This window comes from Doryrhamphus excisus, linkage group LG3 (assembly GCF_037039965.1).
Source record: "Doryrhamphus excisus strain RoL-2023G ecotype Guam linkage group LG3, RoL_Dexc_Guam_v1.1, whole genome shotgun sequence".
NCBI classification, from domain to species: domain Eukaryota; kingdom Metazoa; phylum Chordata; class Actinopteri; order Syngnathiformes; family Syngnathidae; genus Doryrhamphus; species Doryrhamphus excisus.
Genome location: NC_136359.1, coordinates 8,451,682 through 8,899,225, shown reverse-complemented (window position 1 = coordinate 8,899,225; position 447,544 = coordinate 8,451,682). Strand labels below are relative to the sequence as shown.

The following is a 447,544-nucleotide window of genomic DNA, read 5'->3' as shown; positions in this document are numbered from 1 at the left end:
CAAACTCTGCCCAAGCAGAGAATCAAATCCCGGTCTTCCCGATCTACTGACTGTGTGGCCTACATGCTAACCACTCAGTGTGAATATTGCATGCATTCCGGAATTCTAATTCTTTTTGTGTTGTTTTCTGCATGTAAAAACTGTAAATATACTCTATAAAATGTAGTTTTGTGGTCTGAAAAAATTAATTTACATTAATGTTTTTGTGAAACCTTTTGGAACTAATGAATAACAAAAAACAAGGTACAGGTCGGGCTCACAACACACTCTACACCACTGCTAACAACTTACACTGGCTCTACACATCCAAAATCGTTCTCAGCAAGTAAGAAAGAAAGTGAAAATGAATTCCTTTATCCAGACTTTTGTGCAGAAGGATGGCTTACTTTTGATCTGTTTCCATCACAAACTAGATTATCAAATTGTTTCGAGATGCCACATATCTATGCGTCGTTTTTAACCTTTTCCATGCTTGATGCTCTTCATATGTGTCCACGTGTTTGCAGATGTGTGTCAGTGTTTTATGGGATGGTATCCAGTGGGGAGGTGTCCTGCTGAGGACCAGGCCATGCATCCATGCATGATGCGTGCGAACACACACACACACGCCATATGGGGTTTGCTTTGCAAGGCCAGACCAAAGCCACGCTTATGGACCATTTAGCATCCATTTCTCTCTCCTTCACTGCACTGTACTGCACTCCCATTTATACACACCTAAGTCTGAGCTGGAAAAGATTACAATGCATGGTCAAATTCAAAGAAACTAACAAAATGTCTTTTACCAGCCAATTTAGAATATTGCGAATAAAACAATAAATATTTCTAACATATTGGCTTGTATAAATAGTGCCTATATGCAGGTCATATGTACTGTATATCATATCACATCACACACATCATCTTCTTTTCCTTCCTTCAGCTCTTCATATGTGCCCTGTGTCTATCCCTCCCTCCCATGTGTGCATGTGTGTGGTCTGAAACACTGTAAATATACACGACTCACATGCCGCGCCACCCAAAACGACACTCAAGATGTCCTTGTCCATGGTATCTGCCACTATGTTGGACCGACCATGTCATCGATAGCCCCTTAAATGAGGACATTAGCCAATAGAAACACTTTATGGGCATGTATGTATATAATAAAAATATATAATGTATATATCGTGTATCATGTACAGTAAAGTCTCGTTATATCGATATCGGTTATATCGAAGTACTGCTTATTACGATACTATTTTCATTTCCCGGCAAATTTCTAGTCTTTTATGACATAATTAGTTCCGTTAGTACGATACCCGGTTATTATGATAATCCAGTTACTACAATGCCCTTTTCATCTCCCTCCAGCCAATTCGGTCTGCTTATATCGATACAAAAGCAGCTTAAATCAATCTTTGCTTAAGGATTTCAATACCAAAAAAGAACACGGCGAACGGCTGCTTCCAGTCAACTTTATTTTTCACACTTCCACCACCAGAGCGCAGCACACACACCGATTCTCGCACTTCCTGGTTCACAGGTCATGCTCAACCCGCCCCACATAGCTGGCCAAACACATGCCTGCAACAGAAGAACCAACTGACATAGCATACACACCTATTCCAACGAAGACACAAGCGTACAAATACATGTATTTAATTGTGTTGTATTCAGATATCTTTTTATCGCTTGCAATAATCACTGTTTTTCATATGTACATGCTAGCGTTCGTGGTTTCTCTCGTGTGTATAGATTCTATACACACGAGAGAAACCACGAACGCAGTTGGTTCTTCTGATATCAGTAGGGCCAGACTCTACATGCCTAAAGCGGCCTCCAACTCGAACTAAGCCGGACTCTGCATCAATCTCTGGAGCGAGTGACCTCAGCCTGCTGTAAGGAGACACAGGGCGTTCTGCCTTCAGGCACTTGATTTCCTCTGGAAAACACTCTGCCTGGCTGGACTTTAGTATGTGGACCTCAGTGCAGCGGCAATCAGGAGAGGATGACATATCAGCAGCCACCCCGTGAAGCAACTGATGGGTGGCCTTCACAAGGTCTGCCCAGTTACTCAACTGTGTGACATCGGGGAGTCGGACAGGGGACTGGCACTGACTGTTGACGCTTTGGGGCTACTCTTGACCTGGCCATTACGAATGAGACATGGGCTGCATTACTGACTCTTGTGGTGAGATGGGCGACCGAACCGTACGCCTGTTCTGAAGCATCACAAAATACATAGAGAGGAAATAGACAGATCAGCCAGGTCAGGAAGCTCTCTCTCCCACTTTGTCCAGGCCTCAATGATCTCTGGAGGATGGGATCATCCCAGATCTTTTTCGTTGCCCACGACTGGTGAATAAGGACTTTAGCTCTTGTTGTGTAGGGGATGATAATCCCAAGGGGGTCGTACTGCCGGGTGAGCACTTTATAGGCATGTCGCGTGATGAGTGTTTACTCTCTGGAGGCCTGGCTCTGAAGCCCAGTCGATCTGTCGGACAATGCCACCGTAGGCCTAGTGCTGGCTCTTGGGGTTCCAGGTTTTTTTCTGCCAGCCATTGCTTGTACCCTCTGAGCAGGCAGCAGGGAGGTGAGTGGCGACAGGTGGAACATTGCTGGCCCACTGCCATGACTTGCTGGATGCCTTTACCTCCTCTTGACCAAGCTTGACAACCCATCCTCCATTGATGAGCCTCTGGACCTCTGTCTCATATTGTTTTGCAAGGACTGGATCCCTTCGGAGTCGCCTCTCTGTGCCACGGCGGAGGGGCATGACTGCATCAGCTGTGGCCTTGAGTGGTGGTGCACCTTGACTCTTTTAGTGCGTGTCTCAAGGGTGTTAACGGCTTCCTGGTCTAGACAGGATCGGACAGCCAGCTTTTCATTTCGAAATGGGAGGATGTCCAGTTGCCAAAGACGTCCACATGTTGGTGGAGGTCATCTGGTGGTGGCGTAAGAGAGGTGAAGTAGCAAGAAACAGCCGTGGAATCCATGTTGTCTGGACCCTGGAGTGCCCAACCAAGCCTTGTGTGGATGGCTGTTGGGCTGCCCTTTGGACCAAATCTCACTGGCTCTTTAGCTGTGATCAAGCGGGTGCAGTCCGCGCCAATCAACAACAATGGGTGTGCTTCACTAAAGTCTGGGAGAGGTGATAAGGTGGCACTCCTTTGGGTGTGATAGTGGGGCTACATAGAAGGAAACTGACTCACCAGCAAGATGAGGGACATCTTGGCGGATGGTGCGGAGGGTGAGTGTCTCTGCTTTACCTTTGAGGCCTAAGCTTTGCGCAGCAGTTGGTAGTATTATTGTTTGTTCAGCTCCATCATCCAAAATGGCGTAAGTCTTCAGTGACTTGCGGACGCAGCTTATGATGAGGGGGACAACCTTGAGGTACACCTTCCTTCCTTTTTTGGAGTTGCTGAGTGTGGCATGGTCATGTGGGGCGATGAGGTGATGTGAGTCTGACTTAGCAACTTTGTGTAGAACTCTTGGCACTCGCTGCATGGTTTCTTCAAGGTGCACGCATCAGATTGGTGGCTGGTGCGACCACAATTATGACAGCGCTTACTCTGCTCAAGCCATTTCCTGATGTCCTCTGGTGAGCGCTGTGTGATGTTGGTGCACTGTGACAAATGGTGGTCAGTGCTCTTACAGAAGAGACACAACTCTTGGACCTTTGCAGCTTCGAGTCGAAGCGAGATGTCTCTCCCGGAGGACTGTTAACCAACTGTAAACCATGATACACAAACGTGGACTGCACTGTGTGCTTTCCCTACTGGACACATGAGGCTCTTCAGGACGGTGACGCTGTGCCATTTTTGCAGACACTCGTTGAGCTTCTGCTTTTGCCTTGAGCCAGTTAGCAAGATCTGTGAGGTTGTAGGGGTTCAATCGGCTTGTGTTGAGACACCCTCGTGCTTAGATATGCTCCACGAAACTGTCTCTTATGTGCCTGGGCAGCGTACTTAACAGTCTGTCCACATGTCCAGTGGACATTAATTCCATCCCATTAGGTCCCTCTAATGAAGTGAGCATCCCTACCAGCAGGTCAACACTGAGGGCGAAGCTCTGGAAGCCTTTGGTGTCTCCAAATCTAACATCTGAAGCATTTAGGATTGCTGCAATCTCACTTTGTGCAAGCTGATGTGGTTGTCCATATTGATGCTGTAATGCCTCCATAGCATGTCTGCAGGACTGAGCAATTAACTTGGCTTCATCCAGGACCAGGCGCAGTACATCCGTACACTGTACTTGTAGTGCTTGGACAGCTCCGTATGTGGGCTTAGCAAGTGGTCCAGTGCCATCTTGAGATCAGTGAATTCTTACTTACTGTCACGGACCAGCTTGGGCAATTCAGGTACAGGAACAGGTTGATTCGGCACTTGAACTCTGTATTGCGACGTGGTGTACTGTGGCAGGATAGAGTTGAGTACCTGAGGAGCGGACACCGGCCTTGCAGGCACCAACTGATAGACAGGCTGCGCCGTTGCAGGAGGCTGAGGCTGTAGGGCAGGTTGCCTAAATGGGATTGGTTGGTAGCTTAATGACTGGTACACAGGCTGTAACGTGGTAGGTTGTGGCTCGTATACAGCCTGGGAAGTAATGGCTGCCAATGGCTGATGCACAGTCTGTGGGACTGCAGCAGGAGTATGTTGCAACTGGTAGGACGGTGCCGCATTACTTGATGGAGCCGTTGGCGTCATCACAGTTGAGGATGGCTGGTGGACTGCACCAACACAGGTGTAGCTGGGCCACAATGGCGGATGTTTGCCGCCATGGATACAGGATGAAGTATTTGATGGACTGGTTGGTATGACGTCAATGCTGTTGACTGCAGCAAGCTTGTTATAGGGAGTTGTTGAGCTCGGGCTGCTCCAAACTGTGATATAGATGTCAATGCTGTCGGAATGGACTGTGTTAAAATGTCATTTTGGCCGTGTCCGTGGCATGGAGTGATGGATGTTGTAACAGGGGACAAAAATACTGTGCTTGTGACACTGCTTGTAAGTGCAGGTGGCTGCATGCTCACTGGGTTCACTTGCACTGATAGCTGTGATGCTGGAGAACTGGGCTCACTGAGGCAGTAGTGGCTTCCAAGGCTGCCTTCACTATAGGCAGGCGATGGGGGTCTTCCACACCCCACTGACAGGCCAGGTTGGGTGCTAGCACATAGTGCTGTGGTCCACTGGCTCACCTTACCGACTGCCGCTGCGGGGGAATAACAGGTTGGGAGCCCAAGTGCTGGGAGCAGCCGGCCATCTTGAACTGCAGACCCGGTCTGCAAGCCGAGTGACTGCAACTGCTGTGGTGAGCATTGCCATTCTTGATGTGTCCATTCGTTTCTGAAATAAATGAATAAATGAATCAGCACTAATACAGGTCACCAGATTGAAACAGCACAGACTAATCTATGCAACACATACACTGTATTTGGCTATGGAAAGGGTGGCAACAAGTTAGCTAGCATGTGAAAGAGTTTAGCATAATAAACGTGTGCACACGACACAATGGGCGATATTCGCCGCCTAATTAGCATATAAATAACGATTATGAACGGTCGCGAACAGCCGTTAACAGTCGTTAACAGCCCATTACCTTACCTTTCTCATGAACGCAGACAGGTATGTATGGAAAGGGGAACAAGCCTTCTGACTGCAAGGCTTGCTGTGCCCCGCAAGTTGCCTGGTACAAACACGACCACAGTCTGCCTTCAACAGTGCCTGCACCAAACATCACAGTCACAATGAGGGAATTTACAACAGTGAGTGTGAATGGTTGTTTGTCTATATGTGCCCTGTGATTGGCTGGCGACCAGTGTGGCCGCCTCTCGCCCGAAGACAGCTGGGATAGGCTCCAGCATCCCCCGCGACCCTTGTGAGGAAAAGCGGTAGAAAATGAATGAATGAATGAACACATCGAAACACTAGTTTGTATGAATAATATATATATACACAGCTTGTTAGCTTGTTTTCACTCATTCATACAGCCTCTGAATCAAAATGCTACAGTCTCATCATCATACAGTGCATCCGGAAAGTATTCACAGCGCTTCACTTTTTCTACATTTTGTCATGTTACAGCCTCATTCCAAACTGAATTAAATTAATCTCTTACCTCAAAATTCTACACAAAATACTCCATTATGACAATGTGAAAAAAGGTTTTTTTGACATGTTTGGAATTTATTAAAAATAGAAAACAAAAAAATCCCATTTACATAAGTATTCACAGCCTTTGCCATGAAGCTCAAAATTGAGCTCAGGTGCATCTTTTTTCCACTGATCATCCTTGAGATCTTTCTACAGCTTAATTGGAGTCCACCTGCAGTAAATTCAGTTGATTGGACATGATTTGGAAATATAATAACTGTCTATATAAGGTCCCACAGTTGACTGTGCATGTCAGAGCACAAACACCAAGCATGAAGTCAAAAGAACTGTCTGTAGACCTGCGAGACAGGATTGTCTTGAGGCACAAATCTGGGGAAGGATACAGAAAAATTTCTGCTGCTTTGAAGGTCCCAATGAGCACAGTGGCCTCCATTATTCGTAAATGGAAGACGTTTGGAACCACCAGGACTCTTCCTAGTGCTGGCCGGCCTTCTAAACTGAGCGATCGGGGAAGAAGGGCCTTAGTCAGGGAGGTGACCAAGGCCCCGATGGTCACTCTGTCAGAGCTCCAGCGTTCCTCTGTGGAGAGAAGAGAGCCTTCCAGAAGGACAATCATCTCTGCAGCAATCCACCAATCAGGCCTGTATGGTAGAGTGGCCAGACGAAAGCCACTCCTTTGTAAAAGGAACATGGCAGCCCGTCTGGAATTTGCCAAAAAGCACCTGAATGACTCTCAGACCATGAGAAACAAAATTCTCTGGTCTGATGAGACAAAGATTGAACTCTTTGGTGTGAATGCCAGGCGCCATGTTTGGAGGAAACCAGGCACTGCTCATCACCAGGCCAATACCATCCCTACAGTGAAGCATGGTGGTGGCAGCATCATGCTGTGGGGATGTTTTTCAGCAGCAGGAACTGGCAGACTAGTCAGGATAGAAGGAAAAATGAATGCAGCAATATATAGAGATATCCTGGATGAAAACCTGCTCCAGAGCGCTCTTGACCTCAGGCTGGGGCAAATGTTCATTTTTCAGCAGGACAACGACCCGAAGCACACAGCCAAGATCTCAAAAGATTGGCTTCAGAACCACTCCGTGAATGTCCTGGAGTGGCCCAGCCAGAGTCCAGACTTGAATCCGATCGAACATCTCTGGAAAGATCTGAAAATGGCTGTGCACAGACGTCTCCCATCCAACCTGATGGAGCTTGAGACTTATTGCAAAGAAGAATGGGCAAAACTGCCTAAAGATAGGTGTGCTAAACTTGTGGGATCATATTCAAAAAGACTTGAGGCTGTAATTGCTGCCAAAGGTGGATCAACAAAGTATTAAGCAAAGGCTGTGAATACTTATGTAAATGTGATTTTTTTGTTTTCTATTTTTAATAAATTCAAAACATGTCAAAAAAAAACTTTTTTTCACATTGTCATAATGGAGTATTTTGTGTAGAATTTTGAGGTAAGAGATTAATTTAATTCAGTTTGGAATGAGGCTGTAACATGACAAAATGTAGAAAAAGTGAAGCGCTGTGAATACTTTCCGGATGCACTGTATATCACCTTCCGTAAAACAGTAAGCAGCTTCCCAACTAACAAAGCCACTGCTCTACGATGTTTGGTAAAATCACTTGGTAAGACCCTGTTTTGATGGAACTGTTCTTCTGCCTGTCTAAATAAATAGAATAAAAAATGGTACAGTCCCATTGTTTATATCACACTCCATGAACTAGGAAATAGCCTACTAAGCCTACTTTTTAAATTCTTACTTGTCATTTTTAAAAAGAACCGTTCCCCTTTCCCCAGAATCCAAAATGGTACAATTCTATAGTTACATTACATTTCCAGTCCCATTGTCTTTCATGATCCTCCATGAAGCAGGAAGTAGCCCATAAACATGACGCTTGCGTCAACAATTGTTTTTACTTTTGTTAGAGGAATTTATTGCACCAATTGTATGACTGCAACCAGTTTAGCAGCATCAGAATCAAAACAATGATGGTACCACATTGTCTTACTGTCCACCCTGAACCAGGAAGAAGCATGCTAACAAATAATTGACAGAGATTTATTATCTCTTTGTACTAGTCACTAGTCACAATAGTCATGTTTCCTAAGCCTTCTCCGCCTCCTGTTGTACAAATGGATTAGTTTCAGTTCCAGTACCATTCTATGTGTTGTTTTAATTGCTCTTGTTCATTAGCGACAAAGGAAGCTAACAAGCTAAATAGTTGTCCAGCGTCATGGTTTCTCACCGAGTTGACGCAACAGAAAACACCGCCCCACACGGCACATGCTCAACTCCCACGCAGAACTTTACAAGAACCGCAGGTTGCAGACCCCTGCTAGCAAACATGTCTGACCTCTCTTTTCTCCAAATGTCTCTTTTTGCCATTTAAGTCATGGCAGAGGGCTGCATGGCGGACGAGTGGTTACCGGCCCTCGTGAAGATAAGCATTAGAAAATGAATGAATGAAGTCAAGGTAGAACTGTTACCAGAATCACAAATGGTACAGTCCTGTTATCTTGGCCGTACTCCATGAACCAGGAAGTGACCTGCCAACATTCAGAGGGAGAAGCAAACAAAAATAGGCTCATTCTACCAATCAAGTAATCTAATTAGAGGTTGGAGGTGCAGGTATTTTTTGCTAAAAGGTTGACTTTAACACTTCTCTGTCAGTATGCCTGCTGCTTCATCCATACAAAGACATCCCATCTTTCACCTGAACACTACACAACAAATCACACACACAGTGACAGGGTGGATTAATCTCACCCCAGCCTGAGGCTCTGGGAAGAGTGGAGGCGTTGAAAAATAAAAAGGTTCTGAAAACTGTGTGGGCGACTACATCTGACTGGGTGGTCTCTCAGGCACAAATATCATGGCAAATGACCATCCTTTCTACAGTTCACATCAGCACGCACAAACAAACACGCTAGCAGAGTTGGAGATAAAGACATGCAACATAGGACAGATGGCCTGCCTTCGGGCGGGCTGGGAGGGTGAGAGAGGGCAAACATGGAAAGAGAGAAAGAAGAGAGTCATAGTGTGAAGGAGGAGGAGAGATCTTCACACTGCTCCGTGTGTGGTCTAAAAGACCTCCAGGCTTGTTCCGGGGTGACCATATGAGTTGCCCTTCCATGGCTGCCAGTGGAACGGAGAGGTGAAAGACACAAGTAAGCACAATGAGGGGAATGTTTGCCTTGCTCGCGTATGAGGAAGGCAAAGGGGCGAGCTGTTCCTTTTATGTGAAATACGCAAGCAAATAGCGGCATGTTTGGCCTGGCATGGGGAGATTATCGTGTTATTTGTCAGATATATCAACAAGCACACGAAGAGGCCGATAACATGTCTTAGAGCACACACAATGAAAACTTCATTACTCTGATTATAACACTTTGGGAGTGGGACATCTGACTTTCAGTGGTGCACAGCCAGTACAGAGTTATTTGTACAACTTATGACGCTGTACTAACATTACCTTCCGTCTATTATATTTTTACTCTTTGTCACTATTGGTTAACAGTCTAAGATAAGCCAGCTTCTTGCTGGTTCCAATGTGTTTTTCCTCACTGCTAGTAAAACATGTAAATGAATGTTTGTCTGTCATGCACTCATGTTTCAGTGCACTCTTACATGTCACACGAGATCATGCAGATTAAAGTCCCTCCAGCACATCTTACCATGACAATGAGGCCATTTGGATGGAAGGATGTCAAGATAGCACATATGTAGTGGATCTCAGACCCACATCAAACCCGCACATAATTGCGTTCAATTAAAACCAACAATCGCTGTGGCCTCAGAGCCCTGAAACAATTTCCATAGACGCTTTTTATGCAGCATCAGTGAAGCGAACCGTGTGGCGCTGAACACACAGGCTTGCAAATGAGGACAAAGAGAGCCAGAATAAAGACAGTGATTGGATTCCATCATCAGTTGTGGTTCAGGTTTTTACTACCTTTGACCGAGAGGGACTTGTGCCAGCATAAATCACATCAGGAGGCTACATATAAAAGGCGCTAGTGTTATTCCACGTATATTACCGATTCTGTATTGCACATGTCTGCGTCTTTCAACTGTGAAAAACATTAGCTTGACTTGCAGCATTTGTGGGCATGACGACATCCGCCGCCAAACGCTGATGTATGGAGCAAGTGTTTATTGAGGCAGGATTTTTTTGTTTCTCCGCATTACACCATGTGTTGAGGTCATCAGCAGCGGCACATATGGACCTTACACCGGAGCAGGACATCCTGTCTGACATCTAGGTATAATCGGTTTCATTAGTCACTCCACCAAGACGTATGAAGCTGCAAAGGATCAGGTAGATGTGGTCCTACTGGTGGTAAAACACAAACACAGTTGAATATGCATGGACATGCACGGGTGCAGAACCACAAGCCAGTGCATTTCACTACAGTCTAGTTTGAAAACTAAGTGTATGAATGGTAAATGTGCCATTTAACAAATATACTCCTGAAACTGAATTCGGCTGTTCCTCAGCCGATCAAACGTTTAAAATCATAGCTAAAAACAAACTGAAATCTAAACCCTAAAACAGATACAAACTTTGCCAAAAAAGGACTCAGTAATGAGTAGTTGTGCCATTCATGTTAATTACCTCAATAATTGATTTGGGCATGCTTGATTGCAGTGTTTCCAGGAGGCTAGAGAGAATGTTGCTCCAGATGGTAAAGATGGCTACATGGAGGGCATCCACTGTCTGAAAATGATTTTTGTAAACTTCCCTTCCCATCCATCTCCAAATGTCCTCCATTCAGGAAAAATATGCAAGATAGTCCAAAAGAGTGAGGTTATTCCTCTGGGAAAAAGTCTTCAGTCCGCAAGCATCTGTCCTGCCCCCTGTAACATCTCCATGTAGCCAGCTGCCGTCTGACACCCCTGCACAACCTGGAGCTCCATTGTTCCATTGAAGGAAAAACCACCCCAGATCATGTTGGCGGCCCTTCTACTGTGCATTGTGGAAAGCATCTCAGATGGGATCTTCTTTTCATTCCAATGACATCGGAAGCCATCATGACCACCAAGGTTAAATTTTTTGTCCCATGTCCCATGTTTAGTGCAATTTTGTGCGGTTGAAGGAGATGAGGCCTTTGAAGACATGTTTTTTTCTTAAAATCTTTCCCTCGCAGATGCTGTCTGATAGTTATTGGACTGCACTCAGCCCCAGTAACAAACTTCATTCAGGATCATCTAATCACTACAGAAAATGTAACAAAAAACAGCATCATTTCGTGGGGCACTGACCCTATCTAATGCATTGTTGCCACTGCTGCCGATATTATGGACATCAAATAAAATGCAGAACTAGCATTGTCCTGACTGGGGGTTCTTTCAACTTTTGAGTCTCAAATCAAGTTAATGAGTTTTGGTACTGGTGCTGATCCAACACTTGATGACACAGTATTGAGCCCATTCAGACTCAACTAGACACATTATACACAAGACAAAGTGGGTAAGCAGACTCACACTGTGTCTGGGTCTGTACTGTACCACTAATTGTTGTGTTTTGCAAGGAAAGGGAGAGTTGTTGTTTTACAAGGATAGCTTGTAGCCTGAGGAGCTTTCCCACATTTTACATCCATACAGGTGTGCCAGGCAGGCCCCATGTGTGCTTTGTATAGACGGCAATGCCATTTCCTTGTGTTAACCCACTTGTCCTCCTCATCAGACATGGTTACCATTAAAAGGAATGTTTATGAAACTCTGTTAAATATAAACAATGGCCCGGTTTGTCTCCATGAATTAAAGTTTTTCCTATAAAAAAAAAGAAAAGGAGGACTCCCCAGGGCCATGTTAAAGTCCCTGTCTTTGCACCACAATGGTTTTTACTTCTGGAGAGCTGCAGCACATTTCACAGCCTCACCCTGTAAACATAAATAAATAAAAGCCTAGAAGCCTACCTGACATTTGTGGAGTTTTAAAGGTGAGTTAGAAACAGTTAGACAGTTGGACTTGACAGATGTAAGGAACTCAAGAATAAACCTACGTACGTATATATATGAACCGGTATCTACGGTGCAGATGTGAGCCTAAAGGTCTTGCACTGTGAAAACAATATTTCAGGCATATTAGAACCAGAAAGTGATTGCAAATGAAATGTTTTCCTCCACAGACTGACAAGGCTGAACATCTCATCCACTCTGTTTTTCTCTTGTGACACACAAGAAAACAACAAGTGGGGGTGAAACAAAAGTGCGCCTCAACTCGAGCAGAGCCAGATGTGCCTCTCAAGATGCTGATTATGTTTGTCTTGTTTACAAATTCACCACAGAGCAAATTCCCAATTTTCTCTGTTATTTTCCACCCTCGCTGTTATTCCCCACCCCTGTGAATGTATACACATTCCTTTGGATGTAAACAGCAAAGAAGAAAAGTCGTAGTTGGAAACGGTTGCTCAGGGCGACAGTACGTTTTACGGCATCACAGCAGCATGCCTGCTCATATGGTATCTACTTATTGCTTAGACAAAATATGCAGTTTTTTCTACAGGCTTTGTGCAAAACAGATGCCATTTGGTCTCAGTGTGGATAAGGTTTTGAATATAAGAGTCTGTCTGAGCGCTACAATGCAAATGGTGGAGCCCAATCCTGTCCATCAAAGCCAGATACATAATTGTAGAAGGAGCCTGCTCGCAAACAGAGGAACAAACAAACACTTTTGGAAGAATTGGCTTTGTCTTTTCACCATTTGAGTGTATTCCATTCATCCTAGAACGAATTCTCCGTGAACCAGGAAGTAGCTTACTCGTTAACAAATGGACAAAAACACAAACAAATATGGCGACACACGATTTTCCCCCAAAACATAATCCAAATATTGTGTTGCCCTGCTGGCTGGCTTCCAACGTCATCGGGCCTCCCACTGTGACCCCAGTTTCAGGTCAAACAATGTGGCCCCCTTTCGAGTCCCAAGAGGTCTCTCAGGCAGGAAATGACCTCACACGCAGAGAATGAACCCGCGGCGACACACAACCACCCCTTTAACCTAAGGTCAGAGGTTGGCGGTGTCAGGATGTACGTGTTAGAAACGTGTCTCTGATCAAATGTGAGCAGTAGACAGTTGACAGCCGCTCGCGTGGTATGCGTGTATGACTCTGATATGCCCGGAATGTGTGTTTGCTTTGAACGTACACCTAAGTGTGGTTTGTGTTTGGGATTTTGGGGATGACAATATGTGTGTTTCCCTTCAAGTCACAAATGACCTCGTTAGGAAAGAGTTGCACTGAACAATGACGAGGTGAGGTCACTTTAGTTATTGGAAGTCGTCTTTCTTTGGGGCGGACGTGTCATTCTTTGTGTTAGCACCAGTGAAAAACTCCATGACTCAGTTTAAAACAACAATATGCGATAAGCTGCCATGAAAATAACAGCCTTACAATCATGTTGATGGTACAGTGAATTGTAATGACAACCGAGTTGCCATTGTTTTCTTGGCGACGCCGGATCACTGACTGTTGTACAGGGGTCAAAGGTCACTACCGGTGCTCTACCGGTCCCAAACCAGTGAAGGCTTCATCTGCATTACATTCCTTGCTTTGAAAATATGCAGCTGAGATGATACTGGATAGGTCTTCATTATTGGAGATGTGTCATTCATTCATTCATTCATTCATTCATTCATTTTCTACTGCGTCTCCTCATGAGAGTCGCCGGGATGCTGGAGCCTATCCCAGCTGTCTTCGGGTGAGAGGCGGGGTACACCCTGGACTGGTCGCCAGCCAATCACAGGGCACATATAGACAAACAACCATTCACACTCACATTCTTACCTATGAACAATCTGGAGTCGCCAATTAACCTAGCATGTTTTTGGAATGTGGGAGGAAACCGGAGTACCCAGAGAAAACCTGTGCAAGTGTAACGGAGTTGAAAATGCACTTTATTATTTATTTTCTAAATGCGTGAATGTATTATTATTTAGTTATTGTGTGAATTTTATCTCAATGAGTTATTTATTTTTCTTATCGTGTTTACTCTATTTTCATCACTTTCCGTGTATGTGCTTTATTTTATCCTTTCACTTCTGCTCTTCCCGGGCTTCCGTAATTGGCCCCAGCTCTGGTAGTACTTCCTCTCTTTGCCACACAATGTGGTTGGCATTGACGAGTGGTGCAGAAGTGGAGAGAAAAGACACTTTAGTTTTATTCTTTTGTCCTTCAGAAACCTAACAATGGCTGTTACACATGCACAGGGAGAACATGCAAACTCCACACAGAGATGGCTGAGGGTGGAATCAAACTCGGGTCTCCTAGCTGTGAGGCCACTGCGCTAACGACTCACAGCCTAGAGATGAGTCCATATGCGCTATTATTAGGCTCCACTGCCCAGGTCAGAAGTGGTGCCAGGGCTGTTGTGGCGCTCAAATGGAGCAGCAATATCATGGCGACACAGGCGATTAAACTGAATAATTTAACAAAAATAATGACATAGACCGTGAGAGCGACTGTTGGGCTGAGCCAAATGATGTGGCTCACTGGAGCGTTTTTTTAATTATGCTGTTCTTCAAAATACAAACAGAGAATTCATTTCATATTGTCTGATTGGGAGCCGTCAACCTGCACCAGACTTCTGTGATACCGGGGACCACTAGTGGTCCACAGATCACGCTGCCTGTACTGTATGGTGCACTTGTCACTGAAAGTCAATTTTGTTGGACTGACGCAAATGCTCCGATCTACGCTCACACTTCCATGGATTGCCTCGCCTGCCAGTTATTAATAATCACTGACATCATGTATGATAGAAACAAACAGAGAGACTCAACATAATCCACCAAATCAAAACCTGTATTTGCAGTGCATTTGCACATGTACAAGTAAGTGGTGTGTGTGAAGGGCATTTCCTTAATATTGTTAATGCCATTTACTGGGTGCTTTTAATGATGCAGTAGTCTAAATCAGCATGCAGCCTGAACTGTTTCTCACGCCGATGCTGCGAGTTTACGGCCTTGAGATCACGGAGAGAGTTCGGACAGTTCCCGCTGTTGTTCCGACCCAACTGAACAGGAGGTCCGGGTGTGTAAACAGGTCTGGACAGCTTATGAGCTTCTTACCTACCTAAATGTGTCACTTTTTCCATGTGGGCCTCCCACTGAGCCCCCCCCCCCGCCTCACCTCAAGTGGAGGTAAACAAACCTTAGCAATGTACGTTGCAGAACGTATATTTGTTCTTGCATGGAAAGTATCTCCCTTCCTTCTATTTTAAGATTGGCTTTATTTCTTTTTCTCTGTCTATCTGTGGAACTGCAGCACTGATATGAAATTAGACTGCGTATTTGTTGAGGCTGTATGTATATACAAAGCTGCGCACATTTCCTGTTAATGTTGGATGCTGAGACGCCTTCCAAAAATTATAGCTTCTCAGGCCAGTTGTGCAGAACAGACTGCTGCCTTGTCTAAATATCGGCCGCTTCCAACATTGTCTACCCAAAAGTTAAGGTAAATATTGGCCTGATGGAGACTTGCACCGCCATGTGAACTCAAACCTTCACTCGCCGTGAGGAAGCACTGTCTTCACTAAAACCTCTATGTAAAAAAGGGCCACAATGCAGGCATACACAAGATAAATATTTACCAGTCGTACTTTTAATTTTTCTCCAGAAAACATTCCTCCATTCAGTTCCTCCGCTGCATGTCTTGCAAAGTGTTGCCATGTTGGATTCCTTCACTGATTGTGCACACAAAGCCAGAAATTAGGAAAAGGTAAACACAAAGTCAGGCGGTGCTGCGAGCTGTCAAACAGCTCTGTGTATGATTGAAGACAACCTTGAGTTGGAACATAAACATCCCTGCAGGCACTTCATTTGCACTCTGCTGCTGCTTCACAGGCAGTCATGAGGTGAGCTGTGGGGTGGGGGGGAGCGATTTATATATGACATGTAAGAATTATTACAAATGGTACCGATGAAGGGCTTCAAAGGGGCAAAGTGGTGGGCAAAGTAACTAAAAATGGACAACAATGTTGTTGCAGTGGTGTTGTTGTCACCCATTGGTTTGTTGGTTAGCAGTACTGTATTATTGAAACAATTTGTTATCTCCTCAAGCGACAATATTATAAATATGACACTTGGATATGCTTTAGAGTAGTCAGTGTACAGCTTGTATAGCGGTATATATTTGCGATCAACGCACAGCCATTATGATCTAAATTCATTCATTCATTCATTCATTCACTACCACTTATCCTCATGAGGGTCGCGGGGGGCTGGAGCCTATCCCAGCTGTCTTCGGTCGAGAGGCGGGGTACACCCTGGACTGGTCGCCAGCCAATCACAGGGCACATATAGACAAACAACCATTCACACTCACATTCATACCTATGGACAATTTGGAGTCGCCAACTCACCTCGCATGTTTTTGGAAGAAAACTCCACACAGAAATGGCCGAGAGTGGAATTGAACTCCGGTCTTCAAGCTGTGAGTCCTCTACCATGATTTAAATGGCAAAAAGAGACATTTGGAAAAAAGAGAGGTCAGACATGTTTGCTAGCAGACTACTTCCTAGGTCATGTAGAACAGGGGTCTGCAACCTGCGGTTCTTGTAAAGTTCTGCGTGGGAGTTGAGCATGTGCCGTGTGAGGCGGTGTTGCTGTTGCATCAACTCGGTGAAAAACCATGACGCTGGACAACTATTTAGCTTGTTAGCTTCCTTTGTCGCTAATGAACAAGAGCAACTAAAGAAACACATAGAATGGTACTGGAACTGAAACGAATCCATTCTTTCCTATCATCATTTGTGCCTATCCCAGCTGTCTTCGGGCAAAAGGCGGGGTACAACCTGTACTGGTCGCCAGCTAGTCACAGGGCACATATACAATTTGGAGTCGCCAATTAACCTAGCATGCATGTTTTTGGAATGTTGGAGGAAGCCGGAGTACCCGGAGAAAACCCACGCATGCATGGGGAGAACATGCAAACTCCACAAAGAGATGGCGGAGGGTGGAATCAAACTCGGGTCTCCTAGTTGTGTGGTCTGCGTGCAGCCATGGTCTAAATTGCTGGGATCAAAAAAAATAGTAAGTATATCCATACTCATGTGCAAAGGAAGAACCTATCAAATTTTGGTGAGAATGGACATTTTCTTTAGTCGCCTTAATGGAAGCATCACCAACCCTATCCCAGATGCAAATGGTACTTTATTTGGTCTTTTTTAAAAAAAAAACTAACATCCTGTACAGAACACTTGATGTCCAACACCCGGGGTCAACGGTCGTTTGGGTTATGCTGACGCTTCATGTCCTGTAAGAGTTTTCCAGTTACAATTGGTATTTTCCATCATTAACAGTGATTGCATCTTATCTGGAATTAAACCTCTTGTTGCTACAGTGAAAACACAAACAAAGCAACAATTCACTCGAAGGTAACCCCCCCCCGTAATTGAGCACACCTGATTTGTTTGACAAAATCTATCATTTGCATCGACATACAGCGCAGCGATTAAATTCCACTGTGATGTCATGACTGTGTGCCGTAATTAGGGCAGTAAGGGAACAGTGCAGTGCAGTGTTGAGCTTCTGTTTGACTAATAATAATAACCCCTTCCCGGTACTACTTCCTGTGTCTGGGGTTGAGGGTTCAAAATTGTTTCATTTAATCTATATTTTACATTCATCTGATGGGGTCAGATGAAGCTGTTCACATTGGTTTGTTGTAATTATAATGACCAGAAGGTGAACTTCATGACAAGGACATCAACGTGTTGGCCCACCCCAAAGTCCAACAATAATCCACCTGCTAATCATAACTAGATGTACAGTATGCGCTAATCAAGGTCTATACACTCTTCCCATGGCCATGCTCCAGCCTCAGGGACTATAAATGACCCTGCCAGGGGGTCAGCCAAGGTGATGGTCCGATGAAGTCATTCCGGGATCCGTGCCCGATCGCTCACTGCGCGACTACTTCATCTCCTTTCCTCGTTATGAAACCTATGTGGTTCAGTGTGGCTGGACTTGATGGATAAATATGAATGATAACACACCCAAGAAACCATGTAACAACAATGATGTGTTTTAAATCTTAATGCTTGTGTCTCGTCACATTCTAAAAATGTTGGACGGAATGTACGAGCTTTATAGCTATATAATAGTGGAGAGTTGTATATATGATGCTTTTTCACATATTTTACAAATTTCTTTCTTGATATGCAGCTAATATTATTAAAATACGCTGCACGGCGTACAAGTGATTAGCCCGCAGGCCTCACAGCTAGGAGACCCGAGTTCAATTCCACGGTCGGCCATCTCTGTGTGGAGTTTGCATGTTCTCCCTGTGCATGCTTGGGTTTTCTCCAGGTACTCCAGTTTCCTCCCACATTCCAAAAACATGCTAGGTTAATTGGCGACTCCAAATTGTCCATCGGTATGAATGTGAGTGTGAATGGTTGTTTGCTATATGTGCCCTGTGATTAGCTGGCGACCAGTCCAGCTGTACCCTGCCTCTCGCCCAAAGACAGCTGGGATAGGCTCAAGCACCCCCCACGACCCTCGTGAGGATGAAATACAAAATGAATGAATGAATGATTAAAATACATCATCTATCGCCATAAAATCCCACCAAAAAACACAGTCCTAATACTGTATGAACAAAAAAGCTTTTTGCCAAGAAACTGTGAGCCTGTGAACCTCAAACAACAGAAAACAACTGGAAATGCATATTCATGAAGAATGAATGGGATGAATAAACGATTCACATCACTTTACCTTGATCGAAGACTTGTCAAGACAATTACTTCAGGGTGGGAATCGAGAGCATGCTGACATTCACGTTTTGAAATAGTTATCTCATGGTACTCTACATATATTTGATGGAGGCTCCTCATCCTCTTACATTAAAGAAGGCAGAACCCCACATGAATGAGCAGTTAAGGGACAGGTAAGGAAAATTACATCCAATAAGAAGGTTTCCATTCCAGCACTTACTGTATAGCAGTGCAAAAAATGTCCTTTTGACCTTTGACAACTGCACTACATCATATTGGGCTAGCAATAATGCCCAACAAACCCAGCAATGCTCATTGTATTGGTTGAAGACCTTTTGAGCGTCATCTTGTGTGCATGCATACGTATTTCATTAGTTCACACACATGCTTGCCATATAATGTCCCAGCAACATTTTACAGGCATATCTTTACAGCCCGCCATGCTACACATTTTTTTTGTTTTTGATGCGGACAACGTTTTTCCACATTAGCCCGTGGCACGTTGATGGTGTCCCACCGCCTTACTGTCGTGATAACAGCATGTCTCATACAGATATGCTGTGAAGCGGATGTGATTTTTTTACACCCTGCTGAGACATGTCTGCTTCAGAAGCATCAGGGGGCATCAAGCTTACCCCCCTCAACACCACCATTTTTTTTTCATTGAAGCAAGACAGCAAGGAAATCTGACACATTTATATTGAACAATTCAGATACAATACAATAACGTTACATAGTGTAACAGTGAGGCGTTAGCAAAAACTACTGTTTTGTTCTGATTTGTGGTGTAGTAAACTTCAATAAACAAGCACATAAAAATTTGTTTCTGACCTATCATGCTGTTGTAAAATGTAGGTGTCAATGAAGTATCTATGGTAAGATATTAGATATTATAAGATAATATGTAAGGGCATCTCTGCGTGGAGTTTGCATGTTCTCCCCGTGCACGCATGGGTTTTCTCTGTGGACTCCGGTTTGAGTGTGAGTTGAATGTGAGTGTGAATGGTTGTTTGTCTATATGTGCCCTGTGATTGGCTGGCCACCAGTCCAGGGTGTACCCCACCTCTCACCCGAAGACAGCTGGGATAGGCTCCAGCCCCCCCCCATGACCCTTGTGAGGATAAGCGGTAGAAAATGAATGAATTAATGAATGAATGAACATTAACAACCATTAATCGATTTTTTAAAACATTTTTAATGGGAAAGTCTGTCTCTGACGACCAGTCCAGGGTGTGCCCCGCCTCTCACCCGAAGACAGCTGGGATAGGCTCCAGCACCCTCGCGACCCTAGAAAATTAATGAATGAATGTAAGGGCAATATGTAGGGACAAACTGTTAAATATGGATATGATGGAAAATGACTTTGTAAAATGGTGTATTCTGCGAATACATCTCTTTTTTGAACTCTACATTTGCGAATTCGGTGTTGCGAATTACAAGCTATGTAGGCGTCAACTACTAAGCTCACGAAGAAGGAGAAAACATGTCTGCCATGTTTGAATCGAATCATCGATGAAGTTTACAGCTAGTTTCTTTGTGCATACATTGGAGAAGACAGCCATGGCAACAGCTCTTTAACGTTTAAGCCAGAGGGAGCATACAAAAAACTATTTCTTCTAGTTACCAGTTTCTCCTATTTTCTGTGCTCTTGCCTCTTCCTGTCTGGACGTGAATGAGCAAGACGACTAATGGCATATCATGCTTCCATTTTTTGGAGGTGTCACGTGACAGTGTTAACTTCCAAAGTGGGGGGGGGGGCACCCACGTTTTTCTGTCTTTTTCTTCATACAGCACGGGAGGGTGTATTCCACGTCATTCCATACCACAGAAATTGACTTTTCCCCCACAGATATTTGCGAATAATTTAAAATACCGCTACCATACGGGTGTGGAATTATTGAAGACGTTACTTCCCAACTCTGGAATGATGGTGGTAAGTGCGGACCTATTTTAATTTTAATTGACATATTGGAATCTTACTTTTCAGCTGAATTCTAAGGTGTATAACTAATACATTGATTGGTTGTATGAGTGTTGTACTAAGCAGTGTGCCAAATAAATTGTCCAAGTAAGTGTACAAGTAGTTGAAAACGAACACAATATTGACATCAACTCCATGTGTAATTATTTGACTTTTTGCCTTGTTAAACATTCACTACAGGTGAATGAATAATATTTACCAAAGTATTTATGTTTGTTTATCTCTTATATCACTCTTGTGGGCCATTAGTGTAGGTTGCTGTAGCAGGTGCAGTACCGATGCTGAACAGTAGGATTCCACACTGTCACGTGCAACGAACTTCCACTCACATATGGATGAGTGGTGTGGGTGGGTGGGTGTGTGTGGTGGTGGGGTGCATGCTTAATTTAAATGTTCACGCCCCCTCCCCCGCTGAATTAAAAAAAAACACCTAACATACAACAAGCGGCTTTATCCCTAGGTGAGCATCCCCATGCATTGGGAGATGCACACATGAGGTCCCCCCTCCCTGCTTGGGTGGTCCCCCCTTACTTTAGTGAGCTGTTGCTAAGCAGCTAATAATAGTCGTGTTTGCTGAGTATTTTTTGCCCTTCTGGAACCAATCAGAAGCAAGCAAACCTTGCAATCTGACAGCACCAGAGGCGGGATCTTGATTTTTTTCCCCCTTCTTTTGGGCCCCTCCTCTTTTCCTCCCTCCTTTTGCACCCCTCCTCCTCCTCCAAATGGAGAGAGTTCTTTTTCTCCTCTTCTATTGAAAGTCAGAGTTGGCCGTGACGCGCGGCCCAAGGGAAGAGAGTACGCACATCTCCGCACAATGCTTCAAGCATCCAGCCTTCTGCCGTGTGGGAATCATCACTCTTTTTAAGAGACACTAACACTCTGATTTTTGGTTGTTTTTCTACCTCCTCTTCTTCTTCCTCATCGGTGAATGCGGTGCAAAGGCGGCGGAGACCTCCGGATCACGCAATGTTGGGATGGACGGCGCACACTATTTTGACTCGCCCTCTCCAAGCGGACTATGAGGTCCCCCCTCCGAGTGAAACTTTGTCGGATTGCGCCGCCGTCGTCGCCGTCTTTCGGGGAGACACACTCGAGTGGGAATCGCTGAGCAGCGCGCAGTCCCCGCAACATGGCCTCGGCTGCTAGTGCGCCCCCCGAGCCGGGGACAGGAGAGTCCGGCCGGCCGAGGCTAACGCGGAGGACCCGGAGGAGCTCCAGCCGCGACCTGCCGCCGCATCCTCCGCCGCAGCCGCCGGATTTGGACTACCTGCAGCGGCCGAGCTACTGCGACGCGGGCTTCGCTTTGGAACAGATCTCCCAGGTGCTTTTCTTTTCTTTTTTTACACACTTGAACACACACGTCCCGGCTTCTCGTGTCGCCTCCTCCAGCTTGATCTCTAAGACATACAACAGTCTCTCCTCATGTCAGAACATTGCATGTTGTGGTGCGTGTTGCTCCATGTGACTTTGCCTGCTTCCGCTCACAAACATCGTGTGAGTCTCCCCTTCATGGAAGGCTCCCCCAGTCCCCATTCAGGTCTCAGCACTCGTTGGACCACATGCAATGTGATTATAGTTTACATTATAGCAGGGTGCCTCCATATTTTCCACTAAATCAAACATTTAGTTCCTAAAGACAAGCCTACTTTTAGAAAAGTCATCAACAAAAAGTTGCATAAATACAGAGGACTCATTGTAACAACATGACTCCCAAAACCTTTGTTTTGCATTTTGGTACACCTTCCTCCATTGCAGGTGCTGTTATTATTTGAATGTTAGATGCAGACTACTTTTATTTACCTTCTTGTTTCATGTGTGCAAAGAGCAGCCATGCTTCATGTTCATAATTGCTATTACATGGAGATCATGGTTGCTCAAGGAAGGATACTATTGATTCAAAGACATGTCCTCCTGTAACACATGTCTCTACCATACATGCCTCACCTGCACAGGTAAGTGTATCATGAGCAAGTGGAACCAGACCATTAATGCCAGTTGTCTGCTGTCTTTTTGTCTTTAGGGGAAAGCAACCGGGAGGAAAGCGCCGCTGTGGCTGAGAGCAAAGTTCCAGAGACTTTTATTCAGGCTGGGCTGTTATATACAAAAGAACTGTGGAAAGTTTTTAGTGGTGGGCCTCATGATTTTCGGAGCTTTCGCGGTGGGCTTACGAGCAGCTAATTTGGAGACGGATGTGGAGAAACTTTGGGTGGAAGGTAAGACTCTCTGGTTTGTTATTTCTTTGCATGGCTGTGGAGGAATGTACCAAACAAAGCCACATTTAGGGGGTGCAGTTATTGTTTGTCCAAGTGTCCAAGACAACTCTAAATGCTAAATGAACTCATCAGAACATCCTTTGCAGCATCTAAAGCTAAAATACTCCAAAAAGCAAAGTTGTAATTAAGTTCATAAGCAGCTTTTGGGGGGTAGAGGCTTTTTTTTCTTCGCCAAAGCCGCCATTTTGTGTGTGTGTGTGTGTAGTGTGTAGTGTGTAGTGTGTGTGCCTGCCCCCAGCAGTTGAATGCTCACAGACTGTGTGTGTGGTCCCCGTTTGGACAGCTCTCAACTTTCCAAAAAGATTTGCCTCAGACTGAGAGGGGAGGGACGAGGAAAGGAGAGAGAGAGAGAGTGAGGACGGGAACTTGTGTTTTGTGAGGAGGATCATAAACCTTCTTGTTTGTTGTTGCTATAGGAGGAAAATATACAGAATGAAAGAATGGCCAGAAAAAGAGAGGCTGTGCATGGGTGGTGGTGGTGTTGTAGAGAGGGGGGGGGGGGTCACAGCGGCTGTGCTTTTTTCCTTTCTTTCTTTCCTTTGATCCACATTCCAGCACTGTGGTCTGGCGGATTCATGAATGGAAGAGCTGATGTTTTGTTTTGTTTTATATTACTCAATATGCATTGAATGTGTGCATTTGGCGTGTGGTACAATATGTAGCATTTGTGACTGTAATTTAATAACAATAAGACCAATCTAGTACTTTTCCGATATAAATGGCAACTTATAGGTCTCCAGTTATACACAATGGATTTCTTAATGATGTTCTAACAGCAATATGTGTCCCCGAGAGCCTGTTTATTAACACCAAACATAAGAAAAATCTGTCATCTTTGAGAAAAGAGGCTCTCAAATGTTTTGTTTGTTTGTCTGACATGCCCCGGGTAACATCCGATTCCAAGTGTAAAAAAAAAAAAATCAGGCTTCACTACACATCTTAAAATAAAAACCCTGTAACCTTTTCCAACTATGCATCAGACATGGGTGCTGGAAGTTCGACCATTTTCTTTCCTCTCCAGCAAAAAACCTAGCGTAATGCCGCTATTAAAATGTGACCGCTAATGTTAGCACTGTAGCGCACATAGCTATGCTAGTGTTTGTGTTTGTGTCCTCGTGTTCTTTAAGTTACACTATTGCACATGATGCATGGCATCTATTATGTTGAAGTTACAGTCCACACTCTGATGGAGACAGGCGTGGACCAACACAGTTCATTAGCATTAAAGCTACAGACACACTCTAACTCTAACGGCTAATTCTAACACACTCCCAGTCGACTATTGTGACTTAAATAAATTTGTTGAAAAATAGTACCGTAAAACAGGGTTATAAGGGACGGTGGGGTAATAAGGGAAATGTTCCGGAAAATGTTTTTTGAACGATTTGTTCAAGAATATATGCTTCTTTGAAAAAAACAACACAAAGCAGCTTATTACCCCACCATCCCTTTATAACCTTGTTTTACGGTATATATGTTTTAGGCTCCAAAATACAGTTGTCTTATAAATGTATGTCCAAAGCCAAACTGTTATTAGATTCAATTGTCTTGGTTTGTTGAGCTTGATCAGATACACAAAAACTACCGCTAGATGTCTACAGCATCAACTCTTACTGTTTGACTGACCTGTTCACACACACACACACGCACGCACGCACACACCAGGCCTCAGTGGTTTCATAGGTCCTGTACATGAGGGTTTCCAGATGTTGGTAGGGAGAGATGTGTTTGTTTAGATTAGACTACACAGCTGAGGGATAGATTAGTTCTGCCTGGGCCGTGGAACGCCATGCATTGGTGTGGTGGTGGTGATGATGATGATGATGGGTAGGAGGGGGCGTACTGGCCCATCGTCCTAGAGGAAAGAGAAGAGGGAATGAGCAGGACGAAGCGGCTGTTTATGTTTCATTTGGAGCTGCCCTCCGCAGCCGACCCGTGATCGACCCCGCCTGGGAAGCTGTGTGGGCCTCGTGGACGCACATGAACTGGCCTCGGAACTACTACGGCGAGGTTCTGACGCTGCCCCCTTTTTACCCGCATGATGTCTTTTTCCACTCAGTGCTCCCTCAACAGTATTTATAAACAATCTGACACAGGAAGTTGTGTTTATTAGACAAAGAGACAGAGAGCGATGTGGACCAAGAGGCTTGCATACACAGAGAGTTGAACTTGTCAAACCTCACGGGCTGCTTTTGCTAAATATTATGCTCAGGATCTTTCCCCGCCTCCTCAGCGTGGATAAATGCCATGTTTATGCCAACTGCGGCACTCGAAGGAAGTCATTTGCTCAAACAGGAAGTTGTAGTATTGTTGTTTTGCACCCCCCCCACCCCGCCCCGACCTCCAACTGACTCGTTGCTGCTCATCCTCCAAAGTTTCAAGTTGCAGATGAGTCATGAGGATTTCCCGATTATCCGCTTTTAAACCGTATCCATGATGATGCAGGAACCAGGAGGGAATAAGGAATAAGACCCCCTCGTATATATTTTTTTAAAGCGCTCCACCCGGCTGCAAAATGGAAAACGGAGCCATCCCTCAGCATTCTGGGTCCAAGCAAACACAGGCCAAATTGTTAAGAAAATAGCCGCACCACCTGCCTCTAATTAAAACAGTATCACATAAACATCAACTTTCCTGTAGGACGGGCCCTCACGTGTTAATGTCATTTCTGGACTATAAGGAAGGCCGGGAACGAGAGAGAATTTGCAAAATCGGTCTTAGAAATTCATAGAAATTGGATTTTTATATACCATCATTAAACTTTTAACTGTACAGCTAAAGTTTTTGATGTAATTAACAGTTTTAACGGCCATACAAGTGTAATAATAGCTGATCTCTGTAATATTCATGTGCTAAACCCCTCCCCTTAATGTTGTTATAATTATGTTGACAAAAAGTTAAACTAAATCAAGCTGCAACACTTCCCCTGATGCTCGGGGACTAGAGGTCCAACGTTTTTTCACTGACTTAGCCGAAGTTTCCGGTTGCCGCCTCGACATATTTAGTGCAGGACGGGGCTGGTAAGTGTTTGTGAGGACATGCTGCTAGGGAATCTTCCTTCTCATCACGGTTATAGCATTTTATTCACATGGTCAAGTTCCACAAGATTCTGCGTTTAACATTAGATTCTGTTTTTATTGCCCAAATCCGTAATTCCGTTAGTGATTGCATTAAAATGGAATCATCAAAATTTCTGACTGATGAATGTCATGGTCTGGACAAGGACATGTTGCTATGGGTTGTCATTTTTAAAGCAGAACACTTGAAGGGAGGGAGGAACCTGGGTCCAGAGTGCTCTTGGGAGGTGGGGGCACGGTGTCGAGGCCAGGGGCCACAGGGGTAGACCCCCGGGACCCTGAGGTCATCTTGTAGAGGCCCCCGCTATTTAAAACCTCACCTGATACTCACCCCGTGGCCTGGGTGCAGAGTGAAGAGTCTCAGCAGAGGGGAAAGATGGTGGAGAATGGTGGTGGGGGGGTTGGCTACAGCTGTCACCCAATTATTGTTTGTGTTTTGCATGTAAGTGTGTGTGTGTGTGTGTGTGTGTGTGTGTGTGTGTGTGCTTATATCCCTGGTATTGTCCTTTACTCTAGCAATATTTGTTCAATGAACTCTGAGGGCAATGATTAGGATATTAACACTATGCACGATACATATATAATCTGTTCCAGGGTCAAAGCCGTACCATCTTCCAATGGCGGAAATGTTTTTCTGACCTATTATGTTGTATTATCGTGTAAAACGATGCCAAAGTTTCAGATAATGAGGTTTGAGCATTTGGAAGTGAGTTAGGAATGGCTCTGAATGCTCTGTTTCAGAGAGTTTTTCCAACACCAGCTCAATGTGACGTCACAGTGGTTCTATGTTGCCTTTAAAAAAAAACAACATCAACTGGTTTCCTTCTGTGGTGAAAAACCTTTTTTGATGCTCACTGTCTTGTGTGACTTCTAAAGTTTTATGCAACTTTAAAATATATTTTATGACTTAAAGGGACATACTCTTATATCCGTCTAACCATCCATTTTCTTTACCGCTCATCCTTGTCTTCGTGTGAGAGGCGGGGTACACCCTGGACTGGTCGCCAGCCAATCATAGAGCACATATAGACCAACAATCATTCACACTCACATTCATACCTACGGACAATTTACAGTCTCTCGATTAATATGCATGTTTTTGGAATGTGGGAGGAAGCCGGAGTCCCTGGAGGAAAGACCCACACTTTCACACTTATATAATACCTTTTGATGTCTTGCTTATATGTTTATTTATTCTGTAGATGTATTGTATGTCTGTAAAGCTCTTTGGTTCTTTGCAGTTGTTATAAATAAAGTTGGATTGGATTATAATATAGAGGTTCCACTGTTTACTGTTATTAAGGACCTGTAACTCCACATCACACCACGATTTGATAGGACAAACTGTCTTTTCCTCCCTCATCTGTTTTGCATCGTGTGCAATTAAGAGCTGATTTGACAAAAGACTTAACGGTTATTTTGTTGCGGTGCTTGACATCCTTTCTTTTGGCTGAGGATGAAGCGTGGTTGAGTTGGGAGGGTGGGTGATGATTGTGGCTTGCATGTATGGCTGGATGATCCAGCTTTTTTTAATGTGCGTCAGAGCTCTCCTTGTAGATGCCTGGGTGCAAATAGAACACACGCAGGGCAGAGTTGGAATTTTGGTTGAGTCCGACAAGGCTTGCTATGCTATTTTCTCCTATTCATTTTTTTTTCTCCAACAGCCACTGTGATTCGGCAAGAACTCAAACATGACCACACATCCCATCGTCTATCTTTGCTGTGACATCCTCTTTTATTGCTTAGCAATCTATTTATTCGCATCTCAGGCAAGTATTTAGCAGTTCTCTAGTATGGATAAGATTCCAAGGGTGTTTTGTGAAATTTTACAGTTCGATGAGAAGCACAGACTAGCTGTTAGCTGTGGCACACGTGTGAAAACGACGCCATGTTTAAACCTAATTTGAAAAAAGTCTCGTTATATCGATATTGGTTAAAATAAAGTTGACTGGAAGCAGCCGTTCGCCGTGTTCTTTTTTGGTATTGAAATCCTTAAGCAAAGATTGATTTAAGCTGCTCAAGTGCATTATTGCCCACTTTTAATGCAGTTCAGCGCAGGATCAGATATATTGACAGTCCGGTTATATCGATATTTTTTCCGACTCCCGACAATATCGATATAACGAGACTTTACTGTATGTGAAACACTCTCTTTTTTTAAGTGCTGTGTGTGTGTGTATGTGGTGCAAGGTGGATGCACATTCATTCACAAATGACACCCTGAGATGCCTCCGAGCCCTGTGTTTACATTGTGCATTCTTCCAGGCGCTCTTATTCAAAAAGCAGAGGCCTGCGAATGACCGAGCACAGGAGTACCCTCCTCCCTTCTTCACTCCCTCTCTTGCTCGTTCTGCTTCTCTTTGCCAGAAAGGTCTCTCTCTTTTGCCCCCCCCCCCAACTTCTCCCTCCTTGACTCCCCTATCCCTGGCTGGAGAGAGTGGCCTCAGAATGCCAGATGTATTACAGAGTGAGCCACGGCAATGTAAACACTCAGGCCTGCCATGAGAGCAGGGTGGTCTGGCTTCCCTCCTTCCTTCCCTCTTTCCCTTGCCTCCCTCCCAGCACTGACTGCCAGAGGGGTGGAGAAAGCCACAAACAGCAGAGGGCGAGTGTGCTTCTAGCTGGAGCATAGTAGAGCAGTGTTTTTTGTACCTCCACCGCGCCATCCAAACTGTACTTTTTCAATGCAATGCACGTATATACTGTAAAGTGTTTGGATGCCCTCCAGCCTCTCTTCTGGACACACACACACGCATACAGTAATTTGTAATTGTGATTGTAATTCCTGCAGCAAGGCGTCATAGAATCTGGCAGCTCCAATGATACCACACATGCGCACGCAAGGCATAATAAAGATTTACAGATACAAAAACTTTTCCTGTGTTGCACAATTTGTTTTAGTGTGTGTGATGGAGGCATTCAAGCAGGGGGCAATGTGTGTGTGAGATCCTTGGTGTAGGATTGGATTGTGTTATTGATACTAAATAGTCAATATACTGTCTTATTCAAACACATATGCATCAAGAAATATACTATGAAAACTACCAAAAAGAAACAGTGTGTATTGGTGTTATGCTAATTGCCTTACCTGCAGTACCGTAGTGTCCAATAACTGACATCCAAGTGTTGATTTTAAACATACTTTAGCTTATGTGTAAGGGCAGGGGTCGGCAACCTTTAATATAAATTACCCCCTCGCTCACAAAAGAAAAATAGACTGGAGCCGCAAGATGCCTGAAGAAATGTGCAGCGAATTGTGAGTCTCCAAAGATTTTGATTGACTTCCAGTTTTGGAGGGAATTTTGGGGTATCAAAGTAGTTCAGAGGAGAAAAAGCAAAGTTGATCGAGTATAGGGTCCCCCAGAAAGTCTTTTCTCCGAACTCATTACAAAGATGCATATTTTCCCCATTTGGGTGTGAAAAAAATACTTGAGCATGAGGCCACATGCGGCTCTGGAGCTGTGGGTTGCTGACCCCTGTATTAGGGGTTATAAAACACCCAGTCTTGTATAAAAAGATCCAACCCTTAAACTATATAATGAAAAATAAATGTAAATGTAAAGTACATTTATTTATTGGTAACAAAGGGGCTAACTTTTCAAACTTTTCTTGCCACTGCACATATTGCTACCAAAATCATCAACAAACTATAATGCCTGTGCTTGTCATTAAGGAAGATGTAGTCACCCATGCAATTCCAACTGCAAATGTAAGATATTTGGTACGACACTCTTGTTTTACTGTAAAACGTTCCTTTAAAGCAGTAAAACACAACGTGATGAAAATAGTTGTGCACACAAGATAACCCTCGCTAGCTTCCATTCACGCTCTGTAAGAGGAAAATCCAGCCAACTTTCACCGGCGTTTTTACGTCATTTCAACCTGTATAGGTCTGGATAGTGATTTTGTGTCACACACAAACGTTCCTCCTCCTCACGATGACGGCATTTCATTCATCTTATCCATCTGAAACAAACTCGCCATCAATCGTGTGGGACTTCTCAGGGTTGCAGAGGAAGACAATTGAAAAGTTCAAAAAGGTTTGCCATAAACAACCAGATGTTTTGTTAAGAGTGGTGATGTCATGATATTCAATGAGGACAGTTGTCCAGGTACAGTTTGTCAAATCCAACCCAGTCCAAAGTCCAATTTAAACTGTAAAAATAATAGGTATAAAACGTTATTGGATGTTAGTGTCAGTCTTATAAAGCAGGATGTAATTGGTATAGCCTTGAAGAATATACAGTATATTCATTCATTCATTTTCCACCGCTTATCCCCGGAGGGGGTGGGGGGCTGATGGAGCCTATCCCAGCTGTCTTTGAGTGAGAGGCGGGGTATACCCTGTACTGGTCGCCAGCCAATAACAGGGCACATATAAACAAACAACCATTCACACTCACATTCATACCTATGGACAATTTGGAGTCGCCAATTAACCTAGCATGTTTTTGGAATGTGGGAGGAAACCGGAGTACCCAGAGAAACGTATAATATAGGAATTTGGGTAAGGCTATAATAATTGACTAAATGATTAGCGGTGGCGCTGTTTCTTTAACTTTATTAACTGGTGGTGTGCGTCTACCCTCTTTGAAACAGGAGTTCAGAACATGCAGGTAAAGCTTGTCCCACCTTGTTAAAACAGTTAATTTAATAAATGATAATTCATTTTTCAGTTTAGTTCGACCTAGTAACGTATCAGCAAAATCTATGACATAGGGATTACTTTTACGGGCTTCTGATTGGCTAAATATTGATTCATAGCTGTGTGTGGACCTAGCCATAGCATGCGAGTTACAGGGGGTTGCCGAGTGTGGAACCTTACATCCAGAAAGCAGTTCAGGTACATCTTTTGAGTTTGTATCTCACTGGTCCACCAACGTCAACTCCAAGTGACCCTTCAATTCACAATGGTTGAGGTAACCACGGCAACTTGTCATGCAAGAGCAAAGAATTTGAAAAAATGAAAACAATCGGTCCTTCAGCTTCCTCCTGCTTTGAGGACTTTGCACACTCTCTAGGAATTTGCCACTTGGGGATACCTGGAATCACAGGGACCATCTTTCCAACCGAGGTCTGCCGGCCAATCAGCGGGCACTCGATGCAAGACAGGGCCGTGGCTCGCCTGCCTTTAATTTGATAGATGCCGATACAAAGTATGGGAAAAAGATTTAGATTTAAAGTCCAATAGAGCTTGAGTGGGGGATTTTCTCGTGATTGAATTATTCAGTCAGATACACCACAGTTATTTCTAATTGTACACCAACCAGTGCTTGGTGAATCTATTGGCCTTGAATAGTTTTTTTTTGGAGGGATTTTTTTGGGGGGGGGGGGGTGAGACCTGAATGAAGGCAGCAACGTGGAAGAATCTGCCCATTGAGAAGTGTGTGAATGTACACCTCAGGCTGCATTGGGAGCCAGCCAACTGCTAAATACACCCATTTCAGGGCCTGCAGAGGCCGGACAGGTGATTAGCATAATCAGGGGCGAGGGTAGCCATACATATGTTAATACCGGGCGTTAGTGGGGAGGGGGGGGTGTTGGAATGGGCTCATGAGGAACGCCGCACATGGAGGCACCACATGCATGTCACAGCATTACACCTCGACCACTCTTACACTTTTATATTGGATCATAATCGAACCTCTCTTGCTTCATCCTTTTTTCTGTTCTGTGCGGCAGCCCCCTCTGCTCTGAAAAGGGGAGAGTAAAAGACTAGGGAGGGTGGGCTTCACCCTGGGTCAGATGGGGTCTCGGCTCTCAGTGAGGGCTTTCATCACATATTTGTGGCTGTGTGCACACCTGCATTGCTGAGCCCACATTCAAAGCTACAGCACGCTTTTTTTAAGGGGGGGTAGCAGAGTGCGGGCTTCAATCCAAATCTTGCCTATGCTCCACCTACAACTACGTTTTTGTATAGCTAGAAAAAAGCACAAATAATTATATATGGTGGCGAGAACTCATTTATTTTATTAATTACATTACATTTTTTGCATAATTACCGCATAAACATCATGGAATGCCACGCCTCTCCGTGATGATGGCAGCACACGGAGTCACACAGAGTGTGCCGCTCTTTTATGGCTTTTTTCGGACTTGAACAGGATGCAGCCCGTATGCATATTGTTATTTTATGACTTTATGACTAAGTTTATGACAAATGAATCATCCAAAACAGTGGAAGTCATGTTTCAGCAACACCTCATTATGCACTAAACGCATTTTGCTGCATATACAACATGTACTTTGACTAACTAACTCTGACAAAATGTTACACCCAATTAAACATAAACAGTATATATAAACAGCACAATATTGTTATAAGTGAATTAATATGAGGGTGCCTGTTTTTTACCCACTGTAAACGGGAGTGTGAGCATCCAGTACATCCCCGTCTCCACTCAACTAGAGAGACAGGTGTAGCAAACGCCAAGAATGGTGGCATATTTTTGCCATTAGGATGGACTACCTTTACTAATAGCGTTTTTCAAACCACATATTTAAACAATTAGGAGTATCATATGTCTACTGTCCGAAAAGGAGTAGGAAGAAGCAGCAGAGCTCATTTCAACATAATATTAATACATGACCACAAGAAGCCTCGACGCATTGACAGGAAGAGACAGCAGATGGTGGTGGAAAGTTGTCTACAAGTTGAGGAAGAACAAGAGCAGGGTGTTGGGGGGTTCTTCTCAATGATCAAAACTGTGTGAGGTGATTGGTGGCAGCAGCTGAGAGGTTTTAAAGGCAGGAAGGAGGCAAATGGGCAGGAGACACGTGTTGAGGATTTCCTGTGGTAAACCATACCTGAGTGGAGATGGGATGTAAGAGTGATTTTTCTTGTCACTGCGGTTTGTTTGACACACAGTCGGGCTTATCAACCACATAGTAACTCAAAGTCCAGTGTCACACAATACATTCAAGAAAAGTTGATTCATTTGATATTTCTTACTTACAATATTTATTGGTGATGCACGCTGCAGGTTGCTTGCTACCCTGTGTTATGGTTAAACCAACAGGCAGTAGCACATCCAATCTGGGTGACATTTTTGGATGAGAACAGGCCTGCTCTGGAAAACATGCTGCAAAACAAAATATGGGCCGAATGTCAGGTGGTTTAACCGTACATGTAGTACTAGCTTGCCTTTTTTAAATAGCGAATTTACTGGATACAGGACATTTTACACCAAGAGACATTCATTCATTTTCTACCGCTTATCCTCACAAGGCTAACGGGCATACTGGAGTCTATCCCAGCTGTTTTCGGGCACATATAGACAAACAACCATTCATACTCACATTCATACCTATGGACAATTTGGAGTCGCCAATTAACCTAGCATGTTTTTGGAATGTGGGAGGAAACCGGAATACCCGAAGAAAACCCACGCATGAACATGCAAACTCCATACAGAGATGCCCGAGGGTGGAATCGAACTCGGGTCTCCTAGCTCTATGGCCTGCACGCTAACCACTTGGTCACTGTGCAGCCCATGCCAACAGACATTTTTAAATCAAATTTAATTTAAAAGACGGAAGTAAACATATACAATAAGTAAACTAAATAAATGTTTACTACTTTCAAGGAAATGTATTGAAACTAGTATGTGATTCAGATCATTAGTTGGATGAGATAGTTCTCTGGCTTGTTTTGTCCGAGATTGACGATAAATAAAGTTACAGTGTGAAATACTGTGCTTTTCGTCTCGTCTCCAAAATACCACAGAATCAACTTCTCAGGTTTTGGACAGCTGTGATACTACAGTGTGTATGTCTGATGGCGCTCCCAGATGTCCAAGGAATGCTTAGGTCGTTTGTATGTATGCTCAGACACTGCAGACAAAAATCAGGGGGAACGTAACATTGCATATGGAATATCTCACTATATTGATGAATTGAGGTGTTGCAATGTGTGACCAAGTCACCTCTGGTTTTGTTTTTTTCAGGTCCGAATTGGAGCAAATGAGCATGACAGCCTGTAAATGAGTTTTCTACATGGACAGACATTTATTTTTAATTCCACTTGTGTGCTAAGATTTAACTCAATGCAATTCTTATTTTTATTGCAGGGTCCTATTAGTTTCAATATGGCGTCACATCACGCATGCATAATTTTTAATAGTGTGAATGATAAACCTATTTCACCTCCTCACATTGATGACACATGCACATTTTCTGTGGCTTAGGGCATGGGAGGTCGCCTCCTGATGCTTGGTGGTGGCGAAGGGATGACCTGGTGTTTGGGGGAGGGCTTCCTCCCCGCCACAGGGGGCTTCTGCTGATAGGGGCCCTAATCCAGCTAATCCTTTCTCTGCACACACACACACACACGCACTGACATAAAAGTGTACATCCATATACAGTACAGGCACACAAGTGGTCCTACATTTTAAGATAACATGTAGTTAATTTGCTGGCGTGAAGTCAGTCATATCCTATAGTATTGTTGGGTAATTACTGTAACTATATACTGTGTATATATATACTGTATGATAGTCCTTATTTCCTGTGTATGGTGCCTGTTTTATTCTTCACACTCCACGCCGAGTGTTTCCTCGCTGCTGATTGTTTGTGTGCGACGCTTCTCTTGTCTAGCATGCAAGATGTGCATGCAAGGGCGTGGGGCTGCAGAAGATGGGGTGGGGGCGAGCAGACTGACAGAGGGGCCGGGCTGATTGCCATCATGATCTGGCCAATCACAGGCCGGCCTTGAATAAAGCAAAAAAGGGGGCGAGAGTGTAAAAAGGAGCATAGTGGAGGGGGGAGTTGGGGGTTTATAGCTGAAAGGAAGGCAGGAGGGAGGGGTGTGTTATGGGGGGCCACTCCTTAGAAACCCACTTTCTCTCCCTCCATTTGAGAGGGGAGCAGGGGTTAATGTTATGCAACACGCTGAATACCAACACTCACTCAAGGCTTCTCCTCCTTCGTCTAATGGTTAGAGTAGGCTCTTCATCTCTGGTCCAAGAAGCATTACGAATTTATACTATATGAGCAAAAGTAATGGGACAGGGATACAATGCTATAGTGTGATGTTGGACCGGAGAGATCTCTAGTTTTAGTTCATTCCAAAGGAATTTGGAGGAGGTTCTGCCATATAAAACTCATCTAAACATGCATTGCGGGAACAGAAAACAAGTCACAGGGGTCTCTCTTAACGTCTGACTGATTATTAATGAAGAACTGTGTCTACACTAGTGTACACTACACTATCACCAAGCGGTTTCAGATATAAACCCTGACTGCGACAACAAAAGGGTGAGAGACTGACAAAGTGTGTGATGAAGGAATTATAAGACTTTAGTGGTTTTAGTTCCCAGGAAGAGGATGATGACTATGATAAATATATGTGTGTGTTCTATAGTCCGTAAAGTGTATTTAACCAAAATAACGTACATCACAGCAGTAGTTCAAGTTAATAAAACCATACTGTATCAAATAAGTTGCATCGTGCAGTATTTGAATTAGACGAAATGTGCAAAAAAATATCAAATAAACCTTTCTGAAAACAATGGTATACATGGAAAGGATTATTCCAATCTTTTGTGTACATGCGCTGCTATAATCAAACGGAATAGTCCATGGGGCATGTGCAGTAAAGTGTAAACATCAACATCATGTGATACTGTGTATTGTGAGTTTTTGTTAGTCCAGTCTTGAAATTTAGTTTGGATCAAAAACAAACTTTCCGCAGCAGTCCAGTGCTGATTGCTGGCCTCCAAGAACGTCTTGAGCTGCGTGTTACGTCATATCTGAGCATTCGCTGAAAGAACGCACCTGGGATAAATTTAAACAGGAAAAGATCAAATTCAATCTTGCTATTATTTTATAATTAAACTTGGGACATGTTTTGTATAGATATATATTTTCTTTTTAAAGAAAAACTGGACTTGTGAATGGCGTATAGAAGGGTTTAGATTCTGTTCCACAGATGGCGGTAATACACACGAAAGCTGCTTGCCAACCGCCAATAAACAACAGAAGAAGAAATACACCACGAAGAAGAACGCAGTCTGACAACTTTCCATTTGAGCGGGTACAAGATTGGGGAAAGGAATATTCCACCCCTGTGAATTCGATTATATGTTCATTCGGATTGGCACTTTTATTTCGGAATGAGGTGTTTACAAAGGTTACATTCTTTCCGTTCAGCAAATAGACCGATGCAATTGGAATATTTAGGTCCATGTATACATGGTTAATGTCTGCTTTTCTTTTTTTTTTAGTTGGTAGTGCCATATTTGTTCAAATGTGAGTGATCTTCCTCTACTGCTGCTTGTTCACCTCGCTGTTGCCCCCTGTAGAGCCAAATGAAAAGTTGTGTAAGGCCAGACGTGGCCCTTGGACCACTTGTTGAATAACCATAATGCAAGTGTTATATTGTTGATATAAGAAGGTATAAGTTGCCTTTTAAGATGCCGACACATACTTGGGTCAACCAGTCTTGCTGAGGAGAAGGAATATGTGTCACAGAGGAAACACAGCTGTGTGTACACTCTTTCACACACACACTTCCACATACCCACACTCACTCCCCACACATTTTCCTGGTCCAGCTGGGGTGTTAATTTCACCCTGAGGCTACGTGATTGTTGACCCCAAAAACGCTGTAACCTCGTGAAGTGTGGAATTCTCTGAGCCCGAGGCCGTAATGTGCTGTTTCCTGTCAAGCGAGTGCATTCCTTTGACTTGTCCCTCGTTGACCGCCCTTTGGGGTGACGGTCCTCAAGACGGCCCAACACCTTTTTCCTTTGAACCTAAACCTAAATAGGATGCGCAGCTTCCCCTATTTGTGCAATTTGCTCTTTGCAGTGGACTCGAACAGAGCTTTAACTTTTGGAGTGTTGAATGTATCAGACAAGCTGGCTCGCTGAGGCACTGTTAGCATCCAAATCAGTTCTAGTTTTCAACTAACTGTTAGTTGGTCGTGTCGCTGCATGTCACTCGGCTTAGACAAAGCCTGCTGTTAATGATGAGTATTATAAACATGCCTGTAGAATGATCAGATGGGAATGCTGCTTGGGTCCAGAATAAAAAGAAATCAAGTATGTTTTCCTAATGCTCGAAGACATGGCCTCCTCTCTCCCCGTTTTGTTCTCTCGGTCTAATTGGGTGGTCTGGGCCTGGCAGAACAGACGTGCTTATGTTCAACTTTCATGCCATTACAACGAACTGCAAATATTCAATCTATGCCGCTTGCAAGGACCAAACCGCATTGTTAAATCGGAATAAGACGTAATAAAATGTTACAGATTTGTCGCCCCTCCGTGAATCACCACCTTATCGTGGTGGGGGGGTTTGAGTGCCCGAGTGATCCGAGGAGCTATGTTGTCTGGGGCTATATGCCCCTGGTAGGGTCTCCCAAGGCAAACAGGTCAGAGGTGACGGGACAGACCAAGAGTGATTCAGAAGACCCTTATGAAGAAATACAAGAGGAGGAACCGTACCCTGTCCGGATGTGGGATACCGGGGCCTCACCCTGGAGCCAGGCCCGGGGGAGGGGCTTGCAGGCGAGCGCCTGGTGGTCGTGCCCAGCCCGTAGAAGCCACACGGGATCTCCCCCTCGTAGACCCACCACCTACAGGGGCAAGCATAAGGGTCCGGTGTATTGTGTGTTGGTTGGGCGGGTGCCTGAGCGACCTGGTCTTCGGCAGCCAAATCTGGTTCTTGGGACATGGAATGTCACTTCTCTGGTGGGGAAAGAACCTGAACTTGTGCGAGAGGTTGAGATATTCCGACTAGACATAGTCAGACTCACCTCGACCCACAGTTTGGGTTCTGGAACCAAACCCCTCAAGAGGGGCTGGACCTTGTTCTACTCTGGATTTTGCTGCAGGGGAGAGGCGGCGAGCTAGTGTGGGCTTATTAATAGCCCCCCGGCTTGGTGCCTCTGTGCTGGAGTCAGCCCAGGTGAACGAGAGGGTCATTTCCCTATGACTTCGGGCTGGGGAAAGGGATCTGACTGTCATTTGTGCGTACGCGCCAAAAGGCAGTTTGGAGTACCCGACCTTCTTGGAGCCCATCAGGGGGGTGCTGGAGAGCACCCCAGCTGGTGACTCCGTCGTTCTACTGAGAAGCCCATGTGGGCAATGACAGTGTGACTTGGAGGGGCGTGATTGGGATGAATGGCCTCCCTGATCTGAACCCGTGTGGTGTGATGTTACTGGACTTCTGTGCAAACCACATTTTGTCCATAACTAACACCATTTTCGAACATAGGGAGGTCCATAAGTGCACTTGGCACCAGGACACCCTAGGCCGCAGGTCTATGATCGACTTTGTAGTCGTATCATCAGACCTGCGTCCACATGTTCTGGACACAGGTATCTGGGGTGGTTAAAACACTCCTCAGTGGCAAAGCTCCAGGGGTGGACGAGTTCCGCCCAGAATTCCTCAAGGCTCTGGATGTTGAGGGACTGTCTTGGCTGGCACAACTTTTCAACATTGCAAGTCAGGAACAGTACCTTTGGATTGGCAGACCGGGGTGGTGGTCCCCCTTTTCAAGAAGACCGGACGGTGTGTTCCAACTATAGGGGGATCACACTCCTCAGCCTCCCTGGGAAAGTCTATTCCAGGGTGCTGGAGAGAAGGGTACGACCGTTGGTCGAACCTCTGTTACAAGAGGTCCAATGCGGTTTTCATCCTGGTCGTAGAACACTGGACCAGTTCTACATCCTCACGAGGGTGCTCGAGGGTGCATGGGAGTTTGCCCAACCAGTCTACATGTGCTTTGTGGACCTGGAAAAGGCATTCGACCGTGTCCCTCGTGGCATCCTTTGGGGGGTGCTCCGGGAGTACGGGATTGGTTACTACGTGCTATCCAGTCCTTGTACAAACGGGGCAGGAGTCTGGTTTGTATTGCCAGTAGCCTGTGTCCGGTAAACATTGGCCTCCGCCAAGGCTGCCCTTTGTCACCGATTCTGTTCACAATTTTCATGGACAGAATTTCTAGGCGCAGCCAAGGTGTTGAGGGAGTCCAGTTCGGGGGCCTTAAAATCTCATCTCTGCTATTTGCAGATGATGTGGTGCTTATGGCCTTTTCGGGCTGTGACCTTCGGTGTTTACTGGGACGGTTTGCATCTGAGTGTGAAGCGCCTGGGATGAGACTCAGTACCTCCAAATCAGAGGCCATGGTTCTCAGTCGGAAAAAGGGTGGAGAGTGCTCCCTCTGGGTTGGGAATGAGGTCCTGCCCAAGGTGGAGGAGTTTAAGTATCTCGGGGTCTTGTTCACGAGTGAGGGAAAGTGGGAGCGTGAGGTCGACAGACGGATCGGCGCAGCCTCGGCAGTAATGCGGTCGCTGTACCGGACCGTCGTGGTGAAAAGAGAGCTGAGCCAGAGGGCAAAGCTTTCAATTTACCGGTCAATCTATGTTCCCACCCTCACCTATGGTCATGAGCTTTGGGTCATGACCAAAAGAATGAGATCTCGGATACAGGCGGCTGAAATGAGTTTCCTCCGTCGGGTAGCTGGACTCACCCTAAGAGATAGGGTGAGGAGCTCAGTCATCTGGGAGGGGCTCTGAGTAGAGCCGCTTCTCCTCCACATCGAGAGGAGGATCGGTTGAGGTGGCTCGGGCATCTAGTTCGGATGCCTCCCGGACGCCTCCCTGGTGAGGTGTTCCGGGCATGCCCAGCCGGGAAAAGGCCCCGGGGCAGACCTAGGACACGCTGGAGGGACTATGTCTCACAGCTGGCCTGGGAACGCCTTGCTGTCCTCCCGGTGGAGCACAAGTGGCATCATCCTTTGTTCTTAGTGCAGAGCAAAGCCACAGTCATGTCCGCCTGGCTTTAACTTTATCTGCCTTGCATCTTCAACAAAAATATGTGTCGGATTTGGACACCATGGCAGATGAGCAACATCCCTCCAACAAATCAATCAAAATGGTCAATGCTCCGACTCAAATTTTCAGGTGGCTACAGTCATGCCTGGACTACGTGGACTGAATGTGTGTGTGTGTGTGTGATAAAGCTGTGGCCGTCTTCATGGCTTAAATACGTGATAATGACATCTTCAATCGTTCACCGTTCATTTATTCTGTTTTGTGCATGTAAAACTATAAAACTGTATTTTCTGATGACATTTTTGGCTTTCCAGAAAAAATTAATTGGCTTTAGCGGAGTTCTTATTGGAAAAATTGATTCGGTTAGCATACATTTCTGTTAGAGTTGGACCTTCTGGAATGAATAGCGCTAACCAAGGTTACACAGTATTACCTTTCTTTTTTTTGTTGTCTTTTTTTTAAAGGATCTACGTAACCTGTTGTGAAATGCTTCTGAAAAAAAGCATGAATCGGAATGTGCGTTTGCACTTGTAATGTTTGGTTCAGTTAAACAAACTCTGCTCGGTTCACGTGAACACTACACAGACCAAAGACGCGGACCAGTGTTAAAATCACAGCAAGAAATGACAATTATCTACAAGAAAGTGGGTTGGAAGTGGTATCATTGGCTGTCAATCAGGATCGCTCAAACCCGGTGGTCCTCCAATCAGTCCATTTCTTCTTTTTAAGTCCGCTCCATTTAGAGATTTTCTCGAATGGAGACTGCAGACATGTTTGCATGAGTGCAGTCGCATGCATTTGTGCGTGTGTGTGTGTGTGTGTGTTTGAGCGAGCGAGGCTTTGCCAGGGTGGGTTGGCTGTGCTGGGGTGCAGGCGGCCAGCGGAAGGACCTGAAAGGCTGTTTTTGTAGCCCAGGCTAGCTGGGAGCTCAGGGTGCACGCACAGGGCTTAGTCCACTTTGTCACTGGGAGCGCAAACTTGGAAGACGGCCACAGCTTTATCACACACACACACATTCAGTCCACGTAGTCCAGGCATGACTGTAGCCACCTGAAAATTTGAGTCAGAGCATTGACCGTTTTGATTGATTTGTTGGAGGGATGTTGGTCATCTGCCATGGTGTCCAAATCCGACACATATTTTTGTTGAAGATGCAAGGCAGATAAAGTTAAAGCCAGGCGGACATGACTGTGGCTTTGCTCTGCACTAAGAACAAAGGATGATTTCTCCGCTTGCAGATGTTACAGCACATGCTACAAGCCGTGCTAATACGGGCATTTGTATGTCAGAACTTATGGGTCACAGTCAGAGAGGTATTGATTGAACAATATGTTTGTTATTGTGGCTGTCATTTACACTCTTGTATATACCGAAATCAGGTTAAACCATACAATAGTAATCATTCAGTCATTCATTCATTTTCTACCGCAGGTGTGCTGGAGCCTATCCCAGCTGTCCTCAAGCGAGGGGCGGGGTACACCCTGGACTGGTGGCCAGCCAATCACAGGGCACATATAGACAAACAACCATTCACACTCACATTCATACCTATGGACAATTTGGAGTGGCCAATTAACCTAGCCCAATAGTAATAATACTGCTAAATTGCTGCTACTCTTGAGTAGGGCTCAGAATGTCAGAATACCTCAGGGGACCTCACCTGGGAACGCCTCGGGATCCGCGAGGAGGATGTGGAACCAACCTCGGATAAGATGGATGGTTAGCTGGGATACACTATGGTCGTCATCGCCTATGTTTTAGATGGTAGATTGCAGAGTTATCCTAAATGTCTTTCACAACCTGCAGCACATACGCTTAGTTCACATACAGTGGGGAATTTCATGCGTTCTCCTTTAATTGTGTTTTACACCGAGAATGGTGCATCAGTTCTTCAACCAAATAACCATTTCAAACAATAACTGATTTGATGGCATACTCCTGCGGCGAAGAGACAGTGTTCTACTTTTGCTTTATTACCCTTTTTATAGTAGATACTAAATCTTTGCTTGCACCCTGTTGCGAAATAAGAACAATCCCAGATTGATTTGTACATTTCTATGCTAGCACGAGTCTGCGTACTTTAACGTTGGCTATCTTCTCCCGGCAGTGGGCGGGCGTGTGAACCAGGAACTCAAGTACACGCGGCAGAAGATCGGCGAGGAGGCCATGTTTAACCCGCAGCTCATGATCCAGACACCGCGGGAGGAGGGAGCCAGCGTTTTGACGGTGAACGCACTGTTGCAGCACCTGGAGTCAGCCATGCGAGCCAGTAGAGTTCATGTCTACCTTTATAACCGGTAAATGTCCACAAGCATATACTGTATGCATGCCTAACAAGTGCAAGTTGAAATAGTTGTAAGTTGTAATAATTTTTGTGGCATGACTTAATTTCCCTTTCCCCCCCCAGACAATGGAAATTAGAACACTTGTGCTACAAATCAGGAGAACTAGTCACGGAAACACATTTCATGGATCAGGTAAAATGAAAACATAAGATATAGTACAGTCATGTCACACACTATGTAGTTCACTGCTGCACACACAAAGGGGAACATTTGTCATAACGTGCGCTCCTACTCAATTGGCTGTGCTGATATTTTTTTCTGACAAACACACAACATATGTCTGAGTGACTTGAAATTTCTCACGCAGGTCAATACGCTCTACAGAACGTGTTAACTGAATTACCAAAACATTTGGTACTAGAGGTGTGTATTGGCAAGAATCTGGCGATACGATACGTATTATGTATGATACAAGGCTCACGATACGATATATCACGGTACTGTTAACAAGGCGATATTTTTTTTGGTTTTTATTGTAGTTAAATACTTTAAATAAATTTCTTGGAAAAACTGAATTACACCAGCAATATGCACTTACTAAACACATTTTTAGATTAAACTCAGAAATGAACCTTTGCTGTGTCTGCACTTGAACAAATACCATATACAGTCTATGATAAATGCCTAAAAATATCGATATCATACTTTTTAATATCGATACAGTATAGTGGAATGAAGTATCGCGATATATCGCCGAAACAATATTTTCTTACACCCCTATTTGGTACCCACCTTTATTGGACCTGCAAGCACTTGGCTGTAAAATATGAGCAACCTTTGTTGACGTCCGGCGCTAATCCTGATGTGTTTGTGTGCATGTGTGTGTAAACAGATCATAGAAAAGCTTCATCCTTGTCTCATCATCACACCTCTTGACTGTTTCTGGGAGGGGGCCAAGCTTCATTCTGGGATGGTCTATCTTCCGTAAGTAAACATGAAGATGTGCTATCATGAATCATAAGTCCGCTTCAATCTTAGGCTGTCAAAAGCTATGAAAGCCATACTGTTATGGCACATTTCTGTCAGGCAGGCAGTACAAGGGTACCTAAAGGGCGGAGCCTATCACCTTTGTATCAGGGGAACCTCAACCCTCTATCCAATTTAGGGTTTACTATTACACATTACCACATTGTATTGTACCACATTATCGGACCTGGTTTGAAACAGGTTTAGGAACAGAAGGTGCCAAAAGCGAAGTTATTCCAGAATGTGAACAGGATAAGTGGTATAGAAAATAGATGAATGGCGAGTGCTAAATGCTGGGATAGCCATCTTGGACTATTTGTTATGGCAACTTTGAGACTGTTTACAAGACAACGACAAGGAGATCTCTGAATCTTGTTTTTCTTCCTTTATGTGTGCTTCCCAGACACGCTCAACCCAACCATCAGACTCCACAGAGCATGTTTGCATGAGTGTGTGTGTGTGTGTGTGTATGTGTGTGTGTCCTGAATTTGTCCCCTCTGAAGGCTCTATTGTAGTGGTTGCTGGCATGCGTATCGCTGGCCATCGTTTCTCCTCAGCCCTGGGCCTCACACCATTGTCTGGCCTTTCTGTTGCTAATGGTCCTGTCGCTACAGTAATACTCCACAGACATTTACCTCTGCAAATGTGTTTGCATGCACATGTGCATGTGTGTTATCATAATAGCTGATTCTAGTCACCTATTTACGTACCTGAACAGTCGTTGGATTGGGCCTTTTTGGTACTAAATGCAGTTTTTTTTTACTATGTTCTGGTTGGGAGGCTGGGAATAATAATCCAAGCCTGGTTAAGCACATACAATGTGTTGTGAATGACAGCGAGAGAGAGATTTAGACTGGAATGTGTGAGGCATGGAGAGCTTAAAGGGGACAGGGACCACTTGGAGCAAGAATCCACCGCCAGCATTGGGATTTATTCTTTGCTGTCATCTTGCAAGGATGAAAAAACAACAACACAGTGGCCCTTTATTCTTGTACATTAACACATCATTATAAACCTCCAGCCACAGTACATCTATTGTTGTGATGACATGGAGATGATCAGCATCCTTATACACAATCCAACACCTGCATGTGTATTCCTACAGTAACGTACTGTAGAAACCTATGAAATCAGCTTATTTTTTTTCAAATGTCATTATTTTTTGAAAGAATAATCTCCTTGTTTCACTCAGAACACGGTAAAAGAGTAAACCTGAGCCACAGTCACACTAGCATGCTCTGCTAAACTTCGAGAGTAAACTTTGTTGTTGTTACGCCAACTTTCTCTTGTGTTGTACGTTGCTGTTTTGACGTGTTTTGTTTGAGAAGGAGCCGGTTAGGTTTGTGAGGCGATTCCGCCACGTTTGAGCGGTTCGTCAGGGAAATACTCCGCCACAGACGCGTTCCTTCTCACAGACTTTCAACCACATTATGTCACTTTCCACAAGATTAATGGTAGATTCCGTTTTTATGCCTCAGTGGGGTTCAGGTTCAGAGGAGGCCTCCTTGGCTTCATACCTCTTGGATGAGGTATGTTTTGGCACAGACCATTACACTACCACCACCGCCACCTTATGTTGGTACATGCTTGTGTTGCCAGCTTCAACACAATATATCCAAGTTTAATTTTGATAATATGAGATATACTATGACCTGTGCTCACCTAGTATCAATTTGTAGTATTTGATAACATATTCTACGGGCCAAGAAATAGTCTGCTAACTACCATACAAAATGGTTAGTGTATTGATACAAGTGTTGTTGTACTATTATCTTCACGCAGAGGTAAAGACCCTCTGCAGTGGACCAACTTTGACCCCAAGGAGTTTCTTGACGACTTACGACGGGACCACTTCCCGGTGGACACCTTTGAGGAGATGCTGGAAAAAGCCAACGTTGGACACGGCTACATGGATCGCCCCTGTCTGAACCCCGCCGACCCTGACTGCCCCCTCTCTGCACCCAACAAGAACTCCACCAAGGTAAGTTTATTTTTTTGGGGGGGGAGGGCATCTTGGCTGCGACGAAGCTGTTGACAGTTATTTTTTCACCTGTTTGGATTTTATTGCGGCCAAGGCGTTAGATGTGGCGTGGACCCTGAGCGGCGGCTGCTATGGGCTGTCCAGGAAGTACATGCACTGGCAGGAGGAACTGATTGTAGGCGGGACCACCAAGAACGGCAGCGGACCCCTGCTCAGGTAAGATAATTTTAAAGTCTACAACCACACACGCACTCAAACACTGCGGACATCTGTGCAACGCTTATTCTGGAAGGATTTTATGTTTTCTTTTTTTAAGCATCTCTGAAACGATGCGTGTGCGTGCGTGCGTGCGTGCGTGCGTGCGTGTGTGTGTGTGTGTGTGTGTGTGTGTGTGTGTGTGTATGATAAATCTTGCAGTCATTAGCAGATTCCAGTGAAATCTTCCAGTTCCAGCTGTTCCCTCTCAGCGCTGGCTACTCTGCACGGACACTACCCACTCATGCACACACAGACACATACAGTACATGTGCTGATGGTGATCTATTGCTTGTACATTCTATCCAAATATACAACCAATTTTAACTACACAGACCTGCGCTTTCATGTTGTGTTGAGGTTTTCAAGACTTGCCTAATGTATACAGTGTGTCTTGAATGAATGAACACTAAGGACGCATAAGACACACCTTTTTTAATCAGTTATTTTGAAAAGTAACACATTGACCCGAGTATAAGACAATATTTTTCTCCCAGGCCGTCCTATATCTGGGGCGATTTATATTTGTAGTACACAGTAGTAGTACAGGTTGTTGTAGTAGTACAGGTTTTTGTCTTGGAACTGTTTTTGCCCAGTGAACACTGACGTTAACTGAGGCCTGTAGTTCTTTGGACGTTGTTGTCAGGTCTTTTGAAGTGTCTTGGATGAGTCGTCACTGCCGTGGTTGGCCGGGCCACCCCCTGGGAAGGTTCACCACTTTTCCATGTTTTTGCCATTTGTGGATAATGGCTCTCACTGTGGTTTGCTGGAGGCCCAAAGCTCATCTCAGCTAATGTCAGTTGGATTTCCCTTAACTTATTCGCTCCCAAAGACTTGGCAGGTGGCAGAAGTGCATTTCATTAGAACTCGGCCTGCATCTTTTTCATTGAAACTCATGCTCCGCAACAACCAGGAAATGAAAAGGCACCCGAAGTAGGGTACGCATTGAAGGGAAATTTTAACACATGCACATTTTAAGGCCTACACAAACACAGTTCATTTGCAAATGTGAAAATTGTAAATAGATTTGAGTGGGGCATCATTAAAATAAAATAAACAAAGAAACCATCCACACACACATTATAAAGGATCCCCTTACAAAAACCATGATGTACGAACATTTAGATTTCACTGTCTTTATCTCTGTCCTGGCTCCATATTGTGTTGTTCTTTTACAAATATGACCACCTCCTTTTTTGTCTCTTCTCTATCCAGCGCCCAGGCCTTACAGACTATGTTCCAACTGATGACTCCCAAGCAGATGTTTGAGCACTTTCGGGGCTACGAGGAGGTTTCCCACATCAACTGGAATGAGGAGAAGGCTGCAGCCATACTGGAAGCATGGCAGAGGAGATATTCGGAGGTATGGTTGGAACATACAGGGCTGCGATGGGTTTAGAAATCAACAAATCCTACCTGGATACCAGTGCATGCAAGCATTGGATGCTGGATGCGAGGCCTCTGTGTTGCTGTGTGGTTAGTCGAAAGGCACAGTATAGTCTGGAATACATTAGAAGAGTTTACGGTCTCTCTCTTTTCTCTCTTTCTTTCACGTTTATACGATCACTTTCCCAGCTGTGGCCCCATTGGTGGCTAACATGTGACATCATCTGGCTTCCCCTACCCCCTCCAAAACCCTGTTTGACACACCATGACCTTGGTGTGTGTGTGCGTGTATATGCGCCATTCATCTTGGGGGCCCCAGGGTGCCACCATAGAAAAAGATCATTTATTTATTGGCTCTATGTGTTTTTTTTTATTATCAATGGCTGTTGGTGTCATGCTGTTCAAATGTATAGACATAATGCATGTAATAGATGTGAATTGAATTAGCTGTGTGGCCTGTGCGCTAACCACCTGCCAGCTGTACAACTTCCTGTCTGAAGTTATTGGTATTTACTCAAATAGTGGCCTACAGGTGCTCATATACTCAACTACAGAGTGTATCAGGTGTCTATTTGAAGCAAAGCATAATTTCTTTTGCGCAAATTCTTGTATTAAGGGTGTAGCTAGACACACTGCTGTCTGTTGATTGGTCGATTCGATTACCGACATGTCCGTGTAACAATGACAACATCATGCTGCTAATTCATTCGCACTCTGGTGACGTTGTGATCGTACAGCATGGTAATATTTAATCCATGATGTATTATTTGAGGCCTTTTTGTAAGCTCTTCCGTTGTGAACTTGCTGTACAGCCGTAAGAGCATGCTGCAGTGCTACAAGTCATGTCCATGTCAACTGAATGGGACCGGACAGCTAGGTGGCTATATGTACTGTAGTTGTATGTCGGCTTCTCCCATCGGGGGATTTTTCAGTTTCTACGCCAGTTGGCCTCCTTGACGCAACCCATTTTCCGAACTTATCACCGCATTAACTGTGTTTAAATTTGTTGGGTTTTTTTTCAGGCTGTGTTGCAGAGTGTGGCGGCCAACTCATCCCAGAAGGTCTTGTCTTTCACCACCACCACACTGGAGGACATCCTGAAGTCCTTCTCGGATATTAGCGTCATCCGTGTGGCCAGCGGTTACTTACTGATGGTGAGAATCAGTGATATTCCATCCTGTATAGTGAGAGTATGTAGAGTATTTCTGTACCTGTTTTATCTTGTCCGTCCCCAGCTGGCCTACGCATGTCTGACCATGCTGCGGTGGGACTGTGCCAAATCTCAGGGGGCTGTAGGGTTGGCGGGTGTCCTGCTGGTGACATTGTCAGTGGCGGCAGGTTTGGGACTCTGCTCTCTCTTGGGCATTTCCTTTAATGCAGCCACTACGCAGGTAACACACAGTTAGTTAGGGTAGGATTGCATATCATGAGATGCAGTGCAGCCGTATCTAATGTGGGGTTTTTTTTCATCCGTAGGTCCTGCCATTTTTGGCTCTGGGTGTTGGCGTGGACGATGTCTTCCTCCTCGCGCATGCCTTTAGCGAGACGGGACAGAACAAGAGGATCCCTTTCGAGGTGGGTCTAGCATCCAAACTGCAGCTTCTTCACACAGATCCATGCACAATAGGGTGAAGGAAAATACATTTCTGGGGATCACAAGAGATGAAAATATGATCTGGAAGCCTGATATTACAAATATACAACATAAGGTGGCAAGAAATATTTCAATATTTAACAAAGCAAAACTTGTTCTCAATCAGAAATCACTCCACACTCTTTATTGCTCTCTGGTTCTACCATATCTTACTTATTGTGTGGAAATATGAGGTAATAACTAAGGATCGGCCGATAGTTGCGTTTTTTCCTTGTATCGGTATCGGCCGATACATGCGTGGCTTTGCAGATGTATTTTTCCACCGCATGATTTAAAGTCAGGCATCCGCTGGGGCAGCTTTGTGTTGCCGCGGCTGCAGAGGACCCTGCAACACATGTAGTCGCGGTACCCCGCCCCCACTGTTGAATCACATCAAGCGCGCGATTTCACAAATAATAGAGTTAGCTTGCTTTTAACACTTTACCAAGCCCATCACAATTCACTGGGTGATCGCTAGGCATAACAGTTTAAGTCATGGTGTGACAACAAGAAAGCCCAAAAACATCACATACCAACACAACAGACGAATAAAGGCACTCTCACTAAATTTGAACTAAATTTGAAACACTTATATGCTAGGACTACGTTAAAAAGCCATAGCATTTCAGTATGTGGAATCAAACTATGGAATGGATTGAGTAAGACCCTCAAACAATGTACAACGATGAGCCAATTCAAGAAACAATACAAGCAGTTGATGTTTGCTAAATACAAGGATGAAGAGTCTTGAACCAGTCATGATGTGCTATACATATCACTATATTGACAGTTACTATGGTACCCATTATGTCATTGGATGGTCATATAATAGTAATAATAATAATAATACATTTTATTTGTATAGCGCTTTTCAAGATACTCAAAGACACTTTACAGAAGAATGAAGTTGAATAAAGCAAGTAAACAGAATAGAAGACACACCAAAATACAACATTCATTGGTTCATACACAGTTAAAACATGAGTTAAAGCGTGGCGGGGCACAGAAGTGAGGTATAAAAAGTTAAACATTAAAAACAGATTTAAAGAGGTGGGTTTTGAGTTGTTTTTTGAAGGTGGGAAGGTCAGGGCAAGCACGGAGTAAATGGGGCAAAAATATCACCTCGTACTTCGGTACGAGATAAAAAAACAACAAAAACAACTAAAAACTATATTAGGAAAGCAGGAAGTGAACAAATGTAACAGTTACTGATTGTAAAAGTACCAGATGGAGGGGTAGGATTTAATAAGCTTTGCTTCTTCCTACTCCTTTTGGACATGTGGAACTGGGAACTGATTATGGGATGCATGTTCAAATGAAATTAAACCATAACCATTACCAATAGTTGTACCAGTCGATTTATTTGCCTGTGCTTTTCACACAGAGTCAATTCTAGTCAGTTATTTTCTTGCTGTACTAGTGGGCTTGCATTCTCCACAAAGCATACGGCTTACATTTGTGTGATAACTTTATCTCCACAAGGTGAAAACAGGCATGCATTTGCTTGTTTTTGTTGTCTCCAGCCCCACTCCTCCTCTTATGCTTCCCCTCAACCCTCAGCTTCCTTTGCTGAGATGAAAACTAAACAGAGCTGAACCTGATCTTGCGTGTCTCTCGTGCACACACACATGCACTAACATGCCTGTATGACGACGCAGCCTGTGTGGTCCCGCATGTCCTCACAATCTTCACACAGTTGCCGCCAAAAAAAAAAAAAAACCCTACGGGGTCCTGCATGCTTATCTTGGTGTGTACGTCTTAAAGTAGGAAGGTGGCTTCGTCACAATTTAACAGTTGAAGTGTTGTGAGAAACGAAACAGCAGGTGTTTTTGTCATTCATGGAATTGCACTTGAAGCCGCTGCAATCACTGTCAGTCAGCATCAGTGTGAGGATAATGTTACCTAATCTCAAGTAGTACACGTTTGCCTTTCGGCTGTAGTCGCATCAAAAGGGCTGACTGTACTTGTCATTTGCCCCGCCTTGTCTCATCTCGCTCAGGACCGCACGGGCGAGTGTTTGAAGAGGACCGGGGCCAGCGTGGCACTCACTTCCATCAGCAACGTCACTGCGTTCTTCATGGCGGCCCTCATTCCCATCCCTGCACTGCGAGCCTTCTCTCTGCAGGTAGGACAAAATAAAAAATCTCAGCACTTAATCTCAATACACTCCAATTCTCATCAGATAGTAATGATGCATTGAAACAAGGCAGTTTGGTGGTGTGGTGGATGCAGTGATGCGGTCCAAGTAACTGAATCTGTGTGGGAGGTTTAAAAAGCAATGCAGTTCAATGGTCTGGCTGTGTGTGTGTGTGTGTGTTCGTTCGTGTAAAGATGGGGGTCCGTCATGCAGTAGGGGGGCTCTGACTTCTCATGCATCTGTCACAAATTATAGACGTCATCAGAACAATGAAAAGTGAGACAAAAACGGGTCCTCTGTCACAAGCGGCACACAAGCTGTGTGAAAGTTCTTCATAAAAGTGAGTACACCCCTCATGGTTCAGCAAGCATCTTCTGAAGGGGCAGTGCAATAGAAAATAAACTTAGATGTACTTTTGAGTAGTCAGTGTGCAGCTTGTATAGCAGTATCGATGTACTAGCCACGGAATGTGAGTCAACACACGGTCATTATTGTCTAAATAGCTGGCAACACAAGTTAGTATGTCCCAAATATTATCATTGTTTTCTAGCACTGCCTGAACCCTGAGGATGCCCCACAGGGTGCTAAATTGGGTTCAGCTCTGGGGGGAGACATACTCGGTGTCCACTTCAGAATGCACAGTGCATGTTGAAATTCATGTTTCCCCTTACTGAACCACAGCTCCTTGGGGTTGGCAGCACTCATAGCGCTACAAAATGGCACAATTATCTTGCTACTCAATTGTTTTTCCAGCTATTGAGACAATGTGTTGAGTCATTTCTAGTATACTGTTACACAAGGAGTACATTGACGAGTCAAAAATTTCTATAGCAGTATTGTCCCTTAAGAAGGTGGGCTGTCAAAGTGAGGGGGGTGCATGGTCTTACAGCCGTGCAGACTTGATTGGGAGGACATATACAGTAGTACGTTTCACCAGCAGTAACAACATACACCAGCAAATACAAATAGACGGTGTAGACATTGAAAGGGTGAAGGAAAATACATTTCTGGGGATCACAATAGATGAAAATATGAGCTGGAAACCTAATATTACAAATATACAACATAAGGTGCCCAGAAATATTTCAATATTAAACAAAGCAAAACTTGTTCTCAATCAGAAATCACTCCACACTCTTTATTGCTCTCTGGTTCTACCATATCTTACTTAAATATGAGGAAATATGAGGTAATAACTATAAAAGCAATCTTCACTCGCTAAATGTACTGCAAAAAAGGGTAGTAAGGATAATTCATAATGCCACCTACAAAAAACATACTAACTTCTTATTTCTAAAATCACAAATACTTAAACTTGCTGATAATTAATCCTCAAACAGCTAAAATAATGCATAAGACTAAAAATAACCAATTAGCTAAAAATGTCATCCAGAGGAGAAATATGATCTCAGGGAAGAACTACGTTTGAAACACTTATATGCTAGGACTACGTTAAAAAGCCATAGCATTGCAGTATGTGGAATCAAACTATGGAATGGATTGAGTAAGACCCTCAAACAATGTACAACGATGAGCCAATTCAAGAAACAATACAAGCAGTTGATGTTTGCTAAATACAAGGATGAAGAGTCTTGAACCAGTCATGATGTGCTATACATATCACTATATTACTATGACAGTTACTATGGTACCCATTATGTCATTGTACATCACCTCGTACTTTGGTACGTGACAAAAATAAAATAAAATAAAAATATATTAGGAAAGCAGGAAGTGAACAAATGTAACAGTTACTGATTGTAAAAGTACCAGATGGAGGGGTAGGCTTTAATAAGCTTTGCTTCTTCCTACTCCTTTTGGACATGTGGAACTCGGAACTGATTATGGGATGCACTCAATTGTAATCTGATGCATGTTCAAATGCGATAAAACCAATACCATTACATGAGTGCAGTGTAACAAAGCAAATGCCAACAGTAGTGTACCCTTTATACATGCAGCAGAGCTTAGATTTCGTCCTCACGTACACACACACACACACACACACACACACACACAAAGGGCCAGATTTTACCTCAATGTGTATTAGCATGTGTGGATGGATGGCTTTAGTGCAGACACTCTGTCAAACAAGATCCGTTGACCCCATGGGTCTAATAATACATGTGGCTTGATCGCAAGCGCACACACATACAGTATAGAATAATAAGAACATGCCTAAAGCTGCTTTGTATGCTGTATCAATATTTTCATGCTTAGTTTTTTTTTTTAATGTTTGGATGATTCCGTACTTGTGGAAACATTAAAGAGAAAGCCCCACCCTCTGTACTGGATGAGTTTGGCGTGGAAGAACCTGACCTCTGGGTCCAGACTCAAACCACAGCCTCCCAGTTAGCTGTTTCAATGTTCACTTTCGCTTTCTGTGTGGCCCAGGACTTTTAGTCCACATCAGTTAAGTCGCACTTCCTGTTCCTGTTCTCATCCTCATTAGTTTAACAACACAAAATACATAGGAACACGCACATTCATGTGTGGAAGACAGATGTGATGGTAAATCTTCCTGTTTGGAGGTCAGTGAGCGGTCAGAAGATGTGTGTGCGTGCATGTGTGTGTGCGTGCGTGCGTGCGTGTGGGTGTGTGTATCGGGAGTTGTAGGGGATCAGTCTGGACATTAGTGGGCCAATTGAGAATGAATTGTTTTCATTGTTTTCATGTCTCTTGCATTATCTCTGACTACATAGCGATCCGAGGAATGAGGGAGGGCACATATGTGTGTGTAAATGAGTCACAAAGTGTGTGTGTGTGTGTGTGTGTGTGTGTGTGTGTAGAGAGGAAGTTTAAACCTCGAGCCAAACTAACAGATATGTGCGTGTATAGTATGTGCATATCTTTGCCGTGTGTTGTCTACTCACCTCAGGCCCCATGGGGCTCTCTGCGTGCCTCCTTGGGTGGTCTCCTTACACACACACACACACCAATACATGGTGTACACTGTGTTACAACTGTGTTTGTGTGTCTGGCAACCACACAAGTCCTAGATTATGCACTGGCCACTCCTTCAAATGCTTAAACCACAACACTGCACCCACTTGTTTTACACACATCCCTCACTTTTTTCTCTGTATTGCCAATCTTTTTGTATTTAAAGGCCATTGTTGATTTTGTTGTATTAAAATATAAAATACACGTCCCATCGCTTGTGTTTTTATTATTAAATGATCAGAGTATTGTGGTTTACTAGGGCATTGGCTTGCAGATTACACTCACAGGCTACAGCATTAGATACACCTGTACTATCTTGTCATATTGATGATCTTTGAGTTTTTGGAGAGTGCTTCTGTCATGTAGAGGCTCTTTGACTAGCATTTTTTCAGTAGGTCCTTAAAAACAGAACCACTCCTTGTCACATAGATGATCTTTGTTGAGCGTAAACCTATTGCCGGTTACTTAATTTATGATATTATGATTAAATTAGGCTGCACGGCGAACGAGTGGTTAGCGCGCAGGCCTCACAGCTCGGAGACCCGAGTTCAATTAAATTCCTCTGCCATCTCTGTGTGGTGTGTGCATGTTCTTCCTATGCATGCGTGGGTTTTCCCCGGGTACTCCGGTTTCCTCCCACATTCCAAAAACATGTTAGGTTAATTGGCGACTCCAAATTGTCCATAGGTATGAATGTGAGTGTGAATGGTTGTTTGTCTATATGTGCCCTGTGATTGGCTGGCGACAGGTCCAGGGTGTACCCTGCCTCTCGCCCGAAGACAGCTGGGATAGGCTCCAGCACCCCCGCAACCCTTGTGAGGATAAGCAGTAGAAAATGAATGAATGAATGAATAAGTTATGCAAGATGTGTAGGATAGAGCCTGGTATTGACAGTATATACATATGTACAATGTAGGAATAATGGTGAAAGGAGAAGAAGATATAACTAATGATGTGTCCATTGTCAGTTGTGTTTTTCCACTCATGCTGTGTTTTTTTTTCTGGCAGGCTGCAGTGGTTGTGGTGTTTAACTTCGCCATGGTGCTGCTCATCTTTCCCGCTATCCTTAGCATGGATCTTTACCGACGAGAAGACAGGCGCTTCGACATTTTCTGTTGCTTCTACAGGTATGGACGCACACAGCAAACAAATCCGAAAGCCTCTGTGGTCTGACTGTGAATACGTTTGACAGACACAAGCAACTCCTTAGCCTAATCGCTTCTCATGATGTCTGTGCTTTGCCCTCTTATTTGTTGTTTGTCTGCTTGGGTCTTTGTTGTGAAAGCCTCTCCAGTCTGCTGCCAGTCTCGGCATGCTTTTTGGCACAGCAGTCACACAGCTGTGTACACTTACACTAAGTTAAATACCCATGTTGGAGCTCAACTCTTTCCGGAATACAACAGTAGGTACACATACACCATCCAATGAGAGCCAATGCAAAAGTTGCATCTAAAAATTACACAAACTTGAGGGTGTACGAGACAGAGGATGTTTACAGTGATCATAGCGAAGATTTTGAGGAGGGAGAAACATTTGGAGATGAAATGCGAGATGTTTGACATGTAAATGGTCACCTTCAAAACACAAAGTACTCTGCAGTTGCTTATCCTTCAAGTATTGTTTTTAATGGGCTTCTTAATGAACGTACAGGTATTTTTATAGCTTGTTTTAGTGGCCTCACATCCAAGATGAATGTTCTCTGCGGGAAAAAATACAAAAAAATGCATTATAATACCTTGTCACTAGCCTTGTCACTATAGTGGAATATTGTTTAGAGGACATTATGTAAACAAGACATAACTTGTTGACTCTTGTTTTTTCTGTGTGTTGGCGGCATAGCATCCTTTCTCAAAATGCATTCATACCGTACTTTTAAGAAAAATGCTTCTTTTAAAGCTGTTCCTTCGAAGAAGTCGTCAGTGAAGTGATCACTGGCAAGAACAGAACTAGAAGTAGGCATCCATCTTTCTCTCGTTGTCCGCACTTGCGTAGTCCATTGGTGTCTTAAACCTTTCTCTGTTGGAAAACAAAACAAACAAAACTTCCAGCAGCAACACAATGTTTTGGCATGATGAAAAAAATACTGAACCAAGTAGACAAACTACCTAGAGAAATGTTTATTTGCCCTCCTTTTGCTGACATTACATCATGTTCGGAAATTATGCTGAGCTGCAAGATTGTCCATCATGGCTGGTGCCATCAACTTTAAATGTAATTTTTGCGAATTTTAGTGTTGATTTTCTTTCTTTTTTTTTTTTTTTGTCCCGTCCAGCCATTGGGGCAGATAGTATTGTTGATCTAAATGCCCTTACATGCTAGACAGATTTGCTCTGTGTCAGGAAAGGTGGTGGCTACAACTTCCCTGTACCATGAAATTTTATTTGCCATTATTTGTTGTTTTTGTTGTGCCATTTGGAGCGACTGGACCGGAGCAAGAAGAAGAACAGAAAAGAAGAAGAGAAAGGTGGGGTGGGGGGGTGGGGGGCAGTAGAGGGAGAGACAAAAACAGCAGCAACAAGAATTCTCATAACAACAACAGTGACAAACAGAACAGTTAAATGTCAATGATGGCTAAGGCTCACGATGGAGATGATATCAGTGAAATGCAACAGTCCAACTTACCAGTAGCAATAGTAACAATAAAGACATGAACTGTGATAGTAAACACAATTACAGCCATACGATTACAGTAATTAAAATCTCACTGCTTGACATCATGATTACTGTAATAATAGCATACAAATACTATATAAACATCAGGGATAAAATGGTAGATTGTATAGAGAAGCACCCTGTGAGTGTCCATATGGAGGTGTGTTGTGTATGTGAATGCGAGTGTGTGAATTGTGTAATTGTCACTGAGAATGACAAAAGGAGAGAGACTGCCTTCTACCACCCAGCAAACCCCGCCCCGCGCAGCCAGGTCAAGCCCCCACCGCCAGAGATCCTCCGGCCCCGTGGGTGTGGGCAAAGCCAGGGCCGACTCCCCAAGACCCGCCCCTGAAGCAACTCCCCGAAGAGACCAGCAAGAGGCCATGGAGGAGCAATCCCAACCGGCAACAGGGCGCCAGCAGGCCGGAGGAGAGCCGCACCCCCGAGACCAGCGGGAGACCATACCCCACTAGGGCAGAAGGGCATTGAAGGCCACACACCCGTGGGTACAGGGGCGCCCCCGCCAGCCGGAAGGGAGCCCGTCCACGGCCGGAGGCGCCGCCCCCTCGCCCCCCCACACACCCCCAGGAAGCAGAACCCGGCCCGCCCCAGGTAGCCCCAGGCCTGATCACCGACATAGGACCGCCCCGGCCAGGACAGAAGAGGCCCGGGCACACTGCCCCATGGAGGACCGGGCGGTAGAGATGGAACGCCCTGCGCCAAACCCCCGCAGAGCCCCCCCCGTATATCCATATGGCCATATACACACACACACCCACCTATATATATATATATATAATTATAATAAAACTAATCATTATTTATCTAAGGGGCCATCCATAATTTTCAACATTTTTACGAGAGGGGGAGGGGGTTAAGACATCAACGTACGCTTTTTTGAAAACCAGAAAATGTCGATGTCTGTATGTTCGAACCGCGGGACGCAGTCAAAATTTAGCGCGAATAGACTGGTCCCCTGTCGTCGTATGCTAGCGCGAGAGCGTACCAGTCCACGCGATACTCCACGTAGCTCTGCGGTGCTTCGCATTCCAACACAACAATCAGACAATGGCCGACCCCGGTGATTTTGATGACCTATTTTCGTCAAAAAGAGAATTACTGCCATTCATCGCTCACCGAGCAATGCATACGAACAATACATCAATGTGTACTGCTTTGTGCGTTCGGACAGAAAGCGGAAGGACGCTGTAGCGGCTGGCCAGGCGGCTTGGAAAGGTTCCAAATCGAAGGAATCGAGCAGGGCAGATTTGTTCCGAAGTGCCGTTGCGAAAATGGAGAAGATCAAAACTAAACCGACCATCCTGAATCTATTCGCCAGCTCTGTGTTTATTTTCTATATTTGGGCATGGACCTGGCTGTGATTGCCATTTTCTGAATGACTCTGTGGTGGTGAATTTGACTTTGTGGACAATGCAGTAACAATCAATGTGATTTTCACTTCCTGTGATACACTGACTAGACTATAGGTGTGATTGTTAAGCCTTTTCAAAACAGTTGTGGCATCTTTATTGCATACTTTGCATTGAGTTGAGTTCAAGGGTTGTGTCCATCATTTCAAAGAAGATTTTATCTCCTCAGGCTTTTGGAAACCAGGGGCAACTCCTCTGCTCCTTGAGTAATCATGTGTGTATACAAGAAGTATTCCCTTGATTAAAAAATCCTGTGGAAAACAGTTGTTGCATCAGGACTTTTCTACATGTATCATTTGATAGAAAGAACAATACAAAAAGACCAAATTTGTAATACATTTGTATTTTCTTGAAAGAAAAATACAAAAAAGAGGCATTTGATATAATTTTTTATCTTGTTCGTGTTCAATGATGATGGGCAGTGACTGATTGACCAGAGTCCCAAAATACAGCCAGAGAACATTGTTGGACATGTTCGAATTTCCTGGCTGTATTGGGTCAGTTGGTCATGGACATATCAACATTTTTCATTTGGGATTGTACTCTTTTTAGGGGGGGGAGGGGGGTTGCTCAAAAGAGTACTCTTTGTACTCTTGTGAAAATGTTGAAAATTATGGATGGCCCCTAAGTATTTAAAACAATAAATACATAAAATAATCTCAGACACACGCGCACACCCCATCCACTCAATACGCACACACGCAAGTACACACTGTGGACGTCCCCAGGTGGGGCATCCGGGGCATCACAGGGCGGGGGACCCAGGGGTCCCAGACCCACAACCAGGCCCCGAGCCCAGGGAGGTATGGACCGCCAAGGCATAGCATCCCCAGACTCCCCTCGACCACGGCAGCAGGGCTACGGCAGTGTGGCAGACAAAGGAGCGGGCGAGGGGAGGAGGCCCGCACATGAGCAAGCGGAGGGGGCAAACAGGCGAGTGGTGAGGCGCTCCATCGCGCCAGCCGACACCCGCCGGGCAGCTCACCCCCGTGAGGGAGAGCCATAGCTCCAAGTCATGGGGAGGCCAAGCACCAGAGCCGAGGAGTTGAGACCAGCGCAAGGCCACCGACGGACCCCACCATCCACCGGGGGGGCCGTCCCCCCCCCCCCCAGAACCAGCAGCGCTCCACTCACGTACCGGAGAACCATCCCCGACGAGCCCTAAGGCAAGACTGGGGATGGGCAAAGACAGGGACAGCGATGCAGCAGAGCATAGGACCAGTGGCGGCAGACACCCAAACGCCCGGAAGAGCACCGCCCCCCCAGCAGGCCCCACTCCGAGGAGCATGCCCCCCATCCCCACACGCCACCCAGGCCCCCGTCCCCATGAGCAGGATCAGGCCCCCTTCCAACACACAGCCCGGTCCCCGCAGCAGCCACCACAGCGCAACAACCCCAAGCCACCACCATAGACTTCAGGTCACCAGCAGTGCAGACCCCACCGCCTGGAGGCCGCCAAACGCCCCCCCAAGGGCACGTTGGTGCCCGCGACCCAGGACAGACCAAGGGAGGTAGCGCCAACCATGACCCTAGGGCAAGCCCTGGCGTCAGTTGGTTCCAGCGGGACCCCCAGGAATGCCAGGCAGACCAGACCAAAATATCCTGCAGCCCAGGGCACCCCGAGCGAGCCGCCAAGCCCCAGCAGGCAGCGGGCCAATCGCGGGGGTAGGCAGAAGGCTCTCCGGTCCAGCCCGCTACACCTGTGTGTGTGATGATGGTATTGTGTAGATTGTGCAATTAAAAATAGGCCTGCCCCATATGGCTGACCTATGTGTGTGGTGTATGTGTGTGTGTGGAGGGAAGCTGAGCAATGGTGGGTCCCATGCCTGCCCAGATCCCCCCCCAGAACTGAGTGTCTAAGGTGCGGTTAAAATTGAAGGGTGACCAAGCCAGAGGAATGCCAAGGACAAAAGGGCATCCACAAGGAAACCCTTCGCCCCCGGCATAACCAGTTGCAGGACACCCCCCAAAGTCCTACATGTATGTGAGGTGGTGCAGTGCAGCAGGAAGGACCGGGGCCCCACACACGCCCACCCCGCACTACCGACCAACCGAGCCGGGCAAGCCAGCCGCCCGGAGCAAGCCGTGGGCCACAGGACCAACCACGAGCCCCACCCAGCCCATCGTGGCAGCCAGTCCGGCCCTGCCAGCTCCCCCCCGGAGGGCCCCACCAGAGATTGTGCCAGCTATGCCACACCCGGACCACCAGGAGCCGCGGACAAACCACACGCCCCGAGGGAGCTCCTACAACCACCAGAACAGCACGGACCGCGCCCCGGCAACACATCCGTCACCATGGCAGCCCAGGGAGTGACACCACAGAAACCGCAGGAGAACCGGGACCCGCATGGGGAAGAGCCCAACCCCGCCCCCCGGGCACGTGAGCCAAGAGTGCCAGGGCGGGACAGAGACACACACACCAGGCAGCAGAGCCCACCAGATAAACGACACCCCAACAGCTGCAAAAAGTGAATGCCCCCCCAGTCCCACCCTCCGCCACAGCGCCGACCCGTCTCCACCACATCTTCCATCCACCCACAGACCCGCCGAGTAGGACACCCCGGAGGCGGGAAGACCGCCACCAGACCGGAGACAGAAGGGGCCAACCAGACACCGTTAAATAGCAGGGGCCGCCCGTGAGCCACCGGCCAGCCCCGCCCCCCAACCCTTGGTCGAGGCCCCCCCACGACCCAGAGCCCACCACCCCGCCCCCCAAGCAAGCCCCCCGCTAATCCCGGCCCGCGTCGCGCAGAGCACCACCCCAACCGCCATCCGTCCCGCTACCCACGCACCCACAGCCAGACCCCCACCCGCCCGCCCCACATCCACCACAACCCAGCCATCCCCCTACCGAAGGGCGAGAAGCAGGTAATGCCCCACCCCAGCACCACACCTCCCCACCCAGAGCCCAAGCTGCACAAACGAGACCCCCCCTCCCGTATGAGCTTACCAGGTGCCCCACCCGGGAAACAGCCACAGCCAGAGTGGGACGATAGCACACGGTCCCCATAACTCACACATGCCTACCATACACAAAAATAAAAATTGAGAATAAAAATAATAAATAAAAATAAAGTAAAGTAATTGATAATAATAATAGTAATAATAATAATAGTAATCATAATAATAATAACAATAATAGTAATAATAATAATAATAATAGTAATAATAATAATAATATTTATTGATAATAGTTATGTATGTATAATAATGATACTACTATTGATACTTAATATATAATAATAATTTATATATAATATATTTTCTAAAAATTTAGATCTTTTAGCTATTTTAGATATGATAATAATTAATATATACATGCATACCTACACACACACATATATAGCCATATACATACCTAAGGGGGAAGGCTCTGCCAGGGCAGCGGGGTATAACCACCCGTGCCCACACCAAGGGCAGGGCCAAAGCCTCCCATGCCCACACCCCACGGTCCCACACAGTAGCCAAGCCAGAGCACCCAGGGCAAACCCGGCCCACCCCCAGGGGTGAGGGAGGCCGCGGAGGAACCAGCGCCACCGGACGCACACAGGCCCCCCCCCCCAGCAGCAGCAGGCGCCCACCACCCACAGGATGCGGCTCCCCGTCTACCCACTACCCCGAGGGACGGCCTGCACCACCCCCGGGACGACCACCACCACCCCACCCACGCCCCATCCCCAGATCCGGACAGCCCCCCACCAACCCCCACCAGAACCTCCAGGGGGTCAGCCCAGCAAGAAGGGACAGAGATACACGGCACCCACCCGCTCACCCCCCAGACACCAGGGCAACCCGGCGACCAAGACCATGCCCCAAGCCAGAGGAACGAGACCGCCAGGGGCAAAGACAGGCACACTCAGCCCTTCGAGAATTAGATTAAGAGATTAGTTTAAGAGATTAATTATTGGAGCCCATATAGATTGAAATTCTGACAGTTGTTCTTTGGATTCAGCAGACATTCTCTCAATTGCTATATGATCTAACAGAAGATTTTTGTAAAAGGCTATGTTCAGTTTTTTTTGGATTTCCAATTGATAAGAATGGTTTTCTTGGCAATGCTTAACGCTGTGATGAGGAGTTGTGTGTGATTTGTTTCCTACGTTGACTGTAGAAAGATCACCCAACAAGCATAATACAGGTGAGGAAGGAATAGAGGTCCCAAGTGCCAAAGAAAGGTCTTCGCACACTGCTTGCCAGAAATTACTAATGGGGGCACATGCCCACATGGAGTGTAAATAATCATCTACTACATGATCTGGGCAGTGTACACAGATGTTCGAGTCGGTTAGACCCATTTTAAACATTCTCTGCCCTGTGTAGTGTACTCTATGAATGGTTTTGAACTGAACCAACTGTAGGTTGGGATTTTTTATTAAACAGGACGAATTAAGGCATATTTGCTTCCAGAACTCAGGGTCACAGCTTGTAGATAAATCTAGGTTCCATTTGGAGACTGGAACCCCAACGGTGTTGTCACACTTTGACAAAAGAATGTACAACTTGGATAATGTTTGGGGAGCGGATACGTTTAAGAATTGGTCAATGGTGGGATAGCTTTCCCAAGATATGTTACAAAACCTAGCTCTAATTATGGATTTAATTTGTGAGTATTCAAGAAATGTATTCTGGCTTAACCCATACTGTGTAACAAGGTAAGTGAATGACACAAACTTTCCCCCCCTTATGATATTTTCCAAGCAACTTATTCCTTTGTCATGCCATGTTGTAAAATCCAAGTTTTTCTTTTAAGCAATATATCAGGGTTATTCCAGATCGGAGTGTACTGGCAAGGAGTGAGCGAGGACCTAGTTATTTTTAAAAATTCCCACCAAGCTGTCAGAGTGGTTTTAATATTTATACTTTTAAAACAATCGTGTTTCCTAAGGATTTGACTTATGAAAGGTAAGTTAAAGATGGGGATTTCTTGGCTAAATGATTGTTCAATGTCGAGCCATAACTGATCCAAGGGGTTAGGTTTTATCAATTTTAAGATATACTGTAGCCTATTTGCCAGGAAGTAATTGGAGAAATTTGGCAGTTCTAAGCCCCCACATTCTTTAGATTTTTGTAATGTTTTTAGGCTTATTCGTGCTGGCTTATTTTTCCAAAGAAATTTATTTATATATGAGTCTAATGACTTAAACCAAGTTATAGATGGTTTGGTTGGGATCATAGAGAACAGATAATTGATCCTTGGTAATATCATCATTTTCACAGTGGATACTCTGCCCATAAGAGAGATGGGCAAAGTTCTCCAACGTTCAAGATCATCCTCAATCGACTTCAACAGTGGGGTATAATTCAAGCTGATCAGGTCTGACAGATTGGAGGAAATGTTGATGCCCAAATACCTGATATTCCCTGAACGCAGTGGTATAGAGGGGGTGCTCTGGAAAACGAAATTAATGGGCAATACTATGGATTTAGACCAGTTAATAGAGTAGTCCGAGAAGGTGCTAAAGTTATTGATGAGTGTGATAGCTTGGTGAAGTGAGAAGTGTGAGTTTTTTAGGAAGAGGAACACATCATCAGCATAAAGGCTTATCTTATGATGAACATTCGTTGTGTGGATCCCTTTAATATTTACATGTTGTCGAATTGCAGCTGCAAGAGGTTCAATGAAGATAGCAAACAATGAGGGGGAGAGTGGACAACCTTGCCTAGTACCTCTTTGTAAAGTGAATTCTGGAGAGATCAGATTATTGGTTCGAACGGAGGCCTTAGGGGTGCTATATAATATTTGGATCCACGTTCTAAATGACTCTCCAAAGCCAAATTTCTGTAGGGTTGCAAAGAGAAATTTCCAGTTAACTCTGTCGAATGCTTTTTCAGCGTCTAGTGAGACGATTGTGGTTTCCAAATTATGGATGATAGAGTGATCAATCAGATTGGTTAAGCGGCGTACATTGCTAACTGAGTGTCTCCCCTTGATAAATCCTGATTGATCGGGATGTATTACAGTGCATCCGGAAAGTATTCACAGTGCTTCACTTTTTCTACATTTTGTCATGTTACAGCCTCATTCCAAACTGAATTAAATTAATCTCTTACCTCAAAATTCTACACAAAATACTCCATTATGACAATGTGAAAAAAGTTTTTTTTGACATGTTTTGAATTTATTAAAAATAGAAAACAAAAAAATCACATTTACATAAGTATTCACAGCCTTTCTTAATACTTTGTTGATCCACCTTTGGCAGCAATTACAGCCTCAAGTCTTTTTGAATATGATCCCACAAGTTTAGCACACCTATCTTTAGGCAGTTTTGCCCATTCTTCTTTGCAATAAGTCTCAAGCTCCATCAGGTTGGATGGGAGACATCTGTGCACAGCCATTTTCAGATCACTCCAGAGATGTTCGATCGGATTCAAGTCTGGACTCTGGCTGGGCCACTCCAGGACATTCACGGAGTGGTTCTGAAGCCAATCTTTTGAGATCTTGGCTGTGTGCTAATGTCTACTGTCTATATGGTCAAGGTACATGACCAGTCTACTGAGGTCAAGAGCGCTCTGGAGCAGGTTTTCATCCAGGATATCTCTATATATTGCTGCATTCATTTTTCCTTCTATCCTGACTAGTCTGCCAGTTCCTGCTGCTGAAAAACATCCCCACAGCATGATGCTGCCACCACCATGCTTCACTGTAGGGATGGTATTGGCCTGGTGATGAGCAGTGCCTGGTTTCCTCCAAACATGGCACCTGGCATTCACACCAAAGAGTTCAGTCTTTGTCTCATCAGACCAGAGAATTTTGTTACTCATGGTCTGAGAGTCATTCAGGTGCTTTTTGGCAAATTCCAGACAGGCTGCCATGTTCCTTTTACTAAGGAGTGGCTTTCGTCTGGCCACTCTACCATACAGGCCTGATTGGTGGATTGCTGCAGAGATGGTTGTCCTTCTGGAAGGCTCTCCTCTCTCCACAGAGGAACGCTGGAGCTCTGACAGAGTGACCATCGGGGCCTTGGTCACCTCCCTGACTTAGGCCCTTCTTCCCCGATCGCTCAGTTTAGAAGGCCGGCCAGCTCTAGGAAGAGTCCTGGTGGTTCCAAACGTCTTTCATTTACGAATAATGGAGGCCACTGTGCTCATTGGGACCTTCAAAGCAGCAGAAATTTTTCTGTATCCTTCCCCAGATTTGTGCCTCAAGACAATCCTGTCTCGCAGGTCTACAGACAGTTCTTTTGACTTCATGCTTGGTGTTTGTGCTCTGACATGCACAGTCAACTGTGGGACCTTATATAGACAGTTATTATATTTCCAAATCATGTCCAATCAACTGAATTTACTGCAGGTGGACTCCAATTAAGCTGTAGAAAGATCTCAAGGATGATCAGTGGAAAAAAGATGCACCTGAGCTCAATTTTGAGCTTCATGGCAAAGGCTGTGAATACTTATGTAAATGTGATTTTTTTTGTTTCTTATTTGTAATAAATTCAAAACATGTCAAAAAAAACCTTTTTTCACATTGTCATAATGGAGTATTTTGTGTAGAATTTTGAGGTAAGAGATTAATTTAATACAGTTTGGAATGAGGCTGTAACATGACAAAATGTAGAAAAAGTGAAGCGCTGTGAATACTTTCCGGATGCACCGTATATGAGGGGTAACTTTTTCCAGCCTTCCAGTCTTTAGTGTTGATTTTCAACAAATCGAACAATGAAGTGACTGTTTATTAGAAACAGTAAGCTTAGAAACAGTAAGGTGTATGGTGATTCTGTGACTCCCTGTTGAAGCCGATACAGCTTTCGGAACGTGAAAAAAAACAAAGAAAAAGTGCAATCCATTTACATAACTGTCACTCTGTGTTTATACTTTCATTTCTTTCTTCCTTCAGCCCATGCGCCAACCGTGTGATCCAGATCGAGCCTCAGGCGTACCTGGATGGAACAGACGGGAGTCACTACAGCCCCCCACCGTCCTACTGCACAGCCCCGCCCTCATACTGCACACCTCCCCCCGGCTACAGCAGCCCGCCGCCCTCCTACAGCAGCCACGGCTTTTCCCAGCAGACCCAGATCACCATGCAGTCCACCGTTCAGCTCAGGACCGAGTACGACCCCCGCACGCAGGCTTTCTACACCACAGCCGAGCCTAGGTCGCAGATCTCCGTGCAGCCCATCAACCCGCCTTGTAGCAGGAGCAACCCTCATAATGACTATTACAGCAACAACAACAATAATAATAATAATAATAACAATAATAGCGGTAGGCGGAGTCATGTTGCATCTCGTTATCATCATTATCATTCCGGGGCTGCACCACAGGATTCTGCTTCAGGAAATAGCCAGATCCCAGAGAACAACAGCTCCACGCGGGACCTGATCTCTCAATTCGGGGAGGCCTCGCTGGGCATAAGATGCATAGAGCCTCCCTGCACCCGCTGGACTCTGGCTTCTTTTGCTGAGAAGTACTACGCTCCGTTCCTTCTGCAGTCCACCACTAAGGTGAGCAATCAGTGGCTTCTGTGGGTTTAAGGTTGAGAGGAGTTAGTCCCCAGAGCTCAGAAATCTGGACTGGGGGACCTTGTTATATCTGAATCTCTCTCACACACACACACACACACACACACGCACACACACAGTCTGACCTCAGTCTAGTGGGTGGCCAGCCCTCTCAAAACACTCACACAACCGAAATCATCTGGTGGCCTGTACTTGACATCATTACAAAATCTTTCCTTTGTCTTTTCATCGCCCTGTCGGATATTTCTCCAGTTTAGCAAATTACTTCATGCGCCGCTCTGATTGCCTTAAATCGCAACCTCGGCGTCACTGCCAAGCGGCTAAAAGGAACATTCCACTTTATTACATCTGCGCTCTTTGATCCGTGATTATTAGCGAAATGTGGCAACACACGGTCAAATGATCAGAGGCTTTGTAAACAAGATTATATAAACCCGCTTTATAAGAAGATAAAACCAAAAGTGGATGTTGCTAAGGATGCAAGATCTGTTCTCCTTGAAATGGGATGTTTTATGGTCACTTATTGGGGGAATATCCTGGTAAAATTCACACCAGATTTCCCTCCTCCGAATATGCAAGCTGTGTACTGATTTGACCTTTTTTGATAAAGGCCAGCTGCATGGGCCATTTTGGTGCACATCCACGCACAACCCATTCATGCACGGGGAGAACTCCACACAGAGATGGCCAAGGGTGGAATTGAACCCTGGTCTCCTAGTTGTGAGGTCTGTGCGCTAACCACTCCACCGCCGAAGGCACAAATTGAGAAATTAATTTTGCCATTCACTTTAGGGGGTTAAAGAGTTCCGGCAGTCTGCACCTACTTTGTAATGATCATTACCGCCACCTACAGGACTGGAGTAGTCAATCCATCCATGCACTCTATATTATTCTACTGCGTTCCTGTCCCTCCACATTGCAGGTGGTGGTGATCGCGCTCTTCCTCTGCTTGCTGGGGGTTAGCCTGTACGGGACCACCCAAGTGAGGGACGGCCTGGAGCTGACGGACATCGTGCCCCGAGAAACCAGCGAATATGATTTCATCGGTGCCCAGTTCAAGTTCTTCTCCTTCTACAACATGTACGTGGTGACGCAGCGAGCCGATTATGCTCAGAAGCAGCCTCTGCTGCACCAGCTGCACCAGAGGTTCCGCACTATTCGCTACGTGCTCAAGGAGGACAACGGACAGCTCCCTCCCATGTGGCTTCACTACTTCAGGGACTGGCTGCTCGGTAGGAAAATATACCGTACTAGCATTATTGTCTGTGAGTCCATTTTGCATAGTTAATAGTAGCACCGGTAGTTGGCAATAACATGAATAATGATTTGGAGTGCATGAGAAAGTGGAAGGAAAACATACGTAGCTCTTTTTGACCACCTGGCCATTGACACAAAGGGTGTCCAAACTTTTTCCTGTTTGGCCACCATGCAGCCCATTTAACTTTCCAAATATTTCAATTATATAATCTTTGAAATAGTTCTTATTATCATATTATGCCATTATTCCCATAATATTTTGACTTAATTCCCATAAAATAACCAATTTTTCCCCAAATTACGACTCCAAATTGTCCACAGGTATGAATGTGAGTGTGAATGGTTGTTTGTCTATATGTGCCCTGTGATTGGGTGCCGACCAGTCCAGGGTGATAGTCTGCAACATACCTGCAACCCTAGTGAAGATAAGCGGCATAGAAAGTGGATTGATATTTTGACTTTATTCTATAACTTATTTTATTCTATTTAAATTTTCTTCTGGTAAGTTTCCTTTTCATAATAGTACAACTTTATTCTCACATTATTTTCACCTTATGCCCTTATAATTATTACTTTTTCCCCATCCTAATTTGTTGGGTTCTCATATTACAACTCTACAAAAATGATGCCATTTTTCTTTAAGTAAGATTGCAAGTTTTTATTGTTAGATTGGAATTTTTTCCTCTTCATTCTTGTAAAGTTACTGTTGATTTTTCCATTTTTGCTGTCGTTTACTTGTTAAATTATATTCGTGAATATGTGCTGCAGGCCAGAAATGGACACCCCTGCCTTACAGAAGCGCACCTTCCCACCTCTGTTGTATATCCCTCACATTCCGCGGTTGTGCCTTTTGTACAGAACAGTTAATAAGTGGCGGCACCACAGTGTTTTTAAAATATATTCAGTTTAGTTTTCACAGTTGGTACAGTTAGTGCAGACCGCTTTGGACGGTATCACTTAGCATGGATGTTTTCCTTGCACACGTCCACCCATTCCTTAAATGTTAAAGTCATGGCCCATGACTGGCTGTCTTCTTCATGGCACATCTACTGTACCGTGTGTGTGTGTGTGTGTGTGAGTGTGAGAGAGGGAGAGAGTGAGGCGAGCCACACAGAGAGCGTGTGGGCGAGTGAGGGAACTGTGTCTGATATTGCTGTGTGCAATGGTGGGACAAATTGGAGCCAGACAGGCCTGAGGAACGAGACCCAAAACAACATCTCCCGCAGTCGGACCTCAGTGTGAGTCCTGGGAGAGCGGCGGAGGCACATATGGATTAAGAGAGGAGTGTGGAGAAGGAGACACATGTTCCTGATATATCCTCTAATGGTCTCTATGAATAAAAAACATCATATTTTCAGCTTTTTGAAGTCGTGTTTGGCGGTTTAGTTATCATATTAAATGCAGCCAATCTTGATCAAGTCAGGGATAAAGTTTCAGTGTTCAGTGTGTGGTGCTGAGTTGTTAAGTGTTGATTTTTTTTTTTCTTTTATGGTTCCCTCAGGTCTGCAGCAGGCATTCGACAAGGACTGGGAGGCCGGTCGCATCACTCTCAACAGCTACAAGAACGGCTCTGACGATGGAGTCCTGGCTTATAAGCTTCTCGTGCAGACAGGACGTAGAGACAAGCCCATAAACTTCAACCTGGTATGTTTAGAGCTTCATCCTTGGCCATTTTTCACACCAACGTGTGCATGGCTATCCTTCATGTAGCAGGTCTGCCTCTGTGATTGGACCTAAAGGAACTACGCCCACCTTATAAACTCCGTCCCCCTCTCTTCCACCCTGTCTGTCTTCCCTCATCGTCTATCTCGCTTTGTGATGACTTTACCGAGCTGAGGAATTTAAAGCTCTCGCCGGGATGGCAGCCTGCCTTCTGAAAAACCTATTAACTCTTGCGTGTGTTAGTGTGTGATGGATGAACATGCGTGAGGGGTCCTGACAGCGGGATGTCTCCCCCGTAGCATTCAGCCTGTCAGCTTAACACTTTGTCTGGGATCCTGAGGTCCAGCTCATTGGATGCAGAAGACCAAAAGGATTCTCAAGCTGAAATTGTATTAAGGAGATTGGTTGTTGAATAAAATGTTTTGGAATGCTGGTCTACTTTAGCTTTACATGTTGGCCACACAGTCAGGGTATCTCTGTGTGGAGTTTGCATGTTCTCCCATACTTTTTTTTTTCTCTGGGTACTCCGGCTTTCGCCTACATTCCAAAAATATGCATGTAACTCCAAATTGTCCGTAGGGAATGGCTGTTTGTCTCTATGTCCCCCGCAATTGGCCTCGACAACCTTAGTGAAGACATAGAAGATGAATGAATCAATCAAATAATGTGTTAAATTGTCAAATAATTCATTATTTGATGTCCGATTTTATATTTTAATATCAACCCATACCAATATGTGTAACATGACATATCTCCAGTGGCGGAATGAACGCATAAGTGTTGTTCATTCATTCATTTTCTACCGCTTATCCTCAAAAGGGTCGTGGGGGTGTGCTGGAGCCTATCCCAGCTGTTTTCGGGCGAGAGGCAGGGTACACCCTGGACTGGTGGCCAGCCAATCACAGGGCACATATAGACAAACAACCATTCACACTCACATGCATACCTATGGACAATTTGGAGTCGCCAATTAACCTAGCATGTTTTTGGAATGTGGGAGGAAACTGGAGTACCCGGAGAAAACCCACGCATGCACGGGAAGAACATGCACACACCACACAGAGATGGCCGAGGAATTTAATTGAACAATTGGCAATTTTTAAATATTTTTTTCTATTTTAATGACATATTGTATATATTTGTATATTTCCTTTTGAGTGTGTGAACACCCACCCCAGATATCCTCAAAGTTATATAATCATTAGAAAAATAGTCAATTGGTTGCCACCCCTGCATTGAAATTGTGCTTAATGGTGGCTATGGTTTTCAACCAGTCTTGCTCAAATTTTACCCACATGCGCTTGTCAGTCCCCTAAATATACTCTAGGTTCTATTTTAGGCTGATTTGATGATGCAAATTCCACTTCTATTATACTTATAGTTTCTACTAGTTTCTACTACAGAGATGGCCGAGGGTGGAATTGAACTCGGGTCTGCGTGCTAACCACACGAACGCCGTGCAGCCCTCATATGTGTTGTATACAGCATTTTTTCAATATTGGTTTTCATGATCAGGAAAATACTGATATCACATTATCACACTTTACTGATATTGGGCCGACAATTATCAGCACCGATAATTATCGGACATCCCTAATTACATATGATTATTGAATAGCAGGGCAAGTAACTCCACTGTCGCTGGTATGCCAGTGAATACTCTCAATGGCTGGTACCCCTTTTAAGGAGAATCAGCAGGGTCAATTTATCCAGGCTGGCAAAAGTAGCGAGTTTGTTTTTATTTATCGTACGGTTAATTGATTTATCGTGGCAGTCCCAGTGGGCACAGCAGTCGCACTCAGTTTTGGTCTAATTTTATTTTTACAGTGCCAATAAAAACCAAGCTTCTTGCCGCAGATGTACCCCAAACTGCACTTTGAATACCCCTGCTATAGAAGATCATTCTTGTTAGGGCAGGTGTACCTATTGTTGTGCTCCTGTCAATCTCTCTCGTGCGGCCTTGTCTTTGCTCTTCCTCCGGTAGCTCTTGTTTATTTGTTGTGTGCCGTCAAATGAGCATTTCTGTTCTTTTGTGGACATGTGTGGTTTTTAATATAAGGCAATAAATTAGGTAATCGGAAGACAGGGTGGACGGTGGACCAAAAGGTAGGATGTGTGTGTGCTACAGGGGAACTGTAGTCCTTTTTATCACGCAATCTTTTTATGTCTGGCCATGTTTGTCTATGGCGTGGGGCATTCCGGGTACCCATAGGGGTCAGGAGAAGTAAGCGGGTGAGCAACATTTGTACAGATGTCGTGTTATTTTTATTGCTCTCCTCCATTTGCTGGGTGGCATTTCCTTCAGTGTTAACAACCAGGTTAACTACACACAGACGTGCTCAGGGACTCCAGCCAATTTTTTTATTGTTACGCTAACTTGAGCTATTTTTCCCCTCCCCCTTAAAAAAAACCCTTTCTCCATCTACCTAACCCCATTAGTAGAGCTTCACCCCCTAGACCGTTCCCTTCCTCTGAGAGGGAGGGATTTATGGCCGAGTGCGGGGAGAGTGGCAGTGATGTGTAGTAAAGCTTATAACATCCAATGTTAGGGGTCTGTCCTTTGCCTCCACATGGTAGAGCAGAAGTAACATACAGTATATGGGGTGTAGGAAACATGACCAACCAAGGCAACATAACCAAGGAAACATAATCATGTTCTTGGTTAAGACGCATTAATATTGCAAGGCAGTTAGACTTGTGCCTCTATACCCAATGTTCCGAATACATGGACTGTTACACCCATAGTAAATACAGCATATAGACATTATCTCTAGAACTGGAACCACGCTCCACCATCGCAACCCCACATGAGTATGCATACTTTGGAAATAAATAAAAAAAATGGACACATGTGCCCAACCCATTTAACAAAGAGCGCTAAACTCATCACACAGCAACTTAACACTCAAAAGGTAGTACAAGTACCAATACAAGTTTAAATTAAAAACTATTTTAACAGAACGAGCAAATCAGTTAATTGGAAGAAAAGCGGCATAAAAACGTATGGATGGCTTCTGAGGTTCTGCAATGCTCCCTCTGTCCACCAGAGGGAGCCAGAGGAGCCCAGAGCGAGGCTGATATTATTGCAGCAGCCCAGAAGGCACCAATGAAATGTTTTTCTTGGATGAAATGTATCTTTTTTTAACTGGTATTGGTACTTGTATATTTCCCAGCTACCTTTTGAGGGTTAAGTCGCTGTGTGATGAGTTTAGCGTACTTTGTAGACTAAGGCATTCAAGACTGTTAAATTGAGTAATGACCACACGTAATTTCCAATGGGCTCCTGCCAAAGAAAGAGTGACCATTTCCTCACCGGCTAGCAAGCAGCACATTATATAAATGATTAATAGTACTTCAGAAGTAAAAGATACATCACAAGCCATAAATTAGCCACACCAATGTAAAAGCTTAAGGGTTCAACGTTTAAGAAAATATTTGTGGCTTATACACCAGAAGTTACGGTAATTAATCCTGTGTCTCCACATATTTGTATGTATTATATTTGTAAGTGTACAAAATAACACTCCCCTTTTGCTTGGTTTTGTAGCTGACCCGCCAGAGACTTGTAGATGCAGACGGTATCATCAACCCTGGAGGGTTCTACATTTACCTGACAGCCTGGGTCAGCAATGACCCAGTGGCGTACGCCGCGTCACAGGCCAACATCCGCCCGCACCCTCCCGAGTGGCTCCATGACCGCACCGACTCCATGCCCGAAACGCGCCTCAGCAGTAAGAAAACCCGTACATCCTCAAATAGTGTTCGTAATAGTGGACTTCAAATACACCTCCTTTTCTCCGCTAGTTGTATCTACGTTTACTATGATTGATACCACCATTTGTTGCAGTAGATTACCAACATTACCTATTATATTATTTAATATCAAAGTCCTTACCCCTAATATAGGCCTGGTACTTGTTGCAGTTGAGTATGAAACACCCCTGTCCAGTATATGGTGAAGTAAGTCTTTTTCCCAGGTCTAGTTGTGTATTTACTACATGTCATGTAACTACTCCACAGGTTTGACACTGGTAGTTTTGCCAAGATTAATCCTAATGTTATTTCATTAGAACAGGCAACTGTCATCTGGAATTGTCATTAACGCTCTTGCTTATTCATCAGTCCCGGCCTCCGAGCCCATCGAATACGCACAGTTCCCCTTCTACCTCAACGGGCTCCGAGAGACGCCGCAGTTTGTGGAGGCCATCGAAAGCGTGCGAGCCATCTGCAGCAACTACAGCCGCCAAGGCCTACCCTCCTACCCCAATGGCTACCCGTTCCTCTTCTGGGAACAGTACGTCAGTCTGCGCCACTGGCTCCTGCTGTCCATCAGCGTGGTGCTGGCCTGCACCTTTCTGGTCTGTGCCCTCTTCCTGCTCAACCCGTGGACGGCCGGCATCATTGTAAGTATCAGGAAAAGACACCAAAACTTTGCTTCAGTTGCTCAGATTCAACCATTATTCTCTAAGAACTTATGAAAAACCAATATTAACAATGAATATGTGGTACTCGGTATGCAATTTGACCCTTGAATATGCTTGTATGCTTCATTGGTCTTCATTGTGTGGCGTTTTGCTGGTTCCGCCATTGAGAAACATTTGAAGGTATGGGACTTTGCAGCTAATTGTCCGGATAAAACTTTGAAAATATCCATATTACATGTACGCGATCATGTCTTCCGAAGCTGATTTTTTCAGATGTGTGCTAGCATTTTGATGTTTTTTTTGACTCAATTCAAATGTAATTTAAAGAATCTCTGTAGTTTTTATGTGTGGTCTAGGAGCCAAACCCAAAAGAAGAGCAGGAAGGGAAACCAGTCTGCTGAGTGTTATTGTAGTCCCGGTCATCAATGTTTATCTTGTGCTGTTTTGTTTGGGTCCGTCTGTTTAGTCTAGTCTGCCGCTCCCAGACACACCAAAGCTCTAAAATAGATGAGGAGAGGACACACACTTTTGCTCCTGACTCTAAACCTATAAAGTTAGATTTTATTTCCATCCTCCCAACTCCTCCTCTCTTTCCTGTCGGCAGTGGAGTTTCCAAGGAGACACGCAAACACGCAGGCGTGTGTATACCTGCACGCATGCGGTATGAACGTGTAAACACACCAGGACATAAATCACAGAAAAACATGTACACATACAGTGCACACATTGCTCTGGTTTTTCTCTCTGGTGGGCCGTATTTTACTGCAGGCAGCAGCCCCGGCCACCCGAGTTCTTGGACACGCAGGGGGGAAAGGCCCTCCTGTTCATCCGTCCTAGTTTTACTAGCGACATCAAAAGACGGGTTATGGAGAGGTGTCAGGTTTAACTGTTTGCCCTGTCCAGACCAGAGTGGCTTTGCTCACTAAATGAAGCCCCTTCAAGCCCCCTTTGCTACTGGTCATGGACTCCTTACTAACCACACTGAGTCCTGTATACATGTATTTAATAGTAATATTAATAAGAATAACAGGGTTATTCTGCTCAATATGCAGTACTAATCAAATGTTTGGAGGCACTTTTCCATGCTACCGAATGAAATAGTGTCCCCAAACCTTTGACTGGTATTTAAATTAGTATGGACACAGGAGTTCAGAACATTCAGAGATGGGTTCTCCAGTTATATTAAAAATTCATTCATTCATTCATTTTCTACCGCTTATCCTCACAGGGTTCGCGGGGTGTGCTGGAGCATATCCCAGCTGTCTTCGGGCGAGAGGCGGGGTACACCCTGGACTGGTGGCCAGCCAATCACAGGGCACATATAGACAAACAACCATTCACACTCGCATTCATACCTATGGACAATTTGGAGTCGCCAATTAACCTAGCATGTTTTTGGAATGTGGGAGGAAACCCGAGTACCCGGAGAAAACCCACACATGCACGGGGAGAACATGCACACAGAAATGGCCGAGGGTGGAATTGAACTTGGGTCTCCTAGCTGTGAGGCCTGCACACTAACCACTAATACGCCGTGCAGCCCAATAGTAATCATATTGCTAAATTAATACCACTCTTGAGCAGGGCTGGGACTCTCAGGTTAACTCGACTATATTCAAAATAACTATTAATTAATAAAAATTATGATTAATTAATTTGATCATTTATTCAACCCTCATAATAATAACGATAAAGCTTATAGAGTACTACTACTAAAATCAAATTAAATCAGACACATACCACCTTGTGGACATTTATGTGCATAGTCTGTGCTGGCTAACAATTTATGTCCACACACACACACACACACACACATTCAGTGTTCCCTGCCTTGTCCACCTTCTTCAAAGGATTTGGGCCCCCGTGTAACCTGACGCCTGTCAGCTGATAATGGCATTTACTCTAGGTTCCTGTCCCCCTTTGCTATTTCTCCCACACGTGCTGGAGCTAGTATATAGAAACAAACAAAAGCGGATTTTAAAGTTCTGCCCATCCACCCAGTAGAACTATATATTGTGAATTGGTCTATATGTTAAATACCTTGTGCTTCTGTGTAGGTGCTGGTTCTGTCTCTCATGACAGTGGAGCTGTTTGGCTTCATGGGCTTGATGGAAATCAAGCTGAGCGCCGTCCCCGTGGTCATCCTCATCGCCTCTGTGGGCATCGGGGTGGAGTTCACCGTCCATGTGGCGCTGGTACACATGCAAACATATGATGTGTTTTTGTTAGCTATGTGCTCAAGAATGAGAGATAAAGTGTGTGTTTTTGTGTGTGTGTGTGTGTGTTGAAGGCCTTCCTGACAGCCATAGGGGACCGTCACAAGCGGGCAGTGCTGGCACTGGAGCACATGTTTGCGCCGGTGCTTGACGGTGCCTTCTCCACGTTATTAGGTGTTCTGATGCTGGCGGGCTCGGAGTTCGACTTCATCGTCAGGTGAGTGGACTTTTATGGATGTGTGCCCCTACGAGGCTTGATGTATGGGGGTCCGTATGGCGTCAGCAGACCACTGAGACCGTGCCTGAACCTGCATGTCGGACAGGAATCTACCTGAGTTGCCGGTCATGCATGATGAGGGCCTCCATTTTCCCGCTATAATCCTCTTTCTTTTTTACTATAAGAAGAACACCTCTTTTTTTCAGCTAGTTCTTGGGTCAACCCAAAATTAGCCTGTGGTGTGCCCGGTTTGAAGGTGTGGGAGGGGTATGCACACAGTTCATTGGAACACAATAGACCTGGGTTCTACTACTCCTCGGGGGTCTGACAGGCTGGTCAGAGGAGTGATGTATAACTGTACTATATCTATAATCATTGAAATGGGGCATCTGTCTGCTCCTCAGAGTTCAAATAGTGTCAGAAATGGGATGAGTAAATGTGAGGTTTTCCTATAGAACCTTAGGAGAGGTGACGCACGTGTGATGGACCTTATGAGGTGTGAGAATGATTGGAATGAGGCACCTGTTTTTTTTTCTTGGAATGCCCTGGAAAATGGTGTCAGAAGTGGAATCACGGTTTCTCTTTCAAATCTCTTTCTCTTTAGCACCTTACAACATCCCATTAGTGTCCAAGGTGCTTCACGGCAGTACCACAGTGTCTAGTACCACCTGCTAGTTACCAAAAGAAGGTATTTTAAGCGTTTAATTTTTTAACCTTAAACGTTTTAGTACAGCTTTTTACAGTGAACACAAAAAAAGGTGTGCAGCTTTGTGGGATTTTGTGACCCCCACGCCAGCCATGTTTGGGCAAAGCCTGGGGACGAATGAAGAGTTGAAGGTCACAAGAAGGAGGAGGAGGATGGCTGGAGGGGTAAAGTAAAATGAAAGAGTAGCGGGGGGGTGTTGGAAGAGCAAAAAAGTCCTCTGGCTTTTGAAATCTCTTTCAGCTAGTTTTAACAGCCCTCGCTAGACATTTATGGGGGGAGAGGAGGCACAGGGTGAAGGGGGGGGGGGGGGGGGGGGTTCAGAGCACAGCTGTGGAAAGCCTGGAGAAGTGGAAATTAAAACCGACACACTGTGGAGGCTCTGTGTCAGTGGTTTATTTTGTGTGTGTGTGTGTGCTCTCGTAAGCACAGGTCCATACAAGGTTGAAGAAGACCATCCTGAAGATGAGGAATGATTGAGGAATGATTCTCCATGTTCACACCACCAGAGTGTTATGAAAAGTTTCCAGTGAGCTCAGTGAATAATTTCGGTATGGTCGCGTGAAGCCGCAACATGAGGTTGCTGTGTAATTTGACTTGGCCTGCTCCTTTAAGAAAAGGCAGCACTCAGCACTGTGAGGTCCATGTAACCTCCAAACGTTAGTCACGCCTTCCTCCTCCTCCTCCTCCTCCTCCTCCTCCTCCTCACGAACGCTCCATCCAGCCTGCTCTCTGACCTTGTAATCATGAGGGTCAACGATGTCGTGCCTGCCAGCGAGAGCGCACACACAAACACAAGAGAGGCCTTCGGGACGCTTCTATCCGCACCACCAGTGCTGTGCTCTGGTTTCGGCCTCAGTCCCGGGCCTCCATTTAGAGGTTCTGCTGTTGTCTGAGCAAACAAAGCAGTGCAGTGACAACAAGGCCTGCTCGTATTTTTTCTGCTTGCACTGAGAGGAGCGTTTCCCCTGACTTTTCTATGTCAGCCCCTGTGAATGTTTTTCATTCTAAAGAGCTCGGCGGGTGCACGGCCCGGTGGTGGTGGGGGGGGGGGGGGGGGAGGGGGGGGGGCTGGTGTTTGGGTGCTATTGTCTCTCTGAATTGAGATATAGTAAGCCATACTGGGAAAATGCGGTTTTGTATGTTTGTAGTTTTAATGCTGTGTTTGTGCGAACAAAGTGCTATTGTGCACTTCATCCACTTTTTACATATACAGTTGTCCCTCATTTATCACGAGTAATTGCTTCCAGACCCAACTGCTTCAAGTGAATTTCCACCAAGCATTAATCATTTTCGTAGTTATGCCATAGAAACTCAGTTATAACAGACTCACACGTTAGCAGTTCCTTGTTTTTTTCTGGAACGCATATGTCGTGCAGTGGCTATTGTCTCATCAGCGTATTGTAATAGCGGGTTTCAATGGCTTTACACCCTTATTACCTAAAGAGTAAATAAAGATGGCGGACAGACACAGGGGGACAGGAAGTGACGTCGTAGGTTCAGAGTTGAGTTTTAGCTTGTCGTGGGTTATGGCCACAACAGTAGCCTGTCTTATGGTAGAGTGGTTAGCGCGCAGGCCTCACATTGAGAAGACCCGAGTTCAATTCCACCCTCGGCCATCTCTGTGTGGAGTTTGCATGTTCTCCCCATGCATGCGTGGGTTTTCTCCGGGTACTTTGGTTTCCTCTCACATTCCAAAAACATGCTAGGTTAATTGGCGACTCCAAATTGTCCATAAGTATGAATGTGAGTGTGAATGGTTGTTTGTCTATATGTGCCCTGTGATTGGCTGGCGACCAGTCCAGGGTGTAGTAGACCAGTCCTCTCGCCCGAAGACAGCTGGGAAAGGCTCCAGCACCCCCGCGACCCTCGTGAGGATAAGCGGTCGAAAAGGAATGAATGAATAAAAAGAAGTTCTCCTCCCATTTCGTGTGGAAGTGGTATGTTTTTGGCTTCTTACTTTGTCCTTCTCCAGACTTTTTATTGTTTAGAATAAATAAATTGGAAGCGAAGTAGTTAGCTCGGTAGCTTGCTATGCTATCGGCGGCCGCGTCTGTTATTTACCTGCAGTAACCCTACACAATGTGTTGAATAGAATAATAGAATAGAATAATAGCAGTGTAAATGGAACTAAGGGTTATTATTGTAAAATGTGTAGCGAAGCCTGCGTTTTGACAAAGTTGTCCATGAAGTGATGGCAAAAGTAACCTTTTCAGTACCTCTTGGCTCAAAAGTGAGAGGCTGTCAGGACCCATATTTCTGTTAGACATCATTGAGACAGCTTTCCACTATCTATTCATGAATGTGTCAATATTCGTATGATTGGTGTTTGTTGTTGTATTACTTTGTGTAGATGAATGAAGGGGGTTCGTGGTCCAAGTGTGCCCTTGCTAGAGACCTTCCGCCAGTGAAAGACAGGGAGACGGGCGTCGGCGGGTCTTACCTGACACATAGGAGATTTAATTAGACTGAGGGGGATTGTGTGGAGTGGCCCGGGAATTTCACAGGGGCTTAGCTTGAAGAAGTAAGAAGAAGAAAAAAGAGGAAAGGAAATAAAAGACAGGGGGGCCATAGAAGAGGAGGGGGGCCCACTCACTTGCTTCGTCCTCCTCTAAATTGTTCTAGCTTCTAAATTCTAGACCCTTCACTCCATTCCTTTTGCTCTTCAAATGGAAGAGACGGAGGCCCCTATCCTTTCAACCGCCCCTCACCCCCCGCCTTTTTTTAACCCCCCCTTCGCATTCCTTACTGCTTTGTTTTCTCCGTGTTTTGCTTATACACCACACACACCCAAGAGCGAGTACCCTTATCCCCAATCACCCACCTCCCCTTCCAACTCACTTTTGAATTAACGAGCACTGGCTAATTATGCTTCTGCTTTCTTTTCTCTCTGTGGCATCTTTAAGACAAAGCCTCCTTTAGCCTGGACGTAGACACACATAAGGTACATTTCTCTTTAAGTGCATGTGTGCCTGTCGATGTGGGGGGTTCACTTGGTGTGCTTCTATGTGGGGAGTGGTTGGGTGTATTATTTGATTTAGCTCATGTCTCCCCATGTACAAATGTCTGTGGTTTGCGCAGGTATTTTCTTTCTGACTTGTTCCATTTCCATTTTTTTTCAGTCAGTATTTTTACTAAAAATGTTGCTCAAAGGTGTTTGCATGCAGCTGTTCTGATGTATTACAGTTTGCTTATGTGATGTATGTGGGGGGTGTTTGCAGGTATTTCTTTGCAGTATTGGCCATCCTAACAGTTCTGGGGGTTCTGAACGGATTGGTCCTTCTTCCAGTGTTGCTGTCCTACTTTGGGCCCTATCCTGAGGTAAGCATTCAAACATAGTAGAAACTATAAGAAGTATTATATAAGTGGATTTTGTATCATCAAATCAGCTTAAAGTAGAACCTAGATTTATTTCGGGGACTGACAAGTGCATGTGAATAAAATTTGAGCAAGATTGGTTGAAAACCATGGCCACCATTAAGCACAATTTCAATGCAGGGGCGGGACCGAGCAACTAATTATGTCATTGACTATTTTTGACTATTCTAATGATTATATAACTTTGAGGATATCTGGGGTGGGTGTTCACGAGACTTAACACTCAAAAGGAAATAAACAAACATATACCAATATATCTTTAAAATAGAAAAAATATCTTAAAGTTGCCCCACCCTCGGCCATTTCTATGTGGAGTTTGCATGTTCTCCTCGTGCATGCGTGGGTTTTCTCCCGGTACTTTGGTTTCCTCCCACATTCCAAAAACATGCTAGGTTAATTGGCAACTCCAAATTGTCCATAGGTATGAATGTAAGTGTGAATGGTTGTTTTTCTATATGTGCCCTGTGATTGGCTGGCCACCAGTCCAGGGTGTACCCCGCCTCTCGTCCGAAGACAGCTGGGATAGCCTCCAGCACCCCCCGCGACCCTTGTGAGGATAAGCGGTAGAAAATGAATCAAATGAATCTTAAAGTTGCATTGTTGCTACTGTCCACCAGGTGGAGGCAGAGGGAGGCTGAGGTCATTGCAGCGCCCCGGCAGGCACCAATGACTGCTTTGCTAAGACACAATGTATACACTTGTATTGGTACATGTGTTTAGTGTCCTTAGCTAGATGACGTGAGTCAGACTGTTATATTGTTATATTAAAAATGACCTCCTGCAATTTACAATGAACAGAAACAAGAACCTGGCACCAGTTCCCAAAAGGCTTGCAGTCTCCACCCCTTTCTTCTATCCATGCCCAGCGCCATTTGTTTTTAAGGTCTTTGTCAAATAGGAGAGTCGAAATAATAGTCGGCTTGGATGCTGCATTCAAGACCACAGCATTGCCACTGTTTTCTATATGCAGCAGCAATTTCATTCATTCATTCATTTTCTACCGCTTTTTCCTCACGAGGGTCGCGGGGGTGCTGGAGCCTATCCCAGCTGTCTAGACAAATATGTGTAATTTCTAACTTTAATGTTGGTCATTGTTTAATTCATTTTCTACAGTTTAGAGCCCGTTTTTTCCTTAGTTGTCTTGAACGCAGCATTAACTGTTGCTAGAGGTCAACTCATGTTACAGTTGCTAACATAGGATTGGGCAGTAGCAGTTTGAGGGAGGGGCCTGACAAGTCAAATTCCAGAATACTTTAAACCCTGCATTTTTACTCTTTTTTTCCTTTTTATCCCAGGTGTCTCCAGTCGATGGCCGCAGCAGGTTACCCACCCCTGACTCCTCGTCCCACATGGTCCACTTCTCAGTCCGCCCTCATCCCACAGCGTCAGCCTCAACCACCTCGGGCGCGGCCTCGGACTCCTCAGATTCCGAGTACAGCTCCAACAGCAGCGCATCGGGCGTCAGCCAGGAGCTGCAAAGCTACAACATGCCCTCTCATAGAGGGCAAGCCGGAATGCCGCAGCAGCAATACCACCTGCACACCACCAGGGGCAGGACAGAGGAGGACAGGAGGGCAGGATCGGGGCACAGGCGGTCAGCCAGGCAGCCCGACCCCACATCTTGTAGAGTGTCCTCGGTATGAAGACAGTTGTCAATTTCTTAGACATATTCTTAAACATTAAGAAGTCTTCAAATGATAAATAACAATAAACATCAATTTATTGATTCTATTCACAGTCTCAGGGTTGTAATGCCGGGCCACCGCCCAGCACCACTCAAGGTAACAGGGACCCCAAGGGCCAGCCACCCCGGCACGCCCAGCCTCCACCCCGGCCACGTACAGATGCTTTTGAAACCTCGACCGATCCCGAAAGCCACTTTGCGGCTCACAGCCACAGGGAACACTTGGCGGGCCACCGGGGGCGCGCCCCCACTCACCACCACCCCAGCCCTTATGGCCAGCCCATCACCACAGTGACGGCGTCGGCTTCTGTCACCGTCGCCGTCCACTCCGCCGGCTCCTCTTACCCGGGATACACTGCAACAGACAATTTCTGCCAGGAGGAGCCCTCCTTCCAGGACCCACATGTGCCTGTGGACCCCCACACAGGTGAAACCAAGGTGGAGGCCATGGAGCTCCAGGATCTGGAGTTTGAGGAAGCTGAAAGCAACATAGGCAGGCGGGCCAGCTGAGGTACGACTTTGATTATTAAAGGTCCCATCATATAGTATTTTTCTACAATTTTAAATAAGTATCAGAGGTCCCACATAGTTTATTGGAAATGTGGCCAAAATGTAACATTGATGTTGAAATTTAAACACTTTAAAAATGCTTTCAGCAGAACCTCTCATTGAAAACCCACAGTATCTAACAACAGTGTTTGTCTTCCAGTGGTGCTGTGTGTGCGTGTCATGGCCAAAGATGGACTTTCTTCTTTTGTAAAGCTAAGCCTGGCACAGCTTGGCCCACCCTGGCTCGCCTCTGGTCCTCATCAGCCTCCAGTGTTCCTGTCATGGTGCTCATTGTTGCTGTAGCCCGGTTGTCTCTTGTCTTAAATATATGTTTGTCTATATTTAAAAACTTGTATACATATGCACATATGAACAAAAACAAAGTAGCTATAACAGACGGGGGCTGCCATTTTTCATGGCGTGTGTCTAAGTGGGAGTGAGAGATGTTCATTTACTGTTCACTCGTCTGAATCTGTGCCCATTAGAAAGGTCCATTTGAACAAAATATGTCACTGCTCATATGTCAATATGTTGACATCATTGTACAATTTGAACTATGCAAATGTAGGAAAGAGAGAGAGTGTGTGTGTGTGTGTGTGAGGGTATAAAGTGACAGTGTAATGGAACATATTAGGGATGGGCACTATTGGCGGTGGGGGAATGATTTCACTCCATTTAAAAAAAAAAAATCTCATTCAATCATGGTGTTCTGAACTCCTATTTCCGTGCCAGGGCGGAATAATGTTGCTTTGCCCATGTGTGCATTTAACTCAACAAGCCCAACGTCAAATAGGTTTTTCTCGACTAATTTCAGCGCAGTTTTGGTTAATATGTATTTGTACAGTTTTCATTCATTCATTTTCTACCGCTTTTCCTCACAAGGGATGCAGTGGGTGCTGGAGCCTATCCCAGCTGTCTTCGGGCGAGAGGCGGGGAACACCCTGGACTGGTTGCCAGCCAATCACAGGGCACATATAGACAAACAACCATTCACACTCACATTCATACTTATGGACAATTTGGAGTCGCCAATTAACCTAGCATGTTTTTGGAATGTGGGAGGAAACCGGAGTATGCAAACTCCACACAGAGATGGCCGAGGGTGGAATTGAAATTGGAACCCTGGTCTCCTAGTTGTGAGGCCATTGTAAAAATAAAGTTTAAATAAATGAAAATGCAAAATGTAAAGCGAATTACTATAAAATAAAATAATAATATAATAATAAATAATAATATAATATATAATATAATAATAAAAATAAAATACATAAAAATATTAAAGCGGTCCCTCGCATCCTTTTCAGTATAAAAAGTATGGACACGCCTCAACAGCGCCCCTGCTGGTCTCAGCCAAGTACTGAACTCCTCCATTCCTTCAATTCCATCCCATTCATAACAAATGATGAACCCATCCGTGTGCCCATCCCTAGATCATAAACCCGAACCTTCCCGGCCTCACTTTTACGCTCATTTAAAACGATGACAGACATTGTTAATTTAAGTGTGTGCATGTGTGTGTATATAAAGGTGTATGATGATGACTGTACAAAGGTACGCATGTTAAAATATCACAAACCTGTGGTAGTTTTGTAACAATAACTGTTTTAACTCGACATGCTATGCGTGCTATTTAAGACAAGCAGATACAGTATGAAGACTTTTTCATTTTCTTTGTCTTTTTTTTTTTTTTAATTAAGCTGTTTGTTTTGAAAGTCACTGCCTCAGCATCGGCACCTGTTAGTGCACTCAGCTTTATATCAGTGTGTTAGTATTTCTTGTTCTGTATTGTTTAACCATAGCAGGGTAAAAAAAACAAAAAACAACTGGTTTTGTCCACCTCAGAAACTTCTGGAACAGGGTCCACGTGTGGCTCTGCATCTAGCGGATAAGCTAACCACATACTGTACAAGTGGACGCAATGTGGCACTTGACTTCAACTCACCGGAACGTTGCTCCCCTCCCCTCACGTAGTTCGTGTTTTTTCTCGTTCTCGCCAACCGATAAGCTAGCTAACACCCACATAGCCTGCTAACGGCTAAAATGCTACATACGTATCCATACCGTTCTCCATCTTGGTTCGTGTCATTAGTGAAGTAAAAGTATAAAACAAGCTTCAGCTGCCCGCCACGCTAATTTGCCACGTTAGCGCCATGATGCTAACAGGATACACGCTTCCTTCAATGCCAAATGACATAGCCCTTCACTTCCTGTTTAATCGGCATCACTTCCTGTCCATGAGCTGCTTAGATGAAATAGGGTGTTTTTTTGTTTGTTTTGTTTTATTTTCTCCACTTGTCATATTGGCATTAGTGGAGGGAATCCTAGCTGGCAACTATTTTATTCAATTTTTTATATATTTTTTGTTTTCAACACTCAATTGCGATATTTATATTTTTGTAATATAAGGTGTTTTTTGTCATTATTGTTGTGATGCCAGTGGATAACAAATGCAGGGATTTTTATTGAAAAAAAACACTATTACAGTTAAAGTTTTGACATTAATGGAGTTTTGATCTGTATAAAGTGCTTACTAATGTTAAATAGGAGAGAAGATTATATAACATTTTACACTACAGGTCTCACCATAGCTCTTAGAGAATTGTTTAAATAGAAAATGGAAAAAAAAACAGATCAGTGATTCTTCCAGGATGGATGTATGCTGTTTTTCATTTACAAAGATAAATGTATGCCATATAATTTATTTATATGAAAATTTATTTTTGTAGTGTACATAGTAGTTGTCAAGACTGTTTGACAGAAGTATATTTTAAAGAGTTTATATGTAATGATATTACAGTGCCATAACGGGAAAGGAGAATTGTTTTTTTGTTTTGTTTTTTTAAAGGTGCACACTTGTGATTTGAAACCGTCTTGTGAGACAACGTCAACACCTCCCCTTCAGTATTACACAGCTGTTTGTGTGGCCATCAAACATTGTACGAGCTCGCAAAAATATTCATGTTCAAACACTGATAGAATTCTAACAAATAATAAAAAATATAACTTATTTGTGTCTTTGTTCATAACTTTTATTAAAAAACACAATTGCAAACAAGTCATACGTGTGCGTCTTATTTCCCTGACCGCAGACAAGAGTGAAGGTAGCATGAGCCACAAACAAGTGGCAAGTGAAGTGAAACATGGTAAGAAGGCATCACCACAGGCTCTCGGTGCACTCACATTGAGCTTGGCAACCCATTGTAAATTGCAGGAGGTGTTTGTACATAACAGTATAACAATATAGCAGTTATCACCGAACTAAGGACACTAAACTCATCACACAGCAACTTAATACTCAAAAGATATACTTCACAAATGTACCAGTACGAATGAAATAGGAAAAAACATCTTGGAGTTTTCCAATAATTCATTGGGCAGCTGCAGTGATGTCAGCATCCCTCTGGGCTCCTTTGGCTTCCTCTGGTGGACAGACACACAATCGCAGCACCATCTTTGCATTTTTTATGCTGCTTGTCCTTCAATTAAATGCTTTGCTCAGACGCAATACAATTGTGGGAAAACTTTCAAATGTTTTTTTCATGTACATTATAGATTTAAGGTATACATTTTGAGTGTTAAGTTGTTGCATGATGAGTTTAGTGTGAATTTTGAAAGGGTTGACAAGCTTGTCATTTTCTTTGTTTTTTTTCATAGCTCACGACTGGCTCCTGCTAAATGAAGAGCTACCTAGTCCTCACTGACTCATGCGAGCCACAATATGTCATTTTATGACATGGACACACACAGCTATATACTTAAAAATCCTTTTTGTCTCTAAATTTAGCGTGTATGGCTTAGTTAAGCATCTCCGGAGTGGAATTTGGTGGTGCCAAACAGACTTCAAAAGCAACTTGTGATTTTCTAAAGGCAAAGAAAGAACAGGGAAATTTGGTCATTAAAACCAACAAGACAGATAGATTACAGTGCTAAACATACTACATATAGAACAGTAAATGGAATATTGTCAGACAGTGGTCTGCATGATCTCAAGCCAACAGAGCTATAATACTTTTCACTAACTGCAGACAAAAGTGAAGGCAAATGGGTGGACTCCTTTTAAATTAAACCTTAAAGTATTGACTTCAATTACATATCGATTGTTGTATTATTATTTGTAGCTAAGGAAGGCAAATATTAACAGTCACTATTACCTCAAACATGTATGCACTTTGACATGTGGCCTGGAGTCCACTCACCCCCTCAATGGACTCCACCCCTGTGCCCCCCTGCCTCCGTTACATGATTTTGATTGACAGCTTTATAGACTGCAAGGAAATTGGTTGTAGTAACAATACAGCTGGCCTACTCAGAGTCATGAAAAAAGGGGCATGTGGCCTTGAGATGGTGAGCGGAACAGCGCCCCAACCCAACCCGTTGTCGACTGCATGGGTGGCACCCCTTCATACATTGGCCAGTAAGATCAAGACCAAGCTGCTGACTCTGGAACAGTCTAAGAGGTCTTGTCATTATGTTTTAAAGCCAATAAAGATGCACAGCAACTCTGCTGAATCCTCACAAAGAGACACAGTCGACGAACGACTCCTAAACGACCGCCTGTGTTTTGAGGAACCTGGGTGGCGGCGTGTTGAGTGTCGTGTTTTGAAGACCACTAATGCAACCTGACATTTTTAGTCCGGTAGCAAGTATGCACTTTTTTTAAAGCTGTTAAATACAGCCTGTTCTTTATTCTTCACGATTCATTTGAGAGCCAAAACTTACGGCCGGGGCTCAAAGTGGGGTGTGGGTGAATTTTTACTAGGTTGCTAGGTAAATTATTCCAAACTATTTTATTGAGGAACACAAGTACTTTTTCGCTTCATGTTTGTTGGGTTCTTTACCATTAGTCTGTGTACAATATTGCCATGGCAACCCATGATAAAGCTACCTTCATGGTCTACCTCTTATAGGCTTTTCTGTCATCAAGTGTTTACGGTACCTGTCGCTTCTCTAAGTAAGGGGTTGCTGTGGTGACATGGTAGAATAAAATAAAAGTGCAGAAAGCGGCCACTCCATATCCAGAGCTTCAACAAAGAATGGAGGCGGGGGTCACTTTGGGGCCTCACAGACACCTTGAAAATCATTTAAATGTGCGTATCCACTTATTATTCCAGTGGGGACCTAAATGTGTTTACATGCTCACATAGTCCCTATATCTTAAATCAGCACATTTAGGCTTGGCTTCCTGGAAGTAAGTATGTGTTATTGGTATTCAGGTGTGTTTGTGTGCTGTCCATCCAAATGATAGTGATATTTTGTACATTGATAATGTGCTTTCCTGCTTTCCTGGAGTGATGACTGGAGCTGTTTTAAGCTATAAATAAAACAAATATGCTTATCCTCACGAGGGTCGCGGGGGTGCTGGAGCCTATCCCAGCTGTCTTCGGGCCAGGGTACACCCTGGACTGACGGCCAGCCAATCACAGGGCATATATAGACAAACAACCATTCACACTCACATTCATACCTGTGGACAATTTGTAGTCGCCAATTAACCTAGCATGTTTTTGGAAAAAAAAACCACGCATGCACGGGAGAACATGCAAACTCCACACAGAGATGGCTGAGGGTGGGATTGAACTTGGGTCCCCTAGCTGTGAGTCGTGCACGCTAGTTAAAAAGCATGTTATTTATTATTATTATCAATTAACTCTGGCACTATACATATATTTGAGGATATTTAAAATGCATTTTCAAAGAAACGCAATAATGCATCCACCGAAGAACATTTTTTTGTATTATTTTTTATTTTGATTATTTAATAGAATTCATTATTACTAGTAATATTAAGACTTGAGTGCTCCTACTTTAGGCATTTAGTCATACTTGCTCACGGTGCAACAGAACAAAAACAAAACACCCACATAAAAGTTAACACATAAATCAACAAACATAACACTTGACTTAAAACTGTTATTTCCAAATGCCCGTAAGGCATGCTGGGTAGTCCAGCTGAAAAACAATATGAACTATGAAAATTAAAACATTGAATATCAAGTGTATGTTAACTCCTCCTTTTTTACTTTTCTTTTGCAATTAAGCAAAAATGTGACAAACACGACAAAACCACAAGTTACCCAGCATGCCTTGTGGCTGAAATATATGGGTGTTTTTTAGCATGGTTATTGTATGTAGATATTTATTTGTGTGCCCACACAGTGCAGTTGGTATGTTACTTTGCGTGTTGTGTGTGTTGACGTGTTGTGTTGTTTGGATTTCTTTTTTCTACAAGCTACTGATTGCATCTGATTTTGGCAACTCAAGCATGCCACCAGAGCAATGCACATCATGTTGCTGTTTGCCCATCCCAGGTATACGGTATGCTAGTCTTTTCCACAGTTGGCTCATTGAACAAAATTATATGATGTTGACATGATGTTGAACCGGTGTGAACATCCCTTATTTTACTATCCTGGTCCTCTTTTTCCTGAGGAAGCTGTAGAACATTGTGCTTAACTTTTACAGCTGCACTGTGGACAGTGTTGTCTCAAAGTGCATCCCAGCATGGTGTGCCAGCTGCACCACAGACCCATTAAAACCATTCAGTACGCCATTGGGGCCCACCTTCCTGCAAAGGGGTACATTTAGCAGGTCGGCTGTCGTTGAGGAACATCGAGAGAACATGGAAACACACAACACTGAAAAACAGCTTTTTTATCCCATGACACTCACTCGCACATAAAATTATTATTACCTCTGCCATTTACAAGCAGGAGGAAATGTTTTAATGGCAGTGGGTTTGTTTGTGCAGAGCTTCCTGGTTTGTTTAAAAAAAACATCTGCAACTTTCTGTAGCCATGATGCAGCTCCACTCCAGTCCCAAAGGTGGCAGTATACACACTTAAATGTTTCAGATCACAAAACCAATTTAAATATTTGTCAATGATAACACAACTGAAGACAACATGCAGTTTTTATTATTAAGGGGGAAAAAGATCCAAACCCACACGGCCCTGTTGTGGAAAGTGTCTTCTGTATTTTCAGATGGGGTAGTACTCCAGTTTTTGAATGATCAATCATATTTTGATATGAAAGATGGTTTGTGCATGTGAAAACAATTTCTCAGTTGTTATGCATACATAGGTGACACATAGATTTATGAACCTGATGAAAACAACAGCTTTTTACCCTTTCTAGTGGTTCATCGACAGAGATGTTTATGTATCTGGCATGCAGGAATCCGTCAAGGGAAGATGTTTGAGGCCAGCAACAGGTCCAAGACATTCAGAATTCAGTTTGTATTCACAAACTGTCTAGTTATCCAAATAGCTCCGTGCAAATGCGTTTAGTCTTTCAAGTGTACAGTGTATAATTCTCTCATAGTGTGCAGTAAGAGGAACAAGATGATGATTATTTCTGACTGTTGTGGTTGCATTCCAACACTCTATAGTACAGTACTGTATCTTCTGATGCAAACATTTGTGGTGTTTTTGTCTACTTCTACAGCTGCACATGTATTTTGGTGGCACGACACATTTCCTCTATGCGTGACATTTGAAACGTGGCATTGAAACTTTATAGCTTGAACACAGCTCTTTCTAAAAGCTGGTTGACCTTCAATTTAATTTCATCATATGGTAAGAAGGATTTGACTAACTCTACCTGTTAATTTGTCCTAATCAAATATTACTATGACCGCATCACTCCAATCTGGTAAACCAGAGCGGAGAGAGCTACTTGGCGTGGCCCAGCAAGGTGCACTGTATTCGGACACATGCTCCGAGCAACCGGTGTGACGCTACAAAAGGTCTCCGGCAAACTTTTTGCATTTCTTAAATGTCACTGCGCCAGCGTTTCAGGTGGCTGATTAGCAATTTGGTACAATTAGCATACTTAATGTCTTCCCCTGAAAATGAATGTTCGTTCATACAAGGGGAAGTTACGGAAGGGCATTGAAGTGACAGGCAGCAGAAAAAAGGAGCAGTTCACTGTGTGTTTTTTATTTCGGTTAGCTGAGCCACCCTTGGCCATCTCTGTGTGGAGTTTGCGTGTTCTCCCCGTGCATGTGTGGGTTTTCTCTGGGTACTCCGGTTTCCTCCCACATTCCAAAAACATGCTAGGTTAATTGGCGACTCCAAATTGTCCATTGGTATGAATGTGAGTGTGAATGGTTGTTTGTCTATATGTGCCCTGTGATTGGCTGGTGACCAGGTGCTGGGCTCCAGCACCCCCGCAACCCTCGTGAGGATAAGCGGTAGAAAATGAATGAATGAATGAATGAATGAATGGTCCGATAATTATCATGCATGTCATCTGTTTAGCAACTGTCATATAATCATAAAACAAAGTTTTAAGTAACATACGAACATGCTTAATGGTCAAGTGCAAAAATAAATAATAATAATAATGATTAAATTAAAGTATATAGCTAAGCATACGTACATATAATAATAACACAAAGCAATTGCTGGCGGTAAGATTGATAATGGATGTTGTAATGATACTGTACCATCGCTATTTTGCTTTTTTTCGTCCCAGCCCAATTGCAGCCTACATTAATTTGTCACTGATGTGACTCCAGCGCCATGCATCTGCATTGCTCAGCTCAAACATGTGATGTGCAGTCTTTTTCACACTTGTGTCATACAGTTACAAGGTGTGGATGCATGCAAAGTGAGTCATCAAATAAAGAAGTATTACTATGTAAAAAGCCTTATCGTATGACCAGCCCTAACACAATGGAATTTACTAATGATCTAAGCCATATGACATTTTATTGGATTTCTCATCTGTGCTTATTGATTCTGGCACCATGACAGTTGCCTAATGAGGACCAGGGCTAAGGGCGGGAGATGGTGGGAGTACTCAGGACCCCATGTGGAGCCTCAGTCGGAGTCAACACCACCCAAAAATGAATACATGGAGTATAATCTCATACGACTCAAGGAGCTCATCCAAGACTTCACACTGTCCGCATAACACAACACAACACAACATGAATTAAATTACATAACAACAGATAGATATCTGTAACAAAGCTTACATAATTACAGCAGTACCTATTTAAAGCCACTTGAGGACACTATTGCTCTGCAAACACCTTCCCTATTGTCTAGGTGAGTACTTTTACTTTATTTTTGTTTTACTACACAGCGATTAACATCTCTTGGCTAATCAGACTGAATTCATTCATTTCAGAAACAGGCTGGGTGTTCTGCCCTTAACGATGCAAACCAAAACCAATTCACAAAGAAGAATGTGAAGAATGGTGGAAAAAGGGGGCTTTCGGGGCAGGAAGTGTGTAATTATGGACAAAGAGGGCTGATAGATTGATGGATGAATATGTGTTTGTGTTTCCATGACCTCTATTGGCCTAATGCAAAGCACGTGTCTTCACAGTGTAAGTGTATACAGGATGTACACTGATTAAATGAATGAGTGGCAGTTCCAGGTCTATTCTAGTGGAGGTCCGATGCAAATATGCTCTTATTGATACCATGCGGCATAACAATAACCGGTATTTTATTATGTACAGATGTGTAAAGTACAGTTTTTCCCCTGTGAAAATAAGCATAGACCAGTCACTTTTATAATGATGTTTCCTTGGCAACTTGGGGCAACCTAGGAGTCTGCTGCATCAACACTGCAGAGAGAGGGTAAGGACAGTCAGCAGTAATCGGAAGTCAATAGGAAAGACATAAAATGATCAATTGATCAAATATTTGTCACTGTATTTGAAAGGTGTTGTGAATGCAACAAATGTGTTAAACAGTATGTGTAGTTTTTAAAGAAAACACAAATGCAATTAAACATCCACAAAAGGCATACCATACTACCATTATTTCAGTTTCATGAATGTGTCATGCAGGAAAATCCACTTTCATGATTATGATACGAATAATAATGCAATAATGCAAATGAGGCTTGTGCTTGCTACCTACAGTATATTCCACTACATTTCCCATCACCACTTGCGCTCACAGATATATTACGTCGATGTTCATCATCAGCCAATCGCATTCTTCCGAACGCGGAACTTGGTGAAAAGAGGGAAATCCAGTCGTACGGAAAACGAAAACGAAATTAAACATACAACTACAGCACTATATATTTACATATATATAGTATAAATCTTCCGCTTTGACGAGATTTAAATAGATTTAAGCGTCATTTACAGGTAAGTTAGAGTTTGTTTTGCCGTCTAAGAAACTAGCTTGTCACAACCATGTAAAGCAAGCCGATGTGCGTATGTACTCGATATGGCTTTTACATGTTAATTTCTCTTTTACTTGTTGCTTTACTCCAGACAAACCACTCCAACACAATTCATCTTTGGGTTTACACTGCAATGGAGTCTCAAAAACATTGTACAATGAGGAAAGTGTTTCGGAAAACCATGACTCAAACGTCGCTAGAAAAACCTTCAGCATGGAGTTTGAATGTATAGTGGTTAACATTCATTAAGTCTTCCTTAAAGCGTCCTCAAACTCAATTACTCACTTGTCCTCAAAGCTTGAATTGGTTTATACTGTATTTTATTTTTACACTTGTGTGACAGTTATTTAGTAGAAATGTCCTCCACATTCGGCGACTTCATCACTGTTTTTTATGTCTATAAGACTCTGCAAGGAGAAATACCTCAATATCAATATCAACCTCTTGCACCTTTCCCATAATAATTATCACCTGACATCTAGTGACATCATTATGCTGTCTCTTTCAACAGCCAAAATTCCTTTAGTTTAGCTGAGTGACTTCTATCACTCCACCTGTTTAAACAGAAACTGGTCTAGATGTACAATAGCAATCAAGTATGTTGTCTTTTTACTTAAATTTTTGTCCTCATTGATCGTATGGTTGTATTGTGGATTCCTTTATATGTTTTGTTTTTACTTTATGTTGGGGGGGCTCTTGACAGGTCATCATTGTAAATGAGAAGCAGTTCTCAGTTGATCTTACCTGCTAAAATAAAGGTGAAGTGAATAAAAAAAAAAATGGGGACAAGTAGTGCAAGCCACTGTTGCACTTATGCTAAGAGTCCACTGGGCTGGCGTCAGTTGGTGCCAGTTTGCGGCAATGCAATTTGCTGTGGCATGCAGTGGCTAAAACTGTCTCCCAACTGGCTCGTGGTGGCCCGTAACGGCGGCAAAAATTTGGCAGTTTGGCAAAAAAAAAAAGAGTTTGGCAGCAAGAAAATTTCAAAATGTTTAAAAACCTTCGTTCACCAAGTGGAACCAAATGTCGCAAACAATCCGCCTATTGGAATTCACTGGAATGTAATGGCGCAAGCCAAGTTGCGCTAATGATACTAGGAGTCCACTGGGCCGGCGCCAGTTGGTGCCAGTTTGCGCTGTGATTGTGATTGGTGTGTAGCGGCTCGCCAAGGCGCCGAATAACGGCAACATCCCGAGCGAACATTAATTCAGCGCCACAGCGAGCCACTACACATGAATCACATAATCTTTTGCGTGAACTGGCACCAACTGGCGCCGGCTTAGTGGACTCCTAGCATAACATAATCGTGATTTCTCCATTAGATTGCATGTTTGTGTGATTCAAGATTGTGATTTTTTTTTGTGCAGGGCTAGTTTGTATTGAGAGATGATTGTTTTGCTTTGTACAAGATTCAGCAAAATCTTATTACATTGTGATTAAAGCGTGATTAAAGCCATGTGAATTACTCGTAGCGCCTTTCCCTGTTCTGCGTGAAGCCACAAGACAAGACGCAGCTTCCAACCTCTCTATGTAATCATGAGAATTGTTTCTCTCATACAAACAGAGCCATGGCTCAGCCAGGGGTCCAACTCCAGCAAACAGAAATACAGTTCTGGCTGGACAAAGTGAAATGCTGGGGTGAAGCTGACGCTTGTAAAGATGCCTGCTTTCACTTGAGCAGACTGAGGGATTTCCTCCAGAGACTTCTTACACACATCACCAACGTGGTAAGTATGGAACACTCTAACAGCTATTGCTGGTTCAGTCATACAACCATCCCTTATACACTTGTCAACCTACCGAGATAAATTATCAATTGGTTCAGCAGCCAAATGGCCGTCAGATTAATGACGACAAACACTAGTACACACACTCCCAGCCTCTGTCCATGCTAGACCATGAACAGTGAGTCCAGCGTTCTGAGGCCAACAGAGGCTGCTTTGTGCTCTGCAGAGGTTGCCTATGTCTGGCTGGCAGCTCTGCAATGTTGGGTTTGTCAGGTAATAGCCGCGCTGGGACCCACAGTGCTAACCAATTGTATCCCCAGATGAGCTCCAGCAACCTCGGGATTCGAGGTATCAGGCAGGAGAGGGTGCAGGACTGATATTTCAGGGATGGTAACACCACAACTGCTAGAAAACTCCTTAAAACGTTTACATGTGCGTATAAAGACGTATTACCCTTTTGAACTGATATTGTTCTGAGAAGCCAAACTCTTTACTTAAGTGCCTTAATCGATTCATCGATGGCCAGGGGATGCGCCTGTGGGGACAGTACAATGATCAGGACTTGCTTATCATTAATAATAGATGTCAATAGACATAAAACATAAAATGATACAATTTTGATATGCGGATCATTACAATAAACTGGTGTAACTCAACTTAAATTTACTTAAATTTACTTAAATTGACGAGTATCTGTAAAAAAAAAAAAAAAACTTTCCATCTTCAAGTCATTTTGCATGACTCCAGGCATACGTCATGTAGAGGTGTGGAAAACGAAGGATAGGGTTTGAAATATATGAAAAAAAAGGGAAAGAAAGCTGGTATAATTTAATTGGACTGAAATCCCTTTTACCGGCCCTGAAGTCATAGACCAGCTGAGGATAGCCTGCTTCTTGGCAGCACTCTGCATCCCTTGATGACTTAACTACTTTCTTGTGGCTTGTGTCCCAAATGTCCAGCGTTGAAAAAGAAAGAGTCATCGCTCAGGAAATACCTTGGTGTCAAGTTTTGCCTGACATTTGCTATGCCAAAAATTCAATACCGTACACCTGACAGCATCCCTAATGCATAGAAGAACAGCAAGTAGTTTAGCTTGCTTGATTTATGTGCGTCCTTCATTCTAAATTAGCCAAAGACATCTAGAAACCTGTCCCCTGTCTGTCTACAATCAAAGACGCAAGCTTTTTTACATTAGCAACAAATGTCAGCAAGGCATTGATATGCTATGTATTTTCCATGTGATGTCTTTGACATGTAGATGACCATTTGCAGGTGCATAATCATCATCATCAATGTGCACTCACATACTGTAGCTCTGGATCACATCATGCTGTTGGCAGGGGGGGCCCTTTAAGAGAAGCCCACCTACTGTATCGCCACTCTGCTTCCCATTAATGGTGATCTCACTTTGAGTCAAGTCTTGTTTGTTTGATGCTCTTTTAACACACAGGCCTAAAGCTACCTAAACATTTGCTGCTTTGAAGACCAAATTAGGCATAATTCACATTTTAAACCCTCCTGTCCTCCTAGTATGGTCCCCCTCTTTTGTCGTATAATTGTTGTTCTTTAATGGGGAACCCCTATAGAGCTCTTTATCGAGGCATTTCCACCTAAAACAGATAACTCTATACAAATATTTTACCTTGGGGCGGCAGTAGACCAAACCATGCAAGTCTTTTGACCAAAACGGATCACACAACAGTTTTTGGACACACTTGGCTATTAGGGATGTAAATCTCTTAGTGAGAGACGATTCGAGATTCTATCAGAATTAACCATGCAATAACTATGAAATACTGTAAAACTGTGACTTAGTCAACATGTATATAGCGTACATGACTTCTGATTTTGCACTTTATCTGCTAATGTTTTGCTTTGCTGTAAGCCTGATAGAGGCTATGGAGCATGTCCATACGTTCTCAGTTGTCAACACAGGTAAAGTCTTCTTCTAATTCTTCCTTGTTTTATTTTTCTAATGATGAGTGATGAACAAGATGATGTGCCTGCACACCCAGTCAGCCATTTTTTTGAAGGCCACCAAGGAACGTATGGAAGGTATCTCAAAAAGGCAGCTGAATGGATCGTACGAGAGCTCTTTCGCTCCCTGTCAACACTTGAGGCCCATTCTTGAGTTTCTCTCTGCTTGAGCAACCGCACCTTGCCTCAATTACACTTGCATATGTCCAATTGCAGCGTGTGGGCTTCTGCTGCAACAAAGCTGTGCTGTTGAACCTAATTAACTCAAGAGTTCAAGCATACGATACAGGTTTTGATATGGGTTAATCAGGTAACACTGTACACAGGCTTGGCGATGCTGTAGGAGCACATGTGCAGACATGCTTCTAATGCTGTCGATTACCGCTTGGTTTAGCTATTTTATGGTGGTGTTTGTATTTCGGAGAGGTCACAATAAATGTTTCTAAAATTCTCAAATGCTGTCAAGTGATTTTAAAATTTCCTACAAACTTTAGCAGGCTGCTGGGTGAAGCAGTGTTGGTTTTATTAAAAGCACAGTGCTTAATGTACAGTATGTTTGTTTCTATTCGTAGAGCATCCGGAAAGTATTCACAGTGCTTCACTTTTTCTACATTTTGTCATGTTACAGCCTCATTCCAAACTGAATTAAATTCATCTCTTACCTCAAAATTCTACACAAAATGCTCCATTATGACAATGTGAAAAAAGGTTTTTTTGACATGTTTTGAATTTATTAAAAATAGAAAACAAAAAAATCACATTTATATAAGTTTTCACAGCCTTTGCCATGAAGCTCAAAATTGAGCTCAGGTGCATCTTTTTTCCACTGATCATCCTTGAGATCTTTCTACAGCTTAATTGGAGTCCACCTGCAGTAAATTCAGTTGATTGGACATGATTTGGAAAGGCACACACCTGTCTATATAAGGTCCCACAGTTGACTGTACATGTCAGAGCACAAACACCAAGCATGAAGTCAAAAGAACTGTCTGTAGACCTGCGAGACAGGATTGTCTTGAGGCACAAATCTGGGGAAGGATACAGAAAAATTTCTGCTGCTTTGAAGGTCCCAATGAGCACAGTGGCCTCCATTATTCGTAAATGGAAGACGTTTGGAACCACCAGGACTCTTCCTAGAGCTGGCCGGCCCAGAGCGATCGGGGAAGAAGGGCCTTAGTCAGGGAGGTGACCAAGGCCCCGATGGTCACTCTGTCAGAGCCCCAGCGTTCCTCTGTGGAGAGAGGAGAGCCTTCCAGAAGGACAACCATCTCTGCAGCAATCCACCAATCAGGCCTGTATGGTAGAGTGGCCAGACGCAAGCCACTCCTTAGTAAAAGGAACATGGCAGCCCGTCTGGAATTTGCCAAAAAGCACCTGAATGACTCTCAGACCATGAGAAACAAAATTCTCTGGTCTAATGAGACAAAGATTGAACTCTTTGGTGTGAATGCCAGGCCATGTTTGGAGGAAACCAGGCACTGCTCATCACCAGGCCAATACCATCCCTACAGTGAAGCATGGTGGTGGCAGCATCATGCTGTGGGGATGTTTTTCAGCAGCAGGAACTGGCAGACTAGTCAGGATAGAAGGAAAATGAATGCAGCAATATATAGAGATATCCTGGATGAAAACCTGCTCCAGAGCGCTCTTGACCTCAGTAGACTGGTCATGTACCTTGACCATATAGACAGTAGACATTAGCACACAGCCAAGATCTCAAAAGATTGGCTTCAGAACCACTCCGTGAATGTCCTGGAGTGGCCCAGCCAGAGTCCAGACTTGAATCCGATCGAACATCTCTGGAGAGATCTGAAAATGGCTGTGCACAGACGTCTCCCATCCAACCTGATGGAGCTTGAGACTTATTGCAAAGAAGAATGGGCAAAACTGCCTAAAGATAGGTGTGCTAAACTTGTGGGATCATATTCAAAAAGACTTGAGGCTGTAATTGCTGCCAAAGGTGGATCAACAAAGTATTAAGCAAAGGCTGTGAATACTTATGTAAATGTGATTTTTTTGTTTTCTATTTTTAATAAATTCAAAACATGTCAAAAAAACCTTTTTTCACATTGTCATAATGGAGTGTTTTGTGTAGAATTTTGAGGTAAGAGATGAATTTAATTCAGTTTGGAATGAGGCTGTAACATGACAAAATATAGAAAAAGTGAAGCGCTGTGAATACTTTCCGGATGCACTGTATACTGTTTTGGTTAGCTACTTTTACTACTCATAATACCTCATGATTCAATCATTAGTTTTAATAGTAGTTGTAAAGTTGATTGTAGAGTTCCACAGACCTTGAAATCATGCAATTCACAATTTGACCAACATTTCCTGGAAAAACATCAGCATCTGAGTGGACATGCTTGATGTCACATGAGAATATATTACAACCTCGGCTCAGAGAGCAGGGTATCCAAAGTGCAGCCTGGTGGCCATTTGTGAACCATGGCTGTTTTTTTTTAATTGGCCTGTGGCACATTCTAAAAAATATAATTTAACAAAAAAACCCGAATAACAGCAAAAATAGAAAAATCATAATATTAGAAGGAATATTAGTCAGAATATTAGAAGGAAAAGTTAGAAGGAAAAACAAGAAAACAGTCATAATTTAATAAGAATAAACTCTTGATATTGTGAAGATAAATAATGTCATTATAGTAGCATCGAGATTAAATATTAAAGTAAAAATGTTTTCTGAATGAGAAATGAAGGGGTATTTTTTGCAGAATTAGGTTGGGGAAAAGGTTATATATAATATGAGACTAAATTCAAAATATTATGGTATATAGAAACATTATGATATCATAATCTTATTTATAATCATTCATTCATTCATTCATTTTCTACCGCTTAACCTCACGAGGGTTGCGGGGGGTGCATGTTTTTGGAATGTGGGAGGAAACCGGAGTACCCGGAGAAAACCCACGCATGCACGGGTAGAACATGCGAACTCCACACAGATGGCCGAGGGTGCCATTGAACTTGGGTTTCCTAGCTGTGAGGCTTGCGCGCTACCCACTTCTCCATTGTGCAGCTTATTTATAATGATAATAGATATAAATATATGAATATAATAACTGTAAATATAACCGAAACATGGAAGTAGCCACAGCCGCGGGAGAATGTGGTGAAGGAAATACACTTCTAATTGCGTAGAAAGCAGCAGTGTTCAATATCCTGCTCTAAACGATGATGATGGTCGTGTCCATTTTGATGAGCTTGTTGGGTATGGAGACAGGGATCTGACCATTTCCCGGTCTGGTGATGTCACCATATGAAAATTAGATGAGTGAATTTACTCCCATTACAAACTGGTCCTACTGATGATTTATCTCATTAACAGTATCCATTTATCTGTAACCATTTTCAAGATGTAACCTTTGGACATAGTAGGATCCAAATATATGATATATTTTTTGGCGCCTAAAGGGTCATTGATGAAACGTGTTCACAGGAGCCCCTATCATAACGTCGGGCCTCCCACTGGGCTGAAATGGCCCAAACATCCTTTCAATTTTCAGTCTGTGACCCTCAGTGGACAAAGAAAAAGGAAAGGGGCAGCATTGGCCAGTAGGTAGAATTGGGATGTTTTATCTTTTTTGATGATGTGTTGTTGAAATTGCTGGATCACCCAAAAACTGGAAGGTTTGTGGTTCAAACCTGCTTCCTCCATCCCCGTCACTGATGTTGTGCCCTTGACTTAAACCACCTTGCCTTCAGTGCTGCCCGCAATGGTGTAGAAATTTGAATTAAGGTTTGGTGGCGGTCAGAGAAGCTCATAGGTGTTAATTGGCAGCCATGTTTTTCCTACGTCTACCCAAGGGCAGCTGAGGCTACAGCTTGAGTTTAGCACCACCGGTGTGTGACTGGAGTGAATGAATAATGGTTTCACTGTGAAGCACTGTGGGTACCTTGAAAAAAGGCGCTATATAAATCCCATCCATTATTAATATTATTACTGCGGATTCCAAAGATAAGAAAAGTTTGACCATGATGGCAGACTCACACCGAGTCTTTCTTCCTTCCATGGTTTCTTCATGTCGGTGCCCTATCCATATGAGAAATCCCTGAAGATGACTTTTGTCGTGATTTGGTCCTGTATACAAGGAATTGAATTGAAGTGGATATTATTGAACATGCTACAATAGATGGTGTCCTTTTGCCTGTCCCAAGGGCTCCACGACAGAGACCATGAAAAACATGCCTTCTCTTGGCCAGCTTGTGGGCCGTCTCTGTTGGAACCCAGTGGTTACTGCTCATGGTGAGTTTTTCATAACTCTATTAACAAATGTACGCATCATTGCAGTATTTCTCCATGTTACTCTTTAAAGATGAAACCAGAGCGCTGATCTTCCAGTGTCTGTGGGGACTACACACCGAGCAGCCAGCCAATGCTTTGGAAAGAAAGACCAACCAATGGATACAGGTATGGATTCTTAGCACTTTTAACAAATGCTATGCAGGTTTGCTGCTATATATGAGCAGACGGTATTGACTCAAATATACAGTGTGGTTGCATCTCTTCAGGTGGATGGTGTATAATGAGTGAGTGAAAGAAAAGCTCAGTCACCATGTCGCCACCACTTGCCTTGAATATAATACGACCTGGCTTGAGACGTTTTACTCAGGAAAGATATTGCCATGTATACAGTAGGTAATAAAAATGAAGCAATTGCGATTGAATTTTTCAATTTTTTTCATCATTGTACTCGACGGTGGTGGCCATCACCTTAATTTCTGTTAAATTTTAAAGATGCATTTTTCTCGAAATCTGGATTTTACTAGTGGTGGATGAATTAGACTTTTTTTTCTCTCCTTGAACTCCCAAACGTACTTTCAAAGCAAGTTAAAATGAGCCATTTGACTTCCTTTTCCTCACCAGCGAAAGATTAGCATTTATATTGTGGTCCTACCCACTCTTTGACTTTACTGTGGTTTTAAGGCTCACCAGGGAGGCAAAGAGTGCAGATAGAACTTAACAGGGTTCAAATGCTGATGCTGTATGATGTGGAACCTTTCACATTTTTATCAAATTAACTTTGTGTTTTTGATTAAAAAATAAAAACATCATGCTAATTAAAACAGTACATTGCCTTGAAAGGCAGTTTCAAGGCACTCCCATGCACATGTGCCTGTGTTTTATAGTATGGAATTAAACATGTAAACTCATACAATCCCAGCCATTTTTCAAAGGTTTTTGATTGATTTTAATTGTTTTTGATGATTAGTCTCTCATCTTTCATTAAAAAAAAGTTTGTTTTTACCTTTTTTCATTTTTTAATAATCAGCTGTAAAACATTGTTAGTTTTTCAGCAAACATGCGCTCTTCTATTATCACCTCTTTGTGCCTCTCACGCAAAAAAAACAAAACTAAACGTAAAAGACGTATAAATATGTCTTTGGTAGCAGATGAGTTAATATTTTAGTGACTGTTCTATCATAACGGCTACATTTTCAGCACTGGAGCAAGCCAGCGCTGACCATCTTGTCTTGTAGTACTACGTAGGTCCTGAAGAGGCGGTAACGAGGCACCTGATGGATGTCACTCATGAATGAGCAGCATCGTTCTTTCAACACTGACATATCATTTAGTGCTATGATTGAATGGCAGAGAATGAATCAGTTGTTGACATGAGAAAATGAGGAACATCCTTATCGCTATAACTTTATAGTAATATACCGCCCCCTAGTGGTTTGGAGTGTATAATATGCTCTCATGTTTGCGTACTCAATGTGTTTCTGCTACACATTATGATGCCCACATGTATGTGATTGCATGTGTACATTATTTTTGCCTTCTCATTGTGTGTCTGTCAGCGCTGCGTGTGAGTGTGTCGCCTGATGTTTTAAAGCAGACTTATGTGTCGTCCTTGCAGGATGACCACACAGTTATGCGGAAAAGCATGGCACAGTCTTTGAGGAGATGATGAATAAAGTGTGTTATATTAGAGGGCTGCTGATTGCTTAATCTCTGACGGTGTTCTTTAGTGAGTCAAACGGGTGAACCACAGACGTTCCCTGGAGCCTCTGTGGTTGCTTTGCAGTGTTCTGACTCTAAGCTCACACTGGGTAGAATACTTAGTGTTTGATGTGAAAATAGTGGTCTACATCAAACGGACACTTAATGTATGTCTTCCTTCATGGGTGCCATGTCCTCTTTGACTACAGTATATCCTGTATAGTTTGACTTGTATGAGTTGTACAATCATAAATGAACATACTACTTAGTATATTTGCACTACTAAAACACACACCTCACTGTTATGTACAATAATGCTTCAAATGTGCAATACTGGACTTATGTGCAATAACATTCATTCATCCAAGTGAAACTTGGAATATTGTAGTGTGAAATTCCACATTTGGTTACTGCAATTCTACATCTTGTCACTGTATAGGTTATTGTTTTTGACTGCAATTCTACATTTTGTTATTGTATAGGCTATTGTTTTTGATGTACATATATTTACACTTATTTTGAACCGCACCTGCCACTTTTATATTTAGATTGTTGTTCCTTGTTTTATTTTAATCCTTTTCCTTATTCTTATTTTTACCTTCTACAAAATGCACCGTGAAGTTGCACTCAAATTTCGTTGTATGCAAGATTTGTAAAAACAAAACAAAACAAAAAAAACTTAATCAGCAGCCGTCCCTCTGCATTTTCCCTCTGCAACACTATGCGTCATTATAATAGTTATATTTAATTTATGCACCAGCCTCTTTGTAAGCTTGTATGACTGGTTAAGAATGTTTAATGTCTGAAAGGATGAGTAGTTTTCATTTATTTTAGTTTAATTTAGTTATTCATTCATATAAGGTTAATTTAAGAATGTTATACAGTATTGCCTGTACAGTTATGACGATGACAATTTAACCCTGGAACAGATTGTTTATATTTTACTATACAGCACTGTGTTGAAACTATATGAGATTCCACTGTACTGTGTAAATGTGAATTATAAAGCTTATGTATCTCTGGAAACAAAAGATGACTTTTGTCTTAACGTATTGTAGGTCTGACTTTCATCTCCTTCTGGTGGCCACACCCTTTCCTTCATGGTCTAACCAGACTTCATTTGACTTTCTCATCCGTCACTAAAGCCAATCCCACCATGCCTTCTAACCAAGTGTGGGAGAAGTGTGATGGTCTTTTGTGTGGACTGACTGTAAGGAAGTCATGGACGGCGCTCACATGGTAGTGATTGGGGTTTGTTTTGTGAGACGACGTGGAGGGTAAAAGCAGAAACAAACCGCACACGGGACTGACTCTCGGCCGCCTGGCATCCCAAGTATTTTACTTGTCTCTCGCTTTGCCTTCCCCATGATCCCCCCTTTTGTCTCCAAAAAAATACGCAAAGTCCACTTTTTGTGGCGGGCTTGTTACTGTGCCCCATTGAAGTCACATTGCGCTGTAACAAAATGAGAGGCCCTTTTTGACAAAGTGCCTTTCCTAAACAAGTCTGTAACTTTAATGTGGTGGTTTAGAGACTCATGTTTCAATGGTTACATCAGTGCCCAACTTGGGGAACCAACCCAAAGTGTTGTTTACGAATCATTTTGACCACTGAATACTGCAGGCTATCAATTTTGTGTAATAACGCAAAGAACACACCATGCCACAAAAAAGAGACTTTTAGTCTTGTATTTCCTTTCCTTGGCCCCTCATCACCATCATCAGCCTTTTTCACTTGAGAATCACTTGACTTTATTGGTGTTGTTTTATCAGTGTGTGATGAGGCCCCTTCTGAAAAATGCTTGTAAAACACTGGGGTCCTTTGTATTGAAGAATGCTCACATCTGAAGGTCCTTCTCATATGTAGTCCATACATTCTTTTACCTCCTGGAATGCCCCACCCCCCATTTGTGTTTCAAATGGTGCCAAAAGCCTCATTCTTAGATTTCGGAAACCAATTAGCTTACTATTTAAGGTCCAAATAACTTTCCACATCATGTCTTGTTTTCCCTTCAACAGAAGGTCTTGTGCCAACTTGCAACCAAAGACGATGCAAACCCATCCAGTCTTTTGTTGAAAGAATTGTGCCTGTCGCCAACACAGTACCATCTCCAAGTTCTCAGAAAGGTAAAGAATAGATAATGACTCTCTTTATCATGACGGTGGCGCATTAACTCATTCAATACCAAAGACGTATTTATACGTTTTTATAATCCCAAACGCCCAATCGCAACAACCAATTGATACGTTTTTTTTCTTTTTTTTAATGCGTGAACATTTCATATCCACATTCACATGGTGAGACCAGCGATGTTGTTTGGTCTAAAGCAGGGGTCAGCAACCCGCGGCTCTAGAGCCGCATGTGGCTCTTTAGCCTCTTTCTTGTGGCTCCCTTTGCAATGCTTGAATATTTTTTTTAACACCCGAGTGAAGAAAATGCACGTCTTTGTAATAAGTTTTAAAAATTCCAACTTTGTGTGAGTCCATGAATGCATCCTGACTGAGTTCTGACTCACGAGGGTGAGCAGACAGGATGCTATTCAGTTCTCTCTCTCAGAGGTAAACATGTAGGAAAATACTTTATAAATACTTTTCATACTTTCCCAGAGCTATTAGACAATTCTAAAAAATAAATTAGAGATCATCTAAAAACAGCGGCATTAAAACTTCAGGTATCAAGTAAGTTTACAGTAATTTACACATATTTATGTTAGTTTATATATAATATAATACTAGCAAGAGTACTCCAACTCATTTTTTCTTATCTGAACTATTTTGATACCCCCAAATTCCCTCCAATTTTGTTTTAAACATACTATGTTTTACGGCTCCAGGCTATTTTTCTTTAGTGACCAAGGGGGTGAAATGGCTCTTTTCATAATAAAGGTTGCCGACCCCTGGTCTAAAGACAGTGCCACTGAGGAAAAGACAGGAAGCAGGACTAGATGTAGCAGAGATGAGGATGCTGGTGTTCTCATTGGGAGTGACCAGGATGGATAGGATCAGGAAGGAGTACATCAGAGGGACGTTACATGTTAGAGGCCTTGGAGATAAAGTCAGAAAGGCCAGACTGAGATGGTTGGGACATGTCAAGAGGAGAGATGGTGAATATATTGGTAGAAGGATGCTGCCAGGTAGGAGGCGTAGATGAAGCCGAAGAGGAGGTTTATGGATGTAGTGAAGGAGGACATGAGGATAGTTGGTAGGCAAACAGATGCAGAAGACAGGGTTGGATGGAGGCGGTTGATTTGTTGTGGCGACCCCTGAAGGGAAAAGCCGAAATAGAAAGAAGAATGCATGAACATGAACAATTTTAAGCCATAACAAAAGTGAATTTGATAAGAGCTCGGCAGGGATCAAGTGAATGGAAAAGTCACACATGACAGGAAGAAGGAGAGCTTGGAGGAGTGCACACTCACTCCAAATGTAAAAATTGTAAATAGTTCAATCAATCAATTCAATCCAATCATTAATATTCCCGTCGGGCATGCTAAAGCATGCCGTACTGCCAAGAGTTTTTTTTAAAGCGGTTCTTGTTGGGTGTTGGTAAAACACGGACTGCGTAATTCCGGTGGTAATTTGCAAACCAATCCTTGCAAATCTTGAAATTAACCAATCAGAATCGTTTATTTAGACCGCGGTCCTTAATCCACAATCCGCGTTTTACCCACACCCGTTCTTGTTCGCGATCAACCAATCAGCGATCGTTTTACTAGGAAAACATCTATCATGGCGTCCCTGCCAACATCGTCTAATTCTTCAACAACTTCTGAAGGAAAACACCAAAAAGTGATGAAACAGTGCCTCCTAAAGAAGTATTTTATTAGCGGCAGCAAATCAAATGATGGCACAGGTGAGTGAATCACATTGCTGTGACAATTTGAAGTGGTCACAATGAAACACCACCCATTAGATCCAATACCAAGTGCTGATTTTGCACAAGCTACAAAATCTAGCGGTTCAATTTCTCTGTGTATTTTTCTCACCTTTGCTTCACAACTTATTGTTTGACCATTGAGCATTTTTTTCTGGATTAAAAACACTTTACTAGTACACAAATGTGTCAAATGTTTCATTGTGGTGCACAACTTATAAATATCACTGCTTACTACGACTACCATATGTAAGGTGGCATGGTTTGCCATGTTAACATACATCTCCACAATTTTTCAGACATTCCTCCAAATACAATGCATCAGTACTATTATCTGATGAATTATCAGCATATATTGATATATGATATCATTATGGCAGTCTTCATTTTACATGGGGCAAGTAGTTCTCACCTTAAGGATTCCCCATGGGCAAGTCATTTTTGTTTTTAACGTAGAGCCCTGACTGTATAGCTATAGAACACAATATTCTGTGTACCTAGAAAGATCAGTCAAAATCGTCTAAAATGGCCGGTACTGTGGGGATTGTCTTTGGTAAACTGTCTAGGATTGAATGAGTTAATACACAGTATTACGAACGGTAATGAGAGTATTGTGATTATTATTATTATTATTATTGAAGTACAGTAGATCATGTTTAAATTATTTTTTTAAAATCCTCACCCTTCTCCGTGATCGTTTAACTTTTTGTATGTAACATACTTTAAGAATGTGAAATATCAGAGTTAATAGAGATAATAGATAGACTCTCAAATAGAGATTTGTCGATAGCTTATTCAGTCATAAATGTAAAAAAGGAGTAAGTTCTGTGTTGGCAACTTTTCCCATAATTCAGATGGTGGCACAGTTGCAGGAAAACACTGAAAAACCCTGCAGTTTGTTGGGTGGCGCAAATCAGAGGTAAGAGGTTTTTTTTTGTTTTTTTTAAGCGTAAGGCAAAATACCATATTGACTCAAATCAGACCGGCTGGAAAAAACGTTTCTCAAAGGTAGCAAACAACAGAAAAGGAGTTTTGAAGCTAATGTTAAGATAATGGTGATTAATGGAGCACAGTCATTAAGCAACTAGCTGCCAGCTAAGAAATATGCTATGTTTTTTACCATATGCGTAATTCCATCTTATAAGCTGCTACTTTTAAAAATTGGACGAGTGAAGTGGACGCTAATATCGCATTTGGAAGTCTTATGCAGCATTCCTGTTTTGATCTGACAAATCTTAAGTAAGTTTGATCAAGTGTAGAATTACTTCTGCTTGAACTGCTTTGATCGTGACAATTGATGAACTTTGATGGGTCCCTACGGTAAGCCTTCTATACAGATCCAACATAACTGCCTTTCTATGGTGTGGTGGGAAATGATGTTAGAAGGGTGTGAGGCAAGTTCAGTTTGTACTGTATAAACAGTGTACCTAATAAAAAGGCTGTGTGTATGCAGGTGTTCGTGTAGCAGGATTGCGGCTATATCCGAGGCTTGCATCCCCTTGGTTACCTGCCCTGAAGTTGCTCCTCTCATTGGAGCTTTACTGCAGAGGCCATTGATATGTGCAGAATCAGCTCTTACTGATAGCTTCCATGGCGCTATAAGCTCTGCCTATTCCAGGTAATCCACACACAGATACATTTGGAAATGTTTTATGCCCTTTTCTTTTTTAGTTAAACACTATGATTGCTTCAAAGTATCCCTTCCTGCGCCTCAACATCTGGTTTGCAGATGGTTCAACTTACAATGTGATACAATGTGAGCGTGTGTGTGTGTAATATGACTTTAATGTTCTCAGCGGTCGCTTGTCACTGGAGGACCAGGCTGTCGTCACCCTGTGGTATCGCAACCTGCCCAGCCTGGAGGAAGCGGTGCTCAGTCTGCTGGAGTCAACTGTCCTTGGCATTCCTGGGACGTCACTGCAGCAGCTCCAGCAGCAAATAGCACAGTCACTCCTGGTGGGTCATGTTGGCGACATTACTCATTTTGCTTCATTTGTCCCAGTGCAGAATACAGGAATCACGATTACTAATACAGTATTAAACTTGTTGTTTTTTTTTTTTTTTTACATTTTATAACAATATTTGCTAAATTTCCATTTATTTTTGGTAGTCCTTTTTTCCGACACCTGGCTAACGTGCACTATATTTGGATTTGCTTTGCGCTTGTCTCACATCATTTGGCCAGCTCCTAAGTGCGTCTCACATCATTTGGCATGTGCCACACAGTCTTTATTGTCTGGGCTAAATCACTCGAGTCCTCCTCCTTCTTCCCCTCTCCTTGTTTCACAAAGGAAAGATCATGCCCTGTTCAAAGAGCGGCAAAGTCATTCAGCTCTCTGTTAAGGTCCTGGGGAAGTATGCATTGCTGTGAGAAAATGTACGCTTTCCTACATAAACGCTGTTTTACATGCACAAATTCCTGATATGCATTGACTGTGGTAATGATACACACTATGAAGGGCCACACTGAAAGGATTAAGAAAAAAGTGAAACATGAGAAGGAGGTTGTAAAGCGACTAGAATAAAGCAGGCTTGTAATATTATAAAATAATCATAAAATGACTCTTATAGGGTCATGATTCTGATATTCTGACTTCTAATAACTTCCAACTTTTCCTGCTTATAATAACTTTGTCTTATCCAATTTTAATGTAGTCTCATACAATTACAACTTTATTGTTACATTACTTCAATTAGTTTAAAATTACAAACTATTGTAATATTACGAGTTATTCTCCCAATATTTCCATGGAATTCTCATCCTATTATGATTTTTTCCTATAAAATTAGGACTTTAATAATATTCTAACTTTCTTCATACATTTATGATTATAAGATTATGACTTAATTTTTGGACACGATTCACGTTTTTTTCGTGAAATTGAGCAACTTTATCTCGACACATTTATTCATCACTTGACTTTATTGTTGAAAAATTATGACTTTATTGTAATATTATGGCTTTATCTGGTATTTTTGCATGTTAACATTATGACTTTATCTTGTAAAATTATTTCTTTTTACAAATGCCAACTTAATTTTTCTCATATTTTGACTTTTTTTTCCTTCAATTCTATGACTTTTTCTTCTCATAGTACTATTCTTTTACCTTGTTTACTATCTTACTTTCCTTGTGTAAACCTATCCAAACAGCTTGTCATCTATGTTGCTACTGTTTACCCAGAGTGATGGTCCACTTGAGGTGTGCAGAACTTGGTAACAGCACAGTTTTGAAGTTTCACGTTTCTATAGCCATGAAATCAAATGGATTGCTGTGTAGATGACGAACACTGCACTCCTGATTGCCGTCCTCTGTTTGCATGAGTTACTAATGAGGTTTGTTGGAAAGAACTTAAAGAGATATATATATTTCCATTTATATGCGTGTGTGCGCGTGTGTATATACGTATATGTATATACGTATATGTATATAAGAGGGAAGAGAGAAAAATCCTTATGTTTATGTCTCTCTTCTCTTCTGGACCTATTTGTTTATCCATCTCTGATTGACCTCTTTTTTTTTTCTCCCCCCTATCACTTTGGCGGTTCACATGCACATGTGTACACACACACAAACACACACACACGTGTAGTGCTTGGCTTATGATATTACATCTGGTGTAGTCTGTCGTTAAGAGGTTGGGAGGCAACGTTTAGGTTTCACTTTAGGTTTAGGTTTCAAGGATGTCGGTTGTGTCCGTGTATAAAACAGGCATGGGCAAAAACACGTAGACTGGCTTGTGTTTCCCCCCCAATCACTTTTTTTTCAAATTTTGTCAAATTGGGTAACCTGAAATTAGGGCGGACATTCCTCGTTTCGCCTTGTGCCATCTCTCCCCAGTCTATTCAGACTCGAGCCCAATAACAATAAACCTTCGCTTCCTGGTTTCCAACCGCCAGAAACAAACATAAAAAAACAGGATGTTTGTTGCGTGCTGTAATTGAGCTTCCTTGAAGTGTTAGTGGTAAGGTAATAGAGGCGGATGCTAAAAGGCCCCATCTGTTTTCACTAGCAGGAGCCATGACAGTTTAGTTCACACTGGCGTGCAAAGCAAGCTTGCAAAACCTCTCAATTACAGTTGCTGTTCTACTTGCAATGTCATCTTTTGGCCTGACAGGACAACTCAGATAGACATTGGATGAAGGCGGGGATGTTGCAATAGCAGTCATCCACTTGGGGGGGCTGTTTCTCCTAACTAAGTAATGTGGAGGATGTTGTAGTACATACTGTACATGGTACGGTATACAAGTTAATACAGTAACTGTAAGTGCACCATATGTGTGTTTTTGCATGTGTTCCCACTACTGCACCTTGAGGCCTGTATACAAAGCAGCATGCTTCTCTACCATGTCTTTGTGACAGGGGTGTGTGAATATATGGTGAATATTTCAAATTAAGAGACACATCAACATGTAGGGGATGGCAGACATGAGCAGTGCAGCTGTTAAGTGTTTGTGCTGGGGCGTTTTTAGAATGTGTTAAATCTAAAACACATGAAGAGCTTACAAAATGTGGCGATGACTTGAGGGGGAGAAAAAACGGGAGAATGAGGCACAATGTTGGTGTAAGAGTGACATCTAGTGGTCGGTATATGTAACTTGCTGGTCGGTACAGTATTTCCATCAAAGTGGCTGTTGCTGTTGTAGCAAGGTTACACACTGAACAACAGAATGATTACTGTGCCTCTGTGTTGCAGCCGAAAGCCTGCGCCCAGCACTCCGCCATCTTTTTGGTGGCAAATGATATCTTCAGGTAAGCCTGTTTATTAAAGTTAGATACAGTAACTGCTCCAAATGAATGCCGCTCTTCAATTCAGATGCGTGGTCAACAAATACAAGCAACCACCGTGGTCCCCAATTTGCACCGGCTCAAAAAACACTGGCATTATCAGCTGTGGCTGTAGGCAACCTCCTGAAGTATGTTTATCAACTCCTCTATGTGCGTTTTAAAACGTCGCTACTAAGCTGTAGTTGTCAATCTCATGTGTGTTACACCTGCCCAACTGGTTTTTACAATCAGTTTGCTCCTTTGCGCTATTACAGCATTGGTTCTGTTGCTGCTGTGCTTTTTCATGCCCTCAAAATCATTGTTAAATAATGAAGGTTAGTTTAGAGTTAAATAACAGCCTCTCTGCAATTATTGCCCTGTCTTTTCTGTACTTGAGGTAAATAAATGAGTAGTATGTATTTGTATTTGCCCCTGATGTCTGTGTGAACGGCATAAGCGCTTGTTTGACAGATTGACTTTTATTGCAGGCTTGAATTCACTTAGGCATAATAATAACATACTAATCATCATAATAATAACATGGGCCGGCCATTTTTATGATTATATCTACTCTATTGGATAATATGAGTGTAAAGGTGACTGTAGGGGTGTTATTGTATGTCGACAGGGCTCTAATATTAAAAACTATGTAAAAGGTTTGTTGAAACAATTAATAACAAATCCTACTTTGTGATAAATGGTGTCCATGAAGTTTTCATATGAAAGAAGGATGCTTATAAATGCTGCATAGGAAAAAAACCATAAAGTAATTGCTCACTGTATGAAATTACCAATGCATTACATATGCATGAGTTTTGTAAGCAGTGTAGTGTTTTAACATGCATGCAGAGGTAGACGGAGCTGCTACTTCAAATGCAGCGACTTCAACAGCTGTTGCCGGGTGTGTGTTTTGCATTTGCCAGATTCCTCCTGAAGAAGCGAGAGGCTAATCCAGACATCAGGATTCTCATCCAAATGTTTACCAGCCGATTCTATCAGGAACTGACACTGTTACATCCACGGGTGAGTACGCCTTGAAGCACAATATGTTCTCCTTTTTATTAACCACTAGATGGCAGTGGCGGCATTCTTAGATTGCATGTCACCTTATTGGCCGCAGTCACACCGGCACGAAAATGCCAGCCAATTACACGCCACATTACACACTTAGCAGCCAGTGCATCACCGCAACACAGCCCCGCCATCCTGACTGTCATTTGTCAAGCTCTCGGAGGGTGATTTATGCATTCACATATTTTCTGTCCTTTTCAGGTCCGTTTACCTTTGAAGGCCTTCTTCCCTCTGTCCCCGAAAAATCTGCTGCTTCCGCTCTTGACCCAGCCTTCAGGTTAGTGCAATGGTACCCAACAGCTGTGCCGCGACACATTGGTGTGCCATCAGAGATCATCAAGTGCCTTGTGGGAAATTATCCAATTTCACTTAAAGGGACCGTTTGCAACTGATACGCGGGCTGGCTAGAGGGCGCTAACTTTCCAACTAAGCATTATTTTCCTGTTCCGAGCATGTAAGCTATGTATGTGCATGAGTTACGTTGATGATAGTGATTTGGCAAAGTTTAGCTACTAATGTTAGCTGTCTATTCTATTGTAACAACAAATTGTTGGTCGCCTCTTTGCACGGTGGTCATCTGATTTTCGACAATTTTATTATGATTTCAAATTTTATTTGGAATACTGAAAAATATAGACATTTATTTCATCAATCCGGTCTTTTGAACCACTACTGCTAACATGTGATAGGCGGTGGTGGTGCTTTTAGTCTGCTTTCAGTTAATTGGTCCGAAAATGTGTATTTATTTAGTACAAATAATGGATATTTTGCTCATCTACGCCAACACCGTATAGAGACAGGCAAAACAAAAATAATGTTCTTCCACGAGATAGCAGAAGGTGCGTAATTAACGCATAAATCTTCCCAATGTAAAATATGTGCTACAGTGTTAGCTCAATAAAGGTTGTGAAACACTGGGTTATTGTATCTTTCAATGGATGGCATTGTCTGAACTGTGTGCAAACAAGACACTTTCCGCTGCACCTTGAATGACCATGCTTGTTTTCACTCATCAATACTAGTTAATGAGACCGGTGAACTTTGTACAGAGTTTGTGTCATTACAAAAATGACGTGCAACCTGCTTTGCTGCTCAGTTTTGAGGTAGTGTGTTCATTTGACAATGCGTTTCTTACTGAGCGCTGTTATCCTTCCAACGGTGCCTACCAAATAATGCATCCTTTTGAACATCAGCAATCTCCAGTGTGGCGGCGTAGGCATGTTTATTAGTGGCAAAGGTGAATCTGCTGCTTATCAATGTGTGGCCAGACTGGTCTGCATGTGTATACAGGAAGGATTTACAATACCTGAATGGTGCCATTTGGGAATACTGGAGCACGGCCAGAAGTTAATGATTACTACTTATTTATATGTGTGTGTGCTGAAGGGCAGTTCTTCACTGCAGAGTGAATAGAAATGATAAAGTTTGATAGGCTGAAGTTTTCACACTTTTATTCCCCATTTGTATGCCCTGAAAAGAAGACTGCCTGAGGGTTAAGACCTGGACCAACTCACCAAGTATTAGGTACACCTGAACGCCCCGTAGTTGAACAGTTCATTCACATTGTGGTGTGTATAAAACTGAAAGCAATATCATTTCCGGTTACGTTATGAGAGAAAACATCTGATTTTCTGCGGATTGAGACGGCTAATACATGCAAGACTGCTATTACTGCTATTACACACACAACCACTATCATGTCTGGCCTGAAGCTGAGCTGCAGTGTTGTTGGATGCACAGATTGTCATATACAGGTGACCGTTCTGGAACGACTCTCACTAGATGAACATGTAGGTGGAGTTATGGTTCATGGTTTAAACTGCTCACATTTTTTGCATTGGAGTTGCATTTTATTTTTAAATTGGGTATATTTTGCTGCATTTGCTGCTGGTAATTGAGTGCAGAACACTCAAGTTTGAGTCTTACTGTGGTGTTCTTTGCAGAGGTGCCAGGAGAGGCTCGGAGACGTCACCTGAACTGGCTGAGTGGCTCATTACGGAGACTGACAGAGGAAGAAGAGGAGGCAGGTGCCAGCAGAAGGTTAGAGAGGAAAATGCGTGTTTTTATCTTTTATGTCACGACATTATCAATCTATCTATATACGTATCTTACCTATGTGGGGTTCATCCCATAGCATCTTTGAGGCCTGGTTCCTGCTGGTTCAGTGTTCCCATTGGGTGCAAGCGGCCCTGCAGCTCCTGGTCACCACAGAGCTCCCGGACTTGCACCCCTTGCTGTGGCTGCTGACCTTTTACCACCACCCCACCAACAGGGGGCACTGCAGGGATGTACAACTGGTAATTCTGTCTCCAGCATTTATTTTTCATTTTACTCCAAATTGTCCATAGGTATGAATGTGAGTGTGAATGGTTGTTTGTCTATATGTGCCCTGTGATTGGCTGGCGACCAGTCCAGGGTGTACCCCGCCTCTCGCCCGAAGACAGCTGGGATAGGCTCCAGCACCCCCTGCGACCCTCGTGAGGAAAAGCGGTAGAAAATGAATGAATGAATGAATTTCCATCACTTTTTGATTACACATTAGATACATCACAGCATATCATAGCAATTTGTATATTTATTGACCTGTAGACATGAATAGGGACTTCCAAGCCGACACTTGACTGTACTGACAGAGACACACGCCAAAGTGCAATGGAAGAATACACGTCGACCGAGGTAATGGAATTCCGGGTCGTTGCTAAGCATCGAGTCGCAGCTCACATATTGATGCTTATTTGCTAGTAGAGGAAAGCTAATGTGTCCGTAGCGTATTCCAACAGTCTTGACAATGAGCTACCGTGGTGTAGGTCAATGGGATGACGATGGCGGACCATTAAAGTATATTTTCAACAGCACCCAGCAAACAGAGCGGGGGGGGGCACATTAAAGAGTAAATTATGGATGACTCCTATCAGAGAGGTGAAGAGGAGGATGAAGTATTGATTTCTCGGTCAGGAGTTTCATCTCTCTTGTCTCCTGTTGCTCTGCCTCCTTCTATAATGCAGCAGACACGCTGTCGTCTGGCCGCGGCCTTTGTCGGTGAATTACTCATACACCCGATTTGTAATTAGCCCGCCTTCCTTTACGTCTTCCAGGTCCACCTTACAGAAGCCCGAGACCACCTGCACCACCTCTTTGTCTCAGCACCCCCTCCTGCACATCAGCCCCCTCTTCCAGTGGAGCGGCTCCACAGTCTGCTGGCGCTCATTTCGCCGGGCACTCGGCAGCCATCGGCGGCGCCATTATTGATTGTCGACCTTGTGGTCAACTTTGCAGTTTTCTCACAACAATCACAGAGAGTCTCTGCAGAGATTGTGCACACGGTGAGGATGACTCTATCTATCTGTCTCACTTTACGATAAGTTACACACAAATACAGTAGGAGGAATTGATGAGTAGTGGTTCGACTTGGGTGGGTTCGTTACTCATGAACTACTTTCATTTTTATTTTAACGGATATGTATATGTAGTGGAGCTGCACGGCGTCGAGTAGTTTGTGCGCAGACCACACAGATAGGAGATTAGGGTTCAATTCCACCCTCGGCCATCTCTGTGTGGAGTTTGCATGTTCTCTTTGTGCATGTGTGGCTTTTCTCCGGTATTCTGGTTTCCTCCCACATTCCAAAAACATGCTAGGTTAATTGGCGACTCCAAATTGTCCATAGGTATGAATGTGAGTGTGAATGGTTGTTTGTCTACGTATATGTGCCCTGTGATTGGCTGGCGACCAGCCTAGGGTGTACCCCGCCTCTCGCCGAAAGACAGCTGGGATAGGCTCCAGCACCCCTTGCGACCCTCATGAGGAAAAGCGGTAGAAAATGAATGAATGAATGAATGAATGAATGAATGTATATGTAGTGAATATGGTTGTTTTACCACAACATTAACACAATGTTGGAATCCACAACTCACCTTTTTTTGTATTTCTTTCTGGTATTCTCACTAGAAAGCTTGAATGATAAGCAGATCTCGCAAATGCGAGTACAGCCCTCACGTTGTATAGAAATGACCCCGATACAACTCGGGAGTAGTCTCTCAGTACAGCGTGTGCCTCGTGCAGCACCAGACTATGACTCCACACCTCCATGCTTGACTATAGGCAAGGTGTAGGTGTTATAACCGTGATAACCGTGATAACCAACTCTTTGGTCTTTTCCGACTGACAGTTGGTGGCACCATGATATGTGTGCATCCCTGCTTATGTTCCTTAATAAGTTATTTTAAACTTGACATACTTCTGTAATGTAGCAATAATAGTGTAGTGTTGATTATTTAACAATCCAAATAATGGATGTCCCCCATTGGCTAGGGAAGTACTGTACTGTTTCCCAAGGTTTTGGAGGTGTGTGTGTGTTTGGTGTGTGTCTACCAGGCTGATGATTGTGCATGTAATGTGTGTGTATGTGATGCCAGGTGGCGGCTCAGGCCGGTCTGGCCAGTGAAGCGGTACGTGTTCTGGACTCTCTGGGGCACCGACTCAGCGCGACGAGTTCCCCGTCAAGTGAGGCTGACAGAGCAAGCATCAGGATCAAGGAGCTTCACAACACCCTTCGGGACCTCCCTGCAGACTCCCGCCCCTTGCTTTGACCTTTGACGCAGGTGAGACCTCACACCCACACATGAGCCGGTTCAGCGCCCGTTCAGGGTTTTTCTTCATGAGTTTGCAGCATCATAAATGAAGGTCACGCTTATGTGCTGCAGGGACAGCAAGGGATCTACTAAATGACACACAATTACACACAGACACAGATGAAGCGTACAAGGACGGTGAAGCAGTGACGGATCACTGTGGCAACATTATCCCTCATCGAACGACTACCTCACTATAATACTGTATAGTTCTTTCAACACACATGTTGACATCTGTCTTTCAATTAAATGGTATGCAAAAACCAATATCTGGTCATGAAATACATTCTTGGAATTTAATATCTCTTTAAATTTCCATCCATCCATTTCTTTTCTATGCTGCTTATCCTATGCCCATACCCGCGGGGGTATGCTGGTGCCTATCCCAACTGACTTTGGGCGAGACGTACACAAATGTAGTATCTTTAAATATCTTTGACCCATTCTGATTGGACACTTCGTAAGTGCTGTAATCTTCCAGCAATTTGATGGCACATGGAAAATGATAAAGTATTTCCCTGGAAAAACAACAACAAAAAAATGTTACAGAAAAATAAAAGCCTAGACAAGACAAAAAACGAGAGCTTTGTATAAGAGTATGACAAAAAGTTGCAGAGTATGAGAAATATATTTCAATATTAAAGTCAGTTTTGCCAATACAGCATATTACAACTTTAATCATGCAGTATTGAAATATTTTTCTTATAATATTATGAATATATTCATTTTCTTCTTTTGGTTTTATTCTTGTAATACATTTTTTTCTCTTTCTGACATTCATTCATTTTCTACCGCTTATCTTCACGAGGGTCACGGGGTGCTGGAGCCTATCCCAGCTGTCTTCGGGCAAGAGGTGGGGTACACCCTGGACTGGTGGCCGGCCAATCACAGGGCACATATAGACAAACAACCATTCACACTCACATTCATACCTATGGACAATTTGGAGTGGCCAATTAACCTAGCAGGTTTTTGGAATGTGGGAGGAAACAGGAGTACCCGGAGAAAACCCACACATGCACGGGGAGAACATGCAAACTCCACACAGAGATGGCCGAGGGTGGAATTGAACTCGGGTAGCCTTCTCATAATGAAATAGTTTATATTTTATCAATCAGTCAGCCCATTGTCATATCCTTTTGAAAGTAGATTCAGTGAGTTAGCATTCAACCTGTAATACATACAAAAATGACCTCAAATATGTATCCCTTCTTTACCAATATGTTCTGTTGTTATAATCTCACAATCCACACGTGTTTTGTCTGCGGTGTATCTCTTACATGGACGCCACATAATGCATGAAGTCATATGTTATGTATGAAAACACCTAAAAAGGATTTGCAGTCTAAACTCTTTCACAGCCTGATTGGAGCTTCAGACTAAACACACACACACACACACTCTGAGGTTTTCCAGAACGTCTTTATTTGCTCATCATTCACATATAAAGAATAGTCACATTTTAAATATGTGACCACACAACTCACTATGGACTATTGTTACAGTACAAGACTTGTTTTATGTGTCTTATTTTGAACTGTCCCTCCCCAGTCAGCAGGAAGCCTTGGCTAGGGGAATCGGACCTCCGCAACATTCCGGTGTTCGCCACGAGTACTCAACCTTTGCACGACCCCAAACTCCTGTCATCTCCGTCTGCTGTCAGCAGCCTGAAGACAGAGAGCGAGAGAGTAGTTGTTTATTGCAGTGGTACATTTATATATATGTGTATATGTATATGTGTGTATATATGTACATGTGTGTATGTATGTGTATATATATGTGTATATGTTTGTATATATATGTGTGTGTATATGTATATGCACGTATATATGTATATGTATATGCATATATGTATGTATATATGCATATGTATGTATGTATATGCATATGTATGTATACGTATGTATATATGTATACGTATATATATATGTATACGTATGTATATATGTATACGTATATATATATGTATACGTATGTATATATTTATACGTATGTACATATATAGTATATATAGGCGACCTCTGCTGGACACATGATGAATAATAGTCACAACTTCTGCAACTCATAAGAATGTTCTAGTCTGTGGTTCAAAAAAGTCACATGGCAAGATCCAGAACAACTTATATAATGTCATCAAATTATGCTAAAACATAATAATGTTGACAGATGAAGGCATTCATAACATCAATCATAAAGAGCTTTACCAAGAAATGATGTGCCAAATTCATTTTATTCTGGCAGTTGATGACTGCGGATGATTTTTGATAAAATAGTGTATTAAATATACTGACTGTATGATATTTGTATCAAGCATCAAATACAAAAACCCAATCCCGATATGGTTGCTGCGGTCACATGATAGTTGGCGAGTGGACTGGACTCCTGTTCCTGCTGAACTGAGCCAGTGGTTGTGTAGGACTGATTATCAGCTCAGTAGGCACAGGAGGCAGAGTCCTAATCTTGCTGCCTGTTCTTTTTCTCCACTCTTTATATTTTGGTTTTCAATAGACAGCTGAATCAAGTTGGGACAAACTGAAAACATAAAACTCCATCAAGATGTATATTTTTGTCTTTCAGAATGTGATTGCGTGATGACTAGATGGTGAATCCTTTCCGCCATGTTGTCTCTTGATGAGGCGGACACCATTAGAGTATCATCAATCACGTCTAATGTACAGTATATGGCCTCCCTCTTTTTATGGACCTTTGATGGTCATTACTCTAGGCCCTAAATATAGGTGGATCAGTGACACCCCGAACATGGACCTCATTTCTAATTCACACATCCGTCCTCATTGAGACGACACCCCCCAATCCCATTTAGAATCCCTCTTAAAGATGGATTGCCATAAGCATAATAGTTTAATGTACACTATATATGCACTAAATTGATGTCTCAGGACAAACCCCGGCATCAGTTAGTCTTTTTTTGGACAATTGTACTACTACAATTATATTCTACTATTTGGGGGTACAACAAGGACTGCCAAGTATAGCTGGAACCGAAAAAGGAAATATCAATTGGTAGGAGGCTGTTTATATACAGTATACTGCAGGCGCTAACAAACTTTACCAACTCAGGGCCCACTTGAAAATCTAAACAATGTCCGCAGCCCACCTTTGTCCTATAAACAGTACATAGACGAAATGCTGCGTTCTCAGAGCACTTAACTTATATAATAATAATAATAATAACAACAATAATATTAAGGATTGAAATGAAAGCACAGGGATAAAGGAAGCCCAAACTTTTAATCTAATTAATTCTCATACTTTTCATAACTGCATTCAAGACTGGCATGCTGACCAGAGAGCTACGTTCCAATCATAAACTGTGTAAGGCTCCTAAAATATTGTGACAGGTCAGTAACACTCAATAGGTTATTACTTAGGCCTATAATTTTTTTTTAAATCGTGCAATTAATATTTTACAATAAAAATAATTAAAAAAAATAATATTTGCAAAAATGAATCCTATTTTTAATGACCTCTCATGGCCCAATTGCAGTACCACAGCAGCCCACACTTTGGGAATCTCTGGTATACTATATATCTCTACTACACCTTTTGGATTTAAGAAAGATTTGGATATATATATTGTACAAATCAGTAGCAACAGAACCAATGTTGTAATAGCAGGTGAGGGGCAAACTGCTCAACCAGCATTAATACCATCGATGGCATGACGCATGAGTTTCACACCAACACCCGACATTTAAAGCGCATGTAGAGGTAGACAAAGCTGGCCGCTGATGATATTTCCAATGTACAGTAGTGACTGCCTTCTTGTGGCGCATTTAAGAACGTGAATTCAGACCATTAGACCACGCACCAGGTGGCTATAGTAGCATCTTCTATTTTCCATGTGAGTGTGGACAATGCTCTCCTCAGGTGCAGAACTTAGCCACTGTGAACAAAGAGGAAATCAATCACTGTTCACCAATCAGCTAAGCTCTGTGCCTGGATGGAGACAGAACACACAACCTGGTGGCGGGCCACTGATTAACACAGACACACACACACACATGCATGAAGACCCCACCCTGATTCCTCTCATCATGGTTTTCTTTCTCTGCTGTGCCCCATCTCACACACAAGAGTGCACTCCTACATAATCATGTCTTCTTCGGTTTGGCCTGTGTGTGTGCTGTTGTTGGTTACCATGGCAGCCGGCAGCTGGGTCAGGGCTATGTGGTAATCCCTGGCAATGTGATTTTTATCATAAGTCACAAATCAGCACGCCAGGAACCCTCACAGCCCGGACAGTCGTCAACAAAACAACAACAATCTTCTACCCTCCTAACTTTAAATTCCTCTTCTTGCGTCTCCTTCGCTCTTAGACGCTTTCCTTATATCAGCCACGCTCGGCTAACCCGGCGATATGCCCCCTCATTAAGCGGATCAGGAGGGATTCCAAAGGCATGTACTTGACTGCGGAGACCGCCCGTCTTTGCTCTTTGGAATAAAGTGCTTTTTAGGGAGTGACATGTTGTTTGCAAGCACAAAGAGGACGAGTAGATTTCGAAGTAAAACGTACACATAACTCAGCAAGGCTCATCCGTCATTTTAATTGGTTTACTTCATGGAATGTTTGTTCTAAAGGCCTCTACTTGTGTCAATACCATCCTAAATAACCGGATACTTGACTTTTCAAGCTCTACTATACTTTACATTTGAATTACAAAGCAGTCATCTGTCCCTGATGACGACCCAGCACAAAATAGACCTTTATCAGGCTACAGGCAGATGTCGAAAAGAAAGCCTTTCACATCTTGGCCCAACGCATCAGGCTGTCTATTAGTGAGTGTGTGTCCCAAGATAAAACCTGTCTTGGGACGATGCCTGGTCGTGACCTAAAAAAGGATGCTCGAGCACACACAATAGGTAAATAAAAATAGTTTTCATTATTAAGACATCCTACATACACTATGTGACGTATTAATATACACTGGAGATAGTACATAGCTGAAAGATATGCTGAGGTACAAAACTAACACTAAAACCCCAGTTCAGTCCCATAAATGTACCGTATTTCCCATTACTATAAGTCATGGTTTGGCTGGTCCTGCCACTTGTACTCCGGAGCGACTTATATTTCTATATGATTGTTATCACACTGACAGCCTGGAGGGGGCGCTCTAGGCTTGTGTGCCAGTATCTCTTACTCCTCGAACTCCTGTACCATGGAAAATGTCAACTGAGAAAGTCTGGAAAATATATTCCCAACTAACTGCTATTCCTCGAACTCCTATACCACGGAAAATGTCGACTGAGAAAGTCCGGAAAATATATTGCCAACTAACTGCTACTCCTCGAACTTCTGTACCACGGAAAATCAAGTCAACTGAGAAAGTCCGGAAAATGTATTCCCAACTAACTGCAATTCCTCGAACTCCTATACCACGGAAAATGTCGACTGAGAAAGTCCAGAAAATATATTCCCAACTAACTGCTACTCCTTGAACTCCTGTACCATGAAAGATGTCGACTGCGAAAGTCTGGAAAATATATTCCCAACTAACCAACCCAACTAAACAAAACCTGATTGGTTCATATTAGATTGGAACTTACAGTGCATCCGGAAAGTATTCACAGCGCTTCACTTTTTCTACATTTTGTCATGTTACAGCCTCATTCCAAACTGAATTAAATTAATCTCTTACCTCAAAATTCTACACAAAATACTCCATTATGACAATGTGAAAAAAGGTTTTTTTGACATGTTTTGAATTTATTAAAAATAGAAAACAAAAAAATCCCATTTACATAAGTATTCACGCCTTTGCCATGAAGCTCAAAATTGAGCTCAGGTGCATCTTTTTTCCACTGATCATCCTTGAGATCTTTCTACAGCTTAATTGGAGTCCACCTGCAGTAAATTCAGTTGATTGGACATGATTTGGAAATATAATAACTGTCTATATAAGGTCCCACAGTTGACTGTGCATGTCAGAGCACAAACACCAAGCATGAAGTCAAAAGAACTGTCTGTAGACCTGCGAGACAGGATTGTCTTGAGGCACAAATCTGGGGAAGGATACAGAAAAATTTCTGCTGCTTTGAAGGTCCCAATGAGCACAGTGGCCTCCATTATTCGTAAATGGAAGACGTTTGGAACCACCAGGACTCTTCCTAGAGCTGGCCGGCCTTCTAAACTGAGCGATCGGGGAAGAAGGGCCTTAGTCAGGGAGGTGACCAAGGCCCCGATGGTCACTCTGTCAGAGCTCCAGCGTTCCTCTGTGGAGAGAGGAGAGCCTTCCAGAAGGACAACCATCTCTGCAGCAATCCACCAATCAGGCCTGTATGGTAGAGTGGCCAGACGAAAGCCACTCCTTAGTAAAAGGAACATGGCAGCCCGTCTGGAATTTGCCAAAAAGCACCTGAATGACTCTCAGACCATGAGAAACAAAATTCTCTGGTCTGATGGCTTTCGTCTGGCCACTCTATCATACACACACAGAGGAACGCTGGAGCTCTGACAGAGTGACCATCGGGGCCTTGGTCACCTCCCTGACTAAGGCCCTTCTTCCCCGATCGCTCAGTTTAGAAGGCCGGCCAGCTCTAGGAAGAGTCCTGGTGGTTCCAAACGTCTTCCATTTACGAATAATGGAGGCCACTGTGCTCATTGGGACCTTCAAAGCAGCAGAAATTTTTCTGTATCCTTCCCCAGATTTGTGCCTCAAGACAATCCTGTCTCGCAGGTCTACAGACAGTTCTTTTGACTTCATGCTTGGTGTTTGTGCTCTGACATGCACAGTCAACTGTGGGACCTTATATAGACAGTTATTATATTTCCAAATCATGTCCAATCAACTGAATTTACTGCAGGTGGACTCCAATTAAGCTGTAGAAAGATCTCAAGGATGATCAGTGGAAAAAAGATGCACCTGAGCTCAATTTTGAGCTTCATGGCAAAGGCTGTGAATACTTATGTAAATGTGATTGTTTTGTTTTCTATTTTTAATAAATTCAAAAAAAGTAAAAAAAAACCCTTTTTCACATTGTCATAATGGAGTATTTTGTGTAGAATTAAGAGATAAGAGGTAAGAGATTAATTTAATTCAGTTTGGAATGAGGCTGTAACATGACAAAATGTAGAAAAAGTGAAGCGCTGTGAATACTTTCCGGATGCACTGTATAAAATAAAATGTCAATACATTTTATTCATGCATGGATTAATCACTTTAACCACTTACAGCAGCTTGTTAGCTTCCACAGTCACTTTTATTGTCAATGTGAATCCAAAATCTGATGTACCACCAATCACAGATCTTTATGGTTTGTATATCTGCTTTTGACCATCCACACACAAAAACACTTGCTGACCTAGTCTGCCTCTTTTTCTCTTGTTTGACGAGCACATTCCCAAATTCCTTCTCTGATAAACACATCCCGACGGCGCTGCTGTGAAACCGCAGAAAAGGCCCCATCCTAAGCCTACAAATATGTGAACACACACACACACACACACACACACACACACACACACACAGTGGGTCCAGCAAGGAATGTGCCAGAGTAGGTAGACAAGTGACCCCTGAGTGGATGTGTCTTGCAGATAAGACTACTGGCAGTGATAATTAAACAACTTAAATGGCATCCCATAATCCAACAAGAGCACTCCAACACTGGCATGGAAATTAGAAGCTCAGAACATTCACATAACTCTCAAAACCAAAGCAAGCTGAGCATATAGCACCAAAGTCATAGAGGTTAAAAGTCACCTGTAGCTCTCATAGCACCATCTCCTCTACCACCCTGCGCGCCGATTGGTCCATTTCCTCACTGACCAATGAGAGGCAGCGCCGAGCCAGCGCCTGCTGCTCGGCGTTCTCCTGGACCATCAGCTCGCCGTACAGATACACACCCATGGCCTGGAACACATACACAGTTAATGACGTGTTATGGAGAACGGACGAGTAGTAAATGCGGTGTATTTACTTGATCGTGAAGCAGGAAGTGTTCAACATCACCGTAGGCCTGAGCATGTCCTTGTTTGACCACCAGCTCACACCAGCGATGGCGCACCTGAGAGCAACAATGTATAATAAAACAGGAGCGCATACTAAAAGATAAAAATGTCAAAGTAGAACAATATCTACTAATATAACACAGTATTTGGATCAACGTTCATTTTATACTACACGATAAGCACATAAGAACCAATGGCATAAAAGCATACTACTGAGAGTTTTTGCTCTTTACGTGTTTTAAGCTAAGTTATCAAACTGCACGGCATTGCTACGTACACATGCTACGACAAAACTTTAAATTGTCAGAATTTAGTGTGGCTGAAGTTTAGTAGTGATTGGACTAAACCAGGGTTTCAAACCTGCGGCCTGCTAGTTTGAGGCCCCCACCTTGACATGAAAGTTTAATGCAGTGATTCCCAAAGTGTGGGCTGCGCCCCCCTGGTGGGCCGTGGTGGTACTGCAGGTGGGCCATGAGAGGTCATTAAAAATATGATTCATTTTTGCAAATATTATTTTTAAAATTATTTTTATTGTAAAATATTTATTGCACGATTAAAAACAAATATATAGGCCTAAGTAATAACCTATTGAGTGTTATTGACCTGTCATAATATTTTAGGAACCTTATACAGTTTATGATTGGAACATAGCTCTGGTCATCATGCCAGTCTTGAATGCAGTTATGAAAAGTATGAGAATTAATTTGATATAAAGTTTGGGCTTCCTTCATCCCCCTGCTTTCATTTCAATCCTGAATCTTATAATATATAATAATAATAGAATATAATAATAAGTTAAGTGCTCTGAGAACGCAGCATTTCGTCTATGTACTGTTTATAGGACAAAGGTGGGCCACGGACATTTTTTTTTTTCAAGTGGGCCCTGAGTTGGTAAAGTTTTGGAACCCCTGGTTTAATGTTTCATATGGATGCTGTATGGTATCATGTACCCAGAAATGACTGTGTGCACAATTGACGTGATTTTGCAAGTTACGACACATCTCCCAGATGTAACGATGCTAACTTGTAATTGGGTAAAATAGTTGTTTCATTAATGTTCATGTTAAAGGTTAAATAACGGTTAATAGTGTTCATTTGAATCTGAAAAAAAAGAATTTCTCTAAGCACCAACTATATGTGGTTTCTTAAGTTTTTCTTATTTGCTGTTTTATTATTATTTTATTTATTTATTACTGATTGATTGATTTTCTCAATTTTTTCCCATCTTATTTTGTGTAGTAAATAAAAATTACGATATTTGAGAACAGTGGAATGTTTTATCAGAGCTTTTCTTGTGGAAAACCAGAACCAAAGCACTGAAAAAGTGTAGGATATAACAGAACCATAGCTCCAGTGGCCCCCAGGTAAATTGAGTTTGAGACCCCTGGACTAAACGTTTCAGGGTGAAGTCCTCAAAATGATCGTAGAATGGACGTTTGTTTTAGAGCATTGGTTGTGGTGAGTTTTTAACGCGTCTATCCATGGTAGACGCATGTCGTACATTTGCCACTGAAACTGGCTTCACAGGCAAAAATTGTGGCCTGTTGATCAAGCCCCTATAAAACACACAAACCTTTGGGATAGGCTTCATTAGAATTCATGTCCAACATGCCATTACGGGAGCCTGGCCTTAATACAAGTCCTGGTTTCTTCGGGTGTGGAACCAGAACTTTAAAAACACAGATCTGGGCCCTGTGAAGTTCCTGTGAGCGAGCCGATGCTGTGCAGCTCCACAGCTTGGCAGCCAGCCATGAGAGCACTTTAAACGAAGCTGACGGCTCATCTGTGCCGGATGAAGGCGTGAGAGTGTATTTTGGCTTCGGTCCTGACCTGCTGCAGTCCAGACGTGACGTTCTTACAGGCTAGGTAAGCGTGTGACCTTCTCAAGGTCGGCCGTCCACCTGATTGTGAAGATGCAGCTCCTCGGGAGGGAAGAGGCTTGATTGAATCAATGTGACGCTGATGGTTTGATGTTTGATGAGAGGAGGCGTGGACCTTTGAATTACTCGCTTGGCTTTGGAGGACGTATACTGTTTTGGAATCTTGCGGCCATTTACAACATGTACACAGCAGCAATAGAACTAATGTTGTAAGAGCGGTGTGGACTGACACTGATATTTTAAAGCACATGCAGAGGTAGATCGTCATTTGCTTCTGTAGACAATGCACCCCAAAAATATAAAGGTGTACACATTATGTAGCAAAAAAAACAATCTGGCAACAATAACAATGTCAGATGGAATGAAACTGGAGTGATATTGAATCTATGCAGGAAAAACACAACATTCATTCATTCATCTTCTACCACTTATCCTCACGAGGGTCACATGGGTGCTGGAGCCTGTCCCAGCTGTCTTTGGGCGAGAGGCGGGGTACACCCTGGACTGGTCACCAGCCAATCACAGGGCACATATAGACAAACAACCATTCACACTCACATTCGTACCTATGGACAATTTGGAGTCGCCAATTAACCTAGCATGTTTTTGGAATGTGGGAGGAAACCGGAGAACCCGGAGAAAGGCCGAGGGTGGAATTGAACCCTGGTCTCCTAGCTGTGAGGTCTGTGCGCAAACTACTCGACTGCCATGCAGCCCCAAAACACAACATGTTCAAATTAAGTTCATAGTTGATTCTAGGAATAAACAGGTGTTCTGTTGCTATGGTGACAGACAGTGTGCGGCGGAGTCACATGCACTATTTTGTCCCAGGTATTTGGAGATGGGCCACGGGCACGGCGTGCAGTGGTGGTCATGATGCGGTGAGTCTGCGTGACGGCCCCCGGCAGCTGTTGTCTTGACTGGGTTACATTCCTGGGGAGAGCCCTGAGGCAGAGCAGCTGCATGCTGGTAGTAGTGCTCCTCTACTCTCCTCTCTGAGGGCCCCTCACGCTTTGACGGCGACATTCCTCCATTTATTACTGCCTCCCCCCAACACCCTCACACTACGAGTTTACTTGAATTTCAACATGGGCCCAAACTTGCATCGATTTTTATCTCGGATAGATTTGACACAGTGGCCCTCATACTGCACGTGTGAACACACATCCTCGTACACATCCTCGTACACATATGCCGAGTCACCCACCAGCCAGCCGCAGATTTCCGATTTGACACACGCACACACAGAAAACGACCCTCAACAGGCATCACTTATGTGCTTCAGCACTAAAACAGATGCTGAATGTTTGTTGAAGAGATCAGCTATGACAGACATGGACCACATTAAACACTAATATGTTCATGCAGTGAGTGCTTAGCACGCAGGCCTCACAGCTAGGAGACACGAGTTCAATTCCACCCTCGGCCATCTCCCTGTGCAGGCGTGGGTTTTCTCCAGGTACTCCGGCTTCCTCCCACATTCCAAAAACATGCTAGGTTAATTGGCGACTCCAAATTGTCCATAGGTATGAATGTGAGTGTGAATAGTTGGTTGTCTATATGTGCCCTGTGATTGGCTGGCCACCAGTCCAGGGTTTACCCCGCCTCTCGGCCGAAGACAGCTGCGATAAGCTCCAGCACCCCTGCGACCCTTGTGAGGATAAGCGGTAGAAAATGAATGAATGAATGAATAAATGTTCATGTAGTCGACGTCTACATAGACTATAGAACCTGCCACTGACATGAAACAACCAATGATGTAAAATAACACAACATTCCACCATCATGTTGACTGAAATGATGCCTCCCGTATGGTAGGGGGCATATTTGTATACTAAAATGCCAAATTCCAAATTGTATGACCTTTTGAGGCTCCAAAATGTAATAAAGAAGGCTAAGTAGGCAAGCAACAACGCTAACGTACCCCAAATGGCTAATTATAGGCATCCTGATGAAGTAAATTGTACAGATGAAGTCATAATTGGAGAATGTGAGATGTGTAAGATGAACTCTGTATAAGAACTTTGTCCATTGCCTTGAGAACGGTGTGTGTGTTTGCTTAAGTGTTTTTCCATGCAGGGCTATGTGCATAATGGCCCTGTTGTATTTTTAGTACACACTCAAGGTTTTTTTTTCCTGGAAACTGTAGAGTATAATCTCCCTTGTGTGCCGGGAAGTTCACCTAAACCTGAGGCCAAACAAAAAGTGGGTCGACAACAGGGGACCTTAAAAGCCTACAGGACCTTAAAAAAACGTATTTCGCTGAGGTAGGAGACGGGGGACAGACCGATGCAGATCCCAATAATAAACACGCTCCTCTCAGTTGATGGTGCAAGGGTACCTGACGATGTGGCCAGTGAGTGTCTGGAGTACAGCAAAGAGCACACACACACATTTTTAATAGTACCATTAAGGAACTTTGTGGAGCACTTTAAAAAAAAAAACATAATGTGTGTGTACTTGTGTGTGGTTTTACTCAGTAATGGCGGCCGTAAAGAGGAGAGTTGCTATTACGGGGGAATTTACTACACATTACTTAGCGCTGTGGGGGAGGGGGGCGCGAACACTCGTTATTCTAACACAGGACTATTCAGCCAGTGGCTGGTGGGCCAAATATGGCCCATGAATGAAAAACAGCAGAGCACTCCTATCCCATACAGCTGTGCTTCTCAACTGGTTTGACTACAGGACCCACCATCACTCCTCACTAGCAAGTGGTGACCCAAATTGGAGGAACTTTTCAACTCAAACGTCACATACAGGGACTAGAGGCTGGGCCTTAACAGCAGATATCTGCAACTGTCTCCACTCGGTGTCATTCCTGTCAGAAACATGGCATGCACCTCGCAGTGGCGTAGCAAGCAAATAGTGCAGAGTGAGGTGCATTCACTGACACTGCGTCATAAAGTTGTTTTTTTTTCCCCAGACAAAGACGCGACACACTTTTAGGTCCCGACCCAACCCACTACTATAAAGGATCTTTATAAAAAGCAGCACACTCCTATAATATGAGGATCTTTGGCTAGTGTTTTTGCAGTGGGTGCTTGTGTGTGTGTGTGTGTGTGTCTTGCCTCAGCATCTTGATTCTGCAAGTCGTAGGCGAGAGCCAGAGTGCACAACGTGCACGCGCTCAGCTCTGTTTCTTCTAAAAGAAGCTCCAAAAGCAGCACAAGTTGTTCCGATGTCACCTGTACACACAGAAACAATTAATTATATTAAAGCATCTTAAAAATATGCAATATAATGCGCACGTCAGCCCAATGGCTTTGTCTTCCAAAGCAACGAATGACTGAAGTCATCAGAATGATGCTTATTACATTTCTGCAGTCTCTTGCAAACGCATTTCCTGGAAGTTTTTCATTTTCCGCACAGCGCTGGGAGAGAACACATCGATATCAGTCAATTAAAGCAATGCTTCAAAGGCAAGAAGCATGAAAATAATAAAAGTGAGCTGATGCGGTAATTAAATAAATATGCTAAACTGAGCGCATCCGTTCCAAAGAGGAAATATTACAAAAACGGGGGAGAAAAGTGGTGAGAATAGGAGGAGTGAAAACGAAGAAAGCAATAAAAGTGTTTCATAAAGCTGTGGGAGTAAGTAGACAAAATGCTGCTGCTAAAAACAACTCAAATATATCTCAACCGCAGCCAGGAAAGGTGTGATTGTGTTATTTCCTAGATAGACCTGAAGGCAACAAGCTATTTCCTTCTGATGACGAACACCATCAGGGACTCAGTCAAGTCAGCGGTGAATTGAACAGATTATTCCAAAGATGGATGTGGGCAGCGATGTGTGAGAGCAATTGTGCCTCCTCCAGGGAGAGCTATGCCCAGCCTCGCCTGCTCTTCTTCTTCGTCTTCTACAGGCAACGTTCTACACCCCCAGCCACACCTTCCCTGATGCTCCCCCGTCTGGGAGGCAATTAATGGCTGTAGGCTCTACAGAGGCTGATGTGAAAATAAGTATGAAGTGTTGGAGAGAGTGAATCACGCTGAGGGGAGCCGTGGGAGCAAACAGCTCATGAGATGACAAGAAGTAGCTGCCTTGGTGCCACAGCTAACCATACATGCATCTATACGTCTCGTTCATGGATGCATCAGCTCATCTATCCAGCCTCTTTTCCATCACTGTCATCCTCAGAATCAACCACTTCATCCATCCAACGACCCAGCAGTATCACCCATTAGAAAAGCATTTCTTCCTTTCATTTGTTCCAATCATCCATCGAATGGTCCCTTCCATCCATCCATCTAATCAATCCACCCCATAAAATCAATCCATTCAAATATTCTATTTCTTTTTTCTATCATTCACAGAACCACCCAACAGTCATCCAATCCCTCCACCCTACAATGTACATCAGCCTTCCTTCCATCCCAACACTTCATCCATTCATCATTCCAATCATCCACTGCCTAATTCATCCATCCATCCATCCATTCCTTTCATTCATTCATTGAGTTCCAAAATGATTCCCTCTATCCTGCCATCTACTTTTCCAATCATCCATTGAACAACCTAGGTCATCCATCCAACAACCCAGCAGTATCACCCATTAGGAAAACATTTCTTCCTTTTATCATTTTTTTTCCAATCATCCATCAAATGGTCTCTTCCATCCATCCATCTAATCAATCCACCCATCATTCACCCCATAATATCAATCCATTAAAATATTCAATTTCTTTTATCTATCATTCACAGAACCACCCAACAGTCATCCAATCCCTCCATCCTACAATGTATCAGCCTTCCATCCATCCCAACACTTCATCCATCCATCATTCCAATCATCCACTGTCTAATTCATCCATCCCATCCATTCACTCCTTTCATTCATTCATTGATTTCCAAAATGATTCCCTCCATCTACTTTTCCAATCATCCATTGAACCACCTTGGTCATCCATCCAACAACCCTCCATCCACAGCCACTAGTCCTTCATTTGAGCCTCGATCCACCACCCATCGAAATAGCCATTCTTAAAAAAACTTCCTTCTATCACTTAAATCCCTCATCCTAGTCTTTAAGTGAATGCCACAAATCTTCCATCGACTGCAACACTAACCCATCTCATCATCATCAATATCGTTAATTCCAACAATTCATTCATTCCCCTCCCCCCCCAAAAAATCTTCCTTCCATCCATCCATCCATCATCCAACAACCTGCCTTGCCTCTATTCATTCCAAAATCAAGTTCCACCAGCCCTTCTCTCCTTCTGTCGAGCCATTGATTCCACTAACAAATAATATTCATAACTACCACAAATCCTTTGATTCTACCCTCCCTTCTATTATTCCAATCATCCACTGATCTGTCGACTTCACCAGTCCAACAGCCACCCATTCATCGTTCCAGCAACCACCCATCCCTCCAAAAACTGTCCACTAAAGACACATTCCTCCCATGCAGCCAAGAAACCCAATCCATCCAAGCATCCATCCATCATCCAACAATACCGCAGGCCAGCCATCATCCATCCAGACTAAATTACCCCTACACCCCTTCTACCTGTCAACAATCTCTCCCTTCACTCGGCAAACCATCCTTTGATCTGTCCAACCAACCACACATCAACCCACCATTGCATCGGCAGGAAACACCTAACCATTAGAGTCCCAACATTGCACTCAAGGAATAACGACACAGCGAAGAGCATTTAACCATAAAATGTGATATCCAGTCCTCGGTCTTCACCGTAACCGTCCATATTGTAAAGAGCGAGTGTTCTCTGAAGTGGAGCCTCCATCTCTGGAGGGTTGGGGCCGACCCATGATCTCACTCACCCTCTCGCTCTTTGAAAAGTCAAAAGTGATAAAAGCCGAACACACTCACACACAGACAGCTCCAGCAACCGTGAGGGACTGGTGTACGTCTGTGCACACGTGGTACTAATCAATACATATCCATTGTCTCCATAACAACTCTTTAAAAAACTATTTACTAATCCGGCCTACCGAAGATGACGTTGCAGCATATCATACCTTCTCACAGAGGAGTGCATTCAAGATGATTTATGATTTATTGCTTATTGGCAGTGTGTGCATTGTGTGTGTGTATATACGGTATGTGACATAGAGAAAGCAATTAGAGGGGGAAAGGTGAAGTCTACTGCTGAGTGCTCACTTATTAATGAGAGAGCCTGTAGAATGGCAAACAAGCACTTACCAGCAGCAACACACACACACATTGACACACAACTTGTTTACAGTCAGGAAGCACTACATTCCTATAGAATCCTACATAAAACTACCTCCATCAGGCACGTAATACTGTAAACAGAAAATATGAAGACCATAAAGCGTTATGAAAAAGCAAAATATGAGAGCGTGTGTGTGTGTGTGGGGGGGGGGGGGGGGTGTACAGGACCATAGGAATAAGCTAAACTAGCCTCATAGCATGTTTACGCAACCCAAAATGATGACGACCTCTAGCCTTTGCTTACAGAGCGTTACAAATACACATTTGAATCTTTGTTGGATTTCCAACGCTTCATTTTCAGAGATAACGGTCTTAAGTGATTTAAAAGGGGTCGTCCAAATAAAACCATTTAAAATCTGTTTCTGCCTCTCGCCAACAATCCGTCAGCATCTCCATGGCGACCGTAGGGAGTTGTTCTGGTGTTTAAAGTAAATAGCAGAGCCGGTCAGTAATGACCTGATCAATTCCATCACTGTCTGTCAAGAGGCCATATTTGTAGAGCACGGGTCTCAAGTAACCACCGCCAAATGTTTCAACATCCAAGGATTTACACCAACATTTCTACGGCCCACATTAAACCAAAAAAATGAAAGCATTTTTAGTGTCTGCTGGAAACGGAGAGCCAAAAAGGCAACAAAAGAATACCTGGCTATAAAATCTGTATAATGACTCCACACACTGAACATTTTGCCAGTGGCACCTTTGATAAGCGTACAAAGTTGTTGCTTATGCTCCCCCCCCCCCCCCCCCCCGCTGCATGCCTCCTACTACTACCACCCCAAGGGAGAGTATGCTGCTTGTTCAGTCGTACCACATTAAAGGGGTTGGAGACGTTGAATAACTGTGACATTATAAAACCAAACTGTGATTTCTGAGAGGCCATTGACTTGTGTGTGTGTGTGTGCGTGCGTGCGTGCGTGCGTGCGATGCCATTCAGCCGCTTGGCTGCCTTTTATTTCTGTCTGACCGCAGGCTTGTAAAAAGCCATTCTGGCTCCAGCGGCTAAAGGCCTCAGCCTACGTGTCAGGTACTAAGGTTCCACTCTTTCTTTCCCCCTTACAGTAAATCCAGTCTGTTTTATCCGCCTCGCCTGACCCTGTCTCCATGACGGCCTGCCCGCCGTCGACAAGCCCGCTTCTCCTTGCTCTTTCCTTTCAAACCTGACCATTGTTCAGCCCTCAGCTCTTTTTCTACCCCTGATTTAAAGCCACAAACATTCATCTGCCTTAACAGCAATGGCGGTCTTGAGTCTTGACGAGGAGCCGTGTGCCAGGCAGCTGTTGGTATTCGGCACAGACTGTGACAGCGTAAGTGGCATCACAAACACTTGCACTTTTAATTAGTCTGGAAGCGCTCCATACAAACGCTCAGAATAGAAATGTGGAGGGGCAGATGGTCAGGAATCCATACATCAAACACTGGAGTCTGATCCTTAAACGACCACAGTAGCCATGTATACATGGACCCAAATATTCCAATGCCATTCGGGTTATCTGCTTAAACGGAAAGAATCTAACCTTTGTATACACCTCATTCCGAAAGAAAAGTGACAATTCGAATGAATATATAATCGGATTCTCAGGGGTGGAATATTCCTTTCCCCAATCCCATTGAGGTATCTTGTACCCGCTCAAACGGAAAGTTGTCAAACTACGTTCTTCTTCGTGGTGTTTTTCTTCTTCTGTTGTTTATTGGCGGTTGGCAAGCAGCTTTCGTGTGCATTACCGCTATCTGTGGAACAGAATCTAAACCCTTCTATACACCATTCACAAGTCCAGTTTTATTAAAAAATAAAATATATATCTATATAAAACATGTGCCGAGCTTAATTATAAAATATTAGCAAGATTGAACTTTCTTTTCCTGTTCCCAGGTGCGTTCTTTCAGTGAATGCTGAGATATGACAAAACACACAGCTCGAGACGTTCATCGATTTAAAAAAATGGAGGCGAGCAATCGGCACTGGACTGCTGCGGAAAGTTTGTTTTTGATTCAAACTCAATTTTAAGACTGGACGAACGAAAAACTGGCAATACAGAGTTATTCCAACAAGTGACAGAAAAAAGGAAGTCGGTATCACGTGATGTTGGTATTTACGTTTTACTGCGCATGCTCCATTGACTATTCTGTTTGATTATAGCGGCGCATGTAGACACGTGATTGGAATATTCCTTTCCATGTATACCATTGCTTTCGGAAAGGTCATTCAGAAAGATTCCATTTGGAAAGAGAAAAACTCCTCATGTAAACGTGGCTATTGAGTGGTCACATGTTGGCTAGATGACCCTCTGGATGGAAAAGTTTTAATAAAAAGGTGCAGTGGCAACGATGTAAACCTATAAATATTAAGTCTATAAATATAGTAAGTGGCCAGCCAGAAAAATACAATTCCCAGACTGCAGGGATATGATACTGCAATCTCGAGGTCCAAAGAGACGCTATAAACAAAGAGGCTTGCTGACATCATAGGATTTGCAATCCAATTTTCTGGTAACGGGATAGGAGATTGTGAAAGGTTATCTGCGAGTGGCATGCTGGCAGTCGCTATCGCCTCCTCAAATGATGTTACACTTGCTTGTGCTGCTGCAGCACGACGATGATCACACAGATAGTTCTGGTCACTGATGACTTGGGGCGATGACCTACAGCCGCCATTGACAGCGCCACTTAATCTAATCGTTACAGCTTTGAGCTTTGAGCGAAAGAGCTGGACGTATTTGCGTGAGATTTATTAAACCTTGCAGCAACAACAACAGCAAGACGCGATCAATGCCTCATTGATGTGTTGTTTCGACTCAAACGTGCACAGGAACTCTCGCCACCGTAAATAAACATAATGGGGGAACAAATAATCAAAACACACACACGCATGCCAATCAGCTGGTTCTGTTCGGAAAACAAACAACTGTACGTGATGCATTTAATCATTTAACCCCGCATGCGATGTTTTCACAAATCTGGCTAGGAAACAGCTGATTACTGAACTGTTTGGAAAACGGCTCAAAAACATAAAAGGCCAACGGACAAAGGATTATTTGTGACACAAACAACTCCAGTTTACTGCTGCTATACGCCAACGTCCTGCACAGGTCCAATTTTAGAGAATCAGCCCCACCAGTCAGTGAGATCCTTATCTGACTTGACTATCTAAAGCCTGAATCCAGACCAGATCTGACCGTCAATAATCAGACCAATTTAGCCGCCCTGGTCACAGCTCGCATCGGCAGTCTGAAAAGGCAGCTGGGAAAGAAATATTTCATTTGAAATCCACCGCATAGATCAACTTCCAATTTTGAGAGATTCCTTAACACGTTTCCGCTAACTTTTGAAAGTGAAACATTACAGAAATCACTGTGTTAAAAAAAAATCTAAATACAAATCATTCTCCACCCTCGGCCATCTCTGTGTGGAGTTTGCAATGTTGTCCCTGTGCATGCGTGGGTTTTCTCCGGGTACTCCGGTTTCCTCTCACATTCCAAAAACATGCTAGGTTAATTGGCAACTCCAAATTGTCCATAGGTATGAATGTGAGTGTGAATGGTTGTTTGTCTATATGTGCCCTGTGATTGGCTGGCCACCAGTCCAGGGTGTACCCCGCCTCTCGCCCGAAGACAGCTGGGATAAGGCTCCAGCACCCCCGCGACCCTCGTGAAGATAAGCGGTAGAAAATGAATGAATGAACAAATCATTCTCATCCATCCATTTTCTACCGCAATGCAGGTGGCCAGAGTCAATGCCAGCTGTCCTTCACCTATTTTCCGGGTTAGACCCCAAAACTTATTATTATTGGGTAATATGGTAGCCTATCCGGGTCATTGAGAGGTCAAGAAGTAAGCTTCCTTGTGGCTTTCATAGGTCTGTGAGCCAAAAAGGTTCCCGACCCCTGCTTAAGGGGCTGCCTATTTAGTTCACTCCATAACACAAATTATCCATGATTGTAACTGCTTGTCCTAGTCCGTCATTGTCCGATTGTAGAATCGTACATTATTCATGCTCCTTTGACTGTGTACTTCTCAGTCCGTATTTTAAGCAGTTTTAGTTAAAAATGGCTTTGTGTAATCAGCAACTTTACGTTCTGGGGTCTGACCACCCAGTATCCTGTATTCTTGGCTCCCATGCAGGCTTATTGAGGGGATGACAGTTTTTAGCACATGCAAGATAGTACGTGTTTGTATTGCATTACATCGCTAAGTCTCCACCAGTTCCCACAACCGATGCCCATGAGAGACTACTTGTCAGTCCAGGGAGCGCCCTGATATTCATGGTGTACAAGTTCACAGGTTTAGACCCACGTGGGTTCACCCGGGGGTTGCGAGTCATAGGGGTTAAACTAAAAGAAACATTCCTGTGCGCTTTGCTGTGGAGAAAGACCACTTCCAAACAGCACACACACACACGCACACAAGATACCAGCATGTGTGCAGCATCAGATAACTTTCCATCAGCGTTTCAATACTTGGCTTATTCTTTGCGCAGCTGTTGTTTGGTAAAATGATACTTTCCTGCAATTTGGTTGCCCTGATTGAGAAGGCAATTAGCATGTTTTCCTCTCCTGACTCAATCATACACATACACACACACACACACACACACACAAACACACACCTCCAAAACTGGTGGGAGTTTAATTAATCTCCAGCACTTTGAAATCCACAAATGTATCCCTCCCCGACGGACCGCTTCCCTCGACCTGCAGGCAACCCCCCCCCTCCAAAAAAAAGTCCATTGTCAACTGAGACACAAGCAACTCCTTGACTAGCCTCACATCTTTTTTTACACCTTCATCCCAGTTTAGTCATCCCAATTCCCCTGCAGGATGAGGGGGGAGTTTATGTTCAGTTTAGTCTGGGAAGTGTCGTTTTCACTTTCCAGCTTCTCTGAGAAGGTGTAAAAATAAAAAAATAATAAAAAAAATATAAAAAAAATATTAAAAAAAAGATCCTGGGCGAGCAGCAGGAATCACAACCGGGGATTGAAACACGAGTCTAGGTAGCGGCTGCTTGGTGAAGACTTTGAAACAAAAGGGTGGGTGTTTGTTGGGGGAGTGGGGGGGACAAATGGGATGCATTTTGTTTAGCATCCAAACATTTAAGAAAGGGATGTGGTGTCATCAGGAACGCAGAATCCAAGGTCGATGCCACTCCTGCCTGGATCAGTCCAGCAAAGTAAGAGCCGAGTGACAAAGGTACCGAACAAAAAAGATCACTAATTGACGGCATTTCCTTACAATGATCCTTCATCCTGCATTTTCCCTCCATATGCAAACAAATCCTAGGAAGACAAAGCCATCAACATCACACCGAAAGCTATCTTTCCGTAATTGGCGGAAAAGCTAAATCCTTAATTCAGTTATCCTGCTTATCACTTAACTTCCCAACCCCCTCAACAAATCAGGTGCTCAAGTATAAAATGTGACTAGGCCTGAAAATAGCAGCACTCCCAGATTTAATTTCCTTGTGTCATTTGTTCTGGCCCCATCCTGTGGGGGAGTCGCGGTTAAATATCATCCCCAAGGGTTGAAATAAAAACATGAGCAACCACTCGCCGCCGTGCAGCTTCTTTCAAAGAGTCGTAGATAAACATTTGCACTGGTGGGGCGCTGCTTTTTCATAATTTCTGTGGTTGATAGGGGCGTGGCGGCGTCAAACTGGATGTTCAAGACCCGCTACCGACTAAAACAACGACTACAGACCGAGAACATGGGAATCGGGTATGGTGGCCATCAACAGGATTTGGAAAGGACTTTTGATGAGCGGTACAAAGACAGGAATGAAAGGTGAGACAAATGACGGCATGACTTGCAAACAAGAGGAGGGAGTGGCGAGAGAGACGAGGGAAGAGGAGACAGCAGGAAGACGCCAGCCAGAACCAATGAGCGGAAAGGTCATGTTGAGGAAAACACACTATACATTTGCTTTGTATCTGAAGAGGTGCACAGACTGGATGGATGGCAATACTCATAAAACCATGCAGTCTCTCTCGCACACACACACACAGACACACACACACCAATCAGGATATTAGCTAATGGCAGTGGGAATCACAGAGACAAGATAATGGAAAAACAGATGGATAGAAAGCCAACATGCGTTGTTGACTCTACGTTGAAACTCCTGGGGAAGACAATCCTTCTGTCTATTTGCTGTGATAAGCCCACATCTAGCCTCACGTCACATGATAGCCCAGACACTCTGAAGCTGCCTGCTTGCCTGCCTGCCTGCCGTACGGCTTTTTGGCAACAACTCAATGGCTTTTACATGAGTCGGCCTGCCTGTCCGACTACATCCTAGATTACGCCAGACTTGGGATGGAGTGCGACAATAATTCCATGTTGTCATGCCTTGGCAGAGTAAAATACTGCTTCTTTTTGGAGGACATTTATCATTGCTACAGTTTTTGATTTGACTCCACTCCCAAAAGGTTTTGGACACAACTAAGAAATTGTGAAAAATATACTAACCACCCAGACATCACACCAGTACATTTTACGACATTTTCCATGTTTTCAACGAGAAGAAGACCCTGAGCTTCTGTTTCAAGCACTGTCTATTTTATAATAAAAAAATATATATGTATTAATAATATCAGTGAAATATCACCCCAGATGTTAGGTGCTTGGTTGCTTCTACAATATTTCACTCTTAATCTTATGGAAATCTCGCTCCCTCACTCTAAATGGGGGCAAGTGGTTAGCGCGCAGGCCTCACAGCTAGGAGACCCGAGTTCAATTCTACATGTTGCATGTTCTCCCCATGCATGCGTGGGTTTTCTCCGGGTTAAAATTTTTTTTTTAATATGCTAGGTTAATTGGTGACTCCAAATTGTCCATAGGTATGATTGTGAGTGTGAATGGTTGTTTGTCTATATGTGCCCTGTGATTGGCTGGTCACCAGTCCAGGTTGTACCCCGCCTCTTGCCAGAAGACAGCTGGGATAGGCTCCAGCAGCCCCGCGACCCTCGTGAGGATAAGCGGTCGAAAATGAATGAATGAATGAAAAGAAGTTATCCTCCCATTCCGTGTGGAAGTGGTAAGTTTTTGGCTTCTTACTTTGTCCTTCTTCTCCACTCTGTTTCAAACACTTTTTAACAGTTAGAATAAATAAATTGGAAGCGAACTAGTTAGCTAGGTAGCTTGCTATGCCATCGGCGGCGGCGTCACTTATTTACCTGCAGTAATCCTACACAATGTGTTGTAAATAGAATAATAGCAGTGTAAAGGGAACTAAGGGTTATTATTTCATGTCTACATGATTCTAATTGTAGCAAAAAGAGAGATTTAGAAAGTAAAGTAAAGATTTTCTATCCTCTAACTACAAAATATTTAATTCCTACTTCACATACATTCACTTATTGTTGGGTCTGGAACCCTTGAACTGCGTTAAACGAGGGATGACTATACCAAGTATGCAGAGCATCACTTTTCAAGATACTCAAAGACAGTATGTTTTTAGTAATTAGTTTTGTATATTAATATTATTAGCTAAAATAACAAATAATAAACCCCACATAGGATGTTGTAGCTTCATTAAGTTGCATATAAGTCACCTCAACTGAACATAATCAACAAGTTGAAGGTCAGGTCATGTGATCATGCCTTGTGAGGATCGGCTACTGATGTAAGCACAGCCACAGCCTGTATATATTCGAGATGATATTTTCCACGTTGACATTGATGTGATTGGCTTCACATGCAGGGACTTCCATCATTATCATCATCATCATCATCTTTGGAACATAGCAGCACACAGCTGACATCACTTATGCATGCATGCGCACGTGCACATGCGCGCCTTTTGACAAGACTAATTGCTTTAGGGCCGTCTGAGGGCCCGTCGGCTCCCTGGTCGTTAGCGGGACCTGCAGATGTTTTAGCGCTTAGCAGGCCGTGGAAATTACACACTGAAAAAAAAATGACCTTATGGAATCTATGAAGTGATATCCAGACATGCATGCTATATATACTGACTGCACCGTTCATCAATTAGTGCTGTTTTTGTACATAAACAGCAGGGGGTGCACTAACAGCGGGACTGTCATGACACTGCAATGCTTGTGGGATTCAGATGCCCCATAAGGTTGCATGTCCCTGGCCGCTCCACCCATTTCTCTTTTTACTATCTTGGTTGTCACCAATGCGTCTGTCATCGGCCCTCCATTGTCGTACTTCTGTGTTTTACAAACACAATGAACACACCAGTGCACACCGCGGGGAGTTCCCCCGCTTGAGATGAGCTTGAAATAAACCCCCTCCCGACCCCCCAAAAAAACTAGACCTGCTGCTGAGTGATAAATGAAACAAATCCACGCCATGATGCTCTTGGTTTTTATCCTCTTTTTGCTCATTAACACAACACAAATGGAGCCATCGCTCTAAACAGAAGGTCTGGTGCTGCTGATGGATTTGCATTTTCAATCCTGTTCAATTTTTAATAATAGCAGCATTTTCATATTTGTCTAATATGTCGTAGTCATTTCTGGAAACAACGTGAATGAAATGACCTCCGCTAAGGAGGTTATGGGTTCATTTCTCCTGCCAGCATCTGTTTGTAGTGCATTTGGAAGCAAACACCCCATAAGTCATGTAACATTTTCTGGAAAAAAACATCATCATCACCACGTGAGAATCCGAAGGCTTACCACACTGGCGACTTTGAATATACCCAAGACCATTGCAATACAATAATAATACAAAATATATGGTAATGACACTACTACAGATGGATGCCAGTGATGGTAATGAGGAGAAGTAACATAAAGGCTTTGGTGATTAAATTCATGCTAACGGTAACAGCATCATTATCCACCTTTCTATTCCCTCAGTGTATGACACTTTCCTCTGCACTGGAATTAGTCCACTTTCCATCTAGTATCTGTCCGTCCATCCGTTCACAGTTCATACTTGGAAAAACCCCATAATCAAGACCGCTACGAGGTGGATTAACAGATCCAATAACTCCTTTTGTCTATCGCTCAGAAATCGCTAGATTTCCACCATAAAAGTTCCTCAAAGTCCAATTTCATCACACAAAATTCATTACAAGGATCTCACATGAAGACAGACGGATATAACATATTAGTTTGACCTCTTGGCTTTGTGTGTGAAGGTTTGATGGAAAGGGTGTGGTGTACATTAGTGGACTGATCCCCAGTGAATATGATGGACACACACACACACACACACACACATATATATATATATACACTGCTCTTCTGACTATTTGCCATCCTGCTGTGATGAAGCCTGTCCAGGAAACGACTGTCCATTTCCCAGAAGGTTCCCCTTGTCTCTCTCTCTCTCTCTCTCTCTCTCTCTCTCTCTCTCTCTCTCTCTCTCTCTCTCGCATCACCTCTGATTCATTGCCAATAAATGCCACAGATGGAGGAACAAAGACAGAGAGAGACACTAATATTTAAGAGGAAAGACAAGAAGAGGTGATGGAAAGGGGAGGAGGCCATATAAACCAGAAGACAATAACAGGAAAACAGAGATGAAAAGGGAAACCAGATGAGTGAAGCATCAACTCAACACCGGGATTACTGCAAAGGATGAAAACCACGCCATGCCTAAAAGGTATGCTATTTCATAGACTTTAATGGAACGAACAGAAGGAAGAATCTGAAGAGGATTTGGAGTAATTGGCAGATCTTTACTCCAGTCAAGCACCTAACAAGTGCTCTGATCTTCTCCCCTTCCTGTGCATATCTTTGACCATCTTAAACCACATCGAAGATCCCAAGACCGTTAAACCCAAAAGTATGAGGACGCTGGGAAAACAGTTTCAGACACTCAACTTTTATAACAAGTGGAAGCCAGCTGGATGCAGACAAGCAGCAGAGGTGCAAACGAGGCGTCGCTCGCACTTCCTGCAGCCATGACAGAGAACTCAGCTGAATGCTCTTAACGGGAACTGCTGAAAAGCAACCGGCCAAATTGCTGTTGGACAGGAATGTCAAGAATTCAGGGTTACGCCATCTTCGCATGTGTTTATCAGGAGGAAGAGCTGTGTAAATACTGTCTTATATACAAACCTTATCACAACACCACTGGCCTTAAGTTTGGCTGTTGTATTCATGTTGACGATCATGTATATTATGCACATTTGATGATTTGAATTAATCCTTCTTTATTTCGAACATGAAAAACATCCAAAGCACAAAAAACCAACCAAACTCAATACAAATAAAAATACCTATATACAGTGCATCCGGAAAGTATTCACAGCGCTTCACTTTTTCTACATTTTGTCATGTTACAGCCTCGTTCCAAACTGTATTAAAGTAATCTCTTACCTCAAAATTCTACACAAAATACTCCATTATGACAATGTGAAAAAAGTTTTTTTTTGACATGTTTTGAATTTATTAAAAATAGAAAACAAAAAAATCCCATTTACATAAGTATTCACAGCCTTTGAAAAAATTGAGCTCAGGTGCATCTTTTTTCCACTGATCATCCTTGAGATCTTTCTACAGCTTAATTGGAGTCCACCTGCAGTAAATTCAGTTGATTGGACATGATTTGGAAATATAATAACTGTCTATATAAGGTCCCACAGTTGACTGTGCATGTTCTTCCCCGATCGCTCAGTTTAGAAGGCCGGCCAGCTCTAGGAAGAGTCCTGGTGGTTCCAAACGTCTTCCATTTACGAATAATGGAGGCCACTGTGCTCATTGGGACCTTCAAAGCAGCAGAAATTTTTCTGTATCCTTCCCCAGATTTGTGCCTCAAGACAATCCTGTCTCGCAGGTCTACAGACAGTTCTTTTGACTTCATGCTTGGTGTTTGTGCTCTGACATGCACAGTCAACTGTGGGACCTTATATAGACAGTTATTATATTTCCAAATCATGTCCAATCAACTGAATTCACTGCAGGTGGACTCCAATTAAGCTGTAGAAAGATCTCAAGGATGATCAGTGGAAAAAAGATGCACCTGAGCTCAATTTTGAGCTTCATGGCAAAGGCTGTGAATACTTATGTAAATGTGATTTTTTTGTTTTCTATTTTTAATAAATTCAAAACATGTCAAAAAAAACTTTTTTCACATTGTCATAATGGAGTATTTTGTGTAGAATTTTGAGGTAAGAGATGAATTTAATTCAGTTTGGAATGAGGCTGTAACATGACAAAATGTAGAAAAAGTGAAGCGCTGTGAATACTTTCCGGATGCACTGTATATATAAATGTACACGTTTGAAAAGGGAGTGGTAAGAAGTCAAGACTTATCCAGTCCCACCCCCCAAATACCCAGATTCCAACCTCATCCCAACAAAACATATATTACAATATATATGATATAATATATAAAAACCCCACATCCAACCACCCTCACCCAGCTTGAGGCACCCAACCACGATTTAACAGGAATATGCATCCCAGGCTTCAAAACACTTCACTTTACTGTGTAAAAAGTGGACAAAGTACACAGCAGTGCGTCTTGGAAACACACACTCTGATGGAGACAGGTGTGGACAAACACAGCTCATTAGCATTAAAGCCACAGACACACACAACAGCATGTTCCCAGTAATAAAGCATGCTTCGACTGTCTAAATTCCAGCTTTTTATGGGACCTTTACAGTCACACACACACATCTGTTAGGCATTGAAGTCATTCTAGAAATAAGTTAAGATTTCAATTGAGAACATGAAGCTCACAGTACGGAACAGTTCCAGGTTCAAGGAACGCTTCAGGCACGATAAATGGAATCGGTGGAGATGATCTTATGACTATCAAAGGCATATCAAGGAAGTCCACTTGATCAGTTTCCCATCTCACAACCCAAAACCTTCAAAGAGACCTTATCAATGCCAGAGAATTTGCTGTTGCCGCTGGAGGGTTTCCTGTTCTGACCAACAGGGGCAGACAACCCCCCTCATTATGTAGACCACAGAGGAAAATGAGGGCCATTCCCACACGACCATGACTAATATTCTGACTTACCAGCACACAGCGGACACACGCATGTTTTGCACATGTGCACGCTGGTTCCATAAAAAGTGGTGAAAATCAATAACGTTACTGCAGATCTGCTGAGAAAGGTGCAGGCCAACATGAAGCGAGGGGAAGTTAGTAATAAACCTGGACTTTATTGGATTGACCAGAACTGTGGTGGCTCTGCAGGGGGTTGTCTGGCTGGCCTCTTCCATGTATGGCCTGTGTGAGCGTGTGCATGTGGGTTCTATTCCCTAATCATCCATCAAGTCATTAGCGCTAAATGCTGGCCAAGCTCCACCGGCTGCTCCTGACAACCACCTTCTCTTTGTCACCACTTTTACATCTGGCTTCTCCAGGCTAGTTCACCAGTCTTAGCTGCACCATCCTTACTAATGCATCTATAGTTCCTCAGCAGAGTTAAGACTCTCATTACGTCACTGTAGTATCGTGATTGCTGCTTCAGATACGTAGAAAACGTGACATCATGGCTACACGACAGCAGAGGTGGGAGTGTTTTGCAAGTATCAAGTCAAGTCTCAAGGAAGGATGTGCAAGTTAAGTCAAGGCCAGGTCGAGGCAAGTCCGAAGTCATGGGCAGGACATTTTCAAGTCCTTACAAGTCATAAGCCGTATAGTAAGTCTCCCAAATAACAATCTGTTACATTTGATAAATGCATTTTGAAATGTTTGACAGTATTTTTTAAAATAAAAGTGCTTTAGATTGAGCTTTAAATAACCACAAGCCTTTGGAATGCTTTGTGGGATATGATACATTTTCACAACTGAACATATTTTCTTGAATTTTCAGCCACGCTTTACAATAAGGTACACAAAACTACAGTACTTACTGAAGAACTGATGAGGAACTAATGAGTAGAGTAGTTACCGAGGAACAAGGTTTAACTACGGTTAACTAAGGAACACAGGTTTAGAGTACTTACTGATGAACTAATGAGTAAGGCACATACATTTACAGTATTTGTATAGTATAGTATAGTTTTTGTATCTCCTTGGAACATCTGTGTGGAGTTTGCATGTTCACCCTGTGTGTGGTTTTTCTCTTGGGACGCCGGCTCCCTCCCAATTAGAGAGTTTTACTAAAGAACTTGTATGTTTTCACCAACAAGAGTCGTCAATGAAAGGTAAAAGTGATGTTAAATGCATTTTGATGCATTTCATTGGTCATTTACTAGTATTTCACATTGCTTTTCTATAAATATTCTTAATAAAGTGTTCTGAAATGTGTTTTTGTTAATATTTTGGGGGATCTGGAAGGGCTGAATTGGATTTACATTGGGAAAAATGGCTTGGATCTTTGTACGATTCGGTTTTTGTCTGATCCTGGAACAGATTATTAATGAAAAACTAAGGTATGGTATATGGGTATATGTTTTTTTCTTCAGTCAACATGTCTGAAAAGGAGTAGGAAGAAGTAGAGCTGATTTAATCCTCCCCTTTTGGTAAAATATTGCCTTGTGCTTATGTTTTGGTAGACTTTTCTACCAAACCCTACAAAGTACATGTGTGACCCTTGCCAACCAATTCCATTCTATTTCAGTCTCAGTCTAATTCAGTCTAATTCCAGTCTCTGGTTCATCACAAGATGGTCCTGCTCTTCTACCTGCAGCTTCCCCTTCTCACTCGTCTGTGCATTCTGCTGCAAATAACAGGCCATCAACAGGCTGGGGGGGGATTGGGGGGGTTGAGGTGAATCTGGGCTGTTGGCGTTTGAAATACATGAAGGAGTACTATAAAGTACACCTGGTCCATCTATGGGGCAATCTGTACACACAGCAACAAAGGGAGGGGAGGGTGAGGAGCGAGTACAGACAGTGGGGAAGGGGGGGGGGGGTGAATGAAGCAGTGGCGGTGGAGGGGTCACTTCGTGTTTCCTTTCACCATGCCTTTTATGGTGCAACTTCAAACGCTGACCTCCTCCCTCCCTCTGGCTCGCTCACTCCATCCGTACGTCCCCTCCCTCCTTCCTGGCTATTGTGTACGGCCAAGTAGACTGCAAAGGCTATTCTTTCATGAGGTTGATTATAGCACCAACCACCACCTCCAACAGGAAGAGGTCCTTTTTGGAAGTAAGTGCGTACCTTGTAAACTATCGGTGGCGTATGTCTGTATCGGCTCTGCAGGCTATGCTTGGAAAAGCAAGAAAACGAGTATGGTAATCTAATCTTGAAAAAAGAATCATGTCCGGACTTGAGTTTGTTTTGGAGTTCAGCACTTTACAGTTAGCAGAAATAAAAAGTGGAGCCTCTAAAGCAGGAGGGTGGGAAACCGGTGGCGCATTTGATCTGGCCCACCATGCAATTCTAAAAATAACCCACAGCTATACCCTGTAATCATAATATAAAATCATTTGGATTTGTTTGATATTATATTTTCTCATAAATGTAGCAAGGTTGGATTTCAAAACAAGTATTTCTGAAAAATAAATCAAATGGAAAGAAAATGTTCCAGGATTAAACTGTAACCATAAAAGTAACTAATATAAGTGTAAAAATAAGTTAGCCCCTGTTAATATTAACTCATTCGCTATCAAAAGATGTATTTATACGTTTTTGTCAACCCGATTACTCGCTCCCAAAGACGTCTTTGGCACAACGGGGTGATGATGCAACTCCACAATAGAAGAGATCATGTACGGTGCAATTTGAAGCCAAAGAAATGGCCACAAGGTGGCAGAAGTGCAATTTGTAAGAACTTGACCTGTAGCTCTCCCTTAGGAATACATTCTCCATCACAACCAGGAAGTGAAAAGGCATCTCACCATGCAGCGCATAGGAGGTTACACATTGAACCAAACACTCAGTTCACAATTTTCACTCAGTGAAAATTGTAAATAGTTTATTTTAAAATTGTTATTTTCATGTAAAACAACCATTTTTTGTTTATGTGGAGGCTAAATATATATCAAAATGAGAGTTATGCTTGAAATGTATCTTTTCACAAAAAGACTATTTCTTTTTTTGTTGAGAACTGATATTTTGCTGAAACTTACCTATGTTCTACTGCCGAAAACAGAAAAAGGTAGAAACAAACTTTTTTTTCTGATGAAAGTGTTATTTTTAACACAGAGACACAACAAAACAGTCCAGCGTAACTTTGATAGCAAGTGACGATGCGTATGAAATTACCCGCCCACTCAATCTAACTTCTACTCATGTAACTTTTTTGCAATTCTTTTGGAATTACAGATGTCAACAAACCAAAACATGAGTAGATAACCCTTGGATGCTCGCTGTACAGAGGTCTCGAGACAAATGCTGAGGTCACATGACAGTGATACACAAGTTCCACTGTTCCACTTTACGCTACCCTTGCCCTTAAAATGTACTGCGCATAAAAATATGAGTTTTGGCGTACACCGAGAGTGATATATAAACACAGCGGTACTCTCGCTAATGACTCCTGACCCTGTGTGACTCTTGGAACAGTGTGCGTCCATTAATGATGCAGGCGTGTGTGTGCATGTGTGTGTGTGTGTGTGTGTGTCAATTAGTAGCTGGAAGGGATTAGCCATCCCTGGAGAGGCCTAATTAACTACACACACTTGCATGATCATCGTTGTTGTTATTATTATTTTTTTAAGTGGCGAGACAGAAAGTAGTTGTGGAGATGCGACAGACCTTCAACGGCAAACTGAAAAGCCAGAATGTCATGGCCAAATTGTGCCCCCCCCGCTCACAGACACAAACACACACTGACGCTGACCACATGCAGACTAAGAGGCATGTGATGTATACAAGTACTTAACAGGTTCAATATGTGGGCAAGAGGATGTAAACACGGGATCCCTGGAGCCGCAACATACAAGCAAACGTCAGAAGAAGAAGAGGGAAAAGTTACTGGTCCTCACCTCTTTGTGGTTCACCTTGTCGGCCTCCGATCGCTTCCGCTTTCTGCCCTTCCCTTGATGACTCCGACTGAAGAGAATCCATTTTGCAACCTGCAGGACGGGATGAAGGGAGGGAGGGAGGTGAGAAATTAAGGGAGCAATGAGGTGGAGGGGGAAAAAACAGCAAAAAGTAGCTTTGAGTGAGCCGTGACGAGCGGAAAGTCACACGAGGATTTATTGGACAGAGTGAGCCACTAGCCTCAACTTAACACCTCTCAACGTACAGTGCACACCTCTACTGTCGCTCTCTCTCTCTCTCTCTTTCGCACAGGCACATTCATTCCAACCTCTCAGCGCTCCGTCACGCTCCATATGCAACCCACACAAACAGAAAGGGTGAGACGAAAGCCTTAATGGTGATAATAGTGGCTCCATTTTTACTGACTATCAAAACTGTCCAATGTCAATGTGGATCCGGCGGGACATATTTGAGGGAAGACTAGCAGAAGCGTCGCACACGCTGAAGTTGGACGAAAGGCTATGGGAAATGTGGTCGTCAGCACGGAATGACAAGCAACAGATGTACAAGCAGTGGGTGTCACCACTTCACAGATAGAACGATGGAGTGAGGAAACATGCGACCATATGCGGAGGCACAGAGAAAAAACACACAACAAGGAAAATAGTCATGGGAAATACTTTTAAGTTAAAGATGCTTACCTCCGCCTTGACTTCCTCTACCAGCGTCGAGCAGGACCACACGGCGCTCCTTTCGTGCAGCCACTGGACGGGAGAGAGGAGAGATGTGAGTGATCGGGACAGAGTGGAATGCTGTGCAGTGCCGGGGAGAGAGAGAGCGAGCAGGAAGGGGAGGGAGGTGGAAGGAGAGGGAGGCGGGAGTGTGCGATCAACTCGCTCCGCAGGACGGGAACTGGCAACTTGACTCTTGGAGGAGAAAGTGGATGAAAGGCGATATCAGGCACACATCAGAAGAGATGGTTGCATCGGTTTTCTTAATGTCTCAGCCCCCCCCCCCCCCCCCCCCCACACACACACAGACGCGCACATAAATACACACAGAAACAGGCATGCCATTTTACTCACTTAATCTTGTTAAGCGGAACGGCTGTTCGAGTGATGTGGATCAACAGCGTTAATGACATCAGGCACAATGAGAGCACTACTCAGCACAAGACCTCCGCCAAGGCAAAGAAAGCCAGTGATCTGATCTGAGACTAACCAATCTGGATCAGATTGTGTACGGGATCTAAATGAGCTAGGATTTATTGGTGGACATCTGAACATGTTTATTCAGAGTGTCTATGTTGGTAATGGTAATGGTTTTATTTCATTTGAACATGCATCAGATTACAATTGAGTGCATCCCATAATCAGTTCACAGTTCCACATGTCCAAAAGGAGTAGGAAGAAGCAAAGCTTATTAAATCCTACCCCTCAATCTGGTACTTTTACAATCAGTAAGTGTTACATTTGTTCACTTCCTGCTTTCCTAATAGGGTTTAAGGGTTTTTATTTTATTTATTTATTTGTCCCATACTGAAGTACAAGTTGATATGACCATACAATGACATATTGGGTACCATAGTAACTGTCAATATAGTGATACAGTAAACCTCGGATATATCGGACTCGGATATATCGGAAATTCGCTCACAATGGACAGATAAAAAAGAACCAATTTTTCTGTAATGCATTTCCAATAAAAATTCATTGCATATATCAGATTTTTTATAACGGATTTCGCCTATTTCGGACAAAATCTCCAGTCCCGTTCCAATTTCCCTCGCATATATCAGATGGCCGCATCGTGGCCTTTGATCCATCTTTGATCCATGTTCACAGCCAAAGCTGAAGATTATAACAGCTTTGTATGAATTACAGACATGTACTACATGAGCATGTACAACGAAAAAAAAAAAATCTCAAATCTGTAGAAATGCCTTCTTGTTGCTATTAGCGAGGTTTAGAAACCAAACAATAAACGTAAGTGTAAACGATAATGACGTCACATGCTATTGAAATGTATGGGAACTTGCCGACTTGTCAATAGCCTGTGACAGATTTGAGAATTTTTTTTTATTTCGTTGTACATGCTCATGTACATGTCTGTAATTCATACAAAGATGTTATAATCTTCAGCTTTGGCTGTGAACATGGATCAAAGAAAGTTCCCCCATGGCATTGCGCGTCCGTGTAATGCATGTGGCGGACATTTTCTGGTATACGCATATAACGGATTTCGCTTATATCGGACAAAACCAGTGGGAACAATTGAATCCGATATATCCGAGGTTTACTGTATATCATGACTGGTTCAAGACTCTTCATCCTTGTATTTAGCAAACATCAACTGCTTGTATTGTTTCTTGAATTGGCTCAGCATTGTGCATTGAGGGTCTTACTCAATCCATTCCATAGTTTGATTCCGCATACTGAAATGCTATGGCTTTTTAACATAGTCCTAGCATATAAGTGTTTCAAATTTAGTTCTTCCCTAAGATCATATTTCTTGAGTATTGGATGACATTTTTAGGTAATTGGTTAATTTAATTTTTAATTAAAATATTTTTTATCCTTATGCATTATTTTAGCTGTTTGAAGATTAACTATATCAGCAAGTTTAAGTATTTGTGATTTTAAAAATAAGGAGTTAGTATGTTCTCTATAGGCGGCATTATTAATTATCCCTACTGATCTTTTTTGCAGTACATTTAGCGAGTGAAGATTGCTTTTATAGTTATTACCCCATATTTCCACACAATAAGTAAGATGTTCAGTACAAGATGCTCAGTACAAGTTGCTCCAATCTGGTTCAAATTAGGATCAAATTTAGTTCCTGCTGATCCTGATCCCTATACTTTTGTGGTTGTTTTTACACTTACAGTGCATCCGGAAAGTATTCACAGCGCTTCACTTTTTCTACATTTTGTCATGTTACAGCCTCATTCCAAACTGAATTAAATTAATCTCTTACCTCAAAATTCTACACAAAATACTCCATTATGACAATGTGAAAAAAGTTTTTTTTGACATGTTTTGAATTTATTAAAAATAGAAAACAAAAAAATCACATTTACATAAGTATTCACAGCCTTTGCTTAATACTTTGTTGATCCAACTTTGGCAGCAATTACAGCCTCAAGTCTTTTTGAATATGATCCCACAAGTTTAGCACACCTATCTTTAGGCAGTTTTGCCCATTCTTCTTTGCAATAAGTCTCAAGCTCCATCAGGTTGGATGGGAGACGTCTGTGCACAGCCATTTTCAGATCTCTCCAGAGATGTTCGATCGGATTCAAGTCTGGACTCTGGCTGGGCCACTCCAGGACATTCACGGAGTGGTTCTGAAGCCAATCTTTTGAGATCTTGGCTGTGTGCTAATGTCTACTGTCTATATGGTCAAGGTACATGACCAGTCTACTGAGGTCAAGAGCGCTCTGGAGCAGGTTTTCATCCAAGATATCTCTATATATTGCTGCATTCATTTTTCCTTCTATCCTGACTAGTCTGCCAGTTCCTCCTGCTGAAAAACATCCCCACAGCATGATGCTGCCACCACCATGTTTCACTGTAGGGATGGTATTGGCCTGGTGATGAGCAGTGCCTGGTTTCCTCCAAACATGGCGCCTGGCATTCACACCAAAGAGTTCAATCTTTGTCTCATCAGACCAGAGAATTTTGTTTCTCATGGTCTGAGAGTCATTCAGGTGCTTTTTGGCAAATTCCAGACGGGCTGCCATGTTCCTTTTACTAAGGAGTGGCTTTCGTCTGGCCACTCTACCACACAGGCCTGATTGGTGAATTGCTGCAGAGATGGTTGTCCTTCTGGAAGGCTCTCCTTCGCTGGAACTCTGACAGAGTGACCATCGAGGCCTTGGTCACCTCCCTGACTAAGGCCCTTCTTCCCCGATCGCTCAGTTTAGAAGGCCGGCCAGCTCTAGGAAGAGTCCTGGTGGTTCCAAACGTCTTCCATTTACGAATAATGGAGGCCACTGTGCTCATTGGGACCTTCAAAGCAGCAGAAATTTTTCTGTATCCTTCCCCATATTTGTGCCTCAAGACAATCCTGTCTCGCAGGTCTACAGACAGTTCTTTTGACTTCATGCTTGGTGTTTGTGCTCTGACATGCACAGTCAACTGTGGGACCTTATATAGACAGTTATTATATTTCCAAATCATGTCCAATCAACTGAATTTACTGCAGGTGGACTCCAATTAAGCTGTAGAAAGATCTCAAGGATGATCAGTGGAAAAAAGATACATACACCTGAGCTCAATTTTGAGCTTCATGGCAAAGGCTGTGAATACTTATGTAAATGTGATTTCTTAGTTTTCTATTTTTAATAAATTCAAAAAAAGTAAAAAAAAACTTTTTCACATTGTCATAATGGAGTATTTTGTGTAGAATTTTGAGGTAAGAGATTAAATCAATACAGTTTGGAATGAGGCTGTAACATGACAAAATGTGGAAAAAGTGAAGCGCTGTGAATACTTTCCGGATGCACTGTATATATGTCAAGGTTTTAATATGATGACACAGGTTATTCCTATATTGGCGGTACATGCATTGTGTTTGACCCTTCAATGTAAACTACATCATCACACAGTAGGACACACACAGCGAAACACACACACCATCCAACCTGTAGCATGTCCACAGGCCACACACAAGGTTCAATAGTACAACTCCATGCCTGAGTAGCACTCAGAGCGTATGACAGAAAGTCACTCGAACAGAAATAGCAGCAGGAAAGCCAAAGATAGTAGAATGGGGATGTTGTCAAGAGTGGGATGTGGAGAAACCATGAAGTGTCGAGGCAAGTAAATTGGCATTGTGCAACGGGATAGCGCGCATATCACGCTTTGCGGCCTTGATCCACTGTTACTATTCCTTAAATAGCAAGTCTACCTCAGGTCCCCCCCTACTCCGTCTGTGTATTGTTGCCAGTCACTCAATGTTAGATTGAGCGTTCTGAATTTACTCCTCTTGGCCATCATTTCATCTTGATAACTACAGTTTAACCTTTGCTGGGTGCATTCTCCTCAACTTCTTGTTGCTAATTAGCTCTGCCTAATAATAGCCTATGATGTGCCGTTACTAAGACGATTCATCTATGTTTTCACTAGAGGAGTACTGTTGTCCCTCGCTCTATTCCATTCCATTCTTAATGATTTTGACTGATTTTCAAGGCATACTGAATATTGACTTGGTATAGACATGGTATATACTAAGGGTGTGGAAAATAATCAATATTAATCGATACATCGATGCGCATGCGCACCTCATTCACTGGGTATGGATACAATTGACGGGTGAAATCTAGATGCATCATTATGCGTTTGTGGGTCTCGGTAAAATCCGATTCAAGCGCCATTTTATTAATGTTCAACACCCCATATGCTGTCCCTAGGTGCATTGAATGCACCATCATTATTTCGCGTTTTGTAATGAATACGGACGGAAGCCGTGAGGCACGTACAACTACTAGTAGTAACAGCAAGAACGTTCGCACACAAGCAGCAGCGAGGAAGTTTCTACAGTGCATCCGGAAAGTATTCACAGCGCTTCACTTTTTCTACATTTTGTCATGTTACAGCCTCATTCCAAATTGAATTAAATTAATCTCTTACCTCAAAATTCTACACAAAATACTCCATTATGACAATGTGAAAAAAGTTTTTTTTGACATGTTTTGAATTTATTAAAAATAGAAAACAAAAATATAATTTACATAAGTATTCACAGCCTTTGCCATGAAGCTCAAATTGAGCTCAGGTGCATCTTTTTTCCACTGATCATCCTTGAGATCTTTCTACAGCTTAATTGGAGTCCACCTGCAGTAAATTCAGTTGATTGGACATGATTTGGAAATATAATAACTGTCTATATAAGGTCCCACAGTTGACTGTGCATGTCAGAGCACAAACACCAAGCATGAAGTCAAAAGAACTGTCTGTAGACCTGCGAGACAAGATTGTCTTGAGGCACAAATCTGGGGAAGGATACAGAAAAATTTCTGCTGCTTTGAAGGTCCCAATGAGCACAGTGGCCTCCATTATTCGTAAATGGAAGACGTTTGGAACCACCAGGACTCTTCCTAGAGCTGGCCGGCCTTCTAAACTGAGCGATCGGGGAAGAAGGGCCTTAGTCAGGGAGGTGACCAAGGCCCCGATGGTCACTCTGTCAGAGCTCCAGCGTTCCTCTGTGGAGAGAGGAGAGCCTTCCAGAAGGACAACCATCTCTGCAGCAATCCACCAATCAGGCCTGTATGGTCAGACGAAAGCCACTCCTTAGTAAAAGGAACATGGCAGCCCGTCTGGAATTTGCCAAAAAGCACCTGAATGACTCTCAGACCATGAGAAACAAAATTCTCTGGTCTGATGAGACAAAGATTGAACTCTTTGGTGTGAATGCCAGGCGCCATGTTTGGAGGAAACCAGGCACTGCTCATCACCAGGCCAATACCATCCCTACAGTGAAGCATGGTGGTGGCAGCATCATGCTGTGGGGATGTTTTTCAACAGCAGGAACTGGCAGACTAGTCAGGATAGAAGGAAAAATGAATGCAGCAATATATAGAGATATCCTGGATGAAAACCTGCTCCAGAGCGCTCTTGACCTCAGTAGACTGGTCATGTACCTTGACCATATAGACAGTAGACATTAGCACACAGCCAAGATCTCAAAAGATTGGCTTCAGAACCACTCCGTGAATGTCCTGGAGTTGCCCAGCCAGAGTCCAGACTTGAATCCGATCGAACATCTCTGGAGAGATCTGAAAATGGCTGTGCACAGACGTCTCCCATCCAACCTGATGGAGCTTGAGACTTATTGCAAAGAAGAATGGGCAAAACTGCCTAAAGATACGTAGGTGTGCTAAACTTGTGGGATCATATTCAAAAAGACTTGAGGCTGTAATTGCTGCCAAAGGTGGATCAACAAAGTATTAAGCAAAGGCTGTGAATACTTATGTAAATGTGATTTTTTTGTTTTCTATTTTTAATAAATTCAAAACATGTAAAAAAAACTTTTTTCACATTGTCATAATGGAGTGTTTTATGTAGAATTTTGAGGTAAGAGATTAATTTAATTCAGTTTGGAATGAGGCTGTAACATGACAAAATGTAGAAAAAGTGAAGCGCTGTGAATACTTTGCGGATGCACTGTATATTTATAATTTATTATATAATGGTATGTTTGGAAACACTACGGATTCTCAAAAAACCCCCTTAAAAAGGGGACACCACAACATGGAAAAGTTTTACACTTTCTGCTCCTCACTACTGTATTAGCCTACCTCCTAGTGTATTCATATTAGCATTATGTTCTAAAGACAGGAATATAAACAAACATTGATTGCACTGTTGAAAGTGTCACTTTAACTTTGTTGTTGCTGCATACTGTTTTTTTTACAGCAGTAATTATTGTTTCATTGTTTTACTCCACCATTGAACCACTGCTATTGTAATTACATAGCCAATGTGAAAGTGTGAGGAAAGTTGTTTTTGAAAAGTTGTTGCTGTTTTAAGATGGCAAAAAGAATGATCAAGAAGTGGTGCATAGTAAAAAAAAAAAAAAAAGGCAAACAGCACTTTAGTTGTATTTACTGCCAAGTGCCAAGAAGGAATAAAGCCAAATCCTTTTTGTAGGACCATACATACTAAGTACCAAGTATCGTATCGCTGGCAGTGCATCGAGATGTGTATCGAATCGCCCTCAGTGCTGAAATTCACATCCCTAGTGTATACCATGCAACGCTGTGGACGTTTCTCAGACTTAAAACTGCACCAAACATGGTCTCTTCTATTGTGGAATTGCATCATCACCTATTTTTTCCTCACGCGCAAAAAATGTAAGACTATAAATATGTCTTTTGCAGCAAATGAGTTTCTAAATGATTATGGTTTCATTGTTCTCCTCCCATTCCGTGTGGAAGTGGTTGTTTTTTATGGCTAATTTGTCCTTTCTGCCGACTCTGTTTGAAACCCTAACCCTAAGTTTAGAATAAATAAATTAGAGGCTAGTTTGTCTATATGTGCCCTGTGATTGGCTGGCGACCAGTCCAGGGTGTACCCCGCCTCTCGCCCGAAGACAGCTGGGATAAGCACCCCCCTCGACCCTCGTGAGGATAAGCGGTAGAAAATGAATGAATGAATGAAATTAGAGGCTAACGATTTAGCTCGGTAGCTTGCTTATATGGTATGAGTTGCAGTCGTCTCTTATGTCCCTGCAGTGATCCAATAGCCTGCACATGTGGTGCAAACAAAAAATAATAGGAGTAATAATGAATATTAACACCCATATTTACACGTTTTGAATGCTCCAACTACGTAAATATTCTACTTATTATTATATTATAAAATATTATATATATATATTATATATAACATATTCTATATATATATATTATAAATATAAAATATTATATTTTATTAATATTGAATCCTACTTTGTGGAAATTCATTTATCACAGTCAGGTCTGGAACCAACTAACTGCGATAAACGAGGGATAATTTGTTTTTTCTTCAGTGATGGGGCTAACCTAGCATGATGCTGTGGTACGCGCTGTAATGTAAAGTGGGAGTAAACCAGTGCTAAGTGTGTGTCAACTGTGGGGCTGCGTGTCAGTGCGCACGGAAAATACTAAAATGTTCAAAACTTGTGTCACATAATTACCGTGAGCTAGTCGTGAATGCACCATGAACTCAACGCATCCTTTGTGCTAACAATGCGGGCGGTGCATATCAAAGCATGCTTCAGCATGTCTTATTCACATGAATGGATTAACTTTCCCAATGCCTCTTGGAAAGAAAGTATGGGTGAAATTCTATAGCCTCTTAGATCTTCCTTGTGATTTTCTGTTAGTAAGTGACCATAATGCCCAAAGTGATGTCTTCTAGTCAGCAATTCGCTGTCCCGCACTGTCAGCTGCCTCTTTCTTTCTAGTTTATTGCCTCCTTCCTGCTCGACTTATATTTCTTTTTGTCATGAGATTCATCTCTGGAGGTCAATATCTTGCAAATAGAGGAATTAATGATGCCTGCTGAGACACAGCGGGACCAGATAATGCCACAACTACTTCACAGATGCAGGACAAGAGTTTGTTAATAAAATCTAAACACATTTGAATCCTCATTTAGTTATAAAAAACACCCAATTTTATTAATAAGCCAGGAATAAAAATGAGTTTGGAAAGCCTACCATCAAGCACCCCTTATGAATCATGTGAACCGAATCTTTATTTAAACAAAGTATCCCAGCCTACATGCATCCACCCAAAGAGAACGCTTAGTCATCTGTAGAGATGTCCAAAACAAGCCGGAACTTGACTTTCCATTGCTGCTCTCTTAACAGCGGGATTAGTAAATGTCATTGTTGAATATTTCCTGCCTTTCTGCAAGCCTCACTGGAGAAGCTTGTCCAGCAAGGGGCGGAAGACAAGGAACAGGAGCCAGCCATCTTTCTGTCTTCTATTGTAAAGCATGTTGGTGTCCCACATACACAATACACAAGCGCATGCATTTGTAAAAGGTTTGGATCGATAGAGCTGATCTTATTAGGCGGAGACTGGCACATCAAACAACAAGAACAAGGCCTCGGCGACAGCGAGTGCGCTCGGCTGCGGGCCAATCAGGTACGAGAAAACAGAAGTCTCCCTCTCTCTCTCGCTCTACTTCCCCTTACTCCTCTCCGAGGGCTCCAGTTACATCATCACGTCATCTAGACAATGAAGGCTCCCAAAGTGCACACGTGCACAACACCAGTGATTAAGATCAGTTCCCACGGAAGACTATCTGTGGCAAGTGACGCCTGTTGATTAACAATCACACCGAAAGTGCTCTCACTAATAAAAGAGATGTGTTTCATTACAAGAGTCGTTCGAGTCATTGTAGCTCTACTATTTACATAAATCTCACACCCTCACAAAACCCCAAACGTGTTGTGATTTAGGCCAGAGAGAGTTTGATTTACATGCCCGTCTAATGGAAACATGTGACATATTTCAAGGGTTGTTCATATGTTGCTGATGAATGCATCCCACTCCCATACTGCTTTGCTGACACGCAAGATTGATAGGCGCCATATTCAACGCACGCTAGATGATGTCACGGCTAAACTTAACACAAAGTGACCAGCAGAAAAATAACACTGCAAAAACGATGACATCAAACCAAAAGATGGGATAGCCTGAATGATAACAACATAACTCACTGGACACTTCAGGAGATACGATCTTAATGAGATTTTACATACATTTTAGCATTTAGCAGTCTACAACCGCAGTATAAAAACATATTGTTACAATCGATATAGCCATATTCCATCACTTGCTGCCTGTTGAGTACACAGAGGCTGATATTGTTTGCCTCCGCTCCAGGCTGGCGTTGGCCATGCATCGTAATAAATGCCTAATAGGAAGCATGTGACTTGCTGCTTCGCACATAATTGGGAGGACCAAGAACATAACCAGAGTGATTTATACCGTTCTACACAGTGAACCGATACATGTGCGGTACAGAGCCAGTCATAATGATCCATTTAAAGAGTTGGATGGAGTTAATACTAAAATGAAAGATTAAAAAAAGTCGGAAAAGAAAACAAGACAACCTCACCTTGGGAATTCCCGGCCGATCGAGCCAGTCGGCATAAACAGCGTGGAGCGTTAAGCCCTTTCTGGAACACAATGGCACAAGTGTTAGTGGTTTGCCTATTATTATGGCGATGACTGTTATGAGACACCCAATGAAAACAAGATATTTTTAGGTTAATGGCAGATTTGGGGTTTAGGCCAACACCTTAAACAAAACGTTGGGCACACCCACACGCCATGCTGAGACAATGAGTTGAATTTGAATGTATGCACGGCGGGTAAACAGGAGGCACGTGCAGCCAAAGGAAGGGATGAAGTCATGCAACACACGCTGTGACCCCAAAGCCTAATAAAAACACAAACGTGCAGGCAAACATTCCAAGACAGTTTGCATTGTGCACACAAAGGATAATAGTAAATACAACATATTTCCACATCATTATTCCCAGCCCATGCTTGAGGGGAATTCCACACTTGGCTTGGCTGACTCACATCAATGTGTGTTGGTGAAGCCATTTGATTGTATAATTTACTCTTTATGTTTTCCCAGTCACACACTTTTTGCCTTGAGTTGAAATTCAAGTAAAGTGCAAATACCAACTCACTGATTTTTAATTGATTTTAGGTCAAAGCTCACTTCTGGTTGGAGCCATTGTTAGTTGATTGAGTTGGATGTATGCTCGACATCGTTGGAAGGTACATACTGGAAGGTGACTGCTATTTTCTTAACTGACACCCTGGTTCCAGATTTCAGCAAGGGGGAAACAGGAGCACAGTGATTTTATGCTACAGGGAGGGAACCCCCGCAAAATTCAACTAATTCCTGAGATAAATCGAAAAGATAAATCTCACAGGCGCAAATTAGTAGGTCCACCTTGAACACCTGGTGTGAGGTTGTTTCTCACCGCTGGGCGTCTCGCAATTCAAAGTGTTTGCTAAATATGTATTTTATTCAACTTTAAACATCATCTTTGCAACAAAAATTGACTCTGATGTTTAACTCAGTTGGAGGAGACGTCTCAATATGCAATAACCTGGCGGAGAACCCGGACGTTTCCGTCATCTCTGACGCCAGCAGCGGCCGTGGTGTCTCGTAATTGCAGTCTATGGGTTTAGCTTAACTAGCAGCTAAGTCCTCTTTGAAGTTTTTTCATAGACTCATTCCAGCAGGGTGGGGGGAGGGAGGATAGATGCAATTCTGCTTGTGGGTTTTCCATCCTCGAAATGTAAAAGCCCATCAGGATGAGGAATAGCGGGTTACGGCAGGCTTTGAGGGATTGTGAGTGTTTCAAGTTACTGTATAGCCTCAAATAGTTACCTCATCTATAATTCGTGTCAGGTCTCAATAATTCTCGTCCACCTAAACAAACAGTGCAAATAGCTGGACTGTGACAGCCAAATGTTGACAGCAGTGGCAGCATGGTTAGCGGGTATCTAGGAAGGGCACCAATATCAGCACATACGTGCAGTACAGTACAGACATTAAAAAAACAACATAAAAAGTCCACAGTCATGTCTTCAGATTCTCCGCTGAAACTAGATTCTTTAGACAAGGCAGACTGGAAAAGAAATCTCATGAACATGTGACAAAACAAACTATACATCGGCTTTGCTATCCAGGAAGTTCAAACTCCAATAGGCCTGATTTCACATTACCGTCCGCTTCGGCTGGGCTGTTCAGGCAGGTGCGTTCATCATATGAGATGGTGCGGAAACTTAAATGGGAATAATTAGTTCCGCCTCCAACTGCACTGATTGCATTACTAATAGGAATCAAAAATAAAAGGACACAGAAATAGAAAGAGGGAGTGAGGCATTCTAGTCCCTTTGTTCCACAAGTACAGTGCATCCGGAAAGTATTCACAGCGCTTCACTTTTTCTACATTTTGTCATGTTACAGCCTCATTCCAAACTGTATTAAATTAATCTCTTACCTCAAAATTCTACACAAAATACTCCATTATGACAATGTGAAAAAAGGTTTTATTTTACATGTTTTGAATTTATTAAAAATATAAAACAAAAAAATCACATTTACATAAGTATTCACAGCCTTTGCCATGAAGCTCAAAATTGAGCTGAGGTGCATCTTTTTTCCACTGATCATCCTTGAGATCTTTCTACAGCTTAATTGGAGTCCACCTGCAGTAAATTCAGTTGATTGGACATGATTTGGAAATATAATAACTGTCTATATAAGGTCCCACAGTTGACTGTGCATGTCAGAGCACAAACACCAAGCATGAAGTCAAAAGAACTGTCTGTAGACCTGCGAGACAGGATTGTCTTGAGGCACAAATCTGGGGAAGGATACAGAAACATTTCTGCTGCTTTGAAGGTCCCAATGAGCACAGTGGCCTCCATTATTCGTAAATGGAAGACGTTTGGAACCACCAGGACTCTTCCTAGAGCTGGCCGGCCTTCTAAACTGAGCAATCGGGGAAGAAGGGCCTTAGTCAGGGAGGTGACCAAGGCCCCGATGGTCACTCTGTCAGAGCTCCAGCGTTCCTCTGTGGAGAGAGGAGAGCCTTCCAGAAGGACAACCATCTCTGCAGCAATCCACCAATCAGGCCTGTATGGTAGAGTGGCCAGACAAAAGCCACTCCTTAGTAAAAGGAACATGGCAGCCCGTCTGGAATTTGCCAAAAAGCACCTGAATGACTCTCAGACCATGAGAAACAAAATTCTCTGGTCTGATGAGACAAAGATTGACCTCTTTAGTGTGAATGCCAGGCGACATGTTTGGAGGAAACCAGGCACTGCTCATCACCAGGCCAATGCCATCCCTACAGTGAAGCATGGTGGTGGCAGCATCATGCTGTGGGGATGTTTTTCAGCAGCAGGAACTGGCAGACTAGTCAGGATAGAAGGAAAATGAATGCAGCAATATATAGAGATATCTGGATGAAAACCTGCTACAGAGCGCTCTTGACCTCAGTAGACTGGTCATGTACCTTGACCATATAGACAGTAGACATTAGCACACAGCCAAGATCTCAAAAGATTGGCTTCAGAACCACTCCGTGAATGTCCTGGAGTGGCCCAGCCAGAGTCCAGACTTGAATCCGATCGAACATCTCTGGAGAGATCTGAAAATGGCTGTGCACAGACGTCTCCCATCCAACCTGATGGAGCTTGAGACTTATTGCAAAGAAGAATGGGCAAAACTGCCTAAAGATAGGTGTGCTAAACTTGTGGGATCATATTCAAAAAGACTTGAGGCTGTAATTGCTGCCAAAGTTGGATCAACAAAGTATTAAGCAAAGGCTGTGAATACTAATGTAAATGTGATTTTTTTGTTTTCTATTTTTAATAAATTCAAAACATGTAAAAAAAAACTTTTTTCACATTGTCATAATGGAGTATTTTGTGTAGAATTTTGAGGTAAGAGATTAATTTAATTCAGTTTGGAATGAGGCTGTAACATGACAAAATGTAGAAAAAGTGAAGCGCTGTGAATACTTTCTGGATGCACTGTAATCCAGTGTTTCTGGTTTCAACCTTATACCAGCATTTGTACACATCTGAAATGAACGCCTTGCATCAAATAAACACCAAATGATCTGAGTGAATAAAGCCCTCCATTATCTCCCAGTGACAAGCGGCTGCAGTAGTGTCAGACGGACGGAAATCATCCTATGAGGCAAGCTCAGGCAAAAGTCGTTGGAGTTGGTGATTCCGAGCATAAGAAAAATATTTTCATCTCTCAACGACGTTTAACACAGGACTGTTTTTGTGAAAATGAACGCGAAAAATATGTTGCTGAAGCCAGAAGCAGTGCGCTCTTGCCGGGAGGCATTAATGTCGGACACACTATGCTGCTGGGAGTCCACAGAGGAGAAAAAAAACACAGCGTTGGCCAGGAGAAGCCACCCGCTCTTGCCAGGAAAGGTGCATTAATGTCGGACACACTATGCCTGCACTCAGCAAACACAGACCGACTTTACCACTCTTTGAGTTCATACACGGTAAATCCAAGGAAAGACAACAGGAATAGGTGCAGATTCTGGAAGATCTCGACAATTTACTGTGCGGGTTATTGTATGTAGCTGCTCTATAGGAGACCACAACTCAATACAAAGGTTCAAAAAATGAGCATAATAGTAATAATTAAAGGAAAACCGCACAAAAAAGTTGCCCTTCATCCACAATCCTTATGTGACACATGGACACATGTCTCTCTCTTTTCTGTGCATTCTAAAGATAAAAAACAACCAAAAAAAGGCAGCTAAGAAAGCACATATTTGGATGCACCTATTCTGTTTATAAAGCCTTTTCCAAAAACCGACAACTCTCCATTTGTATACATATTTAATGTTATCATGAATGTACCTGTTACTGCATGGTCACAGTATGGAAATAAAACCATAAAATCTTCTTGTAGGTGTTTTAATAGCTCGCTTTGTAGGCAAAATAGTGGTGTCTCATTGTGTTTTTATTTGCTGCCTCTTGTTTTCAATGCCATAACTATGACAGTAGAGGGAGAGACAAAAACAGCAGCAACAAGAATTCCCAAAACAACAACAGTGACAAACAGAACAGTTAAATGTCAATGATGGCTAAGGGTCACACTGGAGATGATATCAGTGAAATGAAACAGTCCAACTTACCAGTAGCAATAGTAACGGTGAAGACATGACCCATGATAGTAAACACAATTACAGCCATACGGTTACAGTAATTAAAATCTCACTGCTTGACATCATTATTACTGTAATAATAGCATACAAATACTATATAAATATCAGGGATAAGATAGTAGATTGTATAGAGAAGCACCCATGTGCTGTGAGTGTCCATATGGAGGTGTGTTGTGTATGTGAATGCGAGTGTGTGAATGTGTAATTGTCACTGAGAATGACAAAAGGAGAGAGACTGCCTTCTACCACCCAGCAAACCCCGCCCCGCGCAGCCAGGTCAAGCCCCCACCGCCAGAGATCCTCCGGCCCCGTGGGTGCGGGCAAAGCCAGGGCCGACTCCCCAAGACCCACCCCCAAAGCAACTCCCCGAAGAGACCAGCAAGAAGCCATGGAGGAGCAATCCCAACCGGCAACAGGGCGCCAGCAGGCCGGAGGAGAGCCGCACCCCCGAGACCAGCGGGAGACCATACCCCACTAGGGCAGAAGGGCATCGAAGGCCACACACCCGTGGGCACAGGGGGGCCCCCGCCGGCCGGAAGGGAGCCCGTCCACGGCCGGAGGCACCGCCTCCCGCCCCCCACACACCCCCAGGAAGCAGAACCAGGCCCGCCCCAGGCAACCCCAGGCCTGACCACTGACATAGGACCGCCCAGGCCAGGACAGAAGAGGCCCGGGCACACTGCCCCATGGAGGACCGGGCGGTAGAGATGGAACGCCCTACGCCAGACCCCCGCAGAGCCCCCCCCCCCGTATATCTATATGGCCATATACCCACATACGCACCCACACACACATATACATATGTATATATATATATATATATATATATATATATATATATATATATATATAATTATAATAAAACTAATCATTATTTATCTAAGTATTTAAAACAATAAATACATAAAATAAACTCAAACACATGCACACCCCATCCACTCAATACACACACATGCAAGCACATGCTGTGGACGTCCCCGGGTGGTGCGTCCGGGGCATCACAGGGCGGGGGACCCAGGGGTCCCAGACCCACAACCAGGCCCCGAGCCCAGGGAGGTACGGACCGCCAAGGCATAGCACCCCCAGACTCCCCTCGACCACGGCATCCGGGCTACGGCAGTGTGGCAGACAAAGGAGCGGGCGAGGGGGGGGGGCCCGCATATGAGCAAGTGGAGGGGGCGAGCAGGCGAGTGGTGAGGCGCTCCACTGGGCCGGCCGACACCCGCCGGGCAGCTCACCCCCGTGAGGGAGAGCCATAGCTCCAAGTCACGGGGAGGCCAAGCACCAGAGCCGAGGAGTTAAGACCAGCGCAAGGCCACCAACGGACCCCACCATCCACCGGGAGGGCCAGCCCCCCCCCGCCCCTAGAACCAGCAGCGCTCCACCCACGTACCGGAGAACCATCCCCGACGAGCCCTAAGGCAAGACTGGGGATGGGCAAAGACAGGGACAGCGATGCGGCAGAGCATAGGACCAGTGGCAGCAGACACCCAAACGCCCGGAAGAGCACCGCCCCCCCAGCAGGCCCCACCCCGAGGAGCATGCTCCCCATCCCCATGAGCAGGATCAGGCCCCCTCCCAACACACAGCCCGGTCCCCGCAGCAGCCACCACAGCGCAACAACCCCAAGCCACCACCGTAGACTTCCGGCTACCAGCAGCGCGGACCCCTCCGCCTGGAGGCCGGTGAACGCCCCCCCAAGGGCACGTTGGCGCCCGCGACCCAGGACAGACCCAGGGAGGTAGCGCCAACCATGACACCAGGGCAAGCCCCGGCGTCAGCTGGTTCCAGCAGGACCCCCAGGAAGGCCAGGCAGACCAGACCAAAATATCCTGCAGCCCAGGGCACCCCGAGCGAGCCGCCAAGCCCCAGCAGCCAGTGGGCCAATCGCGGGGGTAGGCAGTAGGCTCTACGGTCCAGCCCGCTACACCTGTGTGTGTGAAGATGGTATTGTGTAGATTGTGCAATTAAAAATAGGCCTGCCCCGTATGGCTGACCTATGTGTGTGGTGTATGTGTATGTGTGTGTGTGTGTGTGTGTGGAGGGAAGCTGAGCAATGGTGGGTCCCATGCCTGCCCAGATCCCCCCCAGAACTGAGTGTCTAAGGTGTGGTTAAAATTGAAGGGTGACCAAGCCAGAGGAATGCCGAGGACAAAAGGGCATCCGCAAGGAAACCCTTCGCCCCCGGCAAAACCAGTTGCAGGACACCCCCCAAAGTCCTACATGTATGTGAGGTGGTGCAGTGCAGCAGGGAGGATCGGGGCCCCACACACGCCCACCCCGCACTACCGGCCAACCGAGCCGGGCAAGCCAGCCGCCCGGAGCAAGCCCCGGGCCACAGGACCAACCACGAGCCCCATCCAGCCCATCGTGGCGGCCAGTCCGGCCCGCCAGCTCCCCCCCGGAGGGCCCCACCAGAGATTGTGCCAGCTACGCCACCCCCGGACCACCAGGAGCCGCGGACAAACCACACGCCCCGAGGCAGCTCCTACAACCACCAGAACAGCAGGGACCGCGCCCCGGCAACACATCCGTCACCATGGCAGCCCAGGGAGTGACACCACAGAGACCGCAGGAGAACCGGGACCCGCATGGGGAAGAGCCCAACCCCGCCCCCCGGGCACGTGAGCCAAGAGTGCCAGGGCGGGACAGAGACACACACACCAGGCAGCAGAGCCCACCAGGTAGACGACACCCCAACAGCCGCAAAAAGTGAATGCCCCCCCAGTCCCACCCTCCACCACAGCGCCGACCCGCCTCCACCACATCTCCCATCCACCCACGGACCCGCCTAGTAGGACACCCCGGAGGCGGGAAGACCGCCACCAGACCGGAGACAGAAGGGGCCAACCAGACACCGGCAAATAGCAGGGGCCGCCCGTGAGCCACCAGCCAGCCCCACCCCCAACCCTTGGTCGAGGCCCCCCCACGACCCAGAGCCCACCACCCCGCCCCCCAAGCAAGCCCCCCGCTAATCCCGGCCTGCGCCGTGCAGAGCACCACCCCCACCGCTATCCGCCCCGCTACCCACGCACCCACTGCCAGCCCCCCCACCCGCCCGCCCCACATCCACCACAACCCAGCCACCCCCCTACCGAAGGGAGGGAAGCAGGTAATGCCCCACCCCAGCACCGCACCTCCCCACCCAGAGCCCAAGCTGCACAAACGAGACCCCCCCTTCCGTATGAGCTTACCAGGCGCCCCACCCGGGGCCACACACCTACCATACACAATAAATAAATAAATAAATAAATAAATAAATAAAAAATAATCAAAAAATAAAAATAAAAAAACATTAAAATTGAGAATAAAAATAATAAATAAAAAATAAAAATAAAATAAAGTAATTGATAATAACAATAATAATAGTAATCATAATACTAGTAATCATAATAATAGTAATAATAATAATAGCAATCATAATAATAATAACAATAATAATAATAATAATAATAATAATGGTAATAATAATAACAGTAATAATAATAATAATAATTATAATATTTATTGATAATAGTTATGGTTATGTATGTATAATAATGATACTACTATTGATACTTAATATATAATAATTTATATATAATATATTTTCTAATAATTTAGATCTTTTAGCTATTTTAGATATGATAATAATAAATATATATATATATATATACATGCATACCTACACACACACATATATAGCCATATACATACCTAAGGGGGAAGGCTCCGCAAGGGCAGCGGGGCATAACCACCCGTGCCCACAACAAGGGCAGGGCCAAAGCCTCCCATGCCCCCACCCCACGGTCCCACACAGTAGCCAGGCCAGAGCACCCAGGGCAAACCCGGCCCACCCCCAGGGGTGAGGGAGGCCGCGGAGGAACCAGCGCCACCGGACGCACACAGGCCCCCCCCAACCTAGCATGTTTTTAGAATGTGAGAGGAAGCCAGAGTCCCCGGAGAAAACCCACGCATGCACGGGGAGAACATGCAAACTCCACACAGAGATGGCCGAGGGTGGAATTGAACTCGGGTCTCCTAGCTATGAGGCCTGCACACTAACCAACCTCAAAGAATGAACCCTACTTCGCAGAAATTCACTTTTCGCGGGTGTGTGTGGAACCAATTCATTGCTATAAAAGAAGGGATTACTGTACCTGGAAATGAAAGCTGCACTGTTGCCCTGTGGTCTTGCATTTATCTTTTGACGTCAAAACAGTTTTCAGTTGACAGACAAAAAAATAAAGGCATGGACCTCATTGTCTTAAGTAGTTTTCATGCTACAAATAAGCAGTGATCGCATAGGTTAATCAACACCAAATGAGGAGAAAGACTGCATCGCTAAAAAGTGATCAGTGATTTATTATCTTGTGCTTCCTTCCCTTTCATTTTATGTGTTGCTCTTTATTTTTTATGTTTGACCATTTTAGTGGCGTGCACCGCAGGGAACATCTATAACATCAAGTGGCGGCAGCAAGTACCCTCTCACCCCCCTCCCCCTGCTCGCTTTTCTCACGGGTTGTTTACTGGAAAAGGCATCAGACCCAAATATTGACCATCCTCAACTTCCTCTGTTTAATTCAATCAATGTCTGCTTGTCGGCCAGAGCACTCCACACGGGGGAGAAAACAAAACAGGAACGAGAGTGTGGACAGACATGTGCTGACGGCTGGCAAAGAGAGAAGAACAAGCGGCAGCAGACGGATGCAGGAAAGACATGTAGAAAGACGGCGCGAGCGCTAGACGGGCAGTAGAAGAGGTTAATGAGGCAATCATGAGAAATAGAGAATTGAGTGATTAAGCCAGCGCCGGAGAGGAGGCAGAAAATTAGAGAGGAGGAGAGCGGGAGGAGCGCTTGTCCTTTTACACTTCAGTTAATACTAGAGTGGATGAGACTTCTGCTTACAAAGATTGATGTTGGGGGGGCTCAGCTCCCACACAAGCAGCCTTCACCACGCTTAATCAATGAGAATCAAGGCTAAGTCCACCCCAGACTCTCCTGACACCAAGTTCGATTAAAAATCATAACTTATTAGTGGGAAAAGTTGGAAACACTGAATGTATCACTCTGCAAAGGACACACGGCAGGCACACAAGAGCTGGATTAGAAATTCTGGGTTTATGCCCATCAACGGGGGTTTCACAAGAAATGAAACAATATGCGCTCAAAAGAGAAGTATATTGTGCACTGTCACCTGTCCATTGTTGTGTACTTTAAGAACACATTAGCATACACAGGCGAGAGTGCGCAGTGATGGGCATTTTTTTTATGCTAATGTATCTTCGAAACCCCTTACTTGGGATTCCCCAGCAACTAATGGAGCTATGTTCTTCATCACCGAAACCCGACCAGAACTGGACTTAGGAGACCAAGTAGGGGGGTAAATCACCATTAATGGACTACACTGCTGATGGGGATGTCATGCAACTTCACATTAAAAATCAATATCGTATAAACTTTCAAAAGCTTGAATTGTTCTTAATTTGAACAAGTTTTAGCAGAATACAACAAATAAAAGTGCAGCGTGCATGTGTAATGGTAGAAATGTGCAGTGACGTGCTCACATCCAGAGCAAATTGCGAGTCTCCCAAGATTTTGATTGACTGCAAGATTTGGAGGGAACTTTGGGGTATCAAAGTAGTTCAGAGGAGAAAATGCAGAGTTGATCAAGTAGTCCTGCTAGTATAGGGTCTCACAAAGATGCGTATTTTCTACAATATTTGTGCATTGTGAAGGAAGCCACAACAAAGAGGCTAAAGAGCAACTGACCCCTGCTTTAATGTTAGAAACTGTTATTATATAACGCACTACATGTGGTACAATACTATAATGTAGTCAGCCACACTATGAACATACTACCACTACTAATATATACATTTCATTTCTTTTTTTTTTTCATTTAAAATGTTTAAAAGCTATTTTAGTGGCAATCAAGGAGGTTCAACCTTTTCTTGGCAAATTCATACTCGCAATAAACTCTTTATGATTCATTTATATGTATATTGTTCATGTTACGGCAATGCATTATGTAGTTTAGAAAATCAGCACAATCAATTATGAATGAATCTACACAAGTACTTGATGTAGGGTACATACCTTGCAAGGTCAGGGAAGGTACTGAGCAGCATCTGCAGGAAATCCTGGTGAAAACATGATGGCTTGAAATGGAGGCATTTGGGGCAGTGTCCAAGATCTTAGTTAAGCGCATCATGTCGGACAGTGTTTATATTGCAGCTAGTATTTAGCACGAAGCCTACAGCAGCCAGGTGGAACATATCACAAACACACACACACACAGGCATGCAGGTGTGGTTGCTCAGCTCTAAGTCAACAGTAGAATAAACACACTTGGCAAGGCTGATGTATGGCCATCAGCACTTGCATGAATGTAACACAGTGGCAGTCAAGCTGAGAAAGCGTCAGCCTCCAATTAATTTATGGAAATAACATGGCAACGGAGAGGACGGGTCACATTAAACGGTTGAAACTGAGCTCGGATTTGATTAACAAGTGAGCTACCGTGGAGAGTCCCCTATTAGGCTGATCAAGTCCAAATTGGCTCCTTAAACCTCCAGTCATGCGAAAAAAAAAATGACGACATCCTTTTTCTGGTGCCCCCTGTGGTTTATGGTCTAAATGCTTCGCAAGACGTGCTAGCATGCATGTAATACAGATAGTTTCATCATCACTAGAAAAATAGTTAATTAGCTACCACATGAGGCGAGACGATGCAAGAGATTGGGTCCAATTTAATAGGAATGGAAATGAACCAATGTGGGCTGCACGGCGGATGAGTGGTTAGCGCGCAGACCTCACAGCTAGGAGACCCGAGTTCAATCCCACCCTCGGCCATCTCTGCATGTTTGCATGTTATCCCTCTTATCTCGTCACACATTCATTAGTTACTAAGTCCTGCCCTTACATTTTTTCATGAATGTAACACAGTGGCAGTCAGCCTCCAATTAATTTTTTTGCTTGATGGCGGCCATGTTTTTCAACAAATCCTACCAAATCTGGCTTTCATTTCAAAGCAGACCTACCAACATGTACAAATTTATAGTACTCAACTTGCAATTTGACTCTTGAATATGCTTTCCATTTTGTTGCATTTTTCTGTATGTACAGTACAGATAAATGAATTAATATCTATGTTTCTACATGTGCCCCTTAGGGGGGTCATGACAGAAAAGAATTGAGAAGCACTGTCTTCCACAAACACATACAGTCACATGGGATGTCCTAATTCTTTTATGCAACAGTGCATAGAGCCTCACCTGAGACAAAACGAGTTGGCCGTGGTATTTCTTCACAAATAATCTGAAGAAGTTGATGAATGGTTGCTCTCCTACTTGACTGGCCAAGAACCTGAGGAGGAAGTAGCCCTGTAAAGAATAGGACAGGGAAATAACAACACGTCTTTAATGTCATTGTACGGACCACATGGGCTTGTTAATATGTTCTCGGAGGAAATTTAGAAGGAAATTAAACAGGTTGCAAGCGTCACAAACCCATGAAATGACAGAACAGGCAAGCAGAACAGGACACAACAATCCATGGAAAAGATATATGCAGTATTCTACCACCTGTAAAAAGTGTCTTTTTCTCATTTAGTCATCAATTTTGACGGTAGCTGTAATGAAGATGGGATGGTGGTTGTGTGAAAGGCATTACTTTTTTTGTATAAAATCCTGCTAAACTCTTGTGAGTGAACTATATTTAGTCCATCTTGCAAAGGGGAGGACTCATGGGAGAGGAATCGGGGTTTGAACCCAGAAACCTCTGTGCCCACTGAACCTCTGTGCTAGCCAACAAGCTCTTTCACCCCATCTGTAATTCAGACTTGTACGTATATGCCAAGAGGACAAACTGTGTAGTATCATGACAGGGAGTGATGTTGTGCAGCTTCATACATATTGTTGAATTATTTTGCATAGCCTTTAGTCCGGCTGGTTTATATTGAAGCATTCAAGTGTCTCACCTTGAGGTAGTGGACTTGCAAGAAGGACTTGTCAGGGTTGAGTGCATGTTTTACTGTGGAGGAGCCAGACTCGCTGACCTGTCCTGTTTTCTCCATGTTGGGTCTACCGAAGGACAAATAACAACAGACAAACAATCCAATACACAATAGAGATTCGCAAAGAAGTACAACACAACAACGGGCAAGATATGGGCTCCGGCATGCTCCGGCATACTCCAGAGTTGCACTGTTTAAAAATAAAAACACAATGTCAGCAGCACTAAATTCAACGACTCAGCTTGTCTTCTCGGTGGTTAACACCGTGCTGCCATGCTGTGCCCGAGGCAGGCAGCAGATTCATAATAGCACGCCAATACAGTGTTTATATGACCTCATAGCATTGCACTGCTTGCATTTTACTGCCCCGTGACTCACCCGGGGAACATATAACACAAGAAAGCCTCTCTGTGTGCACGCACAGGAAAGGCCAGTTGTGGGCTTCCCTGTCATACAGATACAAATCAACCTCGGACCCAACATAAAAAAAAATAAAAAGCCCATTAACAAACACCTCCAAACCCGATAAATCCCACCCTAACAGGTGAGTGACGTGGGACCCTGTGCAATGATAGTTGCAGTTAGCCTGTATTGATCCAGCTGAGCAGATTAACTCAGTGTGCCAATAGGAAGGCCTTGAAGGATCGCCCTGCTGCCAAATCGATGCGGCAGGCGCCTGGCCCACCAATCAATATGCCCCCTCATCACCAGCGAGTACTTTTCCGTCTCATGACAGGGATGTCAAATAAACACGTAGACAGGCGAGGGAGGCCGAAAACCCGTGCCCGGATTCACACAGCAAACCTGGTGAGAATCTGGAGAAGTCCTTGAAAGATGAATTTACAATTACAGATGAATTATCTAATCCATTGATATGATGACATAACGTGGTGGTGGTTTATTTGTTCATAGAACGCACACAGAACAATGAACATCTCATATCGGTGCACAGATGGCTGGTTGTGTGTATTTGTATTTACATTAATTAATTAATTATTTCTTCAAACTTCAACCTTGTATCAGATCATTTTGGTCCTATCGCTGTTCCGGAATGCTGAACAGCAAGGTGAAGTCACATGAAGTCAATTAAGGCTGTGGGCGAGCGAAGGAGGAAGAGTGTGAGAAATTGAGGACGGCAGATAGATAGGAATGTTTGGTTTGCTCGATGGACTGAGGGAGAGAGGAAGTCATCAGCTTCCTGGAATTTCTAAATTTGACTGGACACTCTTGCGAGGGACTTTCATCATGCATCCGAGGGAGGTCTACCCCCTGTGTGCGTTTGCGTCTGCCATATAAATGGCACTCCGTGACCTGATTTGGGTTAAAAAAAAAAAAAAAAACATCTAGGAATATATCAGTCATGATGGAGGAAAGGACTAAAATGGAATAAGAACAAGTCATCATGTCAACTTTTTTCCCTAGTTGACATGACATAGTAATATGGTACGTGTGAAACAAACCAGCCATGACCGAGGGAAGGATTAAACAAGCGCTACTTCTTCCTACTCCTTTTCGGACATATTAAATGTATGAGTAGTGTTCCTCGATGTAACTTGAAAAGCACGTTCTAAATAAAGCATCCATTACCATCCAAGTATTACCTTTGTCCACTTTCATAGCCTTAGTTAGGGCGTTCATTGTGAGGAGAAGGAACATGTGCGTGGGGGAAGTATTTCCCAGACAGACCGCCCGCCCCCTGCCGAACTAAACATGTCGAAACAGTGACCTTAAACACTGGCAAAAGTCGACATAAACACTATGAAACTCATCTCCTATGGAGCGTGAATGGTGGGTTAGCTTAGTTTAGCCGAGCATGCTGGTGTGGCTGTGTGTGTACAGCTCAGGTTGTATGAGTGTGTTTACACCGTGTTGTGTACGATGCCCGCTGACATAGTTTGTTGATGTGTGCAGAAGATGACATCCCATGACGAAAACGTGAGCCAAGCTACATCCTTTCCTGGAATACTGGGGAAAAATTCACCAGTGATGTATTGCACTGATAAATGTAAGGACTTTTTTGTACTTCACTCATTCAATCCCAGCCATTTTTCAAAAGACATCCCTCTCTGTACCGGCCATTTTGGAAGATTTTGACTGACTTTTCAAGGCACACAGAATATTTTGTTCTACATCTATATAAAAATAGTACCTACCAAAAGAAAGTGTGTTTCCACTTTCTTCCTGTCTTTTTCCGCAAACGCGTTCACACATTTCCCTTCAATGAGTAACCTCGTACGTGCTACACGCCTCCATGTTTTTCAACTTCCTGCTTGATGTGGAACACTTGAATACATAGGAAAGATGCATCCCGAGCGCTTATACAATGCACTTCTGCCACATTGTGGCTGTTTACATGGCTTACAAGTGCACCAAACATGATCTCTTCTACCGTTCAGATGCATCACCACCTCTTTTTGCCTCTTGCACAAGAAAACGTAGTATAAATATGTCTTTGGTACCGAGTGAAAATGTATTTACTCTTACACTCTTACACTTTTACACTCTATATAAAAAATGTAATTCTGAAAAATTTAAATGGAAAAAAATAAAATCAAACAAATCACATATGAATCACAGCACTTCTTAGTGCTGACACGTGTCTGCTGCTGATAAGACGAAACAGATCTTTTGAGGTCAGCGGGATGTGGACTATCCATGGGAAATCATACAGCATGTGAGTGGAATTTCAAAGTAAAACCATGTGTCAGGAATGTGACCCAAACACTGACAGCACCTGTGTTTTTACAACAAAAACTACATCTTTCTACCATGTCAGACACATCGGCAGTGTAGCATGGCAAGGAAAAATGTTTATCCATCACTGGCAGGTTACACAAAGGATCTCTGCCCTTCCTACTGTCCCAACCTGGGAAATATGGATGTGGAAATCCCTGTCTCTCTTTGTCGGAAATGATTTAGAGGCACTTTAAGAGGAATCGCTCCTCGCTGCCTTGGAGAATCACACAATAGCTCCGCGTATTTTAGAATAAATGGCTCTCTTATCTGCCTCGTAGGCCGTATGTGCAAAAGGGTGGGTGTTTGTTGATGCGTGTGTGTATGTGTGTGTAGCCAGGCGTACACCTGGGTGTGTCGGAGATTGAGAGAGCGAGAGAAAGCGCGGGAGGAGATCAGGAGCTATTACTGACAGAACTTAATGTCAAAGGGACACACACCAACACACACACATGAGAGGTTTATAGCACCGCAAGCCATATCCTGACAAATTACACTGGGTTGACTGTGGAAACCGGATAAGGTAGAGCAGCGCTCCCAGCAGCCCAGTAAATCAGCAGGGAGAATGGTGTCTGGCTCTGGCCACCCTAAATATAACTCATCTGAAAGGGACTGATAAACGCTGGCCACTGGGTCCGCGGCTGGATGAGCGGTTGTCGATTGTGACCCACTGAACTTGGACAGCACAACCTGACATTTAGCCTTTTTGTCAGCGTAAAAAAACAAAAAAAATGGTGGTGGATCTGTCTGTGCTGCCCATTCTTTCCCCCTCATGGCGTTGTGTCTAGCCACTGTTTGTTGGCGTCCTGTTACCAAAGCATTTGTGATGCTGACACAGTGAATGGCAAGAAGGCACTAGAGGCAAAATCAATGGGTTGCAGACAACTCCAGATCCTTCCCATAAAACTTGTCCTGGAGCCATGGATCAGGCTATGAGAAGTAGGTGAAGTTCTTGTAAATAACATGTATAATAGCAGCTGCAGGACACATATACATAATAGTAAACCCCGCTATTATTCTTTCGCTTTAGCACTTTAGCTAAAAAACGTGGGAAGAAGACGTTTTATATCGATTAAACAATATATATATCAAGTTTTCTAAACATATACATAACATTAGATTAAACAAGATCTTGTGACACCCATAGCAACTACATTGGTAGACGTCTAACATAAATAAACACTGCAATACAAAAGAATGGCAAGTATGCACGAGTACATCTCTCATGTTGCTTTGGTGCTGTTGATTCAAGCCCGTCAGGTGCAGGGAAACCTAATCCCGATCCCTGCTAATCACCCTGAGTGGAGGACCCTCATGAAGACTAGCAGACAGCCCCCATGCTCCATGTTTAACCCTTCAACAACGAGTTTTGTATGATTTCCTTACCATATAGTTCAAGTAGTATTATTCTTTACTGAAAGATTGACTGATTAAACCGGCCAAGTATTTTTCATTATGTTACAGCAGCACGGTATTTGATAAGTGACAAATTTAAAGTGCAATAAAATCAATAAGAAGCTGCCATGTTGGTGCTTATAGTAATTGCAAATGTCAAAAAGCATAATGTGCTGCAAGAGTAGGTTACAATGTTGCCAACTTTGAATGGTTAACGCCTGGCTGTAGATTTCCCTTCATAATCCCACTGACGGAACAGTGATTCCGCTCTTGGATAAAACAAACAGGGCGGGGGTGGGTGAGTTCCCCCCATTGTCACACTGTGATGAGCTTTTCTAAATAAAAAAAAAAACGACAGTTACACCTCACCTATCTTATGTACTCTGTGGCCACACCTGCCTGCCACACCTGCAGCAATGGAATGCTTTTACCTTCACGTGTGTGCATGTGTGTGCAAACAAAAGCGGAGCACTTGAATGGTGAAGACAAGAATGTGTAGTGGTTGTGTGGCAGGGACTTTCAGTGGAAATTAACTGTTGAATACAAGTGAGACAAAACGGACTGCACTACTTGCTTGTGACCAGCAGAGACACTGCTGATGTTATATAATCCATGCAAATTAGGGGTATTACTGGGGTATTAGAGGTATTTACGGCCCCTCGGCCCGTAGTTTCTCCAGAGACTCACCTGAGGATCTGAAGCTCCTCTCCTGAAGTCTGCAACTCGTCAGAGAGTCTCCTCCACCGTAGTAGTGCCTTCAAGTTGGACTGTTCCGCTGTTTCCTGCACAGGAAGCTGGATGGACAGATATGGACGCATAAACGAGACATAACCAGAAGAAAGCCAGCTGCTTTGTCCCAATACAGTGGAACCTGTCAAGTCCAATATCACTAAAGGTGACCCTCATTCTGACCCTAAAAATACACCTCTGAAGTCGTATAAAACGTAGGAATTACTGCTACAGTATGCATGATGTCACAAGAGACATTCAATGATGATTTAGGTGGTTTTTTTTGGATTTGTTCAGGCTGTTTTTTTTACACCGGAAAGTATTCCCTGCCTCTCACACTAACCTATGGGATGAATTGTTTCATAATCCAAACAAATCACAGGTCAGACAGCGTCCTTTAATGCATTGTGTTGTATTGTTGTTATTTTATTATATGTAGATATTTGCTCCTCTTGTTTTTACATGTCTCGGAAAACAACCCATCTCGACACGACTTGCCAGACCACACATGTACACATTTACCCCGCCTTGACCCCACTGGTATCCAGTAGAACCCACATGGCAATACACTGGCTTATTGTCTTCAGCTGCTGATGTTTTGATCATCTGACTGCAAGTCTTTGAGTGAAGGAGGCGCGTTTGCACGACAACAATAATGGGAACCTTCTGTGGGCAATTTTGTCACCCTTAGCAGTATCTTTGGATTTGTTTCATCCAGTGCTGCAATTTAACACCACTATCCTGTGTTCTTCTAGAAGTGTCGGATAATGAAGTTACATGAAATAGCAGCAATAAACTCCAATAACAGCGCAGCAATTTCAGTGTACCGTACTTGCTGTGCTCGGGCCCAAATAACATCCTCCAGGTAGGTGGCGAAACCCTCGCTGATCCATTCCTCTGTCCAGTCTCTGGCACCGATAACCAAGCCGAACCAAGAGTGGGCAATTTCGTGGCACAGCCTGGAGCCACACAAAGACTGGCTGTTTACTCCTGAAGACGGGCTCCCAACATGCAGCACGCTCTGAGACAGGAAAATGATATGGGGGCTGAAAGAAAGAAAGGATGGAAAAAAGGCGGGACAGTTTTAAATAACATGGAAATGAGATATTAAGTAAATGGTCAGAAGACAAATTCGTCATCACAATGATTTTGATGGAAATTCAGCATAGTACAGCAAAATGTAAGAGACGGTATCATTCTTTCATTTTCTACCGCTTTTCGTCACGAGGGTCGCGGGGGGTGCTGGAGCCTATCCCAGCTGTCTTCGGGCAAGAGCCGGGGTACACCCTGGACTGGTCGCCAGCCAATGACAGGGCACATATAGACAAACAACCATTCACACTCACATTCATACCTATGGACAATTTGGAGTCACCAATTAACCTAGCATGTTTTTGGAATGTGGGAGGAAACCGGAGTCCCCGGCGAAAACCAACGCATGCACGAGGAGAACATGCAAACTCCACACAGAGATGGCTGAGGGTGGAATTGAACTCGGGTCTCCTAGCCGTGAGGTCTGCGCTCTAACCACTTGTTCGCCGTGCAGCCTGTTTCTGTACTAAATTCTACCGAATAAAAACAAACTCATTACATAGCATTTTCTAGGGATGTAAATTGGTATATAATATATTGTTTTAATAAAAATACTGTCATTGAAGAAAAGTTCAACTACAGATGCAAAATCCTAAACAAAACAAAGTGAAAGAAGATGACTTTTCGCACCAGGATTTATGACCGGATTTCCCACACTTATCTACAAGAAAAAGTTTATTCAACATCATTGACCATTCTTGCCCAAAGCCATGGTAAAATCCCCCACAAAGAACATCTTCCCAGGAGCGCAATCACTCAAACACTAGCGGCGAAAATCAATTAAATTAAATTAGCAGCAATAAGAGGCTTTTGTGTTTGACAAATGACTTCAAGGCAAAGTTGTACATTCTAGCCAGCCTCCAAAGACTCTTGACTGCTTTTTGTGACCCAAAGGGAAAATACTGAGATTGAGCTTAAATTTAGAAAATTATCTGTAATTACCATACATGATTTATTGGCTCTTGGAAATTATGGCAATACATTTACCACATTCTCGGCTGTGCGGCTATCAAACATGTGGTTGCAGTTATAACGTGCTTTTAAATTATGTACATCAGAGGTTCAAGTATAGAAATGTAGATGCATTGCATCTGCTTATCTTTACAATGTCAATGTACTGTGTGTGTACACCATTTGAATGCAAGCTTTCCTATTTACAAGAGAGTAATCAAATACACAGACATCTGTCGAAAAGCAACAATTCCAATGTTTTTTTGGAGGTAATGAGAACAATTAATCAAATAATGGAAAAAATGAATTAGTGCAGTTGTCCTCTGCTAAATTCCGATATAATGGTTAGCAGATGTGAGCTACTGATAATTGATGTCCTCCTTGTAAAGACTCAATCAACAAGTCGGTAAATAATAATAATACTGTGGTTCTGAAGTGATGACACATGCTGCATTTTCAAACGACAAATGTACTGCAAACTGTGCGGTAACCATGATCATTATTTGCCCTTGTTACTATAAGTTTGGGTTACCACAATTTTGAGACTATTGAGACTGTATCAATACAGCCGAATGTATTGATAAGAATCAGCAGTAAATGTTTACATGAATCGATTGTGGACAAATGCACCGAGTATCGCGAGAGGATCAGATGCAATTGGTTGACCGAGGGTTTTTTAAACAATGCGACAGCCTCGGCAATAATGGATGTAAATAGTAGCAGGCATGGTAGCACTAGCTATCTAGTAATCATGAAAAATGAAAAATAACATCAGCAGAAAAAACAAAAGCTGAAGAATCGAATCATATAATTTCTGTGCTGTTTTGTTTTTAAAATGTTTCCTTTTTGAATTGTATCGTAATATGTTTATATATATTTGAACCAAATCATGTATCACAAAGAGATTTACAGTAGTGACTAGACTGATATTGCAGACATTCATTCATTCTTATATTTTTTACCACTGACCCTCACGAGGGTCGCGGGGGATGCTGGAGCCTATCCCAGCTGTCTTGGGGCGAGAGGCGGGGTACACCCTGGACTGTTGGCCAGCCAATCACAGGGCACATATAGACAAACAACCATTCACACTCACATTCATACCTATGGAGTGCAGGGACACCTTCTTAAAGTGTCACTGGAGTCGAATCATTATAGGGAGAATTGTTCATTCATTTTCTACTGCTTATCCTTACAAGGGTCGTGGGGGTGCTGGAGCCTATCCCAGCTGTCTTGGGGCGAGAGGCGGCGTACACCCTGGACTGGTCGCCAGCCAATCACAAGGCACATACAGACAAACAACCATTCACACTCACATTCATACCAATGGGAGAGGAAACCGGAGTACCCGGAGAAAACCCATGCACGCACAGGGAGAACATGCAAACTCCACACAGGGACGGCCGAGGGTGGAATCAAACTCAGATCTCCTAGCTGTGAGGCCTGCAGGCTAACCACTCATATTGCAAACAGTGCTGATTAAAGAATAGCCCATCAGAAAAGTTGCTGTCATCGCTGTCTTGATACTCCTCCTTCTGCATCAAAACCACTATAGTCATCTTCTTCAGTGTCGGAATCCAACAGCCCCACAATTCCCCAACACCGCGCCAGTCTCCCAGCATCACACCAGCCCCTAAGCTTGTGCTCGCCACCCCACCAAGCATCAGTCCAGCCCCCCAAAACCCACCGGTGACAGTGAACCTCCCCACACGGCTTCCCACAGCCAAGTTCCACCTGCAGACCTAAGCAAAATTAGCAAATAGGTTAATCGCCTTCAGCTTGAAAGCTGAGCATTCTTCATGATGATGATGACTGCGCTGAAGCACATGAGATGTCGCGAGACCAGAATGTGACCACGCATTAGCTGCATCACTGTCTGAGCCGCAGGGTTCAAAGCGTGAGAAAAAAAATTATAATGTGGATTTTTCACAAATTGTGTAGTATTTACTACATGCAGTACATCATGTTGTTCATCCGTATTTCAACCCCTGCCAACCACAAAGCACTCTGACCCCACCGACCGGTTATGCACCCATGAAGCACACATATGAGTCCTGTCCCTCCGGGAAAGTACTCCAAAGCTCAACTTGTTATATGGATATAAGACACCTGACACAGAAACACTCTCCAACCTCCAACCTTCCAACCTCTCCACCACCGTGGGCAAGACCAAAGAGCTGTCAAATGACCTCAGGCACTGTTGTATTCCATTTGACATCGTTAAGAGAAAATAAATCAGACCTCCACAACATTCCAGCACAGGAACGCGACACATGTGACTGTTAACCATGAGACCGCCCTGACAGAACAAGAGCAATGAAAACGTCAAAGCCAAGGTCACAGCTGAAGACTTTTGCTGAACGTTCCTTTTACTTCTGTCTTACATAAGCGGGTCCGAGTGGCCTAAGGAGGGTTTAGGGCCTACTGTGCATGAGAGGCATGCTATTCTTCAATGCAAGAATAGCAGAAGAGGGGTCACAAAGGTGAGGATGAATGCGCTCCTTTTTTCCTGGACTGGTGAACAACACTGTGATTGTTGAGGGGGGTCGTTTCATGCTCAAGAGATCTTACAGTCCCATACGCTGTTGACCTGACGTGAGTGGGAGAATTTATGTTGGATTGCTTTTCAACGATCGTAAGCACGTCAGAGAAACTTCCATGTCATACATCCCACATGTCGGAGTAGGTTTTCATTTTTAGAGCCATGTTGAAAGACTCTGCTACCTTCTGTGTCTCTTAGGATAGTTAATCAGATAGAAAGCAGCTTTTGTTGTTGAGCAACATGTCAACATTATACAAAAAGGTCTTAAAGGCATGCTTCCTGAGACAGCTCCTCAAAAGTAATCCCATGTTTCTCCTGATTACTCAAACAAATCCTCTCGACGGAGCAGCAGACGCTATCATTAGCCTTATGACTTGCCTTTGTAGCCTAAATCGCACTCCCCTTACAATTTGATAAGTGCGTCTTTGTTGTCAGTTCCAGCTGTGCACATGTGCGTGAGCAAGCGTGAAAACACAAAGACAGCCTTTCAGGCGACGCCGTTTGCACACGCTCCTCGGAGGGAGGCGGAATCCATCAGCAACGGTAACAAACAGTGTCAGCCCACCGTGGCGGGGACGTAAAACAACGGCATCTTTCACGTTCATTGACACGCTGACTGACAACAGTTGACATCAGGGAGCCGTCAAGGCGACCCGCATGGGTGGACGTTCAACGTTTATATGCATACACACAATAGATACCATGATAGAGAACTTACAACCAGTTACATTGGTTTCGGGTGTCCAAACTTTTTCCACTGAGGGCCACATACTAAAAAATGAAAGGGCCACTTTCTTGATATTTTGCAAACCACTACATATTTTTATATATACACATTGATATTTTCCTTCAAGTAAAAAACGACATCTCAACTTAGTAATGTAGGTAAAAAGGCACATTATTTTGATTATTATTATTATCATTCTTTGCTCTTTTTCTCCTGTTTTTACCCCCACAATTCCCATAATATTATGTTTTTCCCCCCAACCTAACTTTCCAAAAATTACAACTTTAATTTTGTTTGTGTCTCATAATACTCTAAATTTAAGAAAATAATAATAATAATTTTTGGTTTAATATTGCAACTCTATGCTACTAAAATGATTTTTCCCCCTAATAATATTATGAGTTTATTCTTTTAAAAAATGCTTCTCATTAGAATATTAGTTTTTTTTCTTAACATTTTAGTTTCCATGCAAAATTATAGATCGTGTCACGGGCCAATTAAAGAACAGCTGCAAGCTGCAAATTGTCCCCGGGATGCACTCTGCACACCCGTGCTGTCAAAGCTGTGGTAGACAAAGCCAAACACTTTAAAACCCGAAGTGATGTGTTAAACACAGATAACAAATAGTTCTTTCCTCGCCCCCATTTGAGGAAAAAAGGTAGCTTTACCCTTAAAAGTGTGCCTGATGGAGCTGCACCATGTTCTAAAGTTTGACCTCAGCTCTTTCAGCCAATTTGTACCGGCTTATTTCCAGTTGGACAAAAGTCTCTAAAAGTTTGAAGAAGAGTTCTTTAAAGAGTTCTTTAAAACTGTGCCCAACAGGAACTTGTAGAATGTAAAGTCACCTTTAACTTTGGCCATCTTGGATCTGATACTGTTAAAAAAAAAAGTGTTCGGTAAACGAAAAATTACGGCCTGAAAATTTGAAGAACTGAAAAACGTAAAAGAAAACCATTAGGAGCTGTTCAATTTAAAGAAATAAAAACTTTTGTTTTGGGGTTGGAAAACCCCATACGTCACATTACTGTTATTATTGTTAATTTCACAAGCAAGATTACATTTTCCGACCTGATGGTTCCAGTGTAAATGTACCCTTACTTAGCATCACCTCCAATTGTCTGACCATTCCAAATTAACACATTCATTGCGACGATATACCATGTCACAGTCATCTCCAAAAGTTGTGAGACCTTTGATTGAGAACTGCATCAGAAAGGCCGAAAGACAACAGCAACATATTGGTGTAAACGTGTACCAATGAAAGCAACAACAAAACTACATAAAACAGCAAGCGGTACAAGAGTTGAGTCATCCTCCCTCTGTCGTACTCCTTAAAAAAAATGCTGTAAAAATCCTGTACAAGAACCATACAATAAATCACATAATATCTGTGAAACAACCATGCAATAAACCCAAAACTTGATCAACATGTACACCGCTGCGAGCAATCCTTCAAGTAAATATCTTATATACATTACAGTACGGTATAACCTAAATGTACAACACTGATTAAAGCCCATTTGTGCTATGTCATGTGCCGACTGCACGACCGCGTCTCACGCTAGCCGGGTGATATGGCCCTGAGCTTTGGAGGTGTGTGCCAGGGCAAGTCTTCAATTTAGCGGGACACAGATTGCAATAGCGTTACGCTCCTCCATCTTTCTATCCATTATTCATCCCTCCATCCATCATCCCTGGCTGTAGGCCATTTATTCCCCAGCGGGACACTGCCATGCATAATGCAAGAGGAGCCCTATCATAGTCCTGTAATTGACATCCTCAGCTCGACTCATGGCGGGGACACTACTTAAACAGCCCCACGAGATGGAGAGGAACGTGGGGAAAAGATGATGAGCCCTGAGTTTGTATACTGTATGGGTAAACAAGTGGGTGAGAATAAAGTAATACACACACAGATGGTTTGAAATATAGGGAGAGATTTGGATAAGACAGGAATAGAGGAGATGCATTGAAAGAACCATAAATATCTGACAGAGATCTATGGAGAATGCCAGAAAGATGGAAAGCAAAAAGAGAGGACACAATAGTCCTGATGTCTCATGATGTGATGAGTGTTCAACGCCATGTCCCCAATTAATCACCAGGTCCATTGTCCACTTCACTAAACAAATGCCACACCTCTAATGACACTCAGTTTCACTGTAGACATCATTCGCCCCCATACTACCCACAAGGCAGAGATGGCATCTGTAAAGCTGAAGAGTCAATGGATTTTAAAGAGGAAGTGTGGCCCATTCTGGAGCAAAAGCTGCTCATCAGGCATTGGAAAACACAAAAGAATGATCTTATCTGCAGAGTATGGAAAGCCTCACTGGAAGTAGGGATGAGGGAAAAAGGTAGGCGTTAGAAGGGGTTGGACAGTTTTCATTCCTTTATTTTCTACTGCTTATCCTCACTAGGGTCGCGGGGGTGCTGGAGCCTATCCCAGTTGTCTTCGAGTGAGAGGCGGGATACACCCTGGACTGGTCGCCAGCCAATCACAGGGCACATATAGACAAACAACCATTCACACTCACATTCATACCTATGGACAATTTGGAGTCACCAATTAACCTAGCATGTTTTTGGAATGTGGGAGGAGACCGGAGTACCCGGAGAAAACCCACGCATGCACGGGGAGAACATGCACACTCCACACAGAGATGACTGAGGGTGGAATTGAGCTTGAGTCTCCTGGCTGTGAGGCCTGTGTGCTAACCACTTGATCACCGTGCAGCCCAGAAAGTTTTCAGAGTATTATTCCATGCAGGTCAAACACAACAAACAAATGTCCAGAAAAATAATCAGAACAAAAACAACAGAGATCCACCCTACATTGAGACTGATATACAAAACAGTGTTACCTCGGTTGGTATCCGCCCTGGTTAGCGTGTTTTCCGGTTAGCGTACAATACGGTGCTCACCCTGTCGTGTTACTACTACATTGTATGAGGGCAATTGTCCAAATATCACCAAATATCACCAAGAAGCTAGTGTTCTAGCTTTCTATGGAAGTCAACTACGTAGTCGTCTATATCAAAGAATAACACAAAACACATTTTTTATATTCTATATATGCAATTCTAATTGCATATCAATGACGAATGAAAGGTATGAATGAACATTTGCGATTCCTCTTACCTTCACTGAAGACGTGATGTTTGTGTTCCCAAAGAGTCGATGTGGCAGCAAGACACAAACAACACAAACACTACTTTCCTGTTTTCCTGTTCCTTAATGTGTTTTTCACCTTCTTTATCAAAAATGCTGCCACTCTCTTTGGTTCTATTTTGGGTGACTGGGGTGAGAAAGACTATTGAGTTCAAGAAATAAATTATGTGATGTCCGTGTGGTGTCTCACTGCCACATTGTGTCTTTGGGAACAATCATATCACAAATCATGTATCCAATTAAAGTAAAATGTTGATTCATCCCTTTCAATCATCTATTATACGCATTAGGCATGTAAATCTATATTTGTAAAACCATAAAAACGTGTTTTATGCTAACAATTGGCTTTCAGGAACCAATTTGGATTGGATTAACAGTATTTATTACGGGAGAAATTGATTCAGTTAGCTTCCATTTTGTATAGTGACGCTAACCAAGGTTCCACTGTAGTTATCCATCCATCCATCCTCACTCGGGTCGCAGGGGTATGCTGGAGTCTATCCCAGATGACTTCGGGCAAGAGGCGGGGTACACTCTGGACTGGTCGCTAGCCAATCACAGAGCACATATAGACAAACACTCATTCACATTCATACCTATGAACAATTTGGAGTTTCCACTTAACACACACGGGGAGAACATGCCAAGTCCACACAGAGAATCAAACCCTTCCCAATGTCTGTGTGGCCTACATGCTACTGATCTTCCACTGTGCACTCCACTGTAGTTATTGTTAGATATATTTATTGCTATACATATTACACTTGAATACATAGTCATGTGAGAAAATAAGGCTTACAAGGGTGTCGTCATTTGATCACATGACTACATATTTTTGTAATTAACTATCACTATTCATGTGTGCCTCATCTCTAATAGGACATGTGATACTCTCTGCAGATAAGTAAAACTATGGAAATATGGCAGAGTGACACAGCAACATGCAAATAAAGCTTCGAGTGAGAGGGGAGGGTAAGGAAATGGACAAAAGCCACATGAAAGATGACACAAAGTACGGTGTTGTCTATTCTTTTCTATCAAAGCAAAGGTTGCCCTTTCCTAATGTCAACCTACGGGAATACGCTTCGTCTCATTCTGCCTTCTTGGACACAGTTACTGGGCTATTTTAGATACTGGGACCCATTTGACCAAACTCCTACCACCCTTCATCCTTTTTTTAACAAGTCTGACATCCAATGTCTGGAATTCCAAGCTGGCTGAAGATCAGCCCAGTGCTTCCCAGACAGGGGGCCCCCCCGCAGGGCCAGGCCAAATGCCACTCCATGTAGGGCCAGATCACATGAGCAACGGGAGGGGGAGCCAGGCTGGGGCCTCCAAACGACATAGACTGCATCTCATCAGAGTCTTGAAAATAAATACTGCAGACGGTATCACAGATCAGAGGCAAGTCTATTGTTCATTTTTGTAATGGACCATAAGTGTGACATAAACAAGCTTTCGGCTTGTTTGGTCAAGGTGTTAACATCAAAGGCATATTCCTACATGCAGAGAACTACTCTAAGCAGGTCAGCTTTCTGTCACATGGATGGGATCCATGCGGGTCATAACCTGATGAGGTCAAGCATGCTGTCTTATAGGCACATAAATGTATGTAAAAACACAGCGCTTTGCTTGGAAAGTACCAACATGACATGACTTGCACAGCCCCTCTCACACAATCAAGTTAGGCTACTTTTAATCCATATCTGCTGGAAAGTGATGTCTGATCTCTTAACAGCAATGTGTCAGTCGGTCCAAAATCTGAGGTCATGTCAGCGGAATGTTCCCGTAATTGAGTGTGTGTTGGCCGCGATGGTAGGGGGCATAGATGTAAAACGGACACTCAGACTGCCTCACATTAAAAAGGTAACCACTGGCTGGCAAGCCGACCTGACAATTCCTATCGGCCGTCTGGTCCCATTCTGTCGCCTGGGTACTGTTTCTGTTGCTGAGTCACATAGACGCTGCGACAGGACAACACATCTGTTAAATGACTGCCTGTCCTAAATGACTGCTTGTCACTCGCGGCACGCTCCATTATCAGGGGATATTTATGAGCCGGAAAGGGGGGTGGTTAGGAGCAGGAGGGGGTACTTGGGGTTTGTTCATGTCACCAATCTAAGAGAATTGGTTATGGCCCTTTACATAAATCTGTTTGTAGTGAGCATATTCCACTTGCTATTGATGAGGAGGCTACTGACAATACAATGGGTTAGCGCTTTCTCAAAGGTTTGACGAGTGGAATGTTCTCTAACCTTGTCACTAGGCAGGAAAAACTGAAGTCCTGAGTCAGTGGACATCTAATGACTAAATACACACGCATGTTTTGCTTTTTCTTCGTTTTTTTTGTCCGAACACACAATGGTGGTGCCTTTTAATTCCGCCACCGTGTATCAGGTATCGGCCAGGGAAACCCAGCTCTTGGAGCTTGGTGGTTTGGATTAGCAATGGCATTTAATAATGGCAACCCTGATCCTAACAAATCATGCGAATTGGACAAACATGACTCCACAAAGCATCGTTCTCCAAATGCCACCAACCAAGTGTACCAGTACCAAGTGCACAGGAGACAGATGTGAAAAAGAAATGACCACATGTGGGGAAGCGGTCCTGGTTGTTAAAGCAGGGTTGAGTACATTATTCAGTTTCAATGTTTTATTATTACCAGTGGATCACTTATATTTACAGTAAACTTACCATTACCGTTAAGAATGTTAATGTGTTACTTGCACAGTGACGACATATTTTTTCCCCATTATTTCCGATGGGAACACTGAATTTAAATCAGAAAAAAATCCAAGGTGAGGGAACGTCCCAGACTGATGCATTCAACATCTGAAGCAATGCAATCTTTCTACTGAGATTTATGAGGTCAAGTTTGAGTTTATCTGCCTTCAACAAGTCCCCGTCACTCAGTGTCAGCATGACAGTGTGTGACATAACTCACATTCCTTGGCTTAATGTAGCCATTTGAATGTAATAGCCATCACTCATCACACAGCACTCAGAAACCCCATTTGGCATTGCCTCAATGAAAACGTAGAGGTTGGGGAGGGGGCACATTTTAGGACTCTAATGATAGGTGATAAACGACGTTTCTTTTGTTATGCAACACAAGGGAACAAGGTGAGCGAGGTGGTAGACTGTGAAATTGAGCTACGTCATCTCTGGAGAATTTAGTTCAAAATCCTTAAAAAAAAGTGTACTGTGTTCATAACTGCATACTTTACACAGCAATATGGGTGCTCCACTGCAGAGATGCAGTACAAAGTACCTGTATATTGTACTATTGAATTTTGCTTTACTTCACTGCTAAATAATATTTTTATATGGTATCTCTACCATAGGGCGGCACGGTGGTCTAGGGGTTAGCGCGCAGACCTCACAGCTAGGAGACCAGGGTTCAATCCCACCCACCCTCGGGCATCTCTGTGTGGAGTTTGCATGTTCTCCCCGTGCATGCGTGGGTTTTCTCTGGGTACTCCGGTTTCCTCCCACATTCCAAAAACATGCTAGGTTAATTGGCGACTCCAAATTGTCCATAGGTGTGAATGGTTGTTTGTCTATATGTGCCCTGTGATTGGCTGGCGACCAGTCGACAGCTGGGATAGGCTCCAGCACCCCCCGTGACCCTCGTGAGGAAAAAGCGGTTGAAACGAATGAATGAATGAATGAATCTCTACCATATGGTTTGATGGCACTATCTGCAGGTTAATCATGATTAGGCTTTGAGTTTTACCATATTAGAGCCCTCTAGGCATGAAATAACACCCCTACTATAGTCACTTTTACATGTATATTACACAAGATAGTTGATAGAATCGGCAAAAATTTGTTAGTTAATGTAGCTTAATCCTCACTGGCAGGGCACATATAGAGAGATTCAAGCCCAGAGCTTCCAATATGTAACCACTTGTCCATCATCTAAACATTTTTATGCTTCAAAATACTTAATTTAGGCCAAGAATACGTAACATTTGCTTCAATATGTATTTTGCAGCCTAATAATCGGCCAAAGTCAACCATGAAACAGTGATTATTTATGAATTAATTAATTTTTGAAAGAACGCGAAAGTGAGGGACTGATGTTTGAACCGTGATGGAACGAGGTACGACCGGACAACAATAGCTAACTTCATTTTTTATGACATATGTGGATGTTAAATTTACCCTGAACATTGCCCGTCGAGTTAATGAAGGCTTCATGTGGTGACAGTTTGACCCTGGAACAGGCGTATTTGCATTATTTTCAAAGACTAACAAGGTTGATCAACTTGTGGAGAAGATTGTGTGCCACTCTTCTTTTTCTTAGTTTTCATTAAACGTGGCCTGAAATGTGAATTTTCCCAAAAGACCAAAACAAATCTGTTTGTTTCTGAAATTGTACCCGAGGCTCCCTATTCCTATCAAAAATGCATACAGACAATTTGAGACAATGCAAGTTTCCTCAAAAAACTATAGATTTTTAAGCAAGCTAAATGTAGTGTTCTCTCCACATACTGTGAAGTAATTGTTAGCAGCAGCCTTTAACTGCAGCATTATAGTGGCCTTTGCAAATCATACAGAATGGCAGACTTGCAGATAGCAAAAAGCTTGCAGAGCAGCGCTTGCCCCGAGGCTACGGGCAGCACAAGGCAAGAGGAAAATATTACTACATAGCTTTTCACAGCACTTTGTTTCACAGAGGTCCCACGCCCATTAAACTGTCTGGCTTTGCACAGACAGATGAAATTACCCTCAGCCTCAAGGTTCAGCACAAATACACACAGACACACACTAGATACACACCGAGCACAGCAGTGTCCCCTATGCCTCACAATGGATCCATCCATCACTTCTTGCAATGGGTTCTGTGGACTCATCCATTAGTTAGTGAAATGGGTGTGCAGGGACAGACCTGTCTTAGCATGGCCTTTAATTCAGAGTTATGGCCCAGTGTGTCTGTTTTACTGGTTACTTGCAGCACTATATGCCAGCTGTTGGCGGCAGGTTCACATCTGAGGGCAGCTCAATGCAACGCATCCAGCGTGATCCGATCATTGATCAAAACCCAGACCCACAGAGGATGTCACCTCCAGGAGAGGTAAAAAAAAACCAGAAACAGTCAACAGTGGCTATAATTTTGAGTAATGCTGCATATACACTTTTACAGTTGGTCGTAAAAATCCTTAAACCATCAAGAATAAATCATCGGTTGATTCGTCCTGGGGAGAAATATTCACACATTTTCACGACAAAGTGCATCGGCCTCTCCTGTCAACCGGAGTGAAATTGCGCGGCTGCAGCTGTGGGGCAGAAGCTACAAGAGCAAGAAATGCAATTGAGAGATACTTAGACAGGAATGCTCGTGCAGGAAGAAAGCTATCCTTGAGGTGAATACAGGAAAACGTACATGGGAAAAAGGATTGGGTGCCAACACTTTTGATTAGGAGCAGTGTTCACCCGGACAGCAAAGGCAACAAAGGTTAGCAAAATAGAAACCCCTTCGAAAAAAAGTCTTAACGACTTGTAATCACTTTAAAGCATGCTCGGAACACTCCTCCTCCCTCTATCCGTGTGCAGGCATGCAGAGCTACCTTTTCAACCCTCCACTGCGCCTTTATGTGTCGGGATCCACTCAAGGTGGCAAGAAAGAAACACCTCATCCTTGACTGCTTGATTAACAGATGTCCCCCGTGCAACAAAAAAAATGCAACTCTCCCTAAATCATACCTTCCTCACAACAATACCTCCCAAGTCGCTCCTGTAAAGCAAGACCCTGTCGCACAATTCTAGAGTTACCGGACAGATCAGGCTGTTAGAGGAGAACAGAAAAGCAGGAAATCCTTTGAGACGTTATAAAGAGGAGAGAGAAGAGCAAGACAAGATGTGGGGGTACAGCAGGGCCAAAAGGAAAGAACAAAGAACAGAAGGAGGGTATTTAAATGGTGTTCTGCATGAATGTGAGGTAGCACGGCCCCATGCTACCATCTATGGCTCAAGCGCTAAAGAGTCATAATAAACCCAATGCAACATCTGGAAAATAAACCTCACAATTATAGTGAGGATTTATGTACTTAACCTTTCGAGAACGGCAAAAATATACACAACGGGGAATCGTCGACCTGTGATGTGACGTCTTTTATAATTAGAATCATAGGGCTACTGAGGTGTGTGTGGTTTTAATAAAATGTGATGTGCAAAGGAGTCCAACAGTCGAACTCAACGCTGTGTTTATTGAGGCCAAGTGCTGCTACAAATGGTGACATACTGTAATTCCAAAGTCAAACTGTCACCATCTTAAGATCAACAGTTTCAGTTCACCTAACTGCCATACAAGTCTAAAAACATAATAAAACAACCAGTTGTAAAACCATCAAAATATTCATGCATGTCATTTTATTACTTCTCTTAAAGGAGACATTATGATTTTCCCACTTTTCTGACCTATAAATGTAGTTAGAATGTTCTATTCGCGTTAAACGATGCCAAAGTTTTAGGTAATGAGGTTTGCTCATTTGGAAAAAACGCTTGGTTTCAAAAGGCGTGACAAAACTGCCCCTTTGTGATGTCACAGAGGGGCGGACTTTGAGGGGAGGAATAGGTGCAGATTCTGCAAAATCTAAAACTGTTTCTGTGTGGGTTATTGTGTGTAGCTGCTCTATAGGAGACCACAACTCAATACAAAGTGTCGAAAATGAGCATAAAAAGAAGAAAAGAAGTGAACCACAGTTATTAACTTGAAAATAATTAGTTTGAAAAAAATTTTAAGTGCATATTAATCCCTTGTTTATCGTGGTTCATTGATTACACTCTCGACCGTGATAAGTGAATTTCCGTGAAGCAGGATTCCTTCTTTATAAAGTAAATGGAATATTTTGATAGTTATATCATGGAAACCCTGTTTACCACCTTCAATATTAATTTATTTAAACATTATTAAATCTTTCCATTTGTATATTACCCAATACAGTCGATATAATCAGAGAAAATAAGCCATTTAAAACAGCTTACCTTGTCGAAAAGCAGAATAAATGGCAGACAGGAAGTGACGTCAGGGGTTCAGAGTTGAGTTTTAGCATGTTGTGGGCTATGGTCACAACAGTAACTTGTGTTATTATTGTGATTATGATGATGACGATTATTAATGTGGTTAGCGCGCAGGCCTCACAGCGAGGAGATCGGAGTTCAATTCCACCCTCAGCCAAAACATGCTAGGTTAATTGGTGACTCCAAATTGTCCATAGGTATGAATGTGAGTGTGAATGGTTGTTTGTCTATATGTGCCCTGTGATTGGCTGGCGACCAGTCCAGGGTGTACCCCGCCTCTCGCCCGAAGACAGCTGGGATAGGCTCCAGCACCCCCTGCACCCCCCTTGTGAGGATAAGCGGTAGAAAATGAATGAATGAATATTATTGTGCCTGATAATTGTTAAATTGGTGGTCTCACTGTATAATACATTCACAAATTAGTGGTCTTAATGGCTTGTATAGTATTTGTATTTTAGTTCATTTTTCCATGTTTATGCGTGAAAATGCCTAATTTGGGCAAAAATGTACAATTTACTTTTATATACATATTCTTTACTAACAATAGGCCATAATCAACCATTACTCAGCGATAATTTTTGATTAATTACACCGTGACAGAGTGAGGGATGGCTGTATATGTATAAAAAATAGTTTATTTCGTGCAAAGATATTGGTCAAATTCCAAACTATAAAACTTCCAACGATAGAGATCACACAGTACTGAAAGGAGCAAAAAAGTAAAGCAATACAAGGTTAAGTAAAACTGAACATTGCAGATATACCAGGACACCATCTTGTCAGAGCTTACCTGAAAAAGAGATAACAGTTTTGACATCAAGGGGAAACTGGAGCTGATGCTTTAACTAAAGTCAGTCAGTTTTTATCGATGTAAGACCTTCATGAGAGAGAGAGAATACTCCACTTTGATCCCCACACCTACATCCTAAAAGCCTGAGTCTAAGAACTGCGCAGACTTTGCTGTCTGAGCAAAATTCCTCTATTAAAAAAAATGCTCTGCAGTTCTCGTCACGGTCCATTTCAACTTGAATGATGGCTGACGTGAAGTGCCAAGTCAAACAGCCTGTGACATGCACAACAAAGAAAAGGAGAATGAGCCATTTTTGCCAATAAATCAGCATTAAAGTCGTCAGCTAATAGCAGCGATGACAAATTAACAAATTACAAACTGTGTCCATTAGCACAGCCAGGTGAGAACTTCTCATCACTTCAACTACTACTTCACAAGAAACCCTGAGGAAATGTACAGTGCATCCGGAAAGTATTCACAGCGCTTCACTTTTTCTACATTTTGTCATGTTACAGCCTCATTCCAAACTGTATTAAATTAATCTCTTACCTCAAAATTCTACACAAAATACTCCATTATGACAATGTGACAAAAGGTTTTTTTGACATGTTTTGAATTTATTAAAAATAGAAAACAAAAAAATCACATTCACATAAGTATTCACAGCCTTTGCTTAATACTTTGTTGATCCACCTTTGGCAGCAATTACAGCCTCAAGTCTTTTTGAATATGATCCCACAAGTTTAGCACACCTACGTATCTTTAGGCAGTTTTGCCCATTCTTCTTTGCAATAAGTCTCAAGCTCCATCAGGTTGGATGGGAGACGTCTGTGCACAGCCATTTTCAGATCTCTCCAGAGATGTTCGATCGGATTCAAGTCTGGACTCTGGCTGGGCCACTCCAGGACATTCACGGAGTGGTTCTGAAGCCAATCTTTTGAGATCTTGGCTGTGTGCTAATGTCTACTGTCTATATGGTCAAGGTACATGACCAGTCTACTGAGGTCAAGAGCGCTCTGGAGCAGGTTTTCATCCAGGATATCTCTATATATTGCTGCATTCATTTTTCCTTCTATCCTGACTAGTCTGCCAGTTCCTGCTGCTGAAAAACATCCCCACAGCATGATGCTGCCACCACCATGCTTCACTGTAGGGATGGTATTGGCCTGGTGATGAGCAGTGTCTGGTTTCCTCCAAACATGGCGCCTGGCATTCACACCAAAGAGTTCAATCTTTGTCTCATCAGACCAGAGAATTTTGTTTCTCATGGTCTGAGAGTATCTCTGTGTGGAGTTTGCATGTTCTCCCCGTGCACGCGTGGGTTTTCTCCGGGTACTCCGGTTTCCTCCCACATTCCAAAAACATGCTAGGTTAATTGGCGACTCCAAATTGTCCATAGGTATGAATGTGAGTGTGAATGGTTGTTTGTCTATATGTGCCCTGTGATTGGCTGGCGATCAGTCCAGGGTGTACCCCGCCTCTCGCCCGAAGACAGCTGGGATAGGCTCTAGAACCCCCACAACCCTCGTGAGGATAAGCAGTAGAAAATGAATGAATGAACGGGATCATTTTGCCGGTCTTGATATATTGTCATGTGCATGTTTGTTTTCCTTGTCTAAAATTCCAATATCAAGGCCAGACTTGGGCCAACAAGCATTCAATACACTACTGTGTAAACTTATTTAAAAAAATGGAAAAATAGCATATTATGGGACCTTTAACTGTCCCAAACTGTTACTCAAACCAACAATTCTATATACTGGATGGCAACTCTATCACCCTATAATGATTCGACTCCAGTGACACTTTAAGAAGGTGTCCCTGCACTAGAGCTACTGTACATGGCAGCAGCACAGCATTGCACAGCAGTGTGCCAAAAAAGAGAACCCAGGCAGCCCAGTTAGTCACATCCACCCAAAAAGGGACCAATGGCCAATGTAACTTATTGCACGGCCATAAACATGCGTTGTCGTCAACTGAAGTCAGGCTGACAATTCTCCAGTGGCACTTAGTAAGGTCAAGAGGTACGTATGTCGTTATTTGTGTCTAGTGCCTTTGACAGCTATATGGCTGCACCGCAGGCAGAAAGTCCATGATCCTTTTTTACCCAACTTTGTTCAGAAAGCCACCTATCAGTTGCGAGTGGCTTAAATTGAATCAATAAAAGAAAAGAGGATTAGGAATATAATAGGAAGAGTTTTAAAAGTATTTTGACCGTAAACAGGATTGCAATGAGACATGCTGAGACATGCATGCAGGCTTATCAAGAGTCTACTATCAAGACATGTAGGGGTCGTCCTTTCTTTGCCTGTGTGAAAACATCACGACAATGACATGTGTGTGTTTGTGTTCCTCTGACATTCAGCCCCCAAACAGATATCACGACCATTACCCTAACAATGCATGCATTCAAATCAAGACAAGTACAGGAATCTGTGTGTCAGCAGCCAAGCAAAACAACACCCTAAAAAGCCCATTTCAACACTTGTGTCATTTATCAACAAAAAGGTTCAGTCGGGGATTTACCACTCTCTCTGGCATGATCTCATTTGGCGTCCATGCACTGGTATCAGATTGGTACGGTCAGTCCAGCGAAAACTTTGGGACACACAGCTTCAAAGAGGGGAGAGTAAACGAGTGCCCTTCCTGTCACTCCCAGTCGGAAGCAAATGACGTAGTCGAGATGCAGCAAGGAGATTTCACCTCCACAGTAACCCTTTATTGGGAAACTAACCATATTTGGTCTGCTTAAGAATGCTGTTTTAATACATCTATTTGCTGAATCAGGTGGGTCACTGCTCCCACTTGGCCGCAAAGTCCTCAAGTGGAGTGTAATGCAGCCTCTTTTGTAAAGCAAAATTGAACAGTAGCCGTGGCATTTATCCATCTACGCTGTTTACACAGAACCCAGGGTCTGCGCTCAAACAGTGTCATGGCATCCCACCACAATCAAAAGATCCGATTGTGGGACGCAGATCGCCTCTGTTACGGCTTAGCAACTACCTGGAGAAAGTGGAAAATTATTACAGGTGAGCTCATTCTGTGTCAGTATACAGGAAAAATGATGGCTTTTATGAGCAGTATGAAAAGAGCCATGAATGTCAAACCCTAGTTTGCATGTAACAAGCTAGGATGTTTGATCTATACTGTATTGTTCAATGAAGTCAGCACCCTATGTATTGCTGACTCACTCTCCCTGCATTTTTTGTATTGAGTGGGACTACTATATAATCCTTGATGGGGCCAAAGAAAGTTGGGTTTAAGGGTGGTAACAAAATGAAGTCTATGTACTGATTCCTCGGATTTACATTATCTCCTATGGAATAAAATGCCTTGGTTTTTGTACGTTTTGGTTTACATCTGACCTTTTGGAACAAACTAATACCAAAAGCCAAGATACCACGGTACTTAACTAACAAACAAAAAGACATATTATCTTCCCTGCATGTGCCGTCCCGCTTCTGTTACGGCTCCAAAGGCAGAACATTGCTGGGTTGTACGGACAGTAACACCAGAAAAATTCTGTTTTTTCCCAGCAGTGTAAAAAGAGCTTGACATTTTATCCAACAATCTACTTAACTAACAACAATGACGATAATCCTCTGGCCTTGTGCGTTGTTTGCACTTGTAAACACATACATTTATTGAAAACTTCATTTCAATTCTCCTGTTTGTGTCAACAAGAATTTCCATATTTGAAATCGTTTTCTCTAACTTTCCCCTTTATATCTCATCTCAGACGTTCTTGTCTCATCCTTTTTTGATGTCAATTTGTCTTTCTAACAAAAAACTGCAGACTGAAAGAAATCCTGCTGCCAAACGAAGAATGGGAGGCTTATGTTGAAAACGATGACTTCTCAGTTACATAAAGGCACCTAAAATTGGCAAATCCCTTGAACTGCTGACTGGCGTCATGCCTATATATGTCGTCTTGTTCACACATAATGTGTGTGTTTTCAGACAAAATGAATGCAGAGACCTGCCCTTACTTGACTCCTTAATCTCCCATTTCCTGCCCTCCCACTGTGTATCTGGGTATAAAAACTTCACACCACTGAGAGTCTCAAGCCTCCCCTTTGCTCTGGATTACACGACAACAGCTTTATGCCTCCTTGCCACAGGCCCCTCCACTCCTGCTGTTTCCACTGGGGGCACTGCGCAAAATCTGTGCTTGGCCCCGTCCCAAGCGCCGGGGCCCACATGCCTCCCAATTTCCAGATTAAATAGCACCCGTCTCTGAAGTCCTTCCAGAGGCTAATGGCTTTTGTTGCTGGGAATAATCCTCACATCCTCTCCCACATCCTAGGGGTCTGCTGGCCTGTTGCGAACCCCGCCTAGTTGTGCCATCTCCATCTCAATCTTGCATATTTTACTGCACCCCCCCTCCCACACCCCCCAACTTTCCGACAGCACCACCCCGCAGTTAAGTGCGTGGGCAACATGGGAGCCAAACCATCCGCGACGAAGGGAGGATTCAAGTTAGTAGAAACCCATGTGGAGTTTTATAGGGAGTCAATGCAGGTGCTGTCTGAAGTTTAATTAAGGCTCTAAATCTTTTCCCCTAAATTGAGTTTTAGCAGACCGTATTTTCTCATAGTCTCCGGGAGCATTTCTTATTACTCAACCGCTGCAAATCGCAGACGTATATGAAAGGGAAGGCATTTATTCCTGGGGATAAACTGTCCACATCTACAGTGCATCCGGAAAGTATTCACAGCGCTTCACTTTTTCTACATTTTGTCATGTTACAGCCTCATTCCAAACTGAATTAAATTCATCTCTTACCTCAAAATTCTACACAAAATACTCCATTATGACAATGTGAAAAAAGGTTTTTTTGACATGTTTTGAATTTATTAAAAATAGAAAACAAAAAAATCACATTTACATAAGTATTCACAGCCTTTGCCATGAAGCTCAAAATTGAGCTGAGGTGCATCTTTTTTCCACTGATCATCCTTGAGATCTTTCTACAGCTTAATTGGAGTCCACCTGCAGTAAATTCAGTTGATTGGACATGATTTGGAAATATAATAACTGTCTATATAAGGTCCCACAGTTGACTGTGCATGTCAGAGCACAAACACCAAGCATGAAGTCAAAAGAACTGTCTGTAGACCTGCGAGACAGGATTGTCTTGAGGCACAAATCTGGGGAAGGATACAGAAAAATTTCTGCTGCTTTGAAGGTCCCAATGAGCACAGTGGCCTCCATTATTCGTAAATGGAAGACGTTTGGAACCACCAGGACTCTTCCTAGAGCTGGCCGGCCTTCTAAACTGAGCAATCGGGGAAGAAGGGCCTTAGTCAGGGAGGTGACCAAGGCCCCGATGGTCACTCTGTGAGAGCTCCAGCATTCCTCTGTGGAGAGAGGAGAGCCTTCCAGAAGGACAACCATCTCTGCAGCAATCCACCAATCAGGCCTGTATGGTAGAGTGGCCAGACGAAAGCCATCAGACCAGAGAATTTTGTTTCTCATGGTCTGAGAGTCATTCAGGTGCTTTTTGGCAAATTCCAGACGGGCTGCCATGTTCCTTTTACTAAGGAGTGGCTTTCGTCTGGCCACTCTACCATACAGGCCTGATTGGTGGATTGCTGCAGAGAATAATAATAATCAACAGATTAATTGGTTAGTAAAATAATCATGAGTTGCAGCCCGAACACATACAGTGAAGAAAATAAGTATTTGAACACCCTGCTATTTTGCTATTTCTCCCACTTAGAAATCATGGAGGGGTCTGAAATTTTCATCGTAGGTGCATGTCCACTGTGAGAGAGATAAACTAAAAAGAAAAATCCAGAAATCACAATGCATGATTTTTTAACAATTTATTTGTGTGATACAGCTGCAAATAAGTATTTGAACACCTGTGTATCATCTAGAATTCTGACCCTGAAAGACCTGTTAGTCTGCCCATTAGAAGTCCACCTGCACTCCATGTATCATCCTGAATCAGATGCACCTGTTTGAGGTCGTTAGCTGCATAAAGACACCTGTCCACCCCATACAATCAGTAAGACTTTAACTTGTAACATGGCGAAGACCAAAGAGCTGTCCAAAGACACCAGAGACAAAATTGTACACCTCCACAAGGCTGGAAAGGGCTACGGAGCAATTACCAAGCAGCTTGGTGAAAAAAGGTCCACTGTTGGAGCTATCATTAGAAAATGGAAGAAGCTAAACATGACGGTCAATCTCAATCGGAGTGGAGCCCCATGCAAGATATCACCTCGTGGGGTCTCAATGATTCTAAGAAAGGTGAGGAATCAGCCCAGAACTACACGACAGGACTAGGTCAATGACCTGAAAAGAGCTGGGACCACCGTTTCCAAGGTTACTGTAGGTAATACACTAAGACGTCATGATGTGAAATCATGCATGGCACGAAAGGTTCCCCTGCTTAAACCAGCACATGTCAAGGCCCGTCTTAAGTTTGCATATGACCATTTGGATGATACAGAGGAGTCATGGGAGAAAGTTTTATGGTCAGATGAGACCAAAATAGAACTTTTTGGTCATAATTCCAATAAGCGTGTTTGGAGGAAGAAGAATGAAGAGTACAATCCGAAGAACACCATCCCTACTGTGAAGCATGGGGGTGGTAGCATCATGCTTTGGGGGTGTTTTTCTGCACATGGGACAGGACGAGTGCACTGCATTAAAGAGAGGATGACTGGGGCCGTGTATTGTGAGATTTTGGGGAACAACCTCCTTCCCTCTGTCAGAGCATTGAAGATGGGTCGTGGCTGGGTCTTCCAACACGACAACGACCCGAAGCACACAGCCAGGAAAACCAAGGAGTGGCTCCGTAAGAAGCATATCAAGGTTCTAGCATGGCCCAGCCAGTCTCCAGACCTGAACCCAATCGAAAATCTTTGGAGGGAGCTCAAACTCCGTGTTTCTCAGCGACAGCCCAGAAACCTGACTGATCTAGAGAAGATCTGTGTGGAGGAGTGGGCCAAGATCCCTCCTGCAGTGTGTGCAAACCTGGTGAAAAACTACAGGAAACGTTTGACCTCTGTAATAGCAAACAAAGGCTACTGTACCAAATATTAACATTCATTTTCTCAGGTGTTCAAATACTTATTAGCAGCTGTATCACACAAATAAATTGTTAAAAAATCATGCATTGTGATTTCTGGATTTTTCTTTTTAGTTTATCTCTCTCACAGTGGACATGCACCTACGATGAAAATTTCAGACCCCTCCATGATTTCTAAGTGGGAGAAATAGCAAAATAGCAGGGTGTTCAAATACTTATTTTCTTCACTGTATTTCATTTAGTATTATGTTCATTCTTTGGCTGCACGGTGCGTGAGCGATTAGCACGCAGACCTCACAGCTAGGAGACCTGAGTTCGATTCCACCCTCGGCCATCTTTGTGTGGAGTTTGCATGTTCTCCCCGTGCATGCGTGGGTTTTCTCAGGGTACTCCGGTTTCCTCCCACATTCCAAAAACATGCTAGGTTAATTGGCGACTCCAAATTGTCCATAGGTATGAATGTGAGTGTGAATGGTTGTTTGTCTATATGTGCCCTGTGATTGGCTGGCCACCAGTCCAGGGTGTACGCCGCCTCTCACCGGAAGACAGCTGGGATAGGCTCCAACACCACCAATGAATGAATGAATGAATGTTCATTCTTAAATTAATTAACTAATCATGTGTCACACCATATACACAATATTGATAAATTATCTATCTATTTATCCATCTGGATGTCTGGATATAGCTAATCTGAAAGCACGTAAATTTGTGTCGCGAATGCTAATTGCCGTCAGAAAGGACACAATTTCCACAAGGCGGACGAGTGGGTAGGATGTTGCCCACACACTCAGGAGATCGGGACCTGGGTTCGAATGTGGAGTGACATAATGACAGGCGGTATTTGTTTCAGGTAGACAATTAATTGAGAGAATTACAGTCAATTACAGTGAAAGAAATACAGTCTGCAAGTGGAAGGGAGAGATTCTACCGAGAAAATGAAATCTCTCAGGCACACTGTGCTAGAACTTGATGTCCTTTCAAAAATAAATACAGCACAGAGGGAAGAAAGTTTTATAAGGCATGGGGTTTAGATCAAAGGGCATTTGGGGAACATTTGCAGTAATAAATGTGCAAAGTTGAAAACTGGCCCTGGCTGCGACCCTGACGCTCTCCAAATGTTTGTGATAGAAGCTAATCTTGGACTGTGACGTCAAGTATTTGCACAGCGTGGACATTTGCAGAGATGAGCTCATATCCAGTCTAAAAAAAAGAACCAGTGGGACAATGTTTACTGACCACCCAAAATGTGATTATCAACACAGTCAATGCCAGACGTTGGGCTTTATTCTGGCTTCAATGTTCAATTTTAGTTTTTCTTACTCATTCTTACAGCGACACTAGTAGGGGGGTGGCTTTGTTTATATACAGGTGCACGGCCGACCAGATGTATTGCAGAGAAAATCTAAGAATCAATAGAAGACAGCCAACACAGGGCTGAAACTGAAGAAAGCCTTCAAACCAAATTTTAGAGAGGTGAAAAAAGCCAATACAGGAGGAACGTTACTTTTTTTTCCTTCCGAGTGGGTAGAAGGTGACGAGGACAAGGCAAGGTGATGGTGTAACAAAGAAAAGCAGATTTATCATGTCGGCATAGAACCGTGAAGACATCTTACTGCTTTTTTTTGCCCCCACACATCAAGAGGAGGACCTCCGCTTAAACTGCCCTCTAAGACGCATCAACACATCCAACAGTGTGGACAGGATAGGCAGTCGTGTAAACTTTTGGTGAATATACAAGGTGAGTGAGAGCATTTTGGGAAGAAGACGGCATCATTTTTTAAGGCAGGAGATGAAGACTAAGAAGAATAGAATAAAGGCCACATGACATATGAGGAGATACATTTGGCATCCTTAATTCTAATGTGGAAAGAAGATTAAGGGTTGTTTTTTTTTTTTACAAGTGAAACAAGCCATGAATCACACTCCAGAAACAGTGAGCTAAACCTCAGGCAACAGATTAAAGCATCAACAGTGCAGCAGCCAAGCTTAATGTTTTCTCTGCTAGTTTGAATATTACAGTTTGAATTCCAAAAAGGTCGGGACACCTAAAAGCATATGATGTGAGGATTTATAAGTCCTTGTTGAGCAATGTTCCAGTGAATACAGTACAAACATTTTTTAGCAAAAGAAAACATTCATTCATTTTCAAATGCTTTTCCTCACGAGGGTCGCAGGCGTGCTGGACTCTATCCCAGTTGTCTTCAGACGAGAGGCGGGTTACACCCTGGACTGGTGGCCAGCCAATCACAGGGCATATATAGACAAACAACCATTCACACTCACCTTTATACTTATGGACAAGTTGGAGTCGCCAATTAACCTTTTTTTTATTTTATATTTCTCTGGGTACTCCGGTTTCCTCCCACATTCCAAAAACATGCTAGGTTAATTGGCGACTCCAAATTGTCCATAGGTATGAATGTGAGTGTGAATGGTTGTTTGTCTATATGTGCCCTGTGATTGGCTGACCAGTCCCCGGTGTACCCCGCCTCTCGCCCGAAAACAGCTGGGATAGGCTCCAGCACCGGTCCCTTGTGAGGATAAGTGGTAGATAATGAATGAATGAATATTAAATCAACACTGCTAAATCTATTTATTAATTCAAATTAAATGTATTTTTTATTTATTTTATGTATTCAAATTTATTCAAAAGGCAAGAATACAAACTGTGCAAATTTTCTTTACATTTTTAAAATATAAAAATAGCAAAGTCGCCCACCCCACATCCTTTGATTTTACTGTATGTAGCCACGGCATGTGAATAAACCAAAGAAAAAATACAGACCGCGTTATTGCCATTTGTACATGTTCATTAGACTTTTTTGTCTTTTATCCTTGAGTCCATCTATGAGAATTAAAGGAAAAAAGGGGGGGAATAGTTCATGAGGGTTCCACAGGATTCCATTCATGGCCCACTGCTTTCTTCCAGCGACATGATTCATCAAAAAATCTGGTTCAATTTCTATATGCATTGCATATACTGTATCACATGTCTAATTTTCATGTATTTTGAATAACTGAAAGGGCGGCACGGCGGTCGAGTTAGTTAGCGCGCAGACATCACAGCTAGGAGACCAGGGTTCAATTCCACCCTCGGCCATCTCTATGTGGAGTTTGCATGTTCTCCCCGTGCATGCGTGGGTTTTCTCCGGGTACTCCGGTTTCCTCCCACATTCCAAAAACATGCTAGGTTAATTGGCGACTCCAAATTGTCCATACGTAGGTATGAATGTGAGTGTGAATGGTTGTTTGTCTATATGTGCCTTGTGATTGGCTGGCGATCAGTCCAGGGTATACCCCGCCTCTCGCCCAAAGACAGCTGGGATAGGCTCCAGCACCCCCCGCGACTCTCGTGAGGAAAAGCGGTAGAAAATGAATAAATGAATGAATAACTGAATACTGTAAGTACATAGTACTTACTGATTTGGAGATGTCTAACACATCATGCAGTTTGTCTAAGGAAAATGTACAGTGTGACACTGCAAAACCTATGATAGTGAACGTCTCCTTTTTGCATGTTTTACTGGCAAACTTGTAAATTTATCATCTTTTTTTGGTCTCATGATAATGCAATGCACTGCTATTTAAACTTGCCGAGACAACATTCTGACCCATCTCTTGTATTGGATCCTGTTAACTGAAGCAGTTGTATCAAAATATGGACACTGTGTCCTTACCTGGCCATGCCAAGACTGGAGAACCCTGGTGGCACGATGAGAACATCCAGGCGGGGGAAGGGATGGACTCCCAGAATGGCGTGAGCCGCGGCTAAACATTGGGGTAACAGCGCAACTACTCCAATCTAGACAGAAGACAACAAAAGTTGTGTTATTAATTCGTTCTAACGCACAATGTAACCCAAAAAATATGTGAGTGTCATATTGAGCTGCTTTGAGGAGTTGTGCCATAGTGAGGGTATGGCTCAACTTCCCATTGCCGAAGTCATGTTTTGTTCTTCTTTAAATGGCAGACTAGATGAGACCGAATGGACAGTGCCTCTGGTGGTTGCAACTAAGAAGTGCACTATTTGACCTCAGGTTTGGTGTTTATACAAACTGAGCTGCACTGATTGGTGAAACGTTTGGTGAGCTATAAAGTCTCTGACCTCATGCATGAAAAAGTATGACTCATGATCGATTGGCACAATCATACTGTTGCCACAGCGACGCAGACAAAGACTGCTGCCTCGCCGGCTTGTCCAGTCTTTATAATATTAAGTTAAGTCGGAAAAGCTCTCCACCTGGGCCTTTTGCAGCAGGCTGACAGGGGCGAACACGCGATGCGGGATCACACACTGGGATATCACAGGCTGTTGTGTGAATCGACAAGGGTAGTCGCTATGAGAACAAGGGAAGTCGTCGTCCAGCATGGCCGAATGATCTGAGGCGGTCGGGTCTCCACTGTAACACATTCAAAAGGAAAAGTTGAATTCAAGGTTCAGAAAAGCATTTCAATACATTTTCCCATTGAGAGCAGTAGCACTCATTCCATGTGTCTCTTTGTTCTAAGCGTGGGAATGAAAGCCACGGAAATATGGAACATATACAAACCGGCTCCAAAAAATATCAAGGTGTCACTATGTAATCGTATTTGCTCTTAAATCCAACAGGTGACGCTGACTCCATCCTCCCAATCAGGACTGTTCCAAAAGTGTTTTGGCACCCCATCCAAATTTCCTTCCCAGCCATTCACTGAAAATAAAGGCCTTCCTTGTAGTGGGAGATTCCTGTGGCCGGCAGCAGGCTACGGCTGGACTGCCACAGGAGGGAAAACCAAGGAGGAGGAGGTTTACTGGAAACCACTGGCAGACACAGCAGAGTGCTGGGGACCCCGATCCAGCTAGGCCGTGCCTCCACAGCAAGCTAGTGTATATACAATAGAAACTCCAGATCATTTCTGCTGGATGGAATTATTTGATGCATTTGTGCTGCCGCACCCTAACCTCACCAGGTTTGGTGGAATCAAAAGGAAAGGTTAGTCATGGAATGGCCAGACTTGGGTTGATGCCGCCAGGAAAGTAGGAAGTCTTGCCAAAATGAAAAACAGTTAAAACTAATTATAATATGATACCTGCCAGTGTGGAGGAGGACGGAGGTTTTTACTATTCCACTGCTTGAACCGCCCTTTGAGGACACAGGAAGGGACTCCAGAGTGACTTGCTGCCAGTGGCCCACTGCCAAGGTGAGGGTGGATGCCGGCATGGGCATGGTGACGTAGTAATGCCAAATTGAAAAACCTGCAGAAACAGATGCTTGTAGAAGTCGTTGGTGACATGTTTCGATGAAACAACGGGGCAGTAAAAATGTCATGTAAGTGTTTTTGTTTGAGCATAATTGGATTTTATTAATTGAGTAGACCTCGTTAACAGGTCTTGAAGCAACCTGGAGCAGGTGTCCTGCATTCGCATTTCACATTTGGGTCCTCCAGAGGACACAAACGTCCCAAAACATAATTTAAATATCTACTTATAATACAGTATATGGTATGGTATGGTTTATTTGTGTCAGTCATGCTTCATCACGTGGCTACTTTCAACACCATCGAGCCGAGGCTGAGCAACTATACTTCGCGTGTGGCAGTTTGCAGCACAGGGGCTCCCCAGGGGACCGTACTCTCATCCTCTCTAACCTCAGACTTCTACACCTCAGAGCCGAACGAACAGGAATACTGTGGTATCATCTCAGACTGTGTCCACTGGCGTGCAAGGAGCCATCCATCCATTTTATGTACTGCTTATCCTCACGAGGGTCGCGGGCAAGCTAGAGCCTATCCCAGCTGTCTTCGGGCCAGAAGCGGGGTACACGCTGGACTGGTCGCCAGCCAATCACAGGGCACATATAGACAAACAACCATTCATACTCACATTGATACCTACAGACAATTTGGAGTCGGCAATTAACCTAGCATGTTTTTGGAATGTGGGAGGAAACTGGAGAAAACCCACACATGCACGGGGAGAACATGCAAACTCCACACAATGATGCATGTAACCATGTACACTTAAAAACCAGTATGACCAAGGAGTCAAAACACCCATGATTACAAAAGCCCTGGTTTGAGGGAAGAGCTGCTGTTGGTTATGAAGTGCTTGACAAAAATCGTACGTATATCAGTAAGACAGCCGCTATGGAGTCATAGTCAGCCATTATCGAGATATAATATGTGAAAGTAGTCTTACTTGTGTCGCCATCCTTAGTCGGTGCAGCCTGCTCCTCTCCGCTCATCAAGACCACACACTCGTGGGGGGCCTGCACTGTCGCCTGCCACGTTGACATGGCAACAGGTGGCTCCTGGCAGGGGAAGAGTGCTCTGTTGTTGATAGGCGAGCCGGCAGTGTACACACACACCCTGGTATGAATGGTACAATGAAAATATGGATCAAAGGACAACACAGATTATTGGTCACTGGTTACCAACCTGTCATCCTGCTCCTTCGTCCACCTCACAGAGCGACCAATCGGCTTTGTCTCATAGCAGATCCTGAGCATCTGCGGGAATGTCTGCGGGGAGGACACCCCCCGCTTCCAAATGTGTAGACTCCAGCGGTCTGTGCAAAATTGCAGTGAGCCGCCATCCCGCTCGGCGGGGGCACGGCTGCATGTGGAGAAAAGCTCCTGCTGCTGCCTCCAGTGAGCTGAAGGCATGGAGACCAGCTTGTGGACGAGGTCATTAAGAGAGACACCAGGGAAGGCGGCTGACAAGGATGCCACATCGACTTGCTCGACCTTTGACACATTGAGGTCACAGCAGTCCAACACTAAAGTGAAGTCACTGTGAGGTGAAGAGTCAATAGTGTCTGACAAATTGCTTGGATCCTCTGCAGAAGATGTAGGCTCCAGAAAGACAACCACACTACCACTGATGACCTTTCTATCAAAATGAACAGTCAGGTCCAATGCATAGTGCCTGACTAGAATGTGGTTAGTATTGGCACAAAGTGGAAGGTCGTCTGAATCAGGATTTAGGTCCAACTCTTGATCCATGTCACATAAATGTTTGGCAAATTACCGTAATGTAAGAATTTACACATTAGCGTGACAGAAAACACTGTATGCGTGTTAGCATCCTGACATTTACACAGACGCTCGCAGTCTCAAAGTTGGACAGAGTTCGCTAACTTTAAATGTAAACATAAACCCCTTGCTGAAAATATGTCGACACCATTGGACTAAAGTGTCATTGTCTTTATTGTACTCCAGTGTCTTCCGTCGAAATTATAACGAATAAACTATAACTACGCGTCATGACAAGAGCTCGTAAACATACCATCAATGAGCATCACAAGGAAACACACGGCAGAACCAGTCGCGTGGTGATGACGTCAAATGCCAACGACGGGATTTGTGTAGTTCTTTAATTAATTTCTTGTCTAGCGGCGCTATTTTCTGTCACTATATCTGGGCAAAAATTAAATGCATAATGCAATAATACACCCGTACAGAACTATATAAAAACACAGTTATTCTTTTCTTTTCTGACGTTGGTAAAACAGTATAGCCGGTGCATAATTATGTCGTCATACATGCGCGACTCCAGTAATTTGTAGTTCTTTTCTCCCCTTTCTACAATAACGTTGCTTGGAACGTGTAAAAATGTAAACATGTATTTATAATAATAACATAACAAAATCGTACATAATTATATATTGAATATGTTATAAACACATATAAATAATAAAACATCCAACACATTTTCAGCAAAGTAAACAATGGAAATGTTAGTTTATTCAGGTGCTTTTGCCAGTATTGTGTACAGGACATGAAAAATTAAACATGATGAAAACACAGCTGCGACAACATGGACATGAAAACGACAACAAAAAATATGAAACATATGTACGGACACCACAAAAATCCTTAGATACACCTATACAATTCATTATTAAGAACCTATCAAGGTGTACTGTAATCATAAACACATCAGAGTCAATTGCAGCATTTAATTGTGCAGGTGTACCTAATGTGATGCTCTGTGAGTCGTCATTCCATTTTTTGCCAAAAGAATATTTCAATGCCGACTTTGAGCAGTATACATCACAAACTGTGGATACGCGTAGGAATATCATTTCATTTAATACAGTGATGTATGTGAACATTTCATGCTGTATAAAACAATACGTCCATCATTCACTAATGGGCTCTGAAGTATTTAATATATAACAGGATCTTTTAGAAATGTATCTCCTGGAATGTACTCTGACTGGAGTAAACGTGATTCACATTGCAAAATAAAATATTGCCATTTCTAGAAGTAAATACAAATGAGAACAATTCCTGGCTCTAGCATTATCTAAAAAAAAAAGCAAAATCAATGTTTCTGTTATCTAAAAATAGATTTCCACAAATAAAATGAGTATATTTGTACACTATATTATACTTGAATACCGATCCTAGTGAAGATAAGTCCGTCCATTGCATGCAAACCTCTCAGGTAACTGAAAATAAGTGAATCACTTTTACTTAAAAAAAAAATAGTTAGTACATGATCGCTATTTTTTTAAGTTGAATGCTCAGATTAGAATTCTAGTAAGCCCTTTAGCACATAACAGAATAACGTGTGAGTGACTCACACACTCACACTCGGAGGATAACAACATTATTGGCACACAAAAAAAGGTCCTGATCCAGCCAAGGACCTGGTGGAGAAATTCTTGTCTGCATCACAGCATTGTTTGCAAAAAAAAAAGTACAATATCTTACAGGGAAGTGCTCAGTGAATCAAGTCCTCTCACCTGTTTCATTTTCATTAGAATGGACATTTATTATTATTATTAACATTATTATTATTAGAATTCTTATTATTAACACTGCTGGTTTTCCTGCTGAGAAATGTGAATCTTCCATCATGGTATAGTGAGGCAATTTATTCACTCCTGCCCAGTTATCGGCAGGCTTGCGACGACGGCATCTCAGGAGACTTCCTCCTGAGCTTTGCGGAAACTCAAGCGTTTGAAGGAATCCCTGTGACAATGAGAGAGGCCGGCCAGGTATCGAAAAAGGTGAGTGAACAGGCATTATGTTGTAGGATAATTGTCAATATACTATAGAACTGGAATTTGCAGCATACATAATGCGTCACTTGAGTTCGGTAGGTTTTGGACACAAGAATGTGGCAAAGCACTGCAAGTAGTTATACTGAAATTCATGATATCAGCATAAAAATGTGATATTGGTAGATATCGGTATAATTTTTTTTTCCCTGATCATGAAAACTGATATTTGAAAAATGCTGTAGACATGTGTGTTCATTCCACCACAAGAGATTTGTCATGTTAGACATATCTGTGTCGGTATCAGAAATTGAGAGTTGGACAACATCGGCATATCGGTTTTCGGCAAAAAAGCCAATATCGGACATCCCGAATCACAATGTTGTTTATCTGTCATAAATTGTTGACTATTCATTCATTCATTTTCTACCGCTTATCCTCACAATGGTTGCGGGGGGTGCTGGGGCCTATCCCAGAGGCGGGGTACACTCTGGACTGGTGGCCAGCCAATCACAGGGCACATATAGACAAACAACCATTCACACTCACATTCATACCTATGGACAATTTGGAGTGGCCAGTTAACCCAGCATGTTTTTGGAATGTGGGAGGAAACCGGAATACCCGGAGAAAACCCACGCATGCACGGGGAGAACATGAGATGGCCGAGGGTGGAATTGAACTTGGGTCTCCGAGTTGTGAGGCCTGTGCAATAACCACTTGCTCGCAGTGCAGCCCAAATTGTTGACTATGATCCATAAATTTAATAATAATGCAGAGCCCATAAAGTGTATTTGATGGTCACCTGTTCTCCAGCCGAGGTCTGATGATTGGCTTGTAGAGCTCAGGAATCTTCCTCTCCAGCATTGGTCTGAGGTTCTCTCGCAGGCGGTTGTAGTTCTTTTTCAGCTCCTGCTGGTACTCCTTCTGATCCGACGTAATCAAGTGCTTATTCTTCTCCACTGCCTCGCCGCACCTGCCAGTCAAAACAAAAACAAAACCAGCATCTTATCAAGAGTGAGGAAGTGACATCAGGAGACAGGCCACATGGCACCACCGACTCTACAGGAGGTAACTGATGTGCTAATTCAGACCTGGGAGGAACCATGGACGCCATACATGATACTTAGCCACATTATGAGCTGTCCTGGGAGAAATCCACAGAAGTCAGCCTGTGATCCGATTTTTCCACTTTGGGTATGATCCTAATTGACCTCGCATTCAACGTCATGACCACAAACCCCAGAAAGGCACCAAGAATCGAGCAGTAATCCTGCCTTCAAACTTGAACATCTCTTTGCATGCCAAAGAGCCTAAAGAGGAGTAGATGTTTCCATGCACTAAAATATTACAACAGCATACCGGCGTAATCAATTACACACCAGGAGTCAAACTTCCATATTGTAATTGTATGGCAGGTTCGAGGTCCTGTATCGTGTGGCATGCTGACAATGCAGTCCGCAGGAAATCAGCGAGACCGCCGTGATGACAAACACATGCTTGAGTTAATCCCAGAGCTTTGAATGAGGGTAATATGGAAAATGCATTCATGTGTAACAGGATACGCTACAGTAAATAGTCAAGGCAATGTGCAGTGTTGACCGGAGGGGAAGGCAAGGACGTGGAGATGGCTGCCACATGAGGAGACGGTGACATTTGCTCTAATTGCCCTAAAACATTTGGATTGGGCTGAAACTGGACAATATTATTTACTTTGCACTTTTTCCACTGCACCACCGAATGCTGCATTGAACGCATCACTCAGAACAAGACGCACAAATAACAACAATCGAGGATCTCCTGGGCCTCGTTTCACGAAGCAGGTTCAACCAACTCTGAGTCTAACCCTGAACTCTGAGTTGATCTACTCTGAGACAGGAAACTCTGAGTTACGGGTTTCAGAACAGGTGATTTCATTTGGTTCAATCAACACAGAGTTTGTTCACTCTGAGTTAAGCGCGTGCACCACGACTTTAAAAAGCCCTCATCAATGGAGCCCCGTTCCCTCGATTCACCATGGGTGACCATGTAGTTGGTCTACATTTCTCATCAAATGTCTTTACACTTAAGACACCACATAAAAAGTAACTGGTTTTCAGGCAATTTTCACTTGTTTCACGCACATTTTCAATTGAAATAAGTAGAAATAACAAACTTGCTCCACTGACAGATTTTTCAAATTATTTTTTAAGTGAAATGTGATTGAACATTGTCTAAAAACAATTTACTTTGAGGTGTGATTCGTTTTGATCAGAAATTAGACATTTTGACGAGAAATAAGACAAATATTGTTGGTATGATTTTGAGTTTTTGCAGTTTGATGCAAAAAAATGTATGATTTATAATCATACATTTTAACTGATTTCTACATTCACCTGCAATTCTGTGGAATTCCTCCTTGATGACCCCCACGGGTTTATGTCCCGGGAACACAACGAAGGAGTTGATTCGTCTTTTTAGTGCTAGGGACACTTTTCTCACAGCTCTGCAGACGGTGGCCTTGCTAATGTTTTCTGCATCACCTATATTATATAAAAAACTTCTGTTGGCAAAAAACCGAAGAGCAACACACAGAATCTGGGTGGATGACAGTGGACGTCCACGGTTGGTGATGTTTTGAATGTCCTGACGGATGAGATTATGGATGTAAGTGATGGATGGTGAAGTGAAGCGGTACCGTTCGAAAAGAAAATTATCTGGAAATGATAGCGTGTCCAATCTCGGCCTGTGGATAACTTCCCTACGAATGCGGAGCTCTCTCCTGAGTAGTAGTGCCTCTTCGTCTACAGCAGAGGGAGGAAACCTATGGCTCGGGAGCCAGGTAGGGCTCTTTTGATGACTGTATCTGGCTCTCAAGCATTTCTCTCTCACAGATACACATTTTAAAATATCTGGCCTTCATGGCTCTCTTAGCCAAAAAGGTTCCCGACCCCTGGTCTACAGGGTCTTCTACAAACGGACATGCCATGGTTCAAAAAACAATGCGACACACAGCACACCTTGAAGAAAAACGACCAAACTGGCTTTAAACACGCACGACAATGAATGAATCAAACCGTGTGTAGCGTAAGAGGGCGGAGACAGAAAGAAACTCGAGGTTAATTGAAGAAAACCCGGTCCCGACCAGGTTATGTTCACAGTCTGTTGCCATAGTAACTGACACCGAGGTTAAGTTACCGCTCTCTGTGAAACAGGCTGGAGTTACTCCTCTGTCTCTGGTTTGACTTACCTCCCTTTGTGAAACGGAAAACTCAGAGTTTCCCTCATTTCAGGGTTAACATACTCAGAGTTTTCACTAAACCTGCTTCGTGAAACGGGGCCCTGGTTTACTTCTCGGACGTGTCGGTATTTACCATCATAATTTTATTTAAAGACTGAGTTTAGACCAAGGGTTTTGAACTGGTCTCATCCCGGAAGGCATTTTTTTCCCATAGTCATTAAGTGATGACCCACTTTTATTGAGGTAAAAGCAAACTAATTTTTTTTTTTGTTGTTAAAAACAAGATTTCAAAACACATGCGTTTCATCTTTGTCAACAACAAAAAACACTTACTTCAGAGCACAGAAAGAGAGGCAATGTCAGCTATAAAAAAATATCAAGCTGCTGATGACACAGCATGATTATTAGGTGTGCCTTAGGTTGGCCACAATGAAAGGCCATTCCAACATGTGAAGTTTGACTGTATTGGGGGGTGGTCCGGGGAGGTACGAAGACCAGTCGGTATCTGCTGTGACCACCATTTGCCTTAAATAGCATACACACCAATCCCGAGCATCCCAAACATGGTTGCTAGCTTAAAAATGTTATTAATTAAATGCATCTGTGTCTATAACATACATGCCTGTATATCATAACCCAGGTATTTGCTCTAAATACGGTATTGGGAGGCAAATGGTGGTTTTGGGACCCCTCCGTTCCACCCACAATGGAGTTAAACTGCACATTTTGGAGTGGGCTTTTGTTGTGGCCAACTGCATGCACACATGTGCAATAACAGATTTGTGAACAAGATGTACGGGAGATAGGCCTTTTGTTGACATAGAAAAGGTATTACATCTTCGAGTTCAGCTCATGAGAAATTGTTGTGTAGACATTTTTTGTGCTTTCAATGGGTGCTTCCATATTCACGTTTTCCCACCAGTCACAGGATCTTGTGATTGAACGGCTGCAAATAGCTGGGTTTTACTGCACCTGCTTTTTAGATGATATCATGTCCAGGTATCACTGTAAAAATTATAAGCTGATTTGCTGCAAAGCCGTCAGTGATGCAGTATTAGCTTACGTCTAATAATATGACAAGAAAAAAATCCAGAAGTCAACTTTTCCAGTCACACAAAGATCCCTCGTTCTCATTCCCATGTCTGGGTTTTAGCATAGAAAATTAACATTTTCAAAAAGTACAGTAAATATTTGCCAATCTGCTTGTAGCAATTAAGGCGAGCAGAATGTGACATGAGGTTTTGAAAATGAAAACCATCTTTTTGGAGGCACACAACACACGCAGGCACAAAATCACTCCAACAGATGCACTACAGCTGGCAGGACGGTTCAGATTATGCCTCCATTACTTTAAATAAGATGAATATATTGGGAACAATGATGCTCAAGTATGAGGAAAGCAAGCTTGCATTATCATCCCTTGACACAATAGCTTACAGGAGGACAGCCTTGTAAAAAAAAAAAAAACATTAAAAACAGGCTTCACTACACATCTTAAAATAAAGCCCATAACTGCACACTTGCTTAAGGGGTCGGTATGACACAAAAACAATAAGGCACTAATAAATAAAGCACTATTAAACACTAAAAACGCTGCAGGAGACACGGAGCTGCCGTAACTAGCTTGTACTGAGGCAGCGCCATATTGAAACATGAGCCCTCCGCATCAAATCCAGTCTATATCGATATGAACGATATGATTATTTCTGATATCGTACTTAAAATAAATATCGATAAGTAAAAAAAAAAAATCAATATACTGCCCGGACCTAGTTAAAATGCGAGTGGAATGCGGCCATAGGTATGCTAGTGGCGCTAACCTTTGTAGTTACATCGTTGTATGTGATATAACGGTGTCTATTAGAGTTAGAGTGTAATTGCAAGAAGTGGATAAGGTGCGATACAATAAAACGTCTTAAAGTCACCATTCTATAAGAGACGGGCGTGGCTAAACACAGCTCATTAGCATTAAAGATACAGACGCACAAAACAGCGTGTTCACAGTCGGCACTTTTAAACTAAATTCTAGCGTCAGCACAGCACACTTCCAATACACTATTGTAGGGACCTCTGAGGATTACTTATGTTGAAAAACACTATAATTTGGAACTTTTAACTCAACGCTCTATAGAAATATGTCCACTTTTTTGGTTTAGTGTGCTGTTGCTGTGGTTGAGTGTCTTTTTGTTCCCCTGACGCAATCTTACCTCATGATAAACTCTTTGAAACACAGGCGCAGCTTATTGTGGTGACGGAAGAGCTTGGGGTCCGCCGGGATCTCATTGAGGAAGACCTGGGCCACTTCCAATGGCCCCTACAAACACAAACAGTCATGGTTTGAGTTTTAAAAAAAGACAACAGGAAGGGAAAAAATGCTTTAGAAGAGAAAAATTTTTGAATGTGCGGCTAACGGTAACATGGCTAATGTCACCACTAACCCTGTACGCCCCGGCCATTTGGCTCCCATTTGCCCAGTATGAGATCAAGTTATCCTAACGTATATTCGTCATGAAACCGCAGCTGGTTTGCGCAGCGCCTGCTTCATGACAGGAGCAGCCAAACAGCTCTGATTAACATAAAAAGAAGCAGGCTTCAAGTCCAGCAGACCCAAACAGGGAAAACCACCTTGGCTGATTACGCTGCAGAGTTGTATGTTTATGGAGCTGCTGTGCATTTGCATGGCGTATACAGCCATCAGGTCTGGGTGAGGGACCTGTCAGATTAGACGCGCAGAGATAAAACATAAGGAGGTGGGGTGGCCGGGTTGGGACGTATCATCATTACTCTACCAACCGGCACGCCAAGCAGACCTAGAAGCGATCACATCAAACAGAGTTCGGCTTTGCCGTAGCGTGTGTGACACATAAAAGGAACGGTGGACATGAATTAAGGTTTTAACTCAATCATGGAGAAGGAGAAGGCGGTAGACAAAAAAACGGGGATTAGGGTTACGGATGCTGCCAAGGCTTTGATGTATCCTGTCATGTTTCCCACCTGCAATCTGCCGTGACAATGCAAATTGTAAATCTAAGTCAAATGCATACAATCTTTATTTTATTTATAGCGCTATCTTCAACACTTAAAAAGGCATCAATCATATGCTTCAAATTTCAGACTTTCCATCACTTCTAAACTGTGTGAAATTACATTTATAGAAATACAGTTTCACACAGAAATACACACACTCAAATGAATATTTTAACAAAACCTTAACAAAAATAGAAATGGGCCAAATATTTGACTTAAAAATGGTAAAGAAACACTGATTAATGTGTTTAATGTGATTAATCTTTAAGCCATTTTGCACTAATCGGCTGCAACCAGCAAAGGCGCTGTTGTTTTCCACTACTATAATTTGCGGTGCACATGCCGCTACATTTTCTCATGCTTTGAGCCATGCGGCTTATACAGTGATAGTGTTAATTTATGGCTAAAAGAACCACAGTTCCCATGATGCTTAGGGTGCAGCTTCAGGAAGTAGCAAATTTGGACCAATTAAGTGAAAGCTAATATCAGCAACTGTGTTTCACTCCAGTTTCTGCTGTCAAACTCCGATTTTTAAATAAGCGTCTCACGTCCAATCATCAGAACTAATAAATGACGCTGGGAATATCAAGCACAAGGTTTATGTGTGTCTTTTCAGGTTTTAAAAAGGCTAGACTACTGCGTGATGAAGAGGACATCTCAAGCTAAAGGGCTAATTTGAAAGAGAGCGAGAGACCGACAAAGTGTGTGACAAAGAAATTATGAGGCTGTTCAATTCTGACGCTGAAGAAGACCACTTTAGTGGTTTTATTTCCCAGGAGCAGAAGGACGGCGATGAATGATTTTGTTTTTTTTTCATCCACAATCCTTACATGAAACATGATCACACGCCTTGTCTTTTCTGCACGTTCTAAAGAGAGAAAAACAGCTAGCATGTGGGGGCTAACAATGCATGTAATGGGACACACATGTTTGAACTATAAATCCATTAAAAATGCTCCAAAAACTAAAATAATTCATTCATTCATTTTCTACCGCTTTTCCTCACGAGGGTCGCGGGGGGTGCTGGAGCCTATCCCAGGTGTCTCCGGGCGAGAGGCGGGGAACACCCTGGACTGGTCACCAGCCAATCACAGGGCACATATAGACAAACAACCATTCACACTCACATTCATACCTATGGACAATTTGGAGTGGCCAATTAACCTAGCCTAACCCTTTGGAGTGTGGGAGGAAACCGGAGTACCCGGAGAAAACCCACGCATGCACGGGCAGAACATGCAAACTCCACACAGATGGCCAAGGGTGGAATTGAACCCTGGTCTCCTAGCTGTGAGGTCTGCACGCTAACCACTTGTCAGCCGTGCAGCCAACTAAAATCATTGATTGGTATATAAACCAAGCTACAGCAACATTGTTATTGTAGCAACTAACATGAAGAACTATTTTCCTGTTGTAGTGACACAGTGCCTCACGTCACTACCGACTATATTACCTGGTTGACAGTGGCTCCCACTGAACCTTGCAGCAACATTTGTAACATCACGGCATCAGGTTGCTCTCTGTGTGTGGCCACGGCTAGCTCCCTGGTCTTTTTCTGCATGTCTTCTATGGCCACCTCAATGGGAGTCAGGTCAAACTGAGGGGAACAAAACAGCACATGAGTAGAATTGACCAACAACAAATACAGATCGTGTCGATCGTGACTACCTCCTCCTTCTGGATGATTTGGATGCGGGTCTTGACGTAAGGGAAAGCATGCATGGTGGTGAGGATGGTTTTCCTCTTGTACTGCTCCTGCAGCTCCCCCCGCGGACGCCCGCTCTTGGTGAAAGGCGTGGTGTACATGAAGCGCCGTAGGTTGAAGTTCTTCTCGAAATTCGTCAGCCGGTCTTTCATCTCGTAGTCATCAAAGTACGGCTCCACGTACGTTATCTGGATGTATGCCTGACGAGGAGTTGTGGAAACACTTTGATTTTAGTTCATTTACTTGAAATGTTAATTGAAAATAATAATAATTGGAAAGCGACGGTTATATTTTATTATATAATCTTAAAGATGATTTAGCCTGCATGAGAAAGTGAAAAGGAAATCGTAGCTCTCTAAGCATATTGTACAACACAGCAGCAACAGAACCAATGTTGTAAGCGGTAATGAACAAACTGCTTACAAATAACATACATGTATTAGAAGACTATATTTAATACTAATACAAAATATTGGAATCGTAAAATGCTGTTCATGACAACTACTGTTGGTAGCCCTAAACCAGGGGTGGGCAAATATTTTGACTCGTGGGCCGCATTGAGTTAAGAAAATTGGCCGGGGCGCCAGAACATATATTTAACACACACACACACACACACACACTATGTTATGCTTATAATTTTCCTTGAATCATTTGTCTAATTTTATCTGTAAAAGTGTACCATCAGCTGTATGTTCTCATGTCCCTTTTTTCAGGAGAACTTTACAGCTCCTGAAAAAAGGAGACCACATGCACGTGCAGATTGACACCTCTGTGTTAGGCCCTGGTTTACTCATGTTCAATCGACGAGATCCACACAAAGTCCATATAGTTGCATTTTTATAAAATGCTATGAAAAAAGGTGAATTGTTCAAAAAAGATAACTGAAGAAGTCAGACACGGTAAAAGAAAACGGTGTGCCTCCACAGCAGTCCAAAGCTTCCACCTCACCATGTGACACCTCCCACAACATGTGCATGGTCGCACACCCGAATGAAGTTTTCATAATAAGCAGCACCATTATTTGAAACAAAAATAGCAACAACAATTGATTAAAATAAATATTACCATTTCATATTTCAAACAATATTTAAGGTGTGCATCATAGCATAAATAACATAAACTCCACTCTACAATTGACTGGCTCATACAACATCAAACTATGTAATTTAATTTTACATTTTTTTTTTTTTTTTAATAGATAAAAAATCCGACTTGCAAGTCATGTTGCAAACTTTTAATTGTATGTTAAAAGTTGAAATACTGAGAAAGCAACTGGCGGGCCAGATTCCAACACTTGGTGGGCAGTATGTGGCCCCCGGGCCGTAGTTTGCCCACCCCTGCCCTAAACCCTTTCCGCACCTTGTTGGGGTTGAGTTGTTTTCTGTCCACAGGAGTAGAGTCCTTGATCATGACCAAAATGTCCTCCCCAAAACACTGAGCGTAAAAGTTCTACAAAGGGAGAAAGACGTGCATTTGTTGTTATTATTTAGCAATCAGCTAGTCGCCACACAATGAAATACAGCTTGAAGTACAGTTGTTGTTATGCAGCGCTAATGTAATTCAGTAGCGCTATCTCCATCACGCCTTTGATCCACAAGCGATAGCGCCACTGCACTTACTGACACATTTACATGCTTTTGAGCATTTCAATGAATCACACACTCACACACGGGATGAATGTACATAATTCTGAGCCGTGCACGCTCCAGCAGCTGTGTTACCTCCAAACGATGCGATATCTCAGGCAGGTGCGTGATGCCAGGCTCCTTGTAAATGAATTCCCACTCATCCAGGTCTCCAAATTTGGCACCGTAAAAACCAACGCGGAAATAGGTCCCGAACATCCTCTTGTGGCCCTGCAAGATACATCTTCATTTACTTTCATCGGTGCCCATCACCCATCATTTTGCGTGATGCTAAATGCTTTTGTGATGCTTTTGCATGATGCTAAACAATAAATAAAGAATAATAGAACTAGTGTGGTACTTGATTTTAGTCTTGGGATTTTTATGCCATATTCATTCTAATGTTTTTGTTTATTATGGCAAAATCTGCACAATTACACAAATATATTTTTTATCGATTTCTATATTATCTACAGTGGAACCTTTATGGTTCTGAATTCTAACACAAGTTTTGAGAACTAATGGCTCTAAAGTGTCATAAGAACATGTATTTCTCATTAAATGGGACCGATTATGCTCAGTTTTGTATTCAGTTGTGGATTCCTATAGAGTAGCTACACACGATAAACCACACAGAAAGCTTTCTAGATCTTCCAGAATCTATACCTATTCTTGCTATACTCCCTTGGCGTTCCAAAACATTGATTCATTCATACATTTTCTATCTATTCATTATCCTCACGAGGGTCGTGGGGGGTGCTGGAGCCTATCCCTGTCTTCGGGTGAGAGGTGGGGTACACCTTGGACTGGTCGCCAGCCAGTCACAGGGCACATATAGACAAACAACCATTCACACTCACATTCATACCTATGGACAATTTGGAGTCGCCAATTAACCTAGCATGTTTTTGGAATGTGGGAGGAAACCGGAGTACCCAGAGAGAACCCAAGCATGCACAGGGAGAACATGCAAACTCCACACAGAAATGGCCAGTGGTGGAATTGGAATCGGGTCTCCTAGCTGTGAGGCCTGCGGGCTAACCACTCGCAGCCCATTCCAAAATAATCTGTTTTAATTTATTCCACCCATGGTCTGTCTCCTGGCACGCCCACTCCGCTGTGATTGGTCCCACTGTGTGGTCCCACACACAAATTATATAGCTTACTTCTTGTACAGTTTGTACCCGGGCACGCCCATATAACAAAGTCACCAGCTCCACTCAGCCAGTGACTTCCCACAAGGCTCACTGTGACATCCCAGTCTCTCAGTGATTACCTTCTGAATGATGTTAACAAAGGCTCTTTGCAGTTTGTCATGAGTGGATGCCAGCTTCCTGAAGTCCCTATGAGCCTCCAAGATGGGTACGATTATCTTGTAGACCTCGTTAACAGCCTCATACAGACCACCCTGGAAAGACAAGCAGGGCCGTGGGTTACCATGATGATGCACAGAATGTAATAATAGATACAGGTTGGATAAAAAGACCCAACAGCGTGGTTTCATCTCACATTGCTGAAGAGCTCGGAGGCCTGCTCCAGCAACCCGACCAGACCACTCTCTGTAAAGTAGCGCCCCGAACAAACGCCGTCCTCGTCTGGGGACAGGATGTCGTCTGACACGGCTGACTCCTCTAGCACATTGGGGGAGATGCTCTGAGGAGGAAGGAAAAAAAAATCAGCCAATCAATCACTTAGCCTTCTTGATCACATTAGCAGTCACATGGCTGGATTTAAAAGGAGAATAGGAAATGGAACTAATGTGATGACCCTCCAATCAATTACCTGTTGACTGCTGGAGGTCATGATGCATTCTCCCGACACACATTTCTTCTGTGTGTGTGTTACCGTCTATCAATAAAAAAGCCACTTTTTCTATAACCTGTGCCAAAAAGGTGAAGTACCTATCAGCATGGATTTATTGATTGACATGCAACTTCCTATCTTCCTACATATAGCCAGAGCTGCTTATTCATTATTTTGGTTAGACTGCACATTTTAAATGAAGTAAAAATTATAATTTCTGATACACTGAAATATTGGTGGGCTGCACGGCGGACGAATGGTTTGCACGCAGGCCTCACAGCTACGAGACCAGAGTTCAATTCCACCCTCGGCCATCTCTGTGTGGAGTTTGCATGTTCTCCCCGTGCATGCGTGGGTTTTCTCCGGGTACTCCAGTTTCCTCCCACATTCCAAAAACATGCTGGGTTAAAAATTGTTCATAGGTATGAATGTGAGTGTGAATGGTTGTTTGTCTATATGTGCCCTGTGATTGGCTGGCCACCAGTCCAGGGTGTGGGGTAGGCTCCAGCACTTCTGCGATCCTCGTGAGGATAAGCGGTAGAAAATGAATGAATGAATGAATGTTTTCGAAAGCCAATGGAATAATGGAATATACAGTGCATCCGGAAAGTATTCACAGCGCTTCACTTTTTCTACATTTTGTCATGTTACAGCCTCATTCCAAATTGTATTAAATTAATCTCTTACCTCAAAATTCTACACAAAATACTCCATTATGACAATGTGAAAAAGTTTTTTTTTTTGACTTTTTTTGAATTTATTAAAAATAGAAAACAAAAAATTCACAGCCTTTGCCATAAAGCTCAAAATTGAGCTCAAGTGCATCTTTTTTCCACTGATCATCCTTGAGATCTTTCTACAGCTCAATTGGAGTCCACCTGCAGTAAATTCAGTTGATTGGACATGATTTGGAAATATAATAACTGTCTATATAAGGTCCCACAGTTGACTGTGCATGTCAGAGCACAAACACCAAGCATGAAGTCAAAAGAACTGTCTGTAGACCTGCGAGACAGGATTGTCTTGAGGCACAAATCTGGGGAAGGATACAGAAAAATTTCTGCTGCTTTGAAGGTCCCAATTAGCACAGTGGCCTCCATTATTTGTATATGGAAGACGTTTGGAACCACCAGGACTCTTCCTAGAGCTGGCCGGCCTTCTAAACTGAGCGATCGGGGAAGAAGGGCCTTAGTCAGGGGGGTGACCAAGGCCCCGATGGTCACTCTGTCAGAGCTCCAGCGTTCCTCTGTGGAGAGAGGAGAGCCTTCCAGAAGGACAACCATCTCTGCAGCAATCCACCAATCAGGCCTGTATGGTAGAGTGGCCAGACGAAAGCCACTCCTTAGTAAAAGGAACATGGCAGCCCGTCTGGAATTTGCCAAAAAGCACCTGAATGACTCTCAGACCATGAGAAACAAAATTCTCTGGTCTGATGGCTTTCGTCTGGCCACTCTACCATACAGGCCTGATTGGTGGATTGCTGCAGAGATGGTTGTCCTTCTGGAAGGCTCTCCTCTCTCCACAGAGGAACGCTGGAGCTCTGACAGAGTGACCATCGGGGGACTGTGGGACCTTATATAGACAGTTATTATATTTCCAAATCATGTCCAATCAACTGAATTTACTGCAGGTGGACTCCAATTAAGCTGTAGAAAGATCTCAAGGATGATCAGTGGAAAAAAGATGCACCTGAGCTCAATTTTGAGCTTCATGGCAAAGGCTGTGAATACTTATGTAAATGGGATTTTTTTGTTTTCTATTTTTAATAAATTCAAAACATGTCAAAAAAAACTTTTTTCACATTGTCATAATGGAGTATTTTGTGTAGAATTTAATTCAGTTTGGAATGAGGCTGTAACATGACAAAATGTAGAAAAAGTGAAGCGCTGTGAATACTTTCCGGATGCACTGTAGCAAGAATAGGTACAGATTCTGTAAGATCTTGAAAGCTTTCTGTGTGGTTTATCATGTGTAGTTGCTCTACATATGTTGAAAAACACAACAGTTGCTTCTCTACATATTATGCCTTTTTGATCTTTTTTGCACATTTTTTGCCCAATAAAAACAAGGTGCGGGCCGCACTTTTGTCACTATTATGTGCAACTCCCACTCGACTTGTTCGTAAGAAAAATAGATTTTCAAAAATGTTGGTACAGTTTCAGCTTGGTCTATCCAGAATTTCCTCTGCATCCGAGGTCAGGGAAAGTAAATGGCGGTGGAAGCAGTTTGTTAATGATGACAAATGTTTAAACCTTGGTGGAGGTCTATGCTTTGTATGGTCCAGTGTCTGCTTCTACCTGGAAGGTGACACTGCCCACGGGCAGGTACTTGTGATCCTCCAGCATGCTGAGGTACTCGGCCACCAGGGCGGCGGCGTGGACCAAACACATGGCCGACTCGGTGTAACACTTCCTGTTGTTGTGCTTTTCCGCCATGTTCTGCAGCCAGGTCAGGCGGAGGTCGGGGGATGTTTGGTAGCCTTTTGCTATCCTGGTGGCGGAACATGAAGAGGAGGGTGTATGTCATCTTTTTGCATTTCCTTCATACATTAAAAATAGACTCATGACAGCCACAACAACAACAACTGTATCTCAAGTAAGCTGTGAGTTATGCAATAACACCTAATTTAGCTACATGAGGGCTTAGCAGTACACAATAATAAACAAGTGCTGTTTTATAGGCGCCCAAAAAAGTGAGAGTTTTCATATTTTATACTCGAACAGAGATGCTGCACAAATTTCCTTGTATTTTGAGCAGGAAAATTGCCAAATTAACGACAACACAAATACAAGGCATTGAAAAGTCATGATATGGAGTGAATGTTGACTTTTAACTAGCTGAGTGCTAGCAGCAGGTTAGTAGTGCAGAGAGTGGCCGACAGCAGCTCCTGTGTGAATGTTCACTGCTTGTGTTCTCTACTCACACAGATAGTCAGTAGAGTAGTATTCTACACTGGTCTCTCGGTGTCGGTCACGTTACATTGATGAGACAATAGCCACCAGGGAGTATGCTGTCAAACCTAACTGATGTCTTATTTATGTCTAAGGTGGCTTATTTTCTATTACTATATCTACTATGCCGGATAATAGAAGTGTAAAGGTGACTATAGGGGTGTTATTTCATATACGGGGCTCTAACAATGTTCAAAAAATATTTAGAAGGTCATACACAGGTTTTCTACAAAAATATTCACGGTCAAGTATGGAACCATTAATTCATTCATTCTTTTTCTACGGCTTATCCTCACAAGGGTCGCTGGAGCATATGACAACTGTCTTCGGGCGAGAGGCGGGGTACGCCCTGGACTGGTGGCCAGCCAATCACAGGGCACATATAAACAAACAACCATTCACACTCACATTGATACGTATGGACAATTTGGAGTCGCCAATTAACCTAGCATGTTTTTGGAATGTGGGAGGAAACCGAAGTCCAAGGGTGGAATTGAACTCGGGTCACCTAGCTGTGAGACCTGTGTGCTAACCACTCAGCCCGTGCAGCCCGAGTATGGAACCAATTAACCACAATAAACAAGGAACAACGTTAATAATATACTATAATAATAATAATACTGCTGAAGCTTATTTTGCACTGAACAAGAAGTCATTGTGTGCACATCCTGTGTAACTAGTACTAGTCGTACTTTTTTCATTTGACATAGAAATGACCACTTTAGATTTAAAATTTTATGTTGAGGAAAACAGTCGACCATTTATGCTAAGAAAAAATCTAAAATGAATTCAAAATTCTGCACCCATATGCATGTTGCATTATCACACCAACCTGGAAAAAGAACCACTCAAATAAGACAATCAATGACAGACATGATGAGTGTATGAAAACTTGTGACAATTGCTGTCATTACCTGTAATTATACATACGTGACCAGCAAAGCACCACTTGAACGACTTATCTAAAAATTGCCTTTTTTGCAAAGCAGTGCATGTCTTCTTAAGAGACTACAATATGGAAACAATTTTCTTGTTAAAGGAATGGCTGCACGCACAACACAGCAATGCTTTTAAACTGAGTGAAGGTCTTTATAATACAAGTGATTCACTTTGTTTGCTGACATGTTCAATTGTGTGTCTGGAGACCAAATGCTTGGTGCCCACATGACCAACAAGTACGCGGCTGAGAACATGTATGTTCCTTTTGTCACCACCTCATACAAGACACCCTGTTTGCATTTGCATGTAAACAAAAGCAGCTCAGAGGGGAGCCAAACTGCTACCACATGGTTACCATGGCGAGCGGAGGCATACAGAGACACAACATGGACAAACCGCAGTGACATGAAGAAGAGAGACGTTTTTCCAAATTGACAAGAGTGTGTTTTCCATTGAGCTCCTCACCTGTACATGAGGTCCATGAGCATCTCGGGATCCTCCTGGAACTCTCTCATCTTCACCGTGTCCAAGAGAATGCTGTTAAGGTTCCTCAGAAGTTCATCCACCTGCAGGGGTAACTGTGTGTTCTGCATCTCGGCGTCCTCCTCTGCGTGAGCCAGGATGGTGCGGAGGGAACGTCTCAAGTGGTCCTCCTGGAAGTCCGAGGACTTGCCCACCAGGGAAGCCAGAGACATGGTTACTTGCATCTTCACTCTGGAGAAGTTCTGCTCAAGACACAGAGGAACAATCGTTTGAATCCAAGCTCTGAGGCTTGAAATCATAGCTTTGGCTACAAAGTGGGTGAAGTGTCTTGCCCCAGGGGCACAACACATGTGACTGGGTGGAGGTAGCGAGGATCCAGCTTTCCAGTTTCTGGACAACCTGCCACTACCTCCTATATCTATTATATAGCTCTCCCATAAAGATAAGCACTGCTCATCCAAATTGAAGGAGCCAGATGAGGTGTCTCAGGCATCTGGTCTGGATGCCTCGTGCCGGCATTTCTGACCGATTGGAGGCCTTGGGGAAGACACAGAACACGTTGAAGAGACCATGTCTTTCAACTGGCCTGGCAACACTTGGGATGCGCGGGAAGGAGCTGGACGAAGTCACTAGAGCGAGGGAGTTTCCCTGACGATCTTGGATAAGTGAAACGAGATGGATGGAAGAAATATCACTTTCATTGATTCATTCATTTTCTACCGCTTACCCTTACGAGGGTCGCCGGGAGTGCTGGAGCCTATCCCAGCTGTCTTCGGGCGAGAGGCGGGGTACACCCTGGACTGGCTGCCAGCCAATCACAGGGCACATATAGACAAACAACCATTCACACTCACATTCATACTTATGGACAATTTGGAGTCGCCAATTAACCTAGCATGTTTTTGGAATGTAAATTAACTACATGTAAATTAACTAAAACATTTCCCATTTGTACATCGTGCTGTATGCCGGGGCTCTATCCGTAACCTCTGGAAGAATGAGATTCATCTATCTGTCATAGTCCAGGCTGGGAAAACAAAAATGACGTAAAATGTGGCGTACAAATTGAATCAGCACCCGAAAGCATCATGATGATATTGAATCAGGAAGTGGAGCCTCGGCTGCCTGCCAATCTTGTATTGGGCTGATTATGTTGCATCCTCCGCTCAATGTTGTTAAGGCCTCATGGTGCGTGTGCTTGTCTCTTCATTCTTCACTCTACCTGTCAGCGACAACAGGACGACAAGCGGCCATGTGCGTGCTTTGGTGTGTGTGTGTGTGTGTGTGTGTGTGTGCCTGTACACGTGTCGAGCGCCATCTATCTCTAACATGAGCAGCAAAGCGGGAAATGATCTCCCATTAGCAGAGACATAATCACCCATGGATCATCTCTACGGCCCCATTCTGTTCAACTGAGCATGGAGCCTGAGCCTAACCACCCATCACTGCCCTCTAATGCACTAAAAATACATCAGTGTGTATGTGTGCTCAAAAGTGGGCTAAATAATACATTTGTCTTTCCCCCTTTTCCTACACTCAGTTTTTCAAGGCACAATAAAGAAAAACAAGAATTAGAAGAATGAGTGTAGTAATAGCATGTCCAATAAGAATGAGATATTGGGTTATATCGGTATTGGTTTTTCTGCCCTTAATGATGTCAGCGAAAGAGTGGTGAAGGACGTTGTGATCCCCGCAGCAACAAGCTTGCGAGGTAAGTACTATATCCAAAGTTTCCAATGCAATTTGCAATAACAGTAAGCAAAACATTGACGAGACAATGACATTAACACTGCATGTAGTTAGCCATGGATGCGGAGTCCGACATGATACAGTCCTCCCATTCCGTGTGGAAGTGGTAAACCTTTGGCTTCTTACTTTCTTAGATAACAACAAATAGGAAGCCAACAAGTCTGCTCATGAGCATATCAGTGATTAACTTATTTTAACTATTGTGCGACAGTTAAGAATTTAATGAATTAGTTAATTTGTTCCTTCAAACATTGTCTGTACAGCTAGTAAGGTATCTATGGTGGCCATACATAAACCCTGGAACAGATTATTTCTATTTCACTGGCCCCAAATGCACAATATGAGTGTGTAGGTGTGCTCAAAAGTAGGCTAAATGATAAATATTTGTCTTTCTGCAGACGTTTCCCCTCTCAAAGCTTCTCATTTCAGAGTTTCAAGCACAACCTGTGCAAAAAGGAAAAATATGTAAATAATAAATTCTGTTTGAGAGTGGCTGCTAAGCTAATTCCCATCACTGCAACCTCAATATAAACAAATATATGTTGAGGTGGAGAGGTGTGTGTGTGTGTTTAAGTGCCCTCCCGCCCCCAGAGCCTGCAGTCTGACTTTCATTAAAGTGTGCATACTGTAAACACAGGGACTATCAAACAAGCGCAGAAAATGATGGAAGATGGTCATATTGCACTTTCTTTGGAGCTTTTTAATTTTAGTGCAGACTGTTGGAGCTGGTTAAAAAAACTCCTCTATTTTCAACTAAGTTTTTAACTCCACCGTTAAACATTCATTCATTCATTCATTAATTTTCTACTGCTTTTCGTCACAAGGGGGGTTGCTGGAGCCTATCCCAGCTGTCTTCGGGCGAGAGGCGGGGTACACCCTGGACTGGTCGCCAGCCAATCACAGGGCACATATAGACAAACAACCATTCACTCTCACATTCATACCTATGGACAATTTGTCCCGAATTAACCTAGCATGTTTTTGGAATGTGGGAGGATTTTTATTTTTTTCTAAATTATTGGAGAGGACCAATTCATTGTTGGGAATTCTGTCTGTTGTATGGAATTGATGACTGATCAGTCAATCGATCCGTTAATCAATTAATCAAGGCAATATGTCACATTCCAAAAAGATAGGGAATGAATTCAACAAATACTGTCATTTTCATGAATGGATTCCATTGAGCAAGCCATCTTATGCCCATTGAATGTAAACACACGGACATTGAGGTGTGTCTGTCATTATTTAAAGGGGGCTAAGAATGTAAGGGGGCAGACAGTGACATATCTCTCTGCTCTCTATTCACAAGTACATCCTTCAGGAGAAACTTTCCGCAGAGAGCCCAAAATAGATACATATGGCAACGACATAAAAGCGGTAGAGAGGAAATGTGGGATAAGACGTGTGTGAGAGCAAGTATCAGGAGTCATTCCATGTGCACTTAAATTCAATTTCTTTGGTGGCCTCAGAGGTTTAAGATAAGGGTTCTGTGACACTTTTTTTTGTCTGGCTTTTAAAATACACAATGTCGCGCCAGTTCGGACAACATTTTTGTTGAGTTGTGTCGCTGTGCGCTTACGCTGGCATTGCTGTAGCTGTATCTCATGATGAGATAGAGGGTGGCACACGCCTGACTCCTGTTCTCGTCCACGGGGCTGCTGCAGTAGTGAAGCACCTTCTGGCACAGGTCGGCACACTGCTCGGCCTCCTCTTCGAAAAGAAGCTCGCCAAACTGCAGAAAAGACACATAAAGAAGTCGCAAATCAGCTTAAAAATTGAGTGCTACAACTTAACTTTCTGGTGGCAAACCAAAAGCCCTAATAAAGGGCTGCTAATGTTTCTTCAGCCATTATAACGTATGCGAGCAGGAACCCCCAAACCATGCAAGTATGCCCTCAAGTGCGCAAACAAAAAGGCAAACACACACATACACACACATACACATTTCTAATAAAGATATACAACCAGAAATCCCACACAAAATTTGCAGTACCTTGACAACAAGCGCCCTCAGTGTGCTGAATGTGTGCGAGAGGAACGTAGAGCTCTGGTTGCACGTGAGAGAATGGAGTAACACCTTCAACACCCCGCCAACCACGCTGTCCTTACAATCAGCCAATGGCACTGCCTATAACAAAGACACAGGGAAAATGAAAACATCCACATGAGCGAAATGGCAACAACAGGGGACATACTGGGAATTGACAGATTTGACCAAATTCATTCATTCATTTTCTACTGCTTATCCTCACGAGGGTCACGGGAATGCTGGAGCCTATCCCAGCTGTCTTCGGCGCACAGGCGAGAGGCGGGGTAGACCCTGGACTGGTCGCCAGCCAATCACAGGGCACATATAGACAAACAACCATTCACACTCACATTCATACCTATGGACAATTTGGAGTCGCCAATTAACCTAGCCTGTTTTTGGAATGTGGGAGGAAACCGGAGTACCCGGAGAAAACCCACGAATGCACGGGAGAACATGCAAACTCCACACACAGATGGCCGAGGGGGAAATTGTAAAATTACAGCGTTTTTTTGGAATTTTGCAAATTCTGAAATTTCTTCTCATAATTATGACTGCGAAAATATTTTAACTTTTTTTAACTTATCCTAATAACATTGTTTTCCGTAACCTAATTTCCCACAAACTACAACTATATTTTTTTGTTGTGTTTGCTTCTCATACATTCATTCAATCATTTTCTACCGTTTATTTAAAGGTCGCGGGGGTGCTGGAGCCTATCCCAGCTGTCACCAATTAACCCGGAGAAAACCCACTCATGCACGGGGAGAACATGCAAACTCCACACAGAGATTGAACTCGGGTTTCCTAGCTGTGTGGCCGGCGCGCTAACCACTTGCCCGCCATGCAGCTGATTTTGCCACGATCGGGGTTCACCCCCTCGTGACAGCTTCCTTAGTTTTTGTCTTTCCTCTCTGTTCCTCGTTCGTGCCCTTATTTTGTAGTCACTTCCTCTGTTGCTGTGTTCTGCTTTACGTTCCTTGCCATTTTTCTCCCGCACCTGTTTTTAATTTCCACACTCCCTATTTAGTTCAGGTGTGTGCTCGTTCATTGTCGTGTGTTGAGTTTACCTTGCTACTGCGCCATACAACTGCATAGCATTAATAAATATATTTTACCTGCATCTGGGTCCTAATCTCTGCATCCTGGGGTCGAACCACAAGGCTCACAAGCCGGACCGTGACAGATTTGACCAAATTGTAATTAAAAAAATCATAAAAATGCTATTGCCATCTACGGCGTGGGGTGGCTTGGCCTTTCTGGTGAGGATGCCTCCTGGACGCCTCTCTAGAGACACTTGACCGGTAGGGAAACCTCGGGGGAAACCCAGGAGCTGGACGGACCCATCGGCCAAGGAGAGGGAAGTCCTGAAATCCCATCTCTGAGAAGCCGGAGAAGTCAGATGGATGGGAATTGTTGCCGAACTTGGGTTTATCATGACATTTGATGCCCCTGCATTTTTTTTGTGTTACATTCATTATAAAAAGCGGGAATTTAGTTACGGAGCTAATTGAGAAAGTGATACATGGACCTCTTCAAGCTGTCCTCTTCATCATACACAACATTTTTGATTAAGCTGTGACCTTGTGGAGGCAACTGACTTGAGGTTAGTGCTGCTTGGCAAATCATCAGAGGCACCTCTCGCTTCCTATGGTGGAAACTGAAATTGGTCCCAATTTATCATTGCCCATCTGTCGCATATCTCTTATTCTGATTTGGGTACGTTTCCTTGGAAGAGTTAGTTCAACTGCCACCACAGTGTATTTTGGCAAAAAATGTTTGACTTCCTTTTTGATTTTAGACACAAATTCTTGATACCTTTTTTGTGTGTCCTGTTATAATAGACATGTCTGAATTTGGAACACTGATTGATTGGCTGGTAACAATTCAGAGTGCCTACTAATACACGGTCAATATAAAAACTGACCTAATGCCCAAACCAAAAACCATTGGAAGCACTCCATCTGGTACCATGGGGGCTGCAGGCCCAAAGGTTTAGTCAGGACAGAGCAGCCAGTCTCCACAGACCAGTTTTGTTTATCTTTCTTTTGTCTGGGGGCCAGACCATAAAATATAACTGATGCATACTTTCTTTTATTTATTGATTTTTTTTTTGCTCCTCTTTGTTTTTGTTCCAATGTGCATTCACCAATAAAGTGTTCAAACTGTGTATGAGGACTCATTTCAAGATGAGATTGCCAAGTCTCACATGTGTGGGCGGTTTATTTATATAGAAAGCTTTGCAGGCCGCCAATTCAGTGTGCTTTGCAGAAATAGAAGGATCATCCGTATTCAAACAGATGAAAAGTCACATTTGATGAAAATAATAAACGCTCATCCACTTTAGAAGTTCTCATCCTGCCGGCATCTATAGGTTTTGGAGGGGGGGGTTGTCTGACCTGTACGATGGTCTCCAGCAGGTCCAGGATTATGAGGTTTGCCTCTGTGGCCAAGTTTCCACTGATCAGAGCCTCCTGGTCCAACTCTGCCTTGGTCCTGGTGGGAGATGGGGTAAGTATATGTACATTCAGAAAGATTTGGAGATGTCAGGACTTACTTATCATGTCTGTCATTGGTCTGTCTCCACTGGGTGAGATCTTTCCTCCAGCGCAGGTTCTCTCTTTGGCCCATTGTTCTGTCCATTCCTGAGAAACAGAAGAGAACATCATAATGTAACCACAGAGTCTCCATGGTTGCCGGGTGCATGGCCTACAAAATCAAGTACAGGTCAATTAGTGCCTGTAGTGGCTGTAGGCAACCTACTGATGAAGTTTTTGTTATTAAGGCCACAAGATGGCAGTAGCACCATTTAAAATACAGTAGTCCCTCACTGCATCGCAGTTTGAACATCGCTCCCTCACATCGTCATTAATAAATGGTTGCTATGTGACTGTGGATGACCACAATCTATCCCATCTGGCATCATCCAGTTGATCATGATACACATATACATGCAATCTAATAGCCGTTCAGCAAAACAATCTGGTTGTGAGTAGAAGGTTAAAAAAGTGTAACTGGCAACTGTCCATTAAATAAAAAATAAAAAAACGCAACACTTTTTGGCCTTTGTGGCAGCAAAATGTCTAATTATGAGTGTACGTCATGCTGGAAATAATGCAAAAACATGGGGTTTTTACTACGATAAGCATGTGCACCCTGGCGGAGATGTTCATCACATTACCTCCGACTCGTTTCATCATCTCCCCGCGGGCGCCCATCCCTCTCAGCAGGGCTTCTTCCAGCTGAAGTTTAGCCTGATGAGATTTCTGCAAGGCCTGCGTGCTCACTTTGTCGCTGCTTTGGTGGCCCTATAAACACATAAAAATGTGTGGGTAAAACAGAATATATCGCCTCTTCGTTAACGTTAGCAGAAATGCGGAGAGCGGACCCTGTACTCAAAGCAGGACAAGCAGATAGTGAGGAGCTCCAGCAGCTTGTTGAGCAGGGAGGGAGGCATGTCCACAGTCCAGCGTTGAATCAGACTCTTGTCTGCGTTTTTCATCACCCAGAGGAAGCACACCAGCAGGTGGCGGCTGGTGTCTGCCGCCAAGGTGGCTATCGACTTCCCGTGCTGAGAAGGACACACAAGGCACATTCAAAGCTGAATTAGACTAGAACTTCATTACTTCATATTCTTGCAGTGGAAGCGCAGGAAAGCACAATTAGTGTAGTTGCTCTGCCAAGTGGAGGAAAGGGGTATTACAGTTGACTCATAAATTGTGGGAAATATTGCTCATGTTAGGATCTCAAGCTTGGTCCAGATCCACTGTGACCCTCAGAGACATGACTAAAAATAACATGAATACAATAGATACATTCTATTATGTTTTTGTTATTTATTTTCTTTAATTTTCTCATTGAACTTTTTCATCATATTCTTGCAATTTGTTTTTTTTAGTATTTTAACTTTTTCTTCATTTTTTTTATCATTTTGAATTACTTTTGCAGCACCATACAGATACACAATAAATCAATCTATTCCTTCCCTCCAGCTACTGATTTTCTACCACTTATTATTACATATAATATATAACTGTTTTGCCATATTAAAAAAAATAAAAAACAAATTGTAAATAATTTTTTAAAAAAGTATTCATTTACAAAAGAAAACCTAAGTCCCCGTCAGCAAAACAGTGATTGTTTTATATAATTTAGCCATCAATACAAAATTCAAACTCAAGCATTCACACGTGACTCGCACCTCACAAACATCGGCTCCTTCTTCCCCTCATCTTCATCAATGTGAAAATCTACTGCAGACTAATTCACCTTCATTCTCCTGATGATGAATTAGGAGCGGAGAAAAGGGCTACTGCTGTTTCACTTGCGTGGCAGCTCTGACAAATGTGGCCATTATCGCCACGGTGCTTTGGGTGTCCCAGCTCGAACCCTGCATTCTCACGGTGAGACCCACTGAGCGGAGCTTTTTGAGACGCAAACATTTTGCGGCTTACCATCAAATGTTGATCTGACAACATCGATGAGAAAAGTGACAAAAACATTGATCAGGAGTCCGGGGAGAAAGTGCTGGAGCTGCCATGTTTGGAACTATGATGGATATCAAGCCCAGAGCTCAGTTGTGAGAATGTCAGTTTTTCCACTGCTATGTATTCCATGCAAAAACATACCCGGGGGGTCACTTGAGTTCATTTCTTGGCCGAAAAAAAAACCAAGAATGTAGATGTTTAGATTTCAGGTGTTGCTGTCGCTACGACACATGATGGATGTGTTTGTTAAATTTGACAGCCCTCTTCACTTATGACAGCAATGGCTGCTCATAAAACATTCTCCACAGGTGTGTGTGTATGTGCTCTGGCAGCTAATCAATCTACCTCAGTGAACTCCACCTGAACACACACACACACACAAACACACGCTCACACATACATAAACGAACACCCAAAAACTGCCATCATCCTAATATTTCACTTTTTACCATGGATGCCATGGAAACAAGAACATTCCTCCCCAGTGTGTTGAAGGGGTTGCCGGCAATCGCCATGGCAACAGATTGATTGATGGGTGGTACGCTGTCAAGGTCATCCTCGAGTCCACCAGTTTTGTTCTTGGTGCCACGTGTGTCTGCCACTGTGGAGACACCGGGAGGGGGGGCGCTCAAATGAGTTAAAACTGAAGAGCATACAATGGTTAAATATCTGGCAAAAACATGAGGTACACTTGGGAGCTAATAGTAGAGTCACTAGTAGCATTCAATTTCCATTGACACTGTCAAAAGGTATATGTGACCACATTATAAAATAGCATATTGTGGTACGCATGAGGCTGTGAGCTCTTTATTTGACAGGAGCCAATCATGAGCTACGCACTCACAACAAGCTTGTCAACATATTGGAATACAGAGGAGGTCATTAGATATCACAGTTTAACAACATAACAGTCTGACTCACGGTGTCATCTTACGAACACAAAATTCCTTACACATCAACTTAACACTCCAAATGAATGCCTCTGGAATATATACAAACATGTACCAATACGAGTTTAAAATGGAAAAAAGTCCCAATAGACAATCATTTCATTGGTGTACAAACAGCATAGAAAATGCCAGAAGACCCTGAGCCCAGAGGGAGGCTGACATTGTTGCAGTACCCCCAATGAATGCCTTGCTCAGACATAATTTCTTACTTTTTCTATATTCTATTTTATTTAAAGATTATTTTAATCAAGAAAATAAATACATTTTAGATTTAAAAAACAAAACCTCAGTGTTCATATATTGCATTACAATTGAAGACATTAAATCACATATACCTGTGAAATCCAGGTAGTTGGTAGAGTCGATGATGATGGCCACCAGGGGGAGGTAGAGGGCGGCTACCTTAGCCCTGACCTCGGGCTTGATGCAGCGGTGGTCAAGATCATGAGAACACAGCAGGCTGAAGATGGCGTTGATAGCCTTCTTCTGGACCTTTCCTCTGGGGACACAGAGACAACTCGCACTTAACGTCACATGGCTTTACGACACCCGCACCGTCCTTTTCCTCTTTTTCTTCTGTACCCTTCTGACTCCATGTCAAGAGCGGCACTGAGCTCAGTCAGTAGCAGGCCGGTGAGGTAGTGCTGCTGCTTGAAGTCCTGAGAAAGCTCAAAGAGGCCCAAGATCCTTTGCTGCTCTTGGTAACTACATGAACCTGAGCTCTGGGTGGAGAGAGACATAACACATAACATATATAATAGCATGTAAATACAATATAGCATAATATACAAAGAAATACAGCATTTCGTTCATTTAAGGATAGTGAGGATAAGCGGCATAGAAGATGGATGGATACAAAAATACTATTCATTTATAAATCCATCCACCTACTACCGCTTATCCGAGATCAGGTTGCAGGGGCAGCGGCCCAAGCAGGGAGGCCTCACACAACGGTAGAGGACGTACAGTACCTGCGAGGAGATGGATGGGCACGGAGAGGATGGGGCAGAGGCGGGGCTGCTGAAAAAGAGGCTGAGGTTGAGGTAGTACTCGTGACTGCACAGGATTCGCAGGAACTCCAGGCGCATGCTGATCAGCGTTGGCATCGAAACGCTTTTAGCTGACATCTGGACCAGAGAAAAAAAACATTTTGACTTCAACCTTTCAGGACAAATGTAAGAGTTGCATCAGAAAAGCGTGCCTTTGCAAACATCATACTGCTCATATGGCGGTAGCCATGGAAGCCTCTTATGTTACCTGGTTGCAGTAGTTTTTCACCAGCTGAAAGACAAAGCCCCGGTCCATGAGAGACAGCAGGTCGTACAGGAAGAAGGCCAGACTGATGTTGACTTTCTCTGCTTGCTCCACCTCCTAAAACAAACAACCCATCAACAGATCAACAGATCAACAGGCGGCAATTAGCGGGCGGATCTCGCCCAGTGTCTCGCTTTACAATGCTGAACTCTTGAACCCAGCAAATGTCGAGGTATTGTTTGGCATGTGATGACAGGAAGCAGCGCTGGTTTGTGCACCCGACGTGCATTTGGCTCACCTTCTGTTGCTTGACAAGGATGGTGCAGATCTCAGCAGTGACCACGGAGACGATGGTCGTGATGTCGTCTTTAAATCGGTCTGAGAAGCGGCTTCTACGGGGGATGCTGTTCCTGTCTAGTTCGGACACGTGCTGGGCCATGCTCTTCACCTGTGGGAAGAGGACATGCATATTGTAAAATGCTCCAGTTAAAGCCTGGAGTCAGTCAACTGTAGTCGTCAGGTGCGCAGTCTACAAAAGCAAAGAACCACCAGGGTCTCTAATTAGCGCCAGATGAAAAAACACTGGCAATAACAGCTGTAGCTGCAGGCAGCCTCCTGATGTAGCTTTTTTAAATAACTCTACAAGATGCATGAGCTGCATTGGAAGTCACCAGCTTTCCTTTCCACTTTCTCATGCATTCCAGATCATTATTAAAGTTTAAATAAATTTTTTTATTAAATTTTTTTTATATGTAATTCCCTACATTTCTGGACAATTAGCGCCTGCTTACATTTAAAGCCCCAACCTCATTGCACTTAATTAGACCAGGGCTGCACGGCGACCTCACAGCTAGGAGACACGAGTTCAATTCCACCCTCGGCCATCTCTGTGCGGAGTTTGCATGTTCTCCCCGTGCATGCGTGGGTTTTCTCCGGGTACTCTGGTTTCCTCCCACATTCCAAAAACATGCTAGGTTGCTAATTGGTGACTCCAAATTGTCCATAGGTATGAATGTGAGTGTGAATGGTTTGTCTATATCTGCCCTGTGATTGGCTGGCCACCAGTCCAGGGTGTACCCCACCTCTCGTCCGGAGACAGCTGGGATAGGCTCCAGCACACCCGCGACCCTCGTGAGGACAAGGGGTAGAAAATGAATGAATGAATAATTGGACCATAATAATTAGTAGTTGTGCTGTAGATGACCACAATATATCCCGCTGGACATCCTCTCCATTTTCTGATGCATTTCAATAAGCAAAAACATGTCTTTTTTTTTAACGCTCATATTATTGTCATCCTTTCATGAGCCCCATGTGCAAATAAAAATACTGACCAGCAGCTCAAAAAAGAACCAGGCGTATTTGTATGCGTTCTCCCTGCAGACCCCGGTGCTGACCACCATCTGGAGGGCAAGCTCTTCATGAAACTGCTGCAAGAGACAAAAGACACATGTCAGCAAGACCGTGTAAATGTATTTTTGGCACTCCGGACAGAAAACAAGAGAGAAAATTTGTGTCACATTGCCCCCTTGTGGACATCAGACATTGTGACGGGTGTTCCCTTGGGAGGATTCTTAGTTAAAGTTTGTATCATAAATCAATGACATGATTACTGTATTATGTGAAGTTGTAAAGGGTCACAGAGGTTGGTCATTGTAAAATGGGATTACAATGATGCTACAATATAAACCTAGCTTGGCAGGCTATGTCCAATTACAATTATTATTCTTATATAATAATTATTAACATTTTACGGTTTTAATAATAATAATAATAATAGTAGTAGGGCGGCACGGTGGTCTAGGGGTTAGCGCGCAGACCTCACAGCTAGGAGACCAGGGTTCGATCCCACCCTCGGGCATCTCTGTGTGGAGTTTGCATGTTCTCCCCGTGCATGTGTGGGTTTTCTCCGGGTACTCCGGTTTCCTCCCACATTCCAAAAACATGCTAGGTTAATTGGCGACTCCAGATTGTCCAGATTGTGAATGGTTGTTTGTCTATACGTGCCCTGTGATTGGCTGGCGACCAGTCCAGGGTGTACCCCGCCTTACGCCCGAAGACAGCTGGGATAGGCTCCAGCACCCCTCGTGAGGAAAAAGCGGTAGAAAATGAATGAATAATAATAGTCTGTGGTGCTCTCAGATGGTCGGGAAGAGCATTCCACAGACTGGGACCAGCCGAGCAGAAGCCCATGCTTTGCTGCTTGGTTCTGGGGATTCTGCGTGAGGAGGTCTGGAGGAGGAGTTCCTTTAGGTAGGCTGGAGCGCCACTGTGTACACACTGGTGGGTGAGGAGAGCGATCTTATATTGAATCCTCAGTTCCACAGGGAGCTAGTGCAGTGATTCCAGGATGGAGGTGATATGATCGTATTTCCGCACCCTCATCAGGATCCTAGCAGCGCTGTTCTGGATGTATTGGGGCTTGTGAATGCTCTTGCTAGGGATCCCGATGAGGAGCGCATTACAATAATCCAGCCTGGAGGAGACAAAGGCGTGTACAGTTATATCGATATCGGTTATATCGAAGTACTGCTTATACTACTTATACTATTTTCATTTCCCAGCAAATTTCTAGTCTTTTATGATATAATTAGTTCCGTTAGTACGATACCCGGTTATTATGATAATCCGGTTACTACGATGCCCTTTTCATCTCCCGCCAGCCAATTTGGTCTGCTTATATCGATACAAAAGCAGCTTAAATCAATCTTTGCTTAAGGATTTCAATACCAAAAAAGAACACGGCGAACGGCTGCTTCCAGTCAACTTTATTTTTCACACTTCCACCACCAGAGCACAGCACACACACCGATTCCCGCACTTCCTGGTTCACAGGTCATGCTCAACCCGCCCCACATAGCTGGCCAAACACATGCCTGCAACAGAAGAACCAACTGACATAGCATACACACCTATTCCAACGAAGACACAAGCGTACAAATACATGTATTTAATTGTGTTGTATTCAGATATCTTTTTATTGCTTGTAATAATCACTGTTTTTCATATGTACATGCTGGCGTTTGTGGTTTCTCTCGTGTGTATAGATTCTATACACACGAGAGAAACCACGAACAGTTGGTTCTTCTGTTGCAGGCATGTGTTTGGCCAGCTATGTGGGGCGGGTTGAGCATGACCTGTGAACCAGGAAGTGCGGGAATCGGTGTGTGTGCTGTGCTCTGGTGGTGGAAGTGTGAAAAATAAAGTTGACTGGAAGCAGCCGTTTGCCGTGTTCTTTTTGGTATTGAAATCCTTAAGCAAAGATTGATTTAAGCTGCTTTTGTATCGATATAAGCAGACCAAATTGGCTGGCAATGAAAAGGGCATCGTAGTAACCGGCACATATAGACAAACAACCATTCACACTCACATTCATAACTATGGACAATTTGGAGTCACCACTTAACCTAGCATGTTTTTGGAATGTGGGAGGAAACCGGAGTACCCGGAGAAAACCCACGCATGCACGGGGAGAACATGCAAACTCCACACAGAGATGGCCGAGGGTGGGCTTTAAATTGTATATTACAACAAACTAATGTCCATTAGCAAATATACAATATATAAAATTAGTTTCTATTTAAAAAAAAACAAAGCAAGATAATTTTAGTTTAAAGCTAAGTAACCATAGCAACAATCCTACTGTTTGTACCTTTCTGCTGGACGGCCTGGTGCTTCCTGTGGAGTTCTGATGGCTGTTTGTATCCAATATGGTGGACATGCGACTGCCTGGGATGTTATGGCCCTAAGGAGAAGAATACATACGGGGGGGTCATTTCATCTCCAAAAAGGGGGGCGCTACAAAAAAATCTATACTAACATCAACAACACAAAAAAGCGGAACAACACCAGGAACTTAATCAATGTTCACATTTGGAACTGAACTATATATGAGAAAGGAAATGATCCCCTGTGGATATAAAGCGTGTATGAGAAGTCTTTTTAGTACCTTGGCAGCCAGGATATGCTTGACCTCGGCGTCCTCAGCAGGTGAGTGGGGCGCGGGAATGTCAGGGTTGCTGCTGCTGCGGATTCTGGACTGCAGAAGCATGTTGCCCACGCTGGCCGCCGAGGCTCGGCCCATGGTGCTGTAACGGCTCTCGGTGGAGGGCATCACGCCACTTGTACCTGTTGTCATTCACAGTAAAAGTCATAATAAGTCAATCATCATTATTAAAGTTGTAAAATGTAGTTGTAATGTAGATGTAATGTAAATGTAGAATCTGTATTCTACATATATCTGTATTATATATCAGTAGTACCATTTGGGATGTCTAGCGGGGGGTCAGGCAAACGGAACACCCAGTAAAGATAGGTTGCCAAGAGGCTGTTTCGGCCTTGCTGATCCCTGCTCAGCTCCTGACTGTGATGGAGACTGTTGACGATGGACACCACGGACTCAAAGGCTATCTGGGCCAGGTTGGCTGGAAGACAACACACACATCGAAACACGATAGAAGCCTCAGATGATGTCGTCAGACTGCGGTATCGTACCCTCCACAGAGACTCACCGGTCTGGCCAGCAATGACCATGGGCTGCATGATGAGGGTGAAAAGATTATCCAGCACCAGGTGGAGGAAGAGGACCAGCGGCTCCAAGCTGGATGATGACAGAGAAATGATGCTGAGTTTCAGCTCATGCTCCAGCTTGTTCTCTGGGATCTTCTCCTCTCGGACACGCAGCGGGAAGGTGGCCCCGCCTTCGAGAGCGTGACATAGGGTGAAGAAGCGCTCCAAGTGGTTGTCCTGGTATGCAAAACAAACACTTGGGATGAGGAACAGATGCAGAAAATACCTTGTGTTGTTTCTACAAAAGTATTGGGAATGTTTGCTTTATTTCAGTATGGGACAGTGTTTTTAATTTCTTTTCTTTTTTCGCTCATTCTCTGCCGCTGAATCCCTGTTCCACGCATTTATCACATCCAAAATCGACTACTGCAACAGTATTCTTTACGGTACACCATCCAAAACCCTCAACAAACTACAATATATTCAGAACTCAGCTGCTCGCCTCCTCACCTCCACCCGCTCCCGTGAACACATTACCCTGGTCCTTATAAATCCTCCACTGGCTTCTCATCACCTACAAAGCTCTCCACAATTTGACCCCATCCATACGTCACAGACCTCCTGCATCCACACAATTTCCTTCGCTCCTCAGACTCCAACCTCCTGGCACTCCCCTGTAAGACCAAGCTCCGAACCTGGGGAGACAGAGCCTTCTCCATCGCTGCCCCCACCCTCTGGAACTCTTTGCCCCATTCACTCCGTGTTTCCCCCGACCTTCCCACCTTCAAAAAACAACTCAAAACCGACCTGTTTAAATCCCTTTTTAATGTCTAACTTTTATACCTGACTGCTGTGCCCCGCCCCGCTTTTAGCCTTGTTTTAGCTCTGAATGGCTATATGGATATTGGATTTTAATGCATCATTTACTCTGTTTTTACTCAACTCTATTTTTATATCTTTTTCTCTACTGTAAAGCATCTTTGAGTACTCTAAAAAGCGCTATACAATTAAAATGTATTATTATTATTATTATTAGGTGAAAATGGTGCACTGGTGCTTTAAATGAACACCTTCAACTGACCTGTGTGTGTACGGAGGACACAGCCTGGACCTCTAGATTGAACAGTCCTTTGTGACTTTCCATCCACTTGACCGGGGGTGTTTGAGAAGGCAGTTTCTGCGCAGCAAAAAAACAACTATATGGTGCGCCCGTTCATGAGCACCTAGCATGGTGTTGAATGTGTACATACCTCGGCGGTGTGCAGTGAGTAATTAGGAGGTAGTCGATCCAACACTATGGGGAGACAGAACTGACCTGTGTTCAGTCTGTCATTAATCCATATGGGCAGCCACTGGATAAGCATAACACAGCAATATAGCTCACAAACAAAAACACAGTACAGTTACCATGTGTACTGTGTATAAATATTTTGCATAGGTGCCGTGTGAGGCTTACGGAGTAGCCGATGAGTGTTTCACAGCTATTGCTCTGGTTCTGTTTCTGCTGGCAGCTAACGTGGTAGAAAGTGAACAGCAAGTGGTGTCGCTCTGTCAGGCGGGCGGGAAGAGCCAGCTTCACCTCCTCGTAGAAATCTGGGGATCTATTTCAAACAAAAAACACAAAAAAACAAGAGGACATCAAAAAATCAGGATGGAGAAACCCTCTGTTGACTGTTGAGATGAGCAAATTAGTATGATATTCTGGCATAAAAATGTACTTGCTTGTTATGATAGGTAACAGGGGTGTAGACTTCCCCAACAAATTCAGGCCCACTAGATTTGCCGAAAATTATCTGTGGGAAAAAGAAGATATCATTCATATAGGTTAGGTTTGTTTTCTTTAATCATGAATTAACATGTAAAAACACCTGTATTAAAAAGTATTTTAAACATCCAATCATTCATTTTCTATGCCGCTTATCCTCACTAGGAGCTCAGGTATGCTGGAGCCTATCCCAGCTGTCTTCGGGCAACCTATGGACAATTTGGAGTCGTCAATTAACCTAGCATGTTTTTGGAATGTGGGAATCGGACCAAGGTCTTCTCGATCTTCTGACTGTGTAGCTTACATGCTAACTACTCGTCCACTGTGCAGACCATATTTTAAACAATTGGTTCGCTTTCAAAAGACCATTTCAAAAGAACATTTCTGACAAACATTACCTCAAATGACTGACGTATCAAAACCATCGACATTTTCATTTGACAATTTTTGAGCAAGGCGAGCTGGCATCCAAAGTATCGGTATTTTCATTATTGATCCTCACATCACTAGTTGGAGGACCATAAACAATTGGAAGAGTCCTGGTGGGATACACTGTGGCCATCTACAAACATTCATTCATTCATTTTCTACCGCTTATCCTCACGAGGGTCGCGGGGGTGCTGAAGCCTATCCCAGCTGTCTTTGGGCAAGAGGCGGGGTACATCCTGGACTGGTCGCCAGCCAATCACAGGGCACATATAAACAAACAACCATTCACACTCACATTCATACCTATGGACAATTTGGAATCGCCAATTAACCTAGCGTGTTTTTGGAATGTGGGAGGAAACCAGAGTACCCGGAGAAAACTCACGCATGCACGGAGAGAACATGCAAACTCCACACAGAGGTGGAATCTAACTCAGGTCTCCGAGCTGTGTGGCCTGCATGCAAAACACTAAAGCGTCATGCAGCCGCCATCTACAACCATTCTTTTTTAATTGATTGCTTCTTAAAAGAGCATTGAACTACTTGATAATAAGCAACGTTGCTTAAATTCAGCATCTTTGAATACCTATAAAAGTGTTTTTTGTAATGTGAGGTATTGCTTATGAATATTACAGCAGCAGCACTCACAGGAAGAGAGCTGCTGGGGTCTTCGCCACTCATAAACTGCATCTTGATGGTGATGTTCCGTGCTGATGTCAGCCTGTTGACAAAGTTCAGCCTCTGAGGGTAAATATACAGCAGGTTCCTGTAGATGCCAAGGAAGAGAGAGGAAGATAAAATGTAATGTATATGCAATTCATGCTTTGCAACGCTAGATAGCAATAGCGATGTGCGAATAACAAAAATAGGATGTCAAGGTAAGGCCCATTGCCGTTTCTAATACTTTAGCTTCATCACGTGGATGGGAAAAACAAAAGAAAGTCTCTCAATATGGTATATCAGCGATCTACATTATTATCACTACAATAGCAAAATAGTGTGCCATGTAAATCAGAGCAATGAAATTATTCACAATCAAAGCTCTTGGATTGGCTCGCTACACTGTGAAGGTGTACCTAATGTTGTGGCTGGTGCAGGAAATTCCCTCAAGGGCTCTTGAGCAATGAGTACGCTGTATGACTGTTCTTGTTGCCTTTGGCTTGTTGAGAAATAAATGGTTTCTGTTTGGGCAAGCCTCTTTGCACCTCAGGCTATTTTTCTTTCCTTTCAACACCATATTTGTATTTCCTAAAGCCAATTTGCAAGCCTTACAGAAGTCACTCCAGCATGTCTGTGAACATTTTTGCGTTTGTAAGTGTAGCTGTGGCTCACCTGTAAATGTTATGGGGGACATAAACCTCACTGGAGGGGAACTCCAGCACTTCTTTGACGTGGCGGATGTTCTTTTCAGCTACGGGTATGAGGGGGATGAGCTCAGTGGACAAACAGGCCTGAGGTAAGTCATGGAGTGGAGACATGTCCAGTTTTATGGAGCCTGCGGACATGCGACGAGACAAGAGTGTTGGTTTTGCATTGTTTGGAAAGTATAGTGAACAATAAAGCTTGTCCCCTATTATGTAAAATTCACTTTTTAAAGTGAGAGGTCTGTCAACCCATTGCAGCAGGTCATTACTGAATATAGCAGTCTGACTCTCATTAAACTCATCACACAGGAACCTAACAATAAAAAGTACCAAGCAATTCATTGGAGCACCAGCAGCACAAAAAATGATGAGATGGTGCTGCAATGCTGCTTCTGTCCACCAGAGGGAGCCAGATGATCGAGAGCCCAGAGGGAGGTTGATGTCACTGCAGCACCCCAATGGATGTGTTGCTCAGACACAATGGATTATGGGAAAGCATTCATGTCTTGTTTTTTTTCTTTTCAAAATGGCACGTTTTGCTAGCCACACACTTTGAGTGTTAAGTTGCTGTGTGATGAATTCAGTGTTGTCAGTGAAGTGACCAAGCATGTTGTGAGTGCACTGATAGCTTGTGATTGGTTTACCGCCAAAAGAAAGAGCTAACGTTTAAATTTAGGATATTATGTTGGACATATGCAGCATTACAGTGAAAAAGTGTATAAAGTACACAATAGTGGAATATAGAACCTTCAGATGTGACAACCTGATATAGTCTTGATTCGTCTCTGTGGAGTGGACGTTTTCTTAATCTCAGACAAGAATTTGAGCAAGTCCTCGTCACTCAAACGATCTCCCTCCTGAAAACAAAACAAAAGACGAAATTAAAGCAAACACTTTGTCACCTTCTGAAATGAAGCCATGATTGTTATTCTTATGATGAGACAATTTGTTGTAACATAGATGATTCCTGTTGGTGCTTCGTACATAGATCCTAGATCCTAGATCATAAGCAACAACAACATACCCCACAGGGCATCTTCCATTTTTTATGTCAGTATGTAATTCACTATACAGTAAAGTCTCGTTATATCGATATTCTCGGGAGTCTGAAAAAATATCGATATAACCGGACTATCGATATATCCGATCCTGCGCCGAACTGCATTAAAAGTGGGCGGATCTTTGATATGGCATGTAATTTTCTCCTTGAGTTCATGGATTGCGCATCCAGCATTAAATAAAAACGTCTTTACACTTTTTTAATGACTATTTCTTTTCTAAAATTCAACCAATGCAAAATCCTCACGCTTCAGCAGACAAAACCATAAACATTGTTGCAAAAAATGATTGCATTCATATACATAACACAATTCGGTTAAAGTCAGATGGGTCACATTTTTTTTCAACATTTATTATTTTCATAACGCACTCTTGCAATAGTGACTCTGAGTAAATATTCAATAATGCACTCGACATTGTTCTATACACACGAGAGAAACCACGAACGCCAGCATGTACATATGAAAAACAGTGATTATTGCAAGCGATAAAAAGATATCTGAATACAACACAATTAAATACATGTATGGAAAACAAAAACTGCAACGTTTACATTACTTATTCTGCAATACTTTAAAAATATCTTCCATCTTCTTCTGCTTCCCTGTTTCACCTTTTAACACAAAAGATTCAATATTGTTTAACATTTCATATTAATCTTTAAGATACAAGTGTATTGATTTATTTCAAACAACAAGAGATTGCTTCTTTGATCAAGCAATACCGTAAGTTTACTTTCATAATTTATCAGTAAAGCTAGTGCCAAGAATATTGAACACATCTGAAAACACTAAGTCTAGTCACTGAATCTTCCCTCTTAATTATACAAATATTTACTCCTTTACTTCAAAAGATTGTTTAATACTTACCTCATATTAATTACCTGTAATCCTCTAATTACCGTCCGTCGGTGGAAAAGCCGAAACGGTGTTAGCCAAAAATCAAACAATACGCCGTTTACAGATTTTGCTAATGGTGGTATTGAAATCCTTAAGCAAATATTGATTCAGCTTTAAGATGCTTTTGTATCGATATAAGCAGACCAAATTGGCTGGCGGGAGATGAAAAGGGCATCGTAGTAACCGGATTATCGTAATAACCGGGTATCGTACTAACCGGAACTAATTATATCATAAAAGACTAGAAATTTGCCGGGAAATGAAAATAGTACCATAATAAGCAGTACTATCGATATAACCGATATCGATATAACGAGACTTTACTGTATATGTATAGTCACAACATGCTTGCAGAAATCAAAATGGAAGAAAATATAGTTATTCCCTGCCTTGGAGCTATAATACCTTCCACTGACACTTTCTAGGAGATAATGGAGTGCATCAGTGTGAATAATTGTGGCTTTATTCATAGGAACAATAAGAAATATGCCACCATACAAGGTTAAATAGCTTGAATGGTTTTGGAAAATGGCATCATTCCAAGTGCTGATACCAAGTCATGGCCATGTGCTGGAGAGGTGACTGATGGAATGCACGTGGTAGATTGTGTTTGACATTAAGCATCCCAAGCGTGAAGCTCAACCTGTTTGAAGATGGTGCTGATGGTAATGGTGGCCGGTTTGAAGGCGGAGATGTTACACAGCTGCTCGTCAATGGTGTTGAAACGTTCAGAGTTCCTTCGTGGCAACTGGGCTTTACGGTCGATGCTGCTGGATTTGGCTGAAGGAAGACAAAGGGTAGGTCATGTGACGTAGCACAAGTTGAAGGGAGTTTCAGAAGTGCACACCTTTTATGCTGTCGGAATCAGTGACATCGCGGTCGATGGCAGCCGTAGAGATGACTTCCATGATGTTCACAGTCGCCCAGGCGAAAGGCATGCGGTAGCGGCCTAGCCTCTGGCAGAAGGCCTCGGACTGGCCTCGCAGTTTCTCCAGCTTGTCCTTGTTCTGGAGGTAATTCAGAAATTCCCAACCTGCATTACACTCACCGGGCTGTGCTATAGACTGGTCTATTTCCTCCCTCTTTTGTGATTAAAATAATAATGATAATAAAAACAAATATCTCTCCTTTATAGTAAGTGCCTGTTTCCTGATAGTATAGCTTTAAAGGCTGCAAATCTTATTCCAAATATTGCACTGGATCCCATTCGGTAACATCCTGGCTTGTGAGTATTCACACTGTCAGTGTCTAGCATTTATATAATCATTTTCAGGGATTACCTTAGAAGAGTCGCAATCTCTCATTGTCATGTAGGGCTCGGCACAGTCACTGATCTCGCCTTGCTGGAGGACTTTTTCAATCTGGACCAAAGACAGAAAGTGCATTACATCAACCTCATCGACTACTAGAGTGCTAGTGAATATGAATATGCATTCAATCCAGAGAGAAAACAGCTACTCTCAAGGGAATTGCTCCTATGGCAAGTTGCACTAGATTCCATTCTTCTTACCTTGATGACAAGATAAATGTCCGGAGAAGGGTAGGTGATGGAGAAGATGGCCGACCTGGCCAGCGAGGAAGGATCCACATGAGGAGTGTGTGATCTCAGGAAGCTTTTAAACTGCTCCGAGTTCAAGTCACAGTAGAAGTTCTCTGATATCTGAAATAAAAGGATGGAGTTGTTGGCTTATTATGATTTCACTAATCAAATATTTATTGCTTGATTTATTGCTATTTTAATCGATACGCATGCGCACGATGAGAGCATTCACTGGGTATGCATGCAATTGACGGGTGAAATCTAGATTAATCGCGATGCGTTTGTAGGTATCATAAAATACGATGCAAGCACCGTTTTATTAATGTTCAACTTCACCCCATATGCTGTTCCCCAGGCGCAATGAATGCACCAACATTATTTCGCGTTTTGTATTGAATACGGACAAGTCTACGTCCGCCTCCCCGTCTAGTTCCTCGTCGGACACTGGGGACAAACCAAGCAGATCAGGTCAGAACAAGCGGATCTTCCGCTGCTTTCCAAATTGTTCAGGAGCTAATTGTCCGTCCCTGCAACAAGTTTTCCCCCTCCTTACGAGTGTTCAGCACAGCAGGTGACATTACAACAACAGAACACTTGGCTTCTTCCTGAATTTTGAAACAATTTTATAAGTTGTTTTCCACTTTCTGCTCCTCACTACTGTATTAGCCTACCTCCTGGTGTATTCATATTAGAATTATGTTTTGCAGACAGGAATATAAACAAACATTGATTGCACTGTTGAAAGTGTTACTTCAACTTTGCTGTTGCTGTACTGTATTTTTCACAGCAGTAATTATTGTTTAATTGTTTTACTCCACCATTGAACCACTGCTGTTGTAATTGCATAGCCGATGTGAAAGTGTGAGGAAAGTTGTTGCTGTTGGATGGCAAAAAAAAAAATGATCAAGAAGTGGTGCATAGTAAAAAAGACAAACAGCACTAGTTGAAGTTACTGCTAAGTGCCTAGAAGGAATAAAGCCAAAACCTTTTTGTAGGACCATACCATTATTACCATTCCATTATTTTCCTTTGCTTATTTGCATCATGTTGAATTGCATCATATCGCAAGAAATTGCACCATATCATATCGGATTGCATTGATTTGAACTAAATGATTATCGCATCGTATCGCAAGAAAATTCAATGTATTGTTAAAGTATCGTATCGCTGGCAGTGCATCGAGATGTGTATTGAATCGTCCTCAGTGCTGGGATTCACACCACTAGTGTGGATGGACGTCAGGAGATTGGGAAGATTCTCCGCTCGGCCGATCTAAAATATAAGACACCCTCGGCCATCTCTGTGTGGAGTTTGCATGTTCTGCTCGTGCATGCGTGGGTTTTCTCCGGGTACTCCGGTTTCCTCCCACATTCCAAAAACATGCTAGGTTAACTGGCGACTCCAAATTGTCCATAGGTATGAATGTGAGTGTGAATGGTTGTTTGTCTATATGTGTCCTATGATTGGCTGGCCACCAGTCCAGGGTGTACCCCGCCTCTCGCCCATAGACAGCTGGGATAGGCTCCAGCACTCCTTGCGACCCTCGTGAGGATAAGCGGTAGAAAATGAATGAATGAATAAAATATAAGACATGTTTAGAGCTTTAGAGAGAGTTACACGAAAGGACAACGTCTCGAAAGTCTAGCACAGTCCATTTGACAGGACGGAGTGTGGCGCTTTTATGTTAAAAGCGATGTCATTGTTCGACATATCAGGCGAGTATATAATTCTGTGATTCTGGGATGCTATGTGATATAATTAAGTAAATATCCCACCTTTGCATTTGTTGCGGTTCTCTATACAGCATGGTGAAACAAAGCTTAAAATCATAATTTTCTGATCTTTATTTCTTATTTTCTAATCTTTAATTCTCACCTTATAGCCTTCCGGGTGATGTTTTGTTAAATGCATTGCTATTTGACTTTTAAGATGCAGGTACGGATGTTTCTCCATTCATGTAACTGTGTGATTCCGGGATACCGTGTCACACAGTTATGGAAATATCCCACATCTGCTTTCTGTGTAAGAGGAGCTTAAATGTTTCACTACCGGGCATAGTTTTGTCCATTTTTATGTTCTTTTTGTCTTTAATACCCATTGTTGACAGAAAATTATATTGAATCCACATGTTTGGGAAGAATTTGGCTTTTAGAAGCTGTGTGGTCTTAAAGTTTTGATCAGCTGATGAACAGCCTATTTCCCTTTAATACTTGCTTCCAATACATTTCTTACTCAAAAAATGTTTCTTCTTTTTGCACTCTCCTTAAGATCCAAACATTATGCAATTATTTTTTTGTATTCAGTTCAATTCAGATACAGGGCTGCAGACCAAACAAGGTGTAGCTGCATGCAATAATGCCATAAAAAAGCAGAGTGCTGCATTTTGGACGCAGGTGTACCCCATTCAGGGGACCTGGAAACATGCAACGGTCACGTTGCAATTACATCCCAAGTCTCTTTTGTGGTTTAATAGCTGACTTCCACGAGTGAATATGTTTGTAATTAAGCATGAGCTCCGAACAATAGCCCCCTTGTTTGACGCCTTCGTGCCGCGTTACAGCAGAAGACCGATGATGATGATACTGTGACCACACCCTCATATAAACTTTCATTCCGCAAAGGGGAAAACACTCACACATCTGTCTGTCTTGCGTTTGGCTTCCTGCGGGATGATCTATTATCAACATGAGGTTTCAATCAGAACCATTGGTGACAGAACCAAGCATGTCATCTGATTCACTGATGCTGTTTGGACATCTGGGACATTTTTGGCTTACTGCACAAGTCTGCTGCGGTGCGATGCAGTCGATCCAGAAAATTACAAAGATCACATGACCCTCACATATGGCTTTGTTCATAGCCTGAGGCAAGGTGATAATATTTCAGTGGTTTACATTGGAACCAGAGGTCACAGTACCACAGCATTTAAAATACTAATGCTTACATTCATGGGTACTTCTTTTTGGCAATGATTGCAAGAATGTAACACAGTCCTTATGATCTTGATATGGGACCAAACATTCATTCATTCATTCATTTTCTACCCCTTATCCTGGCGGGGGTGCTGGGGCCTATCCCAGCTGTCTTCGGGCGAGAGGCAGGGTACACCCTGGACTGGTGGCCAGCCAATCACAGGGCAAATATAGACAACCAACCATTCACACTCACATTCATACATATGGACAATTTGGAGTCGCCAATTAACCTAGCATGTTTTTGGACGAAAACCCACGCATGCATGGAGAGAACATGCAAACTCCACACAGAGATGGCTGAAGGTGGAATGGAACTCAGGTCTCCTAGCTGTGAGGCCTGCGTGCTAACCACTTGTCCGCCATGCAGCCTGAGCCAAAACATTGATTTTATTTTAAATTTGATGAAGTTCTGACATTTTTCTTTTTAAGCACACCTCATTATCAGAACCTCTATTGTTATGTGACATATACAGTATCGTAAATGATTGGATGATGCATGTTTTATCAGCAGTTTTTCTACCAAGATACGAATTAATAAAAATATCCATCCATCCATTTTCGACGTCGACCATCCTCCCCAGGGTCGTGAGGGTGTTGGAGCCTATCCCAGCTGTCTTTGGGGTGAGAGGCGGGGTACACCCTGGACTGGTCGCCAGCCAATCACAGGGCACATATAGACAAACAACCATTCACACTCACATTCATACCTATGGACAATTTGGAGTCGCTAATTAACCTAGCATGTTTTTGGAATGTGGGAGGAAACCGGAGTACCCGGAGAAAACCCACGCATGCAACAGAGAACATGCAAATTCCACACAGGGATGGCAGGGGGTGTCTCATATTTTAGATTCCTTAAAAAAGTAGCCACCCTTTGGTGTTCTCTCAGTCAATTCGGAGGTGTGCCATGTCAGGGTTACTTTGTGGAATGTATGGCCTAAAGAAAATGGGGTTGGCACCATCAGTTGTGTTGTGTGTGTCCAAAATGTTGGCCTGTATTGTACCTACTCCCATCTATCCATCTTGTATGCAGCTTATCCTCATTAGTGTGATGGGGGTGTTCTGGGGCCTATCCCAGCTGACATCGGGCGGGAGGCGGTACATAATTCATAATTTAGAAAAAACAACCTTTTGCAATATACATATGTTGCGTTTCATTCCTGAGCGTGGACCAATCCTGTCAGAGCAGAGAGCCCTGATTAATAAGTAGAGAATTATGTGGATTTATAGAAACATCTGTTACAGATTTCACAGATGCCAAACGGCAACAAAACCGCTGCAAGCTTGAAAACAAACACGTGGCTGAGAATTCTCATCAGGCAAACAAGCGAAGAGGAAGAGATGCAGGGAAACGACGACATGAAAGCAGCAGAAAACACAATACTGTACAGGGAGAAAAGGGAAACTTAGTGAGGAAACTGGAGAGGGAAATGGCAAATGGGTAAATTTTTTTTTTGCAAAACAAAGCGCGACTTGTTTCTCCTTTGTGCACCGAGAACACATTTCACAGCTCTTTAACAGTCAGTCTGTGACCGGACCTTTTGTGCTCAGCAGGACACTGCATTAACCCCTCCAAGGGTACGGGACATTGGCTACCAGTTAAAAACGTTAACCTGGAGTAAGTGATAATGTGATACTTCCAACTGTAATAACTACCTAGGACCTTTTCCATTTCATAGTTTTAAAGTCATCATATGGGATTTTTGCTCAAGGGCACACAATCAGAGGTGTCCTGGGAGGTGTCCACTATTATTATAAACCAGTGTATTTTAGTGTGAGACTTAAATAAAAAATTACACAATTCTGAACAGTATTTTAACAAAAGGTGTCCTGGCTGGTCCACTGTTATTATAGACAAACAAATTATTGTCGTTCCTGGGTTGCCATGGCAATCACATATTGTTATTTTATAACTCTATCATCATAATGCTAATGGTGATTCTGACAAATAAACAGAAGTAATTTTCGACTTTGTCCTTCTCAAAGAAAATGGTTTTCACACTTAAAGCAACAGTACGCTGCTCTATCAGCCCCGAGTATGGGACAGTCATGTCTCTGTGAAAATTCTGACATTGCAGTCCGAAAGTCTCTTACTGTAGGATATGTGGGGTCGCAATTCGTCCTCATAACTCAAAAGACCGCACATTAGCGAGGTAAATGCTTAGTGAGCAGAGACTGGGCTGTGTTTGATCAACCTTAGCTCGTATTCCTTGCCTTTGTTTACATTTTCGACACCGCTTACGAGCACTTGTGCCCGGCTGGGTGGTTTGTGTAGACTCTGGTACTCTGGAGATCTCCGGGATGAGACAATGGCGCTGCAAAATCCAAGAATCTAAAAGTGCGTGTAAGATGTTAAACAAGACCTGATACTCCAAAACAAGAGAAGCTGGGCTTTGTTGTGGGCTTTGTTGCATACGTATACTGTAGGTCTTCTGTTAAACACACACGTCATTTTGACTTCTTTAGTAACACAAATGAGGCTGAACGTGTGTCAAAATAGACACAAATCTAAGCTCAGCAGCCTTAGGGACCACCATTTGGACAGAATGGTACAATGTTGATATGATCTACAATCTTCCTAAAATTCGACTGCGAAATCTTCTGAATCAAATTGTCAGTCCATCTTCTATACCGCTTATCCTCACTAGGGTTGTGAGGAACATTGTCAACAATTGTCCAACAGTTGACTATCCTGAGACACCCGTAGTTAAATGTGTAAATATAGTTTATTTAAATAGGCCATCAGGCCATATTAGCATCATCGTCATCCGTCATACTTGATCAGGCATTGAGAAGAAGGCAAGGCCACTGGCAAAAAAAAAAACACAACTCCCACTATCTCCACAAGTTGTTAAGCACAAGCTAAATCCTTCCGGCCTTTTTCACCCCCAGAAAAGAAAAAGAAATCCGGCTAAGTCAATCCACTAAAAACATGCAAACATCCGTGGCTCAGAGTAGTTGGCTTGGAAAATACTTTACATTACATTCCATTATCAGTAGTGATAGAGCCAAACATGTTGGAATTTATCCCTCGCAGATGCCGGTGGTTTAAGATGTGCAATAGTGCAAGATACTCATGCCACGATACAAATAAAATGGGTAAAACTAACAAATGAAGTCAATATCAATGCATTGGTATGACTCTGTGGGAGCCTGCTCCGCTGAGCTGGAATACAAGTTGATTTCATTTAATGTTTCCATAAGGAGTTGAATTGCCACATGCAGGGATGCTATACTATAGGCATGATAAGACATTTAACTGGCAGCTCCTCCCATGTCTGGCAGCACTCATGCACCCCAACCATGGTGCTACCACCATGCTTGACGATAGACTCGACGCATTTATCGTGTTGTGTGCTGACTCATTTTCAGCGAGTTACTGTAAATGTTCTTACCTTTTTCTTCTCTTTCAGGTCATACAAGGCCATGGTAGCAAATATGGGCTCGATGTCGATCTCAAACCTACAGAGAAAATGGCAGTTGGTCGTTCAGAAATAGCACATGACTCAAAGGCATGTAATTGAGGTTTTGCCCTGTGCTATTCTTATATTGTATTTCTTCTATTCTGGTTATCCCTACTCTGTCTGTCTTTGTTGTATCTGGAAAGCCTTCTTTGCAGTATAATGTGCTGTAAGGGGGGTGAATTTGCAAGCCTGGAAATACATTCCACTAAAATATTTTCACTTTCATGGAGAAAAAGGCTAAGGAATGATACAAAATAGACAAACGTGGACTAGGAGGTGCAGTGAATTGGTAGCAAAAAGGCAGTAACCCCACCATGAATGGATGAGACACTGAAGAATGCTCAATGCCGTGACTTTCCCCTTAATACAACCATCTGCTTCTTCTCTATCTTTTAAGAGCCAAAAGGAAAGCTGCTGAAGTCATAAGAGAAAATGAATGACATACTTGATGGCCTGGCATCGGATCAGGATGCGGTCTCCAGTGTGTTCTTTGGGGCAGTCGGGGACGGGTCGAATCTCCACTGCGTCTTCCTGGAATATGATAGTCAAGACACATTTTAAAAATCTGTAAGAAAAAAGGAAGTTGTTGTTCCGTCCGAGATTAAAAAGACATTTTTCCAGTCTACAGTATTATTAACGAGAGACAGACTGTTGGTTGGCCTTGCCTCATCAGCGGGAGGGTACAGTGCAAACAGCTCGGGGTATCGGTTTCCCTGCCGGGCCTCCTGGTTGAAGCGGTCCAGCTCCTCGTGACTGCTGAAGGCCAGCAGCCCCACCACCCTCTGGTCTGGAGTCAAACAGCGCAGGTTGAAGTCAGACGAGGTCAGCGTGCGGCCAGAGTCATCATTGAGCACCGCTATAGTTGGAGACTTGACCTGGGGTGTCGGCAGCACAAAGACAAAGAGTTAGAGGTCGAGGAGGGTGTAGAAAAGAAAAAGGGAGGAGGGGATCAGATGTAGACGGATGTGTGATATGTAGAGAAGCATATAGAACAAAAACATTCAAATGAAACAAGCAACAGACTTTTCCTCACGAACGGTAAGGCAGGCTGCAGTTGTTATATTGTCGAGCCCTTGGACAATGTCTCCATCCTGTTATGTTTACGTTGTGTAGTATGCTAAAGATATGAAAGGGCTCTTGTCACTTCTGTTATATTGTATCTCGTGTTGTCGCCAGTACATCATTTAGTCATCAGCTGCAATACGACCACTTTACCATATAGTGAGATATGAGCCGCCTGTCAATAATCGTATTTCGGCGAAGTTCAGCTGATACAGCTTTTGTAATCAGATACATGCACGTAGACGGATGTATGTATAATCGTGGCTTTTTTCACTTCCTGGTGATTATGTTCTTGAAAAGACCGACAAATGTGAGGACAAAGTCAAAATATCACAGGAATGATGTCATTATCTTAAGAGAAAATAATAATGATTATTTTAGGAAAATAAAATAATATATTAAACATGTTTATGATTAATATTTAGATATAAAAATTTAACAAAAATAATATTCAGATAAAAATATAAATACATGTGCTACACCATTAATAACAAAAACTTATTTCTGACCTTCTAACACACATAAACACACAACAATACAATATAATATACAATACAATATTCCTTCATTTTCTGCCGCTTATCCTCACAAGGGTCGCGGGGAGTGCTGGAGCCTATCCCAGCTGTCTTTGGGCGAGAGGCGTAGTACACCCTGGACTGGTCGCCAGCCAATCACAGGGCACATATAGACAAACAACCATTCACACTCACATTCATACCTATGGACAATTTGGAGTCGCCAGTTAACCTAGCATGTTTTTGGAATGTGGGAGGAAACCGGAGTATCCGGAGAAAACCCACGCATGCAGGTAAGAACATGCAAACTCCACACAGAGATGGCCGAGGGTGTCTTATATTTTAGATCGGCCGAGCGGAGAATCTTCCCAATCTCCTGACGTCCATCCACACTAGTGGTGTGAATCCCAGCACTGAGGACGATTCAATACACATCTCGATGCACTGCCAGCGATACGATACTTTAACAATACATGGAATTTTCTTGCGATACGATGCGATAATCATTTAGTTCAAATCAATGCAATCCGATATGATATGGTGCAATTTCTTGCGATATGATGCAATTCAACATGATGCAAATAAGCAAAGGAAAATAATGGAATGGTAATAATGGTATGGGTGCAATGGTGGAATCAAACTCGAGTCTCCTAGCTGTGTGGCCTGCGCACTAACCACTCGACCACTCGCCATGCAGCCTACAATACAATATAATGTATTATTAGTAGTAGTAGTAATATTTTTACATTAATAATTAGTATTATTTATTACTAGTTAATACATATACAAATACATTATAAATACATTATAACTACATTAATATGAATACATTATATTTTATTTATAATTATTATTAAATAATTATAATATATTTTAACTTATGAATTAAAAATTAAATGTTTTGTTATATTTACACATAATGAATCAAATAAAATTTCCATACTCCTCCCGCTAGGTATAATAAATCTAACATTGAAACACATTTATTGTTCTTGTTTTTTTATTTTGTTCCCAAGACCCGGCTCCCGTGCCAAGCTGCGTGGCGTCGAAAATTCCTCCAGTGCCCAAGCCACGCAGCCCCAGGTGTTTTCAAGACCCGGCTCCCGTGCCAAGCTGCGTGGTGTCCCGGATTCCGCCTGTGCCCAAGCCGCGCAGCCCCAGGGGTTCCCAAGATCCGGCTCCCATGCCAAGCTGCGTGGCCTCCCTGATTCCTCCCATGCCCAAGCCGCGCCGCTTCAAGACCGAACAAGTGGCTGCGGCCGGGACGGCTGACCTGGAGGAGCCAGTGACCCTCCTCCAAGCCTCCCTCCTCCCTTCCCTGGTTTCGGCTCCCTCTGATGACGGTGTCTGGGATCCGCCTTCGAGAGGGGGGGCTAGTACCACCTGCTGGGCTATGCTGGAAGCACAGCCCAGTCCACCAATGGAAAGGGAGGATGGCGCCACCTGCTGGGGGAGTGAGGAGGCACAGCCCACTCCACCTGCAAGACGAGGAGCAGGGTTTGCTGGAGCAGATGGAGAGGCTCTGGCATGGACGCCGCCTGCTTCACCGTCGCCGCGTCAGGGCCGGACGCCTGCTGCTTCACCGTCGCCGCGTCAGGGCCGGACGCCGTCTGCCTCTAGACTTTCTGCCGGAGCCCAGGTTCTACACCCAGGGCGCCTCCCTGAGGATGCCCACCTTGCGCATAGTCGAGGGCGCCCCCCGGAGAGTGCTTACCACCTCCGCCGACCCAACCATTCCCTCCATCACTTGGAGGGCTCTTGCTGGCTCCGCCCCGGCCGGCCCCCAGAAGGGTCCCGTCGGCGACCCACCTCCGGTCCCCCCACCACCCTTCTTTGACTTTGAACTGTTTTGGACGTCTAGGATCCGTCCTTGAGGGGGGTGTACTGTCACGCCCTGTGTGACAGTTGGTCTTAGTTTCCTGTCTGGGCTTTGGGTTTACCTTTTGGGACACTCTTATTTTGTAGTGGACTTCCTTCGTTGTCCCAATCACCCACACCTGTCCCTAATTTGTGTCTATTTAGTTCAGGTGTGTGCGTCTCCCTGTGTTGGATCATTATCGTTCGTCCGTCAGCTACCTGAGTTGCTTTTTCCTGCTGTTGCAATTTCTGCAACAAATAAATATAATTTACCTGCAATTGGTCCTGCTCTCTGCATACTGGGGTCGAACTTTAAAGCAATGAAGCCGAACCGTGACAATATGTGCCCTATGATTGGCTGCTGACCAGTCCAGGGTTCACCCCGCCTCCCTCCCGAAGACAGCTGGGATAGGCTCCAGCACTCCCATGACCCTCGTGAGGATAAGTGGTAGAAAATGAATGACTGAATGAAGGACAAATGTACCAGAAATGTGGTATGATGCAGTTCTAGTTCAATTAGTAAGCCCTGTTAGTCATTCGGCATAATTAGAATTAACAAACTGGAGCATTCGCTGCCCACCAGTTGAAAGTCTCTCAGGGTGGTAGTCGTACTTATTAGTCTGCAGTATTACACTGTGAGACACAACCATGCTGGCCTCTGGCTCGATCCCTCTTTGGGTGAGCTGTCCCTCCAGCCATGCCAGTCTTCACTGTCCTTGTCTTTTTGTGTACTTCACACATCAATCAAAACCCGCGCAAGGACTGTGGACATCACACCATGATCCTGAGGGCTGGGGTAGTGGACCGGACCAAAGAGAAGAGAGCCATTATGTGCTGAAGGACAATAATACCGTTCTTCCCATCCCTGTCACACATTATCTGGCATGCACATCATGGGAAGCTCGCCCCTCAGTGAAGGCCTTTTGGTTTGCGTGATTAAGCAAGACTGGCATGGGCAGGGTTGGCTGGCTGGTACACCACTGAGGGGGCGTGTTCTTTGCGAGGACTCAGATTGGCTGGCACTGCCTGAGGTCGGCAGCAAAGTATTGGTCGATTTGAGACAAAAAAAGGGATGGGAACTTGGCTGCAGAATGCCTGTTGTGGGCCAAGGAAGGGGACCAGGAAGTCATTTAAAGTGGAGCATTCACTAAAAACATTCATTTTCTATATCACTTGTACCAAACCTCCTTCGAGTGAGGGTTGGGGTACACCCTGAATAGATCATCTGCACAGATTAGGACAACAAGGCCATTGTACTTTAAACTTTAAAGGCTCCTGATTGTGCATAATGTACTATTTAATGTAATATGTGTCTCTATATCCTGGTTATGACCACCACACCTCACTGGTTCGCTACACTTTTTCATGCCTCTGACCCACCCCAAACTGGATGAGCCTGCTGCGTGCAGTCACCAACCAGCTTTGTAAAAAAAAAAAGCAGGCTTCTCTACACATTTAAAAAATAAAGCTCTGCAAAAATCCATCATTCAGGCACAGACATGCCATGTTTTTGTTTTTCTTCATCCAGACTGCAATAACTGCTGTTAAAATGCCAACCCCACCCCCACCACACGATATTGTTGCTTCACGTTCAAATCTTCATCAGTATGGGCCACCTCGCTGCTCGAACTTCATATCTGCTTCTCAGTAAACAAACTTGAACCCAGGGCAGCCTTGTGTTGTGTTCCTGCCGTAATGAACGGCGTAAATTAATTAAGCAGACCTACGACTGAAAGCTGGCCCACTTCCTATAGTCCTCATAGACTTGAATGCCCCTCTGGGCCCCATCCCCCAGGATACAAACAGTAATGCTAGTGGGGTTGATTTCCTTAATCAAAAGTGGTTCTTACCGTTTTCTCCTCTTTGACTGACTGGACATCAGACTCAAATGTCTGTTTCCTCAGGAGCTTGTGCAGGCCAGCCCGCTCTGAATACGCGCTCCAGCCATCCCCTTGGCACCTTGACACACACACACATACACTTACTGATTCCCATGCAGACACCAGAAACAACATGCATGGCTACAACTGATACACCTCTGCACTAACTAATCAGATAACAACACAGTCTTACACAACACACTATGTGTGTATGTGTGTGTAGATCAGATAGAAGGTGTGTATTTATCCGGCTTTCTGATGTGTCTTGTTTCCTGTTTCTCAGGCAAACAAGACTTCTCTGGTTTGGAAACGGGGTGATGATATAACGCCTGCACCCTCCACCCAGTTTCATCATTCCCGAACTGAGGCATCCTTCTGTGACTAAAAGGCAATGCGGCTATTTGAAAGGGCTGACCTTCTAGACACCACAAGCCATGGCTGGGTGTAACTCTTGACGCAATCTCTCACGTGTGGATCCAACTCCACTCTGCAAAATAAACATATAAACACAATATGATGATTGTCATTTGTCACTGATTCTGTTCACAATTTTCATGGACAGAATTTCAGAATTTTCAGAATTTCAGGTGTTGAGGGAGTCCAGTTCGGGGGCCTTAGAATCTCATCTCTGCTATTTGCAGATGATGTGGTTCTTATGGCCTCTTCGCGCTGTGACCTTTAGCGTTTACTGGGACGGTTTGCATCTGAGTGTGAAGCGTCTGGGATGAGACTCAGTACCTCCAAATCAGAGGCCATGGTTCTCAGTCGGAAAAGGGTGGAGTGCTCCCTCCGGGTTGGGAATGAGGTCCTGCCCCAGGTGGAGGAGTTTAAGTATCTCGGGGTCTTGTTCACGAGTGAGGGAGAGTGGGAGCGTGAGGTCGGCAGACAGCGCAGCCTCGGCAGTAATGCGGTCGCTGTACCGGACCGTCGTGGTGAAAAGAGAGCTGAGCCAGAGGGCAAAGCTCTCAATTTACCGGTCAATCTATGTTCCCACCCTCACCTATGGTCATGAGCTTTGGGTCATGACCGAAAGAAGGAGATCGTGGATACAGGCGGCTGAAATGAGTTTCCTCCCTAGGGTAGCTGGACTCACCCTAAGAGATAGGGTGAGGAGCTCAGCCATCCGGGAGGGGCTCAGAGTAGAGCCGCTTCTCCTTCACATTGAGAGGAGTCAGTTGAGGTGGCTCGGGCATCTAGTCCAGATGCCTCCCGGACGCCTCCCTGGTGAGGTGTTCCGGGCATGCCCAGCCGGGAAAAGGCCCCGGGGCAGACCTAGGACACGCTGGAGGGATTATGTCTCACAGCTGGCCTGGGAACGCTTTGGTGTTCTCCCGGTGGAGCTGAAGGAGATGGCCGGGCACCGAGAAGTCTGGGCTTCCCTACTAAGACTGCTGTCCCCGCGATCTGGACCCGGATAAGCGGAGGAAAATAGATGGATGGATGATGATGATTGTCTTAGCAATGTTACTAAACCACTACAATTTCACAATAAAAACAAAAAAACACTGACCCATTGTGAGGGACGGCGTGCCGGACGGTGCGACACTCCTTCTCCACCTGCTCCACCTTCAAGTTGTCGTCGGGGAAGTCGCCGAGTTCCCGCATGAGGGCCGAGTCGCCGTTTCGAAGCTGCGACATCAAGAACTCCTCCAGGTCCACTGGCTCCACCGCTTCATAAGACTGCGGCTGAGGAAAAATGGCAAAAAAGAGAACTAAATAAACTATATAGATACAATTCTTGGGACGCAGCCCTTAGGCAATCAATCAAATCTATCAGGACTTTAAGCTCCAACCCTTAAGTTCTTCTGTAACTTTTTCAATCATTACTTTAGGACAGGGACAGTGAATAGGCTTACCTAGCATGATGTTGCTGTTGAAATGTGAGTGTAATTTTAACACGGTGATAGAGTTGTTAATTTTTTTATTTGTATATTTGTATTTATATGTGATATTTGGTATCTATTACATAAACAATACAAAAAATTATAAAAAAAAAAGAGTCTGACAGGGCAGCGAAAATACCAAACTTGACTATTTTCTGCTACCCCATGGCGGTCCAAAAAAAACCCAAAACAAAGTGGTCCATTTCAAACAGATGGCTCTATTTTTAGCTGGAAGCTCCATCAGACGACACTACAAACAGAGCAAACTTTTTAGCTTGTGCGCAAATTGCCAGTAATATAAAAGGAATAGTGAGCTCCATCTTTTGGGACACAGTGTCCACATAACCCATAGACACCATAAAACTATCACCAGCTGCCATTTAAAAAACTAAACATTTGAAGTCTCTAATATCGCACAAATAGTTCAAATCACCATGAAACTTCAACATATCACATCAGACCTCAGTTTAACGCTCATTAATACGGACATTTAACTTCTTCTTTGGCTTTTCTTTGATTTTTCCCCAGCCAACCCCTTCAGTGCCAGCCATTTTAGACACATTTTGACTGATCTTGCAAGGCACACAGAATATTTTGTTCAATGCCTATATAAACATGGAAGCTACCGTAGGTCATAAATAAGGAAAATATCAGTTTCAGATTAGAAAAAGGAGAAAACCAGCTTCTGTGGAAAAAGATACATTTCAAGCTGTCACTTTCACGCAAATATTTGTTGCTTTTTTGACAGCTCAAATAGAACTATACCAACATAAACAACACACAAAAGGGGTTGTTTTACATTAATATAGCAATTTAGTTATAAATAACCTTGAAGTAGGGCTGCACGGCGGGGGAGTGGTTAGCACGTAGGCCTCACAGCTAGGAGACCCCAGTTCAATTCCACCCTTGGCCATCTCTGTGTGGATCCCCGTGCATGCGTGGGTTTTCTCTGGGGGCTTACTAATTGAACTAGAACTGCACTGCATCATACCACATTTCTGGTACATTTGTCCTTATTCATTCAGTCATTCATTTTCTACCGCTTACCCTCACGAGGGTGATGGGGGTGCTGGAGCCTATCACAGCTGTCTGCGGGCGAGAGGCAGGGTACACCCTGGACTGGTCAGCAGCCAATCACAGGGCACATATAGACAAACAACCATGGCAGAGGGAGTTGAACTAGGGTCTCCTAGTTGTGAGGACTGCTTGCAAACCACTAGTTCACCGTGCAGCCATTTTTCCTTATTAATTATAGAAATGAATGTAATATAAAAAACAATAGCAATAATGTGTTTCAATGTTAGATTTATTATACCTCGCGGGAGGGGCATGGAAATTTTATTTGATTCATTATGTGTAAATATAACAACATTTTTAATTCATAAATTAAAATATTATAATTATTTAATAATAATTATAAATCAAATATAATGTATTTATAATGTATTTGTATATGTATTAACTAGTAATTAATAATACTAACTATTAATATAAAAATAGTACTACTAATAATAATAATAATACATTATATTGTATTGTAGGCTGCACGGTGATCGAGTGGTTAGTGCGCAGGCCACACAGCTAGGAGACTCGAGTTCGATTTCACCCCCGGCCATCTCTGTGTGGAGTTTGCATGTTCTTCTGTACATGCGTGGGCTTACTCTGGTTTCCTCCCAAATTGTCCATAAGTATGAATATGAGTGTAAATGGTTGTTTGTTTATATGTGCCCTGTGATTGGCTGGCAACCAGTCCAGGGTGCACCCCGCCAGCTGGGATAGGCTCCAGCACTCCCCACGACCCTCGTAAGGATAAGCGGTAGAAAATGAATGAATCAATGAAAGTGATATTTCTTCCATCCATCTTGTTTCACTTATCCGAGATCGTCAGGGAAACTCAGACTTCCCTCGCTCTGGCGACTTCGTCCAGCTCCCTCTCGCGGATCCCAAGTGTTGTCAGGCCAGTTGAGAGACATGGTCTCGTCAACATGTTCTGGGTCTTCCCCAAGGCCTCCAACCGGTCAGAAATGCCGGCAGGAGGCATCCAGACCAGATGCCTAAGACACCTCATCTGGCTCCTTCAATTTGGATGAGCAGTGCTTATCTCTTATGGGAGAGCTATATAATAGATATAGGAGGTAGAGGCAGGTTGTAAATGAATGAATGAATGTATGAGAAGCAAACACAACAACAAATATAGTTGTAGTTTGTGGGAAATTAGGTTACGGAAAACAATGTTATTAGGATAAAGTTAAAATATTTTCGCAGTCATAATTATGAGAAGAAATTTCAGAATTTGCACAATTCCAAAAAACTGCTGTAATTTTACAAGAATAAAGTTAAAATATTATGAGAAAAGTCTGCATGCCGAGAGGTTAGCACGCGGGCCTCACAGCGAAGAGACCCGAGTTCAATTTCCCCCTCGGCCATCTCTGTGTGGAGTTTGCATCTTCCGCCGTGCATGCGTGGGTTTTCTCCAGCTCCAGCACCCCCGCGACCCTTGTGAGGATAAGCGGTAGAAAATGAATGAATGAATAACCTTCGACACGCTACACTCCTTCACGCTCTGTCACTTCCTCCTTCCTGTCATGTGTGATTCTTCCCTTCACATCATCTCTGCCAAGCGCTTATCAAATGCGCTTCTGCCACCTTGTGGCCGTTTGTATGGCTCAGAATTGCCCTGAAGAGAAATCCATTAGTGGAGAGTTGCCTGTCATGCAAAAAAGCTTAAAATACATTTAAATCCGTTATTGGGATCAGGCGTTCGGGTTTTTAAAATGTATAACTACGCCTTTGGTATTGAAGGAGCTAAGTGGTTAACTTATTTTTACACTTGTATGACAGCTTTTACTTAAAGTGCAGACAAGTGGTTTGTAACAGACTGTAGTAGGAAGCAATCAGAGCACTAATGAAACTGCACTGACAGCTAATAGACTGAGCAGGGGTATGAACCACTGCAGCAACAAAACATGACGCGTCACTGCAAATTCCATCTGCCTTCCGACGTGTTGCTGCACATCAGTCCGCCCTGAGCTATGTTTTTCTCAAGCAAAATTGCAACGCGAGGGTGAATATTAATGGGTGGCGTGCGGCAAAAGAAAGGGGGAAGAGTACAAAGAACATTACCAAGAACTTTAACTACTGTTTTGATGAGGAGTCAACAATACCGTCTCTGTCATGGCGGTCGTCTGTGTTTTAACAATCGGCGCATACAAGTTTGCAAGTGTGGGGGCAAACTAAAAGAAATGGATGCAAATGTATGCATGCTTCTGATCAGTGCAGGTTGCTATGGGGGGGCATGAGCAAAGCCCAAACTGTTAGCATTATTATTACCATTATTAAACTTGTATCAACTGCACAGATGATGTTTGAACATTTTTGTCTGAAGCTAAAAAGCTCTTTTCGGGGGTTCTATGGGAGTCCATCATCACATTTTTCTTTCCTTTCGATGCTCACACATAATGATGGTTTAAACTTTTGAGGTATTTTGTATAAATATGCGTTTGTGTTGTGAAACGACAACATCATTTAGCGTGCATTCCATAAAATAACAAAATGATGAAGATAAATGTGATCAATTGAAGTAACCACAAAGCCTAAACGCCAAAAGCCTAAAGTCAAAACATGCTAAGAGACAAACTGTGCACTTACCCTGACGAATACTCAAAAGTGACTAAAAGAGGAAGCATGCAAAATGGTGCACACCGGATATGAGAAGTTGCATCCAGTATGCACCTACTGCACGGTGCTGGGTGCTTTTTTTATCAAAACTAAGCCACATTGCAGATCCTCTTAAATGTTATCCTCAATATTCCTAGAAGATGAACAGCGTAGCAGATCATAGGGGCCTTATCCAATATGCATTTACATGTTTTTTTAAGCCATGAAGATGTTACTGACATACATTTTGGAGCAAAGTGTCTCAAGACAAACCACAGGGTATAACAGGAAGTGACATCAGCACAGCCTCCTACCACCCGCTTGTGTTTCAACATACAAGAACGGAAACCACACACGTGCCTTCATACACACAGTTTGTCATTTCTGCCTGGTGAGGGGAGAATTTTGAAAACAACAAACATTCCACTATCATCCTGCAGATTATGGCAGTAAACCCCTCCCCTCCCTGCATCTGAAATCCGGCCCATATTAAAGATTTTCTTGTGTAAGCTGCAAGGTAGGCAGGCACCGTCAAGAGCCTGTCAGTAGGTCTGGCCTATGACCCAATTCCCAAGCAGGTTAGGGATTAACTACGCTGCACGCTGTGAGCTGGGAGTGGGATGAATGGTGCGAGTCATCCTCCTTAAAGCCCGTCAGCTGACTTGTTAAGGATCTTCACTGGGAAAGGTATCAAAGGGATTCAGCACAGCCGGTATTGATAGTGAAGGCCTTGCATTGAAAACTGTATGAGAGATATGTAGGTCAGCAACAAATGTAGAGGAAGAGAGGCAGGGGGAAAAAATAAAAGTAGTGACAAAGGGCTTTGGGAGGTTCAGCAGAGTGAAAGTGGGAACAAATCCCTACCATGGATTACGGAGTGTCATTCTGTCTGCTTGAGTCGCTTGTCATTCGCTTTACAGCAGCCTGGAGCCGCCTAACGTGTTGAAGTATAAGTATATGCTGTGGCACAACTGTCATTAGTAGCCTTGCCAAAAAAAACAAAAAAAAACACATCATGTCATGCGATTCAAATAATAGAGTCAGACACTGTACTAATGACTGACATACTGTCATCAATAAGCCCTATTTTAGGAAAACACTAAATTGATTTAGTGTTCCATTGCATTCCGGTCTGTCTCATTTCTGCTTGGACGTTAAACGGCAATACACACTGTCTTGGTTGAGCTTGGTGGCATGGCCATTTGTAGAACCTTTGTTGCAAAATGGCCATTTTCGATAACCCTGGCACAAAAAGCAAAAAATATTGTGTTTGCTGGGTTCTGTGGGAAAAGGCGCAGGAGGATATCTGTGCAAAAAAGTTAGACTCTGATACATAAATCCTGAAAATGTACCCAAACAGGGTGGAAAACCCAGGAAAAATGTTATATCTGTTACATTTTTACCTCTATGACCACATAGGCCTGGGCGATAAACCAAAAATGTACCGTTACCGAAATGTAATTTTATGACATACTATAGTGCCACTCCTGCAGTAAAAATATATTTTTTCCGGTTATATGCATCGTAACTCTGCGCCGAATGATACTCAAAACTAATAACAACACGAATTGTTGACTTTAAAGGGGACCTGCATTTTTTTTTTGGGGGGGGGGGTTTACCCATCATTCACAATCCTTATGTGAAACGTGAACACATATTTAATTCCCTTTTCTGTGCATTATAACACGAGAAAACAAGTTAATATGAGCTAGCTAACAATGCACGTCATTGGGACACACCTATTTCGATTATGTAGACATCTGAAAAAAAAAATAACGTTTGATATACATGCTATGATCATGCATTAACATGTGCACTGATGATAACATGTAATAGTTGCAGTATCTTGCCGTATTTTGATGATTTAAAACAGTACAGAAACTTCTTCTGCAGTTTGGTTAATATACAAGTCAGTTATGTAAGTGGTACACTTTTTTAGGGAACTTTTTTTAGGGCTATAGCATCAAAATAGGTATTTCCCATCATGCCCGTTGCTTGCTACCTCATATTACCTCATTGGGCAAAAAAGGTGCAGTTCCCCATATAAATATATAGATTTTTACAGCCTTAAAAAACAAGAAACATGTACATCATGGTCAATTATGCTAAACTGACAATTCACAAATAAGATGATACAAACATTGGTAGCAGTTTATAAGGATTCCATGCTTTATTTGATGCCACTAATAGATGGCCCCTGGCAACAAGTGCATGTGAAATTCTCTCCTCATCGTATAAATGATCATTTTGATGATGGTTATCTATCCGGTTTCTAAAGTCATATAGGCAAATAACATAAACAACAATTGAATAGAATTGTTCGAAAAAGGAGACGGTCAATCCATACATAAATTAGATATCAACGTAGGGCTGCACGGTGTCGAGTGGTTAGGGGTTCCAGTTTCCTCCCACATTCCAAAAACATGCTAGGTTAATTGGCGACTCCAAATTGTCCATAGGTATGAATGTGAGTGTGAATGGTTGTTTGTCTATATGTGCCCTGTGATTGGCTGGCGACCAGTCCAGGGTGTACCCCGCCTCTCGCCCAAAGCTGGGATAGGCTCCAGCACGCTCGCGACCCTCGCGGATATAAGCGGTAGAAAATGAATGAATGAATGATACCAACGCTATTCATTAGTAATGTCATTTGCATGTGGCGTGATGCCCGTCATGTTATGTGACTATGTGTAGCTTGGTGCATGTGTGTACAGGATGTAGTATGTCAGGGTACACACGATACATTCATATTTGTAGACTGCAGCCCCAGGGAGATTTATTGCCACAAAGATGATGTTGAGAAAGAGAACACAAAATGCAAAGTGAGTATGAAAACTGTCGTAGCCACCCAAAGCACATTATGTAAATGGGGCGTAGTTGGCGCTTTTTGGAGGCGTTTTCAAAAAGCTTTATAGGAGTAATAGGTACATTCCATTGAATGTAATGTGTGACAGTTGGTCAATAAATTGGACAGTTGGTCAATCAACAAAAAACAGTTAATTTGCATTTCCTGCAATTATTTTCACATGACAAAGTGGTCGGGGTAAAACTGCCCAATTTATCCTAATATTGAGGTCATATCGCCCAGCCCTACGGTCAAGCAAAAGTGTTTACAAACCGACTTTGTTGAGGCCGACAATGCACAATGTTTGTTTTGTAATTATAGCACAATAATTGTCAGATTACACAGAAAGTAAAACTCACCACGGTGAGGTAAGTTGTGGCCGAGGCATTGGAGTTTGTCCGCCTGTGATAATAGCCATAGTTCCCGCTGAAGTTTCGCCTGATCTCTGCGGACGAATGCCTGGAATGAAGCATGGAGGAACATAATCCATTAGACAGTGTGAGCATACCAGTGTATATTGCTAAATATGTAGGCATTCAAGTCATTTCACAGGGAACACACATCCAACCCTGTTTGAAACCATAACTCAAATTCAACCAACAGGCACATCATAATGTATCTTATCTGCATTGGTTTGAATTGCTCATCCGTGGCCATTCCATTCACACTATTGTTCCCCACACACTACAGACGCGCAACTCTGTTGGGGCTTTGTCCCGTGGTGCAGCACAACGGGCAATGGAATAAATATGGTACACTGGTCGGACGGTCTGGCTGCAGCAGAAAATCTACATGACATGGCAATGGAGGGACATTCAAAGAAGGTGGGTTTTTGCGTATTTAAAAGGGCCGGGGCCAGAGAATGAAAAGAATAGAACAGTCTCTCAACTGTATATACACTTCACCTTACTGCCAAGAAACAAAAAAATGTTTGTATTAGTTTAGAAACACTTTCGCATGGTCATACAGGCAAACATTTATATTAAAAACAATGGCTGTAGACGCAGGAACGTAATAATTATGTTGTTTTAGGTGTTTTTTTTTCAAATGTTTTGTATATTTTTTTATTTATTTTTCTGATATTTTTGTATATTGTGATTGACAACCATGCTTATAATGAATCTTTTACACCTGTATTACAGTTAAGAATGGCTAAATTATATTCTCGTGACATGTCCTTTACTTCAAAACTACTATCAATTGTTAAAATACTGTGCAGCTCACAAATTAGTAGCTCTTTCTGTGGCAGGAGCCAATCACAAGCGACATGCCTGTCAACCCATTGGAACTCACAGGAGGTCATTATATACAACAGTATAACAAGTCTGACTCAAAGTGCCATCTTACAAAGAACACTAAACTCATCACTCAGTAACTTTACACTCAAAATGGGAAACGTACAAATATGTACCAATATGAAAAAAATAACTATTTTAAGTATTTAACTATTATTTAACTATTATAAGTATTCTCATAATGCATTACATTTGAGCATCGGCGTCATTAGTAGCCTGTCAGAGCACTGCAGTGACGTCAGCCTCCGTCTGGCCTGCAGGCTCTAACTCCATCCATCTATCAATCCATTTTCTATTTTTCTATGTCCTCCAATGAAATGCTTTGCTCAGATGAAATGTATTTTTTTCTATTTTAAACTTGTGGCCCATGTTTCGACACCCCTGATCTATCCAGTAAATGACCACATCCCTATCAGGGCTCGACAATAACGATGTACCGATGGCCCGGGGCAAGTTAAAACAAAATTCGGGCAAGTAAATCTAATCAGTGATATTCCCGTCGGGCAAGTGCACTTTGGAATGCCATACTGCCAAGAGTTTTTTTTTAAGCGGTTCTTGTTGGGTGTTGGTAAAACACGGACTGCGTAATTCCGGTGGTAATTTGCAAAGCAATCCTTGCAAATCTTGAAATGGACCAATCAGAATCGTTTATTTGGACCGCGGTCCGCGTTTTACCCACACCCGTTGTTCGCGATCAACCAATCAGCGATCGTTTGACTACGAAAACATCCATCATGGCGTCGCTGTCAACATCGTCTAATTCTGAAGGAAACAGCAAAAAGTGATGAACCAGTGCCTCCAAAACAAGTATTTTATTAGCGGCAGCAAATCAAATGATGGCACAGGTGAGTGAATCACATTGCTGTGACAATTTGAAGTGGTCACAATGAAACACCACCCATTAGATCCAATACCAAGTGCTGATTTTGCACAAGCTACAAAATCTAGCGCTTCCATTTCTCTGTGGATTTTTCTCACCTTTGCTTCACAAATTATTGTTTGACCATTGAGCTTTTTTTTCTGGATTAAAAACACATTACTAGTACACAAATGTGTCTATTCAATAAGGTTTCATTGTGGTGCACAACTTATAAATATCACTGCTTACTACGACTACGATGTGTAAGGTATTATTTATTTTATTATTTTATTTATTTGAGATTCTCATGTGATGCCACAAAAAATTACATGATATCATTATGGCAGTCTTTTCATTTTACATGGGGCAAGTTCAGGCAAGTAGTTCTCACCTTAAGGATTCCCTATGGGCAAGTCATTTTGGTTTTTAATGTAGAGCCCTGCCTATGAAGGATAGCATATGGGTGGTAGAGCAGAATACTAGATCAAAGTCCAACGCCAGAGCTGCATTTTATGTAAACACAAGTTCTCCTTGCAAGACTCCTCTTTTGATTCCAGGCAGCTACTGACCCTCCAGCATCGAAGGTCTTTTTTAGCCTCAGGGATGTGTGCAACAAAGCAATTTGAACCTTGTAAAATGTTTGTAACACTCCACTTCTAAAAAACCGAGCCCTACCCAAAAACCACAAACTACACAACAGATATGCCGCCTTTATTCTGTACATTCCGTAGTAAGCAAAAGACAAAGCCAATATGCTATATGTGTTTACCACTACAAAACAGAATAAAAAAGTATCATTTGGATGTACACACCCGTCCTCACATGCACATCCATTGTGGTTGCTTGCTAGCATAAAAACACAAAGCGTGTTGCAAAAAAAAAACCCCGGGCAAGTAAAACAGCAATCGGGCCTTGCCAGCAGCACACAGGCATTATTTTATCACAGCACACAAACAACCAAAGACCATTGTCTTTAGTGGACATCACCATGCTTTGGCACATAAACCAATGCAGGAAAATTACAAAATATGACATTAATCTAGCTGTCCTTTCTGTACTAATCCTCAAACACCTTCCAAAGGGCAAATATTTGTGCGATAGCAACAACGCCTGTCTGTACGTTTCACCTGTGAGGACACTGTTTGTGTAAGAGTAAAGACATGATAAGAACATGAAGACCGACATACGCTTGTATCATCATCTTGATCACACTTCTGTCAGCCCTGTCTGGACCTTCGGAATGACCACTCATGTCATTTGTCAGAAGGCGCCCTCTCCATTTGTTGATGATGTTGTCTTAAAATAAAAATGGTAATGGTTTTATTTCATTTGAACATGCATCAAATTACAATTGAGTGCATCACATAATCAGTTCACAGTTCCACAAAAGCAGTAGGAAGAAGCAAAGCTTATTAAATCCTACCCCTCCATCTGGTACTTTCACAATCAGTAACTGTTACATTCGGTCACTTCCTGCTTTCCTAATATATAACTTCCTGCTCTCCTAATGTAGTTGATGTTTTTTTTGTTTTGTTTTGTTTTGTTTTTATTTTATTTTTGTCATGAACCGAAGTACAAGGTGATATGACCATACAATGACATAAGGGGTACCATAGTAAATGTCAATATAGTGATATATATAGCACATCATGACTGGTTCAAGACTCTTCATCCTTGTGTTTAGCAAACATCAACTGCTTGTATTGTTTCTTGAATTGGCTCATCGTTGTGCATTGTTTGAGTTCCTTATTCAATCCATTCCATAGTTTGATTCCACATACTGAAATGCTATGACTTTTTAACGTAGTCCTAGCATATAAGTGTTTCAAATTTAGTTCTTCCCTGAGATCATATTTCTCCTCTCTTGTAGAGAAGTATTGGATGACATTTTTAGCTAATTGGTTATTTAGCCTTTATTTAGCCTTATGCTCTATTTTAGCTGAAGATTAACTATATCAGCAAGTTTCAGTGTTAGTGATTTTAGAAATAAGGAGTTAGCATGTGCTCCGTAGGCAGCATTATGAATTATCCTTACTACCCTTTTTTTGCAGTACATTTAGCGAATGAAGATTGCTTTTATAGTTAAAATAAAAGCAATCTTAGTTATAGTTCAAATAAAACAAGAGCAGAGCCAGGCAGAGGCATTGTGCGTCTACGCAATGAAGGTCTGAAAGCTGCACAAACCCCTCAACAAAGCAATCCAACCCCCTAACCAGCAACAGAGCCAAGATGGCTCCTTCAGGAAGGAGCCAACTTCTCCTTCATCTGGCAACACCTCGCCTTCCTGGCAAACATGCCTGGGTGTGCCAAGAGTGGTAATCTGAGGAAATAAAATAGGCAAAAAGTCTGCAAAAGTGTAATAAAATAGAGCAAAAAGGTCAAATGTAACGAGAAAAAGCTAAAATGTTAATACTAATAACTAGGCCTGTCACAATAACAACTTTTGCTGGTCAATAATTGTGCTGTTAATTATCGTTTTTGTGTCTTCATTCATAACTGCGTCTGCTCGATAACTACTAGCACTTGTGTAGCCCCACTACTGGCACAAAGAGGCTTAATAGCTGAGAAGATGCTCACTCTCTTCTATGTTGATTTCATATCGAGCCAATGCACACAAACACATCCCGGCCGTGTAGCACAGAGAGGCTAACAGATGGCGTAGACACGCATACACCTATATGTAAATGTATCGTTCCCATTGCTAGTGGTCATAAAACCTGAAGGGAATCGCAATTTTTGTGACCTTTTGTGACATAATAGCTGAATGATGAATTAACCCCCTCAATATGCCAATAACCCTTCAGGCTATAGAAGTCATACTTATTCAAATATTGACTCGCCACAGTGCCTGCACCCAAGTTATTTCTCCCTCCCCATGGCAACTAATTTTTGTTGCGTCAAGCTGTCCGTTGCAGGCCCACACTTGCTGTGTCTGCACATGCTGTGTTTTTGTCTTCTTTTTCTAGACTATCATTGCACGAACCTTCCTGGTTAAAGTATGAAAAAGTGTGTAGTATTTGCTGGGATATAGAAATCTGAAACTTTTGACTCTTATGTGTCAGTCTTATAATAGATCCCGCCTCCAGGAGAATGGACAAATGGATGGAAGTTGACAGGATTCCTTGCAAAAAGGATACCAGCTTTTTGGGCTGTACTAACAAATCCAAAGTGTGTGTCCTCTTCACTTTGCAAGACAAAGGAAAATAGCTCCCCACTCCCCCCCAAAAATGACCTCCATCCGTCATCTGATCCAAAGAGGAAGTAGTAGGAAAAAAAGAGGGCGGTGTGGTGTACATGACAAGAAAAAAGCGCCGGGATGCCCCTGCTGCGTGTCTCTTCCTATCATACGTCTTCCCGGCTCTAATGGGCCTGACTGCTATCAGCGCCATCACGGCTCAGCTTCCTGCCAAGAGTCAGGCACGCACAGGACCCTGGGCCCCCTAGGAGCGAACCAAAGTGACCAAAGCAAATCTTAGAGTAAACCCACAGCACACTTTGGGTGGACGTTTATACAGATCTCTTTTGAACACCATTAACTGTAACTCAATCTGGAACACCAGCACACCCCCTTCACTTAGCCAGCAAGAGGCCCCACATCCACAGCTGTCCTCACACCTGCTGCCATATGCAAGCACGGTACCGCTTCTCTTGATTGGTCAACGGGCATTGTGGTTTACGGCATTCTGCTTTCCTCCTGTTTTTGCTTATAATGAAAACGGCACGCTTCCTGATTGAAAACCGAAGTGAAACCAGCGTGACTCAATTTCCACTTTGTCCAGGATTTCCATCCCCAATATATTACTTACTACACTTGGGAGGTTTAGGGTTTAAAAACACACTTCTATTTGATTTTCGTTGTGTGTCAGTAAACACTTCCTCCTTGTGGATGTGATTAATGTTTGTCATTTCATTTCAATTTGATATTCTATAGTGTATATTCAGCATGAATATTAAGGTAAATATAAATCAGAACTTGAAAATTCATGAAATACAATTAATTCTGTTAATCGTGTGTTGAGGCAATTTCAGCAAAATGGAGCGCAGTACTTGACTGTCACCAGCAGAGGTGGTGTTGATTCAGTTGCAACTACTTTGCAATCTGAAGAAGAAAACTGTTTATTATGGGTGTCATATTTTTTTATTACATACAATACAACAATTTTAAAGAATATTTTAGATTATTTTTACAAACATTTACTAATATAATAAAATAACATTTAATAATTAAAATTCATTTCATGTAAATGTTTTCCACATTGGAAATTTTGTCAAATTATGCCCATAAGTGCCAAATAACGTGCATTTTTAGGTAGTTATCGTCCTCATACGGCTGCACAATTCATCGTAGTGACCCCGTAACACGGTGAAGACAATAAAGTTATTTGACTTCCATTAAGAGGATCATTATGATCGCTAAAAGTCACATTGCTATTATTGATGAGTGTATATGACTAAGTGGCTCCGCATTGGCTTATAAGAGCGCCTTCCAAGCAGCTGCTCTGCTGGCTCATCACTGGATTGGCCCAAAAAACATTCCTCTGCAACCGATCTCAGTGCCGCCACAGCAAAACACCATCCATGATGTCTCATGGATTATAGAGAGAAAAAAATATCAGCATGGTACAGTCCCCATGGATGGATGGATGGTGGATGGTGGATTTGACTGAAAACAGCGGCATGTGATAGGCCATTGGCATCACACAGCGAAGAATTTGTTTACAGAGCATGCAAAATACAAAAGCAGATTTTTAGTAGATGGTGCATTAACAAATAGCAAAAGGGGGGATTAAGACAGTGCAGCTTAGGCACTTTACAAATGAATGTTAGTGGAAGCAGCTGGAGCAAAATATTGCAAAACTGCAATGCTACTCAGCAGAGCACCTACCTCAGCCCAACAATCCTAATTTGAATCAGCATCAAATTGTACCTATTTACACTCTCTCACATGTTTACATTGTTGTCATACATTGACAAAGATGACCAAAAGTGTTGCAAAGTACGACAACAAAAGCAAAAGTGTTGCTTTGCAACAAAATTGAATCACCTCTTCTTTGGCTTGCTTTTCAGCCCTCCACAAAGTGACTTCAGCTCGAAGAAAAAATCATTCAGTTGGAACCCAGACCTAAATCCAACAACAAATCCTGCTGGGGGTTGTGCACATCACAATCTGACATATTTGGAGCACTTTTATGAGAAAGAAAGGCAAAAATATCCTTGTGTCACCACTGCAGTATTAGGATGCGCACAATCATACAACTACAGTAGCTTATTGTACATTTGTATTTTGTTGTAGTTTTCCGCTTAACACATGTTTCTTTTTCTATTGAATTATTCAGGTTATACTTCACACATTAAAAAAAACCGCTTTGAAGTCATTTTATTTTTGCATCAGTGACTAGCTGCTATTTTAAGAGGTGTGTTAACTTTCAAAATGTAAACAAAGGTACGTGGAGACACAATGAATACAGATGTTGTAATGCACAAGTAAACTTTAAACCTTTACTTTCATATAAATGAGCCCCACTGCGAAAAAAAGGGAAACTACACATGCATTTACAGTTAGTCATAGGGAGCTTTTGGTGTTTTTATGAGTTGTATGTACGGAAGACACAATGGACTCCCATGCATTTACTTCCTCTACACCTGCAGGAACTATGACCACATCCAAACATCACTATGAATGACACACCACAGGATATAGTAATCATATGAGAAGCACTACAAGACATGCAAGTAGGTACACATAAAAGTTGAGTCGGATGTAAGGCAATAAACGTCACATTACACATGACAACATGTGGCTGCCTGTTCCCCTACCAACACTTCCCCGTTAGACAGAACTAACGTCCAAACAGCCACTTGAAGAGTTATGTTCTTGCTTATTTAGCTCATCTTACCTGTTGATTTTCAAAGCAAAAGCCCGTCGCTCCGCGCTCGTCACAGAAGCCATGTGAGGGTCGAAAGTCCGGTTAAGAGCCTGCGACGCTCCCGGTCGGCTTCGGTTGGTATGCCCGCCTGCCGCTTCACCCGCCCGGCTGTCACACAGTCTGAGGCGCCGCCTCTCCTCGCCACACAAGAAAGCTCCGTAGTCAAGCGAGTGAGCGAGACCGGAAGTAAGTAATCACTTTCCGGTTTGGGCGCCACAAAGTACAAATATACGGGTCGTAGTAGGTTAACAAAATTAGTCTTCAAAGATCGCTAACGTTATTTAACAATACTGAATTAAAATAACGATGTAATTATTTTATAGTCTAAAAGCCGGTTGTATTGGTTTTAATTCCGATGACAAGAACGAGTAAAAATGCATCAACAGCAAGAGTCAACGTAGAAAATTATCAAAACTGCTAACGCTGCATCGTATTAAAATACATGTCAACGTTAGCATGTGTCAGTTAACACACGAAATAAGCGAAATTTTGATTTTATACAATAATATCTATCAGTAACGGCGTTCTAATAATTTGCAGTACACGTAAACAATTATTTTGTTTCCTTCAAATGATATACAATCATACAGTGCAGCATACGCCTCTAAACATTAACGGAAATATGTCGCCCTCTGGAGGTTAAAGTGCTGACTACATCCTTTTTAATACCACATTCTGTACGGCGAGGTAAAGTGGTAAAAAGTGTTTATTTTCCTATACATATACGTATACATTATTTTAAATTGTAAAGTTACGTGTTTTGTCCTGTTTTACTTATTTGTTTGTTTCCCATAAAGTATGTTGACTCTTGAGGAAAATCGCGGAACCTTTATTCATGCCAAAGAAGCCGTCGGACTGCTAATACTGTTGCACGGCAGCAGAGCCCCGTAGAGACGACTTGCTAACGCTGCTTGTAATTAAAATAGTACGTTTTGCTTGATTGTGCGATTCATCCCAGTGGCAGGTAAGTTTTACGATACATTTTGTATTATGTGGCTGGGAATTCACCAGCGAAGAGGAAATGAACACTTGAAAGTACCGGTTCAATGAATACATGTGGACAAACAAACTAGATTTGTTTGCAGTCTGAGTACATTATATTGCATCAAGTATACTCACATTAAACTTCATATAACAGGTGTAACAGTCACCAATTTTTATTCTACATCGGTTTCAAAAATATATTTGTGGTAGTGTGAAAACAGAACGAATTGACATGGATGCAAACGACTGCTAAAATTGAAAATTTACTTTGCAAAGTCAGCCATACAGTCCTTCGATTGGCTGCCATTACAGCTAATGAATAGTCCAGTGATTTTTTATTTTTTTTGGCCTCTGTTTGATTATTCAGATCATCCTGTCTCTTGCCTGGTGATTCAAATGTCGCTGTGATGGCTGATGACGACGTTTGCCCAGAGTTGGTTCCCATCGATGCCCAGCCTGATGGTCCCGCAGAGCAGATTCCCGTCACCATCATCTCTGGCTACCTTGGTGCGACACTGTCTGCGTTCTAGCTTCCTCACCTCAACCTCATGCAAACAACTTTGTCCTTAAAACAGTGTTTAACTGTGAAATTTTGTACTGTATTTGTAGGAGCTGGAAAGACCACACTGCTGAACTATATTTTAACAGAACAACACAACAAACGGATTGCTGTCATACTTAATGAATTTGGAGAAGGTACCCCATAAGAGCACATTTAACATTTTACCTGAAGAGGGCAGCAAAGTAAGATGACAAATGGACCTCAACAAATCCATTCATTGATTTTCTCCTTGGGTTTCCTTTTTCCATCTCTATTTTCTATCCATATACATGGTTGTAATTCCTAAATAGTAAATTAAATCTCGTTTTTTTGGCACAATTATAGTTATAGTGTCTCTCACATGCTTCACCAACAGGTAGCGCTCTTGAGAAGTCCCTGGCAGTGAGCCATGCTGGAGAACTTTATGAGGAGTGGCTGGAGCTGAGAAACGGCTGCCTCTGCTGCTCTGTCAAGTAGGTCACGTGTCAGCTGTTGATCCTTTTAGTATACAAATACCTTTTTTTGATTCATGTTTAGGGACAATGGCCTTAAAGCTATTGAGAACCTGATGGAGAAGAAGGGAAAGTTTGACTACATCCTCTTGGAAACCACGGGACTTGCTGATCCAGGTAACACAATGTGGTATTGTGACGTGTTAATACTGTCAAAATAAGTTTACCAGTGCTTATATGGTAATGGTAATGGATTTATTTCATTTGAACATGCATCAGGTTACAATTGAGTGCATCCCATAATCAGTTCACAGTTCCACATGTCCAAAAGGAGTAGGAAGAAGCAAAGCTTATTAAATCCTAATCCTAATGGTTCAAGACTTTTCATCCTTGTATTTAGCAAACATCAACTGCTTGTATTGTTTCTTGAATTGGCTCATCCTTGTGCATTGTTGGAGTTGCTTAGTCAATCAATCCATTCCATAGTTTGATTCCACATACTGAAATGCTATGGCTTTTTAACATAGTCCTAGGATATAAGTGTTTCAAATTTAGTTCTTCCCTGAGATCATATTTCTCCTCTCTTGTAGGGAAGTATTGGATGACATTTTTAGCTAATTGGTTATTTTTAGTCTTATGCATTATTTTAGCTGTTTGAAGATTAACTATACCAGCAAGTTTAAATATTTGTGATTTTAGAAATAAGGAGTTAGTATGTTAGGCAGCATCATGAATTATCCTTACTGATCTTTTTTGCAGTACATTTAGCAAGTGAAGATTGCTTTTATAGTTATTACCCCATATTTCTACACAATAAGTAAGATATGGTAGAACCAGAGAGCAATAGAGTGTGGCGTGATTTCTGATTGAGAACAAATTTTGCTTTATTGCTTTATATTGAAATGTTTTTTGCGACTTTATCTTGTATATTTGTAATATGAGGTTTCTAGCTCATATTTGATCCACAGAAATGTATTTTTGTTCACCCTTTTAATATCACCACATTCAAGTGTAAACAGAATGTGGAAACCACCATAATATTATATACAGTGCATCCGGAAAGTATTCGCAGCGCTTCACTTTTTCCACATTTTGTCATGTTACAGCCTCATTCCAAATTGTATTAATTTAATCTCTTACCTCAAAATTCTACACAAAATACTCCATTATGACAATGTGAAAAAGTTTTTTTTGTGACTTTTTTTGAATTTATTAAAAATAGAAAACAAAAAAATCACATTTACATAAGTATTCACAGCCTTTGCTTAATACTTTGTTGATCCCCCTTTGGCAGCAATTACAGCCTCAAGTCTTTTTGAATATGATCCCACAAGTTTAGCACACCTATCTTTAGGCAGTTTTGCCCATTCTTCTTTGCAATAAGTCTCAAGCTCCATCAGGTTGGATGGGAGACGTCTGTGCACAGCCATTTTCAGATCTCTCCAGAGATGTTCGATCGGATTCAAGTCTGGACTCTGGCTGGGCCACTCCAGGACATTCACGGAGTGGTTCTGAAGCCAATCTTTTGAGATCTTGGCTGTGTGCTAATGTCTACTGTCTATATGGTCAAGGTACATGACCAGTCTACTGAGGTCAAGAGCGCTCTGGGGCAGGTTTTCATCCAGGATATCTCTATATATTGCTACATTCATTTTTCCTTCTATCCTGACTAGTCTGCCAGTTCCTGCTGCTGAAAAACATCCCCACAGCATGATGCTGCCACCACCATACTTCACTGTAGGGATGGTATTGGCCTGGTGATGAGCAGTGCCTGGTTTCCTCCAAACATGGCGCCTGGCATTCACACCAAAGAGTTCAGTCTTTGTCTCATCAGACCAGAGAATTTTGTTTCTCATGGTCTGAGAGTCATTCAGGTGCTTTTTGGCAAATTCCAGACGGGCTGCCATGTTCCTTTTACTAAGGAGTGGCTTTCGTCTGGCCACTCTACCATACAGGCCTGATTGGTGGATTGCTGCAGAGATGGTTGTCCTTCTGGAAGGCTCTCCTCTCTCCACAGAGGAACGCTGGAGCTCTGACAGAGTGACCATCGGGGCCTTGGTCACCTCCCTGACTAAGGCCCTTCTTCCCCGAAGAAGGCCGGCCAGCTCTAGGAAGAGTCCTGGTGGTTCCAAACGTCTTCCATTTACGAATAATGGAGGCCACTGTGCTCATTGGGACCTTCAAAGCAGCAGAAATTTTTCTGTATCCTTCCCCAGATTTGTGCCTCAAGACAATCCTGTCTCGCAGGTCTACAGACAGTTCTTTTGACTTCATGCTTGGTGTTTGTGCTCTGACATGCACAGTCAACTGTGGGACCTTATATAGACAGTTATTATATTTCCAAATCATGTCCAATCAACTGAATTTACTGCAGGTAGACTCCAATTAAGCTGTAGAAAGATCTCAAGGATGATCAGTGGAAAAAAGATGCACCTGAGCTCAAACAAAGGCTGTGAATACTTATGTAAATGTGATTTTTTTTGTTTTCTATTTTTAATAAATTCAAATAAAGTAAAAAAAAAACTTTTTCACATTGTCATAATGGAGTATTTTGTGTAGAATTTTGAGGTAAGAGATTAAATTAATACAATTTGGAATGAGGCTGTAACATGACAAAATGTGGAAAAAGTGAAGCGCTGTGAATACTTTCCGGATGCACTGTAATTCCTGTTTGGTCACACTCGAACATACTGTTAGCGTTCTATCCCTAACGGCTGTTTCCATATCATTGTGGTTGCATTGGGCAGTATAATGCTGCCTGGAGGAGTAGTCTGTATGGATGCCCATTATCTAAAGTGTCCATAGGTACAGTGCATCCGGAAAGTATTCACAGCGCTTCACTTTTTCTACATTTTGTCATGTTACAGCCTCATTCCAAACTGAATTAAATTAATCTCTTACCTCAAAATTCTACACAAAATACTCCATTATGACAATGTGAAAAAAGGTTTTTTTGACATGTTTTGAATTTATTAAAAATAGAAAACAAAAAAATCACATTTACATAAGTATTCACAGCCTTTGCCATGAAGCTCAAAATTGAGCTCAGGTGCATCTTTTTTCCACTGATCATCCTTGAGATCTTTCTACAGCTTAATTGGAGTCCACCTGCAGTAAATTCGGTTGATTGGACATGATTTGGAAATATAATAACAGTCTATATAAGGTCCCACAGTTGACTGTGCATGTCAGAGCACAAACACCAAGCATGAAGTCAAAAGAACTGTCTGTAGACCTGCGAGACAGGATTGTCTTGAGGCACAAATCTGGGGAAGGATACAGAAAAATTTCTGCTGCTTTGAAGGTCCCAATGAGCACAGTGGCCTCCATTATTCGTAAATGGAAGACGTTTGGAACCACCAGGACTCTTCCTAGAGCTGGCCGGCCTTCTTCGGGGAAGAAGGGCCTTAGTCAGGGAGGTGACCAAGGCCCCGATGGTCACTCTGTCAGAGCTCCAGCGTTCCTCTGTGGAGAGAGGAGAGCCTTCCAGAAGGACAACCATCTCTGCAGCAATCCACCAATCAGGCCTGTATGGTAGAGTGGCCAGACGAAAGCCACTCCTTAGTAAAAGGAACATGGCAGCCCGTCTGGAATTTGCCAAAAAGCACCTGAATGACTCTCAGACCATGAGAAACAAAATTCTCTGGTCTGATGAGACAAAGATTGAACTCTTTGGTGTGAATGCCAGGCGCCATGTTTGGAGGAAACCAGGCACTGCTCATCACCAGGCCAATACCATCCCTACAGTGAAGCATGGTGGTGGCAGCATCATGCTGTGGGGATGTTTTTCAGCAGCAGGAACTGGCAGACTAGTCAGGATAGAAGGAAAAATGAATGCAGCAATATATAGAGATATCCTCATAATGGAGTATTTTGTGTAGAATTTTGAGGTAATTTAATTCAGTTTGAAATGAGGCTGTAACATGACAAAATGTAGAAAAAGTGAAGCGCTGTGAATACTTTCTGGATGCACTGTACCTATGGACACTTTAGATAATGGTGATGCACTGTATGAATGTGAGTGAATGGTCGTTTGTCTGTATGTGTCCTGCGACCAGTCCAGGGTATAACCCTGCTCTCGCCTGAAGTCAGCTCCACCACAGTAAGGACAAACGTTTTGACGATGGATGGATGGAATTTAATCCTCATTGATGTTGTTCTATTCAGTCATTCATTTGTTTTTCTAAAGTTATAGGATAATTGGCATTCATCTTCTGGTGCTCAGGCAGTGTGTTTAAACACCTGCTCATGTCCCCATCTGCGCTTTGTCTGACTTTTGACAGCAGCTGAACCCAGAAGTTATCAGCGGTGCTCATGTTTAGAATGAGGACATCGATATTTGGCCATTTGGGGATGAGCCCTGCACCGACCGGGGCGTGTCTATAAGTGACAGGTGTCAGCATGGGCTGACGCACAGGGGTGGGGTTGTATTCAGTCCTCTTAATGCGTCATTCGCCAAGACATCCTCGTTATCTCCTGTCATTGGCGCTCCCACTGCTGTCAATCAGAAAGCCATCTTTTTTGTGTGAGGAGAGATTTTGCCCGTTCATCCAGGAAAGCGGTTTGGTTGAGTTGCGCAAAACATGCCATTTCATTACGTGTCCATCAAATATTTACAATTCTTTCCTGTTCTCACTTGGCTGTTTGGCAAAAAGTGCTTTATGGGAACAAGATGTGGCTGCCACAGTGACATGGCGTCTGCGAGGGGGGCCCCCATGGAAGATGGGAACAAAACAGACGTGGCCGCCAGGGGTGTACAATTGGAATTCTTGGAAATCTGTCTGAGAACAAAACAAGCAAAAGTGCAGGGGTTCTGAAACCTGAGTCCTCCTCCCAGTGCATCGTTCAGTGCTTTAAAGAGTAAAAATCATTAACATGCTCAAATAACTGGCAGTTAATTTGCTTTTGAATCTAAGGAAATTGCATTTTGTTTGTGTGTTCGACAGGTGCAGTGGCCTCCATGTTCTGGGTTGATGCAGAGCTTGGCAGTGACATCTATCTGGACGGTGAGTTTATTTCGGCTATGTTTGCATTTGGGCCTCCATGCTGCTCCACCACTCTGATCGATCGACACATCCATAAGAAATAATGAAAATAGAAATGTTTCAGTATCAAGTGCTCACCGTCACAGAGAACCCTGCTAGTTTTCATTTTATTAGCAATGGGCGAGGTGACTAAGTGTGTTTTGTGTGCATGAAGTAGGGATGCAGCTGATCCAATAGGGTTCTGATACCAGCATAATTCACATCTTAGAAATTTCCAAAATCACCTACAGAGATTTTCGATCCATGAGCCAAGGCTGTGCTTTAATGTACAGGAGTTTATTGCAGCTTCATATATAGACATGCTATATACCAAAAGAAGCATTAGACTCTGATCTTTCATCAGAAAAAAAGTTTGTGTTTACCTTTTTTTTTGTTCTTTAGTAATCAGCAGTAGAACATAGGTAGGTTTAAGCAAAATATCAGTGAAAATATGCATTTCAAGCATAACTTTGGAATAATAATTATTAAATAATAATAATTTTGATACAAATTTAGCCAAAGGGTCTAAACAACGATGCCACAACATAAACAACACAAAAATGGTTGTTTTACATGAAAATAATTTTTTGGACAAATATAACGCTATAAAATGTTCTCCCCGTGCATGTGTGGGTTTTCTCCGGGTATTCCGGTTTCCTCCCACATTCCAAAAACATGCTAGGTTAATTGGCGACTCCAAATTGTCCATAGGTATGAATGTGAGTGTGAATGGTTGTTTGTCTATATGTGCCCTGTGATTGGCTGGCGACCAGTCCAGGGTGTACCCCACCTCTCGCCTGATGACAGCTGGGATAGGCTCCAGCACCCCCATGACCCTCATGAGGATAAGCGGTGGAAAATTAATGAATGAATGAATAACGTTATAAACTATTTACAATTGTCAGCATGCATTTCAATGAGAAAGATGCAGGTAAAGCTCTTATAAAATGCATTTCTGCCACCTGGTGCTCCCTTCTATTGTGGAATTGCAAACTTCTTTTGTAGCGAATGAGTTGACTGCATAGGCAATTTTATCTATCTGCCATAAAAGTTAGCCACTCATTAATTCAAACATAACACGCAAAGACAGATGCATGGCAGATGCCCACCTCTTTTAGGAATTATCACGCAGGTATAGATCTACTTTTAGACATTAAAAACACCAAATTTAGCTTTAGCGCCTCCATTGTGTGCAAAATACTGACATGCACCAAAACCGCTGCGTCATTTGTGTCCCCAAATGTTACCTGTCGTGTTTGCGTGTTAGTTCGTGTTTTAATAGTACGTTTGCGTGTGCACACAGTGAATGCTCAGCTGTCCGCTCTTTTGTGACAGGCCAGTCGACCAAAAGTTAAAGAGAAAAGCGTCTCTTTCTCTCTCTGTCAACAACAAAACAGACCCGAAGTAAAAACACCAAACGCTGCGAGCAATTTAGCCAAGAATGCGCACAAGTCGTCGGGAATTCCTTTGAGTCCTCAAACCCATGTTGTTTTTTCCTCTCAGGCATTGTGACCGTCGTCGACGCCAAATATGGACTGCAGGTATGTCATTGAATGTTGAGGGACATATTTGTTGCCAAAAGTTAGCTGCATGCATCACAATGAGATGTTTCAATATAACTACACTGTAAGGCAAAGGTCATGTGGTCACATGACAAAAATCATAAGGTCACAGAAATCATCGGGTCATTTTAAAAGCCTATCATCGATCAGTCCTAATTGATAAAACACCCATTTTAGCTGACGGACATACAGTGCATCCGGAAAGTATTCACAGCGCTTCACTTTTTCTACATTTTGTCATGTTACAGCCTCATTCCAAACTGTATTAAATTAATCTCTTACCTCAAAATTCTACACAAAATACTCCATTATGACAATGTGAAAAAGTTTGTTTTTGACTTTTTTTGAATTTATTAAAAATAGAAAACAAAAAAATCACATTTACATAAGTATTCACAGCCTTTGCCATGAAGCTCAAAATTGAGCTCAGGTGCATCTTTTTTCCACTGATCATCCTTGAGATCTTTCTACAGCTTAATTGGAGTCCACCTGCAGTAAATTGAGTTGATTGGACATGATTTGGAAATATAATAACTGTCTATATAAGGTCCCACAGTTGACTGTGCATGTCAGAGCACAAACACCAAGCATGAAGTCAAAAGAACTGTCTGTAGACCTGCGAGACAGGATTGTCTTGAGGCACAAATCTGGGGAAGGATACAGAAAAATTTCTGCTGCTTTGAAGGTCCCAATGACCACAGTGGCCTCCATTATTCGTAAATGGAAGACGTTTGGAACCACCAGGACTCTTCCTATAGCTGGCCGGCCTTCTAAACTGAGCGATCAGGGAAGAAGGGCCTGAGTCAGGGAGGTGACCAAGGCCCCGATGGTCACTCTGTCAGAGCTCCAGCGTTCCTCTGTGGAGAGAGGAGAGCCTTCCAGAAGGACAACCCTCTCTGCAGCACTCCACCAATCAGGCCTGTATGGTAGAGTGGCCAGACGAAAGCCATCAGACCAGAGAATTTTGTTTCTCATGGTCTGAGAGTCATTCAGGTGCTTTTTGGCAAATTCCAGACGGGCTACCATGTTCCTTTTACTAAGGAGTGGCTTTCGTCTGGCCACTCTACCATACAGGCCTGATTGGTGGAGTGCTGCAGAGATGGTTGTCCTTCTGGAAGGCTCTCCTCTCTCCACAGAGGAACGCTGGAGCTCTGACAGAGTGACCATCGGGGCCTTGGTCACCTCCCTGACTAAGGCCCTTCTTCCCCGATCGCTCAGTTTAGAAGGCCGGCCAGCTCTAGGAAGAGTCCTGGTGGTTCCAAACGTCTTTCATTTACGAATAATGGAGGCCACTGTGCTCATTGGGACCTTCAAAGCAGCAGAAATTTTTCTGTATCCTTCCCCAGATTTGTGCCTCAAGACAATCCTGTCTCGCAGGTCTACAGACAGTTCTTTTGACTTCATGCTTGGTGTTTGTGCTCTGACATGCACAGTCAACTGTGGGACCTTATATAGACAGTTATTATATTTCCAAATCATGTCCAATCAACTGAATTTACAGCAGGTGGACTCCAATTAAGCTGTAGAAAGATCTCAAGGATGATCAGTGGAAAAAAGATGCACCTGAGCTCAATTTTGAGCTTCATGGCAAAGGCTGTGAATACTTATGTAAATGTGATTTTCTTGTTTTCTATTTTTAATAAATTCAAAACATGTCAAAAAAAACCTTTTTTCACATTGTCATAATGGAGTATTTTGTGTAGAATTTTGAGGTAAGAGATTAATTTAATTCAGTTTGGAATGAGGCTGTAACATGACAAAATGTGGAAAAAGTGAAGCGCTGTGAATACTTTCCGGATGCACTGTATTTGGACACTGACACAAGTTTCGTTTGTTTACCCTTTTACTGAAACCTACTCAAAATATGGTGATATAATGGACATGGACATAAAGTGTAGACTCTCAGCTTTCATTTGAGGGTATCCACATTCAAAGTGAATGAAGGGTTTTAGGAGTGTCAGCCACCCTCTTTTTAAAGGGACCAAAAGTAATTGGACAATTGACCAAAAGCCTATTTCATGGGCAGGTTTGGGCAATTCATTCATTCATTCATTCATTCATTTTCTACCGCTTTTTCCTCACGAGGGTCGCGGGGGTGCTGGAGCCTACCCCAGCTGTCTTCGGGCGAGAGGCGGGGTACACCCTGGACTGATCGCCAGCCAATCACAGGGCACATATAGACAAACAGCCATTCACACTCACATTCATACCTATGGACAATTTGGAGTCGCCAATTAACCTAGCATGTTTTTGGAATGTGGGAGAAAACCGGAGTACCCGGAGAAAACCCACGCGTGCACTGGGAGAATATGCAAACTCCACACAGAGATGCCCGAGGGTGGAATTGAACCCTGGTCTCCTAGCTGTGAAGTCTGCGCACTAACCACTAGACCGCTGTGCCGCAATTCATTCATTATATCACTATAAATTAAGCAGATATAAGGCCTGGGATTGATCTGAGGTATTTTGTTTGCATTTGGAAGATTTTGCTGTGAAGACAACATGCGGTTAAAAGAGCTCTCCATGCAGGTGAACAAAGCCATCCTTAGGCTGTGAGAACAGGAAAAAAAACATCAGAGAAATGGCTACAATATTAGGAGTGGCAAAATCTACAGTTTGGTACATCCTGAGAAAGAAAGCAGGCACTGGTCAACTCAGCAACGCAAAAACACCTGGACGTCCACGGAAGACAATGGTGGTAGATGATGGCAGAATCATTTCCATGGTGAAGAAAAAACCCTTTACAACAGCCATGACGTGAACACCACTCTCCAGGAGGTGGGAATATCAATACACAAGTCTGCCATAAAGAGAAGACTGCACTAAAGTAAATACAGAGGGTTCACTGCAAGGTACAGGCCACTCATAAGTCTGAAGGATAGAAAGGGTAGATTGGACTTTGCTGAGAAAGATCTAAAAAAGCCGGAAAGTTTTTGGAAGAACATTCTTTGTACAGATGAAATCATGATCCAAAGCACACTACATCCTTGGTAAAACACAGGGGAGGCAGTGTGATGGCTTTGGCCTGCATGGCTGCCAGTGGCACTGGGTCACTCGTGTTTATTTATAATGTGACACAGGACAGAAGCAGCCGGATGAATTCTGCGGTGTTCAGAGATATTCTATCTGCTCAGATCCAGTCAAATTCAGCCAAATTGATTGGGTGGGGTTCATAATACAGATGGACAATGACCCAAAACATACAGCAACAACAACCCTGGAGTTTATTAAAGCAAAGAAGTGAAATACTTTTGAATGGCCAAGTCAGTCACCTGATCTCAACCCAATTGAGCATGCATTTCACTTGTTAAAGACTAAACTTGGGACAGAAAGGCCCACAAACAAACAGCAAATGAAAGCTGCTGCAGTAAGGGCCTGGCAGAGCATTCAAATGGAGGAAACCTGGTGATCTGGTGATGTTCATGAGTTCAAGACTTCAAGAAGTCATTGCCAGCAAAGGGTTTTCAACCAAGTATTAGAAATGAACATTTAGTTTTCAGTTGCTTAATTTGTCCAATTACTTTTGAGCCCCTGAAATGAAAGGATTGTGTTTAAAAACTGCTTTAATTCCTGGCATTTTTATGCAATCTTTTTGTTGAACCCACTAAATTAAAGCTGAAAGTCTGCACTTGGACTACATCTGAACTGTATCATTTCAAATATAATGCTTAGTGTACAGTACCAAAATTGGAAAAAACTTTGTGTCCGTCCAAATATTTATGGACCTAACTGTATGTGCCCTGTGATTGGCTGGCGACCAGTCATATGGGTGGGGCATTTTTCTCTGCACAAAACATTGTTTTCCCACACCAGTCACACTCGAATAAAGGAATATGCTTTTGGATGCTGTCAAGTGCGTTCCAAAGGACACAACTCCTAAAAGTCAAGGTAATTTAAGCAATTCAGAAGCCTGAAGACGGTCTATTCAGGAAACTGTATGACCATGGATGTAAAGTTACAAAATGTACGTACAAAAACCCCAAAATAATAATTCGCCAAAAAGAATTCAATCAAACAAAATGGAGTTACCAAGTTGTCCATAGGTATGAATGTGAGTGTGAATGGTTGTTTGTCTAGTATATGGGCCCTGTGATTGGCTGACCACCAGTCCAGGGTGTACCCCGCCTCTCGCCCGAAGACAGCTGGGATAGGCTCCAGCATGCCTGCAACCCTCGTGAGGATAAGATGTATGGATAAATGGAGCCTTTTCCTGTGTTAACCGCATCATTAGCAGAAATGCCTTTGCAGTTTTTCTTTGAAATAAACGTCTGTGGTTAGCGCGCAGACCTCACAGCTAGGAGACCTGAGTTCAATCCCACCCTCGGCCATCTCTGTGTGGAGTTGGCCGGGTACTCCGGCCTCCTCCCACATTCCAAAAACAAGCTAGGTTAATTGGCGCCTCCAAATTGTCCATAGGTATGAATGTGAGTATGAATGGTTGTTTGTCTATGTGTAAACAATGTCTATGTGCCCTGTGATTGGCTGGCGACCAGTCCAGGGTGTACCCTGCCTCTCGCCCGAAGACAGCAGAAGACAGGCTCCAGCAACCTTTGTGAGGAAAAGCGGTAGAAAATGAATGAATAAATAAATGTCTCTTTTCATGCAGCATATAACTGAGGAAAAGGCTGATGGTCTTGTGAATGAAGCAGCAAGGTAGGCTGTTTTACATTGACACACTTTTACAATTCAGTGTGCATATCAAGGTAGGGGGGGGCAGACTGGTCATCCCTCTTTTTGTTCGGGACCTCCCGCAGCTGTGTGCTGATCAGGCCTAGTCGCTCAACCATTTTTTTTTCCCCCCGATGTATTTTTTTGCTAAACAATGGCTAGACTATGTATTTGTGTATAGTAGACGCATCACTTTGTGCTGTCCCTGACTACGGACACTTGTACTGTTACACCTCTACGACGTGCATATTTTATACCATTTTAGGCAGGTTGCACTGGCTGACCTGATTATTATCAACAAGACTGATCTGGTGGCGGAAGAGGAGCTCGCTCAAGTCTGTGATGCTGTCAGGTCCGTTCTCCAGGTACATGTTTGAAATGATCCTGGGCATGAATTTGGCTTTAGCCAATAACATTTGTGTTTCACACCTTAGGTCAATAAACGGTGTGGCCAATCTCCTGGTAACCCAGAGATCAAGGTAATTTCTGCTGTCACACTCACGGCAGGGCCCTTTTTTCCCCTTTATTGTGAGAATATAAAGCTTCTGTGCAGTCAGGCCTCCCTGCTTTGTTTGTAAATGGTGGCAGATGAACTCCACATGCTCACCCCTGCTCAGATCTTCATATCAAAGATGAAGCAGCTTGGGCATCGCAGCAAAGGGACCGTCTCACCTTCCCTTCCCCTGCACACTCGTATCATGAAAACATACACAAAATGCAGCACCCGAGGTAAACAGACGTGGGATGGTGTCCGATTACCCAGGAAACTTTGCTCTCTGACCTGCGGTCTTCTTGCAGACGGGGGTTGCGCATGCATGTGTGCCTGTTTGTGTGTCAGCTTGTTATTGGACCCAGGTGGCACCTGGCTAACACAAGCAGGATCTACCAAAGGTCTGGGTGTGTTCCCCCACCTTCCCTCCCACCGACAGAGTTCAGACACAGGCGAGAAGATGAAAGAGGACATGCAGTGATGGGGTTAATCAGAAAAACATTCTCACCAACCTAGAATGGATTTATTTACATCCCGTTTAGGCAACTTGTGACCCAAGATGGACTCTTTGTTGTTCAACCTTCCACCGTCAGTGCGTGTTGACTAAACTTTATTGGACAAAGTCAACTAATGTGGTCTTCTTCCACAGGGTGGACCTCTCTGAAGTCCTCGACCTTCATGCCTTCGACAGTAAGGATGGCACAGAGTGAGTTTTACCATAAAGTTTGAATTTAATTCACAAAGAAGACGCTATCACTGCTTTTGCCTATTAATGTACGGGAGAGCACCAGCCATAATATTAGGTACACTTATCATAAGGATCAATACAGAGCTACTGTATATAGTATATATTGCTTTATCTGGAATAGTCTTCATTTTGTAATGACACAATATATGGACTGGCATAAGGGAAAACTACAAAAAATTTGCTTTATATTAAGGAAAAAAGAAAGAAAAACTGGTAATTTTAAGAGAATAAAATTGTAATTTGATGAGAATGAAACCGTCCTTTTAGGACAAAAATATATATAGATTGTGAAGGAAATCTCGACCTCCCTTACTTCGAGGTGATCTCCTTGTGGGTGTCGAATTGAGGATATGGGCAGACTAAATAACCAAACCGGTATATAAAAACCAGAGTATTTATTCCTGATACAAACAATATCTAATACAGACGTCCGGGCTTAGTTGCTTTTCCTGTATGCCAACAGTAAGTTGGGTCTTAGTACAGCGCAGCTGCAAAAAGCACCCTTTCTTTCCCTGCCCGGCTTTTTATACATTTCAAGATTGTGCAAGACGTGGACCAATCAGCACGCGCGCCGTCGCCCTGGTTTCATCATCACCGGCCCATCTCTGTCTTTCTTGTCAGCAAGGACGATGCCAGGACGTCTGGAACTGCTTTGGTCATAGATTTTTTCAATTTTGTATTTATGATAGTTGAATGTGTGTGTGTGTGTGTGTGTGTGTGTGTGTGTGTGTGTGTATATACACACACACACACACACTACCGCTTGTCCTCACAAGGGTGGCGGGGGTGCTGGAGCCTATCCCAGCTGTCTTTGGACAGTTTTGAGTCGCCAATGTGTGTGTGTGTGTATATATACACAATATTGAATAACGAATTCCAGTCCAGTAGTCTAGTCTGTAATACAGATGTACACCACTGCAAACACTATAATAAACATACGTATTGACATATTGTAGGAGAACCTACTGTAATGTCCCTAAAGTGTGTTGCTCTGGGCCCAATGTTATTATTGTACCGGTTGCTAAGTTACAGCGATATTAGTTGTGTGCCCTGATGGCCTTTTGCCGCTGGTGCGTCTGAAGCGTGTACCCAACAGTCTTTGACACTGTTGCTTGCCATGTTTCTCTTCAATTAACAGACTCTTTTATTGAGCCTACCCCCCGGTCACACCCGAGGTGGTCAGCATATTGTGGCCCCCCTCCATCCCCCTGTGGTAGAATGTCATTGTCATGAATAGAGTCAGTGTTCATCCCTTCATGTGAATGAAACGGGCCGTGGCGTTAAAGCTCCCTTACATGCCCTCAGTCAGTGTGTGTGAGGCCAGCTGCGGAGGATTAAAGCTGTGTGTGTCCATCGGCTCCCGAGGAGTCCCCCTTGTCCCAACAGATAGCTCCTTTCCCCTCACCTTTGAGAGGCGGGGGGAGTGCAGGCCCCTCCTGCCCCCCATTCCACAAGAGCCCATGCTGACTGTTTGAAGTGGGGACCCCTGCTGCTCTGCCTGTGTGGTACTAACTAACAGGGTACAGGGCTCAAACTGCTGGACACAACATTTAGCCTCCTTGTGAGGTCAGCAAGACGAGGGGAGGAGTTTGGGGGGGGGGGGGTTGTGATGGTGAGAACAATGGCCCGAGTTTGTTTGGTGGCTGCAGTGGGCGTTTTGTAGGGTTTAATTGCCATTTCTTAAGTTTTCACAAGTCCATTGAGGGCTGGTGTCGTTAAGTGCCGATTATACTGTGAGGACACACAGTAGTCACCACACATGACACTTTTCTCCCACCACACTATTATTCCTGAAATAGTCACTCCTGATCCAGAGGGGCCATTTACACGTCACTGTTAATAATATAAAATCGTGTGGTTTTGATGTTTAGTTACACGTCGATAGGGTTTTGAAGCTTGAAAACAACTCTCAAAGGGTTATTTGTAGAAAGCCAGTGGTATCCGAACTCCAAAATATCCAGAATAATATGAGATTAAAAATGTTGTTTTGGTATACTGCTGCAATAGGGCCAACCATATCTATCTTTCCTGATGATATTTTCCAGGTCAAACACCAAAACTTTTACTGGGTAATGCTGTAGTCTACCTCGGTCATTGAGATGTCAAAAAAACATGTAAATGTAAACTTTCCTCCTTTAGTCAAATAGCTAAAGCTGCAGAACCAAGCCTTCTGACGAAGATGGCCAAAAGAATGAAATACGTCTACGGAGTACGGTGCAAAACTATGCAGCAGCAGAAGTTGTATTATTGGCAACAAGTATTTGATTTATTATTAGACACTGCGCTGCTCACGAAAGTGTGCTGGCCACACCCCATTGGCGTGGGGTAGTGTGCCTGGTCTACGTAATTAGAGCCCATTATCTAAAACTGTTGGTCTTACATAAAAATGCACACATTTTATTGCATTCAATGTTTAAAAAAAATGTATATGGCTCTCACAGATACACATTTTAAAATATCTGGCCTTCATGGCTCTCTTCGCCAAAAAGGTTCCCGACCCCTGCTCTAGCCCAAAGTTGGTACCATTGAGTTCCTATATGAGTTCCAACGTGAAAGGTACCCATCATATTCATTCATTCATTCATTCAATCACAAATTTTCTACCGCTTATCCTCACAAGGATAACTGACTGTAAAAGGTTTGGGAACCTCGAGATGAGCGGTTCAGCTATTTCTGAAACCAAATCAGCAACTAAAAGTGAAGTAAAGTGAAGACCTATTTACAAATAAATAATATTTTCTCCTCTTGGCAGTTTATCCGAGAAGTTTCAGATTTTCAAACCGACAAGACCTCATCTTGACAAGGTATTGTTTGCAACCCCCCCCCACCCCCCCACCCCACACACACACACACACGCACACACTCTTTTTCTACATTGAATTCTTCCTTGCTTTGTTTTTTGTTTGCTAATTTATTTCAACACTTCATTTCCTACAAGATTAACCGTATGCGTTCTCCTCAGGGCTAAAAGGAAAATACATACTGTGTGTATATATGTATATATATATATATATATATATATATATATATATATATATATATATATATATATATATATATATGCCCTTGCATGCCCCCAGGCTGTGACACTGCAGTGAAAACTCCCTCCCTGCTCTTTTGGGATGGGGTGTGTGGAGATCATCTTGGAGGTTTTTGATGTTTTTTTTTTTGGTATTAGCTTATAAATAGACTCCCTAATGCACTAAAGGACATCTGTACTGTCCATTGATCGAATTACGCTTTGTCTTTTTAGCATTCAAAGATTAATTAATTTTCAAAATATATTATTGAGGAGTTTTTGAAATGATAAATTCAATGTTTTCTTTAGAAATGACTCATGACCTCATTTTGTTTTGCGTTCTTTAATGGCTGTTAAGTTTTACCACAGGATGGACGTCGATGAGACGTGTGTGTAAATAATGCCATTGTTGTCTGTTTTTTTTCCACGTTGCCTTTTCCCGCATTGGCTCTCAGTCAGCCCCTCCCCACCCTTAGGTAACCCAACCACCCCCCACCGACACAGACAGGACCACCCCTTTTCTCCCTGTCGCTCTTTTCATGTAAATGAGAAGGCTGTTTTTCTGTTGTTATACCAAATGACAAGGAAGTGTGTAACCTTAACACTTCAACACAAAACCACCAAATATCTGCAAAGTGTCCCTTTTAATGCCACAAGGAAGTTAAGAGAGGAGGTTGGGAAACACAGGTGGGGGCGGGGCGGTGGGGCAGATGAAGAGAAGTGCCGAATGGAGTTGTGGTTTTCGACATGGTCATTGACGAAGTCATCAACTGCGGTGTCTTTTGTTTAGCGGGCATGATGGCTTTTTTCCCCCCTCTGTTCTCCTTCAATTGGAAGTTGGAAGTTTGGGGAATTCTGAGTATGTAACTTTCCAAGAATGAATTGAAATATTATGAGAAAAAGATAACAGAATTTCAGGAATGAATTTGTAATATTGTACGCATGTTTACAGCAATAGTATATTTTTGTTGGAATTTATTTTGCAAGAATAAAGTTGTCATGTTATGAGGGGGAAAAACTTGTGATTAATTAACTGTTGTGAATAATAGAGTTGTTTAATAACATGAAACAAAGGAATTAATTTTTTTTAATTAAATTGCAGCTGCAATATATTCCATTAGAAATTATTAGAAATTGCAATCTGATTAATCATGGTTTTTAAAAGAATTAACTCATTTAATCCCGACCATTTTTCAAAAGCCGCCTCTCTCAGTACCAACTGTTTTTGATGATTTGGAAAGGCACACAGAATATTGTGTTTTTGGGATATATAGACATGGTATATACCAAAAGAAAGATTACGCTCTCATCTTTTATCAGGAAAAACGTGTTTCTACCTTTTTCCGTTCTTTAGTAATCAGCAGGAGAACTTAGGTAAGTTTCATCAAAATATCATTTCTTAACAAAAAAGGCTTTTTGTGAAAAGACACATTTCAAGCATGACTTTAACATTGACACAAATTTAGCCATATATATTTAGCCCAGATGTCTAAACAATGATGCTACAACATTAATAAGACAAAAATGGTTGTTTTACATGATAATACAAGTATAACCCCATGAGCTATTTCCAATTTTCACATTTGCAACTGAACTGTGTGTTTGCGCGTGTGAATGCGCAACACGGCCAGATGCCTTTTCACTTCCTGGTTGCTGTGCAGCGTGTATCTTGATGAGAGAGATGCAGGCCGACTTCTTATAAAATGGACTTCTGCTACCTTGGGGTCTTTTTTTTCCAACTTGAAACGGCATCAAACATGATCTCTTCTATTGTAGAGCTGCATCATCACCTTTTAAAAGACGAATGAATACGTCTTTGGGAGCGAATGAGTTAATCATGATTAATCACCATGTCACACAATGTCTAAAATATGCCCATTTTGACTGTATTTTATTGAAAGAAAGATAAATGAGGCTGGGGTTGTACTCCTGTTGATGTGTTCAGGTCAGAATAAAGTTCTAAAACAGTGCCGTCTGTGATCATAAAATAAAAAAGCGTTGATTAGGCTAAAATATTCAGCAGAATTTAATGAAATAAATTAATTTCCGCTGTTTTCAGAGGCCTAATAATATTGTAATATAATAATAATTAATTTTAAAAGAAAGTAGTCATAGTATTACATGAATACTATGGGAGAAAGATGTTATAATATTAAAATCAACTTTAGACTTCTAACGCTAATAATTAATTTCTTACATTCTGAGAATAATAATGTAATGTAATGATTTAAAAGTAATTAATTTAACCAGATTAAAGAAAAACTACTAAAATTGCAAGGATGGGTGACAAAAAGTTGAAATAGTGTAAATAAAGTCATGATGCTGTCACTGCAAACTGCAACCACAACAATAAACTGAGCATAATTCATTTAGCAAAGGCACAATTTTCAAAGCTTGTCATGTGTAGCTAATGTTCTGACTTTTCTTTTCTTGTCAGAGTATTGTAACAGTGACTTTTGAAGTGGTCGGAAGTCTTTCAGAGGATGCCCTAAATGTTTTCATTCAGGTACAAACACACGTTCTGATCCTCTACTTTGCATCCCCGCTCCCACTCCCCAATTATCTGCCTTACAATACGTCCCTTTGAGAAGTAAAGCCTCTTTTTTTTCCTCCCCTCCACACATTTTGTAGGATCTCCTTTGGGAAAAGATGCTGAAAAACAAAGAGGAGCAACCCATGACTGTCATCCGGTTAAAGGTACAGTAAAGCACAACGGTGGCCTCGGTGGCTGCAGCCATCAATAACCCTGCCGCCATTACTATCTGCATTCAGCTTTTTTCAGCGCCGGGTTAATCTGTCACTGGCAACATGTGACGTGCGTGTTTTCAGGGAATAGTGTCACTGGCGGCCAAAGCCCACCAAGTCATGCTGCAGGGGGTCCACGAGCTGTACGAGCTCAAGGAGACTCCCCAGCTTTGGGAGGAGCACCCACGGATCAGCCGACTGGTCTTTATAGGTAAACCAAACTGAGGCATGTTGTCTTCTTCATGTCACTTCATGCAGCGAATGTAACATGTTCACTGGGGTGGGTGGGGGGGGGTGATGATGATGAGGATGATGCCCTACCTTAGAATGTACATGTTAGAATTCATGCCAGCTATTCACACAGCAGTAATGGCTGCTTGCATCGCTGTCAATGGATATGTGAATGTATACCGCTATACAAGCTGTACACTGTACTACTCTAAATATAGTACTCTCTGTTGACATAATGTACTCTTATAAAAGTGTTGCTGAAATGTCAGGGGTGTACTTACTTTTGGAGTACCTTTTACCATCCTTTAATTTATTTTTTTGTCTCTGCTTTGTCTTTACAGGCAGGAACTTGGACAAAGATATTCTGGAACAACAGTTCATCTCCACTGTGGTACAAATAGATGAATAATCAGTTGGGAGGGGGGCACGGTCAAAACAGAGGAGCAGCTCTTGGGGGTTTGAGGATGATGAAGCACACGAGAGGTTAGCTAATGTTATATTATTTATATATAAACACTGATACTGTGGCTACTACTAATAATGTACTTTGTTACAAGCAACAAAGAAAATTCACATGGCAAATGTACGGTATCGTCACTTGGGTTTTTTCCCCTGTTAGCCTAAAACAGGGGTCGGCAACCTTTACTATGAAAAGAGCCATTTTACCCAATGCCCACTGAAGAAAAATAGCCTGGAGCCGCAAAACATATAGTATGTTTAAAACAACATTGGAGGGAATTTGGGGGTATCAAAGTAGTTCAGATAAGAAAAGACGAGTTGGAGTAAATGTATGTGTAAACTACTGTAAACGTAAAAACAAGTTCCCATGCCGCTGTTTTTAAATTATCTCGAATTTATTTTTTAGATTTGTAGGTAAGTATTACTTGTTTTTCTTCATGTACTGAACTGGATAGCAGTCAGAACTCACTCAGGATGCATTCATGGTCTCAGACAAAGTTGGATTTTTTAAAACTCATTACAAAAGACGTGCATTTTCCCCACTCGGGTGTTAAAAATATTCAAGCATCGCAAAGGGAGCCACAATAAAGAGGCTGAAGAGCCACATGCGGCTCTGGAGCCGCAGGTTGCTGACCCCTGGCCTAAAACATGCTGTTTTTCCAGTAGCAGTAAAAAAAAAACTCACAAAGGTGGAGGTAATTGTTTTTCATTGAGTGGAGGAAAAAGGAAATCCAATGAAAACCATGTATTGTTGCATTGTTCTTATCTTTTTAGCCACAACATGTAAATATTTATGCAAATATTTATGCTGTTAAGATGGAGATCATTGCTTTAAATTGGGGGGGGGGGGGCTGTCCCATGAAAATGTGTCTCCTTTTGGAGGATTTAAAGAGGAAACGATTTTAGAGGAAACGTGACTAAATAAGAATTCAAATTTGGAGATAACATGCTTTCACGGGCAGTCCCCCTCGGCCGAGAGGCGGGGTACACCCTGGATTGGTCGCCAGCCAATCACAGGGCACATATAGAACAACCATTCACACTCACATTCATACCTATGGACAATTTGGAGTCGCCAATTAATTTTTGGAATGTGGGTGGAAACCGGAGTACCCGGAGAAAACCCACGCATGCGCTGGGAGAACAAGCAAACTCCACACAGAGATGGCAGAGGGTGGAATTGAACTCGGGTCTCCAAGCTGTGAGGCCTGTGCGCTGACCTCTCTCTACCGTGCAGCTCTTTTGTGAGTTTCTGTACACAAAAATCGTAAATTCATGAAAAAAGTCAAAACATTGGAAACTTTCACAGGATGATTTCCTTGGCAAGGTGAAGTGTAAATGTGTTAATGAAGAACATGATTTGGGGATAAATGATTAACAAGTATGTGTGTGTGGGGGGGGGGCTGCTACTCAACCTCAGATTAAGTCTGTGCACGGTTTTACATCATCATTTCTGCCATTAAAATATTTAGTGGTGCTGTCATGTGAGGATCATTACACGCACACACGGTCGTGGGTCAGGTGAGGAAATGGGTGGAGTTTTCCCAGTTCCTCTCATTTGCATTGGAGATTTTTTTTTGTTTTTCCGCACATATCCGCTCTTGGCCTGGCTTTGCTTTGAGGATGGTTCTTTCTTTATTCAAGCCGGGTCGTAAATCCGAGCCGGACCCACGCAGTAGCGCCGAGCAGCGCGGTGCAGCTGGGCCGTTTCCTACTCGATTCTGATGCTGATTGGCCTCGTTAAGAACGCCATTGGCTCTTTTCTGCGATGCCTGCGGGAAGTCCCACCACGGCCATTCTCATGGTCGCCCCCCCTACGGCCATCCAGAGGTGGCAAACCAAACGAAACGGTGGGGGTCCAAAGATGGAAAAACTTGCTTATCACGAGTTAGGCGTGGTGTTACATTTCTTCCTCAGCAATTCCCGCCCCAAGATTGTGTCATTCTTATATTTTGAAAAGTTTTTTAATGTGCACGTGTTGGCCACAAACTCATTTATAGTTAAATTTTGCATTATTTACTTTACACGAGACGCACATTTGTATAAGTCTGCATATGACAATATAACAATAATAATATTACTGGAAATGCTTTTTTTAACAATCATATTTCAGTTTAAGGTTAAAATAGGGAAACACTAACCTATAACATTAGATATAGTGTTTGATATATGAATTGTTGCCAATACACATACAACAATATTAAAAGTTGTTTATAATATTGATTAAATATTTTCCATCTTCCGGTATGTTTAAAATATACAGTTTGTGATACAGTGCATGCAAATGTAAATAGTAACTAACTCGCATGCATAGTTTGGCTGTTTGTGCCCCCCACCCGTAGTGAGGGCCCCTTCTGATAGGTCCAGAAGGTCCCCTGGGGGAGTTCGTCCTGCTGGACAAAAGCCTCCCAGCGTATAAAGCTTCTCCCGTCTAGTCAACAAGGAGGACAACCGCATGCACTTTTACGCACCGCCAATGTCTGCGCTATTAATTTTCTAGCTGTTAAGCCTTTTTTTAAATAGTGTTGCCATGACACTCTCCAGTGCATACGAAGCGTCCCCGACATCTCTGGAGGAGATAGACATCGTGGGCGAGGACGAAACGAGCACAGCCCCTTACCCAAGCGATGATGTCAGCTCCGGGGCCGAGTTCGACTCCTCCGGGGCGGACTCGTCCGCGGAGAGCGAGAGCAGCTTCTGCGCGGACGCACCGACCACCTCCTCCTCCTCCTCTTCGTCATTCTCGTCTGTGAAGGCTCAGAGCAGCCTGGTGAAGCCGCCGTACTCCTACATCGCCCTCATCACTATGGCCATCCTGCAGAGCCCCATGAAGAAGCTGACCCTCAGCGGCATCTGCGACTTCATCAGCAACAAGTTCCCCTACTACCGGGACAAGTTCCCGGCTTGGCAGAACTCCATCCGGCACAATCTGTCCCTCAACGACTGCTTCATCAAGATCCCCAGGGAGCCCGGGAACCCGGGGAAGGGCAACTACTGGTCCCTGGATCCGGCTTCAGAGGACATGTTCGACAATGGCAGCTTCCTCAGACGCAGGAAAAGGTTCAAGAGGAACCAAGCAGCGTTCGGGAAAGACGGACTCATGTTTTCTAACTACTGCCCACCTTTTGGGCAGCCGTATCCCGTCCCCTTGCAGGTCGTCCCCCTGCAGGATTGCGTCATGATGCCACCGAGGTCGTATCACTTTGTGCCGCAAGGCAGCGGGAAGTGCAGTGGACCCAAAGACTTGAGAACCCAGCTGAGCACGACAGAAGCAGCCGGCCGTGCCGCTCAAGCGAATTGCTCCTTCAGCATAGACTCCATTATGAGCAAACCTCCCTCTAGTGGTGCGCATCGGAACACCACACTTTACCCCCATTTCATGTCCAGCTCTGCAGCCTGCTTGGTCCCTACACTTCTGCAGAACCCCAGAACTGCATTTGGACCTTCTCCCATGTTGACCAGCGAACACCTCAGACTTTCATACCCACATTGTTGAAGTGCTGTTTTCATTGTGTCATTAAGAAGACACAAGTTTGGCTCATTTCTTAAAGAAACATAAGGCCTGCATGATATTTATGTGCGTTGGCATGGTAACACGTGTCAAACGAAGCGATGTAAATAAGATTTAATGGTAATATATGAGTGCAATTAGCTCAGTGCTGCAATAGTCTTGATGGTGAATGTTTTTTAATAATGAATAAATATTGTTAAAAAATACACACATGATTTCTAGCGATCTGTTTATATCAGGAATATTCCTTAAAAAAAACACTCTTGTCTTATAAACGATCTTTGATTTGTTTTTTTGTTTTTTTTGCAGTATCGATCCCTGAAACCAGAAATGTGATCTTGTCTGTTTTTTGCAGTATATATGATCTTACAACTATCTTGTCATATAAAAGATCTTTGACTTGTGTTTGCAGTAGGTCCTTAAAAACGGCATTATTTATTTATTAATATATGTTTCAACATTAGTTTTTGCTGCTGAAATAATGTGCACTTTTTATTTTTTGTGTAAAACATATTGGGTTCAGACAATATAGGTACTTCATCGGACATTTCATAACTTTAAATCAGAAACACCGGACACCTTACTTTATAAGGCTGTATAACCACGTGACCTGTCCTAGCCAATGAGCCAAGAAAAGGTGATAAAACTAATAAAATATAATTAAAATATATATATATATATATATATATATATATATATATATATATTTGTAATGTATTGGACTGAAAAAACGCGTAATTACAGTTTTAAGGTTGTAATTTTGTAGTATTCTTACAATCAATATTTATTGTTTGATATAATGCAGAATTAAATCCAAATTAATGCCATGTGATAACGTGAGCTTAATGTGCAATATTTTATCTGCCGCTAGAGGACGCTGTTGACCAAATCTTGTCGAAAACTTCTTTTTGCTGACTCGAAACCACCAAATAAGCGTTGGGTTTCAGTGCCGATTTAAAAGTGTTTATAATTGTTAAAAGTAGAAGAAAATGCTATATTTTCTCAAATAATGTTTCAGAAAAAGAAGACTAGTTTCGCCATTGTAAATAGGATTCACACTATAACGCATATCATATTTTAAATAACAATTTCAACACTAACGTTATATGTTATTTAAGTCCTATGTCCGTCCGGATCAGGCCCAACTCTCCCGTGCCTTCACTCGGAGTCTATTTCTATTCATGGCCTGGCTCTGATTGTGGACCCTCCCAGTGTGTGCTCGGTTTTTTTCTAGTGTCAGTTGTTCACGCTTATTAGGAAGAGAGGGAGTTGTCAGAGGTTCGGTACTGAGGGATGCTGCTTCTTTGGGCCACAGCTACCGAGGTGAGGACATCTCTGACCCCTGCTCAAGCAAACAACCTGTGTGCTTCCATTTTGGACTACCTCACCACTAAAAGTCCAAACCAAGACCAGGAGCATGGAGACGAGCCCCATCCCGGTGGTGACAGTCCAAACCACGCCCTTTGATGACCAGAGACCCGGTACCAACGGACTGCGGAGGAAGACTGCCGTGTTCGAGGGGAAGAAGAACTACCTGCAGAACTACATCCAGAGCGTCTTGTCCTCCATGGATCTGCGGGACCGGCAGGGGTGCACCATGGTGGTGGGCAGCGATGGACGCTACCTCAGCCGGGGAGCCATAGAGGTCATAGTGCAGATGGCAGCCGCCAATGGGGTGAGTATGGACGGTTTGAGCTACTTTGTCATCAAGTCATACATTTTATTTTGTGGCCTTTTAACAAAATAAACCATCACTTTTTTTAAATTTAAAGCACAAACAAACGTATTTGATGACAGTAGCTATTGGTATTAACCAAAAATGGCGGCCTAACAACCACTTAGCTTAATAGCTAGGCTATATTAGGAAAACATGCTAGGAAAACTATTATACGGTCCTTTACTTTCTGATGTGCTTTATTAACTTATAACAGCAATGTAATAAATCAACATTCAAGCCCACAAAATCCACTTTTAGCAAGCATACTTTCAAGCTGTGACGATTGTTTTCCCTGGTCGTAAAAGTCACGTCCTCATGTAGTCTATTGTTGCGAAGCAAAATTCATAAGGTTCAATCTAGAGGCCACATAATAAGCCATTGACAAAATTTGCATATACAAGCCATACAAAATGAATGGCAAACTAGTTGATGGAAAGTTCACCACAACCTGAAGATTGATTGTGCAATCTGTATTTTTGTATGATTGGGTTTCAGTTGAAAACGTCGCCTCGGTTTTTGCCTACTGTCTCGGTTTTCATACAATATTGAATATAACAAACTGGTCAGTTTCCGTCATCTGCACTGGGACCTTCCACAAAAGTGCCCAAACAAAGCACCCTTGACGTTGCTGACTCAGTATCCATGCATTTTAATTGACTGCTAAATAACCTGCCATGGGGCCAAAAAAAAATTGTGAGTGCCAGTGCTTTGATAAAACAGAGACAAAAATGCCTTGTTTCAGTACATTAATCATTGAAAGCAGGCGGTTAGACAGAGGCTGTGTTTTGCCATAATTTGAAAATACATTATATATATAACAAAATTATTGTTGGAAATACTATTAATGATTTGAAGCGCAAATGAAAGTAGAAAGGAATATGTAGCTCATGGTCATTTATTAACAGGTATACAGTAGTCCTTCGTTTATGGCAGTTAATTGGTTCCAGATCCATCTGCGATAAGTGAATTTCCCTGAAATGGTGGATGCAATATTAATAAACTGAATATTTTCACAGTTAACATGGAAAACCTGTTTATGACTTTCTAAATACATTCATTCATTCATTTTCTACCGCTTTTCCTCACGAGGATCGCGGGGGGTGCTGGAGCCTATCCCAGCAGTCTTCGGGCGAGAGGCGGGGTACACCCTGGACTTGTGGCCAGCCAATCACAGGGCTTTCTAAATACAATTTCTACCATTATTAGAGCTCTTTAGACATAAAATAACACCCCTATAATCACTCATGTTACCCAATATAGTAGATATAATGAGAGAAAATATCACCTCGTACTTCGGTACGGGACAAAAAAACAAAAAAAAAACTTTAAACCATATTAGGAAAGCAGGAAGTGAACAAATGTAACAATTACTGATTGTAAAAGTACTAGATGGAGGGGTAGGATTTAATAAGCTTTGCTTCTTCCTACTCCTTCTGTGGAAGGAACTGATGTGGCACTGTGAACTGATTATGGGATGCACTCAATTGTAATCTGATGCAGGTTCAAATGAAATAAGACCATTACCATTACCAAAATAAGCCATTGAAGATATAAATTAAATTTGTGCTTGTGTGTGTTTCAATAAATGCCTTCCTTTGTGTGGACAGGAAGTGACATCAGGGATTCAGAGTTGAGTTTTAGGTGTACTGCGGCCACAACTCTTGCCTGTGTTATTATTTTAACATTTTATAGTGTTAGTAACAAATTAAGTCAGAATTTTCTCATCACTAAAATTTCCATCACTATAGGAGACTAGTCGGTTAATTAAATAGATACTGTACATTTATTGGAACATTTATGTCATAAAAACTACTTTTTAATATGTATTCCTAGAAACATGACGTGCAGATAGGATCAAATTAAGTCATTATTTGTGTTATGCAGCAGTTCAATGACAGTTGGAAGAGTGAAGGAGAAAGAAGGAAACCCCTACAGCCTACTTCATGATTGCTTTGGACCTGCTCCAAAGGAACATGTGAAGGGAATATGATTCTGTTTTTGAGGTCTTATTTTTCTATTTGCTCGGCCCAATGTCTCTAAGCGTCAGCCTTATCGTTATCAGTACTTCCATCCATCTTGCTCTATTTTCTGGCCAATGTTTGTTCCCATATCCTTCTCTGCTGCCAGAACTGAAGATGGCCCCAATTCATGCAACATAAATCTTGCAAGAGTGTGACGTATTGCATTTGTCCTTTTAGCAATATGAATGCTAAGGAGCATAAACATACATGTAAATTCCTCTCCCCTGAGGACACGCTTATTATGGGATGCTGATGCCGTTACCAGGTTATAAGCAAGCTCGTTATAAATAGACAGTGTGGCTCCCTCTGTTATGCTATTTAGGCTCCACTTGGCACGGAGATTTGGCTTTTTCAACTGGCTTGTCTATGTGAAGTGTTACTCTTCAGTTCTGGTGACCTATCATGAAACTCTTTGGGCACCAGGAACATCAAGTGGTGTGAAAAAGTGTTTGCCGCATCATGACTTCTTTTTTAGATCATGTGTGAAAATGTACAACTGTACAACTAAATACAAAATGCACTCTAAAGTTTTGGGACTCTAGCGAACCACAGTGAGAGCCATTATCCACAAATGGCAAAAACATGAAACAGTGGTGAACCTACCCAGGAGAGTCTGGCCAACCAAAATTACCCCAAGGGCGCCACGACGACTCAGCCAAGAGTTCACAAAAGACCCCACAACAATATACAAAGATATATACTTGCCTCAGTTAAATCAGTGGTCATGACTCCAGTATAATAAAGACACTGGGCAAAAATGGCGAAAACCACTGCTGAACAAAAAGGACATAAAAATTTGTCTAAATTTTGCCAGAAAACATCTTGATGAGCCCCAAGACTTTCGCGAAAATTTGGTTCAGCAGCCGGAAAATGATTCAAAAATCAACAAGTAACGGCAAACCACTTCTCCCCAAATATGTCAGAGCTTCTTTTCCTGACACTCACACACAAACCAGTTTAAAATCTAGTGGCCATGTTAGAGTATACCCGGTGTACTTAGGTGTAGTTAGTCATACAAGGACTTGACCAGTTGAAGGGGAAGCATCCATGTCAGCTAGTGTCTGTGCTATGCAGATCGGTCGCCTGGTAATCGGTCACAATGGCCTCCTGTCCACCCCTGCTGTCTCCTGCATCATCAGGAAGATCAAGGCCATTGGAGGAATCATCCTCACAGCCAGCCACAATCCCGGGGGCCCCGGAGGAGACTTTGGTGTCAAGTTTAACGTGGCGAACGGAGGTGAGGATAGATGCTTGACTTGCACGACTTAACAAGAATTTGGTAGGATTACCTACCAAATGCGATACGCCATTTGAAGTAAAACGGCACATTTTACAAGCTTTTAATAGACAAGTTCAAAAGTTTTCCTGGAGCCAAGATGATAATCAAGCCCTTTTTCTTATGTTTGCTCGACTGTTTGCGGTTTTGCATGGCAGGCCCATCCCCAGACTCTGTGATGGAGAGGATTCATCAGGTGAGCCGCACACTGGAGGAGTACGCCACCTGCCCTGACCTCCGCATTGACCTCTCGAGGTTGGGACGACATGACTTTGACCTCGAGAACAAGTTTAAACCGTTTAGAGGTATGGTTACAATATTTCCTGGAATATAGTATCCACCAAGTATGTCAGTCTGGGTTTTCTGAACTTCAGTTGGCATGCTTTCTCCCGTCATGACTGTATGGGTTGTGAAACATGCTAGCATTCACTTCCCCACATCGTTCCCTTGAAAATAGGCCTCCAGACAATACATCGCATTGGCCTTAATTTGATAATAATATATAAATATGTGATAACAGGTCAAATGTACAGCATACATGTACCACTGTTAAAAAGCACACCATTTTTGATGTCTTTAAGCGTTGAGATTTAGCACTTCCGTATAAAGGCTGTAATATGACCACGACATCCTTCCTAATTAGGCTTTTGTCGTGTTTCTAGTGGAAATTGTGGACTCTGTAGAGGTTTACCTTCAAATGCTGCGAAACATCTTCGACTTCAGCGCCATCAAAGGTCTCCTGACGGGACCAGACCAGTTGAAGATCTGCATAGATGCAATGAACGGAGGTGACGCCATCATCGGTACCTTGTTTTCAAAACAAAATGAGGGTCATGTTAGTGTTAATGGCATCTCCTCTGTTGTTACAGTGATGGGCCCTTATGTCCGTAGGATCCTTTGCGATGAGCTCGGGGCCCCGGCTAACTCCGCTGTCAACTGCGTCCCCCTGGAGGACTTCGGGGGCCGGCCCCCTGAGCCCAACATGACGTATGCCTCTTCCCTGGTGGATGCCATGAAAGGTGGCGACTTTGGCTTTGGTGCTGCATTGGATGCAGACGGGGTGAGATAAGACTCCTTCATTCTAATGATGATAAGCTCTGGAGAAAGATAGACGGTGCTTTAGCTTTAACTGGCTGTCACCTCATTCTGAATAATGTGGATTTAAAAGTTAATAATAATAATATATTTAATTTATAACACACTTTACATCAAATGAATGATCTCAAAGTGAACAGTACCAAGTTCATGCAAAGAGTTAAGGGTTGAGTGTTTTTTTGTGCATGGAACATCGGTCAAAGTGTTATTTGGGCCAAGAATGGCACCTGTTTCTTTCATTTTGAGCTGACCTTGTCATTGGTACATACTGTATGCAGTATCATAAACTAATGGCTGTAGCCCATTGGGATACATTATACAAGCCATTTCTTGTTTTTATGTGGCCCGTGAGAAATGAAAAAGCCAAAAGCGAATGTGTTTTGGATGTATTCACGAGTTGATAGCAGGGGAAAAACACAAATAGCACACCACTGAACCCAAAAAAGACAGATTTGATGTCTCAAATCTTCCACTAAGTCATCCAGTTGTCATTATTGCTGCTTTTTCTGGACACACGTACACACCATTTCCTAAATAAACGAGCTCGGCATCAAGGGAGTGATGTCATATGAGCTCCTACCAGGATCACAACTTTGAGGGTCATTAGCAAGAGTGTTTGGAAGAATTTACGTAATACTGTCATCTTTATCTCGGTCAACTCTCATCAGTCTCTGGACATACAACAGGACTACACATACACAAGTTGGCTTGTACTCTTATTATGTGTGACATTTAAATGTGAGACATCATTGGTTCCTTCACACTGCTAGTGCAGTTTGTTCGGTCAATTGTGGATGCCGTCATCCGACCCCTGGTGTGGTTCACTTGAGCTCAAATGTGAACGCTACATGGGCCTAAGACGATACATTTTTCTCACGCCTTGAACCCTGCAGCTTGTGCAGTGATGCACAAGCTAATATCGCGTTTTGAAATCTGTGTGCTCACAAGTTGTGTTGAATAAACAGAGGCAGTGCATCTGCTCCAAAAGAGCAAGGTTTGTGAGTGTTTGTCTTGTCAAAGAGTGACTTTAGACGCCCTACTCCTCCAATGCTACACTATCACCGGCAAATTTCAAAAGGATGGAATGGCTAATTTGCCCGAAAGATGCCGAGGCTCTTTAGTTGTCACGAAGAGGATGACTTTAGTGGTTTTAGTTCTCAGGAGGAGCATGAGGATGGCATTGAATGACTTAGGATAGGATACTGGTTAACTAGCCATGTTACGTATCTCCGCTCTTGATTGTGTCTTGATTGTATCAGGACCGCTACATGATCCTCGGGGAGAACGCTTTCTTCGTGAACCCGTCGGACTCTGTCGCCATCATGGCCGCCAACCTCACCTCCATCCCTTACTTCCGACAGCTCGGCGTAAAGGGCTTCGCCAGGAGTATGGCCACCAGCATGGCACTCGATAGGTACAACACACACACACTTGACCCAGTCAGTGTTACAAGGTGTTATTTCAGTCTCTGCAGAGTCTCATATGAAGAGTCACCCACTATGAATTAGATATACAATACTGTATACACTTTTACTCACGGCCTATAAATATTGTGTGATGTGTTATATAAGACTGGAGTAGAGCAGGGGGTGTTAGGGGGCATTTAGTGAATGAGTGCCATCTCTAAAGTTAGAGCCATTAACATTGTTCGACAAGGGGGATGGGGGCGGGATTCCCAGTTTTGCACCCCCACCATGAAGAGGCCGTGTGTCATGCAAACCACCTCACAAATGCATCACTTTTACATTATGATTGAGTGATATTTGACTTACATGATTCCTTATGGGAAATTGATTCGGTTAGCATATGTTTCTTGTGACAGTCAGACCTCCGGGAACTAATTCATGATGCTAAGCAAGGTTCCACTGTATATTGTACATCCCCAAACATTTGCGATTCAACGGCCTGTAAATTTGCAAAATGTATATTTAATAATTAAAATCCTTATTTTTTTCATTTACTGTATATATAATTTAGAAATATGTGATAATACAGGTAAAATGTACCTTATACATGTACCACTGTATCTATGAATTTGATACTTTTGAATGTGGGGCCTAAACCTGGATTGTGTTTTAACTGAACAATGGCAATTAAAGAGAAAAGGGGGAGGATACTGGAGCTGTTTTATTGCAAATGTTGATTTGAAATTGTAGGAGAACGCAAGGGGGCGTGTGTAAAAAAAATCGACATTTATACGGCATTCACTGTAGTCCCGAACATAACCCCCATAAAAAGTGGGGCTCTACTTTGACAACGTACAGCGGTAAACCCCTACCAGCGCTGATTTTGGCCACAATAGAACATCAGTCTTCCGGTGTTCAGGTCAAGAAAAAAAGTCCTGTTTCAAGTCCAGAGTAAGGCTCCAGCATGCTACACTTTTTGACGGAATGCCAGGCCAAAGCTTTTAAGCCCTCGTCAGAACTGGATGCTATGTTTGGCAAAATATGAAGTCAGGGCCAAAAGCCGGTAATGTTTCACCCCCACCTCACCCCTGCTTTGCTGCTTTGAATTCACTTTTTGTGTTGATGCTAGGTGAAAATGTGCTGTTTAGAATGCCAAAACCTCATCAGTCTTTATTTTTTTGTGGAATGTTTGGCTTTCCCTTCCGGCCCTCACGTCCTCCCAGGGACTCAAGTTGGTTTACTCTTATTTGGTCATTTATCAAATCCACATGTAAACAACTGCACAAGGCACTCTGTGGGCTTTTATTTATGTAATGATGGATACATGCACGCTGAAAAACCTTGACATGCTCCCATATGTTTCCAAAGGGAACTCCAAGGGAATGTTTTGGTATTAGTTTTCACTTTCATAAGGCGGTTTTCATTGTATTTTGATGATTTAAAGTACAACATACTGGCCTTTTCCTCATATAAAGTTTTACCTGACTTTGAGCTTATGAAGTTGTTGCTGTTGCTGCTTTTCACGTGTCATGGTGACTGTCAATTTGACAATTTCTTCCTCTTAGGGTCGCCAAAGCCATGAAACTGGCGCTGTATGAGACTCCTACTGGTTGGAGGTACTTTGGCAACCTGATGGACTCCGGACGTTGCTCTCTCTGTGGAGAGGAAAGTTTCGGGACAGGTACCAACAACCTTCACTCACACAAATCCCAAACCAAAAATCCTACTTGACATGGACCAAGATGGAGTAAATGAGGTTGTGTAGGACGGAGAATTGTTCTGGTAATGGTGGTTAGTGGTGCTAGTGCTGCTAGCTGTTGTTGTTGATATAAGTGCAGTATTTCAAAGTTTTAAATAATTTTCTTCTACTTGTCAAGAAAATACTAATGGTAATGGTTTTATTTCATTTGAACATGCATCAGATTACAATTGAGTGCATCACATAATCAGTTCACAGTTCCACATATCCAAAAGGAGTAGGAAGAAGCAAAGCTTATTAAATCCTACCCCCCAATATGGTACTTTTACAATCAGTAACTATTACATTTGTTCACTTCCTGCTTTCCTAATATAGTTGAAGGTTTTTTTTGTTTGTTTGTTTTTTTGTCACGTACCGAAGTACAAGGTGATATGACCATATAATGACATAAGGGGTACCATAGTAACCGTCAATATAGTGATATGTATAGCACATCATGACTGGTTCAAGACTCTTCATCCTTGTATTTAGCAAACATCAACTGCTTGTATTGTTTCTTGAATTGGCTCATCGTTGTGCATTGTTTGAGGGTCTTACTCAATCCATAGTTCATACATAGTTTGATTCCACATACTGAAATGCTATGACTTTTTAACATAGTTAAATGTTCTCTATAGGCGGCATTATGAATTATCCTTACTGACCTTTTTTGCAGTACATTTAGCGAGTGAAAATTGCTTTTATAGTTATTACCCCATATTTCCACACAATTAGTAAGATATGGTAGAACCATGGAACTATGGAATATATGTAATAATTGGAGCTTATTGCCATTAGAAATTAGTAGGATTGTAGTTTTTTCTCAATTACGAAACACAAAAAGTCTGTTTTTTTGGTATTTTGTATGCATAGTAAAGCTCTTTCATGACACATACAGCTTACCATGTTTGTGAAGGATGTTAACTGCTCATTTAGTGTGAATTGCTGCGATACAATTGCAAAGCACAAAAGACTTGAGAAATTTTTAGTATTTTTTCACAGAAGGTAAGAAAAGGTTGTGAGTTTTCTTCATATAGGGCGGGCGGCTTTGCGCTCCCTTCGAGATAAGGTGGGAATCCCTGTCATTCTGGAGAAACTCTGCTCCTCCACATTGAGAGGAGCCAGATGAGGTAGCTCTGGCATCTGCTCAGGATGCCTCCCGGCTGCTTCCACGGGGAGTGTTCAAGACACGTCCGATAGGTAGGAAGTCTTGGGAAGACCCAGGACGTGTATCATTAGATCTCTTTCTTAAAATATGTTATGTTTTAAGTTAGCTGCTAGCTAATGATACCTAGAGTACAGTACATTGAGTACAATGTGTTTATGACGGCAAAGAAGGCCAGAAGGAGAAATATATTTTTTCCCTTCTCTTTCACAAACGCTGCCCACTCACTGTTTCTCAGGCTGGAGCGCATCCCGACTGCCATCGAATAGATGTGAGGCCTTCGACCCTGGCTGCGTGTGTAAATAATCCCCATTCTTTTCCTATAAAAGGAGACAGGAGCTCTTTCTGAATGACTGCAACGTGCAGACAGCACATGTTGCTCCTGTGTCTGCTCTACATGTTTCACCGGTTTCTTACAGAGGTTATCTTGATAAACACAACTCGATCGTGTCTGGGGGTTGTGAAGAGAAATGGTAGCAAAGAGCAAACATGACTGCAGGGAGCAGAGAAGTGAAAGGAAGGCTGTCTGCAGAGGAGCACATGAGCTGTCTGGCCTTTTAAGGCCAAAAGTCTTTGCAGAGGGGAGCTTTGCTGGAAAGCATTTCAGCTGTGCAGCACTTTCACTGTGTGCTCAGCTATCACTGCTGTATTATGATGTGTGATGTATGATGGTTGTCATGTGATAATAGGATCTGATTCATTATGAGAGCCTAGACATGAGGAGACAGGCAGCCAGACCGGCTTTAGACATCGGTGACTGTCATTTTCCTAACAGATGTAAACTACCAACAGGAGACTTTTATGCCATATGGACCGTATAAGACATGCAAAGGTTGTTTCTTGTCCTTTTTTTCCTCCACGGCCTTTTAGGGAAGCATTGCTAACACATTGATACAGTATGCGTTAAAACTTCAGCATGCTTACAACAGGAACTTTGCAGCTGTCCTCATGAGCAGCCTAATAACTCTCCCAAGGCGAGTATTAGCCATGTGTGTGTATGTTTGTGTATGGCAGGGCTGTCCAAAGCATGGCCCCAAGCACTGAAGACATCCATTCCCGATCCCTCTCTTGGATAAATGGGAGGATCGGAGCACGTCACTAATTATGAATTTCAGCCATGACCATCTTTGATGTTATACATGTTATACATGTTATACATGTTGTACATGTGTGGCTTGTAGGTCTAGGGGTATGATTCTCATTTCGGGTGCTAGATGTCCTGGGTTCAAATCCAGGACAAGCCCTTCTGTTGACAGCCATAGTATATGACAAGCTTACAAAATGGCTTTTAACTTGTATTATATTCGTCTTTGTACCAAGATGAGGCGCCAAAAAAATTATTCTGAGCAAGTCAGAGCTTTTCTTCCTGTCACTCACACACATTAGTGACTTAGAACGGTGCAGCCGAGACACACAGACCCGCTGGTAAAAAAATGTTCAAGGGTTGTTTGCAAGTTAGCAACAGAAGGAGGACTAATGATACTAATTTTCAGATAATTGCATCTTCTTTGAAGCAGAGTCAGCAAAGGTCAAACAACTAAGAAGTCTGATATAATTTTTTATTGCAATATACTGGTGTTATTTGACTGGCATAAAAAATATGATTTGAAAAGATCATCCCGGCACCCAAAGGCACCCAAGGCACAATGCAGTAAAACTATTATTCATCAGTGATCTACACTTGTAGTCACAGCTTCTGCCAATTTGTGCCTAGGATCGCACCGCAACCTTTGGGTTTTTGGACGGCCTGCTCTACCTCTTGAGCTACTGCCACTCAAATTAAATAAACCATTTTCTGCTGCAGGTTCAGACCACATTCGTGAAAAAGATGGCTTGTGGTCAGTGTTGGTGTGGTTGTCAATCATGGCGACAAGGAAGCAGACCGTGAAGCAGATTGTCAAAGAGCACTGGGCCAAGTTTGGACGCAACTACTTCTGCAGGTAACAAGGCATCACTGTACATTTACAAACGCAACCCTTTCTTTGCAAACCATCACGCCTTGTATGGCTGAAGCCAAAGATAACTCCTCGGCCTTCACCTCCGTCCACTCCTTCAGTTCACCCGCTTTCCTGGCTGCTCTTATTTTAACGCCTCCCCAGAGAGACATGTAGATCAGTCAATGTCTCTGTTGACAGATGCCGCTGCAGCTTTTTGTGTTCCCACATTTTACTGAAGCTGTAATTAGGCTTGCAACTATAACAAATTTTGCTGGATGATAATTCATTCATTCATTCATTTTCTACCGCTTTTTCCTCACGAGGGTCGCAGGGGGTGCTGGAGCTTATCCCAGCTGCGAGAGGCGGGGTACACCCTGGACTGGTCGCCAGCCAATCACAGGGCACATATAGACAAACAACCATTCACACTCACATTCATACCTATGGACAATTTGGAGTCGCCAATTAACCTAGCATGTTTTTGGAATGTGGGAGGAAACCGGAGTACCCAGAGAAAACCCACACATGCACGGGGAGAACATGCAAACTCCACACAGAGATGGCTGAGGGTGGAATTGAACTCCGGTCTCCTAGCTGTGAGGTCTGCGCGCTAACCACTGGACCGCCGTGAAGCCTAATAATATAATAATATCACATGAATCAACAACTAAGCGCTATACATAACATAACTTAAAACTGTTATTTCCAAATGTCCGCAAGACATGCTGGGTAGTCCCGCTGAAACAACAATATGAGCCATAAAAAAGTATGGTAAGTCCTCCTTGTTTATGTCTCTGACGACCCAATCAACATATTTTGCAATCAAGCAAAAATGTTGGGAGAAATGCTCCCACAAGCTACCCAGCATGCCTTGCAGAGGGAACATATGGCTATTTTGGCATGGGTATTGCATATAGATATTTGTTTGTGTGCCCACATGGTGCAGCAGGTAGGTTAATTTGTGTGCTGACGTGTTGTGTTGTTTGGATTGCTGTTTCATACAAGCTACCGATTGCATCTGTTTTGGTCACTCAAACGTGCCACAATAGCAGTGCAGGTTACATTTCCAGCGATGCTTGCCCCACCTGTTTTGCTGTGTAACCCAGGACACCGGGTTTTGGATTCTACAGGGAAACTATCCTCATCTCAGAAGGTTTTGTGTGCACCATTGTCAGGTTTGACTATGAAGGCCTTGACCCCCGCGCTGCCTTTTACCTGATGAGGGATCTGGAGTCAGTCATATTGGACAAAGCGTTCACCAGCCAGAAGTTCGCTGTCGGAGAGCATGTGTACGGCGTGGAGAGGACCGACAATTTTGAGTACATTGACCCTGTCGATGGAACAGTGGCGAGACATCAGGTACGTGTACAACCGTGTGTGCCCGTGTAATGTGTAATCTCCTTCGCGTTAATATCAGTGTATAATAAAAGTGTAGCATACGTAGATGATGACCTCTCACTATTGACTTATGACTTTGCTATCATCCATTTGTCATTTGTAAGCAAACCCTAGAATTTAAGAGGCTTGTCTCCACCCTGACGATTTTCTAGCCGCCTAAGTGTTTATTTGCGGAATGGTTATTTGTGTCATCCTCATGTGTCGTTTTGTGTAGAATCTTTAGCGACCATCTCATCTCGACTCACTTTCTAACGCATCGGTGCATTCGGGGGCAGACCACCCACTCAGATTTAATGTTGTTTCATCTGCGGAGATCCATGTTTGGATATGACAGTGTATCTTCCATTTTAGACCATAAACACACACACACACAACTCACGTCCTTGCACACTTCCCGTCCACACCTTGTTCTCCCAGCTGGCTCCATTGGGTCTTTTCTGAAATGTCTGGTGCTGACACGTGCCCCACCCTAACACATGCCACACACACACACACACACACACACACACACACACATTGTACTTTGGAGTGTGCAACTTGTTGTCCATGTGAAAAACATAAATATGTGTACCAACCCCCAGCATTGTTGTGTGACGAAGATGAAGAGAAATGAGGAGAATGTCAGTCAAGGTGCTAATAACACAAAGTAGTGTTACCATACTAGCGATTTTTTTCATCACCCTTAGCCGATGGCCGATTTTGCTTGGGCCGATATTTGTGGCCGATACTGCTTTTGAGCCCTCAATTTACATGAAAAAATTATCATGATAACATATATTACAGGTCTCATGTTTAAACAAATATTTATTGAATTGTAGCTTTCTTAAACACACATTTAAATGGCATTATCAACTTTAAAAGGAATAAATAGTCAACCATGTGCAAAACATTTCTGTCGTAGTTTAAATTTATCTAGCATTGATGAGATGACTGCTCCTCCGCAGCGTGACGCGCCCCCCCCCCCCCCCTACCCGCCTCCACACACACAAACGCATCACACTGACACAATTTAGTACGATGTATCAAACATTTCTCTCATCATTAAAAATCATGTTGTGCACGATAAAGACCTCTCACAAGCAGACACGGCTGCTCCAATTCCTTCTGTGTGTCTGTGTGTGCTCGGTGTGTGCTCGGAGTGTGCACTAGCGCACTAGTGAGAGTGCTTTTATTCGTCTGTTGTGTTGGTATGTGATGTTTTGGGGCTTTCTCGTTGTCACAGCATGACTTAAACTGTTATGCCTATCGATCACCCAGTGAAATGTGATGGGCTTGGTAAGGTGTAAGAAGCAAGCTAATCTTTCTACTTGTGAAAACGCGCCCTTGTTGTGGTTCAACAGTGGGGGCGGGGGGCGGCGAGGGGTCCTCTGCAGCCGGGGCAACACAAAGCTTCCCCGGCAGATGCCTGACTGTAAATCATGCAGCGGAAAATACATCGGCGAAACCACGCGCGTATCGGCCGATACCGATTCAAGGAAAAAACGCAAATATCGGCCCGATATATTGGCCGGCTGATGTATCGGTCGATCCTTAGTTGATTCCTAAGAACAGCAGAGTGCTCATGTTATTAGAGGATCTTTGACTCACACTTTAGAATTTTTTTCTCCTTATTTCAATTTTGTAATCTTGTAATTCTGACTTTTTTGTAGTAAATATGACTTTCTATCTCATAATTATTACCTTCTGATCTTGTTCTTTCAACTTTATCTCATAATTATTATTTTTTAATCTCATAATTATAACTTTTTTTATCTTGTAATTTGTACTTTTTGTCTCATAATGCTGACTTTTATCTAATAACCTTTATCTCTTACCTTTTATGTTGGAATTTGTACTTTTTGTCTCAATTATGAGTTCCTTATCTTGTGATCTTTATCTTGTAATTGACTTTTAATTCTGACTTTTACTTTGTAATTTTAACTTTTTATGTCATAATTATGACTTTTTATCTTGTACGTTAGAGTTGTTATCTCATAATTATGACCTTTTATGTCATAATTATGACATTGTTATACGTATGTTCTTTTTTCAATGGCAGAAACGGGCTTCCTTAATAATGTGTTCATGTAAAGTTAATAAAAGATGAACACTGGGTGTTTTAATGTCAAATTCTGAATAATGGTAATAGATTTTTACCAACATAAAATACCCAGAATTAATTTTTTTTGACCCACCCTCGGCCATCTCTGTGTGGAGTTCTGTGCATGTGTTCCCCGTGCATGCGTGGGTTTTCTCCGGGTACTCCGATTTCCTCCCACATTCTAAAAACATGCTAGGTTAATTGGCGACTCCAAATTGTCCATAGGTATGAATGTGAGTGTGAATGGTTGTTTGTCTATATGTGCCCTGTGATTGGCTGGCCACCAGTCCAGGGATTTCCCGCCTCCCGCCCGACAACCGGGATAGGCTCCAGCACCCCTGCCACCCTTGTGAGGATAAGCGGTAGAAAATGAATGAATGAATTAATTAATTTTTTTAAGTCTTTTTGGATAATCTCTTAAGGAACATAAACAATGTATATTATACATTATAGTTAGTGTTTTGCTTTGGTGGAAAGAATGCTGACATCCCTAAGTACTTATTACTGAAGAATGAGATCAGTTTTATGTGGCCCTTCCTGTATGTATATGATTTTTGTCATAGGGACACCAAGTGGAAGTTTGCTGCGATGACAACATAAAGAGGCTCATATTCATGTTCATTCATTCATTCATTTTCTACCGCTTTTCCTCACGAGGGTCGCGGGGGGTGCTGGAGCCTATCCCAGCTGTCTTCGGGCGAGAGGCGGGGTACACCCTGGACTGGTCGCCAGCCAATCACAGGGCACATATAGACAAACAACCATTCACACTCACATTCATACCTATGGACAATTTGGAGTCGCCAATTAACCTAGCATGTTTGTGGAATGTGGGAGGAAACCGGAGTACCTGGAGAAAACCCACGCATGCACGGGGAGAACATGCAAACTCCACACAGAGATGGCCGAGGGTGCGTATTCATGTTATCTTGTCTAATTTTATGGGCCTGCCAGCGAAGCACAGCACTACTATCACTCATTTATTCTTTATTATTATGGTCTTATTCCTCTAATTCTCAAATCGTGTTTTTTGAAAGTGTGTGGCGAGTTGCCCCACGGAAAGCTCCAGGAGACTTCAGGGGAGGCACAGCTTGTTTAGAAGAATAAAGAAAAAAAACACAGCTTTTTAAAAAAATGCTGAGCCAACTTCAAAGGCAACACGAATGGATTTTTGGTCCCTGGATTGAACAGAAAAGCCCACATAATATGCTCCAGAAAATGCAGGGGGGTAGCAGAGAGCCCTAACCGTATTATCTAATAATATCTATTACTATCTAATATTTAACTGATTTCATTATCAGTATGTTTGTTTTTTTTTCTAGGGTTTGAGGATCGTCTTTGGCGATGCGTCCCGTCTGGTGTTTCGTATGAGCGGAAGCGGCGGTGGGATGGGTGCCACCATCCGCATCTATGCAGAGAGCTTCGAGAGAGACCCTGAGAGACACAACAGAGAGACACAGGTACAGTGTGTGATTGTGTGTGTGTGTGTGTGTGTATGACTGCTGACACAGCCTATGCTGTCATTGTAACGTCCCTTATTATACCTGGGTCATGTGACAATGTTCACTTAGCACTGTTTTTATTTACATGACATGTAAATAATCAGAGAGGCAAAACACTCGAGAAAATAGAAATCAATTCCAAAATAATAACCCCAAATGCAATAGGCACAATGCTTAAATGATTATTTGAATTAAATCTAAATAAAACTTTTACAAATGCATTTAAAAATAATGTCTATCAGTATTTGTACCAATTTTGTCAACAAGCCGTGCCGTTTGCGCATGGAAGATGCCGCGTGGGGTACAGTGTGGTTGTCTACATTATGTGCATTTGATAATGTGTTCTTAATGAAGAGATTAGCTACACTAGATGTTCATTATTTTTAATACAATTAATTACTTAATGTAAAAAAATAATAATTTTGTTCAAAGTAAACGAAAATTATTACCTGAAAATGTTAAAATGAATTCACTAAAATGTCCAATAAACAAGTAAAGTAAATGTACATGTAATGTACAGTAAATTACAAGAAAATCTAACTAACATAAATGAATACATACAACATGAATATGTACAACTGATTATTCAATGAATGATGAATGTTAGCATGCCCCCCCCCCCCCCCCCCCCCCACCAACTGGTCTGGTCACTGCAGGTAGTGCTGGGTCCGCTCATCGCCATCGCACTGAAGATCTCCAACATTCACGAGAGGACGGGACGCCGCGGCCCTAACGTTATCACATGAGTAGAAACCACCTTCCTTCCATCTACCTGCTTTCCATGTGTCCTCTGCAGCTTCATTCCATGCACGCCTACCGAGGTGCTTATTTCAATTATTTGGAATAAAAAACAACAAAAAGGCCCCACACCGTTGTAATTTGTGACCACTATCACGTTTTGCTTATCTCCCATCAAGAATGAGCTATTGGATTATGGATGAATGGTGAGAAATGGCATACATATTCTTCAACTTGCATGTGCCTTGGTTTTGTGTTTTATGTCGTTGTTTTGCATCTGTCATCAGGAATGACTCACCGACTTCCATGCTGAGTTTGTTCCCATGTTTCCCATGTTGTTTGTATGCTCCACTATGAAAGACTTTGTTGTCAAATAAAAGCAGGAAATGCATCACAACAAATAAATCTTTATGAAGAGTTTAGAGTTTTTATGGTTCAATTAATATATTTGATATGAAGGTAATCCAATAGAAGAGTTAGTGTGCTCCAGAACAATGCAAGGCTTGTGTATTCTTCTTGGAAGTCAACAGGTTCGGCATGAAGATAAGAAAAAGAGCATTGATCTTTACGAGACCTCAAACCGACACTGAGAACAGGAACTCGTAAACATGCTGATTGCCGGGGTTATGAGTTGAGGATGTCCCAGTGGATATCCGCATGTCTTCACCCAGTTAGTGCCCTTCTTTAACCGCCACTTATTGCACCTTGTTGCACCATCAGGCCTTTTTTTTTTTTTACATAATGTCACAGGTAATGTCTAAGAGGAGTAATAGAATCAGAAACGTATTAGTCCCAAGAGGTATAATATAGTATAGATACATTTTAAGTGTCAATAAAATACATATGTGTTAAAATAAAATGCTAGTTTTAGCTTATACTTCACTTCCACTCTTTTACAGAGACAAACACACACATAAACACTATTTTACACACTTTTCCTCTGAAGTATGTCTTTTAACACAGTATAGCGATAGTCCACAGTATAGTGCTTTTCCACTGCCAAGTTGATGACACAGCTTTGACATGATTACATTTTTTTTTATGCAGGACAACTACATTGTGTATTATCCAATTTCATATATCAAAGTGTCATTAAAGCATCAACATGTTTTGTTCTTGAGATCTGAAAAGACCATCCTGTGTCATTCTGAAGTTGCAGAAGCTTCTTGTTTTTTTTGTTTTTTGCCGCCTCTTGTTTTATTATATTGCGTTGACCTTTTAAACCGTCGTAGAACGACTCCATCCGCGATTAAAACGCGTTGTTAGGACATGATGATGTCATGATGTCAAAGGCGTAATGTTGCAAATACTGTTATGATCGCTGTAAAGGTAACAAAGTGTCAAATATACTCAGAAAGATCTGAATATGATGTTTATTAGTCAACATGTCTTGGCACACTCTGGACCAGAAACAAACATGCATAAATGTATTTAATGTCTTATATTAACAATATGAAAACAAACACAGAAGTCAGTTAGCACACAAATAAAACATTCCTTGTGAAAATTATGATGTTGTCCTTAGATAGAGCCTGTAACTATCTATCTCCATGGATGATCCTTCGATGTCGGCTCTTCCTATCATTGGGAAGCAGAATTCACCAAGCGTTGGATTGTTCACCCACTAATAGGGAACGTGAGCTGGGATTAGACCGTCGTGAGACAGGTTAGTTTTACCCTACTGATGATGTGTCGTTGCAACAGTAATTCCCCAGATTTCCCCACTACTGTGGAGATGCCTGGCCTTGACCGGCTTCGGGTGCATGTATGTGAAGTCTTCCTACATTTAGAATATCCTGCTCTCATCCGCACATTCCAGAAGAAGAAGCGGCTGCTCCCAGCTCCATGTGCAGTCTGGACTCAGAGTTCTGTCCTAGCTGTAGAGTGGGGGTGCCAAGCTAAGGATCATCTGCATGTCATCCAGGACCAGTTCTTGCATTGGGTGTGGACTCTGGTGGCTTCTCTGGGACTCCTTGTAGGATGGAGGGAAGGAGTTCTTCTTCTCATGTTACTAGGTGTCCAGATAACAGTCCTGATAAAACAACAAGGAATTAATTACATCTGATAAGCATGCAATGTATTTCGTGTTTTCTGATTTTAGAATTTGAAGGATTTTCACTAATACTTTACATTTTGGTTGAATTTATCTCCCCTCTCGTTTGAGTGGTCCATATGTTTATGTCTTACGTCACTCTACGTGAACCCGGAAGTAGCTCACGAACTAGCAAACGGGACGAACAAAATAATGGTTAATAATGGTTAACCCCCATTTTTTTTTTACTTTTTTAAATAGTGAAAACAATTTTGACTTTTGGAGGTTTCAGTCACAATGGGAACATGTAACGTTTCTTTATGATCGTTATGATCCAGATTTTGTCATCCTACGTGAGTCTGCAAGAACCCAGAAATAATAAAATATAAAAAAACCAAACTAAAATAAATAAATAAATACATAAAATAACCCAGAAGTAGCATGCTCGCAGGCGGAAAAACAGCCATACACAAATGCATTTTTTAAAGAAAACAGTTTTCAGTTTTTCCCTTTCTGTGCTTTTCCTTTATTCTTTTTAAGAGGAAATGATTTGAACTTTATATTTTTTTACGTTTCAGTCACAAGTTAAGGTTCGGTCGTCTTACGTCATTTTCCACGATCTGGAAGCAGTATTGTAGTTGTCGTATATACGTACAGATATAAATATTGCACATCATCTTTGAACTATTTTGCGTTTTTGGATGAATTTATTTCAAATTTTTAAATTTCAGTAAAACGCAAAGAAATCAATACGAACACGGAACATGGAAGTAGCGTGGTACCGGACAACAATAAAAACGATATCGACTTGTTTTTTTCACTTTTGTTAGATGTATATTTTGAATAAAAATGGCGTCATGTGGCGCCCTTCTAATATGACATATTTTTAAATTGATATTAGTGGCTAACAATACCTCTCATCGACAATGATTGCCCCTAGCCACAAGTGGTCGCAGAAATGTGACGTAGGCAACTAATTGCGGTTTGTGCCACGTTATTGCACCTGCCCGCAATCAAAGTGAATGCATATGTTAAGTTTTATGGTGAATGATCTAGCTTATTCGTTGTCTTTGTGGTTTCGCGTTGTTACTGGAAGAGAAAGAGGTAAGAAATGTGTTTTCCTGGTATAGTCTTACTTGAGTTTCAACATAATTTAATAAAAACTAGTTATGACAAAATAGGCATAGCTATTGCATTCAACTGACCTCTCAATGGTGTATACTTGTATGTTGTGTTGTAGTCCTCTCCTTTGATGCACCTTGCGCTTCATGCGGTGGCAGAAGCTCCACATGAAGCTTGCAGTTAGTACAAAATGCTGCAGCGCGACTTCTTACAAGGACACGTAAGTGTGACCATATTTCTCCAATACTAGCCAACCTGCACTGGCTCCCAGTTCATTTAAGATGTGACTTTAAGGTACTGCTTCTGGTTTACAAAATATTACATGGGTTGGCACCTTTTTATCTGGTTGACCTAATTGTACCCTATGCTCCGCTAGAAACCTACACTCACAACACGCCGGTCTTTTGACTATCCCGAGAGCCAGAAAGAAGTATGCGGGCTCTAGAGCCTTTTCCATTCGGACCCCAACATTGTGGAATGCTCTACCTGTTAATATTAGAGCTGCTACCGCAGTAGAAATGTTCAAGTCCCGACTTAAGACTAATTTCTATACTTTAGCGTTTAGTTAAAAATATTCCCTGCCTGTTTTGACTGCCGCTCCTCTCTCCCATACGGCCCCCCCGGTGGAGGGGGGGGGGGGGGGGGGGGTCCAGGAGAGGCTGTTTGGAAGTAGCCTTGACGAAACTGGACATCTGACGTGGCCTACCTTGTGGAGGCGCTGCAGCAGAGGGATGGTGATCATCTCAAGACCCGCGGCTGCCCAACTGTCCTAATGGCATTACATCTTGGACCTGGACTATTATACTCTCTGTTTATATTTAACTGTCACATGTTAACCTCTCGATATCCATTGCAGCTTGGTCATCCTAGAAGGGGGATTGCCCCATCTGCGGTCCCTTCTCAAGGTTTCTTTTTCCCTAATGGGTTTTTCCTTGCCCTGATGGGGGTTCAGATCAGGGGGATGTCGTTTGTCGTCTATTGTCTATCATCCACTGTAAAACTCCAAATATTTGCATATCTAACAAAGATCAGCTGGAAAAACTTCATTTTTAATTATGAAAAGGTATTATGATCTATTTACAGCCTATGATTGGCTCATAGTGCACATAAACAAGGCATTAATGACAATATGCCAGTAGAGGGGGCTGTTTCGCTGCTTAAACTGAGCAACATTACGTGCCAACCGTCAAAAGCAGAGGATGTGAACTTTGACACAGCCAGGGAAAAAATAACCTATTTTGTGTGTTCTTAATGCTAAAAAATAATAGAGGACGAGTTAGTCAGTTAATGTTGCCAGTCCTCATGCACTGTAAATGATTACAAAACACATCTTTATCCCTGAATTAAATATTAATGCAGTGCAATACAAATCAGATTATTTTCCAAACTTAATCAAGAATATTGACAAATACCTAATGACACAAAGTTCTAGCATGAATATTTACCATATTTTGATTGTGTGATATAGTTTGGTTTGTAAGGTATTTTTTTTTAGTATAGTTGTGTTTAATGGTTCACTTTTAAACATCACTTTTATTTTAATGTATTTAATATACCACCTTTATTTTCTTGTGTGGCACTTGTAACTTAAAGCAACAGTCAGAAAATGTTCCTTTGCTCTTTTTGAATTCAAAGGGAGTTGGGAAGTGTAACATACTGTACAGCAGGGGTGGACAAACTACAGCCCGGGGGCCACATGTGGCCTGCCAAGCGTTTGAATCTGGCCCGCCAGATGCTTTCTAAGTATTTCAACTTTAAGCATATAAACTGGCAACATGACTTGGAAGTTGGATGTCTTATTTAGTTAAAAAAAAAAATGTAAAATTAAATGACATAGTTTGATGTGGTCTGATGTGCTCCCGAAAAAAGGGAAATGAGAACTTATAGCTGATAGTATAACACTTTTACAGATACAATTAGACAAATAATTCAAGGAAAATTATAAGCATAAAATAGTGTGTGTGTTAAATTATGTTCTGGCACCCCGGACAATTTTGTTAACTCAATGCGGCCCACGTGTCAAAATATTTGCCCACCCCTGCTGTACAGTGACAACCAAATGGTAAATTCAGTGGAATTGCTACCGCTAACACAACTCAAGTAGATTCCTGGCTGGTCCACCAGTATTATACTTAATATGCTAAAGTAGGTGATCTTGCTTTGCCACTGCGACACCAGTGTACCATCTACATGATTTTCAAGCTTTAATATGAAGGTCGAACTGCTACATATTGTTGCTTTGATGACGCATAATTGTGCATGCTAATCTACCTGTTGAGTAGTGTTATGAATAAACGCACGCATCCACACAAACTGTTTTAGGTTTCTCATCAGTGACAGGAGTTGCGCCTCTGAATGGATTGCGTCCTGGCTTGTATGTCACAATTGCACCGCAACAGGTTAACACATCCTCATATCCGATTGACCGCTATCTGCAGAGACGATCACTTTTCATAGTGGCAATAACTCCCTACAGCTTATTATTTTTCAATTATTTGCATGGCGTGTTTGGGAGAGGATATGAGCATCATGTGGAGTAGTTATTCCAACCAGTCATGGTCAGAAACTCTTTGGTATTGGAACATTGTCTGTGTGATGTATGGTGACCTGTATGAACTTGTGCATGAAATCAATACATGCATTAGATTACGCCCTTGCATGTAATTAGAGTCAGTGCGTTCACACGTGTGCACACATACTTCTTTTAGACCTCATTATGCAGTGATAATAATAGACAGAGGGTCATTAGTGATGAATGAAGGCCGGTTATTAATCAAATGGACCTGATGAGGACCTGCCATCTGCCCTCTCGGATTAATAATGCACATCATAGTTGGACTACGCTCTACGTCAAAGTGCACAACTTTGCATAGAAAGTCCTCTCACAGTGGATCAACATGTATTTGTTTGTTTACAGAGTGAGCTGTTCCATTTTGTCATGTGGTTTAAATGTGCAGTACCCTCACAGCCCCCACGAGGGCGAGAAAGAGCTTTTTAGGTGGCGGGAAGGACAGCAAAAGTTGGTGGATTTAACTACAACAGTAGTTGTACCCCAGATTGATCGCCCTCATGGTGTGGTCACATGTTTAATAGGATCCAGTTGGAGGTGGTATTAAGAAGTGCTCCAGCCCACGTGCTTTTGATAACCAGGATGCGCCTTGCTGTGGATTGTTGTCCAATGTTGTTTAGTCACAGGCTGTAAATCTTCAAGCAGAGGGTAACATATTCGTGCTTCAAACCTACAGCCATGGTGCCCTCCGAGAGCCGCTATTGTAGATAAAGTATAAATTAGGACACACCCCTCGTGTCCAACTTTATGGGAACAGTTTGTGGAAGGCGTTTTTCTGTCCCCAGTGCACATATGTTTGGTTGAGTTTGATGTGGAAGAGACCCATCCAACACCTTTTGGGATGAACTCGAGTAGAGATGCTGTTACCAACATTGGTAACCTTTGACCTCAGGGGACGTCAACAATCCGTCTCAGGATACTGTTTTATTTACTTAGTGGATTTCAAAATTAATACAAACATAATCTGATGGGACAAACCATTGTCATTTTTATACCGCTTGACCAATCACAAAGCGTTTTGGCAGGAAGCACAAATCAAAGGACATACAGCTGGAATAGGTGCAGATTCTGGAAAATCTAAGTTTTCTATGCGGATTATTGTGTGTAGCTGCTCTATAGGAGTCCACAACTCGATACATTCATCTTCTACCGCTTATCCTCACGAAGGTTGCGGGGGTATGCTGGAGCCTATCCCAGAAGACTTTGGACAAGATGCAGGGTACACCCTGGACTGGTCGCCAACCAATCACAGGGCACGTATAGACAAAACGGTTCACACTCACATTCATACCCATGGACAATTTAGTCTCCAATTAACCTAGCATGCATATTTTTATTTGCAACATACAACCTCCTTGTTGTAATGCTGAAGGTATTCTGTAAAACCAAGAAATCTAAGACCACCACCACCGGCTAGCTAGTTACCAATAGTGGTTTAAAAGTTGTTTTAAAAAAATCACATATACGAATTCAACTCCATACACACTGTCATACATTTCTGTTGGTCTTGAATAAAATAACACTCAGTGCTCCTGGGTGTCACTCACGGCTGTTGGTATTCACGCACACACAATAAAGCAGTTTCAAACAAGTGAACGACAATTTGCAGTCATGTATACAATAGGCTAGACCAGGGGTGGGCAAACTTTTTGACTCGCGGGCCGCATTGATATGACAAAATTTATGGGGGGCAGACTATATATTTTACACGTAACAGTCCACCTGGTATTATTGTATCTGTAAAATTGTCATGCAATCTGCTATTATTATTTATTATTTTATATTTATATTTAAATATTTTAAAAATAATAAAATATAATAATTACAATAAAATAAAAATAATAATTTTATTATTATGTAAAATATGCAAATATAACAATAATATTATATATTATTAATATAATAATTAGCATTAATATAATAATTATAATAATCATAATAGTTCTAATAATAATTATAATAATCTAATAATAATAATAATTATTATTATTATGTGCTTGTGTCCCTTTTTTCAGGAGCACTTTGTAAACAATAGACCATGTCAAAAAACGAAATTGATAAAACCATCAAAAGGTTGGCTCAGGCCATGATGCCAGGTTGTATGTTGAGTTTAAATGAAATACTTTGGAAAGATTGGGCGGGCCGTATTCAAACACTTGGCGGGCCGGATATGGCCCCCGGGCTGTAGTTTGCCCACCCCTGGGCTAGACGTTCAACTTTTGTAGCTAAACGTTGTCAAATCGCTATCAACAGTCAAACAACAAACATAATCAGTTCATCTGCACGTACCGAGTCAGCACACTCAAAGATGGAAGAGGTGGGATGTAATGTTAGCAGTATGTTTGAATGTTGAGGATATTCCTGGTTGTCATGCAAGTGTAAAAATAAGTTAAGCACTCCATTAACTTCAGTAGATAAGAAGCATCGATGCTGGAATCTGACTGCTCTGAATGTGTGATTACTTGGCTAGTTCCTTGTCTCTGAGCGCCCCTTGTTGAGGATGTTCATCGGGAATAGCGACACAAAGCCTAAGAAAAAGCAAATTCACACAGAATTTCGGATCAGCTGAGGGACGCTGGGATCTCATGTGACGGCAGAGTTTGAACTTTGAAGTTTTGTGCAACCTCAGGGGCATATTGGCCTCCACTATTTGAATAGAATTCCAATCTGTGATGCATTTAACATTAGAGGTTCCGCTGTAAGATGGGCTCTACTCCAAGAATATAGGAACAATTCCACTTCCTCATGGCTTGCACTTATGGTGTCCAGTGCTCTTGTGTTGCTCCATTGAAGCCATATAAACCCCTCGCAGCTCGTCTGGCCAAGGCGAGGCAGGAGGGGATCAATGAAGAGATCAATAGGGTCCCTGGGAGTCCTAATAGCCCTGTTACTGCTCGCTGACTCCCCTGACTGGCTGTCTGATATGGCTGGCAGCACGCTGGGGGGGGAGGCAGACGCGTGTAAGTCCATGTATGCGTCATCCGCATATACAGTGAAAGGACCCCTGCTGAGTCTGCACCTAGGGACTTCAGTGATGCTCATTGATGGAGCTGATGGCTAATTGGATGGTTGGAGTGGAATGGAAGTTACTAGGATATTAATTGAAAACATCAAGGCACTTTTTAATGTTATTGCACTAGAAACAAGTTTGTGTGATAGGCTCCAGTTACCTAGAAAATTGATGATTTTACCTGGGAACTCTTCTCATACTTCTCAGAAGGATTGTGGATGATCAGGAGGAGGGGGGGAACTTTTCCTTTTAAAACTTCCACCAAACTATTGACCTTCCTCCAGTTTTTTTCCACTCATTCATTTTCTACCACGTATCCTCACAAGGGTCACGGGGCCTATCCCAGCTGTCTTCAGGCGAGAGGTGGGGTACACCCTGGACTGGTGGCCAGGCAATCACAGGGCACATATAGACAAACAACCATTCACACTCACATTCATACCTATGGACAATTTGGAGTCGCCAATTAACCTAGCATGTTTTTGGAATGTGGGAGGAAACCCACGCATGCACGGGGAGAACATGCTCGACATAGAGATGGCCGAGGGTGGAATTGAACTCAGGTCTCCTCGCTGTGAGGTCTGCGCACTAACCACTCAACCACCGTGCAGCCCCCTCCAGTTTTTTATGCTTGATATTTCCACCGTGCAAGTTCTCTCGAGGTGCCCACACAAAACGAGTCGTGGATAAAGTGCAAAAAAAAAAAAGTGCCAAAGCAGTATGTACTTACCCCGCTGGTTTTCACGAATTATCAGTCATCTTCACACTGGCACCTCACTCGTGCTAATAAACACAGTGGTAGGTGGGCTGCAGAGAGGGGCAGTGACATCAAGGTGATTGCGACTGGAGGTACCCCACTGTCCTAATTCCCTATTTATATTCCAATGATTCGCACCAATCAGGAACAATGGGTGCATTCAACAAAGATGTTTTAAATGTTATTTTATTAGTTCTAGCTTCAATATGATAAATACAACTTAATCCCATCTTAAGGTAGGATTGTTGTATTAATGTAATGTCTGTTGTATTTGTCATCATTAGTTTATGTACAATATATGTTTGTTATGGCAATGAATGATATATTTCTGTATGTTGGAGTCTCAAGGAGGAAAACCGTCCATTAGGTTGACCTAGCATTTGGACATACATCACATGTGCCGCACGTGAGAATGTATACTTCAAAGCTTCTGCAGGGGGGAACCATGTTGGAGGCAGATGTCTGCCGTGATGTGACATGGAGTTGCAGCATTATGTTCCTCTTGGGTAGGAGGATAAGACCAGGGGCATCCTGTACACGGGCCTTTGGGGAAAAGGTAATAATGACGGGTTATAATTCAGGGTAATGAAGGTTGCCCCACCAGATCAGTCATAAAGAATGATAGCCAGGCAGACGGGGTGAGGGGAGGGGTGCTGTTCACACATTTGACCTCTACTAGCATCCTTCCACTGCCAGTATATTGTTTGCTGATCAGACTACTCAGTGAAGAACTGAGATAAGTAAAAGAAGGGGGAACTAGCACATGATTTAACTTTGGCTAAGTCCATAGAGCATCTGGAATTTGATGTTAGCCAAGGCAAGGGCTCCATACTGTACTACATGTTAGACGGTGGATCTCTTGTAAGAGGAGTTGGAGATAAAAGATAGTAGCATGCAGGTCTTGTATTCTCTCTTTCATTGTTGTCTGGCTTCATTGAAGGGCCCAAATTGGCTTTTACGTTAATAAAAATATGTTCTGAATGTATGGTGAGCTTAAGACTCTTTTCTCTCCATAAAAATACTGTATTCAGTTGATATTAGGTTTGGCTTCATTCAGGGACAGAATTTTTTTTCCAGCCATGGCATGTCCAACATAACGGAGTGGGGTAGGGGGTTCTCCCATTTTGTGTGGAAGTGGTATGTTTTTGGCTTCTTGCTTTGTTCTTCTTCCCCACTTCATTTGCAACACTCTTCTAAGCTTCAAAAAAGTCAATTGTAGAGGACAACTTGTTAGCTTGGTAGCTTGTTATGCAAGCAATGGCTGTCCCTGCAGTGATCTCGTATCCTGTATAGTGTAAACAAAAATAATAGGAGAATAAAGGTGACTATAGTTTATTTCATGTCGAATAATGCTAAAAACTGTTTTTCCATAGACAAATAGGTTTGTCATGCTCCAACTACGAAACTATTTCATGTTTTAATATTGAATCCTCCTTCACAGAAAAGCTAAAGGTGCTAAACGAGGTGTGACTTTATGCAAGTGTATGCACGGTGTAAACAGTCAAACACACACAACCTTTTACCCTGATCATGATAAGCAGTATGAAAAGTAGGACAAAAGCCGTGCTGGTGAAAACATTACCTTCCTGGTGGAGGTAATCATGCAGGGCCTGGCTATACAGTTGATCGGTATGCAGGCGGTGTGTAGCTTCCTGTGGGCAGACGGGGGCCGCGCTGCTCTCCTCTACATGTCTGCTAAATGACAGTAATTATTTTCCTGGGCTGCAGGCGACTCATGCATGTTTTATTTCCTCCTCCACCTCCCTCATCTGCCTGCACGGACATGCATGGCACACTTTGTGGTGGAATGGGGAACAGAAGAGGCGAGAGGGGGGGGACACACCCAAGAAAATTTTATTTCTCTCCATACCTCCTTCATAAGTCCCCATTGGGTTTCTCCAGCCTGGCTTCTTTCACTGAGGAGGCCCCCCGACTTTTATGGTACCACGGGGGGTTTAAGCAAGGGCTGACAGATGCTGTTAGGGTGGTCTCATGATGGTGGAGACACAGATAAAGACACCTAATGGGGGTTTGTGCACGCATGCTGCTGTTGTAAGCATTTTGCTTCAAAATGGCAACCATGTTTCATTCAGGCCTATGTGTTACCCTGGTAATATCCACAACTATATGGGTGGGGTTTTTCTCCAGAAATATGTATTTTTTTCTGCACAAAACCTTGTTTTCCCACACCAGTCACACTCGAATAAAGGAATATGCTTTTGGATGCTGTCAAGTGCGTTCCAAAGCACACAACTCTTAACGGGCAAGGTAATTGAAGCAATTCTGAAGTCGGTCTATTCAGGAAACTGTATGACCATGAATGTAAAGTTACAAAATGATGTACGTACCCCCCCCAAAAAAAAACAAAATAATAAATTGGCCAAAAAGAATTCAATCAAACAAAATGGAGTTACCAAATTGTCCACAGGTATGAATGTGAGTGTGAATGGTTGTTTGTCTATATGTGCCCTGTGATTGGCTGGCCACCAGTCCAGGGTGTACCCTGCCTCTTGCCCGAAGACGGCTGGGATAGGCTCCAGCACCCCCGCGACCCTCGTGAGGATAAGGATAGAAAATGAATGAATGAAAATGGAGTTAAATATGTAGAACACAATAGACAAATACATGAAAATGAAATTGTATTTGCAATGTCACAATCTGCATTGCCTCCTGTGTGACAGTTTTTGTGTTTTACGTTGTTTGCATTAGTTCCGGTTTTCATGCTCTTATTTTGTAGTATTTTCTGTGTTGGTCTGTTCTGTGTCCCGTCACTTTTACTTTCCCTTTCTACACGCACCTATTTCTAATTTGATTGTCTTATTTAGTTCAGCCGGGTGCGTCTGTTTTTTGTTGGTTCATTGTTTGTTCTTTGCATGCCAGTGCTGCATTCACCGAATGTCAAAGAAATAAAGCTAAGCTTTTACCTGCACCAGTCGCGTCATCTCTGCATCCTGGAGTCGCATCGCAACACCCGCATGACGAACCGTGACACAACAGGTGCAATAAGAAAAAAGTAGAATAGATGATAGATGTTGACTTTCTCCTGAATATTATATCTGAGTTATGGTAATGGTAATGGTTTAATTTCATTTGAACATGCATCAGATTACAATTGAGTGCATCCTATAATCAGTTCACAGTTCCACATGTCCAAAAGGAGTAGGAAGAAGCAAAGCTTATTAAATCCTACCCCTCCATCTGGTACTTTTACAATCAGTAACTGTTACATTTGTTCACTTCCTGCTTTCCTAATATAGTATTTTTGTTTTTGTTTTTTTTTTGTCACGTACCGAAGTACGAGGTGATATGACCATATAATGACATAATCGGTACCACAGTAACAGTCAATATAATTATGTATATAGCACATATATAAAGTTCTAAATGAAGTTATGAAGTTCTAATCAAATGGGCTTAGCATAAAGGCGAGCAGAAAAAACAATAACAAATACACATTAGCTGTAGCTGCATTAGTTTTAAATGTGTAGAATAGAAATAGTCGTCTTCGGTGGGTATGGCCTCCGTTGGGTTGCAGCACTCCAACCCACAATGCATGCTGGTAAAAAAAAAAAAATGGAAAGTTGAAACAATCGGCATGCAACCCAGCTGGAAGTCAGTCAGGGTTGGCTGACAAACGTATTAACTGGAGGAGCTTGTCTTTTCTATCCCCCCTCTTTTTGTTTAACGTAGCCCCCTTCCCTTCATGGTACTGTTTAGCGTGTCACACCGTCCTGTGACATGTTGGCTCGTTCGGCGCCACCCGGGGGATCTCTAACACCCCTGCAGCTTTCATAATGAACATGTGGCTTCTCTCTCTTGGGCGCAATTTGGCATAATTCATAGGCAGAGGACAGGGCATTAGCCAGATGGTGCTGTGGGTGGCATCCTTTCTCTGGCCATCCATTAGCGCCGTGCTGGTGACAAAATTTCAATTTGAGGAGACAGACAAGGCATCCGCTTTCAATATCATTTCTGTGTGTGTGGATGTTGTATGTGGTTGTGCGGTGGATTTCTCAGGGGGAAACAAGTTCAAGAAGACAAATGATTACACATGAATATATGTAGATTCCATTCAAATGCAGTATTTAAAAGATTGCCAAGTGCTTATGTTGATTGAGTTGGTGCAAGCAGCTTTAAATGACCAATGACTTCCTGTCATGCCAGTGGTGATCAAACCCACATGCCTGAAGTCCAAACATCTAAGATCAGACAATGACTGAATATTACAAATATTAAACCACACAATCCTAATTATAAGACTGACAATATTAGTGTTGTTGTTAGCAGTATATTTGGTAAAGTTTTCTTCTTCTTTCTCTTTGGACTTTTCCCTTCAGGGGTCGCCACAGCAAATCAACCGCCTCCATCCAACCCTGTCTTCTGCATCCATCTCTCACACCAACTACCCTCATGTCCTCCTTCACTACATCCATAAACCTCCTCTTTGGTCTTCCTCTACGCCTCCTACCTGGCAGCTCTAAACGCAGCATCCTTCTACCAATATATTCACTATCTCTCCTCTGGACATGTCCTAACCATCTCAGTCTGGCCTCTCTGGCTTTATCTCCAAGGCCTCTAACATGTAATGTTCGTCTGATGTACTCCTTCCTGATCCTATCTATCCTGGTCACTCCCAATGAGAACTTCAGCATCCTCATCCCTGCTACCTCCAATTCTGCTTCCTGTCTTTTCCTCACTGGCACTGCCTCTTGACCAAACAACATGGCTGGTCTTGCCACAGTTTTGTATACCTTTCCTTTCATTTTAGCTTAAACACTAATATTGTAAGAATAGTAATATTAATTCATTTAAATACATAATGTTATAACTTATTGGCTTTTACCTATATCTTTGTTAATTTGTGGATATCCTCCTCTGCACATGTTCCAACCATCTCAGTCTGGCCTCTGACTTTATCGACAAGGCCTCTAACATGTAACGTCCCTCTGTTGGGGAAGTTTTTGTCTTTATTTTTTACTGCTATATTTACCAGGGATGCTCCAATCATGTCAATTCCCAGGACCCCTGGCAAATAGTACAAAAATCCCCCCCAAAAAATTGCCTATTTCACACAAACCCGAAATTAATTTGATGTATGTTTTGGAGTATTACGAATATACGTATATGTATTATATGGCTGGCATATAATATATGTCTTTGTGCTTGTGGTTGTTCGTCTATATGTGCCCTGTGATTGGCTGGCAACCAGTCCAGGGTGTACCCCACCTCTCGCCCGAAGACAGCTGGGATAGGCTCCAGCACGCACCGCGACCCTCGTGATGACAAGCGGTAGCCTTTTATGCTATTTTCTTCTCATTTGTCAAAGTATAAAGGCATTAATGACGACAAGACATTTGGTAAAATGACAACAAGAGAACAAAGTTGGCACATACGCCACCAACGTGATATATACTTCCCTGTAGGACAAAAACATGTGACCGCTAGGCAAAGCATGTCAAGAAAGATGCAAGAAAAGTCCAACCCCGATACGTTGGACGAGGGAGTGGTCAAACACGCTGGCAAACTTACAGTAGTCAAAGCAAAGTTAGACAGACACTGAGGAAATGGCTTCATGTTTTACTTTGTATGAAAGTCTCAAATTATTTTTTTTCTGCCGGATGAGATGGGGCGTTATGTCACGTACAATCCAGCAAATCCAATAGCGGCGTGGTTATTAGCAGTTCAGCCTTTATGTGGCTCGCACTTTGTCAGCAGAGGTGTCACGGTCGCCATGGCCACCACATAATGGGGGCAGGCCTAATTCAATCCCAGGGGTGAATGGTGGGTCTTGGTTGGACTGGCGCACGGGGAGAATTGGCGTGCGTCTGAAAGCCATTCAAGTGTGAACTGAGAAGCCAGGAGAAGACACAACTTTCCCATCCATTCCTAATCTTCTCCTTCGCATTATTCCCTCCTACTCATTATTCCCCTTTTCACTACCTTCTTCTCCACTACACATTCTTGCCTCACATCCCTTCCACTCTATTCAATCAATACCTCATACAATCACACCCCCTTTCTCCCTCCCCGCTGACATTCCAGCTCTGGAAAATAATAGGATTTCATTAGTACCACTGGATCTTGTTGTATTATTGTTATCCCTCCCTGAAGAAGACAGGGATTAGTGCTGGATGGGGGGGGGGGGGGGGGGGGCTGCGGACAACTTAAAGTAATAAGCCTGCAGCCAAGCGTCCACAAGGTGCGCAGGGAAGCGGAGATTGGTATGGGAGGGAGGGACTAGCATGGCTAATAGCGTGACTGACCAATCACATGGCTGCATACGTTATCCCAGTGTGAGAGGGAGGGGGAACAGTTAGTTACAGGCGGTGTGGGTGCATAAATTCTGTCACTGGTAGTGCATATAGAAAAGGCCCGGGAAGGGCCCGAGGCTAGCTAGTGCTGTTTGCAAATGGGGGTGGGATGGGAGGGATGGAGTGGGGAGATTTGAATCCCTTTGGATGCCAGTAGCAGACCAAGAGGAATGGCTGGGTTTTAAAGAAAAGTTTGCAGGGGGGGGTGATCACTGCTCCATCACATTGACTCGCAGGTACAATGGGCTACTATTTCTAGTACCTCATCAGCTATTGTAGGTTGCTCGTTGTTCAAGCAGATTCATCATCACATTTTGAGGATGCATGGCGATAAATTACAAAAAACCGACACATGCTAGTTAGTTTACTGTGTTTCTCCTCCACTCTTCTTGTTGTGTCACTTGCCACATACGTACATGAGTTTTTCCTCTTTTCGAATCACTTATCTGAAAACAGTGGTATACATGGAAAGGAATATTCCAATCTCTTGTCTACATGCGCCACTATAATCCAACAGAATAGTCAATGGAGCATGCGCAGTAAAGCGTAAACATCAACATCACGTGATACCGACTTCCCCGAGTTTTTCTTTCACTTGTTGGAATAACTCCGTAATGCCAGTTTTTCATTCGTCCAGTTTTAAATTTAGTTTGGATCAAAAACAAACTTTCCGCAGCAGTCCAGTGCTGATTGCTGGCCTCCATTTTTAAAACCGAAGAAGGTCTCAGCTCTGTGTTACATCATATCTGAGCATGTGCTGAAAGAACACACCCTGGATAAATTTAAACAGGAAAAGATCAAATTCAAATCTTGCTAATATTTTATAATTAAAATCGGGACATGGATAGATATATATTTTCTTTTTAAAGAAAAACTGGACTTGTGAATGGCGTATAGAAGTGTTTAGATTCTGTTCCACAGATGGCGCAAATGCAATGAAAGCTGCTTGCCAACAGAAGAAGAAAAACACCACGAAGAAGAACGCAGTCTGACAACTTTTCGTTTGAGCCGGGTACAAGATACCTCAAAGGGGGAAAGGAATATTCCACCCCTGAGAATCCCATTATATATTCATTCGGATTGGCACTTTTCTTTCGGAATGAGGTGTATACAAAGGTTACATTCTTTCCATTTCAGCAAATAAACCGAATGCAATTGGAATATTTGGGTCCATGTATACGTGGCTACAGATTCATCCACCGTAGCTTGGTTTTCACTCTTATTTTGAATTTATTGTTATTCTTTAGAGTTATAGTATAGTAGATTTCCAACAAACTTTATGGAGGGATTGGAGTCATTTGGGAATAAAGGCTTTCGCGCTACAACAAACATTTATTTTAATATAATGCATAAATCTTCATGACTAAATTGAGTAAGTGTCCAAGACGATGTACAGTTTGATGCCGATCCAAATAACCGATTTTAGTTGTTGACTGGTCTCCGACTCAAGTCGTCAAGTCATACACTGGTCATTCTGCAGACTGGAATGGTCTTCCTGAAAGGCACGGCGAGAGCAAAAAAAAAAAAAAAAGAACAAGGCTTCTCTCTCGTTCTCCATGGCTTCATATTAAAATTCATGGAGGCTCTCTGCACAGAGCACAAATGTCAGCAACAAGGGCCGTGATATATGCTCTCATTCTCTCCCCTTCCTGTCGCTCCATCCTTCTTTCACTCTCCTCTCGCTTCCCGTCTTTGTTCCAGTCGGCCGGACGCTCAGCGCCTGCTGCTGCGGCTGCTGCTGCCGGAAAGGAGGGAAAAGAAGCAGACATAGATGACTGACTGGGACGTCACACTGTTCCTCATTTAGGCTTTTAATCAAGCAGCCAGGGAATGTTGGAAGCATTTCTTCCGGCGAGGCCTCCGCAGCTTGTTTACACCCCCAACCTCATTGTGTATGCTATTAAACGTCACATTACCTGGAGTCTCTTACTCTGCTTTAACGATGTCATTTTCACTCCAGTGGCTTTTTATTTTCAGTCGTGGCCATGCTGCGCTGTTGGATGTGACATGTCTGCCAAGCATATTTGTAGAGGAAAAGAGGAGTCAAGTGGGCTTTTCCTTCATTCCGCTTCTCTCACCGTGACATTATAAACACAGGCAGACGGATTTAAAACCTTAAGGAGGAGAGACATCCGGAACACAGTCGGACAAAAAAAGTAGAAGCAGGAGAAGAGCCGGAAGGTCATACAGGTGTCAACAGTCTTGAGGGTTAAAATATTGTTTTCCAGTAACGGATGCTATTTTAACTGTTATCAAAGTGTGGTGCATTATTAGTGGAGCGGCACGACCGAGTCGGACATTCTATCCTTAAACTTTATTTCGACCTTAACACGTCAGCAGCAGCACTCAATTCCAACATGTCTGACTTGCACATTGTCTTGTCTCCACCAATCACATGGGAGGTGCCATTCCAGTCCATTATGAACTGATATGGTAAGCTGACCTTCAAATATGACCATCAAAATTACTTTACTATGGTAGCTAATTACATTTATGAAGTTGAAATTGTGTTGTTATAAGTTGTAAACTGTAACTAATTACTTTTCATATACACTGGGTGTAATTTATCTTCTAGCTACACAGGACCAAGTACTGTTGGTTCTCAGTTTTGTCATCCATCCATCCATCCATCCAGCCCAATAATAATTATTGTTCCTAGCAGTTGTAGTTCATTCATTCATTTTCTACTGCTTATCCTCACAGGGGTCGCATGTGTGCTGGAGTCTATCCCAGCTGTCGTCGGGTGAGAGGCGGGGTACACCCTGGACTGGTGGCCAGCCAATCACAGGGCACATATAGACAAACAACCATTCACACTCACATTCATACTTATGGACAATTTGGAGTCGCCAATTAACCTAGCATGTTTTTGGAATGTGGGAATCGGACGAAGGTCTTCCCGATCTCTTGACTGTGAAGCCTACATGCCCATATTTTAAACAATTGGTTCGGTACGTTAACAGAACGTTTCTGACAAACATTACCTCAAATGACTGACTATCTGACCATCTAAACCAGGGGTGCTCACACTTTTTCAGCATGCGAGCTACTTTTAAAATGACCGAGTCACAATGATCTACCCACTACAAAAATGCAAAACATCTATTTATTTTCAAATGTATTGAGGATTATTTGTACGTACAGTGTATGTTGATGTACCTTACATAACCAAATGAGCCAATATTGCAAAACACACATAATTAACTATTAACATTTTTTGTAATTACCTGAGTTTACTTTGATGACTTGCACTGAATTGAATCAGCCAGGGATGCATAGTCCGGACAGTAGCTGCTGATAGCCAGGTTAGCCAGGCAAACGCACTTCGAAAAAGACATTGTGAAAAAAAAGTCCACCTCCCATTCCGTATGGAAGTGATATGTTTTTGCCTTTTTACTTGGTCCAGCTACTTCACTCATTTTAGTGACCATAAACTTTAGCGAGGGCTTAAAATCTGACGCAATTCGCCGACGAGCTGAGCACTTTGCATCGTTGTTTACGCATGAGCGGTGACCTAAAGGTCAAAATTCAGTTGTCATCTGACTGGTTGTCCTGTATGTCAATCAAGTAACGGGGATGGATGATAGGCTGACATCGTAAGTTCTGCTGCACTTAGAGACGTTGTTTGATTTGATTGGTCACCCGAAGGGCAACATTCAGTTGTCATCTGAATGGCTGCCCTGTACATCAATCAAGTGACGGCATTGATGCTAGGATATTTTTTTAATGTCACGCCGCGATCGACCAGTACCACCTCCGCGATCGACCGGTAGATCGCGATCGACTTAATGAGCACCCCTGATCTAAACCATCTACATTTTCATTTGACAGTTTTTGAGCAAGGCGAGCTGGCATCCAAAGTGTCAATATTTCATTATTGATCCTCACATCACTAGTTGGAGGAATATAAACAATTGGAGGAGTCCTGGTGGGATGCATAGTGGCCATCTACAACCATTCATGCATTCATTTTCTACCGCTTATCCTCACGAGGGTGGCGGGGGGTGCTGGAGCCTATCCCGGCTGTCTTCGGGCGAGAGGGGGGGTACAATTTGGAGTCACAGAGATGGCCGGGTGTGGACTTGAACTCGAGTCTCCTAGCTGTGTGGCCTGCGTGCAAACCACTCGTCCACTGTTGTAGTTATTAGTGTTAAGAGATTCATTCTCTCCTACCAGTCTCAATTTTGACTTCTCTCTCAAAAAATTGTTATTCTAAAATAATATAAATATCCAATTATTATTATTGAAATCAACACGTGATATTTGCTGTTTCACCGCTGCAACTCACATCATGTTGCAAACATATTTGAGAAGTTTGTGTTTAAAATTTCCTAAATTTTGTTCGGTTAATTGGTGTTTTTGTCCATATTGTATGAATGTGAGTGTGAAGGGTTGTTTGTCGATATGTGCCCTGTGATTGGCTGGCCACCAGTCCAGCGTGTACCCCGCCCAATGTCAGCTGGGATAGGCTCCAATATAGCCCCGCGACCCTGGTGATTATAAGTGGCATAGAAAAACAGCTTTTTGTGAAAAGATACATTTCAAGCATAACATAACTGCTCAAGTATCTAAACTACTATACCAATATAACCAACACAAAAAGGCCTTGTTTTACCTGGTTACAATTTTTGCGTTTGGAACTGAACTATGTGTGAATGCATGGGTGCGTGAGTTTAAAATTTCCCTACCGTAACCTTCTGCACGCTACACTCCTCCTCGCTCCCTCACTTCCTCCTTTGTGTCACAAATGATCCTTCCAATGAATCAAAAGCACTTCTGCCACCGCCTGGCTGTTTTTATGGCTTAAAAGTGTTTTTATGCATCAGTGGAGCATTGCATCATCACCTCTTTTTGCCTCTCATGGCAAAACCACTCGTTTGTTTGCATTTCCAGGCTTCCAGTTGTCGTAGAAACAAATGAGCTTGAGATATGTAAAATAAAGTCCTTGTCATTTTAGTTTGCTATGAAAAGTAAACTCATGTCTATTATTTCCATCTCACATTTTATTTTGCACTTTTATGTGCAGTCCTGGCTTATAAAAAGAGAGCTTGCGAGGCGAAATTTGTCTTCGGAGGATCTCAGAGGCATAGCTGTCAGGAACATCGTCCCGCTCTGCTGTGTTTTGTTTTGAGGAGAAGGAGAAGTTGTACAGTAAATATGACTCGTAGATCAAGGAGCAGATGAGGCCCAGCGGACGATGAGCTGGCGTGTTAGTCAGTCGCTCAATCTCCTCCAATTGCTTATAATCATTACTGATATTGGAGCCAGTAAAACATTTGTGGGCCAGAAATTGTGGGAGAATAAAACTAAATGACGTGTGTAACTTTGGTGAAACATTTTGTCCTCCTCTGAGGCTCGTGTAGCTCTGCCTGAAAACGGTGGGAATGTCAAAAAAAGGTACCAAAAAAAAAAAAAGATGGCCCCGCAGTGTGTGCTCAGGGTGTAAGTTATGGCCGTAACTTTCTCACTCTGTCAGGCGCTTTAAGCGTCTGTCCTGTAGGACACATTAACTTGGTATCCTTAAATAAAGGCCTTTAAATAAAGCTGGGGGATTCAATAATGAGAAAGCAGCCTGTCTGCTTTTAAATGAAGCTCAGCCTTTCTTATTAATGTCCCCTTATCGCTCATCATGGCCGCTGACCTGCCGCCATAACCCCACCTCACTCCACCTCGTCAGCGCCTCCACCAAGTGGCCGCCGCCGAAGTAATTGAGGGCAATTTTCAAATTAAAATTTAAACCCCCCGTCCATCTTGGAGCGCCGCAGAGAGAGGGACTTTCGGGGGGCTGACGACTCGATGAGGTTTTCTTGCGCGGCAGGCAGGCAGGTACTCGGGCCTGGCGAGGAGTGATGATGAACTAGGGGCATTAATCTCCATGACAGAGAGAGAGAGGAGTTAGCGGCGGTGATAGCGGCGCTAACGGATTTAATTAGCATTTAATCAGGCGCCTCAGGGCAGATGGGGGGTGGGGGGGGGGGGGGAGAGATCAAACTCCGGCGGCCTCGTGGAAGAACGAGGAAGACGAGTCCCCCTTGCTGCAGGCTGTGTCGAAGAACAAGCGCCTATGATCCTTTTTTTTTTTGTAGCTGTGTAATGATAACGAGCTTGAAACGTCTCAAAAGGCCGCAGACCTTTTTGCAGTGTGCGCTCGTACTGTTGATGCAGCACAGCATCGTTCTCTCGGCTCCTCGGCAGCTACATTAAACATCTAGGAGGGCATGATGGTGTGCACAAAATACTCCAACTTGGCTCGTGTGAGCCCAGCTTCAGCACAACCGATGTGGACGTAATCACAGTGCACTTGCTCATGCACGGGCAAATGCTAAGGCAGCACAGTAACTGAATCATGAGAGTCACGTTAAAATATGAGGAAAAACATGGTAATTTCACAATAAGAAATGTGGCATTGATCGATCGATGGGATTAAATGGGATAAAAGTACAAAGATGAAATAAATAATAATTGTAATAAATAATAAAAAATAAAATAATAAATAAATAATAATTTGAATTCAACATGCAAATCACATTAAAATTTTACAAGAATGAATGTGGGATTGTGAAGGGTCTAATTATCTGATATTATCAGATGTATGTTTGTAAATGCATCTTTTTTACTTTTCATGATATTACTTTTTTCTCTTTACTTACTTTTTAACAAAATCCAAAGTAATTTAATATCATTAATTACCAAAAATTTTAATTTAAACATAAAATGCAAAATGTGATAATTGTCCCGTGATGAAGTTGTGACCCTGAACAGGATAGGTAGTATAGAAAACCAATGGACGGATTAATTAATTTCACTTATGTCATAGGGCATCCATAGGGCATAGTTATCCCTTGTAAACTGGTTAATTTCCACCAATTAGGATTCCTAATATTTTCATAGCTACAACATAGAAATCATGTTTACAACCTTTTTAAATAGTTTTTAATATTATTAGAACCCTGTAGTCATGAACTAACACCCCTGAAGTAACCTTTTATGCTCGTATTACCCAATATAGTACATAAAAAGACATAAATAAGTAGAAGACAGCTGGGATAGGCTCCAGCACCCCAGCGACCCTCGTGAGGATAAGTTAAACCTGCAATAAAAGCCTGTTGATGGGGTCTCACCACATTACAATAACATGACTGACACCCAGTAACTAGTGTAAATTATTACTCTGTATCATTCACAGCATCTTTTAATGCGTCTTCTGAATGCCTCGTATATGAAGTTTAGTTCATTTGGCCATTTTTATGCTTGAAAATGCCCAATGTTGCCAAAAATATGTACAATTTGTTTCAATATGCATATGTTTTGACTACTAATAGGCCAAAATAATGCATAAGGCTAAAAATAACCAATTACCTAAAGATGTCATCCAATAGAGAGGAGAAATATGATCTCAGGGAAGAACTAAATTTGAAACACTTATATGCTAGGACTATGTTAAAAAGCCATAGCATTTCAGTATGTGGAATCAAACTATGGAATGGATTGAGTAAGACCCTCAAACAATGCACAACGATGAGCCAATTCAAGAAACAATACAAGCAGTTGATGTTTGCTAAATACAAGGATGAAGAGTCTTGAACCAGTCATGATGTGCTATACATATCACTTCAGTACATGAAGCTTTGCTTCTTCCTACTCCTTTTGGACATGTGGAACTGTGAACTGATTATGTGATGCACTCAATTGTAATCTGATGCATGTTCAAATGAAATAAAACCATTACCATTACCATTAGTATTTTCTTGACAAGTAGAAGCAAATTATTTTAAACTTTGAAATACAGCACTTATATCAACAACAGCTAGCAGCACTAGCACTAGCACCACCATTATTGAGCCGCAAAACATGATTTATTGATGTATGTTTTTTAAAACCCTGCTACAATGAAGCTGCAAGGCACAGCTATTTTATTATTACGCATGAACGCATAAATGACAGTCTGTTTGAAGAAAACGTGATCATCTCTGCCGCTGTGTGATGATGACATTCCATCTCTTCATCAACCCATGCAATTCGTGCAGCACGTAGTTTTAAAAAGAAAAAAAAAGTGATGGCAGAAAGGACTTTTGTTCATCTTCAAACCATGCTTTCAGTCGGAGGTGAAAGCAACAACAGACTGACAGCTCAGGCAAGTAAATGTCAGCCTTGATGCAGCGAGAAGCGAGGGAAGGGGAAAAAAGAGAAAGGAGGGGGGTGTCGGATGGATGATGCCGTTGAAATTCAAGTTTTTTTGTTTTTTTTTGGCATGAAAGCAAAGCTGCGTGTGATCATGATGTCATTAGAAGTATACGGTGAGACAGGCCTGCTTGCACTGAGCTGCACCCGTGGGACATCATTACCAGCTGCAAGTGAGCAAGGGACCTGAGGACAGGTCATACACACAACTTGCATGAGTGCCTTTTTTGGGGGGGGTTAAGCTCATGTGCATTTCTTCACCGCACATCCGGCACATATAACAAATGGACACTTCGGTGTGGGACAGCGGAGAGGTGCTGTTGTTGCTAAAGTTGATGAATTCCTAAATAGGCAGGTGGATACCTCTACGGACAAATGGGCCTCATTAATGGACACACACAGATGGACCAAACATGCACACAAGGCAGTGTGGACGTAAAGGCCGTGTGCTGTGCTAGGCAGCAGCAGCGTTCACACTGTCTGCGCTTCATTACTGTTCACACACAGACAGTTGCAGTGTTTTTGTGTCAATGTTTAATGAGGGGCTGCGAGTCTGGGGACCTCGCTGCTGTCAGGAGCTCCTGTAAGTCTGCCACTGGTACCACCTGTTCCCATTTGCTCCCTCAAGACCCCCCCAACACACAAACACACACACTCGGGTATAGAGGCTTGCAAACAAGACGACACCTGACAAACTACATGCGCTGATGATGTAGTCATCCTGTGGCACGAGGATGTATGCAAATGGATCATCTGACACCGGCTACAAAAAGCAAAGGGTCAGTCAGCCGTACTGCTATGGTGATGTCTAATGCATGATATACATCACAGCATACCAAAGCAATCCCCGGAAAAGGTTTTTTTTGTGCAAGGTCACTCTGCTACACCACATGGTGGCGCTGATATTAAACCCTCATACGTCAGATTGACATGAAGTTTCTCACAGCACTCAATGCCCCTGCTGTAACCTTAAGGTGATTTGCTGAATAGTCACAATTAGGGCGCTGTCAAGCACACGTAAAATTGGATTTGAATGGAAAACATGGCCGCCATCAAGCAAACACGTCTTTGCATGGGCAAGGATGGGACTTTGGAACTAGCTGTAAGTCATTGTGTCGAATGATTATGAAACGTTTATCTATTTTTGCATCCTTTCCCACAGAACTTGCATGTGAATGCTGAGAGATGAAATTTCTGTGGGAAAGGTCACATGCTTTGTGATGGAATTAATGAATGAGCAGCTTGCGTAAGGAGTAGTTAAACTAGAGACTTTTAAGATGTGATGTTTTCTGGCTACCAGTCCAGGGTGTACCCCGCCTCTCACCCAACGGCAGCTGGGATAGGCTCCAGCATATCTGCAACCCTAATGAGGATAAGCAGTATAGAAAATGGATGGATGTATAGCTAGCTTTTGCCCAGAAATTGAGAGAATGACGTGGTCCATCAAAAATCACTTCGAAGTGAACCATGTCAAATGTCCAGTTCGGCCCACAATCTAAAGTACGGTAGGCTTTGAGTTTTACATATTTGACCTCGCCGAACTATGTTGGTATAACATGATGTGATACGTCAACAATAACCATTTCAAAAACATACCTCAAGACTTCGAAAAATTAACTTTTATTAAAACAAAACCAAAAAAATTTTTAACAAAAACAAAATCAATTATCGACTCATTAACAAGATTATAAAACAGTGATTTAGTTACATAAATAAATTGATATCGGTGTATCAAATTTGAATTTCATAAGCATGTATACATGGGTCGTCGTAATAAATAAAAAGAGGAGCGCTTCCTACACAAACAATAACAGCTAAAAAGACAAGAGGAAATTGTTGAGAGACACTGGACATGACCAACATATGTACTTTTTTTGTTTGTTTTTTTTTTAAGCCACCAGCAGACACACGTGAGGAGTTTGCTTTGTTGTTTAAAGCAAGAAGAGTTATCAACACAGCCATTCGCTTTACTAATTAAGGACACTAAAGCTGGACCGAGGTGGGTCGTCGCTCACCTCCTTGAACGAGTTTGGTTGTTAGATTCAACTTCCTGTTTGGTTATTTTTAAAGCGTTAAGAAGACAAGGCAAGAGAAAAAAGGCTGCACTTTTTTGTTGTTGTTGTGGAGACAAAAAAGAAAAAGTAGAAAATGTCCTCCTTAGACTGCTTGATGACAGATATGAAGATTAGGAGTGTTATACTGCAGCGGGATGATCAATTCACCTAAACTGGTTAAAGCGCATTATGTCTTACTGGCCCCAGTCGACGTCGCATTGTAGCATCAGTCCTCTGAAGTGAAGTGACACATTTCCCCTCCAAACATGAGACCTCCTGATATGTTCCATCACATGACAAAAACAAAAGAAAGCGAGCGAGAGAGAGAAGAGAGAGAGAGAGAGAGAGAGAGAGAGAGAGAGAGCAAACTACAGCGGCTTCAAGTATTTCACATTACATAGAATACTCTGTATAAATTAGTCAACATATACTTTCAGATCCTCCATATTCAGACATATACTATGGTGTGTATATACAGAGTACAATAAATGCTCGCTCATGTCATGTTTTTTTTGTCATTTTCTTGCAGTCAGTCATTTTGTTCCGCTTTTTTTTCCCCTTGTGGTGAAGAAAAATCCCTGAGAACGTTCCGGTGGACAATTAGTGAAGATTTCAACAGTAGAAAGTCTCATTGCTGACACACAGAAAGGGGGCGGGGGCAATGACACTGGCCTGTTTTGGGGCGGGGGGGGGGTGTAATAATGGCAGAAATGAGATGGGAGTGATGCATCGTCAGATGGCCAACAGTGGACCCCCCCACCCCCACCTTAGATTGATGAACACTGATGACAGCACAGATTCCACCCTGCGTCATGAGGTAGCAGCCATTTCGTTCATGTTACTACACCCACTTCATTAGGTACACCTGCACTAAACCTAATGACATACGACACAAATCTTACAACGGTAATTATGCTCAGTTTTCATTGGGCGTCACAAATAACAATAGAAGAGCCATTCTAAGTCAATATGGTTGACTTCCTGTCGGTGATGGCACTCATTTTTGGAAGAAAAAAAAATTTATCGCTTGTTGGTTAGTGATTAGCATGTTGGCTACTCAGTTGGGAGACCTGGGTTCGAATCTCCGCTTGGGCATCTTTGTGTGGAGTTGCATGTTCTCACCATGTACCAAAAAAACATTGGTGACTCCAAATTGTCCATAGGTATGAAGGTGAGTCAGTGTGTTCCCTGCCTCTTGTGCAAAGTCAGCTGGGATAGGCTCCGGCATACACCCGTGAGCCGAGTGAGGATAAGCGGCATGGAAAGTGGATGGATGGAACTTGGAGATACGACTCACTTTCTTATCCAATCAAACAGCAAATATGCATCTTTACGTTTTGTGATTTGGTTCCTAACCATAATTTTTACTTTTTACTTTTTGTTGATCAGTAACATAACTTATGTATCGTCATCATATATAGTTCAATATTTTTCAATATGTAATAATTAGGGATGTGCGATATTGGCTCTTTTGCTGACAGCCGATATTGTCCAACTCTCAATTTCCGATATCAATACCAGCCACAACATATTTTAAATGTTGGTTTTCATGATCCGGGAGAAAAAAAATCTGATATCAATCGATCCCATTTTGATACTGACATCGGGCCGATAATTATCGGACATCCCTAATAATAATAATAACAATAAACCATAGTGTTACGTTATTAAGTAGTAAGTTAAGTATTATTCATGTTCATGTTATATCGCCACTGCCCGATGACAAGCATATATCTCCATATTCAGGTTTTTTTTTTTCAATCCTAAAAATATTCAGTGGCAAATGGTAGTATCCAACCACAATGATAAACATTGTTACATAATGTTGAATGCATCTGACCGTGTCAATCTTTATAAAGGCAGGTTTTTGGTACAGCTCTTGTATTGCAGGTGTACCTAATATTTTGTCCAGTGAGTGTATACGATAATCCAGGTGGTATTGATATCTAATGGATGGCAATAGCCGCATGCATCACATTATCACAGGCGGTTACTAAGAGCATTGTTGTGTGTATCGGTTCTAAGAGCTAACTCATTGCTGTTCAAGTGCTGATGTCCGAACAAAAACAAAAAAATGCCGACGGTGGCTTTTGGGACCTAGCCAAGCTGTGCAGTGCTGTCTGCCGCCCCCTGGTGGAACCCCGGGGGCCAAACAGGGAGGTGCTCTTTTTTTTTTTTTAAAAGCCTTTAAGTATCTCTTTGATGCAGTTTTGTTGTTGTTGTTGTTTTTTTACACGAGTGTACTTGTAGGCCTTCAGCCACTTGGAGAAAGAAAAGATGTTTCAAATCATTAAAAAAAAACCAAATAAAAACGATTTCATTTTCCTTACGTACACATGTAGAGAAGTATGCACAACATTCACAACGTGACAAATTTCCTCTCTTGTGAAAAATAAAAACACGCCTGTACACATAGTAGTAATATTATTATTATTAATAATAATAATAGTAATAATGTTTGTAACGATAACAACAGCAAGAACAATAATACCGTGTGTGGCTCTGAGTTTTTTTTTTTCTACGTCCTCTTTTCACGAGAAGTCCAAAGGAAGTTCAAAAGGCAGACTTAATAGAAAAGTACTAGAGTGCGAGCTCAGCCAAAGCGCTCCCTGACCAGCATCATGAGTTTCTTTTTGCCCTTGTAGATCTGTTTCAGGTTGTCTATGAACTGCGTGAACTGGATGTGTCCGTCATGCGCCATCATGAACGTCTCGCGCGCCTTGCCCAGGAACTCGATGAATTCGCTGTAGTGCCGCGGGCTGATGTGCGTGAGGCGCGAGTGCGTGGTGTTAATGTAGGCCCCGATGGTGGCGTCCAGCAGCTGCCTGAGCGGCGCCTTGTCCAGCGACATCAGCTTACCGGAGTTCCTGCGGCTGTGCAGCGCCGACACCATGCCCGGCGTGGTCAGCGTGCACCGCCGCAAAATGTCTGAGAGCACCGTGGCGCACTTCACGCTCTTCACCACCAGAGGGATGACGGCAGCCAGCTCGTTCTTGCCCAAAGAGTGGCTGAGTGCGCAGGCCCACAGCACGTCGTTGATGGCGGGATGCGTGTCCTGGTTGTAGCTGAGGTTCAGGTGGGCCATGGCCAGCGTGGCCAGCTTGTACGCCCGCATGGGGTAGCCGCGGTGCTCCATGTAGCGCGCGATTGTGAACAGCTGCGTGTAACTCATCCCCGTGGCGGCGGCGTCCAGTACAATCTGGTAGGCTGTCTCGAAGGCAATGTGGTCCTTTTCGCAGAGGGTGAGGGCCGACAAGGCGCAGTTCTGGGGGTCCTTCATGGCGCACTGCAGGGCCAGGGTGCGGGCTGACGACGCCAGGTTCTCCTGCTGGTGGCAGTCCAGGTGCAGGCGCACGATGGTGCTGTTGGACATGACGGTGGTGGCCACGATGCTGGTGGCCTCGGTGGGGGTGAAGAGGGTGAACCAGCTCTGCATGATGCTGTCCAAGGCGTACACTCCTGACATGGGAGAAAACAACGTGAATTGTGGGGGCTAAAGCATGCAGCGATTATACAGTCATCGTTTGGACTACACCAGTGCTTCTCAAATAGTGGAGGAGGGCGCGGGGCACCGTCGGGCGGGGCGCGACAGGCCTTCGTTTCAATGCAGACCTACCAACATGTACAAATTTATAGTTCTCAACTGGCAATTAATCTCTTGAATATGCTTGTATCCTCTCCATTTTGTTGCATTTTTCTGTCTGTACAGTACAGATACATGAATAAAAAACAGTTTCTATAGTATTTCAAATCGGGGGGAGCATGAAAATAATTGAGAAGCACTGGACTACACTCTTAATAAAAAAACAATTATTAAATTAATAACAATAAAATTATTTCAAAAATAATACAATTATGAAATAAACACATTAAAATACAATATTAAGATGGTAATGTATTAAAATTCTATGTTTTATTATTTATTTTTAGGTAATATGTATATGATGAATTTAATAAAATAAATGAATAACAATTGAATATTAAATACATTTGGTTGTAATTTAATATTTTTATATAATTAAAAAAAATCTTATTTCCTATTTTGTAACAACTAAAAATTCATTTATTTTAATGATGAAAAAAATTAATTACCATGAAAAAAAAACAAATCTAAATTTAACACAACATAGAATTTAGTAGAGACTAAAGCAGGCTTACTTACCAACTTCAGTGGCACATGTGACTAACCAGCGCACCATTTCCCGTCGCCTCCAGTTTAACGTGGACAGTGTTATTCTCATCACCTGATCCAGACAGAAGCATAACGTCAAAAGTCAATCGTTTTAGTGCAAATAAGAGTGCCTCAATTAGCTTATGAAATGACTTAGCATGATTTGATGAGCTGGTTTGGTTCCACGAGTGTGAGAGCGGATAGAGACTCGCTGGGTTACAAGCTCGACTTACCTGCAGTCCGAGCTCCAGGGCGACTTTTAGCAGCGTGATGTCAGGCAGACTGTCCATCAGAGTGGCGATCTTGAACGCGTCCTGCGCCAGTTTGAAGATGTGAGACGAGGAGTGGATGTTTTTCTGGATAGACTCCAGGACTGTTTCCAGCCTGCGACTGTCACCTGGAAGGCAACACAGACGTAATGTCCCGTGATTTTCACACCATAGAGCTTAGCCTTACTGTCCCAATACTTTTGTCCATATGTACTGTACGTGTGTCATACTCACCTTTGGCTGCGGTGAGCATGGTGGATGCCAGCTCACACTGCTGAGACTCGATGTGGCTGAGGGTGAACCAGCGCGGGTAGCGGTTGGGCACCACCGACACAATGTGGTGAGGCCTTGACAGGTCCCCGGATGACGCTGTCGACTCCAATACGGGCAACCTGACAGGGGTCGTGACAGAAAGACTCGATGAGACAAACGGATCCAGTCAAATATCACACATACGTGTTGTTTACATACACACAGGAGGTTAGATCAGCAAAGTTAAGTTTTTATAGTAACATTTTATAGGGGTTAACTTCTTTTTACATCCTTTTACTTTCTTTTTACTTCGTTTTACTCTTTAAATGTAACTTTATTGTGTGTACTATTGAATAATAGTACACACACACAGTCATAGTAAAAATTTAAATTTAAAGGTACAAAGCAATTATAATGCAATCATGTCTTTGCTAGACAATGCTGATCAACTGGTCATGCGATATGTTTCGTAGACCTGAGTGAAGTTGGCCCCCACCTCACTCTGGTCATAAAATCTCTTTTTTTGTGCATAAAATTTGTGCTGGGTTCGATTTTGAGTTAATTATTTAAGTTTTGGCCTGTTACATAATCAGACCCCCAACATACTCGGAATTCAACCAAAGTAGTCTAATTTTTAGTGCTAGGTTAGTGCTGTTTTGTGCAGTTTGTGCTGCTTTCAATTTACTTATTACAGTTATTACAGAGTTATTACAGTTTATCATTAACTCAAAACTGCACAAAACAGCACTAACCTAGCACTAAAAATGAGACTATCAGCGATCGTTTGACTACGAAAACATCCATCATGGCGTCACTGCCAACACGTCTAATTCTGAAGGAAACAGCAAAAAGTGATGAACCAGTGCGTCCTAAACAAGTATTTTACTAGCGGCAGCAAATCAAATGATGGCACAGGTGAGTGAATCACATTGCTGTGACAATTTGAAGTGGTCAAGTGCTGATTTTGCACAAGCTACAAAATCTAGCGCTTCCATTTCTCTGTATTTTTCTCACCTTTGCTTCACAAATTATTGTTTCACCATTGAGCATTTTTTTCTGGATTAAAAACACTTTACTAGTACACAAATGTCTATTCAATAATGGTTCATTGTGGTGCACAACTTATAAATATCACTGCTTACTACGACTACGATGTGTAAGGTAGTAGGGTAGTACTCTCATTTCATCTTTATTTGAGATTCTCATGTGATGCCACAAAAAATTACATGATATCATTATGGCAGTCTTTTCATTTTACATGGGGCAAGTTCGGGCAAGTAGTTCTCACCTTAAGGATTCCCTATGGGCAAGTCATTTTGGTTTTTAATGTAGAGCCCTGTATTTGACTTGACTGGTTTTGAGTGAGGTGGGGGGGGCAGTTATGACATTGCTGCTGCTCGGCAGAATTCATGGAAAGCAATTTGTGCCCCATAAGCCCCAAATATAGAGGCCATGCCCATGATGCTGATTGAAAGCAGAAGAGAGGTACGTTCATGTACATTAATTCTACAATCTCTTGTTAAAGGGGACCTATTGTGCCTTTTCCACTTTCCTGACCTATAAATGTAGTTGCAATGTTGTATTCTCGTGTTAAACGATGCTAAAGTTTCAGGTAATGAGGTTTGCGCATTTGGAAGTGGGCCCTGAAAGAAGTTTGGGATGGCTCAAAACGCTCACTTTGAAAAGGCGTGGTAAAACTGCCCCTTTTGTGATGTCACAGAGGGGCGGACTTCCTCATATGGTTCATAGTTGGGAAGCAGAGCAATCGCAGCGTTTTGGCAGGAAGCACAAATCAAAAGGAAATACAGCTGCAATAGGTGCAGATTCTGTGCGGGTTATTGCGTGTAGCTGCTCTATAGGTAATGGTTTTATTTCATTTGAACATGCATCAGATTACAATTGAGTCCACATGGCCAAAAGGAGTAGGAAGAAGCAAAGCTTATTAAATCCTACCCCTACATCTGGTACTTTTACAATCAGTAACTGTTACATTTGTTCACTTCCTGCTTTCTAATATAATTTTGTTTTTTATTTTTATTAATTTAATTTTTTTGTCACCTATAGAATTGCGAGGTGATATGACCATACAATGACATAATAGACACAATAGTAACCATAGGAGTCCACAACTCGATACAAAGGGTCGAAAAAGGACCATAATAGGTGGCCTTCAAATAAAAAGAGTAAAGGTAGAGGTGTCAGATGAAGAAAAAGGGTGCTGACAGAACCAAAATAATGATTAGCAATTTGGAAGGGACCAGAAAATGACAATAGGATCACAGGGGGATACAACATTTAGCCTGTCGCTGCAATTTACCCCCAACTTGCTGTTTAATCACCTAGAAACCAGAGTTTAATTAGTATTTTCTCCACTCTAATTGGTCCTAATGAAATCAGAGCTGTGCAACACCTGCTAGCGCATGAAGAGGCTTCACTCTCTCATCATCATCATCATCATCATCATCATCAGACAGAGCCAAGTCTTCTCCGGCCCAGCCCAAACTCTCTCATCTCCTATTCCGCTTCACTCGCAGCCTCAACTTTCAAAAGGTCTCGTCTGCTTCAGAAGGCAGCAACCTGGCCTTCTCTCGACCAATCGCAAAGCTAATTGAGTCCACTGGGAAATTAAGGGATTCACCTTCCAGCCGTGTAAGGCTGGACACACATGAAACAAATACCGGCACACACGAGCAAAGGAAGGGAGGAAAGGCCCAGCACGCACACACAAACCTGCCCTTTTGAAACACATAAAAGCTGCCTGGTAAAAGCAATGCGATGCTAAATGCCAAGTTTCAATTCCAGAGCAACATGCATGTGAACTGGTTGCCTCCTGAATGAAGGCACATCCAAAAAAAAAACAAAAAAAAAACACATGAACCAACACTGGAGCAGAAAGGCGGCAAACGCACTGTTGCTGTTCTTGCAACAGTGCGAACATTTGCCACAAAGCATTGCATCTTCACGCCATCTGAAAGAGCTGCTAAAAGCTTCCACCTCACTGGAGCCTTCTGGCAGATTCCAGGGGTGTAGCACAGCGAAAAAGGAGAAAAAAGATGGAGGCCTCATCAACATTCCAGCCTTTGTGTTTGGTTTGCACCAGAGAGCCAGAGGGCCTCCATTGGATGGGAGCTAAAGAGGTCTGGATGGCAGGAAAATAACCTCCTCAAAATGTTGGGGAGCGGTAATCCATACCGGGCTATTGTTCCACGTGGAAGGCTGGGAAGACTGTATTGAAAACAAGTACAGTAGGATTCCCTTTGGTGAGGGTGCTCCTCATGCAGGGACATTCCACAGTTGTTCCAGGTTCGAGGAATGCCTTATTCGCACACAGACAATTCCAACTTGTTACATAAATTACAGTCGTCATGCTGTTTTGTGCTTGATACGACCAATTATTAGTCAAAACATATTTAAGCTAATGTTGTATATTTTTAAGCAAAATTCAAATAAGGCATTTGAAGGATGCATTCAAACACCTTGACGTAGTATTCTGCACTTGTCACGCGACATCTCCTGCTTGTTCGTGATGCTGTCTGCTCCCCTTGGGAACACATTAATTGCAAGACATACAGTTCATGTCTAGGTGACTCTAATAATGTTCATTCATTCATTCATTCATTCCTTTTCCACCGCTTATCCTCACGAGGGTCGCGGGGGTGCTGGAGCACAGGGCACATATAGACAAACAACCATTCACACTCACATTCATACCTATGGACAATTTGGAGTCGCCAATTAACCTAGCATGTTTTTGGAATGTGGGAGGAAAACGGAGTACCTGGAGAAAACCCACGCATGCACAGGAGAACATGCAAACTGGCCGAGGGTGGGTTTGAACGCTGGTCTCCTAGCTGTGAGGTCTGCTCGCTAACCACTCGACCGCCGTGCAGCCTTCTAATAATGTTAAAAAAACATATTTAGAAGGTTGTAAACAGGTTGTCTGTGCTCTTAACTACAAAAACTCCTATTTTGTGGAAACTTGCTTATCCCGCTCGGGTCTGGAACCAGGGAACCGTGATTTCCGATCATGATGTTCTAACAAAAATTTGTCCCAACAGCAGGAAAATCTATCATCTCTCCGATTTGTTTTGCTGTGTTTTTGAGAGAAAACTCTCGGTTTCCGGGTTTTCCAGCCATCATGAATATGACCCCGCCTCTGACACGCCCCAAGCTGATAATGATGATGAGCCCGCCCCATCAATAGGCCACCACCACCAAAGTGGCAGGTTACGCTTAAAATAAAGCCTGGTGCCGATCGGTGAACATGCTAATTTAGCATTGCGAGTGTCATGTAAGTCACGTGGCTACGTGTGTGTGTGTGATGCTAACATTTGTATCCTGCTTTCCCACAATGTGAAATTGTTGTAGGTGAATTAGAGTGTGTATGTAAAGAGTGGCTAAAGTACACAATAGCGCTTCCGGGAGAAAGGTGTGGACCAACATCTCATTAGCATGAAAGAAGACCTGAATTGTAAATTAGGCCTTAGAAAAATCTTCTCTTTCGTCATTCCTCAAATGTCCATTCTTTGGCTAAGCTACACATCCACCAACAGGAGCTAAAGTATATCCGCGTACACGCCCCATGTAAACCTAAAGGCTTTACATCCAGTATGAAAGGTGAGGGTACCATTTGAAGGCAAAATGGAGAGCGGCAATGTGTGCCTGTGAGTGTCATTGCTTTAACATTGCCACGCTTCCTCCTCTCTCTACCACAAACAGTGCTGTGTTGGCAACGATTATGCAGCGGATCAAAGGTTGCGGATTAGAGCGAGGATGGAGCTTCATTAGCATTGGAAGTCTTGTATCTCTTATGGAAATCTAATATGATAACAAGTGCTTTGGATTTGGCTCCTTGGCTTCCCGAGGAGTGTAGATAAGGACGTGCTGCTGCTACTTCTTCAAATGCACACTTTAAAGTTTAAAGGCACGCTTTCTGCTACATACCACCTACAGCAGTGGTGTCCAAAGCGTGTTGGAGGACTACAACACAAAATAGAACCAAACACAGTAAAGAAAATATTGGTAGCAAACAGTTGGACAGTCAAACCTTGGTTTTTGAATACAGGTTCTGTTTTTCTGTCGCTGTCTCAGTGTTCCTACAACAAACTAGTCCAAAAAAGTTGTGTGTGCCAGCAGTTTGAGGAGAAGAGAAACATTATTGAATTCTGAATTCAAGAAAAAAAGTGCCTTTGACCTTTTGTGCCAAATAGCGAGCCAGTTACAAATGGCAGCAGCTCGTTGTTAAATGACGCCATGATGCAATTCTAAGCCCGGGGAGTGTCCAGAATTGGTATTTTGGTTTAGTAGAATAATTTAAAACTGATTTAGATGAGGCTGCACGGCGACAAGTGGTTAGCATGCAGGCCTCACAGCTAGGAGACCGGGTTCAATCCCACCCTCGGCCATCTCTGTGTGGAGTTTGCATGTTCTCCTGTGCATGCGTGGGTTTTCTCCAGGTACTCCGGTTTCCTCCCACATTCCAAAAACATGCTAGGTTAATTGGCGACTCCAAATTGTCCATAGGTATGAATGTGAGTGTGAATGGTTGTTTGTCTATATGTGCCCTGTGACTGGGTGGCGACCAGTCCAGGGTGTACCCCGCCTCTCGCCCAAAGACAGCTGGGATAGGCTCCAGCACTCCTTGCGACCCTCGTGAGGATAAGCTGTAGAAAATGAATGAATGAATGATTGAGATGGCTCAAAATTGTGCATTGGGCAAAATCATAACAAAAGGATGCAAGGGCCACTTTGATGTTTTGTAAAGCAATACATATAGATTTGATAAGAATTTCTATGTATTTAAGGGAAAAAAACTTAATGTAAATGTTCTTTTTGGAATATAACTTTATCCCCACCATGTTTTGACTTTATTCCCATATTATTACATTTTCCCCAACCTCCAAACAGTACAACATCCTTTTGTTTTGCATGTTTCTAATAAAGTTAGGACTTTTTTAAAAAGTGTAAGTATGCTACTTAAATACAGTAACATTATTGGTCTTATATTCTCATAAAATTGCCTCATTACGATATGACTTCTTTGTCTTCATAATTTGACTTTATTCCCATAGAATTACAGCTGTTGGGTTTTTCAACTTTCTTCTTGTAAATTTTGTTTTCATAATTGTGACTTCATTCCTGTAATATTTTGACAACCTAGTTTTCCAAAAATGAAATTATTCATTTGTTTCTAATTTCACAACTTAAAAAAAGCATCTTTTTATTTATGCTTCAAAAATAACATTATTTCTCCTCATAATATTATGACGTCATTCTTGTATTTATAATATTTTGACTTTATTTTTACTATTGTTGTTCATGTCAAATTATAGTCTAATCCAACTAGACTCAACAGCACCTTTGCTGGTCGCAGCCAAGTCGTGCATTCCATTTTGCTGCAGGTCCCAAAATGCCATTTATTAGATTTATTGGATTAAAAAGAAAGCTTTATCGAGTTATACTCATTACCATGCATTATGTTTGCATAAGTTCCTACTGAATTCTCATAAAAAGAAGCTTCATTATGCGCCTGATTAAAAGCTGCCAACACTTCCTCTGTGGGAAAAAATATATATATATATAAAAAAAAATAAAATACGGCTCCAGTGAAGCAGCCAGATGAAGACAAATACAAAAAGCACGTAATGTGAAAAAGTCTTTCTCCTCTGCGTGTATCAATGATAATGTTATAATGGGGCCATTAAAATAGCCCAGGCTCCTTTACCTCCTCCTCTATATTTAACTGTCCGCCGTCCCGTGGGAGCTCTGAGCTATATGCGCTCTTATTACACTACGCTACATTACACACATTCATTATGTGCTGAGTAGACACCCCTGGCTCCCAGGAGCACCCATAAGTGGCCGTATTATTCTAAATCGCCTGTTTCACACCACAGGGGGGAGCACATGGAGGAAGTGAGGATGGAGGAGTAACAAGTGAGGGAGGCTGACTCAGGCCAAATATAAGTTTTGGGGAGTGAAAAGCTGCAGAAAGCACTTCAATTAAGCCATTTCTCCGAGCTGCAGGAAGCAAAGTGTGATGTCTTCGCTGTTTGCTGGGGAAAAACACAACTTTCCTGTTCTCTGATCGACTCATCATTGGCCAGATTTGCAAAGAGAAACAAACAATCTTTCCCACACTTCCCAGTCCCTGCTGGCCCGCACACCTCCCTCTTCCTCATTACAGCCACACTAATTACACTCTCATTAATGTAATTAATATTCACTGATCCAGCTCCCGTGAGTCACAACATCAAAACACAGCAGCACAGACTGATTAACACACACTGTCCACACACAGCCCAAAATAGAGAGACCACACATGGGCCTCGAGAAGTCACGAGCCGGACGGAGGCCAACACACACCAGCATCCTTACTATTCCTATTCCAGTTACTATTCCAAAGTGATGAATAGAAACACAAGAAACGTTGTTAACTTGCTACTGACAAAGCAATTAGGTTCATTTGTAAAGATTTCCCAGCAACAGAAGGTGCAGGTGTTTAGACTTTTAACGGCAGCAGAATGACACAGCGAGCTAGCCGAGTGGCTCACGATGCTGAGTCACAAGCGAGCAGCGCTTCCATGCCTTTACAGCTGTGACTTGGTCAGAGATGAACCATTTAATATTCATTCCTACTGTATGTGTTGTAGTCAGCTAGGAGGTACCCCAACTCCAGAGTCCAGACCTTGGTCAGTTTTTTTTTTTCACACATATTTACATTTTGTGTGTGTGTAGATCGTAAATCCATACTACTGTATAAGATGTGCACCGACTGCTCTCAAGCATCTTTGCAACCAGAAGACGCATCGTATGAAAAATACTGCACTCACTTCTGTGGTGCATTCATTGGTCAACTTACCGCATCGCTCTCAGTGCAATTTTGTACGCCAGTTCAGCGTCATGAGGTAGGAGGGAGGTGAAGAGATAACGGGCAAACGTGTGCATGGGAACACTCTCTCTGTGGACGATCTCTCCAAGGCCAGAGTACGGGCCAGCTGCAGGAAACAACAGAAAGGCTGATGTCAGTAGAACAAAAACTCCATAAAACGGAGCATGCAGAGTCATCCTTAACTGCTTTCAAGACTCGCTTCCTCATTATCTGACACCTCGGCATGGTTTAACACTGGAATACAACATTCTAACAACATTTATAGTCAGTAAAGAGGGAAAGCATAATGGTCCCCTTTAAAAAGACACATGGACCAATGAGAGTATAGAAGTAGCCTGACTTAGAAGAAAAGGCATGCTGCCTTTAAACAAACAATGTCAAAAACCATATGGTCATGTGTACACTTGGACTTGCACTCTTTTCTTCCCCCACCCCTCCTCATGGCGCTTCCCGTCGTCTCTGGTGGGTTATTTAAGAAAGAAAAAAAAAAAACACAGACCGCATCAGATGGTGGCGTCAGTTGCAGCCCTTCAGGGGCCACGTGGGGGATTCGGTCTCTATTAGAAACAGAGCCAGAGGTGGGTGGTCGCACCAGGCCCCAAGTTTTGGGTGCGGATTGGGGGTTTGGGTGGGGACGAGAGTCAGATTTTGACCGTGCCACCCCTCCAGCATTCTGCACCATAAATGAACACACTTGTGTATAGATGTGTGTGTGTGTGTGTGTGTGCTGACACAATGGGACGGGTGTTGCAGGGCTAAGAGCTCATTTTGGTCAGCTCTGCCTCGATTTGCACCACAAAATGAAAGCATAATAAATAGTGAGACCCAGTGAAGGATGTGTTTTCAAATGAATCTATTTATAAACACACACACACAAGTTCATGCAAGTGCATTTTCTGCTTTACCTTCCAGCAGAAAGACGGCCTGCTTGCGGAAGATCTTCACCAGCGAGTCGTCCAGTTCCACTTCCTGAAGCTTGGCCAACAACTGCTCCTCGTTGCGGCACACCTTCTCCTGAGCATACAGCCCATCCGGCATCACCCGCTGCTGGCCCAAGCCAATCAGAGCCGTCTCCACCGCCAGCGCCACATACGATTCACCGTCGCCTAGCAGTCTCTGCACGGGCAGTCGCTGGAGGTCCGCTCGTGTCACCACACTGGAGCAGTCTGGGAAGAGGCATGACGGTGAGTCCTTTTTTATTGTTATGGCCCTGTTATGGATATAGGGATAGATGGTCCTCGGGTTACAGCGGAGTTCCCTTCCTAGTTTTGGTGTGTTGATCGACCACCTCAACATATTTAGCCTTAAAGATGGCCGCTACAATCAAGCCATAGAGACAAGTGTGGCCACTATTGAGCAGAGAATTCTTATTCTTCCGCAGCGCATCGCACAGTAACTAGTTCTGTAACAAGTCTGAAGAAGTACAAATAATGAAATAATGAATGAGGCTCCACACAATAAAATTGCCATCAATATTTAGTTTAAAATGTTCATTCATTCATTTTCTACCGCTTTTTCCTCACGAGGGTCACGGGGGTGCTCGAGCCTATCCCAGCTGTCTTCAGGCAAGAGGTGGGGTACACCCTGGACTGGTCGCCACCCAGTCACAGGGCACATATAGACAAACAACCATTCACACTCACATTCATACCTATGGACAATTTGGAGTCGCCAATTAACCTAGCATGTTTTTGGAATGTGGGAGGAAACCGGAGTACCCGGAGAAAACCCACGCATGCATGGGGAGAACATGCAAACTCCACACAGAGATGGCCGAGGGTGGAATTGACTAGTTTAAAATGTGTTACTTCCAAAACACATTTTTATTAATTGTATTTAAATACATTATTTTTTTATTAGGGATGCTCCGATCGATGGCACCAATCAGTATCGGCCAATTTGTGCATGAAAATCACATGGCTGGCATATGACGATAAACACCACCAATTGCTGTGTACGTGACAATATACAGTCCCTGACAAAAGTCTTGTCGCTTATCCAAGTTGTAGGAACAACAAATAATAACTTGACTTGTAGTTGCTCAATTGGAATCAGAAATGACTTATATGAAAGGCAAATCCCTCTAGATTATGCTTTTTATATCAAAATAAAGTTTTGTACCATTCATTGAGTTTTATCATTTAATTAGGACATAAAGGTCAGATTTTGCTTGGACAAAAGTCTTGTCGCATACAAAAAAATTTAGAAATAATACATATACTTAATTTTGAATACACAAATATGCTACAATAACATCAGAACATAAAGTCATTGTACCTTGGAAAAAAGAATTAATATTGTGTATGGCTTCCATGAGCTTGGAGGACTGCATCCATACGTCTTGCCAATGACTCAAATAACTTATTGATGAAGTCATCTGGAATGGCCAAGAAAGCAGTCTTGCAGGACTCCCAGAGTTCATCAGGATTTTTCGGCTTCATCTTCCAAGCCTCCTCCTTCATCTTACCCCAGACATGCTCAATAATGTTCATGTCTGGCGACTGGGCTGGCCAATCCTGGAGCACCTTGACCTTCTTGGCTTTCAGGAACTTGGATGTGGAGGCTGAAGTATGAGAAGGAGCGCCTTCCTGCTGCAGAATTTGCCCTTTCTTGTGGTTTGGAATGTAATGGGCAGCGAGAATTTCTTGATATTTCAGGCTGTTGATGTTGCCATCCACTCTGCAGATCTCTCGCACACCCCCATACTGGATGTATCCCCAAACCATGATTTTTCCTCCACCAAACTTGACTGTTTTCTGGGTGAATCTTGGGTCCATGCGGGTTCCAACAGGTCTTCTGCAGTATAACCCGCATGGACCCAAGGTCAAGGTGCTCCAGGATTGGCCAGCCCAGTCGCCAGACATGAACATTATTGAGCATGTCTGGGGTAAGATGAAGGAGGAGGCTTGGAAGATGAAGCCGAAAAATCCTGATGAACTCTGGGAGTCCTGCAAGACTGCTTTCTTGGCCATTCCAGATGACTTCATCAATAAGTTATTTGAGTCATTGGCAAGACGTATGGATGCAGTCCTCCAAGCTCATGGAAGCCATACACAATATTAATTCTTTTTTCCAAGGTACAATGACTTTATGTTCTGATGTTATTGTAGCATATTTGTGTATTCAAAATTAAGTATATGTATTATTTCTAAATTTTTTTGTATGCGACAAGACTTTTGTCCAAGCAAAATCTGACCTTTATGTCCTAATTAAATGATAAAACTCAATGAATGGTACAAAACTTTATTTTGATATAAAAAGCATAATCTAGAGGGATTTGCCTTTCATATAAGTCATTTCTGATTCCAATTGAGCAACTACAAGTCAAGTTATTATTTGTTGTTCCTACAACTTGGATAAGCGACAAGACTTTTGTCAGGGACTGTATGACCAGTATTATTCGCAGTACCTGAGAGGTCCAAACAGGTATTGGATCCCTCCTCCCCCACTCGTCCCGACTCGGTCAAGGTGCTGAAGAGAGTGCCGATGGGATCCAAGGGGTGTCCCACCCAGCCCTCCATGTTGGTGATGGAAGTGTGGCCCTTGTGGAGCAACTCTGAGAGGAACAGAAGCGATCATCTATCAACATGGAAAAAAGGGATATTTCATTTGGGATTCAAAATGATGACGCCTCACCTTTCTTGTGCCTGCGGAAGTGCTCCAGTTGCCGCTGCTGTTGCCGGCGTAACGTGTTCACCACGGCGATGGCCAGTCGAAGGGCTTCTCGGGGGTAACCGTGGGAACGCAGCGCATCCACCCTGGCGCAGGCTGTGGGGACGTGCTCTGATGGAGAGGGGAAGAGGCAAAGTTCCTCACATCCATTCAACCTAGTGTATTTCTACACTTACTGTACAAGCGCACTCACTCACCGTGCCACAAGGGCCAGCCACGTGAGTCAAAGAGGGAGCCCTCCTGGTTGTCGTGGTAACAGTAGTTGGCGTAGAGGTCGCTGTCAATTATGTGCTGCAGGTGTCGGTCCTGCCAGTGCAGGTCACAGGCCTCGATGGCCCGTGTGAACACAGTCCTATGGGGTCGCATCTCTGCAGAGGAGGATGACATCAGCAAGATGCTTGTTAGTCGGAGTTCAAAATGGACTCCTAATGCCTAGCTAACGAATGAGATGCTTCATTTTTCCCAGCCAATCCGTGGATATTGATGGTTTGAAGTAAAAGTGAAAGCACTAAAAGTAGTAGTACGATATGTGATCAGGGAGAGTGGGTGTTCTGGCTAAAAAGGAAGATGACAGCACATCTACCAAACATGGGGACTGAGCGACCAGAAGAGAGCCACTCGTGTTGCCTCCAGCATGTCCTAGGTCTGCCCTGAGGCCTCCTCCTGGTTGGGCATGTCCGGAACACCTCACCAGGGAAGCATCCTGGAGGCAGTTGAAAGGTACCTGGCTGGCGTCTACCGGGGACGGGATCACTCTGGAGCTAAGCCTGGAGGGGAGGCTCCAAGGTTAAAGGAGCAATATGGGGCCGACCCGCTACCCACGGGGGACAAAACAGGGGTTTCATTGCAATGTGTGCAAATGAGGTTTTACTCTAATATGCTTTATTTGCACGTACCGGCATGTTGACTGATATTTCACTTGCTTTGTGTTCATTCATTCATTCATTTTCTACCGCTTATCCTCTTTGGGCGAGAGGTGGGGTACACCCTGGACTGGTCGCCAGCCAATCACAGGGCACATATAGACAAACAACCACTCACATTCATACCTATGGACAATTTGGAGTCACCAATTAACCTAGCATGGAATGTGGAATGTGGGAAGAAATCGGAGTACCCGGAAAAAACCCACGCATGCACAGGGAGAACGTGCAAACTCCACACAGCGATGGCCAAGTCTGGAATTGAACTCAGGTCTCCTAGCTGTGAGGTCTGCGTGCTAACCACTCGTCCACCATGCAGCCCTCTTTTGGTAATGGTTTAATTTCATTTGAACATGCATCAGATTACAATTGAGTGCATCACATAATCAGTTCACAATTCCACATGTCCAAAAGGAGTAGGAAGAAGCAAAGCTTATTAAATCCTACCCTTCCATCTGGTACTGTACAATCAGTAACTGTTACATTTGTTCACTTCCCGCTTTCCCAATATAGTTTAATATTTTTGGTTGTGTTTTTTTTATTTTATATATATATATTTTTTTGTCACATGCCGAAGTACGAGGTTATATTTTGTGTTCAGAAACCCCCAAAGTTGAAAGTATGTGATTGACCAACCTTGGTTGCCATGGGCACCCTGAGGCAGCGAGTGGGTGAGGTTGGGCAGCTCGTTGCCGTGGTTTCCATCCTCCCAGGGGCACACGTCCACGCTGTTCCACCTGCGCAGCTGCCGCAACCACGACGACTTCTGCTCCGCCTTGCAGTGCGGGTTCAGTACAATGCACATCCACAGGGCACCTGGACCATGAAACACGGAGCCTCCATCAGAACTAAATCTTGGGGGGGGGACTTTCAAAGAAGTGCAGCACTGCTTTCTTATATTGCACATTTTGTAACCCACAAAAACTTCCCGAGGCAACACAGACTGCGCACACATCACTTTGGAGTAAATTGGAACAAACAGAATATGAAAAATGGCTGAGTCTCTTGGGTTATGAAAACACTCTGGGATTTTCGCTCAAGACTGAAGGAGATGTGCACTCTGTGCATGAAGAAGTTGGAGCGAAAGGGCAAAGACAAGGACGGGACAAGAGCCCCGGTAAAACGGGAGTGAAACATAAGAGTTCTGAGGGGGGAATCAGTAAATGACAAATACAAGAGCAAAGAAGGAGCTGATGTGGACGAGGAGACATGAGAGGACAAGCGAGCTGCGGGAAGACGAGGAGCTGCAGCTCAGGAAAAAAACGTGAAGACAAAAGAGTGAGGAAGAAGGCGAGAGGGAGAGAAACGCAGCAGCATTCAGCCAACATCACAGGGAGCGATCAGGACTCTGCAAGAAGGGGTTTGAAGTGTTGACTTCAAAAGGAAGCCAATGCACACGCATCCACTTCCAAAAATACGCGAAATGAGATCATCTTGTGTCCAAACGGAGTGCAAAACCAGACCAAAAGGAGAGAAGAAATCATTGTCAACAACAAGAGTCCGAGACATGACGACAACAAAGGATGGATACAACATGGCGGCTCACATTTGTACACGACATCAAATAACACCTGAAGACAACATGTTCGCTATGTTTGGACAGTGTGTTGCAGCCATGTTTGTTCAAGTCATGTTCCAGCATGTGGACCATGTTTGATGAGGATGTCGCAGAATGTTTGAGGAGTATTTATTGTAGCATGTGGGCCATAACATAGGAGTGTGATGCTGAATGTCCACCATGTCTGAGGAATGTCTTACAGCATGTCAGCCATGTTTGTGGCCCGAGTTCCAGCCATGGATATGAGATAATGTTACAGCATGCCGGCAAGTGTGCGCAGCATTTTGCTGCATGTCAGCCACGTTTGAGGTGTTACATGTTATGTGTTATAGAGTGTGTTGTAATAATAATAATAATAATACATTTTATTTGTATAGCGCTTTTCAGAGTACTCGGACACTTTACAGTGAAGAAAAAATAGAGTTTAGTAAAAAACATAGTAAAAGATGCATTAAAATACAACATCCATACATTCATTCAGAGCTAACACCAAGGCTAAAATCGGAGCACAGCAGTCAGGTATAAAAAGTTAGACATTAAAAACTGATTTAAACAGGTGGGTTTTTTGTTGCTTTTTGAAAGTGGGAAGGTCGGGGCAAGCACGGAGTGAATGGCGCAAAGAGTTCCAGAGGGTGGGGGCAGCGATGGAGAAGGCTCTGTCTCCCCAGGTTGTAGCATATGTGTCTGCGGAATATGTTGCAAAATGTCCACCGTGTATGTGGAGCGTATCGCAGCCATGTTGAAGCTCTTGATCACCCATGATTGTGGAATGTCATGCAGACAACCGTGACATTTCTTTAGTCAAATGTTAAAAAGAAGAGTGATAATTAAGCCTTGTGTGTTATAAAAATGATGAATGATGAAATTGATGAGGAAGCTGTAAATATGTGGACTAACACACAAACACGTTCATGTGCGCCTTTGTGGTGTTGTCTGGGTCCCATCATCCACCTTGTTGAATGTGTTGCGTGACTGTGCATACTGTGTGTGTGTTTTAGCCATGTGTGTTTGTGTGTGCCTTACCCAGCTCGTCCCAGAGCTGTCTGTACTTGTCTGTCATGGTGGTGCCTTGCTGTCTCCACAGCGCCAGCCGAGGGTCGGCCATGAACTGTTCTGTGATCAGTGTTAACATCCTCGCTCCGTTGGAGTCACGCATCTTCAGCATCTCTCTCACCTACAGGGGGAGGAGAGAGGGAGACGTGTCATGTACACACACAATAATACTCAGTGGACACACAAAGGAGCTAAAACAATAGGATGTACCTAATGTTGTGGCTTGTGGGTATAAATAACACTTTTAGCTCTGGTTGTGTGCCAGTGTGTGTCTGAGATTACTTCTAGGACAAAGATCTCTTGTTCTTCATGCAGTCAGGTGGTTCTGGGGAGTGAATGATGTGCAACCATGTCTGTCTGGGCTGGTATGTGCTGTGTGGATATGATATGAATGTGGAGCAACGCCAGCCGCTCCTGACCTTGCTGAAGAGCAGGTTGAGCTGCTTGCCCGAGCCGTGGTATCCTCCCTGTGACAGGAAGAGCTTGACTTGCTCCTGAACCTGCTCTTCATCCAGATGCCAGCAATTCTCGTCATCCACGCTGGCACCTGCTGTAGGGTCCGGGGCACCTACATGACATGCAAAAATCTGAAATACTGGGAACAAGTACTCTTATACCAACACGGTATTTTTCCAGGAGTCGAATATTGATCCATGAATAACTGAAATGGGGCAGAATTTTGTCACATTTGCCGCACCATGGACTCACCATGGACCTGGTTGATCTCCGAGTTCTGCGACAAGATCTCATCTGCCAATTTCTGCGCCGTGGGCAAAACCTCGGTGTGGTGTACTGAGATGAGATACTGCACAAACTTCTGCAGCTGGTCCCTGCTCATCTGGAACAAGGTTTCCGAAATGGGCAGGTGCAATTTGACCTGCTCGGGCTTGCGTACCCGGTAAAGTGACAGCGCCACCACGTGGGCGCAGTAGAAGATGTCCTTGTTGCCGCACGTGCACGTTACCGCCGTGATCTTGCAGCGGTCGAAGCTAACGCTGACGCTGCATACAAGTTCCGGAGTGGAGGGCGTGGCGGGGTCCGTTACTGTGCCGCTGAGGTGGAAACCTAGGAGACACAAAATGTCATGGTTAGGCTTATGTTGCATTCATGTTAATTATACAATGAAAACTGCTCATTTTGAAGCCAACAATACTTTTAGGGGTTGAAAAATCTCAGGCCATTATGAGGAATTATGATATCATACATATAAATCCCATAAGACTGAAAAATAGCTTGGATAGCCCATCATTTAATTGCTCCAATGAGACGAGACTACCTGAGCAATCAAGAGATTCTTTTCCCAAACATGTGATGTAAAAATAGTGCATCCCTAATTTTTACGTTAAGGTTATTTTTTATTACACTTGTTAAAATAAATGACTACTTCTTTTTATATTTCACTGAATTAATACCTCATTCATGAAGGTTGAGGATAACCACTTTGTTCCTTTGTTTACATGATTAGCAAACACTTTGGCTCAATGTAGTAAATTAGTATGTGTGTGTGGGGGGGGCTGTTTTTTCTGCACACAAAGAAAGTTTAGCTTCATCCTTGATCAAGTACAGGCATCAAGTCATTGAATGTGTCCTTTTGTAGCAAATTAAATCTTTTAAAAAGTGAAAGACGTGGATTGTGACCTCCAATTAAATGCTTTCACTCAAAAATGGAGGATTTTTTTCCCCCGGCAAATGATGACACCTTCTGATTGGGCAATAGAAATTTGACAACTGTACAAAAACAATTATTCTCCAGCATGGTAGAGTTTAGCGTATGGTAGAGTTTACACGATTGGAAACAAACCGTATCATGGCAAGCTGAACTAAATTGTACTAGGCTTAAGTGAGACATCTGCAATGCATGGGAACAGAAATGAGGAGCATGTGCGGAAGTTGCAGCATGAATTATACAACCCACCCCCCACCCCCCACGTTGTTTGAATATAATGTTTGATCTTATCCCTGACTGCTGCTTTCTGGAGGCGCGGCCGCTTTACATTATGCTGGGATGAATATGAATGAGCAGGGCGGAGTCCCCGGGACTGTATTCTAAAACACACACACACACACACACACACAGGATGAGCATATGAATCAGACACACACACACACACACGCCTAGTCGCAGCATGGGATCATGCATTTATTAATAATGGGAGTGGTTAAGGGGAGGCAGAGAGCGGCTTATGAATGCATTTATGCGCTCAGGAGAGCTGTGTGAAATACGTGTGGAGCAGGCGAAGACATACATCACCTAAACATGTTTATCAAAGGGCTGAGTGCACGCAACGTTGTTATATCAAGCATGTATTAGTGTGCGATATCAAAGAGGCGCCCATTGATGTACGAGGCCAGGGAGGAGTTGAATATTTCATTGCATGCAGATGGAAAGGGGCACGCATGCGTTAGCTAAACAGAGGTCAAGAATAAAAGGTTGTGAGCAACCCCTGCAGGGTGGATGCTAAATGAAACAAGCAAATGGGTGCGCCATTATATATTGACGCAGTGCGAGTTGGTCAACATAATCTGCACAGCTCACCGTGGAGATGAGCATTCCCCCATTTTCCCATTTTCCTCATTGCAAAAGCCAGTTGGCAGTGGGAGGACACGTTTGTTAACAATATTCACAGAAGAAGGGGTTGTGCACGCAATATGGCAGCCGCCTGCATCTGCGCTGATCAAAGCCAGCGACTGCCGCTGTGAGACGGTCGCAGCGAGTCACCTAAGTGGGACAAAAAGGTTTACATGATGCGGCTGGTGGTACAACTGAGGGATAAACCCAGTTTTGTTGTTGTTGTGGAACTACAGTACAGACCAGGCTTTGGACTAACCTCTGCCAGGGTATGAAACTTTGTGGAGGGGCGGGGCTTGGGTCAAGGAGATCTACGTCCCCTTATACCTTATATATTTGTTTTTCACGTTTGTTTACATTGTGTGATCAGGACTCGTTTTCCTTCATTCACCCTTCAATTTCCTTCAGTAAGTGACTATTTTAAGTATGAACGTCTGCAAATTGGACCTCGTTACAGATCATAAGAAGTGGCTCAGCATATATAACACTAATGTAGCCCAAAATCTGTTCAGTAGCACGCTCAGATACTTAATGGCACTCGCCATCCATGCGTCCAATTGACAGGAAATCCATTACAGGATGCACCAAACATTTTCGATTTGAAGGTGCCATATTTCAGGAATGTGTGCCATTTCCATGGGTCATAACTGAACTAACTCGTTCCAAAATTCAACCAGCTATACTAGAGAAATGACCATAGGGTACGGGCAGAGCTTGGCAGCCAAATGTTAGAATTCGCCATGATACTGTTGAAACCGTTTGTCTATATGTGGCCTGTGATTGGCTGCCGACCTCTCCAGGGTGTACCCCACTTCTCGCCCGAAGACAGGATAAGAAGAAGAGGATAAGCGGTAGAAAATGAATAAATGAATGAATGGTTGGCTAACATACAACATTCCCCTCTGTGTTTACCTCTTTCCATATGGTTGTTCACCATTGTAAGGTGGCTTGTTTTATCCCTGAGGAGTTTGAGGGCAGCACGAAAACAGTCTGCTGCAGCAAAGCGGAGACTATGGAGTATCATACTGTGTGTTTATTCGTTATTTTTATTCATATGTCCTAAAATGTTAGACCTTGGGGAATCTGTAGTAGACTAGTAGTGCTTTATTCCACCCATACAGGTACTGGAAATAGTCTGTTGCACCTGCTTTTGTCAATGGAAAAAGCAAGCAGAACTGCAATCAGAGGCAATTCTTTTTACGAGGGATTTTATCGCTAGGTTACCATATATTGTTGTTTTTCATGCATAGTGTTTTGGGAGCATGTGTGTGTGAGACACACTTGTGTTTGAAGAGGAGTCCGGAGAGGGCAATGAAAAGGAGAACATCAAAAACATGTGAGAGGAAAAAAAAGGATACTAATGCAACGACCGAAACAGCTGCACTTTGGTGTTTTTTTCCCCCTATTTCCCCCTTGGGGTGAAATTAACACAATTCTTTTTTGAATTCATCACACATGGAGGATGAAATAGCGATATAACTGATTCAAAAGTCTGTTTTGCTTCGCTCCCTACCAACCAACCACCACCCTCCCTCGCCTTGTTCCCACAGCTCTCTCTCTCTCTGACAGATGGGTAGGTAATGAGTTTCACGTTTCCCCGTCCAATTGCCTGGGCACCAAAAACTGCCCCCCACGCTAAAAATGCCCTTTTAATTTAGCCAAATGCTGAGTACAGGGATATTACTGTTTAGGTACACACACACACCTCCCATGACTGCTGGATGGGTGGATTTAAAACCTTCAACATCTCATGTGCTTGCTATTAAAGAGTCTGGTTCCCACTCCAGTCCACCGAGCCCCCCCCTTTCCACGAGTGGTGCTCAGAACTCCTTTCTGTGCCGGTTCAAGAGGCCGGGCTTGGCTTTCAAAGTAACCACGGCGGCCATTTTTAGAACAAGGCCTCTATGAGGTTGCCCTAGAAACCCCTCCTGGCCACAATGGTGAAATCACACTTGGCCTGCGGCGGCCGAGTGTGTGAAAGAGCGAGGCAGAATGAGCCTATGTATATATATTTATATATGTTCAATTCCCACAGAGGCTTGAGGGACCACCCACACTTTTGCTACATCAAAGCAACACCCACCCTCACACACACACACACCCCCAGATTAGCCCTTCGCGCTCCTCCGTATTGAAATGAAAGTGCTGATAAACCAGCGTGCATTCTCTGGAATCCAGACCAGGGATGGGCATTGATTAGTCAATTCGTGGACAGTTTAGAATTCTGAGTGTTTGGAAATGATGCAATTGAGTTTGCGACCTAAAGAAGACCAGTGACAATACAACATCAGCTATGGGAAGATGAGCTATACTCATAAAAGATCAAAACTAAATACAAGGATGAAGAGTCTTGAACCAGTCATGATGTACTATATATATATATATATATATATCACTATATTGACAGTTACTATGGTGCCCATTGTGTCATTGTATGGTCATATCACCTACGTACTTCCATGCGTGATAAAAAATAAAATTAAATAAAAAAAATGTAACTTAAACTATATTAGGAAAGCAGGGAGTGAACAAATTTAACAGTTACTCATTGTAAAAGTACCAGATGGAGGGGTAGGATTTAATAAGCTTTGCTTCTTCCTCCTTCCATGTTCCTTTTGGACATGTGGAACTGTGAACTGATTATGTGATGCACGTTCAAATGAATTACCATTCATTACCATTACCAAAACCATAAGTCTACCATGCAACTACCGCTCGAGTCTACCGCTTACAAGTTGAATTATTTTCCGGAAAATGGGGGGCGTGTCAGGTAGCCATTGTTTTAAATAACTCCTAACATAAAAACAAATGCAACGAAAGCCAATAGTTTGACACAAAGTCATCTGATGGATACCTGAGAATCATCTTGGTACTGATGAACTTCAGTTTACATACAGTTAAAGTCACTGGTTAATGTGCTCCCTTAAAAGCAACACCAGGAGCACCAAGATTCCCCATGATCCACCCAGACATTACGAAATGTCCATGCTTGTACATGCCAGATTCCCAAGACAGGTGCCTCTAGAGCAGAGGTAGGGAACCTATGGCTTGGGAGCCAGGTAGGGCTCTTTTGATGACTGTATCTGGCTCTCAAGCATTTCTTACCACAATAAACATTTATTTTTGCTAACATTTTAAAGTAAACCATCACAGAAATGACTGTTAAAAATAATATTCAAAATCAACAACTTTCTTATGCATTTTAATTCGTCCATCTATATTCTGCTGCAATACGGCCAACCATATCTAGCTTTCCTGATGATATTTTCCAGGTCAAACACCAAAACTTGATTATTACTGGGTAATGCTGTAGTCTACCTCGGTCATTGAGATGTAAAAAAAACATGTAAATGTAAACTTTCCTCCTTTAGTCAAATAGCTAAAGCTGCAGAACCAAGCCTTCTGACGAAGATGGCCAAAAGAATGAAATACGTCTACGGAGTACGGTGCAAAACTATGCAGCAGCAGAAGTTGTATTAATGGCAACAAGTATTTGATTTATTATTAGACACTGCCCTGCTCACTGGCCACACCCCATTGGCGTGGGGTAGTGTGCCTAGTCTACGTAATTAGAGCCCATTATCTAAAACTGTTGGTCTTACATAAAAATGCACACATTTTATTGCATTCAATGTTTAAAAAAAATGTATATGGCTCTCACAGATACACATTTTAAAATATCTGGCCTTCATGGCTCTCTTCGCCAAAAAGGTTCCCGACCCCTGCTCTAGAGTCACAAATATCGATTTTCAAATATCCTTACTGAGAAGCGCTCGCCCCAGCACAAAAGTGCTCAGTGTTGGATGGACTAAATTAACTTAAGCACCAAACATATATTTCTACAATCGAATTAAGATTCCAAGTCAAAGTAAGAAACTGGGAGAGGACATTAAGTCTATTGGTTGAATTGGGAATAAATGTCAGCTAAATCTAATATGGCATCACGCCACTTTGGACTTGATGTGTGCGAAAAGTCGGGCAACATGACAGATTCCTGTGTGACAGGGAGTCAACAAAGAGAGCAAGTAGATGTCTAATTTACCCTCACACATTAATCAAATTACCTCGTCAGACAGAGGGAGCCAACACAAGTCCCCCTGACTCTTAACTCACTTTTTATGATCCAAAGCCTGTGAGCGCCTGCGGACGTTTTGAAAACAAGGGATTTGACTCTGTGTTGACCAAAGATGGCCGCCTGCTGAAAACCCTCCGGGTTAAAATGACTACTGAACTGGAATCCAATCCGTGTGCTTGTATTTGAAGTGAGAGACCCCTGTGCCGAAAGATCTGAACCCCTACGGAAGAAAAGCAAGGCTTTGCGGCAGGTCGAAGAGAGGTCGAGGAACGTCGGGCAACCTCCCCTCACTTTATAAACGCTGCCTCCGTCCCTCCCAAAGAGATCCCCTCTCATTGCTTCCTTAAAGTGATCTGATTAATAGGCCTACAAATAAGAAGACTTTTCGGAACTTAGCTCCAAGCATGTGTGGTCCTATAAGGAAGCACCCATACAGAGATCGATGCTATCCTGCAGGAGACCTTGCTAGAAGTCTGTGTGTGTGTCCTAGGTGTTACACGAGCTGGAATAACACAGCTGAGCTCCAAGGGCAGCCATATTTATGCCCTGAACCCTCCGGGGAGGGAGAGGAGCCTTTTTTTTTTTCAGATGTGTTTTCATCATCTGGGACATCCATGTATGTCCCCTCTCTCACGATCCCAACTTGCTCATAACGCATAAATTTGCATTCGGGGGAATATTCGGTGAGTTTTACGATCCTGACAGGCAAAATGTACACGCTAATCATCGGGATGGAAGGGAAAGGAAGGGGAGGGGGGAAGGGATCGGCGCTGTCACGAGCTGGCAGTTCAGAAGTGACAAGCCGCCGCTGACTGCCACTTAGTTGCCAAGCGCTACATCCAGAGTGACTTGCAATTTTCCAACTATCACTTTCAAAATGGATTCTAATTCTGCCGGACAGGAGCCTGTCAGGCGGAGCTGCTGTTGCTTCATGTCAATGACTGATCCCAAAAGGTTGCCGCTCTGAAGACTGGCGAACGGGGAATAGATCAGCCAAGCATTCGTTCGGGGAAAACAAGAGTGTTAGTTATCCCACCGTTCATAGGAGTTAAGATTAAGATTAAGATATGCCTTTATTAATCAGAAGGGCGACATGGCGTTGAATGAATGGCCATAAATGCTGAGAAATAATGACCAGCTGACCTGGACTATGATGACTGAAACATGGTAAGCTAGTATTTATACAATATTATGAGCATCCATGTTGTTGCTCACCCATTTGACCAATTTAGTCCTATTGGACGTAACAAGTACAGGTTCAGGATGTTTTGTTCAATCTGGTAGCGATGGTGGCGTTAGCATTGGAATGGCAATACCAATTACTTCTCCAATTATAAATCAGATGTCATTTCAGAATGGCACCCGCTACCGTGTGTCATGTTGGCAGACGTCTCTGGAGGAGCCGGCCACTGCTGATTCCAGCCTCCGAGCTGTACATTAACTTTAGACCTAATAATTAACATTATTGCAATCCATGTGTAAGGTTCATTAGTGTGAATGAAATTACAGCTAGCTGGGAATGGATGTGTGTAATTAGCAGAGGTCTATCCCAGTAAGGCCGCAGCAGCTATAGATGGGAGGTAATGGGATCCATTGAAAAGCCATTGTCTGCTACGCAAGGCCTTGAGTGTCTTTCTAACGACAAAGCTATATAGTGAAGACATTATAGCGCTGGCCAGGCAATGAACTGAGATGATGTTGCCCGCAGTCAGTCAGGCTTAAAGAATAAACAAAGAGTAAAACAATAAACGCGGCTCATCGCTTTGGAATGTGCGTAGGTGTGTGTTTGTCGAGACATTCGAGCACAAGTGTGCCAAAATGACATTTACCGAGCAATTGATTACACATGTGCGGCTCTTGCATCACTTGAACTTTGACCCATAAATCCTACCAAGTTCCAAGGTTCATCTTGAAAGTGGGAATAGACTTTTGTTTAAAAAAAAAAAAAGAAACTAGATAGGCAACAAAGGGTGACTATGAGGGATATTCTAGTAGAGATTTGTTTTTAATTAAGGTTCACTAGTTAGCTTCAGGACGCAGCCAGGCACATTCATTCATTTTCTACCACTTATCCTCACGAGGGTCATGGGGGGTGCTGGAGCCTATCCTAGCTGTCTTCGGGCGAGAGGCGGGGTACACCCTGGACTGGTCGCCAGCCAATCACAGGGCACATATAGACAAACAACCATTCACACTCACATTCACACCTATGGACAATTTGGAGTCGCCAATTAACCTCGCATGTTTTTGGAATGTGGGAGGAAACCGGAGTCCCTGGAGAAAACCCATGCATGCACCGGGAGAACATGCAAACTCCACACAGAGATGGCCGAGGGTGGAATTGAACTCGGGTCTCCTAGCTGTGAGGCCTGCATGCTAACCACTTGTCCGCTCTGCAGCCTACACACACACACACACATAATACACATTAAACAATAAGTCTCCTATAGACACCAGGTGCATTGTCTACAAACACATCTCTAAATAGCAAAAGGTCAACATTAACAGCTGCGGCTGTAGGCAAACTTCTGATGTACTTTTTTTTTTAATGAATGCCACAAGATGGCAGGAGTTTCATTTGACATATCATAAGCGGTCTTTATCTTCCTCTGCATGCGCTTTGAAAGTCGTCGTGTTACATTTGGCGTACTGTTTGACCGTTTTCTCCTTACCGCTATTCCAACATTGGTTCTGTTGCTGCTGTATTCCCCAAAAGTGGCAAAAGAAGTATTTCGAGTGATATTACTCAAACAGCGAACCATAATCAGCAACAGTAGGTGTGGTTTGAGGCACTCAATTAAATGTTTAAACAAGACCGACAGGGGCCGGTCATCTTGTGTGTTATGGCTAATGACTTGTGGACATCCCGTGGGATGTTTCAAATATGCCATGAGTGTGGTCATAGTAAACGTCTCCGGTTCTGAACCACTACAGGAACGTGTTGCACTCAGTAGAAACGTTTTTTTTTTTCCGGAGTTAAGGAACCCACGGGGGTGGGGGTGGGGGGGGTGACTGGGGCGGAGTGTGAAATCAACTGCTTGCACTGGAGTGTTAAAGATTTCGCCTCGATGTCGATATCAGATTGGGACACCCGATACAAATGTTCATATAAAGGAAATAACAGCATCTCCCTTTATACTTTAATTACTGCCTGCTTAGGTAAATAAACACCCCGGCTATAATTATAGCTTTGACAGTAATAATAGAAGTAAGCAATGCACACCGTCTTTATGTGAAGAGGCTCATCTCACAAGCACACGTCTCATTTGAACATGGTTTTACACTTAATAATGTCACTAAACATGCACGTACAGTGTGTATTTCCTTGTTGTTCCTTCCTATTGGACAAATGATGTAAAAATGAACAAAAGGGAGGGCAACTAGCATCTCAGAACATATGCTATATTTATAACACAATATTATATGTCACCTCAACCTGACAAAACAACACAGGCCTACATGCATGCACACACACTGGCTTCTGTGGCTCTTTGCAATCACCCTCCGTCTTCTCTCAAAAAGCTCCTCCTCTCTTTTCTCTCTCTCCAATAATTGGCTAGTCTCCGATTTCCCCCTCCCATCTCTGACAAACACACACACACACCCAACCAGTGTATGTTCCCTAGCCCTAAGCTGACCTGTTGTGTGTACTGACGTCACTTAGTAGACAAGGGGAGGCATCATTCCAGACACACAGTCACACACACGTGCACACACAGGCCCCAGCAGAGAAGAGCAGGAGGGTGGGGTTGCATTCCAGAACAGGCCCACAGACACACATCACCACGCCTGACGAGGGGGAGCATGGGGAGCGCTCAGCTGTAGCAGGTAGGCGGGGCAGAGTGGGGGCGGGGATGGTGGCGGATAGCCAGAGGAGGGGTGGGGAGATAGCAAGGGGAGGGGGGGGGGGTGAAGTGGCAGCGAGCCAGCGTTCCTCTGAGCTCAGCACTTCCCCTTTCAGCTGTAGCCAGCCGCTGCTTTTTGCGTAACGCGCAGCAGGCCCTGCTTGCTGACCGCCTCTTTATTTAACCCCTTCCTTCCTGGACTTACTGGGGTCATGGCGGCCATTCTCCTGCATGCACTTATGAATGTGTATCTCTGTGTGTGTGGCGGGGGGAGCGGGGGATGCATCCACCCCCTCAGTCCCAGCCCCAATATCCCATTATAGCATAGCGCTCATACTTTCACATTATTACCGTGACACAGATGAAAGCACACACACCAGAAAGTCAGTTAACCTTTTCAATAGCAATATTCTCTTACACATATTAGCACGGTAAGAGCTAAATGGTAATGTACTCAAGACTAGCAAAGGTGTTTTTAAAAACATGCACTTTTTCCTATTCTGTTTGTTTTCATATCCAACTACAAAAAAGAAGACTGCCCTTTACACCGTAAAAGCCTTTTTCCCCTTACCAGTATGTCTTCATGTTACGTTTGCTTATCTCCTTAAAGCCGTAGACTTTTTTTTTCAACCTGACCACGCGCTCCCAATGAATTATTTTGCTCAAGAGGCACAAAGATGTGATGATACAACACAAAAAGGCTTTTTTTTCCTCCCTGTTTTTTTGAGAATTTATATTTTGCTGAAAAATACCAATGTTATACTTTTTTTTTTATTAACAGATGAGCGTACTTTTCTTTTGGTGTACACTATGTCTATACAGCCCAAGAACACAATACTCTGATACACAATCAGTGAAAATCATCAAACATGGTCGGTACCAAGACACAAGGCTGGAATTGAAGCGGAGTATTTATTATACATACATTTATTATTGTTCATTTTCTTAGTTCAGTCAACATTAGCAGGGTAAACGCTCGTATGTAATAGAGTCCAGATAAACAACCGTTTTTCTATGCAGTTTAGACCATTATCCATGTGCAAAAATCTGTATTTTTAACCTTGATTTCAAATATTAGAATTCAGTTTGTATATGGTATGCTAGCTGGGATCGTGTGCACATGCAAACACAAGCGACTGCAGGACTCTAAACATGGATCGGTGTGGATCAGATAAAGGCACCCTAAAAAAGACGAAGTGTCAGGGCTCACATTAACCATAGCAGACAGTCCTTGGTGGAAGGGCGGCCAGAGTAGGAGGGAGTGAATTGGTGGGGGGGTGGGGGGTTTTGTGGATGTTAGGGGAGGTGCGTCGCTCTCATGTTTAATACCGCTTGACAGACGTCACACAGCATCTCTCGAGGAGCCGCTGAGTCGGCGTCAAAGCCGCAGCGCATGGCAAATACCTCGGCCACCTGGCGCTTGCGGTCAAGCGAAATAGTGAAGGGAGAAAGGAGCAAGAGAAAGGTACAATACATCTGGTCGATTCTCATGCCTGCGGGCTACTGCTGTAAATATTGATGTTGATGTTAGGACCACTCTCCTAAGGATAAGCTATAAAGAAAAGGGAGGGGGTGTTTTAGATTTAGATGTTAAAAACAATTTTAAAAAAATCACATGCTACACCTCAGCTCGCTCAGAGTGCGTTCGAGGCAATCAATGAGGTGACGTTGGGAGGGTGAAGACTTGGAAACACAACCAAGGAATTGAGGTTGTCTTCCTCTTCCTCCTCCTCTCTGGGTGGTTTGGGTTTCCACTCTCAAGCTAAAAGCAGACATTAAATCCTCCACCCCGTGCACTACACCCTCCCTCTTAAACATCTCCCCTTTCACGCGAATAGACACCCTTTGGTGGCTACTTTGAGATAAATTGGACCCTCCTGGACAAGAGGGGGAGGGAGGTGACAATGCTGGACCCCTAGAGCCTCCTCTTTTCGTGACATCTGTATGTGTCGCCATGACAACTCGCCGCCAGCGCAAGTGTGTGTGCATGCATTTGTACTGCCTTTGTGCAGCATTGTTGGCAATAAAGGCCTACATGGCATTCATTCTCCCCGTAAACAAAAACATGTGTGAACAATTTTTTGGACACACTGCATGCAAAAGCGGCAAAATGTGTCAACACATACACCCCTGCTGTGTTGCCTGTGCTATTATTTTCCTGATAAATAAACCAAACGTCGACCTCTGAAGTTGGAGTGACTTGAAATTTCTCACACGGAAATTTAGAGGGTGTGTGTGGAAAATTTGAGCATGGTTGGTTGAAAAACATGGCTGGTGGGACTTTGCAACTCAGCACTTGTCTCACAATGATAAAACTTTGAGCATATCTGCCTCACCCGTATGCTAGCATGTCTTACAAAACATTTTGACCACAACCCATAGCGTACACGTGCATCATCTAATACTAGTTTGCCACAAAATTGTTATATGTTAATGCACATTAATACAATATAAACAGCTTAAATAATTTTACTGTCTATTAAAATGTATTTGTGTTGTCATGTAATTCAATACACGACAGCACCTTTTGTCCAAACATCTGACAATGTTTAGTCAACATGGAATTAAGTGGCTCGGATTGAAGGTCTAAGGGGGTTAAAGGTCATTATCTAACCTTTGCAATTACCATGACTGTGAATGAAAACGCACATTCACAGACCACAAGAGGAGCCATCACGTCAAACACAAACGGCCTTGATAGTCTGTTGCCGCACGTCTCCACTTCAGCACCCCCCCCCCCACCGTTGAAAAATGGGGGGTATGAACCCGGCGCCATGGCAACCAGAAAGGACGTCAAGGACCTGCGAGTTCACCCGCAAGGATGGAGGCAGAGTGAGATGTTTGTGAGATTTTCTATCCTGTAGGCAGCAGTCAGCATTCACCCATGAAGTAGGTCAGTGAAATTTGCCCAAATTAGGTCAGTGGCAGTCAATGGGGCAGAGTCTGGGGGGCAGAATGGTTTGGGAAGGCCATTTTTGCACTAAGCTAAGGTGTGTTTTGGAAGCTGGATGCGACCTGTGTTTTTCACCACAGTGTGTGCATCTGCGTCAGCAACATACTGTAAATAGTGAGACATCATGGCATACAATTCATGTCATCCATACTTCACCGCTTATCCTAGAACCCAGCCCAGCTCAGCCCGGCTGGCAGATGACTCCCATGGTTGCTACATAGCCAACCCGCTATAAAAAGGTGCATAGTGTATGGACTACAGTTTTTAACTTGAACTTGCTGATATAATCTTCAAACAGCTAAAATAATGCATAAGGCTAAAAATCACCAATTACCTAAAAATGTCATCCAATACTTCCCTACAAGAGAGGAGAAATATGATCTCAGGGAAGAACTAAATTTGAAACACTTATATGCTAGGACTACGTTAAAAAGCCATAGCATGGCATAGTATGTGGAATCAAACTATGGAATGGATTGAGTAAGACCCTCAAACAATGCACAACGATGAGCCAATTCAAGAAACAATACAAGCAGTTGATGTTTGCTAAATACAAGAATGAAGAGTCTTGAACCAGTCATGATGTGCTATACATATCACTATATTGACAGTTACTATGGTACCCATTATGTCATTGTATGGTCATATCACCTCGTATTTCGGTATGGGACAAAAAAATAAATAAAAATGTACAAAAAAAATCAAAAAACCTTAAACCATATTAGGGAAGCAGAAAGTGAACAAATGTAACAGTTACTGATTGTAAAAGTACCAGATGGAGGGGTAGGATTTAATAAGCTTTGCTTCTTCCTACTCCTTTTGGACATGTGGAACTGTGAACTGATTATGGGATGCACTCAATTGTAATCTGATGCATGTTCAAATGAAATAAAACCAATACCATTACCATTCCCCTCCGTGAATCACCACCTTATCGTGGTGGAGGGGTTTGAGTGCCCGAGTGATCCGAGGAGCTATGTTGTCTGGGGCTATATGCCCCTGGTAGGGTCTCCCAAGGCAAACCGGTCCGAGGTGACAGTACAGACTAAGAGTGATTCAGAAGACCCTTATGAACAAAAGCAAGAGGAGGAACCGTACCTCGCCTGGATGTGGGATACAGAGGCCTCACCCTGGAGCCAGGCCCGGGGGAGGGGCTCGCAGGCGAGCGCCTGGTGGTCGGGCCTTCACCCGTGGGGCCCGGCCGGGCCCAGCCCGAAGAAGCTACACGGGATCTCCCCCTCGTAGACCCACCACCTACGGGGGCAAGCATAAGGGTCCGGTGCATTGTGTGTTGGGTGGCGGTCAAGGGCGGGTGCCTGGGCGACCTGGTCTTTGGCGGCCAAATCTGGTTCTTGGGACATGGAATGTCACTTCTCTGGTGTGGAAAGAACCAGAACTTGTGCGAGAGGTTGAGATATTCCGACTAGACATAGTCGGACTCACCTCGACCCACAGTATGAGTTCTGGAACCAAACTCCTTGAGACGGGCTGGACCTTGTTCTACTCTGGAGTTGCTGCAGGGGAGAGGTGGTGAGCTGGTGTGGGCGTATTAATAGCTCCCGGCTTCGTGCCTCTGTGTTGGAGTCAGCCCAGGTGAACGAGAGGGTCATTTCCCAACGCCTTCGGGCTGGGGAAAGGGTCCTGACTGTCATTTGTGCGTATGTGCCAAACGGCAGTTCGGAGTACCCGGCCTTCTTGGAGTCCATCAGGGGGGTGCTGGCGAGCACCCCAGCTGGTGACTCCGGGCACCAGCAATGACAGTGTGACCTGGAGGGGCGTGATTGGGAGGAACGGCCTCCCTAATCTGAACCCGTGTGGTGTGATGTTACTGGACTTCTGTGCGAACCACAGTCTGTCCATAACTAACGCCATGTTCGAACATAGGGAGGTCCATAAGTGCACTTGGCACCAGGACACCCTAGGCCGCAGGTCTATGATCTACTGTGTAGTTGTATCATCAGACCTGCGTCCACATGTTCTGGACTGAAGAAAGGGTTCAGGACAGGTGGATTAGATGGCGGGGGAGGATGCTGGACAGACCCGGAAGACCCAAGCGAGTAGTGAGTGTGTGCTGGGAACGTCTGGCAGAGTCTCCCGTTCGTCGAGTCTTCAACTTTCACCTCCGGCAGAGCTTCACCTGCATCCCGGAGGAGGACCAGGATATTGAGTCCGAATGGGTCATATTCCGTTCCATTGCTGAGGCAGCTGACTGGAGCTGCGGTTGCAAGGTGGTCGGTGCCAGTCGTGGCGGCAGGCCCCGAACCCGATGGTGGACACCAGAGGTCACGGCCGCCGTCAAGCTGAAGGAGTCCTATCGAGCATTGATGGTTTGTGGGACTCCGGAAGCAGCTGAACGGTACCGTCAGGCCAAACGGCTCACGGCTTCGGCGGTTGTCAAGGCAAAAACCCGGGTGTGGGAGGAATTAGGTGAGGCCATGGAACACGACTTTTGGTCGGCCTCAAAGAGGTTCTGGCAAACCGTCCGGTGTCTCAGAAAAGGGAAGCAGTGCCCGGTCCACACAGTTTACAGTGGAGACGGGGGCCTGCTGACCTCGACTGGCGATGTAGTTGGACGGTGGAAGGAATACTTTGAGGCCCTTCTCAATCCCACTGACATACCTTCCATAGAGGAGCAGAGTCTGAGGACACATACGTGGACAGTGCCATCACCGTGGCTGAGGTATGTGGGGTGGTTAAAACACTCCTCAGTGGCAAAGCTCTGGGGGTGGACGAGTTCCGCCCAGAATTCCTCAAGGCTCTGGATGTTTAGGGACTGTTTTGGCTGGCACGTCTCTTCAACATTGCGTGGAAGTCGGGAACAGTACCTTTGGATTGGCAGACCGGGGTGGTGGTCCCCCTTTTCAAGAAGGGTGACCGGAGGGTGTGTTCCAACTATAGGGAATCACACTCCCCAGCCTCCCTGGGAAAGTCTATTCCAGGTTGCTGGAGAGAAGAGTACGATCGTTAGTCGAACCTTTGTTAGAAGAGGTCCAATGCGGTTTTCGTCCTGGTCGTGGAACACTGGACTAGCTCTACACCCTCACGATGGTGCTCGAGGGTGCATGGGAGGTTGCCCAACCAGTCTACATGTGCTTTGTGGACCTGGAAAAGGCATTCGACCATGTCACTTGTGGATCCTTTGGGGGGTGCTCCGGGAGTACGGGATTGGTGGTACGCTACTACGTGCTATGCGGTCCTTGTACAAACGGGGCAGGAGTCTGGTTCGCATTGCCAGTAGTAAGTCGAGCCTGTTTCCGGGCATCTGAGTGTGATGCGTCTGGGATGAGACTCAGTACCTCCAAATTAGAGGCCATGGTTCTCAGTTGGAAAAGGGTGGAGAGTGCTCCCTCCAAGTTGGGAATGAGGTCCTGTCTCAGGTGGAGGAGTTTAAGTATCTCGGGGTCTTGTTCACGAGTGAGGGAAGGTAGGAGCGTGAGGTCGATAGATCAGCGCAGCCTCGGCAGTAATGCTGTCACTGTACCGGACCGTCATGGTGAAAAGAGAGCTGAGCCAGAGAGCAAAGCTCTCAATTTACCAGTCGATCTATGTTCCCACCCTCACCTATGGTCATGAGGTTTGGGTCATGACCGAAAGAAGGAGATCGCGGATACAGGCGGCTGAAATAAGTTTCCTCCGTAGGGTAGCTGGACTCACCCTAAGAGATAGGGTGAGGAGCTCAGTCATCCGGGAGGGGCTCAGAGTAGAGCCGCTTCTCCTTCACATTGAGAGGAGTCAGTTGAGGTGGCTCGGGCATCTAGTCCGGATGGCTCCTGGACGCCTCCCTGGTGAGGTGTTCTGGGCATGCCCAGCCGGAGACACGCTGGAGGGATTATGTCTCACAGCTGGACTGGGAACGCCTTGCTGTCCTCCCGGTGGAGCTGGGGGAGGTCTGGGAAGTCTGGGCTTCCCTACTGAGACTGCTGCCCCCGCGACCCTGACCTGGATAAGCGGAGGAAAATGGATGGATGGATGGATGGACCATAACCATAACTGTCTGTTTGACAAACACTGAGTAGCAGTGTGTGTAACCACACCTTACTTTCCCCCTACCATGCTCGTACTGTAAGAAAACAGAGATGAAAAGTGGCACAGTGGTGATTGGGGGCGGGGGGTGGGGGCGTCTACTGCCATTGACAGTGGAAACGATGTGGTTTAAGACGAGCTGACCAGAGTGGAGCTTCTGACTTCATTTGGACTTGTGATCCAAAAAGAGTGACAAATCCAAACTCCCCCAAAGTCAACATTTTTAAGATGTCACTTTTTCTCTCCTCAAACATCCTTTGTATCAAAAGGCGTGCACATCAAACACCCGTTTTGATTGAGAATGCTTTTGAAAAGCAGTCCAATTCTGTTACAGCGCTTAGGTCTGATTATTTAGCAGCCCTTCTTCCATTACACCTCTTTCTCCTCCATTGGGCCCCCTCCAGCTGTTTGGATGGCTGCTTGCTTGTCATCTGTCGCTGTTCCTCCAAGCTTCCCCTCCTCCCCATTTTCAAGAATCCACATTGGGAAAGTGGATTGTTGCCGATAAACGGCGGAACACAGGCCTCTTTGAAGTATGCACTGAGTTCTGAATGTGCTTTTATCATCCCCGCATGTCAGTCAACAAGAGGAACCCAAAAGGAAACTTTTTTTTTTTTGCTGCACACCCACTGCATTCCTCTTTGTGCATACACAAACAACCAAAATGGCAACAACAGCGAGAGTGGGCTGGATAATAATCCACAAGGTGCTTGCCTACTTCCACACCAGAGGAGTATGTCTGTGGGGTGTTTTCCCGAACACTGTCATCTCTGTGCAAAGGGGGAGGAAGTGGAAGACCACAGACAGGTGTCTTCTACGTGCATGAGCTCGGACCTCCACCTAATCCCACAAGCCTGCAGCCTCACTCTGACAGCCACTGAGATGGCAAGAGGAGGAAAAGGAGAAGGAGGAGGGGTGTGTAGGAGGGACAAAAGCTCCATTCCCTGGGCAGAAATCAAACTCGGGGGGGGGGGGGCCCTGGCTTGCCAGGAGATGTGACAAGGCTCCCTTCGCTGCTTTCCTCCCCCGCCCCCTGCTGCCAATCATGTGTCACATGCTTTGCACTCTCGCCCAATGCACACATTTGTGTTTGTGCCAGGGCCGGTGCTGTCTCGGCAAGTTAAAGAGACATAAAAAAAGAAAGTGAGCAGACAAAGAGACACATGAGGAGCCGGAGAGAGAGACCCGAATGTGTGAGCTGAATGTGGCTTGGAGTGAAGCGAGCCACAATGAGTTACAGTGACTAACGTTACCAGCCAGGGAGAAATGCCTGGCCGGAGCGGCTGGGTATGGGAGCCAGAGAACTGAACTGCAGCCAACTTGGAAGGAGTCTCGGTTCAGATAAGTTGGGCTTGGACCAAAGGGCCCAGCCACAGCTTGTCAGCAAAGGGAGGAGGGAGAGACATGCTTATGGGCAAAACAGAGAGAGGACGGGATGGTTGGAAGGGGTAACCACTGAGAGTCAAGCCGTGCTGGATTCAAGTCTCAGAGGCAGGGCCATGGCTGAGCTGGGGCGGCCGAGAGAGAAGCCAGGGCTGGAGGCCAGAGGAAAAAAAGGAAAGAAGGAGGGGTGGCGAGGAACAGAACTGGGGGAGACTGAGCGAGGCTGGAGCAGGGTTGGGGCCAGAGCCAGAGCCAGAGCCAGAGCCAGAGGCCCCCAGCTTTAGATTTAGTCAGCTGTTCCCCTGGCCAGCAGCTGGAAGGACACAGAAAGGGAAAGCAAAGGGAGGTGCCGGGTGAAAGGGGGATAATATTAACAGGGAAATGGAAAGTAGAGATGGAGGACAGTGGAAAAGCCATTAGATCCCTAAGAGTGCAAAAGCAGGACAAAGCGCAGACAGAAGGTGGTTGAGCCTCACTGGCTTTGCAACCAGTCTTCCCCTCCTCCATCATCCTTTTCCTCCTCCTCTGCGGACAGTTGTGCTCCGGCAACAGGCCTGGTGTTCATTGCAAACGACCCGCATCCGTGACCCTGAGCACGCTCCAAGATCCAAAAACTAACAGGTGCCACATACACACTCATGCGAAGCCAGCACACATGACATGAAAACTGCGAGGAGGAGGCGGAAGAGGAGGAATATAGTGAGGGCGAGAGCACAAATCCGTCCAAAGATTAAGAGACATATTTTGTTTCAAGGAAGCGAGTCAAGTGATGGTGGACTACGAGCCAATGTTGGCAAAAGCACTCTATGACCGATCATATTGCCTTCAAATGGACGAGGCGTCAGGGATAAAAATCATTTTGGCCGTGTGTTAGAGTGACTCAGCGCTTGCACTTTGCAGGTGCGCAGAGCGCGTGCATATATATATATATATATATATATACACATATATATACAGTGAAGAAAATAAGTATTTGAACACCCTGCTATTTTGCTATTTCTCCCACTTAGAAATCATGGAGGGGTCTGAAATTTTCATCGTAGGTGCATGTCCACTGTGAGAGAGATAAACTAAAAAGAAAAATCCAGAAATCACAATGCATGATTTTTTAACAATTTATTTGTGTGATACAGCTGCAAATAAGTATTTGAACACCTGAGAAAATGAATGTTAATATTTGGTACAGTAGCCTTTGTTTGCTATTACAGAGGTCAATCGTTTCCTGTAGTTTTTCATCAGGTTTGCACACACTGCAGGAGGGATCTTGGCCCACTCCTCCACACAGATCTTCTCTAGATCAGTCAGGTTTCTGGGCTGTCGCTGAGAAACACGGAGTTTGAGCTCCCTCCAAAGATTTTCGATTGGGTTCAGGTCTGGAGACTGGCTGGGCCATGCTAGAACCTTGATATGCTTCTTACGGAGCCACTCCTTGGTTTTCCTGGCTGTGTGCTTCGGGTCGTTGTCGTGTTGGAAGACCCAGCCACGACCCATCTTCAATGCTCTGACAGAGGGAAGGAGGTTGTTCCCCAAAATCTCACAATACACGGCCCCAGTCATCCTCTCTTTAATGCAGTGCACTCGTCCTGTCCCATGTGCAGAAAAACACCCCCAAAGCATGATGCTACCACCCCCATGCTTCACAGTAGGGATGGTGTTCTTCGGATTGTACTCTTCATTCTTCTTCCTCCAAACACGCTTATTGGAATTATGACCAAAAAGTTCTATTTTGGTCTCATCTGACCATAAAACTTTCTCCCATGACTCCTCTGTATCATCCAAATGGTCATATGCAAACTTAAGACGGGCCTTGACATGTGCTGGTTTAAGCAGGGGAACCTTTCGTGCCATGCATGATTTCACATCATGACGTCTTAGTGTATTACCTACAGTAACCTTGGAAACGGTGGTCCCAGCTCTTTTCAGGTCATTGACCAAGTCCTGTCGTGTAGTTCTGGGCTGATTCCTCACCTTTCTTAGAATCATTGAGACCCCACGAGGTGATATCTTGCATGGGGCTCCACTCCGATTGAGATTGACCGTCATGTTTAGCTTCTTCCATTTTCTAATGATAGCTCCAACAGTGGACCTTTTTTCACCAAGCTGCTTGGTAATTGCTCCGTAGCCCTTTCCAGCCTTGTGGAGGTGTACAATTTTGTCTCTGGTGTCTTTGGACAGCTCTTTGGTCTTCGCCATGTTACAAGTTAAAGTCTTACTGATTGTATGGGGTGGACAGGTGTCTTTATGCAGCTAACGACCTCAAACAGGTGCATCTGATTCAGGATGATACATGGAGTGCAGGTGGACTTCTAATGGGCAGACTAACAGGTCTTTCAGGGTCAGAATTCTAGATGATACACAGGTGTTCAAATACTTATTTGCAGCTGTATCACACAAATAAATTGTTAAAAAATCATGTATTGTGATTTCTGGATTTTTCTTTTTAGTTTATCTCTCTCACAGTGGACATGCACCTACGATGAAAATTTCAGACCCCTCCATGATTTCTAAGTGGGAGAAATAGCAAAATAGCAGGGTGTTCAAATACTTATTTTCTTCACTGTATACACACACACACACACACACACACACATATATATATATATACGTATACATACATACATATATATATATATATATATATACACATACACACACATATATATATATATATACACATACACACACACATATATATATATACACATACATATATATATATATATATATATATATATATACACACACACACACACACACACACATATTTATATATATATACACACATACATACATACATATACACATACGTACATATACACATACATATATGGCACCTTAATGAAATGGTGTGGAAAAAAGCGTTACTAGGATGTGTACTGTATATGTGCTGTGCAGTAATCCCTCGTTTATCGTGGTTAATTGGTTCCAGTTTAATTTCTGCCGAGTAGGAATCCATATATCTTGTAAATATGTTTAACATCATTAGAGCCCTCTAAAAAGTAACTAGCACCCTCATAGTCACATATGACCCAATATAGTGATATGTAAAATAAGAATAAATAAGACATTAATATAAAAGGGAACAATACCTAACATTCTGTAGAATGTTTAGGACGTGTAGAACGTGTGTCTGGTCCACCCTCCACAAGTCTACCAAAGTGGGACGGTTGGATATTGTGGGACCATTTACAATGGAAACGCAGTAAAAATGAAATGAAACAAGGCTTTATTACTAAAGCCGAAACCCTCCCCCTCCATCACTCTCATCTCTCGCCCAGTAACCCATCTGCCCTTCTTCCTTCTACCTCTTTGCCATTTCATCCATTCCCGCCCCTCGCTGGTGCCTAATGGCGTAGGCATCCAGTGTGGAATATAGATCAGTATGAGATGGATGGGGCACCAGGAGCGCCGGCCAATCCCGTAGGTCCCAGACCAAAGATTAACTAAATATTAGCTGACAGGAAGAGAGCGAGGCTGGGACACAGCTGCAGCTGCCCGTGCCACGGCTGGCGGAACAAACGACATGGGCTAGCTTTAGCCCTCTTTTTTGATGTAGATGTGATAGCACACACAACACACTTTGGGATGTAGATTCTGGTGTGCAATCAGAGGCACCCAGGGAGAAGAAGTTCACTAATCACATTCTCTCCTCCCACATCCTCGGATGGAGAAAAAAGGGAATAAATCTTTATTAGGCGATGTGTCCCTGCTTTATCGATTGCTTTGCTCCGCCCTTACTCTTACCCTCCCCTCCTCCTTTTGTTATTTTAGGCGTGTGTCTGCCATCCGCTCCAATTGAGTCAGGCTGTACATCAGAGACGACCATTACCCACGTCTCCCTGGGCCTTGGCCTGTCACTGGCTGTGAAAGGGTTAGGAGGTGAGGTGATGTAGCCACCCAGGAGGGACAGCTACCTGGCTAATAGCTAGCCGGACAGACAGACAGGCAGCCAGATATGAGGTTTTGGGCAAGAATGCAGACAGGCAGGGTGGAAATGTCACTGTGGCAGCCAGCTGACAACAATGGGACGACTGTGCTTTGGTGCCATTGTTAAAAAAAGTTGGCGTGACCCTGACCTAATAGAATCGATCAAGAAGCGGTTATAGTAGACTCAGTGAGTGGACTCCGGTCCCACCCACCCAGTTTTAGCACACTTGTATATTTTTCCCCCAGACAAAGGGAAGCCATCGTACACAAAACGCTAAATATTGCATAAAGACAAGCAGTTGACAAGCACTTTACCTGTACAAAAACAAAGCCCATGTTTTATTGATGACGACGACTACAGTAAACAAGGCTACAAATTGCCGTGGATGCTTTTGCGCTTTTCTGAAAGCATCTCATGAGAATTTAGCAGGATTTTTTGGGGGACAAAAATGCACATTTTTAGAATACTTATTGAATAAGACTTGATTAAGACTGAATCAACAGCGCCTCTGCTGGTTGAGAGCATGGAGTGCACTCCATGCATTACTGATACTGATTGTAATGTAGTGCATTCAGTAACAATTCGTACTAAATCCTATCAGAATCCCTCCCCTCCCCTCCAAGAAAATGCAACTTCTCATCGAGACCAAGAAGCAGCATTAAAGAAGCAAAAATATGTTTTTGCCGAGCAAGGCGTGTAAAACATAAAGGGGAGGAATTGCCGGAAAAACTCCAGAGAGCAACATCACAGCAAATAGGCCAAGTGCCGTTCCTCCTAATTCCAGACACTGGTAAACACAGCTTCTAAATGTAGCAGCAGATAGCCCTGAGGTCGGGATGCAGACTCGCTCCGACTGGGAACAGGCTGAGAGGGAAGTCAGCGAAAGAACGAGTGAGCAGGCTGTGCTGGCTATGGCCATCCTCTGGGAGTTTAGACACAGGAAGCATTATGGAAACATGCTGTATCCAGATAGGAGCAGTGTAAATAAGATATGAGTTTCTATTGCCTGGCTTGGGAAATGAAACTGGAAAATTGAGAAGCGCAGAAATGGAGAGTCTAGAGAGCTTATAAAAGGAGAGGGAGGAGAGACACGCAAGGATGATTAGAAACTGAAGGGGGAGAAGGAAAATGATGGGTAGCGACAGAAACCAAGACCTGACAGTGACCAAGTAAAACCTTTTGTATGTTGGAAACATTGTCAAATGCCAGACACACCCAACTATAGCATAAAGACCTTTAAATGTACATCAGTGCTGCATAGATCCGGGAGTTTTCGGCTCATCCCAGACTCTGTTTACTCTGCTACCGTTGAAACAAAAATAACATTTCTATATAAATTTTCTATATTTTTAATTGTTTTATTTTTATTTCTATATTTATTATTTTATAATAAATAGATTTATATTTACATATTTTATATATTTTTTTTATTTTCTTATTTTTTCTATATTTTTTTCGAAAACCCCTTGACCAGAAAAGAAAAGCAATCAACAATGGCGGTCGGTGTCGTTCCAGGAGATATGTAGCAGCATAGATTTATACATATTTCATAAACATTTAAACTGTTTATTCCATTTGTATAGTCGTTTATGGGCATTTGGGGCGTGTGTACATTCATTCACCTACTATGCCTTTCACATACAAACCATCAAATATTCATTCATTCATTTTATTCAGGGTTGCGGGGGTTGCTGGAGCCTATCCCAGCTGTCTTCCGGGCGAGAGGCGGGGTACACCGTGGACTGGTGGCCAGCCAATCACAGGGCACATATAGACAACCAACCATTCACACACACACTCACATTCATACCTATGGACAATTTGGAGTCGCCAATTAACCTAGCATGTTTTTGGAATGTGGGAGGAAACCGGAGTACCCAGAGAAAACCCACGCATGCACGGGGAGAATATGCAAACTGGCCGAAGGTGGGTTTGAACGCTGGTCTCCTAGCTGTGAGGTCTGCGCGCTAACCACTCGTCCGCCGTACAGCCAATCAAATATATTGCAGTTAGTATATGCACTCACAGGGACAGGGAAAATCGCTTTCAACACAACAGTGTAGTGTTACGATGCCGCTACTACTTCCAAAGCCAGAAATTGAGGGGTCTTCCCTCCATTCTGTGTTGGTGCTGTTCACACAGAACAGTCACAAACAAAACAGACAAAAACGCAGGGCTAAGACGCGAAAGGGGCTACAGCGATCTACTGTATAGTCAACTGAAAACTGAGTAAAAAAAGAAACTGAGAACAACTTGCAGATGGTGTCATCTAAAGTATGCCGGCTGCCTTTCATACCAGGAGAGCCTCTCCTCTCTCTGTTCAGCAGCGGCTTGCCAAAGAGCAGCACACTCATGTCTCACAGGCCACAGTGGCCTGACATCTCCGCACCAGGCGCGGCCAGAGGCACCTCATGCTCTCTGGGCCTCTCACCACCAACACCACCCTTTCTCCACATAGCTCACATGGATCCTGCAACCTGCAGGGCAGGGAGAATTTAAGGGTTTAAAGTCCTCTTCCTCTCACAGGGGCCATTCACGGGACATATTTAGACTTGGAAAACAGACGTCTTTTGGTGTGTCTGTTCAGTGTAAAAAAACGGATATGCTCATGTGGAAAAACTGAGGACATACATGTTAAGTGGTCAAGGTGGCAACTCTGCATTAGGAGCTCCAGAAGCATCATGTGGTTGCTGTTGATCTTTACATTATACCGTATTTATATTCGAGAGTCATGAGTCAAATACATTTTTGCCTATTTTTTTCCCCATTGACATTTGGGGAAGTTGTGATTGAACCTTATGAATTTCACCTCACAACAAACTGTTGAGCTACAATGCTTCTATGCTTGAATGCTTCTAAACATGCTAGGTTAATGGGCGACTCCAAATTGTCCATAGGTATGAATGTGAGTGTGAATGGTTGGTTGTCTATATGTGCCCTGTGATTGGCTGGCCACCAGTCCAGGGTGTACCCTGCCTCTCGCCCGAAGACAGCTGGGATAGGCTCCAGCACCCCCGCGACCCTCGGGAGGATAGGCGGTGGAAAATGAATGGATGAATAAACTTTCCTAAAGGAATTACAAATGATTTATTTTTATGTGTCATCACATCATTAGACAAGGCTATAAAACTGCAGCTTTGTGTTTGACTTTGCGGCTAATTACAAATCATTCTGTTTTATTTACAGTATATTCTGCAAGGTGGTGGTTCATCTTTTTCACTTCAGCGTGCATCATTCATACAACAGTGGGTATGAGAAAAACTGACTTATTTACTTCTTCATGCATCAGGGGTATAGTTTTATGGATAATGGTAATGGTGGCTAGTTAATGTAACGAAGCTTGAGGTGCTCAATTACTTTACTCACCACCGACACAGCGCTGGCCATGGATGACAAGAATTTGTCGTAACTAACCTTACTGTCCCGTGGGAGTTTTTCACCCTTTGGAAAGGTTTTCGGAGAGCGTTAGTTGTTTGAGGGAGACAGTGGTTTGTTTCATTTCATTTCCTCCGTGGTCTTGCAGAATTCGTCATGCTGTTTTCGTGCTTCAAATGCACAATGAGGTTGGTGAAACATGTGCAAGACAGGTAAGGCATCATTCCTACTACTTCCTATGTGTATTATTTCCATTCATTACATGATCTACTTGCCTTGTGTGAGTGCGCCATAAATGTTTGGCATCCATTTTTGTGTTGGTTTTGCTTAAAGGGGACCTATAAATGTCGTTACAATGTTGTATTCTCGTGTTAAACGATACCAAAGTTTCAGATAATTAAGTTTGCGTATTTGGAAGTGAGCCCTGAAAGAGGTTTGGGGTGCCTTTTCCTATTCCTATTCCTGCCAATGGCGCTATGACAGTGGGTCAACCTGTCCAATCCGGTGCAGAACAGTTTTTCCATGTATGCAAAAGGTTAGCTTTGTTGTTTATTGGAAAACAATAATGGCAGCTCGCTCTTCTAAGTCGAGCAATTGGCCACTAGAGGGACAGTCTGACCATGTTGACCTTTGGCTTGAATAAATCCCTGGGGGGGGGGGGGGGGGGGGGGGGGTCGATCGAGGAGGTCAACAGTGGGCCGGCTCACTGCTGCCTGGTTCGATGAGTGAACACCTGTCTCCTCCTGTATGCGAGTGTGTTAGCGTGACAGGGGTCAACGGCAGGTATGCCCTCATCAATGGTGGTTGTTTATTCTAAGGCGCCGAGTCAGTGGTGCCCCAGCACCACCAAGCCCAGGGAGCGCCTTAGAACAAGCGTGTGCGTGCGTGCAGGAGTGGAAAGGAGATAGCGTGGGAATGAAGACAGACGGGAATGCCATCCACCAGCTTATCATTTACATACTTGGCCATTTATTATTGGCCGAACACATTTGGTGAGAGGCCTTCACGCTCATATTGGTGCAAAAATAAACATGGAGTAGCTGAATGTTAACACGCACTCCACTTTTGCAACGGAAGCGATATTATTGTGGGACAGCGGCAGGTAACTTTCCGCACTAACATACAGCATACCGCGATTGTGTAGACACACACAAGGATTGTTTGTCGCCTTTGGGCCCAGGCGGAGCAAGTTTGGCTTGTGGCGAGAAAACAGATGCTGATCAGCCTGCATAAAGAACTTCTGTTCATTTAAGAGGTGCCTTTTCGATTTAAAACACCCTCAGGTTGTACAAATCTGAAGTCAACCAAAATTCTGAGGAAAACAAATCTAGTAAGCGGACTTTGAATGGTTTTTGTGAGGCCTCTCAGTTCAGGATAAGTATTTCACTTTCTTCCAATGACTATTATTTCTTATGTTTAATGCGATAGGAGTATTCGCTATATCCATAATGACCTCTTGGTTCTAACCCAGTAGCCACGTTTACATGAGGAGTTTTTCTCTTTCCGAATGACCTTTCCGAAAGCAATGGTATACATGGAAAGGAATATTACAATTGCGTGTCTACATGCGCCGCTATAATCAACCAGAATGGTCAATGGGGCATGCGCAGTAAAAAGCGTAAACACCAACATCACGTGAATAACTGTTCTCAATCAAGAATGTGCAGTTTGCCTTCATCATTTACTCAAGTTAAGACAGCAAACTTGTATCGCTTTAACAATGTTAGTATTTTTACACACATCTATATGGTTGATAAAGGCTTTGAGCTGAGGACTACACTTACGTATTATTTCCTCTGGAGAAGTGTGTTCAAGCCTCAAGGTTCTACTGTACAGTGAATGTGTTCACAGGTACAGTAAATACATGTGAACATTGCACTGCAGTAAGCAGGCTGCTTTGTGCTTATTTCAGCAGGCCATCGGTGCAAAGAGGAATTCATTAAAAAAAAAGTGGAGAAAAAACGTGGGCATCAGATACGGGAATGCTGAGCGCTGCATTCTCTTGTTATTATTGCCCAATCGAAAAGCGGCGTGTTAATAAAAGTCATTAAATGAAATAGGGAAAAAATGGCTTTTAATAGGGCGCTGTCATTGTGGATTTAGTAGTCCTTTCTGCTGCCCCGCTTAGTCTTCCTTCCTCGTGAGGAAGAAGAGGTGCACACTAGTGGATTCCTAGACAGAGCCTTGCTGACGCAAGCCAAGCAGCCACAGTCTGGGACGAGAGACAAGTGGAGCTGGAAAAGAGAGGGGGAGTGGGACTGGGAAGGAACTCACGCGGGAGCTTTATTACTTTAGCTGGTGTATTTTACAGGGGTGAAACACACACACACACACACACACACACACACACACACACTGATGTGGTGGATTTAAAATACGTTAGTGTGGAGGGTCATTTTTAAAAGTGTGCTACATCTGGAGTGTGGTATTGAGGAATGGCTGCAAGGCTGGCTTTGGTAATTTAGGAGGAAACCGCTAGGTCTGAAGCTGGGAATGGGATCGGGGGGGGGTGGCACCAGTGGGCTGGAAAGACTGGAAATAGGGCAGAGATATCAGGACTTGATGGCTAAAGGACTGTCCAGCGGTGTCTCTTGGTGATAAGAGTAGAATAACGAATAAGTAGGGGTGATTCACTTAAACTGGGGGGGGGGGGGTCGTTACACACACACACACACACAGGCACCGTCTGGTGTGCAGGCAACATAACGGGGCGCCGTTAGGATTACATTTGATCGTTCAGTTCCTTGCTTTTGATGCTTTTCCAGCCTGAAATGACACATTTTTATCTCATCACATATGGCAGCTATTTTGTTTTGATTGCTTGTTGGGACAAAAAACTGGGCAAATGAACATTTTAAAACCCATCGCCAAAATAATCAGGAGATTGGAAGACGATAATGGGAATAATTGCTTGCGCCACAATCCACACTAGAGATTGCCTACAATAAAAAGCATATTTGTTTTCCAAAATACTCATACAAACACGGACAACTTAAAAAGAGTACTGTGCAAAAGTGTTGCCATTATGACCACAAATAACAACATTATTGCTCAGTAGAATGCAAGGCAGATTGCTATCGTTTTATCTTGGTTGTCCATCTCTTCTTTTTATTCTAGGAGACGATGTCGAAGTGTAGAATTTTGAGTATAATACACCAGCGCCCCAACAAAAGCATAAGCTAACATTAGCATGTGTGTTTATTTTTGTAAACATAAGTACTGTTATTGCTTTGTACATTTACGTTTGCCTAAAAAAACAACAACAACAACTAATACCGAGTAGAGCCCTGGTGAGACACGCATACAGTATGTTGCACACCTTGCGTGTTTTTCCGACAAAACACACCACTTGGTGGCCGGTTATTGAAGCACAAAGTCCAACCCTTGTAAGTTGGATAGACTTGATTATTTTGTGCTCTCTCCAAAACACTCTAACTTTAGAATGTGGTACCCACAGATAAATTGGATGGTAAAGATGGCCTCCATCAACAGCGGCTAATTGACCATTTGTCTAATGATGAGCACAATCCATAGACAGTTTGACTGTACAGTTGTACCTCAGTTTTCATTATTCATTCCAAAATGCCAGATGAAAACCGAGGTAAATTTTACCATAGGAAATGTAAATCCAATGAATCCGTTCCAGACACCCAAACATATTAGGGTCTCCTGAAAGGGTGCCGTCACTTCCAGGGGCATGATACACCAACCACGGTAATTTGAAGCTACAACCAAATAAAAATAACGGTGGATCATGCATTTCAGCTGTTGTGATTGCTGAAGTATAAGTAAAAAAAGCACAAGTGTATCAAGCGCATTTGCCACATCCAAAACACATACATCCTTACTTAATTTCTTGCTTTCTTTTTTGCCTAGCAGTCAGTCTCAATAAAAAAAATGTACAGATGTTCCGTGGAATATTGTACGAAAACGAGGCAATATTTAGGCAAAACTGGCTGTATGAATATATATATATATATATATATATATATATACACACTGATTATATACACTGATGAGGTTAGCGTGTTACCATGGTACAGTATGACTGAATGTGCAGTATTGTGCGGAGGTCTTGACCTTTTTTTTAATATATATATATTTTTTTGGGGGGGGGTTGGATCAGTGTCACTTAAATTTAGATGGAAAAATTACATATATACATATATATATATATATATATATATATAATATAAAAAAAAGGTCAAGACCTCCGCACAATACTGCACATTCAGTCATACTGTACCATGGTAACACGCTAACCTATCAGTTCAGCGACAAAGCGGTACAAAGATGTGGAATCTGCTTCTCGGAATGTTAGAGATCAAGAGTTCGTCCCCTAAAGACCGTCTTTCACATGAATGCCGTCGCTTGGCCGTCGCTCGCTCTCCCTCTTGGACCGCCAGATGTTTACACTAGCTCTAGGCTCAGCCATGTTTCCATGACAATTCAACTTAGTCACATGGCCGGGGGTAGACCTCAGGCAAGCGGGATCTGCACGATTTCGGCTCACCTATGAGGCCCTTGGGGGGGGGGGGGTTACTTTCCGCAAACATGCGTGACTCAAAAACATGAAATAACTTGCCCGCTTTTTCATTTCCAGGAGCATGAAAGACCTTTTAGGAGAAACGCAGGATGGAGGATGAGAGGGGGCACGTTTCCCAAAAGTTCTGAATCATATTGTGTCAGCATCTTGTTAAGCTGTCACTGTCAGTGGCGCGCATGTGGGCTAATTTTTGACGGGCATTGTGAAGAAGAAGAGGAAGAGGGGGAAAAAAAGAAACCCCCGAGATAATAAAAACAGATTCACCCACATGAAAAGAAAACAGCCCACACACACACACACACAAAGGCGGACCTAAAACACAGCTCAGCAGCCTGATAGCGTCTGGCGGGCATCATCCCCGTGCAAGATTTACACTTAGCGTCATAACTTCTGCACCTTTGTGGTCAAAATGCTTGAAATTTGAAGCCTCGGGTTGTACACCACTGCAACTACAACCACAATATTAAATATTACTCAAATAAGTTACAGTGTCAATCAAAACCGAGCATTATTTTCCTTCTAATCATAGAATTTGTGTATTGGCTGTCTGTTGGTGTACCTAATAAAAAAGTGCAGAGGGTTAGCAGTATTTTGGGAAACTGCAAAAACTAAGCAACATTGAAAGCATCAGAGAAGAGAAAAAGGATCTCTTGTATTTACTTGTTGGCATGTGGTGGTTGGTTATCATAAGGTGACAAATTCCAACCATGAGGAGACTAGCAGCAAAGTGGAGACTGTGGAGTATAGTACTGAGTATTTAGAGCCCACTTTCCTCTACATTCCATTTTGGGTGAATCAAAACTCACTCAGTTGTGCCCCCCGAAGAGAATGAAAATAGCCCACGACAAATTTACGGGACAAACCGACATTAATATACCTTACGAACATGGAAGGCTCGTTTTCTCTTAATTACGAATACCGTCAAAACTGTGGCTACATTACATTGTTTGGCGTGTTCAATGTATTAGCTTGTTTAGCTAATACACAGATTTTATTTTTTCACCTTCATTTTGTCAAAATGGAGTTTATAGGGGAACTGCATTGGGACACAGCTATTTTGACACTTTGTCCAAAAAAAAAAACGCCAACAATAATCCATTTCCATAACTGACCTGTATATTAACTGGTGGTCAACTTTGAGATTCCACAAGCTACCAACAAAACAACAGGACAGACTGTGGAGTGGATAAACCGTTTCTCAACTTAGACCAGACAACATTGCTACGAAGATGCTTGTTTTTTCTCAGCGTTTTATTTTGAACTTGGCCAGCTCAAGGGGGCGCACACGTTTTGTGCTGAAAGATATAGCTGTTCCATCAGCCGGCGTACATTGTAAGTAACTGTTTTGTGCGTATGCTTTACGATGGCCGGATCTGGCTAGCACACAGCAACATTATTCTCTTCCTTAGGGAAGGAGGCATCATAAATCGTCGACGGAAGTAGAGTTAATTCCGATCAATGGGTTTCTGAAATCAATAGTCCTTGGAAAGACGATTTTCGTGCAATATCATAACATGTTTATAAAACGATAAAATGTTGTTAGAGTGTGTTTTTAAGAGTGCGTCGTCATGGAAATAGGTGACATGACATGCATTGTTAGCTAGCTCATATTAACTAGTTTTTGGTCACAATGCACAGAAAAGGGAAATAATCATGTATCATAAGGATTGTGAATTATGGGGAAAAGGTGCCGTTTATCAAAAAGTGCCTCATCCCATTTCTTTTTTTTTTTTTTTACAGATCTATTATGCTTGTTTATTGGCTCTTTCTATTCAGTTGTGGACTCTTTTAGAGCAGCGAGACACGATAACCAGCACAGAAAGCTTTCAAGATCTTCCAGAATCTGCAGCTATTCCAGCTGTATTTCTTTGGATTTCATACTTTCATGCTTTGTTTTGAATTTATCCCACCCACAGGCCGACCTGCAGAACTTGGGGGAGGGCAGGGAGCCTATTTGGCCTACAGTGCATGCCCATGTAATGAAGCCTGCTACTCTGTGACATCACAGAGAGCCAGTGTTTGAAAAAAAAACATCTGAAACTGAGCATTCGGAGCCATCTGAAGCTAATCCCAATTCAAATCTGACAATACTACCACAAATAATATCAGGTATTATGCATTCGTATATATTACACATGATGCATCCTTTGGTGTGTCAAACGTATTTAGAGACCCTCTAACTTATGTAAAAATTGAACATACCTCCTGTTAAAATAGTCGCTTAGAAATGAGAAACTGCGAACCACCAGAACTTTCATTGTTGTGTTTAAAAAAAAAAAAGTGAGGCAATAGATGACGATATGAGAACCCCTAATTTACCTGAGTTATGAGCAAGCCGGACACACACATGCCCACGCACCAACACACACAGGAATAGGTAGACTAGAAGCGTTGCAGAGAGCAACATATGCCAGGCATCACTATGTCTGTCACTCCTTGGGGACATTACGGTAACAGGATAGTAAGAAGGAGGTGTCTGTGTGTGTATGTGATGGGGTGAGGGGTTTTTGCCCTGGAGACAGACAGTGGGGGGTGGAGCACAAGAAATACAAGGTACAAGAGGTCAAAAAAGGGGAGGAGGAGGACAGGAGATGAATGGCAGAAGAGGGGATGAACTTGACCCAGACTGGAGGACTAAAAACAGGAAGGAAGGTAATGAAGTGGAAACATGCTTTGCCATGCCTTGCTAGAGCCATAGGATTAGACTTCTATAATTAGAGGACGAGGCATCATAATGCTAGCATGTCTTTTGAGCTGCTAAGGTTAAAATTACACAGGGGGGGAACAGAAGCTACAATGATTAGAAGAAGATGAAATGGAAGTTTCCAATAACATCTAATTGACAAGATGGAAAAGTAGGCCTCTTTTACATCACAGCCAGAATTTATCCGTCTGTACCTTTTACACAGATATTGCAGTGAATGTGTTTTGCTATTAAAACACAGCATCCGCAAATGTGAGGAAATCAGCCCCTGTGTCTGATGTGACTGACAAAATGCAGCGACAGAGGAATAGCCTTGCACACAGACGGCATCCCACCTCTGTTCAGACTGTTTTACCACCTCCACAGGCGGGCAATGGCCGTGTCAGTGCTGTTTAAACAATAGCCACATTTACATAGACCCAAATATTCCAATTCCATTAGGGTTATTTACTCAAACGGAAAGAATGTAACCTTTAAACACCTCATTCCGAAAGAAAAGTGCCAACCCGAATGAATATATAATCGGATTGACTGGGGTGGAATATTCCTTTCCCCAATCCGATTGAGGTATCTTGTACCCGCTCAAATGGAAAGTTGTCAGGGTACGTTCTTCTTCGTGGTGTTTTTCTTCTTCTGTTGTTTATTGGCGGTTGGCAAGCAGCTTTCGTGTGCATTACCGCTATCTGTGGAACAGAATCTAAACCCTTCTATACACCATTCACAAGTCCAGTTTTATTAAAAAAGAAAAAACATATCTATATAAAACATGTGCCAAGCTTAATTATAAAATATTAGCAAGATTGAACTTTCTTTTCCTGTTCCCAGGTGCGTTCTTTCCGCAAATGCTGAGATATGACGTAACACACAGCTCGAGACGTTCTTCGATTTAAAAAAAAATGGAGGCGAGCAATCGGCACTGGACTTCTGTGGAAAGTTTGTTTTTGATTCAAACTAAATTTCAAGACAGAACGACCAAAAAACTGGCAATACAGAGTTATTCCAACAAGTGACAGAAAAACTCAAGGAAGTCGGTATCACGTGATGTTGGTATTTACGTTTTACTGCGCATGCTCCATTGACTATTCTGTTGGATTATAGCGGCGCATGTAGACACGCGATTGGAATATTGCTTTCAGAAAGGTCATTCGGAAAGAGAAAAAACCCTCATATAAACGTGGTTAATGACACGGAAAAGACTAGTTTTCAACATTTTTACCAAGACGAGATGGAATGGGTACTTTTGTTTTGCGTAACATTGGCTAAACAATATAGCACACATGACTTTTCCCCATCATAATAAGCTCCACCTCTCATTTCTAGATCAGTGGCCATCACCTTGGCACCCTTCGTTGCTAGCGCTGGGAGTAAGTATCATGGAAAAAAAAGGCACATGCATGATCGTCCGAATTCTCACATGAAGAGACGCTCTAGTTGCAAGTACACGTAGAAGCTCTTAAGAGCAAAAGGTAGGCCATCTGACATATTCATCACTGCCCGTGTGCAGCCAGCGGGCCAATATCACGCAGCTATAACAGAGAGGCAGCGAACCGTCGGATAACACTCCTTATATATGAATATTTATCTGAAAGGCTGGCATTGGAACAGATGAGCTCGCACAGGAGAACGAACAAGCCATCCATCTCACTCGCTCCCCTTCCCCGCTCTCCATCCGTTACTTTCACACATCCCCTTCTCTTGCAATCACCATTTCAATGCCTCTCCACTTTTTTGCATTCACCCACCCACCATCCAACCACCCTCTAGGCTCTCCTGATATCACCCGATCTATTGCTCTTCCTCCTTAAACCACCAACCCCCTCTCCTCCTCCTTATCCATTCCCTCCACTCTGATATATGTATGGTAAAGGATGGATGGGGGGGGGGGGTGATTAATGTCTTTGAGAAAAAGATAAATAATCACAAGAGACTGGGGGCTGGTAGTTGGCCTTAGGGGAGCAAATATGGAGTTTTATGGCAGGGGGAGGAGGAGAACAGCGACAGCAGATCCATTCAAGTATATTAGCCAACCCCCCCCCCCCCCCCCCCCCACACACACACACACCCGTCCTCCCTCCCTCCCACATACACACAATAACCTCAGCATCTTTTCTATTGCGCTACTGTCTTTCATCATCAACACTGAATCCCCCATCCCTCTGACAGACACACACGGATAAACACTTTTTTTCCAGGCCACTGTATATGTGTGATGGGCCAATACATGTGCTGCCTGTGTGATGTGGCTGACAGGAACGCCCCCCCATCCCTACACACACACACACACACACACACACACATACCCCTCCCATGCTGCTCTGCTTGCTTTTAAGCCCCTCATCCTCCAGTGGCTGCCTGTCCCCTGGAGTAGATTGCATCTTTTATTTATCATTTTCTCTTCCTTGGCTTTATTTCTTTCCATCACCACTAGCACCAGCACAACACCCCCCCCCCCCCCCGCCCCCACCCATGAAAAAAAAAACTGGAGCGAAAATTGCAATCAGCATAACACGCCGCCGTCCTCCTGCTGTGTACTCGCCTGTCATCCTCGGCTCTGTTGTGAGCGGATGAGACTGACAGCCCGTGCAGACGAGGACACAAACACATGCGCTGCCCCCCCACCCACCCTCCTTTTACAAACACACATCATGGGCATGATAACTGATCAGTCAATTGATTTATCAATGAGAATGCAGCCGATTGTATGGAATGGATCGTCAATTACCAGATCTGGGATACTTGGCTGCAACCTGCAGAGACGCTGTTGATTCCGGCTATACTAGAACATTATTTGACAGTTTTGACATTTGTAGCGCCCCCTATAGGTTGTGCTCAAAATCCTCTGAAAGGCATGTTGGCATCACTTTTAGAATCATAAGACAAATGCTCAGTGACTAATGGACAATTAGTTACCAAGATGTTTTCGCTAATTTCGGCCATGTTTTTCAACCAGTGTTAGTGGTGTGTACCGAATTTCATGGCCATTCGGCTAAACATCCTAAAGTTACAGTGGGTGTCAAGCCGACACAAATGAATACACGATCATAAATCATTACTGGAATTACAACAGGTAAGCAATGTGGATTATGTTGAGGCGGCTTGGAGAAACGCCTTCTCCGACAGCAACCAGCAGCCTGCAGAGCAAAGCAGCCTCGTGCTACTGCTAGCCACTTCAGAATAAGGTGGACAGATGTAAGCACAGTTGTCGCACTCGCCTCCGACTCTGATTAATCTGTTCCACTAATCATTCATTGTCATTCATTGTTGAGCACTTCTTCATTTGATCACTTAAAATGTTTAATAACGGTGTGAAGTTTGCCTTTAGCATTACGCTTGTGAGCAACGGTAATTTGAAGAGAAGTTCCTGGAGCTCAATGTAATCTAGTAATTCCGACAATTTCAGCCTTTTGTGTGCAGTGGTTCAGTTAACCAAGTTCACATCTGTTAGCTAACTGCAAGAAGTCTGATGTGCATTATGATGCTAGGCTATTAATATGTACAACTACTCCACTGCAGCACTGGCATGGAAACAGGAGTTCAGTCGACTAAGTTTCTTTGAATATTGAGAAAATGTTGTTTGAGGCAAAATCCTTCTCTGAATGTTCTGGACTCCGGTTTCCTTGCTCATGTCAAATGGACTTGATCAATACTTTGTAGGAATTGTATCACAGCATGGTAACCATAGGTTGTTCTTTTTTAGACAGCAAACTAGTTGAATCAACATTGCCTCTGCTGGCTGCAGATGAGTAGCGCGCTCTACTTTGCCTTCATTGCTTCTAAACGAGATCAATTGACTGGAATTCTAAAACAATAAATGGATACGGCTGGTGACCAGTGAGTTCAAACACCGGCTAGCACAGTTAGCATTGTGTTTACATTTGTGGGACGGCGTCTCTTGGCTGGTATTTGTTATTTGTCAACAAAGTACTCAATCAATTTAGGGTGCATGAGGCAGTTTTGTACAGGGCAAGTAGTACGCCATAAAAGAATAAGAATCAAGTGATTAATTTGTTGTGAATTTCCCCCCCATGGTCTATCAAGGGAACTTGCCCAGTCCTGTTCCATCCATTTCACCCTCCAAATACGCCTAATGCTGGGGAATCTGGTAAACAGGCCAGCTAAAGGAGGCGAGGAGAGGGTGGAGAGGAGGGGAAAGCTGCCCGCCTGTCTGCCTGCCTTGCTCCATGGCTACTATTGTACACCGCACATTCTCCAAGCCCACAAGAGCTCCAGCCATCTCCACACACAGATTCTTTGGAGGCATTGGAAGCCAAGAAGTGTGTGTGTGGGGGGGGGGGGGGGGGGGTGAGAAGGCGATGGAGGAGGATCATGCATAAAATCTTGTTTGCAGGATGCGTTAAGATTCAGATGAACTGGGGAGGGTAATGGGATTAGAATCCTGAACCGCTTCCAAGGGTGTGGAGTGGGATTGACAGCTAAAGTCGAATGCACTGGTGAAATATTATTGGGGAGGAGGGGGGGGTGGATGCATGCATAGCCACATTTCTCCTCCCTCATAATAAAACGAGGTGAATAATTTGCATTGAGCAGCCACATATGTCCTGGCGTTGACTGGATGCTGGCATACAACACACACACAAGAGGGGAAAAAATGTGTTTGGCAAACAAAATAGAAGCACTGTGGCTTTAAATCGCCCAGCCCTCCCACCAGTCTTTATAAATATCGTCTATTTAGCCAGCGGTGAAAAGATATAGGGGGGCTTTTGTCTGTGGATTGGTGGTCGTGGTAAAGGGGGGTTGGCAACCGAGAGCTGGAAAGACACAAAAATAGGAACAAAGTGCTATAAGCTTCCAATTGGGACGGCTCCGGGGCAATTCAATGCACGCAGCTCAGTGGGCACACAAGAAGAAGAAGTGGGCTTCTATTACTGACTGACGTGTGGAAATACCCTGCATTGTTGACACTAGAAAGAAAGCACACAATGTGTTGTCTTTCCTGTTTCGCTCGCACTCACCGACTTGTAATACGTTGTCCACCCAGCCACCCTCCAGCAGAGTGACACCTCGCAGGAAAGGCAGCTGGGTCTCGTCATTATTGTCCCCGCTAGTTCCACTCTCCTCGGCCCCGGCGTTGAAAGACGAGTACATACAGATCTCCTTCTCGCTTCTCGGAAACGACCAGTATACGATCCGGCGCTGGACGGGCTCCGGGATCCTCTCGAAGCGCTCCTCCACCCGCTGGAAGGGCCACTTCTCGGCTACCCTGCGAGCCGCGATGTCGAGCAGCGACTCCGGGTTGTGCGCCTTGCCGCTTTGCCCCGACGCTCCCGGAGCGGAGCCGGAGCCCGAGCCGCCGCCACACAGGACTCCTCCAGCCCGCTGCCCTTGTCTGCACGCCGGGTTGTAGCCGGGCCGGCAGCAGAGCCGCTTGGCTGGAGGCTGCTGGACTCGCTCGGCCATGTTCGCACCGCTTCCAACCTGCCTCGCCGAGCCTCTCCGATCATATAACTGGATGAGGAAGAGAAAAGGGCAATGTGGCGCCGATTGTTTGCCCTACATGGGCACGCTGTCCTTATGTGGTGAGGTAGGCGGAGCTTGGGAGTTTCGCGGGGTCCTTTGTGTTGGGAAAGTAGCCGCGGTGGGCGTGGTCTTGGCGCTCTGCCAGCGCACGAGTGGCGCTATAAAAGGAAGTGGAGGCGGAATTCCCGAACGTCGGCAAATCCTTTGTGAAGCCGCGGAGGGGCGGGGCTACGGCGCCCGACGGCCTTTGAAGTTCCCCACTTATTTGAGTTTAAAGGCGGAGACTTAATCCAGGGGCGGTCTTGCTGGTTCCCACAGGGCCAAAAGGGGAGCAAGAAAGTGGACTTTTTTCTGCGTCTTCTTTCTTAAGTTTTCTCCTCCAGTGGAGCCTGAGCTTCAGTAACAGCATGATGTTGGTTGTCCAGACTTGGCTCCATGAAGGACTTTGAACTGTTATAGACAGAGATCAAGTTAGAGAGGTCGTTAGAGCGGTAATATTAAACTAAAGGGTCAAATAATGAGCATTTATAACTAGAACGTCATTCAGTTGAGCGCAGACCTCCACCACCGCCCAATTCTTTTCAAAAGTGAAGGAAAATGATGGAATGTTGTGTTTGTCCATCTAATTTGTTAACAAGCAGGATGCTTCCTGTCAGAGAGGATGCAGAACAGACACACACCATCGTGATTTAGGCTGGGGAGGGGCAGCACCTTCAACTGACTGTATTGGAAGTCTTTATTTTTCTAATAAATAATTGTGGTAATATTAGTAGTATTTATTCATATTTTATCCATAATTTTGTCACACTTTTTTTACTCTTTTAAAAATCAACCTATTGAAGTACTTTTCCTAAAATATACATCACAAATATTAATTATATTTATTTTTGGGCTACACGCAGTGGTTAGCTAGGAGACCAGGGTTCAATTCCACCCTCGGCCATCTCTGTGTGGAGTTTGCATGTCCCCGTGCATGCGTGGGTTTTCTCCGGGTACTCCGGTTTCCTCCAACATTCCAAAAACCTGCTAGGTTAATTGGCGACTCCAAATTGTCCATAGGTATGAATGTGAGTGTGAATGGTTGTTTGTCCATATGTGCCCTGTGATTGGCTGGCCACCAATCCAGGGTGTACCCCACCTCTCGCCTGAAGACAGCCTCCAGCACCCCTGTGGCCCTTGTGAGGAAAAGCGGTAGAAAATGAATGAATGAATATTCATTTTTTGGGGTGGGGGTAACCCTTTCACAGACAGTATTTTAACAACAAAAAGCGAGAAATTTAGCTGTATGCTTTGAATGGGGAAAAACTAGCACCATTTGGTGGACAAATCTAAAAAAAATTATCTTGTTTATGTTAAGATAAATGTAGGATGAAAAATTTAATTTAATGGCTTCAAAGGTTTTTTAATGGCTTTAAGTATAAGATTTTATTTCACTTCTTTTTCCTCCACTAAATCCACCAAAACCGAAACAAAAAGATGTAGTTCCCAGTGTCTGTCCAGGTCATTTACCTTCCCCTAACACAGGGGCCGGGAACCTTTTTGGCAAAGAGAGCCATGAAGGCCAGATATTTTAAAATTTGTATCTGTGAGAGCTATATAATTTTTTTTAAACATTGAATGCAATAAAATGTGTGCATTTTTATGTAAGACCAACAGTTTTAGATAATGGGCTCTAATTACGTAGACCAGGCACACTACCCCACGCCAATGGGGTGTGGCCAGCACACTTTCGTGAGCAGCGCAGTGTCTAATAATAAATCAAATACTTGTTGCCATTAATACAACTTCTGCTGCTGCATAGTTTTGCACCGCACTCCGTAGACGTATTTCATTCTTTTGGCCATCTTCGTCAGAAGGCTTGGTTCTGCAGCTTTAGCTATTTGACTAAAGGAGGAAAGTTTACATTTACATGTTTTTTTGACATCTCAATGACCGAGGTAGACTACAGCATTACCCAGTAATAATCAAGTTTTGGTGTTTGACCTGGAAAATATCATCAGGAAAGCTAGATATGGTTGGCCATATTGCAGCAGAATATAGATGGACGAATTAAAATGCATAAGAAAGTTGTTGATTTTGAATATTATTTTTAACAGTCATTTCTGTGATGGTTTACTTTAAAATGTTAGCAAAAATAAATTTTATTGTGGTAAGAAATGCTTGAGAGCCAGATACAATCATCAAAAGAGCCCTACCTGGCTCCCGAGCCATAGGTTCCCTACCTCTGCCCTAACAGCTACTAAAAGACACCCAATTTAGTGGAGGTGGATGAAAACCAATCGTGGTCCAATCATTTCGTATGCCCACCTTCCTGTGTTGTTGATAGCTCCACTGTGACAAGAAAGAAGGGCCAGCCAGCTTCTGTGAGAGCACTCATCAGGTTGTGGTTACGCCCACCCCCGGGGTCCCCCATGACAGAAACTACCATAATAATTAAAACAATTCAACAAAATGGCCACCAGATTGCGGGCCTTAATTGTCTATAAAACAAAAGTATGCTAGTAAATCAGAATGCAATGTGTCTGCTATGTGTTCCCAGCTGCCCCTGCTCTGACTCCTGCGAGCCGGACTAAAAAGGCTGGCCTTTGAACCATTCTGAAAGCGATCCATGCCGTATGGAGCAAGCAGATGTGGCCTAACCTGATTTGGTTTCAATACTTCCCCACAGGAAGTTCACAAAGCCAGGAGGTCCTTCTTTGTTATGTTTAGTCATCTTTCTCAAGAGGGCCAGTGGAGCTTTTTTGGCTTCCCTTTCTGCTCCCAGAGTGGAGTTATTGCTTTATAATTTGCTGGATTGTTCAAAAGGAACATTTACCGCTGATCAAAGCCAGGTGTCATAGGTTTCTTTTTTTCCCCCGGCTACTAGGTTGCATGTGTTTCACTGCAACACCCGACGGCACCACTTAAATATGGGAATACTTTTATTTTCCTCTAATTTTGTGGCACGTGACAAAAAAAATTTGTCTTCTTTTTTTCCCTCACAGACAAGACTTACCCATGAGTCCTTGTTTGTGAAATAAAAAAATCCCTTAATTCAGAAAACATAGATAAAAGAAAATATACATTGTTAAACGCACATGCTAATGGAAAATCAGCTTTGATTATTAATCAAAGCTGATACAGAAATACAGAATTAGGGTTTTTATTTAAAATAAAAACCCTAATTCTGTATTTTGAGGAATTACAGTAATTATTGTCCTTTTTAGATAGATAGATATTACTGTTTTGTGTATGTTCATTATAGATGCGATCATCACTCATCTGCATAATAGTTAGTTTCCTGCCACATAATTAGTTAGCTATACCCACCTAACGATTGTTAATTGCGGTCAATTATTTTTGTATTTTGGTTGTTATGGATTCAATTCAACAGATCGTATTATAAACCCGAAATGTGCTTCAAAGCTGACCCCATGCGACGCAAAAACCATATATTGGCCCATTCTGAAGGTTTGTGACTCATCCGCAAAAAGGACGACAGCTCCCATCTACAGGGGACTACGCCACATCCGCTAAAATCCTACTTCCGGAAACAAGAAAGCACTAGGAAACCATAAAGAAATACGAAAAAACACTGCATCCAGGTTAGTCTGTTGCTTTTAAGTTATTGTATTTTAATGTGTCGAAAGTATAACTTACCTTTATTTACTCTCTTGTTTTGTTGTTGTTCATAAAGTTAAACCGTTATTCGGATGCTAGTTAGCCAACTATGCTAATCCTTGTAAACGGTGTCGCTTAATCCCTCGTCCTTTTCCCCTCGAAACTTCACGTCTGATATCAGCAGCAGATGAAGGCATGTAAGTCATTATTCATCCGGACGTGGGGATATTTTGAATCGATTTTTGGTGTTTTTGTACCGTGACGGGGGATAGCATGGTTAGCTACGCGGTGCGTTTAAATGCTTTGTAGTTCAACAAGTAGCGATCGCCTCCGTAAACGAAGACGAGTCCGTACAATGTTTTGTTCGGTGTAGTTCCAGAGGTGTGACGTTGATTTTACTAGCGCACATTAGTCCAAATACGTTGTTTACGTCTGTGTGTTTTTAGTTCGAATTTGTGTCGATTTTGTTTGTTTTGTTGTTGTGGCTCGTGCTGCTAGTGTGCCAAACAAAGATGGCGGACCATGTAAACAATAGCTACTATTACATTGCTATTATACATGAACCATTTGCATATACTCCTACTATGGTGTGATATTGTCATACTTTTTTTCTAGCTTTCAGGTGTGATTATTTCCACCACCGCTGATCACCATGATTGACATAAGAGCATGGGCAGAGTATGTGGTGGAGTGGGCTGCCAAAGACCCCTACGGCTTACTGACGACTGTCATCCTGGCCCTCACGCCCCTTCTCTTTGCCAGTGCCCTGTTGTCGTGGAAACTGGCCAAGATGATTGAGGCCCGTGACAAGGAACAGAAGAAGAAGCTGAGGCGTCAGGAGAACCTAGCCAAGGTGAAGAGGAACTAGGACTTGCTTGTGTAGGCATGCAACAGGAAATGAGGAGGAGGGACACCGGACTACAGCCCCCCACAGGCTGAACGAGACGGACATTCCCGTTTTGAGGATGGTTGTCCATGTTGGGACTTTCCTTGGCAAGACATTTTTATACACATTTGTGTGGCTATTGTGGCACATTGCATTCCATCGTTAACATATCTGTCCCATGACTTATTCTCTTCAAAACTATTTCATCTAACAATAAAACTTTCATTCATGATTTTAAAAAAATTGTTGATTTTTTTTAATCAGTCCAGTATTTATAGTTGATAAATGTTTTTAAATTGATTTAATGTTTTTTAAGTGTCCTTCCCACGACTGTGGACATACTGGATGACTGCATCCCTGTTGAGCTAATCTAATTGTGGTCTCAATTCAACTATCTATGTACAATCTACTGAAGCGCAAATACAAGAACAACATCAGTTTCCTCAGATTGTATTGCGTTGTTCTATACAGACGTCTTTTAAGTCTTTAATTTTTGGGATTGGGCCGCCAGGAACCCGGCTGGAACGTGTTGGCGGTGCTGGTGGGCTCCTCACTGATTTCTTGTTTGCCAAAGCTAGTGGCAGCTGCATGGCCTGTAGCAACCGTTCTGGAAGGGCTTGCAACCAGACCTTCTTCGTATTCCTTCGCTTTGAGGTAAGCGTCTTTCTCCTCGCACTCCTTGGCCTTCAACTTGATCTGCCGCCTGTAGGCTTCATTGTCTGCTAGCTCCTGTATGAAATCAGATGGAGGACATCATTGGTGAAGATCTGGCTGGCATTGATCGGTAGGTTGACAGTCATAATGTAGTTTAACGCTGGTTAGATTTTGTGCTGTTCACTTTGATATTCAAACCATGTTGCCTTGAATATCAAGCCAACATGGCGGACCACTTGTCCAGCGTGCGGTCCACTATTATAATGATAAAATAATAATAGTGATAAATAAATTTTATATAATACATTTTAGGGAAATAGGTAAATAGTGAAGTTATGTAAACATACTGCCCCCCCCCCCAAAAAATATGTTCACAAATCTAACCCAGAAAAAAAAAAACCAAGAAAACCAATGTTGATAGTATTATATTATTTACAACCAATTTTGGAAGCTGTTTTGTCATTATGTCATGTGTAGGTGAACTTTAAAAACGAAACCAAAAGAAAATCCCACCACATTTGCTGAGAAGTCCTAAGTAGAGTGGGCTGGCTCTGGGGTGGCTTCCATGAACAAATGTGCATAAAGTAGCACCACGTATTAGAAAAAATGAAAAAATGAAACATAATTGATGTTAGCTGTTGGAACACATTGGTAAATTATAGTCTTTGCTGGAAACCTGAACACGTCGTGGGCACCACCCCCCCCCCCCAAAAAAAAAAAAAACACTTGAGCCATGTCAACCTCAACTGGGCATGATGCTGCTGCATGCTGGCCTGGAAAAGTGAGCCACGTAGCCAAAAAAACGGTGCTTGGGGGACGGAGACAAACATACTGAGCTGCTTTTCCAGCCTGTTAATGACAGGATTTAATCCAATCAATTTATGTCGGCTTGGACTGGGTAGACAGGGGAGCGTGACAAGGGGGTAGGGTAATGTGCTGGGAGTGAAGCCTTGGCCACATCCACGCCGTCCAGCTGTCGACGGGCGGCCATTGGGCAGACACAAGGCAGAAAATTGGAATAGAATGTTCTGGCACTTGCGGCTGGGGATGGCATTGGCCGCTGGCAAGGAAGAGACGATAGAAAAAAGTGAGCGAGAGCTGCCTGGCCTTCCCAGGGATTTCCTATATAGAGACACATTTTGTTGCAGGCCAAGCCATTTCCAGCATAGCCATTTCCAGCATTCTCGCATTTAAAGAGCAATAAACCCAGAGAGAGCGGGTGGGGGGAGGCTTGTGCTAGGAAGCTAACTAGGACGTGATGTCACTCAAAAGCACATCATCTGCTGTTTATTTTAACACCTGTCCCTAAAGTTCCAGGAATCGAGTTAGAAACTTGCAGGATAAAACAAATCAAAAGCATCTTCACTCCTTCTCTTCCCTTGAAACTCCCTCCTCCCTAGAGTCCAACCATCACCCCAGCAGGGAGGCTGCTGCTGCTGGGTGGTGAAGGTAGTGTGGGAGGAGGATGGTGCTGGGGAGATGTACCTCAACAGAGGGAGGCTCCTTTCGTCTGCCTCGGATCCAAGCTGATGTTGGAGAAGGAGAGGGAAATACGGTAAGAACACACTCACATGTAGTCACATTTCAAAGTACTGTATTGACCCAAATACAACACGATGGGTGTAACGCTACGGCATCCTCACAGGTTGATACATAACATGCAAAGCAAACACAATTCTCTCAAAATAAATATACCGTCGGTTAATTGGTTCCACACTCCAAAGCGATGAATAGTTTGGAATCTTTTTGTACTAACAGCGTAGACAACCCATTTACGACCTTCTAAATATGGCTTTTACCATTGTTAGGGCACTCTAGACATTAAATTTTTTCTTTCTGGACAGCGTACTTCCTGCGGCAGCTATTATATCATTTTAGACTGAATATATTTTAAAATAATTTTTTTATCGGACCAAAAAAATAAATCACCAGAAATGAAAAACAAACAGCAGGATGAAGTCAAAATATTAACAGAAAAAGTCTGAATATTGAATAAAAAATATAATAAAAAATATGAATGTAATAACAAAATATTGTGAAATATATTGTTACAATTATTAAAATATATTATTATTAAATCAATTTTAGTAGCAAATAATTGAAATATTAAAGGAAAATCTGTCATTTTAAAAAGCCGTAGTACTATGAAAAACATTCATTCATTTCCTACCGCTTATCCTCACGAGGGTCGCGGGGGGTGCTGGAGCCTATCCCAGCTGTCGGGCGAGAGGCGGGGTACACCCTGGACTGGTGGCTAGCCAATCACAGGGCACACATAGACAAACAACCATTCACACTCACATTCATACCTATGGACAATTTGGAGTCGCCAATTAACTGAGCATGTTTTTGGAATGTGGGAGGAAACCGGAGTACCCGGAGAAAACCCACGCATGCATGGGGAGAACATGCAAACTCCACACAGAGATGGCCCAGGGTGGAATTGAACTCGGGTCTCCTGGTTTTACACTCGTATTACCCAATATAATAGACATAATAAGAGTGAGTGACGTAAGTAACATTTCTGTTCATGTGTGACCTTTTAATGGCGGGTAGACAGGAAGTAATGTGGTAGGTTCAGAGTTGAGTTTTAGCCCCAACAGTAGCCAGTGTTATTATGATTGTTATATAACATTCACAATTAGAATGCTTCTTTTGCCTTGTACTTGTTCATTTCGTTATCAAGCCATTTTTATGCTTGAAAATGCATAATTTAGTACATTTAATTTTAGTGAATTTAATTTAATTTCATGCATCGCCGAATGTACACTTCCCGTCCCTCACTTGTACCCAGTGGATCATCGGTATAGCGCTTTCGGGTCAGTACATGTTCGGTACATCATGTCTTCAATATCAGTGAAATAACTTTTTCCCCTCCCTCCCAGCGAATCTGATAACGTATTTCTTAGAGTAGTCCATTATATGTGGGTGATGTTATGATTTACAACTTCTGACATCGGAAAACGCAATATATGGTTTACATATTGTAGAAATGTATTTCCATTGTTTGCTATGAGGAAATATTCATAGGCTCTCATCGACGCTGAAATTAAAGCCGTGCAAAGATCATTTAAGTCCAACCAGCCCTGGATCACCAAGAAGTCCCAGAAGACGCCCAGTGGATCCACACTGATCTCGGAATTTTCCAACCCCCCCATTTTAAAAGAAGCCCCATTTTGGCTGAGCTGGCTACATAGCATGTTGAAGGAAGCGGGAGAGATAGAAGAGATTCTCTGACTCTTCCTCCAGTTAGCGCAGGGATTCTGGGCCCTCTTTTATCCCTCTCTTATTTGCATGCTGATGAAAATGCATGAGGGATGGGGCAAAGCAGGATGAGGGGTTTAAGGTGGATAAAGCCAGCCTGAGACAGAGGGAACAGTTTGTATCCACTTGTAAGAAACACTATTTTATGGTGCGCTTGTGTAACACCAGCAGAAGGTGTCTTTGATAAACTCAAGCCCCCCCCCACATTCCCCACACCATCTTGCAGTGTGAATTAAAATAAAAGAACCGGTGGTGATGGACGCACTCACCGTCCCACTCAATTGGTATGCTTCCTCCCATATATTCATACTCCGTAGGATTGGAGGCCTCCACCATCCTCTTGGCACGGACACGTCTTCCTGGAACAAAAAAAAAAGAGGGCACATGAGATGATGCAAAGCAGCACAAACAAACAACAACGACGCATACACACACAGCACAATGCCCCCCCCTCCTTCGTACACACACATGCATACACGGAGGAATGACAGCGCTGTGACAGGCCATGGATGATTACCTCGTGGCCCCCGGGCCCAACTCCTCAGATCTAGCTGAGTGGCTCCAAATCTGGGCTAAGCCTTTATGCAAATGAGGCTCCCTTTCACCCGACCCCTCCCTTTCGCCATGGAGCTCTACCAATGGCAGCACTGCGGCTAACAATGCCCTCCAAAATCAACATCAAGCCGAGCGGGGAGACAAAAGAGGTCAGATATCACAGAGAAAAGGGGGAGGCATGAGCTGCGTGGAATATTAAGCGCTCCTTTGCGTATCTGTGGACGGCACGGGGCTCGCTAGCTGCAAGGCCATCACCAATTATTTTGGTGGAAATCTGCTGATTAGACAAGTTTGGCTGGCGCACAATGGCAAGGAGAGGAGGGGATGGAGAAGTGGGGGTGGGGGGGGTGGGGGGGCTAAAAGAAAGCCTCATCATGTGTACCAGTGCTTTGTTTCTCCTAGGTACAGTGTCTGGCTTGGGCAATGAGAAATGATGCAGGAGGAGGTAAAAGGAGGTAGCCATGTGGGGGGGGGGGGGGGGGGGGGGTGATACATGGCGAGGAGGAGGAGAAATGGATGGGCAAGGAATGCACGCCGCAGACTGATGGCCTTAATGTTCGCCTGCTGCCATACCAGATCGCTGTGGCAAGAGGATAAATAGACGGTAGCGCTACAAAGTTGTACAGTTTGGTACATACAGTAAATTCTCGTTATATCGATATTCTCGGGAGTCTGAAAAAATACCGATATAACCGGACTATCCATACATCCGATCCTGTGCCGAACTGCATTAAAAGTGGGCAATAATGCACTCGACATTGTTCTATACTATAGAACAATGTCGAGCAGCTTAAATCAATCTTTGCTTAATGATTTCAATACCAAAAAACAACACAGCGAACGGCTGCTTCCAGTCAACTTTATTTTTCACACTTCCACCACCAGAGCACAGCACACACACCGATTCCCGCACTTCCTGGTTCACAGGTCATGCTCAACCCGCCCCACATAGCTGGCCAAACACATGCCTGCAACAGAAGAACCAACTGCGTTTGTGGTTTCTCTCGTGTGTATAGATTCTATACAGGCATGTAATCCTTAAGCAAAGATTGATTTAAGCTGCTTTTGTATCGATATAAGCAGACCAAATTGGCTGGCGGGAGATGAAAAGGGCATCGTAGTAACCGGATTATCATAATAACCGGGTATCGTACTAACGGAACTAATTATATCATAAAAGACTAGAAATTTGACGGGAAATGAAAATAGTATTGTAATAAGTAATAATTCGTTATAACCGATATCGATATAATGAGACTTTACTGTATTTGTTGTTTATGCAGCATTTGAAAAAAAGGGTGTTGGCCACAGAGTCTGGAGACCTGGGTTCAAAACTCAGTTGGGGCATCTCTGTGTGGAGTCTGCATGTTCGCCCTGTGCGTGCGTGTGTCTTATGCGGGTACTCCGGCTTCCTCACACATTCTGGTGACTCTAAATTATCTATAGTCCAGGTTGTACCCGGCTTCTCGTCCCAAGTCAGCTACAACATACCCCAGTGACCCTGGTGAGGATAAAGGGGCCAAAAATTGACTTATCATGGTTGGGTTGGGTTTTTAGCTCGACGACTAGTGCTCCTGACTTGAGGTCAGGGTCAAATGCGAGGTAGGACCCAGATGAGAGTGAGGTAACGTTCCGACAGGGGATGGTCATCGTTTCTGTTATAGCTAATGACTTCTTGGGGTGGAAGTTTGCTCATATTAAACTTCCCCGGTTCTGTGCCACCACAGGAACTTGTGCATGACAAGTTTTGCACTCGGGTGCAACATCTTTTTCTGACTGAAAAATGCGGATTCTCGAACTGACTGCTTGTATCGGAGTGCCAATATAAAGATTTTAGATGCAGACCAATAAAATCTGCTGATCTAGGTCCAATATTTTATATCAATATTAGATTAGAACCCTAGTAACGGGTTCCAGCCAGTGTTGCTGTGAAGATACAGTGAAGAAAATAAGTATTTGAACACCCTGCTATTTTGCTATTTCTCCCACTTAGAAATCATGGAGGGGTCTGAAATTTTCATCGTAGGTGCATGTCCACTGTGAGAGAGATAAACTAAAAAGAAAAATCCAGAAATCACAATGCATGATTTTTTAACAATTTATTTGTGTGATACAGCTGCTAATAAGTATTTGAACACCTGTGTATCATCTAGAATTCTGACCCTGAAAGACCTGTTAGTCTGCCCATTAGAAGTCCACCTGCACTCCATGTATCATCCTGAATCAGATGCACCTGTTTGAGGTCGTTAGCTGCATAAAGACACCTGTCCACCCCATACAATCAGTAAGACTTTAACTTGTAACATGGCGAAGACCAAAGAGCTGTCCAAAGACACCAGAGACAAAATTGTACACCTCCACAAGGCTGGAAAGGGCTACGGAGCAATTACCAAGCAGCTTGGTGAAAAAAGGTCCACTGTTGGAGCTATCATTAGAAAATGGAAGAAGCTAAACATGACGGTCAATCTCAATCGGAGTGGAGCCCCATGCAAGATATCACCTCGTGGGGTCTCAATGATTCTAAGAAAGGTGAGGAATCAGCCCAGAACTACACGACAGGACTTGGTCAATGACCTGAAAAGAGCTGGGACCACCGTTTCCAAGGTTACTGTAGGTAATACACTAAGACGTCATGATGTGAAATCATGCATGGCACGAAAGGTTCCCCTGCTTAAACCAGCACATGTCAAGGCCCGTCTTAAGTTTGCATATGACCATTTGGATGATACAGAGGAGTCATGGGAGAAAGTTTTACGGTCAGATGAGACCAAAATAGAACTTTTTGGTCATAATTCCAATAAGCGTGTTTGGAGGAAGAAGAATGAAGAGTACAATCCGAAGAACACCATCCCTACTGTGAAGCATGGGGGTGGTAGCATCATGCTTTGGGGGTGTTTTTCTGCACATGGGACAGGACGAGTGCACTGCATTAAAGAGAGGATGACTGGGGCCGTGTATTGTGAGATTTTGGGGAACAACCTCCTTCCCTCTGTCAGAGCATTGAAGATGGGTCGTGGCTGGGTCTTCCAACACGACAACGACCCGAAGCACACAGCCAGGAAAACCAAGGAGTGGCTCCGTAAGAAGCATATCAAGGTTCTAGCATGGCCCAGCCAGTCTCCAGACCTGAACCCAATCGAAAATCTTTGGAGGGAGCTCAAACTCCGTGTTTCTCAGCGACAGCCCAGAAACCTGACTGATCTAGAGAAGATCTGTGTGGAGGAGTGGGCCAAGATCCCTCCTGCAGTGTGTGCAAACCTGGTGAAAAACTACAGGAAACGTTTGACCTCTGTAATAGCAAACAAAGGCTACTGTACCAAATATTAGCATTCATTTTCTCAGGTGTTCAAATACTTATTAGCAGCTGTATCACACAAATAAATTGTTAAAAAATCATGCATTGTGATTTCTGGATTTTTCTTTTTAGTTTATCTCTCTCACAGTGGACATGCACCTACGATGAAAATTTCAGACCCCTCCATGATTTCTAAGTGGGAGAAATAGCAAAATAGCAGGGTGTTCAAATACTTATTTTCTTCACTGTATACGTCACATCGAGTTGACGGCCCGGGCCTTTCGCTCAGCGGCTAGCACTCTCTACTCTCATATCTTGGTTGGAGCCCAGAGATGGCTGGACGAAGGCGGGCTCGATCAAAACAGTCGTCAACATATTAACTCCCATTGATTGTCCTGCCCACGAACATAGATGGTCTATTTAACAGAGGAGATAATGGTCAAAAATGGTTGGAGCGTTGCTTCTGCTACTTATTTCAAATGCTGCAGTTCATCTGTAATTACAGTGCACAACTCTTACACTCCTGTACTTTATCCTGCCTGTATAGTAATCAGGTCAGCTAATTAGGCTAGTATTGCTTTGGTTTTATCATGGTTCCCTCTAGATTGTCACTACAGGGCCTCACAGCCTCTACAGGTCCTGCTTGCAAAAAAATCCAAAATGCTTTCTTCCCAGAAGTCATCTCCCACCGAAGGCTGTGTTCTATAGGCGTGGCGAACAAATACATCTAACAGGTATGCTACTTGTGTATTACACACAGATGCAATCCATATTTGCATTAGGTGTGGGTGGCGGCGGCACACAAACGACGACAGGGCCCCCATGAGCAAAGCGTCGAGCTAGTAAGCACATTCTCCGACGAGATCTCTTTCCTCGCCGATACGGTTTCTCCCTGTCTCGTTACTTTTGCAGTGTGACTAAACCCCTTTCCACCGCTGCAGCCTTTATCCCTGGATTTGAATAACACATACAGTATGTACATATATTTAGGAAACACAGCTGATCCTCTCACCACATACACACTAGGAAGGGAGGAGGAGGACAGACTCGGAGGGTTGTTGGGTTGTTAACCTCACATCTACGACAGCTGCACAAAACACGCACACAGGCCCTGGTTACACAATGACTACTGGAAATGATGCAAGGAACCACACCAGTTGTCTAAGTGATCCAAATACTTTGCAGTACTGGAAAATGGGGCTTGAACAACGTGCACACAAATACCCAGCAGAATGCTCAGCATGAGTTTATTTATAGGAGTGATCCACTGTGTATACGCATATTTATAGCTCTACATATAGACTGGTATACCGTAATCCCTCGTTTATGGCCGTTAATTGGTGCCAGACCGGGCCGTGATAAGCGAATTTCTGTGAAGTAGGAGTCCTTATTTATAAATTGAATATTTCCGCAGATGTACCAGTACTTTTGAGTATACAAAACCTGTTTATGACCTTTTAAATAGAGTTTCTTAACATCTCTTACACCCCTATAGTCACCTCTACACTCGCATTGTCCAATACAGTAGACATAATAACAGAAAATAAGTTATATGTATTAGGCATAAATAAGAAGTAACAGACTTACACATTAGTGTACCTCCTGGGGGCTGTTGTTTCATCCGTGTAGCATTGCTGACACCTCATGACCAGTGTCACATCTTTGAATGCGTCTTATATTTGGAGTTTCACTCGTTTAGATATTTTTCTGCTTGAAAATACTTACTTTAAATTTACTTTAGAATACATACTTTTGACTTAGGCCTTATTCAATGAGAAAATTATTATGTATTCAAGTCCCCATTATTATTATTTTAATAATTTCTTAATGTGAAACACCAGCAACAGTACACATTGAAGATACACCGAACAATAATAAAATATATACAGACATATATATTTTAACCCAGCTGTAATTACATGGTGGCTTTGACGTGTTTTCAGTGAACTAACTAAAACCAAAGAGGACAGAAATGTGTGGGCGTGCAATGTGTTGTGTGGCTTTGTGTTTCCATTAGTGGGTTGTGAGCTGCAACATTATATGTGAATCGCATTAAGTTGATGAAAACCCAACATTTCCTGTACCCGAACTTTAATTATGAAAGCTTTCATAACAAGTCTAATGTGGGGCTTTTAGTGCGAATTATATGTAATATGCTGGCCTCGATATTGATTGTTATACACTGTCTTTTTGTATTATTGTTACATTACAAGTGAATATCCTCACTTCTCTGCAAAAGTTCCAAGATTAACCATTTTTCAGTTATTTAAAATAAGTCTTACATGTGCCAACAGACATGAGTTGCTGAGTGTTAGCGCCATTTCCTTGGTTAGCAGTGTGTGAGTGCAACTCCCTGGCATGAGTTGTAGCTGACAGCAGCTCCTGTATGAATGATCACTGCATGTGTTCTTTGTGCCATTACAGTAGTATTTACTACATGGCCACTAGGTGTCAAGAATGTTATGCTGATGAGACAATATCCACCGAGTATGCTGTCAATGCTTACGTGTTATTTTCTATTATTATGTCTACTATATTTAGTAATACAAGTCATTACAGGAGTGTTATTTCATGTCTAGAGGGCTCTAATCATGTTAAAAAAGAACATATTTAGAAGGTCTTTTCTATGCTCTAACTATGAAAATATTCCATTCATAAAAGAGGAATCGGGCTGCACGGCGGAGAGTGGTTAGCACGCAAGCTACACAGCTAGGAGACCCAACTTAGATTCCACCCTTGGCCATCTCTGTGCGGAGTTTGCATGTTCTCCCCATGCATGCATGGGTTTTCTCCAGGGACTCCGGTTTCCTCCCACATTCCAAAAACATGCTAGGTTAATTGGCGACTCCAAATTGTCCATAGGTATGAATATGAGTATGAATGGTTGTTTGTCTATATGTGCCCTGTGATTGGCTGGCAACCAGTCCAGGGTGTACGCCGCCTCTTGCCCGAAGACAGCTGGGATAGGCTCCAGCACCCCCACGACCCTCGTGAGGATAAGCGGTAGAAAGTGAATGAATAAACGAGGAATCATAGTTCCTGCTTCACTAATCACATTCGGGTCTGGAACCGATTGGCCGCCATTCCACTCATATTTTAACAGCAACATGCTAGGTTAGCCAATACACTCATCTGAAAACGAAATATTCAAACCTACAGCTCCCACATCTATATCTGACTGATAGGATAGTCAGCAAGAGTCCCAGCCTTTACCTTTAAGGGAAGCCTGTATGTTTGTTTTTGTTTTGTTGTCTACACAGCTGTCCTTTCGGGTGTGTACATGAGGCTCATCTAGCTTGGGGTGGATTGAAACATTTTTCTCATGATTGGTGCTCAGAAACAAGTTCAAGGGACACATAGTACCATTGAATTAGTCACGTTTGCATAATAATGTGCCTTTTAATGAATATAGATTGTTTTTCTTTGCGTTCCGACCATAGTCCTTCTACCTTGTGTGTGGTCTAGTTGGATCGAGTTTGCATCGCTTTTCTATTTCACCATAGAAACAGTCAAAGTAAGAGCGTTAGGGGAGAGGCATGAAGGGTGTTAGGAGCTCTCCATCTCAGCAGGGCCCTTGTGACAGGTCGGCCTTCTCATCACTCATTCGGGAGAACCTACTTACCAATATGCACACACACACACACACACACACACACTCATGCATGCACACAAGATAGCAAGCAGGCAGATTAACCTGAGGGACAGGAGTGAGGGCGCTGCCTCTCACCGTGAAGGACAAACAGCAGCATTGCGTCGCGGAGAGAGCGAGAGCGGGGGGAGGGGCCTGCATCTGTAGGAATGAAATCCCGCCTCATCAATATTCATGAGCCACTTCACCTGTCTGAGTGCGACTCATCTGCAAGCTTCGACGTACTACACGCTGGCAGGTGGGGGAGGGGAGGAAAAGACAGGGAAGGAGAGGAAGGGAGGAGACCGGGAGGAGGGGGTTGCTGTGGCAGCTGCACGGCGAGCCAATCGAGCAGCTTGGAATAAGACGCCACGTGTGTGCGTGTGCTCCGAGGGGGCTGCTCTTTGAACCCTGGATACACCCTGCTAAACTCCATCACCTGCTCCAACACACACACACACGCAACATCATCTCCCAGGTGACTCCTGTGGTGTGGTGAGGGGGGGGACCGGAGATTTTGTTTTTCACCTCCGCAATGTCGTTGCGGGCGTCTCAACTGTCAGGCGAGCTCTCTTTGATGCCTCCTGAAGATGTCAGCAGAGGGAAAACAATCTGACTGGAAACATCTGGATAGAAGCAGATAAACAAATAATCTCCCTCCAACTGGTGGACCAGCGCCTCGCCCACATCCACATCTACACAAAGATGCACCTGACTCGCAGCGGGCTACAAAGCTTCTCGGATAACACAGCTGGTTTTAAGGCGAGGCCTTACACACACACGTGAATGCCAACACTGTGCTTTCCGAAGTACACCCCTCATATATCAGAATTGGATTATATCTTCTCAACAGACAACACAAAAGAAACCAAAGTTGGATATAATTTAGAGCAGTCAGTGTACAGCTTATACAAATAATTCAATAGTGTTTCTTCTTTCACCTTCTTTTTCAAATTGCTGGCACTCGCAACTTTATCTGTCCCCATGGCAGATTATTTAGCACCCGCACTCAGTTTAAAAAATGCATGTACAAATACATGTACAGTGAGTCAGCAATGCACACAGTGCTTTATTTAGGTACTCAAAATATAGGGCAAATGGGTTAGTTTGTTACGTGCCATACGGTATGAAAACCAAGGCAAATTTTTGGGCAAAAAAAAAAGCCAGAGAACACAGCAAAACTCACAGAGTTAATGCTTTGATGCTCACTCAACTGAGGTTTTGGGAAGAACGCTGAGATCTTGCATCAATCGTTGACATTTATCCCTACAGTCAGTCAAATTTTGAGGTTACACTGTATTAATATTTGTACTTACGCAGCCACAGATTATAACAATGGGGAATCAAATTGGACAAGAAGGCCTGCTCTGAGTCCATTATATTTCTTTCTAGCTGAGCTGAGGAGTGCGTGAGCAAGAGATGGGCACCAATGGGCACATTGTAATGGCCAACCTTTATGAAGATGGAGCGATCGGATAAGCATCAGTGATACCAGGGAAGCCAGGTACCAATCCAGACTCTCCTTTTTCTCTCCCCTTTCTATCCTCGCAATCTCCTCAACCGGGGGGGGGGGGGGGGGGGGGCATAAGGGATGTGTGGGGCCTGTAACCATGGTTACCCGTTAGCTGTGAGCCTTGTGACGCAAGGAGAGGTTTACAGGGAAAAGGCCAGATGATGTTTGGCATCTAAAAGGCGGAGCTTAAGCGTAAAGAGAAGCCTGTTTTTTTTCAAAAATTCAGTTTGTCCCCGCTGAAGCCGCCGAGGCTTGAGCAGAAAGCAGAATAATTCATATAAAGGAACGCTGATTTCCCCCGAGTGCGACTTTTAACTAAACGCGACACTTGCAGGGAGGAGGGCTACCCGCTCGCTTAAGACAACCACTGGTCCTCAGGAAGTCAGAGTCCTTTTGTGTAAGCTCGCGTCCCCTCCTCCCTTGTCTGTGTGATGTCCACACAGCGAGCTGTCCACCCCTTTCTATTCACCTCCATCATCCAGCTCCCTTCCGTTGTACCTTCAGAACCCCCCGCCTCCATTAACCTGCCTCCACCTTCTCCCTCTGTCCCGTCTTCCCATTCCACCCACTCATTTCACCCTCTTTCTGTCAAAAAAAAGCTTTCCTCCTTTCACTTCCACTCTCGCCATTCTTCTCCCCCATCCACTCTATAATTTAACCCGGTATGTCAGCATCCCGCTTGTTCTTTGTCACTCACCTTTTTTTTTCTCTTTTACACCCCACCGTCCCTTTCCTCCACCCTCAGCCGGCCTGCCTTATCGCTGCCTCTCCCTGTCTGCTTCATTAAAATATTCAGAATAAGCGGCGAGGCCTGTCTGCTCGCGCGCCAGTCGGACGTTTGTGACAGGAAGCCCCCCCAAGGTGTCGCTAAACATCTGAGATGTCAGCAAATTAACTCCATGAGCACATTATGCTTTTTCTTTGGCCTATTTGGGACGTCACCACACAAGAATATCGGTGATGACAATGAGTCCCATAAAAATGGCTCTGGTATAGCCAGGGTGTTTATTTACCTGAATGGGGCAATAATTGGACTATTATCCAATATTATGATATTATTTTGTAATATTATATTATTCTTGTTTTAGATGATATTATTGCATGATTAACTTTTTTTTAAAACTTTAATAATGATTTAGAGTGCCTGAGAAAGTGGAAAGGGACCGTAGCTCCCTTTGACAACAAGTATATTGCACAACACGGCAGCAACAGAACCAATGTTGTAACAGAGATAAGGATGGGTTCATTGTAAATATGGCAAATGTAACATGCTGAGTCGCGCGCCCAGTATTTTAAAGCACATGCAGAGGTAGATAAAGATCACCGCGGCTGTTGCCACCTTGTGGAGTTAGTTATTTTAGAAAAAAACTACATCAGGAGTTGCCTACAGTCACAGCAGCTAATGCCAGTGCTGATTTGGTGTTTTTGTAGCAACTATAGAAGACCCTGCCTTTAATTACACTACTTACAGGGCAGGGGTCGCCAACCAGTCGACAGTCCAAACACAGAAATACACATGCCGCTACATGAATACCACTCTGGCAGTGTCAATCAAAAACAGAGCCAGTATTTTTGATACGGCTCTCACAATGGCTCTCTTAGATCTGGTGTGGATAATAAAGTGGCTGCTGAGTGCGTAGTCGAGTACAAAGCGAAGGCTTGAACATTTGGAACCATGGTGACATTGGTGGCTTCGCCCTACTTGAGAAGTTCTCCCATTGGAATTGGATGCCTTTATCTCAGCGTGAGCATCCATCTTTCCAAATGTCTTTTTAATTTAGTCGTTAAGCCACTCCATGATGCCCCCCCCAACACACACACACACAACACTTGGCAACCGGCACCCGGTGCGAAGAGCCAAACACTTTGTGTCTCTATAACGATTAAACAACCTTCATTTAAACCCTGTGCACTGCAAAGCTGCTGATCAATTAGCGTGATTTACTGTAGCAGGCCTGGACATGACCAAGGCGCGGTAAACAGCGCATTGATGTCCTACTGTAGGGTAGACCTTCCTTCACAGCACCCAAGGGATGACTTGTGGCAGAATAAACAGCCATTTGGACCAGCGTTTCTTCCTCCACGGCGACTCTTTCCATGGAAATAAGCGGCTTGAATCAACGCTCTGATGACACTCGGCCATCTGTTGTTGTGCTAAGTGTGTTAGGGCATAAAGTGGGGAGCAAAAACACACAATGGCTGATTCCTTTTAAACACAAAGCAGATACAAATGCATGCAGCACCTTGCTCGCTGTCCCTAGAGTCCAGCCATCCTGAAATAGCAGAGCGGAGGCCTTTTCAGTTTGGGCTGATCAAATAAATTATAGACAAAAGGCAGAGGGATAGTGACGGGATGACATGAAGCTAGCACGCCTTTTCTCTGACACAGCGTGGCGCACCTCCGAGGAACCTCTGAATCCCTTCCATTCAGCAGGAAAGAAACGGTAGATTAAAACTGCATGGCAGACGCTGCTAAAAATGAATAGGACTAAAAATACTCGCTTTTCAGTCAAGACATGAAAGGAAGCTGCCTTTCCTCCGTCCGGTATTGAGCAGCCATTGATTTGGAGACAAAGGCTACACCTCCTCAAAGAGGTAAGAAAAATAGCAATCATACAGGCAATTATTTTCAAATGCGCCTGCAGCGGCCGATAATGTCAGCTCGCCTTCTTTTCTTCCTAAATAAAAAAAAACAAAAAAAGAGGAGGCGACAGCGGGCGCCGGAAGCTGCAGGCACGAAGACGAATGAGTATTGTCCGCCGCCGCCGTCACCGCGCTTTGGTTTTCATCTGGCTAGCATGACACGCCGCCCCCATGCAGTGTGAGGCAGAGCCGGCTTGGCCTGCGGGACCAGTGCACACAAGAGTGGAATGAATATTGATTCCATATTCAGCTGAGCCAACAACAAGGAAAGACCAGTGGATGGACAGCCAGTGGCCATGGACAACAATCAACGGGGTCGCCATAGGCAGCTGATGATGACGGGGCAGCAGTGGGTATCTACAGTTCCTCTCCCTCTCTCTCTCGGCATGCACTTCACACTTTTGATGTTGGGCACTGGAGGAGGAGATCAAGACGAGCAGTGAGGAGGAAGGAAAGAAGGAAAGAAGGAAAGAAGGAAAGAAGGAAAGAAGGAAAGAAGGAAAGAAGGAAAGAAGGAAAGAAGGAAAGAAGGAAAGAAGGAAAGAAGGAAAGAAGGAAAGAAGGAAAGAAGGAAAGAAGGAAAGATATGGTATGCTGGGCCAAAGCCTCCACCAAACTGAACTACGCTTCTGTTCTGAATCGCAGTCTTCGCTGGCAAGGCTTCAAAGGTGGTGGTGGTGGGGGCTGGGGTGTGGCAAGAGGCAGCAACAAAAGGAAAGGGGCATGTGGAGCAAGGGCTCACTGGAGGAAAATAAAGAAGTCAGCACAGAGTTGAAATCACACTGGACATAAGCACAAAGAAAAACAAAAAAGACACGCCGAGGCCCAACAATGCTGAACACGTCCCTCTGAGTCATTGCTGCAACATTGTTGTAGCTTTGGCAAGAAATACCAACACCACGTTAGCGTATCAACTGCCTGCAGAATTATAGTCCACGGTGTCCCTTTTGCTGTAGGTTTAATACGTTGTCACGTTGCCTCCGCAAGGTACCTTACGCACGGCTCACCATGGCTTGACCTGCTATTCCTGCAATTTTAATGGCAAAACTATGTACTGGTAGTATTTTTAGTACTTGGTCAGCTGCTATATGGGTAACATATGGGTAACATAAACCACTACTATAGCAGACATAGCATTGTAACGTTTGAGGGGAGAGAGTTAGAAATGAGAGTATTATACTCCATTGTCTCCATTTTGCCCTTTTCTTGGACGATGCTCAATGCGGCTTGATTTTGTGCAGTTTCTCACAATATTACAATGGAAAACACTCACTGGTTGCCAAATGGTACAATTGTAGTTTTATGTAATCCTGCCAACTAACTAAACTACACTGAAACGTTACCGCTTTTGCACTTGCCGAAAGTAAAACCTTTGCGTCCTTTCTCTCTCTCTCTCCTAGCACCTATTAAAGTCCTCATACATAGTTTACCACACACAAGATTGCTTACGCCCCAGTTTTCTAAAGTTAACAGTCCGAGAGAGGTAGAAAATGGGTGCAGCAAAGCATGGATAAAGGTAGAAGGATGGACTGAGCACTGGGGATAAACAAATGAATAGAAGAAGAAGTAGGCAGAGCGAAGAAAAGCTCTCTTATTCACCCTGCCTGAATCAACCGCTGGTATGCTGCAGTGAAGAGCCCCCGCGGTCCGCGCCTCAAGGCCCCCAAGCCCACGCTTGGCCTATCAGTTTAAGATCAAAAAGAGCTTGCTTTAGCAAGACATATGGACTGAATAATGCATCTGATTTACTTCCATCAGCCTGGACCGAGCTCAGTGCCAAGAAAAGAGGTAAAGAGGTACATTTCTCTTTAGGTATTAGCAATGCATTGCTGGTCCTGCAGCGTCGGGTCATTGTTATTGGCCAGGCCAACGGTAGTCTGTAGCGTGATGGGGAAATGGGCTTGTGTGATGTCTCATTTGAATAGTCTGACAGCCCAGCAGTCAGTTGTAATGAATTATAAATATGAGGTGGGCGCAAGTCTCCTCCGCCCTGAAAACTGCAAAAGAAAAGGTGAAGCACAAAGTCAAGTTCCATCAGAAGGAAACCATGCGTGCAAGCCTGCTAGAGGCTAGTGGCCCCGGTCCCTAGTCAACGCAGAAAATACTTCACATGAATATTAACTATTAATGAATGGATGTAATGTATTTTATCTGTGCAAGCTCTGCTCCATGCTGTTTTTAGAAGACTTACCTAATATTGTGTGTTTGTGTAAATGAAAATTGCCTAATCCACCAAAAGAACATTAGTTGAATATATATATTTAAAAGAATACATTTTCAAAACTCACTTAAATAATGTTATTGAGCCTCGCACCCCATCTAGCGGTAACCCAGAGATACTACAAAGGTGAAAGGCATGTCATATACATTTTTTTGTAAGACAAGGTTGGCCAAACTTCAGAAAATACTAAAACTCTTGTTTCTCTTTTTTAATTCACACAATATTAAAAATTCTGCATTTATTATATAAAACGGGACAGGAGAACAAGTTCAATGACATCCTTAATGTCAATTACGCAATTACTTCTGTACACCTAGCTAGCTAGCTAGCTATCCAAGTTGATTACTGTGTTATAGTGGGGACACGGCGGTAACAGCTATTTACAGGTGTTATCAATTTGCTTGTTTGACTAAATGGCATAAGACAAACCAAATTCATCACAACACAGCCTGACTTGCCTGTCCATGTCTTCTGTTCGGGGATAAAGTAATACTTATTCCCCAAGTGATCCGTCCCGACGTGCTCGCGGACTAAGCCAAAGGTCCTCCGTAAAGCGCCTACAACTTTGTTCATATTTACAAGATACTGCAAAAGCAGAGGTTATCATTGGGGTTGTTTATACAAGTGTTCCGGGGGTGGAGAAGCATTGAACAAACGGCATTCTGATTGGCGAATACTCATTTGACAACCCAATGAGCGCCTTTGTTACCGGAAGCGATTCGTACTTTCAACATGGACGCTTATCTGTTCGGGAGGCGAATTGAAAAAACAACAAAGCCGTTTGATGAAGAAAACGAATACCTTATAATCGAACTTGTGTTCGCTATTCCATATTTGCTGACAAAATATACTGTAAGATAAATGTGTTTATACATTGAAAATCCCCACCTCACAGTAGCTAGCACGCTAGCCTTGTGGTTAGCATTGTATAGATCGTGTATATACTCACGTACGTATAAGATAGCGTTTTGTTATTTTAAAACAATGCTGGGTTATTTGGCAGCAAGGAGGGCCGGCCTGGATGACCCCTTGCGATTTAGACGTGCAGAGTCGACGAGGAGGTGAGCAACACGACATTACAAGTATCAGATTCGTAATGTACAAATATATGCACCAATCAGTGTTATTTAAGTAATTGTTTACACATTGCTGGAAAATGCTGTTTTTTCACATCCTTAAGTCACGTTTTTGTAACCGAGCAGGTTAAAATCGCCTCCAATGGTGTAGAAGCGCAGTGGGAACAAAAGCACGGGAGGAGGAATGCAGGAGACACGTTTATTTTCGTCGCTCGTCTCTTCACTCATTTCTAACAAGCTACCTAAACACACACACTTCCGGCCTTCAAAATAACAGCACATTCTGTGGGGCGGGGGTACCAAAGTAAGGGCGTCACATAAATAGGTTACATATATAATACATAATGCTTTCATTTTGCATTTTATTGAAATATGTGTTCACTCCATACGTACTCCATTTATTTGAAAACATCATAAAATATGAGATTATTGTACTGTTTGGTGGATTCATTATGTATTAATTATGTATTTGCTCTGTCGTATTCTAATTTTATTTGGAAAATAGATGTTGGCATCTAATGCAGTGCATGGCATTCAAATAATGCTTCTGCTTTCTTCATTTTTAAAGGGTTCTTTCCCTGCAGTTGAATGTTGACAGGGATATGGACAGAATCCACGGAAATGGTGTCAACGCCCTCGACATTGAAGTAATAGAAGGCAAATAGTGAGTGCAGTATTATACTATTTATACTTTTTTTCCCTTTAAACATGCAGTTATGTCCTTTTAAACTACCACTGTGTATTCTTAGCATGCTGTCTGGAGGTGCAGATGGTGTGATTGTCATCTATGACTTGGAAAACGTCAGCGGAAAACCACAGTATACTTGCGAAGCTGTCCGTACTATCGGCAGGTGTGTGTCATCCCACGTACTGCATTATGTCCACAAGAGGGCAGCATCCCTTTGGGTGTTTAAAATGATGCCAATCCAAACAAACATGTTACACGATTGGCTTTTTTACACTGTCAGCCAAAACTGAGCAAATGTTTGTCTAGTGCTTGCCTTTAATTATAATCTGATCCCTATCTGAACTGTTTACACTCAACACAGTTGAGTGGCGCATGGAAATGTAGCATGAAGGCTTGCTGTGTACTCTCCAAAGTTGCGCTGGTACTCTTTGATGTGACGGTACATTACAGAAGGGGAAAAAATAATTACTAGATGATTTGCATTAACCTAGGAAATGTCATTGTCTTCGTTTTTATAACGACATGCAGGTCCAGCAAGTATGTGCACAGATTCAGTGTTGAGACAGTCCAGTGGTATCCATATGACACTGGAATGTTTGTATCCAGTTCCTTTGACAAGACGATGAAGGTGTGGGACACTGAGACGCTCAAGGTATGCCCACACACAGGCAACATTTTGCTTTGATGGGTTCTGTGTAGAGGCACAGATGAATAAATGCCAGCTTTTCTGCCATTGCTCTGATGATGATCCAGTACATTAACTTCCTCTGGGTTCAGTGAGTTCAATGCACACTGAATCGATACACTATCAGCCCAATAAAAAGTATTATCCTGCTGATTTACACTTGTGATAAATAGTAGAAACACTGCCCAAAGCGTTTGGCTAATACTGATTTCCTCACACAAACTGTCAGCCCACTTTCTCCATTTTCAGTCCTTTGTCATGTGTCTCTCTTGTCGTCTCCTTCACGCTTTCTACCTTTCTATGCTCCCTCGTTGCAGATGGCTGACTCTGCACCGCGCTAGAGTTACACTGGCATCACAGTTACCTCACAAGTTCAGGAAAAGGACAAGAAACCGTCGATCTTAAATAGGTTCCACCTGGAGCATTGGCGTCCCCCGCAGACATGTATAATGATAATACATGATGATAATTTATAGTTTACGCTTTGCATTGTTTACGGGGAGAGTGCTTCTTCATGCAAACAGAGCCTCTCTGTGTGCCCATTGGTGCCGGTGCTGGCACACAGTGACAGATGGTGGAACAACAGAGGCTTTTTTATATTTGCTGGAGAATTTGCATTGCAGACGCCACTGCTGCTCCACTAAGATGCCTTTTGAGCTCTCAGCTGTGCTTGCATTTTTTTTCCGCCTCTCCCTCATTTTTGGCTTAATTCATTCCTTTGAGGAACACATACTAGTGCTGTGCAAAAAGTCGTAGCCTTCTTTGCCAAGGAAGAAGCTGCTGAATTATAATGAGGATTTGGACAAAGGTGTGGATGTAACAATTTATAAATGTCCACACCTCCCCAAAATCATAATGGGCACTACCCATTATCCTTTGTGAAACAGGAAGTAGCCTGCTAACGAACAAATATATGGAAAGTAACATTTTAGGTGCATATGGTAATAAAATTATAATACAAATAAGACTTCTGGATAGTGCATTGTATACTCGGGTATTTCACACACATTTTTTAAATGCATTTACAGGTTGTCATGTACATACTAAAGCAACGTGACGACCAAAATCCCAGCCATAAGGCCATTATAACCAATTAGAAGACCTAAGAAAGTTAATTTTATTGACATATGCACAGTATAACACATTTATATCGACACAAGACAATTAAGAATAGAATTAATAAATTGAAAATTGTTATATTATACAATAATACAATATATAATAGGTTACATTATGATAAGGTAATTTTGTGCTCAAAATAGTGGGGTGGGCTTCCCTGAAGGGGGCTCAGTGAAGTGTCGGAGGGGACGCGAGAGGTTTTCAGCAGATCTCTAAGTGTCTTTATTTGTGCTGGAACGATGCCGACGCCAGCAACTCATTCAGTGGTTGAACAGGTAAATGAATCGGATGTCAATCTGGAGGATGAGGAGGTGTCAGAAAAATTAGCACAGGGATACCTGGCATATTTTTTTTTTTTAAACATGCCTTATTTTGTACCCTCTTCTTGATGTCTCAGCCTGCTGAAGTCTTTGAGTTTGAGAGCAACGTCTACACCCACCATCTGTCTCCGATTGCCAGGAAGCACAGTCTCATCGCAGGTATGTGTGGGTGTGTGTGTCTGTGTGTGCGTGTTTGCAAGCATTTTGAGACGACACACTTACATTTGCTCACCAAACCAACCAGAATCACCAAAGAGGATGCTGCAGTGTTCTGCTACACTCCAGACACAACCCTTTATTACCCCATGTTTCACCTCGGATTCACAAAGTGACATGTACATGTGGCCTCAGGGCCTTAAGACATGGGTCTTAAGCCGGTCTCCTGTAGAACTGAGAAAGAGAGATACGAGTGTGCGATGTGCAGTCTCGGTGTTACCTCACCACATCACCCAGCAGGAACAACAGGTTACCCATACCAGCAGTATAGGAGTTTGTGACACACCTGTGCTCCACATCTGGGAATGTTTAAGCTTTTAAAAGCACATGTTCCGCAACTGAATACAGTGTGTAATGTTTTATCTGCACAGAATTTCAGTTGCAGCCGTGGAATCGTTCCCTCGTTGAGTACATTGGCTTCTGTTTGGTAGCTGTTGTGTTATCTGCGTTTTCAAACACCACGCCTTGTTTCCGAGAACCTGGGACTCCAGTTTGTCCAACCACCCCTCCCTTATAGGACACATTTATAACGATCTTATTGTTTTGAAGGAATGTGTGACTAAATGTGATTCCCCCCCCCCCTCCATCTCGCCACCCACCTCCGTCTTGTCAGTTGGCTCCCAAAACCCTAAAATCCAGCTATGTGACCTGGCGTCCGGCTCAAAAATCCACGTCCTTCAAGGTTAGTTATTCTAATCTAACCTTGTCATGCATGTCTGAAATAAACCAAACCATTCCCATTACACACAGAAATGTACTTAAATGCACACTCGAGATAAGCAAGAGACACAATGAATTTGCTCCCATCTCAGGTCACAGAGCAGAGGTGCTGTCTGTGCGATGGTCACCCCGATACGAACATATCTTAGCCTCTGCCAGGTAAGCACCATTTAATCCTCTTGTCGTTTTGTGGGGGAACAACACAGTCAGGTGTTTCTGGTCTAGGGAACCACGATATAAGCAACCACTTAGTATAATGCAGGGCAATTGTTCACCACAGCAAACCACCTCAACATTATTCCCCCAATATAATGACTAACCTACCTGCAGGGGGTATGCGGCATTTTTTTTCATTTGTACAAATGCTTTCCTGCTTTTTCCAACCCTTTTCCATGTTCCTGTTCTGATACGGAATGAGAGGACAAAGTTATCAGTATCAGAGCTGTAATGAAGACAGAGCTGGTTCTACCATATCTAACTTATTGTGTGGAAATATGGCGTAATAACTATAAAAGCAATCTTCACTCACTAAATGTACTGCAAAAAAGGGTAGTAATGATAATTCATAATGCCACCTACAGAGAACATACTAACTCCTTATTTCTAAAATCACAAATACTTAAACTTGCTGATATAGTTCATCTTCAAACAGCTAAAATAATGCATAAGGCTAAAAATCACCAATTACCTAAAAATGTCATCCAATGCTTCTCTACAAGAGAGGAGAAATACGATCTCAGGAAAGAACTCCATTTGAAACACTTATATGCTAGGACTACGTTAAAAAGCCATAGCATTTCAGTATGTGGAATCAAACTATGGAATGGATTGAGTAAGACCCTCAAACAATGTACAACGATGAGCCAATTCAAGAAACAATACAAGCAGTTGATGTTTGCTAAATACAAGAATGAAGAGTCTTGAACCAGTCATGATGTGCTATATATATCACTATATTGATGGTTACTATGGTACCCATTATGTCATTGTATGGTCATATCACCTCGTACTTCGGTACGTGACAAAAATGAAACAAAATAAATTAAACTATATTAGGAAAGCAGGAAGTGAACAAATGTAACAGTTACTGATTGTAAAAGTACCAGATGGAGGGGTAGGATTTAATAAGCTTTGCTTTGTCCTACTCCTTTTGGACATGTGGAACTGTGATCTGATTATGTGATGCACTCAATTGTAATCTGATGCATGTTCAAGTGAAATTAAACCATTACCATTATAATGCCATATCTTCTGTTCTCTGATGAAGCTGTATGTAAACCAGGCTACGGTATTGCCTCCAACTGCGGCCTGGCGTGTCCTGGCTTACTCATTTGCAGAGAGCACCAGGCATTTTCAGTTAGTCAATTGGAGGTGGAACTAATTGTGTATAATACGCGTCTGCATTCTAGTCGTGCTGATGCATGGCATATATTATGCTATTATTTAGCTAACACTTCTATTGTTTTTGACAAAGCTCATGTATTGGATGCACCCTAAAGTGTCTAGCTTGTCCACTGAGACCCATCAAAAAGTCCTTCAAGGCAAAGTATCATCATCCGACCGTGTCCCCACTCATTCCACTTCCCAGGCCATCTGGCCCCACGGCGGGACAAAGTCAAAGATGATGGCAGCACATCTCTGGTTCTCCAGTAGAACTGTCAGTATGGCATATGGTAGACACAGCACCCCCACCTGCTTTATGCCACATTAGACCTGATAATTAATCTAGTGGGACTCGTGTGCCGGTCTCCCTTCAGACTGTAAGTGATTTTGAAAACAACTGCCACAAAGAGGCACGCAGTGACGCCTGTATGATATTTAATTTGGCCCCCGGGTTGAATGTCACACAGAAAGAACTAATAAAGGAAGTCATTGGTGTTGATGTCTTTTACTCATGTTTATTATGGTTTGCCGTCGTGTACAACTGCAGTTCTACATGAAACACACAGTAAGTAAACATGTTGTTGAGCTTGTCAATTTCTCTCCAAGTGCAGACAGCCGAGTGAAAATATGGGACGTGCGTCGGGCCTCAGGTAGTCTTCTTACGCTGGACCAACACAATGGAGACAAGTCCAAAGCCGCCTCTGAGGCAGGTAATGCCCGTTTCAGCTTTACATATTTTTATTATTCACAGCACTTCATGTTTTATTTCATTTATTGTGGGAGAAAAGTATGCGTCTAAACTTTGGAGGGAACACCAGTGGATGCCGGGGTCACAGTAGTAGATTGGGTCAGTTCTCCAACTTGCAGTATTTATATTATTAGAATATATATATATATTCATTCATTTTCTACCGCTTTTTCCTCACGAGGGTCGCGGGGGGTGCTGGAGCCTATCCCAGCTGTCTTTGGGCGAGAGGCGGGGTACACCCTGGACTGGTCGCCAGCCAATCACAGGGCACATATAGACAAACAACCATTCACACTCACATTCATACCTATGGACAATTTGGAGTGGCCAGTTAACCTAGCATGTTTTTGGAATGTGGGAGGAAGTACCCGGAGTACCCAGAGAAAACCCACGCATGCACAGGGAGAACATGCAAACTCCACACAGAGATGGCTGTGGATGGATCTCCTAGCTGTGAGGTCTGCGCGCTAACCACTAGACCGCCGTGCCCTATATATATATATATAATATATATATATATATATATATATATATTTTTTTTTACATTTACTGGCCGATAACCATAGATATGGGAAGCACTTATGCCAAAAGTATTTTTGTCTAATGTGTTTCCTGTCACTCCCCAGTGAACACGGCCCACAATGGCAGAGTAAATGGTCTGTGCTTCACTAGCGACGGCCTGTACCTCCTCACATCTGGGACCGATGACCGCATGCGTCTATGGAACAGTGCCACAGGGGAAAACACACTGGTATGGCACGTGTGTGTGTGTGTGTGTCCTTGCTTACCTGGAATTGCGGAGTATGAAAACAATCCATGCTTATTTCATTTTATTGGCCGGCATTTGTATGACATCGTTATGTACTTACCCTAGCACCATTAATAAGCTATGTCTGAAGCCTGGGGAAACCATGCTATTGCCCTGAGCGCTCTAATTTCCTGCTCCACTGCCTTGTGCTGCAGTTGCCATGGTGGTTTTTTTGTTTTTTTTTTCGTTCCACCTGACACAGTGTAACTTAAAAGGTAGTGGATCTTTTCTCATGGGAACACACGGTGGACCCAAGCTGGCTCCTGGAGGTAGGTGGAGCTGTGGGGATTTCAAGGGCACAACTCGATAAGAAATATATTGAACTGTTCCAGAACATGTTTTAATAAACACATTTTTATTTTGTTGGGTTTTAGGCCAGGATTCTGTGAATATTATTTCATGCCAAACTCATCTAAGCATGCCTTTATGGACCTTATGGACCTAACCACTCCACACAGAAGGGTGAAAATTAGTCCAAACTTTCACCTTTATTTATTTATTATCAAGGAAAAGGCCTTTGGAGGTTCCACCTCCAGGACACCCAATGGGGTGCCATCAGAACCGAGATGTTATGGACCAGTGGACAAACCCTGTGTGTCTTCACCCTCTCAGGTGAACTACGGGAAGGTCAGCAACCAGAGCCGTAAGAGGCGTCAGCTCGCCGTGTCTCAAGGCTGCAGTCCAGAGTTTGCGTTTGTGCCCTGCGGCAGCTCGGTTGCCGTGTACGCCATCCATACGGGCGAACTGGTCACCATGCTCCGGGGCCACTACAACCAGGTGGACTGTTGCGAGTTCCACCCAGACAACCAGGTGGGAAAATCAGGACGGTAGAGATGGCATTTTTGTCTCGTTTGTGAGGAAGTTTCAGTATGTCCATATTTGATGGTCAGATATGAGGAGAGAGCAACACGCATATTTCACAACAAAAGGATATTCCATCCCACGCTGCCTTCGCCATCCAGTGTCATACGTGTGATTTGTTAAAACTAAGGCTGGAAGAATGCAGTCGAGCAGCTTCTTGCTCAAGTGGAGATTAGTGACCTTGCCGCTTCGACTGTTTCAAGCTCCTTATCGCTTAGCTTGCTTACGTGCCCACTGTAGACTTTTTTTTTTACTTTTTACTTTTGCCAAAGAAGTCATCATTTTTCTGGTATGAATTTGTTTAGTTTAGGTTTTTCTGCAAAAGATGTTAAATAAAATAATAAACTTAAGGTTTTTATAATACAGTAAAGTCTCTATATATCGATATCAGTTATATTAAAGTACTGCTTATTACGATACTATTTTCATTTCCCGGCAAATTTCTAGTCTTTTATGATATAATTAGTTCCGTTAGTACGATACCCGGTTATTATGATAATCCGGTTACTACGATGCCCTTTTCATCTCCCGCCAGCCAATTTGGTCTGCTTATATCGATACAAAAGCAGCTTAAATCAATCTTTGCTTAAGGATTTCAATACCAAAAAAGAACACGGCGAACGGCTGCTTCCAGTCAACTTTATTTTTCACACTTCCACCACCAGAGCACAGCACACACACCGATTCCCGCACTTCCTGGTTCACAGGTCATGCTCAACCCGCCCCACATAGCTGGCCAAATACATGCCTGCAACAGAAGAACCAACTGACATAGCATACACACCTATTCCAACGAAGACACAGGCGTACAAATACATGTATTTAATTGTGTTGTATTCAGATATCTTTTTATCGCTTGCAATAATCACTGTTTTTCATATGTACATGCTGGCGTTCGTGGTTTCTCTCGTGTGTATAGAATCTATACACACGAGAGAAACCACGAACGCAGTTGGTTCTTCTGTTGCAGGCATGTGTTTGGCCAGCTATGTGGGGCGGGTTGAGCATGACCTGTGAACCAGGAAGTGCGGGAATCGGTGTGTGTGCTGTGCTCTGGTGGTGGAAGTGTGAAAAATAAAGTTGACTGGAAGCAGCCGTTCGCCGTGTTCTTTTTTGGTATTGAAATCCTTAAGCAAAGATTGATTTAAGCTGCTCGACATTGTTCTATACTATAGAACAGAGGTAGGGAACCTATGGCTCGGGAGCCAGGTAGGGCTCTTTTGATGACTGCATCTGGCTCTCAAGCATTTCTTACCACAATAAAAAAATTTTTTGCTAACATTTTAAAGTAAACATCACAGAAATGACTGTTAAAAATAATATTAAACTTTTTGTATGCATTTTAATTCGTCCATCTATTTTCTACTGCAATACGGCCAACCATATCTATCTTTCCTGATATTTTCCAGGTCAAACACCAAAACTCGATTATTACTGGGTAATGTGGTAGTCTACCTCGGTCATTGAGATGTCAACATGTAAATATAAACTTTTCTCCTTTAGTCAAATAGTCACCTAGCTAAAGCTGCAGAACCAAGCCTTCTGGCAAAGATGGCCAAAAGAATGAAATATACTGAGTATGGTGCAAAATTATGCAGCAGCAGAAGTTGTATTAACGTAAACGTAAAGTATTTGATTTATTATTAGACACTGTGCTGCTCACGAAAGTGTGCTGGCCACACCCCGTTGGCGTGCGGTAGTGTGCCTGGTCTACACAATTAGAGCCCATTATATCTAAAACTGTTGGTCTTACATAAAAATGCACACATTTTATTGCATTCAATGTTTAAAAAAATGTATATGGCTCTCACAGATACACATTTTAAAATATCTGGCCTTCATGGCTCTCGTAGCCAAAAAGGTTCCCGACCCCTGCTATAGAACAATGTCGAGTGCATTATTGCCCACTTTTAATGCAGTACGGCGCAGGATCGGATATATCGACATTTTTTCTGACTCCCGACAATATTGATATAACGAGACTTTACTGTACTATTAATATCTTAGCTGTTGACTTATCATTGTCATTATATTGTATATATCCATACATTATATATTTGATTTATTATTTTGTGTATTCTATGTCTTTGATGATTTATTCTAATTAATTTGCTATTTTCTCTTTTTTTTCAGTTCCAAAGTGTGGCCTAGGGGCCATTTGCGGCCCACAGATTGTTTTCTACTGGCCCCTGGCGCATTGTTGAAATAACATTAAAAGTGAAAAATTGATAATGTACTGTGTCTATTGTAGTCCACAACCATGCGTTGTGTACTTGTTATTTAATTGAGTGTCATCTGTAGAGCGTCATAGCTAAAATGAGGTCAAGTTTCAAGCATGCCAACTGTTTCTTCTGGATCGAGTTTGCTGACAACAGTGTCCCGATAATGTGTGTGTTCACATTGTATAGGAGCTGTACAGCGCAGGGAAAGATGGCAACATCCTGGCGTGGGTTCCGGTGCTGCGTGCCCCAGATGTGGAGGAGGAGTCAAATAAGGTGCTGTGACTTTATAAAGCTCTATTACACGTGATGAGTCATTTCTTCGCATGCACCACCTCTTGCCTTTATGTGATGCAATGAATGACTTTGCACAAAGAATGTCAAAAATGAGTGCTGCGCTTCATGGGCCATGGTTACACACAAGTTTCTGCATTACAAGTGGCTGTTTTCCAGTTTGACGACAAGCCCCCACCAGGCTTTGGGAAGCTTCAGCACAAGTTTTGCTGTGGATGAAGTGACATTCTAGTTCACTCTCAGTGCTCCTTGTTGTCTTTCTCATGTAGTTTACGAGAGGACAGGGAGGAACGTGATGACAAACTGGTCCACATACGAGTAGAGCAATTAGAGTTGTGGATTTGGAAGCATACACATGCATAATCACTGAAAAGACACCACAGATACACTTGCTGTATGTGTTGCCTTTACAACAAACAAACATACTGATTTAACGGGGGAGGTAGCTAATATATAGCAACAAAAAAAGTTTTGTGTCATTTTACAGGATGCTCCCAGACATTCGTCCGTCAATCCTGCCTTTCAGGACACGTGGAGTGATGAAGACTAAGGATGGGCTTTTTCAAGTTTCACCTGTGAGAAAGAGGACACTCGGGTACATCCTTCCACATGGATATTTCCCGCTAAGTTTCACACAAAGTGGACTAGCTATCCCTTCCACGCCTTTTGTGATGCAGTGATGCTGACAGAAGCATATTTCAGGGATTACATGAGATGGAAGTGATATTTTAGTGTTTGGACATTGAGAGCGCTGTTATGTACGTATGCATATGTGACTGTCATAGTCTTTTATGATGTGGTTTTTCTTGCACACGGCCCGTAATCCTCAAAACGGGGAGTGACCTTACACTGAAAAACATACATTGGGCTCATTGTGATTACAGTAGGCATCTGCATGTGTGTTGGTGGGTCCTATATGCTGAAACCTGCAGCCTGAGGAGTGATACTGAAGCACCTCCCGTATGGCCCTTTTTAACATATTGCCTTTTGTAACCATGTCAGAGCTGGCCAAAGTGAGGTTTCACTCGTCTTTCTAATCTTTTATCACTGAAATGAAGTTGTCGGTATATCATAAAAGTTGTGAAAGCAGCACACCAGTGTCATTTTATGTGTTGTGTAAAGTTGTAAAAATATATAGTTTGTGTATCATTAGTTTGACTAAATTGTGTAAAAAAAAAGAAACGTTTTGGAAACGTACATGTATTACATGTTGTACTAATGTACATATTGTACTACTGATGTCATTATGATTGGCATTATGATACAATGTGACATCTTCATGTGAGGCATTGCTCAAGAATGACTGCACATCAAAGGGGACCAGAAGTAGGCCAATCAGCGGTCGCGTATGAGCCGAAGACTCCGCCCTTTCCCCCCACCACCATAAATACCGAGAGGCGCGCGCTTCATTAACGCATAAACGGAGTAGGAAGGATACCTGCGAGGCCGCCATTAAAAAGAAAAAAAAAAGAACATTTAAGCCACATTTCAACCGCCAAAGCGGTGGGCTTCGAGTGGAAACGGCAGAATTACAGGTAAAGTGAAAACTTTTAGCTTTGAAGTGTGAATTTAAAACATGAGCGGTGGAATTTGTCGAATGCATCTTGTTGTTAGAAGTGTGAGGAAGCTGCTAGACTTGTTTTAATCACTTAGGTCACCTGTTGCTCGTCACCCGACCAGAGCACCACCTTTGGTGTTAAAGTTGTTTTCTATATAATTACATATTTTAACAATTCGTGACGTTAAATGTAAGAAAAAAAGTGCACTCATCAAAAAGCCTCTTTAGCCACTGCTAATGCTAATGTTGTCTGGTGCTTTGCTAACCACCGACTCATTTCACATCCTTCAAATTACGGTACTACACGAGCTTTTTATTTTTGTGGCGTTTCCCGTCGTACTTCCGCTCTAATGGCACAGCAGTGATTTTTTTTCTTCCTTAAATGCACCTACTTGTTTCCATAGAACCAGTTGATCTAGTTTTCTTCTGACTGGGGCACAGTTCTCCCGTCTACCAAATGGTTATCGAAACCGTGTTGCTGACAAAGCAATTAATTTGCTCTTTTGTCAGTAAATTGGCTTTGCGAAGGAGCGAGCATACAAGGTTGAATAATTTCCAGTTCCATTGAAGGCTAAAAGTTATATTTGATAGCATTTGGTTTGTTACTGATTTATTTTCTTAAAATTAGTATTAAAATTACTTTGCGGTAGTTTTCTTGCTTCTGGAACACGCGTTTCACTTTTTTCAGTAAAATGTACATATTGGTAATGAGCCATCGATAATAGTGGTCATGCGCGTGCGCTTTGTTACCGTGGAAACGGGCATAGTTTTCTCAGATATAGGGCTTATTTCCCCCTTTTCCCCCCGCTTATAATTCACAATTGAGCTCATTTTTGTAAGCATTGCTTGTTAAACCATGTTAAAACATTGTTGGTTGTGAGACTGTCACTCATTGTACTGCTTGTACACTCTTGGCTTTGTGTGGCCTGAATGGCTGGCTATTTTGCAACCTCACAATCCAGCATTCTTTTTAGTTTTGTATACTTTTCATGACTTGGGTTGGCTTTTATTCCACTTGAACCTGTAATGTCCACTTGCACTATTTGAATTGGTCAAATGAAGTTCCTGTTTTGCCTCCTAAGGTGAACTTGTCAGAATCCTGTCTGATGATGGAATTAAATGATATAAAGTCCTCAGCGGCACTCATGTATGACGGCTTCATCCAAAATGCAGGTTGGTATTAAAAAAAAAAAAAATTTAAAGTCCCTATTTGTTTCACCACTGCTCTTGTTCCAGACTCTCGGACTGGCAACTGGCTGCTCATGTCGTCCCCCGTCCCCCAGACGCTCATCATCATAGCGTACATTTACTTTGTCACGTCGTTGGGACCTCGCATCATGGAAAACCGCAAAGCCTTTGACCTCAAGGGAGTTCTGGTGGTTTATAACTTCAGCGTGGTGGTGCTGTCGCTCTACATGTGCTATGAGGTGGGTGTGCTGAGTGATACAGCGCCGCCTCGTACAAGACGGCCTCAACATGCGCCCCGTCAGATGTTTCATGTCATGATGACTGATTTGTTTGCTTGTATTGCACTGATGTGTCACTAACTGGAATGTGTCTTTCTAGTTTGTCATGTCGGGGTGGGGAACAGGATACTCCTTTCACTGCGACCTGGTCGACTATTCGGAATCTCCACAAGCGATGAGGGTAAATACACACTAGTACAATTCATTAGGTACACCTGCACAATCTAATGACATACAATTCAAGAGCTGTGGAGATACTTGCCTCACAATATGGCCGCCAATACACTTGCATCGTTTTCTGATAAATCTTAGTGATTTTTGTTGGCGTCTAGTGGCATGTTCCTTTAGACTTTCACTGAAATTGAATATAAAACAGCAGTTCCACAGTACATGGATATGACTGAACAGTCAACAACTTAATGCTGGACAAAATAAATCAAGAGAATTTAATTTATTGAAATGGTATTCATAATAAGGCCTCAAATCTTTACAAATAAAGCAAGCTATGGACTCTTATCTTCTGTGACCTTTTGGAAACAGTCGGCATCGTCTGTTTTGGATCACATTTCAGCTTTTTGGTTTCCTCTGTAAACATCGCCTTGTCCCGGTGTTGACGGTCAAACGACCGCCGGACTTGAAGTGTCGCCCTCACCAAAGCCCAAGGGCTCCTGTACATTTGATTTTAAGCCCTGACTTCACGGGATATTTACTTTTGCCTTTTGTCTCCTGCGTGAACCAGAAGACATCATCGCCGTCTGATGACTTTCTAGAAATCCTCGATGGCGACAGACTGTAGCAGCGTACTCTTTTGGGTTGGAACACAGGGTTTGGATTGGACTTCATGTATCACTATCTGCGGCTGAAAATTCAATAGTTCCTTAGAAACAGTCTTTAGAATCAGAATCGCCTTTATTGTCATTGTATTGCATACAACAAAATTTGAGTGCAACTCCACGGTGCATTTTGTAGAAAGTAAAAATAAGGAAAAGGATAAAAATAAAACAAGGAATAACAATATAAAAGTGGCAGGTGCTGTTCAAAATAAATGTAAATATATGTACCTCAAAAACAACCTATGCAGTAACAAAATGTGGAATTTCAGTAGACAAATGTGTATATACTACAAACAAATGTAGTATTGCACATATTGTACCTGAGTTTCACTTGAATTAATGAATCTTATTGTTTTAGTACTGCAAAAATAAGTAATGTTCGTTGTTCATTTATGGCTGTATATCAAACAATTGATATGAATATAGTAGTAAACAAACATGAAAAGCCCAACAAGACAGAGCTGCCTATGGGGGTGGTGCCCACAGTGACTCACTCCTCCGAGGTGTGTTCAGTAGCATACCATGACCCACTGTACGGCATTGTAACGACTACATTGACACATAGTTCAATTATTTTTGAGCGAGGCCAACAGGTCGCCCCAAACCGATGTTTGTGTGATTATGTAAACGTATGAGTATCAGTAAAACGGTGTCCTTTATAGTTTGCAGGAGTGTAGAGTTTCTATGAGAGGCTAAAAAGCCTCCACCTCAAGGACAAATGTTACATTTGTCAATCAGAACTTGTCTTTGTAAAGGCAGACGGCTCTTGTATTGGATGTCGTTGACTGTGCCGGTGTGAAGTAGATTTTATTAATGAACTTTCAGTTTTTTAAACTATATATATATTTAAGTCTTCAGTGTTTACTAATTTTCCATAGTTTTGTTTTGTAGCTTTTTAAGTATTGTTGCATTTGTCATGCATTGTGCCTTTGTGTCCTGTAGATGGCGTCAACGTGCTGGCTTTACTACTTCTCCAAGTTCATAGAGATGTTGGACACAGTAAGACAACGATTGTGGCATTGTGTTCAGTCGGCTGCAATTAAAATTGTTTTTTTTTTTTAGATTTTCTTTGTATTAAGGAAGAAAAACAACCAGGTGACATTTCTACACGTGTACCATCACTCCATCATGCCTTTCACCTGGTGGTTTGGGGTGCGCTTTGCCCCAGGTACAACAATCGGCCTCCTTGTACTTGTTTACATCGATGCAGCATTTAACCATCCTTTCATTTGATGGTCAGGTGGTCTGGGGACATTTCACGCCCTGCTCAACTCTGTCGTCCATGTCATCATGTACTCCTACTACGGCCTGACTGCCATGGGCCCCAAGTACCAGAAGTACCTATGGTGGAAGAAGTACCTCACCACCATTCAGCTGGTATGTCATGTCTACTTCTTTTGTTTTACGTTTTCAAACAGTGTGGCATGGTTGGGTGGTGGTAATGGGCACCCTCCACCCCCCCATCCAAGGGGCAAATGCCTGACAAGATAAACATAGAAAATGCAATGGAAAATTAATAGTTGCTTTAACCAAACGTTTATGTCATTAAATAGAACCCCAACCTCCTTGGTCCCTTCAGCATTTACCTGATTTAACCTGTTTGCTAGCCAAAACAGCCACACCTACCAAAACTGTTTTAGATGAATTTAAGGATCTACGTAAGGTCATCTTGTCTAAAGATGAGCGTTCCAGTAGAGTCTGACCTCATCACCCCATAATGTCGTCCATCAGTGTTTGTTTGAGGGAGCTATGTAGCTTTGTCAAAAAATAAAATAAAAATAGGACACAGGGGAATAGATGGGACACAAAGGGCTATCCTAAATGTAGTTATTAGGTTTTTTTCACAATCTGCTTTTCTTAACTTCACTTAACTACACACTAAAGCCCAAAACAGGCCCAACCTATCAATGGATTTGTCCCTTTTTAGAACTAGAAGTGTTTGCATGGAATCAACCTGAAATGTAGTTCTGTCCCCGCCCTTCAAGATCCAGTTTGTGATGGTGACCACCCACATCTCCCAGTATTTCTTCATGCGGGATTGCCCCTACCAGTTCCCCGTCTTCATCTACATCATCGGGCTGTACGGCCTCATTTTCCTCTTCCTCTTCCTCAACTTCTGGTACCATGCCTACACCAAAGGCAAGAGGCTGCCCAAGGTCCTGCAGGCTCAGACCTGGGCCCACCACTCCAACGGCGTCATGAACGGGAATGCCAACCACGAGAAAGATGAGTGATGAGGGGTTCCATATTATGCTTGTCACAAGTTGGGTTTGGACTTTAAGACAATCGTTAAATTATGACCAAAGTTATATTTAAGCAGTATATTCATTTTTATTGTTGTTGCTCAAGGTAATTCTTCCCGGAAATGTCCAGAAATGCTCCCGTCGTTCATGCTTAGTTCCTGCACGGCTGAGACGACATGACCCTGAGCTATGCAGCCTCCAAACTCTCAGCCATTTTTAATAATTACTGGGATTTTTTGTTATTGTAGTGGTGCACTAAAAAAGAAATTCAGGGTTCATTTCACAATTCCTGATATCGGCTGCTTGGATGGTCACACGCATGCAGAACAGGGTGCTTTTATTTTGGTCATTTCACACCTCCTATGGCTGGAGTCACAGATGCTGATGGTTCAGGTTTCAGTCAAATGTTCGAAAGAAGCGACCAATGAAGCCTGTGGATGGAGCCAAGGGGAGCTCGTCTGGACCACAGTGGTTCTTTTAGGATCCAGAACTGTCATAGGAACATGCGTTTTTTTTTTTTTGCGGGGCTGCTTGAATATTTTTGCACTTCATGTGCTGGAAGCCCCTGCAGTGTCTTTTGGATGGGACTGGCGCGTCTGTATTATGATGGTCTTAAAATGAAGCTGGAAAGTGAATGCAACACTTTTTGGGGGCTGATTTGATTGGCTGACAGGATTGCGTTCTGCATTGGACTGTGTGATAACCCAAAAGAGGCTGATCTAATGATGCATTTCCTATTCTCTTATGTCATGTATATTTTTTTTCTAGTGTAACTCTGTTCAATTATGTGACTTGAAAACGTGTTTGTATTGTTTTATATATATTTATGCATAATAAATGATGCCGTGCACTTGGGTTGTCGAATAGCCTCACATTTTTGTCGCACAGTGTTTAAGGGGTTGCACGTAGGCCACACACTTGGAGATCAGAAGACCTGGATTTGATTCACTGGGTACTCCACATTCCAAAAATATTCTAGGTTAATTGGCAACTCCAAATTGTCCAGTTTGTCCATTTCCAAGTATGAACGTGAGTGTGAATGGTTGGTTGTTTGTCTATATGTGCCCTGTGATTGGCTGTCCACCAATCCAGGATGTACCCCGCCTCTTGCCCGAAGACTGTTGGGATAGGCTCGTGTTAACCTCGTGAGGATAAGCGGCATAGAAAACTCTTCATTTCTGGTTCTTTGGACCATGTTGATATCAGAAGTGGTCCATGAGCACACATTTAAACCATTTCTTAAAGGATACTCGTTTTGGGGCCCCGAGTACTTGGTTGTCTCCTATTTCTGCCTCCCATCCAAACGGTCAGCGTAATTCACTCCACTCCCGGTACGCCTCCAGCCAAGCCCACTCCCCTGTGATTGGTCATATTCCCAAGCGCTCAGAAGGACTTCTGGGGACTTTTGTCCGTGTGAGTGTAGGCAATCTGCAGCCCATATAAAGCAGTCGGGATTAACTGACAGAGGGTGCAGAGCTGTCCAAAAGTGCTTTCAGGGCTCACTTCCAAATGCACAAACCTCATTGACACGTTGGCATCGTTTAACACAAAAAACATTGTAACATCGGAGAGAAAAGAGGAAAAGCATAATAGGTCCCCTTTTAAATTGTATTAAAAATAAGCAATATATTTGGTTACAGTGCCCCTGCAATGAGGAAGGAGCCCAGAATGAAAGCACATGGCATGTATAGCAGAGGTGGCACCCCTCTAGAAAGTGAAACTTCAGCTTGTGTGCCTGAAATGTGAAAATGAAGCTAGTGTGAGTGATTCCAATGCATCTACAGGTATTATTCGTTCATTCATACGTACATTCTCTACCGCTTACTCTCACGAGGGTCGCGGGGGGTGCTGGAGCCTATCCCACCTGTCTTCGGGCGAGAGGCGGGGTACACCCTGGACTGGTGGCCAGCCAATCACAGGGCACATATAGACAAACAACCATTCACACTCACATTCATACCTATGGACAATTTGGAGTCGCCAATTAACCTAGCATGTTTTTTTTGGAATGTGGGAGGGAACCGGATTACCCGGAGAAAACCCACGCATACACAGGGAGAACATGCAAGCTCAGAGGCTGGAATTGAACCCTGGTTTCCTCGCTGTGAGCTTGCATTGACGAGCCACTGACCTGTTTCTTTTTACTTGAACTGAAACGATCCAAAAAGCATCTTGAACAACATTTAAAGACGTATTTTCTGTCATGTGCAAAGTATTTTAGGTCTAGTTTTCTAAACCTACCAATCTCACACAAGCGATGATGGAGTCTCCATCTTTATCCAGGAAGTAGGAGAGCACATTGACCTGTCTAGTGGACACGACTACTACCTCCCTTCTGTGCACATAATGAGGCTGTTGTCATCCCAAAGGTTCTGAGCATGTGCAATGTGACAGTCCAGCTGTTTCAAGAACACATTAAAGACGTTTATTAAAATACAGCGTAGTGCATAAATACACAAGGTGGTGATGAGTGGGACTCTCACTGCTCCAATGCTAGCTAGCTTCTGTGTGGTGTGTCATTGTCAGGTTTATTGTGGGTGTGAGACGGCTAGCGAATGGAGGAGGAGGTGCTGTTGGTGGTGTTTTAAACGTGCGGACAAGACAAATTATACTTGCAATGTCTTGATGTGACACATCATTTTAAAGCATATAGCTAAATCTGTGATGTTCAAAACTCACACTTCCTGTGACAATAGAATAACGATGCTTCCCCAAACGAGTGCTTCCGAGTTTATAGTGTGTGCTACGTCTCCAGTATCAGTCAGGACCATCATTTTATCAAGTGCAGCTTTGACAAGTCAATATCATTACTAATAAACCTTGACCTTACACCAGGGGTCAGCAACCCACGGCTTCAGAGCCAAATGTGGCTATTCAGCCTCTTTTTTTGTGGCTCCCTTTGCAATGCTCAAATATTTTTTAAACAACCGAGTGGGGAAACTTCACGTCTTTGTAATGAGTTTAAAAAAAATCCAACTTTATGTGAGACCATGAAGGCATCCTGGCTGAGTTCTGACTGGTGATTGGATGAGCAGACAGGATGCTATTCAGTTCTCTTTCACACAGGTAAACATGGAGGACAAAATACTTTCACAGAGCTATTTGACATTTCTAGAAAATACCGAATTTTCCGGACTATAAGTCGCACTTTTTTTCATAGGTTGGCTCTTCCTGCAACTTATACTCCAGAGCGACTTATAAATGAAAAAAAAAAACGGTGTTACAAATGTTACATATACACTGGACACCTTTTCTGTTCATGTTTATTTTTCATGTAGCTGAATAACCATTGTGGTAGCATACACCTATTCAGCCTGTTCTCTATTCTTTTATTCTCACTTGCCTTCCAAGATGACGTAATGTCTGTTTTGGTCAAGTAGTTTTGAAAATAAATTACCCGCAAAAAATGTGATTTATACTCCAGTGCGACTTATGTATGTTTTTTTCTACCTAATGATGCATTTTTGGCCTTGTGTGATTTATACTCCTAGTGACTTATAGTCCAGAAAATACGGTAATTTAGAGATAATTTAAAAAACTAGCAAGAGTACTCCATCAACTCATCTTTTCTTATCTGAACTACTTTGACACCCCAAAATTACCTCCAAATTTGACGGCCAAAACTTTGGGAGACTCATAATTTCTTTAGGCGTAGCGTTTATAAGACCTTGCGGCTCCAGGCTATTTTTCTTGAGTGGGCAAGGACGTCAAATGGCCGACCCCTGCCTTAGACTAAGCCTTAAACCTAATTGTTAAACTCCAAACCTTAACATAACACCCTAATACTACACGATAACCCCAAAAAACGGTTAAACTCTTAAAATCTAAAATAATCCCCACTGTTTCCAATACAATTCTTTTGTAGTCACTCAGTGTGGGGAAACTACCGCTGTAGCTACGGAGCCTAATATCCAATACTGAAAGTACCTCTCCATAGTGGTGTTGCCTTTTCTTCTTCATGCGGGTGGCGGCAGTAGAGCTTTGGATCGTCCCGATTTCATAGCGGAAGCTGATATGATCTGATTTTGAAATTACAGCGGAATGGATCAGATCTGGACACCCCAAACACTAACCACCAAATCCCAATCTAACCTTTGACACCAACCCCTAAACACCAAGCCCTAACCTAACTATTGCTTTACCCAACCCTGACCCTTCATGCTAAATTGTCATCCATCTCTATGTGGAGTTAGCATGTTCTCTCCGTGTGAGTCAGGATACTCCGGGTTCCTCCCGCATCCCAAAAATATGCATGCTATGTTAATTGGAATGGAAAACGGATCGATGGAAGTGCAATAGCTCTTATGTAGTGTGTGTGTGTGTGTCGTGTGCATAGTCTGCACCGGGGGGAGGGGCTATTTTTCATTTTGCTTTAACTCTGCAGAGCAACAGTCTTCACACTTCTCCACCGTGTGGAACATCTCTCCTCGTTTTTGTCATGTTGCCTGCCAGCAGCTCAGCTGGTAACGTTGTTGTCGTGATTCTTTTTTTTTTTTTTGCCATTTTTTTACCTAGCTAAGGGTGAACTTACCTGCATTCATTTTAGTGTATTTGTTTACAAAATGAAATGCACCCTTCCTCATGCACCAATAAGTGTTGTTGCTGTTTATTCAGTGGATGTTATTGTGATGCGAGCAGTCAAAAGGGGAGCGCAGGCCTTTACATAGCATTAGCATAACCTTTCCACTCCCATGAGTTTATGAGCCTCGCAGCCAGCCTGCTTGCTTTGCTGATTCCATGTCTGCATTCCTGTTTGCCTCACTTCCCAGAGGACACAGTCCCCTGACCGGACTTGTACTCCTGTACACCACTAGGGTAACCTGGGTGTCATTACCCCCCGTTCCACTCGTACTGCCGAGCGTCAAGCATCCAGCACCATATTCAAGTCAAGACGCTTACTCAAACTGGATATCTTGTACTTGAACCTGCCATGCCCACTAGACTGTTAAAATGGAAAACAATGGGCTGACGGAGCTGCACGTCGACCGAGTGGTTAGCGCACTACATTTTTTAACAATGCAAACACCAAGCACGTCCTTTCACATGACACAATACACCAGGGGTCGGGAACCTTTTTGGCGAAGAGAGCCATGAAGGCCAGATATTTTAAAATGTGTATCTGTGAGAGCCATATACATTTTTTTAAACATTGAACGCAATAAAATGTGTGCATTTTTATGTAAGACCAACAGTTTTAGATAATGGGCTCTAATTACGTAGACCAGGCACACTACCCCACGCCAATGGGGTGTGGCCAGCACACTTTCGTGAGCAGCGCAGTGTCTAATAATAAATCAAATACTTGTTGCCATTAATACAACTTCTGCTGCATAGTTTTGCACCGTACTCCGTAGACGTATTTCATTCTTTTGGCCATCTTCGTCAGAAGGCTTGGTTCTGCAGCTTTAGCTATTTGACTAAAGGAGGAAAGTTTACATTTACATGTTTTTTTGACATCTCAATGACCGAGGTAGACTACAGCATTACCCAGTAATAATCAAGTTTTGGTGTTTGACCTGGAAAATATCATCAGGAAAGATAGATATGGTTGGCCGTATTGCAGCAGAATATAGATGGACGAATTAATATGCATAAGAAAGTTGTTGATTTTGAATATTATTTTTAACAGTCATTTCTGTGATGGTTTACTTTAAAATGTTAGCAAAAATAAATTTTTATTGTGGTAAGAAATGCTTGAGAGCCAGATACAGTCATCAAAAGAGCCCTACCTGGCTCCCGAGCCATAGGTTCCCTACCTCTGCAATACACTAACAAACCAAGTCATGTTTTTCTTTTCCCACCACAGCGCCATCTGTTGGATATGCTTGGAACTAACATAAAAGTAACAATACGTTAAAGGGGATATATTACGCTTGTTAGTTCATTCATTTTCTATTGCTTATCCTCAGTCGCAGGGGGTGCTGGAGCCTATCCCAGCTGTCTTCGGGCGAGAGGCGGGGTACACCCTGGACTGGTGGCCAGCCAATCACAGGGCACATATAGACAAACAACCATTCACACTCACCTTCATACCTATGGACAATTTGGAGTCACCAATTAACCTAGCATGTTTATGGAATGTGGGAGGAAACCGGAGTACCCGGAGAAAACCCACGCATGCACGGGGAGAACATGCAAACTCCACACAGAGATGACCAAGGGTGGAATCGAACTCGGGTC

General features: G+C 43.2%; 12 protein-coding genes and 1 long non-coding RNA gene across 22 annotated transcripts; 9 read left to right on the top strand and 4 right to left on the bottom strand.

Moving 5' to 3' along the window:
* The first annotated feature begins 21,527 nt into the window (after window positions 1-21,527).
* ptch1 (patched 1) lies at window positions 21,528-85,215 on the top strand. 3 transcript variants are annotated; one of them, XM_058069900.2, is made up of 24 exons: window positions 21,528-22,118; window positions 22,818-23,010; window positions 42,033-42,222; window positions 42,333-42,402; window positions 43,103-43,194; window positions 45,019-45,217; window positions 45,312-45,433; window positions 46,688-46,835; window positions 47,881-48,012; window positions 48,094-48,249; window positions 48,335-48,433; window positions 50,491-50,616; window positions 54,580-54,698; window positions 65,491-66,100; window positions 67,041-67,350; window positions 68,877-69,019; window positions 72,585-72,768; window positions 73,160-73,440; window positions 75,519-75,656; window positions 75,752-75,894; window positions 79,819-79,918; window positions 81,271-81,612; window positions 81,714-82,170; window positions 82,369-85,215. In XM_058069900.2, exons 1-23 carry the CDS (start codon window positions 21,927-21,929, stop codon window positions 82,167-82,169), a joined length of 4,545 nt encoding a protein of 1,514 aa, XP_057925883.2. In that variant the 5' UTR covers window positions 21,528-21,926; the 3' UTR covers window position 82,170; window positions 82,369-85,215. The 3 variants fall into 3 exon arrangements, with proteins under 3 accessions (XP_057925883.2, XP_057925885.2, XP_078645722.1); XM_058069902.2 differs by lacking the exons at window positions 81,271-81,612; window positions 81,714-82,170; window positions 82,369-85,215 and adding an exon at window positions 79,504-79,541; XM_078789596.1 differs by lacking the exons at window positions 54,580-54,698; window positions 65,491-66,100; window positions 67,041-67,350; ... (7 more) ...; window positions 81,714-82,170; window positions 82,369-85,215 and adding an exon at window positions 50,884-51,124.
* Window positions 85,216-92,174: 6,959 nt separating this feature from the next.
* Window positions 92,175-118,102, top strand: fancc (FA complementation group C). The gene is made up of 16 exons (XM_058069792.2): window positions 92,175-92,322; window positions 93,925-94,087; window positions 100,241-100,328; window positions 100,399-100,493; window positions 104,043-104,150; window positions 106,752-106,816; window positions 107,351-107,515; window positions 107,694-107,853; window positions 110,595-110,650; window positions 111,589-111,688; window positions 111,938-112,013; window positions 113,680-113,776; window positions 113,871-114,033; window positions 114,832-115,059; window positions 116,150-116,335; window positions 117,917-118,102. The coding sequence occupies exons 2-15, from the start codon at window positions 93,929-93,931 to the stop codon at window positions 116,321-116,323; spliced, it is 1,734 nt and encodes a 577-aa protein (XP_057925775.2). The 5' UTR covers window positions 92,175-92,322; window positions 93,925-93,928; the 3' UTR covers window positions 116,324-116,335; window positions 117,917-118,102.
* aopep (aminopeptidase O (putative)) lies at window positions 117,769-206,994 on the bottom strand. Of its 3 annotated transcripts, XM_058069790.2 has the most exons (17): window positions 206,080-206,987; window positions 205,841-206,010; window positions 204,733-204,898; window positions 203,903-204,062; window positions 203,340-203,464; window positions 177,148-177,361; window positions 176,274-176,380; window positions 171,423-171,525; window positions 170,719-170,826; window positions 169,541-169,584; window positions 158,844-158,904; window positions 148,929-148,991; window positions 148,230-148,319; window positions 129,289-129,405; window positions 124,307-124,393; window positions 124,090-124,239; window positions 117,769-118,032 (listed from the first exon to the last, which is right to left on the bottom strand). In XM_058069790.2, exons 1-16 carry the CDS (start codon window positions 206,643-206,645, stop codon window positions 124,099-124,101), a joined length of 2,322 nt encoding a protein of 773 aa, XP_057925773.2. In that variant the 5' UTR covers window positions 206,646-206,987; the 3' UTR covers window positions 117,769-118,032; window positions 124,090-124,098. The 3 variants fall into 3 exon arrangements, 2 of the variants coding, with proteins under 2 accessions (XP_057925773.2, XP_078645723.1); XM_078789597.1 differs by lacking the exons at window positions 148,230-148,319; window positions 148,929-148,991 and having other exon boundaries at window positions 206,080-206,989; XR_013627179.1 differs by lacking the exons at window positions 117,769-118,032; window positions 124,090-124,239; window positions 124,307-124,393; ... (2 more) ...; window positions 170,719-170,826; window positions 171,423-171,525 and having other exon boundaries at window positions 129,348-129,405; window positions 206,080-206,994.
* Window positions 206,995-207,343: 349 nt separating this feature from the next.
* On the bottom strand, window positions 207,344-275,026 carry dock8 (dedicator of cytokinesis 8). 2 transcript variants are annotated; one of them, XM_058069549.2, is made up of 47 exons: window positions 274,628-275,026; window positions 266,936-267,035; window positions 259,705-259,880; window positions 258,610-258,681; window positions 258,165-258,273; window positions 253,546-253,755; window positions 253,326-253,411; window positions 252,812-252,878; window positions 246,412-246,561; window positions 246,182-246,262; window positions 245,749-245,908; window positions 245,545-245,681; window positions 243,707-243,800; window positions 242,912-243,074; window positions 242,228-242,345; window positions 241,108-241,178; window positions 240,842-240,986; window positions 240,636-240,737; window positions 240,467-240,562; window positions 239,388-239,622; window positions 239,139-239,300; window positions 238,826-239,004; window positions 238,529-238,621; window positions 236,211-236,306; window positions 235,175-235,324; window positions 234,880-234,993; window positions 234,594-234,749; window positions 234,205-234,344; window positions 233,958-234,121; window positions 233,122-233,273; window positions 231,574-231,756; window positions 231,367-231,493; window positions 230,743-230,830; window positions 230,585-230,681; window positions 228,150-228,284; window positions 227,736-227,888; window positions 224,390-224,649; window positions 222,332-222,524; window positions 219,741-219,884; window positions 219,508-219,639; window positions 218,328-218,462; window positions 217,966-218,055; window positions 216,567-216,803; window positions 216,352-216,495; window positions 214,079-214,185; window positions 209,457-209,627; window positions 207,344-208,622 (listed from the first exon to the last, which is right to left on the bottom strand). In XM_058069549.2, the coding sequence occupies exons 1-47, from the start codon at window positions 274,678-274,680 to the stop codon at window positions 208,571-208,573; spliced, it is 6,279 nt and encodes a 2,092-aa protein (XP_057925532.2). In that variant the 5' UTR covers window positions 274,681-275,026; the 3' UTR covers window positions 207,344-208,570. The 2 variants fall into 2 exon arrangements, with proteins under 2 accessions (XP_057925532.2, XP_057925534.2); XM_058069551.2 differs by lacking the exon at window positions 238,529-238,621.
* A 360-nt stretch (window positions 275,027-275,386) lies between these two features.
* On the top strand, window positions 275,387-296,974 carry cbwd (COBW domain containing). 2 transcript variants are annotated; one of them, XM_058069552.2, is made up of 16 exons: window positions 275,387-275,621; window positions 276,009-276,148; window positions 276,251-276,337; window positions 276,559-276,655; window positions 276,720-276,811; window positions 281,581-281,640; window positions 283,162-283,199; window positions 287,827-287,873; window positions 288,154-288,240; window positions 288,323-288,367; window positions 289,028-289,084; window positions 291,879-291,930; window positions 294,583-294,651; window positions 294,777-294,842; window positions 294,975-295,101; window positions 295,463-296,974. In XM_058069552.2, exons 2-16 carry the CDS (start codon window positions 276,049-276,051, stop codon window positions 295,528-295,530), a joined length of 1,092 nt encoding a protein of 363 aa, XP_057925535.2. In that variant the 5' UTR covers window positions 275,387-275,621; window positions 276,009-276,048; the 3' UTR covers window positions 295,531-296,974. The 2 variants fall into 2 exon arrangements, with proteins under 2 accessions (XP_057925535.2, XP_057925539.2); XM_058069556.2 differs by lacking the exons at window positions 275,387-275,621; window positions 276,009-276,148; window positions 276,251-276,337 and adding an exon at window positions 276,344-276,475.
* A 980-nt stretch (window positions 296,975-297,954) lies between these two features.
* foxd5 (forkhead box D5) lies at window positions 297,955-299,388 on the top strand. Its single transcript, XM_058069557.2, has one exon. The coding sequence runs from the start codon at window positions 298,111-298,113 to the stop codon at window positions 299,074-299,076; it is 966 nt and encodes a 321-aa protein (XP_057925540.2). The 5' UTR covers window positions 297,955-298,110; the 3' UTR covers window positions 299,077-299,388.
* Window positions 299,389-300,155: 767 nt separating this feature from the next.
* On the top strand, window positions 300,156-317,632 carry pgm5 (phosphoglucomutase 5). Its single transcript, XM_058071777.2, has 11 exons — window positions 300,156-300,766; window positions 303,904-304,066; window positions 304,264-304,410; window positions 304,768-304,893; window positions 304,975-305,165; window positions 306,460-306,614; window positions 308,172-308,287; window positions 311,314-311,449; window positions 312,622-312,805; window positions 316,247-316,384; window positions 317,083-317,632. The coding sequence occupies exons 1-11, from the start codon at window positions 300,509-300,511 to the stop codon at window positions 317,170-317,172; spliced, it is 1,704 nt and encodes a 567-aa protein (XP_057927760.2). The 5' UTR covers window positions 300,156-300,508; the 3' UTR covers window positions 317,173-317,632.
* Window positions 317,633-342,727: 25,095 nt separating this feature from the next.
* Window positions 342,728-405,527, bottom strand: LOC131128502 (zinc finger SWIM domain-containing protein 6-like). Its single transcript, XM_058071404.2, has 15 exons — window positions 405,508-405,527; window positions 401,364-402,318; window positions 363,698-364,054; window positions 363,409-363,557; window positions 362,960-363,110; window positions 361,015-361,194; window positions 359,653-359,823; window positions 359,420-359,566; window positions 359,193-359,339; window positions 356,689-356,949; window positions 355,754-355,889; window positions 347,875-348,032; window positions 347,605-347,768; window positions 347,363-347,444; window positions 342,728-346,659 (listed from the first exon to the last, which is right to left on the bottom strand). The coding sequence occupies exons 2-15, from the start codon at window positions 401,806-401,808 to the stop codon at window positions 345,794-345,796; spliced, it is 3,414 nt and encodes a 1,137-aa protein (XP_057927387.2). The 5' UTR covers window positions 401,809-402,318; window positions 405,508-405,527; the 3' UTR covers window positions 342,728-345,793.
* smim15 (small integral membrane protein 15) lies at window positions 405,325-406,597 on the top strand. 3 transcript variants are annotated; one of them, XM_058071412.2, is made up of 2 exons: window positions 405,325-405,452; window positions 406,084-406,597. In XM_058071412.2, exon 2 carries the CDS (start codon window positions 406,121-406,123, stop codon window positions 406,334-406,336), a length of 216 nt encoding a protein of 71 aa, XP_057927395.1. In that variant the 5' UTR covers window positions 405,325-405,452; window positions 406,084-406,120; the 3' UTR covers window positions 406,337-406,597. The 3 variants fall into 3 exon arrangements, with proteins under 3 accessions (XP_057927395.1, XP_057927397.1, XP_057927396.1); XM_058071414.2 differs by lacking the exon at window positions 405,325-405,452 and adding an exon at window positions 405,535-405,665; XM_058071413.2 differs by lacking the exon at window positions 405,325-405,452 and adding an exon at window positions 405,547-405,661.
* A 191-nt stretch (window positions 406,598-406,788) lies between these two features.
* Window positions 406,789-424,791, bottom strand: ndufaf2 (NADH:ubiquinone oxidoreductase complex assembly factor 2). The gene is made up of 4 exons (XM_058071411.2): window positions 424,582-424,791; window positions 410,542-410,627; window positions 408,494-408,534; window positions 406,789-407,083 (listed from the first exon to the last, which is right to left on the bottom strand). The coding sequence occupies exons 1-4, from the start codon at window positions 424,698-424,700 to the stop codon at window positions 406,841-406,843; spliced, it is 489 nt and encodes a 162-aa protein (XP_057927394.2). The 5' UTR covers window positions 424,701-424,791; the 3' UTR covers window positions 406,789-406,840.
* LOC144898271 (uncharacterized) lies at window positions 408,414-419,319 on the top strand. Its single transcript, XR_013627178.1, has 3 exons — window positions 408,414-408,563; window positions 414,798-414,856; window positions 419,143-419,319. It is a non-coding gene; the product is annotated as an uncharacterized LOC144898271 (long non-coding RNA).
* Window positions 423,742-436,260, top strand: ercc8 (excision repair cross-complementation group 8). Of its 2 annotated transcripts, XM_058071406.2 has the most exons (12): window positions 424,063-425,188; window positions 425,772-425,867; window positions 425,953-426,054; window positions 426,420-426,543; window positions 428,093-428,174; window positions 428,845-428,913; window positions 429,044-429,110; window positions 430,941-431,044; window positions 431,709-431,833; window positions 432,503-432,700; window positions 435,160-435,246; window positions 435,752-436,260. In XM_058071406.2, the coding sequence occupies exons 1-12, from the start codon at window positions 424,989-424,991 to the stop codon at window positions 435,812-435,814; spliced, it is 1,317 nt and encodes a 438-aa protein (XP_057927389.2). In that variant the 5' UTR covers window positions 424,063-424,988; the 3' UTR covers window positions 435,815-436,260. The 2 variants fall into 2 exon arrangements, with proteins under 2 accessions (XP_078645719.1, XP_057927389.2); XM_078789593.1 differs by lacking the exons at window positions 435,160-435,246; window positions 435,752-436,260 and adding an exon at window positions 434,885-435,106 and having other exon boundaries at window positions 423,742-425,188.
* A 485-nt stretch (window positions 436,261-436,745) lies between these two features.
* elovl7a (ELOVL fatty acid elongase 7a) lies at window positions 436,746-442,214 on the top strand. Its single transcript, XM_058071407.2, has 8 exons — window positions 436,746-436,799; window positions 437,905-437,995; window positions 438,059-438,249; window positions 438,389-438,469; window positions 440,064-440,120; window positions 440,184-440,289; window positions 440,362-440,498; window positions 441,107-442,214. The coding sequence occupies exons 2-8, from the start codon at window positions 437,929-437,931 to the stop codon at window positions 441,353-441,355; spliced, it is 888 nt and encodes a 295-aa protein (XP_057927390.1). The 5' UTR covers window positions 436,746-436,799; window positions 437,905-437,928; the 3' UTR covers window positions 441,356-442,214.
* The last annotated feature ends 5,330 nt before the right edge of the window (window positions 442,215-447,544 follow it).

What these genes read in the sequence shown, in the direction of transcription:
- ptch1 (XM_058069900.2), top strand. Translation starts at nt 21,927, where the DNA reads ATGGCCTCGGCTGCTAGTGCGCCCCCCGAGCCGGGGACAGGAGAGTCC. An exon ending in AGCCCATAAACTTCAACCTG is followed by an intron (nt 69,020 to 72,584) that starts GTATGTTTAGAG and finishes TTGGTTTTGTAG; the next exon opens with CTGACCCGCCAGAGACTTGT. An exon ending in GCCCGAAACGCGCCTCAGCA is followed by an intron (nt 72,769 to 73,159) that starts GTAAGAAAACCC and finishes CTTATTCATCAG; the next exon opens with TCCCGGCCTCCGAGCCCATC.
- fancc (XM_058069792.2), top strand. Translation starts at nt 93,929, where the DNA reads ATGGCTCAGCCAGGGGTCCAACTCCAGCAAACAGAAATACAGTTCTGG. An exon ending in AGACCAACCAATGGATACAG is followed by an intron (nt 100,494 to 104,042) that starts GTATGGATTCTT and finishes TCCCTTCAACAG; the next exon opens with AAGGTCTTGTGCCAACTTGC. An exon ending in TTGGGTGGCGCAAATCAGAG is followed by an intron (nt 106,817 to 107,350) that starts GTAAGAGGTTTT and finishes GTGTGTATGCAG; the next exon opens with GTGTTCGTGTAGCAGGATTG.
- aopep (XM_058069790.2), bottom strand. Translation starts at nt 206,645, where the DNA reads ATGGATCAAGAGTTGGACCTAAATCCTGATTCAGACGACCTTCCACTT. An exon ending in GCCTGCTGCAAAAGGCCCAG is followed by an intron (nt 203,465 to 203,902) that starts GTGGAGAGCTTT and finishes TCTTCTGTCTAG; the next exon opens with ATTGGAGTAGTTGCGCTGTT. An exon ending in TGCAGAATCAAGATGCTGAG is followed by an intron (nt 124,394 to 129,288) that starts GCAAGACACACA and finishes TGTTGCTCTCAG; the next exon opens with GTGCGCCATCGCTGGTGTGA.
- dock8 (XM_058069549.2), bottom strand. Translation starts at nt 274,680, where the DNA reads ATGGCTTCTGTGACGAGCGCGGAGCGACGGGCTTTTGCTTTGAAAATC. An exon ending in AAACACTCATCGGCTACTCC is followed by an intron (nt 240,738 to 240,841) that starts GTAAGCCTCACA and finishes ATGCTTATCCAG; the next exon opens with TGGCTGCCCATATGGATTAA. An exon ending in TGGGAGCCACTGTCAACCAG is followed by an intron (nt 214,186 to 216,351) that starts GTAATATAGTCG and finishes TTGTGTTTGTAG; the next exon opens with GGGCCATTGGAAGTGGCCCA.
- cbwd (XM_058069552.2), top strand. Translation starts at nt 276,049, where the DNA reads ATGGCTGATGACGACGTTTGCCCAGAGTTGGTTCCCATCGATGCCCAG. An exon ending in CTTGTGAATGAAGCAGCAAG is followed by an intron (nt 287,874 to 288,153) that starts GTAGGCTGTTTT and finishes ATACCATTTTAG; the next exon opens with GCAGGTTGCACTGGCTGACC. An exon ending in TGACTGTCATCCGGTTAAAG is followed by an intron (nt 294,843 to 294,974) that starts GTACAGTAAAGC and finishes GCGTGTTTTCAG; the next exon opens with GGAATAGTGTCACTGGCGGC.
- foxd5 (XM_058069557.2), top strand. Translation starts at nt 298,111, where the DNA reads ATGACACTCTCCAGTGCATACGAAGCGTCCCCGACATCTCTGGAGGAG.
- pgm5 (XM_058071777.2), top strand. Translation starts at nt 300,509, where the DNA reads ATGGAGACGAGCCCCATCCCGGTGGTGACAGTCCAAACCACGCCCTTT. An exon ending in AGATGGCAGCCGCCAATGGG is followed by an intron (nt 300,767 to 303,903) that starts GTGAGTATGGAC and finishes TGTGCTATGCAG; the next exon opens with ATCGGTCGCCTGGTAATCGG. An exon ending in GTTTAACGTGGCGAACGGAG is followed by an intron (nt 304,067 to 304,263) that starts GTGAGGATAGAT and finishes TTTGCATGGCAG; the next exon opens with GCCCATCCCCAGACTCTGTG.
- LOC131128502 (XM_058071404.2), bottom strand. Translation starts at nt 401,808, where the DNA reads ATGGCCGAGCGAGTCCAGCAGCCTCCAGCCAAGCGGCTCTGCTGCCGG. An exon ending in ATTGCACTGAGAGCGATGCG is followed by an intron (nt 348,033 to 355,753) that starts GTAAGTTGACCA and finishes GACCCCTGTCAG; the next exon opens with GTTGCCCGTATTGGAGTCGA. An exon ending in CACATGTGCCACTGAAGTTG is followed by an intron (nt 346,660 to 347,362) that starts GTAAGTAAGCCT and finishes CTCCCATGTCAG; the next exon opens with GAGTGTACGCCTTGGACAGC.
- smim15 (XM_058071412.2), top strand. Translation starts at nt 406,121, where the DNA reads ATGATTGACATAAGAGCATGGGCAGAGTATGTGGTGGAGTGGGCTGCC.
- ndufaf2 (XM_058071411.2), bottom strand. Translation starts at nt 424,700, where the DNA reads ATGAACAAAGTTGTAGGCGCTTTACGGAGGACCTTTGGCTTAGTCCGC. An exon ending in CATACCAATTGAGTGGGACG is followed by an intron (nt 408,535 to 410,541) that starts GTGAGTGCGTCC and finishes CTCCAACATCAG; the next exon opens with CTTGGATCCGAGGCAGACGA. An exon ending in AGGAGCCTCCCTCTGTTGAG is followed by an intron (nt 407,084 to 408,493) that starts GTACATCTCCCC and finishes GATTTCATACAG; the next exon opens with GAGCTAGCAGACAATGAAGC.
- ercc8 (XM_058071406.2), top strand. Translation starts at nt 424,989, where the DNA reads ATGTGTTTATACATTGAAAATCCCCACCTCACAGTAGCTAGCACGCTA. An exon ending in CGTGCAGAGTCGACGAGGAG is followed by an intron (nt 425,189 to 425,771) that starts GTGAGCAACACG and finishes TCATTTTTAAAG; the next exon opens with GGTTCTTTCCCTGCAGTTGA. An exon ending in AGTTCCACCCAGACAACCAG is followed by an intron (nt 432,701 to 435,159) that starts GTGGGAAAATCA and finishes CACATTGTATAG; the next exon opens with GAGCTGTACAGCGCAGGGAA.
- elovl7a (XM_058071407.2), top strand. Translation starts at nt 437,929, where the DNA reads ATGATGGAATTAAATGATATAAAGTCCTCAGCGGCACTCATGTATGAC. An exon ending in CGGCTTCATCCAAAATGCAG is followed by an intron (nt 437,996 to 438,058) that starts GTTGGTATTAAA and finishes CTCTTGTTCCAG; the next exon opens with ACTCTCGGACTGGCAACTGG. An exon ending in CGCTCTACATGTGCTATGAG is followed by an intron (nt 438,250 to 438,388) that starts GTGGGTGTGCTG and finishes GTGTCTTTCTAG; the next exon opens with TTTGTCATGTCGGGGTGGGG.